General features: G+C 29.4%; 3 protein-coding genes across 3 annotated transcripts; 1 reads left to right on the forward strand and 2 right to left on the reverse strand.

Annotated features, from left to right (window-relative positions):
• The first annotated feature begins 137,333 nt into the window (after positions 1–137,333).
• LOC129975964 (glycerophosphocholine cholinephosphodiesterase ENPP6-like) lies at positions 137,334–445,458 on the forward strand. Its single transcript, XM_056089272.1, has 8 exons — positions 137,334–137,697; positions 330,950–331,137; positions 354,931–355,102; positions 378,176–378,285; positions 389,137–389,298; positions 432,951–433,088; positions 440,443–440,557; positions 444,871–445,458. The coding sequence occupies exons 1-8, from the start codon at positions 137,397–137,399 to the stop codon at positions 445,107–445,109; spliced, it is 1,425 nt and encodes a 474-aa protein (XP_055945247.1). The 5' UTR covers positions 137,334–137,396; the 3' UTR covers positions 445,110–445,458.
• Positions 445,459–504,260: 58,802 nt separating this feature from the next.
• On the reverse strand, positions 504,261–506,045 carry LOC129975462 (uncharacterized). Its single transcript, XM_056088524.1, has one exon. It carries the CDS (start codon positions 506,043–506,045, stop codon positions 504,261–504,263), a length of 1,785 nt encoding a protein of 594 aa, XP_055944499.1.
• Positions 506,046–566,824: 60,779 nt separating this feature from the next.
• LOC129975463 (kelch-like protein 3) lies at positions 566,825–568,597 on the reverse strand. The gene has a single exon (XM_056088525.1). The coding sequence runs from the start codon at positions 568,595–568,597 to the stop codon at positions 566,825–566,827; it is 1,773 nt and encodes a 590-aa protein (XP_055944500.1).
• Between the last annotated feature and the right edge of the window lie 8,119 nt (positions 568,598–576,716).

The following is a 576,716-nucleotide window of genomic DNA, read 5'->3' on the forward strand; positions in this document are numbered from 1 at the left end:
TTATGACACACCAAACATGTTTCAATCAGGATCTAGCAGCACAGGATATCATCTGTAAGGCAGAAAGAAAAGAAGGATTTATTAGCGTTATTAGCCACAAAGTATCTTACAAGAAGTAACATTTTGGTTAGTTTTTCTCCTATCTTTTCCTAAATAGCAGCCATTTGTTTAAAGATGTCTTTTGATTCTCTTAATATTAACTTCCGAGGTTTATATCTGTAATCATTTATATAAGTAAACTGCTTTTTAAAGAAAGGTCTTTCGTATCCGCCTAAATTGTACATTAAATAAATCTTGGCCAATAAAAATATAACACTTATAATTTTCCATCCTCCTGTATAATTTATATAAAAAGGAAGTAGTAGAATCATCAAAAAGATATCAAAAGATATCGAAATATCGAAAAAACATCAACTTGCATTTCATTTATAGAAATCAAAACAATTGCTTTTAAAGAAATTAATATAATATTAAAATTGCTTTGAATTTCATCAGTTTATATTTTTTTTCTTACTCGTAAACACATTATACAAAGAGAAGGAACTGTCGAAAATTTCCAACTCGACCATTTAAGGAATCTTCATGCTTCTGATTTTCATGAGATAAAAACTAAATTAATTTTTCATATGATATTTTTTGTCTATGAACAAGATGACTCCTACATAAAAGAAAATCAACTCGTTGATTTGCTTGATGCCCAAATAGAAGTTGGTATTTGTGCATCGGATTATGGTTCAAATAAAATTATTAATAGGTTTTTAATTTCTGTCTGGGCTACGGATGATGATGGGCAATTATATAAATAGATACAAGACAGTATTATCTGATATAACTCAACTGTTCTCAACAATATGACATGAAGGAGTACTGGCATAGGGGTAGCGCGTCTTCCCCGTGATCTGGGGCGATCCCTGGTTCGGGATGGTTGTTCTATCTATGAGGTATTTTAAAAAGTCTCCCTGTAAAAAGAGGTTTTAAAATCGAGTGTGTGGCTTGGTTTGGTCATATTAACGTCCCATTTTAAGCATCACTATTGCTATTTTGGGACTGACCTCGTAATTTTGAACCGCGGTCAGATGACGAGGACAACAAGTGAGCTGGCACCCCCCTCTCCACACCACACCACACCATACCATACCAGCGGGAGGACGTTTGGTCATGACGGGTTTAACGTGCAACAGACCGCCTTACACGACGGTTCTTCGGTGGAATCGGGTCACGAACCTGAAACCCTCCGGTTCCGAAGTTGAGACCTTACTACCAGGCCACCGTGGCTCATGGAGTGTGTGAGTGTTATCTTCATATGAGCTAGAAGTCTGACTTAAACTCTTGGGTGTTCAGGGTCCTTTAACCTCAGAAACTATTGCACAAATTCGGCTTAAATCGCTGATTTCGTTAGAGGGCTTCTCTATGATAAGTGCCATAAGTAACAATAACACAATATGACATAGATATTGAAATTGGTTATAGGTTACCCACGCTGCATTTTGTGTAAGAGAAGAATTCTCTCTAAGCACTTCCAATTTTGTTCAATAGGTTTCAATTGTGACAAAGGTTTTCATGAATTTGTGATAATAATTAATTAAATAATTAATAATTCATTGCTTAAAAAATAAGGAAATAATTTTATCCGAAGCAACACACGATATATTAGGGTTTGTACTTTTATCTGGACTTTTTTTTTGTATGCATACTCTGCCACTAAAAATTGTCTCCTGATTTTAGATTCATTCTGTATTTATATTTTAACTTGCACTGGGGATAGTTTTATATTTCAAAGACAAAAAAGTTTTAATATTCAAAAAAAGTTTGTTTCGTGATTCTAAAATCACCCTGCATCTATACAATAACTCACTGGTGCGTAAATTTATTTTTAGGTACAATTTTGTAAATCTATGAAAATGAATTAAGAAACCTAAGAATAATTTTAAAAAAATTACTTTGAACAGTTTTTTAAATTTTATTATAACCAAATAAAACCCTTTAATTTTTTCTATACAAATTGACATATAAGTATAAATACAAAATCAGCTATATCTGTTGGTATTTCATTTACTTCAAATAATTAAATCCCTCATGAGGTTTTGAAGTTTGTAATACTAATTTAGTCATTATTCCCTTATTAAACCAGAATTATATATTAAGTTTAGAATGCTTTGTTAATTTATTAAATAAGATATTTCAAATTTCTGTCTGAAACGCTAAACTTGTCTTTAAAATTACTCATCAATGTTCCAACTTGCATTTAATATAATAAATATGGTGCATGAATGGGGGTGATATGCTCAATAAGTTTGATAGCTTGAGTGATGAATCGCAGACTATTTATCGGAGGGTACGAAATTCAATACACACGATAAAGTTTAGAGCAATGGCTTTAAATAAGTACTTCCATGTGCATTCATACAGTATTAGTGAAACCACTTAGCCAAGATAAGTCCATGCATACATATATATTTTACATACTGTTTTCTGGAATTGGGACTAATTAATCTAATTGTAAATTTCCGAGTTAATGATTCCACCGAAGAACCGTCGTGTAAGAGGGTCTGTTGCACGTTAAATCAGTCCTGATCAAACGTCCTCCCGCTGGTGTAGTGTGGTGTGGAGAGGGGGGTGCCATCTCAGGTGTCATCCTCGTCATCTGACCGCGGTTCCAAATGACGAGGTCCGTCCCAAAATAGCCCTAGTGTTGCTTCAAACGGGACGTTAATATAACCAAACCAAACCAGAGTATTCCTGCAGAATGCCTTCGATCGGAGTAGACTGACTCAGTGAAGTGTTTATAGAGGCCTGTTTTGTATGTAAAGATCAAGCTTCTAACAAAGAACGGAACTATTAACCAAGAACAGTACATACATTATTCTATTTTGAAAGAATCCTTCGTTAAAGCGTTTCCTTCGGTATGTTTTCATCTGGACATCTACTTCTTTATACAAGCGATTATCGAAAAGGTCGAGTTCAATAGAAATCATGACATGCTTCAAGAATTATTCAAGTCAGGATATAAAGAACTTTACAGATAAGGATTTAAATCATCAACACTGATGAAAGTTAAAATGGAGTTTTCTTATTCGTAAGTAAAACTCTTCAGTTTATAGTGATTAAAAACAATCAATTATTTTATCACTTTATTTAAAATGTTAATTTTATTCTTTAACCTAAAACTGGGGATTTTTTTTAGCTTGGAAAATTTACTATGTTGAACTTTCTATTTCAGGTTTTAGGTTTCTTCAAGAATACTTAAACTGCTGAGGAGTCATTATCAAGGCCGAAATGAAGGTACCCAGAGTCTTTGCAAAGCTTTATTTTTATTACAAATCCAGTTTATGAATGCTATGACCAGAGAACAGTAATTATATATTTGAACTTCTAAAATTATACAACTAAACATTCGTCTCAAACATATTATAAATGCAGATGCTCTACTTACGTTAATGTTATATGTATAAACTTTTACTATTTCGCAACAAAGTTGCGGAAATTGCTTGAAGAATTTCTGACTGAAACAACGAAAATATGGAATGCAGGGCAAATTATTTAATGTTTGTGCATTTTTGTTGTTTATTATGAATGCTCCATTGAAGATTTAAGTAATTTGAACTGTAAAACTGCTCCACAAAGACTCGAGTTTTTATTAGTAAATTGAAACTAAAACCAGTTCTGTATCTTTATAGACTTGTGTGACATTGAAACATACTGTAAGACCTATAAATTTCTTCTTTTATGTTAATTTTTATAATTTTTGCAATTACTATATCGCAAAATTTCAGGAAAGATGAATTTTCATGCATTTGAATTTTTACATTTATGTAAAGGGCAATTTGCAATCTATATACTTAACCTCTTTAATTAAAATGAAAGAGTAGTCCATTGTATTAAAAAATTAAAGTTTTAAGCTTGTATTTAAGATAAAGTAATTTAAAATACAAAATTCAGGGATAAGGATCGGAACTTTTCTCATGTCAAAGGAAATGCCTAAAATGAGGCATTTGTTCAAGAATTTAAATTCACAATTTAGAGTACCACGTAAATGACAAATATTTGTTTTAAACTTTTGAAGAATAAGAATAATTTCATTCGGGAAATTTTAAATTTTTATAAAAAATTTAAATTAACTTTAAATTTTGAGATTTCTTTTTGCTTATAAAGGATTTATAAAGTCCGTTAACTATATTAATTGCATAAATCAAGGTTACAGGCTTACTCATAATCCTCTTGCTCAGATCATAAGCTTTTGCTATTTAGATGAAAATAGAACTTCGAATCTTTCCCTAATTTCTCTAATACTTGTCATTTTCTCTTCTGTCCTTCATTCAAATATTAATTATTGCATCCATTTATAAATTTTATTACTATATAATTTTTTGTTAAATTAAAAAAATCATGCATGTTTTTACATTAAATTTAAAGTAGTTGATGTGTCGATGAATCTCTGCACATCTCTGAGAAAATAAATCAGTTTTATTTGTTCAGCCTTTTTTATTCTAATGTAACGGAAAAGGCTTTCTGATTGGCTCGGCCGGCCAGCTCATCAGAAAGCATTCAATTTTCAGAAAACACTTTGATCACCATGCCTGATCACCATAGTGATCAATATGTTTTCAAAAGGAATGCCATCGTATATTAAACAGAAAATCATGAATAAATTTCCCTTCTAATAACATGCGTTATTTTAAAATTTATGAAATATTTTAAGTCCTCAAATGTTAAATTGATGCAATAAAGCTCAGTATATTCTTACTAATTATATAAAAATTTCTCTTTAAAAGTATTTTTAATAATATAAAGTTTAATAAGTTATTCGTTTAATATATTTAAACGGGCTTTCAATTTTTTAATTAATGTATTTGAAGCATAAACTGTTATAAAAATTCCGAACAACTAACCTGATTTTTTAAAGTTCAAATTTTAATAAATATTTGTATATCATGTATAGAATTCCAGCCATATTGTATCTTGGCAATATTTTGCTTTCTTAAGTTCATGTTACAATTTGATATTTTGTCGTGCATTTAATCGTTTTGGTTTCGCTAATGCTGGCATGTTTTTGTAAATCTTTTATTTTCTATCTACCCATTTTGCAATCAAATGTTTATCATTAAATTCACCATGGCAGCCAATGTTTCATGCAGTAGCGGGATGTATTTGCAAATTGAATAACTTCCGCCAAAAGTTTGCTAATCGTTGAAAGAAAATGCAGTCTTATTTTATGTTAAGTGCAAAAGTGTTAAGCTAGCGATTTGTTGATTCAAAAGTAGAAATACATAAGTACATAGTGAAGATGAAAACTTAATTCTCATTTTCTGTTTAATATTTTACTCTTATTTATTTTATCCCCTAAGTTAAAGGATTATCGAACACACAAAGCATAAACATGATTATAATACTTAAAAAACGTTGCTCTTTTACATAAGAGAATATAATTATTGAGTTCCTAATGTTACAGCCAAAACATATCCAATGCTAACAATCACTAATGAAATTTTGTAGAATTTGCTTTAGACTCCCCCCACCCGAATTTCAGTCTCTAAAGTATAAAATAGCTTGCGATTTGTCAAATTTTTACTAAATAAATCTATACCTCAAGATGAGCTAAAAGACTTTTTATCTATCGTTTAAATTTCCATTTTTAACAATCAAATGCTTCATTCTACAACAGTAAAAGTTACAACAATGTTTAAAATAGAATATTTCGCTTTGATTTCTGGTATTGTATAACAATAAAAATAATTTCACATTATTTACTTAACTCAACAGAAACAATGTAATTTTAAACAGTGAGAATCTTTTAAGCAGTATCTGTGTTAAATTAGTCATTTTTATGCTTGAAACTGCTCGAGGTGTTGAGTTTGATTTTGAGCTCTTGTAAGAACGTATTTTTATTGGAGAATAACATTTTTCCCGTAGTTAGAAATGGGTGTGCTAGAATATGCTTCTGTGGGCACATTCATGTGGATTTATTATCGAGTTTTTTTCATGAATGACTGGATTTCCTGCGTTTTCTTCGCTCCGTATATTCTGATATTGAAACATTTTCTGATGGATGAATTGAACAAAGGACATACTGCTTGTCAAACGGCAATGGATCACGAGCCAGTGAATGCCAAAATTGATACTGCGTCCTCTGTGGATGAAACTATCCTGCAACCTGATGATTTGATTCCTATTCCAACATAGACGAAGCAGCAACCCTTCATCCACCAGAATCAACTGCCATTAAAATCCACATAAATCCATTCACTTATCCATTTTTCGATTTTATGACTTTTGATAACCCTCTGGCACAACTTGATACGACTGAGCAAGATGAAATGACCATCTGTGCCGAGTGGATTCTGAAGCACCAAGCATATTTCAACAAATAAATGCAGCTACAAGGACTTCAGCGATCTATCTACAATAGCAATCTTTGAAATATATATACCGCTTCAAGAACCTCTCTCCATCCAAAGACAAAAGATAGCCTCAACCTCAACCTTAACTAAACACAACAAGAAAATATCTTGGAACTTTCTAAAGTTGTGAACAATCCAAAGCTACTAAACGTCATAAAAATCTCGTGCTTATTCAAAACAACTTTTTGCATTTAACCTTCCGAGCTTGCTGATTGAAAAAGGGGAAAAATAGTCCCTAAAAAGAGAAAAGAAATCCAGTCACGGAAATATTATTTGTACATAGTGTATATATTTAGTGTATATTTATTTGTATATATTTAGTGTATATTTATTTGTATGTATTTAGTGTATATTTATTTGTATATATTTTTTGTTATTTGTATATATTTATATTCACTCTGCGGACCTTTATTTCTTTACAAATATTTGTGCTTATTGTTCCTGATGATGGATATTCTTGTACCTGGATTTGACTTTATGACCGCAAGCGGTTACCCTACTAGTGGCATTATGCTTTTCTGTAGTGATTCAATGTCATCGAACATTGAAGGGACTTTGACAAGGACTGAGATTGCTGGCCTGCTACCGTAAGATCAAATATATTGAACCAAATATCGTTGCTTGAAGACACGCCATTTTGGACTCTTATCAATAGGCGCATTCAATAGCATTTAATTTTAATCTTCTTTCAAACCATCAACCCTCAAAATAAAATAGACTCAACACCAAATTGTCTCTCTTATTTTGTTTATTTTCTTTCATATTTATAGTTAAGTAAGTTATGAATTGAATGCAGATTATTATATTCTAGATGTTTTATTTATAAAAGAAATAAACGTTATTTACTTTGACCTTCACTCACATCTCTATAGAGAAACCTGTACTCAGGAATAAATACACGCATAGTAAAGATATAAAAGTGTCGTATTTACTCTCCCAAACAAAATAAATATTACACAAATACAAATACAAAAAAAATTACAAAATGCAGTTACAGTTTTACAAAATAAATACTTTCAAATTAGTTTTTTGATGAAGGTTACATAATAAAATCAAAAAATATATAAAAAAAAAAATGTTCAGGAAAATACTTGTTTTCATGTATTTTTCTGAATATATGTATCAGATCTGTTATATATTCACACAACCAGCTATTAATTTGAACTTAGTTATTTTCGACATATTCATCGACATAAAACTTTTCTTTTTTTTATTATGTGAAAAAGAAGACGAGACCGTATCACCAGGGCACCGCTGCCCTTTTGATTAGTGGCGAACTTCCAATTAATCCATGACTTTAAAAAGCATTCGTTCTAAAAAGAAAGTGTATTCTGTGGTATTATCGTACAGTCTCTCCGAGTTAAGAAATGGCGAAAAAAATGTAATCTTTAATCACTGAAAAAAAAATTTAAAAAAAAAATTTAATATACTCAAGAGGATAGGAATAGCTAAGACTACCAATCTTTCAAACATGCTATATTGAAGCCCCACTAAAATTACATAATGACTTATCCACCGAAGAAGAGTATAACTAACCCTTAACTGGGAAGTGAAAATTTAGAACTTAATTGGGGAGGTTCGGCCTACGAGACTGCATTTTTTTACACTCAAATTAAATTTTCTAATGAAAGTATTATCATGAAAATCAGCCAATATATTCTTAAGATATTTTTTTCGGAATATAAATATGTTTTAGAAATTTTTTAATTTCTATTATCATTGAAAAAAGTAATTTATTTTGAACGTACATTTTCTTCTCAAATTACATGTCACAACAAATTTTATTCTTTGAGGAAAAACATATTACTTTTTAAATCATATTTATTTTTTCAGTATACAAAGGTATATAGAAAACAATATAATGGAAAATTCAGCAATTATATAAAAAAATAAAAATATTGGCATGGTAAAATTGACCCTTTTTTTTAATCGGCATCATGTATACGCAAAAACTTGTGAACATCCACAGCACGTTTTACGAGGGCATTTTAATCATACAGTTTAAATACTAACATTAAAATCAGCCTGTAATTTCTGTAGATATTGCTGTTTGTGTATTAATATATTTTATAAATGTTTCAAAATACATAAACACTAAAAAATTTTATTATATCTGAACATACATATCAGAATTAATCGAATGCGAATTTTCATCGAAAAAATCTTCTGTACAATTATCATCATCACTAAAATCCCTTTTTACTTCTTTTAAAAGTCTCTGAGGCTCTGATTTATAACGAGGATCAGTAGGTTGAATGTATTTCGAGGACTAAGCTTTTGAACCGTTTGCTAAGCCTTGTATAATACTGGAATTCTAAAAGGGAGGTACGGTCTCACAGACATCGAGTGAAAAAAAGAAAAAGAAAATACTTTAAAAGGCATGTGATGAAACCAGCTGAAATGTGCTCGCGTAGTGAAGGTCACGAAACAAGAACTACAGGATCAGTCAATTCGAGTCAGCTGAAAATGAAATAGGGTGACCGAAATTCCATCTTTAGCTGTCTGAGATACTGCACCTCCCCAATTAAGGGTTAAAAAAAGCTAAAAAGAAATTTGAGGAGTCATGTCTAATAGCGGATATACCTAATCACTCATTGAGTTCTCCTCCCATTTTAAAGTTAAACAGATAAATCGAAATGATCGGACCCTGGCGACAACATTGGAGGGAATGAATGCGATCTCACAAACCTCACGCAGAGAAATAGCTCAAAAAAATTAAGTGAGTCATAAAAGTCAACGCGGTACAACCTTTCCCTGGGGAATATGTAGCACCATCGGTAGGGGATAGTCGACCCCACACCATTTCCGTAATTACCCGGGTGGCAAGAACCAACCACAGTATTGGAAACTTCTCATTCTCTTATCTGAGTTGTCCTCCGGTGAGATAAATTAAATTGAAGCAGATTAAAACTATATACTTTAGAAAAAAATAGTGTATTAATTAGTATCTTAATTTTTACTATAGGCAGTTTGTTATTATAAGTTTTTATTGTAACAAATTTAATAAAATGTTTGCAATTTTTTTTAAAGTAGAAGTGTTGTTAAGAATTAAAGTAAACCATTGAATCCATTTATTTCACTGAAAAGATGCCTGTCAAAAGTAGTATGCCCGAAAGGGGCATGAACTACCACTACCATCTATGTTACTTATTGCGCTTTTGAATTACTTTTTTCACATATACGTGATTAGGTTGGATGAAAGTTGGTTGATCGTCTTCGTTTAAAATTAGATAATTTTGTATGATTCTGATGAAAATATCACATGCTTAAATTATTCAGTTTCTTCAATATTTGAGTTAACCCTTTCATATAGACACAAATTGAATCAATAGGCAAAGAGACTTTTGACAGATTTATTCTATAATTATATATCTATTTTCAAATTTGGTGTTAAAAACGTTTTCCAAATTTCATTTTGTAACTTCGTTGTTTATTATTTATTTAAAATTATTAATTTAACAGAATACTGGCAGTCAGACAGACTGCCCAAAGAAAAAAATTTCCATATTTGGAAGAATCTGCAATTTAAAAATGTTATGCCTAATTCCATCCGTTTCTTAGTTTCTTTTGTTTTTGCATTACCATGTTCAAACGAGAAAAAACCGTACTTCTTTTTTTTTTTTTTTTTTTTTTTTTTTTTGTCAGAGTAAAGAAATTACAATCATGACAATTCACGAAAAATTCAAGGACTAGAATTTTTTAAAAAAAATTTTCCTTTGATATTTCTTTTAGAAAAATATCCTCCCGGTTGTGTGGTGCAGAAGGTTGGGAAGAGAATGATAGCTCAGGTGTCATCCTCGTCATCTGACCGTGGTTCAAAATTACGAGGTTCGTTCGAAAATAGCCCAAGTATTGCTTTAAAACGCGACATTAATTAAACTAATTTTATCTTCTGAAATAATACGAACTGACCTCTAATTTAAATACAAAAATTTAAATTCACTATGAGTTTTAGTTTAGAGTTAATAATGTAAAAAACTCGAAAGATATTGATAATTTTTATGAAATTCTATTAAAATACCTTTCTAACGTTATTATAATAATTTACCATTTCTTTTCTATAGAAAAATTGTTACAGCCCATGGATATTTCATTTGATCTTGTCCCTGCAACTGAGAAAATATACAGACTGGAATTATTGACTGCTGCATCTAACAACATATTAGCCGATGTTGCAATTTCGTCGACAAATGTTATGCTATTAATAATAGTACTCCCAGTCACGAAATCAGACAATTAGCGCACGTCTGGGGAATATGTTTTCTATACATTTTCTTTGAATAATGTTTATGACACACCAAACATGTTTCAATCAGGATCTAGCAGCACAGGATATCATCTGTAAGGCAGAAAGAAAAGAAGGATTTATTAGCGTTATTAGCCACAAAGTATCTTACAAGAAGTAACATTTTGGTTAGTTTTTCTCCTATCTTTTCCTAAATAGCAGCCATTTGTTTAAAGATGTCTTTTGATTCTCTTAATATTAACTTCCGAGGTTTATATCTGTAATCATTTATATAAGTAAACTGCTTTTTAAAGAAAGGTCTTTCGTATCCGCCTAAATTGTAAATTAAATAAATCTTGGCCAATAAAAATATAACACTTATAATTTTCCATCCTCCTGTATAATTTATATAAAAAGGAAGTAGTAGAATCATCAAAAAGATATCAAAAGATATCGAAATATCGAAAAAACATCAACTTGCATTTCATTTATAGAAATCAAAACAATTACTTTTAAAGAAATTAATATAATATTAAAATTGCTTTGAATTTCATCAGTTTATATTTTTTTTCTTACTCGTAAACACATTATACAAAGAGAAGGAACTGTCGAAAATTTCCAACTCGACCATTTAAGGAATCTTCATGCTTCTGATTTTCATGAGATAAAAACTAAATTAATTTTTCATATGATATTTTTTGTCTATGAACAAGATGACTCCTACATAAAAGAAAATCAACTCGTTGATTTGCTTGATGCCCAAATAGAAGTTGGTATTTGTGCATCGGATTATGGTTCAAATAAAATTATTAATAGGTTTTTAATTTCTGTCTGGGCTACGGATGATGATGGGCAATTATATAAATAGATACAAGACAGTATTATCTGATATAACTCAACTGTTCTCAACAATATGACATGAAGGAGTACTGGCATAGGGGTAGCGCGTCTTCCCCGTGATCTGGGGCGATCCCTGGTTCGGGATGGTTGTTCTATCTATGAGGTATTTTAAAAAGTCTCCCTGTAAAAAGAGGTTTTAAAATCGAGTGTGTGGCTTGGTTTGGTCATATTAACGTCCCATTTTAAGCATCACTATTGCTATTTTGGGACTGACCTCGTAATTTTGAACCGCGGTCAGATGACGAGGACAACAAGTGAGCTGGCACCCCCCTCTCCACACCACACCACACCATACCATACCAGCGGGAGGACGTTTGGTCATGACGGGTTTAACGTGCAACAGACCGCCTTACACGACGGTTCTTCGGTGGAATCGGGTCACGAACCTGAAACCCTCCGGTTCCGAAGTTGAGACCTTACTACCAGGCCACCGTGGCTCATTTAGTGTGTGAGTGTTATCTTCATATGAGCTAGAAGTCTGACTTAAACTCTTGGGTGTTCAGGGTCCTTTAACCTCAGAAACTATTGCACAAATTCGGCTTAAATCGCTGATTTCGTTAGAGGGCTTCTCTATGATAAGTGCCATAAGTAACAATAACACAATATGACATAGATATTGAAATTGGTTATAGGTTACCCACGCTGCATTTTGTGTAAGAGAAGAATTCTCTCTAAGCACTTCCAATTTTGTTCAATAGGTTTCAATTGTGACAAAGGTTTTCATGAATTTGTGATAATAATTAATTAAATAATTAATAATTCATTGCTTAAAAAATAAGGAAATAATTTTATCCGAAGCAACACACGATATATTAGGGTTTGTACTTTTATCTGGACTTTTTTTTTGTATGCATACTCTGCCACTAAAAATTGTCTCCTGATTTTAGATTCATTCTGTATTTATATTTTAACTTGCACTGGGGATAGTTTTATATTTCAAAGACAAAAAAGTTTTAATATTCAAAAAAAGTTTGTTTCGTGATTCTAAAATCACCCTGCATCTATACAATAACTCACTGGTGCGTAAATTTATTTTTAGGTACAATTTTGTAAATCTATGAAAATGAATTAAGAAACCTAAGAATAATTTAAAAAAAATTACTTTGAACAGTTTTTTAAATTTTATTATAACCAAATAAAACCCTTTAATTTTTTCTATACAAATTGACATATAAGTATAAAATACAAAATCAGCTATATCTGTTGGTATTTCATTTACTTCAAATAATTAAATCTCTCATGAGGTTTTGAAGTTTGTAATACTAATTTAGTCATTATTCCCTTATTAAACCAGAATTATATATTAAGTTTAGAATGCTTTGTTAATTTATTAAATAAGATATTTCAAATTTCTGTCTGAAACGCTAAACTCGTCTTTAAAATTAATCATCAATGTTCCAAATTGCATTTAATATAATAAATATGGTGCATGAATGGGGGTGATATGCTCAATAAGTTTGATAGCTTGAATGATTAATCGCAGACTATTTATCGGAGGGTACGAAATTCAATACACACGATAAAGTTTAGAGCAATGGCTTTAAATAAGTACTTCCATGTGCATTCATACAGCATTAGTGAAACCACATAGCCAAGATAAGTCCATGAATACATATATAATTTACATACTGTTTTCTGGAATATGGACTACTTTAGCTAATTGTAAATTCCCGAGTTAATGATTCCACCGAAGAACCGTCGTGTAAGAGGGTCTGTTGCACGTTAAATCAGTCCTGATCAAACGTCCTCCCGCTGGTGTAGTGTGGTGTGGAGAGGGGGGTGCCATCTCAGGTGTCGTCCTCGTCATCTGACCGCGGTTCAAAATGACGAGGCCCGTCCCAAAATAGCCCTAGTGTTGCTCCAAACGGGACGTTAATATAATTAAACTAAACTAAACCCGAGTTAATTATTTGATTTCAAAGAAAAAGTATGCATTAGTTCTTGATAATTGCTGCGCCTAGCTATGTTATATGAAGGTTATCTTACTCCATTAGTTTTATATTTAAGTGAGCGGAACTTGTTATTTATTATTATTTCCTACAATATATAATTATATACAAAAAATGTAAATACATAAGAATGTATCATTACTAAAATACATTCGCAGCAATAATAAGCAAATCAGTGGAAGGATTCCCGCCTCTTCCCTCTCTCGTATACTAATGAAATACTGCATGTTTTGTGCTACACTATAACGTGTAGAAAATTGAGAATGGATTTGGAATGTCGGAAATTTAGCGAAAATTAAAAAGAAAACTACTGTTCCTGACGATTAACCGTTTTGGTCCGAAATAACTAGTGAAGAAAATGAACTATAGACTCGTGTATGTTGTAAGGTATGAAATAGATGAAAGATGCGTCCTAGGAGAATTATGTAATGTCATATGCATAGGCTCCTTCTCATTTAATTCTTCAGATTAAGCTTTAAAATATGAGGAACAAGCAAACTGGACAGCATTTGCTTTCAAACTTGTTATCATTATTACTCGTCCAGGCACAATTATTTGGCAAAACACACATCAGTCACCAGTTTTTGGAAAATTCTGGTAAAAGGCACAGACAAGGGATTGGATTTACAAGTTTCTTTCTGTAATTAAAATTTCTCTTTACAAAACAAAAATGAGTTTGCATGTATATGTTGGCGCTCTATAGACAAGTCTGTTTAATCTACAGTGAAATCTATATATCACATATATATTTTGAAGAACAAAAAATCACTAAAAGCGATTTTTTTTAAAGTTTTATGTTATTAAAAATTAAGTGAAATGTGGACATTTTTCCTCGAAAATTTGAAAAAAAATATTAAAGCACGAAATTATTTTTTTATATCATTTTAATATATATATATATATATATATATATATATATATATATATATATATATATATATATATATACTCAATTTTATCCATTATTTTGCTGAATTGTTTTAATTTCCTTTTATAAATTATTTTTTAAAAATATACAGGGTGGCCATAATTAAATTGACAGTGCTCACAGTGTTCTGTAGCGCGATCTATTTGCGAGAATGACGCCACATTTTGTAGGAAGATTAAACAAGACGGGGGACGAAGGATTCGCGAAAAAAAAATTAGTTCCAAAAGTCACCGCTAGGGGAATATGTGGCGCTGTGTAATAGAAAATAGAGTGTTAACAAATGCAAATCAATACGGAAATAAAATTACCTTTTATTTTGCACATTAAAATCATGTTCAATGTGGCTGCCGTGTTTGTGGACCACATATTGCATTCTGTGCACAGTCTTCACAACAGCAGAAAGTAACATGTCTGCAGGAATCTCCCGTACAGTCCGTGATATGTTATCCTTCAACTTAGCCAGGTGCTGGAAAACTCCTTGATAGACCTTGGCCATATCCCCATAGCCATTGAATAAAGAAATTCTTCTTCTGCTCAGCGTTCTCTGTTACCCAGTGAGTGAAATTGCAGATAAAGAGACTTTATCGGTGCTTATGTAAATTTTTCGCTTTTTTAAAAGTGTTGCCATATTGCACTTGAACTAAATCAGCAAATGTGCAAAATAAAAGGTAATTTTATTTCCGTATTGATTTGCATTTGCTAACATTCTATTTTCTATTACACAGCGCCACATATTCCCCTAGCGGTGACTTTTGAAACTAATTTTTTTTTCACGTAATCCTTCGTCCCCCGTCTTGTTTAATCTTCCTACAAAATGTGGCGTCATTCTCGCAAATAGATCGCGCTACAGAACACTGTGAGCACTGTCAGTTTAATTATGGCCACCCTGTATTTTGAGCATATTTTTCTTTACTATATTCTAATGTTTAAAATAATCTCCAGCCTTTTTTCTCTAATACTGCAAATGTTTCACTCTGACAATTTTCTCCTCTTTGTCTATGATATAAAATAAGAAGAATAGGCCTTTTTCCACCGTGTTTCAGTAAAAGCAAAAGTTTAATATTTTTTAAAAAAATTTTGATGTATTTATACAATTAAGGTTTAATTTTAGAATCTAGAATGATTATCATAATATTTTTAGTTGCTTTCACTTTTAAATGCTGCTGTTATTTCCGATGATATAATTTATATATTAAGACATATAAATGGAATTGCGTAGCACTATGAGCAGACTTCTAATATATTGTATGTTTATCAAATTTGAAGTTGAAATGTCCTTTGCAGAGATGGCGATGAAGGTCACGCTGCACAAATATTTGTTAGAAAGGTTTTTACCACCAGTACTTCGGGCAAACTAACTGATCACCAGAAATTGTTTAGCAATTAAATATAAATAAAAATAATAAGAAACAAAAGTAAATAATTATATTCAAAACTTATATGCAAGTATTGCATGTTATATTAATATTAAGGTACGTGCTATTTTTGAATGAATTAACTGGATTTTTTTTTCATTAAGTTCAATAGTACAATTCCATGATAGATTTCTTTTTTTTTATTTGGTTTGGCTTATTTCATTCAGAATGCATGATGAATTTAATGAATAAAATTATTTCAATTTTATTTTAATTCAGCGAAGTTATCTTTAAAATCATTAATCTATCTGCCGAAGTCGTGTTTATTTCTATATAAAGTATGTATCAATTTTAGACTATATATATTTCTATTCATTTAGTCACAATGCGTGAATTACCTGATCTACAAGAGTGGGTGTAAAATTCTACCTAGGTGAAAACATTTAATTTAATTTTGTCTAATAATATCGCGTTAATTTAATGACACGAGAGAAATTGTAGAGTCAAATGAGATGAAAATGATGGCGGAAGCAGTGTTACAATAAATTGAAACATGAATTGTAAATGTATCTTAGGAAAGTGAAGTGTGAAATCTACTGAAATCTTATTTTCCTGGAAGTTTTACAACATTTCATAAAATTTCAGTAATAAGGTTACAATATAAATTGATGTATTGATTAGATTTAAGATTTCTGTGAAAGAAAATTTAAAAAATAACGTTCAATAAGAGGCTAGAAATGAATTTTCTAAAAATAGTGGATTCTGAGTTATAGGTTATAAGAATAAAATGAACAAACTGAGCTATGTATTGAGTGTGAAAAAATTTTGTTATTGGGCATTGCTATAATCAATAACAAAAATCAAACTACCAAATCAATAAAGAAAAGATACGTAGATGAGGAAAAGGCTCAAGATTATTTATGAAAGGGGGGCACACTTTAAAATTATCCATTTTAATGATAGAAAAATCATGTTTGTCAATGGCTAAAGATTTCAGTCCTGTCAATTTTGAAACCTTCCTTAAAACTTCGAATTAGCATAATAAAGATTAGTTAAACACACACACACACACACACACACACACACACACACACACACACACACACACACACACACACACACACACACACACACACACACACACACACACACACACACACATACACACACACACACACACACACACACACACACACACATGCATGCATGTTGTGTTTTTCCAAATAGGTACATTTTTGTAAATATTTAAAATATCGGACTTTATTACTGCTGATGGAGTCTTTTTAATATTAAAGAATAAATTCCTCTAAAAATCGTATTATATCTTTGTTGATTTCTTAATAATCATTTCAGTGAAAGAAAACGCTCGTCAATTTCTTTTAATAATTTAATAACACTCAAAAGTAAACATACAACATAGGAAGAGTATGGAACAGAGGCGAAATTTTTTTCTTATAAAGTTTAAAGTCTAATGCTTCGATAATTCATGCTTAAATAAACACTTACTATATGGCGCCAACAGTTACCCCGCCTTCATTATATTCACAAAATTAATGAGCATCAACAGAACAATTAATTTCATCATTGAGAACCAGATAATGTTACCTGCTCTAAGGGAATTAGTCGTTTATCTAGACTTAAATATGGTATGATTTACCTTACATGTCACAAAATGATAATCGGTCTCAATTGTTTTGCAATTTCTAGGCAATCTATGTGGTGCGTTGAAATTCGAAATGAAAACCTGAGAAATGACATAATAAATTGGTTAGTTAAAATAAATAATAAAAAATTTTACATTGTGCTTTCAATTCGCAAATATTTTTAATTATTTTATTTATCTAATTAATAATATTTATATTCTTTAATTTCAAATTTACTAAGGATTTATTATTTATTTTTAGCATACATTGATCATTATTTTATTTCAGTTGTAAATAATTCTTCATTCACACTATGTTTTAAAGATACATATATAGAAACAAACTGTAAGGATATGTTAATGATCTTATGTAGTAAAGCAGTTTTTACTCTATCAACAGCTTAATCTTGAAATTCTTACAGAGACACAATGCAAGAAAGCAATGTTTATAACACGTATAAATTTATAATATGAAAATATGAATATCAAAGCGGTAGATCTATATTTAATATTTGATTAAATTCATCAAATGATTGCAAGGTTTTTTTTATAAGTGAGCGCTATAACTGGAAAGCACAGCTAACAAGATAAATAAAATTTGGCATTTGCTTTAAAATCAAAATTTCGTAAGTATGACCGGCTTTGGATTCTTGTTGATTAATGCAAAAATATCCAAAACGAATATTATATTCTCTTTACTACACTTCAAATCTGAAAACAATATATGTGTTATTATGAAAGTATGCAGAAAAATTATCAGAACAATAACTCCGCTTGTTGATTAAACAGTTATTGGTTAGATAATATAGTTAATTTTCAAAAATAAATAAAAAAATGTAAAATTAAACTTTAATATTTTTATTTCCCACAATGGCAACTTTTTAATGAAAAAGTAGCTGTTATAATGAAATATTTTCTTTTATTATTAATGGTAATTTTTCTTCTCATAAAAAATAAATGTTAGTAATAAATGTTTCTAATCTTAATAAAGCAATAATATTACTTCTACTATCTAACTAAGCAATAATATTACTCTTCCTTCATTAAAAAAAAAAACATTCAACATTGTATCAACCACAAAATATAATTCCATTTGCTGTAAAGTTAAAAGACCCCAATGATTTATTTTCTAAGCAATAACAGAGTAAAGCAACTCATCCTGATGAAACTGTTACATCATAATAGAAATCAACTGCATTTTTCTTCTACGGTCAGACGAAAACTCTCTTTCCTCTTTTCACTGAAGAAAATAAATAATTTTTGTCCCATACTTAGGGAGCATATATCTTAAATGACTTCGTTTTCCCTCACTTACTTTTCTTCTTACAAAAAGATATAAATTCCATCAGAAGAGAATTTAGATTGAATGATGACATGGTGATGTCATGACTTAATGGCACAAGGACTTTATGAAAATAGATGGACAAAAATATGTTATGCAGAGTATATTACAGATCGATCCGCCTTAAAATGTTCCATTGCTGAATTCCGAATAAACAATGAATAATTAGAGATAAAGATGCCTAGCAGTTTAAACAATCCTTCAATTATCTTTTTTGAAAATAAAAGAGAATGTATGTGTTTGTATGAAAGCCATTTTGACTGGCGATATACAAGGAAAACTATTGGACTTTGAGTCAAGAACGTAATATCGAGGGAAGGAACATGTACTTTGGAGAAATTTTAGACATTTCAATTAATTAATTTCTCAATTAAAGAACACCAAGCAAAATTCTGGAGTTTTTTTCTTGGTAAATTCTGAAAGTAGTATAGTTCAAAAATAATTTGTACACTCCCTTAAAACTTAAATATGTACTTTCTAAGATACAATTCTGTTCCTATAAATAGTTTTCTCAAATTTTAATAAATATTGAAAAATATTTTTAAGTCTATATTGCCATAATTCCATAAAACTCAAATCATTTTAATTGCTACAGAAATTATATTATTCTATGATTTTTTTATCATTATTATCAATCACATTTGAGTATTGTGGATTTTTAATATTGAAGGGTTTTTGAAAATTTTGAACTTTTCTAAAATGTGTGCTAATTTCTAATAAGTTCAGCTTTAAATGTAAGCAATTATGAAAATTTAAAAATAGTTTGATTGAATCATCATTAATACTCAGTGATGCATATAATATTTTATTGAAACTTTTATCAATCTATAAATTCATCAAACGCGTTGGTAATCAAAGTCGGTTTGGTTTGCATTAAATAATGGTAGAAATCTTTTAATCTTGTTGAAAAAGTTAGTTGATGCTAAATATAGAAAAATACCTTTTTGATATACATGAAGCATTGAAGAAAATAAATTAATTCTTCTAGACAAAATATCTTTCAATCATTTAGTGTTATTTGAAAATTTTAATTCCTCTTTAATAAGAAAAATTTAGAGAAATTATGAATACCTTTTTACACCAAAAACATTCATTTACAATGAAAATTTCAAATAATATTTTAAAAGGTGATAATATGACAAATTCCAATAAAATTAAAATTCAATAAATAAAATATTCAGAGAAAAAATAAATCCATTCTTTGAATCTGAGTTGGAGTGTATATTGCATTTATATTGTCAACGATATAATTAAAAGTTTCGATTATCTTCGTAAGAAATATTTAGAGAAACAAGAATTTTAATTTAAATTAAGTAACGCTAGTTGACATCGAAGACCATATATAATCATTCAAAAAATTAATTACTAATTTCAGCATAGTTAAAAGCGAGAGAGAAAATAAGCAAAAAAATAAATTCGCACTCTCTGTCTTAAATAGACTGTCTATTATCATTGAAAAAATTTACTATTTTTCTGAATACTAATAAGAATTATTAAAAAAAAACCGAAATTTTCATTTTACTGAATATTTTTCAAAACCATTCTAAAGATTATACATTACAAGTTTCAGCATAGTTAAAACAATTGAGAAAGACAATTTTTAAGAAAAATAAATTCATACTCCTTGTCAGAAACGGTGTGTGCATTACCATAGAAATAATTCAATATTAAATCTATTAAATAATAAGTTACCATGAATAATTTATTCATAAAAAGTATGAATAAGATAAACAAAAAAAATATGAAAAATTTATAAAAGGGACTTGTATAAAAAGATGTATAAAAGGGATTTCCAACGCAATTGAATAAAATTGAATAAATTTAATTAAAATATAGAAGACTCAATTTTTTTCATATTTCGAACTTTTATAAAGACATTTGTTCCATTGAATTAGAATTTAATGTAGTAAGAGAAATAATTTGATTCAAATTCTTAATAGTTTCAACTTAAGAAAAAAATTTAAAAAAAAAACTTTTAATATGAAATTTTTAAGGATTATTACAACAAATAAATGTTTTCTTATGAAATGAAGGTTGAAAATAAACATAAAAAAACTTTGAAGAATTTTTTTTATTTTAAAGTTGCTTATGGAGAAAAGGTATAAAATTTAAACATTGTAAATTTTCTTTAGTTTGAAATTTATTTCATGTAAAAGCAATATTTAAAATTGTATTTCTTTTTCATAATTTATTTCATTTTTCTAACACTAAGTGAAAAAATAATGCCGGCTCTTGGATGAAATTTGTATTTTTAATTTATATTTACATTTTATATATTGCAACATATTTTTAGATTCACTATTCTTGTCAGTGATTAATGATTAAAATTTCATCTTTTCTGAAATTATTTTTACTGATTTTTGCAAATTATAAATGATAGACAAAATTTGAAATTTCTAATACTTCTTTAGGAGAACAAAAAAAATATTTGTTTATAATATTATTATGAGATTAATATTTCTTTTAATATTTTATTATATTATCAGAATTGAATATTGAATTTTTGTCACAATGAATATTAAAAAAAATAGCAATAATGATAATCTGAATTAATATTAAATATACCGAAGAGTAAAAGGACCCCATATTTTTAGCACTTTCTATAAAGCAGTCGGGATTTTTTTAAGTATATGAGTCCTGAATTTTCAGAACTTCAAAATTAAATAAATATAATTCTAAAATTCTTAAAATTGAAAATTGATGATTTCAATAAATTTATTTTCTTGTTTATTTACCTATCCCGTGATTCTTATTCCTTTATTCATGAAATTATATTTTCTGCTGTTTATATATTTATTATTGTATTAGGAAAAATACTTTTTTTTCTAATAATGGCATTTCATGACGTACGTCCTTCTAATTCATAGTATAATTCAGATTTTGTAAAGAAACCATTAAGCAATTTCTAGTGTTGCCAAAACCTGTTTACTGATCTATTTGTCTAATTATATATATATGTATATAGTCACCTATGATCATCTGCTAGTTACCTGATAGTATTTGATTTCGAAAAAATACTTGAGATATGACTTCACTTTCATGATTTTGTCAAGTTTTCTGACACTGAAGCCGTGGTTTTTAATCGTCTTACATATATTCTGTTTATTATGCATATGAATCTTTATAATGGAGGCTTGTTTAATGGCATCACAGCACTATTAAAAATGCAGTTGTCAGTTCATCTAAATTTCGCGACATTTTATCTTCATATTTTATTCGTCTATTAAATCATGCAGATATTAAACGGAGATCTTCTTCTTTCGCTCTCAACAGCGTAAGAGATACATGATGTTAAATATTTGATGAAATAATAAAAACAGTTCGAATTTCAAGGCAATGATGTAAAATATTGTTAGAAATTAGCAAAAGATGTTTTTCAAAATATTGACGTAATTTTGGAAAATAGTGTACACCTATTAAAGTAGTATCATAAATTTAAAAAAAAAAATGCATTTTGAATGGGAATTTGAATGGAATTTTGCACTTAAAAATTTAATTTTGTGCTATATTTTAGGAGATTAACGAAAAAAAAGGCTAAATTAAGCTTTTTTTATAATTAATAAAATTTTGAAAACTCGTTCTGATGTGCACGTTTCTACCACCCAAGATATATAACGTCAAATTCAGTAGTTGTAGTTCTTGCTTGTGTATATATATATATATATATATATATATATATATATATATATATATATATATATATATATATATATATATATATATATATATATATATATATATACAAAAGTATTAGAATCAAGTTAATAGGAAAAACAAAATCAAATAAAAATTAAACCAAAAAAATTATTAAATATTAAAAAAGAATCCGGCCTGAAGACTTTTTCAAGGGTCACCCTCAGGCAGGGATTCAAATAAAGGGATTTTTTCTGTGAGGACATACAGACATTAAGTCTAATAATGATTCCTCGTGACCCGAAAATCCCCCGAAATTATGCTCAAGAGATATACCATTTTAACAGAAAGGAAATACAAAATAACAAATTAGAAAAAAACCACAAAGTAAAAATACAATGAAAACAATAACAATAAAAACAAAAACAGCATTAAAATTAAAATTAAAAACGAAAAGGCCAGAACATACCTTCCAACAGTGAATGAAACTTTAAACAATCGATTGTAATTTCCTGTTTTTGAAAGTTAACGGTAAATTATGTAAACAGAGGTAGGCACCCAGCGCCATCTATTGAGTGATCCAATATGCAAGTAAATTTCTATTTTTATTTAAGCCAAAAGATTAATCCCAAACCATACCTTGTTTAATTAAAAAATTGACATTACAGTAATTTCTAGGAAAATCATTTTTAATTAAATTTTTAAGGAGGATATTTGATGCTTCAATATAAGAATTTTTATTATTGCAAACCCTTTTTATCCTGTTAACTTGTGAGAAAATTAGATTTTTGAAAATTTTAGAGTTTAGATTGGAATGGTAGTTACATAGTTTTGTTATATATATATATATATATATATATATATATATATATATATATATATATATATATATATATATATATATATATATATATATATATATATATATATATATATATATATATATATATATATATATATATATAAACTTATTAGAGTCAAGTTAATAGGAAAAACAAAAAATCAAATAAAAATTAAACCAAAAAAATTATAAAAAATATTAAAAAAAAAGAATCCGGCCTGAAGACTTTTTCATAATAAAACTAGGGTCACCCTCAGGCAGGGATTCAAAGAAAGGGATTTTTTCTGTGAGGAAATACAGACATTGTCTAATAATGATTCCTCGTGACCCGATATATATTATATATATATATATATATATATATATATATATATATATATATGTGTGTGTGTGTGTGTGTCCATATAATTTTATTATGTTAGGATTTTTTATATATATAATTTTTCCTTTCCACTATAATTTTCTATATAAAAAATCAAGAAATGAAAACTTAGAGCAGAAGGTTTTATGATGAATTTCTGATGATGATATGGCATGGCCACTTCCCTTCCACTTTTCAAACTTTCTTCATTCAAGCATAATTCTTCTATTTTTTTTTTTTTTTTTTCTGCAGACGTTCTGTTACGATTTTCTTTCAAACTATTATTCTAGCCATATTTGTAAAATTGGAATTCTGTAATCGACATATAACTAACTAACTTTCCTAACATGATATGCTTTTCAAATTTGGTTTGCTACTTCATTAAGTTCTTGCCTAAATAATCTACAGAAGTTAATTTTTTTTATTATTATTAATGTACATAGTAAATATAATAGATTTCATATAAATTAGTGTTTCTTATTATTGAAAAATAATCTGTAAATTAAAAAAAAATATTATTAATAGAACTGATACAGTTTGATTAAGCCACTAAAAAGTAAAAAAAAATAATCCTTTTTTAGTCAAAATAATCTAAATGTTTTGAAATTTTTATAATACTTTAAATATGTAAATAATACTTTAACTGCAATGAATACTTTTCATTGTTGTATTAAATTTACAGCTTAGTTCCCCGCGCATTTATTTTTGCCATTTTCTGTAGTTTTGATTTTTGTTTTTGATTTCTAAGCTTTAAATGAAAATATTTCGACATTTTTTCAGTGCATTACCACACTTATTATAAAATCTTGGGATTGTATTTTTTTTTCAAATTTTCCAATTACATGTCACATATTAGGAGTGAAAAGTTAATTAGTATAAATAGATTAATAAATCAATAAAATATTAAAAATCTCTTTGTGATGAATTCTTAAAAAAAACGTACACATGTAAAAAATTCTAGAATTCTAGCACATGTGGGAGAAAAATTTATCACAAAATTCCTATTTAAAAAAATGAAAAAAGTTAAATAGAAGCTGCTTATAAAAATAGTGTTTAAATATCTATATATAGTGAATATATGATACAGTATGAGATAGTCTAACAGATAATATTTACTGAGATTATAAAAAAAAAATAGATGGAAATGCAGAATTTGATCTTTTTTATTAAAAGATTTTTTTTTATTACTGTCAGTTTCTCCAACTGATGAAAGGATAAATGAATCTCTAAAGAATCCATCATTGTAATTACTTTCTCCTAAAAGAAAATATTGGAAACTTGCTAAAATATAACCAGCTGTTTGCTGGTTATATTGTTGACGTGAATTTAAGAAAATTTCTTTCACTAGAATAGAAGACACGATTTTCCTAACAGAAACCAGTATTCAATTCATTAAGTTAAAGTGATTGAGAAACCACATACGAATTATAATAGAACTGATTTTTTTCATTAATTTATTATTTACCTAGCTATTTTTCAGATAAAATATTGTATGTAATGTGAAAAAAATGATTTTTTTCCCAATGTAATGATGAAAAGGAAAAAGGAAGGCAATCTATTTGCGATTCTGTATGATTTAACTTGGAGAAACTATTATTTAAGTAGAAACTCGCTTGTTCAGAATTTACAAAAAAGTGGAATAAATTAATAAATATTTATTTCCTTAAATATTGTATTTAGACGTACATTTCCAATAACTGTTTTATAAAAAATACTTAGAAAAAGTATGCAAATACGTTAATTTCTGTAGAAATTGTTCATAAAAAAATCTAAATTTTTATACAGCCCCCATAATGAAAAAACGTCAGTAGTAAAATGTTTTGTTTACATTCAACTATAAGCACGTGAAGTCTGATTCTTCTGGCAGCAAAATTTACTGACATATTTAAAAGCAAATTTATCGTTTTAGACAATATCTGTGGTTGTTAAACTCAACAATTTAATTATGCATTTCGGGAATAATACTCATATTCCAATATATCATTAAGAGGGTGGACTCAGAATATAATAAAGCATTTATTATTATTTTTTAATTTAAAAATGATAAATTGATGAATTAATCGAAATATCTAAAACAAAATATCACCTTTGAAAATGGAACTTAACAAAGTTTCATTTTCTTCTAACAATATTTCAGTGCATGATCTATTTTATCACTTTTGATATCAGGGCACGTTTTCTTAAATTCAGTTATAAAGATCTATTGCGAAAAACAACTATGTATATTATGCACAGATGAAATTAACCGATTTAATTAATTGAAATCAATACAAAATAACTAATCATCATTTCAAACGTCTATAGTAAAATTTAGAAATGTGAATGTTCCCATTCTTCAGATACTTAAAATGTTTCAAATCACTGAGCGATGTACATCGAGGGGAATTAAAATGTACGCTGAATAGGGATTCTAGGAAGAAATAGAAGCTTCTTGACAGGGTTAATAATAATAAGAAGAATTTCCTGTGTTCAATTGTTTTCTTATTGTTCTGATGTTGTCTATATTTATTATTTACATTATGGAAATACACTTTACGTTTTACATAACATAAATAAAATGCATTAATTTCAGAAACACGAATAAGATTTGTTAGAGAGGTATAATTTTATCTCTTAATGTGATTAAGAAATTCCAGATATATTTTCTTCCGAATTAATTCTTGTGTCATCCTTTACATTCAGATTGTCATTACAAAGAGAATCATGTATTTTTCGCTGAACACTAATATCAAATAAGAAATTAAATAATAACGCAATTAATTTCGGAACTCTTCGGAATTATCAAAACATTTTTTTATGAAACTTGTAAAGGCAGACAAGATATTTTCTTTATTTATTATTTAAATTTGCTATTTTCTCAGTAAAATAAAAATCGTCCATTTTCGAGCTTCATCAAATGCAACTTCACTCAATGGATTCAAGGAAGAATGATGTAATGTTCATTAAGCAATATGTAAAACTCTTTCCAACACAGTATTTTTCCAAACAATTACTGCATTACTGGAATAGGAAACCAGATAACGATAGGGCATTCGTTGCTTTAACTAATTTATTTTATCATACAACTTATTAATAAGGCAATTTAAGTAGAAATCTGACATTTGGAAGTTCGCCAGGAACTCGGTGAGTTTATAAAGTAATTAATAATGTAGAGAGTTCTTTTTTTTCTTCTTCTTTTATTTCACTCTAAAAATTCGCTAAATAACAAAAGATGTTCATAAGTAGTCCTTTTCCCTTGATATATATGTATTTTTCAATTTTCTAAAAGTTTTCAAATTTAGCTACGATTAACATATGGATTAAATATGTGGAAAAATTAAGATTTCGTAGAATATTTCAATGTTTTAGCCATATGCATGTTAGTAGTCTTATTACTCTACTCTCCGAGAATTGATTCAAGCTCAATCTTTAATCATTAAAATAAATTTTTAATACAATTATTACAAGTATATTTTCTGGAGGATATATACAATACTTTTATCTTTATCAATATGCAATGTATCGGTTCTTACCTTGCCCTAACACCAATATTTAGAAATAATCGAATAGTTCAAGTTGGAAAAATACTCTAAATGGTGGGAAGAATTAAATTTTATGTTGCAAAATCAGTAAATATAGTTCTGAAAAATTTACGAATTCTAACTTTTTATACGGTCTGCCAGTTTCACCAGTTATATTTAATAAAAAACTGACGGCATTCTGAAACATACCATAAAAAAGTTTTCATAATAATAATAATAATTTAATAACTAAAATTGACCGAATTATAATTGTTTAACGTAAATAGGACAAAAATGTTCTTCAATATGAGTATACAAATTTATATTAAAGAACGATTTCAAAAAAGTAACGCAAATGTGCATAATTTAAGTTTGTAAATGATCTCTTAAAATCTCTCGAGAGAATGAGAATTTCATTCAAAAATTAATTACCATTAATTTACCATTACAATTAAGTTATCATTTCAAAAATATGTTATTAAATAGGACTGATAGAAGATAGAGACCATATAAAAATTAGATTTCAATACTTTTTAAAAGTGTTTTACTCACTCAAACAACATATATTTCAATTTGAACTTTATATATATATATATATATATATATATATATATATATATATATATATATATATATATCCTCAACAGTTTAGAATCAGCTGTTGGTTCACAAGAAGGGTGGTTATTATGACTATCAAATAAATAAGAAAGCCACAAAAATCAAATAATCCCTCTACCCCAAACACTAGTCGGATTTTGCTTGCTTTCAATTCATATGAAACTCATGAATATGTCATGCCATAAATGATTCCCCAGTTCTCCAATTTCAAGAAATATCGTAAAATATAACTTTTGGAAATTGACTTGCTTCAATAACTAAACTGATTTTGTTAATTTTGTAGTATTTAATTCAGGGCTTTTGATAGTATTTAATTCGTTTTTCAGAATATAAGTGAAAACAAAACAAAAAGATTTAGAAAGAAAAAAAAAATGTCTATAAAGTTGTAACCCTTATAATATAGGTATGTATCAAATTTAGAAAAAAAAATCCGTGGAAGGCTATCTATTTGTCAATCTGTGATTTCTTAAGCATGCAAATGTTATAACTCAAGAGAGCAACGAATTAAACTATTGAAATTTAGTATTAAATCTCGTAACTAACTACATCTGTAATTATATATAAAATTTTGGTTTCAATATAATGGAAAAAAAGACTCCCAAAATGTACACTAAATTTTCTGGTATTTAGGCATTAGCATGTGAGCGATTATTAATCATCAAATATCGTATATAAATTCACTAAAAACGCTAAATCCCCTTCAAAAATCGATTTGAATACTATTGCGCACCTAGGCATTTTCTAATGTACCGGTTTTCTTTACTGTACAACTAAGAATACAGATAAAACAAAAATCTGAGAGCGCATGCTGTCTTATCTTATTCAAGATCTACAATTTTATATTAAGGTACAGAAATTACATCTTTATTAGAAAGTAAGCTATGATATTTCTGGGAAATATCATAGCTTCATGCTGCTTTATTTTTCTACTATAAACCAAAGAAATATTTTTTCTATTATTATCTGAATATTTTTATTCAATTTTGCTGCTTTTCAGAAAATTCTTTAAAGCAAAACCTATTTGTGAAATTTCTGTACCGTACATCCACCTTGTTCCGTATATTTATAATGCTATTACCAATTGCAATGCCGAACATTTACCATAATGGATTCAGCTTTCAAGTTAATTCACTGTAACTCGTTTCAGTGAACTGGGACTTGTTTTCGATGTAATTATCGAGACTAAATGAGAGTAACTGTTCTATCAAAGAGATTTATTAGGTCAACACATCCATACTGAAGGTAATAGATATTCCCTCAATGACTATATGGTGACAGAAACTGTCTTTCCAATTTATCATATAAAATGATGACATATAGTTAAGGATAAATCTTTATTCTAGATTTCATCTTTTATTTCATTATTATTAGTTGTGTATTTCTTTATAAACAATCCACATTACGATCCAGAGGTAAAAATATGAAACTAGATTCTTAATTCAATGGGTTATCTTTCAATCCTTGTGATTAATCTTTGATTTCATTAAAGGATCTTCTTTGGCGAATAAGATGCTGTCTTTCGTATGATACTAGACGGAGAAAAAATATTATAATGCATATTCTTAAATATGCCATTCTGAACTTAAAATAATGCTTATCATTAGCCTATTACTCACTTTTCTAATCAGATCCTTATCCAACTTCTATTATTGCCATCCTTTTCTAACGACATTTTAGCATTTATGTGCAGTTGTTTAGAAATTAAGTTCTTTAATACATATGTATAAAGTGTATAAGTCTCGCGAAATAATATTTTTTGTATCAAATAATTAGAATCTGAAATTCATTTTTTTTTAAATATTTACTTAAACTGAATGAAAGTAAAAGTAATGGATTTAATCATACAGTTAAATAAAAGCAACAAATTAAAGAGTATACACAAATAAAAAGAAAATAAATGAATCAATGTTTGCATAAAAAATATTCAGTTCATCGCTATTTAGTAATGAATTGAAATGTCACAAATCTTAAATTATTTAAAATTCTGATTCTTTGCCAATTGCGCCATCTAGTGGGGAATTTGAGAAAAATCAATTTCATAATATTACGATGGATTAATCAATAATATTCGTGATCCATTCACTAACTAACAGGTAAAAATACTAAATTTCTGGCAAAATACAAAATAAAAACAAATTTTTAATATTTATTATGCCATTACTTTGTCGTTGTTGAATCCTTAAAAAGTTATTTTAATTATAAAAATATGATTCAATTCATTTGCAATATATCCACTTGAAAGGCATAAGACATAACAATTGAAAAATATTGAATTATTTACCGATGTTATGAATGAATAATAGAATTAGTAATGAATTATTAATTATTACCATTTCTCTTTTCACAGAGTCTAGGGCATTTAAAATACATTCTTGTGGTATTTATTATATGTTATTATACACTATTAAAAATAATTACACGTCTATACAGAAAATAAAGTATTAATATTTTTAATATGAAATAAGCCTTAAGGGTAAGTTTATTCAAGAATACGGAGCTTAGGCCGTGATAGCCTGGTTATCAGAGGGTTGGATTCGCTTCCCACTAAATTGGCCGGTGGGGAACTCGAACCCCACCGGCCGAAGACTCCCCGCGTGTGTGGTGGCTGGCTCGAGTATAAATCTGTCGTGGTCACAAAGTCCTCCATGTCGAGGATAATACCACTGGGAGTAATGGATCAGGGGTGTATAAATCTGTCGTGGTCACAAAGTCCTCCATGTCGAGAATAATACCACTGGGAGCAATGGATCAGGGGTGATCGCTCTCTGCTTCAGGTCTAAATTACGATCTGCGGATGGGTGAATGCAATGAATGAATGAAGTTCGCCCCGTAAAAAGGGTTGTACTATGTGTGTAGCTAAGTCTTACTCTTGGCCCTAGATGGCGCCTCTGAAAAACAAGAGACTTAGCTTAAAGTCCCTGACTTCTGAAGTTAGTGGGCTTGTCTGTGACAAGTGCCATTAGAAACAACAACAGAAAATATAAAAATTTTGTGATTTCAATCTCTGATATTAACTCTCAAGCCATTAAAATTTGTTTTCTTATTTTGAAACATTTTGACTAGTTTTGTTCTCTTCTCTTAGGTTTTCTTTTCCATTTTTAAAAAAAAATTGTATCTGCTACAAATTTTCAGATTCGTAGTAAAGAACTTTCTGAATTGCTCTTGAATGTGAAATTTTCAGTGTCTTTTATATTAAGCTCACTAAAACATTGAAAGGTTTTATTTATTCTTCCAGAAAGAGAGTTTTCATTTTAGCACAAACATTTTCAGCAAAGGAATTTTATACTCGATTGTAAAACCCGAGTCGTCGAACAATTTTATATTTAAGAGTTTGGTACCCAAAGTTTTTTTCCTTCTTTTATTGATACGCAAAAACATCTAAATTCAATCTCGAGGGAAAATTCCAAATCATGAAAAACTTTAGCAATATGGCGTTTGCTCCTCTTTGGTATTCCGAAGAGGAATGATTCTCTTTGCCAGTGTTTTTTGCTGAGCATCGCATGTTTCTGGCACTATAAGATTCCTATATTACTTCCATCCCCATATGATGGCGTAGTGCTATTGTGACGTAATTAGCGATTGAGGTGACGTCATCACGACTGAAACGATATGCGCAGAGTTTATTTGTTGTATGAAAAGAGATTAGAGATTAAATGGTTTCGCTTGCAATATTCCAAGACATTCTTTGAGAATGCAGTTTGGTGAATTGGAATATCTGAATTTCTATGTATTAGATTGCATAAGTTTGGATGAAGTTACGTATCGAATTCGAATGATATATGATGACAATGATTTATCAGCTTTTGTAGATTCAACCACAAAAGTTAATTAGACAAGAAAGTTTCTTTTTGAAAGAAGTAATATGACACGTAACTTTTTATCGGCCACATTTACTTTGGTGAGGTATGTCTTGATAGAGGGGCATTATCCTGTTATGATGCATGCATGCTATCGTGAAATTTTGGTATCTATTTTGCATTTGGGAAAAAGTACAAACATATCGTCAAAACAAAGCCACAATCGCAATCGGCTATATTTCAGATGAAACGAATAATTATGTTTATAATATAAATGTCAATTATTGTAATAAGAGTTTTGTAATTATAAATGTTAATAATTTTTGTTATAAATTGTATTATAAATGGTGATCCTGATAATTCCATTGAAGATAACTTCTTAATTTCTTCTCCCTCAAATTATTTACATGCTTTTTAAAACTGTTATTTGATTTCATTTGTTTCATACTTGTAGAAAGAGAATATCATAATCGATATTTTTTCCTTACTTAAATAGGAAATTAAAATTTCTTAAATTTTTATCTGGATGACAACAACTCAGTTTAATAATTATAGGACATAACTATCAGTTAATCATCTGCTAAATATAATTTCATTTCTGTGCTTAAGGTACCATCTAATGCTTACTTCACAAACTAATAAATCTAAAAATTAAAACTGAGAAAATAATTAAGGTAGAAAAAAATGATCCTTAGTATTCTAATAAAAGAAAATTTCAATTTTTTTTATTTATTATTTTTTGTCAAATAGTCTTGAAAAACAAGAATGGCAGAAATAAGTTTTTGTCGGTACAAAACAAACATAAATACTAGTTATCATTCCTTTTGCTATATTTTTTTCGTTTCAGTTCTTAGCATTCATCACCTTATTTTTAAGGACGATTGCGCTTCAACACATGGTAAATCGAATGCAGCTATTTTTTCTTTTTTTTTGCTTAAAAAGTAAATAGGTTTACCCAATACTCTTAAGTTAATTTCAGTCTTCATATAACCTCCCTCCCCCACCACCATTAATCAAATTTTGAAATCTAAATGTCATCATTTTGAAAGTTCTCTAAAAAAATCTTTTTTTTTTTATTTGGATTTATTTTCACTACAAAGGAAAACATTCAGGAGTAATTTGTGTTTTTGAATATTTTACCATAATCATTTTAATATTTATGTACGTAAAATGTTTAACATTATTTTTATATTTCAAACTCGATTTCAAAAACTTATTGAAATCTGTTTGAATTAATCAAATGCATTAGCTTAACGACATAAGCAGATTAAGCTTATTGCCATAATTATTCCAAACTAAAAAATCAAGTATAATGAGTTAGATTAGAAACTCTATTTACCTTTGTTGGAGCAAGAGAGGATAGATAAGATATAAAGACCAAAGAATAAAGATATCTGAAAGATAAAGGTGTCTGCAAGGTTTAGGATGACGTCAAAACTAAACTGAAGACTTACTAACAAGCCAAAAACTATTATTTTTTTAATGGAGTTGAGTTTCCATGATGAGTTATGAGGTATTTATGATGTATATGATCAATAAGGAGATAAACATTATAGGGAGATTTTATGTTTGATTTTGGAGATATTAACAGCATAACTCAAAAAAATTGATTAAATAAATGAATAAATTAAGCGCATAGGAGGCTAGTTTGTTTTGTACCTAATACCTCCAATTATTTGAAAGATGAATCATAATCACTATGTATTTCTGAAAAAATACCACTTCCGTAAATAAAATATTCGAGAAACGTTTTATAATCTGAACATTTCAAGTTCCTATAAAAGTTATTACAACTTTGTCCAATAGAATATGTTCATTATGTACGCGTTAATCATATTATGTTTATTTTTTTTGTTAATATCTTCCTATTATTTGCATTTATCTCTTGTCAATGTAGCTTGTAGAGCGTCATCACGCAGATACATACATGACATCTTCTTTTATTATATGTAGAGACAAAGATAATAATGTTTAATAAAATGTCCGAGAATATTATAAAAAATGAAATGGATTAATTTTTTTAGGTGTTTTAAATCAGCGGTTGTGAACTGCAGATCTGCTTTTACTTATACATAGATTGTCTTGTGTTAACTTTGTTCTATATTTAAAAGAATAGAGTATGCAGTTTAGATTTACATTCATTAGCTGATTGCGTCCAAATAGAAATTTCTATTCCGGATGTTGATTGATTGCATTCAAATCAGAAAGTCTATGACCATTGACTGATTTGCAGCAAAGAAAAACTTTAAATTTTAATTGTAAACGCAGGTATAAAATTTAATTGAAGTTGCGTATATCGTTCTAATACATTAATTCGCCTTTTTTTTGAGTAATTATGTTCACATTCATAATCTACTATTGGAAAAATGTTTTCAAAATTTTAATATTTCCCTATTTCTCTCTAAAATTTCCTCTATGATTCTGAATATTTCTCCCCATTTTCCCCAGCATTTTTCCTATATTTCCCTAAAATTTTCACAATTTTTTCATATTTTAGAGTAAAATTTTCCCTATTTCTCTCCAAAATTCCCTCTATGTTTCTGAACATTTCTCCCTATTTTTCCCAGCTTTTCTCTTATTTTCTCCTATTATACAGATTCAATTTGTGATGGAAATTTATCCATGAAATAAAATCTTGAATTGTTTTATGAATTTAAATTCTAAATCTTCAATTCAATGAAATAATATCTTCAAATTCTAAGTCTAAATCCTTTGATTACTATATCACAAAATCCAAGTGCCTTTACAGATAAAGATTTTAATGCATTTTTCATGAAAACGCATGTCTTCTCCTCCTACATTTTAACATTTCTATGAATAGAACAAGTAAATATCTTTGAAAACAAGGGACATACCCTAGCGTAGAGAAAACAAGGGATGGAACCGATTTTTGAAAAATAGAATAGGGATCATGTAGTGATTTGGTGTATATGATAGTTCGTGCCACTTTTATAACCTTTATACAATCAATATTGGATACACTCCAACAATTATACAGTCTACAATTTTGGAAAAATGTTTTCTACTGAAGAGAGGAAGCTGTTTATCTTTGGCATTAAGGGGGTTGGTTGGTGTGGAGGACAGAGAGTAAATCTAGAAAGATCATAGGAAAGCAAAATTAAGCTCATACAATTAAGCAAGTGATGTAATGATTTAATTGCATATAATAGCCAGAAATGTTCTTTTAACTTTTAAACACTCGCCATTGCATGTAGGTCATCCATTATGCACTCCAAAATTTGGGAAAAATGTTCTTTTCAATGAAGGGAGAAAAATGTGTATTTCGGGTGTACTCTTGTACAAGTGGGGTATACTATGCAAAGTAAGTATTATGTATCAAAGTAAGTATGTGACCATGCATTTATGAAATTTGGTATGGGATTTTGTGATTACAAGTGCAGTTTTGAATCAAATTATGGTTTCAGTCATTTAAGATAAACATGTCTAAGGCACAAATTCGTCTTTAACAGAAGCAACGGGTTATAGCCAAATAATTCCCCAAGGATGACACAGTAGATTAAAGGAACTGCTCAATTACCGCCAAATGTAATATTCAGTAACTAAAAATATTTAATACCCCAATGCCATGCAAGGCGTCGTCTGGCATGACAAGTGCTTTAAAGAGTATGTGAGAAAGATTTAGGAGGACCCGCAGGTTAACCTATATACAATCAATCTTGGGCGCACTCCAACATTTCTACACTTCATAATTCTGAGCAAATACTATTTTTGAAGGAAAAAAGCTTTTTTTTCTTGTATATGAATGATACAATAATAAAGTTATATTTTGAACTCAGCAGTTTGACGAATATGCATGATTCAAACCACCCTGAGGGTAGTATATGGTCTCTAATCTAAATTGTAGAACTTAGATAAATTTTGAGTGAAATTCACTCCAAAGAAGGTCTGACTGTTTAAATATAAGTTAAGAAAATAATAATAAAATGGAGGAAGCTAAATTCATAAAAATGGCACAGATAGAGCATCTGAAGACCAGGTGTGTATCAAATTTGAAATTAATTACCGAATGTGGTTGATGTCCCTCAGTATAAACTTTCACATTTATGAAATAATTCAAAACACAATAAATTAAATACCCTCAGAAGCTACTGAACCCTCCTTTCCACTGTTACACGGACACGAAATCATCATTATCAATAAATTAAATACATGAAATTAAGTATGAAATTTTGAAAATAAATTTAAAGCAATCTGTCCAATTTTGATTGCATTCCATCGAAAATAAAGACATTAAAAACAAACATTCCATTTTCTAGTACGTTTGTATTAATATTATGATGGCAATTCAGTGCCTAAGATAGGTTTCTAATGGATTCTTCCGTAACTATTGTCCGCCTGTTGTATGCAGTCGACAATACACATTAGAGAGTATAAGAGAAAGTTTAGGGGTTAACGCTTTTGCTGGTTTCTATTTGTTTTGTGAAATTCCCAATGAAAAGTTGACATTTTATTTCTGTAATTAGATTAATTTTGAAATAATATTAAATCACCATCAATTTCAATTACAGTCATAAAAAATGTATATCTCCTATGATTTGAAGCCACTCTATACAGAATATTTGCACCGTTATAAATGATCTTTTATTATTTACTTAAACAGGAATGAATTGGGATTTCTAACAAGATAACGCCATTCGTTTACCGTAATAAAACTTATTTTAATTTTTACTTATCAAAGACACCATAGAAACTGGAAGATGAATGAATGCATATCTTAATTTCCGAAAATTAAATAAGCTTACTTAAAGAAAATGAGTTTTCATTTAACGTAAAAGATGACTGTCAGATTCAACTTTTTTATAAATATTTTCTTTATTTTACAGTTCATTTAGAGAATAAAATCTAGTAAGTATTGAGTAAAATTTAAATTTGAATTTGATTTAGACTATACATTTTATGTACAGATCACAGGACGAACTTTCTTTAGTAAAATTATCGAGTTTAGGAGTCATTTTTAAGTTTGACTGATTCAAAATTGCAAATATATACCGTAGCGAAGATGAAAAAATACTTTAAATTCTTTGCTGTATTTTATTTTTTTCTCTAAGTAATAGGATTATCGAAGTTCCAAACATAAGTCTAGGTAAAATACTTAAAAATAGTTGCTATTTTATATTTAGAAGCTTTTATTGTGTTCCAAATAGTATATCCGAAAGCATCTGATGCTAACAAACACCAATGATATTTTGCGGAATTTGCTTTAGCCTCCCCCCACTTTCCAACTTTAGTTCTAAATCATAAAATAGCCTGAAATCTCTTAAATTTTTACTGAATAAATCTATTCCTCAAGATTAACTAAGAGGCCATTTATCTGCAGTTTAAACTTCAATATTCAACAATGAACCAATGCTTTATTCTACAACAGTGTTTAAAATAGAGTATTTCGCTTTGTTTTGTAGCATTGTATAACAATGAAAACAATATCACATTGTTTATTTAACTTTACAGTAACAATGTAATTTTAAACAGTGAGAGTCTTTAAAGCAGTATCTTTGTTAAATGGGTCATTTTTATACTCGAAACTGCTCGAGGTGTTGAGTCTGATTTTGAGCTCTTTTAAGGACGTATTTTTATTGGAGAAAAACATTTTACCGTTGCTAGAAATGGGTGTGCTGGAATATGCTTCTGTGGGCACATTCATGTGGATTTATTATCGAGTTTTTTTCATGAATGACTGGATTTCTTGCGTTTTCTTCGTTCCGTATATTCTGATATTGAAAAATTTTCTGATGGATCAATTGAACAAAAGACATACTGCTTGTCAAACGGCAATGGATCAGGAGCCAGTTAATGCCAAGATTGATACTGTGACCTCTGTGGATGAAACTATCTTGCAACCTGACGAGGAAGCATTTGATTCCTATTCCAATATAGACGAGGCCGCAACCCTTCATCCACCAGAATCAACTGCCTTTAAAATCAACATAAATCCTTTCACTAACCCTTTTTTCGATTTTATGACTTTTGATAACACTCTGGCACATCTTGATGCTACTGAACAAGATGAAATGACCATCTGTGCCGAGTGGATTCTGAAACATCAAGCATATTTCAATAAATAAATGCAGTTCTAAGGACTTCAGCGATCTATCTACAATAGAAATCTTTGAAATATATTTGATCACCACTTCAAGACCTCACTCCATCCAAAGACAAAATATATCCTTCAAACTTCACTAAATATAACAATAAAATACCATGGAACTTCGTAAGTTATGAACAATCAAAAGCTCTTCGTCATCGTAAGAAATCGTTTGCTTTTTCAAAACAACTTTTTGTAACAACAACCTTCCAAGATTGCTGATTGAAAAATGGAGCAACAGTTCCTCAAAGACTAAAAGAAATCCAGTCATGAACTCATTTGTACATATTGTATATAGTTGTTTTGTATATATTTTTTGTTATTTGTATATTTTTATATTTACACTGCGGACCATTTTTATTATTTTGTAAACACTTGTGCTTATTATTCCTGACGATGGACTTACTTATTACCGAACTTGACTTTATGACCGCAAGCGGTTACCCTACTAGTGACTTTGTGCTTTTCTATAATGAAGGAAATTCAGCGAATTTCGAAGAGACTGTGCCGAAGATTGAGATCGCTGGAGTGCTGCCATACCATCAAACATCTTTATCTGAACACTGTTGCTTGAAGACATGTCATTTTGGACTTTTTCAATAGGCGCATCAATAGCATTTAATTTTATTCTTGTTTTAACCCATCAACCCTCAAATAAAATAGGCTCAACACAAAATTGTCTCACTTATTTTTTTTATTTTTTTTCATATTTTATAGTTAAGGAAATCATGATTTGACAATAGAATTAATATTATTATTCAAATTATATTTCAGATGTACTGTTTGTAATTAAAATAAGTATTATTTAATTTTAACTTTAATGGCATCTCTATGGTGAAATTTGTGTTTAATATCAATTATGCGCATAGTAGAGGAGTAAATGTTTCATATTTGCTCTCTAAGAATAATATTTTATGAATTAAATATTTTAAAATTACTTTTTTGATTGAAGTTACGTAATGAGATAAACAAATAAAAAAATTTGCAGAAAAACTATTGTTTTCAAAATAGTGTATTTAACAGATTTTTCACAGCCAACCATTAACACTTCCTCGTTTTATTTTTTTAGAGATTTCGAGAAAATTTTGAATCGCATTTTTTTATCTGAAGTAATATCTATATAAAACAATGTGATCTTAATTCGCAAAAATTCGGTGAAAACCTTTTATGAACATGTACGTTCACTATATGTATTAATAATATTAAGCAAAATATTTTCTTATTGACGGATGTTTTTGTCAGCTAAAATAACTGTTAGATTTCTGAACCAAAACGGTTGGACTGATTTTGAAAATTATTTTTGTCGATTGTTTTCTCGACTTAGCAAGAATGGTTAAACAATCATCTCTAAAAGCATAGAATAATAAATTTTGACTCTTGGTCGGTTTGATTTGCATAATCTTATTATAGCAAAAGTTTAATACATGTGTTATTACAATAAAATAAATAAAATTAAACAAATTTGGCTTTTTAAATTATACTTGCATAGTAATTGTAGGGAATACTAATTGCTTAGCTGTATTTCGAAGTGGCGGAAACATCAAATTGGCGAAGAAAATTTGAGAAAATGGTCTAGTTCTTGAGGCTTCGGGTTCCGCCAAATATCTATTTTGTAAAATCTTCTAAAATAGAGAGAAAGTGAATAGATGAAACAGATGACGTGCTTAGGGATTGAAAAATGTTGAAATCAGTTCTGTGATTGGGATTGCGGAACTGTGTAGCTGATTCCCACCATAGAGAATTCACAGTGAAGTCTTTTCTTTTCAGGTAACTGTGCCATTGAAGTAATAAAATATATTCACAAATTTTTCTAAAAAATATTTAAAGGAAAAATGTAATCTTGTTTAAATTTAAAAAAAATCATTGATATTGAGAATATTTACAACCATTCGAAATATTATATATTTAAAAATAGTTGATAATTCAGAAAAAAAGCAAATAAGAAGAAGCAATTAAAAAGAATAATTATTACAATTATTCCAAAGTACAAGTTCTTCTATAGGTTATTTCGAAAAAATAAATTGACTCTTATTAACTAAAATAATGCTCCATTATCATCAAAATATTTCAATATTAAATTAAATAAAAATGATATCACTAATATTTAATTGAAAAAATATCCTTAGTTCCGAAGTAATTGTGTAAAATATTAAATATCAATGCAACATAGAAAATTGATAGTTTCATTTTAAAATAGAGAGTCTGAATAAAGGCAGTTTTATTAAATGAGAATTTCTTCAAGTAAGTGAAGAAATTTTATACGTGGTTTTAATGTGTTTTCAATTTCTTGAAAGAGCAAAAGAATCGTTTAATATAATTCCATGAAGGATTATTCCAAAGAAAAATACTTTTATGAAAAAATGAAATAAAAATAATAAAAACTTTGTAAAGTTACTTTCTATAATAAAATTTGTAATTGAAATGATATACGACCAAAAGATGTGAATGCCTTTAATTTTGAGATTTAACTCATAAGAAAGCAATTTTAATAAATTTATTTTTTGTTAATTTATTTCATATATTTAAACTAAAAGAAAAAAAAATAGCTTTCATGACTTAGATCTGAATTTTTGTATTTGTATTTTCTTATTTATATTTTATACATTGCAATATTTTCCTATATTCTGAGCCGTTTTTGTGATTGATTATAACTAATAACTATGTTCCATTAGATAAAAAAAGGCAATTGTGTAAAAATACTTAAATTTCTGTTGAAAATGATTGCAAAAGCATTTAAATATTTAAACAGAATAATATTTAAAAGTAATTCCCCCCCCGTCTCCCGCTGGTGTGTGGAGTGGTGTGGAAAGAGGGGTGCCAGCTCATGTGTCGTCCTCGTCATCTGACCGCTGTTGAAAATTACTAGGTCCGTCCCAAAATTGCCTTATTGTTGCTTTACAACTGGACGTTAATATAACTAAACTATCCCACCCCCTATTTATAAAAGGTTTCAAATTACTGAAAGAGATGCATAGAAAAGAAAAAGAAATAGGATGCATGCTGAACAGCACAGTGGGGGAGATTTTTGCAAGGGTTAATAATAATTAAAGTAATTTTGACTCTCTGGCTCTGCTCGTTTCTCTTTCATTGTCTACATTTGTTATTTATATCATGATAAATTTAAACATATTTTAGATAAGTAAAAAATGTATTCATTTGAAAAACATAATTTTATCTCTCATTTCACTTTAAGAAAATTCGAGAATTTCACTTCGAATTAATATTTAAATCGTCCATTATATTCAGATAGAAATTACAAAGTTATTATAAGTATTATTCCCTAAACGCAAAGGATAATTAAGATTAATTATTGATAATGAAGAACGCAAAATGTTCACAATGCTTGGTTTAGAATTTTCTGATAATGAAACAAAAAATGTCTTGTTTACAGAGTTTAACCTATTTGAAATATTTTTTATAACACTTTTTAAAAGCGAATAATATATTTTCATTTTTATGTAGCGCTTGAAATTTTATTTTCTTTATTAAAAAATTAACCATTTTTTGGTTTTATAAGAAATAACTTCTATGTCTAATAAGAAAAAAAACTATGTAATGCTTATTAAGGAATTTGTTACATTTTTTCGTATTCAATATTGTTCCAAATAATTACTACATAAATGGAAAGAAAACAAGATAATGTTTGGCATTCATTGCTTTAACTTATTGATTTTATTAAACTACATGTTAATAAGGGTATTTAAGTAGAAGCCTAACATATGAATGTTTGCCAAAATCTCGAAGAATTTAAATAAAGTAATTAATCATGTGGTCAGTTTTTTTCACCTCCTTTTCCTTTTTCGCACCTAAAATTCGCAAAATTGCTCACAAATAGCTTTTTACTCCTAAGGTTTATATATCTTTAAATATTTCAATTTTTTAAAAAAATTAGCGGTGATTAACATATTGAATTGATTTATTAAGTGGATTATTTACGATTTCCTTGTACATTTTCCTTCAAAATAAATAAGCTGTACACATGTTATTAACCTTATTGCTTTGATCTCCAGGAATGTATTTAAACTAATTATTTAATCATTGTAATAAATTTATAATCCATATATTTCAAATATATTTAATGACTTGGTGTATGTAATTTATTCCGTTATCAATATATTCAAAATTATTAGGAAAGTAGATACTGAGCCTCAGCAACTAGATGGATTTTATTCAGTTTTATTTCATAATAACCACTTTTGACGACCTGCTGGTTCTCCGAGATGACTGCTCGTTCAAATTTTCAATTAAATATTTTATGTAAATTGATTTCTTAATAGTTTCTTCAGCAAAATAATTTTAAGCAAACAATTTTGATATTCATATAACTCATACTATTGTAGAAGTCTCAAACTTTTTTATTCATTTTATTATGTATCTTTCTTTACTTTTCTGTCATCTCCTGCAAAATCTAAACTTTGTAGAGGGACGATACTCTATGTCTAGACTCTATGCGATTTATTTTAGCGACATATTTTAGTGCCTTAAGAAATGGCAAAATGAGTTTCCAACAATTTGAAGCAACGTGATTATTGAATATTTTGAATGAATGACTATCTTCTAGAAATATATTAAAAAGCTTATCGATAACATATAAAATCTTATTGTAGTACATGAATATTTTTTCACATGATTGTCATGCAATATATGGATCATCCGAAATATTTTATTATCCATGAGCTTCTAGTGGGCTCGAAACCATATAATGTAATTTATTTATAATGAAATGTATATTATATGTATGTATATGTATGTTTATTATAATGTATATATATATATATATATATATATATATATTATAATATATAATGTATATATATGTATGTTTATTATAATGTAATTCATTTTCAGGCCTGCGTCCTGGCATAGGGGTAGCACGTCTTCCCCGTGATCTGTGGGCATGGTTGTTCTTCTACTTCTGTGTTCTATCTGCGAGGTGTGTGAATGTGTCCTCCTGTAAAAAGGGGTTGTGCAAGCGAATGAATGATGCGTGAGTAGTCAAGTCGTACTCTTGGCTCTAGTTGGCTCTACGATAAAAACAAGAAATGCTCCCCCTATGGCTTAAATCGGCTGTCTTCGAACAGCGGGCTTGTCCGTGGCAAGTGCCATAAGAAACAACAACATTTATTTTCAGTCTTCATGAAATATGTAAATGCAATCGCATGGATTCATGGTCTAGAACATCAAATCTATTAGGTAACTGTATTAATTATTCTGTATTGATTTCATCAAACAAATCTATAATGAAACAAATTTTAATTTTCATTTATTTAACCGAAATTACATAGAATAAAGAATTAGAATGAATTAATCATTTGCATACGATATTTAATCAGAACCTATTTGAGTTGCAGGTTCTTAAAACCCGAACATCAAACATTAAATGTCATTTTACGTGTAATGAACAAAATTCAGGCATTATGGGGAACAGTTTTGATGTTTTCTGGTAATTGTGAACCATAAATTATACCCAGGTGAGAAATTCAACACAACTGATAATGTTTAAAGTAACGGAAATGAATAAATATTTCGATGCGTTTTCAAATTGCACTACCGAAACAGCAGAGAAGAGATAAGAAGAAATGAATATTTCAAACAAATGGGATCATAAATACTAAATGGCATTGATTAAATCCATTATCTAAGCAAATGGGTAGCTTATTAGCTACCATTATCCATTAGCTAAGCTTATGGGTAGCCAATTTATTACATTTTCATTCTTAAAGTAAGAATAATGATGTTTAAATATTTGCCTTTAAAATAAAGATATTTTTTTCCATGAACCATTTCCCAGTTTATATTGATTTAGAGAAATATTTCTTTGTTCGTATTTTCATTTGTTGTTTAAAAGTTTTTTTTAAAACACTTAATGAATATTATATGAGTAAAGATGAATATTATTGATTTTACATTCGTTTTCTTATACGATAGAGTAGTGAAAATTTGAACAATTGTCTTTCTTGATGTTTCAGGCAACATATTATTTTATTTTTCACAAAGTTTAATTAAATATTACTAAAATATCATTTTATCTCGGTTACAATATTTTTGATAGAGTTGTGGAATTCATAGATCACAAAATTTAAAAGTTGGTATCAATTAATACGTTTTTTTAGTGCAAATGTGCTTTAAAAAATATATTTAATGATGTTTATTTAAGATTCATTTAAGGGATTTAGAATCTTAATTCTTTTCTCTTCTTTCAGGGAAATTTTTATTTTTTTAGATTTGCCTGCTTTGTTGACAAGCTGATATGGTGAGTATATTGCTTTTATTTAATTTTATTTAAATCTCTTAGTTCTCAACTGATGACCATTACTCTATGAACAAAGGACCTTTAAGCATTAAATTCAGGCAAATTAAATCCTTGTTTTTTACACATTTTAATCTTTTTTGCTTATTGTATAGGACCCTTTCTAATAGTTGAGTTTCTTGACATTTTAATATCATAATTTATCAATACTGAAAGGCCCTAAACGGCCGTTCCACGAAACTACAGTTGGCGCCTGTAATGCCTGGATATACTGTGAAATAGTTTCTCTTTTTTTTTAAATGCGATTGATTAAATATACTTTGAATGTTCTTTATTCGTTAGAGACTCTCGTCCAGACAGATTTGGGGAGCAGTTTGTAAATTCTCAAAGAATGAACGAATGTATGCTTGCGTAGTAGCATCAGTTAAGCAGAGTTCTCTTTTATACTTCAATCACTCCCCCCCCCCAAAAAAAAACAGAGTGTTACTGCGATTTTTGTGACTCTAGGGAATATTGAAAAGAGAAATTTGAGCGTCTTAGTATTTTGAAGTACATAACCTTGAATGATTTTAGGGACGAGTTAATTCCATAACGGTTTAGGTTTTTTTTTACAATCTAATTAAATGTTATTCGCCATTTCGAGAATGCTGTTTTATTGATTCAGTTACTAGTCCACAGAATACGTGAGGTACTAATAGGTTATGTTTAAATTTGGTATCCAATTATAGCGTCGTTGAGTAATCTAATGTCAGCTTATATAAAACTGCATCCGTTTGAAATTTTTTTAAACAAAAAAATTAAGAAAACAGACAAAATTTTTTATGATGAGTTTAAATCGTGCCATATCAATTTTAAAACGAAATCGTCGAACAAGAGAAAACAGATCGAATGAAAATGCCCAAAAATCGCTCATAAGAAGATCCAGTCGTAATAAACGAGATAGGGTTAAACGTTTATGCGTACGGAGCGAAGTTTCCGAACTACAGGAGCATAGTTGTGGGACTATGTCAGGACTCTGTTCTTTTTGCCAGGCACATTACTGGGAAAAAGAAGCAAATTCAAGTGTCCAATACTAATATAATGGCAAATATATTCAATAATGATGTCATTATAAAAAAAAATGTTTAGGAACGTCTGTTGATTCCACCGGAGACTTGCTGATCAGTGATTATTAAAAGACTTATTGATCTTAGACTTATTATTAAGACTTATTGATTAAAGACTTATTATTATAACTTTTGATTAAAGTTGATTGAAATTTTGATTTGATTTTGCTGATCAGTGATTGAATCGAAGGAAGAAACTATTGGCAGTATATAAGATAATATAATTCTGCTTTAGCTTTTGCTTCCATGGGAACTCAAATGAAACCTCCTCCTGGAACATTATGTGTACTTTTTGCTTTATATTTTTTTTATTTCTTTCATTATTTTATCATATTTTGGAATAAATTGAATCTGAATATATCTGTTGCTAGACGAAGCGAGCTTGGATCTCGAGGCGATCCAAGAGGAACTGGCTTAGTAGTTCTTGAGGGTTGACTATCATAAGCGAGCAGGGGGCGGAGTCCTCCAGTTAGTAATAACTTCTTATTTAGAAATGAAATACATTAGACAACGAATTAGATAAAACATTGAAAAAGTTATAAATCTGACTGCAGAAATTGAATTAATTTTTGAAAATTATACAAAAAATGTATTTAAAAAATTTCAGATTTTGGGAAGAACTTGCGCGGCAATTTATTATAAATGATTTTATCATTTTTCTAAATTTTTAAAATGATGCAAATATATGTTTCACATAAATTGTGTAGTAGCATTTTGCGTATATTTTATGTAGTAAAATTTTAGTAAGTTATCGCGGATAAATGATGAAAGCTCTCTTAATTTTTAATTATGGTTGCTGAGTATTTGTCCTGTGCACATTTCCTCTCTAAAATATACAAATGTGGTAACTATGTATCTGTTTTACAGAGCGCAAACGCTGGCATATACATTCTCCTTTATTATTAGTAAAGATTAATTATAATGGGAATATTCTTTCCTCGAATAAATAAGAAATTAATTAAGTAAGCTTTTACCATAAAATTTGAATTACAAATGTGATTACTTTTAAAATATAAAATTTAATATATACATAACAACATTTTTAAAAGATGAACATATTACTTATTCTTATGAAAATTTAAAATGTTTTTGTGCAATAGGCGAAATTATCATATATATAAAAGTTTAAAAGCAAATATATTCTTCCTGATAATATATTTGCTTTTAAACTTTTAACATTTCTCTGATTATATCAAATTTTTGAATTGAATGACACAATGGATGTTTCCTGACAATATAATGGAAACAAGTAATATATAAAAAAAACATTAAGTCAATTTCTACTTAGGTTAACAAAAAAAATTATTTTAGTTATTTCTTATTAAATAATTACAATTTATATAAATATGTATAAACATACGGCAGAATTACAATATTAAGTGGTAAAATAGAGATTGGTGGCCATTTGGCGACATGGCGACGGATGTGGCTACTTTGGCGACCAAATAGAAATTATCGGACAAATTTAATTAATTAATTAATATTTGAAAAAATTTTTAACATCAAGTGTCATCCACTACAAATTCAAAAAAAATGTATTTGAACTTGAGTGGATGAATAAAAAGTATTTTATTAACGATTGAAAATTTGAACAAGATATATATAGAGAGAGTGTGAGCTAAAAGTAGGAATTGAAAAAGGAGAATAACTTTGAAGTTGAAATTAAATAATTGGGAAATTTAAATTAATTTGAAGATACAGAGTGGAAGTGTAGTCTTCCAAAATGGGGATATAAGCTAAATTTGTTAATCTTCATTTTGTTTCTACTGGGCAAATGAAGAACAAAATGTAGAGAATACTTGTTGGAAAGTTATATAAATCTGTTTTTATATATTGGCTAGGGTATTCTTGTGAAAAATTTTGATTTCGACACTGTAAGTATCCAGACTGGTAATAAGATTCTTCAATCAATTTACTCTGTATGTAAGTCTTGGGCAACGAATGTTTAGAAAATGTTGATCAAATCTTTCGGGTATCAGTTAAAATGTTTCACTCGGTATCTCACTATGGTTCAAAATGAAAAGATCCAATTCTTATCTATTCGTTTTTTTTTCAAACAGAAATTAGTGCGATTGAATGAATTGCTTTTTCCTTGCGATATGGTTTATCTTAGTTTATGTATAGTTTTAATTCCTAGTATATAGTTTTTAGAAAATATTCAAAGTATCAAAATGTGCAGAAAAGTCTTTTGCTTATATTGAAGTCAATAAAATAAAATTTGATTTCTAAAAATCGGTTTTCATGTAATACATGAGTTATGTTCGGAAATAAGGCCACACTTTTTAATCTAGATCAGGAGGATTCCTGAAAGGATATACCACATGTCATATTCTGTGAAGAAGCTTAAGCATAAGATAATGAATTTAATGTACCCAAAGCCCAATGTCATGTTTTTTGTGTATTCAAGTCTTTGTTTCAGCTCAGAATCTAAATTAAGAATTTCCAACTACATAACTTCAAATAAACATTTAAAAACACCATAAACAGTAATGTATTATTATCATTGGTGTTGCCACATTTTTCAATTTCTATTTGCAAGGTAAATGAAGCCTTGCATTTTAGTCAAGTTTATTTTCAGCATATTCGTTAATACAATATTCATATTCGTTAATACAATATTTCATTAATTGTATCGTTAACACGATTTTAATATAACTGCGCAAATAAATTTAAATACATTGAATTCAAATTTAGAAGCAGTGATTGCTAATTCTTTAGTCACACATTATTTTATTCCTTTAGCTTCATTAGTTTATTATCTTATTATATCGTTATTCATTATTATATTATCTTCATTCATTATTTTATTATCTTTAGCTTATCCATTCATAGTTTATATTAATCTAATTCGTACCTATTTATGTAAAATTTTAATATACATGTATAATTTAACGAGCGTGTTTCTCTGGAGAGCTTAATGTAGGAATCTTGCATTTTCAACTTATTCGAAGCTAGACAGATGAGAAAAAAGTATTATTATATACCCTTTATTATTTCAATTACATTCAAGATTAAGTTAACACATCAAGAAACACAACATCGGTAGCGAACTTCTTGAAAGCTGAAGTCATTTCATTGCTAATTAGCGCTCTTTTAGTCTAGCGCTTCGCTAATTCATACTTCAAATGTGCCCGCTAGATGGCGCCCACCACCTCAACTCATTGTTCTAATTATATCCGCAGAATTAATTGAGCGACAACAGAACCATTCATTTCATCATTGAGGTTCAAATAATGGAAGTTACTTCGCGGGCATCAGTCGATTATCTGGGATGAAAAGCGGTGTGATTTACGCTATTGTGGCAGAGCGATAATTGATCTCAATTACTTTGGAAACATTATTATATGAGATGTAGGAAATAATTTGTGGAAAACTAAGAGAGGGTTTGATATGTAAAATAAAATAATTTTGATTTGTATTGTGCTTTGAATCTGTATAAATTTTTATTTCTCAAAATATTTATTATTTTTATGCTTTCTAATAATATTTATTTTTTATATACTTTCTAATAATATTTATTTATATGATTTATTGATTGCCTTAACAATTGCATTATAATGTATTTATGTTATGAAAATTTCTTAATATATATTTTTTAACAGCATGATTAGATATAACAGTGAATAATGGACATTTGGGAGACATGACGTAATAAAGGTTTGACAACAATGAGCAGTTGAATATATTTTTACCTTTATCGTTTTGAAATGATTTTATCTGTTATTTGATATTTATAATTGGATTTCATTTAACATTAATCATTTGATTTCAATACTTTTTATGGGGGGGGGAAATAATGGAGTTCTTAATTTTATTTATTTCATTGAAATTGAGAAATGGAAATTAGGAACTTAGGAAATATATATATATATATATATATATATATATATATATATATATACGGTTTGGTATATGATTGTATGACTGCAATTATATTTATTTCTCAATTTTTCGTTTTAATCGGTAGAAAAAATGATAATTGTATCAGCATATGTATTGGTACACTGTATTAACATATGTATTGGTACATTTGTATTAACAAATCTATTGGTACATTTGTATTAACAAATCTATTGGTACATTTGTATTAACAGCATAACAGAAATTAATTGCCTCAAAAAAGAACCAAAGATCGCTCGATAATGTTTGTTCTGCATGTATCATTCGGCCAAGGGATGCGGTTAAAGCACAAGCAACGTTTTTTTTTATTACATTACGATGCAAAAATCGCTCGTGTGAGAGATTCCGGAATTTAAACTGAACATAGTGGCGTCCTAAACTTTAACCGAATACCAAAATGTGTAGGAAACATGCGAGAAAAATCCGAGGAATCCGTTTCCCCTGATTTAAAGATCGTAAAAAAAAAAAAAAAAAAAAAAAAAAAACTTTTTATTTTGCTAATACTAAACATGAAATAATAAAAATGAAAGAATCTTTTTGATAAATATCAAATAAACAAATAAATGCTAAATAGAAATGTTGAATTTACTCAGTATAAATCCCTTCGTGCTTTCTACAACTAATCTTATTGCTTTATCATAGCTTCATAATTTTTAAAAATATGTGTGACATTATTCATACGCTTTATATTACAGATATTTCAGTTCTGTGATCCAGTAAAATATGTATGAAATCTGGAATATGCACGGGGCAAGTAAAAGTTATTTTATACTCTTTAATTTGTTTTATAAACGTGATACATTATTTTTTTATTTAAATAATTATTTCATGCTTTTTAATGTGCTGGGGAGATTTTGGTATCGATTTTAAATTTTAATTAAATAAAAGGAAATAAGTCAATAACGTTTTTATATTTTCATCTGTTATCATAATATTAATGAATAGAATATTTTAGTAATATGAAGATATATATACACAAAATGATAAACAAGCAAAAGAAAATTATTAAAAAAATAAAAATGAAACAGCATAAATATCAAATTAATGGAAAACGGAAGTAACCGGTGTAAAGAAGAAATAGTGCTTAAAATTAATGAAAAAAGAAAGAACACGTGCGAGGCGAATGCATAAAAGGCTGCATTGCAAGAACGCTGTGGGAAAAAACGCTGCATTGTTTTACAAATTCCATATTCTGTTTCCTCTTTTTAATACTGATTTACTATTTATATAAATATCTATACTTATAATAAAGCTCAATGTGTGTGTGTGTGTGTTGGCGCTCTACAGGCCAGACCGTTCGACCAACAGCTACGAAATTTGGCACATGTATACCTTGGAGGCCGAGACTGTGCACCTGGGGGTTATTTTTTCGAATTTTTAATTAAAATTTTATTTATTTAAAAAATAAGCGAAATTTTAGCGTGCTTCTGCTATAACTTCCGAAAATATTACCGCACAAAAAAGATTTTTACATCAAGTTAAAGATCAAAAATTTATCTTTTAAATGATACCAATGTTTTAACCTTAAAAATAAATTTCTATTTTTAATGAATTTTTAAATAAATAATTTAACTATATTTTTCAACAATTTTTTTCGTACAAAATAAAAATAAAATTTAAGCTGCACGAGCACGTTTCGCATTCATGGGGAAAAAATTAGCTTTTTTCAAAGTGTTTCCCATCACATCGATTAAAGCTCCATTTAAGAATAAATTAAATCTTTTTGGAAATGAAATCTTCAAAAATATGATTTTCGTCACGTGTCTGTAGGAAATAAAACAAATATGAAATATTATTTTTTTTTAAAAAAAATAAATTCAAGAAAAATTATTTTATGATCTTTTACACTATCTATATTATTAATCCAATAAATCAGTTTTATTTTAAGGCAAGTTTTGTTTCATATGAACAGGATATCCATTCAAATCAGGGCCACACTGCTAATTTGTAAACCTTTAGTAATAGACACAGATCTGCTAAAATGGTCTAAATGGAAAATGATTATATTTTATGTAACTTGATCCAATAAATACTCTAATATATAACGAATTTTTGATTTTACATAAAGCTTCTGCAGTGGAAATCACGTTTAACAAAATGTTCTTGAAACACTAATATTTTAAATAAAGAATTAATTTCCAATCAACAAAATCAATCACTTAAACTGACTGATTTATAAAAATTTAAATATCACTATTCAAAAAAAAAAAAAAAAAAAAAAAAAAGGATAATTTTAGATTTTCCATCGATCGTTTTAAAGAAAATACGCCAATCAGCTCGCAAGTTTCTCAAGATTAATTGGCCTAAGATTATGAAAATGTTGAGTTTTTCTAAATTTTTAACATTCAAAACTTCATAAATCAGTCTTAGTTAATCGTGGAAAATAGAAACATTCATTCATTTATTTAAAATTTGGTGTGTCCAGAATATTTCTCAGAATATGATACCTTACTGCATAAAATTTATACTTCATAATTTTTTAAATATATTTATAGGCCGGAACAAAACATTATTATTGATTTCATTTCAATCCTTTTGAAAGCAAAACTAAAAACTGAATTTTATGCTGAATCTGAGAAATTTTTGTTGAATTATTCTTTGAGATATTACGCAAATTATGAAAAATATTTTGTAGTTCACATAAGACTTAAATACCGAACGATTCTGTTTTCAGTACTCATATTCAATAATAATAATAATAAATAAATAACAACAAAAATGATAAGTAAAATAAAACGCTTGGGTTCATTAAAAAATATATTTACATTAATTGCAATTTCAGCATTTCCACTTTAAATAAAAGTTGAACTTTTACCGGAAATGACAACAAATTAGCAAAATATATATAGTAAATTGAACGAAACGATCTAAACAACAGTATAAGTTTGGTATGACTATCAAAATTTGAAGATTAAAAATGTTTTGTTTGAGAAGCTATTAAGAGACAAGTTACTTAAAATATTTAATTGAAAATTGTAGCGAGCGGTAATACTGGTGAAACGGCTGGTCACCAAAGGCGGCTAGTAATATAATAAATTTATACTAATGACAAATTAGCAGATAATGAATATTTAGAACCAAAATGAGATTTTATGAAAATTTATAGGACTCAATTTTTATATATATATATATATATATATATATATATATATATATATATATATATATATATATATATATATATATAAAATAGTTAACTAAAAGTTTTACCTGTTATTTTATCTTACATGTTAATAACCTAAAATTTAGAGTGAATTTTTATGCAAAATACACAGCGTCCTTGCTAAAAAACATTGAATCCTTTTCATCTATGCCAGGATATACGAGAAACCGAATATGATTTATATGGAGCAAAATACATGGATTAACTTAATTTATAATTTATCCTAATTTATGTTTTATAAGAAAACGCAGCTCTAAATTTAAAGAACATTTTTCGCTTAATACACCTTTATACATATTTCAATTTAATTTTTGTTGCCAGAAATTTTGTAAAGTATTTTCTAAGAAAAAGTAATGACAGATCTGCACCCTAAGGTCGACTTTTTCCCAAATGCGCAACCCTTGCTCGGTTAGAAACGGTGGAATCCCTCTACCATACTGTTTTCTTTAACCTAATAGTCTATGTGTATTTGCAAAATGTGTAGTGTTGCTGTGTTTATGTAGATTAAAATAATATATTTAAAACCGTGCAGTTCATTAGAAAATCACAACACACCCACTATATTTTTCATTAAATTCAAAGCTTGCGTTCTATCGTATAATGTCCCATTTTTACTAACCCTAAACAAACAGCTGTCATATGGGTTATTTAAAAGAGTTGCCAACACTTTACTACGCGAATGGCGGCAAATTCAAGTCTTGCGTTAATTTTGAAACATCCTTTATAATGGTAAAGTCAGTCCCTTTTCTAATTGCTCATTACATTTCATGGTACCCTAAATTCATTTCATTGTTCCTTGTGTATGTTGCACATATAATAGACAGAATATTTCTTCCTTGACATTCAACAACAGAAGAAAATCATGTGTTTAAACATTTAAGAAAGAAAGAAAAAGGAGGAATGGAATTTCATTGGAGCAATGAAACTTAGTTTTGAAAATTATTCAAATCAATATTTTAAAAAAGTTATCAAAGTTCTTTAAACAATTGTTTGGCAATATAATTATGTACATTGCGATGTGTTATTTAGTATAAAGATAAATACAGTATTTAATAAGAAGACGAATGTTTTATAAAATAGCACGTGCTAGTTCATGAAATCCACCAGTTTTCATTAAAATTATTATTTGAAGACATATTGCACTGTTGATTAGTCTAATTGTTATCATTAAAAAAACTCGCAAATACTGCCATTTAAATTGACACTCGGTGACATTCGGATACTTGTCAGCACTCTTGAGAATTCCCAAGTAATTAATCATGCTGTCAGTGTTTCCTTGCAGAAAAAATGTGTTTGTTGCATAACAAGAGTGTACCAAAATAGTCCGTTTCCTTCATGTTAGGCATCTTTAAAAATACGTTGTTATATTTTTAAAGCTTTCAAACTTAATGACAGCTTATTCTTTGTGATTATTACTTAGTTCATGATTTCGGCAAATATTTTCACTTAAATAAATAATCTAATCCCACTTTTTATGTCTAATTGGTAGAGTGTATAGGTAGACTGTCTATTGCAGTGGTTCACATGACAAGACTTCGGGAAAATTTCTGCAATTCTTCAGCAGTCATGGTTCCTAGAACCCCAAACCATCCTTTGTTAAAAAGTTTATAAATGATGTTTCTTAACACTAGACCGTTCGGAATTTCGATTGCACTTAAACGTCTGTCGGTGCCGTTTCAACACTGCGATATAAAATATATAAAATAATTGTAATAACTAAATAATACTCTTTAGTATGGTTTAGTTTTGAGAATTTTTAATATTATTTCATGTAATTATCATATATTATGACACTTTATATCATAAAAAAACTGTAAGGAAACACATTATTTAATCTTGTAAAATGAAATAAAACAATAATATTCATACTCCTTTTTATTAGTTTTTGAATTGTTTTATGTTATTATTTAGTTTTTTTCTTCATTTCATAGTAATATTATAAAAAGGTCCCTAGTTTTCACAGCATTATAATACACCAGAGTTGCATTCGAAAGTATCCAATGCTAAGAAACAGCAATGAAATTCTGAAGAACTTGCTTTATTCGCATTCCTTTATTAAAGTTTTAAATTACAAATGTGCATGCAATCTTTTAAATTCGAAATAAATAAATCTATATATCACGTTTAATATAAAAAGCTATTTCTCTGTCATTTAAGTTTTCATTTTTAATCATAGAATCTTTTACTATACCACAACACAATAAGTTACAATAATGCTGAAATTAGAGTACTTCGCTTTGTTTTCTAGTATTCTTTAACAATAAAAATTATATTACATTGTTTACTCTACTTTATAGAAACAATGCATTTTTAAATAATGAGAGTCTGTTTTCGAGATCATTCGTAATGAGATCATTTTCAAACTTGAACCAGTTCGAGTTGTTGAGTGTGATTTTGAGCGCTTTTGGAAGAATTCTTACTAGAGAATAACATTTTTAAAAATCAAAAAATAGTTGTGCTAGAATTTGCGTCTGTGTGCACATTCATGTGGATTTATTTTCGTGTTTTTATAATGAATGATTGGATTTATTGTGTTTATTTTTTTCCCTTTTATTTTGATAGTGAAAAACTTTCTGATGAATGAATTAAACATAAGACACACTGGTTGTCAAGCTTCAATGGACTATGATCAAGGCAATTCAAACGTTAACGCAACTACATCAGTTGATGAAACTTTGCTGCAGCTTTACGAGGAGGCTTCTGATTCATATTCTGCCATTGACGAAGCAGCAACCCTTCCTCAACCAGAATCAACTGCCACAAAAATCTCCATAAACCCATTCACTAATCCCTTTTTCGAGTATTTGTCTTTTGATGACCCTCTGGCACATCTGGAAATGACTGTACAAGGTGAATTTTCAATCTGTGCAGATTGGATTTTGAAAGACCGAGAATTTTTCAACTTCAACTAAATTCAGTTATAAATACATCAGCGAACCATCTACAATAGCAACCACTGAAAATTATTTGCTCAACATTTGAAGTCCTCGAAATATCCTGATTCAAAAGTAATAGCTATTCTTCAACCTTGACAAATTGCAACTAGAAAAATTTAATCGAACAATCTATGGTAATGAACTGTGAAAAATACCTAATTATTATAAGAAATCTTCTGCTTGTTCAAAACAAAACTTTTGTATTCAAGCTTTCAACCTTCCAGTTTTAAAACATAGGCAAACGATTTTCAAACTTCAAAGCAGTCTTTTGTACCAATACTCCAAGCTTGCTGATAGAAAAAGGGAGAACAAGTTCCTCAAAAAAGAAAAGAAATCCAGTTATGGACATTTGTACATAGTGTATATAGTTTGTTTTTGTATATATTTTTTGTTATTTGTGTACTTTTATATTTACACTGCGGACCGTTTTTATTGTTTTGCAAACATTTCTGCTTATATTTCCTGATGATGGACTTTATTGTACCCGGATTTGACCTCAAGCGGTTACCTTACTTGTGACTTCATGTCTTTCTAGAATGAAAGATATCCATCGAATTTTGAAGAGATTTTTCTGAAAATTGAGATTGCTGGCCTGCTAACATCGCATCAAACATCTTTATCCGAACGTCGTTGCATTTCATTTTGGACTCTTATCAATAGGCGCATTCAGTAGCATTTAATTTTAATTTTGTGTCAAACTATCAACCCTCAAAATAAAATAGGCTCAACACCAAAATTGTCTCTCTTATCGTGTTTCTTTTCTTTCATATTTTATGGTTAAGTAAATTATGATTTCGTCTCAGAATTGATATCATTCTCCATATTACATTTATACTTTGAATAAATATCATATATTTTCCTATAATTACATTTACACACAGAAAGCTGTATTTAAGTATAACTACGCTCAAAGTTGAAGTGTAAATGATTTATATTTACTTTTCCGAAACAATTTTTTGCAAAATGTAAGTAAATTGCAGGAAAATGCATAAGAGTGAATTTAAATGAGTTTACGCAACCACGCATTAATTCACGCTTAACTAATATTTTAAGAGATTTAAAGAATATGTTATCTGAAATATTATATCAATTTATTTAAAATAATTTTATTTAAAAATTATTTGAAATTAATTAAATTATTTATCATATTAAATTTATATTAGATTACATTCACATCAATGCACTTAGTAGGAAACATACATATTAATTTTTTCTATTATTTAATCCTGATATCTGTTGATTTTAAAATTCACTATTTCAATTAGTGAGTGGCTAACTGATAACCATTTAAAAAAAACAATGTCCAATCAGTACATTCTCATTGAAATTACACTAGCAGAAAAAATTTCTATATTCTAGCGTACAAAAAATTTGAAAAAAAAAAAAAAGAACAACCAAATTTTCCTCTGTGGATCCCTGAAAGTTATGAAACTTATTTTTATTCATTAATTTTGCAGTAAATCCGTTGAAAATCCCTTTTATAAACTGAACTCCTCAGAGATGATATTGTTAAACACACAGGGAATATTTCGTTACTTTGTTTAGTAATCGTATATCATTTAATAAAAATGTTGAATATTAAATATTCAACACTTTGTAACTATTTTCAACGTAAGAATGTCCGTTTGCATTTATTGTTTCACATTTAGGACAATTTTTCTTAATCTTCCCATCAATATACGCTTTAGACGAAAAAGGTTACCTAATTTTATATTTGTATTTAAATATTATGAGCAAAACTAAATTTATTAACCACCGACAACAACCAAGTATTCTCTTTCGAACTATGTATTTAAAATATTTGGTGAAACCGAAATACTTTGTAACCTATTTTATTAATTTTTATTTAAGCTGAAAGCTAATGATAAATAGATACGTTTTATGTTGTCCCCTTCTCTAGACCACTTTCTATTTACGAGAGAAATCTTAAAAACATTGTTTGACTGTTAAATCCCCAACTTAATCAAATTTAAAAACAATTTTAAAAACAGATTGGCCAAGGGACATTTGCAAGCATATGTAGAGGATTTCATATTTGTCATCAGTGGAAGAAATCGGCAGAATTGAAAAATATACTAACTTAGCACCCAGAACTTTTAAAATATGTACCGATAAAAATCAATTCGAAATATCAATAGAAAAATCACAATATTTATTTATAAGAAATTTTTCCAGGGGACCAACTGGTCGATGGAACACTGAGCTTCTAAAAAGAACACCATCTCTCAAATATCTGGGAGTAACATTCGATGAAAAGTTAAACTAGATTACTCACATACAAGAACAAGGCTCTAAGGATATCAGCCAATATCTACAACTTTGCCGCAGAGCAGGTCCTCGCGGGAGACTACAACAAAAATTCCGTAGGACCCTATATCAAACAGTCATCGAGAGGATGCTCCTTCGTGGTGTAAGTGCATCGCCACTCTCATCCTCTGCTAGGGTGGAAAGAAAACTAGCGTCTATGAAGAGGATCTACCTCCTATATATCACTGGATCATATCGTACAGCACCAACAACAGGCATCATGCCAATACACTTGAAAGTCTCAACAAGATGTCCTCTACATCAATATCACAAGCTTAAAGAAAGAAATAGAATTTGAAAGTGTAACATATTATCCAAGAGAATTTGAAGAAAAAGTCAAGCATATTAATATTCACCCTTCATTGTTTGCGACAGAAAAAACAAATCTCAACAATAGAGCCCTTTGAAGAGGAGAACAGTCTGACATTCTACACAAATATATATAAAACCGAGCTGGGAAAAGGTTGTTCATATTGTGCATTCAAAAATGGCATGATAATCCTTGAATGGAAAGGAAAACTAGAGGAATTCCATACTGTGTTTCAAGCCGAAATGCTTGGATAGAAGGATCAAAAAGGGCTATTATGCAAGCTAGTGGAAAAAAACGAGGCGATCAAAATCTGGACAGACAGTCTTTAAAGTTTGCTAGCAATACAAGATCTCCATTCTCCTCGTCAACTTGTTCGAGACATCCAGTCCCTACTTCTTTAAAAATAAATTGTTCCTTATTAAAGATTCCTTAAAAAGATTACTTATTTAAAGTCAAGTTTCAGGCTTAAAGAATATTTTCATGGAGCATATAAATGTTAATTTTGCTAATCGGACAACTAGATTTAAAGAACGTAGATTTAGGTTTCTTATTTGTTATATCCCAAAGTGGAATCAAAGTTTGATTATTTTTTTAACACAGATTATTTGAAGTCAGAGAATGATAGACTACCAAAAAGGGTCTAAAATGACCATTCGCCCTTTTTTGTACAAATGGGAAATACATTTATTATTGATTTATATCTCTTATTTAGAAAATCTGAGATTTTGTATTTGACTAGCGAATAAACAGCTGAATATCAGTACATAAAGGCTATATTTAACTGCTATTAAATTTTTTGAATTTATCGTATTAATTATTTGCGTGAATTAAAGAATTACTTAATTATTATTGTGGAGCATTAAAAGATAATTTATTCAACATCATTTTTATTAATTGAATGGAAAAAATGATGATTTTTTCCAATTTTTTGAACAATTTTTTTTGATGTCAGAAGAACTTATTCAGATTATATGTAACCTCTATGGCTTAGAGGTGGCATTTTATTATTTGAAAGGATAATGGCGATTTTCAAATCTGATTCCATTTAAAATCGGCGTATAATTGACTTTAATATTGTTGAAATAATCTATATTTGATATCTGATTATCTAACATATATTTTATGGGCTTCTCATGGGTAATCAGTATCATTGACGAGGGTTCGAAATTAAGAATTCAGTTCTGAAGATTCTCGTTTAACTTCAAAGGGAGAATTTAAAATCAATCAATCAATCAGATCATGTACAGAAAATTCTAGCTCTAATCAGAGTTGAAAACGAATCTCAGTCGCTTACTAGTGCTGATCTCTTCGTTGCCTTCTGCACTTTTAAATAAGTTTCTGACTTTCAAATACGGCACATATACATAATATTTAAAGATAATAAGTGCTATGGTCCTTTTTTGTTTAACCTCAAAGTAAAGAATTGGATGTGTATTGAGACTTGAGTGATAAGGAAGAAGTAAGTTATTTCGCTTGTTACTTAACTATTGAATTTGCTATTCGCGATATTTCTAGACCAGAGGGAAATGACGTATGTCGTCTGTTATTAATTGTAACAACATATTTTTCTTAGAATCGTTCTTAAATGTTAGGTGCTCGGGAACTGAATTACGATTTTATTCCTGTGATATTTAGTAAGTTGTTTACTTGTGCAATTGAGAATGTATCATCTTGAAATGTTGTATATAACATTTTTAACAATATTATTAAAATGACCCGAAAGGTGTAAATATGACAACGTAAAATTGAATATAATAATATAGTTCCTCAAATCAGTATGTTGGGTAAAATCAGTTCCTGTGGGTTTGTATGTGTTAACGACTAAAGTGCAAGCTTTTATTCTTGTTGATATTCTTGCGAAGTTGATAGGTATTTTAAAATAAAACTTATCAGTGAAATAAATTCATTAATTGTAAGTAACTTTTAGCACATCTGAAATTTTAAAGAAAGAGAATTTCAGAACATAATGATATTTTGAATTAAGAAGTCAGTTCTTGGATTAAATGATATGATCAACCAAGATTAATCAAAATCACTTTACGAACTAAGCCAATAAGAAAACGGCTTTTTTGTGTGGGAATATCATCGAAATTAAAACTGCTAAATACTAAAAGTGGCTTTTCAGTAAAAATTACTTATTAAATAAAGATAATCTGTGTTAGAACCTGGTAATATGTACAAATAAGATTAAATTTGCAGCAATAAGAGAAATTTGAAATTTTGAAATTTAAGTTTCGAATTATTTGTTTTTAAATTATTTCTTATTTGTTTAGTTTCTGCGCCAGTGCAGATAATTGGAGATCATAAAAATATTTTTGTTGTTATGAATGGAATTGTTAAAAAAGGACAAATGGCTTGAAAGAATCGAAGCTATGGAACAAATGGAAAGCATCTGACAATTTTATCTCATAACATTTCATTTTCCAACGCTTTTCCCTCGACTCTTTTGCTTTTATTTCACTAATAGGTGATATCGCCTGTTGAGGGAATATACTGTTTTACTGATTCTTCAATGAATTTATAAACTTTTTGTGTTGTTAGTGGATCATGTATATTTTATATCAAATTATAGCATCTCAGAATTTATCTCGGTGGTTGATTTACCAGGGTAACATTTTACCAGGATCTCGGTGGTTTAATCAATGGCTGAAACAAACAAAAAAAACATTGAAAATTATAAATAAAACTCAATAGCCATCACTATCTAACATCATATTGTTTTTATGAACAATATTCATTGAAAGTACTTTCTACTAAATTATTGCCTCAGTGTATAAAATGTTTATTTTAAATTTATTTTTTCAGTGGCTGTGACCATGTATCCTGGAATATGAAACAGAAACAAATGCCTGTCTTCTGTACAGCCTTCTAGCCTTGATTGTGCCATCAAACATTCTCAGACTGTCTCCAAGAAACAAAGTGCGAAGAAGTTATTTTTGAAGAGTCTAGGATTTTGTGACGCACATACACATTCCTTGTTGAACATGCTTCTTAGTTGTTCCTTGCCCACTTTTGATATCGCCAAGTAAGACTATATAATTTTGAAATTTTGCTGGTGGAAATGGTTCTATGGTCTATTCGGTGATGATTTGCCCAGTCAGATAAGTATAGCCAATTCTATTCCAAGAATATTCAAGCTGCTAAAACATTCTGATTGAACAAATGAGTAGTTTTGTAGAATTTAGTGCTTTGTTTCAGTTGGAAGTATAGATATTATCTTTAGTGTAATAGAAACTTTTTGGTGGAATCTTTCAAAATAAGCTTTAAATTTTCAACTTCAATAAATAAGGTTTTCATCTCCAGTTAAATTTAAAAAGCATATTCTTAAAATTAATATCGTGGGTAATATCCAATATTAGCCAAAGTTAATTGGTTAGTAAGAAGAAAAGTAATTGCTAATATAATGAAGTAGATAAATGAAAGCTACAAAAATTTAACTTGTTTTAGCTGAGATTTCTAAAAGATATTTGCTGCGCTAAATTGAAAGAGAAAGAATTTGATATTAATACAATCTCAATATATTTAGATTTCTTTTCGTGTGAGTGTTTGGATATTTTGGTTTGCTCGAAATTTATATAATTAAAATAGCCGTAAACAATGAATAATATTTATTATGTGTACAATAAGCACGAATAAATTAGATAAAAAAATTTTATTGTTCAGATTCCCAGAACAGCTTGGAGTTAACAGGAAATTCCAGCAATGATTATTATAGAGCTTATCACTTATCCGATAAAAACCGAGGTTTTTTCGTCCAAGGATTTTTAGGTTTAATATTTTTAGAATCTGTGTTTTTAATAAAGAACATCTTTGATTTCTCTTGAGTCTTTTCAAATAGAAATAAAATTCTGAGTTAATATATGACGAGTCGTATCATGAGTCAAGTATAATCCAGTTTAAACATATTTCTTCCTCTTGATTCAATTACTATTTATGACAATGAATTTAGGTTTAAATCTGAAATTGCGAAATGCTAATGTGAAAGAAATTACAGGAATGGAATTGAAAGAGCTTGTTACCCATTTTTTTTAAAAAAAAAGCACGTTTCATTGCCCGGAAACAAATGATTCGTGTTTAGATATTTACCGTGTGTACCTACTCTTGCATGAAAGGGTGCGTATGGATGATTGCGTAAATAAGACCAATGAAAGAATATTTTGCCCCTTTTTAGTAAGCGAGAAGTACTGAGGATTATTAATGTAAAATCTGAATATCTAAGAATAAATCTTTAAAAAACAGTTAATATATATTTCATAATGAAATCGCATCATTTCTTAAAGGAAGCTGAAATAATTTCTAGCATGGTTGAGTTTCTAGCGGTATAAGAAAACTTAATGACTGGGTCTGTTGCAAATTTTATATTTTTGGACTTTGCAGCAATGATGGCAGATGGGAAGGATATATTTTTGTCAAATAACACAATAGTTCTTAATATTTTATTTATTTTTTGTAAGAGTACATATTTTTTTGAGCTGACAGGTCTTTGTCAAACTTTCCTGCAAAAATAGGCATCTTGATTTTTCTCAATTACTAAAAATAAGGACCGTAACCACATTGTTTTGACTGCAGACTTTGCAAATACATCCTGAATATCGCTATTTTATTATAATTATATCAATGTTACCCACCTTGTTAAATATCTGCCTATCTGAAATCAGTGTTTCTGTTATAAACTCGTATTTGATCTATTATAAACTTTTTTTCACATTTCTTCCCATCAGCATGGGACCCGGATTCGAGCGAATAATTTATATTGTTTTATATTTTTGATTATTTCTAAATTTTATAAGAAGTGGAAATTTTGTGATCTGATTCGGATTCCGTTTCGTTTTGTTTTTTCCCCAAATAATAAGGTTAATGCTTCCAGTTCTTGTTCAAGTAATGGGTATAAGTGAGCAGAATTTCGAATCGGTTCTAGAAAGTAACTATGAGAAATAGAAAATCAAACTAGTTAGGTTTTAATGTTTTATTATAAATATTTGAGTTCGGCATATGAAGCAAATCGTCAGCAATAAATTTCCATTAATTAGTTCATAGCGAAAGCGATGTTTCTATGAAGTTAAATGAAGTCGTTTAATCCAAGAGATTTAGGTAAATATTTTTACATATTTTTGCCACAATCACTGTTGAAATAACTAATATTCTGTAGAAACGCGTATGTGAAATGGTGATATATCTGAATCCATTTCAAATATTCGAGAAATATTCTGAAATTTCGATTGATTATGTATTTGATGCGAGGAAAAGAGATGATCCGAAAAAAAACCGCAGTATTTTTCTCTTAAAAAATTTCTGCAAATATCGAACTCGTAAAAAGTTTCGAAAGTGATTTATTTAAATTCCGGGCTGGGTATCATGTTTGTAATTTGAGAACTCATTAACACTTTAAAAATCATTACTAAAAGAAAAAAATTATTAGAAATTAATTTCGTAAATGAAATTCATTTCGTTTAACTGTATAGACTATTCAAGGAATTTTCATAAGTCGCATTTACAGTTTCGTTTTATTGAAGCATTTCTTGGAAAACTGCTCCACATGTCTCTTCAAAAGGAAATGCCGGCGTATTATTTCAGAGAAATCTATTGGGAATTTAATTACTAAGGCTCACTGTGCTATCAAGGTATTTAATATTTCTATGGATTCTGAAGTTGAATTAGCAGCTCTAATTAGATGTGGTGGATAAATTTTCTATGGAATATTAAATATTTAACTGCATATCTCCCCACCTGAAAATGGGGCCACGGTGGCCTGGTGGTAAGGATTCGGCTTCGGAACCGGTGGGTTCCAGGTTCGTGGCTCGATTCCACCGAAGAATCGTCGTGTAAGGGGGTCTGTTGCACGTTAAATCCGTTATGACCAAACGTCCTCCCGCTGGAGTGGTGTGGTGTGGAGAGGGGGGTGCCAGCTCAGGTGTCGTCCTCGTCATCTGACCGGGGTTCCAAATTACGAGGTCCATCCCAAAATAGCCCTGGTGTTGCTTCAAACGGGACGTTAATATAACCAAACCCCACCTGAAAATATTTAAATAGGTATGCGATAAATGTAAATGTTCTCAGAAGTGATAAAAGAACATCCCCTATTACGCAATTAGGCATTTTGAATGAAAATATTGGTTTATTATTAAACGAGGGTGGTTGATGGAACTTGTTCCCAGTAAGTAGAGCTGAGGCGTGTTAAGCTGTTCAATAAATATGGGCGTTTTTTAAAGAAGTGTAGCGAGTGGTACTCGTGGGTGAGAAATGAATCTTGGAAAGATGAATAGTGACGAATGGGACTTGATAGAATACGAGTCATTGCGAAGTGCGAGTGGTGGTGACTTCTATGAAGGTTTAGAGAAAATTGAGGATCGTTATGGATTCATTAGGAGGGGTGCTAGTGTGTCATCGTTGTGGATTGATAATGTGGGGTGGTTGTGATTGAAGAGTATGTAGCGGTAGAGGTGAGCGTTTGTTGTGGATTGAAGTGTGTGTGTGGCGGCGGTAATGAGCAATTGTTGTGGATTGAAGTGTGTGTGTGGCGGCGGTAATGAGCAATTGTTGTGGATTGAAGTGTGTGTGTGGCGGCGGTAATGAGCAATTGTTGTGGATTGAAGTGTGTGTGTGTGTGTGGCGGCGGTAATGAGCAATTGTTGTGGATTGAAGTGTGTGGGTGTGGCGGCGGTAATGAGCAATTGTTGTGGATTGAAGTGTGTGGGTGTGGCGGCGGTAATGAGCAATTGTTGTGGATTGAAGTGTGTGGGTGTGGCGGCGGTAATGAGCAATTGTTGTGGATTGAAGTGTGTGGGTGTGGCGGCGGTAATGAGCAATTGTTGTGGATTGAAGTGTGTGGGTGTGGCGGCGGTAATGAGCAATTGTTGTGGATTGAAGTGTGTGGGTGTGGCGGCGGTAATGAGCAATTGTTGTGGATTGAAGTGTGTGGGTGTGGCGGTGGTAATGAGCAATTGTTGTGGATTGAAGTGTGTGGGTGTGGCGGCGGTAATGAGCAATTGTTGTGGATTGAAGTGTGTGGGTGTGGCGGCGGTAATGAGCAATTGTTGTGGATTGAAGTGTGTGGGTGTGGCGGCGGTAATGAGCAATTGTTGTGGATTGAAGTGTGTGTGTGTGGCGGCGGTAATGAGCAATTGTTGTGGATTGAAGTGTGTGCGTGTGGCGGCGGTAATGAGCAATTGTTGTGGATTGAAGTGTGTGTGTGGCGGCGGTAATGAGCAATTGTTGTGGATTGAAGTGTGTGTGTGTGGCGGCGGTAATGAGCAGTTGTTGTGGATTGAAGTGTGTGGGTGTGGCGGCGGTAATGAGCAGTTGTTGTATAATGGCACATGATGGATCATACTTCTTAATTTGTGTAGTGAAAGGTTTTTGGTGATGGTCAGTAACAGAGTAGAATTGTTGATTCCATTAGAATGTAGATCGTGATAAAATATTTACTGAATGAGTGGGAATTGAAAATTGATTCATAATTTTGTTATAATTAGGTATTTGAATTATGACGTGGTAAATATATTTAAAAATAGTATTTGTAATTGGTGGGATGTGGGCAATGTCTGTGCAGTGGCAGCTTCGTCTGGATGGATTGGGCAATGTCTGTGCAGTGGCAGCTTCGTCTGGATGGATTGGGCAATGTCTGTGCAGTGGCAGCTTCGTCTGGATGGATTGGGCAATGTCTGTGCAGTGGCAGCTTCGTCTGGATGGATTGGGCAATGTCTGTGCAGTGGCAGCTTCGTCTGGGTGGATTGGGCAATGTCTGTGCAGTCACCATTGCAATAATATGTAATTGCAAATTGTTTTATTTTCATTGGAGGAAAGTTTGATGTTTGTTATGTGAAAGATTTGCAACGCTTTTCTGCTGTGTATACGAAAGTTTATTTTTATCCAAATCTATGAAGGAAAGTACCAGTATATTGCTCGTAATTAATTACAAAATGCTTAACATTAACAACCACTAATTATTCATACTAACATGGTAACGTGATTAATTTAAAACCACTCAATAACTTTCTTAACTGGAATAAATCTGTAGTTTTCTGCTCTTCCTCTGGCACTGTATTTCGGAAATTCTCAGTATTTCATTAATTTGTTTTAAAATAAAATCTTTACAAATGATTACTCTTTTTATTAAGAGCATGACAGCTTATAATGGGAATTATGCATTTAGATCGTAAACCGTAACTGCACGATTTTTTCCCTATGAAAATGGAGTTTGGTCTGAGTTGGGCTAAAATTGATTAAGCATTTTTTTTTTCTTAAGATTGATGAAACGTTCTGAGTATATCAAGTTTCTTTTGAACGCCATTTTTTTCTAGTTATTATGTTGAAACCTGAAGTAGTATTGAAATGTTTAAAATTATTATTTGAAGGAAGAAATTAGAATAAAATGGGCGTAAGTGTTGAATTTGGATAAAAATGTTGCGAAAACCAGTAATTTTTGATATTTCACAATTTTGAATTACAAAAGCTCAGTATTTAAAAATTTGGCCAGTTAAGTGCGTAACTCCCCCGTAAAGAAACTAAAGCATTAGATAAAGTTTGTTGAATGTCAGATTATACTTTCTAGAATCTTCTATGTATTCGATTAACACATCTCTTCTTGAATAGATGTCGGATAATTTCCGTGAAACTGATAGTTATTTTTCAACCACGAAAATGAAATAAAAATAAAACTTCATTTAAAACGAATTTTTGAAGGAAATGTGTCGGATAGTTAAATTTAGTGCAAATAAATATATATATATATATATATAGATGTAATATTTTAATAGTAATTAAGCAACAAACCATCGAAACAATTGCAATATAATATCAGTATCAAGAGATCATTCAATAAAATAACGTTAGTAAAATATTTTCATACATAATTTTTTGGAGATATGTGTATAGATTTAATACCGTCTTGCGAAGTAATTACTTTAATGGGAAAATGCAGATTGATCTAAGAATAATTTTGGCATCTTATACTCCATCTTAAACCCTAGGTACAAAAGCAACTCTTCTATGAAATTCATCTTCCCCGTTTAAGAACGATGATAATTATGGAAGAATTTAAGTATTTATTGTGGCAGAAATCACTTTATTTTTTCTACGATCCCTAAATATTCAATTCTAGTCTTGAAAATAACCTCGCTTTCAGTGTTCTGTAAACTCTACAAATTCTCTATTAAACCGAGTTTTCTTTGGGAAATATTATTGGGATAAACCAAAAATGCTGATCCTCTCGATTTTCGGTACTTATCTCCTACTGACCAATAGACAAAATTCTATAGTTGATCCGATTTCTGAAATAGTCTATTTTCTTCTAAATTCAAGTACCAGACACCACTTTTCAGCTGTAAGAAATGTGGTATTTACATAAATATTCAACCACAAAATTATTTATTTTTTAAGAATAAAACATGTTTTATTAAAAAAAAAATTAGGTTTTTTTCTCTCTACTTTGCATACATCATGATTTTAGAATTTTGATGTTCTCTTTAAAATAGCGTTTAAACGTTCCATGTTTTAAATTTTAATAAATCTATAGTAAATGAAACACAATAAATATAATACGCAATAAATTCATTACAGATTGTCAAGAAATTGACCGAAAATAGGGGAAAAAGAATCTGAAACACATTTGGTTTGTTTAGGAATCGAGAAGCGTCTATTTTCATCATCGGAAAATTTATTGCGAGTATAGGAACTTCCTTCTGAGAACAGTACATTTTCTGTTCCCTGAAATATAAATTATCATTAATAATCAGTTTGATTCTTTTCTACAATTTGGCGAGATTAGAGGTATTATATTTGCATAAATTTAAATATATTTTTAATGTAAATTATTTTACATTATTACTGATTTCAAATATCGTTTTAATTTTATAACTTAAGAATTCCAATGAATTTAAGATAAATTTCAAAATTTGCTCATAGTAATTAGTGAAGATTATTTAAAGACTCAAGATTTGTAAATATTTCCAAAATTATGAACTTTATTTATCTTATACTAATTCAAATATAAAAATGAATGCAAATCTTATTTTTGATCTATCTACCTAAGAATATCTGTTCCCTATGAATTGAGAATCATTTACATTTTAATCTAAATCATGAATCCTATTTGGAATTCTTTGTCGAAAAGAACATGGAAATCGATTAGATGACATCTTTGTCTATTTTAATTTTTAAATATTATCGAACGTTAAATTATACAGTTAAATTACTTTAGACAAGATCGTGAACTAATATAATTTCATTTTGAAAATTCCGCCAACGCGGCAAGATCTTGTATTCTATGAAGATCTTTATTCTCAACTTCTGAAATGTTAGTTTACAGAGACGATTTCATTCCTGAAACCTTCTTATACTTTTTTTAAACATTAAAATTTCTCAAGATCTTTTTAGGATGGATTTCATTCTGCCAGTTTCTGAATGAGTGATTTCTGAAGTGCCTTGGCTATCCATATCCATATCTGACTTAAAGAAACAAGAAATAACATTCGAGAGAAACTTAGAGTATTCCTGCAGAATGATCTCCTACAGAGAAGGCAGTGACAATGTGAAATGAGTATAGAATTGAAATAAAATTTTAATCCACAGGATTTTTTTTTTTTTTTTGAATTTCAATAATCACTATATAATAGTTTTATTCTATTTGATAAATCTTAAAATTGTAAAATTAATTTTGCAATAATTATTTGATAATTCGATACGAATATCCGCATTCTTTAATGAGCAACAGCAACTATTCTCTAGTTCCAGCATTTGTGAATTGTGTGAGAAAAAGACAATTCTATATTTACAAATATATATTTTTGCGATCTTTCACTCGGTTCCTGATATTCAACTATTTTGCAATTTTTTGTATTTATCTTCTCAATGACACTATTTCTAAAAATATTAAAATACTCTAATCAGATAATCTTTCATTAACGTTTTTACCAAAAGTGTCGAATGACATTTTTAGTATGCAATTTAATGAAGACATCAACATTTTTCGGATTTAGGGGCCTCGTACTAAGTTAATTTTGAAGTAATTTTAGCCCCTCTGAAATATTAATGCTTAGGGCAATTATCACAACCCTTTTTGACTATTACGCGTTGTTCATTAATCCGTTAATAAACTACATAAATTTTCGATATTTAATTTATGAATTTACTTTTCCATTGTTTCTGCATAAATTTATTGCTCAACTAGGTTTTAAATGCATAATTGTGATAAAAATTATTAGTTCAAGGGGAACTGGAATTTAAAAGAATTTTTTTTGTGCATATTATTGATTTAACTATGAATTTTTATGCTCGTTTAATAAATTTTTATATCAATTAAAAAATTCTTTTATAAATTAATATCAATTAAAATCAAAACATATTTATTTTAATATTTCATGCGAAGTTTTTAATTTCTTCCTCATAATAAAATATATTTGGAACAAAATTGGTTAATATTGTTTCTGTTGAGTCATATTTGCAAAATTCTATATCTTCCATCGTTAGTTTCATTTGCCTTCTTTACAGCTTCTAAGACTGCAACTAATTATAAAAATCAGACAATGTTAAAAATGTTTATTTTTTACAGTTTAGCTAGGTAAAATGATATGAAATTGCAATTGAATGCGTAATAAAAACCACGAATAACAAAAGGAAAAAAAATTATTAAATATTTATTTGTATAAAGTACGAATTCATTCTTTGTTAAAGCAAACTTTTGGCAATTTGCATCCAAATAAAATTATCCAATTTACGACAGAGGCTATTTTTCAAATGCAATCTTTGTTAGAAAATATTTTTTAGATAATATATAACGATTATATGAAAATATTTATTAAAAACGCAGACATCCAGAAGGGCTTATTTGGAAAATGCGAAGAAAAATTGTGCTTGAAACAAACGGTGAGTAGATTTGATTTATAAGAATTAGTGAATTTGAAACATCTTATATGATGAACATACCCAATATCAGAGCTAGTATAAGCAACAGTAGAATGTTTAATTGCCGGGACGCCCACAAACAGCCTCATCTGGTTTTCTCACTAGGTAACTTCGTACTGCTCTTATTACTAATATTCATAGAGAAGTATTTTCTATTAAATTATTGCCACAGTGTATAAAAATAAGTCAACAGTTGTTTATTTTAAATTTATCAATTTTTTTCAGTTGCTGTGACTATCTGCATATATCCTAGGATATAAAATAGAAGTGAATGCCTGTCCTCTGTGCAGCCTTCTAGCTTTGATTATGCCATCAAGTTTTTTCAAACTGCCTCCAAGAATCACAGTGCTAAGAATCAAATAATATTTGAAGAGTCAGGGATTTTATGATGCAATACTTCACCCATTTTTTGTTGAACTTACTTCGCAATTGTTCCTTGCTAACTTTTGATATCACCAAGTAAGAGACCACGCAAATTTGATATTTTGCTGATGTAAGTGGCTCTGTGGCGTATTCAGTGATTATTTGCTCAGTCAGATAAGTATAGAAATTCTATTAATTCTAGGAATTTTCAATCTGATTGAAAAACGAGTAATTTTGTAGAATTGCTTTTTTGCAGTTGGGAGTATAGATATTGTTAAAATCTGGTGTGTAATTGAAAGATTTCGCCAAAAAATTTCAAACTTAAAAGAATTTGAATAATTATTAAATCTGATATATCGTGTTTTTAAAACTGATATCATAAGCAATATCTAATATGACAAGATTAATTAAGGAATAGAAAGATGGAAATTAATTGCTAATACAAGGAAGTAAATATAGACCAGCTGCATAAATTTAATTTTTTAGCTGAAATTTCTAAAATATTTGCTGAGCTTAATTGAAAGACAAAGAATTTCAAATGAAAACTATTTCAATATATTTAATCTTTTCATATGAGTGTTTGGAAATTATTTTGATTTGCTCGAAATTCATATAGTTAAGTCTTAAACAGCGAATATTAACTACATGTACAGAAAAAAAAAGTCGAATAAATTAGATAATTTTTTTTCATTGTTTAGATTCCCATAACAGCTTGGAACTTAACAGGAAATTCGAGCAATGATTATTATATAGCTCATCATTCATCCGGTTCTTTCTGCCCAAGGCCTTTTAACATTAGTTTCAATTTTTAGAGATTTCAATTAAAAACATTTTTCTCTTCAGTTTTTTCAAATAGAAATAAATCTCGCAAGTCTGTCTTTTTCGTTCTAATTTCGCTCATTTAAGCAGATGAATAGATTATTATCCAACTTAAATGTATTTCTTCCTTTTTTAACATAATTGCTATATATAATGAATTGAGGTTTAAACCTCAAATGGCAAAATGTGTTACTGTGAAGGGCATCACGGGCGTGAAATTGAAACAGTTTGCTACACAATTTTTAAAAAATAAAGCGAGTTTCATTGCCCAGAAACAAATGATTCATGGTTGGATATTTACCATGTGTGTACCTCGCCTTGCATGGGAAGGATGAGAGTTCGTAATTGTGTAAATAGGACCCATTAATATTTTGTCTCTTTCAGTAAGCGAGAAGTACTCAGGATTATTAAAAACAGTATAAGATCCGAATTTCTAAGAATAAATCTTAAAAAAATATATGTAGTTAATATGCATTTCAGAATAAAATCGTAACATTTGCAACCGGAATAAGGGAACAAAGCAACCGTATAAGAAATCTTCAGGAATAGGTCTTTTGCATATTTCCCCCTCTTGGTCTTTGCAGCAATACTTTCAGGTGGGAAGGATACATTTTTGTCAAATGGCACAATAGTTATCAAGATTTTAATCATTTTTGTAAGAGTACATAATCTTTTGAACTGACACGTTTTTGTCAGACTTTCTTGCAAAAATAATCTCGATTATTCTCGGTTATTAAAAGAAAGTACAGTAATTATTTTTCTGATATAATGCATAATCATACTACATAATATAGAATATATTTCCTGAATATCCTTATGTAATATAATTAAATCAGAATGTTATCCACCTTGTTAAATATTTACCTGTCAAATATGATTTAACTCCCATTTTTTATTATAAACTCATATTTGATCAGTCCTTTCAAATTATTTCTTTCCATCGGCTTGTAATTCAAATCTGAACGAATAATTTTAAATTGTTTTATATTTTTGATTATTTGGAAATTTTATAAGATTTGGAAATTTTGTGATTTGATTCAGTTTCATTTAGATTTTACCCCTTTAAAAGATCTAAAATTTCTATTTCTTGAGTTAAATAATGGGTATAAATGAGTACAATTTCGCATCGATTCTAGAAGATAACTATGGAAAATTAAGCTAGAGTAAAGTTTCAACTTTTTATTATAAATTTAGCAAGATGGTCAGCTATAATATTTTTCCAGCGATTAGTTCATAGCTAAAACGATGTTTCTATGAAGTTAACTAAAATCATTTACGTAAACCTAGCGTTTTGTGTAAATATTTCTATATATTTTAGTCACAACGAGTGTTGAAATTCCTAATTGTAGAGAAAATACGTAGATGAGTGGGTGATATATCGGAATTCATTTCAATGACAAGAAAATTCGAGAGATTATGTATTTAATGTGGTCAAAAAAGGATGCATTAGTAAAAACGTAGTATTTTTTTCTTAAAAATTTCTACAACTATCTAGCTTATAAAAAGGGTCGAAAGCAATTTTTTAATTTCAGACGGGGTGTCGTGGCTGGAATTGGAGAAGCGCTTTATCCATTAAATTTCCTTTTAGTAATAACTTAAAAAATATTAGGATTAATTTCAGAAATTAAATTCATATAGTTTAATTCAATAGGCAATTCTTGAAATTTTCATAAGTCTCATTTAGAGTTTCGCTTTATTGAAGCATTTCTTGAGAAACTACGCCATATGTCTCTTCAGAATTAAATGCTGGTTTATTATCTTGGAAAAATCTATTGAGAATTTAATTACTAAGGCTCATTGTGCTGTCAAGGTGTTTAAAAGTTTTGATTTCTGAAGTTGAATTAGCATCTCTAATTAGATGTGGTAGATAAATATTTTTGTGGAATATTAAAAATTCAATTACACAAATATCTTCCCTTCCCTAGAAAATGGAAAGTGTGAATTGTGCATTTAAATAGGTATGCGAGAAATGTAAATTGATGCCCTCAGAAGTGATAAAAGAAAGTGACGAGTGGGGCTTGGTAAGATGTAAGTAGTTGTGAAGTGTGATTTGTAAGGGAGTATGTTAGAGAGAATTGTGGAATAATATGGATTGATATGTGGTGGTGGAGATCAATCGTTCTGGGTTGAGGTGTGTGTGTCCGTGTCCGTCCGTCCGTCCAATCGTTGTGGAATGAAGCATTATGAATCTTCTGAATTTGTACAGTGAAATAATAGTGTGTGTGTGTGTGTGTGTGTGTGTGTGTGTGTGTGTGTGTGTGTGTGTGTGTGCAGTGGAACTGGTTTTGGAAAGGTGTGGATTGTGTGTGTGTGTGTGTGCAGTGGAACTGGTTTTGGAAAGGTGTGGATTATGTGTGTGTGCAGTGGAACTGGTTTTGGAAAGGTGTGGATTATGTGTGTGTGCAGTGGAACTGGTTTTTGGAAAGGTGTGGATTATGTGTGTGTGCAGTGGAACTGGTTTTTGGAAAGGTGTGGATTATGTGTGTGTGCAGTGGAACTGGTTTTTGGAAAGGTGTGGATTATGTGTGTGTGCAGTGGAACTGATTTTTGGAAAGGTGTGGATTATGTGTGTGTGCAGTGGAACTGGTTTTGGAAAGGTGTGGATTATGTGTGTGTGCAGTGGAACTGGTTTTGGAAAGGTGTGGATTATGTGTGTGTGCAGTGGAACTGGTTTTTGGAAAGGTGTGGATTATGTGTGTGTGCAGTGGAACTGGTTTTGGAAAGGTGTCGGTTATGTGTGTGTGCAGTGGAACTGGTTTTGGAAAGGTGTCGGTTATGTGTGTGTGTGCAGTGGAACTGGTTTTGGAAAGGTGTCGGTTATGTGTGTGTGCAGTGGAACTGGTTTTGGAAAGGTGTCGGTTATGTGTGTGTGCAGTGGAACTGGTTTTGGAAAGGTGTCGGTTATGTGTGTGTGCAGTGGAACTGGTTTTGGAAAGGTGTCGGTTATGTGTGTGTGCAGTGGAACTGGTTTTGGAAAGGTGTCGGTTATACGTGTGCAGTGGAACTGGTTTTGGAAAGGCGTGGGTTATGTGTGTGTGTGCTGTGGCAACTGGGTTTGGAAAGGTGTGGGCAATGAGGTGTGATAGCGATTGAAAACTGTGGATAACCATTGCAATAATAGGCTAAATGTGGAATTATGATATTCCAATTTCAAAATTATTGGAAATTTATTGTGGTATTTTAGGTGGAGAAATCTTCTTTTTTTTTGGTGAAAGATTAGCAATGTATTTCATCTGTGTACAAGAAAGAAGTTTTATATTTTTGCCCAAATATAGGCAGGAATAATGTCAGTGTATTGCGCGTAAATAAGTATAAAATGCGTAACATTAAAATCTTTAACAATTTTTTACTAACATCCTCAAATTATAACAATTTATACCTCTTGAAAACTTTCTTAACTGGGAATGGACTCGGAATTTTTTTGTGCGTGCTCTGGTACTGTATTTCGGAAATTCACCTATTTAATTTATTAATATTTAAGTAACATCTTTACAAATTATTTAGCTTTTCATTAAGAATATGACAGCTTATTATGTGAATTGTGTTTTAAGATCGAAAACTGTAACTGCACGATACTTTACCATGATAACGAAGTTTATATATGGGTTGGGCTCACATTCCTTAATCATTTTTTAAAATTGATCAAACGATCTGAATGTTTGAAGTTTCTTTTGAACGCTTATTTTTCTAGTCATTAGGAATATGTTGACACCTGATTTAGTATTGCAATTTGGTATCTTAAAACCTATTATCTGAGGAGGGGGCACAACAAAATCGGGTAACTACTCTGACATGCTGAATTGGGTAAAAATGCAGCGAAAACTAATAATTTTTGATATTTTAGAATTTTGTATCAGAATGCAAAAGCGCAATATTTTAAAATTTTGACAGTTAAATACCTAACTGCTCGGTAAAGAAACTAAAGCAATAGATAATTTTTGAATGTCAGATTATGCCTTCTACGTATTCAACAAACACATCATCACTTATTGAACAAATATATGATAATTTCCGCGCAGGTGATATTTATTTTTCAATAACGAAAATCAAATTAAATCAAATCTACTTCAGTTAAAACGAATTTTTGAAGGAAATGTTGTAGATAATTAAATGTATTTCAAGTAAAACCAAAAACAATGGCTGTAATAATTGAATGGAAATCAAGCACCTAAATATCAAAGCAATGCTCTTTGGTATATAATATCTTTATCAAAAGAACATAAAAAAATATTTACTTAAATAATTTTTCGGGATTTGTAAATAATTTTTATACCTTGTGGAATAATTCCTTTTTTTTCCTGTGGGAAAATTCTGATTAATCTAAAAATTTTAGCATCTCATAACAGGTCTTAAACCCTAAGAATAAAAGGAACTCTTGTGAAATTAATTTTCCCTATTTAAGAACGATAATTATGGAAGAAATCAACTTTAATTTTTTTTTCACAATCCCTCAATATTCAAATCTGAAATCTGGAATATAACCTTGCTATGTTCTGTAAACGCTGCTATTTCACTATGAATCTGAGTCTTATTTAAAAAATATTGAGATAAATTAAAATGTTGTCAGTCTTGATTATCTCCGATATTGCTCTCCTACTGAAAAATAGACAAAATTTTATAGTTGATCCTATTTTTACAGTTGTTTGTTATTTTCTAAATTCACTCGAAAAATAGTTTCAGCACCTCTACAAAGTGTGGCATTTACGTGACAAATGTTCATCCATGAAATCATTTGTTTCTTTGGTATGAAACAGATTTTATTTTTAAAAAATTGTTATTCTTTCAATTGTAGGCATATCGCGATTTTAGAAAAAAATTAATGCTTTGTTGAACTTGGGTTTGAATGTTCAGTGTCTAACACATAAATAGTAACTCGAGAATAAATGAAACGCATTAAAAAAGAATTTTCTTCACAGCGTCTCAAGATGCTGAACGAATGGGAGGGGGAGACGTGGATTGTATTTTAGTAGACTAGGAATCGAGAGGCATAGATTTTTTAAAATCGAAAATGCATTTAAAGAATTTGAACTTCTTTCGGAAAAAAATACTATTTTTATTTTCTGGAAGATAAGTTCATTAATAATCAGTTTTTGGTTCTTCTCTTCCATTTGGCCAGTTCAGTAGTATGTTTCTGAAACTATTAAAAATATTTTTCAATGTAACTTATTCTGCTTTATTTATGTAGACATTGTTACTAATTTCAAATATTTTAATTTTATAAATTTTAATAGATTTAAAATTTTAAATAATTAATCTAAGAATGAAACTTTTTATTAGTTAATACAATTTATAATTTTGGAAATAATTCACAAATCTTCTAAATTCGTGCTTTACTTATCTTATACTAGGAAAGATAAATATAATAATTTGAATATTTGATACATCTAAGAATGTATGTACCCTATGAAAAGTTGATGCATTGAAATTTTAAATTAACTTATAAATCCGACTTGGAATTCATTGTAAAAAAACATGGAAATAGAATAAATGGCATCTTTATTGTCTGGATTAATTTTTAAATGATATAATTTGAAATTATATAGTTAAATTATTTTAGATGAGATTGTAAACTTGTATAATTTCATTTTGAAGATTCGGCCATAGCTATTAGATATTGTACGCTATGAAGATCCTTTATTTCCTGTCAATTGCTAAAAGTGTTAGTGTTAGTTCACAGAAAATATTTCATTACTTTCTTTCGCCACAGAATATCCCCGAACTTGGAATCTCTAGGATTCCCTGTCGGTTGAAAGGATATACGTGGGAGTATTTATTAAGATAAAAGAAATACACATAAAAAGACAAAAAAATCAATATACACAAAAAGACATAAAATATCAATACACACATAAAGACATAAAATATCATCAATACACATAAAAAGTAACTATATACAATATTATAATGATGAGGGAGGTGTTCGGTGGTGAGTATGAGTAGATGAAATCTATTGAAGGTAATATATTCTGGAGAAGAGCTTGGTTGAGAAATGAAACGAAAATTTATACTGGGCTTGGGTCTGGAGAAATCAATTCCTCGTTCTCCTGTAGGAACCGCACAAGATTTCTAATTTTAACCTTGGACATCTTGTTTCTCATAACGTTGGTCCACCAGATATTTTCTAGGTCGTGGATGGGTTTTTTGAGATGAAAAGATGTGGTGAGAGGGCAACTAGTGGCATAATGAAGGGGATCGCCTACTTCGCCGCAGCCACATTGATCAGATCCTTTAATATGGAATCTCTTGAAATATGAAGGGAAAGGTCCATGGCCAGTTTCAAAGATAATATCAAGCCTATTCCAAGATGATGGGTTAAAGGACACTTTCGAGATGATTTGATGGATGTTTCTGCCAGTTGAGCCATTATCCCATTCTTCTTGCCATCGCTGTAGGCTCAATTCATTTACAATACTTTTCAGATGGCTTCTAGGAGCTGGGTATTGAACGGGCGTACCTACAGAAATGGCCTGTTTGGCTAGGGAATCTGCAACCTCGTTTCCGTTGTGGCCTACATGTGCTTTAACCCATCCTAACAATATTCCATTACTGAAAACTTTCCACATTTTTAAACATCAATTTCTCAAGATTTTTTTAGAATGGATATAATTTAGCCAACTTCTGAATGAATGATTCCTAAAGAGCCGGCACTATCCATATTCATGTTTGGCTTAGAGAAACAAGAACTAACATTCGAGAGAAACTTTGAATATTCCTGCAGAATTCTTCCGATCTTAAAAACCAGTGACAGTATGAAATGATTAACGTCGCATGTTTAGTATGTAAATATCAAGCCTTATAATAAAAAATGAAAGTGTTCATTATCTGTTTTGTAGGAATCCTACGACATAGCGCTTCCTTTTGTATGCCTTCGTCTGAGCTTCTACCACTTCTTTATGCAAGTAATTATAGAAAAGGTGGAGTTTAATGGAAATCATGATATATTAAAAGAATTATTTCAGTCTAGATTTAAAGATCATCGATAATACTTCCAGTTAGAGAAGTTGTGGGAATTCTTGTTAGTAAGTAAGATTCTATTTAGTTTTTAATGATTCGCAAAAGGAATTAAAGAATTATTTTAAAGTGTTCATTTATCTCACTAAAAAGTAATGTTTCCTTTTTTTAGCTTAGAAAATAAACTAATTTCGATTTTTTTTCTTTTATAATTTGGCCGAATTTCAAGGATATTTAAACTGCTGAGTATCAGTTTAACAAGTTCGAAAGCTGCCTAGAACATCCGCGAAGCTTTTTTTCATTGCAATTCCTGTTTACAAATGCTAAGAGGAGAGAAAAGTAACTATGCATATACAAGAACAACTTTTAAAATTATACAATTAAGTATTCATCTCAAAAACTTTGTACTAACTATAATTGCATATGCCCTACTTTCATAATTATTGTATTATAAATTTTCATTGTTTGTTTCAGATAAAAAAAAATTACATTATTTAAGAACCTATCTGCTCGAAGAGTTTGACTGGAACGGCCAAATGAAAATTGGGTACTTACCTAGTTGTGAGAAACGGCATATGCTTTTTCTAATATTTTATGTATTTTTGTCAATTATGAATAATGGTTCATTGAATGATTGTTGAAATAATTTTTATTGTGAAATTTTTATGTAGCTATTCAAAATTTGTATTTTGTCAATATATTGAATATGAGCCACTTTTTTGTATATTTAGACACTACTGAAGTTACGGTAAAGTTCAATTTCGAAATCTCGTCTTTTTTGTTAATGTTTAATATTGTTAAAATTACTATGGTGTGTGCAGTTTAAGAGAAAAGGAACTTTGATGATCTCGAATTTTTACATTTTTTTGATTTAAAGTTGGTCATGTATGTTTGTATGTATTTAACCACCTGAACTAAAATGACTCATACATTGTATTAGAAAATTTAACATTTAAACTTGTTTTAAAGAAATTTAAAATTCAAAAGTAGCATTGATAAGCTAAAGTACTTTGGTTGTTCATTTTATTTTCATATAAAAGGGAGAAATAAATGTGAAAAAGGTCCCATCTTTTTAGAAATTTATATTCACTGTTCAAAGAGTTAGAGTATATAGTATCATAGAATAGTATTATAGTATAGTTAGTGTATAGTGTATGGACACAACTTAAATTTTGAAGCATTGAAAAATATTTCTTTCTAAATGTTTGAAAGCTTTTTTAAAAATTTAAATAATTTTAAATTTAGACATTTCTTTTTGTCGACTTTCTAGCTCTTATCTATATAAATTGCACAAACAAAGATTATATGCTTACCGATAATTCTTTCTCGCGTTATAAGCTTTTGTCATTTAGATGAATAAATATTAAAAAAAACTATTTCTATAATTTCTATTTTTCTTTCTCTTCTGGAGCCCCCTACAAATATTTATTGCATCCATTTATAAATTTTATATTAATTTAATTTTGTCAAGTTTAAAATTTTTTTAACAGGTTATCATAAATTATTGTTGTCGTTGAATTGATACACATTTTTGGAAACATTAATCAATTTTATTCGCTCAATCTTTTTTTTTTATTCTGTTACGAAAAAGACTTTCTGATTGGCTCGGCCGGCCAGCTCATCAGAAAGCATTGGATTTTCAGAAAACATTTTGATCATCATGTCTGATCACCATAGTGATCATTTTGTTTTCAGAATATTAAATTTTAATTAATTTAATTTTAATTTAATCTGAATATTAAATTTTAATTTAATCAGAATATTGAATTTAATAAATAAATAATATATTTGTATATTAAATTCTTCGCTCATGTATTCTGTTTATCTTTTCTGATCGCATGAACATTATTATAAAATTTAATTACCTATTTTGAAACCCCAAGTGTAAAATGTATGCAATAAAATCTTTCCTAATTCTGTAAAAATTTCTCATTCATCATTAATTATTGAGGATAATTTTAATAAATTTCTAGTTTAATATTTTAAATTAAAAATTAAAAGATGTTATATGTATTTTAAGCATAAACAGTTATAAAAATTCCTGAAAAATCAATCTGATTTTTTGAAGCTCAAATTTTAATTTTTATGCCATATATAGAATTCCAGCCCTATTGTATTTTAGTATTTTGCTTTCTTAAATTCGTATATTACAAGTTAATATTTTGTCATCTGTTTAAGATAACTTTTTTATATATTTGTTTACATTCGCCGATTTTGTCATTTTTGTAAATCATTCATTTTTTGTATACTAAGTTTATAATGAAATGTTTGTCATTCTTTCAATGCGGAAGTCAATGTTTTAAGCAGCAACGAAATGTACTCTCCTGTTAAATAACGTTAGTTAAAAATTTACGGAAATTACAAGCATAAGCTAAGTACTCTTTATTAAAATTGAAAAATTTCAGCTGATGCGATACAATACAAAATACATTTGCTCTTTCAGCTAAAATTTTTGTTATTAGAAATAAGAATTTATATTAAATAATAAATTTTTTAATTCTTAAAACCCCAAGTGTTTTTAAAAAAATATAAGTTGATAAAAAGCTTAATTAAAATTTGGAATTTCATAAAATAAAAATTTTTAATTTCTGTATATATATATATAATATATATTGAATGTAATTTTGATTTCAATTTAGAATGAATTCTTATTCAAGAATTATTTTAAATTTTTGTAAAAAGCCATAGGAATTTTTTGAAACATCTACAACCATTAAAATTTTCTGTAATTTTGTCGTAGATTATAATTTTAACTAATTCGTATATTGTTACAACGTTATATTACAATGTTTTCCTTAATTCATATATTACAATTTGAGATTCTGCCATCTGTTAAAGTATGAATTTCATGTATGTTTACAATACCTAATATTGCCATGATCTTGTAAGCTGTTTTATACTCTGTATTGCAAATTTGTAATAAAATGTTTAGTTGTTATTAACTTTGTTTTGTCTTTGCTATTAGTTTTTAAGCTGTCAATTTGTAAACATTGCCTGCCAATTATTCTAGCTGAATCATTATTTTAAATTTGTATTAAAATATTTGCATTAAAAATTTAATTTATAATATATTGGAATATTTTATAAATGTTGTATCTCTTATAAATATGCTGAGAAGATTTTGAAGTTCAAAATATTGAAAAAAAAATGTAAAATACGAGATACAGCATGGAAATAAATAGATGCCATTATTAATGAAAGTAAAGAATAGTATTTGTAAATTATATATTCGAACATTTGCAAAATAAAAAAAAACAAAGATCTTAATTTATTTTTCGGACTGAAATTTTTAATTAAATTAGTAAATTCGGAGTATAATCACTGATTTTTAGATTAACATCGCCAGTTGAAAAATTTTAAAAGATTATTAAGAGATTAGAACAAAATTTTAAACTCAAGAATTTATTTGATATTCGAGAGATACAGATTTAAACTGTAAATGTAATTTTAAAATTGAATCTCAATGCGATTACTTAAAACTGATAGATCAGAAACATTTATATCCAATTATATATTCTCGTGACATAAATATAATTTGGTCATAGAATATTAATTTACAGAAAGTTTGTTAGTGGTTTGAAAATTACCTAAAAGATTGTGAATAATGAAATGAGTTTTATTTTAATTCAAACAATGTTCAATTTTTTCTTTGCAAAAATTATTTCGTATGCGTGCAGATTTGTAACCATTATTTACTATTTAATTTAAAATTATTATTGTTGTGCTATGTATGAAATATGCAATTCATTTGAAGTTTCTTTAAAATGCCACAAATATTTATTTTGAGAGGATTTAAATGTTTTGGAGTGGAAAGAGCTAGATAATGAGAGCAATTAAAATCTTATCTTTAGTTTCCTTCTTTCTTTTTTGGAAACTGAATTAAAATATATCATCGATAGCTCAAATTTCAATTCAGTCATTACCATTGTAACAGATCCTTTCGTTAGCTTAGCAAAATCCTAATCTACCGGATACGAAATGAAATCTACATGCTTTTTAATTCTACAGTTCCTGCATGGCCAATTTGATTATGATAGTTTTATGCTACTTACAAAATTTTGTAATTTTAAGAATTATCAATAATTATTGAATAATTCGTAACAAATATCAAGATTCATGAACGAACAATAGCAAGTTCTTTCAAGATACAATATTTGTGCATTGTGTGTGAAAAATGAGACTACAAATTCAGCAATTTCATATTTGTAAAGATGTATTTTTGCAATCTTTCACTCGGTTCCTGATATTGTACAATTTTGTAATTTCCTGTATTTTTCTTCTCAATGGCAATACAGTATTTTGGTAGTTTTTGAAATCGTTTGTATTCTGCATTTTTAACGAAGGTGCCTAATGACATTTTTAGTATGTAATTACATGATTTCAAATGTTTCTACCTTTCGGGCTTTCGTATTAAATGAACTTAGACGTATATTTTTAGCCCCTCTCGAATCTACAAATGCTTATGAATATTGTCACGTTATTGATGATCGTGAGTTGCACATTAGTCCAGAAATAAGTTGCACAACTCTTGATATTTGATTTTAAAATTTAATTTTCTTATGTTCTATGGACATTTATTAATTAGGTAAATGAAAGATTACGGTAAAAATAATAATTTAAGGGAATATTGACTTTATAAGACATTTTTGTAAATTAATGATTTAATTATGACATTTTTGCGCTTGTGTACTAAGGCAAAAGAATGTGTTAATGTCGACTCACATGTCGAAAAATATTAAAACTAAACGTATTTTTTATATTAAAATTGTTTTAAATGTTAAAAGCAATGTAATATTTGTATTTTTTCCTTATTATAAATATACATTTGGATCAAAATTGGTTAATATTTTATTCCTTTTAAAAGTTAATTTTTGAGAACTATTTCTACGTGTATCTGGACTTTTCTTAAATTGTTTCTCTAAACACAAAAATTGAATTAAATAAACTCGGAGCATAAAATGCTTACGCATTTTTATTAATTTTTAACGAATTTTTATAATAAATTTTAGGCAACTTTCTTTCTTAAATAATAAGATGTTGGGAATGGTTCAGACATTTGAATATGAAAGGAGCATCGTTTCGAGAGACTTATTAACGATACTCTTGTAAACTTATTAAAAATTCATTTTATTTAGTAATACATATCAAAATAACACTTAAATCGCATACAAGTATATATTTTGAAAATAGAAGTATAAAAACAATTTTGGAAACATTTTTTTTTTTTTGAAAATATTACTGTTTTTAATATCAATTCAATGTAAATGGTGATAAAAAGAATCGAAAAAAATTCTTTAAACTATCACTGTTTATTTTAAAATTAAAGTCCTTAAATAACTAATTGATGAAGTGAAATCATTTTTACGTTCTCTTATTCTTATTTTTTTTCTTGAAATATAATTTTTATGGCTATACATTTTCTTTAACATCCAGAATTATAACAGTTATTGGAATTCCTTTTATTTTCAATCTTCATGAAATATGTAATTGGAATTCCTTTTATTTTCAATCTTCATGAAATATGTAAATGGAATCGCATTGATTCATGTCCCCTGAATATCAAATAAATTTTCTAGGTTTCAACATTAGGTAACCATATTAGTTTTCTCCATTTATTTCAATAAATAAACATAATGAAATGCATTTTAATATCAATTTATTTAAACCAAATTGCATAGAATAAAGAATTAGAATGAATTATTAATTTAGATTCGATATGTAATCAGAACCTATTTGCGTTGCAGGTTCTTTAAACACGAACATCAAACATTCAATGTCATTTTATGTGTATATTCCCTATTCAGGTAATTGTGAATCTTAAATTATGTCCAGGTGAGAAATTCAACACAACTGATAATGTTTAATGTAACGGCGATGAATAAATTTTTCAATGCATTTTCAAATAGCACAACCGAAACAGCAGAGAAGAGATAAGAAGAAATAAATTTTTCAAATAAATTGGATCATAAATACTAAATGGTAATGATTAAATCCATTACCTAGTTACAAATAGTTACAATTATCAAATAGTTACTTATTATCAGTGCCAATTTATTGCATTTTCATTCTTAAAGTAAGAATAATGATGTTGAAATATTTGCCTTTAAAATAGAAATATTTTTCTATGAACAATTTCCCAGCTTTTAAGCTTTAGGGAAATATTTATTCGCTCGTATTTTGATTTGTTTATAAAAAGCTATTTTATAACTTAATGAAAATTATATCAGTAAAAATGAGTTTAATTGATTTTAAATTTGTTTTTTTTGTTATCTAGAATTGTAAAAAATTGAACAATTGTCTTTCTTGATGTTTCAGGCAACATCATTTTATTGTTCTTAAAATTTAATTAAAAGTATTAACCCTTACTTAAACTACATTTTATTTCACTTGCAATGAAATTATTAGTAGAGTTAAGGAATTAATAGATAACAAAATTCAAAAGTTGGAATCATTTAACAAAATTAGTTTTTTTAATTATGAATGAGCTTTTAAAAATTATATTTAATGATGTTTATATCAATTCATTTAAGGTTTTTAAAGTTATTTAGCATCTTGATTCTTATTTTCTCCCCTTTCAAGGAAAGTTTATATTTTGGACTAACCACACTTCTCGATCAGCTCATATGTGGAGTATATCGCTTCTATTTTATTTTACTTAAATCTCTTGGGTATCAATTGTTGATAATTATTCTAGGAAGTACTTATAAGCATCAAATGGAGGCATATTAAATCCATGTTTTTCAAAAACATTATTTTTTTTATTGTGTATGTGACCCTTTATAACACTGAGTTTCTTAACATTATAATGTTATAATCTATCAATACTGAAAGGCCACAAATGGCCGTTCCATGAAGCTACAGTTGGCTCCTGGGATGTCTGGATATACAATGAGTTTTGTCCCCTTTTATTAAGTGTAATTGGTTAAATATTCGTTGAGTGTTGTTTATCCATTAGAGACGCTCGCCCAGACAGATTTTGGGAACAATCTGTAAATTCTCAAAGGATGAACCAATATATAATTGTTTAGTAGTATCAGCTAACGAGGTTCAATTCTATACCTCGATCACAGAAAAACACAGGCTGTTTCTGCGATTTTTCTGTTGATAGGGAATATTGAAAATAGAAACTTGTGCGTTTTAGTATTTTGAAGTACATAGCCTCGAATGATTTTAGGAAAAAAGAGTTAATTCCATAATTGTTTTGCTTTTTTTGTAATCTAGTTAAATCACATTCGCTATTTCGAGAATCTTTCACTGATTCAGTTATTAGTACACAGCATATATGAGGTGCTTATAGGTTATGCTTAAATTTTACATCCAGTTATAACGTCAATGAGTGATATGATGTCAGCTTTAATAAATTTGAGAAAAAAAATTTAATGTTTTGTAAATTATGCAAATAATTAACATAATACTTCTTACTTAGAAATGAAATACACCAGATAAAGGATTAGATAAAACATTGAAAACGTTATAAATTTAATAGTAGCAATTTATTAAATTTTTGAAAATTATACTGTGCATAAATTGTCATCTTCGTTATATATCTAAAATTTTATAATGTGTATTTTTGAAATAATTCATTGTTTCACAAACACGATTTTAATGTATTTAAGCAAATAAATTTAAACTCATTTAGTTCATATTTAGAACCAATGATTGCTAATTCATTAGTGAGTCATTTTTTTATTTCACAAGTTTTAACTTTATCTTATCTTTCATAGTTTATATTAATACAATTTGAATATCCATGCATAATTTAACGAGCATTTTCTCTGGAGAGCTTACAAGTAATCTACAGATATCTTAAGGTTTCATTTTATTCGAAGATAGAGAGATGAGACAAAAATTACTATTATATACCCTTTATTATTTCCATGATACTCAGAAATGAGCAAACACAACATCAAAACTAAAATTGAAAACAGAAGTCATTTCACTTCTAATTAGCGCTTATGAACTAGAGCCTTCAATAATTCATAGTTAAAAGATGCCCACTAGATGGCGCCGTCACCTCAACTCATTGTTCTAATTATATCCGCAGAATTAATCGAGCGATAACAGAACCATTCATTTCATCATTGAAGTCCAAATAATGGAAGTTACTTCGCGAGCATCAGCCGATTATCTGGGATGAAAAGCGGTGTGATTTACGCTATGTGGCAGAGCGATAATTGATATCAATTACTTTGGTAACATTATTTTATGAAATGTGGGGAATATTTTGTGGAAAGCAAGGAGAGAATCTGATTTATGTAAAATAAAGTAATTTTCATTTGTATTGTGTATTAAATCCGTACATCTATTTGATTTTCTAAAAATATTTATAAAAATAGAAGTAATCAAAGTAAAGAAGACATATTGCTTAAATATATGAAAAAATAAAGAACACATGCTAGGCGAATGCTCAAACTGCTGCAATGCAAGGAACACTGTAGAAATAAATGCTCTATTGTTTTACAAATTAATATAATATAATAAATTTTTGCTAATCACAATCAATCATCTGATGAATATTTAAAAGCAAAGTGAGATTTTATGAAAATTTATAGGACTCTATTTTTCTTGGTATAGAAAGTATATTTTTTAAAATTTCAATTATTCTTGCAATGATGATCGATTAATCGTTAATGAATCCATTATTGTAATAAGCTTCCTATATATATATATATATATATATATATATATATATATATATATATATAAGAATAAAATTTTTTCTCTTATTTTGTCTTGCATGTTAATAACAAAATATAACTTGAATTTTGTACAAAATATGTAGTTTTAGTACTATGAAACATTGAATCATTTTCATCTATGTCAGAATATATGCGAAACCGATTATGATTTATATGAAGCAAAATAATGCATTAATTTAGTTTATCATTGATCTAAATTTATGTTTTAAGAGAAAACACGGCGCTAAAATTAAAGAACGTGTCTCATTTAATAGATATATTTATATATTTGTTTAATTTTTGTTCCCTGATAATTTTTGTAAATAATTTTCTGACATATTTACTAAGGAAAAAAATTAATAGTGCTTTGGATAAAATAATAATTATAAAAAAAAACAGTATTTGTCTTGAAAATGATGTCTTAGAAACTAAGTTTTAAAAACTAGGTTAATGCTGATAATGCTTAATTTCTATTCAACCATTTATGCGTTGTTTGTTTTCGATTCTCTGAATAAGTAGTTTGAAGATCACATTATGATATATCCAAAGTCGTATTATTTAGTAGCCGTATATCTATTTAGTAGCCGTATATATATATTATATATATATATATATAAACCTCTCTAAAGGATTCAAGCCCCATGAAATCATGATATCATAAAAGTGTAACTGTACGAGTAATCGATTTTAAAATAGAACACTGTATTTCGCAGTACTCTAAATTCTCTTTATAATTCCTTGTGGACACGGCACAAGTAATAGACAGAATATTTCTTCCTTAACTTTCAACAATAGAAGAAAATCATATGTTAAAACATTTAAGAAACAAAGTGAAAACGGGTGAGTAATTTTCATTACAACAATGAAACTTACTTTTGGAAATTATTCGAATCGATATTTTAAAAAAGGTGTCGAAATTCATTAAAACATTGTTTGGCAACATAATTATGTTCATTGTCGTATATTATTTAGAATAAAGATAAATACAGTGTTTAATAAAAAGACGAATGTTTTAAAAAATAGCGCGTGCTAATTCATGAATTCTACTGGTTTTCATTAAAATTGTTATTGAAATGCAAAGACATAAATAATTGCACTGCTGATTGGTCTAATTGTTATCATTAAAAATCTCACCAATACTGCCATTTGAGTTGACATTTTGTGACATTTGGATACTTGCCAGCACTCTTGAGAATTCCCAAGTAATTAATCATGCTGTCAGTGCTTTCTTGCAGAAAAAAATTTGTTTTTTACATAACAAGTGTTTATCAAAATAGACCGTTTCCTTAAAGTTTATGTATCTTTAAAAATACATTGTTAAATTTTTAAGGTTTTTTTTTAAAACTTATTCTTTGTGAGTATTATTTAGTTCATGATTTCGGCAAATATTTTTGCTTAATTTAATAATCTAATCCAACATTTTTGTCTAATTGGTAGATTGTTAAGGTAGACTGTCTATTGCAGTGGTTCACATGACAAGACTTCGGGAAAATTTCAGCAATTCTTGAGTAGTCATGGTTTTAAGAACCTCATACCATCCTTCGTTCAAAAGTTTATACATGATATCTCTTTATCTAATTTAAGTCTTACATAATTTACAAATATTTATCTTACTTTAGCCCTATTAACTTCCTTATAATCTTATCTCTTATTTCCTTTTTAATTTCTTAAAAAAGTGCTATAATATGAACAAAAAACCCCTCAAATTATTTAAATTATTTTTTGTTGTAGTTTATGTGTTAGAGATAATCACACACAGATTAAATATTTCATTAGGTTTTCCTACTCTTAAAATAATTTCATTGGTGTAAATTGTGTATTATGCTGTATAATCAGTTTTACTAAAACACTCTTTTATAACTATTTTTTTTTTCAAATTTTCATATTAAAAGTATGTCAATAGTTGAAATTTTCTGAAAATAGGAAATTAAACAAAAGAATCTAATGTCATCCCCTTTATAATATAATTTGATACAAAACTGAGAACTTAATGTTTTAGTAAAAAAACTCTAAAATAGCTATATTTTTGAATTTTTACATAAAAAACATTGAAATACATCTATGAAACCAAATTATACCAGATAAGTGATAAAAAGGTTTTAAAAAAATTGTAAAAAAAATTTTTTTTGGCTAAAAATAAGTATTAAGGCAAAATTCTTCTAGTTTAGAGGCTTATCAAATGATTTATTTAAATTTTGCTGTTGCCAAATTTTTTAAAGAAATATGTCTAGTCCCTGAAGAAATGAGCTGCACTTCCAATCGTTCTTTAAATAATGGAATTCAAATGATCTCGATTTTTTTTTTAATTTTTTCACATTGTAAAGAATTTAAACAACTATAAAATATTCCTGAATAAATAGATTAAATATTCTTTAATACGGAAAATAGTGAAGTATACTGGGAAATTATTATACCAAATTTGAACAAAAATATGCATTAAATTTTAAATTATGTAGTTGTTTTTTTTTTCGTAAGAAAATTCTACCAAAGATAAGCATCAGAGAAAATAAAATTAGAAGATGTAAAATAGAATTAATACCTATGTAAAAGTGAGCATAAAAATCAAAGTAACTTTTCAAAAAATAGACTTAGAAGCAAAATTAAAACCGTTTTTTGAAAGCAACCAGTTCAATGCTAACAATATTAAATAAAACATTTTCAACATTTCACCAAAAATCCGCTTTTTAACTTAGACACCTCCCTTAAAATAAGAATCTATCAAAGCTTAAAAATTGAAGATGGTTTGCATTATATGGGGGATTGATTCGTTCACGGTGTTTATACACTTTACTTGAAAATATTTGCCGTATTCATAACTGCTATCTCCTATCTTGCTTCAAATTTGCAATTTAAAACTGTTTGATGACTCTTTTTGATCGAAATATATTCAAAACTAACACAGACTTTTAAATGTGGATATGTTAAATATTTTTTAGCTTTGCTCTTAAAGAAGTATTTAAGATCCTTAAAAATATTTAAGCCAAATTTATTTTAGAATATTGGAATGATTTTTCTAATAAATTTATGCTTAGATTAGATTTCTTTCAATTGGCGTTTTCGTTTTGTTATGGTAATTTTGTATTTTAAAATATTTAGATTTGTATTAATATGCTAAATAACTTGTCATGAATTATCTTATACATATTTTCGGATAAAATATTTTATGAGAAGCTGTATTAATTAACTTTGATTGGTTATATTTTATTTTAATATATTCCATTGGTCTTTCAAGTTAATTGATTGAAAAAGCATTAAAGCCTAAAGAACACAATTTGAACACAATTTTAATTCACACAATTCATTTAACAAATTGGAAATATATGCAATTTCCAGTAAATCCGAAGTATTATATTTATTGTCCGTTTAGAATGAATTGGGCTTTGGTATATGTATGGTATTGTTATAAAGATTTTCGACATCTGTCCATGTTAATACATTACAAGATCAAGTTCAAGAAAATTTTTCATGTTGCTTAATTGCTGTACAGTTTTGGAAAATAATATGAGATGCACTAATGCAACGCTAAGTTTATTTATATAATGCATCCAAAACTAAATTTGTAAAAAAATGGTAATAAAAATTTTAATGCTCATAAAGTTATTATTTTATTGCTAATAAATTTTTAAAACATTATTTTACTTATAAAATATGTTGATAAATTTAAACAATTCCATAAGAAAATTATCCATTCAGAAGAAATGAAACATAATAATAGAAAAATGCCGAGTTATCTAATGTTTTATCTATTCTCAGAGTTTAGGGTATTTATGACAGCATTCTTGAATTCCGATTCTATAAACAATTGCAAGTCTATAAATAAACAAATAAAATCATAATTTTATTAAAATGAAGTAACTATTAAGAGTTAATTTTCTCAATGAAATAAGATCATTTTATAATTTTTATGACAGATTTTAACTTTCAAGACAATAAAATATGTTTCTTGAATGTTAACGTTTTTGCCTACTTAACGTTCTATTTAGGGATTGCAATACCGGACCAAAATTTCAATACCGGTATTCGGTATTTTTTAAATCTTAATACCGGGATACCGGTTTTAATACCGGTATTAGAAATTTTAGAAAAAGAAAGAAAACACAAGTGTTTCCTTTTTTTATTTGCCTGTTTTGTTAGAGAGTGTAAATATCACAAAAATAATTTGTAACTTTTAAATTATAACAGTATATAATCACAAAAAAGTAAAGAAACATCTTATTTATTGAAATCATAAAAAAAGTGTAAATATCACTATTCAGTCTGTGGTACTATTACAAATTTTTGAAATATGATCTTAAAAAACATAATGCATCAATTGTACTGTCATTAAGCCTGAAAAGTAATTTTGTGTAAAAATTACCAGCTGTCGAAAACGCTCTTTCGGCATCTACGCTAGTTGGTGGTACTGTTAGCAATGCGCGATATACTTTTTCCAAGTATTTACCTCTAAATCTCTCATCTTCAAATAAATCGATTTCCCGCGGATGGTTTTGGATATAACTGATTTCTGTATTGTATTTTTGAATCGTTGAAATTTTATTTATCGTTAATTCTAATTTTTGTTCAAGAGACAATTCCTTTTCACTATCGACAGTAGTGACATCATAATCTTCGATAATTGAACCGAATTCTTCCGAATGTGGATAGGTTTGTGGGTAAAAAATTTTAAGAAAATTTACTCTAAACTTAATCAGATTTGAATTGGTTATTTTCTTTTCTTCTTTTTCATTTTCATTTTTAAAATCATTATAATTATGTAAATACCATAAGACATTTTCTATTTCGGTATGCCTTTCTTCTGTGAAATTTTTCAATGTAGTATATAGGGTGTTCATTAATTATTGTCGGGGTTTCCGTACCTCATAACTTTCGAATAAAAAATATTACGCAAAAACCGATTACATATTCTTAAATTACAACTCAAAGAATTTTATTAATGATATTAAAATGTAAAGCTTGCACAATTTGCACTTTGTAGGCATTCAGTTGAAGGCGGTTATGGAGAACGTTCCATATCGGCGTATGTGCTCGGTCTTCCCGCTCCCTTTCGGTGTAGAACGCTACCAGTTTCCTGAAATTGTGTTAACCAGCGTCTGATAGAATTATCCGAAGGAGGATCTTTCTTGTACGTGGTCCTGAAGCGACGTTGAGTAGTTATGACTGATTTAGTTTCGAAAAACCACAATACACGGTCCAATACCTATTGCACGGTCACCATTTTTATTTATGACGTCATAATTACCCAGACTGCAAATGCACTAAGATCGCATTGTTGCCACGTAAAATTCTTTGAGTTGTAATTTACGAATACGTAATCGGTTTTTGTGTAATATTTTTTATTTGAAAGTTATGAGGTACGGAAACCATGACAATAAATAATGAACACCCTATATAATTCTTCTGATAGTGATGTGTGCTGTTCTTTCAGTGACTGCAACATGAAATTTATTGTTGCATTAACTGTTAATAAATTAAAATCTCTCCGACATAATGCCTCATTAGTCTGTTTTATTGGAAGTAGAGCTGATATAGTTCTGGATATTCAGCCGAATTAACTATCTGAAAAATTAATTTACAGGTTTAAGTCAATTATTGCTTTTTTGATTGGATTTCCCAGTTTCAAAAATCGTTCCATCATTAGGAGTAAACTGTTCCAACGTGTTTTAGAATTTAATATTAACATATATTCTGTTTTATTTTCAGTTAGTATATATTTTAGTAATATATCCTTTTTATAGGGGAACGTTTAAATATCTTAACAATTTTTCGAACTTTATAAATTATAGGAAGCAATTCTTCATAGGTTAATATTTCCTCCTCGTAAGCAATATCTTCTTCAACAATTACATTGTCATTATCTTCATTGTCAATATCACTCTCACTCTTACTCTTTTCAAAGTTGGAATCCGAAATTTCTATATCCAAAGTATTTGGATTCTTCTATTCTTTATTTTTTCGGTATAACACATCTATTACTCCTAATTGAATTCCATGTGCATAACACAACTGCTGATTTGCACCAATCAACTTTCCAACTTTTTTCATAATTGTTGCTCCATCAGTCGTTATGGATACAATATTTTCTGTCAGGGATAATCCATGTTTCGCTAATTTAGATTTAAGCAATTAATTAAGCCATTAATTAGCTAATTAATTTCGCCTGTTATGGAGACATAAAAACAAAAACGTATACTATTTTGCTATGTTCGCGATACCTGAACATATAGTGGAGACAATTTTAAAAATTTCTAGTAAATACCGAAAAACCGGTATTTAAACTTGAGAATACCGGTATTACGAAATTGTACAAATGGCTCAAAATACCGGTATTGCAATCCCCATTTCTACTGTATTATGCGTTCTTTTTCTAAATGTTTTTAAAAGCAATTGTACCTTATCTTGATATTCAGTTTCGTACTGAACAACATTCAAAATAGGTCTCGAATTTAAAATATGCAAAGAGTTTGATATTAAGCTTACTAAGAAGAGTAATTTGTTTATTTAAATTTTTAGAAAGAAAGTTTTCATTTTCGAACTAAAGTTACATTTCTACCAAAGGATTTTTATCAACATTCTCCGATATTATTATTATATTTAAGTGGTTAGTATCCAAACTTTTACTTTATTGAGACTTTATAAAGTCGAAATACAACCTCCTCTTTTCCTTAGTAAATTTATATTTTGCATTAATAAATGCATTTTGGAGAATTAATTAAGATATTTTGGAAATTCTAAGTGGTTGCTTGAACAAATAAATGCAAGCACGAAAATATGCCCTAATATATGAGAAATATTTTAACGAGGATATATAAATTTCAGTTTTTTTCTACTTCTTTTCAGGTTCATTTACTGAATTTAAAATTCCTACAATTCTTTCAATTAAAGTTTCTCTTTTGTTATCAGTATTTAAATTTCTAAATATTACTATTTAAAATAACGTGCTAAATGACTTGTCATGAATTATCTTAGGAATAATATCTGATAAAGTATCTTATGAGAAGCAGTTTCTTATAAATTTTGACTGCTTACGTTTTATATTAATATATTTCATTGTTCTTTCAACTGAATACATTGAAAAAGTATAAAAGCCTAAACAAACGCAATTTTAGTTTAACGAAATTTTAATTAACACAGTTAATTTAATGAATTGAAATACGTGTAATTTCCAATAAGTTAATAGTATTGTGTCTATTGTCATTTTTAGAATGAATCGTGCTTTGGCATATGTATGCTTTTGTTTTAAAGATATTAGACTTCAGCCATGTTAACATTTACAGGATCGTTTTCAAGAGAATTCTTCATAGTTTTTAATTGCTTCAAATGTTTTTAAATAATATAAGCTGTGCTAATTTACGCTAAACTGATTTATGTAATGCATCAAAAACTGAATTTCTAAAAAAAGGCAAATAAACTTTTTACTATTCATAAAGTTATTATTTTAGTGTTGAATTATTAAAACATTATTTTGCATTTAACATATATTGGTAAATTTAAACAATTCCTTAAGAATATCATTTTATAAGTCATAAAACATAATTATAGAATTTTTTTTAATTATTTAATGTTTTATCTACGTTCAGATATTAGATTATTTGTTATTTTCTTCAAACCTGACCATTTAAAAACTGATTTAAAAATTTCATTTCAAGATCTTTTACCGTTTTACATCTCAGTTGTTCGTTGAAAAAAATATTTGTGGATCAAACCATTTTAAGTTCGATAATTTTAAAGTACACTCATGTTGCCCTTTTTTTGTCCTTACTGCACACCGGAAATACACAAAATAATCGTTGCTTCCCTTATGCATATTATATGCTTTTACAATAGCAGATTGTTTCAGTTATTTTGACCATCTTATATATACATGTGGACATACATGTCTATACATATGTACCTATACATGTGGATAATAAAGTCACGGATTTATTATCTTTCTACTTCACAAGTCACATTTTGCTATCGTCTGTGACTAGGGATTGCAATACCGAATCAAAATTTCAATACCGGTATTCGGTATTTTTTAGATCTTAATACCGGGATACCGATTTTAACACCGGTATTAGAAATTTTAGAAAAAGAAAGAAAACACAGGTGTTCTTTGTTTTATTTGCCAGTTTTATTAGAGAGCCTAAATACCACAAAAAATAATTTGTAACCTATAAATTATAACAGTATGCAAAAAATCACAAAAGAATAAAGGAATATTTTATTTATTTAAATCACGAAAAAGCGTAAATATCACTATTCAGTCTGGGGTACTATTACAGATTTTTGAAAAGTGATTTAAAAAAATAATGCACCAATTGTACTGTCAATGAGCCTGAAAAGTAATTTTGTGCAAAAATTACCAGCTGTCCAAAATGCTCTTTCGGCATCTACGCTAGTTGATGGTACTGTTAGCAATACGCGATATACTTTTTCCAAGTATTTACCTCTAAATCCCTCATCTTCAAATAAATCGATTTCCCGTCGGATGATGTTGGATATAGCTGATTTCTGTATTGTATTTTGGTTCGTTGAAATTTTTTTATTTATCGGTAATTCTAATTTTTGTTCAAGAAACAGTTCCTTTTCACTATCGAAATTAGTATCATCATAATCTTCGTTAACTGAACCGAATTCTTCTGAATGTGGATAGGTTTGTGGGTAAAAAAAGTTTAAGAAAATTGACTATAAATTTGATCAGATTTGAATTGGTTATTTTCTTTTCTTCTTTTTCATTTTAAAAATCATTATAATTATGTAATTACCATAAGACATTTTCTATTTCGGTATGCTTTTTTTCTCTGCGATTTTTCAGTGTAATATATAGTTCTTCAGATAGTGATGTTTGCTATTCTTTCAATGACTGCAACATGAAATTTGTTGTTGCATTAGCTGTTAATAAATTAGAATCTCTCTGACATAATGCCTCAATAGTCAGTTTTACTGGAAGTAGAGCTGATACAGTTCTGGATATTAAGTCGAATTCACTATCTGAAAAATTAATTTACAGGTTCAAGTGGATTATTGCTTTTTTGATTAGATTTATCAGTTTCAAAAATCGTTCCATCATTAGGAGTAAACTGTTCCAACGGGTTTTGGAATCTAATATGAACATATATTCTGTTTTATTTTCAGTAAGTATAAATTTTCGTAATATGTCATTTTTTACAGGAAAAAATTTAAATATCTTAAAATTTTTTCGAACTTTATAAATTGCAGGAAGCAATTTTTGATGGGTTAATATTTCATTCTCATTAGCAATATATTCGTCAACAACTACGATGTCATTATCTTCATTGTCAATATCACTCACACTCTTATTCTCTTCAAAGTTGGAATCCGAAGTTTCTATATCCACAGTATTTGGATTCTTCTTTATTTATTTTTTTGGTATAATACATCTTTTACGCCTAATTGAATTCCATGAGTATAGCACAATTGCTGATTTGCACCAATCAAGTTTCCAACTGTTTTCGTAACTATTACTCCATTAGTCGTTATGGATACAATATCTCTTTCAGGGATAATCCATATTTCGCTATTTTAGATTTAAGCCATTAATCAGCTAATTAAGACATAAATACAAAAAAGTATGCGATTTTGCTAGGTTGGCGATCCCTGAATATATAGTGGAGACAATTTTAAAAATTTCTGGTAAATACCGAAAAACCGGTATTTAAAATTGTGAATACCGGTATTACAAAATTGTACAAATGGCTCAAAATAGCGGTATTCGATATCCCAGTATGCCGGTATTGCAATCCCTATCTGTGACCAATTCATCCCATTCTCCTCTTTTAATGCATTTGTCAGGTTTCATCATTTTCGATACAGGGGAAATTTTATTGCTCTCCTTAAAACCGCTTTGTCCTGAAAGTTTAATAATCACCTCTGGAGTTAAAGCCACTTGAAGTGAAAAAATTATTAATACTAATAAAATTCTGTATATTCTATACATTATGTCAGATTGAAATATCAATTACTGACTACAAGGCAGCTATAAAATTAATTTTCTTACAAAAGTTAAAAAATAGATATTTTGAAATTTCTATCTTATTACAATACAGAACATAAGAATTATTTATTATAAGAAAAAGATATACAATATATTTAAGGACAAGGAGTGACAATTTAAAAATAAGCGCTCAAAAGATAAACATCACAATGGATCGCAAGCAGTCAGGAAATGGGCACGAAAACATCTGAGTTAAATTTATATTTTCACAGTTTCTATAATAGATAAGAATATATACTTTGGTAATGGCTTTAACCAGGCACTAAGTATTTTATAAAAGATGTACAAGAATTTATTTTATTAATAAATGTTAAAAATTGTACTTATATTTGCTGCGTTTCCTGTCCAACGCCATTTTCTTAAATCTCTAATTCATAACTATGTATGTGGAAAAAATTGCTAACTGAAGTGATATTTATTGATGAAAACTGCAAGCTAAATTCATAAATATTGAGGTTCATGAACTTTTTCGTTAAAATTTTACTTTAGCGGTTTGGAAAAAATGAAAAAAATTGCAGGTAGACTTATGAGTATCTCACGACTGAAAAGGTTATATATGATTGAAAGTCTCTTTTGTAAATAATGATAAATAAATAAATGAAACATCATTTTATTAAAATAAACTAACTATAAAGAGTTAATTTACTCAGTGAAATAAAACTATTTTATAATTTTTATGACTTAAATTGATTTTCAAGGCATTAACATTTGTATCCTGAATTTTAAATGCATTGACTACTTTCTTTCTGTTCTATTATGTTTTCTTTTCTAAATGTTTTTTAAAAACAATTGTACCTGGTATAAATCTTCAGTTTCGTACTGAACAAGACACTAAATAGGTGTAGAGTCCAAAATTTGTACGATTTTTTTAAATATACTTATTAGGAAGTTGAGTAGTTTTATTTATTCTTTTATAATGTAAGTTTTCATTTTCGAACACAATTTGCATTTCTACCAAAGGACTTTTACCGCCATTCTTCGAATTATCTTATGTTTAAGACTTCAGTATCGAAATTTTTCTTTTATTGATGAAAATTCAACGTCGGAAAAAAAATTCCAAATTGCGAAAAACTTTGGCAGTATGGCGTTTGATGCAGATTGGTATTCAGAAGAGGAATTATTCGCTTTGCTAGTATTTTTGCTGCGTCACAAGTTTCTGGCACCATAAAGTTTCCTGATTACTTCCATCCACATAGGATGGTGTTGCGTTATTGTGACGTAATTAACGATTGACGTGACGCCATCAAGACTGAAGCAATATACGCAGAGTTGTTTGATGTAGGGAAGAGGATTAAATGGTTTCGCTTATAAGATTCAGAGATATTCTCGCAGAAGGTGATGTAGTGAATGAAAAAAAAAAACTGAATTTATATATATTAGATTGCATAAGATTCGGTGGAATTACGTATCGAGTTTGAGAGATAAGCTATGACAACAATTTCACAGCTTTTATTGGATCGACTTTGAGGATTGATTAAATAAGAAAGTTACTTTTCAAAGAAGTAACATCATGCTTAATTTGCTATAGGTCACGTTTATCTCGGCCAACTATTTCTTTTTGGAGGAACATTATGCTGTTGTAATTCATATAAATGCTCAGTTTTGGTATTCATTCTGCATTTGGGAAAAAGAACGGACGTATCATCATAATGAAGCCTAGGATCTCAATTAGATAGAATTAAGATGAAATGACCAATTATGTCTGCAATATAAATGCTAATTATTGTGGAAGTATTTCAAATGGTAAATGTTAATAATTTGTATTTAAATATAAATGTTAGTCCTTAAAAAATCTTTGAAAATATCTTCCCAAATTATTTTCACGCTTTTTAAAAACGATAAAGAATTAAAACTTCTTAAAACCTGTGTCGTTATGGCAAATTTTTTTATGCTTATATTACTTAATTATCATTTAATAATTAGTTATTTTAAATTTCGCTTCTGAACTCAAGTTGCTATATAATAGTGCCAGGAAAATCACTAATATCACATAAAGATTGAATTTTTACTGACTGAATTGCCCGGGACGAATGAATTCTAATGTTCTTATCTTTAGTTTTAAACTGCATCTTTTTCAAAACAATGATGAGATATACATCATTTTATATTATTTGAAATTTAGAAATTAAACGTTATTATATACATGTATAATATACAAAATAAAATTTGAAAAAATAGATTTTGTGTACCGATGATTAATTTTATTCTTATTAATTTTACGGAAATCGAACGATTTTTATTTATCGATAAAATTTCCTCTTCCTCATGGCGAGAGCAATGCACTGAAGTGAAAACAAAGAAATTAGGAAAGAGATAGAAAGAAAGATACAAAGAAATCAGAAAGGCACAGAGATAGTGTACTAAGATAGTGTTTGTTGCTATTTTCATGTTTTATAAAAACATCTTATCATTTAGCGAGAAAGCCTTTAAATTATACCCATGCTTTACTATTCAAAATCTGCAGATCCTTCATCGCTTATCTGGAAATACGTATTTAGAGGCTATTACTAAACATTTTTCTTTATATTTATATTTATAACGGAAGTTCTTTTCGAATACAATCTTGGTATCAAAATGACATTCTATTTTTCATCAATATCAAAAATAGTTTACTATTCCTCATTTCATATTTAGATCATCTTCTTCTGTTTACGGACTTGTACACTGTTCATTGTACAGCGACTAATTTCCTATATACATGGATGGCTCCAAAACTCAGTCTCATGATGGCTGTGCATATGCTTGTGACAATATTGATATCAGTACAACTAATTTACTTCTCTTTTTACCTTAGATATCACATATTTATATCGTTCTATACAGTATATTGTGAGTAATAGGTTTAAAAAGGCGATGATTTATTCCGATCCTTGGAGATCCCTTCCAATCCCCATTCGAAAGACATGAGATTTTGCCTAAATTTCTGATGCTAGGGATTTGCTTAAGGATCTATTTAGAAATGTTTTTGAAATTCTTCTCCTTTGGATTCTTTCTCACTTTTGTATTCAAGGATATAAAACAGCGGACAATGAGAAAAATCAGTGAACGCATTATACAAAGATATTGAGGTGAATTGCATATAAGCCAGTAACAGCGCTTCTACCCGAACTGCTGTTTTGGTAAAATCGGTTAGTTACTGGACTGCTAACCAAAAGGTCCCAGGTTCTATCCTCCCGCGTCTCATACCTCTAAAATATCATTCTTCATGATGTTGGGTAGCCTTGTATTCATAAGTGGTTTTTCCAGAACTGCTTGGGTCATTGGAACTTTGAGACTGAAAAAAAAAACTGTACACTTTCCAACTTTTTATAGAATCTTGGTTTTCCTCCCTAAATTGCCGATGAGATGCTATTTTAACATTATTATGTATTGGGTATTATCGAATATCTCATAAACAACTACTCTTTGAGCAACCACCACCAACTTGCAAACTATGTAGTGATGGTTTAATTCGCTGATTTTTTTAATTGAATGTATCTTACTGGACTCATTGGGTCTTAAACATTTTGATTCAGTTATTTGTTGTCTTTTGCTTTTAAATGGACACACTCTTCATTTTAAAATTTTCCTTTATTTAAATGAGGCTGGTTTTATCAAGGAAATTTGATTTCTTGTTATCGATGTTCTTAATTTAGGATCCCTTTCCTTAAATTAGGATCATATCCTTTTTAATATATGATCATAAAGTTATTTTATATTTGCATAGTTTTAAACCGTATCTTTTAAAGTTTGCATCTGGTATCGGAGCAAAATATCCAGAGAAGCGATATTACCCTAGGATGATACTCACTGACTTAATTATTCCCTCGTAAAAGACGTTATCAAAGATTCCATATTTAAACCTCATTATAATTCGTAACGATTTTTTTTTTTTGATTTTGCATGTAGGAATACAGTTAATAAATCAAAAATTTATATAAAAAATATGCAATGGTGGAAAATGGAAAGGAGATATTGCAGAATTCACTTCATCTCCCCCCCCTCTGCCACACTGGAATTTTGAATCACAAAAGTTCATGCTATCGGTTAAATCTCTAAATTATTTGTATATAAATATATACAAAATAAATATTTAAACAAATAATTATATATACAAATATATATAATTTGTTAACTTTAAAATTTGCAATATATATTATTTTTAAAACTAAAGGACTATTTCTGCAATATTTAAATCTTCACTTTTAACAATTAACAACTGCTTTATTCTACAACAGTACAAGTTATAACAACACTTAAAACAGAGTATTAAGTTTTGTTTTCTGGAATTGTTTAACATTAAAAACAATATCGCAGTGTTTGCTAAATTTTACAGAAACAATGTAATTTTAAACAGTAAGAATCTTTTAAGCAGTATCTTTGTTAAATTAGTCATTTTTATGCTTTAAACTGCCCGAAGTGTTGAGTTTGATTTTGAGCTCTTGTAAGAACGTATTTTTGTTGAAGAATAACATTTTTCCGTTCATAGAAATGGGTGTGCTAGAATATGCTTCTGTGGGCACATTCATGTGGATTTATTATCGAGTTTTTGTCATGAATGACTGGATTTCCTGCGTTTTCTTTGTTCCGTATATTTTGATGGTGAAAAATTTTCTGATGAATGAATTTAAAAAACGGGATAATGATTGTCAAACATCAATGGATCACGATAAAATTAATGCCAAAATGGATGCTGGGACCTCTGTGGATGAAACACTTCTGCCACTTAACGAGGAAGAATCTGTCTCGAATTTTAGCATAGACGAAGCTTTAACCCTTCCTCATCCAGAACCAGCTAACACCAAAATCAACCTAAACTCATTCCTCAATCCGTTTGTCGAGTATATAACTTTCGATGACCCTCTGGCACATTTGGAAATAACTGAACAAGAGGAACTTAATGCCTGTGAAGAGTGGATTATGAAACACCAAGCCTTTTTTTAAACTTGAAATGAATGGATACATAAATACTTCAGCGAACAATCTACAATAGAAATCTTTGAAAATATTTTGATCATCATTTATGGACCTCTTACTATCCCGATTCAAAAGTAATAGCTGTTCTTCAACCTTCAGAAAATGTAACTAGAAAAAAAAATTAGTCCTACTGTCTACGGTTATGAATTGTGAAAAGTGCCTGATTATTATAAGAAATCTCATCCTCATTCAGAACAGCGTTTAGTGTCTAATCCTCTAAGCTTCCGGATTCAAAAATAAAGGAAAAGTTTCTCAAGCTCCAAAAGAAATCCAGTCAACGACATGTAATTTGTATATATTGTATATAGTTTTTTGTACATATTTTTTTGTTATTTGTATATATATATATATTTACACTGCGGACCATTTTTTTGCTTGGCCAATATTTGTGATACTGTTTCCTGATGATGGACTTTTATTATACTCGGATTTGACTTTAAGACCGCTTGCGGTTACCGTACCCTACATGTGAATTTATATCTTTCTATAATGAAAGAAATTCATCGAATTTTGAAGAGACTTTGCTGAAAACTGACATCGCATCAAACGTCTTTATCCGATCATCGTTGCTTGAAGACAATTCATTTTGGACTCTTATCAATAGGCGCATTCAATAGCATTTAATTTTAATATTTTTTCAAACCATCAACCCTCAAAATAAAATAGGCTCAATACCAAAATTGTCTCACTTATTGTGTTTATTTTCTTTTCATATTTTATAGTTAAATAAATTATGATTTGACTGCTGAATTAATATTACTCTATAAATTATATTTCTGATGCTACATTCATAATGTGAATAAATATTATTTATTTTTATCTTGAAAGATATTTTCGGGGGAAAAGCCGCGCTTATGAATACTTATGCGCTAAATTAAGATTTAAAATATTTGTATTTTCTCTTTCAAAAAAATGTTTTAGAAAGTAATTATTTTTAAATTACGTTTTTGACGATAGTTACGTAATGGAATAAAATAAACGCAGAAATATACTTGCATAAGTGCGGATTTAAGTGATTTTATTGCGTAACACAAAGGGAGTTTCTTTTTTTACTATGTATAGCAAACGTACATCATTTAATAAAATTAGTGAATATTAAATATAACTTTTTGCAAAAATTTTCAACTTAAAAATGGTCGTTTGCTCTTACTGTTTTTATAAGTAAGACAATTTATCTTCATTCAAATTTTTACTGTGTTCTCCGAGCTTTCAATTAAAATAGGCCTTAGATGAAAAATTACATCAAATTTTCTTCTTGTATTTAAATAGTATGAACATATCTAAATTAATAGCCGCCTAAAATGACCAAATATTCTCCCTCCATCTTGTATTTAAAATATTTAGCGAAACTGTAGAACTATTATTTATTGATTTCCTCAAATATTATTTCGTCTGAAAGTTGATAATTCATATCTAAGTGCTCTGTAATCCCATTCTCTCAACTATTTTATATTTAAATGATAAATCTCAAAAAACTTTATTTAACTTTCCCATGGGGAATCAACTTGACAGATCTTCTCACTTGCAAGAACTAAAAAATTTTTTGAACAAACTGATTTTTCCAACTTTTTATCAAATTTAAAACTAAAGAACTTAAATGCATCATCAGTTTTGAGCCATTTACACACCTTCAATTTCCAACTGATTTTTAAAATTTTCATTGTGAATTGATTTTTCTGTTTTGCATATATGGCTAACTAATTGCCGACGAATAGTATAGAAATCATAAGAAAAATTGCTCCTGTCAGTCACCTTTTATGAGCTACCACTTATAACAACAAAAGTACAATCAAATTAAACTTCATTGATATAAGTAAAAGTAAACAAACGTTTTATTTAAAATGATATTACTTAGTAATGTTAGAGCACAACAATTTATAAGGCATTCTTCAACGTGGCAAAAACGTGGTAACGAACATTTCAAAAATTTTTCCGTGTTTTGAGAATGAGGGTTCTATCAAATTTTTATTTTGCAATATTTCTGTAAGCGGAGAGGAAGGGAATAAGTGAACGTTTATGACGTGTTTAGGATTCGGGAGCATTCACAATACAGAAACATTTTTGAAGTCGGTTCTGTGATCATAGCTGAAGAGCTTTTTCTTTATACAATGTATAATGAAGTATTTTTGATTGCTATCAGAAATGTATGGTAAGTATGGTAAGATATACTCGACCGTAGATGACATATTTAGATATCAGTATTTTTCATGTTGTACAATAATTAGTGAAATCATGATTAGACATTGAGGCTTTTCGATTAGATCGATTTTTCGACTTGGCATTTCGTTCATTGGTTTTGCTCGCTATTATATAGATAATGTACATGTCATGAAACATTTTTGAAGTCGGTTCCGTGATTATAGCTGAAGAGCTTTTTCTTGATACAATGTATAATGAAGTATTTTCGATTGCTATCAGAAATGTATGGTAAGTATGGTAAGATATACTCGACAGTAGATGACATATTTAGATATCAGTATTTTTCATGTTGCACAATAATTAGTGAAATCATGATTAGACATTGAGGCTTTTCGATTAGATCGATTTTTCGACTTGGCATTTAGTTCATTGGTTTTGCTCGCTATTGTATAGATAATGTACATGTCATGAAACATTTTTGAAGTCGGTTCCGTGATTATAGCTGAAGAGCTTTTTCTTGATACAATATATAATGAAGTATTTTCGATTTCTATCAGAAATGAAATATGTTAGGATATACTCGACCGTAGATGACATATCTAGATATCAGTATTTTTCATGTTGTACAATAATTAGTGAAATCATGATTAGACATTGAGGCTTTTCGATTAGATCGATTTTTCGACTTGGCATTTAGTTCATTGGTTTTGCTCGCTATTGTATAGATAATGTACATGTCATGGAATTTTCTCAAATTCACTGTTAATTTATTTTCTAGTTATGGATTATACAGTCATGATTTAATAAGACTAACCATTTAAAATATAATTATGAAAATATGAATTTTTTCCTCAAATTCCTTACCAATTGGCACCAGTTATAGCGAATCAAAAATATTGCTAAATTAATATCCTAAATTATAATTAATTTATGATAATATCGCAATAGCCTGTTGTTTTCAAGAATATAATGGAAGAAAAGTGTGGATAAAATGTTTATCAATGAGAGGAAAATGAGTGTTTTCTGATCACAAGATCCACCTGTTCCTCTAGAACAGTAGAGTTACTCTCAACTATTTTAAATGGTTCTCACATATATTTTTTGTAAGATAAAATGGCATATACTTTCGCGTTCAAATAAATGCTGAATAGAAATGTTGGATGCACTCAGTTTAATTCCTTTCATGCTTTCTACTGCAAACGTTATTGCCAGAGGCTTCAGAGAGGCCTTGTCAACTCAGACCCGTAGATGCTACAAAAAATTTATTTCCATTATGAAATTTCAATTCAGAATTCATATGAAATACTTTCAAAGCGGTACCCCTTAGATTTATAAAGAATCCTTTATTAGTATAGTACCGTACCGAATATGGCATGTAATACAACTTGGATTCGCTTAGGAATCAATTTATACAAATGTTGAAAAGGATTTAGAGGAATATTGCACCATTATTCCTGGAGATATTGTGAAAGTTCTGGGAGAGATGCCGGTGGAGGATTTCGATTCCGTTTTAAACGCTCTAATAACGGTTCAATTATATTGAGGTCGGTTGACTGTGCGGGCCAGGGCAGATGTTTAACATCATCCTCATCAAACGATGACTGGACAAGTCTCGCTGTATGGATAGGCCTATTATCATCCTGAAAAATTCCATCTCTTGTAGGATACAAAGTTTGCATCATAGGTTGGACCTGGCGAGCTAAAATTTCTCTATACTTCTCCCCATTGATCCTTCCTTTCAAGGCTACGATTGGTACAGCAGAAACCCACAAAATGGCTGCCCATATCATGGCAGATCCACCTCCATACTTGATAGCTGAAAGAAGAAAATCACGATCATACGCTTGCACAGCTGTTCTCCAAAGGTGCACCCGTCGTGTTGTAGAGAAAAGTGTGCAACACCATTCTTGTTATGGCTTTAGACACCGTATCTCTAGAAATGCCAAAAAGTTGTAATGTTTCTGTCACACTTTCTTCAACTAGACGGGCTTCTACAGTTTGGACTCTGAAAATGTGAGAATGTTTTAAGCTTTTGAAAAAAATCCAAGAATTATAGCACTTTGATAAAGTACTAACTACTAACAGAATATATACATTACTATTTATAAAAAAGTTGGGGACAATTATTATATTTTAAGGCTTAAAAAGCGTATTCAAAAATGTCATATCCATATATATATCAAAGGTTTAGATAACCATCTATATATATATATATATATATATATATATATATATATATATATATATATATATATATATATATATATATATATATATATATATATATATATATATATATATATATATATATATATATATATATATACAATAATTCTAAATTCAAAAGATATGCAAAATATATTAATTAAAAATTTCAAAATAAAATATATATTGGTATTTTTTAACTATATAATCCGATAATACTATTTTCCAAAAATGTTAATTTCAATAAATTATATTTTAATTAATTTTATTTACATTTCATTTTTTGCCTAATTTTATTATTTTTAAATATTTTATTTCATATACTATTACGATAATGTTTCTTATTATAATGAAATTGAGTCGTTTATTTCGTTCAATGAAACCATTCAATCACCTTTTTACCAAACGTTAAAAGTAAAATAAAAAAAATGTTTTTTAAGACATGTATTCCGAAGCAGCACATTCCATTCCTCTTCAATTCAATTGCATGGAAAATTTTTGATTAGCGCATGCGTAATTAAAATTGCAAGTCGTTGAAGTCCTAAAATTTATATTTCTTATTCTTATGTTAGAAAAATATTGCGAGTTATTAAAAAAATGCAGTATTAAAGGCGAAATATTATAATTATTATTATTCAGCCTCAAAACCCTATTATCAAAAGAGGCTTCTACAAATGTATAATTCCGTATTCCAATGTTCTGTCGAATCCATTTTGTTTAAAAAAAGAGAATTTCGGACAGTTTTCGGCAATATAATATATATAATGCTGTGCTATAAGATCCGTTATGCCCATTCAGTTCATTGTGCAATGTTAATGCGCTAATGCAAGTTTCAAAGCTGAGTATTTGCCATGATCGATTCAACACTGGAGTTAATTCGTTAATGAAAGGATTGAGCGAACTGAATCCGGAAGCGGCAGGTATATATTATAGAGCTTGACTAGGAGCAAATATAATCAACTTAAATAAAAAGAACTAATTTAAAAGATGCTTCATATCTTAATTGAAGTCATTTAACAATATGTTTAAACACCATATTGAAAAAGAAAGTGTCCAACCAGTTTCGAATATTGTTTAAAAAAGTAAAGGTATCATATGAATGATCAGGAATATGTTACAGTATTTTGTTAAAAAGCAAAAAAAATCATGTAAAATACAGATGTCATGTAAAAAACAGATACAGATAAATTTATCTTGTAAAATACATAATTGTAAAAGTAACGAATAAAAGAAAATAGTAGTTCTTAAAAATGGCTGTTTATCAGAAATAAGACCATCTGAGGTTTATTCTAGCGGAGTTGTCACGATTCTTTTATTAGTATTCTATTTCGAGAACTATTACAGAATTTATGTGTATTAATGTTCTTTTTGATGGCTAGTTAAATTTCAATAATCTACATTGTGAGAGCAAAAATAAAACATTCAGTGGGATTGAAATCTCTATTCCGAGAATTCTATCATAGTAATAATTTTAATTTCATTCGTTTTCTTTTATATTGTTTCTAATAATTAGTGTTTAATTACAACTGTAATGCTAACTTAAAAAAGGGCACTTGTTTAATTTTACTATATTGTCCTAGAATTTATATGAAAAATATCAGAATATGCGAAACTCATCGTGCTCCATTATACTCAGGATCCTGAGATTTCGCCAAGATAGTTATGTTTTAGTGTTTATTTAGTGATTTTCAAATTACATCAGGTTCGCCATTGTTGGGCGACAATATGCATTTTTTGTCAATTTATTGGCCTAAAATTAAACAGGTACCAAAAATTGTTTTGGTTTTTAAGCTATAAACAAAATAAGTAAGAGTATTATTGTAAAATGTACTTAAGTTTTGCATGATAGATTAAAAAATGCATGGAAATAAATTGATATCAGTGAAAAACATATTTTTTAAACATTAAAATGATGCAAAAATAAATTTTTCCACAAACAATATGTTTAAGAAAAGTAAAAAAAAAAAAAAAACTTTCACTTATTAAGTAATTTAAATTTTAATTTCACTTCAAAAAAACTTTGTTAGTGAGCATCTACTATTCAAGGACAAATTGATTACCATATTTGTTGTAGTAGATAAAACACTGTACCCCATTGAATGGTTGAATTATTTTTGCATCATTCTTGTTTCAAACATAAGAAATGGGACAATCTACAGATAATATTCTACCTAAAAGCCTTTTCATATCAAAATAATGTAAAACTTCTCAGATAAGTTATTAGTTTATTAAATAACGTAGTTTTGGAAAATTATGTAATTGCTATACAAACTACGTTAGAAATTCTTTTAAGCTTAAAAATATTATTTTAGTGAGTATCTATTATTGAAGGATTAAGTTTTTACCATATTCTAGAACCTCTTTGAAGAGTACAGTGTTGGACCTGAAACTTAAACTGTTCAAAACCTTAAATACTATATACTTCATAAAATTATACACTAGATAATTTGAGTTTAGTAATTACAGAATATATTCAAATTTTAATTATATGTAGTAATTGGCAAACAAAAATATAGAAATAAAATCTTAAAATGTATTTTACATAGCTGCAATAAATGGATGCCCTACAACACTGACAAAAATATATATTTAAAAAAAAAGAGTTTAACTTAATTTACAGTTTTATATTTTAAATTATCTTTTAAAAAATATAATTTGTAATGCTTTTAGATTTCATACGAATTCTTGTACAAAGCACAACACATGATCCGTTATAAATAATTTTCAATTGTAAAACTCAAAAAATATGATCTAAATTATATCTTTCAAAACTACTTTTCATTTTTTTTTTTTTTGAAACTGCTACTCTACAAATAAAATACGAAAAAAATTTAAATTAAATTCTTTTTTCCTGTTGTTTCTATATTAAAGATCATACACACAAATTCAATATTTCATAAAGTTTTACAACACAAAATAATTTAATTAACGTAAATTGAGTATTCCGCTGAATAATTAGTTTTAGTAAAGCATTTTCCATAATTATTTTTAAAAATTCTTTCATTTTCAATGTATAAAAATAGTTGGATCTTTCAGGAAAAATAAAATTAAGCAAAAGCATCTAATGTCATGGCATTTATAATATGATATTAAACTGAGAACATGGGATGAAGTTTTTGAAAAACACTCTAAAATGGTTAGACTTTTGAATTTTTATATGAACAAAAGATTTTAAAACATCTATGAAACCAAATTATACCAATTAAGTAACAAAAATATTTTTTTAAATTGTAAAAAAAAGTTGTTTTTTTTTGTTTAAAAAAAGGTACCAAGCAAAATTTATCTAGTTTAGAAGCTTATTAAATTATTTGCTTAAATGTTGTAAATAGCTTATGAGATCCATTATCTAGTTCCTGAATTAAAACATAAACTGCACTTCTAGCTATTCTTTAAATAATGAGGAACAAATGATCAAAACATTACATTTTCAATTTTTTAACATCGTGAAGCCTATATTAAATATATGTTATTCCTAAATAAATAGATTACTTATTCTTTATTTCAGGAAAGTGAAGAACATGCTGATTTTTCATATGAAAGTTCTAACAAAGATTAGAATTTGAGAAAGCAGCATGCAAATATGTAAAATAGTTATATATATATATATATATATATATAAATCAATATAATTTCTTAAAAATTAGACTTAGAAGCAAAATTCAAACAGTTTTTTTAAAGAACCATTTTCAAATACTAATAATAGGAAATAAAAAAAAAATTCCAATTTCACAAAAAATCCGGTTTTTAACGTAGACACTTGTCTTAAAATAAGAATCTATCAAAGGCCAAAAATTCTAAATAGTTTTCTATATATGGGTATGGAATTATTTGCGTTTATTCACTTTACTTAAAACTATTTGTCGTATTCCATTAATTGCTGTCCCCTACCTTACTTTATATTAGGATATTAAACATTTTAATAACCTATATTTGTAGAAATATATTCAAAACTAAAACAGATTTTTAAACTTACGTACATTAAAGGTTGAATTAGGTTGTGCTCTTGAAGAATTATATAAGATTCTAAAAATATTTAAGCCAATTTATTTTAGAATATTCCAATGTTTTTTTTTTTTTTTTTTTTTTTAAAGTTCATGCTTTACATTGACGTAAGCACAAAAAATGAGCTGTGCATCATTGAGAATTATTTTATCGATTGCCTATAAATTTCAACTCTCTTATATTTCTTTCCAGTTTTGACTTACTGAATTAATATTGCTCCAATTTTTTGATATCAACATTTCAGTTTTCTTAGAGGAATTTTGTATTTCTAAATATATAGAGTTTAATAACTTGTTAAATAATAATAATGCCATGAATTATCTTATGAATAATTTCTGACTGAATTATCTTATGAGAAGCAGTTTTTTTTTCTTGTTAGTTTTCATTGTTTACATTTCATTTTAGTACATTCCATTGGTCTATCAAGTAAATAAAATGAACAACCGTAAAAGCTTGAAAACATTTTTAATTTAACGAAATATTTACTTATATTCGAAATTTGTAAAATTTCAAGTATGTTAATAGTTCTCTACTTATCGTTGATTAAGAATGAGTAATGTTTTGGTATATGTATGATTTTGTTGTAAAGATATTCGACATCTGTAAATATTAATATATTATACGATCAGTTTCAAAGAAATCTTTCATATTGCTGAATTGATTTACATTTAAAAAAATAATGTGAACTGTACTAACCTAACGTAAAAATTATTTATATTACACAATTAAAACTAGCTTTCTAAAAAATGCAATTTAAAATAAAATTTTTAAGGTACGTAGCGTTATTATTATGTTATTGAAAAATGCTTAAGCCATTTATCTTTTCGAAATAAATATAGTAACAAAAAAAATATTGATTATTTAATGTTTTATCTACCCTCATTTCTAGAGTTTTTAGGATATATTATTAAACTTCTCTTTTATAAATAATTATAAGGCTATAATATTGAATAAAACATAATTTTCATCAAATGAAGTAATCATTAAGAATTAATTCACTTAATAAAATAAAAACATTTAAAAAATTTTATGGGTCATATTAATCTTCAAAATATAAAAATTTATTTCCTGATTTTCAAATATTTTGACTACTTTCTCATTGTGCTGTTATGCTTTTTTTTACTACCTATTTTTTAAAAAAAAACAATTGTACCTGATTTAAATGATTACTTTCGTACTGAAATACATTCTGAATAGTTAACGAGTGCAAAATGTGCACAAACGTTTATATTAAGCTTCCACAAACAGTGAACGGTTTTATTTATTCTTGCAGACCTAGAATTTTCATTTTCGAACAAACATTTCTACGAAAGACATTTCATTGCATATCATTGAATACTTTTATATTTAAGAGTTCAATATTCAAACTTTTCTCTTCTTTTATTGACGCACTATAACATCGAGATTCAACCTGGAAAAAAGAATTCCGAAATGCGAAAAACTTTAGCAATATGGCGTTTGCTGAAGATTAGTATTCAGAAAGGGAATGATTCTCTTTGCTAATATTTTTTGCTGAGCATCACAAGTTTCTGGTATCATAAAGTTTCCTGATTACTTCTATCCACATGTAATGGCATTGTGTTATTGTGACGTAATTAACGATTGACGTGACGTCATCACGACTGAAGCTATTTACGCGGTTTTTTTGTCGTGAGGAAAGAGTTAAATGGTTTCGCTTACGATATTCTTATACATTCTCGACGAATGTAATCGAGTGACTGGAAATAATTGAATTTCTATACATTAGATTACATAAGATCGGATTTAGTTATGTGTCGAATTTCAGTAAAATGAAAAGAGAATCATTTGTCAGATTTTGTTGGACTCACCATAAGAGTTTATTAGAGAAGAAAGTTTCTTTTTAAAGAACTAACATCATGCTTAATTTGTTGTGGACAAAATTTAATTTTGAGAATATTTCCTGATGGAGGGGCATTACGCTGCTACGATGCTCAATTTTGATATTCATTCTGCATTTGGGAAGAACAGATGTATCATTCTAAAAGAAGCCTCCGATCTCAATTAGGCAGAGTTCAGATGAAATGACCAATTATATCCGAAATGTAAATGCTAATTATTTTTGTAAGTATTTGTAATTATAAGTGTTAATAATTTGTGCTGTAATATAAATGTATGATATACAAAATAAAATTTCAAGAAACAGACATTAAGTACTGATTATCACTTTTATTCATAATTTTCAGAAAATCGGTCGATTTTTATGTATTAGTAAAATTTCTTCTTCCTCATGGCGATAGTAATGCACGGGAGTGAAAAAAAGAAAGCAGGAAAAAGAGAAGTAGCGAGATAGTGTATTAAAGATATACAGCTTTTGAAAACAATTTACATGTACAACATTTTGGTTGTGTGAGGAAATTAGTAATCAGTGCAATACAGAAGATAAAGTTACAATTAAGAAGGAGTTCAAGAGGTAATTATCTTTAAAACTTGGATTAATTAGAAATTATTACACGCACATATTATCACTTACCTTCGTCATCTTTTAGACGGAGCAAATTCTCTGTTGCTTTTTCCGTGTTTTATAAAATCATCTCATCCTTTAAGAAGAAAGTCCTGCTTCACTATTCAAAGTCCGCAGATCCTTCAGCCCTCATCTGGGAATATATATTTTGAGACTATTACTAGAAACTTTCCTTGGCGAAAGTTATCTTCGTATACAATCTTGGTATCAAAATGACATTTTTTTTTTTTTTTACTTCATCCATTTCAAAAATAGTGAAGTATTCCTTATTTCATATTTATGGCATCTTTTTCTGCTCACAGACATATGTATAACAACTGCATTCCTATATACATGGATGGTTCCAATACAGTCTCATGATGGTTGTGCATTTGTTTGTTACAGCATTGTTATTAGTTAGAAACTACACAGATTTACTTCAGTTTTACTTCAGATGTCACGTCTGTCAGAAGCATTAAAACACAATTTGTTCCAATTCTAGGATCACCCTTCCAGTCATTATTGGAATGTCAAGACATCATGCCTACATTTCCGATAAAAGGAATATACTTAAGGATCTATTTCAAGAAGGTTTTGAAATTCTCATCAGTTGTATCCTTTCTCATGGGAAATTCAAGGAAATAAAACAGCAAATATTGCTAAAAATAAGTGAACGAGTTATTCAAACATGACATTCTTTATGATGATGGTTAGTCTTGTATTCGTAAGTGGTTTTTCCTGAATTGTTTGGGTCACTGGAACCTTCAGACCAAAAAAAAACAACAACTGCGCACTTCCCAAGTTTTTATAAACATTTGGTTTTCCTCTCTAAATTGTATATGCTATTTTAACATCCTTATGTATTGGGAATTAATGAATATCTTATAAAGAACTAATTTTTCAGCAGCCACCACCAATTTGCAGCCTATGTTGTGATGGTTCTGATTATCTGATTTTTCTGATTTTTAATTAAATGTATATTACTGGACTTATTGGACATTAAACATTTTGATTCAATTATTTGTTGTCTCTAGCTTTTAAATGGACATAAACTTCATTTTAATATTTTCCTTTATTTAAAGGAGGCTTTGATTTCTTTTTATCGATGTTCTTAATTTAGGATCCCTTTCCTTAAATTAGGATCATATCCTTTGTCATATTTGATCATAAAGTTATTTTATATTTGCATAGTTTTAACCCGTAGCTTTAACGTTTTTATCTGGTATCGCAAAAAATATCAAGAGAAAGGAACTTTCAATAGGATAATGCACACTCATTTAATTATTTACCAGAAATAGAAGTTATCAAAAATTCCATGTTTAAACATATTTATAATGCATAACGATTTTTTCTTTTGATTTTGCATTAAGGAATACAATTAATGAATCACAAATTTATATTAAAAAGTCTATATAAGTAAGTTGACAAATTGAAAGGACATATTGCAGAATTCAATTTACCCCCACCCCCTCTGCCCATACTGGAAATTTGAATCACAAAAGTGCATGCTATTTGTTAAATCTCTAAATTATTTGTATATAAATATATATAAAAAATAAATATTTGAACAAATAATTATAATTATATTACAAATATATATAGTTTGTTTTTTTGTTAAATTTGTAATGTGTTTGATTTTTTAAACTAAAGGGCTATTTCTGATATATTTAAATCTCTACTTTTAACAATAAATCACTGCTTTAGTCTATAACAGTAAAAGTTACAACAATATTTAAAATAGAATATTTCGCTTTGTTTTCTGCTATTGTGTAATAGTAAAAATAAATTCCCATTGTTTACTCAACTTTACAGAAACAATGTAATTTTAAACAGTGAGAACCTTTTAAGCATTATCTTTGTTAAATTAGTCATTTTTATGCTTGAAACTGCTTGGAGTGTTGAGTTTGATTTTGAGCTCTTGTAAGAACGTATTTTTGTTCGAGAATAACATTTTTCCGTTCATAGAAATGGGTGTGCTAGAATATGCTTCTGTGGGCACATTCATGGGGATTTATTATCGAGTTTTTGTAATGAATGACTGGATTTCCTGCGTTTTCTTTGTTCCGTATACTTTGATGCTGAAAAATTTTCTGATGAATGAATTTAAAAAACGAGATAATGATTGTCAAACATCAATGGATCACAAGACAATTAGTGCCAAAATGGATGCTGGGACCTCCGTTGATGAAACTCTTCTGCCACTTAACGAGGAAGAATCTGACTCTAATTCTAACATAGATGAAGCATTAAACTTTCCTCAACCAGAACAAGCTACCACTAAAATCAACCTAAACCCATTCCTCAATCCGTTTGTCGAGTATATAACTTTCGATGACCCTCTGGCACATTTGGAAATGACTGAACAAAACGAACTTACTGATTGTGCAGAGTGGATTATGCAACACCAAGCATTTTTTTAACTTGAAATGAATGGATATATAAATACTTCAGCGAACAAGCTACAACAGCAATCTTTGAAAATTATTTGATCATCATTTATGAACCTCTTATTATCCCGATTCAATAGTAATTGCTGTTCTTCAACCTTCAGAAAATACAACTAGAAAAATAATTATCAAACTATCTGCGGTTTTGAACTGTGAAAAATGCCTGACAATTATAATAAAACTCCTCCTGATTCAGAACAGCCATTTGTACCTAATCCTCTAACCTTCCAGATTCAAAAATAAAACAAAAGTTTTGCAAGCTCCAAAAGAAATCCAGTCATGGACATGTCATTTGTATATATTGTATATAGTTTTTTGTACATATTTTTTTTGTTATTTGATATATATATATTTACCCTGCGGACCATTTTTATTGTTTTACAAATATTTGTAATACTGTTTCCTGATGATGGACTTTCCTGTACTCGGACTTGACTTTAAGACCGCATGCGGTTACCCTACTTGTGACTTAATGTCTTTCTATAATGAAAGATATTCATTGAATTTTGAAGAGACTTTGCTGAAAACTAAGATCGCTGGCCTCCTGACATTGCATCGTTCGTCTTTATCCGATCATCGTTGCATGAAGACAATTCATTTTGGACTCTTATCAATAGGCGCATTCAATAGCATTTAATTCCTTCTTTCAAACCATCAACCCTCAAAATAAAATAGACTCAACACCAAAATTGTCTTTATTATTGTGTTTATTATCTTTTCATATTTTATAGTTAAGTAAATTATGATTTGACTGCTGAATTAATATTACTCTGTAAATTATATTTCTGATGTTACATTCATAATGTGAATAAATAGTATTATTTAGTTTTATTTTTAATTGCTTCTTTGTGGAAAAAGAAATGCTTCTGAGTACTTATGTGCATAGTTAAGATTTAAAATATTAGCATTTACTTATTCAAAATAATATTTTACAAAGCAATTATTTCCAAATTTCTTTTTTGATCATAGTTACGTAATAGAATTAAATAAACCCAGAAAAATGCTTGCATAAGCGTGCATTTAACTGACTTTGCACAACCCTGCTTGCAACTACTTTTTTTAAAAGAGTTTTTGGGAATATTTTAAATAATGCTTTCTTTCTGAAATGGCGTCATCATAGAACGTTACGCATTTAATTGTGAGAAAACATAATATAATAAATGTTTCAGTTGTCTCCCTGAAGTCATGAAATCAAGGACATATTTTAGTTCCAGGTTGATGCTATTGTAATGTAAAATACGATATTATCTCAATTTATTTAAAAATAATAATTTCATTAAAATTATTTTAAAACAAATTTAATTATATTTATTAAATTCAATTAATATTGAAGTATCAAATTTTTAAATATTTCAGAACGCATTCTTATCAGCACACTAAGTCGAAAATATATATTTAAATTATTTTCTACTTTTTAATCTTGATGTGTTTTGTTTTTAAAATACACTATTAGATGGCACCACTGGTTAGAAACCAAATTTTAAATTAGCAAATGATTTACTGATAACTGTATTTAGGAAAAGTTCCTTCTCATTGAAAATACATTAATGTATAAAATTCCAATATTCTGGTGTACAGGGAAAATGACTAAAAATTTATTTTATAATTAAATTATTATTATTATATAATATATTTAAATTATTTTCTACTTTTTTAATCTTGATGTGTTTTGTTTTTAAAATACACTATTAGATGGCACCACTGGTTAGAAGCCACATTTTACATTAGCAAATGATTTACTGATAGCTATATTTAGGAAAAGTACTTTTTCATTGAAAATACATTAATGTATAAAATTCCAATATTCTGGTGCACAGGGAAAATGACTGAAAAATCAATTACGAGATTTCACATTGATATACAAGATATGAATCAAGTTCAGTGAAAGTTGTGAAACTTATTTTCATTTTTTTTTTAATTTTTCAGAAAATGAGTTTAAAATTCTTTACATTGCACATCACACGGGGAATTTCTTCCATTATTTTGTTTACAGAAATTCTGTATCATTGAATAAAAGTATTGAATACTAAATATTACTTATTGCAGCAATTTTTAACTTAAAAATTATCGTTTGCTCTTGATGTTTTCATATTTAACACTGCTTTTTTTCATTCATATTTCTACTTTGCTCTCTGAGTTTCCAATTAAAATAGGCTATAAACGAAAAATCGCTCCAAATTTTCGATTTGTGTTTATGAGCAAAACTATATTAATTAGCCGCCTAAAGTGAACAAATATTCTCCTTCTTGTTATATATTAAAAATATTTTCCAAAACCTAAGAACCATTATATGTTGAATTCACCAAATTTTATTTCGTTTGAAAGTTAATGATACCAAAATTCATCGTCTGTAATCCCATTCTTAAAACCATTTACTATTTACGTAAGAAATCTCAAAAACCTTATTTCACTGTGCATTCATTATGAAGAAACAATATGTTAGAGTTCCAATGTCCCAACTGCTAAATAAATTATTTAATGTACTGGTTTCTTCAATTTTTGTTTTATGTAAAGGCTAATGGCTCTTGATGTAATATCACTCATGAGTCATTTACCCGCCTTTAACTCCAACCTCAACAATTGGACTGATTTTGGAAATTTTCTTTGTCAATTAATTGACCTGTTAGCAAGTAAAACTTACCAATCGTAGGCGATGGGGATAGAAATAATAATATTAAATTGATCATGTCAGTCAACTTTTATAAGCCACCTCCTATCAGAACAAAAGTACAATCTAAATATAACTATAATAATATAAGCAAAAGTAAACAAAGATTTATTTTAAATTATTATGGCATAGTAATCATGGTGTTAGCAACTGGTTAGCTATTCTTCAAAGCGGAAAATGTGTGAGGTGCGGAAATTTCAGATGCGTTAACTGGATACGGAAATTTCAGATATTTGTCCCTGTATTGAGACTGGGGTCTTTTTCAAATTATTATATTTTAATATATCTCTAAGAAGCAAGGAAGGAAATATATAACCATCGATGACATATCTAGGATTCATGAGAATTCACATGATAGAAAAAGTTTTGAAGTCAAGCCCATGATCATAGCTGAGGAGCTCTGTCGTGGAGTTTTTCCTTAGAGAATGTATAAGGAATTTTTTTTGACTTCTATCAAAAATGGAGCGTAGTAGAATATACTCGTCTCTTTATTACATATCTAAATGTGAGTATTTTTCATGTTCAACAATAATTGAAAAAATCAGGTTTAGACTCAGGTTAGAAAATCAGGTTAGATAAGTTCATTCGTTTTCCTTGCAATCATAAATGTATAATTAATGTGTATTCCGTGGATCTTTTATCAAATTTATTGTTGGTTTATATCCTAGTATAGAATCATAATTTAATTAGACTTGTCATTTCACAGATAATTATGAAAATATGGAATTTTTTCCCACAAGTGGATATTAGTTGTAAGGAATCAAAATTTAGCTAAATTAATCAAATAAATTATAATTAATTTATGACAACATAGCAATAGCTTATTGCCATCAAAAATAACGGAAGAAAAATCAGGATAAAATGTGCATCAACAAGGAAGAAACGCGTGTCTTCTGGTCACATAATCCACCTGTTCCTATATAATAGTATAATTACCCTCAATTCGTGTAAATTGGGCTCAGAGATATTTTCTTTAAGATAATCTATAATACATTCTCGCCTTTGACAAATTACAATATACAACGTCCCTGTTGTATGTTGGAATTTCAATATTTCATAAAATAAACGGGCTGAAGATGATTCGTAATAAAGGCATTGATTTCATTTTATCAGATCTCTTTTCTCGATAAGTAGTTTATTTTCTATACCTTACCTACAGTGTCTCACAAAAGTGATGGGACACTTATGCTTTACAAAAGGAAACTGTAATAAAATAAATTAAAAAGCATGTACAAATATTTTGTGGGTGTGTTTCATACTTAAATTTAGTAACAATTATTTCATAACATACATTTTGTCAAAATATTAAAATATTAATTTAATAAAAATACAATTGCTTATAACGGAGCAAAAAATAGCTCACATAAGTGATGGAACACCATTAGATATGCAACAAAAATCGTCTGAAATAAGCAATAAAAATATTTTTGGTAGTTTTATTTTTACTTTAAAGCAATTGGCAATAATTTATAAAATCGTCTGCAGTATTTCTGTCCAGTTTGTTATGGAATTTGTGTTTTTTAGCTCTGTGCAGCCATGAATGCTAAACGAAAAGAAACTTCGCCTGAAATTCAAAAATTAGTTATTAATTTGCATATTGAACGTGGAAAATTATTAGAAAACCTGCTGAAACAGTTAACTTTAGTCAGTCAACAGTTTTCAATATCATTAAACTATATAAAAAGAATCATATTATTCAGGATAAAAGACCTCAAAGCTATCCAATGGAATAAAGCGAATTATCGTTCGAAATATTGAAAAAAAATCCAAGAAAGAGTGCTCCTAAAGTTGCTACTGATTTACAAGCATTATATGGAATAATTGTTAATCCTGAGACTATTAGAAGGGTAATTCGATCTGCTGGATATCACGGTAGAGTAGCCAAGAAAAAATTCTTCGTAAGTGAAAAGAATAGAAAACTCAGACTAGCTTTCGCAAAATTCCAACATAAATAAGAATTCTGATTACTGGAATAAAGTTATATTTGCTGATGAGAGTAAATTTAATATATTTGGTTCTGACGTTAGAATCTTGGTGTGGTGAAAACCCAGGGAAGAATTTCGCAAACAGAACTTGGTGCCAACAGTAAAACATGGTGGAGGAGGAGTTATGGTATGGGGGTGTATGTCGTCCGCTGGAGTTGGTAATCTTGTTTTTATTGACAGTATAATGGATCAGTACAAGTATATTCACATTTTAAAGCAAAATTTGAAATCTTCAGCCCGAAAATTGAACCTTCATAACGATTTTAAATTCTACCAGGACAATGACACCAAGCACACTGCTTTGAACGTTAGACTCTGGATGCTGTATAACTGTCCTGAAATAATAAAAACACCACCACAATCTCCAGACTTAAATCCCATAGAGAATATTTGGCAAGAATTGGAATCAAGAATTCGCAAACACACCATTTCTTCAAAACAACAATTAAAATCGGTGCTTCAAGAAAAATGGGGTAAAATCACTCCAGAAATCACAAAAATATTAGTCGAATCCATCCCAAGAAGATTAAATCATGTTTTAAAAGTAAATGGAAATCCAACAAAATATTAAAACCCTTTAAAAAGTAAAATTTCTGGATAAATATTTGATGGAAAAGTAAGTGTCCCATCACTTATGTGGGCCATTTTTTGCTCCGTTCTAAATAATTGTATTTTTTATTAAATTAATATTTTAATATTTTGACAAAATGTATGTTATTTAATAATTGTTACTAAATTTAAATATGAAACACACCCACAAAAAATTTGTACATGTTTTTTTTTTTTAATTTATTTTATTACAGTTTCCTTTTGTAAAGCACAAGTGTCCCATCACTTTTGTGAGACACTGTATTTTGATCAATATATTCATGAAAAATCGAAGTCTTTCTCGCCAAACTCCCAAAGTTGAGAAACGAACTAAATGAGCTATGTATATGATAATGAGCAGCTTTTTTTTTGTTACTAAAGTAATTCAATTTTTGTTTCCGAATTACTATTATGACGACTCTTCATATCTTTGAAAGTCAGAGCATGGGTTGAAAAAATTGCGTTGGGTATGAAGTTTAGTATGACAATTCCATACTCTCTGGATGTACATTCAACAAATTATTAATATCGAAGTAATTTCGAGAAAATAACACTCTAAGTTTCAGCATAGATTATGTATTAATAATTTGTCGCCATTTTTGAGCGTTCGGAAAGCCTACTTGATAAACGATGGCTTTGCATTTGCGAGGCCAAAGTATGAACCAATTAATCTTTATTTTTTGGAAATTTTTCAAATTAAGTTATCTATTCATAAAGAGGTTAAATTAATACGCTATTAAGTTTTGTACAAAAATAAATGTTCATTCTCTCAAGTAATGTATAATGGTTTCCACATATAAAAATAGTTATAACTTTAACGAGAATAAATAATATAAACAACTGCTATCATCTTAATATCATAAAAGTTAAAAAAAATGTGGGTTTTTGTTGTGAGATATTATTTTATGAACTCTATAAAACTGTTTACCTCGGAAAATAAAGAGAACAGATGATAAAGTTTTAAATAAAGCAAACGATAAAAAAAGGAGCTAAATTATTGAATGAGTTGGCAGATGGTCCAACATTTTAATAACTCAAAATAGCGACAGTAATAAAAATAAAGAAGAGTTGGGTAAACCCGTGAAGTTGGGAATTCCACGAACAGCTGCTTCCCATACTAAAAAGCGCGGGAATAATTTTTTGGAGAATCACCTGCCTACACGGTGAAAGAGACATATGTTAGAGAAAGTCTTCTAAGCTTATAATTTTTCGTTTTTATACGAGAAGTTTTGGATATTGAAAGTAATAGATATTTTTCTTATAATTTTTAAGACTCCGTTTGTAACGATTAAAACAAATTCTTACTGAGAGGATTTGAAACCCAGTGTTGTTTAATATAATAGACCATTTTTGCAGGCAATTTAACGAATTCAATTTAAGTAATGCAAGTTAAATGAACAAATTCTGTGTGGGGAAAATTCTGTACAGAATTCAAAAAGAAGAGCGGCAGTATCCCATTCAAAAGTTACTTTACCTAATGGATGTCTTGTAAAATTCGTAGATGTCACAAAAGTTTACAAATTAAACTAATAAAATTAAATTTTCTATAAAAGATACATAGCATTAAAAGTGTCCAAACTGACAAGCATAACACATGCCACTGATATAAAAAACAATAAAGTTAAAAACTGCATTAAATATTTGCAAGAAATTTTTAAAATACCCCAATTAATTCAAAAATGAATTTACAATTTAGGAGAAATAACAACAATGCGAAAGTAAGATGGCAAAAGGGAAGAAGTATTTCTAACGCCTTAAAATCCTGAGGAACTGTAAATAACGTCACAGAGTTTGTGTTTCCGAAAGACTTAACTTTGAAAATTAAGAAGATGATAATGAGTTTTGTTGGTATGCTCTTTCAATATGTCAACTGCTTGCCAGTAAGAAATATATGTAATTTTTGCAGAATGAATCACCTTTCTTCCAAAGCAGCATTCAAAATAATCTTTTTTTTTTTTTTTTTAGTAATTTCGTCATTTTTTGGTGTAAAATATTGACAAATACCTTAGACATAAAAGTTATCTAACTAATTACTAAAATTTGATTGCTATAGTGATTCATTCGTATAATTTATTTTCCTCTGTAATTAAAATTTTTATGGTACCTAGTTATGATATTTTAAAATTTCATTAATTTAAAAACCAAAATATTTTATATTTCTGATATTATTTTTAAAATCTAATGATTGTATGTGAAATATAAGCAAATGAAATTAAAACATTATATTTTTATTTCAATTACCGAGTATCCATCCTGTAGTTCATTTTAAGCATATTTCTTTTGGCATATATGACTTCCAACATGATATCATCTTTTTTTTTAATGCAGGTATGAATGTTGAAAGAAAAAATTTAGTAAAACTTGCATTTTCTTTTTTTGGCCTTTACACAGGATAGTGATATAAAATTCTAAAGCTTTAACAAAATTTCATAGGATATAATTTGTTTGTTTAAAGTTATTTCCACGAATTTAAAAAAAAAAAGATTTATAATACCAAAACCTAAGAATAAACCTCAATACAAATAGTAAAGGTTTATCAAGAAATATAGACTTTTCTGATTCATTTTCACAAAAACTAAAGCTTTAATAACTACCACTGAGTTCCTCAACAAAGCAGATAATGAATTAACATTTTATGTATTCAATAAACAAATGAATAAATCTGCAAAATGATTAAATATTTTGTCACATTGTATTAAAAGGAAGGAAAAGGGTGTCTGTCTGTGAGTCATTCCCTAATTAGAATAATGTTTAGATAATAATAGAAATGCTATTTCTAGTAATTTATTAAAAACAAGAAATATTAAATCAGAAGTTTGGCTTTTAGCAACTATCCGAAATCGATACGGATAATTAATCATATCACGTAAATGAGTTAAAATGAAAGCTCCTTGGGTGTTAACATTGTATTTAATGCTATAAATATCTTTTAGTTTGAAAAAGAAATGATTATAATGAACTAATTGTTATTACATGTCATGAAATAAAAAGCAACTAATGGCACTTTATATGATTGTTTTGATTGAGACTTTTTCATGTCTTAAGGTGTGAAGTTTATTAAAATACAGAATTAAATCCTGGGGAGTAGTTTCCTCGAAATTTTCTAGTATATTCTTTGATAAAATTGTAATCCTTCTTCCAATATAAAATTATGAGCAACATTGTGAACACCACAAGTACTCAGATGTTTATTTTCAGAATCTCTTAAATGAACGTTTTGTGCTTCGCAACATAGTAAAAGAAACAAACAATATATGATTGAAATCAAGTTTTGATGCAGAACTGCAATTTAACCCTCCAAGCGGCAACCCCGGAAAAAGACGGAATCTTTTCTCCCTTCAAAACGGCGGACCCGTCTATAGACGGAAACAAAAACTCCCTTAAAACTGTCACTGCCCGTATTTTTACGGGTTCCAGTTTTTCCCTACCCCCAATCTCAAGCTGTGAGATAATGAGAAGGAAATGTGAGATAAGGAAAAGTGAATCGTTATCAGTGGACGATATGATTGATGTCTTCTTGCTCGCGCCCTTTTAACCATTTTAAAATCTCGCTTACGTTCTGAGGCGTTACTTTTGAAATTTTGATAATAATTACGTATCCAAAATGAAATTTAAATAACGAGAATAAAATTGAACGTATGAAAATATATACCTCTAATGAATACATACATAAACGTATTATTATTAATAATTTAAAACATAAGGTTTTAAAGCTTTCTAGCATAAGAAAATAGTTAATGTAAAAAATAAATAAAAAATATAATATTAAAATTTGACAAGTTTCTTTTTTATAGCGTGCTTTCATTTAAGGATTTTAGAATTGACATTGCTTATGCAATTTATTTTTGAAAATAAGACACTAAACTTATTTACAGAATTTACTTAACGAACGAAACTTTTTAACTTTTAATGAATTATTTTTTTTTAGTATTCATTAATAAGTATATTTCAAAACGGGGAGATATATAGAACCAATATATTAAAGTGTGATTTTTCGGAAAGATTAGTATTCGTTACATTAAATCCTTATTTTTATAACGTAATAAACTATGTATGAAAATTAAATATTTGTTTCATTCTTTAAACCTTATAGAATTTCACACTCTTTGACGAATTCGAACAAAAATGTAAGCATTGTAGAGATAAGTTTCATTGTTTTTATATTTTTCCTCTCGTTTTTAATAATATTTTCAAAGTTAATATAAGCGCAGTTTTTAAAGGTTCTATTTTTTGTATCGAAATATTAATCTTATTTCACTGTACAATCTTATATATACATCGCACGATTCTGTTTATATGAAACTGGTTTATATTGACATTTTTACTCTTAATGCTGAGTAATTTAATCCACGAATTTTAATCCACTTGAAAGTGAGTGAATGTGTGAGTTAAATGTGAGAATTAATAATTTTAAAATAGTTGCCATTATTTTAACTCCTTGATCTAATTTTATCTCATATGTTAGCATTTAAAATTTTTTTAATGCGTGCAACTGGCATTTAGACTATTTTCTTCTCCTGTTTGGTCAGTTCGAGTTCACTGGATGTGATTTTTAACAAACAAGACGGGATATGATCTTTGTTTTATTTTATTTTTGATCACGAGAGTAAAAAAAATTCGGAAACACCCACTTCCATGTAATTTGAAATTCTTTATTCTTAATAACCTTTAGCCTCACATTTTCATTTTTTTAAAACAGAACTAGTTTGAACAAGGGTGTCAGACGTGAAGGTCACTTGCGAATATTTCTATTAAAGTAGCGAATATCTCTAATTATAATGAATATGAATGTTCGTATTGGCGATCTCCAGATCAAACTATTTGACTTAGAGCGAACACACTTCGCCATTAAATAATTAGAAAACTGTTAATGTTCACCTCGAGAGGAAATTTTCAAAATTTTAATTAAAACTTCTGTTAATTAAAAATTATTTAAAATTTTACCATTTATCAGCGATAAAATACGAAATTATTCTAATATAATTTATACAATGTGTCATTTATACATTTGAATGTATCACCAAGAAAATTCATTCTTTGAGGTAAAATTAAGATCTTGAACTTTTAGTGTCTTATTTATTGAGATGCTAATTATGGAGCATTCTCTTCAGCCACATGGTTTATTTGTATTTCAGTAAAGAAATTTTTACCCCTTTGCTTTAACTTAGATCTTTTTAACCTTTTAACTAAATCATCATCAATGGGTAAAAAGCCGGAATGAAATATAAGGATAACAATGAAAACGTTTAGTTTCAATTAAAAATAAAATATATTTTTAAAATATGCTAAAATATTTTTAATTTAATTAAAAGTGGGAAAAAAATTTGAATTCACAATTAATGTACAAATTATTTTTCTACTGTGATATTTTCGAATGAACTTTAAAATTTTAATAATTTTTATTAACCCTTTAAAGGGCCTTTTTTTCCTAGTCATGTTGGAGTAAAATGTTTTTAAAATTAAGATTGGACTAGGAAAAGTAATTAATTCAACTTATTAGATCAATTTAATCTGATTTATTAATTAATTTTTCCAATTAATAACTAAGAAATAAATCAAGGCATTTCATTTTATTTGAGATAAACAATTGAAACCTCTAACCTACAATTGAAACCTTATTGAAAAATTCGTAAGAATTTATGCCAACTTACATAACTTTATTCAAAAATTGTTGAATTTGGTGATGATCATACTTCCCTTGTCTCTTGAAAGGGTTAATTAAAATTTTAAAGAAATGATTCCCACTGTCCAAAGTATGTAGGTGCAGATTTTGGTAATTCTATTTCAAACTGTCTGGTCTGAAAAGTACCAATACAACCAGACAAATAATGACACATACACTTGTCCATCTTTATTATTAACTTAGACGAATGTTTGTGCTTGGCGTCTATTAGAGCTTCCATATATATCTTAATGGAATGTGTATCTTAGAAAATAAAAATGTGTAAAATGTTTTTTTTTTCTGAAAATTTTTAAAAATTATGAATTAAAAATAAAATGAGATTTTGAAGTGTATTCCATCATAACTTTCAAAATTATTACAGAATAAGAAGGAATTTTTGGAAATTTTTATTGAATAAGAGATATGAGAAATCATCTGAGTCATTTCAAAAATTAAAAAGAAATATTCAGTATATACATAAAACTGTATTGCTGAATGATTCTATTCCCTGTATTTAGAAATTTAATAAGCCTGATTGGTTTCAACAAAACAGGTTTTGCATTAATTGAAGTTTATTCACTCCCGTTTTAAATTAAGGAATTACTGTCAAGGAGCTGACAGAAAATTCAAAAAATCTGCAATACAGAATGGTACAATGAGTCTGCAATAGTATGAATTATGACTATCAAAATTTGAAATTTCAAGATGTTTTGCTGAAGAAAACATTTAATTAAAAATTTTATATTGGCTAGTAACCTCGACGTAACACATGTGCTGATCACCGAAAGCAATAAATAATGTAAAAGTAATAAGTAAAAAAGATCAATGCAATTGTATTTGCAAAGCTTTTAAATTCAGATTTTTCTTTTTAATGATTCGTTTACCCCACGGTTTGTCGTTATCTGATTGCAAAATAGTAAGAGCTTTGATTCTAACCCGAAAAACTTAAAACTGAGATTTTTCAAAAATTGTAATTTATTTTAAAACAGTACTTAATATTCTGTAGGAACTTGATTTGAAAGTATTCAAAAAATTCCAGTTGCAAATGGTTAATTATGAGTCTAAATAATCTGTATTATTTGAGTCATTTTTCCAGGCCAAATTTGTATCATGAATATTACAAAGAAATATTTTGACAATTATTTTTATTTGTTACAGTCATAAGGCGCATCGACCAGTTATTTCAGCATTACTGAATAACTGGCCAATTAGCTTTGCCAATTAAATATTGTAAAGTATATTTAATTATAATATTTTAATCATTCAGATAAATACTGAAAATCGATATATTTGAAAGTGAAACATTGCATGAAATTCCCTAATTACACAATTATTTTTTTTGAATACTGAAGAAACAAAGTTATAACGTATTGTTACGTATCGCAATTAATGTTTTAAACAAGCATTTTAAAATATTAAAATAAATTGGCAATGCGCTGAAAGGGTTTTTTTTAAAAAATTAAATCACTCGCAGGTAATGTCGAGAAATAATTTCACAGTACTACGGAAATCTCTTCCTAAGCACTGAAAGAAAAATGCTCTTAGAAATCGAAAGACTACCATAAGAAACACCTGCTACTCACAGCATGAAATTTGCTAATCACTTCCCACCTGCAGCGCTGAACTGACCGCAAAAGGGGAAAGCAATCCTTTTGACCAAACCGCGACATTTTTAAGGTTGAACCTGTTATTCCGGCGTGCCGCTTTCGGTAAGGATAGCAATCTGAAAGCCGCCGCCAGGAGGGTTAATATCAAGAAAACATGTTAAATATTTTTTTAATCAATAGTTTTGTTATAGCATTTTCATACTTGCTAAATTACAGACTCATAAGCGGTTAACTCTTTAATATATTTAATTAGAACCCGAAAGGATATATGTTTTAGATATTCGTACTAGGTACGAAATTTCACTTATAGTAATGGTTGCGTTTTCGAACAATTGCGTTTACATGCTTAAAAAAGTATCCAGACGCTCAAATCTCTTCATATAAATTGCACAATCTGAATTTTAAATAGTAAATTCATCACTAAATTTTATTTATTTTCATTGGTGCATTTATGAGTTACTGCGTTTAGAGACTGGTGAAAGTATTGGCCAGTAAATGGATTTGATTTAAAATTTAACCCGGATTTATACTATGAATACCAAAACTTTTCACCAAATTTTACAATCTAGCACTGCATGTTTTGCAGCCAATCTGTTCATTAGTATTTGGAAAGCCAGGCAATTAGGTGGACATATATGAAATAGATTTTATTCGAAATTTGATAAAAAATTTCGAATTTGGCGTATAAATTCGTATTTGGCGTATAAATTTCGAATTTGGCGAATTTGGCGTATTCGAATAAAAATTTGGCGTAGAAACTACGAACTAAATTTTTTTCGTCTAGCTAAAAGATGTTGAATCATCATATTCACAAAGAGGCACAACACCGGAAATGTGTTTTTCTGGCTCATAGAGTATTCAAACACGTAGTTTTGTGCAAATTTCGATGTTGAACTAGCGCCTATTATAATACTTTCTTTTTTGTGTAACCTCTGTGTGTTTAAAAGTTAAAAAAAATAGTAATTTGCTTCTAAGAGTGACAGAGATTCGTTTTATGATAAAACAATTGAACTGCGTCTGTAGAAACATAATTACATACTACGTTTCATTCATTTAAGTAGTTGCATTTTAAAGTTATCTTATTTATATATACGCTAAAATACACACCAAAAGACTGACCACTTCTTTGACGGTATTGATTCGATATTTGCTACAAATCTACAACTTAAATGCTTAATAGGTATATTAAATTCTATTCATCAGTTTAGGTATCTCTACTATTTTGCTATTAAATACTATTCATTATTCGCTTACTCTGAGAGAGATTGACATTATCCATATTAATGACAGTTTATTTTCCTCCCGGCAAAAAAATATAAATAGATAAATAAATAAATAAAAAGTTAAAAGAATGAATCTAATTTATTATCACGAGTTATTCATCAAATTTTTTCGCTTTTTAATTTAAAATTCTGAAAAAATGCCAAGATTTCGATTAATTACTCTTTCGCTAGATAGTATAAAGAAAGTATAGAAATCAACAAAAATCTCGAATACACGATTTTGACGAATTCCCACTATTCAAACCTCTTTCAGTTCAAAAAACACATTTTTAGAAAATATCCGTCAATCTGAGACAAAGATAATTCTAAAAAGCTTTGAGCTTGACGAATTAGATTTGGTATACAATATTTATACTAAAAATGTAGATTATGAGTAAAAACCGTTCAGATGATATCTGTCTGTCAGGCTGTTCGATTATAAGTTTCACCAAAACTACAAAACGAAGAAAGCTATATGGATAAAATTCGTACGAAAAATTTATGTAATATATTCACCTATCAAATTTTGAGCTAAATCCATCGAGAGAGTGATTGTCTGTTGGTCTGTACTTTTAGAAACCAGTAAACGTGATCACACAAAAATGGAATTCTTTAAATATATCAAATTTGGTATGAGATTTCGTGACTAAAAGCATAGATTTGGGTCAAATTTTTGTTTAAATCTATAGGCAAAAACACTTCTAAAACACAAATTCGATTTTTGGATATTAATTGCCAAATAATAATTGTCAACGATTAATTGCCAAATAATTCGCAAAGAATACCACAAAAAATTCAGTAAAATAGTTAAATTCACATCAAAGCTTAATATTTCTAACTAATGAACGACAATGCTATGATTGTCGGACCTTTGTCTGGGATAATACCTTTATTGCGAGAAAGTTTTAGGAAGTTTAATATATATATATATATATATATATATATATATATATATATATATACCGGATAAGAGAGTTGAAAGTCAAATGCACTGTCCTACAGTTTGCCAAAACACACACTCAAATACCAAAAAAAAAGGCACACACGAATTCACGTTTATTATTAGTAACGTTATATTCATTTGTTGTTCATTTGTTAATTCATTTGTTGTTCATTTGTTAATTCATTTGTTCATTTGTTATATTTATTTGCTGTTCATTATAACGTTATATTCATATTTTATATATTCACACAAAATATCTTCCGTCTATTTTAGTTTAGTATATCCTATACGTTCATTAAGTAATTTTAGTATCTAATTTTTATGTATCAGATGCATTCAACCTTCCTTGATTTTGATAAATCATTTGATTCTTTATTTTTAATGCAAACTTTTCAATTATTCTGGCAGGTTATAAATCTACTAGATAATTCAAGTTGTAGTTTTAGTGAGAAACAAATGTAAAACAACTTCTGAAAAAGAACAATCTTCTATTTCCAAGCTGTATCTAATATCAAAATTTTTTCTAACACATACACACACACACAAAAAAAAACAACAACCCTCAAGCATAAAAAGAATGCCGAACTGTAAACACAAGAATGTTAATGAGTTAATGCACACCAGCGATTGTAAGCGAAAAAAAAAAAGGAACCTCATTACGCTGACGTAATTTAGAGAACACGTTTAATAGCTTCTCTTTGCTACACGGCTGTTTCTTTGGCTATTAATTAATTAGTCTCTATTACGCGTAGGATGATTAATAAAAAGCTTCTGTACATAGTTAGGCAGCAAGAAGCGTAACGGTTGTCATAACTTTTAGCATTAAATATCGCCCAATCTAATTAGCTTAAAGGGTCACAACCCAGACCGTTACAGACAGAAAAAGTTGAACATCTAGTTGGATTGCTAACTGACAGTTATGTTATTTTACTGCAGAAGTTTCGGCGTCATATTACATTGTAAGATTCTTTAGGAAATTGGAATTCGTTTATGCATAAAATAATGTTATCCTTTTGTATTATTGGAAATTATTATTAATAATAATGTAATTAAATTAATATTGTAGTTTTTATTTTAATATTACCATGCATTTGTAAAGTCAGGATAGGGATACTTTTTTGGTTATTAGTTTAAAGGATCGCAACTTAGATTGTTACAGACAGAAAAAGCTGAACATCTAGTTGGCATTGCTAACTGACAGTTATGTTATTTTACTGCAGAAGTTTCGGTGTCATATTACATTGTAAGATTCCTTAGAAAATTGGAATTCGTTGATGCATAAAATAATTTTATCCGTTTGCATTATTGGAAATTATTATTAATAATAATGTAATTAAATTAATATTGTAGTTTTTATTTTAATATTACCCGTACTATGCATGTGTAAAGTCATGGAAGGGATATCTTTTTGGTTATTAGTTTAAAGTATCGCAACTTAGACTGTTACAGACAAAAAAAGTTGAACATCTAGTTAGCATTGCTAACTGATAGTTATGTTATTTTACTGCAGAAGTTTCGGCGTCATATTACATTGTAAGATTCTTTAGGAAATTGAGATTCGTTTATGCATAAAATAATATTATCCTTTTGTATTATTGGGAATTATTATTAATAATAATGTAATTAAATTAATATTGCAGTTTTAATTTAATACTAGCCGTCTTTGGCGACCAGCCGGTTCACCAGTATTACCGCTCGCTACAATTTTCAATTAAATATTTTAAGTAACTTGTCTCTTAATAGCTTCTCAAACAAAACATTTTTAATCTTCAAATTTTGATAGTCATACCAAACTTATACTGTTGTTTAGATCGTTTCGTTCAATTTACTATATATATTTTGCTAATTTGTTGTCATTTCCGGTAAAACTTCAACTTTAATTTAAAGTGGAAATGCGGAAATTGCAATTAATGTAAATATATATTTTTAATGAAACCAAGCGTTTTATTTTATTTATCAATTTTGTTGTTATTTATTTATTATTATTATTATTGAATACGAGTACTGTAAACAGAATCGTTAGGTATTTAAGTCTTATGTGAACTACAAAATATTTTTCATAATTTGCGTAATAATTCAACAAAAATTTCTCAGATTCAGCATAAAATTCAGTTTTTAGTTTTGCTTTCAAAAGGATTGAAATGAAATCAATAATAATATTTTGTTCCGGCCTATAAATATATTTCAAAAATTATGAAGTCTAAATTTCATGCAGTAAGATATCATATTCTGAAAAATATTCTGGACACGTCAAATTCTAAATAAATGAATGAATGTTTCTATTTTCCACGATTAACTAAGACTGATTTATGAAGTTTTGAATGTTAAAAATTTAGAAAAACTCAACATTTTCATAATCTTAGGCCAATTAATCTTGAGAAACCTGCGAGCTGATTGGCGTATTTTCTTTAAAACGATCGATGGAATATCTAAAATTATCCTTTTTTTTTTTTTTGAATAGTGATATTCAAATTTTTATAAATCAGTCAGTTTAAGTGATTGATTTTGTTGATTGGAAATTAATTCTTTATTTAAAATATTAGTGTTTCAAGAACATTTTGTTAAACGTGATTTCTACAGCAGAAGCTTTATGTAAAATCAAAAATTCGTTATATATTAGAGTATTTATTGGATCAAGTTACATAAAATATAATCATTTTCCATTTAGACCATTTTAGCAGATCTGTGTCTATTACTAAAGATTTACAAATTAGCAGTGTGGCCCTGATTTGAATAGATATCCTGTTCATATTAAACAAAACTTGCCTTAAAATAAAACTGATTTATTGGATTAATAATACAGAGAGTGTAAAAGATCATAAAATAATTTTTCTTGAATTTATTTTTTAGAAAAAAATAATGTTTCATATTTGTTTCATTTCCTACAGACACGTGACGAAAATCATATTTTTGCAGATTTCATTTCCAAAAAGATTTAATTTATTTTTAAATGGAGCTTTAATCGATGTGATGGCAACACTTTGAAAAAAGCTAATTTATTCCCCATGAATGCAAAACGTTCTCGTGCAGCTTAAATTTTATTTTTATTTTGTACGAAAAAAATTGTTGAAAAATATAGTTAAAATATTTATTTAAAAATTCATTAAAAATAGAAATTCAATTTTAAGGTTAAAACATTGGTATCATTCAAAAGATAAATTTTTGATCTTTAACTTCATGTAAAAATCTTTTTTGTGCGGTAATATTTTCGGAAGTTATAGGAGAAACACGCCAAAATTTCGCTTAATTTTTAAGTAAATAAAATTCTAATTAAAAATTCGAAAAAATAACCCCCAGGTGCACATTCCCGGCCTCCAAGTTATACACGTGCCAAATTTCGTAGCTGTTGGGAGAACGGTCTGGCCTGTAGAGCGCAAACACACACACACACATTGAGCTTTATTATAAGTATAGATTACCCGTAATATGCATTTGTAAAGTCATGGTAGGAATACTTTTTTAGTTATGAGTTTAAAGGATCGCAACTTAGACTGTTACAGACAAAAAAAAGTTGATCATCTAGTTAGCATTGTTAACTGAGAGTTATGATATTTTACTGCAGAAGTTTCGGTACCATATTACATTTTGGGATTTTTTTGGAAGTCGGTGCACTTCATGCTTAAAATAATCTTTTCCTTTTACTTTATTGGAAATAAATATTAATAATTATATAATTAAACTTATATTGAAGGTTTTATTTTTATATTACAATGTACTTGTAAAGTCATGGCAGGGTTTATGTTTCGGTTATATGAAATTTAAAAACCAAAAATTTTTTAATAATATATATTTATCAAAGATTCATAAGTCTAAACAATTTGAAAAAAAAACTTAAGCATATTAAGAAAAAAAGAAAACGTAAAACCATCTTTATATAGAGAAAATAAATTAATTTAAATAGTAATGTATGATTATCACAATAAGTTCAAATAATTATTTCTTCGCAAGTGAATAATTAGTGCCTATCAAGAAGTGAGTGAGAAATCAGCAATAAAACTCTATCTCTGCACTGATGAAACGAGATAACATAAATAAAAAGTATTATTATCTTTATAAAGTCAAATAATTAGTAGATAATTAATGCCTAATTCATGAATAACCTGCATGTATATAGAATCAATTTAATAGAATAACTTTATTCAGGATCAATTTAAATAACAGCGTTTATATCTCAGTATGTTCAAATAATTAGTACTCAAATTGTAAATAATAATTATTTTCCAAAAAATGAGTTTAATCCAATGGGAACCCAGTGAACGCCTTGCATGGCATCGACGTACAATACTTACGAAATATTAACTTTTGGTAGGAAGTTAGCATTTTTTTGGCGAGTTATTTGGCGATTAATCCTTGGCATGCAGTTAATAATATCTAAAAATAGAATTTGTTCTTTAGACGCTTTTTTCCATCCGATTGAAACCAAAATGTGAAACATAATTACACTTGAAGTCACAAAATTCCATTCCAGATTTAATATATTTAAGTCATTGTGTCTTTGAGTGATCATGTTTACATGTTTCTGAAAGTATAGATTGGCAGAAGGCCAATCACTTGTTGGATTTGGTTGACAATTTAAAAGTGTCTAGACTATAGATTGTAGAGGGTTTGCGGTGCGCGAGGATAGAACCTGGGACCTTGTGGTTGACCACAATACAAGAGCAATTGCTCGGGTAGCGTAGCTGTTAACTGGCTTATAAGCTATTTACCACAGACTCTCCCTCCAGTGAGTCGGAGGTGAGAGAAATGATATGGCTGTTGAGTGGTGATGTATTAGCGGTTGATTCTAATGCGCCTGTACCCATTTTGAGTAGCGCCAAGCATTATGGCGAGAGTGTGTGGGTGAGTGGTTCATCGTCCGAGGTCACCAATGCAGCGAATTGAGATGAGCGAGGATGGTACGTGAGACCTTGTGGTTACCCACAATACAAGAGCAATTGCTCGGGTAGCGTAGCTGTTAACTGGCTTATAAGCTTTTCACTACAAGATGTTAATTCTATGTATCGAATTTTATCTATTCAGTGTTTGTAGTTAGCATGTTAAATTATATTCGAACAGCCGAACAGACAGACTTCCACTGAGTGAATTTTCTCAAAATTTGATAGAAATCTACAAAATTGGTATTAAAATCGTATACCAAATTTCATCCGTCCATATCAAAGCCTTTTTTGAGTTATTGATGTCACAGATAAATGGGCATTTTCTAAGAATCTATTTTTCGAATTCAAGGGGGTCTAAAACGTTGAAATTCTTCAAAATGTCGCCTCTTTTGAGGGTTACGATACTTTTTCTATACAAAAAAATCATCTAAGGAATTCCATCTGTATATACATGAAACAATAATATTGTTTCATGTATATACAGATTGAATACAGATTGTATATACAGATTGAATGCAGATTGAAATAAAAATATAATTAATTTCTTAATAAATAATTAGTAGATAATTAGTGCTTAAGTAATGGATAACAAGTGCTTAAATAGTGGACAGCTGAAAAAAATCAACTACGAAATTTCATCTTTGCATTGAAGAAGCAAGTAAATTTAAATGGTGAAAGAAGGGACGGGATAGCCTGATTATGTGGGCGTTGGATTCGAGTCCCCTGCGTTGCGAGTTCGAACACCGCCGGCCAAAGACTCTCTCTGTGTGTGGTGGCTGACGCACGTACAAACCTGTCGTGGTCACGACGTCCTCCATGTCGAGGGTAATGCCACTGGGGATCCTGGATCAGGGATGATCACTCTCTGATTCAGGTCTAAATTACGATCTGTGGATGAGTGAATGAAATGCATGAAAGAAGTCTGCCCGGTAAAAACGGTTGTGACGTGTGTATAGTTACGCCGTACTCTTGGCCCTAGATGGCGCTACTGAAAGAAACAAGAGACTCATTCTTGGCTTAAAATCACTGACTTCTAATGTCAGTGGGCTTGTCTATGACAAGTGCCATTAGAAACAAATGCTGAAAAAAAGTGTGGCATGAGTTATTGTAAACTTCTCAATATTGTCCACATGTTTGCAGGAGCTAACAATGAATCATTATAATAGTGTTAATTTAAATTTTCACCTATTATTTTCTATTTGGTATTAATAAGATTGTTTTTTTTTTCCTTTCAATGCTCTGTAATATTTATTTATGAACAATCTTATTAAGAGATCTTGAACACTTTTATATTTTTCTACATAAATATTAAATAGCCATTAATATATGTAGATTGCCAATTCAGTTTCATTTATTTTAGACCATCTATTCCAATAACTAAATATAATAATAATAATAATAAAACGTCACAGAAAATTCACTATTATTAGTAAGCTAAAAAGTAGAAAAAAATGCGCGTATTTTTTACAAAAGTTTGGAACTCAAAAAATTTATCACATCTATAATTCTTTTGAAATTTCAATGAACGTTTCATTATTTTTATGGAGTTTGTTGTGATTTAATTATTGATAGAACCATTCCTAGAGCTTGCCATTATTACTATTTTGCCAAATCTTCTAGATTTTTAAAGAGAAAATTATTTTTCATTTTACTTTGCACTGTTGATCCAATATGTTTTTTTTTAAATTTATATTTGAAATGTTTGATCTTTAATATATTTTATTAATTATTACAATAAATACAAAAATGTCATTAATATTTTTTTCCAGATAAAAAATATTACAAACCAATCATTGAATTTAATACTTTAATGTTTCTGCTATGGTGTATTTATGTTCTTAATTTTTATTTAGATAAACAGATAGCAAAACTTATGCAGAAATACTGATTTACATTCGAATGTTATCAAAATAGTATCAACGAAGGAAAAGGTTCAATATGTTCTTTAATTCGAAGAATTCCAATCAGTTATTATCGTTCAAATTTAGAGTTACGTAAAGGACAGAGTGTTTTGAAAGCACAATTAAAAAATATGGATGCAGTTAAAATTGCGATTAGAAATGTTATGTCCGGTATGTCAGTTGAAATGTTGGGCAACATTTGATGGGGATCGGAATATAGTCTTGGCATTCTTCGATTTACCAACAGTGCTCACTTTGAATGTTACTGTCGGAATTTTTTTTATTAAAAACTTTATAAACTTATTTTTAAAAAGTTAAAACAACCATATGACAAATTATAAAAAAATTATAGCAATATTTTTTGCAATTAGGGTTAAGATTCTGTGACCATCATGCATTATGGAATCTTGTCATAATTCTTTCTGTGATTGAGTATGATATATGTTTTTATTTTTTAATTAAAATTAATCAATTTATAAAGCAGAAGATTTTTAAATATTCTAAAATAATCAGAAACACACAACTGTTAAACTTTTTAAAACTCGAGTATATCATCTTCGATTTACTCGCAGTTGTTCTATAAGAAGAAGGATTATGAAATAAATGTAATAAAAATAGTTTTTAAATATTTTCATTTGTTAATTAGTTAAGAAGAAGAATTTTTAAAATCATTTCCTACTTTTTAATCTTTAATCCCTAATTCAATATTATAAATATTATGTTATATAAATTATATAAATATTTTTAACTATATATATTTTTTATTTGATACAAAAGTGCGCCAATTTGTGTAAACGATTTTTTTTAAGAAATCAATAGATTAATTAATAATTAAGTTATAAAATATTTGAAAAGCAGTTCTCTGAAGAATATATTAACGCACAAAACTTTAAAACTACAATAATAGAATAATTTATTTCAAAATTTCTTTTCTAATCGCGTGATACAAATTTATAAAAAAAATGCCAACATTTTGTTTGCTGATATTTAAATTATAAAATAGTTATATCAATTTAAAAAAGAATATAAAATGCACTGCGATCTTATATATCCGTTTGTAAAACATTATCCACTTTATAGCAATTAAAGCAATAAAATCCTAAATAAACCCTAGCAATTAGAAAGCAGTTTCCATTACATCGCATTTGAACTCTTTCGACCTCAAAACAATCCACTCAACTCAAAATAAACCACGTGATGACTTTTCTTATATCAACTCCATCAATTTGTACCCTTTTCCCTACATGGAGCAACCGTAACGAGATGATTCGTATATCCTCCCCTACACCCGCACCTTCATTCTCCCTTCATTGCGGCTGACGTAAGGACAAGCACCAGTCGACGCTCTGGCGGACAGGCCAACGGACATATACTCTATCCTTTCCTGACTCCCGGAGAACAACCGAGCGACTATCCGGCAATGATGACTCCCGTGCGGTATGGCATTGCAACTTTATATCTAGAATGTGTTGGCCTGCTACTATATTTTGTGGGACGGTCGTCCGGTTTCGGGTATTACAGTCACAGTGAAAGTAACCATGGAGACGGGACTAACAAACTTCTTTTGATTTTGGTGGATGGTTGTCGATGGGATTATCCGGATCAGGACAGTGCCGGACTTCCGGGATTTAGGAAGTTAGCCGAAAAGGGTGTCAGAGCACCTTATGTCACGCCAATCTTTCCAGCCAATTCTTATCCAAACTGGTATACTATCATGACAGGTGAGTACTGTATTTAAATGTAAACTTTTTAAAGTTGAGAAAAGTTTTGGAAACAATTTGTAGAATGAATAAAGTTTTCATTTTTAGAAATAACTAATAATATGAATTGTTTATAGAGGAGTCAAAATTGTTTCAAAAATGTGAACACACGTTTTTTTTTTACTTTAAAAATTTTTTGAATTATGTATTTCTTTATTTTCATTTAAACAGAAAATTATGTTTTTTTTAATAATTGTAATTTGAAATAATTTTTCAAATTACATTCATTTATATTATTTATGTTTTCAAACGACTTTTGACTTCAATCAATTTTAATTATTGTTTTTATATATGCAAATCAATATTTTTTTAGTTGCCATTACGTACTGTCGCATTTAAAGTTCAAATTTAAGGAAAAAAAGTGTTTTTCAAAAGATCTAGATGGTTAATTGTTAATCAGTTGGATAATTAGTGTGTGATTATGAAAAATTAATTTTGTATTTAGCATAAAACTTATGGAGCATGGGGCATATTTTTGGATACTAATAAAGTAGAATGAATAGAATAGAAGTTTTTTTTTAAAAAAATCTAATAGCAGAATGAATAAAAAAATCTATTATTTAATTAAAATCGCAAAGAATAACATAAAAACAGTTAGTTGAAATTTTTCTCTATTTAAAATTTTAGAACTACTCATTCCTTTATTTTCATGAAATAGAATATCAATTATTTTAATAATCGTAATAAAAGATGAGCTTTATTTTCAAATTTTCCATACTTATATTGTTTCTATATTCCATTTTATCTTGGAATAAATGTAATGAATGTGATCAATCGAATTTCTTGATTTTTGAGGCAATATTTCCTAATAGACCAACAAATCTTATCGCATTTAAAGCAAAGATCTACGAGAAAAAATACAAGCCTGTACCACGTTTTAAACTCCATTTATACATATACAGTCATTGATGAGAAATACTATATCATATGACTTTAACAAAACCTAATATTAAGCTTGGAGTTAAGCTAAACTTAAGATTTTGACTAGCTATATTTTATACTATTCCACAGTTAAGCTTGGATTACTTCTGTTAGCTATTAATTTCTTAACTAATTGGTGTACAATTATAATATGTAAATGGTTTATCTAGTTAAAATGTTGTAAAACTAGAGAGTATACAAACAGATAGTAAAATGAATCGATAATGGTAAGCTATAGTTGAATCAAGATTTTAAACATGAAATACGAAAAAAGTTTTCGAAAGTTTTTCATACTTTAAAACTTTAGAACTACTCATTACTTCAAGTTCATGAAATGAAATATTAAATTATCTGTAATTTAAATAATCATAACAGGGTGTAATATAGAACCGATAGGGGAATGTGGCGCTTTTGATCTAAATTTTAACTGCACGATAAAATTTTTAAAAAACCATGATAAACAGATAAATAAATAACAAAAATTAATTTTCCACAAATGTGCTTTATTAGAAAAAATAACTTCTGTAAATAGTCACTGCGTTAATTGATAGAGGTTCTTTACGTAAATTGTTTCGACTTCTAAATTCGCGAAGAGCGGCCGCTGCATTGGGTTGATTAAAATAAAAGAGCTTCACAAGTAACGCACGCTGTAGTAAAGTGTGACGCATTTTACAAATCAACTGGTACTTGAAATGATTTTCAATGCCCCGCTTCTTTTTTATAACTCAAAATACTGGCGCTGGTATCAACTACACCATTTGCATTTTGCATTTTGCAATTTTTCCCCCGTGTTTTATGCAAAATTTTAGCTGTCTTAAAGCGTAAAGCGCCACATTTCCCCTATCGGCAACTTTTGGAATAATTTTTTTTCGTGGATTCCTTATTCCCATGTCGTCAATAGTCCCAGTACAAATTTTGGTGGCTTTGCGACAGATAGTTGAAACTTCAGAGGTGTCTGAGTACCGTTAGTGAAAAAAAACAAACAAAAAACGCCCTGTATTATGGGATGTAGTTTCAAATCATAAACATTTATATTATTTCTATTTCAAATGTATATTGAGATAAAATTGGACGTAATTTATTTCAATGGGGTTTTTAATTTTTTACCCGATAATAGATCCCGTCACATATAAATCGACTTTAGAATTGCAATATATTGCGTATGCGTAGGGTTTGTGTTATATCCCCCCCCCGATAGATGATTAATTTTTCTTTTTGATATTTTTTTGTATTTTGATCTTTGCTCGGAAATTATTTTCTGTTTAAATATTTCATTGTTTGTATGGAATTATATTGTTGACAATTAACATGACAACACAACCACATAATAAAATAACTGTTCAAGACATACTTAACATCTAGATAATAACTGTCTTTTCTTCTGTTGTGACTTGAAGTAATTTCTGAAAATAAATTGATTCCATTGATCTCCAAAATTCGTCTTTAGTTTTTAGTTACCATCAAGACCTGTCAAAAATAACTTGCAATGAAATATTAATATATTCTTCAGTTTGATTTGATTAACAATGTCATCATTTTGATATAAAAATGTTGTTATCCAAACCTAAACTTCAAAACTAGTTAGAATTTTTCAATAAATAATATCTTTATTTTATACTAGCCGCCTTTGGTGACCAACAGGTCTACCTAAATTAATGCTTACTTTAATTTTGAATTAAATTTTTTCTGTAACTTGGTCTCTTAATAGCTATATCAGCAAAATATTTTAAAGTATTAAATTCTTTAGTCATATAACTCATTCAAATTATTATAAAGGTCTTAGACCGCTCTGTTCATTGTAATATGTATCTATCTCTCTAATTTTTGTCAGCTATAGCTAAATTTCAATTTCAAATTAGAACGAAAGTAATTAAAATTTAATAAATACGAAATCAATTTTTGTTGAAGCAAAGCATTTTTTTTAAAAAAAAAATATGAATACAGATGAGTCGTTTGGCATTGAAATTTTAGGTGCAATACAGAATAATTTTCATAATTTATACAATATCTCAAAAAATTATTCAATAAAAATTTCTCTGGTTCATCATCAAATGCAGCTTTTAGCTTTGCTTTCAAAAATTTTTAAAGAAGAAAATAATAATAATAATTTATCTTGTTTCAGTCTCTAATTATACTTAAAAAAAATATGAAAATTAAATTACATGGAGTCTTTTGGTCCGGAATTTTATTTAGCGTAATATTCTTGACGTATCAAAATTTAATTTTCTTTTAAGTTTCTATCTTTTGCAATCAAATCTGTCCGAATAATGAATATTACAATTTTCAACTACCAACTTTCTCATAATCTTAGACCAATCAGCTTGGGCGCGAGCACATTGTCTGGATCTTCTTTGAGAGGGTCGATGAAGTGATCTAAAACCATGTTTTTTATAAGGTAATAATATTCAATAGTCGCAATTTCAATCGCAATAGAATGGATTTCCCTTTTTATTTAAAAATATACGCTTTGGTCACCAGCTGGTTCGTTAAAAATATTGATTATATTCAAATTTCTTTAAATCGTGTAGACATAAGCTCATCTCCATGATTTCACATATTATCATGCATTAAAGCTGCGTTATTTGAACAGTCTCTTATATATGCTCCGTTTACTATATATATATAAATCTCTTTAATAGATATCTGTCTTATACCTTCATAGCGCTGTTGAAAGTATAATCCGTCTTATTCGTCTTCTAAATTTCGCTATATCGTGACTTCATTTTTATACGTCTCGTAAACTACATAGATATTAAAAAGAATCCTTATTTTCCTTAACCTTAAACAATGGAATAAAAGCGCAATCAGATTTGATGAAACAATATAAAGAGTTTGAACTATCAGGGAAAAATCATAATTTATAGCTGAAATCTAGAAAAAATATTCTGAAGAAAATTGCCAAAACTTAGCAAAAATTTGCATGACTATCAAATTTGCAGCATTAAAATAATATATATTTTTTTAAATTTTGAAATGGTATAAAATTTATTTTTTTTGCGATACTATTTTCAGAACTTATCGCAAAGAATGCCGAAATTTCATTTAATTTTAATATTTTCTAAATAATTCTAATAAAATCTAATTTATTTAGAATTAGTTACATTTTTTATTAATTCTAATTAATTCCTAAAATATCCCTCCAAGGTACACATTTCCGAATCCAATGTGCCAAATTTGGTATTTGTAGATCAAACGTTCTGACCTTCACAGCACCAACCTACACTCACATTCATCTTTATTATTATAAGAGACTTTTATGCTAGTTTTTAGAGCGGCACCTTAAAAATTTGCTACGAACTAGTAAATTAAGCTTCTAAAACCTGAATGGATATAAAATGATTTTTCTTATAAAGATTTAAACTGAAAATAAATTATCTACCTTCACGATTATAACATTGTCATTGGCTCAAACAAAAGAGTTAATATAATTTAAATATTTATATTATTTATATATTTAAAACAATCTTCATTATTAAGAATCATTATTGACCCGAGCTCTGGTCTGATTTCGCCAATTTTCGTTTTATATGAAAGATCATGAATTGTAAATATGTTTATGGTGAAAGCTTATAAGCCAGTTAACAGCTACGCTGCACGGGCAGTTGCTTTTGTATTGCGGTCCTGTTACTCGGCTGCGAACCGCAAGGTCTCAGGTTCTATCCTCGCTCAATTCATTTCGCCACATTGGTGACCTCGGGAAATGAACCTTCAACCTTCATACAGCTGTTGTGGCGCCATCTACCAACAGCAAACCAAAGTCGTCAGATTCATTTGACGCAGCAACCCAAAGTCGTCAGACTCACTTGGCGAAACAGCAACCACTCAGCCACATACGTTCGCCATAACGTTTTTCGCTACTCAAATAGGTACTGGCACATTAGTCTCAAAGCTAATACATCACCACTCAACACCTATATCGTTCGACTCACTGGAGGGAGAGTCTGTGATGAAAGCTTATAAGCCAGTTAACAGTTAGGCTACAAGAACAGCTGCTTTTGTATTGTGGTCATGTTACTCGGCTGCGAACCCCAAGGTCCCAGGTTCTATCCTCGCTCAATTCAATCCACTACATGTTATTAATGATCGCTTGGTTCCCATCATCCTCTAAATCCGCTGAAATCTCAATAACAATCCGTCATTGTACAATAACTCTCCTTGGCGACTAGCTGGTTCGATAATAATATTGAATAAATTAAATTAATTATCCGTTAAATTGTGCGATATAATTTTATACCCATGATTCTGCCAAATTATCAGATATTAAAGCAGTTTTATTTTAACTGCCTTACTTATGTTCTGTTTATTTTTTACATGAACTTTTATTCTGAATACATTTTCTAAATATCAGACTGTTATTGTATCTTAAATCTCTGCCTTTTTTATCTTCTTAATTTCATGGTATTATAATTTCATTTCTTTTCTCGGCTTTGTAATCATATAAATATTAAATGCAACTCTTTCTTAGCTAACAACAATGGAAGAAAATAAAATGATAAATTATTTTGTAAAACAAAAACAAAAAAAAAAAGTTTGCATTTGAGTGCAGCAATATAATCTGTTCTTTACAATTAAGTGAAAAAATATTGCCGCATTGAAAAGAGGCAGTCGACTCTCCATGGCCGAATGGTCATAGCACTGATCTCATAATCAAGAGATTGTGAGTTCGAATCCCGCTAGAGACGATGCGATTAACAGTTTGTGTAAATATTTAATTACTTGATTTTTATGCTTCTCTTTATTTCATGTTCCAGAAGATTCTGGACATTTCTTTACTTTACCAGGCAAGTGTTCTGGACTTTTCTTACTGTCTGCAGAAAAGTATTCTAGAACTTTCCCTACTAGTATAAAAGCAGAAGATTTGTCAGTCACTGTGTTCTGAGTTCAGAGTTGAGTTAACAAATTAGTTTAGCTTTACTTCTTGCGTGGGTCATTGAGTTCCACACTAGAGTACCTACGTGACAATATATATTAAACAATTACCAGTTTGAGGAAAAATTTTCACGACTATTAAATCCGTATCATTAAAAGAACAACATTTTACATTTTGAAACGTTCTATATTTTTTTTTTTTAAATTCAAGAATAGTTTTCATATTTTCACCGAAAATGAAAAAATTCAGTTTAATTTTCAGTTATGTAAATTTGCAATAAAAATTGTAAAAAATTTAATCCAAATTCACATTTTTGACCTCCAAGATATATATGCGATAAATTTGGTACAGTAAAACAAATAATGTCTGCCTCTGCAAAGCACAGCACACACGCACGCATGCATCCTTATTATTAGAAGCTATACTCTATGAAAGAAACCTCGGGAGAGATCTCCAGCCATAACCATTCTACCATTTTTCAAAAAATATTTAAAATAATGGCTCATGATCCGAAGATGCATCATCAATGGCCGGCCACATCCTATCACTATCCCAAAGCTCACAGAGACATAGCAAAATAAATTGATTTAATATAGCTCCCAACTTTAAAACTGGACATATTTCGGCAATTTTCAGGTATTTCTAATCAATCTGAATGTCGTATATGTATTATTCTTATTTCTTTTAAAATAAAATTTTTTAGTGACAAATTCGGCAAAGTTGGTTCAAACGACTAGATTATTATTAATGTGGCTCTCGAATAGCTTGTCTCTGAATGAGTATCAAAATTTAAGATAAATATATGTTTGTATTTCGAATAATTCTAGACATATTGTTTTACTTCATGGTCAAGATTATAGAGTCTTTCATCCAAAAGTAATACAAGTTTAATAATCCAAAAGTAAAATTTTTGCAATTTGTTCAAAAGAATTACAGTTTTATTCAATATCTCAAGAATGAACTTTTATTTTATCTGAAGTATAAAAGAACTATTTTAACTTAACATTCAATTTTTTTTTCTCAAACTTTAGAGGAAAAATTTTTTTTAAAAGTAAATTCCCTTGGTATCTCATTTAAACTCTAATCAAATATGCTACGTCTCTTTCCAAAATAAACCTTTGAGCTATACTTCTCCTATTCTGGATTTTGTATTACTAGTATCGTTATATTACTTGTGCCTTTTTCTGGTAAAAACATACTAGTTCTTTTTTTTTAGATACAACAAATTATTAATCTACTTTCTTCCCTTTGTAAAAAATCAGTTAAGCCTGTCTCCTGGAATTTCGGAGCTATAAATTCTCATAAGGGATGAGAAAACAATGCTATTAAAAAAAAAGAAAGGCTTAAGTATTAACCTTTTTATTCTCGACTTTAATATCCGCTTACTGAGAGATTAATTTTTTTAAACTCCTTCACTTATTCTCAATAAAGTTTTAAATCAGTGGTTTTTGCTTTATAAGCCTAAATTTCGGATATTCCTTAGTTAAGAATTGGATGGTTTGACCACCAAGTGTACATATTCATGTAGTAATAAACAATGTATTTAATAAAAGCTTTTCATTAAAAAAATTCTGAATATTATAAAAATACAATTTCTAGTTAATTTTTTAAAGAATTTTCTTATTTAATTCATTTTAAACGAGAGGAATTCCAAATAACTTTTTCAAAATCACTTCTAGATGTCGCCACTTGTTTGAATTGATAATTTAATTAATTTATTTATTTAATTTTTCAAAATAACTTCTAGATGGCGCCACTTGTTTGAATTGATAATTTAATTTATTTATTTATGATTGAAGTTCTAAAATATTAAATATCAAATTGTCATCTAAAACATTTCGGAAGTCTTATATGTAAGAAACTGAATGAAAAAAATAATATTAATTCCTTCTTCACAAAACGAATTGTTGCAAGTTGAATTAAAATAAATACAGATATTTTCTAGATGAATTTCTGGTATACTAACACAATATGACGCGTTATGCTCCAAAGTACAATGAAATGAGCTAAGTATGGAATTTGGGTTCAAAGGTTAATTCATCCATCATTGGATCCGAAAAGTGATATAGGCCTATAACGTTGGTAATAAGAGCATGTGTAAGACAGACTTCATTTGTGTCAGTCAATGTATTTCCATGCTATCACATTCATATGGTCATAAATATATAGACCGACACACAATACATCACAAATATATTTCGAAACACATATGAAATTTTAATAATAAATCTATATGTTTAGTTTAACCCATATAGTTAATCTAGTTCTTGAGTTATAGAGCAGTCAGTTGCAAAATATTGAGAAATGTTATATTATTCACTATTAAACAATGAAATGCAAATATTGTTTAATATCGTACAATATTGTTCAATATGTGTTCATTACTGTTATCATAGACAAACTTCTCATAAATGCATTTCATAAGAAATATGCAAATTCATCGAGAAGATCACAACAAATTTCTTATGTGTAGTTCATTTCGTTTAAGAATAACCATTCTCCTTGACAGATTGACAGATATAATTTCAAAAATTTGAAATTAAGAAATCCATCAAAATGTCTAGGTCAATTTTTAACGATTGCTATACTTTTTCATTGCACATCCTGTAAAAGAAGATGAAAAACTGAAGTCAATATAAGTTAAGAGCACTCAGGGAAAATAATGATGACAAAAAGACTTACGTCAAAAATAAACAATCTTAAAAGATATTATAATACATATATTCGTAAGTAAAAATGATTAAATGACAATGTTTTGAAATCGTGTTGAGCATTAATTAAAGATTGTAAATTATAATGATTATAAATGATAGGTCATTTATTTCCAGCATCTATAGATAGAACCAGTAAAACACAAATGAATAGAAGGCTGTGAAAAATGAAACAATGAAAATATTATGTTTTTTTTCAATAGAAATAAGCAACTTCTGGAGTATAAAAGCAGCATATTCGATAACAACGCCTAAAATTTAACTTTTGTGACTTCTCCCATGCGCATAATAATGATGTATTTCGTTATATTGAATCTCGTGGATATCTCAAAGAGTGCTGTGTTTCAGTATACAACCCCTAAACATCTCGGAGGTGCAGGTCAGGTGAACAAACTTCATGAATATGATTATATATGACGCATCCAATAACGTTCTAAAAAAATAAAGCCGTTATGATTGGGATGATAAGAAATGTTTCATTTATTTTCTGTGCATTGCAGTTACAGTCATGTTAAGGAGTAACGATATTACTTACTGCTTTCCTGTGGCATTCTGTTTTAAAAGAACAAATTTTTAATCTCTCTTTTTACAATAAATTAAAATCAATCAGAAAGCCAAATCAAGTAGCTATTTTTATAAAAGAGGATATTTTCTTCCACAAGTTTTACAATAATATAGGGTGAATCCTGAAGCACACAGAGAAGAATCATTTGCCTCACCATTTTTTGTCATATCTCATATCCACTTGCTATTCATCAATAAAAAAAAGCTAAATAGAAGTAAGATAAAGAATAAGAATAAAGAGTACTGTGTGTCAGGATACATCCACTAAATATCTTGAAGGTACAGATCAGATGAACGAATTTCATGAATATGAGAATATATGACTCATCAAATGATTTTCTAAAATAAATAAATAAAGCCGTTATGATTGGGATGATAAGAAATGTTTCATTTATTTTCTATGCATTACAGTTACAGTCATGTTAAGGAGTAACGATATTACTTACTGCTTTCCTGTGGCATTCTGTTTTAAAAGAACAAATTTTTAATCTCTCTTTTTACAATAAATTAAAATCAATCAGAAAGCCAAATCAAGTAGCTATTTTTGTAAAAGAGGATATTTTCTTCCACAAGTTTTACAATAATATAGGGTGAATCCTGAAGCACACAGAGAAGAATCATTTGTCTCACCATTTTTTGTCATATCTCATATCCACTTGCTATTCATCCATAAAAAAAAGCTAAATAGAAGTAAGGTAAAGAATAAGAATAAAGAATACTGTGTGTCAGGATACATCCACTAAATATCTTGAAGGTACAGATCAGATGAACGAATTTCATGAATATGAGAATATATGACTCATCAAATGATTTTCTAAAATAAATAAATAAAGCCGTTATGATTGGGATGATAAGAAATGTTTCATTTATTTTCTATGCATTACAGTTACAGTCATGTTAAGGAGTAACGATATTACTTACTGCTTTCCTGTGGCATTCTGTTTTAAAAGAACAAATTTTTAATCTCTCTTTTTACAATAAATTAAAATCAATCAGAAAGCCAAATCAAGTAGCTATTTTTGTAAAAGAGGATATTTTCTTCCACAATGTTTTACAATAATATAGGTTGAATCCTGAAGCACACAGAGAAGAATCATTTGTCTCACCATTTTTTGTCATATCTCATATCCACTTGCTATTCATCCATAAAAAAAAGCTAAATAGAAGTAAGGTAAAGAATAAGAATAAAGAATACTGTGTGTCAGGATACATCCACTAAATATCTTGAAGGTACAGATCAGATGAACGAATTTCATGAATATGAGAATATATGACTCATCAAATGATTTTCTAAAATAAATAAATAAAGCCGTTATGATTGGGATGATTAGAACGATATATGTAGACTTTTGAGAGAAGGCATATCGTAATTCAATTCTAAAGATTTGCGTCATGCAAAACTGTGTTAAATGATTTAACATCCTTTTTTAATTCTTTATTAAAGCAAGAAAGAATAAAGTTCACAATCATCTCATCGCATGCAAATTAAATAACTACGATTAATTCTGGATACTAAATAAATAAATATATGTTCACGGGATATATTTGTTGAAATAGTAATGTTACATATCCAATAATATCTAAATGAAATATTAGCGTACGGGATGACAACTGTTGATTCCTCATTTCTAATATCATCATTCATTCTAGAATAATGGATAAGGTCACTAAATGTAAACTATTGAATATCTTTGACTTTACAGAACGCAGCCCCTATTTGAAATCTGTTTGCGACTCGCGAATTTCTCTTAATACAAGGATTTTCGTCGATATATATATATTGTCTGTTTGTTACCCTTCCATACATAATATGTAGCCTGAATGGCAATGCTTACATTAATGTCATTGAACATGGTAGAGGCAAGATAGATGATATATTATTAACAATTAGAGATCCATACCTGAATAATTTGATCAGTTCATTCAACAGGTGACCATTTATGAGGCAGTCGCGAGATTCTATTTGCCATAAGCAATAGATTAAATAATTTTCTAGTTGAGATGGTTTACTTAAACTTCTCCAGGTTAAATTATTATTTGTTAATTAAAAATATATTAATAATTTATTTAATATTTAATAGTTGTTATATAAAATTTATTAATTAATATTTGCTCATAATGATATATTTAATGCATCAATCATTAATATTCAAACCATGTTGCCATCTAGGAATGTGCAAGTATAATACGAATACAAATGGCAACATTTTGCCATATTGATTAATAAAAGAACATGAATCTGGCGATACCATTTGATACCAATTTTACTGGGCAGAAAAGTGTGAAATTAATTAGAATTTCTTTATTTCAACCAAAAATTTTTTAGATTTATTACGCTCTAGATTATTTATTTCTTATCATTAATTAATTAAAATGTGTGCCATATTTTTGCATCATTTATATGTGTTCGGATTAAGTTGCCATTTAGTAATATGTAAGTGCTACAGGAATTCAAGTGGTTATATCTGTTGGTCAATAAAAAAAAATTATACCTTTTGGTTTTACTGGCCCAGAGATGGGTTAAATTAACTAGATTTTTTATTATTTCAACAAGAAGGCTCCAAATTCCTTTTTATACATTATTTATTCATTTCCATCCTCATTTCTTCACTAAAAAAAGGGTATAAGAGTTTCAAAATAATGAGCATACAATTTCGACTACTAAAGAAAAGAATATATAAAACAATATTTATTTGGAACTAATTAGGACTAAATGAAACCTATCATTCACTCATTATTTGCTTCGCAGTAACTTAAATAACTTATAAAACAGAATAGTATTTAGCATAAAACCCTCATAAAATCATGAAACATGTTCTTTATGCTGAAATTCTGCGCAAAGACATTTTTTTTTTTTTTTTTTTTTTTTTTTGTCGATAGACCTTCTTTTCTTTGTTAGATGCATCATTCACATGTCTTTCTTTTTGGTCAGACCCACATTGCACTTTTTATTTTCTTGTACACAAAGTATACAGAAAATTTTATTATCATGAAAAATTAAAAAAAATAAAAAGCGAACTTGACATTTTGACAATTTTTCACATGTGCGATATTTTAATCATTATGTGTGTCCGTCTGTCTATTGATAACTCAAGGATTAAGAAAAGAGGAACTCAAAAACACTTTGAACCATATGGATGAAATTGGTATATGATCTTCCGATTAAATATGTAGATTTTTACCAATTGTTAAACGAAATTCAATCTGAGGAAATCATCTGTCTGGTCATCCGAGCACAAATGAGAACGATAGCTACAAAGCATTACGAATTAAATAAATTAAACACGATGGAAAGTTTCCGCACCTAAAATACAGATTCTTATGAAATTTTGAGCTATATCTGCCGGCGTCCTGGCATAGGGGTAGCGCGTCTTCCCCGTGATCTGTGCGTCCCGGGTTCGAGTTCCAGTTTGGGCATGGTTGTTCTTCTGTTGTTCTATCTGTGAGATGTGTGAATGTGCCCTCCTGTAAAAAGGGGTTATGCAAGCGAATGAGTGATGCGTGAGTGGCAAAGTCGTACTCTTGGCCCTAGTTGGCGCTGCTATAAAAAATAAGAGACGTTCCCCCTCAGGCTTAAATCGCTGTCTTCGTAACAGTGGACGTGTCAGTGGCAAGTGCCATAAGAAACAAACAAACAAACTATATCTATCAAAAGATGACCGTTTGACTGTCTGTACTTAAGCAATCACGTCAATCAATTCATATTGCTTTGAAATAAATCCAAGAACGTATCCGTATGTCATTGTGACTAAAACTGTTGTTCCCAATCAAATTTTTATTTCAATGGTTTCAATTAGTAAAACTGTTATATCCACGTCAAAAATCTAAATCTCTCAGCTTTTGTACCCCAGTGGTTTGCACGGTATTCGCAGTCTCAATGCCCTCAGTTTTATGCGAGGGAAAGGGGCATAAAATCAACACTGGAGAAAATACGAAAATGCTTTGAGAAGACCATTTTTGCTGATTTTCTTTTCCTGTGAATCATTCACATAGCACATTTTTTTTTTTAAAATTTCCGTTTTGAAGGGCATCATTCACATGGCGTTTGTTCTGGATAATAGAAACCAGAACTAATGATGTTAGCAATAATTGCCAATTCCGAGAGATTTTTATTCCGCGGCTCGTATAACAGCAGAGCATGCTGCGCGATGTTTGGCAGTATGTTTTAAAATTATATATTAACCGCTTTGGTTATCAGTTGTTTCACCAGTAACAGTGATTGACTTTACTTATTTTTATTATTAAATTATTTTATTTTTTTTTTGTCGCGTGACTATTTTAAGCCAAATTTCTGCACAGTAGCTTTTGAGGGTAAAGACCCCTGAGCACCCGAGGGGAGAAGCTCAAGCGAAGAGAGCACACACACACTCGCTTGCACAACCCCTTTTTACAGAGGGGCTCATTCACGCACCTCACAGAGAGAACACAAGGAAGAGAACAACCATGATCGAACCAGGACTCGAACCCAGAACGCCTAGATCACGAGGAAGACGTGCTATCCCTAGACCAGGACGCCGGCCATCTAATTTTTATAAGGTACTTTAGAAGTTCATGATAGAAAAAAAAAACTGGTGAGATTTAAGTTTCGGTTTTTGAGAATTTTCTTATTAACATCATTCTCTGAAATGCTTTTTTAAATAAACCAGTCATGAGTTAAGCTAACAGAAAATGAATGTTCTTTGAAACATTGATTGTTTCTTCAAAGATGAATCATAATCGTTATAAATTCTTGAACTATTTGACTTTTCCAGTTCTCCTGGATTATAGGTAGCTTTACCTTCAATGATGATGATGTCTTGTCCGCGTTTCCACAGAAAGGGGGGGTGCAGTAGCTTCTGAGGGGAAAGACCCCTGAGCATCCGAGGGCAGAAGTCTACCTTCTAGCTCATATGAAGATGAAACCCACACATTCGCTTGGGCAACCCCTTTTTACAGGGTGGTACATTCACACACCTCACAGATAGAACACAGATGAAGAACAACCATGCCCGAACCGGGATTCGAGCCCGGGACTCCCAGATCACGGGGAAGATGCGCTACCCCTATGCAAGGACGCCGGTTTCACTTCAATTATATATCGTATATATAATGTATTAAACATTTATGATCACTTCAAGAAAATATTTTTGAGCATCAAATTGTCTTATTGTGACATCGAAATCGTATTATTTAAACAGATTTTGATCTATTTTGTTAATGGCATATATGAACTTTATAACAGAGTCAAAATTTATGATATTACAATACATTATAAGATTAAATATCTGGAATTGCATATTGTCAATTGCGGTAATATATTATTATATTTGTTTTGTCATTCGAAATATGATAATCTTCATTCATTTCAACAATAAAAGAAAATCTTGCAATTAACAGTGTGATGAAGCAATAAAAATATTTTTAATTTCATTGAAAGAATGGAAATATTTTTTTTAAAAAACAATAAAAAATTTTAGAAAATATTGCTTGAAAATTTTTATTAATAACATTATAAAGGCATTTTTTTTTATTTTGAAATGGTATACACATCAATATTGCAAGGTGAAATTTTCTGGTGATCACAGGAAAATACTAAAATGTCGTTTAATTTCTAATTAACCAAAATTCTAACTAAAATTTCAAAATATTGTTCCATATCCACCTCCAAAAGTATAATTGTATGAAACTTGGTATCTCTAAATTAAATGACTTATCACGTAGAAGGTCGTATCATTGTATATATTATATAGCTTAATATTGTACAATATAATTCACCGGGATTCTTCAGAGAAATATTAATTATAAAATATTTTACATAATCTACATATTGGAATTATATAGTGTATTTCATTAATAAAATATTCCACTTACATTTTGAAAATATTAATTTTATTAAGCTAAACTATTACAATATTCTTAATGTTAATTATATAAGACTTACATAACATATTCTTTGAAAGAATTAGTTTGCAGAATAAGTGAAATCCCAGTAGTTTAATTAATCATTCCGAAAGTTACGAATGCCAAATATACTAAAAGTTCTCGCTATTTCCTCAGGCTATTGACAAAATCCTCACCGGCGTATTGCTTGCTTACTTAATGACAAGTCTGAGACAGGCAGACAGCATGATACCGAAGGCCAGACAGAAGTTAATAAATTGGCTTACAGATTGGTTCAATACCGCAGTGCTATTAAGGTCATCTGAGGCGCACGGAATGAAAAATTGGGATACCTCCACAATTCCCTGTTGAAGGCGTGAAAAGAAGGCATTACTTCGGTAGCTTTGTAGATTAAAAGATTGATGAAGGCGTCTGCTGGATTTGTCTGTCAGACGGAGATGCATATTCTAAACATTCTGAATTGATGGCAAACGTAACGAAATAAGATGCAATGAGAGTTGTCATAAACAATCTATCAATTTCAAGAAAACGTTATTTGTCTTGAGCGAAGAATATTTGAGGTTAGAATGAGTTAAATAATATGTTTGTCTCAAATGATTAATGAATATGGCAGAAAATTTTGATTCCTTTAGAATTCAGAGAGTTGAAATTAATTTACCTGTTACTATTCCATACTTAATTTATTATTACATTAGTTTTCTTGAGTTAATGTTTTTCTTGAATTTATATGAATTATTATATAAGGAAATTTAATTTTGTAGCCTAATGTAGTAATCATATAACGTAATAAACTTTCATAAGATTATATGTTGGAAAAAAATACGAGTAACCTTCCCAACATTTTCAATTAATGCAATTTCAATGCAATTAATAAAAGATTTATCCATCTATAGCATAAATTTGTGAATCATGAACTAGGCCACGGTTGCTATAAGTACTCAGATTTTTATTTTTATAACCCCGGACATACATTTTCTTCACACATCTTTAATTTTCGTTACTACACATGCTTATGTTGTAGTAAAGAAAATTAAAGATGGGTTCTGCACTCTTTTTTTGGATTGATTGTTTCCCAAAACGGTTGTTTTTTCTTATGGCACTTGTCATAGACAAGTCCGCTGACAAAATCAGTGATTTTAATTCGAGACTTTTTTTTTGGCGTCTCTTGTTTCAGTAGCGTCACCTAGGACCAAGAGAGCGACTTAGCTACTCATAAGTCACAACCCTTTTTACAGGGTGAACTTCATTCATACATTTCATTCACAGATCATAATTTAGACCTGAATCAGAGAACGATCATCTCTGAACCATTACCCCTTTGGTATTATCTCGAGAACTTTCTGACCACGACAGATTTATAAGTGCACCAACCACTTTATACATGGAGAGTCTTCGGCCGGCGATGTTCGAACTCACTACACAATGGACGCAAGTCCAACGCCCTGCCAACCAGGCTATCACGGCCTGCCGAATGTAATACAGAAATATGATTTAAAAACCAAACTACTTACTAAATTTAATTTATTATTTTTGGGTTATTCCGTCTACATGCCAACAAAAGTACATGCAAACAAATGATCAATCTTCAGCAGAATTTGATAAGAAATTATAATTTGTATATTAAAATTATACACCGAATTTCAGTTATTTATTTCGTTATATTTTAGAGTTATTGCCTTTACTAGCAAAGACAGACGGGCAACCCTTTAACGAATAAGGGCTCAATATTTGATACGATCTAAACTTTCGATGATGAATATTTATATTAAATTTTTTGCTTACCTAGCTGCTCTTTACTTTTTCATTTATCGGGTTGATATGCACTTTAAAAGCTAGATATACATACTCCATGCAAGTGGATTTCATTCAGAAATGTATAGAAATCAACAAATTTGGTGTAAGACTAATTACCAAATTTCATCCGTCGAATAATTCCAAGAGTTTTTTTAACTGTCATATTAACTGGCAGACAAACATGATGCCAAAAATGTTTTTTTTTTTTTTTCAAATCAAGGAAATCTAAAATGTTCAGATTTGTCAAAATCACAAATTCAGATTTTTTTTTTTTTGATGATGATTACAATTTTTTTTTTTTTTTTTGCATATTTTGCATATGAGAAGTAACCAGAAATATCAAACAATTTTATCATCAAGTCTAAAGCACAAGATGAGGAAAAAATTCATTCATAAGAAGTCTCTCTGTACAAATAAGGTGCACAGGTTAATTACAAAATTTAAAAGGCTAGATGGATAAAATTTGGAATGCAAATTGTACTTAAAGTGAAGATATGTATCAAATTTTGAAGAACATTTTACAAGGTTCTGTACTTTCGTTTTTCTATACTTTCATTTGTATAAAAAAAGTGATAACTTAAAACCCAATGACATAGAAATTGACATTGATAAAACCCACTGAAACTTAGTACACTGTTTTAGAATTTTAAGAATAGATTATTGTTATATTTTGAATTAAATCCACCAAAGCGTTGACCATCTGTCGGTCAATGAATGTTCAAGACTGCAAAAGTGATAATTCAGAAACGCATACGACTTACGTTTAGAAAATTGATGCATTTTTTATTACAAAAATTGCAGCCCTTTGTCAATGTTTCATTTCTTTCGGTCGATAAAAAGACATTTAAAATGTAGCATTAGTTTTCTTCTTTATAATACGAAACACAAAACACCCATATACCGACTCTGAATACATTAGAGTCATATAATTTTAATAACATTACACTTGATCAATGACAACATAGTCCTATTAAATATATAGCTTTCGATTCTTATATCCTAATATCCATGGCACTTTAAATTCACTTTCATATTCTTCATGTATTTGATGAAATAATAAAAACGTTTTCAGTTTAATTGTAACATGCTGTAGAAAATCATTCAAAAAATAATTTTTAAAAATTGCCGAAATTTATAAACTCGTATAAACGTTGAACTTATATTTACTTTTTACTAAAGGTTATTTAAGTTAAACGTACGTAGTTGCATTATACAAAAATTTGTTAGTAATAAAATTAATGAAAAATGATGTCACGAAATTACAAATCTTCATAATATATTTTTATTTATCTACTTAATATTAGAATGTTGTTGTTACTAACGACACTTTACTAGCCCACTGACAGTTATTTGTCAGAGATTTAAGCCGAGGGAGCGTCTCTTGTTTTTTCAGTAGCGCCAATTAGGGTCAAGAGTGCGACTTAGCTACTTCATGCGCCCCATTTGCTGGCACAACCCGTTTTTTTACATAGCGGCACACTCACATACACAACACAGAAGAAGAGCAACCATGCCCAAACCGGGACTCGAACCCGGTACGCATCACGGGGAAGACGCGCTCCCCCATACCAGTACGTCGGCTATATGTTCGTACTACTGATATTACGAATTTCTGTATCATCTGGTCTTGTGACTGAGTTGTGCTAAAATTTTGTTACACAAGCAAACAAAATCTAGCTATATGATTGTTATCTGGAGGTGCATTTCGTATTCTGAATCAGGCTTTTTCTAGAAATCAGCGTTTCTCATAATGAATTGATTCTGTTTTTACTCCACTCTTGGCACCCGTAAGAGCTTATGGAGGATCACTGTGTTAGGGATCATTGCTTTTGCTTAAATGGGCTGTCATACAAAACACCAGTACACTCATAAACATAATGATCCATAAAAACGCATTATCCTTTATTAATAGCAGAAATAGAGATAGAGATTAAACTAATTATTAATTTATAGTAATTGGTAATTTGACTTATTGTAATTGAATTAAGGGATTTATTAATTAAACGAGATAAATTAAATATATTATTACCATTGAATTATTGTGTGGTTAAAATAATACTCGGTTTGTAGGTGTACGTGGAATAAGTCCAGGATGCTCAAAAAGAGGTAGCAACGTTTTATTATGCAAGAAAATTCGAATATACTATATCAAAACATTGCCAAAATAAACTGGAGAACATGGCTATACACAATCATTATGTAGCTTTTAAATAACCGCAGCAGCTCAAAGCATTCAGAGAGAAATAGACAGAGTTCAACATCCCAAAAAGGGAATTCGCCCTATTACCCGCTTTTCCCGATTCGAATGGCTACAATATTACTCCATTTCTCTTTTTATAGCTTCCGTGACCTGGTTACGAATGCTCTAGAGCAAACACGAGAACTCAAGATCTAATGAATCTTTCGCCAAGATTCTCGATTATTCTAGAACCTTCATTTTGTCACCGACGTTGCCAAATTCATCGCCAAATGATTTTCAATTCCTGGAATCATCGATTCCTCACCAGAATAAAGTGCAGGCAGAAATGTATCAGATTGGTAACAATATGTGATCTTGAAAACGCATAAATATATGCATTGAGTCATTCGTCGTACATTCTGCGTAATCTCCATACTTAGTGTCATTTGAATTCATCATTTTATTGAATTTATCAATTCTTGTTTGGCTGTTTTCAAAAACTGTTCTTTTATTGATAAATAATTTCATTACATGTGGAACAAGAAATGTTTACAGTTTTGAAGATTATGTAGTCTTCCAATATAGACTATTTTCTATTTATAATTATTTAAACTTCTACAAACTACTTTTTAAATAATTCTACTCAATAATGATAACAAAATCTGATTCAACATATTATTTGCGATTTTGAAGAGGGAAAAAAAGTAACATTTCAACCTATAACATCAATCAATATGGATGGATTGAAATAATTTGTGGATTAATCAAATCGATTTAAAAGTACTATTTTTTATAGCAAATATTTTCTTCATGTTAACTGGAAGAAATAGAGTATTATAATGAGACTACATAGATAATATAATATTGTTATATGAACATGAATGATGTTTACTAATAAATTTTCATAAGCATTTGATATAGTGCTTATTATTCATCGATCTAAATATTCTAAAGAAAGAGATGCAAAATAATATTTCGTATATGTTGAGAATAAAATTGAAATATTCTTAAAATGAAGAGTTTACTGGCATTGAATCGATTTGTATTGAATAATATGCTTTATAATTTAGAAAATATGAATTATTCAAAATCATCTATTCTAGTACTGAAAACGAATGTGCGCGTGTTGCTCTGGCGCTTTATTGATAAGACAGTTTAATCTACAACCACTATATTTAGCACTTATATGCCATCTTGGGGCGGCGTTTTTGAAATTTTAATTAATTAAAATTAAGTCGAATTCCATTCGTTTAGGGAATAATTTTCTAAAAATTATTGCACAAAAATTAGTTTTACACCGTTTTAATTTTTTTTAAAAAAATTTTTCCCTTTTCTGATGCTAATTTAACAACAATGTACAGATTTTTCTGAATTATCATATATTTTGAAAAAAAGTTTATACATTGCATTGAAATTCAAACTGTTTTAAATGTAACATGTAATCAAATGTGTTATTTCACAATTTCCTTTCATTGCTGAAATCTAAGGTAGAAAAAAAATCTGTTGAGTATCTTTGCAGCTTATAAAAAGAAATAAAAATTAAATTAAAACACACCGGAATTAAGAAGAGAGTTGCATTTTTAATGATTTTATGATATTATGAAATTGGATTCCATTGGAAAGTTCGTGTACACAATACGTATAGCACCTGTAAGATAATTAAAATAACACTTTTTTTAATTTCTAATAACTTTTTTAATTTCTAATAATATAATCCTAACGATTTCTCTGAAATCAAATATAATTAATATCCCTGGTGAATCGGCTAGTCTCCAAAGACAACTAAAATAATATAATGTAAAAAAAATATTTATTGTCTTTCAAGAAGCTGAAGTAAAATAGCATATAAATGAAAAGACGCATAATCGAATTTTTAATAAACATTTATTGTAACAAATGGAATATTAATAACAAAATTTCTTTCAGTGATAAATTATTTTTAATTCTTAAAATTTTGTAATGAAATATCGGGATATAAAAATTTAATGTAAAAATAAATAATATTTACATTTTTATCATAACGGGAAAAAAATCCATTGTTGTATATACTGAATATCAAGTATATATTTCTTATTTTATACTAGCCGCCTTTGGCGAACAGCCGGTTCGCCAATATTAATGCTCGTTAAAATTTTAATAATTAACTATTTTATGTAATTCCTACTTTAATAGCTTCTTCATTAAAATATTTTAAAACTTCGAATTTCAATTAACTCAGAATATTATAAAGGCCTTCAGTCATAACGTAATCTGTATCTCTCCAATTTTCTGTTAGCTCCCGTAGAATTTATGCTTTAAATTAAAGTGGAAATGATTAATTTGCAATTAATATAATAATATTTTTTACTGAAACGAAGCATTTTTTTTAAAAAAAATATGAGTACTGAAAACAGAGTCGCTGAGTATTTAAACCTTATGGGCACTAAAGAATATCTTTCTTAATTTATGTAATATCTCAAGAATTTGTCAGCAAAATTTTTTCAGATTTTGTGTGCATGTAGGAGTTATAAATGCATTTTGTTATAAATTTAATCGTTAATTAATTTAATTGATGTTTGACGTGTTGATTATTTGTGAGTATTAAGCATGGTATAAGGAGTTGAATTAAGTTCTTTAATGGGTTTTTTCCCCATTAGTTTTTGTGAAATAAAAGTTCACAGAAGAATGTGGAAAAATGTTTTCACATTTTCCTATACTATCTTTTAAATTATCACCAGATAATTTATCAACTCTTAATGCATCAATTGTGAATAATTCCGTAGTCAAGATATCATTATCCCATTTCAAATGTCCTTAGAAATTGATATCTGCTTTCAAGAAATTTCAGTCTTCTTGAAACCCGAAAAGACCATATAACCGAAAATTGAAGTCATAAAACGAAGTACTTCATCATTATAATGGTTACTATTAAATCAGGAGACGATGTATAAATGCGAAATGTAAAGGATACTGATTATATATAATGCAAACTGATACTATGTTTCAAATTGAATAGTGCTTTCGGAATGATGGTGTTCGATATCGGTGGAATACTTGCTAAATACTGTAATGTCTAGCTCAGGCAGGCGCTATAAAGTAAGTCAAAATTTGACTGATCTAAAGCTTGGATCAAATATATACTTATATAAAGCTCAGTGTGTGTGTGTGTGTGTGTGTGTGTGTTGGCACTCTACAGGCCAGACCGTTCGACCTACAGCTACCAAATTTGGCACATGTATATTTTAGAAGTCGAGAATGTGCACCTGGGGTCCCTTTTTTGAATTTTTAATTAGAATTTTAATTATTAATTAAAAACTAACTTTCCCGCCAAAAAAAATCTTTTCATTTCCCCACCGTCAAATGAGTAAGGCTTCAGTTTTTCTTTTTTTTCCACGCTAAAGAGGAGAGGCTTAAGAAATTTTCGGCAGATTATTTCAAAGGATTCTGTTTATTTTCTTAATGTTTGATGCATTTAAAATTAAACATTGTTAATGAATCGATCTTTCAGATTCATTCTGAAGTACTTTTGAATTAAAATAAAACAGAATAAAGGAAATTAAAAATTTCTAATCCTCATAGCATTACCCCAACTGAAGTAGAAAATTCACACATTTGCATTACCATAATTGGCGTTGAAAATTCACGCATGTGCATTGTGTTCGGATTGTTGACAAATATTTTCAACGGATACGGACTTGGTTTTGAAGGTTTAATATGTTTTCGACAGATTATTTCAAACGATTCTGTTTATTTTTTTAGTGTTTGGTGCATTTAAAACTGAACATTGTTAATGAATCGATCTGTTCGTGATGAATCTGAGAAAATTTTGTTGGAAACTTCTTGAGATATTATATAAATTAAGAAAAATATTCTTTAGTGCCCATAAGGTTTAAATACTCAGCGACTCTGTTTTCAGTACTCATATTTTTTTAAAAAATGCTTCGTTTCAGTAAAAAAATAGTATTATATTTATTGCAGTTTAATCATTTCCACTTTAATTTAAAGCATAAATTCTACGGGAGCTAACAGAAAATGAGAGAGATACATATTACGTTATGGCTGAAGGCCTTTATAATATTAGGAGTGAATTATATGACTATTAAAATTTGAAGTTTCAAAATATTTTGATGAAGAAGTTATTAAAATAGGAATAACATAAAATATTTAATTATTAAAATTTTAGCGAACATTAAGATTGGCGAACCGGTTGGTTGCCAAAGGCGGCTAGTACTTAATAATAGAGAAGATCAAAGCAAATTTGACATATAAGAAAGAAGAATTACTATTTCATAATGTGGTGAAGATCAACGAAATTATACTTGAAAGTTTGAGTGAGTCTGTTGTAGAAGACGTTTATAATTGTTGCTGTAACAGTACTTGTGTTGTGCTATTAGTTTCAATTTGTTAATTTAAAACGATAATACTTTTTAAAGTTGATTATCTGTGTAATTTATTGCGAAAAAGTGACTGGCTGATCTTTCAAAGCGAATGCTCATCGTCTGTCCTTAAAAGCCCGTAGGTTGAAACCTCGCTAAATAGCGGTACACACTATTTAGTATCAAATGTAAGAAATTTTTCGTAGCATTGTTTAAAGTTGACTTTATACAGCTAAGATCATGGATCAAGTATTCATGGTTAAAAGGGAAGTGTAGCATATTACGTTTGTCAAATCTCGTTTTTGCACCTCGGTGTCATATGAGTTTGAGGCCTGACGTAGCTTCTATTTATGGTGATAGATTCTCTTCCTGCCATTTCATGAATCAAGTGACCATGGTTAAGATGAAATGTTCATCTTCTGTTTGACAAATCCTCCTTCAAGCCCTTGTATGGTATCTGAGGTTTTATATCGTATTTGTGTGACTTAGTTTTCACGAGGGGGGGTAGGGAATTGCTTTCCTACAACTTTTTCAGACGAAACTGGAGCACATAATGGTTTGCATAAGTCAACCATCTAACTCTCCGACCCGCCACGAAGGCACATGGATTTAAACCATAAAAACTGATTGACCAGACCGCTGCAACAGCAACATTGGCGGGAACTGTGGTTGAGTCCTAAGGGCCATCACCGGCCACGGTACAACCCTCCCCGAAGGAAGTACGTCCCGTCATCGATGGGAGGAGTCAGATCCCCCACCTATTAGTGTACCTTCCAGGGTGGCGTGATCCAACCACCATGCCGGAAGCATCTCATCCTCATTTCGAGGTGCCCCCCCCGGGGTCTTAATGGTTTGCATAAAGAAAACATACAACTACATCAATCGAGGGAAAAAAATTCATTGAGGCTTAATAAGGTAATTATTGAACTGTATCTTTCTTTCCCCAGTCCCATTCCAATTCATGTTCTTTAGTCATGTCAATACATGCCATGTCTTAACCCACTAAGTCACTGATTTGTATCAATTATAAGATTTGGCCATTTGCTTCAATTATAATATTTGGCCATTTGCTTCGATTATAAGAGTCTGAAGCATAATGTATGCTTTCAAATATAGTTACGGAAACAAATTTAAAAAAAAAAAAACTTGTCCTCCAACTTTTAAAAATACCTCTACAATCTTTTTATTTTATGTGAAAGTTCATAACACCGTAATAAGCCATGAGGAGTCACCACTTCCTTATCAACCCCTATTTTCGAAAGAAATCTCAATAACTATTTCACTATGCGTACTCTACGAGAAAAATATCATGACACAGTTACACCAGTCCCAATCATTATACCGATTTCAATAATTTTTATTTCAATAGAAAGTTTATAACATTTACATACGTCATCAAAAGTTATTTGCTCTCCACCTTCTTCCGTTTTTGATAGAATTCTATAAAATGCAACATTCTTTATAGAGGAATGATGCGACAGAGTTCTCCAAGTCTACCTATTTGTTAGAAAATGCCAAATTTTTCTTTTTATGAAATCTTGTAACCTCTAGGCATGTCGTCATCGTTCTTCTGCTCTTTATCACCATCTACTTTCTTAAACTCTACTTTACTGTATATTTTCTACGGAGATAAATATTCACAAAGTTCCCCAGCTACATTAACAATACCGATGTTTCTAATTTTTATTTCATATGAAATCTTTTGATAATCTACATGTGTCATCAATGGTCATTTCTCTTTCACCAGTCTAACGCTTCGAAAAATGTTGGAAAATAAAACTTTGCCAAAACACCCAAATTTAGCAACTGGGCCGATTTCGCCAATTAGCAAAAACTCAACCAGCCAGTCTGAATAAGATTTATTGTCCAAGTTTATTTTTAAATAGTTCTTACATTCATGTGAATCGATATAATTTATCAAAGTTAATACATTTTGATTAATATTGTTAATATGGTTCGGTAAACAGCTTCGAATAACATTAAGCAGCTAGAAGATAAATTAAAAAATACATTAAAAAATAAGTATTTTTAATATGATTAAATTTGTAAAAAAACTGTTAACCCAAAACAGAAATTCCAAATTTATTATTAAATGTTGAGAAATGGATACAGATATACTTGACTTCTTTTTCCATTTTTTTAAATCAGGAAAACGATTTTATATTTCCACTCCTTTACAAAGTGTAATAGGTTGCCTTCCTAAAATATCGATTTATGTTTTCGTTTGTATGATCGAAGTTTTTTCACGCGCTTTTTTGTGTTAAGTCGATGGCAAAAACTGCTTACTTTTTTACTGTTGTTTCTGAGAGCGCAAAACTACTGTCGATTATTTTTTGGCTGGCATCCAAAAAAAAATGATAAAAAAGGATAGAAAAGGAAAATAATCTTTAGCTTCAGTCAGTTTAAAGCTTTAACAAGTGTAAGAGAAAGAGATACATGTGAAAATTGTTTAGATCTTTTAAGCATTTTGGAGCTATTAGATTCTTCAGGATGTTCAAGCGGATATATAGTAACTTTCATTTCATTCGTTTAAATCCCATATGGCGAGTGAAGGAATAGAAAAATTTTCCTTTTTTTACTCGTGTTATAGTTACTTTGATTTTACAACCACAGAACAAAAATAACTTTATGTTCAAATAACTTTAACATTAACTTTAATAGAAATAACTTTAAAACATTATTTATTATTATATATGTCCTGTATCGGTACGGAGTCATATGCTTACATTTTTAAATGCCGATCTAGATCAGAGGTTCTAAAATTTTTAGCTTTGCAGACCACTTTTTATTTAAAAAATATAACTAAATAAATAAGTGAAACCACTAACTAAAATCAAGACATATTAACAAAATATATAAGTAAAGATACAAACACATATCTTTACTAATAATACAATTGGGAGTGTGTAAGTGTTGATGCTCTATAGACCAAGCCATCTGCCCTATAGTTATCAAATTTGATGCATATATATCTTGGAGAATAAGAATGGGCACACCGGAGTAATTTAAAAAATAATTAATTAAAATTTAAGTTGCTTTTTGAAGTTTTTCGTTGAAAACTTCGGAAACTATTATTGCACAAAAATACATTTTGCACCATTTCAAAATTTTAAAAATTGTCATTTTAATGAAACAAATCTAATAATGATGCAAATTGAAAATAAATCAAATAATGATGATTTTCTGTATTTTTTAAGAAAATTTTAAAAAATAAATTTGACATTGTGGCTCTGAATTCAAAATCATTTTTATAGTTTCATAGAATATTCACTCACTTAATTTCATTCATTGTTGATAGATAGAGAAGAAAGATTCTCTTTAATATCAATGCAAGTTATTAGACAAATGAAAAAAGGTAAATACATTATGGTGAAATTCAGGAAATAGGTTAATAGATATTTAAGTTTTAAATATACCTCCGATGTCATGGGACTGCAGAAAGATTCGTGTATACATTAAATAGAACTAAATTAAGATAATTAAAGTCTTGCCTGGTTCACCAAATACGCACAGTTCGCCAACACATATTTAAACAAAATTCAAAAATACATGATGGATATTTAAAATAAAATCCTAGGAGGAAATTTTGTCATTTCTTGTTTCTCATGAGAGCCTTAATACCTCCATTAAAACTTGACATTTTTTAAATGAGAGATATTGAAGTAACTTTGTATATTTTCTGTATGAGTACACTAATTTTTAAAGAAAATTATTAAACAGATAAATTCACATTGATAAATGGCTAAGAAATTCCATCAAATGTTTCATGGCATGTTTAGCAACTTATGGATGTTTTTGCCGAATATTTGTCAAAGGAAAATAATGATGTTGCTTGTAAAACCATTTTAATGTCTGACAGCATTTTAATTCAATTAACAGGTCTTTTTTAATGGTATTTCACTTTCCAAATGTAGTCTCCTTCAAAAGGATTTTTGATCCATTTACTTTTGTCTTCATCTTTGAAAAGCTACAATTCAAACAAATATAATAAAAAAAGTCAGTCCGCAACCTATAAGTTGGGAATTGCTGATCTAGATAAAACAAATTAGTATAACCGGAAACAAAGCTTAACAATAAAATAGGATTCAAGGATGGGAAATTCTCACTTCTAAGTTTCCGGTATGCCTCTTAGCTATGTGCAGAGATCGATTTTCGATGTTTACCAGTGCTATTTATTCTGAAACAGCTCCACCCTGGGTTTCATTTATTTGTTTATCTTTCAGTCTTTCCTCTCCTTTGATCATCTAACTCTCGATGCTGGAAAGATATTAAAATCTGAAATGCATGTTTTTAAAATATTTGCAGATAATGTTGTATTCAAATATATCATAAAACTTCTACGTAATCAAACTGGAAATCTTCTAGAATAATGATTGTTAAACAGTATAATAGATCGATTTTTGAATTAATTTCTATTTATTATTGCAATTTTATAAAAATAATTAATGAGATATTCAGTTAAAGATTAATCAGAGTCACTGACAGCAATTTATAAAGAGATTAAAGCTTAATTAAATACTAAGATGTTAAATTAAAAAATATTAATTATAAAAAAATTTTAAATTATAAAAAATTATTAATGAGATATTCAGTTAGAGATTAATCAGAGTCACTGACAGCAATTTATAAAGAGATTAAAGCTTAATTAAATACTAAGATGTTAAATTAAAAAATGTTAATTTATAAAAAATGTTAATTATAAAAAATGTTAAATTATAAAAAAATTAATGAGATATTCAGGTAGAGATTAATCAGAGTCACTGGCAGCAATTTATAAAGAGATTAAAACTTAATTAAATACTAAGATGTTAAATTAAAAATGTTAATTTATAAAAAATGTTAAATTATAAAAGAAATTAATGAGATATTCAGTTAGAGATTAATCAGAGTCACTGGCAGCAATTTATAAAGAGATTAAAGCTTAATTAAATACTAAGATGTTAAATTAAAAAATGTTAATTTATAAAAAAATGTTAAATTATAAAAAAAATTAATGAGATATTCAGTTAGAGATTAATCAGAGTCACTGACAGCAATTTATAAAGAGATTAAAGCTTAATTAAATACTAAGATGTTAAATTAAAAAAAATATTAATTATAAAAAAAATTTTAAATTATAAAAAATTATTAATGAGATATTCAGTTAGAGATTAATCAGAGTCACTGACAGCAATTTATAAAGAGATTAAAGCTAAATGAAATACTAAGATGTTAAATTCAACATGCAAAATTAAATGTGAGGTTAGATTTTTATCGGAATATTTATTCGTTGAATGCATAAAGAAAAAGAAGTAAGTTTCAATTTTTCTCATCATTGATAATTATTTATATTCGCCAAATCAAAATTTGATTTTTGTAGAGAAATAATAAAAAATGTAATTAATGACTATACTTTTGAAAAAGAATAACTTCACTCCCTCATTACTAGCGAAACATTAAGGTGCATATGCTATCACAATTTGATACAAACTAAACATTTCATCATGAAATAAAACGCATTTGAATCTCCAGTCGCTCTTATATCCACGTATATTAGAACTATCTGCTTAAACAATGATAAGAATATTATATTTCTACTATGATTTAATTTAATCTTTCTTTAAATTAATGAAAATATGTTTTCTTGCGAATATTTTCATCATTTCAGAATAAACGAATGTTAGAAATCCCTCTTACAAATATTAATGATTTAAATCAAACTTAATTATTTAGCTGTTAAGAATGGAGTTTCATCGTGTAGTCTTAACTGTGTCAATAGTGAAAGGCCCCAAACTCCCACTCAATGAAACTGCGGCAGGTGCTCGAAACTCCTGAATATCATTGTAAAATTTCATTCCCCTCTTTCATTGAGATTTATTCAATACCCGTGATGCATGCTTTGTTCGTTAAAGACACTCTTCTAGATGGGTTTTATTATACAGGCAGAATTTTTGAGGCACTTGGATATTGTCCAATCGCATATTTGTTTAATAGCCATCAGATACTAGGAGGCCTCTCTTGTATATTAAGCCATTAAGGACAAGGCTTATTTTATAGATTTTGAGTTGCAAGAAATATTTTATCTTTGAAACGAAAACGCAGACATTTCTGTATTTGGGGATGAATTTAAATGATTTTAGAAATGAAAGAGCTTAAAAATTAGGTGATTTGCATCATACATTCAAAAACTAATAAATATTATCCATAAAAAGAAATGCAGCTATTGCTTTGTTGAATGGCTTTATGGGAAAAATAGTACATCTTTGTCAATTAATCATCCAAAAATGAATGGTTAAAACCATCATAGTTTGTAAGAAGCAGAAAGATTGAAATTTTATTCTTAAATATAGACCGTAAAAATTCTAATAAATTCTGTTGATAATATATTCGATAAATGGTACATCTATACTTATATAAAGCTCAATGTGTGTGTGTGTGTGGGCGCGCGCGAGTGTGTGTGTTCCGTTCGACCTGCAGCTACCAAATTTGGCACATGCATACCCTGGAGGTCGGGCATGTGCACCTGCGGTCCCTTTTTTGAATTTTTAATTATAATATATATATATATATATATATATATATATATATATATATATATATATATATATATATATATATATATATATATATATATATATATATATATATATATATATATTGTTACAAATCTGTGATGCTGCTTCCCAGCATAGTTGGTTCCATAGGAGGTCCCGGAGCTTGGCGACAAATGTGGCAACCATTTGGCGACAAATTTGGTGACATTGGCGCCAAAATAGATTATACTCGAAACATCGAGGATTTTCCCGATCTGTCCAGTAGGAACCGAGATACGCCTCGAACGTTCCTGATTGGTTGAGAGGCTTCTAGCCCCGCCCCCTTAGACCTATAAAAGGAGGCGGCCGCAGCTGCGAGGGTCGTCGAAGAGTAGTCGGAAGCGACGGTGAAGAACTGGTCTTCCAGGGATAAGCGTCGCAGCGACGGAGTCAAGCTAGTGCTGAACTAAGCTGTGCGCTACTGTCTGCAATAGAGAGTCTTGTTGTATGCTGCTGTGTATGATGTTGTTGTATGCTGCACGTCTCGGCTGAAGAGAATCGTCTTTTGTGCTGTATATGGTTGTCGTCTTTGTGCTGTCCTGTGTGTCTTCGTGTAAATAAACGTCGTTGTTTTATTTTCTACTGCCGCCTGCTCCACACCATATAACTCCCAATATCCAAACGAACCCCGAAAATTTCGTAACAATATTTATTTCAGTTTAATCATTTCCACTTTAATTTAAAGCATAAATTCTACGGGAGCTAACAGAAAATGAGAGAGATACATATTAAGTTATGGCTGAAGGCCTTTATAATATTATGAGTGAATTATATGACTATTAAAATTTGAAGTTTTAAAATATTTTGATCAAGAAGCTATTAAAAAAGAAATTACATAAAATATTTAATTATTAAAATTTTAACGAACATTAAGATTGGCGAACCGGCTGGTCACCAAAGATGTCTAGTAATTAATAAACGGTTTATAAGAAATCAGTAATTAAAATTACTGTGATTGATAAACAGCAATTAAGTTTAAATTTCAGCTCATGCTGAATAAAAAATTTAAATCATTACAGTGATCAGATTGAATGTTATATTTTTATACTGAATTTACTGGAAATTTTTAAACAAAAAAATTACTCATACACAATGGAAAAATTCTGTATATAAAGCACATCAAATATATAAAGCTCATTAAACTTTTCAGACAGATTTTCAATGATTAAAGCCTTCATAATGAACAGCTTCATAGAGCTAAAATTCTATATTTACCATAGATTCTACTCGAGGATATACCATAGATCCCATCCGTTTATCTATTACAGTAAATATTATTTGTACGCTTTCACATTTTAACTATGTTTAATATATAACTATTACGGTCGTATTAATTATCTTCTGAACTGAAATGCTTTGCTCTAATGATCGATGTATAGCGAGTTAATTTCATGGAAGCGAAACCAACTAGTATATATTATGGAAATTTTAACATCCTCTAGTTGTAAATTGTCAAAGACTTGTTTAATCAGTGAAGGATTGTGAATGTCTCTGATTATGTCCTTTTGTGGTTATGAATTAGTAATTAAGATGGAAATGCATTACGCAATAATATATCTAACTTAGATGAGATGATATTAAAATATCGTTCATTTCAATTGATGGCATTTAGCTCAATTCTGTATTAATAATTTAGTATAAAGCATGAGAAGAAAATATGTGGTGTTTCTGAAAAACAAATAAAAGTATAACTTTTATATTACTTAGAAGAAAGTACATTCAACTTTTCTGTATAATTTTCATCATCACGAATGCATTTGTCTTAAATATGATAACTAGCTTTTACTCTACTTCTTATTTAAATTTCAACCATGTGTGTATGGTCAACTTCTTTTGCAAAAAATTAAGTATATTGGTACCAAATGTAAATTTTAAGGAATAAATAAATAAACGTGTTAAGAACAAAAAGCGGAAATTCTGAAAAATCTATAAAAAAATAAAAAAGACTGACTACACTAGAATATTCTAATATATACTGATATACTGACTATACTAATATTCATAGAGCTACTTTTTCGCAAGCACGTTTCAACTATTTAGAGCGCTACTTATCGTCTTTTACGTTACTATATTATAGTGCGTTGTTTAATTGGCATTTGTACGTTATAAAGCAGTTTTTGAATTTTTTTTCGCTCTTAATGATTTTAATAATTTTTTTCGTCAATAATTTGAAGCTTTCAGAGCGATATGAAACTTTTACATAATTCTGAAAACTTATCTGAAGTTTATGAATTGAGTTAAATGAAAACTCAGTAGTTAGGTTACTTATTAACATGATTTTATAAATTTAAACTCGAAAAATAATACTGCTGAAAAAATAAAAATATTTGGGAGTTTACAATGGAATCACATGACTACATCTTCGATTTTGCTATGTAGTCACCTTTCTATTGAATGCGTCAAACTTATATAAACCAGAAAATATGATAAAATCTAGCATGACGCATTTTTATTGGCCACTGTTTCAACGGTCAAACATGTCTCAAAATAAGGGAAATAAATAATCATATTAAAATTAAATGTGTTTTTACTTTCTAGTATACGAAATATCTGAAGAAAAGGAATGATAAGAAAAAATTTAACTATATATATATATATATATTTTTAATATACCTAAATCTTCCTGGCAAATAATCAGATCTATGGTTTATTTGAAAATGTGTTATAAATTCTACATAAATATAAAATATGTTTTAGAGATTGTAGTGGTGTCTTTAATAAAGTATTCACATTGTTGATGTTACATATTGGTATTCACAATGTGATGTTATCATCAATTGACAATCAATTGATCATCATGCTCAATAATACTGGATGCTGATCACAAGCTACTGTTGTAGCTATTAGTAACTTTAAAACAATATTTTTAAAAGCATTCATTAACTGGGTAAAATCTATTAATTTCTTTTTAATGGATGTTTTTATTTGCATTACGATTTCTACAAGAGCCGCTTTATTTAATTCAATTCGTCAATTTCATTTAAGCTATATTTTAATTCTGTTATTGTTTCTAATGGCACTTGTCCTAAACAAGCCCACTGACTTTAAGAAGTCACTTGTGGATGAAGCCAAAGGTACATCTCTTGTTTTGTTTTCAGTAGATCGTAACAACCACAGATCGTAATTCGGATCTGAATCTGAGAACGATCACCCCTGATCCAGTACCCCGAGTAGTATTACTCTCGACATGGAGGACTTTGTGCCCACGACAGATTTATGCACGCGTCAGCCACCACATACGCGGGGAGCCTTCGGCCGGTGGGGTTCGAACTTGCAACCCAAGGGACGCGAACCCAACGCCCTACCAACCATTCTATCCCGGCCTATTTCAAATATAAAATATAGAAGAAAGCATGACAAAGAAATAAAATAAAATTTTAAACATTGGTCACTAATTGTTTGAAAAATATTAGCTATTTACTTATTGTTTTCGAATGTTAGATGTTTGCATTAATCTCGTTTGCAATGATTCTCAAATTTTTTATAATAAGTATTCAAATAAATTATTTTATGGAACAATATACAATAGAAATATATTTTCTGTTTTAAATTCAAATGCAATAAAAGGTTTTAGTAAATTAATTAAGCAGAATTTTTGGATTTATAAGAGTTTTGAAACAATTTTTTACTTCAATGGTTCGACAAATATTTCATTTTTGTTAGTTATAGCTATAACAATACGCATTTCAATATTTCATACTTAAAACGTTTACAAAATATTTTGCTTGAGATTCTTTATGCAGAAGAGTTCTTTTGAAATTAATTTGATTGTATATTGCATATTTCTAATCTATTTTTCTAAATTCGATCTCCGAAATTTCTAATTTATTCAAATAGCCTGAAGAAAATGGTAATTTTTCCCCTATCGGAATCCGAAAAACTTTATTTTTATTTTACTTTTCCTTCAAATGTTATTTATCATATTCCGTACTTCTTGTGTTTGAATTCCATGCTTTTAGTTAAAAAAATTAAATGAGAATCTATGCTTTCTGCATCCCAAGCTAATTGCTTCCAAAACATTAGTTTTGGAGTGTTTCTATGAAATGAATCTCGTACTTACTATCGAACAGTGTTTAATGAGGGCTTTAGGGTTCTTCACTGCTTAAGGTTGCTTCATTTCGTCTTTATATACTCCAACATAGCTGACTTGATATGCCATATTTGAAGAAACATTGCACAATATTTGAAGCTGTATTTTAAAAGATAATTTATTATATTTCGTTACAGATTTTTGGCCGACTTGACATTTAAGTCTCGTTTTCCCCTCTTTCGCGCACGATTGAGTATCCCATCTGGAAGGAAAGCCAGGCTTACATCGGGGTAGCCATCCGACGTGGGGACAGTGCAGGACTTGATCCAGATCACGTGACTATTTAATCCACCAATAAACGAGTGACTAGAATACTTTATAGATGGTATAGGTATCATGGTAGAGCACTTTTGAAGGGGTTCTGGGAACGGAAAATAGCCATTGCGTCAGGATCTTATCATAGTTAAGCCCGCCAACAAATGTGACAATCAATAGATTACGACATACTATCGGTAAGGTTGCATGGTGGTTCGTGAGCTCTAAATCTAGAATTATAGTTCCACAATTTGAAACTTTTTCGGAAGTTTAAAATTACATTTGTAGAATTATCGGTCTATTTCCCAAATTAAAAAAAAAAAAAAAAGACTGGATGAATCTTTTTATGCTCATGTATCAACTATCTTCAATTCAAAGTCTTCAATTCAAAGCTAGCGGTTCATTCATCATTCATGTATATATATATATATATATATATATATATATATATATATATATATATATATATATATATATATATATATATATATATGTATGTATGTATGTATGTATGTATGTGTGTGTGTGTGTGAGGGCAGTTCCGAAGACACTGAAGAAATTTCGATTTTTTAACTTCGTTTTATTCGAGTCTCGAGAGACATGATTTTTTGAACAAGCAGAATCGAGAGCACAAAACAGAACGACACAACCCGAAATGAGGAACAGCTGATGAAAATTTAATCCCTGGGAATATATACTGTGAGATTTTAACACGGATTTCCATCACGTGTCAATCACAAGTAAAGGAATCATAGGGATCTTTTAGAAGAATGTACTTAACTGGACAGTATTTTATTCCTTCACTCGGAGTGAAGGAAACGTTGACTAAAGAAATTTTCACAGAGCTTTTGTAACAATAATTAAATAAAAAAGTGGAATGGGATCAGGAAATAAAACAATATTTTAGAATGAAGTTAATATGAGCTAATTTAACACAAAACTTTGGAAATTAATTAAGTTTAAATTAATTTTAAAATATCTTTATATATATATATATATGTGTGTGTGTGTGTGTGTGTGTGTGTGTTTATTGGCGATCTATTCCATATCGTTTGACCTTGAACTAATAAATTTAGCACAGGAAATTTGCAAGAAGAAGCAATTTTTTAATAAAAACTAGTTAAAATAATAGTTTATTGTTTATTACACTCTAAGCGAAAGTTTAACATTTCCACTTAACTTCGAAAATATTATAATACAAAAATGAATTTTCATATCATGTATGAATTTTTTAAAAATTATCTTTTCAATAAGGCAAATTTATTTGATGTGTAATTACTTTCCTCCTTTTATCAATTTTTAAAAATATTTTAAGTGTACTTGACAAGTATATATTTTATTGCTGAAGTGAATCTCAGCCGTTCATCAAATTCCTTCATCATTCATGTAAGCGCTTGATTTTCTTTAATTGTTCAAAGTTAAGGATTCTGTTTAACATATGTTTAGATCCCACGGGGGAGGGGTACCTCATAATTGAGGTTGAGAAGCTTCCGGCATGGTGGTTGGTTCTCGCCACGCCTGTGGTATAGAATAAGGTGGGGGTCTGATTCCTCTCGTCGATGACTGGATGCATTTCCTTAGGAAAGGATTGTACCGTGATCGGTGATGGTCCTTAGGACTCAACAACAGTTCCAGCTAGTAATACTATAATGGCGGTCCTGTCATTCAAAGTTTTCCATGTACCTTGGGGCGGGTGGGAGTAATCAATCAATGACTTAATATCCATTTAGTATACAAGAACAAAAAAAGTGAAATAATAATTCTGAATGTATAGAAGGAAAAACATAAGTTAAGAGAGCTAAACTAGCGCGGCCAAACGATTTAACTGAAATAAATATAATAATAAATTAGTTTATATAATTAAATATATTTATATGAACCAATATTCTTGACGAATCAGCTAGTCTCAAAAGCAACTCGCTTAATATATTGTAAAACGAGGTTTATGTCTTTGGAGAGACTGACGAAAAACACCATATAAATAAAAATGCATGCAACGGAAATTATAATTAACATTAAGTTGCTAAAATTGAATAATAATAACGAGTTTTCAAATGATAATTTTTAAGTTTTTAAATTTGAAATATCCCTGTATAAAAATTTAATTTAAAATAAAATAATAATTGCATTTTTACTCTAGCGAAAATAAATATAATTATGTTGCATGTTCTGAACATCAAGTATATATTTTATACTTAATATAAATTATGTGCTTATAAATAGATGGTCTTATATTTAATAGTTAATTAAAATAATTTTATTTGGCAGTGTTGCTATTAACATTGAAGCCTGGTTGTTTCCATTGTTAATAATCGAGATGCTTTTTCACCATATTTATTTGGATTTTGAAAACAATATGATTTTAATAAAATTTCTGAATTTTCATAGCATTTGCAATTAAAATTTTACTTTCAGAATCACTTCACCAAATCTATGCTTTAAATGAAACTCTACCTCATATCTACAGCTTCAGAACCAACCTATTTAGAATGACTTTTAAACTGCTCTCATTTTTTTAAACACTACTGCTCTTTTCTGAAATATAATTGGATGCATAAAGTTAGAGAGAGAGAAAGTTAAAAAAATACACTGTGGGTATAATGGCTGAAGGCTTCTAAAAAGATATAAGTTTTATGTTTAACAAAATTTGAGATCTGAAAATATTTTTCTGAAAAAGACATCAAGAATAGTTATTTTTATAAAGTTATTTTATAAATACAAAATATTTAACTGAAATGCTTAGCAACAATTAAACAAGACTAACCAACTGTTCATCCAGGTACAAGAAATTCACTTTGGCACTACCAGATAAATATCAACAATAACAAGTAAGAATTAAAAAAAAAAAATCTAAAGCATAAAAAAATGTGGAAAAAGACAGTCTTCTAGCTTTAATCATTATTCTGATTTCAAATAATCTCCTTTTAATTTGAAAACTTACAACTTCAAATAATATCTTTAATAGTCGTCTGATCATTACTATCGCCGATTTTCAAAGAAACCTATAAAAAGGAAAACCCCTTATACATTATCAAAGTAAAGCAATTTTGAGAAACCGCCAATCACAGCATTTTACCGATTTTGTCGTTTTTTTTTAAATGGAACTATAACGCTTCCTTAATACGCCTGTCACCTGATCTTTTTTTTTAAAGATAAATTTCCAAACGCTACTTCAATATGAATTTTCTGTAGGTATAAAACTATGGCAGATTCTCCCAGTCCGAAGCACTGAACCAGATTTCTCAATTTTTACTTCATTTGGAAACACCTGACTTTTAGCTACGCCATCAAAGATGTCTTATCATCATCCGCTCTTAATTTTCGAAATATATTGATATACATACTTGGCACAGACTTCAGTCTCAAAAACGGGATCGATTTTGCTAATTTTAGACGTCAATTAAATTCGTTTCTTTGCAATTTCCGCTAACTAATAGCTACCAATATTGCAATTTAAAGCAATGCTAGTATTTATTGTGATTAAATGTACTTAATTAAAGTTGTTTGATGTTATCAGATTAATGCAATTATTATAGTACGCCAATAGCTTGTCGTCGGAGCTGGCAAGCATGTATTAAAAGCTAAACATATCTTTTATTTCGCACGATTAAATTTTATGCTGTACTTTCAAAGAGCCAATCTGTTACGTAAATTGAGTCTAGGATATTTAGTAATATTTGTCTTAATACATCCGAGAACTTTTCTTACTTGTATAAGGCGAAAATTACTCAATTTGCGTGCGAGGTAAAAATTACCCCCCCCCCATTATTTTGTAACAGACGCTTTCCCGGCGAATAAAAGAATTCAAAGGAAAATATTCTCCAATTTCTGAGCTTAAGCTCAAAACAAACCCATTTTCTCTTTAAGAATCATCCAATTATCCAACTATTTAATTATTTCGTCAACAGTGTGTCGTGGATGCAATGTTTATTCAAGCGTAGTGTGTTTAAAAGTTTAATAGAGCTAGAGCTCTGTCTTAGATGTTCTTTATACTTTACTTCATCTCATTTTCGTATAAAGTAGTAATTAAATGTTCTGGATGAGTTAATCTTAGAAATGAAGGGCATGATTTGTTTATAGTTTCCGGTTCTTTTATTTGGAAGGCTGTTGTTTCTGTAATTTTTATCTTTTCAGTAACGTCTCAATATTAAAATGGATTTGATTTTTTTAAAAGAAAAATATAACGTTTGTAATCTATATATATATGTAATGATATTTTAAAATACAAATTAAACTCTAATTAATTTCCAAAGCTTTATCTTAATTCAGCACATATTAATTCCATTCTAAAATATTCTCTTATTTCCTGATCTCATTCCTCTTTTTTCATTTAATTAATTCAACCAAAGCTTTGTAAAAATGCTTAAGTCAGCGGTTACCACACTCCGTGTGAAGGGATAAAAATTTGTCGATCTAAAACATTCTTTTGAAAGATCCCTATAATAAATACCCTTACCTAAATCGACACGTGTAAAGAAATCCATATAAAAATCTGGCAGAATATAATCATGGGAATAAATATTTCATGAGCCTTCCCCTCTTTCCGTTTTTGTGTCGTTCTGTGTTGATGTACCTCGTCGCTGCTGCTTATACATAAATTATGCCTCCCGGGATGGAATAAAAACGAAGTTTAAAATTCGGAAGTGTCCTTTCTCTCATTGGCCACGGAACTGCTCAAAAAACAATATATATATATATATATATATATATATAAAGTACTATTTTAACCAAGGTGTTTCAAAGTTCATGTTATTACTATGCAAGAGATCTACTGTAACCATAAGTCAATAGCTAATTTCTAAAACTGTTAGGAATTTCTTTGCACGATGCTGTGAATTATATTTTATTTTGGCAAAATCAATTAATGTACTGCTAAAAGCGTATTAAGTCTATACTTTAATTCCATTCCCTGGTCCGATTAGTAATATTCATGTTTCTTGTTTATTTTTAAGACCTCCGAATTTATTTGGCGGTTTTCAGATTACGCCAGGAATGCCAAGTCCATTATACATAAGATCCCAACATGGTTGGCGCCTTCAATCAGGAACGGTTTGCAATTTTCATCGACTTCATATAAGAGCCGTAGAAATAAACAAATACTACATTTACGTAATATATTTGGTATTCTAAATAATTAGATATAAAAAAGTCCAAACTTCTGTAATTAAGGCTGCTTTAATTAGGAAGAGCTGAATATCATTATTTTGTTAACATATTTCATCATTTAAATGGTACCTAGATTGAGATACACAATTCAAGTAATGATTCATCTCCGAGGCAGCAAAAATAAGGAAATTATAAATTTCAAAATTTGGTTAGTTTTGACATCAAAATAGCGGAATGTTTTTTTATTGATAAAGTGTAAATGTGTTAAGAATATTTTACTAAAGATTGCTAATAGAACTGAGAGATTATAAAGACAGATTTTTTTTGCATTGCATTTATTGATTTAAGCATCGTTAAAGATACTTATTTATTTCAAGCATTTTTACAAGTAGAAGTATATATATTTATCCCTCATAGTTAAGAAATTGACTTTGTAGCCACAATTAGAATAGTAAGTGTTTCTCACAGAATGATCACAAATAAAAGTATAAATATTATTTCACAAATTCAAAGCAATCCAATCATTAGAGCTAACATCCTGCATAAAAAATTGAATCTTGAAAGTTTTTATCGATTTCTTTACTTTTTAGATAGGTAAATACTGAAGAAATTAAGAGAACAATCAATTCCCTATATCTATACTAGTAAAAGTTTGAGTGTGTGTGTTGGTGCTCTAACGGCCAGATGGCTACCAAAAGGCTACAAAATTTGGCGCATATATACTTTGGAGGAAAAAATTTACATATCGCAGCTATTTTTTTAAACTTTATTTCGAATTTTAATTAATTAAAAATTAAGCTGAAAGTTGACTTTTTTTCGTGGTAATTTTCAAAGATATTATTTCACAAAAATAAATTTTACACCCTGCCTAGTAAACTTTAAAAAATTATCTTTTTAACGATATTAATTTAATAGTCGCACAAAATATTCAGAATTTTTGAAATTATTTAAAAATATTTTTTATTAATTTTTCATTAATTCATCAAATACTAAAACGCATGATTTTCTTCCGATGTTGAAAGCTAAAGAAGAAGTATTTTCTTTGATATCGGGTAGTTTATAAGACAAATAAAAAAGTGCATTTACAATATCGTGAAATTCAAAAGATAGGTGAACTGGCTATTTACATTTTTAACCGATCTATTTATGTTATAGGACTGCCTCCATTAAAAAGGTTCAAGTACACGAGAAACAAAATTTGACTAAGACAAATAAAAAAGATTTAAACTATAAAGTTAAAAGCAAAAACTTTTGATGAAACTTAACTCATTAATAAAATAATTTCTCAGTCAAAAACTTTAAGAACAAAATACATTGTATTTAGAGAGCGCCAATACTGCTACATCTAAAATACAAATGAAATTAATTTTTCAAAACAATGTTTAAAAATAAACACATAGTTAATAGCTTTTTCTTTGATAAAAATACAAATGATTTATTTAGCTAAATAAAAATAAGTGCAAAAAAAAATCGTCTGGAACGGTAAACTTTTTTTAATACCTCCGAAATTTCAGGCGATCCAGTATGTTTCAAAAAATAACCAACGTTGAGTTGATTTAGCCTTGTTGGTATTTCTTGTATCACCTTTTGTTAAGAGATAAAAGGTATTGCACGAAAAAAAGAGGAAAGCTCTGAAAAAAATACTAAATCACCAAAAGAAAAAGGATAAAACTGTCTGATCTAGTTTAGATCCAAAAGCAATAAGGCAAGCGATCTTAATTTTTTTTATTGCTCTTCCGCTTAAGCTCATCGTTTCTGTCTCTGTTTTCTTTTATTTTAAAATTTGTTTGTTTGTTTTCTACTTTCGTTTCAGTTACTTGACTGTCGAAAGTAACGAAAAACTTTTTCTTCATTAAATCCTAAAATACCAGTGTCTCCAGGGAAATAAATAATGGCAAGAAGTTGTAAATGAAAAGAAAATGATACATTCAAATTTAGAGAGATGAATCATTGCTATTTTTAGGGAATAAATTATATCATAGGATTTTTTTTCATAGTATAAATACTGTTCTGTCTGTGTAAGCGATAACAATGGTCTGTTCCAGAATTGATTTGTTTAAAAAATGTAAAAATGTTGGAAATGTTTCATAACATTGCTTGTAAAAAGTAAATTAAACGCAGAATTTTGCAATGAGATTATATAATTTCATTTTTTATTAATCTTTATTTGTTTAATATTAGTAAAGATGGACTTATGAGACATTTTATCACTTCCTGGTATGCCAGAATTTTGGAATTTTGATCTTTTATATACTGTCGTTGACAATATTTTACTTTAATATTTTGTAAGCTTATTCATCAGTTAATATTTTACTTTAATTAAATTTTAATTCGTTACTCATTGCGCCACAAATGAATTTTAAAAAGCCTTATTAACTTTCCCCAATACTTAATATTAGAATGAATTAAGTATTAAATGCCAAAACTAGGGAAATAAAAACTAAATATAACCTGCTTTTTAATGCACTATTGATGATGATGATGATGATGTCGTATCCGCGTTGCCACGGAAAGGGGGTGCAGTAGCTTTTGAGGGTAAAGACACCTGAGCACCCGAGGGCAGAAGTCTGACTTTTAGTTCATATGAAGTTGAAACTCACACACATTCGCTTGCACAACCCCTTTTTACAGGGGAGAACATTCACACACCTCGCAGATAGAACACAGACGAAGAACAACCATGTCCAAACCGGGATTCGAAGTCGGGACGCCCAGATCACTTGGAAGATGCTAATGCACTAATAAAAGAGTTTTTGTAAAGTTTTTTTTTTATTAAACTATTCGATTATATTAAAAATCACAGAATTTAATTTTTTATCACTTATTTCAGGTAAAGTTATTCCAATATAATTTATAAAACAATTCTTCATTTACAAAATAAAAAAAATGCATAAATTAAAAAAAAATTGTGTTATAGAATTTATAAATTTTAAATGTTTTATTATTTTAAAAAGGAGTGTATGGTTTTTTTATACAAGTGGAAATGAAATACACAATTATTATAAGTATGAATAAGAAATTATAATGCCAAAAAGAGATGACTTGCAAGATGCTCTTCTGTATTATTTTATTGAAAAAAGCCAAAGGGTTTATCATTAATTTGAATTTAATTTTTGATATTTATATGAAATGTTTCTAAATTAAAATACGCTATCTTTCATTTCTGAAGTAACACATTTAGAAATGTTTAACTGGGCTTGATATTTGACCACGTTAATTTTTGCCAAATGATTTATCATTGACTCTTTTTTATTTTCACAGGTAGAAGTATAGAGTTAGTGTTATAATCGTCAAAAATAAATAAATAAATACCCCTCCCCCCCCAAAAAAAAAACGATCTCGATGTTTTGACGTATTTCCATGTTTTATCCCTTCCTGAGTTTGAAAAACAAATTTTTGTCATTATATCCGTCTCTTTATGAAATTATAACTCAGAATCGCTTTAAGCTAGATGGCTGAATTTTGGTATATATTAAAACCATATTTGTAAATTTCTATCAAATTTTAATAACACTTTTTCTAAATAAAGTCTATATTCTTGATTATTCGACTACAGTTGAACTCGATAGCCACAAAATGTGAAGAGTCCCATATATTAAATATGATACAGAGTTTTAAAATATAAAATACGGATAATCAAATTTTGAAACAAATTTGTGAAACGGTGACTGTTTGTTGTTCTGTACTTTCACATGACATAAACGCACACAATTTTACGGCGGGGGATGAACATAATTATATGCGAAAAAGTTTCGTTGAGACCACTTCCGATGGGTAAATGTAGAATATATTTTGACATAATGTATCTAAACCAATATTCTTTTCGTTTATATCGATTATTTTGTAATTCGTTTGTAAATCATTCAAAATTACTTAACTACTCTGATTAATATTACACTGCACTGCCATGCAAAATGAATAATTAATGAATTTTAGATCTTCATAAAAATGGGAAAATTCTTGCATTGTAATAAATGATACATTCAATTCGAACTGAAGTGCACTTTATAAATATAATTTTTAATTTAACAAAGACATTCATTTATTTCGAAAGTATAAATTTACATAGTTGTTTTCTATCTAATCCTTATAATATCTTTAACAATATTTTTCTCATTAATTTTGTTCATTTATTTGTATTAGAATATGCTACTGAAGAAATTAAAAAAAAAATAAGAAATGTTAACCTTAATTTTAACATATTTGCAGTGCTGACTGCTAAATGTAGAAAAAAGATATAATTGACCTTTATACGAGCACTTATTAATGTATATGTATGTCATATCTTGACCTAAAAAATCTTAAATTCCTACACGGACAAAATATCTATTTAAATGAAGCATTAATTAAATAATTATTTCAAATAAAAGATAAGGAGTACATGAAATCTACTGCATTTTGATGATAATAAAATCAGGATTATAAGATGATCATCTGATTATGTAATAACATAGAAATATAAAACATTTGTGGTAGGCCAGTAATTAAATAAAATAAATTAAGGATTACTTGCATATAAAATCAAAGACTGATCGATTTATGGAGCATATTTTTATATATACCTATTGTTACAAATCTGTAATTTTGCTACCCTTCACGAATAGTGTCATCATGAGAAAGACCGTTGTACGATCTGTCCTGTGCATGCTGAGCGTGTGCCGTTTCAATGACCTCAGAGCTTGGCGACAAACTTGGCGAGCATTTGGCGACTCGGCGATGAATTTGGCGACTTTGGCGACAAAATGGATCATACTGGAAAGTTCTAGAAGTTTCACGATCCATCCAGTAGGAACCAAGATACACTCAGATACGCCCTGATTGGTCTGGAAGATTCTAGCCCCTCCTCCCGGAACTATAAAAGACAGGCACTCTGAAGCTGCAGTGAAGTCGTGTGTAACGGCAGAGTACCCCCCCACCCCCACCCTAATATCAGACAATCACAATGAGTCCTGACACTCGTCATCTCCAAATTTCGTCGAAGACGGCCACGGCAAAGTATAGACAGCAAAGCACTGTGAAGTCTTTCCTTACCGGGGATAAGCCCCTGCAGGGGCTAGGCGCCCCGTCAACCCAACCATCAAGCTGCAGTGAAGTCGTGTGTGAGAGTAGTCGGAGTCGCAGACAAGTAACAGAATTAGGGGATTAGACAGCAAGCAAGCTACTGAACTAGCGATTAAATGTGCTGCGTTATTACGATTGATTGACGATATTTGTAGAAAAATTTTGTAACACTATATAAAATTTATACATATTTAGAATATTTATTTGAAACAATCATTAATAAAATTATTATTTCAAATAAAAGAATACGAATGTGTCAATTACACTACATTTTGTAACTGTAAATTTTACAATAAATAAAAATAACACATAAATATGTATGAAAAGACAATTATGTGATTAAATTTATTAAAGTTTGAATGTGTTTATACAGTAAACATTTATATACACTTATATATTTTCTCATTTTGTAAATCTTACATTTATGTACATATAGAATATTTGTTTGTATGTTTTATACTATGGATACTATCTTTTAAAAAAGAACAGTATATTACGTTATTATTATCTGTATTCATTATTAAGTATGTGCAGTGTGTGACTTTATTCAACTGTCTTCAGTCTGCATAAACCAGTTATTAAATAAAATAAATTAAGGGAATAAATGGCGGTAATTTATTAAATGGTCCATAAAGAGAAGGAATAAATGTTACTATCAGTTTCAAAATACTTATCCTTGAGTTTTATTCTTAAGAAACTTTAAAAGTGCCATTTCGTCATTCATTATCGGTTTGTTTACTCCAAACGGAATTTCTTTACGTTTGAAAATTTCTTTTTTTTTCCAGTATCTACTCATTAAACGTTTCCACTGGTTTAATGGCTTGTTTAAAAGAGTTTGATGATTATCGTTTTAAGAAATTAGGAAACTTAAAAGTTTCTTTGGGTCATTTACCATTTTTTAGTAATCAAAAAAAAAAAAAATCAGCTATGATTATTTCTTAGACTAACTTCCTAATCTATGATTATTTCTTCGACTAAATGTAAAGAAAAATTTTCGAACAAGATTAAATGTGGCTTCTAGAATTTTAATCTGGTATTGAATTAGTACGGAAAGTTTTCTGTTATTGTAAATGAAGAAACAATTTGTTATGTTAAGAATGCTTTAAATATAATATTTTTATTCTGAGCGGGCTTGGTTATAAAGGATTTTATTGCCTTTTTATTCATAAATTTAAGGCATTTTTTTTATCAAGTTTCATATACTGTCAGCATACCTGAATATTTTTCTAATGCAACTAATTGCTATACATGTTCTAGACTATGCTGTTATTTATGCTGTATTGTTATCTATGCTATTTGTCTATATAAAGTTTGTGGCTATTTTTCATCGCCTTTTACTTACAATATTTGCTTTATGAAAAAAAAATTCTACACGCCAAGTTGCTATCAATATGTTAAGCAAATGAAGCTATAAAGAGAACGGTTCTTCTCGAGAACGAAGATGGGAAGGTGATTGATTTGATAAGAAAAATTCTCGCTTCTCCCGCCGCATGATGATATAAGTAGTACATTGTTTCCTCACCGAACTCTATCTCCTGTTCATAGTTGTACTTAATCAATTATAATTTGAGAACTTAGCTATATTTTGAAATTATAGATCAACATTACTATGCCTTGGCTTATCCGATATTTTTTATCATTATTCCATTATAGGAACATTTGAGAAATTGTAAGCGAATGGTAAAAATTTAAATTTAGTGCTATGCAAAAAATGGTATTAATTATCAGTTTGAAAATGAAATCTTAAATAATTTCAGTTGATAACTGTTGTATTCAAAAAATGATATAAACAAAATGTAATTAGATCTTACGAATATTTTATCATATGACTTTCAAAATATTGTTACTTTCTTTTTTTAGCTTATGGCGTGAAATTTTAACAGTTTATCCGTTAAGTTATTAAATGAAATTTTCGACTGTCATTAACAATAATAATATTATTAATTCAGTATAATATATATACAATAATTGTATTAAAATAATGAATGAATGTAGAGATAATGTAAAAAAAAATGGCGCCAATCAAGCTTTTTGTTTAAAGGTCTTCCCAAACTTTCACACATATTTTATAATGCACTTATTGTCCATTGGCGTACAATAGTCACGAAATATTATATTTTGGCATGAATTTAGTATTTTTACCGAATCTACCGTATCATCCTTGGCGAGTTATTTGGCGATTAATTCCTGGCATGCGTTAATAGAATCTGTAAATCAAATTTGTGTTTTACAAACGTTTTTCTCAATCGATTGAAACGAAAGTTTTGAGACAAAACTACAATTGTAGTCACAAAATCCCATAACAGATTTTATATATTTAAGTCATTGCGTTTTTGAATTAAGACGTTTATTGTAGCCTGATTTAATTAAGGCTCGATAGCCATTGTTGGATTTGGCTAAAAATTTGAAAAGTCTTTACACAATAGATGTTTAAATTGTGTGCCGAATTTTATTTATCTTGTTTTGTTCATTTTATAATCATCGTGTTAACTTACATTCAAACAATGAAAAAAGAAAAAAAAAGAAGGAAAGGTAGCAGGAAAGATTTTCAAAAATCACATGTGTAAAGAAAACGCAAAACGCGTCAATTCAAGAATATCACGGGGTAAAAAATCGTCAGTCAATCTATACTTATAATAAAGCTCAATGTGTGTGTGTGTGTGTGTGTGTTGGCGCTCTACAGGCCAGGTCATTTGACATACAGCTATCAAATTTGGTACATGTATACCTTAGAGGTCGGGAATGTGCACCTGGGGTCCCTTTCTTTGAAATTTTAATTATTAATTAAAAACTAACTTTCCCGCCAAAAAAATATTCCATTTTCCCCACCGCCAAATGAGTAAGGCTTCAGTTTTGTTTTTCTCCCAACAGTAATGAGGCTAGGGTTAACATTTTTCGGCGGATTATTTCAAACGATTCTGTTTATTTTCTTAATGTTTTATGCATTAATTAATGTTTTATGCATTATGAATTAATACATGTTTCAGATTCATTCTGAAGTACTTTTGAATTAAAATAACACAGAATAAAGGAAATTAAAACTGTCTAATCTGCATAGCGTAACCCCAACTGGCGTAGGAAAATTCACGCATTTGCGTTACCGTAAGTGGCGAAAAAAATTCACGCATGCGTATTATTTTCTGATTGTTGCTATGACAACCATTATCAACGGATGATTTAAATTATTTTTAGGTTAGTTGGATGCTTTTGTAAGTAAATTGTATTTATGTTAGTTGTATATTTTTTGTATATGCTTATAGTTTTAAGTACATCGTTTTTTAAGTAGTTTTTTTTAACCTGTTTTCAATGATTCAAATTATTTTTAGGTTTGTTGCATGCTTTTGTAATTAAATTGTATTTATGTTAGTTATATATTTTTTTGTTATAGTTTATATGTTTATAGTTTTAAGTACATCGTTTTTTAAGTAGTTTTTTTAAACCTGTTTTCGACCGATTATTTTAAACGATTCATTTTATTTCCTTAGTGTTTGATGCATTTAAAATTAAACATTGTTAATTAATCCAAGTTTCAGATTCATTCTGATATACTTTTGAATTAAAATAACACAGAATAAAGGAAATTAAAAATGTATAAACTGCATAGCGTTACCCCAGCTGGCGTAGAAAAATTCACGCATTTGCGTTACCTAACTGGCGAAGAAAATTCACGCATGCGCATTGTTCTGACTGTTGTCATGACAACCACTATCAACGGATGATTTAAATTATTTTTAGGTTAGTTGCATGCTTTTGTAATTAAATTGTATTTATGTTAGTTATATATTTTTTTGTATACGCTTATAGTTTTAAGTACATCGTTTTTTAAGTAGTTTTTTTTAACCTGTTTTCAATGATTCAAATTATTTTTAGGTTTGTTGCATGCTTTTGTAATTAAATTGTATTTATGTTAGTTATATATTTTTTTGTTATAGTTTATATGTTTATAGTTTTAAGTACATCGTTTTTTAAGTAGTTTTTTTAAACATGTTTTCGACCGATTATTTTAAACGATTCATTTTATTTCCTTAGTGTTTGATGCATTTAAAATTAAACATTGTTAATTAATAGATCTGTTCATGATGAATCTGAGAAAATTTTGTTGACAAATTCTTGAGATATTACATAAATTAAGAAAGACATTCTTTAGTGCCCATAAAGTTTAAACGCTCAGTGACTCTATTATCAGTAATCATATTATTAAAAAACATGCTTTGTTTCAGTAAAAAATATTATTATATTAATTGCATATTAATCATTTACATTTTAATTTAAAGCATAAATTCTACGAAGGTTAACAGAAAATTAGAGAGATACATATCACGTTATGACTGAAGGCCTTTATAATATTATGAGTGAATTATATGACTATCAAAATTTGAAGTTTTAAAATATTTTGCTGAAGAATCTATTAAAGTTGGAAATGCGTAAAATATTTAATGGTACGACCGGAGTTTAACCCCATGCTTGGCGAAATTTTTAAAAATCGCCAACAATGGCCTTGCGAAATGTTCAAAAGCAAAGTAGCAGATGTTGAATTATAATGCATAATAAAGATTGCCAGCTTTGACGCGTTATCGCAACTTGGCAAAGAAGGGGGTTAAACTCCGGTTCAAGCTATTTAATTATTAAAATTTAAACAAACATTAAGATTGGCGAACCGGCTTGTCGCCAAAGGCGGCTAGTATTAAATAAGAAATAAAATGTATAACAGAGTAAGGAAAGGGAGATCGACGCATTAATCGCTCATCAGGTAATGAACTTTGGCCTTCTGAGACTTTTTAACTCCCAGAATTTCTTTATATATTATATACTCAGTTAAAATTTGTATATAAGTTTATATATCATAATTATTTATTATATATAATATTAATTAATTAGACATATAATTATATGTGATACTCAATATTAAAATTATATTCAGAGCATGTTTTACTTTTAAAATGCCAAAAGTTAAAAAGCTGAAGAATATTATAATTTAGCACTTAAAGTAAGTGCATAAAAATTTATTTTGCAATTAATTGAATATGATATAAAAGAAAATGCTAAATTAAGAAATATTAATATTTTTAATACATATCGAAATTCAAAAACAAATTTCACTTATTTTATTTAGTTTTTCAAGCAATATTGTAACTGATCGTTAAATGAAAATGTATTTATCAGTAATATTTTAGGAGAAAAAAATATATATATAAATTGTTTGAAATAAAAACAGCGATAATTTATTATGAAAAAGTTCGATAATTTATATGCTATTTTATTTTTGACTCCACTAAAATATTTCTTTTTCAACATTTGTAAGATTTGGAAAGAAAATAACTAGAAAAAATATCTTGTCATTAATTGTATCATCATTAATTTATCGGAAACACTTCTTCAGTTAATTCGTCGCTGCTTTACCTGCCTAACTTTTGCATGCATTTTTAATCGTCCGTTTCCATTAAATATTTAAATGAGCAGATTTTAGTCTTTTTTTGTTTTTCGTGTATTTTACTGTTTTTTCAAATGTTCTGTTAAAAGTATCAGTAATAGTTACATAGTGCGAAAATAATTAAAATGCAGAAGTGTACCTTAGGACAGTATTTATTTTTATTTTATGCATTTCAGTTACATAAGGAGATGAATTTTTGTTGTTCTTTTTTTCTCTCTGGCTTAAAGCAAAATTTACTTTCTTATTTTAAGGCTTTGATGATATTTTAACAGTTAGAGCATAACTCTGAAGAAATATTTGTTTATTTAAGTTTTCACTGTGATGTCTGTATTTAAATGGCCCCTTTTTTCTCTTTTTCACGAAGTTAGTTAGGTAAACATAAATATAAAAAAATAATATTTGACTCAGAAATTTTGTTTACTCTCTCTACATTTTAAACTTCTCAGAATATTAGAAAAAAAATTTTGAACAAAGTTAAAAATATGAACATGAAATATTGGTCTTCGTAAACAAGAAAAAAAAAAATATGAGCTAAATGGGTGCAATTTGATGTGGGTAGGGTATTTAAACTGAAAATTATATAACTTTGCAAAATTCTCTCTGAATTTTGTAAACATAAAGTCTGTTTGTCTGTCTTAAATATAGACTTTCAAGCATATAAACAGATAAATAGACAGACAACAAATATATTCGTTTTATTAGTGGTATAAATTCAATTATGATATTATTAGTAGATGAAATATGATACAAATTTACAAATAAATAACATGTTTTTTATAGAAGGAGGCAAAATATTTAGTCGACAGTACCTGTTATCTATAATTAGCGATGTCAAACTCAGTTTTATCACGAATATCTAAAAAAATACAGCAGCCTATTTCATCTAGCATCCGATTATTTCGTATCTTACATTCCTGCTATAGTATTTTTATTTTTTTCCTTCCTCGGATTTGGGACCAAAATAGACTGATAAAAGGCTTTTACGTTTACTTTATAAGAATCAAAATGATTAGTCCCGCTTTTTCATGAATGGAATCCGTTTTTTTCAATATAATTCTCTTACTTTATAAATATTTTAAATGCAGGTTAACTCGAAACAATTGAATCAATTTCAAACGTTGGTAATTTTATTGTAAACAAGCATACACAAAAACCAGTGAGATGGGATATTTTACATGATCTTTAATAAAGGAGTTATCCCCCTCCCCCCACTCGCATACAACTGAGGACATTTTTCAAGGTGTGAAAAATGTCCTCAGTCCACGAATGCACAGATATTTATATTCAGAGTCCTGTACACTAAAGTAGCGAGCTTAATAGTACTGTAATCAGAGTTTGTGTATTACTAACTGCATAACATTGAGGTACACCACAACATAGAAAACTATTAACGTGAGATCTTTGATGAATTTTTTTTGGCGATTAATCGCTTGGATGCGATTGATACACAAGTACCAGAAAACTGATGAAACATTTTAGATCTTATTTCCAATCGATTGGAAACAAGATTTGATACAGAATTACAAATTTAGTCACATGATTACATGCCAAATTTATTCACGTTTTTAAATTATTGTGTTTGCGTGCATAAGAAAATACCGATATACAGGGTGCCAACTGTTTTACAAATATGGTTCAAAATCTGGCATATTTCTACATTTTAAAGGCCATATACATATACTAAATTTTATCTACTAAAGTTGAATTGTACACGGACATTTGTACAAACAGAATTATTCTGAATACATTTCGTTCAAAATTTGATCAAAATCTACAAATGTTGTGCAAAGACCATATGTCAAACATCATCTGCGTGGTTTTAAACGTTTTTGAATTATCGTGTATACAGACAGACGGAAAGTTACAGAGACAGAATTTAAAAAAAAAAAAATGTTTTTCGAACACAGTTGCTGTTTGAAAAGTGGAAATCCATCATAACCTCGAATTCTAAGTTTTTGATGATTATGTTATTTTCTTTTTGTCTTTTCCGTATGCAAGAAAGTGAAAATAAAACACAATTCAAACACAATCTTTATGTTATGTTTATTTATGTAATAATTATCCTATGCGACTTACCTAAATAATATCAATGCATCAGTTCACTTCATTACTTCGTGAAGCATTTCTTGATTCCATTCACAGTCGAATGCAAAGAATGCATTTAGAAATTATATATTAATTATAAATTATATATTGAATGAAGATCCAATACACGATTTTAGAAGTTTTAGATGGCCAAATGCTGTTATTGAAAGGTGTATCAAGGGTGGATAGTCACTAGTATGTAAAGCATTCTTCAAACATGCCCTGATTTCGTTCACTGTTACATACAAAAGAGATGTTTAGAATAATTCTTCAACTGATACTTCAACTATACAGTTTCAAGAGGTAATATTTAGTATATTTATATGGGCACTAGTGTTCAGTTTAATTTTATTAGGAACATCCAGTTTGGTAGTAAAACTAGGCCTGTTTTGGAATGAACCTCGTAGTTTTGAATCGCGGTCAGATGATGAGAGCGACATCTGAATCGGCACCCCTATCCAAAACTCCGCCTCACACCAAAGGAAGGTCGTTTAGGCAGGGACCTCAAATTTAACATTCGCCAAACCCAGCAAACATGACGGATCATTAGTGGAATTGAAATTCGAGGTCAAGACTTTACCATTAGTCCATCACGCTGCTCGAGAATAAAATCATTTCATGTAAAGTATGTTTATTATAAAACTAAATTTGTATAAAATATTATAATATACAAAACTCTTTTCAGTTTATATGCATTGAAATTAAAAAATAATTTGTAAAAAATGTAGTATAAGATTTCGAATTTATTACGGTGTCGAGCAAGAGAATGCATATAAAGGTCCTTATTTCAAAATCACATGCGTTGTATTTCCTTAAGAATTAATACTAATTGAAAAAACTTCACAAAATTGAAATTGGTATCATTGAAACGATATATTTCTTTTTAAATTTTTAAATGGCCTCTTAGGAGAATAGCCAAAATATTCGTTATTTTCTCGGAGCCTGATGTCGCTGTTGTTGTCGAACATCTGCTTCGTTTACTCACAAAAGCTTCACTTTTTTGCCTCCGGTTTGATCGATTGACTTAAAGCTGCTTTTAGGGTTCATTATATCACTACCTTGAAATAAATGGAAACATATTAAAAAGATATGTATTAAAATAGTTAAGAAATTTCAAAAAATATAATAGTAGTAGAGTAATTCAAAGTAAATGTTAATATTAAAATGAAACACTTTTTTTTAAGAAGTCTTACATTTAAATTTAAAAACATTAATGCGGTTGACAAAAATGGTATGTAAAAATGAAAATAGTATGATTGAAATATGAATTTTTCAGATGGATGGTTTTATAATATTTTTTCCGAAATATTTTCCTCTAAAATTACTCTGAAAAAAAAAAGGTAAAATGTTGGTGAATTTCTCACTAATTAAATATTAAATTAATTTTTGAGCTTTGAAAAGTTGAAAGTATTCTTTTTCTTCTTAAATAATTAATGTACAAAATTTAGTTGAATTTAATCCATTTATTTAAAAGAAGGTGTTTTGTTTTTCGTTTTAAAGGCTTAATTTCGTACATATACATCTTCAATTACTTTTATTTGTATTAAAATTCATGGAATACCTACTATTATCAAATTAGTACAAATAACTGGAACTATGTAAAAAATTCTTTGTCCACTGAGTTCATCAACTGTTACACGAAAATGAGACTTTAAGAACTGATTACACAGTATATCCCAATTAAACGAAATTTGATGAAGTAATTTTAGAATATTTTGATGGTCTCTTACAGCTCATTGAAGCCAGTGGCTGCTTTACGATATCTGACGGTGATAAAGCGAATTTACAAAGGGCAATTATCACAAATCAAATAAAATTTCCAATTTCTTTCTTTATTATGTTCATTTTTTTTTCTTTTTGATGCTTTTTACAAGAACATTATAACTATTTGTATTTGGTGAAAGTATTTCCAATAGCCTTTTATGTTTGTTGTATGTAAATTGATATAATATAGTTTCAAGTATATATATTTTTATTGAATGAAAGTATTTCTAATATCCGGTTTATGTATGCTGTAAGTAAATTTATATATTTACATACAATACATATACACAAAGTATGGAGTATACAATACAGTGGAGCATGAGTAAAAAATATGGAATAAATTGCCAAAACGCGAAAATATGGTACATTTCTATAAACTTTTCAGTTAATTCGTTGAAAAAAAAAGAATAAAGAAACTGTGAAATAGAAAGAATCTTCTATTTCGTGAAGATTATGTTTCTCGTTCTCAAAGAAAAGAAGGGCCCGTCAAGTTGACGGGGACTTCTTTCCTGTAATGATGCCTCTTTCCTCTCCATGTCTAACACCCTATTTCCCGGAAAGAAAGATTTGCCATAGTAAATACTCTGACAATTCGAACAAATAAATCTCCCGAAATATTCAACCTATTTCCCTTATAGGAATTTTTTCAGTTCTGAATGAAAAACTACGCATTCAACATTGCAATGGAAATGTTTCAAAATGTCAAACAAATGTCCCCCATATATCATATTTTATGAGTGCTGTATAGTTACTGCCATAAATATATCTCATTTAGCTTCAAAATGACCGCTGTTGCCATACATATGGAAAAGATTTGTGTGTCTGTAAATATCGTTCTCACTTACAGTCTAAGCTTTAAAAGGATCACAGAATATTATTTTTATCATTCTTAACTATAACAAAATTAATAATAATAAGGAAAGCATGTTTTAACAAAATAAATTCATGAAAGATAAAAATAGATACATCTCTCTCTCTCTCTCTCTTTTATATTTATGTGTGTGCGTTTATATATCTTTTATATGAGTTTAAGTTTTTGATCCGCTCTTGATGAAATCTGACGCAAATATTCTTCAAATAAAGATCAAATCCATATGAAAAATAAAATATAATTAAAAATTAAGCCTTTGATCTTTTTATCTGCATCATCTGAATTATTAACTGAGAATAATTTTTATACTATCTTAAAACTTAATTAATTTCAGCCCCCCCCCCCCCCTGGCCTTGAGATATCGCATCTTCCCCGTGATCAGGGCGTTCCGGGTTTGAGTCCTGGTTCGGGAATGGTTGTTCTTTAACCTGTGTTCTAAGACCGCCGGGCGGGTACCTCGAAATGAGGATGAGATGCTTCCGGCATGGTGGTGGGATCTCGCCACCCTGGAGGGTACACAAATAGGTGGGGGATCTGACTCCTCCCATCGATGACGGGACGTACTTCCTTCGGGGAGGATTGCACAGTGGCCGGTGATGGCCCTTAGGACTCAACCACAGTTCCCGCCAATGTTGCTGTTGCTGCGGTCCGGTCATTCAGCCTTATGGTTTAAATCCGTGTGCCTTCATGGCGGGTCGGAGAGTCAGTTGGTTGACTTTCCATGTGTTCTATCTGTGAAGTGTGTGAAAGATTCCCCCTGTAAAAAGGGGTTGTGCAAGCGCGTGTGTGAGTGTCATCTTCATATGAGCTAGAAATTAGACTTCTGCCCTCGGGTACTCAGGGGCCTTTACCCTCAGAAGTACTGCATAAACTCGGCTTAAATCGCTAACTTCGTCAGAGGACTTGTAAAATGCCATAAATAACACCAGCAACAACTCAATTAATTTCCAATAATATAAGTTTCAATAACATCTGTTTATTTCTCTGATTTTAATAATTAAAAAATATTATGATGCAGATTGTAACAAATTTTAGAATTGTGGAGAAATTCTAATTACTTTATTCGCCACCTAATTTTTCTTGTACGGAAATATAATATTTAATTACTAAAAATATTTATTGACAAAAGCTATTTCAGAATTTTCTTCTGTTACAATGTATTTGTAAGAAAACTTGGAGGGAAATCTATACTGCAGTTTGATTTTGAAACAGTAAATATTTTAATGAATTTTTATTTACATATGCATATATAATTGTATAATTTATTTATTGCAGTGCTTTCATTTTTTCTGCTTCTATTCCGAAAAGGAGTTTTTAATATCTAGCTGGCAATGTTTCAATTCCCGATTCAGCTTATTAAAAAAATCGTTTGGAACTTTTTATTATTCGTTAAAAATGTTCTCTCTTTAGTTTTCATATGCTTTCATATTTTGTCTACAAATGAATTGCAATTATTATTCTTAAATTAATATATTTTCATGCCTCCCGAAGATTTATTTATTCCATAGATAATTCCTGAATTTAATACCAAATGTTCAAGATCGAAGTTCCAAAACTTAATTTACGCTAATCATATCTGAAAATCATTAATCACCATGGCATTCTGATACAAAGCTTCGGTTTCGAGGTTTCAACTGAATGGATATTCTTGTCAGAAGGAGCAAGTCCTGTGTTTAGATATCACATTCTCTACTCAGCTAATCGAAATGTAGGACGTTTAAATAAATGTTGGCAAGTGTAAGCCTATCGAACTGAACATGGAACTGTTGTGGACAGGATAGTAAACGGATGTTGCGTCATCAGTTGTCGATTTCAAATGAATGTGACAAGAACTGGATTAAAGACCAGTTGCGAATAAGATTATTAGAGGGTGAAAGATTACGCCGGAGTTGTAATAAGTTTATAAATGCGTGTAGGATCTCTATCTTATGTTTTCAGTATGCAAAGTTTATTTATTTCAATATATTTTTATACTTTGAAGTTTATTAAACAAATTGAATTTTAGAAGCTTCACTTCTCTGATTTTTTTTAAAAATTTAAACACTTAATATAAAATATCCCTTACAGTTACGGTCTAAATAATTTTTAGGGCCTTTTGTAATCGGTAGATTGATTTCTCTCTTTTTAGTTTCTCGTATACACAGTGTAGAAAAAGTATAGTAACCATTAAAAAAATTCGAAGTAAAGATTTTGTCGAATGTCCACATATTAGACCTCCGTGAATTCGAAAAATGAATTTTTGGAAATACCCCTCTATTTGTCTGTAAAATTGAAAACTGAAATACGCTTTAAACACTTAAACGTTGAAATTTGTTGTATGGTCTTTAACCCAAATGTGAAGATTTCTATTACATTTTGAGTAAAATCTGATCAGAGTAAATCTATCGAATTTTAGTGAGCTCAGTAATTAAGAAATGAAGAAAGCTAGATAAATAAAATTTGGTATACATATTTCACATCTATAATGTAGACATTTGTCAAATTTTAAGCGAAACACAACTACGTGTTAATTGTTTGATGGTTTTTACTTTCAAAAACATGTAGACGCGGTAATTCAAAAATACAATGACATAAATATATCAAACTATGCATGTTATTTTGTGATTAAAAGTCCAGTTTTATGTCAGACTTTTGTTTCAATCGGTTTGGAGAAACATGCCACAAACTCGATTTTTGATACTATTAATGCTACCCAGAGATTAATTGGCAAATAACTCGACAAGAATAATAGATTCAGACAGACACAATAGATTCAGTAAAAATGTCAAATTCAAGCCAAAAAATATTTCATAACTTTTGTACGTCAATACCATGTAAGGCGTTTTGCTCCGTGACAAGTTTATAAGATAAGTATGCGAGAAAATTTTGGTAAGACCATTCAAGCTGGTTTTGAAATGCATATTAACAGTTTTAAAACACAGATTTCAAATTATGTTATTTTTTTCTCATTAGCTTTGATATTTTCTTTTCACATCTTCATTCTCAAATCACCGTTTTACTACTTCAAAGTAACCATGTTCGCAGATATTTTTATGCATTTATGTCAATATTAACTTAAATATGTATTATCTAAATAACTAAACAATACGTCATTAATGAAATTAAAATAGATACTAACCCTTATTGATATCCTTCTGCTAACCCATCATCTACATATTTATAAGCATTTGAAAAATTAAAGAACCAGTTACCTAGAAACAATCACTGAAATCGATTTTGTCGATCAGTATTTTTTTATGAAAGATATTAACACCTAGATATGAAATCAATGACCTCCTGCTCTCAAGTACCCCTCCCCCCCATCTGTGCACCATTTATTCACTGTATATTCTATAACAAAACAGCATCTCAACTACGCTTGCCAAAAGAAATTGCTTGGAGGATTCTACTGTCATAATAAAGTCGAACAATAAGCATTCGCAGACTGCTGCTGTGATATGTTTCTCATATAAAATGATTGATGGAATGAGACTGGGAAACTTATACTAGGGATATATATATATACATTATAAAATATGGAAATAATCTTAAAAAATGAGCGAAATAATCGAGCAAGAAATAAAAAAGATTAAAACTTAAGAAAAATACATTCAAATCTTCATTGTAGGAAGTTATAATTGATCCAGAAGAAAAATAAAGAATTTATTTTAAAGATTCCATCTATCTTTTATAACGTGTAAACCGGAAATAATCTTTAAATATAAGTTATCAAAGTTGTAAGACTGTTCAAGATTCATTCTTTATTTTTCTTCTGAATCAATCATCATTCCCTGCCTCGAAGAATTCTAATTCTGAATCAATGCATTGTCAATCATAAATTAAATTCAATGAAATTTATTGCCATATTCATATTTCAAAATTTATTGAAATAACTGTATTTGTACTTTTACTATGAATAGTAGATCAGCTTACCATTGAAAGAGGCTAAGGAATAATATTTGATCCCCTTCCATTTATGCTTCTTCTGAATCAAATATAATTTCCTACAAAGAAGCATTCAAAATCTGGACCAATCCTATACCAATCACGAGTCTAACCTTAATACAAAGGGATTCAGAACCAATAAAATATAGAACAGCGTTTCCACTACACGAACCAGAAGAAAAAGGTCGACAGATTCCACTGTCATAACCAGACAAAACAATAAATGTCCGTAGATAGCTGCTGTGATCGGATTGCCAAATTAAATGAGTGATGAAATAACATTAGGAAAGTGCTGTAAAAGATGGAAAAGATGCCTATGAAAGACATAAAATTATCAAGAATGTAAATAAGAAATAAAAAGGGTTAAATTCAGGAAATATACGTAGAATAAGATAGAAGGAATCTTAAAGAAAGACACAAAAGGCCAGGAACGTAAACAAAAGAATGAAAGGGTAAAATATGATACGCTATTCTTCCATTTATATTGCTCGCGGGGATCATGTTTCTTGACTGAATTCACGAATCATAAATCAAAAGGATTTGCAAAATTGTTTAAACGCAACATTTTATGGGAAGCAGATTTTTTATGACTTGAAGTGACTTAGTATGAAATGTGTTTAAAGGAATATAAATTGCCAGACGGAATCTCTTTTCGTAGGAAGGGAATCATTGAGTGAGATATATTTCAAATACAAAAGTGGCTCAGTAGTTTCTGACATGCAGGTTTTCTGTGAAATAAATGTAAGTATTCATTATGAGTTTTAACAATATTTTATATGATTGTACTGCTTTAATAGTTGTACACATGGAATTGTATAATCGAATTTTTTTCTTTGCACTTTTCTTGAAGAGCTGCCTTTTTTTTTCATTTCTTCAATATCATTTATTAATTTCAATTAAACATAATTTGGATTCCATATACGTGGCGCCATCTAGTAGTAATTCTAAAAATACCTTAAATCGTTCAAAATTCAATTATAACACGTGGCGCCATCTAGTAGCAATTCTAAAAAATGCCTTAATGTGTTCGAAATTCAATTATAACATGTGGCGCCATCTAGTAGCAATTCTAAAAAATACCTTAATGCGTTCAAAATTAATTTATAACTAATCCATTTATTTCAATTAAATTTTGCGCAGCAATGTTCAGATAATGAATTCCAGAAAAAATTATCCCACGATTCCATACTATTATTTCGTATTTGTAATGTTAGCAACATGGCCGAAAAGAGATATTTGCAGTGATTCTCAATGGGTATTAAATGGTTTCTGAGTCAGTGACCCATGAACTAGGGGTCCGAATTGATGACGATATGACGACAAATAGGAAGATTATCGAAATGTAAAAATTTTTAACTTTTTATATTAGAAGCTGAAATCTGAGGTTCTTGTTAGAAAATTCCTTCTATTTTAGGAGATTCTAAAAGACGAAGAACTCACAAAAGACGCAATTCCCTCTCTATAATTTTATCACAGTGAAAGCAGATACACTGAGCATCATGATATTGTTGATTTTGTTTATTTAATCATTTGTGCATAGTTTATTTCTATAAGTGTTGTCTTTGCATACGAGTTAGCTCTATTTTTCTACTTATGTTTCGTCTTTTCTTATGTAATAAAAAGTTGTTGTCCATTATCGATCTTTCTTATATCGTAAACCCACCAGAGAGACTTCCGTAACTATTTTTATGCTAATGAAATATATCAAAAGTATATACTAAAAAAAGAGATAACCGTTAAACATCAAAATAAGATTTTACACATTCTTTTATATTGTTATATTAAAGTAACAAAACTGTAACTGTATTTTGTTTTCAAAAATATTGAAAATCAAAACATTTTAATTAATATGTTTATATCACATTTAATTAAAAATTATTTATGATGCCATGGCAAAATATTTGAAGTCAGCATTTTACTTATATATTATATATTTTCTTCGAATACTTCGGACTTACATATTTTCTTCGGATATAGAGGAAGAAGTCTCATACTAAAACAGACATGATATAACACTTCATGCCCCTATGACTTTAGCCTTTATGGTTATTTGAAACGTTCAGTATATAAATTACATAAGACACTAAAAAACTCCAAATGTCTTTCCATTTGATTTGCCAGCATAGGTAAGAGAATAAGGGAGAGGTTTGGCATCGAATTTTTAGAAACAATATCAAACAGATTGGACCATTCAAAAATTTAACATGATACTAATCTGAGGTATTGGAGTTAAAATATTCTAAGGAGTAAAAATGGTAGAAAAATGTTGAAATTGCCATGATATCTCTTCATTTTAATGCATTATTTTTTCGCAAAATGGAAAACAAAGTTGTTTAATTAACCTTAAAGGTTAAATTACTTTTTTTAAAGAAGACAAATTTTATCTCCCCAAATGGATCATCTGTATTGTTCATTCAGTTAAGTTTTATCGTTTTTAAACAAGGAAACGGAAAGGAACGCTTCCATTAAATATTTAAAACAGTTCATAAACATGGCGCCTCTAGATTTAAAACTCTTTGGGGAATTTTGGTTTTCATATGAACTTCGTGTGGATGTCATAAGAGGTTTCTAGTTCTGTGGCTCATTAAGCTAGCCTAAGCAAGAATTCACATACCCGTTTCATCTCTCCACATTTGACGGTCGGAGCTATTTTGCGAGAAATGTCCTCTCGTCCAGCCTAACGGCCCACTTAATAGAGGTAGTCCTAATTTAGCGGACTTCGAAATGGTGCATCGTATTCTTCCTTCCGTCCGCGAATGACTGTTGTTCGTGCAACTCTCAGTCTTGGAAATGAAACTGTTAGCATTTGCTGCACTTGACCTCGGTGGTTACTTTATCTTTGATCTTTATTTACTTCTTTATCTATTAGTTTTTTTTTTTTTTTTGGTTAAACAAATTAGGATTTACGCTTAGCTTTTCTATGATTTTTTTTAAAAAAATATCTCAGCACTTTGGAATGATTTTCCTTTAATTTAAAAGCACGTCCTTTAAAATGTTAATTTTTTTATTTTTGAATTTTCTCCGATATTAAATTTTAACACTTATTTTCCGCTATATATATATATATATATATAAATATATATATATATATATATATATATATATATATATATATATATATATATATATATATATATATATACGAATTTTAGTAAAGAAATTATATTTTTTATTAGCTAAATTTCTGAATTACTTTCTTACTTTCCGTAATTATAATTAAGAATTTTTATTGTTATTTATATTTTTTCCCATGTTTTGTTTAATTATTTTACACCCTTTAAGCTCTTTGCCCTGCATCGGTCATGTGTGTTTCATATTATTACAAGACATTGTACGAAATTTCCATGGTGATATTCGATATCATCATAGTATTCTTATACGGTTCAAGAGGTACCAATAAAGTTCGGTAACGATGCATCATTCCTCAAAGAAACACAAAACACAGATAGAAAAAATACAATCTAAGAGAGCATTTACAGAAATCAAAAATATACATGCAAACAATAAACCATCAATTATACAACAACAACATCAAGTTACCATTCGATGACTAGCTCATAAAGTGATTACATACCAAAGACAGAATTTATCCTTTTGCGAGTTCTACACATTATTACATATTACAGCATTGCAATTGGAATTTTCTAGAAAGATCTTCAAATCTCAGTTCCTAGTAAAACTATCGCAAAAATACTTTTATCTTTCAAATTAATTTTTTTGTGACCAAAATTGCTATACGGTCGCTTAAGTAAAGTTAATTGATCTATCATCTATTCAGTAACAATTAAGTACATTTTGCTGTATGTATCTGTATATACAGTACATATATATGTACATTTTTCTTTTCCGCGATGCAGATTATCCCTTTAAAATTGCTTTCCATTTATAGATACTGATTTTCATACAATATCAGTATTGCTATAATATATTATAACAAAATTGTTGGTTATTTTATTCTAATAGAATTTTCCATAATTTGCTTTCTGAAAAACGAATTCCGAATCGTTCCATTTATGGTATGGCCTAATTGTTTCTGTTTCTGTTTAAGCTATGTTTAACTAATCTCCTTTTCATTTGTCTTAAAACTTGAGAAATTGTTGCTTTAAAAAACATTAAACCTTTTGATTTTCTTTAAACCATTAGTCTTATACTATATTTGAAATTTTTGCATTTTATTTTTACTACAACTTGTTTAAATTAAAATATATTACCTTTTATAACACTGAAATAGTTCTTTTACTTTTGATTTGAACATGTTTTCTCTTGAAATATTTCATCTTTCATCCTTCAATCAACCCTTTTGTTTGACGTAGCATATTCTGCTTTAAATATTGTGACAAATATCGCCTTCATGCTATTATTATCATCCTTTAAGCGAGAAAGTAATTTTTTTTTTTTAAATCACCTCTTTTATTCTTTTTTTAGCACGCTTATTTGTTGCATGAGTTGCCTCAGATTCATACTTGCTCTGTACTTATTTTACATCTATTTTCATATGCAATGTCCCTTCTCTACTAAAGTTAATAAATATAAAAAAAAGTGATCATTGAATTGGATAAATGATCTGAATCATAAGCCTAAATCATAACAACAAACATATTTGATAATCATCTAAACTATTCATTTTTTTACTATCATTAAACTATATAAACTAATACCATACGTATTATAAATAATTTTAAATACTGTAGACAATGGTATTTAGAGTTAAATTAGTGAGAGAAATGTGTTATTCATTTCAATAACACATTATTGTAAACACTATAGAAAATGGCATTTAGATTTAAATTAATGGGAAAAATGTATTATTCATTTCAATAAAACACAAATAGGATTGTCATTATTAGAGATAACATGTTTTATGGGTAGGTTTATAAATTTTCTCGAAGTATTTACAAATGCTAATACTTAAAAACATATCCATAACATTTTGATTATTTGAACTATATAATTTTTTATAAAAATTTATAATTTTGGAACAAATCTTGAGGATAGTTCATGTCTTTAATCGGTAACTCTATAAAAGATAGCGAACTATTGTGGTCTGGATTTTTTTTTTATTGAAAAGATATTATCAGAAGTTAAATTTCTATCTTGAAACTTCCAGGCGCGTGTAATAAATACGATGTATTCTTGTTCCCTGAGTTCTATATTTAATATGAAAAAAAAAACTAATAATCTTTGGCATCATACATTTAATCAACATGCCAAGACGTCAAATGCATTTGGCGACCGAATAGTTCATTCTATTTTTCATTATTCTCTGTTTTAACATCTTGAGCGAAACCTATTGGCGTTCATTCTTATACTCGGTGAGTCCTTGATTTCTTCACTCGTTTTCCGTGGCATTAAGATCCAAATTAGGAGCAGGTCAGTCCATGGTTTAAGAATCACCCTGGAAATCCATATCGTTCCTCTGATATACAGTGGTGGCCAAAAGTGTGGACATTTTTTGAAAGTTTCATGTTTTTCAACTTTGCGTGCTTGTAGAATATATTAATTTTCTTTTACATACAAATGTGTATATATCAAATTGAAGGTAATTTAATGTAGAATTTAATAACAAAAATGGTATTACAAAAACAGTTACGCTCATTTTAGTAGAACAAACAAACACAAATCGTTTTGAATAATGACGTGTTTTGTAATAAAAGCGTACTAGCCGATCACAAACACTATTCTGAGGACCAATCAAATGTATGTAACTATAATTTAGATTATTTGGATGGTAAAAGAGTTATTGTTGTGGGAATATTTTGCGGAATGATGCATACTAGTACAATTAAATAGACAAGTTGGTGGTTCAGTGACTTGTTCTGGTGTACGAAAGTTCTGTTAACGTTATGAAAAGGGAAATCAATGGAAAATAAGGCCAAATCAGGCCGAAAAAAATGAACAAGTGCTACTGCCGATAGAAAAATTAAACAGCTATGCCTTCAAGATAGAAAAATTTCATCAGTTGCAATTAGATGTTAAATGAATGCAGCGGGTATTGCAGTAAGTTCAAGAACAATAAGGAGAAGGTTATCAGGATTTGGATTACAAGCTAGAATTCCAAGAGAAAAACCATATTTAAATCAAAAGCAACGCGAAAAACGTGTTAAGTGGGCAAAAGAACACATTAAATGATCAGAAAATCAATGGAAGTAAGTAATCTGGAGCGATGAGACTAAAATATCACTCTTTGGTAGTGATGGTAGGAAATACGTGAGACGTAGAGTAGGTGAAGCGCTTCATACTGATTGCATTGAAGCAACTATAAAAACAACAACAAATGCCATGATTTGGTCATGTATGTCTGCAGATGGTGTGGGCCGAATTCAAGTGATTGATGGCATCCTGAATGCCAAAAAATACATCGAAACTGTCCTGGAACCAAAACTGTTACCTTCCATCAGGAATTTCTTCCCCAACAAAGCACCATTTATTTTTCAGCAGAATTCAGCTCCATGCCACACAGCAAAAGTATGCAAAGCATGGTTTCAAAATAAAGGCATAGATGTATTACCATGGCCAGGAAACATCCCTGATCTCAATCCAATGGAAAATTTGTGGCGACGTTTGAAAATTCTTGTATGAAAAAAAACGTCCATCCAATAAAAGATAACTTATTGAATCTATAATTGATTCTGGGCACCATGTGATTACGAAAGATGAACTCCAAACACTCGTTCACTCGATGAAAAGACGCTGTGAAGCTGTCTTAAAAAATAAGGGTTATCTTACAAAGTATTGATTGTGTAAGTATCACTTTAAAAAATGCAAATCTAAGACAGATCTTACTAAAATGAGCATAACTTTTTTTTAAATACAGATATTGTAATACTGTTTTTGTTATTAAATTCTACATTAAATTACCTTCAATTTGATATATAAACATTTGTATTTAAGTATTTGTATTAAAATTAACATATTCTACAAGCACGCAAAGTTGAAAAACATGAAACTTTCAAAAAATGTCCACACTTTTGGCCACCACTGTATATATGAATCAATGGGATTATTTTTGTGTTATAGGTATTAATATTGCCGCATTGAAGAAAGACTGTCGAATATCAATGGCCGAATGGTCATGGCACTGGTCTCATAATCAAGAGACCTTGAGTTCGAACCCGCCAGAGATGATGGGATTCATAGTATGTGTAAATATTTAATTACGTGATTTTATATTTTCCTTTATTTCATGTTCCAGCAGATTCTGGACATTTCTTTCGTTTACCAGACAAGTGTTCTGGACTTTTCTTACTGTTTCCAGAAAAATATTCTGGAAATTTCCCTGTTAGTATAAAAGAAAAAGATCTGTCAGTCACTGTGTTCTCAGTTTAGAGTTGAGTTAATAAATTGGTTTGGCTCTACTTCTTGTGTGTGTCACTGAGTTCCACACTAAAGAACCTACGTGACAATATATGTTCGTTCTTGTTGAAAACTACAATCAGGTCCTCTGTCTAATCTAGAAGTGAGTTGAGGGTTTAATATTTGATGATAATTCTTATAGCTTAATCTTATGCTATGAAATTTCAAATCTGATCAAACGAATCATATCATTGACCATAAAATTTAGAACTACCTGGAGTCATTAGTGATCTTCCACTTTTTAATTGCCTTAAAATATATTTTTTTTCATCCTTAAATATATCAGCCCCCCCCCAAAAAAAAACTTTGTTTAAATGCCATTTTCATTTCTTGATAAATGTGGTTGCAAGACTTATCACCATAGTTCATTACTTTCTGTAGCCAGTTAGTCTTGCTATTAGGCAATGCTTTTAAATATGATTACGTCAATATTTCCTTGAAAACTATTCATTTACAATTCCTACTTTTTGTAAGAATTTTTGTTTTTGAATTTTAAACCTTTAGATGCAGAACTTTTCTAAGACATATTTTAATGTATTTCATAATTTATATCATTCTGTCGTAACACAGACAAGTCATATTTTAATCATTCTCTTATTTGGTCCTTTAAAATCTTGCAATAAATTTCATAAATATTCATCAAAGACAGCCTTTGAAGTCTAAGAAATGTCTTTCTGGTATTTCTGCTTAATATCAAATATAATATTTTGATAAATTCTTCTTTAAAAATATCTTTAGCTCCAGGCATTTTAGTAATAAAAAACTTCAAAAAGTATTCTGGAACAATCTGAACAATTATACCGAAACTATCAAAGGAGAAAAAAATCACACAATACTTAATTATAAGAATTGTTAATAATAATGAGCTTTGAAAAATAAAAATTATTTTAAAGATGATACAATGGTTAAAAAGGATTTTTTAAAATTTAAAACCAGACTATGTCTAGACTGTTATAGGATTGCATAGTCTTTAGTTTTCTAAACTTTTATACCGTTTTTAGTTATTGCTTCATATTCTTTTATTGTCCTTCGATTCCAGCAATATAATAATATATACTGAAACATTTTTGAAATAAATAGAACGATTCCAGCAATATAATAATATATACTGAAACATTTTTGAAATAAATAGATACCGAATGGAAATTAGAATGTCATTTTCAATCCATGTCTATAATTTAGGAAGTGTGTATATTTTAAAGTACTATGAATTTGACAAGTTAAGATTGTGTGAAAAGCAACAAGTGTCTCAAAAATTATTATATGACAAACCCTGCTATTCTCTACAAAATTATTATAAGCCAAATTTTATAATCTCTTTCATAATTTGTAATGATTTCCAAAAATATAAACATTTTTAAGTAAAGAATTGATCTGATAATTTATCACTTTAATACCAACTTAGTGTTGTAAAAAAAAAAGTCCATTCGATTGGTTAATAGGAAATAGTCCGATAGGCTCAGTAAAGGGTGTAAGCGGTTTATTAAACAAAAAACACGAAACAGAAGTAACAAAACATTGATGAAGAATACAGGAAGCAGCACATGCAGAAATCAACAACGCACTAGCAGCAAATCACTATTAAGCAGCCGCAACAGTATAAAGCGCTTAGAAAGATCTCGCTGTTTCAACTGCTCGCTTCTCACTCAACTACTTGCTTGAATTTAATTTAACTACTCCACTATTGACTCTGCCTCTCGGTATATTTTAGCGTCCATGACAGAGCATCGAATGTTCTAAACTAAGCACTGGAACTCTACACCTAGTGGAACTATCGCCAAAATTCCTTTTGTTTTCGAACATTTGCCAAATGGTCACCAAATTTGCATCCAAAACTGGGTGTCATTGGTTCGACATCCATTCTAAGTCATTAGTATATACGTAATGACTCATTCTTGTCAAGGGATTTACTATTCAGAAAGCAATCTTGAAAATTCTCATCAATATTATTAATTTTAGTTACAACTCATATATTAGAAATTATGCTATAATCTTTATGAGAATTGTGCATGAAATTTCAAATATATTACAACTCGAATTTTCAAGTTTATTTTCTATACTCGCTTAGTTTATTGAAGGAATTTTGTACGGATGAGATTTGTAATGCTTATTTTTCTTTTCTCTTTAAAGGATAATTACTAATTTCCTTTGGCTACCCGCTTTCTAGCCATGAAATTAATAAAATTAATTTAAATTTTCCAAACAACTGTGATTAACTAAATCTTACCACAACAAAAGAAAATTTTATTTAAAATTATACTTGGACAATAAATGTAGAGCATTTTGATTCATTATATTTCAAAGAGACACAATTAATTTGATAATAAAGTTATAGAAATTACTTCAGCTGCTAAAAAAATTAGAATATCTTTACTGTCTTTTCTTCGTCTTTTTATTTAGAATACAGCGTCACATTCCATTATTCAACGCATTATTTTTTTTTTACTGTACATCCACTGGACGATTTCTGTAATATTGCATTATTCCTTTAAATATGGTAGAAAATTCTTACAACCATGCAAGTGAAAACTGTAATTAATAACCAAATATTTCTTTTTCTTCGTGCTGACAGTTGATTTTTGTATGAAAAAAAAATGATAATTTTATTTGTCAAATTAATTTTTAGCAATTACTAGACCATTTAAATGTCAATAAAAGTAAATTAACGCACTTTTTTCTTTTAATGTTATTAATATAGTATTTCATTAAAGTTATTTTTGAAAAACATTTTTTTGAATTTTTCTCTAAAATTGATAGAAAAATTCTGCAACTTTTAGTGCAATTAAAAATACAACTGTATCTAACATTTTCTTTTTAAGGATAATTAAAGTTTCTTGAAGTTATCTAAATAAAATCCACAATTTGTAAGTAATATTTGTTAACGTATTTTTTATTTCATTTTCTATTAAGTTGAAACTGCATTATTTCTCATTAAATTGTTTTTGAAAAACATACTTCTAATTTTTTTTTTATCAAACGGGTGGTTTTTCTGAGCAAACATTTTACCATCTACTTTTGAATAAATAATTTACAGAGCAATAAGGAGGTCATTTTATAATAAATAGAAGGAGTATTTTTTTTTTTTTTGAGTAATAATGATATCGTTTTCTTCTGAAAAAGGAAAAATCATTTTTTTCTAAGTTATGATTCTACTATTTTCTATTCATTAGGAAAAATTACTTTTCGAGAAATAATTAGACTATTCTTCATTAAATGAGAAATTTCTTTTCATAAATAATTCATATCTATTAAATAGAAGGAATTATTTTTAGCAATAATTTAAATATTTCAAATTAAATGAATGAAATTTTAGGAAATGATTCTACTAGTTTCTTTCAAATATAACAAAATTTCAAGTCTGTATTACACACTAATAGCTTAATGCTTTAGATATATTTTTGTTAGTTTCTCCAAAACACTAATTCAGATAAGGAAATTGTACCTAGCAACGCCATTTTCTCTAAGCTACCACACTGATAGCTATGAATATCCCGAGAGGTAACCTAAAAATTACAGCCCCTGCTTTACGATCACTGAATTAGATGGGTAATTTACGACAACTGTCAGCAGAGCACGAAGAAATGTGCTCTGAACCATTTACGCAATCAAGGATATGTGGTTATTGCTGATTGCTTAAAGCAAGTAAATGATTCGTCTTCTTCTAAATCTTCCGCCAAGAAACGGTTGCTTTCAGCAGAATTGGGAAAGCTATTCTAGAAAAGCTGAAGGAATTAAAGTAGGGAGCTTAATTTCCCCCTGTTTTTACTTTCTCAGATAGGCAGTACAGAAAAAGAAAATATTGTAATCGCCAATAATTTCAATGTACAGATTTCGATGAATCTATGTAATATTTTAAACTCTTAATTTAACCAAAATTAATTTCCAAGATTTTATCTTAATTTAGCCCATTGTAACTTCATTCTAAAATATTCTCTTATTTCGTGATCCAATTCCACTTTCGGTTTAATTAATTCCTCTGTAAAAATAATGCGCCATCAGTACTACGTATCAAAAGAAAGTGATATCTTCGGTTGTCCTTGAAAAGGTGTCAAAGGTCATCATGTTTATTGAATTGGCGCTTGGCCAGAAATCCTATGTTATATAAGACTAGTGATCATTTGTTCGTCCCTTTTTGCCTTCTGCTTTTGTGCCGCACTGCGCCTTCATGTAATTAATCATGTTTGTCTCCCGAGAGAGAATAAAACAGAATTAAAAATACAACGTCTCATCTATGTCTTCAACCTGCACTCTGCTTCAACCAGAAACATCAATATGTTAAAAGTCTTCCTGAATTCAAAAAGAACCAGTTTTGGAATTATCTGTTTCTGCCTGTTGTTGCAATAAGCAGTTATTTGCTAACTTAGGATTAGTAAAAAGCGCATACATGATATTTAGGGCATGATTTTATTCCTGGAATTGTATTTCTGTATTAAATTTTATACTAAATTTTAAAGTGGATGATTTTGTGACTATTAATGCTCAGAAATTTAAAATCGCATGTTCCATATTTGATATCAAGTTTTACGTCTTAGTACTATTTCTGTATATTTATAACCAATTTAAAATCCAATTGAAATTGTTATCCATTTGGAACATTATAACTCAAAAGCATGTCAACATGACTGAGAAAATTTAATATGTTATCTGAATATCAATATTTTATATATCTGTCTAAATTTTAAAAAATCCGCCTACTCAACATATGTTTGCATCTTGTATGGATAAATACACAATATCTCAAAAATGCAACTCATTAGATGATCGAAATCTAGCATAGCACTTTATGTGTAATAGTCCAACTAATTGCACATGTCTCAAAATGATGATAAAATCTATAATTTCTTCCTGTATGTTATGTATATTCTCATGTGTATGAATAAAATATTTAAAAACCTCATTCTGCTCATTTTAATATGCACTATCCTCCACGAAATTGATGATTAGATATGAATTTCTTTAAACCAAAATGCATAGATACTAAGCTTTAAGCTCTATTGAATTAAAATTAAAACATGATAATATATTGTTGTCAAAAGTATTTAAAATGACATTTGAAAATTCAAATTAACAGATCATCTTTTGATATTTTAATCAGATTTCACAATTTAATAAATTAATAAGTCAGTACATTTTTTTATATTTAACTTTTGTTCTTTTTTAAACACAAAAAGAGAAATAAACGGTAAATTTCAAAATGGCTACCATTTTCATTTCTTTTGTATTTGACCTCTTATGCAATAAACTGATTCTTTGGTTCTATTGTCCAAAGTACTGATAACCTAATTATTTAAAAAAAGCTTTTATAAAATAAAAAAAGCATTGAAAAGAAAAATTAAATACTTTTTTTTGTCGTGTGACTATTTTAAGCCAAATTTTTGCGTAGTAGCTTCTCAGGGTAAAGACCTCTGAGCACCCGAGAGCAGAAGTCTGACTGCTAGCTCAAATAAAGATTTCATGCACACACCCTCTTGCACAACCCCTTTTTACAGAAGGGCTCCTTCACGCACCTCACAAGGAATAGAACAACCATGCCCGAACCAGGACTCGAACCCTGAGCGCCTAGATCACAGAGAAGACGCGATACCCCTTGGCCAGGACGCCGGCAATTACGTACTTTTTAAGCGTATTAAGACAGAGATTTCACAAACTGAAAAAATAGTAGAAATCTGGATAATTTTTAAAAGAAAGCCAGCAGATCATTTCGCTACTATTCGTTTTTATAAAGTGTACAATCTAATATCAACAAACATATATTGATTTGAAATGTTGCATTTTATTAACTGATAATATATTAACTTATATCGTTGCTGACACTCTGTTAAGATCTGAAAACAGACTATGGTGACAGCTAAAATAAACACAGTAAAAAATCATTAATCTTGCATCAATTTTACCAATACAACGCAATATAATCAAGATAGATTTTCAAGAAAAAATTAAAATTCATTGATTTCTGGTTAATTATAATTAACCAGAAATCCAATTAGTATTATTCCAATTACAGTAGACTAATATTTATCGAACAATACTACTTAGTTATAATTAAATTAGGCAGAAATCTTATTTAACAGTATCGTCTAAATAAAGATCAATAGTGACTACATTTCCCACTCAAAATTATGTCTCGACGCTAAGTTAATTGGGAGCTGAGTGATTTCCGAACAAATTGTTGTTCAAGTTCTGTGAAGTAAATTAAATATAAATTTTATTTAATAGAATGATTTAAAAAAATATAAAATAGCACTGCAAATATCTTGCAAAAAATAATATCGAAAATAGTCCGCGAGATGTCCTCTAATAAATTACAAATTGTAGATTATATTTTTATACATTAAAAAAATCTGTATTAAATTACATTTTAATAGTTTTTTTAATTAACAATTCTCCTATGTAGTTCTGTTTTCGTAAAATACACCAATAATTTCTATCAACTAATTTTAGAGAAAGAAACAACTTATTTCCTTTGAATGTTTGCGGCAACGACGTTTCGAAATCGCAGTTTAAATGGGTAAAAAAGTTGAAAGTTGAATTTTGAATAAGTTTTCATTTTCAGTATAAGACTTTAAAATTTTGAGTGTTGTGAATGATTAAAAGATTTTAGAAATATTTATACTTTCACAATTCAGTTATATATCTTTATACACTTTCTGAGTCTCAATATTTTGAGCTGATATAAAATACACATTCAAAGAAGCAAATTGTTTAAAAATAATCTCCAGTACATTTTAAGGAAAAAGCAAAAGGAAAAAGCAAAAGTTAATACTGAGGATAGAGTGTTTCAAAAAGTTACCCAAGAGATAATTAAGTCAGAAAATAAGGAATACATTAACGATTGAATTGCTGACACTGTTAAGATCTGAAATAAGACTGTGGTAATAGTTCCCTATTTGTGAAGCACAAGTTTAAAAAGTCTGATTGGTAATCTAATAGTACAAGTGGTTCTGTTCTTATGCTGAGCAAACCAGGCCAAAAGTCAATGATATTGCTTATCTAAATATCATCTCTTCGAAACAGACCATTCCGTATCTCACAAGCGTATATTTCATTCTGAGAATAAGCTATTAAGCCTAGCCTCGCATTGTAAATGTTGCCATTTCCTTAAGCTTCTAACTACGCTTTATGGCAACTATTAAGTAGTTAGGACACAAGACGTTGAACCAAATTAGTGCTAAGCACGTGTTTATTTCAATAATTAATGTTGAGTTTCATTTAATAGATTCAATAATTAGTTTGATATTAATAATTAATATAAATAAATAACGAAATTTTTTGCTTACGCGCATTTACGCATTTTGAATTTGCTTTTAATATAAATTTAAAATACTCTTTTTTTTTCCTTTTTTAGAAAAAAAATATGTTTCTTTGTACGGTTTCAAATTTTCTTCTTCTTTTTTTTCTACATATGCAACAATGAGTCACTTCCTGCAGATACAAAAACTCTGTCTTTTTTATCAAGACTAATTTTTATCCAAAACATAAAACAACAATATCATTATTACTTTTCTTAAAACTAATTTTTCAGGGTCTTTGTTATATTTAAAGATTTTGCTAACATTAGAGCTAATAATTCTAGCAATAGACAAATATAAATATTTGAAAGGATAAGATTAAATAAACTACAGGCATATAAATTTTTGATTAAGGTGTATGTACACACTTGAAACTTCGAAAATCGTTCAAAATATCGAATATCTTTTATTGCTTAATAATGTTCGCTGATCTTTTAGCTTTCAAACGATACCAAGATGCTGTCAATATTCGAAATATTTCTCGAGTTATAATTATTTTTCTTGAGGTGCTTTCATTAAAAACTCTAGCTACGGTGTTTTTAAAACTCATTTTATGAAGAATGATATTTTTCCACTATGTCGCTTCATTCAAACAATCATAACTCAACAAGAAATGAACCAAATACAATTATTTATATATCAAAATAATCTGTATGAAATAGCGGATGTTTTGTGCCTTAATCAAATTTATATTTATGAAAATATAAATTTTTATAGCTGTTTAAAATTTAAAATTACAGGAAAAAGTCTCGTTTTTTCTATTCATCGTTGATGAAAAAATTGTTTAAAAAAAACTATACATTTTTATAACTTGATTGAGGCAGACAACATGAAGACTAATGTTAGGCATCATTTCCAACTAGAAATGTGTGTCTGTACAAATTAGAATTTAAGATATCATGTTTCAAAAAATAGGCTAATTAGCTCATTAAATATTATTTAATTAATTAATAATTAGTGTAATATGGTTTTTTCTCATTGAAATGAGTTTAAACATATATTAATGACTACTGTGAAAAAACTGGATTTTTAAAGTTAAAATTCAAAAAAAAAAAAAATCTTCAAGTGTGTACGTACACCTTAAATATCGAGTTTTTAATTGAATACTTTGTAAAACACAACGAGTAAAAAATTAAATTATTTAATGATTTACTAATGAATTATTTATTTATTATTATTTAATTATAAATGAATATTAAAGCGGTAATTATTTTCTTCATACTTTTTCTAATACTCATTTATTAAGTATTAGAAATAAAATTGACTAATCAATTTGCTTTTGAACTTGTATGCAATAATTAACAGGTGCGGTTAATAATCTGACCGATAATTCGAAAAATAAATTTTATGTGGTTGTATGAAGCATTAAAATGTAATAACTTTCATTAAATAAAAAATTTTCCTCACTAATTTGAAAATAATAACTTTAAAAGAGGAATAAAACAAAACAGTGACAAGAAATCCCCCCAAGAAATATTACGCATTGAAAGTAATATAATACTTATAATATATAGTAATATTATACATTTATACGTAATATAATACTTATAAATAATTAAAATTAAATTTATTAATGGTAATCGTTTTAAATGAGTACTTTATCCGATTATTGCCAATTCTAATTTTCCTTTATCTGCAAATAATATTTTTTAAATTTATTTTTTATCAACAACTAGGCGTAATTAATCTTCTTATAATAACTTCGATAAAGATTTAAAAAAATGCCATATAAGAGAAAATGTGTTAGTTATACAAATAAAAAAAAGAATTAGTGTAAAATATAATTGATTGTTATGAGTTCCAGAATTTAAAAAAAATGCTATTACATAATTTTTTTAAATGGCAAAAATATCTTGCTTGAAATATGACATTACTATACATTTTTCTTCATTACCAGTAATAACAACGTTAATGTGTGCGTTCTGATAAGAAATTATCATCCTTTAAATTATCTTCACCATTATCTCACTTTCAAGTTTGTATTTTTTTAATTAAATGTGTATCCAGGCTTAATTTTTAAGTACGTACATTTCTTGTATTCTTTTGCTGCAGTATGATGTAAATTCTACTTTATTTAAATCCAAAATCATAGTACCTCCTCTTTTTAAAAAAATATAAATTTAAATATGTTTTACAGTTCCGAGGTGTAATGCTTAGTTTAAAACAGAGGTGACACGCTATTCCATTAAAAAATTCTGCTGTCAAATCTTGGACGATAAAAGATATTTTAAAGTTTTTTTTATTATAATATTTTATTTATTTATTGTTTTTTATAGTTTTTTTAATACATTCACTTTTAAATAAGAAAGTCCCATTTTTGAATCACATTTAAATGACATGAAACTTGGCATATTGTGATATATGAGATCTTCACTCAATTTTGGAACCATAATTTTTATCTAATTTGCACATCTGATCTTAAATACTTTGTTACATATAAAGAAAAACTGAAAACATTTATAGAAACCTTGCAAATTATTTAAACAACTACAATATCTGGAAAAAAATAGCAAATTTCACTTTGTCAATTCTCCGACTCGAAAAGAATGCAATTAATAAATCGGAAATTAATACCAATATTTTTTTAATATATGATTGAAATTAATAATTAATAGATTATTTAGTGATAAAAAAACTGAGAGAGAAAATATATGTACATTAATTTAATCTATATAAATCGGAATTCTAATTTTATCGATAACTTCTAGAACATAGAAACTACGACTAGGCTTAGGAATATTGAAACAATGGGGAAAAGACCACTTTCTCCACAAACAGACAGAGCCAGTATTGTTGGACAGATGCCAAACAGCAGTCATCCGAACACATGTGATTGTTTAATTTTGTGCCTTTGGTGAGATGAATGACTTTTCGTCTAGGACCTTTGCTTGATTTTTTTTAAAATGCACTGTTTCATGACATATGAAATATGATTTTGAAGATTCAACTATATTTTGCAATAGATAAATTGCAAATATTTATATATGCATATTCTTAAGGTGGGTTTACCCTCAACCAGTTATAAAACGGCCAATAGGCACCGCATGCGTAGAAAGGGACTGATTTATGTTTGCCACAATTTTATAAGATAGATTCAGGCATTCCATGTTTGGCTATAAATTGCATTTTGGCGTCCCCGCATTTTTTTTTTCAGTGCGCATCGTATTAAAATGTTGGATATTTACACAAAGAAACATGGTAAAATAAAATTAAGGTTAGCATACCTAAATTTGGAAAACTATAGAAAATAAATGGCAAATGAAATTTTTAAAAATACAACCTCGCATCAGAAAGAACAAAGAGCAAAAAATGTCGGAATTAGTCTATAATAAGTGATAATATTTTTCACGCCAAAAAATCGCCAAATTCTACAAATGCATGCAGGAAAAAAATACAATACAGCGGCATGTTGTTGTTCCATCGGAACAATTACTTGCCATCGACCGAATAGCATTTTTCAACCTTTCTACGCATGCGCTGCCTACGGGCAGTGTTATAATTGGCCGAGTGAAAACCCGGCATTAAGATATGAACATATAATTTTCATTCACATCTTAAAGCATTTTGATAAAAGACAAAAGCAGTTTTCAGAATTATTTGAAGAATCATATCACATATCAGTTTTAAGATCGATATGTGACAAGATAATATAAATACAATTAAACTATGAAATTGCAATGAAGTTAAAATTATCATCGAGCAGAAAGGTTTTAATTGCAATATAATCAAAAAGGAAAGAATAAAACTTACTTTTTACTTACGAACTTGCTATGATAATATCAATTAAAACTATTAAATCATTGATAAATTAGCGTCTTAAGGAAAAGTCTAAATAGGTGTTAATATTTTTTATTCGTTACTGATTCGATGAAAAAGGAAATTTAATAAATCATTTAATCTATAAACAAGGAAAGGGAAAGATGCTGAAGTAAGAGATATTTAATTAAAAAACAAATATTTCTAAAATTAATTTTACAAAATCATATTTTTTAAACATATCAGAACATTCGAATTTTATTTTATAACCATAGAAAATAACGAGGCTTCGCCCTGTAAAGCCTAGATATTTTGATAGGCTCTTGTGATTAAACTGGATTAAATGCAAGGCTTTCCAATTTAAAGTTACGTTTATTTTCTTTCCAATGGTTACATTCATCATCTTTCTAAAAATACTATGTCTTTGTCCTTCTTTGTTGTTTTTCATTAACGCTGGTGGTTTATTTACAAATTTATTAAATTAAACGGCTAATACGGCTAATAGAAGTCAGTTAATTAACTTATGAGGGATAATATTAATTATCAGATTAAGTTAACCATTTAGTGTGCATTAATGTAATATAAATCTCCGAGGATTTCAACATTTGTTATAGAAGCCAGACCCTTTTACGATAATTGAAGGTTTGATTTGTATCTATTTTTTTTATTATAGAATATAAATAGTAATTTTTATATCAATAATAAAATCCCATAAAAAAATAGTGACAAAGGATATGTGCCTTTAGATAGAAAAATCTTTGTTTTTAAAAAAGTTTAATATACTAAATAGGTTGCTATATTTAACCGTTCTTCTTTGAATATAAAAACATTTGAAGATACTATACAGTTTCTGACATTGGTTTTGTATATAAAAACATTTGAAGATACTATACAGTTTCTGACATTGGTTTTGTATATAAAAACATTTGAAGATACTATACAGTTTCTGACATTGGTTTTGTATATAAAAACATTTGAAGATACTATACAGTTTCTGACATTGGTTTTGTATATAAAAACATTTGAAGATACTATACAGTTTCTGACATTGGTTTTGTATATAAAAACATTTGAAGATACTATACAGTTTCTGACATTGGTTTTGTATATAAAAACATTTGAAGATACTATACAGTTTCTGACATTGGTCACTACCCAGTTCAGCCAGAATATGAATTGCCCTGGCTCCTCGCCCATTATTTTTTAATATATATGTCTAAAATTTTCCGTTGTTATTTGATGAATTTGAAAAATATGAATTGAATTGAACCTTTCAGGTAAAAAGTACCCTGAGCGCAAATTAAACAGAATGAATTAAAAGTGAAAATGAAAATCCTACTTGTAGTTAATATCCGAATAAAGCAATTTTTCCTCTTAATTTAAGCTTTGGCAAAAGCAGGTAATCTATGGAGCAATGAAAAAGTTAAATTACATGTCAATCATACTGATAAAAACTACTTTAAAACTTGTTTATGAAATGATTTTTTTTAATTTAGCAAATTTAAAGAAAAATTGCATAAAAATAAAACTGATGCAAGAAGGAAACATTTTTTTTTTTTTTCAATTTTAAGATTGAGTAAACCTCAGTTTTAAAAAATAACATTTTTGGAGGATATGGCTGAAATTCATTTAAAACATGTTTCATTTTTAATTAACTTTGTAAAAAGCTATAGAGACTTTAAAAACTTGTATATCATATTTTGAAGCAACGTTATGTTTTCATTGCATATTGCGTAATTTATAATTATTTTTGACAGAGCAATCGCTCTTTTTCTAATAGTCCATTAATATAACTGGAAACTAGCTAATATGATTTTGAGTTGATAAAGCTGCTTTTTTTCTGGGATTAGAACTAATCGACGGAATATATATATATATTTCCTTCTATCAGAAATATTTCTTTATTTACAAATCGTTGGTATTTTATGTGTTTCAGTCCACCACAATCAAGATATGTAATCCAAATGTAGTTACAGACATAATCAGCACTAAGTACCTAGAGTTTACAGTTCTTATTACTTTTATTTCAATTTGCAGGGTGTATATAAAAAGACTCCAAGGTTTGGATGCAAATTGTTTTAATTCAATCGTAAAGTTATGTTAATTTTATGTATATGTACATTAAGGTTGACTTATCAAGATTATCATTATTTGATAGATTTCAATATGTGCCCATTTTTGGCGCGACACACATCCAAATTATATTCAACCATTTTCCTTGTCCTGGCCAGCATGTTAAGAGCGATTGTCCTTTGTCTACGATTATTTACATTCTGAATTTACTCAGCGTAAACAAGATTCTCGACATGTACCTAGAAAGAAAATCTAATGAAGTCAAAGGCCGAGGAAAAGGCCCTGGACTTCCAATGAACTTGTTGCCGAATTGAGTATCCAATATTTCCCGTACCCTCAAATTGAAGTGAGGTGATCTTCCGTCTTGCTGAAAGCAGACAGGGCCCTTCTTTGCCTGGGTATCAATGAACCAAGGGATAACAGACTCCTATAACATTTAAGCAGTTTTGGAATTTTCTACAAAAATGAAGGGACCTATAATTTGGTTATGCATAAGACCGCAGCAAACATTCACTTTCGGTGAGTCACGTTTATGTTCCACGAACTCATAAGGCAGCTATGTACCCCAAATTCTACATTTTTGTTGGTTTACACTACCGCTTACATAAAGTATCGCTTACATCTGCTACATTATTTCAAGGTCAATGACGCGCAACGTTACCTAGTGTTGAAAAAACTGAACTGAAATTGGTGTGAATAAAATTTGATGAGTTACTGATTTCTTCAAAATTAACTGATCGGACCAAACTCATGCTGTTAATTCGATATAATTTTTTAAAACCCCGGAGTTCTTTTATGGTTACCCTATATTTTCTCTGATAAAATAATGTCTCAAATTTTTATTATTGAAATTAGAACATTGCAGATAACGCATCATTATATTTGAAACACTAATATTTCCCTTTCGATTTTTATATTTCCATTGAATTAACTGACATCCAAGAAAATCAATTACATTTTCATAAAATTGCACGAAAAAGTTAAAATAAATATATTGGAAACTCTTTAAAAATTCATGATGAAGCAATTTCAAATATTGCGATCGTTCCGTGTTTTGACATTTCTAGTCTGATTAAATAAGGGAGACTCTAAGCTTCACAAGAATACAGAAATAATACAAATACTGTTTCACAGTAGCCATCTTTATGTGACACGGGAAAAACTTCATGCTCAGAATTAATCACGTTGCCACAAACGGGGTTTGGAAGAAACTTGATAATGTCCCATCAATTCAGTTTTACCTGTTTTCCGCAAATAAATCTACTTGTTTTTCTACTTAGTTGCTTTGTTTATTGGCCGAAATGAATCCAGTCTGATTGTTTACCAATCGTAGAAATACTGTTACTTCCTTATGAAAGTTGTCAGTTCTTCAACTATTTACAATCGGATTAATTCCCCATGGTATTTTATACATTGAGTTCAATCAACAGTTAGAGAGCCACAAAAAAGATTAACATTCATTGCAAATTTACGATTGGCACCTGCTGTTTGCAACAATAAGATTTAGCTGAATTGATTGATTTAGCAAAATGATTGATTGAAGTGTTGATATAATTTCCTTTTATCATCGTAACTTAAAAATTGCCAAGAAACGACATTGTAAATCTAAATCGAAATGTTAAAAAGTCAAAAAATAACAAAAAGTATATCTAAATCACCTTTTCGTATGACACCTTAATAAAGCAAATGGGGTCGATCTTTTCGAAACTTTCTCGCATGTACTCTAATAAATATATTTGCGTATCATTAATTGTGTGATATTCGCGAATAGTAGGCACAAAAAGGCCTATTAATTTGCGATCTTTTTGGACTTTGTTTTTCGATTAATCGCCGAGGTGCATTTAAATTATAAATTACAGAAAACTGAATGTCTACTTTAAGTGCCATTTTTCTTACCCATTAAAACCAAAATACAGAACTACAATTGCAATCACAAAATTAAATACCAAATTTTATATAATAATGCCATTGTGTTTTTGAATTATTACATTCACAGGCTTATGGAAGTGCAGAACAAGAGATGGTCGACTACAAGACGGTTTGATTCCAAATTTTGAGCATAACTGTACATTTGATATTGTAATTCTCTTCAAATAATACTCATTTCTTTCTGGTGAACACCATTTTATTTTCGGACACATTTTTTGTGCCACTTCATGTAGACTGTTACAGATTAGGACACCTCTCACAGTTGGATGCCACGTCTAGGTCACAGAATCGTTCTTACACACTCTACGTTCTGATACAAAAAAGAATTAATAGAAACTTTGTACTCGACAGATACGCCATCTATCGGCGTGAAGCTGTAACAGATATTAAATCTGTGAACCAAATTTTAATATACAGATATCTTTGTTTTATGATTATTGTGTTGTATCGGATAACTGGACAGACATAACACCTTTTCTGCAACCGTAACCTATTATTTAAATTGTGCAATAGGTATAAAGTGGGAGAGACATCGAAGGACGCTCTCGAACTATCTATCACTATGATTATCGCACAACTGGACAGACAAATTTCTGAATGGATTTCTTTCAAAATTTGATACAAATTTACAGATTTGTTTCTCAGGGCACTTGCTATGGACAAGTCCGCTGTTACGAAGACGGCGATTTAAGCCGGTGGGGGAGTGTCTCTTGTTTGTTTAGTAGCGCCAACTAGCGCCAAGAGTACGTCTTTGCTACTCACGCATCACTCATTCGCTTGCACAACCCCTTTGCACAGGAGGGCATATTCACACATCTCACAGATAGAACAACGGAAGACCAACCATGCCCAAACCGGGACTCGAACCCAGGACGCCCAGATTACGGGCAAGACGCGCTAAGCCTATGCCAGGACGCCGGCAATTTTTAGATTTAGTGTATAGATCATATCTCAAATTTCATTTATAAAGCTCAAAGCAATTTTAAGTTATCATTTTCACATATAGACAGATAAACATAATTCTAAAAATATATTTTTCGAAATTTGGTGATCTGCAATTTGGAGTTGCGTCAAAATCTCGATTTATATTTTTGACGATTACAATACTTTCTTTTGCATATTTTGTAAACGAGAAAGTAAAAGGGTTTGAGTAATTAGGCATTATTATTTAAAAATTAAACTAACGTCTAATCACTGAAGTGATAAGTACTTTTTTTTAGAATAATTAGATTGTTTAATTCTGGAAGATATCTGCAAAACATGTTTTACAATCCTACAAGAAATGAATTTAAACCTCTTTCAAAGTCAAATTATTTCCATTATTTTATGAAAAGAGGGCAAAAAAACCCATTTACGTCCAAATATTTATTTTGAATCAATAATTAAATATAATTATTGGCGTACATTCGACGATTTATCAAATTATTTTTTGGTCTTAATTAGGTTATAATACGTCTAATGGGAAGTAAAACAGTACAGTCTAAATGGCAAGAAAAACATTAATATAATTTTTATAGTAACTGATACCAATTAGGAGAGAATTTTTACTTATCGAAAGTCTCGATTTGAAACTGAAACAAGGTATTATTTCAAGTATTTAAATGCTGTAATTTAGAGAGGAATATCAATATATCTGATATATGAAGAAACAAAAAAGAAGAAATTACTTAAATATCATTGTTTAAAATATTATTTTTTCTAAGAAATATCACGTTTAATCTAAGAGTTATTAAAGAGGAAGATAAAAGTCACCTCAGAAACTTTATTTTACCTCCTTTTTTCGGTAGATTATACCACACCATGGAAGCCTTAACAAATAAAAAAAAAGGATTTATAGCAATAAGAAAAGAAAAGACTTCCTCTTCAAGAAATAAGACAAAAAATGATAAAAATTGTCGGTCTAAATTCTTTTCTCTTTTTTTATTCCTCTAAAAAAAGTAGTTTGGTCGAGGAAGTGAGCTTTTCGGAGTATTTTCTAGAAAAACATATAAAAATAGGATTAAAGTATATAGAATGTAACACCTTGAAAATGTTCAAATTCGATGTGCCAAATCGTTGTTTTGGTTGTAGTTGGATGGGTTAAATGTTGTTCTTTTCTCTTGGGGACTATTGTCTAGGGATTGAAAAGTTCAGCAACTGGAGAAAAAATGTGTTTAAACGCTTAGAAAGAACTTTCAGGGTGATTTATCACTAAAATTGTGTTTTTCTTTGTTTCTATTCTCCTCTGAGTTAGTGATATAAAGTCGCCCACAGAAGTATACAGATACCACTTGAAAGTTTTTGTCACTTTACGATGTTTTCCTTAGAACCAATTATACGAATAGCAGTTTTTTTTTTAAATATAATGCAGTAGTGTATGTATTTGTTTAAATCTGTGTTCTTTAAGGAATGAATTCCAATAAAAAGTACCTCTAAATTGATCGTGTTAAAAAGTTTCACAAATTGATTTTAGGCAGGTACTAATTTTGAAAAATGGGGTAGAAATTATTCTTTTCAAAATATAGCTAATATATCAAAATAAATTCAATTTATTTATATTCAAATAAATTTATTATAGCTTTTAACGAAATAATTTAGCAAATTAAAATTTACACTTTTATTAAATGATCTAAAGTTTTTTAAACACTATCGAAATTCATTCAGAATTAAAATGTGAATAAGAAGTTTGCTTTTATGATTCCTTTCGGACTGAATTTATCGAAACACTTTCTAAAATAGTTAAATGTTTGAATTTTTGCATTAAAAGTTGGGAACAAAATAGCCAGTAACAACAAAAAATATGCCAGTCAAGTGACAAATGGTGTTTTAAAAGTTGGAAAAAAGGGCTAAAATGAATTATAAGACAAACATCTTCTAATTTAGAGTTTCTCAAACGATTTTGCTTAAAATTTTGTAGATCATTTAAGGAGTATATTATCTTTTTCTGAACTAAAACGTTAAGTTGTATTTCTATCCATTCTTTAAATATCGGGGTTCAACTGATAAATAACATGATATTTTCAATTTTTTCTCATTGTGAAGCATTAAAACAAGTAACTATAAAAAATTTCTAAATCGGTAGATTACTTTTTTTTTCTAATTTAGAAATTACAGAACATATTGAGAAATCGTTGTACCAAATTTAAACAAGAATTTCAATTTATGAGGGTTTTCGAAAGAAAATTCCACAAAGATTAGAATTGGAGAAAATGACATCTAAAAATATAAAATAGCATTAAAGTATGTAAATGCATTTATAAAAAAAGAAGAAAAAAAAAACAGTGGAACTTCCCCAAAAAATTGACCCAGGAACAAAATTCAAGCGGTTTTATTAAGACATATGTTTAAACATCAAGAGTATTAAATAAATTCGCAATTTCGCAAACAAAAAATCAATTTATCAACATAGTCACCTGCCTTTAAAGAATCTTCAAGTTAAATCTTTAAGGAAAAGAAGATGTTGACAAGCCCATTGTAATGATTCAACTTCTTCCCTGCTTGACCATGGTGACGTCTCTTTTTTCCCCCCGCTCCATAATTAGCATCCAAACAGCAGTATCAGCAATGGCGACGCCCTACCGCAGTGTAAGTGCTTCCAGAAGTACCAGGTGGTCAACCCCTTTAAAGTAAGGACATCTGGCAATTAGTGTGAGTCCAGATAAGAGACCACACCTGAAGAAAACGGGTATTTGAAACAGATGTAAACCTGCATTCCTTACATTGTAGAGGGTGGCTCTTCAACGGATTCCCACGGTCGACGGTAGACCAGTGAAGTTGTCGCTGAACGATTATTGGATAACCAGGAAAATGGTCCGATGTGAATGAGGGTGAGGACAGAATAAAAGTGCGAGGAGGTTGGAAGAGAAGAGAGAATCGTAGTGAAGGAGGAAGATAGCTGTGAGAGCGGAGTGTCCGACTAAAATTCCACCCGAGAAGATTCGGTGGATCCCTGGAGTTACGCCTGTGTTTACTAGAACGCTAAGAGTCGGTTAGCTGTTTTCTTGTGAGGTTTCTCCGAAAGTATTCGAGGAACTATCCTTGTTGTGTCGAATAGAATACGAATAACTCATTTAACCTAGAACCTAGATGATGAACTGTAATTTTGTGTAAATAAAGCTGTAAATAAAGAATTTGATTATAACGTTACCCTTTTGGATATTTTATTGGATCGAGACTTTACACCATATATATTTTCAAATAAAACCTGAAAATTTTGAAAATTTCTATTTGTTGAACATTGGAAGGAAGAATTTTTTGAACAACAGAAATGCAGCTAGAAAGCATTTTAAAATATTCTCCACAATCAGAAAATAGCATTAAATTCAATATGGTAATAGTAAATCAGAAAGTAGCACTGAAAAGAGGACAATAAAGTTTTTAATTTATTGAAAGACATGAGTTTTTGTTCATTTCAAATTTTCTTACTTATTTGATCAATGGCATACTATATGTCCCGTCAGAATATGGTGTGACTTAGGAACTAGATTGGGAGAACAAAATTTATGGATTTTTGCTTCCGAACTGTACTGTAAACTAGCATTATTTAAAAGTAGAGAGACCGATTTCAGTTAGCAGCAATTTCTTATTATAATTAGCACATAATTATAAATGCAGGATATTTTACAGGATTTACTTTAAATGGGTCACAAATGTATACTAGATACCAGAAAATTATTTTAAATGGTAGTCTACCCTCTTATATGAATGCCTAAAAAAGATGTAAATGGTTTTACACAGTTTTATATATTGATGCAATTCTCATATTTTAGGAATTCTTGCTTAACGATGTTTGTATGTTTGTGTTTTATTGCAGTAAAAATCTTTTATTGCAGTAAAAATCTTTTATTGCAGTAAAAATCAGAAAATCTAAAACGGCAAAACGTCTGATTTCTAATTGGCAGGTCCATGGTTCGAATTTCAGACCTGATGTTTTATCCAAAAACAGAAATTCTTTTATTTAAAATGTTACTTATTGTTTATCTAAGATCTGGAAGGCTCTAGATCTTTCTTAAATATTCGAACTTCATTTTACATGAACCAAAAATTTTATTTTAATAATTTAGCTTATTTCTTTATCTGGATTTTTTTGTACATGTTTTAAAAAAAAATTATTGTTTTTCTCAAACAGTTCCTTTTAAAACAATCTTCAGTTATAACAAGTAAAATCCTTAAATCCCAAGATGTTTGCTTTTCTTTTTCTCTAAATTAAATTGTTCCACGTGTCAGGAAAATAACAAATAATTTAATTTAAAATTTCTTTATAATAAAAAAATGTTTTTCAAATATTACTTCTTTTATAATATTTATATTTTTCCCAGATCACTAAATTTCATTAAAAATAATTTATTTAAGTTTGTTTAAGCATGAACAATAATATGTGCAGATTTTCAGCGAAGAGTAAGCTAAGTCACCCATTTCTTGTTTTAAAATATTCAAAGATTTGAATTTGAATCACTTTATATGTTTGTCCAATAATTCAATTAAAAAAGTTATATTTTTATAACTTCGTTCGATATGGCTTCATAATATAATACAAGAAAAAATGCACGACAAAATTTAGGCACAAGAATTTCTTACAACTCTTGACTTAGACCATTTTAAAAATTATTTATACATGAATTCTTTAAACATACTGTTATCTTTTGATGTGTTGTTTTTTGGAATTCAAGAAATATTAAAATCGTTTAAATATGTATGTTTTAAAAAACCTTTTTATGATTTTTTAAGTTGTTTATAAACTCCACGAATTCTTCTGATCTTCATGTTTTGGAAAAGAAGATGTGTTTTTTTCAGTATGAATAGAACTATTTGCGGAAAGAACTTTTTATTTACATATTTGATTAAGCTTCTATTAAAAATGAAAAGTAAATATAAAATATTTTAAATAAATATTATCTATGCCTGAGATTTAGTGCATAAGTAATAAAAATAGTTCCATGAATTGATGTTATTTTTTGAAATTGATTTTCATTCCCAGAGAGGCTATAAAGGGAAAATAAAATTTTAAAACATAAAAAAAAGATTCTTTATTTTTTTTTAGTTAAAAGTTTAAAGAACAATATTATTTCTAGAGCTTTAAACAGTTCTAATCCTATCTTGTTATTTTAGATAAGACGTTTACATTTAATTTCAGGTTATTTTTTGTCATCTTAAGATTTTCAAAGATTTTAAATATAAAAACAAAAACTTTATAAGAACATGTTTAAAATAACTTTTTGTTTAGTACCAGTTATGTTGCGTCTGCAATTCCTATCCCTAATTTTTAATTTAAGTTATATTATTTGTTTATTTGCATTTCGAATTGTTATTTAAGCAATTCATATGCTTTGAAAGGAATAATTTAAATTCGAACTTTGTTTTCATTTTTAAATTACTACAAATAACTGTAAAAGTATTTGTAGAATTTAATATATTACTTCAGACTCCCAATTTGGAATATAATATATATATATATATATATATATATATATATATATATATATATATATATATATATATATACAAAAGTATTAGAATCAAGTTAATAGGAAAAACAAAAATCAAATAAAAATTAAACCAAAAAATTATTAAAAAAATATTAAAAAAGAATCCGGCCTGAAGACTTTTTCAAGGGTCACCCTCAGGCAGGGATTCAAATAAAGGGATTTTTTCTGTGAGGACATACAGACATAAGTCTAATAATGATTCCTCGTGACCCGAAAATCCCCTGAAATTATGCTCAAGAGATATACCATTTTAACAGAAAGGAAATACAAAACAACAAATTGGAAGAAATTAACCGCAACAAAGTAAAAATACAATAACAAAAATAACAATAAAAACAAAAAATAGCACTAAAATTAAAAACGAAAAGGCCAGTACATACCATCAACAGTCAAGGAAACTTTAAACTATCGATTGTGATTCCCTGTTTATTTAAAAAACTAACGGTAAATTATGTAAACAGATGTAGGCTCCCAGCGCCATCTATTGAGTGATCCAATATTCAAGGAAAGTTCTATTTTTATTTAAGCCAAAGGATTAATCCCAAACCATACCTTGTTTAATTAAAAAATTGACATTACAGTAATTTCTAGGAAATTCATTTTTAATTAAATTTTTAAGGAGGTTGTTTGATGCTTCAATATAAGAATTTTAAAGGAAATTAAAATAAAATTGAGTACTGATTTTGACAGATCTAAAGAACGTGGGATTTATTTTAGTAAAACATTAAAAAATGAAATAAAAAATTTAAAAGAAAAATTTGTTATTACAGTAATAGATAAATCAGCAAATAATTTCTGTTTAATTTGTAAATATTATTATAAAGAACTTTTAATTAATGAATATAACTCTAATGCAACTTATATGTTAAAGAACACCGGGAAAAAGGAATTAGATAAAAGAATGCTAGCTTTCGCAAAAAAAACCAAAACTAAGACTTGCTCTCTTAACTATCCTTATTTATTCCCAACAGTTAAATTTCATAAAAATCCATTAAAATTCTGATTCGTAACCTGTAGCACTGGTAGTTACAATTACTATACGGGTAAACATTTCTTTAAATACTTAAAAATTATCCTGGACAAAATAAAAAATGAAGACAACTTTATTATTTCTAGTAACAAAGAAGTATTGGATTTTCTTAAAGATAACAACATTAATAAACTTAATACTTTTGATTTCGAAAATTTATACACTAATCTACCTCATGAAAAATTAATAAAGGTCTGCACTTTTATATATGACGAATATTTAAATGAAAATATCATTCCTAAAAATAACTGGCTTGAGTTATGTAATTTTAATATTACTGAAAATTACGTGTTTAATGGTATTAATTTTTATAAACAAGTCAAGGGCATTCCAATGGGGACAGCTTTCTCAAGTGCTTTAGCTAATATTTTCCTGCATTACTATGAGAAAAAAATAATTAAATATAATTTAATAAACGGGTGGAGATATATTGATGACCTACTTTTGATTAACTTCGACAATACTAATATTATTACTAATTGCTATCCAAAAGATTTAATTCTAAAAGATACAAATATAAATCAACTTGAGGCTACCTTTCTGGATTTAAAAATCGAAATTGCTAATGATAAAACAATAGTTGGTATATACGATAAAAGGGATGATTTCAACTTTAAAATAACAAAACTATGTAACTACCATTCCAATCTAAACTCTAAAATTTTCAAAAATCTAATTTTCTCACAAGTTAACAGGATCAAAAGGGTTTGCAATAATAAAAATTCTTATATTGAAGCATCAAACAACCTCCTTAAAAATTTAATTAAAAATGAATTTCCTAGAAATTACTGTAATGTCAATTTTTTAATTAAACAAGGTATGGTTTGGGATTAATCCTTTGGCTTAAATAAAAATAGAACTTTCCTTGAATATTGGATCACTCAATAGATGGCGCTGGGAGCCTACATCTGTTTACATAATTTACCGTTAGTTTTTTAAATAAACAGGGAATCACAATCGATAGTTTAAAGTTTCCTTGACTGTTGATGGTATGTACTGGCCTTTTCGTTTTTAATTTTAGTGCTATTTTTTGTTTTTATTGTTATTTTTGTTATTGTATTTTTACTTTGTTGCGGTTAATTTCTTCCAATTTGTTGTTTTGTATTTCCTTTCTGTTAAAATGGTATATCTCTTGAGCATAATTTCAGGGGATTTTCGGGTCACGAGGAATCATTATTAGACTTATGTCTGTATGTCCTCACAGAAAAAATCCCTTTATTTGAATCCTTGCCTGAGGGTGACCCTTGAAAAAGTCTTCAGGCCGGATTCTTTTTTAATATTTTTTTAATAATTTTTTGGTTTAATTTTTATTTGATTTTTGTTTTTCCTATTAACTTGATTCTAATACTTTTGTATCAATTCATCTGTGTTTTAGAAGTAGCTGCAATTGCGCTCTCTAAATACTATGAAGTTCCTTTTTGGTTTTAGTTTAAATAGGTAATAAATTTTAGTTGCGATTTCGAAACTGTTTTGTTTCGTTTTCATTTTAGTTTCGTTTTCAAACTTTTTCTTACTTTAGATTGGTTATATATATATATATATATATATATATATATATATATATATATATATATATATATATATATATATATATATATATATATATATATATATATATATAATATATATATATATATATATATATATATATATATATATATATATATATATATATATATATATATATATATATATATATATATAGAGAGAGAGAGAGAGAGAGAGAGAGAGAGAGAGGGAGGGAAGGAGAGAGCTGTTTAGCTGAATGCCTCAAATTTTCCCAAATTTTGACAGAGGTAAATATTTATTATGTTAATGTATATAAAGCTGCAGATGTACATTATTTTGTGACCTTTACTTAAACAAAATCAATCGTGTGTTTTGTCCCGATTCATTTAGCGTGCCCTGGACCCATACACAACGTTCATCGGTGGTATCGGGTCTCGAAATCTCAAACACCGAAGTTAAGATTTTATTATCTTATCAGGACCTGTAGAGGACTGAAGATGATTTTTTCATCATGCATGTCACACCAGTCAAAACATTAACACATTTTACAAATAATTTGTCAGCCCATAAACATAACCATATTGAAAGATGTTTTTCTCACTCAGAATGGTTTGAAACATTAGATTTCTTATAATCAAGAGATGTAATTATATTATCATTTATTTTTACATGCTTCATATATAATAAAATAAAAATTAGCAACACATAATCAAGTTGAGATGATTAATTAAATTATTGTTTTCTGTTTTTACAGAGTTCTAATCAGTTCTTTTTTCGATAGAAACAACTCAGTTTACCGTACATGATTTTTCCTGAAAGAGTTACATTCATTGAAAAGATTAAAGTTGTTTACATTTACTAGTCTTTTTTTTTTCCTTTAGCTGTCTTTTTACATGTGTTAATTAATCTCGCTTCAACAGTTTTCAGCAATTTCCTATGAAAGAAGGGGGAAAAAAACTAGATACAAAATAAATAGTCTCTTGATATTTAGCTCTTTTAACTTGATTACTTTTTAATGTTACCATGCATTAATTTAGCGAGAATTATTTTTTTGCAGAGGTACGCCTTCTTTTTTCTCCCGATGTTCTGAAACATTGCTGTAGAAAATTCTTAAAACCTGGAATAAATTAAAACCTGGAAGAGCGCTGTTAAAATATTTACCGTTATTATATTTACCGCAAAAAATTGCTTGTGGTAATTTTTTTAAGGTTTTATATGCTTAATATTAAATAAAACTCAGTATTTGGAAGAACAAAGAAAGGCATTTGAAACCAGAAAGAAAGAAAAAACATCTTGTTTGCTTCGATTCGTCTTTAAAATCTCAAGTTTTAATAAATATTTTAATCATGATAATATTTTCATGCAAACATGTTTTTTTTTTTTTTTGTAAATTATATGTTAAAAAATCTTTTAAAATATTCTATATAACAGAACATTGGAAGTATTAAAATTAAATTTGGCGGATTATTATTTCTTAAGAAATAGCTAATCACTGGATTCTATTAATCATAGAATTTTAATAATTTTAAACTTAACCGAACTGTTAAAGCTTTTCTTTAATACCTTCGAATCCTATTATTGCACAATTTTGTCTTACCATTTTCATATTAAAAACAATTAATTTCTTAAAAGTGTCTATACAATATTTTCATTGATTTAAATTATATTTTAATTCATTCAAGACTAAATTTTTTATTGTGGAGACTAAATTCAATCCAATTTTGTTATTACATCATATCGCATATTTTCCCCAATGTTAACGTTAGCTGAAAAATAGCGGCAGTGTCTCTTGAAATCTCACGAACTATCTAATAAACGTTTTATCTCATTTATTATTTTCGCATAAAATTGTAAACTTAGAACCTTGGAGGTTATAATTACTCATATATTTATTTTCAGAATCCCGTACATGAGAGCATCATGTTTCATTGTATAATAAAGAGTACCGTTACCTAAGTACACCATAATTGTTTAGCATCATAGCATTCACGAACAAAAGTCGCGAACCAGCCTATTTGGCGATTAATCGTTAAAACACAATTAACATAGAAATAATAGAAAATCGAGTATGCAGTTTGAGTGTTTCCTTTTTTGCACTGATTGAAATAAAAATTTGACACCGAATTAAAATTGTAATCACAAAATTTCTTTATTTACTCTGTTTGGTTTTTAAACTTTCCGCTTTATATATATTCAAGATAACAGTCCAATGTATGGTCGCCCAATTGACGAATTTGGTTCCAAATTAGATATAGGTTTATATTTCCAATGTGTTGTTGTTGTTTCTTATGGAACTTGCCATGGACAAGCCCGCTCTAACGAAGACAGCGATTTAAGCCGGTGGGGGAGCGTCTCTTGTTTTTATAGTAGCGCCAACTAGGGCCAAGAGGGTAACTTAGCTACTTACGCATCACTCATTCGCTTGCACAACCCCTTTTTACAGGACGGCATATTCACACATCTCACAGATAGAACAGCAGAAGAACAATCATGCCCAAACAACCGGGACTCGAAGCCAGGACGCCCAGATCACGGTGAAGACGCGCTACCCCTATGCCAGGACGCCGGCCCGTTTCCAATGTTGAATCTCCGAATTAAATTCTATCCTTCTATTTCCTTTCATCTTGTAGTTAGTATTTTAACTTGTATTCAGGCAGCTAATAGACAGATTTCATCTGAATGATTTTTGCTATATATTTAATTTAAAAAAATCTACAAATTTGGTGTTAAGACCATATACCAAATTCCATCCGTTCAACTCAAAGTGAATCTTAGGGTCTCAGACAGACAAACTTATTTCCAAAAATATGTTTTTATGACCCAAGATGGTCTGAAACGTAGAAGTATGGTGTTTGAATTTTTTTGACGATTATAATACTTTGCCCATTTTGTATACGTGTATGGCGGATTGATATGAGCGAGGATAGAACCTTGGACCTTGTGTTTCGCAGCCCAGTAACATGACCACAATTCAAAAGCAATTGTTCGTGTAGCGTAGCTGTTAACTGGCTTATAAGCTTTCACCACACGTGAAAGTAAAACATTGCATTCATGGGAACAGTAACTTCAAATAAAAACTTTCATTTTCGCTTTTACAAACACTTACGCTTTAATTCAATTTTTAGGCAAATATTATTTCGTTAAATTACATGATGCTTTGTATTTAGAATGCAGCGACTAGCATGAGCAGAGCAGAGAAAAACAAGGACACATCGAGGTTAAAATAATATCATGTTGAGCTGTATGCATTAAAATTTCAGATTTTTTTACTTTTTCGTTATGACCTATAAATAAGATATTATAAAAAATCAAATTCCAGATTTTTGACCTCCCTGATTTCGAAAAACAAACTTTTTGGAATTATGTCTGTTCGTTTGACTGCCTAAAGAATGCTTTAGTTTTGCATTTCGATTTATTTTGTTTTGTAAAAATTTAAATTAAATATTAAAAACTACGTCTCTCATGAGTCTATCTATTATATGAAATCATTTATATAAGAATTGCGTTTTATTCGCTTTGCAAATGATAGATAGTGAATCCGTGACATCTAAGAATTGTTTTGCCAGTTTTGTTTGAAATATTTAATAAAATGTTTTATTACATTGTGGTAACTTTTGTAGTGTACTTGATGATGAAATGGTGCCACAAAATGAAAAGTAAAGCTTCAATTAACACCAAAGTAAAAACAAGTCAGTTTAAAATAATATTATTTATTCATTCTACTTTTAGACGAATCGTTTGTGACAACATTCTTGAATAACTTGCTGGTTTGTTTATCTTTCCCGAATTACAAAAATCATTCGCCTCTCGATTAGCAATCTTCTGAAAGCCTAAGCAATAGATGTGTTAACCGTGCATTGTTTTTTTACGTAATGGAGAATACAATGATATAAGATGAAAAATATAAAGACAGACTTATCGGATTTAGGAAAAATTTTATTTAATTTGCTTACAATTTTTTTTTTCATGTTTTAATTTTTCATTCTTTCCAAAGAAGTTAAAATTATGATGAGATTTTTGTTTTTGAATTTTAACTAATGCTAAAATGCTACTTTTTTTTTAATTTCGAATTCAGCTTTCTTTTCATGACGTTTTTAAATCAATTTGTTTCCACTTGCTTTTGTTGTGTGGAAGGAGAGAATCAATCCCTCAGGAAACCCCACTAAACTATGAACAAGCATGATTCAAGGACAATATCAAAATTGGTGAGCGAAAGAGAGATTTATAGATAAAAATTTAATATTTACCCTTAAAAACACAATTATCACACATTTCTTTGAATTTTTATAGAGGGAAGTATTGTTTAACTTTGGTTTTTCGTAGTATCTGATACATATACATGATGATATCGTATAATTTTCTGCCAAATAAGATAATCTGCTACATTTCATTTGTAACCTTATGAAACTGAAACTGAATTTCCTTCGTGTTTTTCAGACAACAGAAACAAAAGTGGAGCATTTTAACATTCGTCGAACGTTTTACTAGCTTAACAATTAGAACACACCGAAATTTAATTAATAATTTTATCTGACTAAGGATTAATCGTAAAATTTAAAACTTGAAGATATTTATTGTATATCAAAATTTCGAAATGCTTCTCAATGAAGTAAAGAAAATATTGCTCTTTCATATCAATTTTAGCATAACTATAACAATTTTATCATAAAAATAAACATAAAGGACTGAAACTGAAAGCATATTTCATAAGGAATTGAACATAAGAGAAAGAATACGAATGCATATAAAATAATAAGCGTTTCAAGATATTCATCAAACTGCAGTGAGTTATTGGGAACTTAAGAAGAAACCATTTAATATTTTAAAATATTTTTCGTGTTAAATGTGTATTTAAATACGCTATTAAAAATGAACGCACTTCATGATTTCATGGTATAACTTTCATTGGATTACATATCGGAAAAAAACTTTGAAAACCATCATAACTATCACTAAGATAAAAAAAAAAATTGGATCAGAAAGGCGATTATAAACCCTTCTTTTGATATCAAATAATAAAGAAATATGAGTTTTTAAAGATATTATTGTTAATGGTAAAAATAGTTTTTTCTTCTATAGTTCAATCTATAAAGATTTTAGACAATTTATATAAGATTTTCTGCTGAAAAGCTTTGGAAAATCTTATTATATTCCCTTTAATATAAAAATATTTTACATTTTGAATTTTAAAAAACTATAAAAGTATAACTGGGTGAGCTGCTTGCAAGAAAATACCTTACATTATTCTTTTTTAAACAATTGGATTGTCTTCCTCACCTATAAATGATAAGCGTATAATCACCCGAATTGTCGTTATAAGATTAAATAAAAAAATAGAACAATGTAAGATGTATTGTATGCTGTAGCTTTATTTTAAATAAAAGATATTTTAATAATGATTTTTTAATTGAATACATCTAATAATTAAAAATTAGAATTAATTTTAAAGTGGTTTCTTATACAACTTCTTTTAAATAAATATTAAATTTCTCATTTTTACAATTTGAACTGTTTATTCCTTTATTTTCGTATTTCGTCCTTTTGATATTTCGTACAAATCTAAATAAGAAATAAAATAAGCAAATTTATATTAGAAAGTAACTTTTGAATGGCTTTTACTCAGTTCAGGTATGGTTTTATTTCTTGCATTTCTTATAAAGAAGTTTTTTTCTTTTAAATTAAGTACATACACAGTTTACAGTATCATATCATTTAATTATCTCGAAATATTGTTTACGCCCTTGTGTTTGGTCTACGAAAATAAATTTTAATATGAAAGCTTAACTGCTTATTCCAAGTTTTTAGTAATTTTTTAAACTTATCAATGATATCAGTTAGCATGTCAGTTTCAGATATTAATGCAACAAATAATATATTTCATAAAGTGTATTTACGTATCCACTGCTTTATCTGAACTGTAAAAAAAACTATTTCTTTATATTATACTTAATGGGATGAAAAGAATGTGTTTCCTTTTCGAAAAATGACCATATTATTTTATATGTTTGATATTGCTTAAAAAATCGAGTTCCTTTGTAATGAAAAAGTGTACTTTTTTTATCATAAGTAACAAACAGCTTTTTTTCTTAAAACATTTCTAAGCGTCTAATTTATATATTTATATCATAGATTTCAATAGTCAGTTGATGAAATCACAAATCGATATTAAATAATTTCACTCTGAATTTACTGATGTATATTTTTATTCATTTATTTATTTTATTTCTTAATTTTATTAAACTTTTACTTCTCGTGTTTTTATGTTTGAAAGAATGAAATATTGTAATTGAATTTTACAATGCTTCATTCTTACGAATGTGAGAGTATTAGTGCTCATACATTAGAATTCGGCGATTCTGTTCAGAAAATTCATTTTTCCTATGATAATAGAATATTTTAATAGCATTAGAGATTTTAACTTATTGATTGTTCTATTAATTTAACTAATCAATATTTTCATAGAGGTGATGACAAGTAGAATTAACATTTAAAAAATGTGTTTGTATTTATTCCATTATAATTAAAATAAAAAAAAATTGTCAAATGTATTAAAGGATAAAAAGTAATATATATGTATAACAAAACATATATTTATTAGAGTAATAAAAAGCACGAAGTATTTTTTTAATAAAAATTCTGACAGTATATTTTTTTAAAAAAAATCAAGATTTAATATATATTAGGAGTAAATTCTGGGCATCTATTAAGAATTAATTAGAATTGCGATTTGTCTAACATCCTGAATTAGAGCATTTCTGTTAGCATCTCAAGATTTTGTAGTTTGAAAATACATATTTTTGAAGAAAAAAAATAATTTAAGTTGTGAAATTGGAAATATTATTAAAAGATAAGAATTAATATATTGACTCTTAGTATAAAAAAGAACGGCGGCGCCCTGGCATAGCCGTAGCGCGTCTTCTCCGTGATCTCAGCGCACTGTGTTCGAGTCACGGTTCGGGCATGGCTGTTCTTCATCTGTTCTATCTGTGCGAATGTGCCCCCCCCCACTGTAAAAAAGTGGCTGTGCAAGCGAATGTGATGCGTGAGTGCTCTTGGCCCTTTTGGCGCTACTAAAAAACGAGAGACGTACCCTCGGCTTAGAATCACCGACTTCGTCAGCGAGCTTGTCCATGGCAAGTGCCATTAGAAAAAACAACAACTTAAATAGAACACTTATGCGATATAAGAAAATTACTGATACGATGCTCTACTTGAATGCTTGATGTTGTATTTGAATATTACAAATGTGATTATTTCTTCTAAGAAATATCTAATATTAGCAAAAGGTAATTTGTTTTACTATTAAATTTTATTTTACTCTTTAAAAGGGAAATATTAACTTATATAAAGTCAGTTAATTTGATATAGTATGGGATTTCAGCTTACACTTAGCCACTTTTGTTTCCGGGAAAGGTTCAGACGCTTAATATCTTTTTTTAAAACCACAAATATTAAAAGAATAATTTATTATGAAAAAACAGGAGAAGAAAATACTAAAAAAAAAAAGGGTTTTCATGAAAGATAAACAGTAAAAAAGTAAATATTAAAAAAAATAGTTTATCAGTATATTAAGAATGAAAAATAAAATTTTTATTAATATTCTGGAAACTAACAAAAATCATAAAATCATGAGTTTTAAAATGCACTTCCAAGAGAATACAATAATTATTATAAAAAAAATCCCGATTCTTATTAATTAAAAATAAAAATATTACAAAAATGTGCTCATGATTTCAGTTTACTCAAATTCTTACTATCTCTACCTTATGCTATTGTTCATTTTGATTTTTTTTTTTTAAAAAAAACTTTCTTTTCTTTTTAATACACTAATAATAAAATTCCTTAAAATGTATTTATTATTTTACTTCGCTTCCTTCATATTTGCTAAGAGGGTAATTTTTTAATTTGTCTTTCTCTCACTTCCTAATGTGCTAGAATTTTCAAATTTTGATCATTTACTTGTCTCATAAATCATTTTTATTAATAATTTTATAACAAATACAATTCATAATTTTATACAATGTAAACAATAAATAAATAAGAAATTTCGATTAATGTTGAAGCCTATACAAAATAAAATTCTATTCTATTCATTTACTTTTCTCAGTGCATTTCATAATTTTATGAAAACATTAAAAGATTTTAATAATAAACAAAGCTTAGTATCAAATTATTTATATTCATGTTCCTTATATTCGCAATAAACCAAATTTTCAAAACTTACACATTACTAGAAGTTATTAATTCTAGTTCCAAAAAAGTTTTAAGTTCCAAAAAAAGAAGCTACAGAATTATAGAAATTTCCTTATTTTTTTTAAATAGTATAAAGTATGCATTATTTAATTTTAAATTTTTTCGATAAAACTATTTAAAATATTTTTAGTATCACAAAATTATTTACATATGTTAAGAAGTATGTTAAAGAATACGTTATGTAGTAAATATTCATTCCTAAAAATTGTTAGATATCTTAGAAAGTATTATAAGTTATCAGATGAAATTTTATTTTTGTGCATAAACGAAATTTATTGATTTATTTATAATAAATATAACTAATACTTATGAATCCATAACACATATCATCTAAAAATTCAGTGCATGTTGCCTTAAACTGTGTTGTCATCTCACGCCATTTTTCTACTAGATGCCCAACGGACCTCCAGTTCAATTTACGCCGCGCTCATGAATCAAATCATGTGAATATGAGTTCGCTTCATTTCATGATATTTATGATTCTTTTTTATTTATCTGATGACACAAAAAGAATTCTTGAAATATTGAAAATATTTTGTAAAATTTCTTTATTTTTGAATAATTGGTAGTGGAATTCTTATAACACTTTAAATACAATTCAATACAAATGAATGGATTAATTTCTTAATTGGCTTAACGTGTGTTCCTTTAGATTTGCAAAAAATGCTTGGTTCTGAAACACTATCATCATAAAATATTAACTGAAAAATAAGTATACAAATTGTCTTAACTGAAGTTTTACAAACTTCTAAGAGATATAAGGTTATAGAATGCCGGCTTCCTGGCATAGGGATAGCGCGTCTTTCCCGTGATCTGGGCGTCCTGGATTCGAGTTCCGGTTTGGGCATGGTTGTTCTTCCGTTGTTCAATCTGTGAGATGTGTGAATATGCCCTCCTGTAAAAAGGCGTCGTGCAAGCGTATGAGTGATGCTTGAGTAGCAAAGTCGTACTCTTGGCCCTAGTTGGCGCTATTAAAAAAAACACGAGACGCTCCTCCACCGGCTTAAATCGCTGTCTTCGTAACAGCGGGCTTGTCCATGGCAAGTGCCATAAGAAACAACAACAGGTATAGAATACGAAATCACATAGCAATACCAGTCGGAAACTCCTTTCTGACGTGGTAAATAAAATTCTAGATGGCGCAGTTGTTTCGGAATTATTGATACAGAAGCTTTTTTGTACACATGGTTGAAGTGGTAGTGGTATGGCAATTGTTAGGCTGCGATGGTAAAGGGAACGAAAAGGGACGATTGGCGGTTTTTTCGTGCTTTAGGTAGTTTTATTTTAGATTTATCAAATATTTTATCTGCTAGCCTTCTTTTGACAGTAACGAAACTTTATTGCGTACATTGTAATCGAATACGATGGAGTCCGAGGCAAGAGCAGAATCTCAGAGAAAGATGAAATTTCCAAGCCCTGAAGATGCAAAGCTTGCATGATAGCCAGGTGTAGTCAATTCAAGTACCGCTTTCGAAGCTAAGTTCGCCTTTGTACTTACTTTGATTTTTATATGTTTATATGTATGCACAGTGTCTTAAATACTTTCTTTCCTATTTTGTGAACTTTGCATTCTTTTGTTTTACATCTGCTACTTCAAGAACATGTTTCTAACCCAGCAAATGCATGTGATTTAGAGTTGCTTTGCTTTATCCTCTTTCTGTTTCAAGTTTTTAAACTGTAAACTGAATATCCTGTACATGTTAAGAGTTTTATGTAGATCTAATAACGAAGATCAACAAGAGCATATTAAATTATAAAAATTTGATAATATATCAGGTGTTCATAGATATTTTTATCGGTATTTCATATCTGAGAAGATGTTTTGAAAAAATAATGTGATATTAAAAAGAACGATTCAAAATTCTTTGTGATGATACTGTGGTCACAGCACCCCAGCAATTTTAGGCAATGTGAAATAAAAACTAAAATTAATAAATGCAAAATACAAAGCAATGTGAGTATTGATTATCCACCACGAAACAAGATTCGATACCTCTTTATAATTTCATTTTAGATATTTAATCAAAGATAATTCTGATGATTTCATTCAAATGCCCTTAAAGTAATTTCTAGAAACTGAACTACGCCTTATACCAAACAAGAATAGGAAAGCGGAATTTATTACTATCAGATATTGATCGTGGTTAAGAACTGCTTACTAGAACTTATTACGTGGACATCCTTGAAAATCAATTATTTAAAAGCCTGATTTACCTCGTTTAGATGTCTGCAAAAAGTAACACTTAAATATTATTTTCTTGAAATTTTATTTTACCAAGACCTTGAGCAATTAGTGTAATTTGCATACGTCACCATTCTTTTTGTGTGTGAATTGCAAAACCAGTGAATCAAATTTAGTTTAATTAGAGAATTACAATTCTCCTTCTGGTGTGTTACTTTTCTTGTTTCCCCTTGAAGCTACTGATTAACAACTAAGATCCTGCAAATGACCGCAGTTTTTCATTTTGCTGTTTTCTCATTATTTTGAAGGCGCCAAAAATAATTCTTACAGACAGACTGATTATATATTTGCAATAAAATAGTTCTGGTAATAATAAAATAATTCTTGGTTATAATAACCTTGTTTCTTGATTATTAAGAGTAACATATCTGCAATATGTGTTTAGTTTCGAGACGTGTTCAATTTTATTTTAAAAGGAATTGGAATTTAGATTTTCATGGCACAAGAGCCCAGATTGACCATCCTGCACTAAGACTAGTGGCATTTGTATATTCCCATAAAATCTATAATTAAAGAAAACAGTATTTCTTCAAAGGTAAAATGCAGAAAATGTTTTATGCTTGAAACACAAAATAAAGCAAGTTTAAAACAGGACAAAGATCTTATGACTTCATTTATGGAAATAAATTTTCAAGAAAATTAAAAAGAACATTAGCATTTAATTAAATAATAAAATTTATAGCCCTTAAAAATTTAAAGATATTCCTGTGAGGGTGTTCTCCTGTCAATTCATGTATATATAATGTTATTTAATTAAAAAAACTGTAGACGATGAGAATGAAATTTAGAACATTGAATCAAAATGCACAAAAATTGTAAGATTAACATTGCAGTCAGAATACATTGGTGGTCATTCTCCTAGCAAAAGATGTTTATGGGTAAGGAGAGCATATTTTAAATATTTTAAACCCTGACATCAACTAATAGTTATGCATCATATTTTGAATTCATTCATATCAAAATTTCCTAATCGGTTTCTTCAAAATAATACAAAGATAAACATTAACCATCCTTCTCTACTTTAGAACAATTCTCACTTAATAATTATTTTTAAATATAGATATCATAAAAATAGTTATTGAATCTTTCGAATTTATATTTTCCTATTACAGAGTAAACTTTATACATACTTGTAAATAAAATTTTAATTGATTTGGTTTTACTTACATTCCTACACTTTTAACTAACTTTTAAACTTTTCACTAATAGCAGCAAATTAAATGCATTTTTTTTAATAAACAAAGTTGTTTTGTTATCATAATAAATAAGGCGCAATTGTTGCTTAAATATTCATTCTTTTTTCGAAATTGCAAACAGTTTCACAAAACTCTCTTATTTGCTTTATAAGTTGAGCTCTTATGGGTAATCAATTTTGCAATATAAGAGTTGTAGTTATTTAAAAAAGCGTGACAAACCAGAGCAAACGATTTCCATTTTCGAAAAAAAAAATATTTTTAGAGAGTTAGTAAAGGTAATGACATCACAAGTAACAGAAAATAAAAACTCTTCTACAGAATTCATCAGTACCTATCTCCCCTTTTCATGGTTGCAATTCACGTTTATATTCGACAGAAAGACAAAATAAATTGTTTTCTGTGCTCTTTGGAGACTACTAGGGTAGAATATAGATTCTTTTTTCGTAGGTAAGGATTTTTTTATACCATTAATCATAAAAAAAATAGTTTTTTTCCCTGATCTACAACCGAGAGAGAGATGGCAGAATTACCGGAAAGAAAACATTTGTTAAATATGTTTTTTCTGTGTGTGTCTGTGGAAAATGTAGAAACGAAATTCGCTTATGAAACAAAAGTTTTTATTCCATTTTAAAGCAATTTGCACTTGGATTTAAATGTTACTTTTCTGATTGTTTTTTTTTAAAGTGAAAGTTTTGACTTTCTTTCTGACGTGAAGTTTAGATCAATGTTAGAGGGGAAAAATGAAAGAAAAACAGTGAAATAAAACAGTTTTGTTTTATTTTGATTGATTAAAAAAAGAAAAAAAAATAAGAAGGTAAAAATTACTTGTTTTTTTTAAAAGAACATTTTATTTATGATATTCTCATTATGGATTTTAGGTGATAATTTAGTTTACACCAGACAATGTTTTCACTTTAATATATTTATAACTTTTCTAAATATAGAATGAAATATATTTAAATTGTATCAAGATTTACTAAATATTTTTAAAAAATTTGACAGTACATTTTTTAAGTAGATTGTAAATAAGTATTTTATTTTTGTAAACTTTTCATTTCTGTTATAATTACTATTTTTAAATTTCATTTCTTTGATCTGTTTAATCTATATGTGAATACAGTAAATTAAAATTCGAGATCTTGTACAGTTATAAATTATGAGTTATTCATTGAAATTGAAATTTCAAATTATTGGTCTTATCATGGTAAATTTCCTGTTCAGATTAAATGTAAGTGCTTTATTGCTCTTTTTTTAAAAAAAAAAAATGTTAAATAATAATCTTTCAAACTGAATTCCATTTAGATAAAAAAAAAAGACTTAAAGATTGTATTTTTGAAATAGATAAAATTTATGATTTTGAATTTTCGTGTCATATCTCCTAACATAAAATAAAAATAAATGTACTGAATAATTTTAAGAAAGTATCTACCAAAGGATTCCTTTAACTCTTGCCTCTTTTGAATTATGCCAAATTTTTTCAGACACCATTAATTTTATTTCTGTAAGTTCATTGATCACCATTTCGAGTTATTTTTCTTCTCATAAAAAATAAATGTTCATTCTTAATTTAATAAATTCTTCACCAAAACAAATTATATAAATGATAAAGTATATTTACATTTTAAAATGGAAACTTGTATCTGTAATCAATTCATCAGTTTCAGCCAGCGCCAAACGATTATTTAATACTTCCATTAAAAAAATGTTTTAAATATTCGGGGGAAAGTAAATCATTGACATTTCAAACTTGTCCTCAAAACATATTTTAAGCAGAAATCATCAAAAACATTGCCTTTTTTATGGTTTCTTTTCACATTTTATATTTGACATCATGAAAAAAATAAATTGTTTTTTATATTCGTTGAAGATTAGTTGTTGAAAGTTATAAGTGGGCTTTTTTAATAGAATTTTTTAATATAATCAATCATAAAGGCACTTTTGTTGGAATATTACCTAACTAAAAGGGTTAAGGATGTTAAGAAAAAAGGATTTGATAAAAACAAATGTTTCTGCTTTTGAAAAGAAGAAATATAAACAAAAAACTGCTTGTGAATCAAAGTCATTTTTTATTGGAAAGCAATTTACTTTTAATTGATATGTCATTTTGAGGTTTTAAAAATAAACTTCGAAAAAAATTCTTCATTGTGTTGTATTTCTGTTTTTTTATAACAAAATGTAGGTAATATAGGAATTAATAAGGAAAGTTTTATTTCATTAGACTAGAAGAGAGAGAATAGAATATTTTACTCTCCTCTAATTTATTCTTTTCAATAATTTCTGTGAAAAGAATTGAAATTCTCTATTCCAATCTCGATGTTAATTTAAAATTACTTAAGTAAATTAACAAATATCCATAGAGGGTTATTGTTAATATGTTTTTAAATATTTTAAAACAATATCTCATATCTTCATGATGATAAAACAAGCATTTCATTTGCCACCCACTGCTTCATCGATGAATCCTTCATCTGATGAATCTAGTGCGAATAGTAAATTTCAAGAAAGATTTAGGGTCCTCATGGTCCAAAGTAACACAAATATTGTAAAATATTCTTTGTTATCAAATAATATTCGGAATAATATATAACAATGTTGAATACTGAATAAAATATTAAAGCACAATGAATTGTATAACTTTCTCGCTATCTGGGGTGTGGACGTCTTCCCATGTGATACACAATATTGTATAATATTGTAAAACTTTTGAAAACAATATTGTACAAATAAACAGTGTAAAATGTAAGACTTTTGTTATACTGACCAATATTGAGTTCCGATATTGTGTGATATGTTTTCCAGTGTTCACCCGCAGGCATCCTGGCATAGGGGTAGCGCGTCTTACAGGTAACCTGGGCGTCTTGGGTTCGAGTCCTGGTTCGGGCATGGATGTTCTTCATCTGTTCTGTGTGAATGTGCAAGCGAATGTAATGCGTGAGTGGGTAAGGCGTACTCATGTACTCTTGGCCCTAGTTGGCTCTACTAAAACAAGAGACGCTCCCTTGGCTTAAAATCGCTGACTTAGTCAGCAAGTTTGTCCATGGCAAGTGCCATTATAAACAACAATCCAGTATTCGCCAAAATTATTTCCATATCAATAAATATTACTCAAAATATATTCGACTAAGATTTTTTTTTTTTTTAGTGTATCTTAATTTTTTTTTTTTTTTTTTTTTTTACTTAAATTTGCTATGTTTCTGTGTTTCACATATTTTCAGATTTAAAATCTGGGACAATTTCTTTTGCAACCAGCATCTTATTCTCCGGAAAATCGCAAATTAAATGAATTAATGATAGTAACTAATATTTGTGCATTAGAATTTTGCTGTATTAATGCTTTTAAAAATTTAAATATTTCACGTATTTATAATATTGTTTATACTGTATTCGTTATTCACGATATTAATCAATATTTCTCATGCAATATCGTGGTGCTGTTGAAGTTATTCTACCTCGGCATAGAATTTTGAGAGCCACTCCAAATTAACGCTTGCTTTTTTCAAATAAGGAAAGTAACCTAACTAAACTAAATTGGTGTATAAAATAATACTGACATAATGATACTGTTCCGAATCTGTAATGCTGCTTCCCAGCATAGTTGGTTTCATCATCAGAAAGACCGTTTTACAGTCATCTGAATTGGACGGAGTCCGGGTGTTGCGTCGGAGGTCCCAGAGCTTGACGACCATTTGGCGACTTTGGTGCCAAAATAGATTATACCCAAAACATCCAGAATTTTCCCGATTCGTCCATTAGGAACCGAGATAAGCCTCGAACATTCCTGATTGGTTGAGAGGCTTCTATCCCCGCCTCCTGAGAATTATAAAAGGAGGCAGTCTGCAGCTGCCGGAGTAGTAAGAGTAGTCGGAACCGACGGTTAAGAACGAGTCTGCCAGAGATTAGCAGAGCAGCGACGGAGTCGAGCTAGTGCTGATCTAAGCTGTGCGCTACTGTCTGCAGTAGTGTCTTGTTGTGTGCCGCTGTGTGCACGTCTCGCGGCTGAAGATAATTGTCTTTTCTATGCAGTATATAGTTGTCGTCTTTGTGCTGTCCTGTGTGTCTTCGTGTAAATAAACGTCGTTGTTTTATTTTCTACTGTCGCCTGCTGATTGAGCGTTCCATATAACTTCCACCATCCAAACGAACCCCGAAATTTCGTAACAATACAATGATAAAAATACAAAGAAACTGAAATATTTCTAGATATTTTTCATGTTACCTTATAAACCAAAATGTGTAATGTGAATGATGTATTTATCGAGGACTGGATAAAATATCCTATAATTGTGTATCTTTTTATTTATTGGTTCACTTTCTATCGCTTATTTCGCTTTGAAGTCAATTTCATTAGCTTTCAATTCTACAAAAATAATCGAAATAATTGAATTAAAATTTCATTCGCGAGCATTTAAATTTAATTTTTGAATAATTATAATTATTATTATAATCATAATAAAGAATTTTTTTGTAATTGTAGTTTGATTACCTTTTTAATGAAATTTTACGAATGCAGTATTCCATATTGATTATAATATTAATCATGGTAGTGAAGCGAGACATTGTTCATTTGAATTATTGGACAAAAGTCGCTGTCAGATTATATATGTAATCAAAATTCTAATTAAATGACGTTCTAATTCAAATTCTAATTAACTTGCATACGTATTTGCATTAAGGGTAGTAATTTTACACGGTATAATATTAACTTATGTGAAAATAGCTAGAATATATATAATTCCATCTGCAACTATTCAACAGGTATTTTAGAAACTTTCGTATTTAAAGATATTGATTGTACAATAGTTTAGAAACGAGCAATGCTGCAAATAATATTGCTCCACGGAATACAAATATAACTAGCACGAGGGTTCTCACTGAAACTTTCTCATAGATTATTTAATAAATGTCTTATCACCTTACCTTCGCATAAAATTGTTGACCTTGGGCGATAGCTTGATACATTTGCATGGCATTGACGAGCAGTAGTTACAAAATACAGAACTCTGGCTTAAAAATGACATTTTTACAAAATCATTCGCGAACATATGTATTTTGGACGCTTTTGTGTTGGCCAATTAACACCAAACTTTTGCACAACATTACAGATGTAACCATAAGGATCCAAATGAATTTCATTGATTTAATTCAATGCTTTTATGAAGCATGTGAAAGTATGGACCGAAGGGATGGTTAAAAAGTTGATGGATTTGTATTTAAATTTGACACGTATCTATATCTTGATGCAAAACTTGTGTACCAAATTTTATTTACCTAGCTCTTTGCCTTTTGTAGTTATTGAGTTCACTTTTAGTCGAATGGTTAGATAAATTCAATGAAAAATACACATTCGCTCTGCAAGCTTTATGCTTTTATATATCGAACTATAAGAAGAAAAAGGAAGTTAGCAAAGAGTACGACTTTAAAATATTAATGGTTTCTTTTTTTACATTTTATTCCTCTCTGAGTCTGGAAATCCAATCTTTTTGGAATTGTATGTTTTCATTGTTGAGCCAAATGGCTCTTGAGCCCTGTTTAATAAAATTTTTATAAAATTTCTACTCCAAAATTATAAAGCGGAGTATAAAGAAAATTTATCTTATCATCATGACATCAAAATTGTAGATCAGTATCAAATATTGAATATCACTGATCTTCATAAAAAACTAAATATAATAAAGCAAAAGCAGCTATATAAAGCAACATTCGCCTTGAAGATATAACAAAGAAATTGCAGATCAGTAAAATCAAATTTTGGATGTAATACGCCCAATCAAATCTCACTTCATATGAAGAAAACGATAAATATAAAACGCAGGAAGTTTGCCGTGAAGAGTTTATAACAAGCTTATAGATTAATATCATTTTTTGCATATAATTCATCCACACAAGACTGTGGGAGGGCCGGGATAACCTGGTTGGTAGGGCGTTGGATTCGCGTCTCTTGGGTTGCAAGTTCGAACCTCGCCATCCGAGGACTCTCCGTGTGTGTGGAGGTTGGCTCACGCATAAATCTGTCGTGGTTGTAATGTTTTCCATGTAGAGAGTAATGCCACTGAAGGTACTTTATCAGAGGTGATCGTTCTGTGGTTCAGGTCTAAATTACGATCTGTAGATGAATGAATTAAATGCATGAATGAAGTTCACCCTGTAAAAAAGGGTTGTGTAGAGTGTGTAGCTATGTCGTACTATTGGCCCTAGATGGCGCTACAGAAAAAACAAGAGACGTACATTTGGCTTTAAATCACTAACTTCTGAAATTTTGTGGCCTTGTCTATGACAAGTGCCATTAGAAACAACAATAGCACAAGACTGTGCCTGTGACGGAAAATGATAACAATAGAAAAAGAAGAAATTTTGCTATGAAGGTTTCAAAACAAAATTGTAGATTATTCTCCTATTTCAGATATATTTTTTTATAATTTAATACAAACTGCATGTACAAGAAAACCATGATTATGAGATGTGCCAAGATATTGAAGAAAATTTGCCATGAAGCCCTTAGAAAAAAAATGGAAATTTAGTAAAAAACCACTACCATTTTCTGGTAAAAAGAAAATGAGTTTCCTTGTCATAAAAAAATAAGCGTCCGATTTTGTTAATGTATTTTTGTTGAAAAAAGTAATAAGATACTTCATAAAATATTTACAATATGAAGTCGCGACTCGTATCTACAATCAATTTAACAATTTCGGCATTCTTTTTGTATGATGTTTTAGAACATTCCAATCGATTTTTTTTATGGTCTACCAGTTTTCAACATCCTGTCTTTGATAATTTAGTAACGATAATAACATCGCAAGTAACATAAAATAAAAACTATTAAATGAAATCAAAAGTTTTATCTCTTTTTTTTCATAGTTACTTTTTATGTTTATATTCGACATTAAGACAAAATAAGTTGTTTTCGCTGCTCGTTTGAGATTATGGGTGTAAAATATTGATTTCATTTGGCAGGGAATTTTTTTATAATATCATACACCATGAAAATCAATATTAAGGAGATGTTATTGTATAACTAAAGAAAGAACTAAAACACTTAAAAATAATTTTGCTTTTTTAAATAAAAACAAACAACACAAGATTCGCTTTCAAAACAGAGTAGTTATTTCATTTTAAATTAAACATTAATAAAAAAAATGTTTGAATTTTGATAATTTTTATAATTGTTTCAGTATATAAATCTCAGATGTTGATTTTTACTATCAAATTTATTTATTTTTGTAAACAAAATTCTGATAATCGTTCAAATGCAAAAAGCGTCAAAACAAATCTTTTTTTTAGAAAGCCCAAGAAAGCGATTGCTGAAAAAAGGAGTTATTTAATTAATAATGTTAAATAACATGCAACTTACACTGAAATTACAACAACTGTCTGAAAATGCATTGCAAAATTTGAATTGTGATTTTTATATTTATATTTGAATGAGATGTTTAATAAAAAAAATCCATGTAAAATAATGTTGCTGCCTTTTTAAAATTTAAAGGACAAATATTTTTGAAATATTTACTAAATGTTTTCCTCTCTAGGATATAAACATTCCTTCTACTTGTTTTCGATTTCTCATTGATTTTCTTCATATCATTATCATGTTAATAAAAGTAATTACATCAAAAGAAATAGAAATATGTTCTTGTTATGTAAATTGTCATCTATGCAACAGAAAACAATCGCAATATCCATTGTCCATGTATTGCTATGCATAATTTTTACGTTGTACAGATGATATTTTAAGTAATAATAATTCATTCACTTCGTGTTTCCCTTTTATTTTTTATGGCTTTATATACATGAAAAGTGCGTATGGGATTCAGAAATTAAGAAAGATATTTAGTGGATTCAAATATTGTATTCATCATATGGCCACTATTGAAAACGTGGAAGGTCGTTCGAAAATAGTACTATTAAAAGTTCAAAATTAGATTTCAATCTTTGTGGCTCTAATCCCATTCGGTCCTGTACATCTCATCAGGTTCGTCAGACAAAAGAGGCAATATGGGTTCAAGGGTTCTTAATCATGAAGCTAATTCCAAAATACTTACATTTTTATAAATAGTTCATTTTCTATCATTCTAATTCAATTTGTTTTAATATAATTTAATCATTTGTAAGTCAAAAAGTGGTAATATAGAAGAGGTATTATTATATCTATAGTCAACAGACTCTAAAGAATGCCTGAAATAGAATATTCTAATATATGGCAATACTTTGTCATTCCGGAGAAATTTTCCAAATGCAAATGACTTACATTTTATTCCGCTTAGAGAAAAACTAAGGAACTTAGCTGCTCTGAATATAACAAACAATTTGTTATTGAACCTTGCATTAATCTATCTTTAGTATACCATATAGTAATACTTAAATAAAAATACAACCTGAGAATAGAAGCCATACAATTTAATTATTAATTTTATGTTATTAAATTAAGTTATATTTTTACGTTATTATTTTAATTATAGCAGAATACTGAGACCGTGTTCAATTGATTATAGCTAGACTTCATGAAAGACTATAGTTTGATCTCAAATAATATACCATGTAATCCAAATACTAATTAACTGGGCTGTATACATGTTTATATAAATGACAGCTAATTCTAACCGAAGCATATTAGCTTAAATTTACACTCTACAATGTATAGTATCTAGTTGTCTATAAATATTGTGGAAAATTTCACACATAATTATTTAATTTTCTCGTACATAATTATTTAATTTTCTAAACGGGTAAATGCATCCCTAGAGCAAAATTGTTATCAACACAATCTGTTTATGGTAATTTGATTCAAATAATTTAATTTATAGCATTTTTATATTAGATGCCATATTTAAGTTTGGAATTGAATACTCCATTATTTTAAATGTATTTATATGATAGAAAGAGGTTGAGAAAGGGATAAGCATTACTAAATCCTGTATATTAATCATTTTTACTTAAAATTAACATTTAATTTCTGAATTTAAAATCGAGTTTAACTTTACTGAATATTTCTGACAGAATACAGGAAGGAAAATTAAATGTAGGTGATAAATCTTTAACCAAATGCAATTAACTTATGCACGATTTGATAGCCATTTTTTTCCTTACATTTTGCTTATATATAAGATTTTGCCTGAGAAACTTTCAAATCGTAATAAATTTTAAATCTTTAAGCTTTGCTTCCTTTGCAAAAACTTATTGTAAAAAAGCTAACAAAGACATACACATGATCTTTCATACAATAATAAAAAAAAAATGATATTTTACAAATAATTTTCAATTACCTTTTTCTCTACCGAATGTCATCGAGTCATTAATATTGTTATTCTCATTTCAATATTATTTAATCGTAGAAAATGGCTCAAGTTTGACCGAATTTGAATAGGTAATGCAGATGCGTCAGATATTTTATACTACGAAAAATCAGACTCTTTGATAATTTATGAAAGGAATAATACATTTACGCTGACAGATAATATTTTAAAAATCCCGAATTTCGGTTAATTTTACAGAATTTTCCATTCCAAATAATCTTGGGAATGTAGAAATGCTTTATTAGTGATAGAAATAAAGTTTGTCTAATTGCGAGAGAAGTCCTTTTATATTTTCTTTATTGTATCCGAAAATTACTAAATATATTGTTACGAATCTGTAATGCTGCTTCCGAGCATAGTTGGTTCCACCATCGGAAAGAATGTTTTACAGTCATCTGTATTGGACGGAGTCCAGTGTCGCGTCGGAGGTTCCAGAGCTTGGCGACAAAATAGATTATACCCGAAACATAGAGAATTTTCGAGATCCGTCCAGTAGGAGCCGAGATACGCCTCGAACGTTCCTGATTGGTTGAGAGGCTTCTAGTCCCGCTTCATGAGACCTATAAAAGGAGGCGGCCGCTTCACCGTTGATTCCGACTACTCCTCTAGGGCAAAGTAATCGGAATCGACGGTGAAGAACTGGTCTTCCAGGGATTAGCGGAGCAGCGACGGAGTCAAGTTAGTGCTGAACTAAGCTGTGCGCTACTGTCTGCAGTAGAGTTTTGTTGTAAGTTGCTGTTGTATGCTGCACGTCTCGGCTGAAGATAATCGTTTTCTGTGTTGTATATAGTTGTTGTCTTTGTGCTGTCATGTGTGTCTTCGTATAAATAAACGTCGTTGTTTTTTTTTCTACTGCCGCCTGCTGATTGAGCGTTCTCCACACCATATCACTCCCACTATCCAAACGAACCCCGGAAATTTCGTAACAATATCATTTGTTTTCCTTTTATTTCATTTGTTTATAAAGTATAAAGATGTAGTATTGAAGTTTAGGTTTGATGTCTCTTCAAGAACCCAATTTTCTGTTGAATTTAGGATATATTCATCTTCCAAAGGATTCTTTCAAAAATCTACAATTGAGGAATGCATTGAACATTTTCTCTAAAACAAACAAACAAAAAAATAAAGATAGCTCATTCCTACCAACATTTCTATAAGAACGACGGCTGCTTTAACCTCCACATTTTTCACTCCTTCGGCATTCTTGCGGATGCACGATGATGCATAAGCAAAAAATCCCTAATACACTCACTAGATAAAGGTGTTCATTGGCCATTTGCACGCCGGCACTGCTTAAGCTTGGAACGAGCCTGGCAACTTGAAGTATCTGTAATAACTTGGAAATTAATTTCATTTTGCAAAAACACCTGCTTAAAATGTACCTTAAAATGTGTAGTAATGGTGATTCCATTTCCCCTTTTTATTTGAGATTCCATTATAAGAACAGAAGAAAACTTTTTTCTCCCAGTTTTGTTCATTGTAAATCTTAAGCCAGCTGAGTATTGAATTGTCAAATCTTATGAATCATACTGACGCCATGTGCGAATAAAATAATTGCATTCTTGTTAAAGAATTTTTCCAAATCAGATAAAAATTACTTCAAGGACAGTAAAATCTCTTTCCCTTTACATGCTAGCTTTTAGCCAGCTAATGATGTAACACCAACTTTATAGGTGCACTTCCTTCAGTTAAAAGGTAAGGGTTTGAGACAGCAACAAGAATGAAAGAATAAGCAAAATTGCTTGTTAATGAATTCTCTTAAAGAATTTATAAATCAGTCATAGTCCACAGTCAATTTCCCCAGTCTTTTAGATGTTGAATAATGGACTCTATTTGCCATCTTCTAAATAATTGGTCAAAATACTTGTAGTGAATAGCTTATACGCCAGTTAACAACTGAGCTACCCGAGCAATTGCTTTTGTATCATCGTCATGTTATTGGGCTGCAAACCACAAGGTACCAGGTTCTATCCTCGCGCATCGCAATCCGCCACATGGGTGACCTCGGACGATGAACCTTCACCTTTTCTACAGCTGTTGTGGCGCCATCTACCCACAGCAAACCAAAGTCGCCAGATTCACTTGACGCAGCAACACGAAGTCACAGACTCACTTGATGCAGCAACACAAAGCCGTAAGACTCACTTAACGCAGCAACAGCATCAGCAACCACTCACCCACACAAGCTCGCCATAACTCTTGGTGCTTCTCAAATGTGTACAGGCGCAATAGAATCAACAGCTAAAACATCACCACTCAACAGCCATATCGTTCGCCTCCGACTCACTGGAGGGAGAGTCTGTAGTAAATAGCTTATAAGCCAGTTAACAACTACGCTACCCGAGCAATTGCTTTTGTGTCATGGTCACGTTACTGGGCTGCAAACCACAAGGTCCCAGGTTCTATCCTTGCTCATACCAATCCGCCACATACTCATATGTATTTATAAATTTACCATGGATCACCTTATATCATTTCCTCTATCTTCACAACTTCCGTTTCTTATCGAAATCAATCAAAATCATCAACTTCAAATTCTCCTATAACATCCTTTTTTTCCCTTCTAGGCGTCAATTTTCTTGTTTTCTTTCATATTTGAGTGAACAACATTACATAAATATTAAGAAACAACTTTCATCCTGAAATATGTAGATCACATAGCAGATTTTCTTAAAACTGTCAGATGTTGATTTACTAAAAAAATGGGAATTATTATTGGGATAATCTGTTGCCTCTTTCCTTCCTCGATTTCATTTTGCTTCCTACCATATAATAAATAATTCAAAATGAAGGAAAGTATAGATTAAAATCCTTTTCCTAACTACTTTACAATGCCAATTGAGAGGAATAATGAGAACGCTGTCTGCCATCGTCCTGGCACAGGGGTAGCGCGTCTTCCCCGTGATCTGGGCGTCCTGGGTTCGAGTCCCGATTTGGGCAAGGTTGTTGTTCTATCTGTGAGATGTGCCCTCCTGTAAAAAGGGGTTGTGAAAGCGAATGAGTGATGAGTGATGCGTGAGTAGCAAAGTCATACTCTTGACCCTAATTGGAGCTACTAGAAAAACAAGAGACACTTCCCCCACCGGCTTAAAATTGCTGTCTTCGAACAGCGGGCCTGTTCATGACAAGTGCCATAAGAAACACCAACATAACACTTTCTTATTTCTCAGAAGAATGTTCAAAAAAGGATAGAATCTTATATCCTACGGATTCAACAAATATATAATTAGGATTATGACTTGCATATATCCATAACTGATGAAAGGATTGAAGAATGAAGCAGATAAATTGTTGTTTCAATTTTTTTAAATACAGCTCTAATTTAAGTAAGAACATTTTAAAAAAGCTTAAAAATGTTTTTTGTCTTTCTCCTGAGTGCTATAAAGAAGGCACATATTCCCTACCTCATTAAGGCTTAATTAGTTCTTACTGTACTCACTGTTCCCAATCACACCTTATTTCCAATTACTTTTCCTGACCCTCCATCAAAATATTAAAAATTGATAGAATATTAAAAATATTACATATACCAAATATTTTCACAAAATTCAAGATACATCCTTCATAGATAATATTAATTAAGAAAAAAAAAACATACTTTGGAATATTGATAGAAAAATCCATTTTCAATTTTATGCAACTAACTATTATTTTAAAAAGACGTATCAAAATATTATTGCAAATGAATACCTTATTGATTTCATGCCATGAATATTAAAAATAATTCTATAAAGAAAGTTTTTAATTTTAGATATTATTCTTAAAAATTATATTCTGGACATTTGCAGGCACTTAATACTTTAAATTGGATTTAATAGAATTTTGAATAAAATGTGACATTTAAAAAATAAAAAAAAGACATGGCTTTTGAAGAATATTGTTCTTTTTTTTTTGTTTTATTTTTCTGTAATTTATGCTCCGTCTAAATTAATAATTCGTCAAAAAAACCTTTCCGTCTTTATCGCTGAAAAACACGTCGTTAAGTAAAAGGGATTTGTTGGGAAACTGCTCGGGAATAATCTTCTTATTTTTAATCCTACAAAGAATTCAGCGAATAATTGTTTTACCACTAACGTTTTCTACATTTCCTTATTTTGATGTTTTGGGGTCTTTCTTACATACCATTATGACAGAAACATATTTGGAATACTTTTTGAGAATCTGTTATTTAATTAATGAATTGAGAAATCTTCTCAGGATTACTTTTTGGCTGAGAAGTAATTGTTAGAGTTATGCGGTGGGCAAATTCGAGATCTATGATAAGATTAAATGACCCGTTTTACATTATATTTGAACATTTTATGCATTGTGCAAATTGCTCCTAAATGGAAAATGTTTTTTTTTTTTTTACCAATAGCGTTCATTTGTTTATTAATTGCTTTATATTTTTAAAATTAAACAGGGTATTAGAAGTTGAAGTAGATTTTCGGGTTTTATTTTAACTTCCCACGGTTCAATTTTTACTTCTTCGTATACAAAGTATTGAGAAAGTATTGTAAACAATTCAAATTCAAGATTTTGATAAAGTCCCACATTTCAAATTTCTATGATCACGAAAAGCATATTGTTTGCATTAAGTTTGCCTGTCTATATCTGAACATTATAACAGAAAAAAGATTTGAAATATGGTAAAAAGCTAGGTATATTGATTGACGGCGAAATTTCTAGATTTCAATCAAAATTTTACGAAATCCATTCACAGGAAGTCTGTCTGGCTGACTATTAAAATGTTATTAACTATTAAATTAATGTAATTATTATTATTAAATTAGTTATTAACTATTAAAATTTAAAGAGGTATATGGATGATGATGGCGTGTCCGCGTTACCCCGGAAAGGGTGTGCAGTAGCTTTTGAGGGTAAAGACCCCTGAGCACCCGAGGGCAGAAGTCTGACTTCTGGCTCATATGAAGATAAAAATCACACATTCGCTTGAACAACCCCTTTTTACAGGGGGGCACATTCATACACCTCACAGATAGAACACAGGTGAAGAACAACCATGCCCGAACCGGGATTCGAACCCGGGACGCCCAGATCACGGGGAAGAAGCGCTACCCCTATGCCAGGACACCGGGAGGTATATAAATAAAATTTGATATACGTTTAGCATCTTAAGTATAGGTGCTTATCAAATTTTGAACCAAATCTCTCTAAACGCCAACCGCTTTTCTGTCCGTACTTTCGCATTCCTGTAAATACAATGATTCGTATATACAGTGACTGAAATAAAGGAAATTTGACATATTATTGTGTGAAAATAACTTCAGTTCAAAGTTTCGACGGCAGAAAGTTATCCAAACTTCACATTTTCTTGATAGATTCAGTAAAAATGCTAGATTCACGTCTACTTTTCTTAATTAATTATTCACCAATCCCATGCAAAGTATTCGTGATCTTACCAAAGGTCAAAATTTTTATGCGGGGGGAGAGGAAAATTAAAAATCCATTAAGAGAATCCTATATAGTTTCGGGGAGACTACGTTTTGATTTCTGTTTACCTACGAATTATGAGAATTAATAAAATATTAAATTACTAGCCCAGAATATTCGACAGATTGTGTTTATTTTGGAGATAGTTAATAAGTGTTGGTTGATATTATTAGACTTCAGCCAAAGATAAATTTTTTAATGAAGCAAAAGACCAAAAGAATACTTAGAAAACTATTTTTGTGTGGCAATTGTCTTTCTCTTCCATTACACAATGGTCAAAATACTAAAATATTTTGAGTATTTTGGACGCAACTCTAGCTACTATGGTCCTCTCATGGCCACAACTCCGAAGGGTCAAATTTTTTGATAAGGAAATAGATGTTACCTTATTATTATTATTACGGGATTGCAATTCGTAGCAATTTTGTTTCTCCTAAAAGCATACGATCTGGAGTAAGTGTTTTTTTTCTCACTGCTTTCAAGCACTAAGCGTTTTATGCATGAGCAATGTTCAGCAGTAACCAACAGCTGTTAGAAAATTCAACAGACGAAGTATTTCTTAGAATTACCATTTCACTTCTCTCAAAATATCAAAAATCCATTATGCATGAAACTGTGTGAAGAAAAGTTGCTAAAGAATCCCTAACATAAAATGATGCAATGTGATAAGTATTTAGACATATTAGCTTCCCGTTTTAATGGAAACTGTGGTTAGATGGCAAGGACGACACCAGAGCTGGCAACAAAATTTATAAACTGTTGCAATACATCAGAAGAAGGGTGGTTCTGCAACAATGGTTTGGGCGTATAAAAAGTTGACTACATGTAGCTCTACAGTGGAATGTTGAGCGAATTAGAAACTACCTGGGCATGATAACGAGACCTTACCACCAGACACCCGCAGCACACAAGGTGTCGCTGAAAGCTTTAATGGTTTCGCTCTGAACTATAATACAAAGTTTCGTAGAGTTTTTTATTTACTTATTTAAATTTAATGAAGATGGCATTTGAATATTGAATATTCGAAATAAATTATTGAAAATATTGGCAATTATGTACCAGATGGTATAATGCTTTTAAATTATGAATATATTTGCTGCTCCAAAACACATGCCCTATCGCACACAAAAGTTCACAGAATAAAAATATATGCTTATTAAAAAAAAAAAAACTCTACATAGAAAACGGAAGTTTAAATAATAAGTGGAAAGAAAATTATAACTATTTTCTAAGCAGGAAAAACTGTTTTAAGGAAACTACAAACTTTAAACTCCTTTTTCTCAAAATCATATTTTCGAAGAGTGTTTTCAACCATAAATTTAATACCTGCAATGCTAATTAATACTATTAGTAAAAATTTCAGAGAATATTTTGCATGCTATTTTTATAAATTGAACTAACATCTTGATGTACATACTTTTGATTTAAATGCATGTTTTATTTTCAACATTAGAAAATAATTAGAAAATTTGTAATAACGTCTATATTGTAACATAAAACCCTTCATAATATTTTTTGCATTTTATTGAATTACTTAGATTTTATTTCATTTAAAGAAAAATATGTTATGTACCTAATGTGTAAGGGAAATTATGATTATCCCATTTAAAGTAGAGTGCAATCAATTTTAATTAAATTGTATTAAAATTTACTTCAAATCTGTCAATCAAAAACTGAGACATATGCAGAAATTTCTGTTTTAGATTTTAAATACTTTTATGTGCCATTTAATTTAAACGCTCCAAACAAAACTTTAAAAAAAAGTAGAATTTTTCAATAAAGAATGGCCTTGAACATAGGCAGTCGCCTTAAGTACTCTTTCCATATTTTGATGCATGAATAAAAATCGACAAACATCATCCTTACCACCACCACCCCTCATAAATGCTTTGAAAATCGGTATCCTACCCTCTGAATTTTGATAAGCGGTTTATCGTCTGAGATCATGCATGCATCCACACTGGCAACAGCTGCTTAAAGCATTGATTTGGAATATGGCTTTAATCTTAAAAGGGATATTTACACTTTTGATGCCCTAAAAAATGCACGGGAAAAGCCTTTTAATGGTGATTTGGTAGAAGATCGCCTCTTGTACCAGAAGCATCTACTTAACATCGAAAGACATTTTTTCATGTTGCTAAAAAAAAATTTAAAATGCATTTTCAACCGCGGTTTTCCTTTTTTTCATCATATACATGCATTAAAGAGAAATCTCAGTTCTAAACTGTAATAATAATAAAAATTAAGTGCGTGTGTTTGTGTATGTGTGTGTGTGTTGACACTCCATTGCCTAAACCATATGATCTAGACTAGACAGATTTAGTATATATATATTTTGGAGGATAATAACGTGCACCTCAGAGTTATGTCTTTTTTTTTTAAATTTTGAGTAAATAAAAACTTCGTGTAACGGAACACATACTGAATTTCATCCGTCAAAGTCTAAATATATTCGTGCTATCTTGCTTATAAATACAGATTACATAGTACCACTTCTTTTTCTAGATTCAAGGAGATTTAAAAGATGACGAATGAAACTCGCCATTTTGATGAATCTCGAATTGGAATTTTTCAGAGACTTCAAAGCTTACTCTGAAATATATTCTATACGTGAAAAAAAAAAGAAAATCCTGATAAAATAATTAATGTTTAAATAAATAATGTTTCCTTGCCATCACCTGATGATCATCATATCCTCGGTTTATTTTGATGATGATGATGTCGTGTCCGCGTTACCACGGAAAGGGGTTGCATTAGCTTCTGAGGGTAAAGACCTCTGAGCACGAGAGGGCAGAAGTCTGACTTCTATCTTATGAAACTCACACACATTCACTTGCACAACCCCTTTTTACAGGGGGGAACATTCACACATCTCACAGATAGACCACAAATGAAGAAAAGCCATGCCCGAACCGGGATTCGAACCCGGGACGCCCAGATCACTTGGAAGACATCTACCCCTATGCCAGACGCCGACTCTCAGTTTATTTTAATTTTGCATTATGGAATTCATGCTGTAGGGGTGTATGTTTTGGCATTTAAAGACACCTTATAATTATAGCGCAAGCTTAAGCTTTGTTGTTTTGCAACATTATCAAAATTGATTTTTTCGTTCGAAAAAACCTAACAATCACAATACATACATACATCGTGGGCAGTGCCATTAGTTGGTTATATCTACCAATAATAAAGGAAAAGTGTGCATGTACGTGTACGTGCGTGTAAATAAGAATGACATAAACCTGTATTATTATTGATATTATTTATTTTAAATATGGGGATTAAAAGCATGAACATCTTTTAATCACCATATTGCTTCTGATGGCACTTATCATAGACAAGCCAGCTGTCAAAGTTAGCGAATTTAAGTCGAAATTTTTGCGTCTCTTGTTTTTTAGGGGCACCATCTAGGGCCAAGAGTACGACTTAGCTACTCACACGTCACAACCCTTTTTACGGGGCGTACTTCATTCATCCATTTCATTCATTCAACCACAGATCGTAATTTAGATTTGAACCAGAGAACGATCACCTCTGATCCAGTACCCCCAGTGGTATTACTCTCAACATGGAGGACTTTGTGATCAAGCCAGATTTAAGCGTGTGCCAGTCACCACCATACACGGAGAGTCTTTGGATGGCGACTTCGAACTCACAACCGAAGGGATGCTAATCCAACCCCTACCAACCAGGCTATCCCGGCCTTTTTATTAAATTCTAAATCTGCCCATCATAAAGATGTTTATTTGTTTCTTTGCTTGTGTGTGTGTGTATGTGTTCGTGCGTATTGGAACTCGTCTACACTTCCTGAATTAGAAAAATCAGATTTTGCTGAAACATTTTATGCAAAGATCGACTCCGATTAAGAGTAATTGTGTGACTTAGAGTGATAAAAACTTGTAGATCATTAAAAAGAATCTAATTTTTATTATTGCAACATGTTCTCTTTCTATTCAAAAAATCCATCTATATTAATTGATAGATAGATAGAAAGCTCGTTAGATATCGATAACAGTTTATATTCAAACTGAAATGTATCACATCATTCGAAACAAAAAGAAAATGATGGAATTTGATAATTGTTTAAAATGTGGGAATCCTACAGAATAATGAACAGCAATTCGAAAGAAATGATAAATAGTATGCACAAAAATATTGGCATATAAATACCATTAAATCCTTCTTTTTTGGAATTTCGCATGACAAAGCATCTTCTTAATGGAAGCCATAACATTATTTCCATAGGATATCCAAGATCCCAAAATAATTCTTTTCATATATAAGTACAGAATTCAACATCAAAAAATAAATACGTTATTTCAAATATTGGATTGCATTTATTGAATTACGCTGTCGAACAAAAGATTTCTTTGATAAAAGGATTAGCATATCCTTATTTGTATATAAAAGAACTATTAGAAAACTGCACGCATTTTTGTTTTCCTGATAAAAAAAAAGCATGACGAATCAGAATATTTTTTTCCTTTCAACAAGATTATTTGAAGAACAAAACGTACTCACACAGAAAAATCTATGGGAGTGTGATTCTCATGTAAATGCGGAGACTCCATAAAATTCACAATGGGTAAAAATTCAGGATACCTTGTAAATTCCTTCCATAAATGTTAGAAGATAAATGAGATCAACTTCAATACCCTGTTGGATGCGGCAGAAAATAATTTACATAAAGACACGGAAGAAGTCAAGTTTTCTTTTGAAAATGGAGTGGATAAGTTGATTTGATAGGGAATGAAAAGCAAAATTATGCAAACTAGGTTATTTCAGATGTGACAACATTTTATAAGATAAAGAATTTCTTTCTAGTTTCAGCTTTCAAATTCGACTTGAATATTTCTGAGCATTTATCACTGCACCCATTTTAATATTTGAAATACTTAATATACTTCTCATACTTTTGCTTATTAATATAAGAGAGATAAGGGCTAATAGAAATGGTAAAAGATAGACATTTTAAATTAATTAAATTTTTGAAGTAAATTTTTTCCTTACATATATATATACAGTTTGTCTCAAAAATCATTTATTTCGATAGACTTTACAGCTAGGTGCATTCTTCCAAGTATAAGTATTTACCAATAAGGGAGTGTATAAAAAGTTTATTTTTTCATCTTTCGACTATCAGCTTGTACAAAGACCAAAAAGTTTTTGCAACTTCCCATCTTATACAGTAAACTTTGTTCTTAGATATATATATAATGATATTTTAAACTCTTAATTTAATCCAAATTAATTTCCAAAACTTTATCTTAATTTATAGGCTATCTTAACTTCATTCTAAAATATTCTCTTATTTCTTGATCCAATTCCACTCTCGGTCTAATTAATCCCTTTGTAAAACGAATGCGCCATCAGTACTACGTATCAAATGAAAGTGATATCTTCTGTACCCTTCAAAATGTGTCAAAGGTCACACGTGTATTGAATTGGCACCTGGCCAGAAATTCTATGTTATATAAGACTAGTGATCATTTGTTCGTCCCTTTTTGCCTTCTGTTTTTGTGCTGCGCTGTGCCTTTTTGTAAATAATAATGTTTGCCTCCCGAAAAAGAATAAAACAGAATTAAAAATACCAAGTCTCTTCACTGCTTCGAACCTGCATTCTACTGAAACCAAAAATATGTTACTTATACAGATGTATGCATGGTTTCAATTACAAAGTTTGTCCCTAATGCATCAATTGAATATGCGGTTATTTCAATTTTGAGGATACTGTCTGTATGAAAATGGTCTTGTATTTTATTATATATAGTTGGATAAATTTAAATTTAATTGAAGAATTTATTTAATTAAGGATTAATTTAATTTTAATATAAGTATTTATTTATTTCAGGACTAATTTTAATTTCAATTTAAGGATAATTTTTAATTTTAATTCAAGGATTTAATTAATTAAAGATAAATTTTAATTCAAGGATTTAATTAATTAAAGATAAATTTTAATTCAAGGATTTAATTAATTAAAGATAAATTTTAATTCAAGGATTTAATTAATTGAAGATAAATTTTAATTCAAGGATTTAATGATTTAAAGATAAATTTTAATTCAAGGATTTAATTAATTAAAGATAAATTTTAATTCAAGGATTTAAGGATTAAATTTTTATTATTAACTTGTAGAAAATCCAGAGAGTATCGTAAGGTTTCCCATCAAATGTAATGAAAACCAGTAATTTGATGTATATATGCATATGCATGTTTCCATTTGCAGAAATAGACGATTGTATCAATTTTTGGGATAGCATATTTATACACTATTAGATGACCTTGTAACACTTCGCTATTTTGAATAAATAATGAATCATGCTGCAGTATTAGATCAAGATGACATCTGGGGCATTTGACAAGAGACAAGATTACAACCCAGATGGATGCATTTTTACTTTCTCGTATAGAAAAAAACAGAACAATGGTCAAAAATCCGAACTCGAAATTTTGAAGAATTTCTACAATTTAGATCTAAATCAGCTCGGAAAAACATAAATGTCCGTTTAGCTGCCTGTGACAAAGATAACACAAAAAGCCTTGATTTTTGGAATCGGAAAAAATAGACGGTTGAAATTCAGTCAACAGTTTTTACACCAATTATGCAGATTTATATAAAACTTTGTGTAAACTTTACTCTTAGGAAGTCCGTCTGTTCGAATATAAATTAATAAATTATCTTAGAAACGAAGGAAGCTAGGTAGATAAAAGTCTGTACACAGATTAAACATCTATAACTTAGATACATATTAAACTTTTAACCAAAACTAACAAAGGTTTGACCATCCGACGGCCTTCACTTTCGGAAATAACTCATAATAAAAGCATGATAACTTAAAAACGCAATGACAAGAATATATCAAATTTGGTATGGGATTTTGTGACTTCAAGTGCAGTTCTGTATCAAAGTTTTGTTCAAACGTTTGAGAAAAAAAGTTTCTAAAACAAAAATTCGATTTTTTGATTCTATTAATGCATGCAGGGATTAATAACCAAATGACTAGCCAAGGATGACCCAATAGATTAAATAAAATTCCTAACCTCATTAATATTAATTAAATTTAATAAATATAATTAAATTTCTTTTAAAATAATTTTAAAGAAATTATTATTTTTAAATAAATTGAGATAGTATTTTATATGACAATAGCATCAGCCTGGAACTGAAATATGTCCTTGATATCGCGACTTCAAGGAGTCAACTGAAACATTTATTATATTATGTTTTCATCCAATTAATTGCGTAACGTTTTATGATGATGCTATTTAAGAAAGAAAGCGTTATTCAAAATATTCTTAAAAACTCTTTTAAAAAAGCAGTTAAGAGTGCATTGTTGTGAAATGCACACTTACGCAAGCAATTTTCTGCATTTCTTTAATTCTATTACGTAACTATGATCAAAAAAGTAATTTGAAAATAATTACTTTGTAAAACATTATTTTGAAAGAGAAAATAGAAATAATTTAAATCTTATCTATGCGCATAAGTATTCATAAGCGCAGCTTATTCCACGAAGATGACTTTAAAGATAAAAGTAAATATTATTTGTACAAATTATGAAGGTAGCGTCAGAACTATAATTTATAAAGTAGTATTAATTTAGCAGTCAAATCATAATTTACTTAACTATAAAAAATGAAAAGAAAATAAACACAATAAGTGAGACAATTTTGGTGTTGAGCCTATTTTATTTTGATGGTTGATGGTTTGAAAAAAGATTAAAATTTAATTCTATTGAATGCGCCTATTGATAAGAGTCCAAAATGAATTGTCTTCAAGCAACGATGTTCGGATAAAGACGTTTGTTGCGATGCCAGGAGGCCAGCGATCTCAGTTTTCAACAAAGTCTCTTCAAAATTCGATGAATTTCTTTCATTATAGAAAGACATAAAGTCACAAATAGGGTTACCGCATACGGTCTTAAAGTCAAGTCCGAGTACAATAAAGTCCATCATCAGGAAAAAGTATCACAAATATTTGCAAGGCAATCAAAATGGTCCGCAGTGTAAATATATATATATATACAAACAACAAAAAATATGTACAAAAAACTATATACAATATATACAAATGTCCATTACTGGATTGTCTTTTAGAGATTCAGAAACTTTTACTTCATTTTTAAATCCGGAAGATTAGAGGATTAAGTACAAAAGGCTGTTCTGAATGAGGAGAAGATTTCTTATAATAGTCAAGCAATTTTCATATTTCATAACCATAGATGGTTCCACTATTTTTTTTTCTTGTTGCATTTTCTGAAGGTTGAAGAACAGCTATTACTTTTGAATCGGGATAGTAAGAGGTCCATAAATGATGATCAAATAATTTTCAAAGATTGCTATTGTAGGTTGTTCGCAGAAGTATTTATATATGCATTCATTTCAAGTTAAAAAAATGCTTGGTGTTTCATAATCCACTCTGCGCAGGCAGTACGTTCGTCTTGTTGAGTCATTTCCAAATGTGCCAGAGGGTCATCGAAAGTTATATACTCGACAAACGGATTGAGGAATGGGTTTAGGTTGATTTTGGTGTTAGCTGGTTCTGGATGAGGAAGGGTTAAAGCTTCGTCTATGCTAAAATTCGAGACAGATTCTTCCTCGTTAAGTGGCAGAAGTGTTTCATCCACAGAGGTCCCAGCATCCATTTTGGCATTAATTGGATCGTGTCCATTGATGTTTGACAATCATTATCTCGTTTTTTAAATTCATTCATCAGAAAAATTTTCAATATCAAAATATACGGAACAAAGAAAACGCAAGAAATCCAGTCATTCATTACAAAAACTCGATAATAAATCCACATGAATGTGCCCACAGAAGCATATTCTAGTACACCCATTTCTATCTACGGGGAAAATGTGTTTCACCAATAAAAATACGTTCTTACAAGAGCTCAAAATCAAACTCAACACTTTGAGCCGTTTCAAGCATAAAAATGACGTATTTAACATAAATACTGCTAAAAGACTCTCGCTGTTTAAAATTGCATTGTTTCTGTAAAATTAAGTAAACACTGTGATATTATTTTTATTGTTACACAATACCAGAAAAAAAAGCGTAATATTCTATTTTAACCGCTATTGTAACTTATTCTGTTGTAGAATAAAGTAGTTGTTTATTGTTAAAAGTGGATATTTAATTATTGCAGAAATAGCCCTTTAATTTAAAAAATCAAATATATTACAAATTTAATTATAATTATTTGTTTAAATATTTATTTATATATATTTTTATATACAAATAATTTAGCGATTGAACAGATGGCATGTACTTTTGTGATTCAAAATTCCAGTGAGGGCAGATGGAGAAGGGGATAAAGTGAATTATGCTATATTTCCTTCTCATTTGTGAACATTGCATACTTTTTAGTATAAATTTGTGACTCATAATCTGTAAACTGTAATCTCATAGTCTGTAAATTTGTGACTCATAATCTGTAATTTGTAATCTCATAATCTGTAAATTTGTGACCCATAATCTGTAATCTCATAATTTGTAAATTTGTGACTCATAATCAGTCTGTAAATTTGTGGCTCATAATCTGACTTTAGTATAAATTTGTGACTCATAATCTGTAAATTTGTGACTCATAAACTGTACTTCTAAATGCAAAATCAAAAATAAATAAATAAACATTGTTAGTAATTATAATGAGGTTTAAATATGGAATCTTTGATAACCTCTATTACGAGTGAATAATTAAGTGATTGAGTATTATCCTAGGGCGAGATCCCTCCTCTGGATATTTTCCGCCAATCTAGATGAAAACCCTAAAGCTACGATTTAAAACTATGCAAATGTAAAACTGTTAGTTTTTTATGAGATATTCGATAATACCCAATGCAAAATAATGCTAAAATAACATTAAAACAACATTTAGGGAAGAAAACGAAGTTTCTATAAAAAGTCGGAAGATTTGTAGTTTTTTTTTTCTTTCTCAAGGTTCCAATGACCCAAGAAACAGACTGGTTCTGGAATATCAATTTAAGAATACGAGACCACCCAACATCATAAAGAAGGACATATTTGTATAATTCGTTCTCTGATTTTTAGCATCGAGCGCTGCTTTATTTCTTTAAATACCCACTTGAAAAGGAATCCAAAAGAGAAGCATTCCAAAAACATTTTTAAATAGATCCTTAAACAAATTCCTACTATCCGAAATGTAGGCAGCATCTCATGACTTTCAAATGATGACTGGAAGATATCTTCAAAGATCGAAATAATTCTTCGCCTTTTTAACCATATTACTCGCAATATACTGTATAGAACGATATACACAGGGTGTTGCCGAATTCGACCGACAAATTCAGAGGCATCTAGAGGATGAAGAATCAGCATATAACATGGGGACCCAAACGACGTTTAGTAGGTTAAAATCGCATAAATATAGAAGTCGGAAAACTTTTGAAAACAATAAAAAATTAATAATAAAAATAACAAATGCTGTTTCAATTATGAATTTTTTTTTTAAGTGAAAGTACATTCTTAAAAGGTTCTTTTCATGCTGGTAAGACATGGATTTGATGATTTAGGGGGTTTAAAATTACTGAAACCAAAAAAGTACTTTAGAACCCATATTTGCAAAAATATTAAAACTTGAAGAAAAATAAAAGCTAGAAAATGTAAGGAATTTTATATTCTAAAATTCAATATAAGCGTGTAGTGTGAGAAGAGGGGAGTTTTAAAGATATTCAAGAAAAACTAAAATGAGAACCAAAAAACATCTATGCAATATCAGTACCGATGTTGCCATAGAGCGTTGCCAAATTCGAAAGACAAATTCAGAGCAAGGATAGTAGTCTTTAAGTAGATGAAAAATTACCAGAAAACATAGATTCGCAGCTAACGCTTTTGAATGAAAATTGCAATTTGGGTGGAGTTTGCACTCAATTTGCGATGGTGGATGCTTGATGCCACGCAAGAAGATGCGCACTTTTTTGCTAGAGTTTTATTCTCAGATGAAGTCTGCTTTGCGAGAGAAGGTGTCTTCAACACGCACAATTCGAATATTTGGTGATTCGAAAATCCCCACATCACTATCCCATTGAATGTGCAGCACAAGTTTGATATTAACATCAGGGCAGTCACCTATTTGGACCGTATATTCTACACGGACACCTCCCAAGCACAAAGTACCTGTTTTTATCCCAGCACGTTCTTACGGATTTACTGCAGGGAGCACAGACAATTGTACCCCAAACATTTTTTTAAGGCATGATGCTACACCAGCACATTTTAGTTGCATTCGTGAAATCTGACTTGTTGTTTGCGAATGAAGTTTAAAGACCATCAATTCTGAAAATGCTCGTTAATGAATACTTGCTCGCTGCTTTTATTTTTTTTCGAAAGCATGGAATATCTACATACGAGAAGGCTTCTTCTCGACTACTTTGTTCCTAATCCTCGCATTCATAGGGCCATTCACTTCACCAGACTCATTGTCTTTTCGACGTCTGTTTTTGTGATTTTCACTGAATAAACGTTACCTGCGATCCTATGTTTTCTAGTAATTTTTCATCTACTTAACACCTATTATCCTTGCTCTAAATTTGTCTTTCGAATTTGACACATCGAATTAACATCGGTTTTGATGTTGTGGCGATGTTTTCTGGTTCCCATTTTAGTTTTTCTTGAATATCTTTAAGACTACTCTGTTCTCATACTACAAGCTTATATAAAATTATAGTATATAAAATTTCTTACATTTTCTAGCTTTTATTTTTCAAGTATTAATGTTTTTGCAAATATGGGTTCTAAAGTACTTTTTCGGTTTCAGTAATTTGTGACCCCCTAAATCATCAAATCCGGATCTTACCGGCATGAAAAGAAACTTTTTAGAATATGCTTTCACTAAAAAAATGCATAGTTAAAACAGAATTTGTTATTTTTTTATTAATTTTTTTACAGTTTCCAACCTTTGTCCGATTCTATATAACTTTGCTATTTTTACCAATTAAATGTCGTTGTGGACCCCATGTTGTATGGTGATTCTTTATCTTCCAGATGCCTTCTATCACCCCTTTGAATTTGTCGGTCGAATTTGGCAACACCCTGTATATATTTATTTACATATCTTGTTCAAATGTTCAATCTTTCATAAAATAATTTTAATTCATCCACTCAAGTTCAAATACATTTTTTTAAACTTGTAGTGGATGACACTTGATGTTAATAAAGTTTTTTCATATATTAATTCCTTAATTAAATTTAATTAATTTTTAATACTTTTAATAGAGTTTGTAATGAACATTGAAATCAACAGGAAGTGGCTCAATCGGCAAAATTCAAGGATTTCAGTATTTTTCACGTGAAGGTGAAGAATCGAGTTTGATTCTTGCAAAAAACAATAATTTTTTGATAAGAACTTTTTTGATAATTATTTAATAAAATGTAACTAAAATAAAAATTTTCTTTGCTGACCTAAATAGGAATTGAATTTAAAAAAATTATATTACTTGTTTATAATATTTTTATTTTCCTGGAGAATCTTCAAATAACGGTACCGAATGGCAATTGTTTCCAAACTTTTGTGTTTTCCCAAACTTTCATTTTAGTTTTAATTTAAATTCATCACAAAGTATTTAGTGGTCAGTCGCCAAGATTAAGCGCCATTGAATTATCCATTTCTTATCAATTAAGAATATTTGTACATTTTTCTTCATTATAATAAAACTAACATTACAGTTCCGATTAGGGATTGCAATACCGGACCAAAATTTCAATAACGGTATTCGGTATTTTTTAAATCTTAATACCGGGATACCGGTTTTAATATCGGTATTAGAAATTTTAGAAAAAGAAATAAAAAACACATGTGTTTCTTTGTTTTATTTGAGAGTTTTGTTAAAGAGTGTAAATATCACAAAAAATAATTTGAAACTTATAAATTATAACGGTATATAATCACAAAAAAGTAAAGAAACATCTTATTTAAATCACAAAAAAAGTGTAAATATCACTATTCAGTCTGTGGTACTATTACAAATTTTTGAAATGTGATCTTAAAAAAAACATAATGCATCAATTGTACTGCCATTAAGCCTGGAACGTAATTTTGTGCAAAAATTATCCAGCTGTCGAAAACGCTCTTTCGGCATCTACGCTAGTTGGTGCAATGCGCGATATACTTTTTCCAAGTATTTACCTCTAAATCCCTCATCTTCAAATAAATCGATTTCTCGTCGGATGGTTTTGTATATAGCTGATTTCTGTATTGTATTTTGGTTCGTTGAATTTTTTTTTTTTTATTTATCGCTAATTCTAATTTTTTTTCAAGAGACAATTCCTTTTCACTATCGACAGTAGTGACATTATAATCTTCGATAATTGAACCGAATTGTTCTGAATGTGGATAGGTTTGTGGGTAAAAAATATTAAGAAAATTTACTCTAAACTTAATCAGATTTGAATTGGTTATTTTCCTTTCTTTTTCATTTTCATTTGTAAAATCATTATAATTATGTTAATACTGTAAGACATTTTCTATTTCGGTATGCCTTTCTTCTGTGCGATTTTTCAATGTAATATATAATTCTTCATATAGTGATGTGAGCTGTTCCTTCAGTGACTGCAACATGAAATTTATTGTTGCATTAGATGTTAATGAATTAGAATCTCTCCGACATAATGCCTCAATATTCAGTTTTATTGGAAGTAGAGCTGATATAGTTCTGGATATTAAGTCGAATTCACTATCTGAAAAATTAATTTACAGGTTTAAGTCGATTATTGTTTGTTGATTGGATTTTTCAGTTTCAAAAATCGTTCCATCATTCAGAGTATGTTCCAACGTGTTTTAGAATCTAATATTAACATATATTTTGTTTTATTTTCAGTTAGAATATATTTTAGTAATATGTCATTTTTTATAGGGAAACGTTTAAATATCTTAACAATTTTTCGAACTTTATAGATTATAGGAAGCGATTCTTGATGGGTTAATATTTCATACTCATTAGCAATATCTTCTTCAACAATTGTCATTATCTTCATTGTCAATATCACTCTCACTCTTACTCTTTTCAAAGTTGGAATCCGAAGTTTCTATATGCGCAGTATTTGGATTCCTCTGTTCTTTATTTTTTTGGTACAATGCATCTATTACTCCTAATTGAATTCCATGAGCATAGCACAACTGGTGATTTGCACCAATAATTGTTGCTCCATCAGTCGTTATGGATACCATATTTTCTTTCAGGAATAATCTATGTTTCGCTCATTTAGATTTAAGCAATTAATTCAGCCATTAATTAGATAATGAATTTCGCCCGTTAGGGAGATATAAAAACAAAAACGTATACTATTTTGCTATATTTGCGGTACCTGAACATATATTAAAAATTTCTAGTAAATACCGAAAAACAAGTATTTAAAGTTGTGAATATCGGTATTACAAAATTGTACAAATGGCTCAAAATATCGGTATTCGGTATCCCGGTGTACCGGTATTGCAATCCCTAGTTCTGATAGAATATTTACATTATTTAATATTGTAATTTTTATAATATTTTTATTCTCCTGAAGAATCTCCAGATAATGGTGCCAAATAGAAATAGTGTCAGAACTTTTGTATGTTTCGAAACTTTCATTTTTGTTTTATTTGAAATTCATCACAAAGTCGTTTAATGGTCAGTTTACAAGATTAAGCATCCATTCCTCACCATTTAAGAATATCTGTACATTTCTTTTCATTATAAGACTAACAATACAGGGAAACGGTGTTACAGAATCAACACAATATAATGCATCTACTGTTCGCTTCAATATCTAGAGATGACCACTTTTCGACTATTCTATTTTAATAAGGGGTGAGACGCGGAGCATTCCCAGAATTAACTTTATTGTTAAATACAGCATCTCTTCCTTTCTTCATTTCTCCCACCCCCTATTTTGTCGAATTAAACCCATCTTACGCATGCGCAAGAGCACAGAAGGTTTCAGAATCCGTTGGCAAATAATAACAACATATACATAGAATGCAAGAATTATATATTTAGAACAAGACGTTCTTAAATCTTTTAATGTAGATTTTGAATATCTACATTAATCATTGTGAAAATATTTCAGACTGGTTTTATTAATTCGAACCTTCATAGCCGAAAATCACAGGAATTATATTAAAGAAAATTTAAAAAAATCCATAAGAAATCGAAAAATCTGTCGTTCAAAATAGTATTTTTTTCAAAGAAAAGTAAGGAACACAAATCGTTTGGGTAGAAAACCTACTTACCGTTCGATTTCATGTCATCGGAAACCATTTTCTACGTCTTGAGAAATGCATTAAATATTTTCGTGATGTACCGATCTGCAGCTGGTATTGTCAAAAGCGTTTTCAAAGCACAATGAATTGGAACGTACAGAAGAAGGGTCTTTTACCATCCAGCAGAAAATGGTAGAAATTCCGAAACGTATTTTGGATTTTTACATGCTTGAGGAATGATTGGTTACTCTTTCTACGGGAAATGATCCCATGATTGCACTGCTAGATGCAAATGCAATTTTTTGGAAATTTTTGTGGGTATTTTAGCATACTTAAACCAACAACGGAAATAAAAGAAATAAAGATATACTTTTCATCAAAATAGATTCTATCTTTATTCTGGTAATATTTTGTGAATCAATTTACTCAGCTGTATTAGTAAATTTTCATCTTACTGGATCAAAAATTGTATAAAATTACAAAAATATGCGCTTAAAAATTGCCATTCTTCAAATTTCTATTTTTTTAAAAATTATTTATTTTATTTAATTTTTATTATTTAAATTTCTTTTTTCAAATTTGACAATTTTGAGTATAAGGCCAGAAATTCGTTGAAAAAAATTTGGACTAATAAATACAGGAATATTTATAATATTCTGTTTTTCAATTAAATTTAAATTTAATTTTTAGAATCAAACCAGTAAATTATTGCATATAATAGTTAATAGATATTAAAAAAATAGCTGTATTATTTCCATACAGATTAGTTTAGTTATATTAGCGTCCTGTTGTAAAGCAACACTTGGACTATTTTGGGAAGGACCTCGTAAGTTTGAACCACGGGCAGATGACGAGGAGGACACCTGAACTGGCACCCTCCTCTCCCCACCACACCACACAAGTGAAAGGACGTTTGGCATGACGGATTTAACATGCAACAGACCCCCTTACACGACGTTTCGTCGGTGGAATAGGGCCTCGAACCTAAAACCCTACGCCTCGTAAGCCGAGACCTTACCACCAGGCCACCGCGGCTCTTATTCACATACAGCGTGAAAGTATATAAAATAACTATTTCTAAATTCTCATTTGTTTTTTTATTTTTTCGTATACATACTATATTCGTAAGTATAGAGACAGTGTTGTAATCGCCAAAAAATTCGAATTCAAGATTTTGACAAATCTTCACGTTTTATACCTCCGTGAGTTAGAAAAACACCTTTTTGTAAAATGTTCGTCTGTCAATCTCAGTGTAACAAAGATAAATCAAATATGCTTTCAGCTAGACGGATGAAATTCGATAGACGTTTTTACAACCCATTTGCGCCGGCGTACCGGCATAGGGTTAGCGCGTCTTCCCCGTGATCAGGGCTTGTTCTGGGTTCGAATCCCGTTTCGGGCATGGTTGTTCTCCATCTGCTCTATCTTGAGATGTGTGAATGCGCCTCCCTGTAAAAAGGGGTTGTGCATGCGAACGTGATGCGTGAGTAGCTAAGACGTACTCTTGGCCCCAGGTGGTGCTACTAAAACAAGAGACGCTCTCTTGACTTAAAATCGTGAACTTCATCAGCGAGCTTGTCCATGGCAAGTGCCATTATAAACAACGCTAACAAATTTGCAGGTTTCTGTGAAATTTAGAGCAAAGTCAGAGGAAGGCTGTCTGTCCGCCTATGTGAATATACCTAATCACTATAACAGCAAAATGAAGAGAACTGGACGAATAAATTTTGGTGCACAAATTTGACATCTTTAGTGTTGACAATGGTCAAAGTTTTAGTCAAATCCAACAAAAGCTGTTTCATTTGTTAATTTGTACATTCAAAAACATGTAAATGGCATAATCAATAACGCAATGATTTAAATATATAAAATTTAGTATGGGATTTTGTGACTAGAAATGTAATTTTGTATCAACATTTTATTTCAATCAATTGTGAAAAACGCATTAGAAGATAGATTAGATAGTATTAACCGCATGCCAGGGATTACTCACCCAAAATATTTTTCCAAGACTCACACTATAGATTTTTTAAAAATAATGTTGAATTTACTCCAAAGATTAATATTTCGTAACCATTGTGCGTCATTCCCATGCAAGGGGGTCTCTGGGATAATGCTTTCATTAGAGGATATGCGAAAAAGTTTGGGGAACCAATCCCGCTAGTTATCCCGCATATACGTTTGTCTTACAAATATTTTGAGTAATAAAAAGCGCCTTATTTCGTATTATTAAATTAATAACATAGAACACAATATTTCTTCATTAATTTGAAAAAAATATCATAGAAAAAATATTTATAGAAAAATTTGTGCTTTTATCATCCTGTTTATTTCATGATTAATTATTATTAATATTGTTACGGAATTTCTGGGTTCGTTTGGATAGTGGGAGTTATATGGTGTGGAGAACGCTCAATCAGCAGGCGGCAGTAGAAAATAAAACAACGACGTTTATTTACACGAAGACACACAGGACAGCACAAAGACGACAACCATATACAGCACAAAAGACGATTATCTTCAGCCGAGACGTACAGCATACAACAAGTCTCTACTGTAGACAGTAGCGCACAGCTTAGTTCAGCACTAACTTGACTCCGTCGCTGCTCCGCTTATCTCTGGAAGGCCAGTCCTTTACTGTCGATCCCGACTACGACGACTACTCTCTGGTTCATGACTACTCCCCGGCAGCTGCAGCTCCTTTTATAGGTCTCAGGAGGCGGGGCTAGAAGCCTCTCAACCAATCAGGAACGTTCGAGGTATAACTCGGTTCCTACTGGACGGCTCGAAGAAAATTCTCGGTGTTTCAGGTATAATCTATTTTGTCGCCAAATTCGTCGCCAAGTCGCCAAGCTCTGGGACCTCCTATGGAACCAACTATGCTGGGAAGCCGCATTACAGATTCGTAACAATATCTATAATAAACCGAAGGAAATCACGAATAGAATGAATTTTGGCAGAGCTTGAAAATTGAGAAACTTGGAAACATATAAAATTGAGAAACATATAAAATTAAATTAATCCACATAAAATTAAATGTTTATAAAATATTTATTTTCAAATTCTCATTTGTTTTTGTCTCAATAATATACTTGTCTTCAAAATACAAAGAATAATAAAAAGCAAATTATTGCTTATTATTAAATAACCAACATAGAAGACAATATTTATTCATTAGTTTGAAAAAAGTATCCTAGAAAAACTGTTTTTAGAAAAAAGTATGCTTTATACCATCGTCTTTATTTCCATGATGAATTATTATTGAAATCTGTAATAAACCGAATGAAATCACGAATAGAATGAATTTTGGCACAACTTGAAAATTGAGAAACTTGGTTAAACATTAAGGCAACAAGATTCTTTTTCCGATGTAAAAAGAAAAATTTCAATCAATATTTTTTCTATTGCGATACGTATATTAAATAGAAACTTCAAACGAAAAACTTTTACCGAAAATTTCTTTCATGATATAATCAAAGAAGAAATGAGCTTCTTACAAATACATGCAGCGCATGGAAGAAAGATTCTGTGGTTTGGCACAAAATAAATTACTTTTAGTCGAGCCAAAATATGGTTCGATTTAGAATAACAAACTTTATTTGAAAGTCAAATTTTTTTTACCCAAAAAGACAGAATCATTTTATTTGTCCTTTTCCCGTTGACGTTTGTTCGGATTATAGTGGTAGAAGCAAAAAGTATGCTTGCCTTCAACGAGGAAAACATAAAATCGATGAGAATCGCTGTCAAAGCCCGCAATATGTAAAAAAAAATTCGATTTATCGTTGAAAGAAAAGGATTGAATATGTTTACAAGAGAAAATCGGTGATTGTTAAATTTTTTATCATCATTTTAAATATATTTCATATTTTAGTAACAGTTACTGAGAATATTAAACATTAGAATAACGATCTTTTATTTTTATCTGGCAACGTCTGGATATTAAAAATAAACTAAATTCTTACGAACGAATGGAGATGTAAACAGCAGGAGTTTGATAATCGTTTTTTAACTTATATGGAGGCAATTTTCATTTCGATTTCCATTACAAACTTCCATTCGGATTGAAAATTCAATTCGATAATACATTCCAAGTTTCACGCATTTGAAAAGGTTATTTATTTACTAAGAAGTATTAAAGAAAGAAAAATATAGATTTATTTTCGAGGAAAGATTTAAAAGTAAATAAATTTCATGTAAATTTATGCACTTATACATGTACCATTAGGGCTAAATCCTAGGGACGGGTACCGTCAAATTTGTCGCCAAACTTTAAAGATAAATTCGCCAGTGTATCTTGAAAATCGTCGTAATATTGAGATATAAAATTCTGAAGATTACAACGTCCACGAGGCTTGGCTAGAAAAATTTGGTGGAAAATCGCCAAATGGTACCCGTCTCTAGAACTGTACCGTAATTAGAAAGTATAGGTAAGTAAAGTATTAATTAAAAGTATTTTTATATCATATATACATGTGCATACATAACAGAACGCCGTCTCATACCCCCGTATCCGTGACCATTCTGGTCACTGAACGGTTTGGTGGGCATGTTGCGGGAATTTTATTTAATTAACAAAATATTTACAGTAGGAAAGCGAAACAAAAATAGCTATTTACAGAATTTACAATTATATAAGAAATTATATTGAGATGAGACCGTTTTCATAATTTTTCAACTTAGAAATATAATTTGTACTAATAAATTTAGAAATATAATGCTGAAAGATAAAATGTGTAAAAATATACATATAATCTGTGTTCACTTATTTTTTATGATATAGTAGATCATAATGCAGTTAAAAAAATCAGATGGAAAATAATTTGAGAAATGGAAACGAAGAGAATCTCTGTTTGATTTAAATGTGTGACAGGAGACTGATGTGCTTGTTTTTTCCCTTAGTCTTTTTTTGGTGTGATACTTGATGTTGGGAGCTATGGAGGCAAGAATAGGTCTCTATTTTCACTTATAAATTTGATTATACTGTGGATGTTTTGCCTGGAAAGGAAGTTGTTGGCGACTTTTTTCAGTCATTCCTGTTCATGGTTTGGTGATACATGGTGTAAAAATAAAATTTGTATGGGATAATATGTAATAAACATTAAAGTTAAGATAAATATCCTATTTTTAAATGTTTCATTTCTATCTATTGTCACAGAAAATTCGTTCGGTGAATGTACGATACAGCATCGGAGTGCATATAGGTATCACAAGGTGACTACTCCCACCCACCTGAAGCATCCGGTCATATAGTACCTGAAAGTCCGGCCCATCACGATAGCAAATGCAGAACTTAGGTTGAATACTAAGGATCTTAAATGAAAATGATATAACCCTTCTCTTGGAAGGTACATCCCGTCATCGGTAGGCAGTACCCGACCCCACACTATATCTTATATATCTACCCGGGTAGGGAAAACTAACCATGGAAAAGGAAGCTTCTCATTGTCAAATCCGAAATGCCCCCCCCCTTCGTTAAATGTATAACACATTGACTATTCCGACCCGCCTTGAGGCACATTAATAATTCTAAACGATCGGATCACCGCGACAATATTGGCGGGAACTGTGGTTGGGTCTTAAGGACCATCACCGGCTATGGTACAACCCTTCACATGGCATCAGGTCCTATCATCGGTAGAGGGTATTCGAACCCACATCATTTCTCTGCCCACCCGGATGGGCAAAAATAACCACCGTACCGAAACCTTCTTGTCCTCATACCTAAGGGACAGTCGTTGGAAGCCCCTCTCGAAGTATATCTAACAAGCTCAGTCAATTAAAACGAGGCTAAATTGTACAAGAAAACATGAAACACAAGTAGAAAAACTGTATAAAAAGACAAGACTTGCAGAAATAATAACACACAAACAAATAATAAATCGTTATTAAACAGCAGCAACAACACAGTAGCATGTAGAGTGCAGCTAGAAAGTTCGCTCCACGGTCTAAGAGCATACTGACTTCCCATGTGTGTGCCGCAATTTGTATAGTCTCATCGGGAAGATATTGCAGTATTAGAAGAATCTTTGGATCTCTGCTTCCAATAAGAATAGAGCCATAATTCTAGTATTTTATTTCGATACAATTGTCGCCAAATGGTTAATTATCACCAAATACAACTATTGCCAAATGGTTACAATTGTCGCAAAATGGTTATAACTGTCGCCAAATGGAAGTTAGGATATAGAATCCATTCAGAAAATAATAATACCTACAAATCTCTTTTTTTTTCCAACATTAAAATTTTGTTTTCGGGACAACAATATTACATATGCGTAGCAATCTTATAAATAAATGATTTAAGTGTTATTTAAAGGATTAAAAATTTAATAAACTAGTAACAATGAGCGATTAAAATCTTTCAAATTTTTGAAATAGTGCTGTTTTTTTTTTTTTTTTTTTTTTTTTTTTGTGTGTGTGTGTGTGTGGTTAAGTTCAAAATAAAAGTCGTTCATGTAATTGGAGCAAAATATTTCACATCACATTTAAAAACAAGTTATACATTAAATTAAATTATAAATTGGTGAATTAATACTCTTAATCTATACTTCATTTCGATATTCAATCAGCTTAATATTTACCATCTAAACTGTTTACTTGCTAATATTCCCTATTTATTATTTTAATAGCTGAAAGAAAAAAAAATTAAATATTGTAAGCGCATCTAATTCTTTAAGCTTAACTCTACTACAGTAATATTTTTTAAACATAAAAAATATACTCTTCGCTATTGGCCCAGAACAACATGCCAAATGCAGTAAATAAAGCAGTAAGTTTTAAAATTTGTAATTTTATTTAGATTTTTTCTTTACTACATGCTTAAAATATCTTTTTTAATAAAATATCTTTATCTCAGTTGAACATCAAATGTTATGAAATCTCAGAATATAACTTTTGAAATTCCGAACGCAACCAGTCATTTGGGTTGCATGCTTTTGAATAACCAGTGGCATGTTAGACCTTCTTATCTAAATCGAATCTAAAATAGTAGAGTTCCTTCTATAATTTAGGATGTATTTCAAAAAATAAATTTTGCGGTACCATTCTTATTTGCAATTTTTGATCTTTCCTTCTGTGCCTGATTAATTTTTTATTATTTGGGCTCAGATGTAACTAAAAGCATCTGAGCATCTCTAACTTTTATAAACAACCATTCATATTATTTTGCACGTTTTTTAATATCCACTGGGAAAGTATTTTTGTATTTAAATTGTATAAAATATAATAGAATTCCAGATACATTTATGCCTTATTTAGAAAAATACATCTGAAAGACAATTATTTATTTTCTCTTCGCAATATTAGATTTTTCCCTCGTTATCCCTTCCCCCTGACAATGTCAACAATTTGAATTTAATCATATGAGAAAGTTAGAAAACGATTATCACTTTTGAAATTTCAAAAGCAATGAATCATATTATATGGCATGCCTTCGAAAGAAACCAGCGAGAATTTTTTTTTTAATTTTCTTGTTTAATTAATTATTATAATGTGCTTTTGTTAGTACAGTAAAAGAAATGAAAGTATTGTGAATTCCAAAAATTTCGAGATTTCAATTACCCTCCCCCCTCCATTTCAGATCCCCATCTCCGTTTGGACGAATCTCCAATTTTCAGTCCTCCCCTAAGTCTGAGAAACATATTTTTGGCATTATGTTTTCTATTTGTGAATATCATAACTCAGAAACGAGTTATTGAGCTGTACGGATGAAATTTGGTTCATGGATTTTACTTCAAATTTATATATTTCTAATAAATTTGAAACAATTGCATTCGAAGGAAGTCTGTCTGCCCGGTTTTTCTGGTACAAGTGAACTCGATAAATATATGGATAGATAAAGTTTGTACAGTGATTTAGAGCTCCAAATGTTGATGGTTTAACATTTCAAATGTTGACTTTTGTATAATATTTGAAGCAAATATATAAAGAGGTTAACAGTCCGTCGGTCTGTATTTTCTTATGCGCGTAAAAGCTGTAACTCAAAAAAGCTTTGAATTAAATAAATTAAATTTGGTATGCTATCTTCTAACTATAACTTTAATTCTATATTAAATTTTGATTTCAATCGGCAAAATACGTTTAAAATATATATTCGATTTTCGGTTATTTGAGCATTAAAAGTGGGCCAATGATTAATTGGCATAAAAGTGCCAAAAAAACGTGATAAATTCAGTAAAGTTTCTAGATTCACGCCAAACATCTATATTTTGTAGCTATTGTTCGCCAAAGTTTAACAATGCATTCTCACCACTCTCAAAGCTCACAATTGTGTGTGCAGAGAGGAGAAATAAAATATTTGTTGACTATAAAGCCTTCTGGGTTGACCAAAAGGCTTTATAGTCAACTTTTACTGGTAAAACTGTACATTTGATGTACCTACAGCTTTAGTTCTTTTTTTTTTTATTTCAATCAGTTGGTTAAAATACGTATTCGATTCTCGAGTGCGTGCACATTCATTAATTGCTAGGGAGTAATCACCATTAAAAGTAGCTAAAAATTGCGCTATGAATCCTACAAAAATTCTAGAATCGCATCAAATATCTATATTTCGTATATTTTACCGCCAAATCTAAAAAAGGCATTATTACCTAAATTGCACAATTTTATGGACGTAAAGAAGGATAAAACTTTTAATCTAATGTATGCGAATATATTTTGAGGAACTACACCCGCTATTGTAATTTTTGCTATTAAAACTCCTTTTACTGGTAAAATAACTTTTACAATTAATGATGTATTAAAATTATCCTCTATATGCTAGAATTCACCAATATATATGACTTCAACTTGCTTTAAGGGAATGAACAGCTGGAGTGGTCTGCCTAATTTTTTTTTTTTTTTTTTTGCATACTCTCTAATAAACTTATCATGTTAAAGAATCCCTTGCATGATATTGGCGTACAATACTTATAGAATATAAATTTTTTCTGAGACATTTAGCCTTTTTACTAAATTGAGTGTATCGTTCTTGGCCAGTTATTTGGCGATAATCCATGGCATACATTAATAGTGTGGCGAATTGGTATGCGCGAGGATAGAACCTGGGAACTTGTGGTTCGCAGTCAAGTAAAATAACCATGATACAAAAGCAATTGCTCATGCATCGTAGTTGTTAACTGGCTTATAAGCTTTCACTACAGACTCTCCCTCCAGTGAGTCAGAGGTGAGACGAACGATATGACTGTTGATGTAATAGCTGTTACTCCAATGTGCCTGTACCCATTTGAGTAGCGCCAAACGTTATGGCGAGCGTGTGTGGTTGCTGTTGCTACGTCAAGTGAGTCTGACAACTTTGGTTGCAGGTAGATGGCGCCACAACAGCTGTACGAAGGTTGAAGATTCATCATCCGAGGTCACCAATGTAGCAAATTGGTATGAACGAGGATAGAACCTGGGACCTTGTGGTTCGCAGTCCAGTAACATGACCATGATACAAAAGAAATTGCTCGTGCAGCGTAATTGTTAACTGGCTTATAAACTCACTAAAATTGCATCCAAAAATCAAATGGGTGTTTTTGACATATTTTTCTCAACCGATTGATATAAACAAAACTGCACTTGTAGTCACAAAATCCCATACCAAATTGGATATATTTAAGTCATTACTTTTACGTGTTTCTGAAAGTACAGATGGACAGACAGTCAACCCATAGTTGATTTAGCTCAAAATTTGACAGGTGTCTACACTATAGATGTTAAATATGTATACCGAATTTAATTTATCTAGCTCTCTTCATTTTGTAATTATCGTGTTAAATTATGTTCGAACAGACAGACTTCCTTTAACAGATTTTACACAAAATTTAATAAAAATCTGTAAATTTGGTGTAAAGACCGTATACCAATTCACAACCATGTAGGTCAAAGCGGTTTTGCGGTATCTTTATCTCAGACAGACGGACATTTCAAAAACTCCGAACTCAGCTTTCCGAACTCAGGGAGATCTAAAACGTAAAGATTCGTCGAGTTCGAATTTTTTCAAGATTTTTGTACATTCTCTATGCTACATATACGACAAAGTAAAAAGAAATTTTCGAAGTAATATCGCCTTATATTGTGCAAATTCAGTAGCAATTTTCTGCAAGAGATTTTTCATCTTGTCTCTGCATCTAATTTCAACTGTAGGAGTGACTTTGAATTCACTGGAGTTACTTAGTTTTCACCAATATAAAGAGGCACCTTTAACGTTGAACAAAGTTCATCGATTAATAAGGCAAGCGCCAAAATACAGTTTAAGCGATCCTAGAATGACAATCTAAGGACAGTCTTTCCTCGTGATTATTTTACTTTCCCACTCATTTAAAGCTTACGCTTTGCGATTCTTGTCAAACAAAAAAAATGAAGTTTTAACTAACATGTCATTCATAGAACTTAAACTGCGTGAGTTATTCGCTAGCCTTATTTTAATATGTACACATTGTAACGCGATATGAGAATTAGTCCATTCAGTTTATTTACTGGATGTATGCTCTGAAGAAATTTTTTAATAAATCTTTTGATGGGCATTGTGACACAAAGGCTTAAATGGATCGTAATTTATTCATGGTTTTAAATACGGCTTATTGGCAGAACTGAGAGAAGACAATCCTTCAACTATTTTATTTATGCGACATTATTGAGTTCAATTAGCGTATGTCTCATTTACTCTCACGTGTTGTTCCTTCAAAATAAATTACTTTTCTTCTCACAACTAAAATGCCAGAAGAAATGAAATAAAGATTGTTATTCAAATGTTTCAAACATAGGCTTGTTTTAAAGAAAGAGAAATGAGAATGATATATGTAAATACGGAACAATGGGTAGTTGAATTGCATGAATTTGTATGAAACAATCTGTAAAATCGAAGCATGTTATTAAAGAAATTTTGGCTAGTTGCAGTTTAACTAGGAGGTTTTAAATGCTTAATTAACGTGTACGTATCTTGCGTGCGCAACAGAAAGCAACAGAAAAAAGGATAACAGTATGGGTTTTAATATTTTCTTGTAATATATAGTTTGGACATGATTTATTATAATAAGTATACAATATTTTCTTGGTTAAAGGCATGCCGTTTCTTTAAAATTAACAGGCATCCTTGACAAGTAGCTTAAAATTGTTTGGATCTAGGTTTTGGTGCAATTAGTTAGATTAAATTTCTTTACTTGGTGTTTATAATTTCTTCAATAAAGTATTTTTTAGCATCAAATTATGACACGCATTAAAACCTTGTTATTTTAACAACATGGCACTGCTCTGTTTAAGTACACTCTTTCTGTGCATGAAATTTCCGAACAGAGTCGAGTCCAACATCATCATAGTGACATTAAAAAATCAAGAGTCAAGGTAATTAAAATTATTAATTTCAAATTGCATGTTATTTTTTGAGGTAACGTAACTTCACATTCTGATTCCTTCAATAAATTGCGCAGAAAATAAGACACTATTTTTTTCTTTCCTAGCTTTTCACAACGGAAAAGAACACGGTTAAATATTTATTGAATAAAGAAAACGGGCTGAATTTAATTGAATTTATTGTTGAAAACTTTTTAAAAGAAATATTTTTAAATATTTCTGAGATTTAAGAAAAATTTGAAGACCAAAAGATTACAACAAACCCAATTCTTACCATTAAAACTGAGAATTTTTATATTTTAAATAGTGTTAAAATCAGTTTTCTGTAGTAATTTTTCAAAGAATTATACGGCTAAAACTTTAGAAATTAGGGTTAATTTTTAATTTATTAAAATTAAAATTCAAAATGTTAAATTATTTTTTTAAGGTGCAAATTTCTAGCTTTTAAAGTACATATGCACCAAATTTCGAAATTATGGATCCATCAGCCTATTCAGTACAGCGCCAACCATAACACTAATTTTCCTTTAGAATCAATCCATAGAGGTTAATTAAAATGTTTGCAATTACTCCTTTTTCTCATAGGATTTTCATATTTCAATTTCGATAGCTTTCTAATCCAAAAACATAAAGTTAATGCCACTATTAAACAAGTAAGCCCTATTATCTAAATTCCATCAAACATCTTAATTTTTTCGTCCAATTATCCACTTAATTGTTTCCGTACCATCGGAACCGAGAAGCAAAAAATTCATTCTTTACTTTATGGTACATATATAAATATATATTTATATTTTATTTATATATTTATTTATTTGCATATATATTTTTATAAATAACGTACATAAGAAAAATATAAAATATTTTAAATACTGAAGTTTAATTAGCTCGGCTAAGAGAGATAAATAAATAAGAGCTAGATAAATAAAATTTGGTTCATACATTTAACATTTATAATGTAGACATTTATCAAATTTTGAGCCAAATCCCAAGAAAGGTTAATCGTATGTTGATGAACTCGAAAATTCGTCAAACAATCGAAGGTGGATTTTTAAACCGTTATAATGTTTTCTTTTTATATTATTCGTATATGCGATGGAGACCGCGGTGGCCTGGTGGTAAGGTCTCGGCTTGTGAGACGTAGGTTTTCAGGTTCGAGACCCGATTCCACCGAAGAACCGTCGTGTAAGAGGGTCTGTCGCACGTTAAATCAGTCATGCCAAACGTCTTCCCTCTGGTGTGGCGTGGAGAGGGGGGTGCCAGCTCAGGTGTCGTCCTCGTCATCTGACCGCGGTTCTAAATTACGAGGTCCGTCCCAAAGTAGCCCTAGTGTTGCTTTACAACGGGACGTTAATGTAACTAAGCTAAACTAAATCGTATATGCGACAGCTAAAATATTGTAAAAGATTATTCTTGAGAGTACAATGCTTGTGAAGTAACTCTCTGTATAAGTTCTACTTCCCTCTATCGCAAGAAAATTAGATATTATGACTAAAATATTTAATCTCCTTATTTACATATTCCATTCTCGGTCTGAGCCACAGAAAGCCCGTCACAGATATCAATATCTAATTACCAATTACTCTCCATGGTATTTGCAAACCTTCCAGTAATCTCTGTTTCTGTCAGATTAATTTTGACAGATTGTGCATTAAAAGTAGAGCTATGAGGTGCTGTCCGAAGTAAATTAAAAGCGCGACAGGCTTAAAATCAATCATAGGTTAACACTAACGTTTAATATTGGCTTTCAAATATTGATATTCGTTTCGTAACATATTTGTGAACTTGACTAAGGTATTTCATCGTCAGCTTTCGACAGTTCTGGGATAAAATTATTGGCTTTTGAAGTTAAAACCCGTTTCTATTGACAGCGTCTTGTTTGTAACTAGTAATAACTGTAAATGATCTAAAGAAAGTTTACAAAGATTCCAGGAAATTAAAATTTGTTCCTTGATTTTTTTAAAAAAGAGAGTATTTATTAAAAATTCTGAATTAAAAAATTTAATAAAATTTATGGATTTGCTTTATAAATGGAAAATTACATATATTTTTGAATAACTATTTATAAGCTATTTTTTTAGCTTAAAGGTTAATATATTTGCATTGCTTTTGAAAATTCCTAAATATTTGTGTTTTCAAATTAGACAAAGGCTGGAAAACGGTTTTTGCCATAAAATTTCATAGCGAATCACTAATAAATACATTTCTTACTAAAAAAATAATATTTTCTCTAAAAATGTTTTTTTTTTTAATTTTTCGATTAAATAAATTTTTACTTTTTTTATTAACAAGATACCTTCATTATATCTCTTTAAAATAAATTATTAAAGAAAAAGTATTAACGGGATACAAAAATTTGATGTAAAATAGCATATTACAATTATTTAGCTAGCTATTATTTAATTGTTTTAAAAAGGAATCATCAAGGCTCTTTAAAAAGGTAATTATATTTTCCAATAAAGTAAAAATTCAATTTAAAGTAGATACAAATTACTGCAAATAAATCAGAACTGGGTATAAATATCTATTCATTTGCAAAAAGGAAGCTGCAGCTAAATTTAGTCATTTCTACTCGAAAATTAATTGTCCTATAACTAGGGAAAACTAGCAATAATTTATTTCGTATAAAAATTCATTTGATGTTATTTTTATGCATTTTTCATAATAATGATCAGAGGATTTTACTTTAATAACTATCAAGTTTGCATTTTAATAATACTCAACAGAAAACTTAATAGAAATAATATCGGTTTCTGTTTTCATTATAAACATTATATGAAACCTGCCTTTATGAAAATACTGTTCTTACATATACGAATACCTTTTTGCTGATGAATAATTGTTTATTTTTAGCTTCAAATTCGGATGATTCATATATAATAAATTTTATTAAGAATCGTTTTGAGTAATTCGCATATAATAAATTTAATTAAGAATTGTTTTTATTAATTCTTCAACTGTCTAATTTATTTCGTATCATTTTCTTTTTACATCAATATCGTTTGCATTCTTTTACATTATTAAACTATATATAATTCCATTCTTCAGAATTTATAAAATATTTAATTAATTTTAATTGAATATTTATTAAATAAATTATTTCTTTAATTAATTTTAATTGAATATTTATTAAATAAATTATTTCTTTAATTAATTTTAATTGAATATTTATTAAATTAATTATTATTTCTCTCATTTTAATGAATTGATATCGATACTTGTAAATCGATTAACATTATTAACATTTTGCCTATAACAGCATTTTCTTATGAAGTGAAACATTTTATTCTAACTTTTACATTCCGCGCTTGTATTAACGCAAAATTATGAATATGAAAGTATAATTTAAATTACGATATTTGTAAATAAATAGTTTAGAGGGTACTGAGATATTTTTTTAATGTTTAATTAAAATTTCTTTAGTTAAATGTTTGATTTTACACATAAAAAATATATTATTTAAAAAAATTATATTAATCAGTTATACAAATATAAGAGATATTATCAATTATAAAACCACTCCAAGTATTTAATCAATTATTAATTAGCAACTATACACGTTTTATTAATAAGAAAATCAACGCAGTTATTAAGTATGAAATTAACCACAGCTGTGTTATCAGTTACAAAAACATTCCAAGTGAAATGCAAATGAAGTTCAGATGTTATTTCCATTTATTTTCGGTGAAATCTTATAAATGTTTCTGATTCTAAATGGAAACATTATATCCGATATGAAATAAAATTTAGAATATATTGTATTCAAAATATTTCCTTTATAAGCCGAATAAAGACCATTTTCTTTTGTTGTCGGAACAGTTGAATGAAAATTTATAATCTGCAAAACTTTCGTATACAAAAGAGTTCATGATTTCAGATTTTTTATTATTTTTATTACCATCATTGTAAGAAAAGAATAATATCTAATGCAAAAATGTAAGTTATTATATTATATTTCTTCTAACTTTCCTATAAGCAACAGTTGTTTAATAAAATAGCTCAATGTATTATTTAAAAAGGTACATCAAAAACATATCAGATTTTCTCTATAACTAACACTCTGTCTAGAAAGTTTGAAAAATTCTATATTTTTCAAAATGTGCTTATTTTTGTTTACAAATGTTCTGTAGAAAATCGTTGATGCATCGAATCAGAAGCATGAGTAAATATTTGAATCTGCATATTAATATTAGTTCTGGAAATCCTTTTAATGGTTTCCATGTAGGAAAACATGTTAGAAGTATATTTTATAAACGTTATGATTTCTACACAAATTCTATTTAAAAGTTTTTTTTTTCTATTTACTAAAATATTTCCTACGAAATTTATTCCATGAATGATATAGCTTTAGAGACATAAAGTGGCGTATTTTTGTGATTATTTTTTCTACTTCGTTGTAAAAATTGTGCACATTTTAAGAAAAATTTTCTAAGAGAGTTGAAAGGTATATAAAAAAATTTCATATCCAGAATTCCTTCATTTAAACAACGATTCGTAAAATTTAATCGAAATTATAATTAAAGGTTGCAATTTATCTTTAATAGAAGTTTAATTTACGATCATGTAATAAAAGAAAAAGGATTTATGATTAAATTCAGATTTTATTTTGCATCATGAAATTGATGTATACCGTAGTGTGAACATTTTTTTTCTGAATGATGCAATTGCTTGTTTTTTTTTATTTCATATTATCTTCTTATTTCAATTCTAAATATCATTTTGGAGTGTCAGTTTAAGTTTTTTTTTTTTAATAATTTCTCTGTTTTTAACAAAAAAATTCTCCACTTATCTCGGTATTATTTTCATTGTTTTGTTATATTATATTATATTAATTATTTTAATTCTTTAAAGATTAAATTATTTAGTTAAAAAACATTTTTCTATACTCAATCAATAATTTATCCAATTTTTATTTCATTTTGAAGAGCATAATCTCTAAATACATCATCAAGAGTCTCTAGACTTCCACAAACTATTTTCGAGAAAAATCTAAAAAATGCAATTTTGCTATACCGTCTCTCTTGGCGGAAAAAAACTTTTTCTTCCCAATCTCAATCATTGAAAAGATACCATAACTTTTGTTTTATATGAAAGCTTATGATTCTTAAAGATATCACCATTGGGTTCGTCCTTTCCGCATAGCATTATATTTTTATTATATTTATTTCATTAATAAACTGTTTAAATAAAACTTTCAGTACCATTTTTATCAACTGGGCCATTTTACTAATTTATTTCATCGCTTTGCAAGAGGAACAATTAAGAAAATGTTACGTATGCAGTATTTTATTGAAACTTTTCTCATACAGTAATTCTGATGAGCAAGTTAGTTGTTAAAGACAACTAAATATTAGTGTAATTTATTTATATTATTTATCAAATTCTCATTTGTTGATTAGCAAGCCGATAGAGATAACGAGCATTTTTTTAACAGAATGACATTTGCTCACTGTACAAAAAACTTATATCAATTTTTAAAGATAGAAACTACTAAATATTGAGTACCACAAGTTTTTATAATACAGCAACGCAGAAAACATCCATTTATTAAAGAAATCTACGCATGTGTAATACAAATATACGAAAAAGAAATAAATTATTTAACAGTAAAAGAGAAAGAAAGAGCGCTGTTATCAATATTTGCAACGATCTTATGATTTTTTTACACGTTCACTGGAAATTATTTCTTCAATGTTCTAGCTAAAATTATTAGAATTAAGCCAAAATTAATAGTCTTATTTTGCCTTTCGAAATTATCTTCTAATTTCACAGTCCAACCTTTTAATAACCCATGAATATGAAATAGAATTTTGAAAGCATTTTCATTCAAAGCGAGTTTTTCCTATTTTGGTTTACAACTATCTCAATTAATTAATACGTGAATATTTTATAATCTTTTATTTCAAAAGCGTATATTTCACATGTTATTTCAGCTAAAAATTGGTCAGTTAAAATTATTGAAATAAGATTCTTAGGGCGATGGAAATCCAAAATGAAACTTCCATCATGTAATCAGTTCAACACCTAAATAGAATTTAAAATTGAATTTAAATTCGAACGATTAGAAACTACTTAATTTTGAGAAAATGAGAAAAGAAAAGAAATTATTAATTTTTAATTCATGAATTGATTTTATTGCATGTGTAAAGAAATTAAAATATTTGTTTCAAAAAATTTTCAGAAATATCTTAAATGTAATAAAAATTGGGTTATTTGCCCAGATAATATTTTTAAAGCTATCATGTAATGAATGAAAAAAAAGAAGATTTCCTTTTTATACAAGTAATTCTAATTTATGGCATATTTTCTTACCACAGCTTATTTTATTCTAATTTCAAGAGGAAATTAGATACTTATGAATATTTTTATAATCCATAGAAATAATTCAAAACTGCATATTCGATTCCATAGTAATAACGCAATACTAAAAAAAGAAATTTTATTATCAAATGCACGCAATATGTAGTTTTGAAGAGGTAATAATTTCTCCAACAAGACGGCTAGAAACACTGACACGACATCAAAATTTCGTATGTTTTACTGTTTGTAGTTTTTGTTCTAAACCATTTTGATACAACATATAAAATATTTTACTGAAATTGCTTTTCTTTTCAAACTGTCTATTGCCATATGCAACAGAGTAATGTTTTATAGCGTACAGTTTCTTTGTTTAATTTATTTCCATAATTTTCAATGTTTGTTTGGCATCATTAACGAACTTTTCCTTTGAAAAAAACTTATTTGAGAAACGATACAAAATCAAACACAGAGACTTGACAAATTATTTCCAATCAAGGAACATGGGGTTTGAGTACCCCATGTTTCGTACGTACCCCATGTTTCGTACATTGAAACCAGTATTGACAAATACCTAAACTAAGCTTACAAAATTTGATTTCGCCATTTTCTTAATCACTATCTCGTGACCATTTTCACTATTTTTTTACTTTATTAATCAATATTTCACAATTTAATTTATAGATTGATTAAATTACTTTACGATCTATTCCAATAGCGCCACCTGGTTATGAATGTGAGAAAAACTAAATATTAGGCTATATTCATGGTATTAAGTTTTAAAGCTAACAAAATTCTGTACAATTTATTATAATAAATTATTAATCAAAGACTTTCAGGTCGAAAATAGTTAAACAAAAAAATTCTGCTCTTTAATATAATAAAAAATATACTTTTAAGAAACATGTTTTTCGGGTATTAGCATTATAAATAAAGTATTTGGAAAAGTAGATTTCTTACTTATTTTTGAATTACCATTAATGTTAAAACTGAAAAATTATTTATACCATTTATAATATCAAATTGGAGGAAAAAAGCGTTATGGTTCGATAACTCGTAATTGCTTAGCTACAAAAAAGTAAGCTAAAGGGAAAAGATTAAAATCTAAATAAAATCGTTCCAAGTTTACAGAAATATGAATGAACACTTAATTGTCAATATTAACTTATTTAGTTGCATTTAAATGCATAAAGATGCATTTTTTTTTTACTTTTTAAAATCCCTCTGGATTTTTCTTCTATAGTATTACTTCAAATTCAGATGCATTTTATTTAATGCCATTGTGCTAAACTCTTAACTAGTCCTTTGATACATATTTTCCCTTTTTTTATTCTTGGCAGGAAGAATTTTCCTTTTTCAATGCAGCACAAGTATATATTCTTGGTGTAATGCATACGTGTTTGAAATACTCAGCACTGCAGTAGACACCAATATTAAAGTATAATATAACATCCAAGATTCATAATACTGATTTATTTATCCCAAAATATTATTTTTCGAGCTGTTTTTCCTATACTCAATTATAAAATCATTCATTACGGCTTTGAATTTGATACTCAAACATGTGTAATATATAAACATGGCCATACATCATTATTAAATAGTTTTTAGGTCCTAAATGTGATCATGAATATGCAAATATATATATATATATATATAATGAGTGTATATTTTTATAATTCTCTTACACTATTGTATTGCTAATTCCCGGATTTGAAACTCTCTGCGGTTTTGCGCATGCGTCAAAAATATTCATTTCGACAAAAAAAGGCGTGAGAGGAAATGTGAGATGAAAGTATGTTTATATTTAGCAATAAGTCTGAAGCATAGATTATTCTATGGATTAAGAGGAGTAAGTCATATCACCGACTCTCCGACCCGTCAGAAGGCACACGGATAAAGAAAACTGAATGACCGGACCGCCGCAACAGCGACACTGGCGGGAACTGTGGTTGAGTCCTAAGGGCCATCACCGGTCACGGTACACCCCTCCCCGAAGGAAATGCGTCCCGTCATCCATGGGTGGAACCAGATCACCCACCTTTTTGCGTACCCTTGAGGGTGGCGAGATCCAACCACCATACCGGAAGCATCTTATCTTCTTTTCAAGGTGTCCCCTCTGGGGGTTGGATTAAGAGAAGTAGTAACCGCTTATCTTCCTGCATACCACCCCTTAGCGAAATACAATCGTTGAAAGGTGATAACCTCTGGATCCTGAAATGTATAGAACCATATGTATGCATTTACCTTATGATTGGCGCTGCATAATCAGAAATGGTTTTAGCGCCAGTAAACTGCATCAAACTCAAACTCAAACCCTGAAATGTATAGTGCAAACATTTAATGTTCTGAGATTGAGCATGAATGTATGAAAGTGTATAAACATTCCCAAACATCATTATATATATTTGTGATCATATAACGATGCATTTACCAAAATATACAAATATATAAAAAATAAAATTTTTTAGACTATTTTTTTAAATGGCGCGCATTTTTAAAACGCTTAGTTGATTATGTTTAAAACACTTGAGATATTACAAAACGTAGATCATATTATATAATTATGGAATAGCCATAAAAAGGTCTCTATTTTATAAGGAGGCAAATGAAAAATTTTTATTTATGAAAACTTTTGAGGCAATTAAATACTTTTAACAAAATACGTTAACAAAATTTATTACAGGTATATTTGCTGGTTTTAAATATCTAGATAATAATTATTTCGTAATTTTAATTACTATGTGTACGTTAGTAAAAAAAATCGAAAATCATGTTTAGGAAAAATAAATTAAAATTAGAAAGCAAGAAAATGAATATTAAGAAAGTAACAGATATTAAATGCAGATGTTAATAACAGCTACGTTGCTATTCTATGCTATCCTGAAGTTGTTGCATAACCTAGTAGTTCCAGGAAACATTGTATTCACAAGGATTTATGCAGAAATATAGCAAACTTGCAGAGGTTTGTTTTCTCATTCACAGATAGGAAAAGAAAAATAAAAGTAACAGAATCAAAGCATGCAAGAAAGAGGACAACAAAACCAATAGATTCCAGGATAGTAGAACGACAAAATATTTTCAGTCAAAGAATCGAGCGTTAGACTGATTCTCTCGGGAGTCATTCTCTACGGATAAGGAATTTTCTTTTTTTACCTTTTCTTTCTTTTTGTTCTCCTTGAAGAAACAATCGGGAGAAAAAACCCAAGGATGTGGACTTTCACGTTTGATTAACTCTTTGGAATATGTGTACAAGTCCAGTAAAAACAGATAAAGAAATAAATTGACTAAAAGTATGGCAGCAAAGTTGAGATTCAATGTGCGACTTTCTACCATTAATTCTTTAATTAGTAACTTTTCCCAGGTGAATTTATAAATGTAGTAGTCATGCTTATGGTGATTGCAGTGTATCATTCTGCTTGCTGATTGTAGTCACGTAAAATTTGAAAGGAATTATTTCTTTGCGGTGTAATCAGCAATTTTTAAGTCAATGCACGACAACTGCTGGAAATAATTTATCATCTTTGAGGTTCAGTTTTTCTACTAAATATAAACAGTGAATTATTTCGGTAAATGTAATTGTTAAATGGTTTAATTTTGCATCTAGGTGTTTTTTTTTCGGAAATTGTATCTTACTGAAGGATTTTGTTAGCTGTAATAAATCACCACTTTCTGTAAGTGTATCACCTATTTAAAGAATGTCATAAAATATTTTAAAGAAGATTAATAGATAAGAAATCTAGAAAATTTCCCTTGTTTTGCGTTAAAAAAATGATCTTGATTCATTCTTCCTTCACATATATGATCCAATAAAAATATTATTACATTACAGTTTAAAAAATGCTCATTAAACGTTATTTAATCACATAAGCACATTTTTTTTTTCAGAATTTAAACATACTTCCTTGTCAAATTCTCCTTGCTTTGCCACTTTTACTTCTAGATAAGAAAATTTAAAATTAAGTGAAGTGTTTTCCTAGTCCTTAACTAGGGAGAAGAAAATTCAGGTCTTTACTGGGAAGGTGCAGTCTTCGAGACCACCTTTTCTTTGCACTCAAATTAAATTTTCTGTTGAAAGTATTAGTATGAAAATCAGCCAATATATTCTTCAGATATTTTTCTTGATAAGGGGCCGCGATGGCCCGGTTGTAAGGTCTTGGCTTCGGAACCGGAGGGTTTCAGGTTCCTGACCCGATTCCACCGAAGAATCGTCGTGTAAGGGGGTCTGTTGCACGTTAAATCCGTCATGCCAAATGTCCTCCCGTTGGTGTGGGGAGGGGGGTGCCAGCTCAGGTATCGTCCTCGTCACCTGACCGTGGTTCAAAATTACGAGGTCCGTCCCAAAATAGCCCTAGTGTTGCTTCAAACGGGACGTTAATATAACCAAACCAAAACAAATCTTGATATATAAATATGTTTTAGAAATTTTTCAAAGTATATTGTCATTGAAAAAAGTTATTGCGTTTGAAATATATTTGCTTTTCAAATTAAATGTTACACAAAGACACATGTAATACACATTTTTTATACATTACATATTACAACAAATAATATTCTTGAAAAAGAATATTACTTATTACATATTACTTTTTACCTTTTAAGTCATATTTATTTTTCCAATTTCCAATATATAGAAAACAATATAATTCAAAATTCACCAATTATATGAAAAATAAAAAATAAAATTGACAATTTGTAAAATTGGGCCATTTTTAATCGGCATCATTTCTACGCAGAAACTTGTGAACATTCGTAGCACGGCTTTCGAGGTCCTATTAAACATAGAGGTTAAGTACTTGTGTAAAAATCAGCCTGTAAATTCTGTAGATATTTCTCCTTGTATATTAATGTATTTTAGAAATTTTTCACAATATATTATCACTAAAAAAATCATATTCGAACATACGTATTATAATCAGTCGAATGCGAATTTCCATCGAAAAAATCTTCTGTACAATTATCCTCGTCACTAAAATCACTTTCTACTTTACTTGAAAGTCTCTAGATCTCTGCTTCATAAGAGGATTAGTAGTCTGGATTATATTTTCAAGATCAACTTTTCGTGCCATCTGCAAAGCATTGAATAATACTGGAGCACTAAAAGGGAGGTGCGGTCTCACAGACTTCGCTCAAAGAAATAGCTGAAATATTTTAATCATCCGCTAAAACTGGTTTAAAAAGGGCACGGGTATGTAAGGTCACGAAACAAGAACCTACAGGGTTAATCTATTCGATTGAGCTGAAAACAGAATAAGGGAGACCGAAAGTCCATCCTCAGCGGTCTGAGATACCGCACTCTCCAATTAAGGGTTAAATAAATTCCTCATATGAATTAACTTTAAACATGTTTATATGAGTTATGTCCAAGATATATCATCCATTATGAGGTAGTTCTGTGTGCAACTTAGTCACCAGGAATTTTGAAATTGTTTCGTTCGCAAGAGATTCCGACTACTACTGTTCGAACTCAACTGGATAAACATATATACCTAAATACTCGAGTCGACAACAATTGATAAAAAGAGAGTATATTATCTTCCATATATAAAATATCTAGCCATATATAAAAACTAAAACAGCACTAGAGGAGTCTGTTTTAGTTTTTATATATGGCTGTAGATTAATGCAAGGAAACGTTGACCTTCCGATATTCTTTTATTTGCAGAAAAATATTTGGCATCCTAACCAATGCGGTTGTAATTTCACTCGGATGAGTAAAGTTAGTCAAACTTATGAATGAAGGACTCAGGAATAAAAATTGCTTTGAAAAAACTCTGAGTAAAATACTCATAAATGGAAAAGGTACGATTTTTTTCTTGATTACAGAGGCATTGGAGCTTCTCGATAGTACTTGAAAATGTTTGGATTAGCTCAAAAATATGAGATATTTTGCCTCTCTGAAGGAATTCCGATATTGTTCAGCTTGCAGAAAACTATAGTTATAGCTATTCAGACCACTGTGATTCTAATCCCACTTGGACTAGAATAGTTAGCCAAATTTTCGTTACAAAAAATAGTTAAAATTCTCGAAGTTTCCAGCACTATCTATTTTGTAGCCAAAGTCGTCAAATTCCCCGCCAAGTCACCAAATGGTCGCCAAGTTTGTCGCTAAGCTCTATGATTACTGGCTCGGCACCAGAGCAGCGTCCAATACAGATGATTATAAATCGGTCTTTCCGGTGCTAGAACTAACCGTGCTGGGAAGCAGCATTACAGGTTTGTAATAATGCTTTGCATAAATGTGTAATCAGAATCCTAAATATTAAAAAGCATATATCCAATTAGCGTGAAATTAATTATATTCCTCAATTAAGTTTAAGTTGCTTTTCTTCCTTCGTTTGATTAAATTTGCATACATTCATGTCAATCATTCTGCCGTAAATTTATCTTTTTAAAATTTTGTGGCAAAAGTGAAATTTTTATTTGTTAATTCCAAGGAATTTACAATTAAGCATTAATTATGCTATAATAATTTATTAGAGATGAGTAGTAGTAGTGTATTACCACCACGAGAAAAAAGGATTTGTAATATTTCATTGATTTTAATTTAAGAAAAATACAACTGTAGCACCTCTTTTTCCCCTTGAGCGGAGAGCGCCCCCTTGTGGCGTATTACAGAAGCCGCTTGTGACGTTTACAGACAAGCAGTTGAACGGGAGACCTGCATCCTGAGGTCGGTTTTTTTTCCTATGCTCAACCCTTGCGCTAACGCCGAATGCTTTCGGTTGGAAAGGGTGGAATCCCTCCACCATACTGTTTACTTTAACTTACTTGTCTTTGTGTTTTTTGTAAATTTTGTAGTGTAGCTGTGTTTGTGTAGATTAAAAAGATTATATTTAAAACAGGGCAGTTCAGTAGAAAATCGCAACACACTCACTATACAACTTTATTTTAGATATTGCATTAAAAAATCGCCAGTCATCATTTAAGTTAATAGATTTAAAAAATCGTAATCATTGTTCTCATATCTTTACGCGATTCACGTTTCCAAACAACTTTCTGAGGTAATAATTTTTGAAATAAAAATTTAGTCAAATAGAAATACATCTCAGACTTTCAGAACTTTTAAAATATCAAAATTTAAGATCAAAATAATTACCTTTGGACTATTATAGAAATTTTGCTGAACCTTATTCTTTGAAATAAAATATTTCCCTGAATTGTTTTCCTCAATGTTCAAAGATCTCTTCAAGAGTTTTCCAGAATTTTGCATTTTTGTGATAGTACACTTAGAAGATTAATAAAAGTAGAAGATTACAAGTTTATAAAATATGATGTTAATGTTTGGAATAAATAAAATAGGATTTCTTATACTAAAATATTTTGAGATAGTTATTTATATTTTCATACCAATGCGACCTACCTATATATTGTAAGGCCCTGAAGAAAAAGAGGAAAGGGATAGAACGTTTTTTGGGATATAATGTTTTAAGATAAATACAAATAAATTAACAATACTTCTAAGTCAATGCTTAGTGCAATATTTCCAGACTCAAGGATTTCATCTAGATAAGAGTTTTGAAATAAAAGCTCTAGATAAATACAGTATACTCTATATAAATACAATACCATTATCAAAAGCTGATTTGCTTAACGTACAATCTTTTCTCACTTTAAGATCTTCATTATTATTTAATAAATCTATGTTTTCCAACATTTTAAATATTGCGATAATAAATGTAGATTGTACACTTTAACAAGCTTCTGAGATAAAGATAGAATACGCTATTAGTATTTAAAGATAAATACAAATGTTATATATATATATTAAGAATTTGAGGTAGTACGTTTTCAAGATAAATACAAATAATTTCTTGATTTTGTATGATAAGCTTTAACCAATATTTATTTTTAAATCTTTACCAATGCTCTAAATTTTCTCCTGGAATAATGTTCCGAAACATTTTAAATGAATTATTTAATCTAAACATTTATCCTAAGAGATCTCATCAGGATTAGAACTATTCACAGATAAAGAATGAAAATTTTACATAGGTTACCACTTGAAAAGTGTGAAAGCCCTTTTCATCTCAACAAGTAATACAAAAGGTTGCTTTGTTTGGCACTTTTACTGAAAATGCAATATCGCAACCTCTCGCGATCACGCAATCGTCTTAAACAAATGGACAAATCTCTGTTTCTCGAATATTAATCTGCCATCAAGTATAACGTTAGCGGATTAAGGCGATACTGTATTCAGCCGGAAAACCCTGCTAAACGAATTCGCAATTTCGAATTAATAATCAGCCCGGAAAATGACTCGGTAGCGAGAGATTAAACTTCTCACCTCACTTGCTGAAACAGTTCAACCGAAGTATTAAGACTGTCAGTACTCAGCGAATCCATTTCAACAGATCAATTTGAAACTAAATAGAATTATTAGTTTAAAGTGTGAAAACCTGGAACCGTGATTCCGTGAATTAAATACTGTTGCATTGTGGAAGCACACTGAACCTGAAATTGTTCGTTCTGTAACAATAAAGCACTTCAAGAACTCTTACTCTTCTTAATTACGATGCGGAATGGAATTTGCTGTAATCGCGGTGCGACACGGAATAACCATTTCTGCGTTCTTTAACAATTAGTACAATCAACTCGGCAACTTTAAACATTTGTGCATTTGAGAAATAAGCGAATGAAAGGCATTGTTAGTTGAATTTTAGCTCCTTAAGGATAAAGATTTTTATTAATATTATTTTGATTATAATAGTGATTACGAATACCATGAAGAATATCTTTTGTTCCAGAGTATGAGTGTGTGTGTGTATTAACTTATTGTAAAGAAGATATGAAGAAAAGGTATTTAAGGTACTTTATATGTGTTTCCGAAATTCGAACAATCATACTTTTAAGAGAAAGATTGTGTAGTTCAAAACAATCTTTTAATTGATTAAAAATTTCAATTATCTAATCTAACAGAAATTATATCCTTTTTTCCGACTTGCAATAATACGGATTCAATAGCCACATTTCTATTGATTTTTTTTCAGACGTTAGCATTTTTAAATAAGTTTTTCATATGATAATTCTATTGATACAATGATATTCAACTAAATATTCCATGTTTTATTGATTTATTTTATTATTTTTCATTATTTTTTCATTATTAAAGCTATTAGCTATTGAACCATTAAAGCTAATGGTTTTAACCATTTAGCTACTTGATGTTATTAACTTAATTAAAGGGAATTTCAACCTCGGAATTTATTTTGGGAGGGATTTTTTTTTCAAAACAATAAATTATTGTTGCATATAACATGCATTATTATGTATATATTTTGCTAAATTACAGAACTATTGATTTTTGTACTGTAAAATTTGGCAGTGCGTGGATATTCAAAAAATAAAATACTCTTTCTCTAAATTCATGGTTAGAAAAACACGTAAATACCTTTTTTAAATTAAAACTTTAATGAAATTGATAATTTTTAATTATAATGTTATGTAGATCCGTAAAAAGTGTGTCTGGTGAAAGAAATTCTGCAATCTCTATAACGGGTTGCTATACTTTAGTCCACAACAAAAAACGAGGTGCAGGTAACAAAGACACTCAATTCTATACTATTCAGCAGTTGAACAGCAAACAATACATAGGCAAACATCAAATTATTATTAAATACTTGAAAAGATTAATAATGACCCAGATATAGCAAGAAAACTTGTTCAGCGAGCAAAATTTTAAAGAAAGTATTCATTCCTCTTGTGGCCTCTTCATTTTTTTTTTTAATTTCCCAACTTGATAAAGAATTTTCCAGAAGTTTTGGACTTCAACTCTATAGAGATTTCACCACGTTTCTTATATTTTCCAGAACCTGCATTCCTATAGTCAAAGTCACAAAGTCACCAATGGGTACTAAAGACAAGGGTCATTGACTCGATATCCATTCGCCATCCATTAAAATAATGTAAATTTATCTTCATTACTATTATTAATTTGTAAATTTATCTTCATTATTATGAAACATTTGTATAAATATTAAGAAATAAACCAGAAATAATAAATGGGTATCCATTCCATATTAACAGTTTAACAGGAAGAAACAATTTTTAAGACTAACAAGCTGGTAGCCGAAGGTGGCAAGAAAGGAAAAATAAGCAAATAAATCACATATAACAAGAACACTACATTCATTTGAAATAGTTTGATAAGCATCATACAAAAATGCGCATAATGCAAAAGATGATTTTAAAAAAAATAAAATTAATAATCCTATTAGTTCACATTAGTTTTATTAAATAAAATTAATTGTTTTATATCTTTATACAATGGAAATATATCTTCTTTTAATGAAGTACTATGCTTTTTCAGTGGAAACATGAAGTGTGTTGTTTTTGTCATGGGTGTTGAATTAATTTAAGATTTCCTTTTCATTAATTGCTTATGATGAAAATAATTCTATGATGAATATTTTCAATTAAAAAATTATTTTTATTTCAAATATTAACATACACTGAATCCTCTAAATGTCTGACTCTGCGTAGAAATTAAAATCGATATTAAACTAATTAATAAATTGTGGAAACTGTTTCGAAAATTAAAGTTAATGTTCCCTTAGCAATGTTTTTTTCATAACAAAAGATTAAAGATATATAAAAGAATAAGTAATCTATACTTATATATAAAGCTCAATGTCTCTGTGTGTGTGTGCGTGCGTGTGTGTGTGTGTGAGTGTGTGTGTGTGTGTGTGTGTGTTGGCGTTCTACAGAAAAGACCATTTGACCTACAGCTACCACATTTGGTACATGTATACCTTGGAGGTCGGGAATGTGCACCTGTGCACCTTTTTTTGAATTTTTAATTAGAATTTTAATTATTAATTAACAACTAACTTCCCCGCCAAAAAAATCTTCATTTTCCCCACCACCAAATGAAAACGTTAAATGTTCAGTGACTGTTTTCAGTAATTATATTACAAAAAAATACTTTGTTTCAGTAAAAAAATATTATTATATTAATTGCAGATTAATCCTTTCCAATTTAATTTAAAGTATAAATTCTACGGGAGCTAACAGAAAATTAGAGAGATACATATTACGTTATGACTGAAGGCGTTTATAATATTACGAATGAATTATGAAGCTATTAATGTAGGAATTGCATAAAATATTGAATTATTAAAATTTTAACGAACATTAAGATTGGTGAACCGGCTGGTCGCGCCAAAGGCGGCTAGTATATAATAAACAAAAATCCCCCCCGAAATATAATCAGAAAACTATTGTATGAAAATAAACAAAGCTCTTTATACTATAAAAAGATTAAAAATAAAGACTGATTGAAATAAAATTCTAAGGTAGAAAGAGGAAAGCAATTTCCTTATGAAAAAAAACAAACACTAATTGAATGATTGATTTGATTTGTGGATTTTATTGGCACAAGAGCCATGATGTTGGCTATGCTGCGCCAAACTGTATTTTTCAGGATTAAATTAACACTAATTGAAAGTGCATCCTGACAAATTTATTACTTCGATAATTGATAAATATAAATAATTTAATTAATTGTAATGATATTTTCGTTAAAGCTTTGCTTATCTTTCATAGTATTTGCGCTCAAAATTAAAAAAAAAAAAAATCCTTCGAGTTTTTGGATTTAAATGTGTCGACTAAAAGAGAAACATCGAATATGTTTCTTTCTTATCTTTCCTTCCTTTTTTCCTTCTTTTTAATATTAAAAGAGAATAGAACTTCTATTCTGAAATAGGATAATTGTTTAAAGTTGATTCGCTTATCTGTATATTATTTGCGGCTTCCTGGCATAGGGGTAGCGCGTCTTCCCCGTGATCTGGGCGTCCCGGGTTCGAGTCCTGGTTCGGGCATGGTTGTTCTTCATATGTTCCATCTGTGAGATGTGAGAATGTGCCCCCATATAAAAAGGGTCTCTGCAAGCGAATGTGATGCGTGAATAGTAAAATCGTACTCTTGGTTCTAGTTGGCGCTACTAAAAAAACAAGAGACGCTCTCTTTCGGCTTAAAATCACTGACTTCGATTAGGGTTTGTCCGTAGAGCCACCTGAAGCAATAATGCATTATTTTTAAATTCACTCGAAAATTTATTGTAACAATAACTTACACAGGAAATACGCATATAGATGTGAAAGTTTAGTTTAGTTATATTAACGTCCCGTTTGAAGCAAAACTAGGGCTATTTTGGGACGGACCTCGTCATTTTGAACCGCGGTCAGATGACGAGGACGACACCTGAGCTGGCACCCCCCTCTCCACACCGCACCACACCAGCGGGAGGACGTTTGGTCATGACGGATTTAACGTGCAACAGAACCGCTTACACGACGGTTCTTCGGTGGAATCGGGCCTCGAACCTGAAAACACTCCGGTTCCGAAGCCGAGACCTTACCACCAAGCCACCGCGGCCTATAGATGTGAAAAGGCTGGGTATAAGATGTACACTTATATAAATAAACTTTCAAATAAATATTTTTTTATAAATTGTTTAGCCTTCTTATTCATCAGCAGAAGTGTATGAACAGTTGTGCATAATGGAAAGATAGTTTATTCATTACTTAATTATTTACAATATGATTAGTTGCCATGAAATTGTCACTACTCTTTTTTCTTCTATGCACTATAGTATTTGTGAACAAAATTTGTAGAAAATTTATTCACTTACGTGTACACGTATTACAGACAGAACCAACGGGAATGTCGCCCCAAAACTTTCTCGCACTATTTCTAATAAAAGGGTTAAAAGTTTCCCCTCCTACAACCTTTAAAATTCTGGACATTGAGTATGACTGTGATATCTACGAGGGCATGAATTTTTTTTTCACACATCAGAGATAAGAACTTTGTAGAACAATAAAGATTAACTGCATGTCACTGGCGAACAACAGTTATGAAAAATTGATATTTGGCGTGAATCTGGCATTTTTACTTAATCTGCTCTATGATCTATAATGATTTGTTTTAGGTAATTAGTCACTGACATTTAAATGATACGCAAGCATTAAAAAATAGATTATGTAGTTTCTACGTCATTTTTTAAAATATAAAACAGAACTACAACTGTAGTCGTAAGACTACACACCACATTTTATTTATCTAAGCCATTGTATTTTTGAGTTATAAATTTACATAATATGAAAGTATAGAGCAGCAGATGATTAATCCGTTATTGGATATGATTCCAGATTTGATAAGTTTGTTTTGGTTATATTAAAGTCCCGTTTGAAGCAGCACTAGGGCTATTTGGGGAAGGACTCATAATTTTGAACCGCTGTCAGATGACAAGAACGACACCTGAGCTGGCATCCCCCTCTCCAGAGCACACCACACCAGCGGGAGGACGTTTGGTCATGACGGATTTAACGTGCAACAGACCCCTTTACACGACGGTTCTTCGGTGGAATCGGGTCACGAACCGGAAAGCCTCCGGTTCCGAAGCCGAAACCTTACCACCAGGCCCCCCCGGCCCCCCCGGCCCCCCAGATTTGATAAGAATCTACATTTTAGACATTAAACTTGTGTACCAAATTCCATTTTCATAGATTCCTTAAGTTTTATTTTTTAGTCAAAGTGTTCATTTGTATATAGACAGCTGGACATTCTTTGATTGCATTACTCTCAAAATTTAAAAATTTTTAATTTGTCTAGCTAAAAGGGTTTTTAAATTATTGCATACACAGATACACAGACATAATTCCAGCATGAAATGTGGAGGTTTGTCAAAATATCGAGTTGAAATTTGTTGACGATTACAGTACTTTATATACTTCGTATGCAAAAATAATAATAATAAAAGTAGAACTTCAATTATATTTTCATATGTTAAGATGTTGAAGTTTAACATTGACAATTTTTATTAATTCAATACCGTTTCTTGCATATATTTGATATGAATTTTCATTTATTTTATAAATTATATCGATAGATATATTAATATTTGCATTCTACAACATTATGTTAAATCATTCAAAAGTGCTCAGTTTCAATTTCTTATATAATTTTGGATTTTCTTTTGGTAGATAAATACACTGGTGGACAAAATTAAGAGATGGAAGACATTTTCCCAAATATCTCAAAAAATACTGAATATAAATAAATGAAATTTGGTATGGATATAGCTTATACCATGATAATAAAGTATGCAAAACAAAAATGAAAGTGCCATTCACTGGAAAGACCTATTGTTAATAAATCCAATGTAGTCTGAACTTAAGGATAAAATTATGACAATAAAAGTGAGGCTTGTACAGTGTGTGTTGCCTCTAGTATGGTGTATGGTCACCCCTGACAGACAGACAGCATGCACAACGAGTATGCATGCTGTTAATATGGGAGTTAAGGAGGGGTTGTGGAAGACCCTCCCATTCTTCCACCAGAGCAATTTTTAACTCTAGAATGGTTCTGGGGGAAGGTTGGCGCATCGCAATAGCTCTCCCAAGAGCATCCCAAGCATGTTCAATAGGATTCAGGTCAGGGGATTTGGCTGGCCAATCCATTCGTTGAATGTCCCCGTTTTCCAGATACTCATCAACCATGAGAGCCCTATGTGGTCGCGCATTGTCGTCCATGAAAATGAACTCAGGGCCAACAGCGCCCCTGAAAAGACGCACATAGGGCTCTAGATCCTCCTGCCTGTACCTCTGGGCATTCACGGAACCATTGTCAAACACATGGAGCGGTGTGCAGGTATCTTGAATGATCCCTGCCCAAACCATGAGTCCTCCACCAGCATAATGGTCCCTTACGATAGTGTTGTTGGGATGGTATCGGGTTCCAGGTTCCCTCCATATCAATAACTGTCCAGAATCAGGTTGTAGACTGAATCTGGACTCATCGGTGAAGAGAACATTAGCCCATTGAAGCTGTGTCCAATTCTGATGTTGTCTGCACCATTCTGCACGCGCTCTTTCGTGGGAATGAGTGAGTGGGATGCAAATAGCGGGCTTCCTGGCATACAGCCCTCTTTCGTGGAGTCTTCTGGAAACTGTTTTACTCGAAATTGATGTTCCTGTAGCAGCCGCGAGGTCCCTAGACAATTGAGTGGCTCTAGCGTCCTCTGGCGCTTAGCTGAAACGAACAAATACCGGTCTTCATTGGCCGTTGTAGCCCTCGGGCGACCTTGTCCTGGTCGTCTGCATACTGTCCCACTAATTTTAAACTGATTCCACAAAGTGGAAATGACGTTTGGTGTTATATCCAATTCCCTAGCAACCTGAGCTTGGGACTGGCCTGCCTCAAGTATACCCACAATTCTCCACCTCATACCGTCGTCTAAACGATGATGTTCACCCATTTCACCTAAAAACCAGCAAGAAACAACACGATTATTCAAAAAATAAACTAAAATCTGCAACTGTGTTGAAGAGTGGAATGAGATGAACAGCTCGATGCGGACTTTTATACCTCCTGCTGGCTTAGCAACGCCCACAAGAATACGTAAACTTATCTCAGGGCCAATAGCGCTACAGTGACCATATATGGCAATCAACTGTCCAGGTTTTGTGCGGTATTTTTAGAGAAATGTGCGAAAATGCTTTCCATCTCTTAATTTTGTCCACCAGTGTAATTACTCTTTCTATTATAAATGACCAACTATTAACAGTTTCAACTACTACAACTGATATAAAAAGTTAACATTCCTCTGAATTTTAATAACAAATCTTATTTCAATATGATTTTGCTGTATCAATAATTTATAAATTCGCACAAAATTCCTACGGGAATATGCATTCAAATAAATACTGACTTACTTCTTTTTTTACTTGACTTTAAAAAACGAAATGTGACTTCCAATATAAGAAGACGCTAAGCCTTATTTTAAATATTATATCGAAAAACATTAAGAATCTCTATATATTGGGATCATTAAAAAGTTTTGAGAACTTGGGGAAAGAAGGAACGGAAAATTATCTTCTTTCATACCATTAAGCGGCAGATATTTTTAGATATAAGACGAAAAATATCTTGCTTCAAGTGAATTTTATTTTTTATATGAAAGTTTTCGAACTTTTCAAGTTTTTTTTTCGTAGAAAAGAGCGCAGTTATGCAGATTTCGTTAATAGAATCCTGATCTCTTTCGTTTCTAAATGAGAATTACTGTAATAAAACTCCAAAATGGTTCTAAAGAATGTTTCAAAAACTAGAGGCATAGATATAACTTGGTTTTTTCGCTTTTTAAATTCTATAATATATAGGAGCTATGGCGCATATGTTTATATTGCCGCTTATGGATATCTATCATTTTCGCAGGCCTGATGCACTCTTTCTCTTTAGACTTCGTCTTTATGTGACAAAGGTTCCTCATGAATTTACAAAAATGAGGCAATTCTAAAAAAATGAAACAAAAAAAATCTTTACATTTATGTAATGATTATAATTTTCCATTGTCATGTTGGCGGAATAAGGATTGGGAAAATTTGTAGATACGATACCAATTCCATCAGAAAATCATTGCTTGAATCGAAGTTTTCAGAAATAAATTTAGCAATCAGTATTTCAACATTATTTAGAGCTTCGAATTTATAATAGCTTTCACTGGTCGTGTTGGCAGGATGAGTATCGGAGAAAAATATAGATTCGATACCAATTCCATCAGAAAATCATTGCTTGAACCGAAGTATTCCGAAATAAATTTGATCGTCTTTTTGTGACAAAGGTTCTTCATGAATTAATAAGAATGAGGCAATTATTAAAAATGAAACAAAAAAATCATGACATTTCGGTACTAATTATAGTTTTCCATTGTCATGTTGGCGGGGTAAGAATTGGTGAAATTTATAGATACGATATCAATTCCATCAGAAAATCATTGCTTGAACCGAAGTATTCAGAAATAGACTTAGCAATCAATATCTCAACATTATTTAGAGCTTCGAGATTATAACAGCTTTCACTTGTCATGTTGGCATGATGAGGATCGGAGAAAAATAGACTATATTTTATATAAAAATAAACTATATATATATCAATTCCACCAGAAAATCATTGCTTGAACCGAAGTATTCAGAAATAAATTTAGTAATCAATATCTCAACATTATTTAGTACTTAGAGATTATTATAGCTTTCATTTGTCATGTTGATAGAATGTGGATCTGAGAAAATTGTAGATCTGATACCAATTCCATCAGAAAATCATTGCTTGAACTGAAGTATTCAGAAATAAATTTAACAATCAATATCTCAACATTATTTAGAGTTTCGGGATTATAATAGCTTTCGCTTGTCATGTTGGCAGGATGAGGTTCGGAGAAACGTATAGATTCGACATCAATTCCATCAGAAAATCATGCTTGAACCGAAGTATTCAGAAATAAATTTAGTAATCAATATCTCAACATTATTTAGTACTTAGAGATTATTATAGCTTTCATTTGTCACGTTGACAGGATGTGGATATGAGAAAATTGTAGATCTGATACCAATTCCATCAGAAAATCATTGCTTGAACCTACGTATTCACAAATAAACATATCAGTCAATATCTCAACATTATTTAAAGCTTTTGCAATGTCCTTTTGGGGACATTCCGTCATTGGAAGAATCCGTCATTGGAATTCCGTGGAGAAGATTGTAAATCCGATGCCAATTTCATCAGAGACTTTCCCCATATAAATGAACGTGATTATTCCAAAACAAAATCTGTAATCTACTTCTAAGCATTATTCAGAGCTTCTGCATACTGTAATGTCTAATTGGAGAACGTTGTGAAGAACAGATAGGATTGTAGATCCAATCTCGATTCCATCTGAAAATTCCCTCATAAGAGTTCCAGAATATTCACAGATAATGAATATTATTTGTAACTTAATCTGAGTCTTGTTGCCAGGCTGTCATGAACGTGGAAGGAATTAAAGATTCGATACCGATTCCATCAAATCCCACACAAATGACTGAGTACACACTGGTAAAATCAGAAATCGGTATCTAAGTACTATACAGAACTTCATAAGTGTCCTTTTGTCAGGCTTCTATCATGGAAATCGAGCTGTGTTGTAGATTTAATACCAGCCGCATCGGAAAATCAGCATATAAATAAGCTTGAACATTAATTTGAATAATATAAATAAAATTAATATTAAATCACATAATATAAATTAAAATTGAAGCTAATAAGAATTTATATTAGTAAAATAAATATAAATAATAATTAATAATTTCAAAAATAAAAACATTAGTAAAATTAATATTAAAGCCTTGAATAATAAAAGTAAAATTAAAATTAATATTAATTTGAATAATATAAATAAAATACTTATAAGTGTGTACTAATATTAAATATAACTTTATATTTAATATTAATAAATAAAATTTAAAGAAACAACGTTTTAACATTACTTGAACTCCATAGGGTCCTTTTAGCAAGATTTCGTTATGAAGATTGCAAGGGATTGTACGTCCGATACGAATTACTTCAGAGGACTCTTCCACATGAAAATCAACCTGATTTCATTTATCTTGTTGTAGCCAAATTTTCAAAATGCAAAACAATATTGCGCAAAAATAAAATTATCAGTCAACAACAATTTTAAAAAATAAATAAATAAAACGCAGTTTATAACTCGAAATTTCACTCGCGCGAAATTTCAAAATATTAATTTTTAGAAAAACATTTACGAATATGAAGTAAATAGTAAACAAGCAAACAAGATTGGAATTGACTGATACGGTTTAGAGTCAGAATCGTCAGAAATCCATTGCATCACTTGTCCATTACGCTTCAAATTCCGAGAGCCGTAGTCTGATATATAAAAGGGCAATTCCAATCCTAGATAAAGTGGAAATAACTCTTGTTTTATTCTAAGAAATCTAAAAGGCAATAAAAAGCATTACTTGAACATTAGATTTCAGCTATCGACGACAAAGGACGAATGCTTCAGTTGATGCACTGTGATGAATTTTAACTTAGATAAAGTAGAAATGTTTGTGTTCTATGCTTGATCCCATTGTGCAGGAAATGTCTTCTTCATGATATGTCATTGAATATTATCATCATTTTCCGATTATTTGAAAAAAAAGTTTAGTTTTCTCTTTAAACTAGATTATAAAAGGAGGTTTTAAAAACAAATTTTTGCTTTCTCTTCTACGGAGTCCCTCGGGGGGGAGGGGCACCTCAAAATGAGGATGAGATGCTTCTGGCATGGTGGTTGGATCTCGCCACCCTGGAGGGTACACTAATAAGTGGGGATCTGGCTTCTCCCATCGATGACGGGACGTACTTCCTTCGGGGAGGGTTGTACCGTGACCAGTGAAGGTCCTTAGGACTCAACCACAGTTCCCGCCAATGTTGATGTTGCGGCGGTCCGGTCATTCAGTTTTTTGGTTTAAATCCGTGTGCCTTCGGGCGGGTCGGAGAGTTAGATGGTTGACTTTCTCTTCTACGGAGCATGCAAAGAGACAGTATTGTAATTATCAAAAATTACAAACTCAAACTTTTGACGAATTCCTATAGTTCAGACCTTTCTCTTCCTTCCTTTGAAATAGATGATAAAATTTTATATATAGATTTAACATTATATCCGTAAATGTGTATCAAATTTTAATTAAAATCCATTTAGAGCAAAAATCCATTCAGATTGTTCTAGTGCAAATAAACTCGATAACTACAAAAGGTAAAAATCTAGACATATAAAATTTGATTCAAGTGTTCAAACAGGAGTTATTTCCACTTTATCTAGGATTGGAATTGCCATTTTATATATCAGACTACGGCTCTCGGAATTTGAAGCGTAATCGACTAGTGATGCAATGGATTCTTGACGATTATGACTCTAAACCGAAGCAGTCAATTTCAATCTCGTTTTCTTGTTTACTATTTACTTGATATTCGTAAATGTTTTTCTAAATAAAACTGTTTTGAAATTTCGCGCGAGTAAAATTTCGAGTTACAAAATGTGTTTTATTTATTTACTAGCCGCCTTTGGCAACCAGCCGGTTCACCATTATTATAGCTCGCTACAATTTTCAATTAAATAGTATAGTAACTTGTCTCTTAATAGCTTCTCAAACAAAACATTTTTAATCTTCAAATTTGATATCCATACCAAACTTATACTGTTGTTTAGATCGTCTCGTTCAATTTACTATATATATTTTCCTAATTTGTTGTCATTTCCGGTAAAACTTCAACTTAAATTTAAAGTGGAAATGCTGAGATTGCAATTAATATAAAGATATTTTTTTAATGAAACCAAGCGTTTTATTTTATTTATCACTTTTATTGTTTTTTATTTATTATTATTGTTGAATATGAGTACTGCAAACAGAATCGATCGGCATTTAAGTCTTGTGTGAACTACAGAATATTTTTCATAATTTATGTAATATCTCACAGAATTTCAACAAAAATTTCTCAGATTCAGCATAAAATTCAGTTTTTAGTTTTGCTTTCAAAAGGATTGAAAGGAAAAGGATTGCTTTCAAAAGGAAATCAAAAATAATATTTCATTCCGGCCTATAAATACATTTCAAAAATTATGAAGTCTAAATTTACTGCAGTAAGGTATTATATTCTGAGAAATATTCTGGACAAACCAAATTTTAGTTAATGAATGAATGTTTCTATTTTCCACGATCAACTAAGACCGATTTATGAAGTTTTGAATGTTAAAAATTTAGAAAAACTCAACATTTTCATAATCTTAGGCCAATTAATCTTGAGAAACCTGCGCGCTGATTGGGGTATTTTCTTTGAAACGATCGATGGAAAATCTAAAATTATCCTTTTTTATTGAATAGTGATATTCAAATTTTCATAAATCAGTCAGTTTAAGTGATTGATTTAGTTGATTGGAAATTAACTCTTTTTATTTAAAATATTAGTGTTTCAAGAACATTTTGTTAAACGTGATTTCCACAGCAGAAGCTTTATGTAAAATCAAAAATCCGTTATTTATTAGAGCATTTATTGGATCAAGTTACATAAAATATAATCATTTTCCATTTAGACCATTTTAGAAGATCTGTGTCTATTACTAAAGGTTTACAAATTAGCTACGTGGCCCTGATTTGAATGGATATCCTGTTCATATTAAACAAAACTTGTCTTAAAATAAAACTGATTTATTGGATTAATAATATAGATAGTGTAAAAGAACATAAAATAATTTTTCTTGAATTTATTTTTTAGAAAAAAATAATATTTCATATTTGTTTTATTTCCTACAGACACGTGACGAAAATTATATTTTTGCAGATTTCATTTCCAAAAAGATTTAATTTATTTTTAATTGGAGCTTTAATCAATGTGATGGCAACACTTTGAAAAAAGCTAATTTTTCCTCACGAATGCGAAACGTGCTCGTGCAGCTAAAATTTTATTTTTATTTTGTACGAAAAAAAAATGTTGGAAAAATATCGTTAGAATATTTATTTAAAAATTAATTAAAAATAGAAATTTAATTTTAAGGTTTAAACAGTGGTATCATTTCAAAGATAAATTTTTGATCTTTAACTTGATGTAAAAATCTTTTTTTGTGCGGTAATATTTTCCGAAGTTATAGCAGAAACACGCCAAAATTTCGCTTATTTTTTAAATAAATAAAAATCTGATTAAAAATTCGAAAAAATAACCCCGAGGTGCACATTCCCGGCCTCCAAGGTATACACGTGCCAAATTTCGTAGCTGTTGGGCGAACGGTCTGGCCTGTAGAGCGCCAACACACACACACACACAGACACACACACACACACACACACACACACACACATTGAGCTTTATTATAAGTATAGATTTATAATTTTTTTTTGAAATTGTTGTCATCTAAAATGTAGATTATTATAAAAAAAATTTAACCAAATTCTTCAATACATTGATTGTGTATCGGTCTGTATTTTCACAAGCTTGTGACAACTTGAAACTTAAGAATTTAAATATATGGAATTTGATACGTCATTTTGTGATTACAACTGCAGTCCTCAGGATAATTTTGATTTTAATAAGAGCAAAGAAGAGGCTCAAAATATACATTTAGTTTTCCAATACTTGTGTATTAATCATATTGCCAACAGTCGTAAACTAATAGGCTCGTTCGTATCATTTTTGCCTATTGGCATGCTATTAATAACGCACAAATATATTGATTGAAGCGTATGCGAGAAAGGTTCAGGAAAACATCTAATGCTATATATTAGTTTATTAAAATTAGAAATTTTTTTTCATTTTTATTATTTTTTATATGTGTTTACTTTCTAATTCTTTAATACAAAAATTACGAAATTTCGAAATCATTTTTTTTTCTAAATTTATTTATTAGATGGCGCAACTCTTGTAGAATCAAAATTCAGTTAAATTAATCAACTAATTGGTCATTAAATCAAAATATTAAAAAAATGTGAATTATCATTTAAAGCATATACGCATACAAAATTACAAAACTACAGCATGTTAAAATATAAATGAAAAATTGATCACAAAATTTAACAAGAAGCAAGTTAATTTAATAGAGAATGCATAAACATCAGTAATTTCTTACCATGAATTTTTTGCATACTTTTGAAATGAGACTGTAATGATAAACATGCCTTGAAAAATAATTAAATTTGCATGCTTTGAAGTAAAATGTTTATAATTTTCATCAATAAAAAATACTGTTAGAAAGAAATTGTCAGCTGAGGGAAAATCAGTGTTATCGTATTTAAAATAACAGAATTATTTTTTTTACTCTGTCATATTTTTTAAAATTATTCTGGTCTTTTCTTTATTTGTTTGGGTACCTCAAGAAATTCCTTATAGGAATACCACTTATTTCGGTGCGATGTGTTGGTAAAATTTATGCCGATTTAGAACAACCATATTCCCTCAGAAGAAACACATATGCAGATATGTGAAACAATTTCGAATTAATATACGTTTTAAAAATAAATTCCTAAGTTTTCGGATTCCTGCTTTATTATAACTTTAAGTTCTAAGATGTGTGGGCTATTATTGCCCCACGGAATTAACTATATGCCGATAAATTATTTTCGAAAACAATATAAAATCAAAATATTTTTTCAATGCTATCTTTCAATTCTTTCTGAATTCCCAGTACAGTCCGTGCACTGTAAACATGCCAACAAACAAATCCTGGCTAAAAATACTTCCTTAATATCATGGAGATAAAAAATTATGAAAAAACTCAAATAATGTTTTATAAAGTTTTTTTTTCAAATAATGTTATATATATATATATATATATATATATATATATATATATATATATATACACAAAAGTATTAGAATCAAGTTAATAGGAAAAACAAAAATCAAATAAAAATTAAACCAAAAAAATTATTAAAAAAATATTAAAAAAAGGAATCCGGCCTGAAGACTTTTTCAAGGGTCACCCTCAGGCAGGGATTCAAATAAAGGGATTTTTTCTGTGAGGACATACAGACTTTGTCTAATAATGATTCCTCGTGACCCGAAAATTATGCTCAAGAGATATACCATTTTAACAGAAAGGAAATACAAAATAACAAATTAGAAAAAAAGAACCACAACAAAGTAAAAATACAATAAAAACAATAACAATAAAAACAAAAACAGCATTAAAATTAAAATTAAAATTAAAAACGAAAAAGCCAGCACATACCATCCAACAGTCAAGGAAACTTTAAACAATCGATTGTGATTTCCTGTTTTTAAAAAAGTTAACGGTAAATTATGTAAACAGAGGTAGGCACCCAGCGCCATCTATTGAGTGATCCAATATGCAAGTAAAGTTCTATTTTAAAAAAATTCTATATTAAAAAAAAAAAATAGAACTTTACTTGCATATTGGATCACTCAATAGATGGCGCTGGGTGCCTACCTCTGTTTACATAATTTACCGTTAACTTTTTTAAAAACAGGAAATCACAATCGATTGTTTAAAGTTTCCTTGACTGTTGGATGGTATGTTCTGGCTTTTTCGTTTTTAATTTTAATTTTAATTTTAATGCTGTTTTTGTTTTTATTGTTATTGTTTTTATTGTATTTTTACTTTGTTGTGGTTCTTTTTTTCTATTTTGTTATTTTGTATTTCCTTTCTGTTAAAATGGTATATCTCTTGAGCATAATTTTCTGGTCACGAGGAATCATTATTAGACAAAGTCTGTATGTCCTCACAGAAAAAATCCCTTTATTTGAATCCCTGCCTGATGGTGACCCTTGAAAAAGTCTTCAGGCCGGATTCCTTTTTTTAATATTTTTTTAATAATTTTTTTGGTTTAATTTTTATTTGATTTTTGTTTTTCCTATTAACGTGATTCTAATACTTTTGTATCAATTCATCTGTGTTTTAGAAGTAGCTGCAATTGCGCTCTCTAAATACTATGAAGTTCCTTTTTGGTTTTAGTTTAAATAGGTAATAAATTTTAGTTGCGATTGCGAAACTGTTTTGTTTCGTTTTCATTTTAGTTTCGTTTTCAAACTTTTTCTTACTTTAGATTGGTTACTTATATATATATATATATATATATATATATGATATATATTGTGTGCATGCGCGCGCGTGTGTGTGTGTGTGCTCGGCTGTAATGCAAATACGTACGCTCTTCGCTTCAGAACGCAAAAGCAATGTGACAGAAATTTTTCCAATCAGTGATTTTATTACGAGATTCTGTTGGCGATTTTTTTAACACGTGTCGTCTCAGACAAGGAAATTTTTGGTATCTTTGAAAGAAACACATGGTGTTATGGTTTTTTATACCTCCGCTTGTGGTCTCAGAATAAAAGATACGGCAATATTTTTAGAGCACTTGTTAGAAATAATTAAATAAAAAAGTGGGTTTTCGATCAAGAGATAAGAGGACATTTTAAAATGAAGTTAAAATTGGACAATTTAAGAGAAAAATTATAAAATTAATTAAGATTTAAATTAAATTAGGATATGTCGTTACATACACACGTATGAATGGGTATATTTAGAGTCTAGTGTTTTTTTTAATATTAAGTTAATAAATTTCCCGCATTCGAATTTTAAATTATTACAAAGCTTTTCTTTGTTTTCTTCGTGTTCCAGAAAGGAAAAATGGACTAAATCTGACTAGTCATTGAAAGTTTGGGATTGCTTCTTTAGTTTTTGATTATTTTAAATATTTAGATAATAAATATGATTATAAATCTAAATAACATGCTGTATATCCTTCAGAATCTCATATTTTTGTATTTTTGCTTTTGTTTCCAAAGTTTCTCTAATAATTTTTTCTTTATTTCCAAAAAATTATCGATAAAATATTATTAAAACTTGATCTTTAGTATCTTTAAATAAGTTATTCCATGTTTTCTTAACCATTTTAACAAAAACTTAACACAAAAAATTCCAATATCAAGTTTAGCATCCATTTGTTGCAAACCTTCAAAAATGCCGAATAGTTTTCTGGAAATTCGTAATCCCGTTTCTTCCTCTCTGGATTGATTTCCGATTGCCGAGCAGCGGTGTGAATTTCTACTCAGAGAGTTTCCCTTCTTTTGTGCAGTTTGCCTTTTCACTTTTGAGTAATTGAACCTCCCCTCTGATTGATTCTGCAATCGGAGGAGTTTGATTTAAGAATTTACTTTCCTCTCAAGTGATAATGGTTTGCTGTAAGAAATCGATTGAATTCAAGTCTTGCATATTCATTAAAAAAAATGAAAGGAGCTGCTTTCATGCATATTAACATGATTTTGTTTAAAGCTGACATATTATTTAAAATGCCAGATACAGGATGTAAAAACCGTCGATATAAAAAAGGAAAGTAAAGTGTACTGTAAGAACTTATAAAAGAATTGCAGACAGACAGTCGGATGTACAGACAGATGGACATAATATAGCAGCTTTCAGTACTCCTGTGAATTTATGTTTATAAGCAGTGCAGCGGGCATGAAGTCTAACAGTCACCGGAAGGCACTCTCTGTTGGTCTGTCTCTCTGTTTTACTGAAAGGTGTACAAATGGGCAATGGTAATATAACAGCATTGAAGTCTGTTATTTAAGCAGCGTTCTGGCATGAAGTGAAAATAAAACCCTGTCTGCCTGTCTCTCTTTTTGGACTTTCTTTATCGACATTGGTTTGTTTAAATCTGTATCCTTCTGGCTGGTTTGTTCTAACAGCAGGAGATAAATTTAAAAAAAAACCCTAAACAAAAGTTTTAAAAAATGCTATTTCAAAACGAGACAATAGAGTCAAGCTAAAACAATATCATGTTGTGATGTTTCGGACTTGAGGTTCCATTTTTTTTCTCGGGGGTCTCATGGGTTAGCTCTGACTAATATTGAACGTGGATCTGAAGTTAATTTATTCGGATTAGAAAAGAAATAAGTAAGGAATCCAACAAAATGATATTTAAACTTCAAAACTAAAAACTTTTAACTGAAAGGGACTTATCATTTGCAAACAGAACAGTCGAATAAGTTGAGAAAGAGAAAATTTCTTCTAACCAGGATGTGCTGGAGGCTATAAAAAATTTTTATATTGCAAAACAAAAACAATAAATTCATGACTCATTTTTTTTTCTTCTTTGCCGGAGGATCACCCGATAAATAATAGTCTTTTTGACCTCAGAAAGGTTAAAAACAGATAAAATGAGACTCTACGAATAAAAGAGAATATTGCAATCATTAGAAAATATAAAAAATTCTCAGATTTTGAAATTAGAAAATTTATCAGAGTTTCTAAAATAATTACACTTTTATGATCAAGGTGAATAACAAATTTATAGAATTTTCGCTTCAGACAAAAACATGGACGATGGAAATGAAGTCCTTACGAAAGATAGATAGCTTATTTTCAATATCGATCGAACTATTCTTACTAAAAAGGCCGTTTATAAACATATGTATATGCATCTTGAATAATGTAAAAAAGTAAATAGATCATTTCTTCAATTAAGAAACAGACATATTTCATTAGTCATCATTATATCTTGAAAAATATCATATCAAGTGGAGCATTATCCTTTCCATATAAGTCGGTGATTTCACTAATCTTTCTGCTTCCTTTGTTAAATTTCTTCATTAAGAAAGGTTTAACTGATCTTTAACTAAACAAAACGTTAGTCTTATTCTTATTCTCTCGTATACAAAGAATACAAACGGAACGTATTGGAACAGTAAAAAGAATTGAATTTAAGCTACTGATGAATCACCAAGTTCCAGACCTCCTCAAGTCAGAAAAACTTATTTTTGGAATTATGTCTGTCTGTGAACACGTTAAATCAAAAAGCCTTTGGTGAGTCTGATGAAATTTCTTATACAATTTTACAGCAATATTTGTAGTCTTTTGTCAAATTTTAAACTAAATCCATTAAGAGGAAATCTTTTTGATGAACTGTCCAAATACAAATGAATACAAAGAGCAAAAAGCTATAAAATTTGGTGCACAAGTTTTTCATCTATAATGTAGATCAATATAAAATTTTAAATCATATCTATCGAATGGTTGATTGTTTGTCGGCTTTTATTTTCCTAATGTAAGCCCAATATATTAAAAACTGAATGGTTTAACAATAATATTTGGCATCAAATCATATGACTGTAATTGTGGCTTTGTGCTTGATTTTAGTTTTAATCAAAAATGCATCCAAAATACATATACTGTTTTCTTGTACTTGCTTACTAACCGAATTTTATCTTTTTATCAATAAAAAAAATCTCCAAACATAAGTAATCTAGATTCTGTTAAAACATTAGATTCTCAATGGTTTCACAATATTGCCGCATTGAAATGAAGCAGACCATTTTCCATGGCCGAATGGTCATAACACTGATCTCATAATCAAGAGATCTTAAGTTCGAATCCCGCTAGAGACAATGCGAGGCAATTTGTGTAAATTTTTCATTACTTGATTTTATGTTTTCCTTTATTTCATGTTCCAGAAGATTCTGGACCTTTCTTTAGTTTAATAGATAAGTGTTCTGGAATTTTCTTAATGTCTCCAGAAAAGTATTCTGAAACTTTCCCTGCTAGTATAAAAGCAGAAGATCTGTCAGTCACTGTGTTCTGAGTTCAGAGTTGAGTTAATAAAATGGTTTAGCTCTACTTCTTGTGTGTTTCATTGAGTTCAACACTAGAGTGCCTACGTGACAATATGACTAAATTGTTTATAATATAATATTGGGACTACAATTGTATTTCTGTACCTAATTACGGTTTTAATTCGTTGGAAAAATTGCATCCGAAATACATAATTTTTTTTCTTATTCTTACTTTTTAATCGAACTTTAGTTTTTTTATTGTCAAAAAAAAAATCTCCAAACATTAAAATATAAATTCGGCTAAAATACTAGATTCAAGCCAAAAATCAATCTTTCATAACTATTGCTGGGCAAATACTTGGAATATAAATACTTGTTTTCTAACATGTATTATGAAACAACACAACTCTCATATGTTTATGATAATAAAGCTCTAAACTCTTGTGATGTTCACTACTTTGCTGAATGTTTACAGTTTATGTTAGAATGTTACAATGTTTACAGGCGGATAAACATTTATTAAAGAATGTACGAGAAAGTTCCAGGAATAATATACCCTCTCTTTTTTTAAAAATATGTATTGTATACTTTATTCGTATTCTTTATTTTAGCTTTCCTATTTTGATATGAAAATCTTCATACATTAGTCATCAAAAATTGACGGCTTTTTCTTTGTTGTAGTCTTTTAATGAGAGTTTCGTTTTGCAATGAAATCATTGCAATTTTCTTACCATATTAGCTTATATGTATAGTGGCAATCTGGTAAAGGGAACAGAATTTTACAAAACATTTATCTAATTTGATTGATAGCATGTTTTCATCAGCAGAATCCACGTATGTTTGTGTCGAAGCGATACACATCTTTAAAAAAATTCTGAAAATTTCATCTTTGATGAAAAAGAACTCATTCGAAATATTGTAGTATTGCATAGCAAGGCTTATAAGCTCAATCAATTTCTTTTGTCTTTCATTAAAATATCCCTTGCGTTTTGGTTTTTAAGCATATTTTTTCTTCAAAAATCTTTAAAATTAGTTTTGCATACATTTCTGCAGGAATTTTATATCCTTTGTATAACCATGTTAAAAATATAGCATGTCTTTGAATAATCATGGTGTAATTTTGTGTGAAATAGGCTTAAGATATTTTTAAAATTAATTCGGGATAAAAAGATAAACACTAAAAAATGGCATCATTGAAAATACATTGTTCTGAATTTTAAGATAAATTAAAAATCATTCTTTAGCAACAATAAATTATGTGGAAAAAATAGAAAAATTTTGCTTACTTTTTATTTAATCGTAATTTGAATTTAAAGTTTTAAGAAAATGTTCCAAGGATCCCATTTCCATTCTTACAAATTTATATATATATCTGTACCACATCTGTTAGCTCAAAGTCTAAAGGTCGGATCTGAAGACAGCCAACTCAAACTAATCCATCTTTGGTATTATTAGAAAGAAAAAAAAAAGATCTGTGAGCAGCTTCATTATTTGAAAAAAAGCGACAAATCAGTGCAAGAATAACAACACTCTTGCACCGCAAATAAATGTAACATTACGCTTTTAAAGTTATGCTTTCAGTTTATATATTTATCAGAAAATTTAGAAGAAATTGGTTATAGGTCATTTAATTATAAATACTTTAGAGATATTCGAAACAATTCCATGTATTCATTTCAAAATATTGCGTCAATTGCAGAACAAATGTTTTATCATTTTTAATTAATTTTTATCAATATCTTTTTAAAATAAACTTGTTTAATAGAGTCATAAAATTTATCGAGTGAAAAAATGCACACAAGGAAAAAAAAATATGAATTTGCCAGAATTGAAAAATTTATTAATATTATTATTAAGAATATTTCACCGAATTCGTCATGAATTACTTCCTTACTAAATATTAATTTGTATTTATTATTCATTGACCTCACTTTATTTAAATAAATATTATTAGAATAAAAAAAACACTAAATATTTAAAAAAAATGAATTCAAAATGTTATAGAATAGTTCAGAATATATTACTCATCCATATTTAAGAATATAATATTTTATATAGAATATAATATATATATCGATATAAATCGATTCTACCAAGCATTAAAGCCGCTTTTTCTAATGAAGTCATGTTTAGAATGTATATGAACCTTTCTGGTGGATACAACTCATCATATGAAAGCGCTATTAAAAATGCAAATGTCTGGTTCATCTGTCTTCTAATCTTTTCTATATAGTAACTTCACTGTTTTATTGTCTTGCAAAATACACAGTTATTAACCAGAATTCCTCTTCTTTAGCTTACAGCAATCGAAGAAAAACAAGCGATTAAATATATCATGAAACATCGAAAACAGTTTGAATTTCGAGATAATGTAATCTATTGTTGGAAATTGAGCAAAAAATATTTTTTTAAAAATTGCCGAAATTCAGGGAAGCTTTTCATGATTAAACATATTGGTATCAATAAATATGCATTTTTTAAAAATATTTTGAAACATTATGAAATTCAATTTTATGCAATTGATGTAATTTTTACTTATACTCTTATTAAATCAACACACAAGCACATTCATCTTTATTATTAACAGAAATATATGATTATATCACAAAATTTTAAATAAATCAATCAATAATTATTTAATAGCAAAAACGTTGGAAAATCAAAAAATGCATCGACAATCTTATTCATTACGTAATCAATCAAATCCCGAGATAAGCTTGTTTTTTCATTTCTGCAGAAAGCGAATTCCATAAGCAATGCAAATGTTTCTTGTTTCTGTGCAATGGAAAAAGATTTTTTACACAAACAATTCCTAATTTATTTGCTTAGAGATAAGATTTCATGTTCTAAGCAATTAGTGCTCTTTCCCGATAAGAACACAACATTCGCTTCTACTAATTGCACTTTTATATTTAAAACATTATTTTAATTTAGCAAAAGCTCAGTTCCTTTCTTTCAATGCAGAAAGATAAACCGTAACATCTTTAATTGCTTCGCAAATAAAAAAAAATATTGCTTAAAATATTAAGCGGTATAATTTGTTAGAGATAAAGGTTGTTTTTTATTCTAATAATAAGATAAGCGTGTTTATTTTATTACTAACCATTTAAAGTAAAATAAATATTTGTTCTTTGTTATCAGTGTACAGTTTAAAACAATTAATTATATTTGTATTTAATAATTAAATTTAGGGTAAAAAGATTCAGATTGAATATTTCTTATACATGGAGAAATTATAGCAATTGTTTTAAGAAATTCGACCACGAGATTTTGATAAATTAGATATTTTAGATTTTCTTTGGCATAAAAATTCAAATGTTTCGAAATTACATTTATTTAATTAAAGGAAATATGATTTAATAAATCTATTAAAATCACTTTCTAAATATGCAATTGAATTAGTATACTAAAAATTGAGCATTTTATTGTTTTCGACTATTTATTCTTAATTGATTCAAAATATGAAATCTGAAAATTAGCTTGTTTTCAAATTCATCACTAGGTGGCACCACTTTCAAGGAGACAAAATTAAATTAAAGGAATTCACGAATTCATAATGAAGTTCAGAAAATATTCAAATAAAGCAATGTGATCGGGACAAATTGTACAAATTTTAAAATCTTTAGTGCAGTAAGACATATATAAAAGATCAATTATAATATTCCTTCTTTATAAATATGAAGCAATTTAAGTTGCATGCATAAACGATGCATAAAAGATGAATGCATAAATGATGCTTAAAAAGCATAAAAGATGAATTAATTAGATATTATAATACAGTATTACATTATACGGTTTATTACTATAAAATTTCTTATACGGTTATTTACATTAAATTTATAAATTTCTTAAATATAAATTAGTAAAACTAACTATAAAATGTTATGATATGAACATTTAACTAATGAAACTAATGTATAAAATGTTAATGAAACTAATTATAAAATGTTGAACGATATCTATTTATACGAAGTACTTGTTTTTTAATACACAATTGAATATAATCATTCAAAAGCACAATAGGCAAGATAAATTAAATAATTTTGATAATCTTGACACCAAAACTGAATTTTGGGGTTTCAAATTTTGAAGCTAATAAATGAATGGACAGAGTATAAAAATTCAAAAATTCTCAAATGTTCGTCATTTTTCAATTTTGTAGAAAAATTCGCCAAATTCATCGTTAAGAAGACAAATGGCAGTGGAGTTTGCTATCAATTTCGAAAATTATTGACTCCATATCCATCCAATAGTATTGTTTTATCTATAAAACTGCCTTGTTTACAAGGAGATGTACGGTGTACAGAAGCAATTTTACAAATTATTAATAATATAAAGTAATATTAATCGTGATATCATTATTTGTCATGTATTTGCAATTATTCGCTCAGCATTTTTTTTTTTTTTTTTTTTTTTTTGTAAAATCTTGTTTAATATTTAGATACGAATCCCATACTGATAACAAATGAATATTTTTTCCAATTTTATCTGTATATGAAATAAAAACTGAAATAAAAAAATCATGAATGCTCTTAATTTAACATGTTATTTGAAACAATCTGCTGTATTAGAATATTCATTTTATTAATTATCTATTATTACTTATGATTTTGAACTTACACTCAATTTTAACGTGGTGAAATCGGGTCCTAGATGGCACTATATGATATTATCAGCCTGAGAACAGACAGAAAAAGGATCTAGTAAAGAGGTAGCACAGCCTGTTACACAATATTGTGTGATGTTATGTGATAGTAATCAATATTATACAATGTTACGAATATTGATCAATGTCTAACAATACTGTGCAGTATTTGTTATGCTACTAGGGTAGTTAGTTACAAAAAATGTTTGTGTATGTGTATGTAAAATCACATTTTTTTTGGAGAGACGCTTATATGGATAAATTTAAAAAAGCAAAAATATTAAATATGAATACATAAATAAAAAATAAATAATGCAAGAAACTCGAGGCGAACCGAGAAGTTCCTACACATACGTCATTCAGTTTTGTTCTGGTTAGGATACTGACTTTCCACTCTTTGAGACGGAAGTTGAATATTCTTATTCTAATAATTAATTATAAACATATTTTTTTTGTGTGTAAAATAGCATTTTTCAGTAAAGACACTTATGTAGATAAATTAAAAAGCAACACCTTATCCAAATATAATATGTTATTGATATAATCTTATCAAATTATTCGAGCTATTTTTGAGATACACGATAGGTGTGTGTGTGTGTGTGTGTGTGTGTGTGTGTGTGTGTGTGTGTGTGTGTGTGTGTGTGTGTGTGTGTGTGTGTGTGTGTGTGTGTGTGTGTGTGTGTGTGTGTGTGTGGTACAAGAATTGCTCGTTTAAAGTTATAATAAACGAAGATGGAAAATTTCAACAGTATGCTAATTAAATTATTCAAACTCGACATATGATCTTGTCTTAGATTTTTAGATATCATTCAAATCTTGAAACAAAGTTCTCTAGAGAAATGTATCGCCATTTATTCTGATCACAAGACCATAAAGCTTTTGAGATGTCCATGCTGGGACTGATTAAGTCTATAATATTCATGAGATGCCCGTGGATTCTGCTTTAAGATTATATTGTTTGTAACACACATAAACATATATAGTTTATAGGTTTATTTAAACCTATAAACTATATTTGTAACACACATATAGTTTATAGATTTGTAAAAATGTAATTTAGCGCCTGTAATGACAATGGGCTAATGTACTATAGATTATTTGTTGATAGAATAGCCATGCCTGATTAAATTACAATGCTTGTTGTATTATGTGTTGCATGCATAATGTAAAAATCGTTGAAAACTCTCTATGAAGAAATAGAAAAAAAATTATTTTATTTTGCACCAATTTTTGTCATTATTGTAATAATCACGATATTCAATACATTTCTATGCATGTATTATCAATACTATATAAATGAAGAAAAAAAATTAAGTAATCTCAAATGTTAATCAATCTTTTTAAAATCTAAGTAGTAATTTTATCTTAAGTTTAATGTAACTTAATATATAGTATGCGCATAAATGAATATCCCGAATTTGAATGCTGTTAAAAGAAAGCAAACCTTGTTATTTATCAGAAATGATAACTGAAATTTTAAAATACAAATAATCATAAGTATTCAAACTGAGGCCCTTTAGATATAAAAGCTATATCGAAACATTATCATCATCCCACTAATTCTTCAATATTATTTAATGTGACGCTTTGAAAGTCAATAGATATGTATTTTTTAAGTTTTTCAACGCCAGTTGATGATGGTGGTGTTTGATATAGCCCGAAAAAAAATATATCGACTATCTCCATACATATCAGCTTTCTTTTAACACTTCCTATCAGGCATGTAGGAAAAAGTATGGGATAAAATATCCTATAGTCTCAATATCGTTCGTATTTCTGAAGATGTGAACATTGAACACTTAAAACATGTAATTCGAACTTTCAAATGATATTTTTGATTTCCGATGAACCACAGTATAGTTTTATTTTTTCTTTTCTTTTGTTAACCCCGCAACTTTGAGATATTCCCTTATTAATACTTTATACAATTATTGATCTTCACCTACATTTCCCTTATTCATAATAAATGGCAATACTAAACATTGCCTTACTTCCTTATTAATACCATAAGAAATGGATTGAAATAAAGGTAATGATAAAACTTCTGGAAAACTTTTTCAAAGCTGAAAGCTGAATTTGTTATTCTGTGATCATTAAAAATGTAATAGAAGCTCCTGTGATTCCCCTTATTTCAAAACTTTTCCTATTAATCTGTTTTATAGCATATTCACTAAGAGATTCTCCTAATAATTGATGCATTCTTCATAAATAATATCTTCGTATTACTTTGATAATTGCATCGATTATTATTAAGTTTATTCTATTTTTGTATTTTACTTTTAAAACTCACTTAATTTTGTCCATTAATGTCTCATAGACTTCATATGTGAAACAGGATATTTGGTGTAGAAGTGTTTCGGGAATTTCTCTTCTTTTCATGTTAATTGAATTATTTGTTTACAAAATGTAAACACCCATCTTGAGATAACCTCGACATATTATCTACGATAACTCTACAGTGGAATAATCTTCAGAGCTTTCGTGACAAAAGGACACAAACTTGGCAACCTTAGCGATGAATTTGAAGACTTTGGTGGCTAAATGAAAATTTTGGGGATACATAGATTAGAAGCGAAAATAGTATAATTACCAAGAATATTTGATGCCCTATCAAGGATATAGTAAAAAGTGGAACATATAGATGAAAGGAAGTAAATCAGTTGAATTGAGCTCCACTGAGTAGTTAAGCGAAGTCTTCCCTTGGGGTGCTGACAACCTTCAATTATCAGAGCACTTTGGGTTATTTAATAGTTGTATACTACTGTTTACTACAACTGTTGTTTCTGTGTATACTTCGGTTTTGTTTTGATATTGTGTATTCGGCTTTCGTATAGAATAAATAGACATTCTTCTTTACTTAGGTTGTTGGACTTTTTCTCTATAAAATTCATTGAGGATTTTTCTGTAACAATATATTTAAAGTTCCATATCATTTGTGCATCGCTTCTCTCTGAATTATTTTCTATGAAAATTATTCAAGTAAAATTAATTGTTCGAGTAAAATTATTAGAAATAAAATTTTTAAACGGTTTTTCTTTAATGATAAACTATTAAAATTAATTCCAAAAAGAATTACGTAAAAGAATTTCATCACGTGTATTTTCCATTTATGTTTATGGTTAAAGTAATTAAAATGAATTGGTTTTCACGCATGCACTTCTAAGGTGTGTCAAAAAGAAGTAATATTTTAATTGAGCTAGTTACACATTTTCAAACTTCAGTTGGCTCTTGTTTATTATAATCATTAAAGAATTACAACATTATTCTTTTTCTAAATTTATAGAGCAATCATTCAGTTGTGCAACTTTAAGGAAACCAAAATTTAATTATATTAATTAATGAACCAATAATTATTTTCTGAAAATTTTGAAAGAACTTATTAACGTAGAGAATACTTAAATATGTACAATTTCTAAATTCTGGAACAGGAAGATTGGGAAAAATCAATGCATATATGTGCGTATGAGTAGGGGTGGGTGGGGTGTAAACGTATTTTAGTAGATAGTAGCAGAAAAGAAAAAAACTTTTGAAATTTTAACTAATTTTAACTTTTGAAATTTTAACTTTTAATTTATTTCACCACGGAAGTCATAACTTATACAAAAAAGCGACAATAAACTGATGTCTGTTTGCATCGTAATATAATAGTGAAGTGCCAGAAATTTTCCTCTTCAGTGAATTTACTATGTGATTTTGATAGGGTTTCTTTGAAACATGTTACTTAGGAAAGGGAATCTAGGAATCCTTAAAAGAATGTTATAAACATTAAGGATTTTTATCCTTAAGGATTAGGTATTTTAGGATTATCATATCTTATTAGGGATTAGGATTTATCCTTTAGGATTAGGGATTTTTATCCTTTGATTTGGAGTGTGAGAAAATCTTAAAATCATCAGTTTTCTAAAGCGTGTGTTAAAACAAATTAAATGGAAAATGGAAATTGAATCAGAAAATATGAGAACATTTTAGAATAAAATTAACATAAACTAAATTAAGAACTTAATTAATATTTTCTCTGCCTCTCTCTCTCTCTCTGTATATATATATATATATATATATATATATATATGTGTGTGTGTGTGTGTATATATATATATATACTAATTTAGTAAAATGTTCTCAGAATTTTTTAATGTTTTTCAATATTATTTGAATGATTTTTAATAGATTTCTTTGTTGCATAGAAATTCAAACCATTTTCATTGTTATCAAATATTTAATAACTTGTCCTCCAATTGTTAAAAGCTAAAAAAGAAAAAGAGGAATTGTTTGTAAAGTAAATTGAAGCAGATGTCTTAAATTTTAAATATTTAAAAAGTATGATTCCATGGAACTAGACACTCTTAGAAAGGTTTATGTTCACATTAAACAAAATAATCGTGAAATATTAAACTAAAATAATTATTCCGATTTAATGCTAAAATTTTTTTGTTGAAGGAATAACGAAATTTAAGATATGCATAATAAATTTATTGAAATTAAAAAATCAGTATTTTTTTAATCAGTTAGTTAAAAAAAGAGTCATGATTTGAGATAAAAAAACAAATAATAACTTCTTATTTTTATTTTATTTTATTTTATTAATTCAACCGTGAAATTTCTTTGAAACTTTATGTATCTTATTCAAAATATTAATATGTAACTCCGATGGCTTTACCATAATCTCTACATTTTTTTAATTTATATATTTGGTAACTTAATACATGTTTTTTAAAAATAATCATAGAATAAACATCCCACGCATGGGATCGCTGAAATGCGAATCGAAGAGAGTAGTATAGCTCTATAAGTACACCTCCAATTCCAAAAGCCCCAGAGTCGATATAAAATGATTTATACATGAGCAGTAAAAACGCTCTCTATTCTGCAATTTTATGACTGAAATATCCTATCTGATATCCCATCCGAGCCTTCTGACTATGCACTTTAAACTATCGCATTCAAAACAGAGCAGAACATAACCGATGTTTTTAAAAATGCAAGAATGTGGCAAGGCCACCAATTTTAAGAGTTTAAAAGTTTTTGGTTTTTTTCAAAGAACATTTCGTTGGGATTCCTTGAATAGAAGAAAAAGTCAAAAATGTCAAAATGGAGATGAGGGGTATAAAAGGGGGGGGGGGAGGAATTTTCCCCTCTCTGTTTGATTTCGATGCAGAGTAGAAGTAGTGAGAAGTCAGAATGCGCCTGCACTTTGGTGTATGCATAATGCATATGTACTCTAACGAATTTTTTATTTCTGCATGATTTTCTTTTTCGTCACTGTCTTTTTTCGTTTGCTTAAGTTAGTTTTGAAAGTACCTCGAACTGTGACATCGAAAAGAGAAATTCTACTATATTTCTCTACTTTTAAGAAGAGTATCCATTAAATCCGTGCACAATTTCAAAACCTGTAACCTGTAACTTTGTAAGTATATGGGATAGGAATAGTCTGTAAAATGGAATAGAAAGCATGATGTATCTAGATATTTTTATCTTAACATATTTAGAAATTTAACACATATGCAATCTATTTTTTACAAAATTGATATTCGATTTATAGCTTCAATAAAAGAAAATACATAAATTTCATCTTTATGGAAACAAAATTTTTGCTTTGTATTTTTATGTTAAAGTAATTGTAATGTTAAGCTTATCCATAATAGGAAGAATTTTCTGAAAACCTAAGCTTAGCATTAGAAAAAATGAATTAATTGAGTATGTATTTTTTTTAAATCTTAAATCAAGATTTATTGTATGTGTCTCTAAAAATAATTATTTGAGAATCTAATTTAAATTTTAAAGAAAGAAACATTTTTTTTTCTCAAAATTGCTGTCTATTTGTGTTGTGTCTTCGATGGGCAAAAGTACGCTATGAAAATCTCCCCCCACTGAATATATTTGGATATAATGTTCTTGATTTTTGTATTTATGTTAAAAACTACTTTTAACATCGAGAGTGTATAAGATAGGAAGAATTTACAAGTGGAATCATTTTATGATTAGAATCATATTTTTTTAGCAATTAAAAGACTAGATGTATTGTGTGTATCATTAGAAATAATATTTTAGGTGATTTGAATCAAAAACAACTTATTTTTCAAATTTGTGATTAATTAATAACTTTAATAGAAAACAAAGTCATTTTCCTTTCTTGGATATAAAATTTTTGCGTTATACAATGTGTTTTTTTTTTAACTGACGGTACTCAGAGACCCCTGTAGCTTGAACTATCAGTCAAAAATCCACCATATTTTTTAAGGGGACTATTGACGACATGGAAAAAAGGAATCCGTGACAAAATATTTAGTCCCAAAAGTTGCCGATAAGGGAAAATGTGGCGTTTTTGATCTAAATTTTAAGTTTAACTGCACGATAAAATTTTAAAAAGCTACAGAAAACAGAAACAAATGCACAAAACAAATAAACAGAATTTTTTTCGCAAATGTGCTTTATTCGAAAAAAAAAAAAAAAAAAAAAAAAAAACTTCTGTAAATGGTTACAAATTAAAAAAAGAAAAAAAAACAGGATATTCTATTCAATTTCTTTTTTATTCTTTGTTCTTTGGTTTTTATTCAGTAGAATAGCTTTCCCGAGGAAGACTTCGGCTATTTTCAATATGACCTCCCTTTTCTTGGACTAAGCATTGCATTCTGTACACCGTATTCTCTACAGCTGAATGCAACATTTCAGGAGGTATGTCCATAACAATCCGTGTTATGATTTCCTTTAAAACTGATAAGTTCGAGACTCAACTAAAATAAACCTTCGATTTTAAATAACCCCACAGAAAAAGTCACGTGGGATTAGATTCGGGGAGCGAGGTGACCATGCAACACGAAAACAGCGGCTAAGGACTCTTTCTTCTGTAAAGTGATAGCGCAACAGTTGCTGCATGGATGTACCAATATGTGGTGGTGCTCCATCCTGCATAAGGACAATTTTATCCAAGCATTGTCTTTGCTGAAGTTGTGGGATAACAAAACTACTCAGCACATCATAATATCTTTGAGTGTTTACGGAAGAGGTCTGCGGTCCTTCTTGGGTAATAGTCTCAAAAAAGTATGGTCCGAAGATAAAATCTACTGTAAAACCACTCGAAACAGTTACTTCTTGAGAATGGATTTATATTTCTTGAAATGCATGGGTTTGTTCAGATGCCCAAATTCTAGAATTCTGAGCCTTAACAGTCCCATTTAAATAAAAATGGGCCTCATCACTCCAAAGAATTGTGCAAAGTCAAGCCTCGTCGACCTCCATCCTGGCAAGAAATGCCAAAGCAAAGGTTATTCGAAGATCATAATTTGCATGTTTTAATTCGTGCAAAAGGCTAATTTTATATGGATAAAATTGAAGAATTTTTCTTAAAACTTTCCATACTGTTGAAGCACGAACATCCAGTTGTCGGGCAACTCCTACCAGCAGTGCTCGTCTGATTTCTTTCAACGATTGCAGTCGCAACATCTGGGATTGTATCCTCCGATACCGGTTACCAGGCCGAGTTGCGAGAGAATCTGTTTTTTCAAATTTTTTAATTCTTGCTTTCACTGCATTAATTGAAAGAGGTCCTTTACCTAAATTGTTTCGACTTCTAAATTCGCGAAGAGCGGCCGCTGCTTTGAATTGATTAAAATGAAAGAGCTTCAGAAGTAATGCACGCTGTGCTAAAGTGAGACGCATTTTATAAATCAACTGGTACTTGAAATGATTTTCAATGCCTTGCTTCTTTTTTATAACTCAAAATACTGGCGCTGGTGTCGACTATGTAACTATTTTGCATTTTGCAATTTTACCCGGTGTTTTATGCAAACTTTTAGCTGTCTTAAAGTGTAAAGTACCACATTTCCCCCTATCGGCAACTTAGGGAGCTAAATATTTTTTGCGGATTCCTTTTTCCCATGTCGTCAATAGTCCCCGTACTAAATTTGATGGCTTTGAGGTTGATAGTTCAAGCTACAGAGGTCTCTAAGTACCGTCAGTTAAAAAAAAACATCTATATTTGGACGTTAAAAGCAACTGCACTTTTGAAAGATAATGTGCTAGGAAGAATTAGATACGTGCTTAGATGAAAGAAGTAGATTATGATTAGAATATTCATATTATCTACTTTTTAAAGCGCATAATTTCAATAACATGTAATAAAATTGACGCACCTTGTGAAGATAGAAAAAAATTTGAAAATTTATCATTGGATGGAATTGCATCAGCATCCAAGAAGATTTAAGCTGAACACTCATGAAGCACAGTACAAAAAAATAAAAAGTTCTGTAAAAGTAATGTGATATTAAAATATTTCTTTTTTTTTTTATTCCAAATTTGCGAAACTCCTTTCAAAATGCAGTTTTTATGCAAAATTTTTACATCACTTCACAATTCTCATATATAGCTCATACATTTTATAAATACCATTTCATGGAAGAATGTGTAATAAGCTGTCATTTTCAAACAATATGGCTACTAAGGTTGTCTGAATTTACACCATGCGATTTTTGTTTGTAAGATTTTTTGAAAGGCTGTTGTTTAAAAGACAAATGTCAGACGTAAGATGACCTGAAGGACACTTCATATTCGCTCAATTACGAAGAACAATTAAAGGTGTAGATTAGAAACACAGTTTTGAAAATGAAATGTTTCATTGAAAATAATGGGTAACGTTACATTTTGCATGCGTAATACTGTTTTCGATTATTTGTTATTGCAGAGATACATGTCTTCTGTATGTTTATTAATGCAAATTGTATTACATGACAGTCTCCTTTTTTCTGTATTGTATGAAGATATAGTTCAAGCTTTCGATTTTTCTGAATTAACCAAATTTAAACCTTCCAATAAGGAAAAACATTTTCTTTGATTTACTTAATTATGAATCAGGAAATATCATTTTAAATATTAGAGCAGCGCCATCTATTGATGAACTTTTTAACTATTTTTCCGATTTTTACAGAGCACATCATTAGTATTACATATTAGAAAAATCATGTTTGTTTATGAGTCATAGAATCAAAAGCTTTCAGAACTGAAGTTAATTAATTCAATAATACATAATAAAACTGATGTTTCCAACTCGGTCTACACATTTTGATGAATACCAATAATAATGATAATAGTACGTATATTTCCAGAAACAAACCTAATAAAGTACGCCTGCCATTAAGTGACTTAAGTGTTTATTTTGATTTACTTAACATCGAAACTAGAAACATAACATTAAATATTTATACAGCGCCATCTGTTAATAAGAACTGTAAATACTTTTTTATAGCGCATCATTCATATTGCATCTTAGTGAAATCATATTTCGTTATGAGGCATAAACTAAAGCCTTCTGAACAGACTTGAATTATGTCAACCTTGTTTAACAAATCTGATATTTCCAGATGAATCTAGGCATTCTATAGAACATCATTAATAATGATAATAATTCTTATATTTCTAACAGCAAGCATAATAAAGCACACCTCCAATTCAATTTAAGTCACTAAACCTTTTTCTTGATTTACTTAACATCCAATCTGGAAACATTGTTTTTAAATATTCGTGCAGCGCCACTAGTTGATGAAAATTGTAATTATTTTTTTTTCGGTTTTTACAGTGAATCATTCGGGTTAATGAAATCATGTTCATTCTGAGTCATACAACCTAGAGCCTTCTGAACAGATTTTAATTATGTAAAACTTGTTTAATAAAAAAAGTGGGTTATTAATGTTAATATTTCCGACTCGGTGTACGCATTCTGCAGAACATCATTAATAATTATATAAATACTTATATTTTCAGCAACAAGTATAATAAAGTACACTTCTAATCCTAAACTCAATTTAAGTTATTTAAGTGTTTTCCTTGATTTACTTAACATCGAATTTGGAAACATGATCTTAAATATTGTCACAATACCACCTGTTTATGAAAACTTTAATTACTTTTTTTTCCCCGATTTTTACATTACATCATTCGTATTACAAGTTAGTGGAATCGTGATTCATTAGAGGCCGTGGTGGCCTGATGGTAAGGTCTCGGCTTGTGAGCCGTAGGGTTTCAGGTTCGGGACCCGGTTCCACCGAAGAACCGTCGTCTAAGGGGGTCTGTTTCACTTTAAATCCGTCATGCCAAGCGTCCTCCCCCTGGTGTGGCGTTTAGATGGGGGTGCCAGCTCAGAGGTCGTCCTCGTCATCTGACCGCGGTTCAAAATTACGAGGCCTGTTCCAAAATAGCCCCGGTGCTGCTTTACAGCGGGACGTTAATATAACTAAACTAAACTAAACGAGTTTCGTTATGAGGCGTAGAACCTAAAGCCTCTTGAATAGATTTTAATTATGTCAACCTTGTATAATAAAACTGATATTTCCAACTCGGCCCAAGCAAAACATCATTAATAATTATGAAAATGCGTATATTTTCAGCAGCAAGCATAATAAAGTACACCTTCAATCCTAAACTCAATTTAAGTTACTTAAGTGCTTTCTTTGATTTATTTAACATCAAATCTGGAAACATGATCTTAAATATTGGCACAGTGCAACCCGATGACGAAAACTGTAATTATTATATTTTTAGATTTTTACAGCGCAGCATTCGTATTGCATGCTTTATGAGCCGTAGAACCTAGAGCCTTCTGAAAAGACTTTAATTGTCTCAACCTTATATAATACAACTCATATTTCAAAATTAGTCTACGTATTCTGTAGAATATCATTAATAATGATAATAATACGTATATTTCCAGCAACAAACATAATAAAATAGATCTCTCATACAATTTATGTTACATAAAGATTTTCCTAGATTAACTTAATAACGAATCAAGAAACTTGATTTTTAAATATTGGTGCAGCGCTACTTGTTGATTGAAATTCTAACTAATTTTTCCTGTATTTTAGAATAATTTTTCTCGATTCTAGAAAAATTCTAACTAATTTTTCCCGACATCATTCGTATTACATGTTATTAAAATTATGTTTCTTTGTGAGCCATAGAACCTAAAGCTTCCTAAACATATTTTAATTGTGTCAACCATGTATAATAAAACTGACATTTCCAACTCTGCAGAGCATCATTAATAATCATAATTATAAGTATATTCCCAACAACAAGCATTATAAACTAAACTTCCCATACAATTTAAGTTACTTAAGTGTTTACCTTGACTTACTTAACATCAAATCTTAAAACATGATCTTAAATATTGGCTCAGTGCAACCTGTTGATGAATACTGTAATTATTTTTTTCGATTTTTACAGCGCATTATTCATATTAAATATTAATGAAATCATGTTTTGTCATGAGCCATAGAACCTACAACTTTCTGCATCGACGAATTCTAATTATGTCAACTTTGTTTAATGAACCTCATATTTCCAACTCGGTCTATGCATTCTGTAGAACATCATTAATCTTTACCTATTACATCATCATTCATGATGTAATAAGTATATTTCCAGAAACAAGCATAATAAAGTACATCTCCCATACAATTTAAGTTACTTAAGTGTTTCAATTTAAAAGTCTTGCAACTAGATTACCATCTCAGTATCCCAAGTAACTATTTTAAAAGGGTAATAAAATCTTCCTCAAGTGTACTTTCTCGTTATGGTCCTCCATTTCACAATAACTTTTCTTCCTCCTCTTCCAGGACTGTACGCAGAGAGCCATGGCTTTGTACAGAACATGATGTACGATTCTCATTTCGGCGACTTCTTCCTAATGGGCCCTAATGATACAGCTTCTGTCCCGCATTGGTGGGACAGTGCAGAGCCCTTGTGGATTACTGCGGAGAAGAAGGGGCTTCGCTCAGCGCTCTACTGGTGGGATGGATGTCAGGTAATAAGTTCTGTAAATTGCTCAATTTCTGACAAATGGCTTTTCTCGAAAGTTACTTAGAACGGCAGCTCTGTTGGTAATCAGTATAAATTTGATTTATCAAATCTGTTAAAAGAATAATAGTTGTTACTTGTTAGATAAAATTTAAGTTGGATGAATTAAATTAATTTGATTTGCGAGGTACATTAAATTACCGTTTTGGTAAATAAAACTAAATTTAATGCAAATTTATTTATTAATATTATTTAATTATTTATTAATAATAATTATTTATTAATATTTATTAATATTATTAATATTAATAAATTATTATCATCAAATGTGTGATAATTTAGTATCAATATTATTTTTTAAATAAAATCGTTATTTAATTTTATTAACCGAAATACTCAATTTAAAAATAAAAATAGGTGCCTGTAAAGCATTTAGTTTTAAGAGGGGAAAAGATGAAGCGAAATTAGAATTCTAAATGTTTATTTTAACAATCTAAATTATTTTTTATTTTAATCATATTTTTATTTATAATTGATATCCATTCGGTTCCATACGCACCACCAGGTGGAAAACCACTGATAAGAAAAGAAAATGTATTTTAATGAATGATTAAATGATAAGGAAACTGAAAATAATAAAATGTTAAATTCTTATCAATAATACACAAAAGAACAAATTTCATTTTCTGGTATATTGGGAAGTTAGTGAAACGTCAATTGCAAAACTCTGTCGTTACAATCGTGAAAGAAATCAAGTTAAATAAAATCTCATAAAAAGAGTGACAGTAAAGAATTTAGTTGTTTGAAAAAAATATGCAAATGCATAAAAAACGGATAAATATATATTTATGTTGTAATATACAATAAGCTTTCGTTTAACTCACCGTTATAAGGTAATGAAAAGACCATATAAGGTAATTAAGACCATTCTTCTTGCAGCGTGATAAATAATTTTCAGTCAATTGTAAAATAAGTTTAACATTATTATTTTTGGTTAAATAAAAAGAAAAAATGTCGATACTTACTGAATGTCTATTTTATAAGAATAATGCAACCGACAGTATAAGAGATTTAACAAATTTCTTGAAGAATATGAAATAATCTATTATAAAAGTAAAAAATAAATTATTTTCATATTGCAGTTCAATTGTAGTTGAATAAATTTGCTAAATATAATACATGCCCTCTATAATGCCATGTTCTGTTACACAGAATTCATTTTTTGAGCTCTTAGAGAAGCTAAGTTATTCGTGTTTAACAATGTTTGTGATGTCATATTTGTCCTTCAGATTATGTCATGTGTTTATTTATTATATTCTAATCATTAGCATAGATTCTATATAGCTTAATTATATTTATTTTAATTTTCTTGTCTATTATATATGTGTGCTCTTATAAAAGGAATTTTAAAGATTCTAAGCATGTACAAAATTATTTTTTTTAAAAATTGGAATAACAAATTTGAAATAAAATTATTGTGTCGCAAATATTTCTTGCGAAATTACTCCTTTACAGTACAATCATAACCGAAACTGTCCACGACACTTTTTTTCCCTTTCGCTAATTGCAGGGGTAAATTATAAAGCAAACTATTATTATATTAACGTAATACTATATAAAATATATTTTTTAAAAATTAAAGCACATTCCAGCTAAATAAATGCTGCTTTAAACAATATAAATCTACATTATTCTTCAATATTATAAAAATAAATAATGCTTAAAACAGAATAATTTGAATTGTTTTGTGATAAAATTTAACAATGACAGCTTCACTTAAATGCTAATTATTGTTCACAATAACCATCTACTTTTAAAGAGTGAAATCGATATAATCATATCACTGTTATCTTGTGCATTTCTACGCATGAACTTCAGCTGCTATGTGTTATTTTGAGCGTTACTGAAAACTTATTTATATTGAAAAAAATTCAAATGGGTGCACTGGAATATGTTACAATATTTACATTCCTTTGGTGCTATTACAGAGTCTTTTGGTTGTATGATTGGTTTGCATGTATATATATTTTTCCCATTTATCATAATTTTAAAAAAAATTCTGTTGAAAGAACTAAATAAAACTCATAGTGGATGTCAAACAGCAACAAGTTACGAAATTGATGCATCTACTTCGATGGATGACACTATGCAACAATTTAATGAGAACGATATTGATTCGGATTCAACCATAGATGAAGCGGCAAATATGCCAAAAACCCCTGTCACTGCATTTACCCTGAATCCCTTCATAAACCCGTTCTATGAGCATCTAACATATGAGGATCCTCTTGTCGATATTGAAGACGTTGAACCAGATTGGAAATCCGCTTGTGCAGTGTGGGTTTTCAAACACCAGGCATTTTTCAACTTAAACTAATTACAGCCGTGAAAATGCCAGTGATACTTCTGCAATAGCGACCAAGCAAAAGGAATAATTTCAAATCTCAAGCCTATTCTGGTTCAGATTCAAAACACATTTTTCACCATTTACTAATGCTATCGATAAGAAGATCATTCAAACTTTCTAAAAGAACTGCCAAATGAATATAATCATCATTTGAAATTCTCTTCGGCAAAATTCACCAATATTTCCTGAAGCTATAAAAGCTGTAACAACTATAGAAAACATCTTTGAATTTAACTGCAATAGCAACCTGCCTATCTTATCATTAGAAATCCCCAGCTTGTTCAAGCCACCAATTTTGCTGCCCAAACCAATCCTCCAAATACTGAGCAGGAGAAAGAATTGCTCAAACGCCAAAAGAAATGAAGTTGTGTACTTCCAACTTGTATACAGTGTACATAGTTTTTTGTATATATTTTGTATTTTTTTTTTATTTATATATATTCACACTGCGGAACTTTTTTATTGCTTTGTATATACCTGTGCTTATTTTCCTGATGATGGACTTTTTTGTACCCGAATTTGACTTTTTGACCGCATGCGGTTATCCGAATTGTGACTTTACAATATTTCTTGAAGGAATTACATTCATGGACTTAAGAAGAGACGTTGTTTGAAGACCTAGACAGCTGAAATGCGACAACTGCATCGAACATCTTGATCAGAACATTTTTACTGCTTTACATCAGAACAGTTTGCTGTACTTCTGTGACAAATGGAATTCTCTAAAATGTTACAATTATATCAGTCATCTTGATCCGGACTTCGTTGCTTAGTAACATCTGACTTTGGTCACTTTCAATAGGCGCATTCAATAGTATCTAATTAATTGTAATCTCGTTTTAAATCCATCAACCCTCAAAATAAAATAGTCTCAACCCAAAATAGTGTCTTATTTTGTATTAATTTTCTTCTGTTGTTTTATAAGTAAGCAAATCACTATTTCATTGTAGTATTAGTGCCATTCTTAAAAAGATATAGATTATAATGAACTTATTAAATGTTTTTAGAATTACAATAAGCAATATTCATATTTAACATTTAATTCCAAGTTCTTATTTAAAACAGTGTTCAAGAAGCGGCTTACTTTGCGTTTAATAAAAGCTTAAGCAATTCGTAATTCACGTTCAAAATCATAACATACAATGCAAATGTTTTCAAAAAGTTGTAATGTAATTTCTCAAATTAAAATAAATAAATATTATAAATTCCAGGAAATGTTTTTTTTTTAAATTTTTTTAGGCACATATTTAATCGTATATAATTAATTCTAATATTTTATTCAGATATTTCGAAAAAAAATTTGACAAAATTTCTCTTTGAAACAAAGTTTATATAAATTGCCATACTAAGCAGAGAAAAATGCATTTTTGACTTATTAGTTGATTACATGAAGTCATTGTATCTAGAAAAATATCTCAGTTTATTCTGATACTGTAAATTTTTTCAATGTTTTCCACTTTATTTTGATTAATTAAATTTAAAACATTAATTTAAGCAAAAGTGAATTGACTCTAATTTGTAAAAATTTTTAAGCAAATCCATTTAATAAATTTTTTTTAAAAAAATTCATTCAAAAACTTCTTTTAGAAACTCATTCTGTCCTATTTTCCCATTTTTTTATTAAATAGCAGCATTTTTTTTCTTTAATTTCATCTATTTTTTTAACATTATATCTATTCCTTATAAAACTCAGTATCAGTTGTAGACGATGGTAAGTATCAAAATTTGCTAATAAAGATTAATTTATTATTAAGTTCTGAAAATTTCAACAAACTATATAAAATTTAATTTTCTGACATATAGAAAGATGAAAAGAAATTGAATCACAAAATTATCTGCGAAAAATTATGAAATGATTTAAGTCGAAAGAAAATTGATAAATAAAATATATATACACTTTCTGGAAAGCATTTATGAATTTGTAAAAAATGCAAATATATTAATTAGAGAAATTTTTATTTCTTTTATTTTGCGTCGAGTGCTTTTGTATAACATGTCTTCATGTAAGGTGCAACTGCATGGCAGAACGAAAAAAGTCAGGGCCAGTTTTGATATTGTCACGCAGGTTCTTTAGTGTGGAACTCAAGGATACACACACAAGAAGTAGAGCTGAACCAATTTATTTATTGAACTCTGAACTGAGAACACAGTGACTGACAAATCTTCTGCTTTTATACAAGCAGGGAAAGTTGCAGAATACTTTTCTGGAGACAGTAAGACAAGTCCAGAACACTTGTCTGGTAAACTAAAGAAATGCCCAGAATCTTCTGAAACATAAATTAAGGGAAAGATAAAATCAAGAAAGTAATTATTTACACAAATCGCATTGTCGCTAGCGGGATTAGAACTTACGATCTTTTGCTTATGAGATCAGCGCTATGACCATGTGGTGGTAACATTATAAGCCAGATAACAACTTCCGGAGAAGAGAGTACTCTTTTGTCTAGTGGTTATGTTACTCGGCTATGAACCCTAACGTTGCGAGTTCGTACCGCAACCCGCACATTGGTGACCCTGGTTCTGAACAACCTCATCCTTCATTCTGCTGTCGTGGCTCCATCTACCGGCAGCAACCACTCACACACACTCGTCGTCGCCCGCCATAACACTTGGCGCGATAACAACTTTCGTCGCTCGCCATAACGCTTGGCGCGATAATCACGTTCGTCGCTCGCCATAACTGGCGCTATAAACTCTACCGACTCACTGGTGGGGGACTATTGTGGTGGTAACATTATAAGCCAGATAACAACTTCCGGAGAAGAGAGTACTCTTTTGTCTAGTGGTTATGTTACTCGGCTATGAACCCTAACGTTGCGAGTTCGTACCGCAACCCGCACAACCATTCTGCCATGAAGAGACCACTATCTCTTTTCAATGCGGTAATATAACCTTATTCAAAAATCTCTACACCCAATAGGATGAATTTAGCATTATATTTTTTTAAAAAAATGAAAATCTCTACTCTTCTACACTAACTATTATCTATATCTATACTAGCAATCTCAAACAATGGTTCGCAGACCAACTAGGCAAGAGCAGTTCAGGTTTTAACATTTGTTTTAGATTCTATTTTTTTAATAACATACAGGAATCAAAGGATGGCAAATCTTCTTCAAGAAGGCTAGAAAGAGATAATGGCAGGAATAGCAGATGAAAATATCTCATTCAACTATTATGGTACCAAATTCCAAAATCGTCATTTAAGACAACATCATTTATAGTTTACAGAAGAATATTGTCAACATTATCCAACAACTATCAAATTTACTCTCAATCATTTCATGAGATTCCTAAACATGATTTGTTCCTATGTAATTTTTGAATTTGAGGTTATTCGTTTTGGAAAATGAGCTTAAAGATTAGCTGAATTTTAGAATGCTACTAGAAAAAGAAATTGTAAATATTTATTCTCTTGAGAGTGTGCGGATTGGAATGCGCGAGGTTAGAACCTGCGATCTTGTGGTTCGCAGCCCAGTCACATGACCACAAAACAAAAGCAATTGCTCGGGTAGAGTAGCTGTTAACTAGCTTATAAGCTTTCACCACAGACTCTCCCTCCAGTGAGTCGGAGGTGAGACGAACGATATGGCTGTTGAGTGGTGATGTATTATTTATTAGCTGTTGAGAAGAAAGCCTAAGAAACCGTTTTCAGTCGCAAGTAATAATAGTGATAATCATATTTTAATTTATCTAGCTCATTATAATCTTATCTGGATCCTGTGTCATTAAAACCAATAAGCCAAATCATCAAGTTTTTTTTTTCCTAACCAAAATGGATATTATGTTTATGGCAAAAGTAAATAACTGCTGTTTTTCATTTATTTTAAATAGAATCTTCAATGTTAAACTGCTTTTGTAGGTCATGAACTGCATTTTAAAGTTGTCGTTCAATAAAATTCATTCTGATTTCTGAATCAGAAATATACAAATTATCAACTTAAGTGTGCGTTTTCCAGAATTATGGCATCTGGTTTACACGCTGTTTATTATTAAATTAAAAATTGTTGCATATAATACACTCTTCTTCTCTGGAAAATAAATTTCCAACGATTACAAACTCATTTTAAATTGAAATTTCCGAAATATTAAAAAGTTCTGTGAAGTCCTGGAATGCTGCAAGATTCACTCTAAAATTAAAATCATAAAAATTCTCAAGAATGTATGATTAATGTATTGGATTTCATGTATCTACTTGATTGTAACACAACTTTAGACGGTAAATTGGAATCTTGAATGCAAAACAATTTTTGAAAACATTAGAAATTTGAACTATGATTGTAGTTTTGATCACAACACAATTTTCGGCTGTAATTCTGAAATTGACTTCAGTTAGATTAAACAGGTTATTAACATCGATCAGCGCACGTTACAGGCCGTGGTAGCCTGGTAGCAAGGTCTAGGCTGAGAAGCCGGAGGGTTTCAGGCTCGAGACCCGATGCCACCGAACCGTCGTGTAAGCTGGTCTGGTGTCTACTAAATCTGTTGAGAAGAAACGTCCTCTCGCAGGTGTGAGGTGGAAGTTTGGAGTGGATATACCAGCTGAAGTTCCATCCTCGTCATCTGACCATAGTTCGAGATTACAATGTCCATCTCAAAGTATCCCTAGTGTTGCTTCAAAACGGGACTTTAATATAAATAAATTATTCTAAACTAAGCACACGTTACATTGAATATCATTAATGTGTGCAACTGCTAATTAATATGAATTTAATACCCTTTCCAGTTGAAATTTGGAAAAGAAAGTTTTCTTTTTTTAACAATAGGAATGAAAAATCGTTCTTGTCGTTGGAAAATACTATGAACAATTTAACTGGGTATTTGAAACAAACATGCCATCAAGGTTTTGGGTTTATTATGATGCCTCTTAGCGGCTGCAATATTTTAAAAGACTGTAAAATTGATTATAAATTGAAAATTCTCGAACATTAACTATGATAAAACTTAATAGTTTCTTGCATGCTCTTCCCATTTAAATATTAATTTACTACTACTATTATTATATGTCAGGAAAATAAATAATACATTCTGTAATTCTGTAATACATTTTAAGAACATTCTTTGTAAAAGTAAAGAACTATAGAAGGATTTTTCTTTTGAATCTCATATTTTGGTGTAGCTCCATATCTAACAAAAGCAAGGAAAAGGGCAGTGACAAAAAAAAAAAAAAAAAAAAAAAAAAAATTACACAAAAATATGAAAAAAGTCGTTTAAGTGCATTTGCATTATGCCTAGTCCAAAGTCCAAATACATTCCGACTTTTCAGTACTTCTACTCAGCATTGAAATCAAACAGAGAGGAAAAATTCCTCCTCCCCTTTTATATCCCTCATCTCCATTTTGATACTTTTCGCTTTTTTCCTGTTTTAGAAGTTCTTACAAAATATCGAAAAACCCAAATCTTTTCGACTCTTTTTTTCCCTCTTAAAATTGTGGGCATTGCCACAATATTATATTCGTTAAAACAATAATTGTATCTTGCTGTGTTTTCTATGCAATTACTTTAAGTGCGAAGTCAGAAAGCTCGGAGGTTATATCAAATTTAAAATTACGGTTAAAAAACAACAGATTAGATGGCGTTTTTATTTCTCGTGTAAAAACCATTTTATATTCTCTGGTGCTGTTGAAAAAGGAATTGAAATCAGTTATATTTATTAAATTGTATATATTCCATTTCGCGTTCCATCGATTTTATTTTTTTTGGTTTGCTGTTTTATGGCACAAGAACCAATATGAAGGTTATACTGCGCCAAACAAGTTTATTTCTAATTAAAAGTTAAATAAAATCAGTTTCTATAAAAGTGATTTAAAAAAAAATAAACATTGGTAAAACGATGATAAATTACAAAAAGTCAAAACGAAGCCAAGATGGTAAGTTCAAATTAAGGAATAAAAACCTATAGATTTTAAAAAGACAAAAAGGTTCTCATGTGGATCTCTACCAAGCAACAAGGGCAAAGTCACCGCTGTTGTTTTGAAGTAAAATAAGCGCTGCGCATTAAAATAAGAGCATTCAACAAGGATATGATAAACTGTTATTTCACAGTCACAATGTGGGCATGTTGGCAATTGTTCATTTAATAACAGATGTCTATGTGTAAATCTAGTGTGACCGATTCTCAGACGAGTTAAAACTGTGTCATGTTTTCGATAATTCAAAGAAGGCCAGTTTTCTATGATAGGCTTGCAAGTATGAAGTTTGTTTAGAGTTTCTGAATCCCACTGAGTTTACCAGTTTTTGTAAAGACATATTTTTGCCTGTTTCTTCAAATCGCATGCAGGTATGGGTGTTTCCAAAAAACGAGTTGCGGATTTGGCATTCTTATCAGCCTGCTCATTCCCACATATTCCCACATGGGATGGTATCCAACAGAATAAGACTGTAAAGCCACGAGAGATAATTTTATAAAATAGGTCTAAAATCTTTAAAATATTTGGATGAGCATGATTTTCGAGCGATTTTAAAGACTGTAAAACACTTAAAGAATCAATGTAAATAATATAGCTTCCACTAGGTCTATTTAAAATTTCTAATAAAGCATGCAAAACTGCAGTAGTCTCAGCAGTATAAATGGAGCAACATGAAGGAAGTTGAAAACATAACATTTTATCTGGAAAAACCACAGCAAAGGAGGCATGGGTAGATGTCTTAGATCCGTCAGTGTAAACAGGAATGAAAGACTGATAATGAGACCTGTGTTCGAGGAATAATTTTTGATAAACAATATCTGCTGTGTCCGATTTGTTATAGCTTTCAAAAGGATTAAGAAAATAAAAGGTATGGGTTTTCCATGGGGGGATACTGTTAAATGGGTGTTTGGATAATTCTAGATGGTTCATATTAAGTTCTGATAAAATAGTGTGCACCCTGGTTAAAAATATAGGTTCAAAGTTCTTTCTAGCTTCTTGTAAGCGAAAGAGAAAAGGTCGAAGTTTAAAATCGTAATATGGATGGCAAGGATGAGACTGAATTCTAAAATAATAATGTAAAGAAAGCATTTGTCTTCTAAGTTGTAAATCTGGTTCGTAACACTCAACATATAAACTTTTAACAGGAGAAGTGCGGAAAGCTCCAGAACATATTCTAAGAGCTGCATGGTGAACAGGGTCAATTTTTTTCAGTATGCTTTTTCTAGCTGAGCCATAGATTGCGCACCCATAATCTATTTTTGAAAGGATGGTAGCTCTATAAATTCTCAGCAATGAAGTTCTGTCAGCTCCCCAAGATGTATTAGAAAGAACTTTCAAGATATTTAATGCCCTCTCACATTTTTTTCGTAAAAAATTTAGGTGGGATTGAAACGTCAGCTTTTTGTCGAAAGTGATTCCTAAGAAACGAATTTCATTTAGAAAAGGAATTTTTTGACCATATAGAATAATTTCAGGGTCTGGATGAAGATTTCTCTTCCGACAAAAATGTACTCCCGATGTTTTTGCCGTTGAGAAACTGAAACCATTAAAATCTGAACATTGTTTAATTTTGTTCACAGCTGTTTGCAGTTGTCTCTCTATAAAACACATATGATTTCCCATGCAAGAAATGTATAGATCGTCTACATAAAGGTATCCTTTGACATATGGTGGAAGCTGGTTTAAAATGCTATTGATTTTTATAATGAAAAGTGTGACACTTAAAACACTCCCTTGTGGGACACCTTCTTCTTGGGTAAAAATATCAGAAAATTCATGTCCTATTTTAACTTTAAATTGTCTCAATCGTAAAAAATTTTGAATAAAAATTGGTAAGTTTCCTCGTAAATTAAAATCGTAGAGATCTTTCAGGATGCCATATCTCCATGTGCGATCGTAGGCTTTTTCGATATCGAAAAAGATGGCGGCCAAGTGTTTCCTCTGTAAAAAAGCAGAACGAATATCGTTTTCTAAACTTAAAATATTGTCTAAAGTTGATCTTCCTTTTCTAAAGCCACTTTGGAATTGACTAAGAATTTTGTTTGTTTCCAAAAAGTATATAAGTCGTCGGTTAATCATTTTTTCTAAGAGTTTGCACAGACAGTTTGTTAAAGCTATTGGGCGATAGTTCAAAGGATTCGTGGGATCTTTATTGGGCTTTAAGATAGGAATAATTATTGCCTGTTGCCAAGAAGACGGAAAATATTGTTCCTTCCAAATTCGATTAAAGAGATACAACAAGTTTTTCTGCGATTCGTAAGTTAGATGCTGGATCATTGCATAGCTGATGTTATCTGGGCCAGGAGAAGATTTATGAACATTTGATAAAGCAGACTGAAGTTCACGAAATGTAAAATTACTATTGTAAGGTAAATCAGATTGGGACTCAAAATTCAAATTTTTGTTCTCAGAAAGTTTTTTGAAATTTAAAAAATGTGAATTATAATTTTCACTGGAGGATGTACTTGCTAAAGTAGAAGCTATTGTATTTGCTATATCTTTTAAATTTGATATAATCTGATTATTAACATTTAATATTGACACAGTATTAGAAAAAGGAGTGCCTGTAGCTTTTTTAACTTTTTGCCAAAGTTCTCGGCTTGAAATAGGAACTTTTAAGGCTGAAACAAATTTTTGCCACGACATTCTACGACTATATCGTTGAATACGTCGAGACTCTGCTTTGGCTCTTTTGTATGCAATTAAATTTTCGGTTGTGGGATATCTTCGAAAGTTGTTCCATGCTTTCCTCTGTTTCTTACGGGCTTGTTGACAGTCACTATTCCACCATGGTTTACTTTGCTTCTTCCGAGTGCATTTAGTCTGCGGGATGGATGCATTTGCAGCATGGATTATAGTTTGGGTAATTAAGTCTAATGCTTGATCAATAGGATAATTTTTTACCATAATTTTACTTATTTTTGAAAGAACAGAGAATGTATTCCAGTCAGCTGCTGTGAATATATATCTAGATGGTTGATAATAATTATGATGGTTATGTCTATTGTCAGTTATAATCAGAGGAAAATGGTCACTGTTGTGGAGATACTTGTCTATAGTCAGATTAAGAAACGGTAAGATTTATGGAGAACAAATGGCAAGGTCGATTGCATGGAAGGATTTTGTAGGCTGGTGGAAATAGGTGAGTTCATCTGTATTTAGAAGGCATAGATTGTGATCCTGTAAAAGCTTTTCAATCTGTAAACCTCTTGCATTGGTGTCAGAATTTCCCCAAATGAGGCTATGGCCATTAAAATCTCCGATGATAAGAAACGGAGAAGGAAGTTGTTGAATTAAAGAATTTAAATCGGTTTGATGGATGTATTCATTAGGAGGTAAATATAAATTACATATGGTTATCAGGGATTTTATATGTATTCGAACAGCAATAGCCTGTAAATTTGTGTTTAAATTCAACGGAGTGGAAGAGTGGCCGCTTGCAACAAGTAGTGCAACTCCACCTGTAGCTCTATCATTTATATGATTTTTGAAAGATGCAGTGTAGTTTGAAACATGGATATTATCACCCGGTTTCAGATGGGTCTCCTGTAAAGCGACACAAACTGGTGCATAGGTATTGATGAGATCTTTTAGGTCTGAAATTTTATTTTTTAGTCCACGACAATTCCAGGAAAGAAAGTCTGCCATTAAATGGGGGAAAAGGGAGAAAAAAACTGCATTATAATTTCTTAGAGGAAACCGATTCGTTCGAGTCACTAAAGGACATTTCTTCGTCAGACAAGTGAACACTGAAGAGAGGATCACTGTCCGAGTCTTTGTCTTTAATTTTTTTCTGTTCTTTTAAGAAGTCTTCCTGTGTTAAGGAATGTTTTGTTGAAGACTTCGTTTGGGCTCTAGGCTCTGTTAAAATTCTAGTACGTTTATCGGCTTTTGTTTCTTTAGCTTGTTTAATTTGGTCAGATTTTTTGTTTGCTTTCTTAGTCTCAACTTTCTGCTTGGTGTTTGGTTTAGATTTCCCAGTTTCAATGGATGCAGAAGTATTTTTGAGTGGGGAATTCTTAACTATCGGTTTTAATTTAGATAATGGGGGGCAAATTATTTTTGTAATGCTTTCGTCAGTCAGTGTACTTGAGGAAGTTACAGATTTCACTGCATTGCTATAAGAAAGTGGTCTTTGTTCAGGTGTTAACAGCTTTTTAGCTTCAAAGTATGGTATGTTTTTCTTTATTTTCAGTTCTTGGATTTTCTTTTCTAATTTCCATTGTGGACAATCTCGGGAGTCAGATTGATGTGGTTGTTTACAATTTACACATTGCGGGTCTGCAGTGCAATCATTAGCGTGATGGCCAGCAGTTGCACATCTAGAACAGGTCTGTGTCCCTCTACAAGCCGTCTTGGAATGACCGAAACGTTGGCAGTTATAGCACCTGATAGGATTAGGTATATAGGGGCGTACTTTGCAGTTTAAGTAGCCTGCTTTAATGCTGGATGGTAATTTTGTTGTATTAAAAGTTAAGATAATACTATTAGTGGCAACTAGAGCATTTCCTTTTTTCATAAAAATGCGTTTCACTGCAATTACACCTTGGCTGGCAAGGCCATCAAGAATTTCACTTTCAGGAGAATTCAAGAGTTCCTTTTCAGATATAACACCACGGCAGGAATTAAGTGTCCGGTGAAGTGTTACAGAAACGGAATGATTTAAAAATGATTTGGCTTGCAAAAAGGATTTGGTTTGAAGAGCAGAAGTTGTTTCAATCAATAAGTCGCCTGACCGAAGTTTCTTGACTGATTTTGGACTACCGCCAATACCTTTCAAAGCTTTTTCAACGGCAAAAGGAGATAATTCAGAAAGTTTTCCATCAGAAATGGAGAGAATAATAAAACGAGCAGTTTCAGATAACGGTTCAGTGTCAGAAGTAAAAAAACCCATAAGAGTCAGATAAAAGTTCGGGTCTCGACGGCACCGCCCACCACGGAGCCCAACCAGGTGAAGGCAGCCACCGGCTCCAGACATTCCCAGCCTCGGCGCTTACCATGGTGCTAGCTATACGCTGAGAGTCACCCCCGGGGACAGTGACCACCCTTAACGCCAAGCCCAAGAAGTGACCCCTTCGCTTAATCCCCTTGAGCAGACCAGTCAAATGTCTGGGATACCAGCCGATTGATACATCAGGGACCGAAATGTACCACCCGTCTAAAGGGTCGCCACGCACGGCAAACACGTGGGGTTTTTGGCTGTCCATGAGAAGCAAGAAGCAAACAGAGCGGCGACAGCTTCTCATGGAGAGCTCCCTCGCTTACCGTCGAGGGATGGAAAAATGAAGAAACAGAAGGGGAAGTGGGGAAAGAAGAGAAAAGGGACAGGGGAGAGTTGGAAGAAAGAGTAAAAGATCCCTGGGTACCTCGGGATTGGGACACCCGTACCCACCTAAAGAAGGTGGGCCCCTGAGGGGCCATCGATTTTATTAAAGGATTTATATTCGTTTCTTTAAAAAAATTAGAAGACTCGCATGAATTTCAGAAACATGTGACTTAAAATATATGCTTTCCAGTATAGCATCTGATAGTCTTTTGGAACTGTATATTTATCAGGAAAAAATATCCAATAAATGTTTTTTTTCCCTTTTTAATCGCCTTTGGAGACCAACTGGGCCGCGGTAGCCTGGTGGTGAGATCTCGGCTTCGTTTGGGTTTCAGGCTCGAAATCCAATTTCAAGAAAGAACTGCATGTACAAGGGTCTGGTGCACGTTAAATCCGTCAGTGTCAAACGTCTCACCATCGGTATGGTGTGGAATTTTGGAGAGGGGAGAGGGTCAAACTTAGGTTTTGTTCTCTTAATCCGACCACAGTTCAAAATTACGCTGTGCGTCTCAAAATGGCTTTAGTGTTGCTTTAAAAGGGGACGTAAATACAACTAAACTAAGCTAAACATAGAGACCAGCTGATCCGTTGGGGATACTCGGTATAGATAGTTTCAGTTAAGTCAGATAGATTAAGCACCATATCCATAATTCTGCCATATTATAAAACATTAAAACAATTTTATTTTATCTGTCTTACATATGCTCTATTTATTATATATATATACCTTTCAAATGGAAATCAATCGTATAAAATAATATAAATATTAAGAAACGGAAATACGCTGCTCATCTGTCTTCTAAATATCGCTTTATTGTAAATTTAATTCTTTGTCTAATTAATAATAATATATTTTTATCTAATTTGTGAATAAAATTATGGAACTGCAAAAATTGCACACAAGCATATTCCTTTCTAACGCAATTAAAAACCAAATTTTGTATAATTCGGGTTTTTTTTTTCTATTTGCAGGAATTATGAAACTGCAAAAATTGCATATAAGTACAATCCTTTCTAACGTAATCACAAAACCAAACTTTGTATGTCTCGGTTTTTTTTATCTTTAATTGCAGGTGTAAGTTATAAAGGGAATTTTTTTTTATGTAAAACTACGTAAAATGTATTTCAGTTAAAATTAAAGAGCATTGCGGCTTAATTACTGTTTTAAAAAATATAAATCTGCATTATTGTTCAACATTAAAAACAAAAAAAAATGCTGAAAACAGAATAATTTGAATTACTTTCTGATACATTTTTACAATGAAAGCACCAACATATTGTGTACAATAATTCACAGAAATAATGAATTTTCAAACAGTGAACTCAATATAATCACATCACTGTTAACTTGGTTATTTCTACGCTTGCACTTGAAGTGTTGTGTGTTATTTTGAGCGCTACTAAAACCAGTTTTATATCGGAAAAAGGTTCAAAATGGGTGTTTTGGAATTTGCAACAATATGCACCTTTCTTTGGTACTACTACAGAGTCTTTTGGTTGTATGATTGGTTTGCATGTATATATTTTTCCCCATTTATCATGATTTTAAAAACCTTTCTGATGAAAGAACTAAATAAAACTCATAGTGAATGTCAAATAGCAACAAGTTACCAAATTGATGCATCTACTTCGATGGATGAGGCCACGCAACAATTTAATGTGAAAGATATTGATTCGGATTCAACCATATATGAATATGCCAAAACCGCCTGTCACTGCATTCACCCTGAAACCCTTCATAAACACGTTCTATGAACATCTAACATATGAAGATCCTCTTGCTGATATTGAAGTCGTTGAACCAGATTGGAATTCCGCTTGTGCAGTGTGGGTTCTCAAACACCAGGCATTTTTCAACTTAAGCTAATTACAGCCGTGAAAATGCCAGTGAAACTTCTACAACAGCGACCTACAAAAGGAATAATTTCAAATCTCAAGCCTATTCTGGTTCAAAGTCAACAGACATTTTTTAACATTTACTAATGCTAGCTATAAGAAGATCATCAAACATTCTAAAAAAACTGACAAATGAATATGGTCATTATTTGAAATTCTCTTCACCAATATTTCCTGAAGCTATAATAGCTGTAAAAACTATAGAAAACATCTTCGAATTTATCTGCAATAGCAACCTGTCTATCGTATCATCAGTAGAAATTCCCAGCTTGTTCAGCCACCAGTTTTGCTGTCCCAAGCAATCCTCCACATACTGAGCAGGAGAAAGACTTGTTCAAACGCCAAAAGAAATGAAGTGTACTTCCAACTTGTATATAGTGTACATAGTTTTTTTGTATATATTGTGTGTTGTTTTTATTTATATATTGTTACAAATCTGTAATTTTGCTACCCGGCAAGAATAGTATCTCCGTAAGATAGACCGTTGTACGATCAGTCCTGTGCATGTTGAGTGGGTGCCGCGTCAATAACCTCGGAGCTTGGCGACAAATTTGGTGAGCATTTGGCGGCTTGGAGATGAATTTGGCGACTTTGGAGATAAAATGGATTATACTGGAAAGTTCGAGAAGTTTTACGATCCATCCAGTATTAACCAAGATACACTCAGATACGCCCTGATTGGGTTGGAAGATTCTAGCCCCGCCTCCCGGAAGTATAAATGACAGGCACTCTGAAGTTGCAGGGAAGTCGTATGTATCGTCAAAAGTCGTGTGTGAGAGCAGTCGGAGTCGCCGACAAAATAAGAAATTGGAAAGTATTAGGTAGCAAGCAAGCAAGCTGCTGAACTAGCGATTAAATGTGTTCCGATTGATTAGCGGTATTTGTAGAAGAAAAATTTCGTTACAATATATTCACACTGCTGAACTTTTTTATTGTTTTGTATGTACTTGTCCCTATTTTCCTGATGATGGACTTTTTTGTACCCAATTTGACTTTTTGACGGCATGCGGTTACTCGAATTGTGACTTTATAATATTCCTTTAAGGAATTACTTTCATGGACTTAAGAAGAGACGTTGTTTGAAGACATAGACAGCTGAAATGCGACAACTGCATCGAACATCTTGATCAGAACATTTTTACTGCATTGCATCAGAACAGTTGGTTGTATTTCTGTGAAGACTGAATTTCATCGAATTCTGCTGAATACTCTAAAATGTTACAATTATATCAGTCATCTTGATCCGGACTTCGTTGCTTAGTAACATCTGACTTTGGACACTTTCAATAGGCGCATTCAATAGTATTTAATTAATTCTAATCTCGCTTTAAATCCATCAACCCTCAAAATAAAATAGGCTCAACTCAAATTTGTGTCTTATTTTTGTGTTTATTTTCTTATTTTATTTTATACTAGAAAAACTGTAGATATTATGTAGACTCAATAAACGTCTTATCTACAAACACTGCTTCTATAAATTCGCCAACTTTGTCGTTACATAATGCCAAAATCATCTATTTCATAATGCATTGAACGGTTAATTAGTATGAAGCAGACTTTGATAGGAGTTAATCTTGAGAATCTTGAAGTCTAGTCTTGCAAAAATTATTATAGAAATTCTGAGAGTCCATTGATTGAAAATATTCCAATTCTTTTTATTACGTTACTTTATTCTGATGATTAAAACAATTGATTTCTAATGTTTGTGCTTTAACATATTTAGAATCGTCCATTTTGAAAAATCATTTGAAAATGGCGTCTTGGAATACTCCGTAATACTGTGCAGAAGAAAAATATATCCAAATCATCTTCCGGATATATATTACCGATAAAAGCATAATTAACTGCAAAATGAGGGATATTCCTTCCTCTCCTAAATTGCAAATATTTTAAAGATATAATCAGATATTTATCATACAATAAATTTTAACTTTATGAGAAAACGTCTCGATCGTCAAACGCTCAGCCAAATTTTAATTAAAATGCACGGACGGATAATGGAATTTTGCATCGTCAAATGCGTTGCCAAATTCCATTTGTTATTAAAATTTCAAAATTAAATATTAAATTATTTGAACCTAAAATAATTTTATACACATTTTTAATTGCACCATTTATTTAATCGTGAAGTGAGAATCTTACTAACTAAAATATTAAATTGTGTGTACGCTATTTTAACTATGATTTCAAATGAATCTAATCATTGAATAGATAATATTATAAATTTTAAAATGGTTTACAATGATTCATTTAATAGATTCTGAAGTTATTACCAGAAAATATCAAAATTATAAAAAGAATCCAGTGGGTGTGGTCTCCACTAAACTTTCTGGCATACAACCAAATAGAAATGCCTTCCTATCTTCAGTAAAACAAAATGATAGATCTTGAGATAATCTGTGAACGCTCACGAGAGATCAGAATTTATTTCAAAGACGCACACTTCAGCTTTTTATAATTTGCAATATAGCGAAGAAAACGGATTATGCATTTCGAACGCCTCTTTTCTATGATGGAGTGGCTGATATACCCGGCTTTACCTGGGCTAAATACTGTTGAACGAGTAAGTGTTTTAATATACATAATCTTTGGATTATTTATTAGATTGAGATCATCGATTTTAAATTGAAAGCCATTCAAGCATAATTATTTGCTCTTATTTATTACTAGCCGCCTCTGGCGACCAGCCGGTTCGCCAATTTTCATGCACGTTAAAATTTTAATAATTAAATATTTTATGGAACTCCCATTTTAATTGCTTCTTCATTAAAATATTTTTAAAACTTCAAATTTTAATAGTCCTATAATTCACTCATAATATTATAAAGGCCTTCAGCCATGACGTAATATGTATCTCTCTATTTTTCTGTTAGCTCCCATAGAATTTATGCTTTATAATAATAATAATATAATAAAGTGGAAATGATTAATCTGCAATTAATATAATAATATTTTTTTTTTATTGAAACGAAGCATTTTTTTTAAATATGAGTACTGAAAACAGAGTCACTGAGTATTTAAACCTTATGGACACTAAAGAATATTTTTCAAAATTTATATAATATCTCAAGAAGTTTTCAACAAAATTTTCTCAGATTCCTCATGAACAGATCTATTAATTAACAATGTTTGGTTTTAAATGCATCAAACATTAAAAAAATAAACAGAATCCATTGAAATAATCTGCCGAACTTTTCTTAAGCCTATCCTCTTTATTGTGGAAAAAAAAACTAAAGCCTTACTCATTTGGTGGTGGCGAAATGAAAAGATTTTTTTGGCGGAAAAGTTAGTTTTTAATTAATAATTAAAATTCTAATTAAAAATTCAAAACAGGGATCCCAGGTGCACATTCCCCACCTCCAAGGCATTCATGTGCCAAATTTGGTAGCTGTAGGTCGAACGGTCTGGCCTGTAGAAAGCCAACACACACACATTGAGCTTTATCTAAGTATAGATAGTTTAAGCAAATCAATCACTATTTCACTGTAGGATTAGTGCCATCCTTAAAATTATATAGAATACTAATTTTTTTTAAATATCACAATTATAATTCAAATAAATAGTATTTAATTTTGGTACTTTTCCGTTTCTGAGAGCCGTAAAATATCGCCAAAGTGTTGGCGATTTTGTTACAATTTTTTTTTACTTTGTCGATTTGGCGAAAATAATTTAACTATCACCAACAGCCCTCGGAAAGGGAAAAGTATGTAAATCTTTTATTTAATTTCAGCTTCTTGGAAAAAGAAATGTTCTACAAAACGAAGTTACTTTGCATTTAATAAAAGAATTAAATGATCCATAAGTCACTTTCAAAATGTTATTAGACAATTTAAATGTTTTCAAAAAAATTTAATGAAATTTTTCATTGTAAATGTTTTATTGTAAATTCCAAGAAATATTTTAATCTTTATTAAGAACACGTTTAATTGTATTTTATTAACTCTATTGTTTTCTTCAGAAATTTTTGACTAAAATTTTCTCTTTGAAAAGGCGTTTACATTAATCCTTGATCTCTTCATAAGAAAAAGAAATATGATGCTCATTTTAGTTCCTTACTTGAAATAAATATATCTAGAAAAATCTTTGAATTTATTTTAATGCAGTAATTATTTTGAGTACTTTTCCATTTTAACTTATTTAATTTTAAAACATTGATTTGAGCAATAGAGAATTGTCCTTATTTTTCTAAATGTTTAAACAAATGAATGTAATAAATTTCATTAAAAAATTTTTTAAACAAAAATTTATTCTGTTCTATTTTTATATTCTTTAATTAAACAGCCACATTTTTTTATATTTAATTTCATTTACTATTTAGAGATGATATCTCTTTCTTCTAAAGATCAATATCAATTGATGGCAATGGAATGAATCAAAATTTAAATTAATCCCATTTAATCGATCATTAAATTTGCAAAAATTCAAAAAGATTGTAAAATTTAATCTGCCGTTATATAGGAAAATAAATGGAACTATAATTACAAAATTTTCTGTAAACTATCATGAAATAATTCAAGATAGTTTACAGAATTATTTCATTAAAATAAGTCTTTTAATGAATTTAATTGATTAAAATTCATTAAAAAATCTATATTTCATGTAAACCATTTATTTAAACTTTTAATATTTGCATTAGATGCTATTTTTCTAATAACTAACACAAGATCCAGAAGGTCCGAATTCTTCTTGAAGAAGGCCACTTATAGAAAGTGATAGGACTATAAAAAGAACATGATTCGTTAAGTGAACTGTCATGTGCTCAAGTTCCAAAATAATCATTAAGAACAACATCATTTATATTTAATAGAAGAATGTTAGAAACAGTATTGATCAATTATCAAATTTGCACTCAATTATTTGACACGGCTAATTTGTCTTGTTTCTATTTAACTTTTGAATGTCAGGTTTTTATTTTAAAAATAAGTATAAAAACTAACTGAATTTAGAAAGTTGAAAATAAAACTGTAAAGAACGGCTGTCTTGTGGGAGACAAATAGTATCAAAAAGCTTACGTTTACCGGTCACAAAACAGTATGAGATGAATAATCTTTGTTGTTGTTGTTTCTTATTGCACTTACCACAGGCAAGCCCGCTGTTCGAAGACAGCCGATTTAAGCCTGAGGGGGAGCGCCTCTTGTTTCTATAGTAGCGCCATCTAGGGCCAAAAGAACGACATAGCTACACACACGTCACAGCCCTTTTTACGGAGCGGACTTCATTCATTCAACCACAGATCGTAATTTAGACCTGAATCAGAGAACGATCAACCCTGATCCAGTACCCCCAGTGGTATTACTCTCGACATGGAGGACTTTGTGACCACGACAGATTTAACGCGCGTCAGCCACCAAGCACGCAGGGAATCTTCGGCCGGCTCTTAACCTAAGGAACACGAATCCGACGCTCTACCAACCAGGCTATCCCGGCCTTCGAACAATCTTTAATACTTATAGGTGGTCTAGAACATTTCTTAGAATCGATCATGAATTCAAAATGAATCTTTCTTCTCTGATGAATCCTGTATATATGTCTTAATGATCCGCAGAATTCTATGCACGGTTTTATAATCATTTGTCGGGGTAAAATGAAAATATCTTCTAGACAGAATAGCTTATTTTACATTATTGTACAATATTTTGTATTATTACATCTTATTATTCAATATTCAAAAACATTAAAAAGTATTGAAAATAGTGATTAATTACACAATATTGTACAATATATTTGCTATTCGGGTTGAGTACCCCTTAAGAAGCATTTTATATGTCTTAGTTGCCAACGTTATAGCATGGCCAGCTTCTGAATAATGCAGGCATATCAATAACTATCTCTATCACTGCTACACGAAGTTGTGAGAGTTAAGCGAATTCGAGACATTTATATATTAGTGAGTTAAAAATGATTTCAGACAAATACTTCTTGTCTTAAATGTTTATTTTTTTATTATTATTTTAGTGAATATTTCGTACTATCAAATTATTACCAATTATTTTGTGTATATTTTGTATTACCAAATACGAATAATAATAATATTTTATATTGTAATTATTCATATTACCGTGACAAAAACTTCTATTACAACATAATAACTTGAAATTTGCTGCTATGGTTTTCATATTTGTCATCATGTTGTTTGATTGCTATTCGCCTTTGGAAATCAATTGATTTTCCCGAGATTTATAAATACTAAAACTTAAAATTTTTTAGTTTAAATTTAAATTTAAATTAATTAAATTACAAAAATAATTATTAAAATTAATTATTAATAAATTTAATTTTTTATTTTCAATTTGCACAGAAATATATGTTTAAACTTCAAATTTTGATAGACATATAAATTATATAATTTCAAATGCCTTACAGGTTTCTACTCATTGTGCTTTGTATTACCTTAATTTTCTGTCTATTACATACTAAATTATATCGCAGGAGAAAGCAGAAGTGTTTTAAACTGCATGCAATTTGAGATTTCTCCACCATTGGCGTAATTATTCTGATCTTAAACCTTAATTTTAAATAGAATAAAATATCAAAAAAAATTATTATAGCATGCCAACTCAACATGGAAAAAATAAGCAACATCACCATACCTTAATCACGACAATTGAAAAGAACTAGGATGAATATTAATAGCAACAACATGAATGGTTTAAGTTTCACTTATTCTATACTATTACCTGAAAAATATTATTGTAAAATACGATTAAAATATTTTTAAAAATATTTAAAACAGAAAGAAAAACTCTATGGCAAAAATTCTGATATCATTAAAAAAATAATTTTTCAAGATGGTCCAAAACTAATTTTTCTTTTATAATATTTTTGGAAGTTATTATGAAAAAGATATAATATTTTGCTTAATTTTTAATTAAATGAATTTCTAATTAAAGTTTTAAAAAATCACTTCAATGTGCACATTCTAATATATATACATATATATATATATATATATATATATATATATATATATATATATATATATATATATATATATATATATATATATATATATATATATATATATATATATATATATACAGGGTGTTTATAAAGTCCCGGACCCATTTTGATGTTTAATAACTCATAAAATAATAAAGATATAAACAAACTTATGGCATTTATTGATGGAATAACTCATATATTTTCCTTTTCAGGTTAGAATATTTTTACTTTTGTAAATATCGTCTGCGCGTGTGGTTACTTTCAGATAATTTCATTTTCCAGTCTAAATATCTGTACTTTTCTAAATATTGTCTGCTTATTAATTGCATTTTTCTCTCTTTTGTTTTTGGCAACTATTGCAATGTTATGTTTACTTTTGATGTGTTTGTTCTATGTAGTACTTTTGTATGTGATGTTTTATTCGAGCGGATATTAAGGAGAATGCATACACCACAAGAGAAAGCACAGATTTTATGGTGGTTCATAGAAATGAAATCGATAGTGCAAGCACAGAGAAATTTCAGAAGAATTTACCAAAAAGAACCTCCATCCAAAAACAGCATCTTGCGGTGGAAAAAGAATTTTCTAGAAATTGGAAGTATCGCAGATAAGAAACGTTCCAGACGTCCTTGCACAAGTGATTTTGATGTTGAGCGTGTCAGAGAGACATTTTTACACAATCCTAGAATATCTGTGAGATCAGCGGCAACAGAATTGGATATGCCAATTTCGACGGTGTACAAGGTTATTAAGAAAAAATTAAGACTGCATGCATACAAAGTTCAAATTGTTCAAGTTTTGGAACCGAACGATAGGCCTAGGAGGATGGCCTTTGCAACAGATATGCTAAGAAGGATAGAAGATGCTGCTGATTTTCTGAAGAGTATAATGTTCTCCGATGAAGCATCCTTTCATGTTTCTGGCATTGTTAATCGCCATAATGTGCGCAAGTGGCTCTGTGGATGCCGACATGCTTGTCGTTACCTGGCGTGAAATTGACTATCGACTTGATATTCTCCGTGCGACGAAGGGGGCACACGTGGAAGTTCATTGACAAGGGTCATGAAACTTTTTGAGTCTATTTAACCATTTATGTTATTAATTTAAATCTATCTTTATTATTTTATGAGTTATTAAACATCAAAATGGGTCCAGGACTTTATAAACACCCTGTATATATATATATACACAAACTTTGGTAAGTCAAGCATCTGGCCTGTTGAGCACCAAAACACACACACACACACACATCTATCTTTCTTATTAGTAGACACCTTTTTTTCATTTTAAAGGAGTTTAACTTATATTTTCCATTCGCAGGTTGAAATACGTGGCATGAGGCCTACTTTTTGCCGGAAGTACAAATACGTCGGAAATGCATGGCCCACCGTCAATGAGGATACACAAGAAGCTTTATTAACCGCTCTACAACTGCTAGAGAATAATGAAATACAGTTGGTGCAGATATATTACGAACCTGTTGATTTCTATGGTAAGAGTAACAGTTGATTTCCTGAAAATGTTTCCCTTTTTTTGTGCATGTTGGAATTCGAATTTGCATTGTTATATACATTTGAGAACGATATTTCTTCGATGTTATTCAATATTCTGAATATCGCAATAATATTGTTGGACATTTTGTGTTTATAAGAATTCTTAATATGCCCACATAATTATTACGCTCATTTTGGTAGGTTATGTGTAAGTGTTACAGTTATTACAATGAGTTTAAATATGTCAGTACCAATGATGATGACTTAATAGATCTGGAAGTAAATTTTTTATGTGTACAAAAAAGAAATATCAAGTAATGTGAATGTTACTTTTATATTTATTTAGATACTTTTCCGTTAGCCGGGCACAAATGTCGCCAATTGTGAACCAAACGCGAATTTGGCGTAAGAAATTTGGCGGAATTCTACATTATTTGGCGATTTTTCGCTTGCACCCGGCTAACGGATTGTGAACAAAACTGGAATTTGGTGGAATTCTACATTATTTGGCGATTTTTCGCTTGCACCCGGCTAACGGATTGTGAACAAAACTGGAATTTGGTGGAATTCTACATTATTTGGCGATTTTAGAGTAAGAAATTTGGCGCCCGGCTAACGGAAAACTACCTTTATTTATAACACTTATCAAAAAATTCTATCTAAAACGAATTCTTATATGCGATTAAAATTTCTTTTAGTTTGGTTGCCATGACTACTCTAATAAACTACGTCAATGGCATTGACATTATAGTCTTCTGATTAAAAAAGTTTTGTTGAAATATTTATCCTTTTTTACGAATTTACTGTCTATAATCAAATTATTTTATAGCATTTTTTTTTTTCATTTTTTTACTTTTTTTGTACGATATGATTGAATGTTCTTGTTTAAAAAATGATCGATTTAATTTGTCAAATTTCAAGAAAAGAATAATAATGTTGAACTAATTGCAATATATTCAAACAAATAATTCCACGAAGAGGATTAGATTTCTGTAAATAAAAATGCATATTTACAGAAAAATATTTTTCCTGTCTACATTTGCAATTATTAACGCTAAATAAATTAATTTCTGGGCAGGTTTTAACATTTCTTAGAATTTCTTATAATGCTTCCATTAATATATCGGGCTCAATTATTTAATAATTTTTTAGTATAATTTGATATAGATTATGATAACTTCATATCAGAATGAGATAAATCTTTATATGTGCAAAGGCACAAGGGCCATACCATACGAGATAAAAAAAATTATGATAATTTATTTTATTAATAATTTTTTTGTAAGTAACAATGAAAAAAACATGACGATTCGATAAAAGGTTCTTCAAAGAATTCGTTTATTTTTACTTAATAAAACTTCCCTCCTGCTTCTAAAGATGCAGTTTTATTAGTTTGAAAATAACTTAAAAAGAGAATTATATTCTACATTCATCTCTGAAAAATATTGTAGAAGTAAAGCAATTAACTTTTTAAAAATAAATTGCTTAAACCATAGAACTGTCTCACAACAAGAGAGTTGATATCATAAAGAGATTTAATTACGAAAGAATGAGCCTATTGCGTACTTCCAGATTTTAAAAATATCATCTTATTTTTAATTCCATTCTTTATTTATTTAATATCTAATTAAAATATCGTAATTAGACTCTGTACAAATAAATCAATTACTGAAATGCTTACTATTTTTCTCAGCTCTCATTTTATGTAATTTCTTATATATATAAGGAAATTGATTAAATCCGTTTGCAAGAAATTCAGACTATAACAGTGTTATTTACTTTCTCGTTTTCGAAGTCATATAAAGAGAAAGAACTGTATTCGGCATATAATTCAAACTCTAGATTTTGGGAAATCTCAGTGTTTCAGACAAATTTCAATCCATAAAACACAGTTTTAGAGCTATGTCTGAATGTCTAAGAACACGATAATTCAAATTTATTTATATTAATGTCCCATTTTAAAGCAACACTAAGTCTATTTTGGGATGAACCTAGCAATTTTGATTCGCGGTCAGATGACGAGGACGACATCTGAACAAGCACCCTTCCCTTCCAAACTTCCACACCACAATAACGGGAAGACGTTTGAGTAACCGCTTACGCAACGGTTCTTCAGTGTAATTGGATCCTTAAACTAATATTCTCCGGTTTCGTAGTCGAAACCTGGCCAACAGACCACCGCGGCCTCACAATAACTCAAATTGAATTTAATATCAACAGATGAAATTTATATTATCTTTCCAACACATTTCTAGATACCTATAAAATTTTCAACACAATTCATTCCGAAAGAAAAATTGTTATATAATTTAATACGATAACTGCAAAAAGGAGAGAACTAGATAAATGAAATTTGATTTACAAACCGAAAATTGAAACCGAACTCACATTTGAACCCGAATCTATCCAATTCTTGATTGTCTGTAGATTTGTTCTTAAATAGGCATATTGTAATGTCCTGATCTAGACTGATCAAATAACGAAGCAGAATTTCCAGACAATTCTTTATTTTACAGCCCTATATATACAAAGAATAACTTGTTCTAATCTTGGTTAAACAAATAGTTATTTACACCTGTAGTAGGAGATACAACAGTCAAAATCGAAGGTTTTCTTGAAACTAAGTTATTTATCTCGTCAACACGACTATTCCAGGGATAGTTTCTCAGACTCCGAACTCGTGGGCGTGGTCCAACAGTTCCTGCAATTCGTTTCTTCTCTCCTCTCTAAAAAAAATCTCCGCGCTTTATTTAGGCAATAATCTTTGCCTCTTAATTTAAATTGGTCATTTGAGCTCTCGTTCGGCCAATCGGGGTTCAGCCATATTCTCTCTCAGCGGCGCCAGTAGGTCGTGGGAAGGTCCTTTCACAAAGAGAAACATCTAGCATCCAAATGTTTGGATACCGAAAGTACTATCAATATCTCTGGGACGAGGAATTCCACATGTAGTCTTTCATTGTAGTCGCTAATGAACAGATGCGAGACCACCCAGGAGAAAAGATCCACCATCTGGCTATCTCGAGGAGTTTAGTAAGTAACAGCGACGACACAATGAATCAGTACAACAGAATGTCTTATCAGCACTGGGAAACGGGGATATATATATATATATATATATATATATATATATATATATATATATATATATATATATATATATATATATATATATATATATATATATATATATATATATATATATATGAATGTTCAGATCATCCCGAGAAAATTTAGGAGAGACCACTCTCATTGATTTTTTTAATCTTATTAAAATATTTTCATATGAAACAATATTATAAAGCTTCTTGCCAAGAAATTCTTGAAAAGAGTTTTTAAGAGTTTTTTAATGGTTGTCATGTACCTCAAAATGTCTTCTTTCTGTTCTTTGATCTCTTCTACTTCATGTTTGCACAGAAAAAAACTCGTATATCCTCTCTTCTTTTTTTTTTTTTTTTTTTTTTTGGCTAAGTTAGAAATGAAACAATTGCTAGCATCCTTATCCCTTTAGTCGAAAAAATAAAATGCTACACCTTCTTCTACACCATCAAGAAAAGATGCATTCTTAATTATTATGAATGATGAATTATATATCTTTAATACACACAGGGAATAATATCACAACAAAAATAAAATGTACATTTACTTGATGATCATAAAAATAAAAACTTTTCTTATGATGATAAAGGATAATGTTTGTATATGTATCTGTGTTGGGGTTAGTTTAGACCTTAGAACAAACAAATTAGCCATAAGTAAGTTTCAAGGATATCAATGGAAAATTTCATGCGTTTTTTAAAAATTTCAATTAAAATTTATTTTTTAAATTAAATGTAGATTATGCACAATGTGGCTACTCTTCTTGATAATTTCAGAAAATAATGATACAAAAAAACTAAATTTGGCAGCTTTTTAAAATTCAATAAATTAAATTTTTCAATGAAAGCAATTAAGTTGCCTTGCTATTTATTCTAAATTTTGACAATTTTTTTCAAAAATTGTCAAAAATTTCGAATAACTTTGAACCCTATTTTTCATTGTTATAGCTAAATTCGAACGTTCTTAATTTTTTCTCAAATAAGTTGTTGCATGATATTTCTTCATTGTTGATAAAGCTATTGAAAAAAATTCGGTTTATTAACTCTTCACTTCACATGAAGAATAAGAAATTGGAGTTATTGTTACGTTAAAGCCAGCATGCAATTAAATGAGGAATTATCTGAATAATAACGTTTACCATAGAACTTTGATATTACTAGATTTAACTTTATGAGGAATATTCATGTACACAAGAAATGAAACAGGTGTAAGGCTATCAAAATAACACATCTTTAATTTCATCACAATTAGATGTATAAAAGTACTGTATTCAAGCAATCTCAATTATCAAATTATTTTAAGCGATTTATCTAAAATTAAACGTAATCAATATTTCCAGTAGATCAAATATTCGCTAAAGGATGCTATTCATTAATAAATAAACCAGACAGACATGCTGGCGTCCTGGCATAGGGGTAGCGCGTCTTCCCCCGGGATCAGGGCGTCTCGGGTTCGAGTCCTAATTCAGGCATGGTTGTTCTTCCGTGTTCTATCTATGAGGTGTAGGAATGTCGCCCCTCGGTAAAAAGGGGTTGCGCAAGCGAATGTGACGTAACTAAGTCGCACTCTTGGCCGACTTGGCGCTACTGAAAAAACAAGAGTCGTTCACTCAGCTTAAATCGCTGACAGATAACTGCCAGCGGGCTTGTGAAGTGCCATAAGTCACAAAAACCAGATAGAGATTCTTTTTATTGTTTTGTTATTTTACCTTGCAGAAAGTTTGAAAAAGTTAAAGCTCAACGAGCTCTCGTATAACGAATAAAACGTGATTTGATAGAATGCAACGAGAAATGGATGCAACACGATAAACAAAATCCCATATTATGTATTAAAGAAATTTAACATTTTTACATAATATTTTTATTGTCTATTTAAATGCCACAGACGCACTGAATATTATTACAAATTCGTAACATTACTTTGGTACGCAAAAAATCTCAAATCACTCGCCTTTGGCGATGAATTTAGTGATGAATTCCGTCCTTTTTGCGACATTAATAAGAAGTTATACAAAATATTTAATTGAAATTTTAGGAACCATTAATCCCGAGGATCAAATAGTAACTAAAAAAGCTAGTATTAACTGAAACTAATACTAGATAAAGTACTGATTTCGTTTTATTTTAGTTGAAGCCTATAATATCATGTATAATATTCATGATTCTGTTGATAAAATAGTTTTAATTATAGAGATATAAAATATTCTGTATCCTTGAAAATGCCCTTTTCAGTGATTACATAGACGAACCTAATAAAGACTAAATATCATTAAAATAACACTAATAAAATCCCATCACTAACACTAGTACCATCTACGTCCAGCATCATATAAGCTAAATTAAAAAATATATATCAGTAAAATAAATTAGATTTAATATGAATGAATTAATAATGTATTAAACTTAATAATAACATTAAAAATAATCTTTGAGCTCACTAGATATTTTAAGTATTTCGCAGAAAAATTGATGAAATAAAATTAAACCCATTAAAAAAAATTTATTGTTATTTGACAACAAAAGAGTTCCACACAATTAAATATTTTCATTAATATTAAAAAATATTTCATACTTTATTGCGAAAATAAAATGTTTTGTTATAAATCACGAATAAAAGTATTTTTAATCTACTGTAATCAAGTAAATCTACTACAATTAGAAAATTTTTGTACGGAACTAAATTGGTATCATTAAGTTTCAACTTAAAATGAGGAAAGATAATTTTATTTTATGTATGATAATATGTCCGGAAGTTCTCCATCACCCCGCCAAAAAAAAAAAACCTAACATTTTTTTTTTTTTTTGAATTTTTAATTAAAATTCTATTTTTGGAAAATATTGAAGTAAATCACACGTAGAGGTGCAAACTAGATTCCCAAAGTATTTGTTTGCCAGATCTGATCATTATAGATCTGGTGTTCTAAAGCGCCATATATCCAAAAAATAATTGCGCATTTGCTTTCATTATTAGCCCAGAAAACACAAGGAATATATTTAACAATAAACATTCAAATCTATTTTAATTACAGAGAAAAATAGCAAAACAATGGCATATTATAAAAAGAAACTCATTACACTTAAGATAAGGGAAATTTTTTAAATTGTGTCTGTGAAAATATTCCGCAGACGCCTAATTATCTCTCGGATAATTAAGTTGTTACTTTTGTTTATTATTAAGCAAGAGTTTATCTTAGATTATTCTTATTATTTAATTAAGTTTTGCAAACATAATTTCCTTCTTATATGCAACAGGTTAACGAATTAATTCCCTTTAGAATTATATTTAGCTTATACAATAATACCATTTCTAATGAGGGAGTTATTTTGGGGGGGGGATTTATGTAAAAATTAGATTCGTATTCTAAAGGATTTCAGAATTATTCTGTAATTCTAGTTATTCTAGCTATACCTTCTTGTGTGACAGTCTTGTAATAATATTCAGTTGCAATAATTCCTAAATAGTCAGTGAATCACGGGACAATTTTTTATAGATTGTAATAAATTGTTAATGTTTAATCCTCTTTAGCCAATATTAAAAATTTTATGCGTTTTTACAATGTTCATGAAGCCCCATGTTAACGACAGTACAGAAAAAAAAAGCATATAACGCAAACAAATGACTCGTGTCAGCTAGGACACTCCTTAACTAATCAGAAATTCCTTTTAGTTATGAAAGTTGAATTCAGTTCACTGATGCCGCAGTTTCGATTCGGTTCACTGTTATTTGTTTGCCTGCGTTATGGCACAGGAGTAGCGCATCTTCCCCGTGATTTGGGAGTCCCGGGTTCGAGTCCCGATTTGGGCATGGTTTTTCTTCCTGTTCAATCTGTGAGATGTGTGAATGCGCCCTACTGTAAAAAGGGGTTGTGCAAGCGAATAAGTGATGCGTGAGTAGTCAAGTAGTACTCTTGGCCCATGATGGCTCTACGATAAAAACAAGAGGCGCTCCCCCTTAGGCTTAAATCGGCTGTCTGAGAACAGCGGACTTGTCCGTGGCAAGTGCCATAAGAAACGACAACATCATTTGTTTGAAAATTGATTGTATTTAATGATCGTTTCTTTTTTAATAATAACTCCTTTTGGGCCCACAAAATGTCTTTGGCAGACAATGTGTTCAACATTCCTTGAAAACTTTGACTATACTTAAAATGAAGTGAATCACGATAGATTCGGCTTCTGAAAGTTGGAACACTATGTTTCAAAATTGAGAGTATACAAAAACAAACTGTGTGTTTCATTAACATTGATGTAGAAATCCTATTTTAGATTGCACATGTTCTTAATTAGTATTTTTTCAAGTTGATAGTCTAATGTGCAATTTAGCTAAAAATTGCTTGCTGTAATACAGTTGTAGCTAAAGGGAAAATCATAAGTGAGTGCCACAAGAAGGCAACCTATGCAATACTATTTTTTTGCTCATGTACCATGTATCATGCTTCTTTTTGTTTGGACCTCAAACATACTTTTTGTCAAAGGAATGGGCTATATATTTCAATATTAGCTTCTGACTCGTGAACTCAGTTGGATATGAGAGAAAAAGGAGAATTAAAACCACCATCAATAAGAACCATAGACTCTAAATAAAAATATTTCAATAGAACCATAAACTCTAAAATAAAAGTGGAATTAAAACTGTCACCAATCTGCTCTTGCCGAATGGCCCTTCCAAATTCGTACTCGAGGTAGATTCTAATCAGAGAACTGGTTGTTGAAAAACACAAGAAGACAGATTTTATTACATACCAACTATAACAGCTTTAGCCGATATACCTTTTACACCCTGACTTTATATTTGTTGTGGATGGTAACCAATTGGTTTCCCAGGAAAATTGGTTTTGTTTGCTTTCAATTAAATCTCTTAATCATTTAATGTCCATGATTAAACGCTCGACTTAAAAAAATATTTAACTTTATGACATTAATGATATTATCATTTTCTTTTGATGTAAATTGCAAATATATTAAAAAAATTTTTTTCTTCTTTGGGTTTCATCATGGATAGAAAATCAAGCGATATATATTTCATGGGACAATTAAAACTATTTGAATTTCAGTTTAATAATGATACGTATTATTGAAAATAATGCGAAAAAATATGTTAAATCACTGCCAACTTTTAAGAAACTTTGCAAAACAATGACAATTAGTAGCACTAAAACAAACGATAATTTTTTGAATTTTAAGTGGATGTAAAAATTTATTTTGTGCTGTTATACTTCCGGAATTTGTGGGGAAAAAACATTTACATTTTGCTTAATTTTCAGTGAATGAAATTTTTAATTAAGATTCACCACGAGAACACTTTTTCCTTCTAAAGTCTATAGGATCTAAATTGAGTAGTCCAAAGTTAAGCAATCTAGTCTGTATACTGCCAACATACAAGCACATTTTTTTTTTGTTATATGTAGAGATAGCGATAAATTCAAGCCAAAAAAAGTTAAAGCTGTAACACTATCATAATAGCATGTAAATTCAATAAATGTACCACGAACTAGGATCAGAAAAAACACATCCCAGCATTATGCTAGAATTATTTTACTAGGAAGAATGAAATGAATAAATTTCCAGAATTAAAAAAAAACACCTGAGGCTATTCTTCCTTTTCTTATTAATTTCAACCTCTAATAAAAAAATTCAACCACATTAAAGAGTTTTTATAAATTCCTTCAGATAAATACATGTTATTTTGTATTAAATTATTCTCATAGAACAAATATATTATTCGATTTCACAAATATAACAAATAATTAGTTGTATAGTTACGTTGAAAAATCTTAGAGTAAATCCAATACCTTCAGTCGCTATCGTAATACATTTTCGTTTCCATTCTTCCCAGGAATAATGAAAACAAAACTCCGCCCTCATAAATTGCTGAGGAGAGCTACTTTTCTTTCCGGAAACTCTTTTTAGTCATCGGTAGGTCTCTTGGCCGTCGTCCATCTCCACGCTCTTTCTTCCGTTCGCTGAGCTGCTCTGCCATTTCATGTTTACCGAGGAAAACACTAATTCTCTTTCCTTGATTTACTTTGGGCAATGCCTCTTCTTGTTTGAGGTAGAAACGAAGGAATTGTTTACATCTAAAGTTTGTTTATAATTTACTTTCAGAAGAATCTTTTATCTATTCTTTCATTAGCCTTACTTTAATGCTAAAAGTTTCAAGATAATAGTATTTTATAAATGTTTTAGAAATAATTTCTCGTATATGAAAATATAGAGAAGATGTATTATAATCTATACTTATATATAAAGCTCAATGTGTGTGTGTGTGTGTTGGCGCTCTACAAAAGACTATTTGACCTACAGCTACCAAATTTGTTACATGTATACCTTAGAGGTCGGAAATGTGCACCTGGGGTCCCTTTTTTGACTTTTTAATTAGAATTTTAATTATTAATTAAAAACTAACTTTCACGCCAAAAAATCTTTTCATTTTCCCCAACGCCAAATGAGTAAGGCTTCAGTTTTTTTTTCCCAACAGTAATGAAGCTAGGGTTAACATTTTTCGGCCGATTATTTCAAACGATTCTGTTTATTCTTTTTTAATGTTTTATGCATTTAAAATCAAACATTGTTAATGAATCGATCTTTCACATTCCTTTTGAAGTACTTTTGAAATAAAATAACACCGAATAAGGAAATTAAAAATTTTTAATCCGCATAGCGTTACCCCATCTGGCGTAGAAAAATTCATGCATTTGCGTTACTGTAACTGGCGTTGAAAATTCACGCATGCGCATTGTGTTCAGATTGTTGACAATTTTATCAACGGATGATTCTTGATTTAAATTATTTTTAGGTTAGTTACATGCTTTTTTTTAATTAAATTGTATTTATGTTAGTTATATATATTTTTTGTATATGCTTATAGTTTTAATTACATCGTTTTTTAAGTAGTTTTTTTAAACCTGTTTTAGACCGATTATTTTAAACGATTCGTTTTATTTTCTTAGTGTTTGATGCATTTAAAATTAAACATTGTTCATTAATCGATCTGTTCATGATGAATCTGAGAAAATTTTGTTGACAAATTCTTGAGATATTACATAAATTAAGAAAGGTATTCTTCAGTGCCCATAAAGTTTAAACGCTTAGTGACTCTGTTATCAGTAATCATATTATTAAAAAAAATGCTTTGTTTCAGTAAAAAATATTATTATATTAATTGCAGATTAATTCTTTCCACTTTAATTTAAAGTATAAATTCTACGGGAGCTAACACAAAATTTGAAAGATGCATATTACGTTGCAGATCTGCCTGAGTTTGAAAAACATAATTTTGGAATAATATATGTCTGTCTGTAAATACGATCTTAAAAACAGATTGAGATACAGCAATGAAATTTGGCATGTAGATTTAACACCGAATTTGGATGAAATCCGCCTCATAGGTGTTTTTCTGTCTATATACGTGTGAATAAAGTAATTCTAAAATAGAAGGTTATATGGAACAAAATTTCATATATAGATTTTCCATGAAAATGGCAGATGCGTATTAACATTTTGAACCAAATTTTTCAATGCACTAACCACTTATTGTTCAATTATTTGCTGCAATTCGTTTAGTATATAAAATGTTCCAAGAATATTTTTGATTTTTTAAATAATTAGTCTTTTAAAAACTAAAATAAAATGAAGTAATTATTTATCAAAAAATATTTCACCATACATTATTTCAGTGCAAAAAAAAACCAATGTAGTATATATATATATAATTAGTTAACGTAAAAGTTATAATGGAAAGATTTGCAATTAATAAAGAAGAAAAATTCCAGATAGTTTAAAAGAATTTCCGAATGATATTTGCTCAATAAATGTCACAGAAATTTGATACATTTTTGCAGATAATATAATGAGAAAAGAAAAGTAGTGTTAAAATTTTCCCATTATGTAACACATATTTTCATTTAATATTAATTAGCACTTTTAAATTTAGTTGAATTTCTGTACCCTTATCAAGCATTTAGCACAAGTTCGCTAATTTTGTCGCTAATTTTGTGGAAATTATTTCAATTATTTTAATTGAAACGAGTCAGAATGACTTATAAAAAATAAGTTTTTGTGAAAAAAAATTGATCTAATTTAAATTAATCGCTTATTTTAAAAAAACTATTTTGCATGCAAACTATTTAAAAAACATTTATTTCATTTAAACCACGACACTCATAACAAAAGCATTTTTGTAGACTTCATTATATCTTTCAAATCATAAATTTTATGGTCCATTATTTAGATAAATTGAAAAAATTGATCGTGAAGACATCAATTATTTTTAGGAATTTTATAAGAAAATTTCTATACTTAAAACACAAATTTCATATTATTAAAGAGCGAATCATAAAATAATTTCATGAGTTAACTAATAAAAATAAATTATTTATTTATTAATAATTAATTATTACTAAATCTTACCACGTTAGAAAATTTGACATTAAAGAATGGGAGAAAGATTAACGTATAATTGTATTTATTTCTTTTAGTAAATAAAACAAAATATAATATTAAAAAAATATTAAATTTTATATTTTCTAATAATGAGGTCTCTCGTTTTCTTTGTCTGTTTGTTAAAACTCTAAAGGTTGCCATCTGATTTAAAGATAGAACAAATAATCTTTAGAAAGCGGAGCATTTAGCAAACTCATTTAATCAATTCCAACTTTCAAATAAATTTATGTTTGAGAAGAAAAACATAGAAAAAGTTTGTTGCTTTCAGAAAAACAAAAATAAGATTTTTCTACTGGGTTAACAAGTCAGGTTTTCACCGAGAATACTCTCTTTCTTTAAATTTATTTGAGCTACGAAAATGCAATTTTTTCCGGCACAGCAGGAAATTGTACGATATATCTTCGGTAAGCTCTCCTTAAGGAAATTTCCCATCTGGATTCGGTGTGGAAAAGCAGCTTGGGTTATCTTTCATCTTAAGCCCATACCTGAAAGTAAGACGATAGGCTTAGAACTTAAGTTTAAAGTTAAGAACGAACACCAATATTCTTTTGAAAGAGCTCTTGTTTAACATCTATTATGCATACTTCGATTTTGGTACTAGGATTTTAAGAAGGGATAAATGACATTGTAAAGAAATGAGAAGTGCTATCTTAATAATAAATTCAATAAAAACAGTTATTTAGCCGTTTTCTTTTATTTTAATACTTTATTAAAAAGTTATTGCTTTTATGTCATTTTTATTTATTACTAGCCGCCTTTGGCGACCAGCCGGTTCGCCAATCTTAATGCTCGTTAAAATTTTAATAATTAAATATTTTATGTAATTCCTACTTTAATAGCTTCTTCATCAAATATTTTAAAGCTTCAAATGATAGTCATGTAATTCACTCATAATAATATAAAGTCCTTCAGCCATAACATAATATGTATCTCTCTCATTTTCTGTTAGTTCCGGTAGAATTTATGCTTAAAATTAAAATGGAAATGACTAAACTGCAATTAATATAATAATATTTTTTACTGAAACAAAGCATTTTTTTAATAATATGATTACTGATAATAGAGTCACTGAGTGTTTAAACTTTATGGGCACTAAAGAATATCTTTCTTAAGTTATGTAATATCTCAAGAATTTGTCAACAAAATTTTCTCAGATTTATCATGGACAGATCGATTCATTAACAATGTTTTATTTTAAATGCATCAAACTTTAAGAAAATGAATCGTTTAAAATAATCGGTCGAAAACATGTTTAAAAAAACTACTTAAAAAACGATGTACTTAAAACTATAAGCATATACAAAAAAATATATAACTAACATAAATACAATTTAATTACAAAAGCATGCAACTAACCTAAAAATAATTTGAATCATTGAAAACAGGTTAAAAAAAAACTACTTAAAAAACGATGTACTTAAAACTATAAGCATATACAAAAAATAATAACTAACATAAATACAATTTACTTACAAAAACATGCAACTAACCTAAAAATAATTTAAATCATCCGTTGATAACGGTTGTCATGGCAACAATCAGAATGCGCATCCGTGAATTTTCTTCGCCAGCTCCGGCAACGCAAATGCGTGAATTTTTCTACGCCAGTTGGGGTAACGCTATGCAGATTATACATTTTTAATTTCCTTTATTCTGTGTTATTTTAATTCAAAAGTACTTCAGAATGAATCTGAAACATGGATTAATTAACAAGGTTTAATTTTAAAGGCATAAAACGTAAAGAAAATAAACAGAATCGTTTGAAATAATCCGCCGAAAAATGTTAACCCTAGCCTCATTACTGTTGGGAGAAAAATAACTGAAGCCTTACTCATTTGGCGATGGGGAAAATGGAAGATTTTTTTGGCGGAAAAGTTGGCGGTGGGGAAAATGGAAGATTTTTTTGGCGGGAAAGTTAGTTTTTAATTAATAATTAAAATTTCAAAAAAAGGGACCCCAGGTGCACATTCCCGACCTCTAAGGTATACATGTACCAAATTTGATAGCTGTATGTCAAATGACCTGGCCTGTAGAGCGCCAACACACACACACACACATTGAGCTTTATTATAAGTATATAGATTATTATTTTTTTTGTATTTTTTTAGTTTTTAAATTATATTTTAGCATCTCTGCAAATCATAAAGGAGAATTAATATGTGTTAGCGATATTCAAGATAAACTTTTTGATTCAGAGTTTCTAAATTTAGTACAGACTTTTTTCAGAATATTGTAACGTATTCCTTCTAAATTTCAATAATAGTTTTAATTAATTTAAAATTTAATGAGATTTTAGAATTTTTCCGTTATAGTTTATCGAAGATATTATTTCACATAAATGATTCATGCCCAATTTAAAAATACAAAAATTCTCATTTTTATATTAGTAATGGCAGCAGTTGCATTACTCTATCTCCTCTTTTGGATAATAGATGGCAATACCTGATTGGGTATGCATCCCATAGTGCACTAGGATTGTTATTAAAAAGGAGATGCGATGCTGTTCAGTGAGGTGTGCGCGCGTTAATGTCTTGTCTTCCGTTTTTGTGTTTGTTTTGTGTGAAATGTGATCAGTAAAGAAATGTTCCAGAAAGCATACGTCCTCTTTCTTCCACTAACGGATCATAATGATCTTCATTCCACCTCATAATAAAATTATGGTGTAACTTTTCCCTAGATTCTCGCAATTTTTAAAAATATTTTCTGGCATAAGTTTTGACAGAATTTTAATGATGGCATAAAATTTAAATCATTTTCTTTTTTTTTTTTTTCTTTTTTTTTTCTTTTTTTCTTTTCATCTGATATATACAGGGTGGTCCAAAAAAAAGTTCCCCTATATATGAAACCCTAGCGGCCTATCCGCTCAACCAATCGAACCAAAATTTCAGACATGGTTGTTTGAAGGTATGCGCTGGAGATTGTGATGATTCTAAACAACACTGGGTTCACGGTTACGGTTACAGTGACAGAATTTTTAAATTTTCGAATGGCAACTCCCACTTTTTCCTTGCGCAAATTGATCAGCGTATTGAAAAACCACAAATGGCGTTGGAACGATTGGCGTGTGACGAAAATTGCCGCCTTAAAGCATATGCAAAGAAGAGCATTATAAACGACTAATGACAACACACAGAGGAAAGAGAAAAAAAGTTTTTATTGGAATGGAAAGTTATAATTACAGGTTTTCAACGTGTTCATCTTCGCAGGTGACAACGCATTGCATTGTCACTTGCTGTTGGAGATTGTGGACAACAATACCGAACGTAACATGAAAGGAGGAATCTGCATAACTTCACGTGTTATCGCATCTTGCAATTCTTACACAGTTGCAGAATTCCGTTATTCCTGAATTGCAGCAACGAAATGTCATTAGGGACATTGTATGGATGCAAGATGGGGCTCCTCCACACGTCGCCCAATGTGTTCGACCAGTGCTGCAACAACACTTTGCTGATAGTCATCTCTAGTAACTTTGCAGTTTCGTGGCCACCGCGATCCCCCGACTCATTCCTATGGATTTCTGGTTCTGGGGTTATCTGAAATCTAAGGTGTACACGTCTGGTCCACGAGATGTGTCAGAATTGCAAGATGTGTTGATCTCTGCGTTGTCATTAGTCCTTTATAGTGCTCTTTTTTGCAAATGCTTTACGGCGGCAATTTTCGTCACACGCTAATCGTTCCAACGCCATTTGTGGTTTTTCAATACGCTGATCAATTTGCGCAAGGAAAAAGTGGGTGTTGCCATTCGAAAATTTCAAAATTCTCTCACTGTAACCGTAACCGTGAACCCAGTGTTGTTTAGAATCATCACAATCTCCAGCGCATACCTTCAAACAACCATGTCTGAAATTTTGGTTCGATTGGTTGAGCGGATAGGCCGCTAGGGTTTCATATATAGGGGAAGTTTTTTTTGGACCACCCTGTATATACTCATGATTTTTTTCCGTTGTTGGTGTTTATGGAATAAAGTTTCTCTTCGTTATCGAATTGGTTTGACATACAATCAAGCCTAGTTATCCCAAATGGTTGCCGTTTTACTATAATTCAATTATGAATTCAGTATTAGAAACCGAAATTTTCAGCTCCTTCTTGTAGCTTCCATGGACTGCAAGGAAGTGATTAAAATCAGATATATATATATATATATATATATAAATCAATGAGTAGGGTAAATTCTTGCTTTGGAATGTGTTCGCAAAGAAAGTTCTCTACCGATTTTCTGAATGATAGTGTGGCATTCTATAATTCAATTAACAATTTGTCATTTAAAATGTTGATTTTTGCAAGTACTGTCTGTTGATATTTTGTTTGTTTTTCTATTTGTATTTCAAGCTTTACTGTAACATAAAGAGTCATTATTCGTCATCGAGTTTACAGAACTTTTCACCTGATATTGACCAGAGAGATATTCCTATCAGGTCCATAATCTTATTGATTTCTGGTAAAATATCTTAACACTACGAAACACTTGCTTTTTTAGTGCTCATGTGGCCTCTTCCGGTTGCATTAAGATGCTGATGGGCTTTATTAAAAAAATTATATTTCAAACAAGTGCAAAGAGACATACAAATGACCTCCTGCAAAATAGGAATTTGAATCTAAAATCCTCAAGTCTTGAAATAATAATTTTCTTTTTGAGCACTTATTTGTACCATCCTTCGCCAAGTTATGTTGTCACCAAGTACTACATTGTCACCAAGTATTACATTATCGCCAAGTTATGTTGCCTCAAGTACTACATTGTCGTCAAGGTATATTATCACCAAATATTACACTGTCACCAAGTTACGTTGTTTCCAAGTACTACATTGTCGCCAAGTTATATTGTCCTAAAGTACTACATTGTCGCCAAGTCCTGTTGTACCCAAGTACCACATTGTCGCCAAGTTATGTAGTGTCCAAGTGCTAAATTGTCGCCAAGTTATATTATCACCAAGTATTACACTCGCATCAAGTAATGCCAACAACAAAGTTTAAATAGTACCCAAATGTTGCATTAACGCTGGTATCTTTCCCAATAGCGCTACCTTAATTATTGTCAAATGTAGGCGATGGTATAACAATAAAATACAAATAGTAGCCAAATATTGGTATCAGATCTTTTGGCCTTAGTGCTTTTCTAATAATAAAACTTCCATCAGAACATTACTTTCAAGCCATTCTTGCTTCCTTAATTCAAATGAAGTATTTCGAAAAAGAAACGACTAAAAATATGAAATTTGATTAATATTCCGTTTTTTGAAAACTTCTTTTGTTTTCTAACAAAAAAACAGAACTATTAAACAAAATCAGGCCTATAGTTGTAATATTTTTATTTTTATTTGTAGTTTCTTTTCTTTGATGACTAAAAAGAAACTCCATCGAAAAAGGTAAATATTTTTTTTTTTTTTAAGAAAACTCATTCGTTGAAAATCTTTTTTGCTGTGTCTTGCATCTTATACTTGAATAAAGATCAGAATTGATGGATTTTCATTGTTGGAATGTTCTTGAAAACGTAGGAAGCAGTTTGAATCAGCAAGTTTAACAAAGAAAAACCGGCCCTAATTCATCACTTGCTGCGGTTGAACGATTAGCAGTAATAAATGAATTTTTATATGAAAGAAGATGCAAAGTTTTCATATTCTTTGAAGCAATCGATATTCTTGAGAGGTATGATCATTCAGAATTTTTTTTTTTGGGGGGGGGGAGGGAGGGAGCTATTTTATACTTTATCGCAGGGTTAGTTATTTTTCTATCAATAGGAGTAAAAATAATATTATTTATTTATTTACTCCTTTTCTACAAACTAATGACGGACATTTTTGCTTTTTGGAAGAAACAGAAACTAAAACAAACATCCCGTTATAGAAAAAGAGATTAAAAATATCCAGACGGTGAGTAGTACTATTTTTATATTCTTGTATATGAAGAGAAATAATTGAAATTGTCGAACTCGAGAACTTTGAAGAATCTCCATGTTTAAAAACTCTCCAAATCCATTTTCGAAATTATGTCTGCATGTGAAATCATTAATCAAAAACTGATATTCTCGTTGAACTAGATAGATAAAATTTGGTATGTGGTCTTTATACCAAAGTTATGGATTTCTGTCGAATTTTGAATGAAATCTGTACCCAGGAATTTTTCCTGTCCTTTCTCTCTAAAAATATGTAAATATAACTAAAAATCATAAAAATCTATATACTTAAAATTTAGTACACATATATTAGCATTGTGGTGTAATTCCATATCAAATTTTGAACGAAACATGTCAAGGGATTGACCGTCTGTCTGTCCTTATTTTCAAATGCAAGTAAATGCAATAGCTCAAAATAATTTAGATGAATTGAAATTAGTTCTTACTTTTAATATATGAAGCTTAGATTTTTTATCAGATTTTCAATCAAATACGTCAAAGAGTTGACCGTGTGTTAGTATGTACTTTCGCATGCAAGTAAACAGAATAATTTAAATATTCAAAGATCTAGATGAATGAAATTTGGTATATGATCTTGTGACAGTAATTTTGTATCAAATTTTGGTTCCCTTCAGTCGAAAACAAGATACTGGAAATAAATATTCGGATTTCTGTGTTGTACTACAAGCACATATGTCTCATGTATAGAACTCGGATAATAAACATCCGGATACTCGTAACATTCAAGGCTTTGACCAATATTTTTTTAAGTGGGATAGAAGGGATAAAACACATATTATCTAAAAAAAAGAAAGAAAAGAAAAGATAGACCACTCCTACTGTTTTCCGTTTGATCTTATTCGCAATTACGTTGTTATTTATTAATACAGATTCCCTGTGAATGTTTAATTATTTTCAAGCGACTCCTCTAGATTGACAGATATTTGATCGAGTGCCAGTGCATCATTGTCCGAAATGATTTAATGAATGTTCATATTTTACGTTAACTTGAGTTAAAAGCATATTTTCATAATTACATTTGCCAGCCAGTCATTAGTAGAGTTATTTAACTCAAAAGCAATAGATGTTAGACGAATAAAATTTATTAAGTGATCTTTTCATCAAATTTTAATTCTAATCAAATTCTCGACAAAATCATCAACAGGAAATCAGACATAGGGTAATCTGCGTGCATATGAAGATAAAAAAACTCAAAAATTTACATATTTCACAATATTTTTTTAATCCGGAAACCGCATTTTTAAAGGTATCTTCCTGCGCACACAGAAACATGATAGCTTCACAATATATTTAATAAGTTTTTAACCCAAAATTGCATATATACATATGGTTTTTGTCTGATTGAATCTAAAGGAAATGTCACCACCTGTTCCCTATCACATGAATGCAATGAATAAAATCGGCAATGACCCAGGTGGATGAAATTTGGTATATGGTCGTATCACTCCTGCTGAGAGGAGGGCACCTCAGATTTCAGGATGAAAAGCTCCCGCCGTGGTGGTTGGTTCTCGCCACCCTAGTGGTTACAAAAATGGTGTGGGGTAGATTGCCTTCTACCAATGATAGGATGTTCTTCCCATTGGAAGGGTTGTGCCCTGGCCGATAATGGCCCTTAGAACTCAGTCTTGGTTCCTGTCAATTTAGTCACTCAGGACCGTCATTCAGATTTTTCCGTGTGCCGTGTCAGAGTACTCACTATGTGGCATGGTTTTATCAACAGAGTTGTCGATATTTGTGAGATTCTGAGCACTTGCGTGTCAGGACACTTTTTCTTAAAATGCCGCGGTCCTGGAAAATCGGGAAATAATAACTTGTAAAAAACCTCGAAAGTTTAGCTAAAGAATGGCTATATGATCCATTTAAATAGGTTTAGAAATGAATCTGAAAAGATCTGACAAATGTTGAAGTTAAGTAAGAGATTTTAAACCCGAGATTTTAGACCAGGCTGTCTCAAATGAAGGTGGCTAGAGGAGAATGACGATTTGATAGTAAGGTATTATGGGTATGCACGTTTTTCATGCAATTGTGGTTAAAGAATTTGGATACTTTATGATTGCGATAGATAGACATTTTTTTGGGTTGAAAAAGTTCCTAGAAATCAAGTTCATGTAATCTTCAATTTTTTTAATTTTTAGTTCTTTATATATGGTATTATTTTTCATATGCCGTGACGCATTTATTATAATGGAAGGATAATAATAATGTAATATTCGCTGCACTTTTTTGGAACATGAAAATAGTTATTCCTTTTTAAAAAAAATCATTCTGATAAGACGATTAACGTTGTTGTAGATTTAAGTTGGTAGCAACGTAATGTGATATATGATGCTAAAACGGACCTGAAAACTCGGACCTTATCGTGATGGAGAAACCAAAAATTGATATTTTCCTGGTGGTGGGAAGTTCTGAATACTAGTAAAAGAATAGCTAGAGGAAGAGTGTTCTGGATATCTAAATAACACAATATTCTTGGATTGTTCTCAAGGAGACTTAATAATATGTTTTTGAAGTTCCAGAACCGCTTTTTATCATAATAGTATGTCTGTAGTTGTAACTGCATATTCAAAATTCAAAATATTTTTCAGTCTATCAGATAATTTACCGGACTTTTTTTTTCTTTCTGTATCTTTCATTATTAAATAGCCACTTGTACTATCGTAGCCTTACCGAATGACGAGACAGCAGAAAATAGTTCAAATATCCAGAACATCTTGGGCATAGTTAAATTCTATAAAACGCATTAAAAAGGAATTAAATATAAAGACATCAAAAACTTCATAACAAATTACTTGATAGTTAAAATCACGGCATAAATACCAAGACACATAAAAAAATACCAAAGAACATTAAAAACACACAAGCATCACAAAAGGCAATACCACTTTTAGAAAAGAAAATAAGATAAATTCAATTATTAGATAATAAAAGAAAATTGTATGGCAGTACCTCTAAGACAAAAAAAAAAAATTAGTACTATTTTCATCAGAATTAAGTTACTTTTGCCTCAACTTCCAAATGTTAAGATTAATACTGACCATAAATAACAAAATTTATATCATGTAGCAAATTTATTTAATCTAGAAAACCAGTATAAATTATATAAAACATATTGAGAAATAAATCCTCAGCATGTCATCAACACCCTATTGAAAAAAAAAAATTTTTTTTTCCTCTAATGCAAAAGCTATTATTAAATGTTTTCAACTTCCGGCCAATTAAAGAAAAAACATTTCATTCATTCTTTTTTTTTTTTTTGCTTAATATATACTATGTCATTAAAACTTTTTTTAAAACCATGCTTTTAAATTCTTAGTCAAAGCATAGTACAAGCATTTCGCCTGCTTTAATTGTTTAGAAAAATTTTGTTTTTAGACATAAAAACTATTAAAATTCCCACACAGTTTGATACTTTTCGAAACATGTGAAAATAAATTTACAGAAAAATATTCATTACTCAAACTAATGAGTTGCCATTTCCACAAATTACTTTGTCAAACAGTTTGGAAAATAATTGTCGAAAAGAAGTTTAACTCGCATAAAAGTCTTCCCCAAGGTCTCATGGTGTTATGAAATATGAAGATGTTGAGACCTTACGATTCTTTTGTCAATTTAAAATGTTAGTTCCATTTTTGCAACAATATCTAATTATAAAAGATAAAAGCAGTATATATTGTTTACTCTTTCTTATGGTAAAAAGTATCTCCTAATTAAACAGTGTCTTCTCGAGATAAACATTCTGTGCTTATTGCTAGTAAAAATATATTCAACGAACTCATGAATACAATAAGACAGTTGTTGGCATAAATAGATTAACAGTTTCTAGTATCACAATGACAATTGTCCTCCATAATGAAATTATTCTCTTGCTGATTCTAGTAATTTCAAGAAGGTTGAAATTGTCATTTCAAATGCAAATATTCCACATTTTTTTTCTTCGCAGTTGAAGTAAAATTATTGTTATTTTGTCCGATTCTTCTAACTTCATGAAGTATAAAAGGAATTCAAATAAATCGCTTAGTAAATAAATACTTTAATTAAATATTTTCTGTTGTCTTTTTCGATGAGGAACAAAACTTTATTAAATTAAATTAATGAAATAAAGTTATGTTGTCTCCTTTTTTGAGGAAGTAATTTTCAATTAAATTAATTTCGTAGCAGCATAAGTTTTGGACAATTACCGCAAATATCACTCAAAATTAATTATTTTATCGCATTTGCATAATGATTGTGAATAAGTCCCCGTGCTTATGTATGCATTTTCTGAATGCTTTTGTTGGGAAAGAAGTGCAATTACACAGTTTGCATCTATTATCTATAAGACGTTTATACAAATCTACTGTTTTTGTCCAATCTGGATGAAATTAGCCGCACTGCTTTGCAAAATAAAGAAGAAATACACCGTCAACTTTCCAAAGATTTAATATTATTAAAATATGTTAATTTAAAATTAAGCAAGTGCTTGAAGTTTTCAAATATATTTTCCGACAAGATTATTTCATAAAAGAAAAAAAAATTATATTTTTTTAACTCAAAAAAATTATTTTTCTAATAATGCCAATTTTATTTCGGTGCATTTTTTTTAATTCTATTTTCGAAAACATTTTTTATTTTAATTTGACGCGTAGTCTGAAAAAGCGTTTTTCTTGTTATGATAGAATTTAAAACATTTATTATTACATCTAACTTTAAGTACAGGCTGGCACCCTGGCCTAGGGGTAGCGCATTTTCCCCGTGATCTAGGCGTTCTGGGTTCGAGTCCTGGTTCGGGCATGGTTGTTCTCTTCCTTGTTGTTTCTCTGTGAGGGGCCTGAATGAGTCCACCTGTAAAAAGGGGCTGTGCAAACGAGTGCCTGTGTGCTATCTTCATTTAAGCAAGAAGTCAGACCTCTGCCCTCGGTTGCTTAGTGTCTTTACCCTCAGAATCTACTGCGCAAACATTTGGCCTAAAATAGTTACACGACAAAAAAAAACTTTAATTACATGTTTTTGATAATATTAAAATTAATATAGGAAAAAAAGCTTTCTAGATATTAAGTACAATTTTCAAATCCACTTTTAATCACTTATATAAAATTTCACTCCCACTATTATATTGCATTAAAATAATTTTTTTCACTTTATAATTTGCAAAAATTGCATTTAATTTTAATTTATAGGAAAATGATTTCAATAAATGTATATTTCCTCAGCTGTCAAATAAAAAGGTAGAATTTTAATTAAATATATCCCATATTAATAATTAAATAGTAAGATACCAATATTCTGAACAAACAAGCCGACTATCAAAAGTTGTTAATGTATAGTTAATTTTTATCATTGATAACTAGAATATTTATTTAAAAAAAATAAATCTTCATAATATCCATAATTAACTAAGCAAATATCTTTTAGGTTATGCAAGCTAAACGTCCTATCGGTCAGATGTCCAACAGTTCACATTTCTGAGTGTCTGTAAAAATATATCTGAATGTTGAATGATATTTTAAAAAATATAGAAAGTTCTTTATTTCTTTATGATTAGTTTTAGTATAAATATTGCTTATTTAGTGCATATACCCTTATAATAATTAAATAAACGTCATTCATTTTTTATTCATTTCAAACTTCCTACCTTTCAGGTCACAAATACGGACCTAATTCGGAAGAGAGAAAAAAAGCAGTTAAAGATATCGACATCCTTTTAGATTTAGCACAAACGGAAATGGCTAATCGTGGACTCTTGAATAAGGTAACTGAAAACTTTTTATACCCATGGAACTCAAATTAAGTACTTTTTTTGCAGGAAAACACATAACGGACCTGATCTTCAAGAACATGCTTATTCAAATATTTCCACTGAGTTGAATAAATCTAATAATAATGATTCAATTACATTTCGAAATGAATCAGTATCTTTGTAGATTTTTTTAAAGATTTCTTAGCACTAATTATTTATATATCATTTCTTATTTAAAATATAATATTTAGTGTAGAATGTATAATATTTATAGAATTCTACTTCTTATAGGCTATTTTTAATCAATTCATTTTTATTGCCGCCTAATCCGATTTAACTTAAAGTAATTAATCTAATCCATGAGCCAAAAATTCATGATAATGATGAATTAACACAGATTCTATAGATTAAATATATCCTGAAATAAATTGCATTCTAAACATTAATTATAATTTGTGTTTTCTTAACCTACAGCTTTGGAAAATATTTTGTTGGAATTTTTTTCTATTTAAATTATTAGGCTTAAAAAAACTTAGCTGTATGTTTAAGCGGAAAAATCCTCACAAGATGACTTCCAGTTATTACCAGCCAATAATTATTTCAGACCTTGTCATAACTGACATGATGACTGCCGACTGTCATCAGTCCAGGAATGTTTTTATGGCTGATGGTAATTCCCATGCTGATCACCATTTATCAGAAGCCATAGACCAACATGCTTAAGGCAATGCATACTTATCATAAGCCCAGGAATATTTTCCTGTTAAGGATAATACACGATGACTGTCAATTACCTCCAGCCAAGAATTATTAAGCTTGCGACAATATTCACGTGCCATCAACCCAGGGAAAATTCCTGGATTGGTGATAACTAGTGATTGTCCGGTGCATACCCATTCTCTTGCATTGTTGAATAGATAAAGTATTATGAATTATTAAACACGAATTAATTAATATTATTAGCATTATTAATTAGAATTATTAGTTTAGTTTAGTTATATTAACGTCCCGTTTAAAGCAACACCAGGGCTATTTTGTGAAGGACCTCGAAATTTTGAACCGTGGTCAAATGCCGAGGACGACACCTGATCTGGCGCCCCCCTCTCCATACCACACCACACCACACCAACGGGAGAACGCTTGGCCCTGACGGATTTATCATGCAACAGACCCCCTTACACGGCGGTTCTTCGATGGAATGGGGTCTCGAACCTGAAACCCTACGGCTTACAAGCCGAAACCTTACCACTAGGCCACCACGGTCCCAAGATTTATTAAGTCTGAATTATTAAATTACTATCATTTAGATTGAATGCAAATATTTTGATGACAACAAAGTCAATTATTGCTTATAATTAAGGCTGAAATATCGTTACTTGCGAAATTCAGGTGTGATTTTCATAAAGGTTGAAACAAAGTATTAACAAAATCAGGTAACTTCGATTTTAGTCTGGTGCATTTTAGTAAAAGATCAATAAGTCTACATTTGAACGCATAAATAAAACAATGTTTTATTTCTATATTAATGCTGTAAATATGTGAGAATATAAGATTAAAAAGAAATTTCTTTAGAAATCATTATTTTATAAACAAATTTCGTGGGTTTATATTTCCACAGATATAGTCACTCACTCTAGCAGGAACAGATTAAAAAGAAAAATTATACATTTTATATGTAATAAAAGACAAAATAGAAGATGTGTAATGAACAGTATTTATTTTTTAAAAAGCATATGTAGTCATGAAGTAAATTAAAATTTCTTGTATGAAAAATTTAATACTATTTCACTTTCCTCTTAAATGTGATCTTAACAGAATGCGACTGCAAAAAAAAAGTGAATAATTGTCTGGGAAGAACTGAAGAATAGTGAATAAGTGTCTGCTTAATTGTTTTGATCTAGGGGTCCGCATGAGACACGAATGCTTCACTCACAAAAGCATTATTTTTTTATTTGTTTTTATTGCATGTTAATAAGTCGATTTTGATGATTAACGTGTTAAAGTAAAAAAACATATAGAATTCTAAAAACAAATTTTAAGTATCCCTGCATTTTTTTTTTTTTTTTTGAAAAAAAAAAGTTAACTTCAAAAGCTTTTTTTTTTCTGGTCCCTTGTTAAGTCGAGACAATGATCCGGAATTCTATAACCTCATTGCTGAATTCGAGGAGTTCCCTTTCAATCAATAAGCTCTTTTTACGCCAGTTCGCTTTCCACACAATGACGATAAGAATTTTCGGATCGATAACCAGTGAATGTCCCGGGGCAGAACATCTTCCATTTCAACATTCCCATTCATTACCATGCCTAAGAGAACATTTGAAAGGAAAGGGGGATAATGTTAGCAAACCACTAATTACTGTTTTAATGAGTAGTTCAAATGCAATACTGCTACGCTAATTGATTTAGAAATAGAATATAAAACTGGTTCGAAACTTTTTTTTTTTCATTTTTGTTAAATTATAGAAACTTTCAAATATGTTTCGATATTTTAGAAATTAAGATTTAAATTTATTCAAAGAAAATTTCCTTATTTAAAATCAAGAGTTCTGAATTAGAAATTGTAATGTTCTCTGTTATTTCCACAATGAAAATTGTATGCTTTTATAAACTAAATTTATATCGAATAATATGAACATTACAATCTATCTAGATGAATTCAATTATTTTCTGCTATTTTGGAAATCGAAAAAAGATAATTAAAAGATGAGCCATTCATGATTTAAAAGCACATTGCGAAAACTTTCTTTATATAGATTCAAAATATCACTTAAAATTGTTACCTTAATTCAAACTAAATGTTAATTTGAGTATGGCAGTGTTTCAGAAAAATAATCTTATTTCATACTTTTTGTTGAAAAAAAATTGGAATTATATTTGAAACTTAAAATAAAAATAATAAACATATGTAATTACATTACATTTTACAGACGTTTAAACACATCGTTTGCTGTATGAAGCGTATAAAGGAAAAGTACTGTAATCGGGGAAAAAAAAAAAAAAACGAACGAGAGATTTTGATGGATTTCCACAAGTCAGATCTCTCCGAGTCCGAAAAAGACATTTTGGAATTACACTTGTGAATATGATAATTCAAAATCGCTTTGAGATAGGCGGATGAAATTTGGTATAAAAACTTAGCATCGATTTCTGTAATATTTTCAATGAAATCCATTCAGAGAAATTTTAACTATCTAGCTGTCCGAATTCAAGTGAACATGACAATTACAAAACACAAAGTATTAGATAAATAAAATTCATAAAATGGTTTAATTTCTGAAATGTAGACTTTTATCAAAATTGGAATTAAATTTGTTAAAGGATGGGAAAACTGTCAATTTGTAATTTAATATTCATGTAAACGCTATTATTTAAAAACGCAATATTTTAAATAAATGACATATGAATTTGTAAATAGCGTATATTAAAAAACATAAATAATAGCATTATAAAGTAAATATATGTCTGTATGTAATTTACAGCTGTTGTTCTGTATAACATTTTAGCTATAATCGACAGGAAAAATCAAAACCGTCCAAAACATAAATTCGATTTTTAGTTTTATTAACGTCCTGTTTTAAAGCAACACTAGGGCTATTTTGGACCGGACCTCGCAATTTGAACCGCGGCCAGTTAACGAGGATGACACCTGGGCTGACATCTCTCCCCAAAATTCCACATCACACCAGTGGGAGGGCGCTTGCCCCCGACGGATCTAACGTCCGTGGACCAGACCCGCTTAAACGACGGTTCTCCTGAGAAAGCGGGTCCCAAATCTAAAATTATCTGGCTTCATCGAGACTTTACCACTAGACAATTTCGATTTTCTTACATTTTTGTACTAATAGAATGCCAGGTACCAATCGCAAACAATAGTTTTGGTTTAGAATTTACAAGTTCTTAACAAAATTCCCTCAAATTTAATTTACATGTGATATTAGTGTAAATGAAATTCATTAGAATCAAACTTTCTTTCTTCTACCTACGGTTTATACAAAAGCCGACTTTTTGAAAAACCGGTTTTCGAATTCGATATTTCCAAAAAAACCGGTTTTAACCAGTTTTCGAATTTTTGTCAAAAAAAAAAAATTGAATAGGGAAAAACAAAATATTTTTCCCTATTCTATTTTTTCCATTTTATTTTAATTTATATAAATTAACAAAAAACGAAATCAATATCAAAGTCAAAATATAAAAAACAAAATTAAAGATTACATATACATAATACTTACACAAAATAACGAAAACTCAAACAAAAATTTTAAATAATATTTATATTATTTTCACTAATTTTAATTTCTCCTAAGAAAATAGGGTTTTAAAAACATAAAATATCCACTGAACGGTGGCTAAATCTCGTTCTTATTTTGGACACAATATTGCCTGAAATTGGAAATACTCGTTCACTAATTACTGAGTTTGGCATCAAATTACAAATCTAAGTTTTTTGTGCTTTTATTCGTTTGTTCAAATAATGAAAATTCAGCTTTCAGTATCTTTGGATTTGTAAGTTTTTCTTCAGGGTCTTCAAGAAACTAAACAATTATATTATTTCCGACAATTTTTTTATGAACTGCTTTCAAATGATTATGTAGATTGCTCGTAGATGATCCTTTGCAGCTTAACATTTTATTACAATGATTTCAGATTGGCTTGTCTATCCCGAACTTTTTGAAAACTATCCCACATTTCCGACTTACTCATTTTTATCTAAAAATGAAATTAAAGTTATTGAATTAATATTTTTGACGTTTATTTTACAATTTTATTATTTTAACTATTGATATTAATGCAATTTAAAATCATCTAATCTACACATTTTCTAGGAATTTTTTTAAAAAATAAAAACATTTCTTAATCTAATTCCGATGCTTGCTAAAGACATAATTTATGTTAAAACGTTGCGAAAGAAAATATGGAATATTTTAACACCCTGTGTTTTATTTAAAATTCCATTAAACAGAAGCCAAAACTTCTTATTTTACACTAATTTTTGATAGAAGAAATTTCTATAATAAAATTTAAATTTTGAAATGTAAAATAGAAAATATAAACATAAAAATTAAACATACTTAATACTTACGTTACTTTTACCGAATATAACAACTTTATATTTTTGTTTCCATTTTTGACCTTCACAATATTAAGCAAACCTGTCGTGACTCGAGACGGATCAGATTCTGTGACCCCCATTTCGACAATTCCATTTCATTAAGGGGTGAGACGCGGAACGATAAGCACACTTGACCTTGAATTTCTCGGATTAGATATTTTTTTTTAGTTCAATTTTTTTTTCCACGTGTCTGTGAGTGTTATGTCATTTCTGAGAGCATTTTATTTTAACTGAATATTTCGTATTGATATGGCTAGTTTAATTGATGTAAAAAAGCTTCAGGAGTGGTACGAAAAAAATTTCATATGATATCATTAAATACTGTGATCAAGAAGCAGAAAACGGGGAATTATTTATTCCTTTCACACGTTCTTCGAAACGAGCCACTCAAATTGCTGACGTTTCTATTAGCACCGACTTCATATCGATAGACAAAACATCCGACGAGAAGCAAGAGATGAACTTTATCAAACTTTTGTTTCACTAGAAAAAAAAAAGTGAAAAGGGATGTTCATGAAAAACATTAATTGACGAATTGGAGGAGCAACTGTGCAGTGCACAAGCACTGGCCAACGCAATTTGCAACGTTGAAAAAATGTGTTTGCTGCCAGTTGCATAGAATGAATAGCAAATCAAATAAGTTCAAAATTAATTTTTAACTAATAATATGAATTCTTAAAACCGGTTTTCGAATGTGACAAATTTACATTAAAAAACCGGGTTTGAAAACAGTCAAACCCTACTTCTACCCTAATTTGGTAATTTGGAGTACTAAAGTACTAGGCAACTATGACAACGTGTCATCCTTGTCATTTAACAATGTCTCTAAAAAACGAAGCTAGTCCCAAAATAATTTTTAATTTAGTTTCTGAAAAGGATGAGAACTTAAGAAAAACTAAAGCTATAATCTTCCAGCCGAATTCAAGGAAGGTTTTCTTTCAATCAATAAACCCTTTTTAAGACATTTTAAACAATGAGATGAGAATTTTTCGATCGATTGACTTTCGACAGATCAAGACGTTTTCGATTTCAATTATCTCATGCAATTTTGAACCTAACAGAAAATTTCTAAGAAATATTCGATGATGTTAATTATTGATTTAGTGAATAAGCAAACACAATAGTTTTTAGCAAATTAATAAAAGAATAGAATTTAGATTTTGATAATTAATTGAAACTCGAAGTTTAAAAGTACTGTCAAAAATTTTTATGAATGGTTTCTCCATTTTTCGACATTAATTTTCACTTAAATGCACATAAAAGTTATACCTCTTTATAAAACCTTTTACAACCAACCTCCTTATTCAACCTTTTAGCTTTCAATATAAAAACAAAACGTATCTAGAAATTTAAAATCCCTTTATAGACCATTTTATAACTAAATGGTCTGTAAGGAAATATCTAATACCTATCAACTGTGAAGAGTTAACAACATAAGTGTGAAGAGTTTAGATGTTCTGTATTATAATAAATATTATCTTTGTGCAGAACATTCTTTCTAAAATCAAATTCTTACAATTATCTTTGTCATTAGGAAAAATATAACGAAAATAATTATTTATACGTTGAATATATCCCCACTGTATACTCAAAAATAAAAATAAAAATATTAGCTAATTAATCAAAGGACCAAGGATAAGAATTAGATTTCGATAATTATTTCAAACCCAAAGTTAGAAAGTGTTGCTCAAAATTTATTTGTATTTTGACCCATTTTTCAACACGAATTTTTATACAAGAGCACCGAAGATTTTAACCTCTTATTGAAGCACTCAGCCTCTTGGCCATAAAAAAAATGGATTTAGGAATTCAAGATTTCCTCTATCAACCGTTTATACTTTTTGTTTGTAATAAATGAACATTCTCTTAGTATAGAAGAGTTATTGAAAGAAATTAAAAGGAAATCATCATTTATAGATCCCACACTCTTCTCATTAATTCAAGACTAAATAGGACTATTCATTAATATTAATATTATCATTACCGTTATTATTATTATCTTTATTATTATTATTATTATTATTATTCTCTTTTCCATGGCATATACTGATTGTTTTGAGTTGTTTCTTGGAATCCTTAAATTCCACTGATGTTCTTTTTTTCTTTTTAACTTTTACTAGATTTTACGTATTGTAACATTTCTGAGTCTGAATAATTATATACCACATATTGATATTTGGATATTTAACATGTACTTATTTATAATGAAAGAGCAATTAAAATTATGAAACCAGCAGTAGAAATCTCTTGATTGGCTGAATGGAATTTTGTGCAGCAGCGTACACTTCTTCGCCATACTGCACAGTTCACTTTCTCAAACGAAATCTCTGTCATGTACTAGTGGTTGCATTCACTTTTGTACAAAATTTCACTTCGGAAATTAATGAGGGGGGAGGGTCCAAAGCCGATTCATCCTTAATTAACGTAACCATAACTATCTTTCAAAATTTACAAGTGGGAAAAGGGACAGAATTTTCGCAAATGATAAATTAAATTTTGACTTAATCTGGTGTAAACATACAATCTCATATTCAAATGAGATGAGAAAAAAAATATTCTTTTGGATTGTAAAAAATTCCCCCACCCCTTACTCTTTCAAAATTTAGAAAATTGGCAAATGATTTTTAAATGATGATATCTAACAAGGTATTCACGAAATTATGCCATTAGAACTCAATTTTTCTTACACTGGAATGATAGCTTCAGCCATGGTGGTTGGTTCTCGCTCCCCTGGTGAAAACAGAAAAAGGTGGGGGTCTGGCCCTTCCCATCAATGACTGGAAATATTTTCTTAGGGAAAGGTTGTACCGTGGCCGGTGATGGCCCTTAGGATTAAACAACAGTTCCCGTTAGTGTTGGTCCAACATTCAAGTGTTCCCGTGTGCCTTCCAGCAGGTCGTAGTGGCCAGTTTAAGGTTACATTGTTATGGTGTGAAAACTATAAGAGATGGATTCTAGCCCATATGTATTTCTCATCAACATACCTCGTTTTAAAGAAACACGGTACCTTCATAACATTTTTTTTTCAATTTTAAGCATTTTACAAAAAAGTTTCTTAGTAATGTATGTTAACGCTGAAATAAAAACACCTTGAAAAAGAAAAAGACAATTTTAATCTGCCTAATTAAATAAAATTTCAATTTTTATAAAAAATCAATTTCTTAAATTTGCTACTATTCAAATATGAGTATTCTTTCTTCAAACTTTTTTTATAGATTCTCTTAAATATATTACACAAATTGTGCATGGATTACAAGATATATTTAGTACTTATTTTAATATAAAATTTTATGTGGTGAAAAACGAAAAAATTTAGCAGCACCTCATTTTAACTCTAGCATCTAAAAATATCAAAACAAGTGAATGCTTATTGTATGCACAGTTTTATTAAATATATAATGATGAACTTGTACGGAAAATTTGAAAGCTCTATTTTATTTAAGAAGTAATCCTTATCATTTTAAAAACATGAAGATGAAGAAAAACAGAACACGAAAACAGAAAAAGACATTTAAAGTTTCGATTTCTGAATAAAAATCTGTTTACTTTTTTCTCAAGAAAATATTTGCATAGTCATAAAAACTGTATAATTTAATATATATATATATATATATACATGCAAAATTTAAAAACCTATCCTAAATACAAAATATTTTATACAAATTTAAATACACATTATTGCAATAAAACGAAACCTGATCGAGAAAAACATTTGCATGAAACAAAATATCTAGATTTTTTTTAATAAATTAACGTACCTGGTAATTAAAATTAATTAAACAAATGATTCTAAAGCATTCAGGTTCATACGGGTATATAAGTCCTTCCGTTTTTAAATTATAGTATTCTCTGCATTTACGAGAAAGTTTAATTTTTTCTTAACTAATTCGTACACAGTAGATTTCTTACGTCTTCTCAGATACACACACCAATAATCCCTCCACATGGCTAAATGCCTAGAATGTTTGTTCAGAAGAACGTTATTTTCAGCTTGAACATTTTCTAATGATTTAAATGTCCTTACATTGAACTCGAAATTTGGACTTGACACAGTGACGCAGAAAATTTGTTTTCAGCACTTTCTCCATATTATACTATAAAAACTTTCGCTTGAATTCTGTATCAAACATCATGTGCAAGGTTGAAGAAGCTCATCTCATGCAAGTCGTTCATAAATTAGCATAATTTTGGGGACAAATTTCTTATTTATTGGTGTTCTTTTATGCGTTTTATGTGAACTTGGTGTTTTACCATTGGCAAAAGCTTCCTGTTAAAAGTACCAATAATCTTTTCCAAAAGGACACAGTTTTATGCTAAAAAGAGTAAAATTATTCAATATTTCTTTGGGCTGTGGCAATAGTTCGGAAACTCTGAGTCTTTAAAAGTCGTCCATTTTTAAAAGTTCCAGCTCTTTTAAATCCTTGTCATTGCTAATGAAAACCTGAATAACTTACGAAATAATACAGATGCAGCTTTAATATTTTAGAGTGATGCGAAGTAGGGTAAAAACAAACAAATGAACCAATAAAAAAATACTTCGATATTTTGATCATCTTAGGTACCATAAACTAACATAAATCCCCTTAAAATAACAAATATCGTTCTGTTGTTGTTTTTTCTTATGGCACTTGCCATGGACAAGCCCGCTGTTACGAAGACAGCTATTTAAGCCGGTGGGGGTGCGTCTCTTATTTTTATAGTAGCGCCAACTGGGGCCAAGAGTACGACTTTGCTACTCACGCATCACTCATTCGCTTGCACAACCCCATTTTACAGGAGGGCACATTCACACATCTCACAGATAGAACAACGGAAGAACAACCATGCCCAAACCGGGACTCGAACCCAGGAAGCCCAGATGACGGCAAAGACGAGCAACTCCTATGCCAGTACGCCGGCAATATCGCTCTAAAATAACTCCTCTGCGTTATTTCAAAATGGGAAGATAATTGATTTAATTTAAATTAATTGGAAAATCATTTCCATGTTGCTTTTATTGATTTGTATTGGTTTATTGGTACATGGAACATTCTTTGTACTGTGAAAGACTATATATGATATTTTTGTCTATCTGAAGCATGTTATCTTTCTTACATGGGATGATACCTTTTTCGAAATACATGAAAATTTATCTAAATGATAAATTTTTCATAGTCTTTAAGATAATCCAGGAATTTGATCCAAAATTTATCATTTACAATTATTTGCTTCAAAATGATAATTCATAATAGGTAGATTTTAAAAAGCACTTTTTGGGGGACTGTAAGATATGTCATTAATTTGGAAGTTGATTAAAGACAGAAAGTTATTTAAAAAATTTCTGTCAAAATTCTAGATGTTTCTTACGGTACTAAAAAGTTAAGTAAAGAAAGCTAATAATGATTGCAAAAATATATTATTGTAAAAATAATACGAGGAAATATCCTAGGAACACAGTTTTATGAATTTGGATAATTGATTTTCCACTACTGAAAAATGCAAGAAATCTTTTGATATATTCGTATTCATTCCTTTATTTAACAACAAGTTAAGGTTTGTAATATTACGAGAACATAAAAAACTTAAAAATATGTTCTATTATTCATTTTTCTCAAAAAGAATGAAATATTTTCTTTAAAAAATAAATTTTTAAGGAATCTTTAATGCAACAATTATTTCTCCCACAGCTGCGATTTAAATTCAGATAAGTGTATCCCTTATTATGATTTTTGACGATGTTTCATTTAACTATTAAAACATTATTATATTAACAGGTCAATATTGTTGTTTTATCTGATCATGGAATGACATCAACAGATTCTCGAGGGCTGAGCGTCATCAATTTAAATCAACTCATTGATATGGCTGACATTCGATACATGGTCTACTATGGCGCCACAAGTATGCTTCTGCCATATGAAGGGAAATTAGAAAAGGTAAGAGTACATGAGTACCTTTATTAGTGAGTACATTTCCATTAAAATTGTCCCATATAAATTTGGCTAAGTCCTGGCAACCGATTTCAATAAATAATAATTACTTTATCTTAGAAACGTCTTTGAATAACAAATATTTATATTTTTATATATAATTTATTTTAATATTCTTTTACTGGAACGCTTTGTCTTATTTTACATGGATTCCTAGGAAAGATGCCTTTTCGTTTAACGATTGTTTCGCCCTACGAGGGAGATTCTGGAACATATTCTGCTTATTAAGCTCGATTCTACTGTACTATGAAAAACATTTACAGAATCGAATGTTTTTCAGCTCTTTTTATGTTGAAAACGGGTTATTCTTTTCATATGTACTGAAATTTATCTTGTATATATCACGTATAAAATTCATTTCCAAAAAATGTATCCCTTTGTTTAAAATAGAAATTTCGACGACTTTCGTCCCAGATCCTTTAAATAAAAATGTTTACGAAGTATTTTATTTTCAAATGTAAAGTGTATAAGTAAATATCACTGATCAAAATTTAAATTATTTAAAATTCACTGAAAAAAGTTAAACATCAAGATGTTCTAATAAATGCAATTTTGCCTTATAACTAATCTGAAGCAATATAATTTTTAATGGATTTCATTAGTTCTGCACCATTTTCGGATTGTACTTCTTATTTAAGATGCAAAAACAGACACCACGAAAATATTTTGTTCTTCTGTTGCATCTCGGAATTCAATTTCGAAAAAAATGGAATCATTAACCGGAAAAAGGATTCCTTAGAACATTAACAGTTATTTTTATTTTTAAATTAATTGTCAGAAAAAGAATTCAATAGGTTTAACAAGAATCATTGGTTTTGTGATTTAAGTATTTAGTATAAAGTGCAAAAAATAATAAAAATGTCGTTTTCAAATTAAAAATGAAATAAATAAATTTATCTATATTTAAAAAATTATTTATTTAAAATAATTTGAAGAAAGAGTTTTTAAGTGTTCAAATTAATGTTTTGTAGGTGTAATTAATTCAAAAACAATAATTGTTTTTTAATTAATTTGATTTATCAATTTTTGTTTATCAGAAATGTACTTTATTTTAGGATTTTTCTTCCTATTCAAAGAAATATGCAAAAAGAGGATCTGAAAAAAAAATATTTTTCTATGGAGTCTCGAAATATCTTTTAAACTAAATGAGGATATTAATGAGAAAATAATATAAATCGCTTCATTATATTGTATATTAGGGCGCTTAAGCGACCAGTTGACACGGATTAATCGCTATTAAAAATTTCAATTCAATATTGTGTGTTATTTGCTCTTAATATTTCCTTTGCTAAAATATTTTTAAACATAAAATTTTGATAACATTTAATTCGTACTATTTTAGAAGCCTTATACTATTCTGCCCATCGTGTTATGCATTTTCCTAATTTTTTTAATCTTTATCTTTATTTTTCCAATTATATCGCAGGAAAAAGCAACAGTTCTAAAAATGAGTGCATTTCAAAAAATGTCACCATTGATTAGTTTTGATTTAAAACTTCAATTTCAACGAAATTTCAAACATTTTATTAAAAGCATGTCTTATATTGGAACTTATTTAACATGGAAATATATACCGAATCTTCCTACTTTGTTTATCAACAATGGAAGAAAAAGACAGAATGAAATGATAATAGAAATATTATGGTAATATTGTTTTGCTTCAATATTTATATATATTTTTGTAAAAAAAAAAAGTTTAAAATTTTTAATGAATTATAATATATAAAATTATACCAAAAACATATTCTTTAATGATGCATGTTTTTTTTAAGAAAATTTTGATGTAGAAGACGCCAACATTTTGCACAGTTTTTATTTAATTAAAATTCTAAAATTTATTAAAATTCTTATCCAAATTTCAAACAAATCAGTCTCTTATATTCCCACTCATCAAAATGCATATGAGCAGAATTTGATAGCGCTAGGTCAAATTATCTGACCTTTCGTGTGTCAAAATACATACATTCTTCTTTGTTCTAGTAGAGAAATGGATATACTTTCCTTATATTGAATGAACCAAGTTGTGCTGACTAATTTCTTCTGCTTGAGCAGGTCATTGTTGCTGAATATTACCTGAAATACCATTTATTTCTAGAAACGCCATTAACGTCAGAGATCTCAAGACTCTCATTAAGCACGTTGTTGATGTGGTTTTGTATCCCGAATGACTGCAATTTCTTAGAATTACATTGACATTCCCATCTGCAGCTAAATTAATTTAAAATTCACGAGGCGTTTAAAAGATATTTCCCTTTAAAAATGATATATAATTTAAGCACAAATTAAATTTAGAGTGTGATATCCGAAACAAAGACTTTGGCGATATGCTTAGAATTATTTATATTTGATTTTGGTTCTATGTAAATATTACCATAAAGTTAATCCAAAACGTAATTGAAATAATGGAGAAAATTCTTCAAAATTGTCCCAAACAATTGTTTTAATACAACGAAGTTTAGCGAAGACTCTAGCAATATTCTGAAATGCCTAATAAATCTTAAAATTTGTTTCTGCACATATATATATATATATATATATATATATATATATATATATATATATATATATATATATATATATATTGCTAGGATTGTCATAAGAATAGAGAATCAATTAAAATACTGCATGAATTTCCCCCAGATGGATCGAAAGAATAGTTTTAATATACCATTCTTACCATAGCCCATAATTATTTTTTTCAACTATTAGAGATAGAAAAATACTCCTTGTGGAAAATATTATATCATTGAAGGAAAATGTATCTGATTTTTTTTTGTATTTGAAGAATTTATATTGTTTTAGTCCTTAAGCATACTGCTGAAAAAATTACGAAATCAAAATTTTTAACCAATTCCTCAGTCTTCTTAGTTATATCTATTAAAATCATTTAATACATTAAAAAAGGCTCAATTCTTCAGTTTCTATAACTGAACATGTTAGAAAGCTTTGCATTTCAATATTTTACGCCAATCCACGGAAGCATCGGCGACATTCCTAAAGCTTTGAAAGCACACATCAAAAATTATAACTGCCAATTTGATTTTCAGAATTAATTTTTCATTGAAAAAGCAAATTTCAAATCAATTCATGCTCTTAAATGATGTGAACTTAAAATTATTAAAATTGCCCATAAAATCCAGAAAACTTTTTCCAAGTCCCATAAATCGATGCATGCGCATTTTCCTTGATATCGTTTCTTTTTTTTTTTTCTTTTTTTTATATTAGTCATCATAATTGATTTAAATTAAAGAGGAAGTTTCTTTGAGACAGTTTCATGATTTTTTATAAGAAATCAATTGCCTTCTAATCTCTAAATATTTCATTTTTAAATTTGAAATAATTAACTAAAAAAACATTTCCCCCGCTCTGAGTACTTGTTCGTTTTCGCATATTTCTAATTTACATAAAAGATTATGATTTCTATATACGTCATACTGAGCGCTATCATCCACCATTTACGAGATCTATCTTAAAAACCCTATTTTATTGTGCATTCTCTATGGGGAAAAATTGGGACTTATGCAGAAATATAGATTTCAGATGTTCATTACTTTCATCCATTATTTAATTTAAAAATTCGAAACAAAACTTTAAAATAAATATATTTGGAAAAGAATGGCCTCGAACGTAGGCATCCAACATAAGTACTCTGTCCATATTTTGATACATGAATATAAATCGACGAACATTATCCCTATGTCCCCCTTCCCCTCTTAAATGTTTTGAAAGTATTCCTGATCGGTGTATGCATCCTCTGAATTTTGATAATGGTTTATCATCTAGGATGCTTTTATATCATGTATCCGTCCTCACTGGCAACAGCTGCTAAAAGCATTGATTTGGAATGCATCTTTTACATTAAAAGACATATTTACACTTTTGATGCCCCAAAAAAAGCTCTTTTATGGTGATTTGGTGGAAGATCATCTCATACCAGAAGCATCTGTTTAACATCGAAAGGCGTTTTTTCTTTTAATGTTGTTAAAAAAATTTAAATTGCATTTTTAACCACTGCTCTTCTTTTTTTTTTCCCCATCATATACATACGTTAAATATATGCTAAATTTCAATCTCTAATAATAATAAAAATGAGTGAGTGTGCGTGTGAGTTTGTGTGGCCCCTTAAAGTAACCAAATTTGACCTTGATATACTTTAACCCTTTAAAGGGCCATTTTTTTCTAGTCATATTATGTTAAAATATTTTTAGGCTTGAAATTAGAATAAGAAAAGGGATTCATTTAGCTTATTAGATAAATTTAATTTGATTAATTAATTAATTTGGTTAATTAATAATTAAATAACAAATCAAGACACCTTCATTTTGTGTAAAATAAAGAACTGAAGCAACTAAGTTTCTGTCTTTCTAAAAAAATTGTTAGAACTTATGCCAACCTACATAATTTCATACAAAGATTGATAAATTGCATTGGGAAGCATACTTCCCACGGACCTAGAAAGGGTTAAAAGGTAGAAATGTGTATCTGAGAATGATTTTTTTTATTTTTAAATAATTAAAAATTAGACAAAATTCCAGCTTTTTCTTTGATGATTTCCGAAAATATTAGAACAAAAAAAATAGCTTTATACAATCTTAAAACTCAAAATTTATATTTTTAATAATATCATTTTAATGAAGTGTAATTTTTTTCAGAATTTTGCTAATTTTTTTAAATATATTATTTAATTTAATTTTCAACAATAAACTATATATTTGATATGAAATACAAAAAGTTTTTATTATTTCATCATTTACTTATTCGCATGATTTTATCTTCTATTTTTAGAAGCTGGAGAAATATCTTTTTATAATCTGCGAAGTTTATATGAATAATAAGAAAATTATGCTACAATATCGACATGTAATTTGAAGATACATGAACCGGGTAATTACATTTGAAGCGTGTTAGGACGTCACAGGACTTGATTCTATTAGGAAGGTTCATATGTACAATGAACAGAACAGTAATGCATGCGACTTTAATTTCTTTAACAATATGATTTTAAAAATATTTTCGTTACGGAATTATGAATATTAAAATATGCAGAAGAGATTTCATTGAAAGTAAGCACAATTATTACTCCCAGAGAATGAGCAGGTCAACAAAGGAGACTGGTAGAAAAGATTTCACAAGGACAATAGAATTTTAATATTGATTAATTAATAATTATTTTCAGTGTTTCATTCTATGTGTTATTCATTTTATTATTTATTGTTTCTGCCACATGAGCATTAATGAAATGTAGCGGAATTCATTTTCTGTGAAATCATTATATTCGTTTTTTTCTATGAAATCATTATATTCGTTTTTTTTCTATGAAATCATTATATTCGTTTTTTTTCTATGAAATCATTGTATCTATTAATTCATTTTAAGTTCCGACTGTGTCATGGAGTTTCCTATCGGCGATTTTAATTATTTAAATTTTTGCGAAATGCACTCACCTTTGTATTTCACGATGAATGTATGATATTTAGTTCAATTTTGCTCTTTAGTGCTGTAAAGCATTTAAAGTTATTTTATGGTTACCATGAGCTTCGTAAATCTGAAATGTCTCTCAAAATAAACCAATTGATGAAAAGAATTATGTTTTATTTTTCATAAATTTTCAAATTGTTTCCTATTCATTTTTAGAAATTGAAGAAATTTATTTCTATTATCTACACAGTTTATAATGACGATATTATATTATAATCCTCATGTAATTTGAAGGTACATGAATGGAATAAATACATTTTAAGCTATATGACGCCATAGGACTTGATAATATTAGGAAGGTTGATATACATAATGAACAGAAAGTCGTACGGTTTTGAGAAGCCCTTAGACTTTAATTTTTGTTCAAAGTAAAGATCTTCAGTTCAAAATCTTTTAATCTGATCAAAATAAAATTAATTTAGACATTAATTTCTGCCAAAATATGATATGTAAAATATTTTTGCTAGCGAATCAGGAATATTAAAATATGCATAAAAGATTTAATTGGAAATAAGCACAATTATTACTCCTAGTAAACCAGAAGGTCATCAAAGGTGACTGGTAGAAAACGCTGAACGAGGACCATAGGATTTTAATACTGATAAATTAATAATTATTCTTTGTGTTTGATACTATTTGTTATTCATTTGATCAAGTACTGTTTCTGTCATTTGAGCATTAATGGACTTTTATATAATCCATTTTATGTGAAATCATTATATCCGCTTTTTTCTGTGAAATCATTATATCATTAATCCATTCACTGTCTTCTGACTGTGTCAAGAAGTTTCCTATTTTAATTATTAAAGTTTTTGCGGAATTCACATACTTTTGTATTCCACAATGAATAATGCATGATATTTGATTTCACTTTGTGTTTGATACTATTTGTTATTCATTTGATCAAGTACTGTTTCTGTCATTTGAGCATTAATGGACTTTTACATAATCCATATTATGTGAAATCATTATATCCGCTTTTTTCTGTGAAATCATTATATCATTAATCCATTCACTGTCTTCTGACTGTGTCAAGAAGTTTCCTATTTTAATTATTAAAGTTTTTGCGGAATTCACATACGTTTGTATTCCACAATGAATAATGCATGATATTTGATTTCACTTTGTGCTTTAGAGCTGTAATTCAGTGAAAGTTATTTTATGGTTACCATGGGTTTCATAAGTCTGAAATGTCTCCCAAAATAAACCATTTGATAAAAAGAATTTCAGAAATTTTCAAATTATTACCTGTGATAGAGATCGAATAACAAATTCCATCTTACTTCTCTTACATATGTTCTTGAAGTTTTCAAAGTAGCATCTCCATTCGATTACATAAGCTTGTAACGAAAGAATATTTTTACTGAATGCTACGTTCTCATCAATATTCTAGAGGAAGGTAAACTGTGAATTCGATGGGGAATTGTGGAGCTGGAATATTTGCTCAGACTTTCGCACTACGTGTTCGAATGTTAGCAAGTCTCCAACGTACTTTTCATTCCACAACATCAAAGTGAAAACTCAAAAATCGATTTTGTTGTAGGTGACGTTTTCATTTATATACGAGGTAGAAGAAAATTGAGATATGGAGAAATTGCAATGAAGCGTATCAAACACTTTCAGAAGAGTCACTTCGACATTTCTCGGATACTTATTTCATTGATAAATGGAAAATTTAAAAAATAAAAAAAATGAAGATATTTATTACATAAGTTTATTACTACAGAAACTTATTTCAAATCTATATCTTTACAAATAAGAAGGAGGTATTTATTACCTATCTATAAACAAGACAGTCTGAATTAGAGCTGCCAAATTAATAACAAATATATTCTAGATGTATTTCTTTTCTTTTGAAAGTTTGATTAGAATTTCAAATAATTAAAAATAGATGTGATTTTGACGTATTTCATGATAATTCTAGAAATATAAACTGAATTTTACACGATTTCAAAATTTAAAATACATTATTTTAATGATATTAATTAACTTGTCTTTCTGATTTTAGCATCTCCCTGAATTTTACTAATTGTTTAAAAATATTTTTTTTTTTGTATAATTTTCCACAATGCATTTCATTGTTATGATAAGATTCAAACCGTTTTCAATGTTACATTAAATATTTAATAAAATGATATTCTTCTGCGATTAGAAGTTAAAGAAGGATTCTGTAAATATATCTGCACAATTTACAGGAAGTATCATAAAAGAAAACTACAACTCAAACAGCAAACATAATGAACTGGTGACTATGTATAATTAAAGGTGATTATGTATAATTAACAGTGAGTATGTATAATTAACGGTGATTATGTATAATTAACAGTGATTATGTATAATTAACGGTGATCGTGTATAATTAACAGTGATTATGTATAATTAACGCTGATTATTTATAATCAATAATAAATTCAGTGATGATTTTGAATAATCACCAGTACATAATCACTGGATTAATCCCATTTACCGTAATATATTACTAGCATGGATAATTCTTCGTCGAATAATACTAGTAAAATTCATGTTGGAATCAAGTGCTAACCGCCTTCAGCAACCTGATTGTGTCCAGGAATATTGACATTGCTTAACTTTGTTGACTTGATATTCATGGCTCTTTTAACAAAGTGTTTTTAAGTCGAAAATTGTGACAGACATTATAGTAGCCTGTTTTGTTCCATGCTTCCAATTTTTAACCTATTTTTACTTGAATGGTAGTGTAACTTCTCTTTCTTATGCCATTTGTAAAGTACTCAATCAAACAAAATTATCGTTCATTATTTTCCATTAAAATCTTTAATAACGTAGACAGTAGGTACATCGAACATTTATGAAAGGGATGAATTTTGTGTGCTTTGGTATATTCTTATTAAGTGTACTCAAATGCCTGACCGTGTAACTATAAAAATTAAAAATCCATTCTTTTTGAGCAATCCATTATATCATCAAATTATTTTAATTTAAGCTGTGATTATTAATCCATAAATTCAGCTACAAAACGTCCCCAAAGAGTTTCCATTGTAATACATTCTAGCGGTTGTTATCTTAAGGTCGTAACTCAAGCGGTAGTTTATCGAACAGGAACCAACAAAACATTGATCGCTATTGTGCTTCCTAATTCTCTTTGAATTCGGCAACTTCACATTAAACATTGAGCACTGACCCACAAACGTGTGAGCTGAATGCAAGAGAGGAGCATCGATTAAACGGTGACGAAAATCCTTGAAGCGTAAACTAAAGGTTGAATTAGAAGATTTGTAGCTGTAAAAAAAAATGTATGAATCCGGATCATTTTAAAATTGAATTGTTTGATTTTAACAACATCGTATGCAATGTACGACTAATTTAGGCAATAATCAGTATAAGAATATGTAAAATAAATGTATGACAGTTCAAAAATTCTTTAGGAGGATTTTATATTTTATAAACTTTTTTAAAAGTAGTTTTTGATAAAAATATAAGTACGGTAGTATAGATTTTGATAAAGCATGCTTAAAGCTGAGATGTTGGTAAAGTTGAGAATACTTTGATAGGCGAAAATGAAAAAAAATTCGGAAGCTATGAAATACTAATGAAAAAAAGAATTTTATTTCAGAAGTTAATAAATATCAGAAAAAGAAACTTATAGGTCAGTTTAAAGATTTTTTTAATGCACGGTAAGTGAAAAAAATGTCTTGATGAAAAATGTAGGATTAAAAAAGAATGTAAAAAGGAAACGATTATTCTTCAACCACAAGTTGGAAAACAAATACAAAATTCAGTAATATTTTACAGAAGAATGTGAAAAAATAAGTAGATTCTTAGTTTGTTAATTGTAAAGAATGAAAGAGAAAACCATAATAAAATATTTGCATTAACTTCTAAAATGGATTGAGTTTCTTTATGGCAATAAAATTATTGTTAATAATTTAGCAAAAAAAATTGTTCAAATTAATAAAAATAAACGAATAGCAATTTAATTAGTATAATTGAAATTCTATTTTTTTCAATTAAAATGAAATACATATGCGCTGAAATATTTTCAAAAACTCTCCCCAAAAAATATGAATTAATTTATAATTAATTCAAATTTATAAAACAATTATCCCGATATATATATTCCTTTCAAATTTTTTTTTTCAAATTTTGGAACTCAAACTTAAATGGTCTTGTCCGTGGAATGTCAGCAGATACAAATACAAGCATACATTAATTTTTAATATTAGGAGATGTACCACAAACATTATAAAAAGAAGTCTGCTTGCCAGAATGTCATACCTCATGACAGTTTCAGGAAAAAGGAGAAAAAACTATTGTTCTCTCTATTCTATAAATTGCTTCGACCTATTTTTTTTTTCTGGAAAGAATTTAAAAAGAAATAATACTTCTCGCATTCCTTCTGAGTTAATTGCTTTGAAAGTGAGCAAAATATTTTTCTCATTCCAATTTTTTTTTTCTGAAACTGCTGAAAAAAGAATGTGAAGTAGTCAGTCAATCAATTTAAATCAAATAGGAACAACGATCTCCAGAGAGCAGATGAAAAATAATTCTTGTAAGCTTTCTTATGAAGAAAAAAATAAATATTAGTTTTGTCAACCAACAAATAAACACGTCCATTTTCTCTTCTAGTCAAGACGTGGACCAACAGTGAATCTATAATAAAAGAACGTTTTTTTAACAATTCACATTTTCCATACTTGTAAAGATGGAAGTTGATTATCAATTTTTTGTCACTTTCTGATGTAAAGAATTCTGAAATTTTGAGTAGTTGTAGTTTCTTAATCGTAATGCAATATTTAATGGTTTTTAGATTTCTTAATTACTAATTAATATATTGATTTATGTAAATATTCATATCTTAAAGGTGACTACATCTGTAAGTTAATCTGTGAAATATTAATTTTTATATTCCTTAATATATTAATTTTTATATTCCTTAGAGTGAAATATTTTGAAGACAATAAAAAAGGTAAACATAAAAAATTTTGTATAAAGTCTATATTTCGTTTTTATTAATGTAGTAAAAAAATAGGAAAGAAAAGGAAAGTTAAAAATATATAAGTAAATACGATTAAAATACCAATTTTCTTAAAATATTTTAATTGTAATCTCACGTCTTCTCGTTTTTAATTTGATATCTTTTTTTATTAAAAAAATTATCAAAGTAAAAAGTCAAGAATAATTTTAAAATATGAAGATTAAAACATTCAAAAGGAAAAAGATTTATGCTAATATTAACAAGAATATTTCATAATTTAACTGATATTAAATCTATAGATTATATTTAAATTAAACTATTTATTTTTAGATTTTCCATTCTTTATTTATTTTGTGAGGATTGTTAATAGGTTGTATTTTTCTCCAAAATGAAACATAATGAATATGTATGTAAATTTCACGAAAATATATCGATTCATATGGCTAATTGCGCAAAACAATAAATTTCTATGATGAGTGTATTCTCTGTGGCAACTACGAAGAAGTAAAATTCTCAGAACAGAAAGAAAGACCCTTTCGTAAATGATTATCAATTAGTGAATTTATTAAATACTAAAATTTAGAAAATAATATATATATATATAAAGCTTTTATTAGCGCATTAAAAAATAATATCTTTATCAAAAATTGGAATTCAAGCAAAAATCATAAAACCTGGAAGAGTAGAAAATAGTATGACAACAATATAAACAGCAATAAATATCATAAAAATACAGCAAAATTCTTTAGTACACATTGCATCAAAATTAATTCATTATTCCCAAATTATCGTTTGGCATCATAAGATCATTACAAATTTAAATATTTTGTCATAAATAATCTATTTTGAATTGCACGTTTTATTTTGTGGTAACGTAATTTCACTTTCTGATTACGCATGTAAAATGCAATAATAACAATCAGGATTTTTTCGTTTGGCTTGCAAAAATGGAAGAAAGTTAGGCAAAAAAATATTTGATGAAAGAAAGAACATTTTTGAATTTTATTGCAATAATAAAGTTCATAGTTTAAAATAATAATAAAAATCAAACTTGCAAAAAGCCAGATATAATTGACACAATTGAATGGGTATCGTAAAAAAGACAATTTCCTAAATTTTAAAATGACGCCTGAATAAAAGTCAATTTTGAGCGATAATATTTTATAGAACTTCCGATGAAAGGAAATACGGTTTTTTTAATTTTGTTGTTTAAAAGGCATGTGAATACGCTTGGGTGAATTTCTTGAAAAGCGTCCGAAAATAGGTATATTTATCAATATTTGTATTAAAAAATTAAAAAATATCAATGAAACCAAAATGTACCACTTGAGAGTCAAACTTTCTACAAAAAATGAAAAAAGGCATTTGTAAGCTGAAGAAAAGTATAGAGCAAAAATCATCTAATTTAGAGCTTTATCAAATGATTTGCTTAAAATTTTGCAGATAGCTTAACAAATATATTATCAGATTCCTGAACTTAAAAATAAGCTGTATTTCTATTCATTCTTTAAAAATTGCGGTGGGCCGGAATAGCCTGGTTGGTAGAGCGTTAGATTCTCGTCCCTTAGGCTGCGAGTTCAAACTCCGTCGGCCGAAGATCCCCGCGTGCTTGGTGGCTGACGCGCGTATAAAGCTGTCGTGATCACAAAGTCCTCCATGTCGAGAGTAATACCACTGGGGGTACTGGATCAGGGGTGATCTTTCTCTGATTCAGATCTAAATTGCGATCTGTAGATGAGTGAATGTAATGCGTGAATGAAGTACGTCGATGAAAAGAGTTGTGATGTGTATGTAGCTAAGTCGTTCTCTTATCCCTAGATGGCGCTCCTATACAAACAAGGGACTCGCCACCACCGGCTTAAAATCGATGTCTTCGTAACAGAGGGCTTGTCCATAGCAAGTTCCATAAGAAACAACAATAAATATTGCGGTAAAACTGATAAATAACAATAAATTTTCAATTTTTTTTCTCATTGTGAAGCATTAAAATAACTATAAAATATTTTTAAATGAATAAATTACTTATTCTCTTGTTCAGTAATTGCAGAACGTATTGAGAAATTATTATACCAATTTTGATTTAAAAAAAGCATGCATTAGATGAGGTTTATGAGATTTTTCGTTACAAAATTTTATTAAAGATTAGAATTTGAGAAAATAGTATTAAAAGATAAAAAACAGCATTAAAAGTACGTAAATGCAAATATAAAATTTATTGTAATTTCCCAAATAACAAACTCAGAAACAAAATTATAGCGGTTTTATAAAATAAAAACTGTTCAAACAATAAGAATATTAAACTTAAAAAATAATACTAATTTCTCAAAATATATTTTTAACGTTGTCACCCACCATAAAATTTCAATAAAAATTCTTCTATGGTGCAAATTTTCAACTATCAAAGTATGAGTTCTCTCAGTCAAACGGTCTCTGTGTTGTGCAGTTCCAACACACAGCAAGAGCCACACCTTCTCTTTTGTTATTAGAGGAGATAAAGTACTTAGCATGAATCTGGCGGAGTATTTGAAACAGGAGTCGCTTTATTTGTTCCTCAAACATTCATTACAGAAAAATTCTGTTTTCTAGAATCATTAATCAAAGTTAATTGATACGCGAGTGTCTTAATTTGTATTGAGCACATCAAAGTTTCGAAGTTTTCTTAAACTTAAATTATCTTTTCCTTTTTGTTCATTCTAAAGAGTTAGTTAGAGCGAAATTGTATTTAACGTCTCAAATACTTCGCCATTTTTAAAGAACCAAGAAATGTATCGTGCGTGTGTGAAAATAATCAGCCAGAGGCACTTTGCTATAAATGTCCTTAAAAGAATTGGCTTCTTCTAGATAGCTATGGTTGATACTTTCCCAGCATTTTAAAAATGTGCAGGAAATTAATTCTCTTAAAACAATCAACTATAGATGGTTTTGTGGTAGAAATAATTAAAAATATTTGACCTGTTTCAATAAAAACAATTTTCAGTCATTTCATTTAACACTTGTTTAGTCAATAGATTTGCATTATTCTTTTTTTATATCAACTTACAAAAACTTACAAATCTTATATCAACTTACAAAAACTTACAAATCTTATATCAACTTACAAAAACTTACAAAACTTATATCGACTTACAAAAACTTACAAATCTTATATCAACTTACAAAAACTTATCTTTCAATCCAAATACAAAAACTTACAAATCTTCAAGAAACACGCAATAAAAAATTATATAAGCATGAGGCTAGTTATAGAACAGAATACGCGATTTATAATTAATAATAAGAGCAAAAATAAGTTTATATCTAAGGAATATTTTTAATATAATTAAATTGACTGATTTCTAAACGTCCAACTTTGTCACGCCAATTTTTCGTTTGCTTTCAGTATAAATTAACAAATGTTTTATTTGTTTGTTTGTTGCGTTGCAAAAGTGTTTGAGATTCTAAAATTGTATTTGTCACGGTATAGCACTTCCCCCCTTCTTCCACAATTATGTTGAAACATTTTGTACACGTTTCAAAGCACTTGACAAATCTATAAAATATATTCATAGTTAGCATTAGATAGAAAAAATATCGAACTTAACATTTAATGGTTGATGATTATAGTACTTTTCAGATCAAATTAAAACGTTTTTTGAAACTTAATATAATTTTTCATGAAAAAAAAATCATATTAATTAGATTTCCTTAATTTTATATATTATTGTTATAAATTTTATATTCAAATGTAACCTTATTTAATAAGCATTAGTGAAACACATTATGGTTAAAATTAAATTCATTGCTAATTTTGTAAAACAATAATCATTGCAGGCTGTCCGGAAAAAAATGATCTCGCTTTTAATTCATGGAATGTTATTTCTAGTTGTAAATAGCATTTAATAATTTCGCTCTCCGTAAAGATATACATATATCAACCACTACTAAATAAAAAATAATTACGGCTAAATTGAAGTTTAAAAATACAGCTATAATTTAAATATATATATATATATATATATATATATATATATATATATATATATATATATATATATATATATATATATATATATATATATATATATATATATATATATATATATATATATATATATATATATATATATATATATATATATATATATATATATATATATATATATATATATATATATATATATATATATATATATATATATATATAATAAACGAACGGAGGACGTTAATGTAAAATCACAGCTTGCTCTTCCTTCGTGAACTAGGAAAAGATTTATTTTTTAGCAGTTTTTAAAGGTTTTTTTTTTTTTTTTATTCAAGATCAGGAAGCGATAAACTCATTAAAGCAATGCAGAAAGCATAAAAATAGAATATGGAAATGCATTCTAAGCATATATAGTTTCAACAAATAATTTTTTTTTCTGAAATTAGATGAGCAAACTGTGTGATGCTCACGTGATTGGGCATCTTGGTATTGGACAGATAAAATAAAATAAACTAAACTCTGAAAAGCATGTTATAAAAGCCTGTTCAAATCAATAGTTTAAGTGAAATTTCATTTCATGTGATTAGAAAATAATTAATTTTAAAAGAAAAATAAATTTAATTTGTTATATAGCTATAGGTCTGGCTATAGGCTATCTAGCTATAGGTCGTTTTGGCTATAGGTCTGGTGAGGAACCGAATATAGACCATATACTAAATCCATTATTTCTATATATAACCACTGATATATATGTATCTTAGATATACATATTAAATTAAAATATTACGTTAAAGAGAAATACTGAATTCAATAAATTTGAAAACATATTTCTTCATGAGTTTACAACTGAGAAATGACAAAAAGAACATCAATAATTTTTATTTTTTAATCAACTTAAAAGGGTTTTAGATCATCGCCTTCGTGACATTCTGTTATTTATATTTTAAATTATAGAACAAAAAATATAATATACAAAAATAGTGTTGTTAGGATTTTATGAAAACAATAAAACACTCCAAAGGATTAATATTTTAATAAAGATAGAATTCAGTTTTATATATTCCCCATAAACAAAGTCGTCCTACACGCTAATAAAATAATGCATAATGCACTCCATTTTAAGAATCAAGCATTTATCCTCTGGATATTTTTCAATGTCATCGAATACTACACCACTTCATTTTCCGAATTCGTTAATTTGTATGTTAAATTACAGAGTTGCGTGAAATAAGAATGTAAATTTTATTAAAAAAAATTAAAAATAAATGATTAATGTTTATAAAATAAAATTGGATTTTTCACATTTCTTAAAAACAAATCGTCCTGTGATTAGAATTTCCTCTTGCAAAAATAAAATGATATACAACATTATAAAAGTTTATCCTCTGCAATTTGCAGTCAATTTTTCTTAAATATTTCAACTTTTTGTAACCGAATTTTACTTTAAGTATATATATTAAAGAACAATATCGAACAATCTCTAGGCACTTCTAAGTTTGAACTTTAAAAGAAAAAAAGATTATGTCATTTTTAATGAGGTTACATAAGACTAGTCGTAACTCCAGTCCAACTGCCTTTCTCTGTGAATGGCCATTTCTTCCTTTTCTCTTTTTATCGCCTTATCGTATTTCATAACAGCCTCATAAACCTCTTCTACTTCTCTGAAACTTCTTCGTTGTAATAAGAGAAACCTTATTTGCCCGAAAACGATCATTAATTTGGATTTCTATCATGTTCGCTTGATAGTAAAAGAATGGCTTTCTGTGTTTATTTTTCTTACCATTCATTAGTTCCTATCATTCCATATTACGTTGCTCAATTTGGGTTTTCCTTTCTCATGAACTGGGATTGTTTTTATGCTTGAAAACTAACTGTTGCTTAGTGTATTTGGAAATTAAAACTATCTTTATTCAACCGCTAGTTTTTATTTCTAATTCAAAACACTTCCGCATTCAGAGTTCCAAGAATGCGTTGTAATAGATACACGAATTTGCATTTGCATATGGAGTTTCATTAAATATATTAAAATGTTCTAACAAAATTTAAACGATTTTTCTTTATTAAAGCTAAAATTCTTTTAAAGGAGTATGTCTTGTCTTTTTTTTTAATTTACACTCGGAATATAACAATATCTTTATAGTTTTCTTTATGGAAATATTTGGAGAAAAACAAATATTTTAATAAAAAAGGAATCGAATATTTTACACAAACTCTTTTTAAATAAATATTCCAATTTAATCTTCATGGTAATTCTTTTAAATTCTCTTCATAATTCTTTTCATTAATTTAATTCATTTCATTCATTTTACTATTCCTTACTTCATTTATTTATTAGTTTTTTTTTTTTTTTCATAATCTAAATCAAAGATGTTTCAAATTGTGCTATTCTAAACAGAACCAACTGTAACTTCCACGGGACAATTTATTTTCATTTCTTTTTCAACTTTTATGTCAATAACTGTTAAAAAATAAATGGAAATAGTTTTTAAGAATGCGTTTTTCGCATGGCACTAACAAGCAGATTTTCATTTAAATTAGATCTTTGGCGAAAAACTGTGTCAGGATTTTTCATCATCATAAAGAATATACAGGGATTTAGTTTTTGTGATTTCTGTCGAAAATGGCGTATGATGGAAGGAATAGATTCTTGATGGTTAATTAATAGAAATAATTAATTTTCATATGAATTAATTTTTATATGATTCATCGGGTTTTTTTTTATTATTTTAATTTGTATTTTGTCATCCTTATGTAATAAGCAAGCCTCTTAAGGGGACAATGGACTTTGAAATACGCAAAAATCGTCAGAAACATGAAATTTTATTTTTATCGTTCCCTCACAAAACTCATCTTTATATTCACCTAAAACAGTGTTATAAGATATATTGTTCATTAAAATGAATATTTCAAAGGTCATAATTATAAAAGCACATTTTGATTACTTTAATCAAAATGATATTGTAATTAGATTTAAATATCTTTGAAACGTTCCAGTTGTCTTAATTTTTGAAGAAATTAAAATTGATATCAAACGATTTCTATTAAACATTAAAAGAAAGTAAGGTATGCATTTTATATTTCGAGATTTTTTTAGATAGTTAAAAGTCAATTTCAGTTCGAAAAACATAAAGTTCTTATGAAAATTTAGTAAAAATATTTCTAAAAAATTAGCATTTAACTGGAATTACAAAATCATGCCCAGTTTTATTCTAAATACATTTATATTGGTTAATATGGAAAAAATATTAGAAAGAAATTATATTTTGAAATTTAATAAAATTATGCATATTTTAATTCTTTAAAAATGATATTTCGATTTTAAATTTAGAAAAAAAGAAATTTGACGTATTTATATTTTAATACATACACTTAAATAATTTCATAACTCTTAGTGAAAAATTCTCAAAAATGCTTAAGAGGGTCCATTGTTAATGTCTAATTGTTATGTCCCCTTAAGCATGATTTATCACTGAATGCGAAAGCTAGATTAAAGCAAATAAATAATATTTATTAAAAAAGACAATATTTCAGATGATTTAAATAAACAATGGTTTAAGGAATCTCGATTCAATATTTCATTCATAAAGGCTAATTTTAACAATGAAAAGCGCCAAACCACCAGGCTTGAGGGTATCAGAAAGTAAAAATATGAACAAATAAATTTCTGCAATTCTTTTAAAAGCGTTTAACGAAATTTTAAGCTTGTATACACGGTTGATAGCTAAAAACACTTATATTTCAATAAATTCTTGATAAAAAATTGAATTAATTATTTGAATTTAGTATTTGGTGAATTAATAATTATTTTTTATTCTGTAAAACCTTAACTATTGTATAGTATTCAATTAAATGATGCCCTTAATTAGTTTAAATCACCAAAGTGTTCATCGGAAGCAATCATAAAAGGAATCTATTATTATCTATAATTAGATTCCGACAAAATATGTATGGTACTAAAACTAACCAAGATATATTAGTTTTCAGTGTTTTAGTTCTTTCACAATACATCAGAGATAATGAACTAGGTATTGTTTAAATGCCCCCCCCCATCACCAAGACTGATATTACAATGTATGTAATTATTTTTTTAAAAAAATTAATTTTAATAATTCAGTTTTAAACTTTTTTTTTCTCAAGTAAATATGCTATATTTCTCTCGATATTTTACAAATTACCTAGTAAAAGATTTATCTTTTATTTATTATTTATATTTATAAAAAATATAACTTAAATCTTATTTCGTTAAATAATTTAGCAATATTTCCGATATATAAACGTTATGTATAAAAATCATTGACTTAATTATCTAGATTTATCATATATTATTCTTTTTTGTGACATTTTTATCATTAGATAATTCAATTAATTATTTCCATTCAAAATAATTAATTTACAGTAAACTTACGTCATTAAAATAACTTGCTATCAATTCTTATTGGGAATTGGAGATTTTAAAAATTCCTAATTAATTTTCTCCTTTATTAAGTGTTTTGAGATGAAATCAAATATAATGAGTAGAGTTCCTCATTTAAGTCAAATTATATATAAATTAAAGAAAGGATTTTAAAAGTTCCATGCATTTTTATACACATTCGGTCATTAGTAATTTGAATATTTTTTTTAACTCCTACATGTTTTTAAGATAATGTTAATCGTCTATATTTGAAATTGAATTCCATTAATTCAAAACAAAATATTCTGAGAAATTATTTCGTTAATTATAAATGTCAGCCCTTTTAGATTTGAGTCATCAAAACTAAATAATATTTTAAAGTTCAGTAGCCACTTGAGGGTTTGAAGATCCATATAAAGGATCAAATTATTCAGCGAAGAAAAAACAGAATTATTCTGCTCTGAACTTTAGCATATTCTCAAACAATCAAGTACTTTATTTTCAGGTGTTTTTTTATGCTCCTCCTCATCCTTTGAACATATGACGAAATGAGATACAGTAGAAAAGAGGATGACAAACCCTCGAATGTTTCGGCATTCAGCAAAAAGTTCCTTCCTACTTTCGCAAGTAGTGACACATTATGTGTTTCGTAATATAATGAAGAAAACTTTCTAAACATTTTGGATGTCCTCCCTCTCATCAATATTATCCAAAATTTGGCACAGATATATAATTTTGGCTAAACAGAAGTAAACCAAATTTTATGTTAGTCGTTACATTTTCCATTATTGCGTTGACATGCAGGAAAATGTAACGATCAATAAATGGTCCGTCTGCCTTGTTTGATTTTGTTAAAAAATTTATATACGTTTACAATTCATATGGTAATTCAGAATACCAGTTTTCATATATATAGCTCCCTGATTTTTTTAACTATCGTATTTTTATATTTAAGACAAACAGTCTTCACTTCTACGGATCTCATACAAATTTTCACAGAAATCTAACAATTTGGGTCAAGTTTAACCTCTTTCCTGCGACGGGCGTATATATACGTCTCCCTAAGTCAATGTGTAACTGCCCCTGGCGTATATATACGTCTCCCTAAGTCAATGTGTAACTGCCCCTGGCGTATATATACGTCTCCCTAAGTCAATGTGTAACTGCCCCTGGCGTATATATACGTCTCGCAACTATATACGTATATATACGTGGCAGTGGGGACCGAATCTCGCAAGTTACCCTCAGCAGGTAAGGGGTTAATATATTTCTAAGCTATCGTGTTCACAAACAGAGAGACATAATACAAAAAAAGGTGTTTTTCGGTGTCAAGGATGTCTGTAATGTTGGGATCTGTAAATATCAAAAGGTAGAACGATTACAATTTTTCTCTATTAGCAATATAAGTAAGAAGGAACCAAAAATTTTTCCTTTTATTAAAAAAAAATGTTGCATATGAATATTTTAATTTTTATAAACAGATTGTTTTATATAATTGTTACGTCCAAATGTATATAATGTTTGTTTTTAATCTAGTTTTTTATAGAAGTTATTTTTATTTGTATTGTATTTTAATCTATAATTATTATCAACTGATATTTAAAATCATTTGATTGCTGAGATATGATATCTATTATCCCCTCCTTCGATATAATTACGAAAATTTGAATTCAGTAGATATAAATTCCTAAATCATGAACCTGCGAAGAACATCGAGATCTAAAAAACAATTATTACTATAATTCTGACAGTTCTTTCCGAATTTTCTTACTTATCAATTTTTGACAGCAATAATGTGCAAGTATTATTTTGACTGAAAGAAAAAAAAATATTAATGGATTGATTTTAATTAATTTCATCCTCTTTCAGAAATGAATGGCATGATATCTTTTTTTTTTAAATTCTCATCAAAGATGCAAAAGTAAGAAGTTTCTAAATTAATTGCTAATGAAGTCATTAAGATATGCAATTATCTGTTATTCCATCAGAATTATTGAAATATTTAATCAAAGAGAAACTCATTTAATCTAAAATCACGCTTTCATCTTGATACAAAAGTGACATAATTATTTCAAAGATTCATAAATCATTCTTTATTCGAAGTCCGCATTCATTTTGAAAATATTTTATTTGGCTGAAAAGGCATTCTTTAAAAATTTTGAAAAGTAATCTTGAATTCCAATTTAACTTAAATAAAGGGTTTATAATCGAGAAGTAAAGCATAAATTCTTTGAAAAGAAATTTTTGAAACACCCTTCATTAAAGTACTGATGTAACAAACCCCCTAATAAAAAATTTATAGCAGTTAAAATATGTGGAATTTTATATGCAAAAGGAAGCCTTAATGATAAATATTTATTCACAGGAATTTATAAAATATATCCTGTAAATGCTACAGATTTTAATTCTAATTTATTGAACTAGAAAAGTGCTTAGGAAAAATACATTTATGAATTCGGCTTTATATAAAAATAAAGCAACCTTACTGAAAATAAAACGCAAATATCATCATCATCATCATATTTGACTAGATAGCCCAGGGTGGGCCAGTGTCTTCCTTTGAATTCTGTTCCACCGCATTCTATTTTTGATCCAGTTTCTTTCCTGGATAGCCAGGAAGTCTGTCTCCACTGACTTTATCTATCTCATTTTGGTCTACCTTTTTTCCTACTTGTTAGAGTTTTATGTAAAAGAATTTTTTTTAATATGGAGTCATCATCCATTCTAAATATATGAGCCGTCCAGTTCATCCGATTTATTTTTATGAATTTTATAATATCTGGCTCTCTAATTTTATATAGCTCAAAGTTATATCTTCTTCTCCAAACATTGTTGATTTCTATCCCACCATGAATGGCTTGCAGAATTTTTCTTTCGAAAATGGCTATTTTATTTTCTTCAGCTTTGATCAGGGTTCATGTCTCTGAGCCATAGGTAAGTATTGGTTCTAATTAAGGTTTCATATAGTAAATATTTTGTATTTCTTGATATTAGTGAGGATTTAAAAATCTTTTTAGTCCTTAAAAGGCTTTATTTGTATTCATTAGACGACCTTGAATCTCCTTGATTATGCTATTGTCATCCGTAACTATAGAAACAAGATAAGTAAAACTTTGGACAACCTGAAATTTGTGAGAACTGCTTTATTTTCGTGTCTGATTAGAATTAATTAATTAGAATTTCATCATTAATAATCTTTCATCTTTAATGATATTGAAAGAGAATTAGTATGTGCATGGATGCGTTTGTTTACGTGTGCGTATTATTTCGTCTATCTGCAGGCTGTTCGACCTAGAGCAATAAAACTTAGCACAGATTTAATATAAATGTTGAAAATGAACACTCCGGAGAGATTTTATTAAATTTTTAATTGGAATATATTTAACTAATGCAAATTTACTAATTCTAATGCAAACTCCTACTGAAAGTTGGTAATTTTTTAAACATATTTTTTTTTTGTATTTTTAAAGAATATTTTTATAAAGTTTTCTATAATATATTTCATTTTTGGAATGATTAAAATGTTATTCATTTTTATGAAATATTTAATTGTGTGATTTTCTGCTGTTTTTGAAAGTGAATAATAAAGTATTATATTTTATATACGTTCAATAAGAAGATGAGATGCTAGATGAACGAAATAGTTATATTTTCAAAAGCACTATGATCATGGGAATGATATCAGTATGATGGTTCATATAAACAATGACAATGACGTTATTAAAATAACACGATTTTATTGCATTAAAAATATTTTATTAGCGAAATTCTGCATCAAAATTGTTTTCACAAATTTGATGCAATATAATATAAACTGATATTTAAAAATATTTTCTTGGGCAAATCTTGATATAACCAATATTCCTGGCAAACCAACTTGCCGCCAAAGACTGCAAACCTTAAATAATTTGCATTTGAATTATTTAATGAAATAAGAAATCAGATAAAAGTGTTTAATTTAAATATGCGTCAAAATTTTGTCTGATTGTTTGCCAAGTGAATTGTCAGTAGAGCGTTTTTTAGAGACGTTCGCTCCACTCCAATATCTCCGCGTAAGACAATCAAGCATTGTTAAACGTCATGTATATCAAGTTGGTATTAATAACTACTATGTAGAACCCGCTCCCCACCTTAAAGTATGGGATCCTCTTAAAAACCGAGTCTTCACGAATTTAAAATCGAGCACGTTGATGAACTTATTAAGCTTCCAATACAATGATTTCTGTTCCACACCCTTCAGGCGAGAGGACGACAAATTAACAACAAATTAGAGTAATTGGATTCCACTCCATTATTGTATCCACTTAAGAAGCGACCCCCGAAACCCTGATAATTGTTCAGTCTTTAGATCCGAGATCATAGCAATTGGAACTGCCCTTAATTATGCCCAGACAACAGATAATAATTGCATTTGGATATTGACCGATAGTAGGAGTGCTATACAGTATTTCAAGAGCTGGTCAGAAATATTTGATATTCCAGACCAGGATATTATGAAGCTTCTGTGCACAATTGGCCTTAAGACACCTCTAAACCTCCAATGGATCCCATCGCATGTCGGGATGCATGGCAGTGAGATAGCTGATGTGCTTGCCAAGAATGGCTGTGATCTTCCAATGGACTGTTTGAACCGTCTTACTCCCACTGCGATCCATTCCCTGGGGAAACATCGTTTGCTTTCAGCGTGGCGCCGTACTTCATCTCATCAGTGGTATGCTAGCAACCGTCCTGGCCTATCAATAACATGCTATGGCCCTCGGCCCTTCCAATCGGCATGGCCAGATTTCGTAGTGGCCATAGCCGATTGGAAGGGCCGAGGGCCATAGCATGTTATTGATAGGCCAGGACGGTTACCAGCATACAGATTTCGTAGTGGTCATCTTAAGTGTTTAAGGTTTCAGAATGGGGAGAAGACTTTCCAACCTTGTTCCTGCTCCCATCCTGCAGGTCCTGTTTACCTTCTTTTCTGTCTTGGCGCTTCTTATAAGCGGCTGCTGGTTGAACGGGACTTTCTGTAGATTTATGAGGAACTCACGCGACGGGGCCTCGTCTAGGCTTTCCTTTTACAGGGGAATGTGTAATGTGCGGGTTGAGGTTCGAACTCGCAACGTTAGGGTTCATAGCCGAGTAACATAACCACTAGACAAAAGAGTACTCTCTTCTCCGGAAGTTGTTATCTGGCTTATAATATTACCACCACAGTAACAACAACAACAACTTAAGAATCGAGAACGAACCATCATACTGGAAGCTTCTCAACCTCCTATTCGAGATGGCCCTGGTGGAAAAATCAATTCTTATTAATTCATTAAGGAATTGGTATTGGTAATAATTGGCATTAGTATACTGAAAATAATTTAAATTGATTGAAAATTCGGATTAGAAATATTTATTAGTTTAACTGATGTTATGCTTCCAGAACACTAAAAGTTATGCCATGTATTATAAACAGCAGATATCGAAAGTTAATACATGTCTCCAAGTAGTCACATCGAACCATATTGAATTCCAAATTTGAATCTTTATACATTTGCTAACATCTCTTTAATGTTAATTAATGCCGCTCATAGCATTGCAGTTGCAAGCTAAATGAGAAAAAAAAATCATATTGAAAACATTCCCATTCTATCTTTGATTTTATCCTCTTGATTGATTAACTTTGTTTAGTAACTAAATAAATGGCACGTTCCTTTGTGGAAACATTCTGTCTAACTCATTGAATTAAAATTCCTTAGAAGAATTCAGATGTCTGTGGAATATGTGCGCTTATTTGCATGTAATTATGAGATTTTATAATGATTTCATATCACAGAAAATCGATATTTTGATACTGTTTGTTCCAGTATTCTGAGACGACCACTTTTCAATGATTCTATCTCACTAAGTGGTGTGCGCGGAAGAATATGAGCATTTTCCGGAATTAGCATTATTGCTAAATGTAAACATCTCCTCATTTCATCTTTCCTCTCACTCCCATTTTGCAGAATTAAAACCTTCCTTACGCATGTGCAGAAGAGCGGAGGGTTTCAGAATCCGTTCACAAACAATACTCATATGAGACACAGGCACAACGGTTAAGGAGTTAAAACCTTATCAGCATTGATTTCCTAGAACTATAAACACATCCGTCATCTAAACAGAAGCAAGATTTAGTCATTAATTATACTTGCACCATTTCGATTCAGGTTCAGTGAGTTTTAGTACTCAGTGACAAGTTTACAGTCATAGATCATATCAATCTTATCCTAGTACAAAACACTGTTTTTCCCAAATTAGACCCTGCACTTTGAAAAGGATAAGAATTAAAGGATAACTACCAGCCAATGGAAAGTATTTCTTTTACGTTCTTTCAGATGCAACTGAATAATTTCGATTAGCTTTTTCAATTACTATCAGTGGCTTTCAGAGAAAAATTTTCATTTGGAATTTACTTTTTATGTTGAAAAGGACACGAATTAAAGGATATTGCTACCAATCAATGAAAATTACTTTAGGATCTTTTGGATGCTACTTAATAATTTCCCTATTTCGATTTGCCTTCACAATTACTATAGGCAACTCCCAAAGAAAAAAATTCATTTATATCGGAATTTACTTTTTATATTGAAAAGGACACGAATTAAAGGATATTGTTTCCAGCCAATGGAAATTTCTTTTAGGTTCTTTTGGATGTAACTTAATAATTTTTAATTATATCGGAATTTTCTTTTTATGTAGCATTTCTAAAAATCACCAAACGAAAAAAAACTTCAAATTCGAAATATATCACCAATTATTTCAAACAGAGCATATAGATTTTTAAATTATTAGACTGAAAATAAAGATTTTTTTTAAACTGAAGTATTTTGGAGCCATTTTTTTTAAATTTTATGTTAGCATATCTAACATGAAAAATCTAGTCGATTCATAATATTTGTAGTTAAGAGTAATTTCTGTTATTTATCTTATTTTACCTATTTTCTTGAAAATTCAAATAAAAACACATATTCCTGTAAAATTTTAATATTATAAGCTGTAATTTCTATTAATTCTATTAGTCATTTAAACCAAGTTTGAAAGAAAAGAAAAAGTAAAGAACAAAAAAAGTCCTACATTTGAAACCATTTTTTTTTGTTTGTTTCATTTATAAATTACCTTACAAAAATTGAAAAAAAAAAGCTTCCAAAGTTTGTTTCCGCTCTATTAAATAACTGCTGATAAAAGAACTGAAATGATAAAAGTATTTCAGTGTTACTCTCCACTCATGGGATTGTTATTTCGGCCTGACTTAATTTGACTTTTACTCCCGGTTTCAAATTTCACGTTAGAAATTGATAAACGAGTGGAATAGTAAAAAAAAATATTTCACTATTTTTCATTACGATTAAATCAGAAGCAATGCATGAAAATATTATTTATTTTTATGTCACAATAAAAAGAAGACAAATAGTAACAATTTATTCAGAAAAATATTTCAACTTTTTCCTTCAAACGAACTAGTGAATTATTCTTAGAGCTCAAGCTAGATTTGTTACTTTTATTAGATGATCGAGTAGTGACAGCATGACACTGTTTGGGAATGCAGTTCATTTTAACCTCTTAGACAGTATTTTTTTAAAGAGCTCTGCCTTTAAAAATATAATGCTTCTGATTTCAAAAGAAAATATGACAACACAGGATTTTTTTTATTTAATGCTGTTTTCTCCCTTTACTTTAACTATGCAAATGTTTTTATGAAGGAGAAAAAAATTTTATACTTTTGAAATTCCTATTGAAAAATGAAAACATACATCCCAACTTCTCCTTTCTTTTAAAAATTATTTTGCTTTCTTTAGGATTAAACTTTATTTTACTCCTTAAATCTAATTTTATTTTTTTAATTTATTGATACAAAAATAAAATTTATTGAATAATGATCAATGAAATATATCAAATATGGTTTAAAGAATTGGTTATCTTTAAATTCGATTTTATTTTTAGATCTTATTGAGATAAAAATGAGAATTATTTGTTTACTAGCCACCTTTGGCCACCAGCCGGTTCGCCAATCTTAATGTTCGTTAAAATTTTAATAATTAAATATTTTATGCAATTTCTACTTTAATAGCTTCTTCATCAAAATATTTTAAAACTTCAAATTTTGATTGTCAATTAATTCATTCATAATATTATAAAGGCCTTCAGTCATAACGTAATATGTATCTCTCTCATTTTCTGTTAGCACCCGTAGAATTTATGCTTTAAATTAAAGTGGAAAGAATTAATCTTCAATTAATATAATAATATTTTTTACTGAAACAAAGCATTTTTTTATAATCTGATTACTGAAAATAGAGTCCCTCAGCGTTTAAACTTTATGGGCACTAAAGAATATCTTTTTTAATTTATGAAATATCTCAAGAGTTTGTCAACAAAATTTTCTTAGATTCATTATGAGCAGATCGATTCATTAACAATGTTTAAATTTAAATGCACCAAACACTAAGAAAATAAAACGAATCGTTTAAAATAAACGGTTGAAAACAGGTTTTAAAAAAACTACTTAAAAAACGATGTACTTAAACTATAAGCATATACAAAAAATATATAACTAACATAAATACAATTTATTTACAAAAGCATGCAACTAACCCAAAAATAATTTAAATCATCCATTGATAACGGTTGTCATGGCAACAATCAGAACAGAATGCGCATGCGTGAATTTTCTTCGCCAGTTACGTAACGCAAATACGTGATTTTTTCTACGCCAGTTGGGGTAACGCTATGAGGATTAGAAATTTTTAATTTCCTTTATTCTGTTTTATTTTAATTCAAAAGTACTTCAGAATGAATCTGAAAGATCGATTCATTAACAATGTTTAATTTTAAATGCATCAAACATTAAGAAAATAAACAGAATCGATTGAAATAATCCGCCTAAAAATTTTAACGCTAGCCTCATTACTGTTGGGAGAAAAAAAAACCGAAGCCTTTCTCCTTTGGCGGTGGGGAAAATGGAATATTTTTTTGGCGGAAAAGTAGCGGTGGGGAAAATGGAAGATTTTTTTGGCGGGAAAGTTAGTTTTTAATTAATAATTAAAATTCTAATTAAAATTTCCAAAAAAGGGACCCCAGGTGCACATTCCCGACCTCTAAGGTATACATGTACCAAATTTGACAGCTGTATGTCAAATGACCTTGCCTGTAGAGCGCCAACACACACACACACACACACACACATTGAGCTTTATTATAAGTATAGATATAGATATAGATAAGAATGAAGAATATCGTACTTAATTTAAAAATTTTAATCTTTGGTTATCTTTTTTTTTTTTTCGGAAGATTATTCTCTCTTTTTTTTTTCTTTTTTTTTTTTTAATTTTTGCTTATGATTAATGAAAGATTTCAAATAGGTTTTAAAATATTAATTATTTATTAAAAAATTTAAAAATATTTAAATTACATACTTGTAGAATGGTAATGAAAATGTGATTATTTACTATTACTGCAGTTAGACTATGATGCATGCAAGCATTTTTCATAAAATGAAAAAGAATTCTTTCATAATTATTTAACCACGCTAAATTTATTTTTTTTACTACTGCGTATTGTATATAATGTAGGATTACAGAGGATTTTATCAAAGATATTAAAAAACATTCATGTAATCAAATTTAACAAAAAAAAAAACGCAATTGAAATTTAAAAAATTGCCAAACTATAAAAAAAACAACTTAAAAGTTTTAAAAAATCATTTCTTTAAAATATTATATTGATTTAAATATTTTAAACTTCTTCTTATTTAAAAGAATTTTCTAATAAATTATAACGTAAAAAAAGTTTAAAAGAAAATAAATTTTTAAAAGACAAAACATTTTTATTAAAACATCAAAGCAGTGAATTCCTTTATAAATTATTTTTTTAATAATTAATATTAAAATAAATGCTATAATTTTGAAAAGGAATGCTTTTGTGAACTGATACTTTTATTTTGGTAATGGATAAAAGTATTTGCTTCTTATAAGTTAAAAAGTTTTAATTAAAATGGTTTAAGTTTTCTAGCTTCTTTATTATTTTTCGTTATGAATATTTAGAAGATGATTTTATTTTTAAATCACCATTTAAATATATTCGAATGTTTAAACTAAACTTATTAAAGCCATATAATAAATACAAAAAATATATTGATGTTTAATCTTTTGAGGATATTTATTTAACTATTATGGAAGTTTAAAATAAATTCTGGTAAAAACATTCTTGAGATGGATTTAAATCAAATTTATTTTTTTAAACATAAAGTAAGAAAATAAGGATTGTGTTAAGTAATTGAAATTGATTTCTTTTCTTTTTTGCTGATATACTATATAACTTAAATCATAAATTATAACTTAAGACATTCGCATTTACTGGGATAAATAAATATGAATAAAAGAATTTATTTCATGAAAAAATGAATGACACGCTTGGATGTTTCTTTTTTTCTGATGTTATATCAAAGAAGAGATTCAAATTCTTCTTTAAGAATGAAATAGATGATATATTTTATAATTCTTTACTCAATTAATTTGGGGAAAAACTCGTGAAAATATTATTTCTTTTTACATTCTCTACAAAACGAAACAATTTATTCAGAAAAATATTTCAGTTTTGCAGTCTACTAAAGATGTCAGTTCTATAGAGAATTATTACAATTTAACATTTGAATAGAATGAAGCATAAACATCTGACAAAGAGATTCCTTTCAACATTTTATTTCATATCATTTGAAAATGGCTATCTTTCAAACTGAACTTTTAGTTCTAATGTATGTGTGCATACAAACGTATGTATGTATGTTTTTGTGTATATTTATAAAAGGAATTTTATCTATATTTATAAAAGGAAATGTTTATCTGTTTGATATCCAGGCGAGTCTATCATTTCTACATTTTATATTTGAAATTTATTTAGTGGTTTGTAAGAACTTTTTACAATTAATTTTTATCATTATTATTATTATTATTTGCAAATTAATAATCTTTTATTGTATCTTCCAATTCTTCTTGATAAATTTTTTTCTAAGTGAAAATAATAATTCATTCTCTTATCACGAATTATAATGCAACAGAAAAGAAAAAAAAATCACAAAAAGTATTGTGGCTTGCATTTGTTCCCTTTCTGCAGCAATTATAGGATTAAATAAATTAAGAAATCTCCCAATGGATTTACAAGTGAAAACTTTATTTTACAATGAAAGAATTGTAAAAGTATGAAGTAAAATTAAGCAAACAATAAGGCAGTAAATGTTTCAGCATTACAAAAACAGGCAAGACGAATTTCTCTGAGTATTTATTATCGGTGACGAAAGTTATTGCTGTGCTTTTGAGCCCCAATTCGTTCTTAGAAGAAACACACAGATTTTCCTTCATAAGAAAAAACTTCAAGACCTCCATACTAAAGGCAGAAAAGTAATACTTTCATTCTTGTTTCTCGTTCACCACCAATTTGTAATCGTTGTGGTGATAGTTTAACTATCAGACATATATTGATCGAATGTCAGTCACTGGACTCATTGCGTCTTAAATATTTTAATACAGTTGTTCCTTGTCTTCCGCTTTTAATAGGACATAAACCGCATTTTAATATTTTTATGTATTTAAAAGAGGCGGGTTTTATCAAAGAAATTTGAAATGTTGTTTTTTTTCCTTGTCGTTGTTCTTAATTTGTAGTTGTATTTTTTTTAAAAAAAACAGATTATAAACATTTTAAACAAAGTTTTAAGACGCAGCACCAAAATTTTCATCTAGTTGCGGCGCAGTTTATCCAGAGAATGGATCTTGCGCTAGTATAATATTCACTCACTATTTCACGCACTTGTTTCTCGTCAAATTCCTGAAAAATTTAGCTACAACTGATGTTCAACGACATTGTACGTAGCACATTAATGAATATCGAAATAGCAACCATTCGAAATGCTCCTGTGAAATTTCTTTTACCATCATCTTCTTATACTATAAAACTCACACAAACAATGCAATAAAAAAAATATCTGCTTTAGTTCAGAAAGTAGTCTCCTGTTAACCATCTTTATAGTCTAGACCTGATTTGTAAATCTTTAGTGCACCCAAATAATCTTTATGGGTATAATGGTATCAAGTGGATGATGATTTCAAGGAGTGATTTATACTGTCAAAGATTCAAGGAATGATTGATGATTTCAAGTAATGATAAAATGATTAGAAGCCAAAAGATATGTGCGATTTTTATCACAAAGGATAGTCAAAATATAGTAGCAAAAGACATTTATGAAAGCCCCATTCTATAGCGCCATTATAATAAATATGTAAGAATTTTAGACAATACTTTTGAATTTCATTGAATGACTAATGTGAAACAGAGGATACTTATTATTTTATTAATGCTTTTTTTATTAACTATACCTAATATATTAAAAAATTCTTCAATTATTAAAATGAGGGGGAGACTATACATTGCTGCATGGGTGTATCACATATTAGAAAATAACGTTGCTCCAAAATTTCTTAACATCTTCTGGACAGGAAATCAAAAAATTTCTGAAATTCATTCATTTTGAATGAATTTATAAGAATTTTAAAATGGAATTAGTTGTAGGAAATTTTTGTTTGATAAAGTAATTATCGCCTTTAATATAGGGGCAATATTTTACTTCAAAGTGAATCTTTAACGCTAAAATCAAGTCACAATATTGGGAAAGAGCAGAGGTATCTTTTTTTTTTTTTTTGGTTCTTAGGGTAATATTCTCCTAAGGAGTATTACTTAGGCATTTTTATAATTTATAGGTTTTATAATTTATCGTTTCTATTTAGCATTTTACAAAAAAAATCTGAAAAACAAAATCCTCTCTTAAAGATTTACTAAAAATCTTTTTTCCCTCTATAAATGAATTTTGAAGATCATCAACTTCGCCAAGAGAATAGCAAATTTCATTTTTTGGATATCTTCTTCCTATGTATCATTCATTTCATCAAACTGACTAAAATACAAATGAAGAATACTCCAAAAATTATGACTTCAGTAACCTGGAAATATTTTCTAGGCTTCTCTTGTCTTTGCAAAACCCCGCGTGTATAAAACTCAGTTATCAAATATTAGCAATCAATATAAGAGTTCACAGCACTTCCTGCAACAGGAAACGAATCAATGAATAGCTTCCATTTTATAATATTAAATTTTAATCACATCAAAACATTTCGACGAATACTTGTTTTCTTTTCTTTCAACAAAAGATGAATCTATCAAACTTTGCATATTTTATGCTGAATTAATTTTTAAATAAATCATGAAAAGGAGCGGGAAACAAAGTGAATTTTATTACTAATGGTACTGAACCATGTTAAGACAAAATTAGAATTTTATTACCACATGGCATAGAACAATAAAAAAACAGCGAACAAAATGAATATTATCACTAAATGGCATTGAACCATAAAAGAAGTTGCGAACAAATTACCAAATTAGAATTTTATTACCACATGGCATAGAACAATAAAAAAACAGCGAACAAAATGAATATTATCACTAAATGGATTGCATTGAACCATAAAAGAAGTTGCGAACAAATTACCAAATTAGAATTTTATTACCACATGGCATAGAACAATAAAAAAACAGCGAACAAAATGAATATTATCACTAAATGGCATTGAACCATAAAAGAAGTCGCGAACAAATTACCAAATTAGAATTTTATTACCACATGGCATAGAACAATAAAAAAACAGCGAACAAAATGAATATTATCACTAAATGGCATTGAACCATAAAAGAAGTTGCGAACAAATTACCAAATTAGAATTTTATTACCACATGGCATAGAAGAATAAAAAAACAGCGAACAAAATGAATATTATCACTAAATGGCATTGAACCATAAAAGAAGTTGCGAACAAATTACCAAATTAGAATTTTATTACCACATGGCATAGAACAATAAAAAAACAGCGAACAAAATGAATATTATCACTAAATGGCATTGAACCATAAAAGAAGTTGCGAACAAATTACCAAATTAGAATTTTATTACCACATGGCATAGAACAATAAAAAAACAGCGAACAAAATGAATATTATCACTAAATGGCATTGAACCATAAAAGAAGTTGCGAACAAATTACCAAATTAGAATTTTATTACCACATGGCATAGAACAATAAAAAAACAGCGAACAAAATGAATATTATCACTAAATGGATTGCATTGAACCATAAAAGAAGTTGTGAACAAATTACCAAATTAGAATGTTATTACCAAGCGGTACTAAATCATGAAAAAAGTTTCGAATAAATCACCAAATTAAAATTGTATTACCAAATGGAGCTAAACCATGAAAAAAGTAGAAACAAAATGAATTTTACTGCCAAATGGTACTGAACCATAAAAAAAGTTGCGAATAAAGTACCAAATTAGAATTTTATTATCAAATAGTACTAAACCATGAAAAAAGAAAAGAACAAAGTTAATTTTATTACCAAATGGTATATGCAAATCTAGTTACTTTATGGCATATTTACCACAGATATTCAGTCAGTTGTCAAATCTGTGGACCAATTTTTCGATCTCTTCCTCAAGGAATAATACCTCTAAAATTACCAAATTGGCTTTAACGTTTTTTTTTTTTCGTTAATTTGGATGTTTTTTTAAAATTTTCTATTAAAGAAAGAATGTGAAACAAGAATGTGTGAATATAAATTCTCCAGTGTCAGAGTTGTGATATACTAATTAGCCCATTCTATGAGATTCTAACATCTTCAATTTCTTTCGAACCACTTGATGGAGAACACAACTTAGAAACGAATTATTTTCCTCTCTTCACTGAGTTGAAGAACTGGTGTAGGGCTTAAAGCTTACAATCTAATAAAAAGCTTCAAAGGAACGTTAAAACCCATCTCACAACACTGGTGGCAATATTCTTCGAACAGGAGATCGAAACCTTTTCCATAGATACGACAAATATCTGGATCTTTTCCAGTGATTATGTTGAAAAGCAATCATATTTGAATATAACTTTCAGCTGTAAATTCACTTTGTTCTCTGGTCTTTTTTTTTCATTTATGGTTTATCGAAGATTGAAAATAAAATGGTCCTCATAAGGAAAAAGATTTTTAAAAAATTTATAGTTTCTTTTTAGCATTTTACAATTCAAATATCAAATAAATATTTCAGTTACAAGATAAGTTAAATTTTTACTATAAACTAAATTATCTCAATTTCAAGAAATTTCTTTAAAATTCATTTTTTTGAATAGTTTGGTTCATTTAAGTTTTTCTCATTTCACATCTTTGAATAAAACAAAGTGCCAGATCATAATTATCCTTTTAGATTTTATTTCTTATTATATCTGAAACATGGTGTTTCTAAATTAACTAACTATGAGACAATTAAAATATGTTTTAATATTCTATTTGAATTATAAAATTATTTAATTAAAAGAAATTTCTTCAATTTCGGGTTATATTTTCTTTCAAACTTCACTACTATTTATTTATTTAAATTATTTTTAATTGAAATATGTAAAGTTAAAATGCATTCAATTGTACACTTTATTTTCATAAATATTCTGATTGAAAAAATATTTTTTTTTTCATTTAAAATATCTTCTATTACTTCTGGCTTTTTAAGAAAATTTTTAACATTAAAATAGTCTTTGTTGAAAAAGCAATTTTCAAATCATTCTTTAAAATATTGATGTAACTGCTTAAAAACAAAAGACATTATTTTTTAAATTGAATATGCAAAATTTCATAATTCAAAGAAATTATTAGGAAACATAATCTGCATATAAAACTAAGAATAGTGTCGAAATTATTGAAAACTTTTATATTAAATCATCATAACATAAGAGTCCCTTCAAAAATTCTTTATAAAAGTCCATTTTCACAATTCATTCATATGAGAGTTCCTTTTAAACAAAAGAATAAAAGATGGGATCTTTCTAACTTTTCTTAAGATAAATTTTAATTTCAAAGAATGCTTTATTGAAATATATGATACCTATTATTTCTATAATTAATACACCAAATCATTATTTAAAACACAAAAGGCATTTTTACATTATTGCTGTGGATATTTTTACAATCAACCGAAGAGACGAAATTTTTAATATTCAAACTTTGAATAACATTTTATTTAACAATGAGGGATTGAATTTTAAGACTTTCTCAAATCATATTTCATGACTATTTGAAAAAGTAAATCATTCGGAAAAAGAAATGTTTTTCTTTGAAAATAAGATATCTTCTTTTGTTTCTTAGTAAAATTCTTTATAAAAAAATCGCATAGTGTTTCTGTCCACTAATTTAAATAACCGTGAGTTAGAATCTTTAAATGATAAAAGAATTTCTGTGTTCATTCTCTCTCTTGAGATTGTTGTTTCCATCTGATTTTATTTTAAATCCGACTTTCTTCTTCATTTTCTTCTTAAGTAGTTAGAAAAATTTGAAAGAGAAAAACTGTTTTACTCGTTTTCAATACGTTTAGTTCAGAAGTACCGAATAAAAGTATTAGTTCTTGTAAAGTTAACTTTAGAAAAAAATATCAAAGTGATTTATTGAGAAAAATATTAAAGCAGTGAAATGGTAAATTGGTCGTATTCATTGAATTTATTTATCGTTATTAATATTCTTAAAGTATAACTTAATAACTTGAAGATTATTTTAACTTTTAAAAGAAGTTTCCTTTCAAACATATAGTGTTTTTTTTTATTAATGAAGTTATCATCCTTGTTAAGCTTTTTGTAAATAAAATGGTTTTTATTTATATTTTTTACTATGAGAAACGATATTTTCTTCTGGAAATTCTGATGAAAGAAAATATTTTCTTAAGTTGTTAGATTTTTTTGCCTTTTATCTAAAAAATATTCTTCCTTTACTTAACCGAAATATTTCTCTTATGCAACTTCTAACATCAAAAAAATAATAATTTTCATCGATATCTGAATTTCACGATTTAATAGAGAAAGATTAATGCGTATCTTTTAAAATTAATATCAATATTTAGCTTATCAATAAATTTATCTTAAAGCTCTGTTAAATTACATTGTAAAATTATTTAATGTCTTGAATATAAACTCCATTGAAATACTCCTGAGTGTTCTTAAAGTATGCAACTGATATCTTACAATGGATCGGGGTTGAAATTAAACTTTATTTGGATTCTATACACATTTAAATCTGGCGCAAACATGAAAAAACTGAAAAAGAAATTAGTAGAGAGAACTCTTACACTTTACATCAAAATAAATCATTAAGTGCGCTCGAAAAATCTTCGAATTTTTTGCGTTTTCTCAATCTACGTGACAAAGCTATGATAGCAGTGTAAGTGTGACGTTAGTAGATATACCTAATTAGAGTTGGAGGAAAAACCCACATGCGTGCTGTCATCTATAGTCTATATAACAAACTTCAAAAAAGTCCTTTGAAATTAAACTTTATTTAGATTCTATACTCATTTAAATCTGGCGCAAACATGAAAAAACTGAAAAAGAAATTAGTAGAGAGAATTCTTACACTTTACATCAAAATAAATCATTAAGTGCGCGCGAAAAATCTTCGAATTTTTTGCGTTTTCTCAATCTACGTGACAAAGCTATGATAGCAGTGTAAGTGTGACGTTAGTAGAAATACCTAATTAGAGTTGGAGGAAAAACCAACATGCGTGCTGCCATCTATAGTCTATAAAACAAACTTTAAAAAAGTCCTTTGAAGGTTTGTTAAATTTGGAGAAATTAATCAACCAAAATTTTTCTCCATTTACGTCTTTTGATGACAATAATGTAAACGACATTTTAGAATTAAAAAAAATAAATTGCAATGGAATAACTTTAATAATATTTATGTGTTTTTTTTTAAATTATAGGACATAGTTAAATTTAAATATCAGAAATACATATTTATCTTCTTTTAAATTAATCATATTTAAATTTAGAAGAAAATGTAATATTTTTTAGTTCCACAAGTTTGTTAAATATAGAATAAAAAATAAAATCTGTTTTGCTCAACTGCAAAATTCAAACAGGTTTTAAAGCTGGTTATTCTTGTATTTCATAGGTTTCGTATCAGAATTTTTAATTAAATTCCCTTTCACATGATATTTTCATACCCATGTTATTAAATTGAAAATAAAAAAGTATCATAATCCTAAAATATCCGTCCTATCTTTTTAAACATTTAAAAATTGTAAAGTTGAAGCATCTGCTACTGCAATAAGTTTTTCATAACCCTTATGGCAATCCCGGGTTTCCCGCCTTGCATATGAACATTCGCAATGAATAAAAAGAAGGTATCAAGACTTGTTATGAAAGAGCAATCGTCGATTGTTCCTGTAGGAGGTTCATCGGGAAGTAGTAATGCTAACTGGAACTAATATTGTTGCTTCTTCAGTTAACGGAGAACTCGCTTGCTTATTCGATTACTTCTAATCTCCATTTTTAAATCGCTCTCCGTGAAGAAAGAGTACCTCCTAATAATATGCGATAATGCCTATAAATAATATATTTTTAAGATGTATACTTTAATAATTCGAATTTAAAAAACCTTGTTACAGCCTCTTCTGTACTGATGATAAAGAAGTGTCTAATCTGTACTAATAATAAAGTCTATCGAACCTAATAAAAGCACGTGTGTGGGCTTTGGAGTTCGACACTATCTTTGCGCACGTGCGTCGTTTGTTTGCGTGTGTGTGTGTGTGCATGCGTACGTTGCATGTACCATTTGATGACATTGAACTAGCAAATTTCTCATAGATGTTATTGGATAATGGGAAGGTACAGCTTAAATCGACTTTTTTTTCTAATTTTTATTTAAATTTTGATTTGTTAAAATAAACCGAGATTTTCTCCTTTTACCCTAATATTTCCCACAAATATTGCCGCACATAATTATTTTTGAACAACTTTTAAAATTTTTAAAAAAAAACTATTTAAGTAATAATATCGATTTCAAGAAGTTACTCCATCGAAATTTTTCCCTGAATTTTGATAAAAATTTCAGATATTTTTTAAGTAGTTTTAAATAATAGATTTCTTTCTTGTAATGAAATTCAAACCGCTTCCAATGTTTCAGACAATGTTTAATAGCATGGTTCTCTTCTATTGATAAAAGTTAAGGTTTAAAAATTCTACTAATTATCTAAGATATCCTGCATTTTAACATCCTGCTTGTCTAAAATAAATTACCGTAAGAAAGACATCCTGCAATTTCAAAAAAAATTAGCAGAGTAATTAAGTCTTTCAGCGAGGCTCAGTTGTCGCATTAATCTTCACCAATATAAAATTTTAATATTTACTGTTATGTATTACTTCTCAGTATTTAACATAAAATATCTAGTACTGGGTGTTTCAAAAATGACCGGTATATTTCAAAAGTCAATAAAAACCAAATGGGCAGCGATAGAAATATACCGTTTGTTGCAATATTCTTGGGACAACAGTAAATTTTAATGCAGACAAACTTAGTTACAATTTTCAACAACAGATGGCGCTGCAAGCGATTTGAACGATATAGAAGAAAACGCAGTCTGAGTTCACCATTCTGTAAATCGTCTTTCTGCTTTAAGCCTGTGCTGTTCATAAATTGCAAGTTTGTTGTGAAAAAATGGTTTATTCCTTAGAACAAAGGATTTTTCTGGTGTTGGAATTCCACCGCGTAGAACACAGTATTTTTGTAACAAGACGACGTTTTCAACGAAAGTTTAATGTAACCAAAGAGCCGAAAAGCGATACAATAAAGGATATGTTTGAAAAATCTTGAAATCGCTAGACATGAACCCCTACGACTTCTTTCTGTGGGGACACTTGAGAGATCAGGTGAACCGCCACAATCCAGAAACAATTGAACAACTGAAGCAATACGTCTGTTTTGCATGTGAAGCCATCCCGCCTGAGACGTTTACACGGGTTTCTGCTTATTTCTTTCTGAAACATGTTATTGCTGTGCATTGTGGATATTTGGAAAATATCGTAGTTTAGATTTTTTCCAGACTGCAGCGCTATCTGTTGTTGAAAGTTGTAACTAATTTCGCAAATCTGTCTGCCTGAAAATTTACTGTTCTCCCAAGCATATTGCAACAAACGGTGTATTTTTATCGCTGCCCTTTTAGTTTTTATTGATTTTTGAAATATACCAGTCATTTTTGAAACACCCGGTACATTCATATTTTATTATGGTATAAAAACTTCTTTTATGAATGTATTTAAATAAGTTTAAAATATTTCCTTTTTGATTATTACTAATGCATTTAGATTGAATTATATTTTTAGGCGGAATTCGTTGTATAAATGTTTATTTATTTTTATCTGTGCTTTACAAAATTTAAGAAATCGAAAATTTCTGCATTATAATGAGTAAATGTTCGGAATTAATTGGTACAATAGTAACTTTCTTTAAAGAACTACGCCTGCTTGCAGCCAATCACGAATGATTTGACATATCGTATCAATGAAATTTTATAGATACAAAACATATACCACGTATGTCGAAAGTACCATATTAAGATAATTAAAAGAAAAAAAAATTGCTCTCCCTGACTCAGGTGATTGATTTTTATTTTTATTTCGAAAAGCTGAAAACATTTCAAAGACAGAAAAAAATCCATCCAGAAATGTAAATCTAGTATACATGGTGATTCAAAACTTACCAACAAATTTTATGTGGAGGTAGAGAATACGTCAGGAAACCGATTTCACATAGGAAAATATGTCCGCAAACGTCATCTGCATGGACAAAATAGACAAGTGAAGTGAACACAACGAAACAGTACATATAATTGGTAACGGATGTGACTCCACGTATGTATTTCAACAAGTAAAAGTACAAAGTAGTTCAATAAGTACAAAGAAGGTGCTCAAAATTGCGACCATTTACACAAACACAGGATTCACAGCGCCGCTACATTAACCATCGAAAATTTTCAAAAACACCTGGCATATCACGGACAATGGCTGTGGCGGCCACTATTCGTGCAACAAAGCCCCTTTCATTGTCAACGGCGGGCAGTCTCGTACGCATGTTCTTTTAAAGCCCAGCACAAAAAGTAATCCATGGATGATAAATCAGGTGACCTGGGTGTCCAGGCGATCGGTCCACCTCTGTCGATCAAATTGAGATCCGAATGTTCAGTTTAGGTAATCACCCGCGACAGTTGTGCTATGGTCTGGAGCTCCGTCATATTAATACCATATACCTCGGCGAATATACTGCAGATATTGTCCGTGATATGATAGGCGTTTTTGAAAATGTACGGTAGTTGATGTAACGGCGTTGTTAATCCCGCGTTCGTGTAAATGGTCGCAATTTTCAGCACTTTCTGGTAACGAATGTACTTTACCTTGTTGAAATGAAGATCATATTCGTTACCAATGAACTCTTCTGCTTCCTTGTGTTCACTTCACTTGTACATTTTGTTCATGCAGAAGAAGACTGCGGACGTATTGTGACGTATTGTCCTCCGTGAAATCGATTTTCTAAGATATTCCCTACCTTCTCACGAAATTTGAACGATAAATTTTTAATCACCATGTAGAAGTTACACATCCGTTCTTATCTTGGCCCAAAACCTAATTTCTAAATAGCTAGAAATAAACATATATTTCCATTCCATTTAGAAAAATGCTTTCATTGATGAAAAAAATTTTATTTTATATTATTTTCGCTACTAAATGTATTTCTGAAAAAGTTACGAATATTTGCTTTTTTTTTATATTTCTTTCTTGCTTCCGTCTTTATACATAGTTCTGTCAGTTCTATTAGAAAAAAAAATTCACATACTGAAATATATGATATAAAGAATTCTATGATTTTATAATTAATTATGATTATTTAACCTAAATCAGATCGCATAAAAATTACGTTAAAGGACAGTTGGAAAAAATAACATTTTTTTTAATAGTTTTAATTTGTAAACGATCCCTTGAATTTTCTCTCCAGGTCAAGAATGTTTCTCTAAAATTCTTTTAAAATAGAGATTTTCAAAATTTCATAATCAGTTGATCAGTTTTTTTATCGCAGAAAAATAGACTATTTTTGTTTAAAATTTTGCAGTATTCAAAATATTTAACTAAATTTGATTAATAATATAGAGGAACTGCATAAAATGTCATGTTTTGTAACTTTCTGAGATATATATTTATTGATTGAAGCAACATAAAATATAATTATTTCCATTATTTAAAGCCTTTTCCTGACTGGAACTGTATGCAAACCTCTAATGTGTTAGAAATTAACTGTTGCTCCAAGTTAACCACTAAACCCTCATATATTGAAAGAAAATAGCTTTAAAAAGAACGCAAACTGAATTTCTGAAACAGGGAAATAAAGAGTACAGAATATTTGTATTCTACATTTCATTTAAATAATCTTTCTCTTTTAATTTAAAAATTACTTTACAAAAACGACGAAAAAAATCGTAAAAAAATTTAATCCCATTGATTAAATATCTCTAAGGAAACAAACTAAAATGGAAAAAAAAATTCAAGCTTTTCAGAAAAATGTTTTTCTCTCTGATTTAAATTCATTTCAAGTATCTGTTTCAAATTCTGCTTGAAATTTCAGTGATAAAAAGTATTTTAATCTTTTTTCATTGCAATAACTTCCGAAAGAATGTATTAAAATATTATTTCAAATTAATTTCCCTTTAAAAAAACTAAATCAAAAATATTTTAACTTTTTCATCCAGAAACGAGGAATTGTTCATCGTTGGATGAATTTAACAGCTATTTTTATTAACTAAAGAAAAGCAGTGACAACGTGAAAATGTTAAGCATTGCAGATTTCGTTTAATCTTTTAGATGATATTATTTGAAAGAAATTTCATTGAAACGGATATGATACTCGTGATTTTTTTTTTTTTTTTTTGAATGGAGATATTATCAAAGTTGCAGATCTTATGCTGAATTATTTTTAAGGATTAGATTTTTATTCCATATCATAGAGAGATTCTTTTTATCTGGAAACTACGTTGATGGTTTGATGAAATAGAAAATTTTGCCGTTAAGCATTTTTTAACAGTTTTAAAATCATTCATCTGGAACATTTATTATTTCAAGGAAATTTTTCTTCTAACGTATATTAGATCTTTCAAATTAAAAAAAAAATTAAATCTATGTTATGTTTCTTATAAAACAGTATTTTTCAGGACTACAGTTTTTACCTGTCTCACGGAGGTAGTTTTATCCGGATTGCATTGGATATTGAGAATTAATAACATAGGAGCCAGGTTCGGGTTTCTCGCACCAAATATTTGGTTCTCTCACATTTAATTTGTATTTTGAGTGCTTCGCATTTTTTTCGATATTTTAATTCCCTTAAACTTATAATTTGAAAACAACCTCGTGATTTTATGGAAAACGTGATGAGTTGGAATTACAGCAGGAAATTACAGAAAAGTTTCTAAATACGGAGATTTAAGATTTTCGGGTTTTTAACCAAAAGATCACTAGATTGAAAAATGGTGTTACACTCGATTTATGTCTGAAACATTGCGTAAAATGTATTCTTGCAAAACATTTCCAGGAGACATACATGAATTTAAGCCTACTTTAGCTTTTCAATTTACATTTTTTGATAAGTTTTTATAAAAAGCAGCATCTATCATTATTCATATATTTATCTCTACCAATAATAAGGATTTGTGTGTGTGTGGGCACTGCACAGGACAGACCATTTCATTTACAGCTACCGAATTTGTGGTGCCTAAAGATATCTGAATGCTGAAGTTTAGACTCTCTTAGACTCATTTATCGGTTAAAATAATTTTACATTTAAAATAAGTTTAGAAAAATACAGAATGAAAATTTTATTAATAGAAAACCTTCAGCTTTGTCTCTCAAAAATATTTTTACTGTTTTAAATAATGTAATTTAATACTATTAGGAAAAATTAATATTTTAAATATGAAATCATTGTTTTTCATTTTGTTACAAACTTGTAATTTGCTTCCCATCACGGCTAGTATCACCGTAAGAAAGACCCTTTGTAAGATCTGTCCTGTGCGTCAATGACCTGTGAGCTTGGCGACCATTTGGCGACTTGGCGACGAATTTGGCGAGTTTGACGACTAGATGGATACTACTGGAAAGTTCGAGAACTTTCACGATCCATCCACTAAGACCCGAGTTACAGCCAGGTACGCCCTGATTGGTCTGAAGACTCTAGCCCCACCTCCCGGAACTATAAAAGACGGGCACTCAGAAGCTACGAGGAAGTCGTGTCGTGTGTATCGGAAGGAGTGTGTGTATCGGCGAAAATTGTGTGTGTGAGAGTGGTCGTAGTCGCCGACGAGTAAAAAGACTAGAGGATAAGCAAGCAAGCAAGTTGCTGAACTATTAGAGGTTAAATGTGCTGCGTCATTACGATTTACTGGCGGTATTTGCAGTAGAAAAATAATTTTGTAACAATATGTTTCTATATCAGTAATTTTCAGATTCATAAATCAATAGGTATTTATTGTATACTTATCTAATCGCAAATATCCTTTCTTCATTCAGCACGTTAGAAATTCACGCTGAATGAATATTCACCTTTAATATTCCTTATTATTCTTTTATGATACAGGTCTTTTTCTGTTTACTTATAGAGATTTGAACATTTTATTGATAATTTTAAAACTTTTTAAATATATCTTAAATATAATTTGCAATGACGAAACTTTTTTTAAGAGGGAAGATAAATTCAGTAGTCTCGCGGGCTGCCAAAGGGTGCTAAAAAAATTTCCCCAATGGTTCGAAAACAGAGATCAGCATCTTCTTACTCCCTCCAATAGAATTTCAAATTTACTTCTAAATTGTGTTTGTAAGTTTCATTTCATAAATTTTAACTTTTTTTTTCTTTCTTCAGGTGTATGATGCTCTTAAAGGTATTCCAGGACTGCAAGTATATTTAAAAGAAGAAATACCAGAACATTATCATGTAAAGCACAGTAGATTAACGTTACCTATTCTTCTGGTGGCTTCCAAAAACTATTATATTCGCGGAGTAAGTAAGCTTTTACTAAATTTTATATTCAATGCCACCTGAAAATTATTGCCATTAAGAAGATAATTATTTCTTTTGAACGGTCAAAATTTAAAAATTAATAATGGGTGAAGCAATTAACAAAAGATTTCACGCGCTTTTCAGGGTACTGAAAGTTTGTAGCTTATGCACCTAGTTAATTTTAAGGTCCTTTATTAAAATATATCCCAGGCACTGAAGAACGACAAAAAATAAGAGCAATATACTTATACCACAACAACCTACAATATTAAAAAATAAGGCAGTGTACTATGAGGAATCATTGTATTAACATGTATAGTAGACATATTGACCGCGTTCTGGCAGAGGGGTACCGTGTCTTCCCTGTGATCTGGGCGTCCCGGGTTCGAATCCCGGTTCGGGCATGGTTGTTCTTCATCTGTGTTCTATCTGTGAGGTGTGTGAATGTACCCCCCCCCCTGTAAAAAAGGGGTTGTGCAAGCGAATGTGTGTGAGTTTCATGAGCTAGAAGTCAGACTTCTGCCCTCGGGTGCTCAGGGGTCTTTACCCTCAGAAGCTACTGCAACCCCTTTACAGGGTAACGCGGACACGACATCATCATCAGTAGATATATTGGAGGCTTTTGCTTTTACCGGGATCGGCAAACACACACACACACACACACATATATATATATATATATATAAAGTAAAACACCTTATTACATCAGAAATAATATTGGAATACGATTTACTGGCATCCTATAATATATTTATTAAGGACTGAGAAAAGTGACATGCTCCTTTAACATCGGAAGTTGTTATTATAAGTGTCAAATTTTATGATCATGAATGTATGATAATCTGCAATTCCTCAAGTTTTTGATGAGGTTTCTGGAATATACTTAATTGAGCAGCAACGTCCGATAACACATGGTTGCTCTTGTCTTGCAGCTTTGATAAAACAACAATCTGTGTAGTTTCACTGTGCCAATTTCAGGATTTGTTCCATTCAGTTCAGTTCATTAGGCGAATAAAATTTTTGAGTTGTCTCACGCATGTGATAAAAAGTGATTCAAAGCAAAAACTTTTGATGTTAATGTGGTGAATAGCTTATAAGCCAGTTAGCAGCTACGCTACCGAGCAATGGCTTTTGTATCGTGGTCATGTCACTGAACTGTGAAGCATAAGGAACCAGGTTCTATCCTCGCTCACTTCCAATCCGCTACAATGGTGACCTCGGACGATGAACTTTCAACCTTCGTATAGCTGTTGTGGCGCCATCTACGCGCAACCAAAGTCGTCAGATTCACTTGACGCAGCAAACCAAAGTCGTCAGACTCACTTGACGCAACAACCACTCACCCACACACGCTCGCCATAACGCTGGTCGCTATTCAAATTGGTATAAGCACATTAGACTCAACAGCTAATAAATAATACATCACCACTCAACAGCCATATCGTTCAACTCACCTCCGACTCACTGGAGGGAGAGTCTGGGGTGAAAGCTTATAAGCCAGTTAACAGCTACGCTACCCGAGCAATTGCTTTTGTATTGTGGTCATGTTACTGGGCAGCGAACCACAAGGTCCCAGGTTATATCCTCATTTATCCCAAAGCCGCCACATTAACATAGTGATGTAACTTGGTACAGTGTCTAATCATTATCGTTGATCACTGTCCCTAATTATACAAAACTTCGACTATAGAAACTTTCGATGTTAACATAGTGATGTCATATGGTACATTATCTAAACATTATCGTATAACATTAGCGCTAAATACATAAAATCTCCATTATAGAAGAAACTTTGGGTGCTAATATAGTAGTCTAATTTATTATACTATTTTATCTATATCACAAATCATTATCACTGCAGATATGAACCATTCGTTAATATTGGCATTCTTCAGAGATAGTCTTGAAACAGTTTAGTCAGTTCTGTTAGCTTCCTAAAATCTAATTTCTGAATTTCTTCATGTACATCAAAAGTGCCACAAGCCCATTAAGTGCCAAAAATATAAGCTAATATTAATTTTTTTCTATAAAAATTATATCGATAGAATTATAATAAAATTAGATAGTTCGAATTGGATAATAACCTTTTTAACAAACATATTCAATAAATAAGAAAGTTAATGGTCATGGTATTATTTTCTTAATCTTAATACTTTTGTTAATAAAAATTTACCGCCAAGACAATTAACCGCTCTTAACAAATCTGGAGACAGCGGAAAAGCAACAAAAAAAGGAAATCCTTTTAAATGCTTTAAAAAAAACTAAGAAAAGGAAACATCCGATAAAATTATCATGATGCATAGAAAAATAAATTCTATATTTCTAAAAAATTTCCAAGTTTTTATTATTCGAATTTTAAAAAAAACATTATTTAATTAATTAAATAATAAATATTTTGTCTAATTAATTGCGTTTTAAATAGTGCTAAATCTAACCATAGTCGTGTGCTCGATTTTTTCCCCTTCAAATTAAGAAAAAAGAAAAACAAAGTTGAATTAGGTAAAGCAAGTTATATATTTGAGAATGTTGTTATTTTTTTTTGTTTATTCATTTACGTATGAAACGTATGTTTTACGTATACATGGAAAATTAGGTCATGGAAATTCGTTTGCATATAAAAATGAAATTACGTCATCATATTCAATTTACTTATTTTTCTCATAGGAATTTATTTTCAGATACAAAAAGTTCTGTACTATTACTTGATAAAAAAAAAGGAAAATTATAGAAAGAAATGAATCAATGAAAATTAATAAAAATAATCATTACATTTCTTTGTAAATTCAACATGGGAAAAGAAACGGTCAATTAGATTCAACAACATTTTGTAATTTGAACATTGTATCAAAAGCATAATGTTACAAACCTGTAATTTTGCTTCCCAGTACGACTAGTGTCATCGTAAGAAAGACTGTTGTATGATCTGTCCTGTGCGTGCTGAGTGGGTGCCGCGTCAATAAACTCAGAGCTTGGCGACTAACTTGGCGAGCATTTGGCGGTTTGGCGATGCATTTGGCGACAAAATGGATCATACTGGAAAGTTCGAGAAGTTTCACGATCCATCCAGTAGGAACCAAGATACGCTCAGATACGCCCTGATTGGTCTGGAAGATTCTAGCCCCGCCACCCGGAACTATAAAAGACAGGCACTCTGAAGCTGCTGGGAAGTGGTGTGTGAGAGAAGTCGGAGTCGCCAACAAGTAACAGAAATTAAAGGATTAGACAGCAAGCAAACTACTGAACTAGCGATTAAATGCGATTAATTGACGGTATTTGTAGAAAAATTTTGTAACAATAATATACATACGGCATATTTCATTATTTGGCTTAATAAGCTGTATAATAGTAGAGAGTTTAGTTTTGCATGTTTCTACGCATAAATACCGAGTAAATCATAAATACTAACTTTTTCACTTTTTCATACACAAAATTTAGAGAAAATATTGCAATAGTGAAAAAAATTTTAACTCCAAATTTTGATGAATCTCCATTTTTCAGACCTCCCTGAGTTCGAAAAATATATGTCTGTCTGTCTGTGAAGAAAAAAACGCTTTGAGCTAGATGGCTGAAATTTGGTATATAGACGTACGACCATATTTATAGATCTCTATCAAAATTTGAACGAAGTTCATTCACAGAAAATCTATCTGTATGCCTGGCTGTCCGAATACAAGTTAATTCGTTAATAATAAAATGCAAAGATCTAGTAGATGGCATTTAATGCAAGCTAAACATCTAAATATAAATAACAAATTTTGAACTAAATCTCTCAAACGGTTGAACGTCCATCAGCCTATACTTTCGCATTCATGTAGGCGCAATTACTCATGACTGCACTGACTTAAATCACTTAAAATTCGGTGCATTATCTTGTGATTGCAACTGTTATTTCGTGTCAAAAATTGGTGTTAATTGGCCTGCAAAAAGAAATCCAAAATGAACGTTCTTGTTAGAAATTTCAGTAAAAATATTAGATTAACACCAAAATTCTATATTTCTCAAAACTCTTTCATCCTGGTATGCAAAATATTCACGGACTTATCCAAGTTGCAGAGTTTTATGTGGAGGAAGGAAGCATTGATGTCTTGTTGTTGTTTCTTATGGCACTTGCCATTGACAAGCCCGAATAGCGATAGTGACGAAGACAGCGATTTAAGGAGCGTCTCTTGTTTTTTTAGTAGCACCAACTAGGGGCAAGAGTATGACTTTACTACTCACGCATCACTCATTCGCTTGCATAACCCCTTTTTACAAGAGGGCACGTTTACACATGTCATAGATAGAACAACGGAAGAACAACCATGTCCAAACCGGGACTCGAACCCAGGAAGCCGAGATGACGGCAAAGACGAGCAACTCCTATGCCAGTACGGTGGCGATATCGTTCTAAAATAACTCCTCTGCGTTATTTCAAAATGGGAAGATAATTGATTTAATTTAAATTAATTGGAAAATCATTTCCATGTTGCTTTTATTGATTTATATTGGTTTATTGGTACATGGAACGTTCTTTGTACTGTGAAAGACTATATATGATGAAGACGCGCTACCCCTATGCCAGGACGCCGGCATTGATGTCCTTTAGTATACTTGTATTGATAAGTATGTGATTAAGTTTCGGGGAAACCACTGCCCTGGGTGTTTTAAAGAAATTAATATCTGACAAATAAATTGCAAAATCGAATTACTAAAGCCGAACAGCAAGATTAAATAAAATCCCACGAGAAGGGAAATTTAATTCCGAATGAGATTTGGTATGTTGGGAGTATAATACAGAATTATTCTAAACGAAGGAGCAGATATAAAATATGTATTGCTAATGTATGACAATAGATAGAAACAAATATGATACATAATTGAAGATAGGAATGTTCAAAATTTTATTTTTTTGCCATCGGCATGAGTTCCATTTATTAAGAGACGAATGTGGAATTAGAAGTGTATTTCTTGCCAAATGTGAAATAACTGGTTCCTGGTTTTTGAATTCATTGCTGTAATATTTTCGATCTTACAGATCTTGAATACATGTATGTAATGATATTTTAAAGTCTTAATTTAATCCAAATTAATTTCCAAAACTTTATTTTAATTTAGCCCATTGTAACTTCATTCTAACATATTCTCTTTATTTCGTGATCCAATTCCACTTTCGGTTTAATTAATTCCTTTGTAAAAATAATGCGCCATCAGTACTACGCATCGAATGAAAGTGATACTTTCGGTGCCCTTGAAAGGGTGTCAAAGGTCACCACGTGTATTGAATTGGCGCGTGGCCGGCAATCCCATGTTATATAAGACTAGTGAACATTTGTTTCGCGCTTCTTTCTTACTTCTGCTTTTGTGCCGTGCTGCGTCTGCTTGTAAATAAATTGCTTTCCCGATATGGATGTTAAAGAGAGAATAAAACGAAATTAAAAGTACAACGTCTAATCTATGTCTTCAAACCTGCACTCTGCTTCAAACAAAATAATGTTACATGTATAAGTTCTGAGATCTCTGCTTGTGAATTTCCTATATTGAGTTCGAAAATAATAAGGACCACTCAACATTTTCATTTAACGTGCGAGGACAAGTAGTATTTATTGCGTTGCATATGCAATTATCTTTGAATAATTAACTATACCAATTGTAAATCTGTTTATAAAATGCGACTCTTTGTTGAATTTATAACGAAATATAAGCTGTAATAGAACAATGGAACCTCTTCTTTGCATAATGTAGTACATAGAATGGCTTTTTCTGAGGTATCACTTTTTTTCACATAATCAAATATCAGCGTCGTTTTTACCATGGTTATTTGAATTTTAAAAATAGAATGAACTTTCTTCCATTTAATGATGTATCTTATGTGTTTCTCTATTACCATTCATTAGAACTTAATATTTTCAACTTACTTCTTCTTTTTTCCATAATCCTACACATTTAGGTAGTATTCATTCATTCAAATATATAAAATGCAAGCAGCTAGTCCAAACCGGTTAAAAACATTTAAAATTATGGCTCAGCTTATATACTAGTAAATTATCACTTTTCTCAGCGACGAAGCAGCATGATGTTAGAGTGTTCTGCTACTGACTAAGATCAGAATTTGACCTGAGATGTATTTTATTATTATTATTATGTTATCACAATTATTTCAAAATAAGCAAACAATTCACAAATTCTATTCATTAAAACATTAAAAATTTTAGCCTGTGAATACGTTTATTTACATAATATTTTAATCAGAGTTAAAATTTAATTTTTACTAAAACTTCTAGTTACTAATATTAAACACATTTTTTAAAAGTAATAAATAATAAGCTAAATTACTATTGTCAGATATTAAAGCCATTAAAAATTTTAAATTATGTTTTAATAGTTACAGTATCTTTTTTTCTAACCATACAAAACCTCTTTTATTTCTGAAATTATAAGAGAGTTGATGATAATTTGTTAAATAAGTAAGCAGATGTACACAGTCTTAATGATGATGTCGTGTCCGCGTTACCAAGGAAATGGGGTGCAGTAGCTTCTGAGGGTAAAGACCCCTGAGCACCCGAGGGCAGAAGTCTGACGTCCAGCTCATATGAAGACGAAACTCACACTTTCGCTTGCTCAACCCCTTTTAACAGGGGGACACATGTACACACCTCACAGATAGAACACAGATGAAGAACAACCATACCCTAACCGGGATTCAAACCCGGGACGCCCAGATCACGGAGAAGATGCACTACCCATATGCAAGAACGCCGGCACACAGTTTTAATGATCGGTGAGAAATAACCGAGAAAAAGCATTAAGTTATTAAATGTTTCAACCTTGTAATGTTTATGTCTATAAACAAGTACCCACACTGGCTGCTCCACTCTGCTAAATAAGGCTTTTAGATTAAATCTGATTGACTGGACCGCTGCGACAGCAACTTTGGAGGGAACTAAGTTTGAATCATAAGGGCCAGGATGTATGGAATTATGCTTATGTATGACAATGATTAAGAAATAAAGTAATGCCTGTATTAAAATATAATCAATAATTCATCATAAAAAAAATCAAATAGTTCATTCCAAACTGAATTTCTCAACACTTTCCTTCATTTCGTCAAATATAAAATATGATTCACATTTATTTTTTTATGTCACAGACAAATAAATATTGTTTAGTTTCTCTCTTTGTAGTGTGAAATTAAACAATTTATCACAAAAATGCAATTTTAGTGAAAACTCTGTAAAATTAAAAAAAAGAAAGAAAGAAATCTTTAATACTGATTTATCCTTTTCTTCCGTTCAAATAAATTTTATAATGTTTTTCTAGTCCATTCGGTGAATACTGTTTATTGTGATCAGCTGTAATCTATTCTTCCTATTCCCAGCTGGACATTCCCGGAAAAAGCATTCCAACAGGGTCATCCATATCAATGGGCTCTCATGGGTACGATCCATATGAAGTGCCGGACATGAGAGGAATATTTTTCGCCAGAGGACCGGGTATGTTTATCTGTTTATTTACTTGATTACGTATGCCCATTGTTTATAGAGTAAATAACGCAAGGCCATTTTCTGTTTTAAGGAGTAAAAACTAGATAACCGCTGAAGATTGCAATGCAACTTTTTTTACATTGACTATTTTTAACTTACTGTTCTATTTTTAAGGGTTTTCTTTTATTTTTTGAATAAAGGGAACGAGGAAGAATAACAGAAAAATTATTTTTATTTTAATTCTTAACTGGATAGTGAAAATTTAGGATTTAAATGTGAGATGCGGTCTACAAGACCACATTTTCTTTACCCTGGAATTAAATTTTCTAATGAAAGTATTAATATGAAAATCACTTCATATATTCTGCAGATATGTTTCTTGATATATAAATTGGTTTTAGAAATTTTTGAAATTATATTATCATTAAAATGCAATTGTGTTTGAACATACATTTTTCTTCTCAAATTACATGCTACAAAAAATAGTATTCTAGAAAAACCACTATTTTTTACTTTCTAAATCATATTTATTTTTACAGTATACGAAGACATAACGAAAATAATATAGGGAAAAATTCAACAATTATATGAAAAAAAAAATTGGCAATGAGTAAAATTGACGCTATTTTTTTTATCGAAATCGATCGCTTTTTTTTATCGACACATTTTTTTATCGTGTGAATATTGATAGCATGGTTTTCGAAGGCATTCTAAACATACAGGTTAAGTACTAATAAAAAAATCAGCCTGTAAATTCTGTAAATATTTTTCTTGTTACATTAATATATTTTAGAAATTTTTCAAAATATATTATCACTAGAAAAAATAATTATATTTTCAACATACATATCAGAATCAGTCGAATGCGAATTTTCATCGAAAAAAATCTTCTGTGCAATTATCCTCATCAATGAAATCCCTTTCTACTTCATTTAAAAGTCTCAGGAACTCTGCTTCATAAGATAATCAGTAGATTAAATGATACTTCGAGGACTAAGTTTTAGAGCCATCTGCTAAGCCTTGGATAATATTGGAACACTAACAAGGAGAGGCGGTCTCACAAACGTCACGCAAAGAAATGCATGAAATCGGCCCCCGTTTCGAGAGCCCCCTTGAGAGCGAGAGGTGGGTCAGCTAAGTAGCAGCATCATTTTTACGTTATAACACGAAGTTGTAAACTCATGTTATGGCAGTTACAGAAGCTGTTTTGTTAACAAAGTGCAATGTAATTATTTTAAAAAAAAATCGAAAATTGGCGAAACTTGAATTCATACATGATGGCATTTCAAATAGGCATGCTAATTTTGATCATACTACTGTATGATCATACATAAACGTTTGACTTCTCTCTTATTTCTTTGTTTTTATTGGTTATTTTCATCCTTTTCTTAGTCTCTTCGTAGTCCCAACGATTTTTATGCTGTGTTGCGATTCCAATGCTTTATATTGCAGTGCAGATATTTTTAATATAATATTATATGATATCTAATTATAATATAAACTTTATATTTATTTAAAAAAAAGGGCTTTTACCATTTGAAATTTTGTCACTACAGCCATAAATATGAGACTATGGTTCTGTTTCTCACATCATTCTTGAAAGCATACCTTAAAATATCTGTATCTAAAATGCCGTTCCTTTTTTCTGAATGTTATCTTTACAGAAATAGTCTTGTGGATATAAAACGTTATATAATGGGAGAAAGACGTTTTATTCTACAAGGAGACAGGGAGCACATGTTGTGAAACAAAGGGCTTAGTTTACCCAAAGAATAGCACTTGCATAAACACATAACACGAACAAACAACAAAATAGCAATTCGAAAACAATTCTAGATCTCACATCTCTACACATGAACAAATCTCTATAGAGACATTTTTTTTTTCGTATAATAGCTTTGCCTTTTATAATCTCCCATAAAAGTATGGAATTTCTAGAAGTTTCTTAAGGTCTTGTATCCTTAGAGATATCGCCTTAATTCTTGTATTTTCTGAAACCATTTTTTTTTTTTTTGTCAAATAGCTGCGAGGCCGGAGTTATTGACTTGGCATCCATTCAGCCATCATGAAGAATTCTTTTAAATCTCTATTTTCAACAATGGTACACGGAAAAAAACAATATTACAGATTAGTAACATTATGGGCTCTAAAACATATATTTGCAAAGTGTTTTCATAATCAATCAATGATTCACTTACAAACGATTTTCTGACGTCCACCATTTAATTTTGCAACGCAATGTTCTTTGTAAATATGGCTTATCTCTGTATGTCTGATCATCCTTTACAGTCTGTTACTTAATTTTATATACACATTGTATAATATATAAAAATAATAAACATTTTTGTAAAGTTAAATAAAGGTTTGCTAGAAGAAAAAGCACACATTTTGAAACTGCGTGCTTGAATTAAAGATTGAAATAAATAAAAGGCATATTTTGTTAGTTTTATATTATTTTGATAAATATAAATTCAAGAAACTTCATTAATTTATATCATCTTTCATTATATTGATTAAAATGCGTTCCGCTTTAATTAATCTGATTTTTACAACAGCAATTTTAAAAAAAAGTTAAATCTTTAGATTTAATCCATTGATAAAGTTCGACCTTTGTTCAGAAAAGAATAGATTAATAATTTCAATTTATTTTCATCTTAATGAGATACTTTAATTATCAGCGTGTCTCCGGATTAATTCCATTGAATATCTTATTACGGCATTATTTATTCTAAGAAAGGAGTAGCTTCTCCTTTAAGCTATAATTTAATCTTCTTTGTGCTTAGTCTTTATGAATGTAATTAAAATCTTTAACTTATTTGGAGTATTTGTAACAGAGCTTTGCACATTTGCTTTCATTTTTCTGTCAGCAGAGTTTTTAAAAAATATATTTTATATTTTTTTAAAGAAACATTTTATGAGCGCTTGTAATGTATTTTGAAAAATGATTTTTTCTTTTTGTTATTTATTAAGTGGTATAGCCAAGGTGGTTAATTTATTTTAATGTTTAATATTTCTAAATTTAAAAGCTACTTTTGTTTCAAGTATTATAAAACACAGAATCCTTTTCATAGATTCTTAAAAAAAGATTTTTAAGAATCTATGAAAGCAAATTTTCTTTCCATAAATTAGAAATAATTGTTATATAAATATTTCAAATTTTGTTCTAAAATATTGATGTATAAAAGTTTTAATTAATATTTTTGTGGCAGTTAATTATACAATTAAATAATTAAAAACTTCCTTTTCAATCACTCGTTTCTTCATAGCCTGAAGCTGCTAATTTCGTCGAACTTTTGCTTTATTTCCTCACAAAAGTTTTATTTTCCTTGCTTTCGTTTGAATGTAATTTTTGACCGGTTTGAATTAATTTAATTTCAATTAATTGACTTTTGTTTTCTTTTAGACATTAAAAATATCTTTACTCAAAAATCTCTCTATACAAAGTTTTATACGCTTCTTAATTATAATATTACGCATTTATGATTTCATTTAAGACATAGGTAAAGATGGTAAGACATTTTAATGGTAGTATTTTTAACCTAATTGAATAAACTTTTGAAATTTTAATGGCAGTGTTTTTAACCTAATTGAATAAACTTTAGAAATTTTTAATACCAATAATAATATTTAGCAAATAAAACTAAAATAGAAAAAAATGTGGAATTGTTCATCGTTTCACCATGACCTAACATGTTTTCATTTCAAAATCGTCTGCATCTATTCAATTATTTATTAAATTTTGAAAAATTAATAAAAATTATTAATTTTTTATTAATATTAATTAAAGGAATATTACACAAAAAAGAAACTAGTTTGAAAAAAAAACTTTAATATTTTGCATTATATAAAAAATTTCTTTTATTATAATATACTTTTAAGTTATTTAATAAATTTAAAAGTTGCGATTAATTTCTATTTAAATAAATATTTAATTAATTTCTGCTCTTCTACAAGCTTACAGTTATTCTTTCTCTTAATTTAAATAATAAACGTGTTTAGTCTGGTTAAATTCAGATCTGTCGTTTAAATGAGATATGGAATGTGCATTCATTGTCATAATGACTTTTTTTAATTAAGTTTTGCATAATAGATTTTTAATAATTAATTATGGAATTTAACAAAATAAAAATACAAATATACAGATAACAAATAAATAAATGTATAAATAATAAATACATATATAAGTAAATTACAAAATAGCAAATATATAAATTGAATTAATATTAATAAAATCCTTTTTAATGACTTTGCAAAATGCATGATAAATTATGGTGCGTATTTGTTCTAAATAATGCATTATATGTGTTGTTTGTTTCTTTCAGGCGTGAAAAAGAATTATATTTCCCCTCCTCTTCAAATGGTAGACATTTATGGAATTTTATGTGAACTTCTAGGCCTCCAACCGTTGCCAAACAACGGCACGAAAAGTATAACGAAAGGAATCGTTGCTCTTCCATACTCTAGTGCTAATGAACTTGCACAATCCAGTATACGAGTTATAACTAGTATTTGTGTGATTTTATATGTATTTTTACACAAATATCTGGGAGGCATGGCGTGACAGATCATAAACTATCGTTTTTTATTATGTTTTTATTGAATGCTCGTATGAGACATTATCAAGTGTACATATATAGCATATATGAGTATACTGTGAAAATTTGTTAAACTCTGTTGAGCAATGCGTTTGTTGTGCAATACGTAAGTTCTATGTTTCTTTTCTTTTAATTCAAACCAAGCAGATATTAAAAACAGAATTTTCTTTAAAGAATAATAATGCAGAAACAAAAATAATAAATTATTAAAAATAAATTATAAAATTATAAAAAATAAACCAAAATAATAATATATAAATATAAAGAAAAAAGAATATAAAAAACAAATATAATGAAATTAGTTAAGTATATAAAGCGATAATAATTAATTACAGTTGAAATTTATTATTACTACTAAAAATATTTACTAATAATATTTTTACCATCAAATAATTATTAAAAGTAATAATATCTTTATTTAGAAACAAGCATTTTTTGCAGTTTGCTGTATAAAAAATTTTAAACTTCTCGAGTTTCAATATAAATACAGTATATGTTTAAATGCTTGCGGATTTATTTTAAAATATCCTTCAATATATTTAGTTAAAAAAGTTTTTTTATTATAAATTCATGAATAGGCTAAGCAAAAGAATTTTTTTATTTGAATTGATTCCTGCTTTTTGAGATCAATTAATTCTTAAATTTATTTCCGGGTGCCAACACTGATAGGATATCAAAATTTCATTTAACTGACAATTAAGATGTCAAAATATTAAATTAATATTTTATCGGATTTAATTTTAAAAATATGTACAAAATTATGCATTCATTAAATTGTTAAAATATAGCATTATTTTATTTTAATTATTTCTTAGGATCAATTGTCTCTTGAACTCACTACCTAGTGGATTTAAAAAGGTGGAAAGGTATAATTTTATTTAAATTAATATTAATCAACAAATTCTCAAAATATTAAATTATTAAATTGTCATCATGACTACATAAGTATGCAAAATTTTTCTAGCCCATCAAGAACTAACATTAATAACCCATAGAAATTATTCTCAGAATATGATAGAAAATAATGAAGGACAAAATAAAAACTTAAAAGTTTACAGAAAAACGATTATCTTGAACAGTAATTATCAGTACCTGACAAAAGATTCAAATCACAAAATCAGCCTTCACTTAACTGTAATTGAATACCCTTTTTATAATAACTTAAGTAAATCAAACTGAATAGAGTTCTATTAATAAGGGAACTCAACATGACAGCAACGGTATTTTACAGAAAATATTTCTAATTATATAAAACGAGTAGTATTAATTTCAACAATATCTCGTTATGGAAAATTCTACTGGAAAATTTAATTATTCCAATGATGAAGAAATGATATAAGATATAAATTTATATTTGAAGTGACTATGGTTATTAGGAAATAAAGATCAGTTAGCCGTGAAAATATCCAGTCAGTTGAGTAACGGATGTCGCCGCTTTATTCTGTGCGAAAATATAAATATACGAAGCCGATAGAGATTTCATTGGAGATTAAATTGCAAGAAAGACTTCGCTCAACTACTCTTTTTACCTCAATTCAATAGACACTCTCTCTTCTCGGTGCTTTCCAAGTTCATAATTCAAATGACCGAGCATTGAATGTTTCAGAAGCTATCTATATCCTTGTTCTTGGTATATAGCTATAATAACGGTAGTTAAAAAAAACGTTTTCTCCAAATTCCTTGCCGTGTTGCCAAGTTTGTCTCCAAAATGCTCAATAACCAATCATCCATTCAGCACCCGTCAAAGCTATCTGAAAATCTCTCCACCTTACCATGAAACTAATTGCGCATAATTCATTTATTATCATTTTTGTTTAAATTTAACCATGCATTTTATTTTAACCTGTTAGAACAATTCTGTATATAGAAATTTTACTGTGCAAAATGGAAATCGAATATGCTGTTACTTATGGCACTTATCATAGACAAGCCCACTGACAAAGTCAGCAATTTTAAACCGAGTTTGTGCAGTAGCTACTGAGGGTAAAGGCCTCTGAGCATCCGAAGGCAGAAGTCTGACTTCTAACTCATATGAAGATGACACTCAGACACTTGCTTGTACAACCCCTTTTTACAGGGGTATTCGTTCACACACCTCGCAGATAAAACACAGGACAACAAACAACCATGCCCGAACCAGGGCTCAACCTAGGACGCCCAGATCACGGGAAAGATGAGCTACCCGAAGGCCAGGACGCCGGTGAATCGAACATTGTAGCACCAAATCATATCCATGAAGAAAACTGCTTGAATCTTCTTCAATCACACAACGAATTATTCAAAAAATAAAATCTCGAGTCTTCGAAATTCCGATTCTGTAAGCGAGGATAAAAAAAAGTATTTAAACTTATAATTAATTATTTTTCTTAGTATATAGCTATTATTAAAAAAAAAGTAAGATTTCTGAACCATGCATTCAAATAAATGATTTCATTTATTTCGAAGAATTTTTTTACTTTGATAAATTTTTGAACAATAGTGCATATTTTTTACGATTAAAAATTATTTTAATCCAAAGTAAAACTTTTATTGGATGCAATTAAATAAATTTGGTTATAAAGCTTTTTAAGAAAGTTAATTCTTCTTAATCAAATGAAATAAAATAAAATAAAATATAAAATTGCATAGCCTATTGATGAATACTTCATTATTACTTTGAACTAATAAAAGTACTGCACATCTAAAATATTTGAAAGTATGTCCAGAAAATATCTATCATTATTTAAAATAAGACTTTACTCTGGAATTAAAAATTATCTAATTATTTTCTATTTCAATTTAAAAACTCGCGATATTTTTTATATATTTTTTTTTACTTCATAAGTAATTAAATTGCTTCCACGTCTTAAAAAATATCGTGTCTTTCTTTTCAAATCGAAATGAAATGCTTAATTTAATAAATTTTTGCGAAATGTTTATATTTATTCTTATTGTGCGTTTAAGATTTAAAGAAAGTTATTAACTTTTTTCAACTTGGGACTAATTTATTTTGAAATAAATCATTTTTTTCCCTGCTTTCCTCTCTTTCTATAAAACTAATGAATGCCTGAAAGGTGAGATTTAATTCCTATTTTGAAAATAAATTTGAAATTACCTTCAGTCTTATAATTCAATTATTCATTAAAGCTTATTTGAAAGGAATTTTAGTAGGTTAATCAAATTGCTCATTCAATTTTACAGTTAAATGGTATGAAAAGATTTCGAAACTTTGTTCGCTCAACTGCTAAAAGGAGACTTCAGGCTATTTATTTGATTCGCTAATTAATTTTATTCACTCCTTAATTAATTTTTTATCGTCACAGCAAATTACATCCGAATACTTTTTCCGGTTCATACTGTAAGCATACATTATTTCTTTGTTATGATTTAATTTTATAATTTGTAGTTTTACATATTACTGTTTGTAGCATAACTTGTGTTAATAAGGTGGAACGTAGGTTTTTTAGTACAGTATGATTATATATGTAATTATGATCTGGTTTTATATTATATTTTAAACAATTATGCTACATTTTTCTACTGTATATTTTTGCTTGTTGCTTATATAAGTAAACAAAGAGAAATTATTTTAGCCAACAAAAAATAACGGGATTTTGATAAATCTCACGTGTCCCCCTGAGTTAGAAAAAATATTTATGGAATTATGGCTGTCTGTCTGTTGATCTATCTTTCTATAAAAAAAACTCTTCAAACCAGTAGGTAGAGATGCATAATCCACGATTTTTTGAATAACAAATAATATTGCTATTGTTATTTTTAAATATGCGTTCCAAATATCTGTTATTTCAATCATATTATTAATTAAAAATTATTACTTAATATTAAATATAAAATTTATTCATTGTAATTAATACTTAATTTACTAATTTAAGTAACGTGTGATTGAATTAATTTATCTGTTTCAGCTTACTTCTTAAATTTAATTTTTTTTTCTCAAAACTATTTATTTAATTTATTTATTAGAGTGAACCATTTTCTGGAAAAGGTGGGTTAAAAATATATGTCATTTCTTTAAAATGTTTACTTTAGTCCTATATTCTACCAGTAGATGGCGCCAGCAGTAAACAGAGTACATGTAATCAAAGTCAATCACGTCACGAGCAATAAAAAATGATCTGTAGGGAATAGTGCATCATCAAATACGAATATCGGTGACTTCGCACTTTCCAGTGAAGCTTCGCACTTCCCGGTGAAATCACCGCTGCGATAAATTTCAGTGATATGCAATTCAATGATACTATACGATAATTCCAATAACCGATCCGTTCACTTTTCAATCCAATCACAGATTTCTTTCGAGAGCTTCCATTGGACAGATCGTATCGATTGTTACTTTCTATCGTGATCCAAAACCTGTAATCGAAATATCAGCAGTAAGATCGTATCAAGGATTTGAATCACACCCCTCTTTGAAAAATATTGATCACTTGTATTTGTGACTTTTTGATATTGGTTAAGTAATAACCGCCCTTAAAATATTCGTCATCCCTACCAGTAGGAGCTAGACGGATGAACTTATTAGCTGTCTTAACACTAAATATGTAGATTTCTATCAAAATAAATTCATTCATAAGGACCTAATTCGTTGCATTAATGTATCATCATGTATCATTAATGTATCATTAATGTGTCATCATGTGCACATACATAAGGACAGAGGGACTTATATACATTCGTCTCATTCGCTCTCTATCGAAAATTTGAGATACATCTGCAATTTTACTGAAAAGGAAAATTGCCAAATATCATTTTCTCTCGTTATTACTCATTTCGCCTAGAAAGAAGCAGGCCGGGATAGCCTGGTTGGTAGATCTTTGGATTCGCGTCCCTTTGGTTGCGAGTTCGAACCCCGCCGGCAGAAGATTCCCCGCGTGACTTGGTGTCTGAAGCGCATATAAATCTGTCGGGGTTACAAAGTCCTCCATTCAAGAGTAATACCACTGGGGGTACTGGATCAGGGGTGATCGTTCTCTGATTCAGGTCTAAATAGCGATTTGTGGATGCGTGAATGAAATGTAAGAATGAAGTCCGTCACGTAAAAAGGATTGTAACTTGTGCGTAGTTAAATCGTACGGCCCTAGTTGGCTCTATGATTAAAACAAGAAGCGCTCCCCCTTAGGCTTAAATCGGCTGTCTTCGAACAGCGGTCTTGTCCGTGGCAAGTGCCATAAGTAATAACAACAACAGAAAGAAGTAATTCTAAAAATATACATTTCATATAGGTCTAAATCCTATAGATTTATTCAAGTCTTTAGTTTGATTTTTTTTAATAATTTAAGTATTTTTCTGAATAGTATTATCCCTATAAAAAAGAAGGTAAAAAAAACCAATAAATAAATTAAAACATTTTTAATGTTTCCTGACACAACTACTGCATATACGCTTTTAGGCAATTGAAAAAGAAGTCAATCCTTCAATCTTATTGTCAATATTTTCAGACATTATTTTAAAATTCAAACAGTATATTTTTTCATTCTCTTAAAATGATTAGTTAATAGTCCGCACAATAATAATAAATCCATCTATCTATTAAAAACTCTCATGTTTTTATTTGAAAAAAATTGTGTAAATTTCGATAAATTTGAAACAGGTTGCTCAACAGAGTTCTTCAATAATATTGGGTAAAGCGACATTTATTTACTTTAATATCGAAATGAAAACAAAGAAATGTGAGTTTTCTTTGAAAATTGTAAAATATTTGTTATAAATATTTCGTATATCTCTATGGTTATTTTGTACAAGAATTACTTTTTATTGTATACTGTAAAAGAAAGGAATTCGTATCAGTAATATGACATTTTGCAAAAATAAAATTGTCTATATTTTCATGAATAAAATATTTATCTAAAAAGTTGCTGAATTTTACTTATTAATAAGCAGCTCTAAGAATCTTATTTACAATTATATGCCAAGATTTTATCTCTTCGTACACGATTGGGTTGTTTGTGAGGGGGATGGGGTTTTTTTAGCATACTATTTTTTGCACCAACATACTGCTTTACTGCATACTGCATATGGTGATATAGAAATCTTTCAATGACAGAGTAAAGAAAACTTGTGCGATTAGAAAGTTACAGTAAAAAAAACAGACAGATGAAGAACATTGAGACGAACGAAGAGAAAAGGCACATTACGCAACTTTTCCTTGCCTAACTTCTTTGTCAGTTTTTCATTAAATCGGAAGTACTGACAGATAGTCTTTTTCAAATCACATGATGTAAAATTCATTACTCCCAGAATGCAACAGATGATGCAAAGAAGCTAGAAAAATGTAAGTTAAGCAAAGTAAGCTTCAAATATTCCCTATGATGCTTCGGGTGAAAGGTTCGAATTTTATCTGTTTTTTTTTTTGTTTTTTTTGTCTTTTTTTCCAAAAAAATAGCAAAGTTGGGAAACAAGCACAATTTTTTCTTCTTTACGAAATGCAGTTCGTAAAGAAGAAAAAAGATTAATGTTAAATGGCGGATTAGTCAATGCAGGAAATCTTACTTTTGAATATTTGGTAAACAAAGCAAGAAGTTTAATAAAAAAAAGAAAGAGTTTTCTGAACATATCACAACTTTTTCGATGGATTTAATTCAGCTGTCCACTAATTTGTATTAGGAGTACGTTTGTGGTTCAATGCTAATCGCTGACATGTTTCATGACCTGTTCCGTAGAAAAGGGACGTCTACATAATTCATTTATGAGAGGATATCTCTCATTGGTAAAGTACTATCTCGTAATGTGAAGAGAAACTTCAAATTAAGATGAATTCTTTAAGCATTTTCAACCAGAGTAAACGGAATGATTATGTCTTATGAGGATTGCTCACTTTTCCTTCTTGTTTTCACGACAGGCTATATTTGTTTTATTCTACAAGAAAATGAGAAAAAAATGGAAATTTTTTAGTAAAAATGTTTTTTTGTAATCACAATATCACAAATTCTATGTATTTGCTCTCAACATTCAATTTCTTTTTTTAAAGTTATTTTCTTAGCAATTGGAATTAAAGTTCTTACAGTTTTTAATTACTTGCTCATAAGTAAAGTAACGAACAGAACATCCATTATTTACTGTAAATTAATGATAAAAGTAATATAATATTCAATTCGGCATTCCATTCTTAGTCTGTATAGAAAGGCAATAAAATAGATTAATGTTAAATCTTTCTCAGGATAAATACTGCTGGACTTTTCATACTTCATATTTTAGATTTTTACTTACTTTCTTACTTATCTATATTCAATAGTTTTGTTTAAAAAGTAATAAATCTAAGTAAAATGGCTTAACATAAGCCTTTTTAATTCTATATTTTAATTTTGAACAGCTAATTAATCAAAATACAGTTTTCATTTTGCCAAACCGATGTCAGATTATTCAAATAATTTTTCATATAAAATTGGCGAATTTTAGGAATTCAGTATAATTTTCGTCTCGGTTTTCGTTGTTTATAAGTAATTTAATTTTTGTATAAAGTTTAAATATTCCATACATACTTTGTTGAGTACGTTAAATATCCCGTAAATTACGAGGACTATCAGTTAATTTCATTTTTGTTGTATCCTGGAATTTCCGCGAGATTACTATAACATATTTGTGTAATATATGTTAAAGCGTTAATAAATTACTATTCGACTCATTTTTTTAAAAAAAATAAACATTTTTTTCAAAATTTGCCTATGTATAAACAATTAAAATATTCTACTGTTAAACGGTTAATCATTAATTATGTGTAAAAAAAGTACAAATTTAGAAAAATGAAACAAAAAAGTAAAAAAAAAAAAAAAATGTAACAATTTGCCAACGGAGTTATTAACAAACGAATTATTGGTTTATCGAATTTCATCTCGGTAACTTCCATTTCTTAATGCGAGTAATGAATTTAAGAAATTCGATCGCATTATTTAGGATATTATTTAAGGAAAAGCTATTTTCAAGATCGGTAAATCTTAACATAGTTCAGCGATAATTGATTCTACAGTGATATCAAAATGTACGAAGAAGAATCGATAAGGGGCTTATTTTTTAAAAAGAATATTATCTAAAATTTGTTGCCTGCAATTATGATACGTATTAATACTGAAAGAGGAAACTAGCTAATAGGTTAAATAACGAATCAACACTTTTCAGAAATAAGTAACTGTTTTGAAAATGACTTATCTTTTATCTTTTTTTAAATGTTTACTTGGAGTCATTCAGTATGAGTGACTATATCTGACATTTTTTCAAATATGCAAAATATGGTGCAATGCGCGCAACGATTCACTACATATTGAAGAAAGTAAATAATAAATATATTAGTTTACATCCAATTTACCAAAACGAGATACAAATTTCATAAATATCGTAAATTTTGTCATGATTTGTTCCAAAGTTTCCTTGGCAAGCTTGTTATTTTATATACACATGGAACGCTCCAATTCATCGCCAAAGTTGCACGAATTTGGCGATCATTGGTTACGTGGATGTTGCCGTCAAATTTGAATAATACATAAATTTGAGATTCCCTACGATTGAAATATCGTCAACGGAAAAATATTAAAGTTCAAAAAGAATCTTAAAATACGACGATATGTGGTTATATGCCAAACTGCGCCATCATTTCAGTTTCAGTTAAATTTCGATTATTGTTCTGTTAATAGTAAACTTATTAATATTGCCACGTAGATGAAGTGAATGTAGCAAGTCCAATAGAAATAAACACACTCAAGATCAACTGAAGAGTTTAATACCAATCGGACGGATTGGGAAACTACTTATATACAGTTGAAAAACCTTCTAGAATTTGAAGGTCCGCACAAAATTAGGAATTTACATAAATAACATATTGGAATAATTAACATAAATTTGCATAACGTTGCATAATTAACATAAGTTTGACATAAAGCAAATTGAAATTAAAAATCAATTTTTGACAGTTCGTCTCGCTTGCATTCGAACCCGCAACCTTCCGCTCCGCTATGAGATGCGTCGTTCAGCCGACTGAGCCATCGGCGCTTGGTCGGAAGGAGCAATTTTTGCTACATTATTGCTAGGTTTGGCGATCAATTCATATAAAAATGCTGGTGTAAATATGATTGATACCAACATTTTAGCATGATATTACTATGTCATTAGTGGGAAAATACCAATTTTTTTAATGTCGCCAAAATTGGTGATTTGAAATTTTATGAATGCTGGTACAAAATTAAGAATGGCACCAACATTCAGTTTATTAAAATTAAAAAGAAAGACGTTTCATTAACGAAAAAATTCCAAGGTTTTTTTTTTTTTTTTTTTTTTTTTTTTTTTACAGTGGTATTACATCACATCCTTTAAAGAACATAATTGATAATTAATTTGAATAATAAGAAAAGCTGATTAATTCGCATATAAAATAAAATGCTGTAGCAATAAATTGTAAATCAGTGTTGTTGAATTACAAAGGTTTTGTAATCAACAAGCGACTTTAAATTGATTTGATTTTATTTTTTCAAGGGAGTATTTTATATTTATGTACGTAAAAAAAATCCTCATTTATTATAAAAAAGCATTAATATGATTAAAATTTCATTTTACTACTCAGCTCTTCGCATTTTTGCAATTTTCTTTTGTTGTTAGAAAAAATTATTAAACAGGTTTGTTAAATAACATTGACTCTAAATCGCTCAGAAGATACATTTTTTAGGTGAAATACGGAAGAAAAAATTTATTCTTTCATAAATAATGTATTTCTCTATTTTATTTGATTATATTTTTCTAATTTCTAATTATTAAAATTTTTTTAGAATTTGTTCTTTTTTTTATAAAATTTCTTTTAAAATAAAGTAAGTAAATTGATGAAAGAAATGAGGTTTCAAATAATTTTACAGACCTACACATTTATGTAAAATGAATAAAAATGTTGCTCTTATTGGATAATAATTCATGGGAAACAATACATAAATTTAAAAATTAATTCTGAACCTAACTGTTAACATTTTTTATGAATATTCAAAGAACTTTTCTCTTTTTCAGCTTGAAAAAAATGCGCATAATCAGAATAAGCAATTTTTCAAACGTAATTTATTTTTCTAATTTCAAAAAATACATGCAAAAAAAGTTCCATCAATTAATTCAAAGCAAACAAAGCATTAAATGTAAGCAGATTCTCATTATCGTCTTCACAGCATGAATATCGCTTCTAATTTTAGAAACATTTTTTTTTTCATAATAAGGCGGAAAAAAATTCGTTAAATATTATTTTCTATCAAATCTTTCAATTCATGTTATCATTTTTAAAACATGGTTCAACTTAGAAATGACGGTAAAACTGTTTGCACTTAAAAATATTAAAATAAAATTCTTCTTTTCATAAGAATTTTTATCAAGTAGACGTCAATTTATATAACAAATCTTTTATAAAATAGACTTCAGCTATTTATTGGACAAAACCTTCTGTTTTATTTTCTTTCTTGTAATGTTAGTCAGTTTTAGTCTGTAAATTATTAAATATTTTTAAATAGATAAGAAATTTATTAAAACTATTCCAGTGCATTTATAAATTTTACAACATTTATTCCATATAATTTTCCTCATACTAAAATTCTGAAAATAATAATGTACTGGTTTGATTCTGTAATTTTTTCCATGCGATGTCAGTCTAAAAGAAAGGTAGAGAGTTAAAAAAAATATTCCATTGGAATTTTAGTGTATATAATGTTAAAAACCCCGTCTAGGGACTAGATGATAAACAAAGGTTCTAGAAAATTCAGGAATTATGGCGATCTCTCTATTAGGTCTCGAGATCAGAAGATACTTCTGGAAAAATCGATTTGTACTGGAGAATATTAAATAAAATACTCCAAGTTTGACAGTCACTCCACTTTGAAAAGTAGTAACAGAGCCATGGTACAAATTATATCACTTTAAAGTGTTAATTATGGTAATGTCATTCACAGAGACCACTGCTTACAAAATAACAAAAACAATTAGTACAATTTCATCCCCAAAGCATAAAGCTTGTGATTATTTTTTTTTCTTATTTAATATTCTAGTTTATATTTAAGAATATCATTATACCAGTTACTCCATTTTTAGCATTTTTTTTTTTTTTGCCTTATAAGGGAAGAGTCGTATTTAGTTACAAAATTGGCTGCTCCAAAATATTTCTTTATCAATACTTAAAATGTCCCTATCAAAAAAATTTAGAAAACTGCAAAGCTACACGGTAGATTGATATTGATAGAAATAAAAAATTATAACTGTCAATACACATGATACAGAAAATTGTGCGTTTCTGTGTTTTATTAAAATATTTCTTCTTCCGTCAAATGCGTATGTGCCCTAAGAAAAACCAATTGTTGTTGGGAAGGTGCAAACTGTAGACACTTTAATCAACCCTATGCTAGTTAGAGGAGAATAATATCTATGCTAGAAACTCTCCTCCCTCAAAAAAAATTCTTAATAAGTAAAAATGGGACTTAATATTTATCGCTTACATGTTTCTCTTTCAATTTTATGAATGCAGAATGACTTTAAAAGACTTAGCTGATTTTACATTTTTAGATTGCATTTAACTTCTAATAGCTTATCTTAGTGATATCTGATTCACCTTCGATATAATAGAAAATTAAGACAGTATGAATCAGGATAATTTTTAAACCGCAAAGATTTTGTAACAAATTTACGAATTATTGATTCTTTTAACTTATCCTGACTGCAGAATCACTCCGTTGTATATCAAATTATTTTAATACTTTATCAATTAATTCATTAATATCAGTAAATTTTGATTTCTAATTAATGCTAAAAACTACAAAATATTTAAAACTATTAAAAAAATATTTTTAGCAGATTATCAAAATAGTAAAAACTGCTGAAAAAGTTACTGAAAATTCTTTCTTATCAAAATATTTTTTTGTTACGTCTGTCTATTTCATTCTATAAAATATCTTTTGTTATTTCCTACACAACAAAAAGAAAGCCTCCTACCTACATAACATAGAGAACGTACCATTAAACTACATAACCATTACTACCTATATAACATAGAGAAAACCTCCTACCTACATAACATAGAGAACATACCATTAACCTACATAACCATTACTACCTATATAACATAAAGAAAACCTCCTACCTACATAACATAGAGAACATACCATTAACCTACATAACCATTACTACCTATATAACATAGAGAAAACCTCCTACCTACATAACATAGAGAACATACCATTAACCTACATAACCATTACTACCTATATAACATAGAGAAAACCTCCTACCTGCATAACATAGAGAACATACCATTAACCTACATAACCATTACTACCTATATAACATAGAGAAAACCTCCTACCTACATAACATAGAGAACATACCATTAACCTACATAACCATTACTACCTATATAACATAGAGAAAACCTCAAAGTATGTGTAATGGAACTTCTTCCATAATATCGGACTTCACTTTTAGCGTTGAGCTTCAATTCTAAGTCTATAGTCTTTCTTTCAGAAATGAGTTTAGGTAAAAGAAGCTTTTCTTCTTTCAATCCAGAGGAGAAATTTCTCTAAACAGAGCTTAGCGAAAAAGATGCATATTGCAATTTCCTGCTGCTGGGAAAGAGAGGTTTTTCTACAAAAACTCTATATATTATCCAAAGGGGAACTTTAGTTTCCATAAATGCAACAAACATTTTTTAAACATTGGTCCCTCAAATATCAATGTATTTTTTTTAAAAAACGGAATATAAACTTGTAATTTGTATTTAATTTTATACTAATAAATCGAATGGACGAAAAAGATAATTCGAATCTTTGTAAATCTAAAATTTGACTTTTGCCTCTTCTGTTATTTAACCCTTTTAAAGGACCATTTTTTTCTAGTCATATTATGTTAAAATATTTTTAGGCTTGAAATTAGAATATGAAAAGGGATTCATTTAGCTTATTAGATAAATTTAATTTGATTCATTAATTAATTTGGTTAATTAATAATGAAGTAACAAATCAAGACACATCATTTTGTGTAAGATAAAGAACTGAAGCATCTAAATTTCTGCCTTTCTAAAAAAATGTGTCAGAACTTATGCCAACCTACATAATTTCATACCAAGACTGATAAATTTGGTGGGAAGCATACTTCCCACGGCCCTAGAAAGGGTTAAAAGAGCAAGAGATAATTTTAATTTCGCTAATTCTGGCGTATATATCGAAGTCGAAAAGGGGAAGGCCTGGATTGGAAAATGTTCAGGGTGAAATTGGCTATATTGTAGTGCACTTTTAGGAAATTTATGCAATAAAATATTAAAGTGCAGTAACCAGATAAATGAAAAAATGACCGTCAAATTTTGAGCATAATGTCATAGTGTCGTCAGTCAGTGCAGTCGTTTTTTAGAAGTAACACATACTATGTAAAATGAAAGCATGCAAAATAAAAACCAAGTTAAACGAGAAATAATTACTAAAAACATACGGTACGGTTTTAATTTTAAACTTAAGTCTATGTCTATGATTTTTCCTTTCAGAAATAACTTTAGGATAAAGGTTAACTTGACTGATTTTCCTCTTCCAATTCAGATGGGAATTTTTTTTTAAAGCTAAAAGAAGATATATTTTAGGATTTCCTCTACAAGGAAGAATTACATTTTTATTTTCATATAAATACGAAAAAAAAATTCTTGGTAATATGGATTTGGTATGGAATATGGAAAAAAAGCCCAACAATATGGATTTTTTTTTGTTTCCATTCTATTATGCCTTAGCTCAAGACGCGACTGGAAAGTTAGAACTAAGTAGCACTTTAATTAATTATATACAATTTTCTAATTTGAATATCATGTACAAAAAAAACTTCTGTAAAATATTTTTATGGGTATTCTTTTAATTCTATTTGCTTCCAGTCTCTCAATATTTCGTCTCATAATGACTTTTTTTTTATAGAAAAGATCCAGAGAATATAGATTTTTTTTAAAAACTCTTTCACAGAAAATTTGTTTATAATAACATTTTTTACCTGGCAAATATTAAGAATGGTACTCCAGGATATAAACCACTCTCATCCATTGAGAATATTAAATGATGATACTCTCCGTCGTCAATTGCTTTCAAACAGTTGTCAAAACAAGAGAGTTCTTATTAAAAGCCTTAAAGTAAACATTTATTCGTCGCAAAAACTTATGGGTGAAAAATTTGAACAAATTATATGAGGAGATGTCAGTATACTCAAATTTTCCAAAGACTCAGAATAAAGAGCGCTAAAGGTAATTATGAAGTTTATTTTAGAACGGACCACCATAAAAATGTTTCGCCCCCAGGTACAAAATGCTTTTCTGAGGTTAGAATACATATATATATATAGGCAACTAATATTTCGGGATTTTTGATAAAGACAATATTTCATAATTGTTGCAATAGTTTTCATTTCTCAAAGCGGTACATTAATTGGTCTAATTAAATCAGACTTTGTGTAGTAGCTGTAAAGATCACAGTAAATATATGAGGGAAAGTGAAATAAGACTGTATCAAATTTCTTTATACATTCAGGGCTTCATTTGAATGATAAAGAAATACTTTTCTAACAGAAACGTTTTGACTACAATTATCTTGTATTATTCCAATTTTTAATATCCTTATCCAGAATATTTTTTTAAAAAATTATATCCAAATTAATACGAAAATAATGATACAAAGTTAAAATTAATTTTTCTCAAATGTTAAGAATTCAAATTCCCATGCAATAAATCAGCGCTTTTTCAAAATTCTTTAATTTTTGTAAAACGTTTACTTTCAAATTCAACAAAAAGCATAATAATTTTTTATTGTATTATTTTGGATTTTCGAGTATTGATGATATTTCAAGACATTTTAAACTGACGAAGGAAAAAAAAAGTCCACTAATACTCATTACTCAATAGTCCGAATTTCATTTCTTCCTTTGACAAATGATATCCAATTTATAAATCAAAAATTGAAGAAATATTCACTTTTTCATATTTAGGAAATCTATTTCCTCCCATTGTTGCCTTTTCTTCTATTTGAGATGACTCAATGTTAATAACATGTTAAATGAAATAATGGATTGGGTGAAGAATGAAATGATTTGACAATTTTGTCTGAGTGTCTGGTTGAAAATTTATTTTCAGATTTCAGTTTCAATGGTTAGAAAATTCCTTGTTGTCTTCTTGATCAATGTTTAAAACAACAGGAAATGTGTCACTACCAATGTTATCCAATTGCATATCTTCTGGCAGAAAGATAGAAAAGTTTACAACAGCTATATAAAGTTGATTTAGATATGAAAGGTTGTAGGTGGATCGTTTAAACGTCTATTTTTAATAATCGTCAATATCCATAATTCGACACCACTATAACTTATAATTTATTTAATCATGCCAATCACATTACAAAATATAATAAATTTATAATTACAATAATATAAATAAAAGTAACCATTTACTACTATTTCAACTTTAAATATAACTTAATTATTATCATCAAGAAACTTAAACAAACAAACAAAATTAAATTATCAACAAAAATTAAACTTTATTAATACTATGGAACTCTGATCGATTAGATTTACTTTTATGTAGAGGAATTACAAAGTTAGCAATGGAAATTGGAGAAATCGATCCAGTTTTAGAAAGAATTTATGTAAGTTTTATCTTGTTAATTCTCGAAATAAAGAGAATGAAGGCAGGCAACCTTCACAACTCATGAAATATCATATGAAAATAAAATATTAGTTACAAGTCGAATATTTGTGATTCGCAAATTCTGTTGTGGGCTTTCCGATTAGAACAAGTACAAAGAAACAATGTTTGTTCCGAATTTTTCTCAATACTGGAAAGTAGATTTAGTTTAGTTTAGTTATATTAACGTCCCGTTTGAAGCAACTTTAGGGCTATTTTGGGACGGACCTCGTCATTTTGAACCGCAGTCAGATGACGAGGACGACACCTGAGCTGGCAACCCCCTTTCCACACCACACCACACTAGCGGGAGGACGTTTGGTCATGACGGATTTAACGTGCAACAGACCCCCTTACACGACAGTCCTTCAGTGGAATCGGGTCTGGAACCTGAAACCCTACGGCTCACAAGCCGAGACCTTACCACCAGGCCACCGCTGCCCACTGGAAAGTAGACAAAGGCTGGTGACCCTTCATTACTTACATAGAAGTTATTCACTTTCATATGAAACAAATATTCTCAAAATCGGTCCAGGGGTTGGCGATGAGCGACAGGATTGTTGGGTTTTTTCATTAATTTATATGCATCGGTATATTTGAAATAATAAATTAAATCAATGATCAAGACAATTAGCCCCAGCCACTGAGTCAGTTTTTGTTTCATATGAAAGCTGAAATATATGATTCATCAAGGGTTGTTGCCACTAGATATCTCTGTTTTTGGGAGAAAATGGAAAAGCGTTTATTCTCTGCACATTCACCATGGAGAAAAATCTCTGCCAAGTTTCCTAGCAATACCATTGAAACGAATTTTTTTTCAAAAAAAAATGTTTCAGGTGAATGCTTATAACCCCTAATTACCGATTGATCCCTTATCCCCTTCTTCTATATTTCGAAATGCATTGAAAGGTAAAATTTTGAAATTTATTTGAAGATAAAATTTTAAAAGGCAGAATTGGTCCAATTATTAATGTTGAAGCCCAATTAAGCTTTATTTAGCAATAACTTCGAAACTTGAGTTGGAGGGTGCAAGTGACATTTGATGATATATCAAGGGTTGTGAATTTTCATATGAAATATAATGTGGTAATATCGGTACATTAAATTTTTTTCCGAGCTCTGAAAGAATGATTCTTCACAAGGAATCAATGCTTTTGAAATGTTTCTCGGAAATATACGGTGGTTGAGAGCAGAGTATCATTGATTTGATATGAAATTCCTCTGACCATTGTCATAATCGTCATTTCATATATACGTGTGCGTGCGCTTGTCTTTAATTTACACTTTAATTTATATACTTAAAAATAGAAAAAAATCATTTTACCAAAAATCTGACGATTAATGCAAAATCATGAAAACATGAGGCGCTGGAGGCAATAGTATAAGGAAATCAAGCCAAAAATATTATGAAACTAAGAAATTTCCTCGGAATTCATTAAAAAAATTTAAAAATAGTATAGTTGTGATTAAAATTCTACTTTGATTAACCCTTTCTGTGGCCGTGGGAAGTATGTTTTCCACCAAATTTATCAATCTTTGTATGAAATTATGTAGGTTGGCATCAGTTCTGACAAACTTTTTTAGAAAGACAGAAACTTAGATGCTTCAGTTCTTTATCTCACACAAAATGATGTGTCTTGGTTTGTCACTTAATTATTAATGAACCAAATTAATTAATTAATCAAATTAAATGTATCTAATAAGCTAAATGAATCCCTTTTCTTATTCTAATTTCAAGCCTAAAAATATTTTGACATAATATGACTAGAAAAAAATGCCCCTTTAAAGGGTTAAAATATTTTTATTAACTATTCGCATTTTCACATTTTTTTTTTACTTTTATAAAAATGAATAAATAGTAATAATTATAGACCTTCTTGATAGTAAATTCAAAAATGTGCCATTACATTTTCAATAACATTCATTCTAAAATGCAGAGATGAGATATTCTGCAAGTTGAAATACAACAAAAAAATATTCTTTTTTAATGAATGTACTTCTCTTACTTTTATTAATTTATTTCTAATTATTCTCATTTTTTTTTAGAATTTCCCCCCCTTTTTTAAAAGTTGTTGAAAAAAAAATTAACAAATTGATGAAAGAAATGAAGTTTCATATAATTTCAAAAACCTATTCATTAAAATGAAAAAATAACAATGTTGCTTTTACACAATAATATTTCATGGTGAATAATTTACATGAACTTAAACCGCTGGACGCAGCTGTTAAAATTTTTTCATGAAAAGAATCTCCTAATTCGGCCAGAAAAAAATGTGTGCAATCAGAATCAGCATTTTTTTTCCGAGATAGCTCGTTTTTCTGATTTTAAAAATTGCAAATAAATGCAGTCTCGACAATTAATTACAAATAAAAAAAACCTAAGCAGATACTCAGTTATGTTAATAACTTCTCAGCTCCGTATCACTTCAATTATTTAAAACATTTTTTTTTTTCTCAGAAGGATGAAAAAAAACTCGTTAAATATTATTTTTTACCAAATTCTCAATTCATATTATCATATTTTCAAAATGACAACAAAAATAATGCAAAACTTAATATAATAAACTTATAATTCAAAAACTTAATACAATAAACTTATAATTCAAAACTTAATACAATAAATTTATAATTCAAAACTTAAAAATATTTTGTTTTAAAAACTATAAAAATAAAATTATTTTTCTTCTAACAATTTACATCGAATTGTCTGTAATTTATGTAATTATTCGTTGTGGTATAGATATTTTCAGTACATTCGCTTGAAAAACAGTCTGTTTCATATTTTTCCGCTTATAATATTCAGTATAGAAATTTATATACATTTAAAATTGTTCAAATAGTTTTAAAATGAATGAGAATTTTATTAAGACCGACTCTAATGTATTTATAATAAATAATACAGCCTTTTATTTAAAATTTTATTGAAAATTAAATTCTGAAAATATTAAAATATTGTATGAATTTGTTTTGTTAGTCTGAAAATAAGGGAGAGAGTTTTATATTGATATTTTATTCAATTCAGAATTGATGCTGGGTTAATGACCCACATCTTGGAGATTAATTTGACACTTGATGAAGAATTTAGCGAATATGATTACTAAATCGAATGTTCTAGAAAATAAAAGAATTATAGTGATATATTTATTAGGACTCTAGATCAGGAAGCTTTCTCACGGATTCTAGAACCTGTCTCGTAAACTATTATAGCAGATGGTCTATGTCAAGATAGTGATTTCTTTCTCCTGAGTGTTAATCACAGTACAGCATTGCTCTGTTGTTCTTAGCTCAGTATTTCTATTTAACAAACTGTATTGCGTGGTTGGTGTGTGGATTGGTGTGTATTGTTAATTACTGCAATAATGACTTTGCGTAACATTCCCAACTTAATTTCTAACCAGTGTTTTGAATTTTCTTTTGGTTTAAAGTATCTTTACTCTGTGTTGATAACCCCCATGAGGGGCACCTCGAAATGAGGATGTGATGCTTTCGATATGGTGGTTGGATCTCGCCACCCTGGAGGGTACAAAAAAAAGTGGGGTATCTGGCTACTCCCATCGATGACAGGACGTACTTCCTTCGGGAAGTGTTGTACCGTGGCCGGTGATGGAACATGGGACTCACCCACAGTTCCCGCCAGTGTTGCTGTTGCGGTGATCCGGTTATTCAGTTTTCGTTATCTGTGTGCCTTTGGGCACACAGTCGGAGTGATATGACTTACCCTGTGTTGATGTTGTTGGAACTTCTCTCCAAGTGCCCACCAGGGAGATTTCCAGAACAATACCACCTTTATAACCGGAACACGAACTCAATGAAATATAATAATCATAACAAAACGATCAAAAATCAAATCAATGAAATTTCAGAATTCTAATTTATTAATAAGGGAGATTAAAAAGTTTCAATATTTAGGTTGGAAAAAAGAAAATTATATACATAATATTCTGAAATTATAAAGATATTTATTCTTTCTGACATTTAATTTATTCTTTTATATATTATATATATAAAATATCAAAAAGTATTTAGATATAAATTATGAAAGGTTCAATAATTATTTCAGGTGGTGGTTAAAAATTATTACGAATTGTTGAATCCTAACAACTGGAAAAATGAAAAGATTCAACTAATTCAAGGCAAGAAAATTTGAAAAAAAAAATGCAAAAACATCATTATTTTTTATTATAATTAAAATTTAATTTCCTAGTTCCAGAAATGTTCTATACTTTTCTATCTTTTTTTCTAATACACTCCATTCCTTTATTCTAAAATCGTTTTATCTAGAATTCATGTCAGGAAGAGTGATCAGAAGTATTAAGATTTTTTTACACCTGTGAAAGGAAAGATTCATAACTCCTGTCTTGAACTTAATTATTTTAAATTCACATAATATGATGTCAAAATCATTGCTGAGTAAAATATTTCTCTCTTCTCTGCGATCCGTATTTTTTCAACTCTCTTTTTTTTTTGCAGAGACTTTCCCCAGAATTGATTCAAACCACAAAAAAACTTCAATTGAATGATTGTCAGGAAAAGTAATTTCTGTTATCCATTGCAATATGTTGAAAAAGAATTTTATTTCCTTCAGTCACGTGGCTTCTTGGTTCTTTTTTCTTTTTGGGGAATATTTCAGGAATCAAAGAAAAGAGACTTTTGGATATTAATTAAAATTTAAATTGAATCCCCACAGTTCGAATTAAATCTTTTTAAAATATTCCCCTTACTTCAAATTACTGTTACTTCAAAAAAGTTTTCTTGAATTTCGTAATTCCGTACCTTGCCATACTTCTACAGTCTTCAAGCAATAGAAGTGGAAGTGAAGAAAAAAACATTAATAGACATGCTGAACTTTAGGGAAAATACGCGTTTAGAATAATTTAAACTTTTATATTGTTCATTAAAAAAATTAAATACAGAATCTAATAAAACAAGATCAGTGGTTTTCGTTTTCTTTAATACTTTTCAGTAATATTTGATAAAATATATACATTGCACAAAACAAATCCTTTCCTAAAAATACACAGAATGATTTATATTAAATGTTATTTTATTTAAATTATAAAAAAAATTTTAAAGAAATCAATATTTTTTTTTTCCAAAATATAGTTTTTGTTTTTAAAAAACCCTGATAACAGCATTTCTTTTGTTAGTATCGGATATTAAAAGATATTGAAATTTCTAAAATTGAAAGCACGATTACAGAACTTGAGCTGAAATTTATTTTTAAAAAATAAAACTTAGTTGACAACATACATTGAAGACAGTTCATTATATTTTTAGAGCATAAATAAATTAAAGATTGGTTAGATTTGATTGATTGATTCCTGAGATTGATTATATTTTCTTGAAATAGAGAAAAAGAAAGTTATGAGTCTTGTCTTCTAACTATGCGCTTGATCAGCATCATTCAAAAACTGTTAAGCAGCAAGCGCATTAGCTATAAATTGTAAAATGTTGTTCTACTTATTCATTCAAATTATCCAGGATAAAAATATAAATCAACTGAATACTGAAAACAGAAAGCGCAAGAAATACCAATCTGCAGCTATCAAAGTAGAGCAAGAAATTATTTTTAGGGCAGTTTTGTTACTCATGCCTTATCCCGAGCCAGTAATATTTATTTCATTCCAGCGTGCCTTACATGATGGCATTTAGCAATTTAATGGTTTAATATTGAACAACCAATAATCTGCCTTACAGAATATTTTAAACGATTTTTGCATCATCCAATCAACAAAGAGTCTACCAAACTAAACCGTTATTACCCCCCTCCCAAAAAAAACTACCTTCCATTTGTTAGCGTTTTGTTGTTAAATGGTATATTTGTTATCTATTTTTCAAAGATACGACTTAATATCAAATATAGACGAAAGAACCCAGAAACGTCTTTTTTCAGGTCATGTTTTCAATTAAATAATGCCTTAACCTTCAATGTCAATGATGAACTAAGCCTAGTTTTATTTAAAATTAATTATTTTAAGTTTACTCATTAGGATAGTACATAAATGAAAGATTTGAAAAATATTTTTATGATTTTTTATTAGCATGTCTAGTTTTATACTAATTTTATTTAACATGATTTGATTTTGTAATATTTATATTCTTTCTTGAGAAGATCTTGTTTAAAGCATATAAAGTTAAAGCATCCAATCAACAAAGAGTCTACCAAACTACCAAAGAGTCTTGCAGCAACTATAATTTGTGACAAACATTCGTTGCCATGTAATAAAAAAAGGGAATATCGATATGCATAGCTGCTGATCATCTATAAGAATGCTAAAAATAAGAGAATTTGGTATTTGTTTATTCCTATGTTCAGAATGGCGGAATTTGGCGATTTTCAATTTACGCCAAATTGACTATTTCTATTCTACTTAAGTTGTCAAAGTTCAGCGAAGATTCATGGATTTACTTGTCGATTTTTCAGATTAAAATTCTAAGCTAGTTGAGGAGTTCAATTAACGATAATTTACATATTGTTTGGCAATTTATCACGGAGGCAGCAAAAATAAGCATGCTACCCGAATTCAAGTAATTACCAAATTGAAAAACGTTAATTTAACTAACCAAATCACAAGATAGACGTTTGCGAATCAAATGAAAAAAGACTCCAAAATAACACTAATTTTATGTAAACAATGAAAAAAATTATTAAAATACAAAAGGCACTTTTTTATTCGAAGTTTTAAAAAAAAAATCTTTCTCTGACATAAAGGTCTATGATAACAGTCATATAGTTTACTAAATTAATTTAAAAGTTAAATTAAATTAAACATTGGCGGACTAAAAAAAAGAACACGATATAAACGTGGGGGACTCTGAAAAAAAGACAATTCCAAAATTCTTTATAAGAAAACTACGTTTGAATAAAAATAATTCAGATAGAATAATAAACTTTTTACTGTAGAAATATTTTAGAATCTATAATTTCATATTGAGGTGCCTTTCTTCTTAGTTTTCTGGATTTCATATTTGAAAAATGATGATCGAAAATTAAAATTCAGTTCCTTTATACAGTAAGCAATCAAAGTACCCATCTAATAAATCATCGCTTTTTCAAAAATTCCTTATTCTTTAGTAAAATCTTCTGACGTCTCAATCATAAACTTAGTCCTCTTTTCTGACTAATCTGGATTTCCACACATTGACATTAAGCTAAGCGATGATATTTCAAGACCTCTTAAACTGTCGATGAAAAAGATGAGTCCACCAATACTCATTACTCAAGAGTCAGAATTTCATTTCTGCCTTTGACAAATGATATCCAATTTATAAAAAGCGAATGAAGGAGAGGTTGGTTTTTTTTTCCAAATCGAAACGTCTTTTTTCTGCCACTTTTGGAGTTTTTCAGTTTTGACAGAGAGAGGACTTTATGAGGCGTTTACTGAAGTAATGGTTTCGGTGAATGTAGAAATGATGTGAAAATTTTTGTCTGACTGATTGGTTGAGGATTTATTATCTCGATCATTTCTGCGAGGTAAAAAAGTGCTTGTGTCTTGAATTTATAGATATAAATACAATAAATATCAATATAATGTTACTAGTGTTTTACTATTTTCTGGTGAAAGGATAGAAAAAGTTTGCAAAGTTACAGCAGGTCGATTTAAAAAATATGAAAAACATTTTTTTTTATATATATCTTTGGGATTGCTTTTTCCGTTTTCCCCTTTTTTACGAAATACAAAAGTTTGAATATAACCATAAAATTCGATATTTTAATTCTGATTTCCAAATAGCAGTTTAGTTTTGTTTCCACTGAAAATGCAAAATATATCTAGATTCTCTGGAAATGTATTATACAAAATGTCGGAGAAATGTGGAACAATAATTTATTTTCCTAAATATTGTATCTAGAAGTTATAATTTGAGATAAAAAATTCCATTTAATAAGATGAAAATACTACTTTGACTCTGTGGTAATTCATAGTAAAAAGTTCTGAAATATTTTGTTTTTAAGTTCTTAATTGAAATACTTCTTACTGCCTTAGAGTAAAAGAATCAATAAGTAAAATGTTTCTCCTACATTCATCTATGCATACATAGATTTACAAGATTTTATATACGAAATTTTTAGAGATATATTTAATTCTAAAATTAAATCAGCTTGTCACAAATCTTTTACTGTAATCTTCTACTGAAAAAGATTAAAAGAGAATTAAAAGATTAAAAGTTGAGGTTGAGATTTACATTTTTATGGCACAAGAGCCAGAATTGGCTATGCTACGCCAAGACACATGGTATGAATATTTTACCATACAATTAAAAATTATGCTTCCTCCAGGCTAAAAATTGATTAAAACCTTTTGTTAAAAGCATTTATAAAAAGGTACGAAACTTTAAATAAGAAAAGTCTATAGCTAAAACCAACGTGTTTGTTTTAATAAACAATGGTATTTATATAAAATGAATAAAGTTAGTAGCTCTTAAAAAATCAAAAATATTAAGGTGAGGCTGTTCTCCAACCAGTTCACGCAAATCCAATGATGATGAATTAAAAAAATGCGTGCGATAAAAATTAAATTTGGGACATTCAAATAAAATATGTAAAGCTGTAAGATTAACTTTACAATCCGAACACATTAGTATCTTCTCGCCAAACAAAAGATGTTTGTGAGTTAGGATGGTGTGACCAATTCTTAGTCTAAAGATTAAAAGAAAAATATTAAAAGAGAATTGCCTTATAAAAAGTGTCAGGGGAAAATGCAGAATGGTAATTTATTTCCCTAAATATTGTACCTAAGAATATAATTTCATTTAATTAGATGGATGCTACTTTGAATTCTGTGGAAATTGATTGCAAAAGTTCTGAAAAAAATTTAATTTTTACACCACCCTCTTAGTAACTAAAACCTTAGCACTTAGAAACCTCCTACTCATTAAAAATATGAGTTAGTAAAATATTTCTTTTATATTCATCTATGCACGTACAAGTTTCACGATTCTATCTACAAAATTTATAGAAATACAAAATTAGTCAAAATTTTGAGTACAGTAGATAAGTTGCATAATTCTATTCAAAAGTCGTTTATTCTTTTAGAAAATTACAGTATTTAAACTTTTCATTAAAGTTATGATTATATTAACAAAAACAACACTGCAAAATGGTTTAATAAATTAATACTAAATTTTATTAAAAAATGTATTTTCCAATAAGCTTTTAAATTGCTATCAAAAAGGTCTCCATGCTCATAGAGAATTAATGCAAAAAATTTGCATATTGTCACTCCAATTTCCGTTTGAATAAGTCACAGCAGAGTTCAATGGGTAGACAGTTGCTTTCATTCGATATTTTAGTAAATATTAAGTTATTAAAGGTTAGTAACATCATATTTTATAAAAAGGAAAAGACATTTTTCTAGCTATAAGATGTTTGATAATAAAGTTAAGAAATGAAGAAAATCTCTACGTCAAATCGGTAAAGTAGTTGACATGTTTCATTCTTGTGTCCAATGTGTAATACAAAGCTGTTTGGATAATCTGCGCAGAAATGCCAAATTCCGTCTTTTTCCTTACATGTACAAAGAGTGACAACCAGTGGATGATATCTTTACGAATTTTTTGGACTTCTTCATGAATGATGCATTCTTTCTGTTGATGAGACTCGATAGATCATTTGATTGATAGTAGCATGTTCTCCAGTATCCTGCACTTAACATTCGTCCATGTGACTAAACATTTCTATAACATTTTTGCAGCACCAAAATATCCTATTAATTAACATTATTATAACAGATGAAGACATTAATATGTTTTTATTAATTCTCTTTCTAATTTCTTCGGTAGAAACTTTGTTTACCCGTAACTGGACACATGAATTTCCTCAAGCGGCCAGAGACATGGGGTCAAAAGGACACCATTGTTATTTTCCTTTTTTGTCTTTTGTAAACAGCATTCGACTTTATTTTGGAAACACAATACATTCTGGAAATCATATTGTTACAAAAAATATTAAAAAATATTCATATTAAAACTGTTAAACATTATAATATAAAATGCTGGAAAGATGTTATAAGAAAAACCTAAACAATCGTTTAATGATAACAATCCTTAGATATTACCGAATGACACTAATGTTAATAACTGTTAGAATTTAACAAACAAAAATAAATAATACAATATTTCAAAATATCATTTAAAAAATATTTATTTATTCTTTTTGCCTTATTTAAATTAAAAGTGGTTTCCGTCACATGGAGTCAATGACTCCATAAATATTAACAAAAATTTTGAAAAAGATTAATCGGTTATAAGCCCATTTTCATACTTAGACTTTTGCAAACATACTACTAAAAGAACAATTTGAAGGTACGAAGGAAATGATTGTATTCAAGGACTAAATATCACGTGATAATCAGAGCTAATGAATAACGGGAAGTCTTTTTGACTTCTCCAGTGACGGATTAATGTAAAGATTTAAAATCTATTGCAAAATTTCCCATACAGGCCTGATTAAAAAGCAGGAAATCATTATTTTAATAAAATAAATAATGTATCACGTTTTTAAAACGTAATAAAATATATAAAATAATTTCTGGTAGCTCCGTACAGTGCATGAATAACATCACATATTTTCCTAAATTATGAAGCTCCGAAACAGCAACAAGGTTTGATGTAGGAAACAAGAAAGGAATTAGACTGATTGAATGCAACATTTCTATTTAGCACTCATTTGTCCATTTTATATTTATCATCTTTTATTTAGCTTTCCAAATGCACAATTCATTCAGTGTTAACGAGCAAAACAATATTTTCTTAAATATATAGATCAAAATAGGGAAGGAACGGTAAATTTAATATACATCGAGAAAAAAAATTTTTTTGATGAAATGAAATTACTGACCTTTATTATGAAACATCAATTCCAACATATAACGTGGTGTTATATATTGGAATTTGAAAAGCGAGTGGGAACTATGTGTTATATCATAGAAGATATCTGTGAAAACAATTTAAGATTTTGAGCAACAGGTGGATTATGTGGCCAGAAGACACGCGTTTCTCCCTTGGAAATACATATTTTATCCAAATTTTCCTACCATTATATTATTGACTTAACACTTAACACCACACCACACCTCCTTTTCTAGAGCTCATATATCCCCTTTACGGTTTGGTATAGATGTAAGTGGACTATATTAAAAAAAATTATGCAGCAATCAATCAGAAAGATACAAACAAATGACAAAATACAACTACATATAACATAACAAGAAATGATAGAAACTAGTATGAAAAATATCTTGAGTACAATAAAACTGGATGAATGAACATTATGGTGTACAGTATGAGTGAAAATATAAAGGTGTTAAAAAATTAGTTACTTAAGGGGGTAAAAGAATAAATTATGAATAAAGTGCGAGGTGTATTATATTTTGCCTCAAAAAATTTGATAAGGTTAATGTAATTGGAACAATTCTCCATGATCAATTAGGAATCTAATCATGTTTATGATTCTTTTCTTTTTGGAAGATGAATTATTAAGGACTATTCTGCATCAAAGACTTTCTATCGAAGATGAGGGTTTTCGGAGGTTCATGAAAGAGTAAAAGGGCATGATGTCGCACAGTGGTTTGGATTGACAACTTCTCCACAAGAACAATAGTCATCTTTTGATAAATGGGAACGGTGAAGAAAAGAAGGGAATGATGTCCTCTTACAAACAGGATTTCTTCAGGAGTCCAGGAGAGTGGGTGCAATTTTACTGTTTTGATGACTTTATAAATATAACGACCAGTATTTCCATTGTCCCAAAGATTTTGCCATTTTCTTAGGAAGATTTTCTGAAGACGTTGTTTAAGATGGCACCGGGGTTTTGGAGTTTCCATTGAAACTCCTTCGATAGTGACTACTTTTGCTAGAATATGAGCTTCTTCATTACCCCGACAAACAGCATGGGCTTTACTCCATCTTAAGAGAATATTTGGGTTTTGGGGGAGTAAGGACTGGATGTCTCGAAAAAGTTGATGAGGAGAATAGGGATCTTGTACTTCTTCTTCTTGCGTACAGCCGACCACCACGCTACCACTGAACATAGCAGTATCGACAGGATTTTTTGTGGCCTACTGCTATATTTAGCATTGTCCATTCTTACATTGACCGATTTGTCAAACTGACATTCTCCTCGAGATAACTGGCCACAAAGTGGTCAATAGGGGGAATCTTTACTGCTGGCAAACTTGAAAGAATGTCTGTCTGTAATCATCTCGTTTTCTTCACTAGCTCGTATGATAGCCCTTTTCAGTCTAAGCAATTGAAGCTTGAAACACAGTGTGGAATTCCTCTAGTTTTCCTTTCCAATCAAGGATTTCCATGCCATTTTCGAATGCACAATATGAACAACCTGTTCCCAGCTATGATTTATAGCCATCTGTATAGAATGTCAGTTGACAAATCGTTCAAAGGGCTCTATTGTTGAGATTTGTTTTTCTATCACACACAATGAAGTTTGGTTAGTAATATTCCTGTGTTTTTCTTCAAATTCTCTAGGGTAATATGTTACACTTTCAAATTCTATTTCTTTCTTTAAGCATGTGATATTGATATAGAGGACTTCTTTTTGAAACTTTCAGGTGTATTGGCATGATGCCTGTAATGACTGGCAAAGCTGCTGTTGGTGTTGTACGATATGATCTAGTGATATATAGTAGGGAGATCCTCTGAATAGATGCTAGTTTTCTTTCCAACCTAGGAGAGGATGTGAGTGACCATGCACTTACACTATGAAGGAGCATCCTCTCGATGACAGTTTGATTTAAGGTCCTTCGAAATTTTTGTTGCAGTCCCCAGCAAGGACCTGCTATGCGGCAAAGTTTTTGATGTTCTTTTTAGAAGCTGGGTGTTCCATCGACCAGTTGGTACCCTGTAAATTTTTTCTGTCAGTAAAGATTGTTATTTTTCTATTAATATTTCGAATTGATTTTTATCGATACATATTTTAAAAGTTTTGAGTGCTAAGTTTTTATGTTTTTCAATTCTGACGAGTTCTTCCAATGATGACGAATATGAAGTCGTCTACATATGATTGCAAATGCCCCTTGGCCAATCTGTTTTTAAAATTGGTTTTAAATTTTCTTAAGTTGGGGATTTAACAGTTAATCAATGTTTTTAAGATTTGTCCCGTAAATAGAAAGTGATCTAGAGAAAAGGACTACAAAAAAACGTATCTATATATCATTAGCTTTCAGCTGAAATAAAAATTAACGAAATAGCTTAAAAGGTTCTTCGGTTTTACAAAATATTTAAAATACATAGCTCGAAAGAGAATACTTTGTTGTTGCGATTAATTAATTTAGTTTTGCTCATAATATTTAAATACAAATATGAAATTAGGTACCTTTTTTACGTCTAAAGCGTATATTGACGGAAAGATAAAGAAAAATTGTCTTAAATATGAAACAGTAAAAGTAAACGGCCATTTTTATGTTCAAAATAGTTGCAAAGTGTTGAATATTTAATATTCAACACTTTTATTAAATGATATACGATTACTAAACAAAGTAACGAAAAATTCCCTGTGTGTTTAACAATAACATCTCTCAGGAGTTCAGCTTACGAGAGGGATTTTCAATGGATTTATTGGAAAATTAATGAATAAAAATAAGTTTCACAAATTTCAGGGATCAATAGAGTGAAATTTGGTAGTTGATTTTTTATCAACTTTCCTGTGCGCCAGAATATAGAAATTTTTTCTACTAGTGTATTTTCAATGAGAAAGTACTGCTTGAACGTTTAAAAAAAACGGTTTTCAGTTAGCCACTCGCTAATTGAAATAGTGTATTTGAAAATCAACAGATATCAGGATTAAAAAAAATAGAAAAAAATTAATATATATGTTTTTTACTAAGTGCATTGATGAGAATGTAATCTAAAATGAATTTAATATGATAAATAATTTAATTAGTTTCAAATAATTTTAAATAAAGTTATTTTAAATAAATTGTGATAATATTTCAGAATACTTATTCTTGAAATCTCTTAAAATATTAGTTAAGTGTGAATTAATGCGTGGTTGCGTAAACTCATTTAAATTTAATCTTATGCATTTTCCTGCAATTTACTTACATTTTGCAAAACATTGTTTCCGAAAAGTAAATATAAATCATTTACATTTTAACTTTGAGCGTAGTTATACTTAAATACAGCTTTCTGATTGTAAAATGTAATTATAAGTAAAAATATATAATATTTATTCAAGCTATAAATGTAATATGGAGAATGATATTAATTCTGAAGTGAAATCATAATTTACTTAACCATAAAATATGAAAAGAAAAGAAACACAATAAGAGAGACAATTTTGGTGTTGAGCCTATTTTATTTTGAGGGTTGATGGTTTCACACAAGATTAAAATTAAGTGCTATTGAATGTGCCTATTGATAAGGGTCCAAAATGAGATGCAACGATGTTTGGATAAAGATGTTTGATGCGATGTTAGAAGGCCAGCGATCTCAGTTTTCAACAAAGTCTCTTCAAAATTCGATGAATATCGTTCATTCTAGAAAGACATGAAGTCACAAGTAAGGTAACCGCTTGCGGTCATAGAGTCAAGTCCGGGTAAAATAAAATCCATCGTCAGGAAAAATAAGCACAAATGTTTGAAAAACAATAAAAATAGTCCGCAGTGTAAACATAAAAATATACAAATAACAAAAAAATATATACAAAAAATAATTATATACACTATATACAAATGTCCATGACTGGATTTCCTTTCTCTTTTGAGGAACTGCTTCTTCCTTTTTTTCATCAGCAAGCTTGGAGTTTTAGGTACAAAACAATAGTTTTGAAGATTGAAAATCGTTTGCCGCTATTTTGAAATTGGAAGGTTATAAGGTTGAAAGTTTGAATACAAAAGTTTTCTTTAAACGAACAAAAGATTTCTTTAAGAAATTCGGTATTTTTCAAAGTTCATTACTATACAGAGTTTGTTTAAATTGTTCTTTTTGCAACTTGTCAAGGCAGAAGAATAGCTATTACTTTTGAATCAGGATATTTCGAGGACTTCAAATGATGAGCAAATAATTTTCAGTGATTGCTATTGTAGATGGTTCTCTGATGTATTTGTAACTGAATTTAGTTGAAGTTGAAAAATTCACGGTGTTTCAAAATCCAATCTGCACAAATAGAATATTCATCTTGTACAGTCATTTCCAGATGCGCCAGAGGGTCATCAAAAGACAAAAACTCATAAAATGGATTAGTGAATGGGTTTATGGAGATTTTTGTGGCAGTTGATTCTGGTTGAGGAAGGGTTGCTGCTTCGTCAATGGCAGAATATGAATCAGAAACTTCCTCGTAAAGCTGCATCAGAGTTTTATCAACTGATGTAGTTGCGTTAACTTTTGAATTACCTTGATCATAGTCCATTGAAGCTTGACAACCAGTGTGTCTTTTGTTTAATTCATTCATCAAAACGTTTTTCACTATCAAAATAAAAGGAAAAAAATAAACACAAGAAATCCAATCATTCATTATAAAAACTCGAAAATAAATCCACATAAATGTGCAAACAGACGCAAATTCTATCACAACCATTTTTAGTTTTTAAAAATGATATTCTCTAGTAAGAATTATTTCAAAAGCGCTCAAAATCACACTCAACAACTCGAATTGCTTAAAGTCTGAAAATGACTACTTTAACAATTATGTAGATAAACAGACTCTCATTATTTAAAAATACATTGTTTCTCTAAAATAGAGTAAACAATGTAATTAATTTTTATTCTTAAAGAATATACCAGAAAACAATCACTGTTCAATCAATTTAATCACTGTTGTAACTTGTTGTCTTCTATAATAGTACAGATATCTATTATTAAAAATGAGAACTTAAATGACAGAGAAATAGCTTTTTATATTAAATGCGAATCATAGATTTACTTATTTCGTATTTAAAAGATTGCATGCGTGTTTTAAAACTGGAATAACGCAGGGGAGATAAAGCAAGTTCTGCAAAGTTTCATAACTGTTTCTTTGCCTTGGATATTTTCGAATGCAACTCTGTATTACAATGTTTGAATGCAACTTTGTATTACAATGTATTATAATAATTTGGAAATTTGGTATCTATGATAATCGTACTATGAAAAAAAAAGAAAAAGAAACTGAATTAAAAAAAATAAAAAATAAATAAAAAAAGAGCTTTCATGACGACTAATGTTTATTTTTCCACTATTGAATTATTCTAAACTAGTGAAAAAATAAATCGCAGCATCATCGCGCGCGCACGTGCCTGTGTGTGTGTGAGTGAGTGTGTGTGTGGGGGGGGGGTGAGTGTGTGGGTGGGTGGGTGTGTGAAATAGTTTCTAAATAGCTTTCTATTTTTTTTCAATGATCAAAAATGATGTGTATTCAAATTTCTTTCAAAAACTATATAAGTTTAGTATACATTCTCTCTCTTTCCTACCTTCTGCTTTTTTAATTCCATGAAATACTCTCAACTGATGCTTTTCTTTTTGCTAAAATAATATGCATACAGCTTCACGTCCGACCTTAAAACTGGTCATGATTGAATTTAGCGTAATTTATTTTTTATAAAAAATGTTATATAAAAATCAGGACTAATAAAAACATTTGTACATTTTTCGTTAAAACATTTTCGTGTAAACATTTTGCTTTAAAACTCCTCATATTTCAATTTCGCACTTGAAAATGACTCATAAATTCAACATGATAGTTAAATGTAATTCCGCATGTGATTCTTACAATTAATTCATAATCTAAATCAAATTTTCTGTTCCAAATTTATCTTGATATATAAAGGATTAGTTTTCTAAATTAACATCCCCCCCCAAAAAAAATTACGTGTTTACCAAAACTTTTTAATATGTCTATCATCATTTACGCAGAATGAAAATTCTCTGAATGATATTATTTCTCACTTTTTTATTAATTTATGCATTCATTTATTTTCCGCTTACTATATTATCATTCGCAATTAAAAATTAAATTTCTTTAATTACCTCAAGATATACTGCTATCTTCTTAAAACGTTATTTTTATCTTCGTTCCAATTCATTAATATTTATTTTAATAACAATAAATAATCCTTTTTAAAATTCGCACACATCCGATATTGCACCCTTAAATCCGTAGGCGACGGAATGATGTAAATTATATTGGCACTGATTTAATAATAATTCAAAATCAACCGAAGTACGGAAATTATTACTTCATCTTGTCATTGCAAATTTCCATAAAGGAATATAAACTTGCAAGAACATTCATCCCAAATTTTCTCGTACGCATTGTAATAAGAGCAATTTTGTATTTCCCAGTTTTTGTAATAAAACAAAAAATGGGAAAGAATATGTGTGTGATCATTGGCGAAAAATCCTAGAGATGCTTGTTAATACAGAATTATCAGAAAAACGAATGTTTGCTTTGGACATCTTTTTTCCAAAGGATTGCATCTAAAATTAGACGCTGTGCTACAAATGCACTTGCAAAATTTCATACCGAATTCCGTATATGTAATTCACTGCGTTTTTCAGTTAGTGGGCTTATATACATCTGAAAGCACAGTCTGACAAAGGATCAACCACATAACAGATTTGGTTTAAATTTTGGGTACTTTTCCGTTAGCAGAGCGCAAGCGAAAAAACGCCAACTAATGTAGAATTCCGCCAAATTTCTTACTCCAAATTCGTGTCATGTTTCCAATCCGTTAGCCAGAAGCAAGCAAAAAATCGCCAAAAAATGTAAAATTCCACCAAATTTCTTACGCCAAATTTGCGTCTGGTTCGCAATTGGCGACATTTGTGCCCGGCTAACGGAAAAGTACCAAATTTTGATAAACTTTTGTTCTTCAAATGATATATCTGGGTGGTAACTTTTTTATATAGGTTTCTTCATATTGTAATCATCTTGTATTATAATCAATTTGTATTTGAAGAGATATGTGTTTTCTGAATTCATTTCGTTCAAGAATTGATAGAAATCTTCAAATTTGGAGATTGACCATTCATCATATTTCATTTGACTAGCTCAAAGAGTTTTTTTAGTTATTATGTTCACATACAGGCACACAGATAGAAAGTCATAATTTCTAAAATCCGTTTTTCAGATTCAGAGATATAAGAAATATGGGAATTAGTCAGAATCTCGATTTCGAAATCTCTGACTAATGCAATACTTTATCATCGTATACGAGAAATTTAAAAAGTTCTATATGTCAGAAAAAAACAGTTTGTCAACTTTTTGACATGTGTACATAAAGTAAGTTGTCCAATGTATCTCCTAAGTGTATTAAAGGTCAAAAGTCAGCTATTAGCTTCCATACATACAAATCATTACATTGCCTCCACTGTAACTAAGATTTTACATTTCTATGATCTGCTTGACTTTGTTTCTTTCCACATCATTTATACCGTTTGATATTAAAGATACACTATTGATCTCTGCAAAGAAAAGTACAAAAATTGTAAAGTGTATAAATGATGTTATGTATTTAGTTATGTATAGATAAAGGTTAAAAAGACAGTTGAGTATTGAGTTTCATACACACCTAATTATTACATCATCTTTATCATTTCTATCTATATATCAATACTACTTTCCCATAATCTGTTCCTTATTTTGTTTTTCCACACCAAATTTCGTCGTTGAATTACACAGATGCTTACTTTCTCACTTCAGATAGAAGATTTTTTTTTACACCAATGATGTGAAGTAAACACACATCTTCATGAAAAAACATTCAGATCTCTTGCAATTTGTGATGCAATAATCTTTGAATTTAGATGTAGGACGTGAAGATGTATTTCTTTTCACTTGTAGATTACATGGGAGTCCAAAGCTTGGCTTCGAAATTACAGATTTCGAAAAACTGTAATTATTGATCCCTCCTTGTATTGAGGAATGAGTTTAACATTTTTTTTTTTTCTTGAAGAGTTTTGCTTTTCAGTTTTAAGATTAAGGCCAATCTTCTTTTCTTCGAGAGTTATCATTTTGAAATGAATTTTACCTTAATTTTTCTTGAGATGGACCAGAAAATGCAATAACTTTCTTTATATTCTGGAAGGGCAATATTGTAAGTTTGCTTTTCGAAGCGAAATTTGATTTCAATTAAAACAAAATTACTTATTTAGTTCAGTAATCAAAGACTTATTTTTTCAGTAAAAAATAATTATTCCCTTATTATATTTACATGCAAACTTTTTATATTTGCATTTATGTTACCTATAACAAACTATTTGTTTAAAAAATATATATCACTTTTAATAAAAGATAATGAATTGTTTAAAAGCTATATTAAATCAATATTTGACTAATATCATAATTATAATAAGTTTTTTTTAAATATTTTTTATATTGTTTTCATGCAGCCGTTTTCTAATAAGAGAGTTTATGCGACTTATAGATGTTTCTTATTCAAAACTAACAAAGATTTCACGGATTTGTATGTAATAGGATACTTTCATGTATTTTTGAAATTTGAATACATATTTTGGACTTAGTGCCCAAATAATGTCATAAATCAGGTGCTTTTTTTAATTTCCAACTCCAAAATTTGAAAGGAATTTTATATAAAATACAAAATGAAATTTTTCTATACAAGTTTCAGTTATTTTGTTCATATACATATAGGACTCAAGCAGAAATGCATAATATCTAGTTACAGAATTAGTCGAATTTTAAATATGGATCTACACTTTTTAAGTCCATGTCTGCGTTACATGTATTATCTATATTAAATATCACACTTTAAAATTCATATGTAGGCCGTGTGCCGTTATATACATAATACATTGATACACTCGAAAGGAAAGAAATCCATCAATAGTCGAACCATTCCAGGATTTATTTTAAAACTTATATGTAAAATTCTGGTAATAAAATTATATCCAAAATATCCCTAACTTCTACCAGTTTGCAACAATTATGGCCACATACCACTAGTATAAGTACGAAAATTGTTTTTTTTTTAAATTTAATTTTGTGTTAAACGTAGAAATTTTTTTTTTGTCACATGAACAAATATTTCGCTGATTTAATTTACTTTCTCTTAGTGCACTTCTGGAAAACACAATGAAATCAATAAATGCTAAAAAATATTTTAAGTTTGTATAATGTATCGTAGACTGTAAAAATTCTCAGAAACTTAAGGAAACATTTAGCATTATTCGTTTTTAATTATCACAAAAAAGTAAAATAAAGGTAATTTCTTTCATAAAAGATTTCAGTTTCGCATCAATTTTTGATTTTTATAAGATGCGAGTGGTAATGTTATTCAACTTATTAATTGTGTCGGTTCTTTTTCCAAAAGCAAAATTAATAACACAACTAATCATTTTTATGCATCATAATTGTCGAATGTTTCTCCTTCAAGAATTATTCAATAAAAGTAAATGTTACATATAACAAATTAAATAAGATATCACTTGTCTGAAAACTAACTTTCTTGTCTAATCAAGTCTTGGGGTGGAACGAACAAAAGCTGTGAAATTGTTGTCATAGCATATGTTACAAATTCGATACGTAATTCCATCCAGTGTTATGCAATTTAATGTATAGCATTTCAGTTATTTCCATTCACCAGATTGCATTTGGCGAGAATGTCTCGGAATCTTGTAAGCGAAATCATTTAATCTCTTTCCTTACAACAAAAAAAAACTCTACACCTCTCGCTACAGTCATGATGACGTCACGTCAATCGGTAATTACATGGCTATAAACCACACAATCATAGGTGGATGGAAGTATTCAGGAAACTTTATGGTGCAAGAAACTTGTGATGCTCAACAAATATTCCTCTTCTGAATACCAATCTGCAGCAAACGCCATATTGCCAAAGTTTTCCGCAGTTTGGAATTTTTTTCCCCGAGGTAAAATTTCGATATTATCAATAAAGAAAAAGTTTGGATATTGACCTCTTAAATATAAGAGATTTCGAAGAATGACGATAAAAATCCTTGATTAGAAACATAAGTTTTGTTCGAAAATGAAAACTCTTTCTGGAAGAATAAATGAAACTACTCAACTTCTTTCTAGGCTTAGTTACAAAAAATTCGTTTAAACGTTGGACTCTCGATCTATTTAGAATGCTGTCCAGTACGAAACTAACTATTTAAATCAAGCACAACTGTTTTTAAAAACATTTATAAAAAAGTTTTCGAAAGTTTTCAATATATTTAAAATTTAGGATACAAAAGTTAATGCCTTGAAAGTTAATAATCAGTCATAAAAATAATAAAATGGTTTTATTTCATTGAGTAAATTAACTCTTAATGGTTAGTTCATTTGAAGAAAAATATGTTTTATTTACTTAAAGACTTGTAATTATATATTAAACCGAAATTCAAGAATGTTGTCACATATTCCCTAAGCTCCCAGCGTATAAAACATTAAATATCAATATTTTTCTATTATTATGTTTTATTCCTTTTGAAGAGATAAATTTCTTATGGAATCATTTCAATTTATCAACATATTTTATAAGTAAAATAATGTGCTAAGGATTCATTTATCTATAAAATAGTGACTTTATAAACATTAAAAATTTTATTTGCATTAATTTTTTTTTAGAAATTTAGTTTTTGATGCGTTATATAAATAAATTTAGCATTGAATTAGCACAGTTCACATTATTTTTTTTTAAATGTAGTGCAGTTAAGCAGTGTGAAAAATTTCTTTGAAATAGATCTTGTAATATGATAACAGGTGTTGGAAAATCTTTATTAGAAAAGATTGAATATACCAAAGCATCTAAAACATCTGTCTTTCTGCATGCAAAGCATCTGTCTTTCTAAAAATGGCAATAAATACAATACTATGAGCGTACTGGAAATTCCACATATTTCAATTTGTTAAATTAAATGTGTTAAAATTTTGATTTTAAGGCTTTTATGCTCTTTTAATCTATTCATTTGAAAGACCAACGGAATATATTAAATTAAAATGTAAACAATTAAAATTCATAAAAACTGCTTTTGACAAAATACTTTATTAGAAATTATGTATCAGATAATCCATTATGAGTTATTTAGCATGTCATTATAAATTTAAATATTTAGAAATACAAAATTATTTTAACAAAAAAAGTTAATTGAAAGAATTTAAGGAAATTTTAATTCAATAACTCGAAACTAAAGAGAAGTAAAAGAAATTTGAAATTTATATACATAATCGATAAAATATTTCTCAATTATGTATGGCATATTTTTGTATTTACTTTTGATCAAACTATTAAAACCAAGTAAGAATTTACAAAATCTTTTAATTAACTCTACAAAATACGTTTATAAATGCAAAACAACAATTTACTGGAGAAAACTTTCAAATATACTAAAATAAATTGGCTGAAATAATTTTAATAATTCTTAAACACATCATCAAGAACTTTTAACATAACTACGTTTAAAACTTTCTTTTCATTTTCTATATCTTTCTATCAAAAAGTTTTCAAATAGTAAATTTGAACAAATAAGAAACAGCAAATAAAGATATTCGGCAACTATTTTCATGTATTGTGAATGAAATCCGCAAACGATAATCCGTATTTACAGTTTATAGCCTTTGAAAGATTCTTAATTTACAATATGAGCCTATGTTGAAAAACGAATTTTTTTCCAAATTTTGAATTTTAAAAAAATTAATATTTTTAATATTTGGATAGTTTTTTAAAAAAGAAACCGCTTGAATTTTGTTTCTATGTCTATTTTTAAAGTTCAATACTATTTTCGTTTTAATACTGTTTTACATCTTTACATGCGAACTTCTCAGATTTTAATATTTGAATTTTCTTAGGAAAAACCTCATAAACTGAAATCTAACTCATATATTTTGCCCAAATACAATATAATAATTTCTCAGCATGTTCTGCAATTTCCTGAATAATAAGAATAAGTAATATATTTATTAAAAAATGTTTTATAGTTGCTTTAATGGTTTAAATAAGCAAATGTGAAAAAAATGAAAATATCATAGTATTTATTATTCAGTTGAATCCCATTATTAATGGGTGCTTATTTTTTAGTTATGAAACTAAATAATATATTTCTTAAACTATTTGAAAAATTTTAGCAAATTATTTTATAAATTTCTAAACATTAAAAAAATTGTTTTGTATCACTTTTTAGCAAAAAAAAAATCCTTTTTCTGGTTAAAAAAAAAAAAACTTTTGTCACTTTACTAGTATAATTCGGTTTCATATACATATATATTTCATTCGTTATTATGTAAAATTTAAAAAAAATAAAACAATTTTAGACAGTTTTTCGAAATATTCAACCCGAATATATTCACATAAGTTCTCAGTTTTATATCAAATTATATTATAAATGACATGTCTTTAGATGCTCTTGTTAATTTTTTTTTATTTCATGAAAGTTTCAACTGTTTTTGTACTTTTAAGATAAAAGATTCTTTTAAATAGTTATGGAAGAATATTTTACTAAAACTGATTATTCGGCGCAATACACAATTTACGCCAATGAAATATTGAGTCAGTGTATTATCAGCTCTAACACAGAAACAACAGTTTAAATGAAATTTAAATTTGTTTGTGTATTTGTTCATATTCTAGTAGATTTTTGAAGAAATGAAAAAGTAGCTTTAAAAGGTATAATTTCGACCATACTTTTTGAGGTTTACAATTGAAAAATATTCGTAATGAACCCTCTATTGTGATCTTTACAGAAATTCAACTAAAAGTATAAAAAATTATATTTTTCAAAAAAATTAAAAAGATAAAACCATGAATTTATTCAAAATCTTTATTTTTAAATGTATCTAGATGTCAGTGGTGTGGGTAATACATTTATTGCATCTATATAAGATATATTTCAAGGTTTTATTTCTAAATTTTTCTGTTTGACCTTTCCTAAAGATTATTAAAATTAGAATTTATTCTGTAATTAATAGAATCAAGATATCTAGTTATAATTATATGAAATTGTTAGCATTCAGAATCTTGAAAATTTTTAGTTTCAGGTCCAACAGCCTTCACTGTAGAAAGTTTTTAACAAAGTTGTATTGCGATTACGCAATTTACAGATACTATATCATTTAATAAATTTTAAGTGTTTTATATTATTTTAACATGATAATATATTTAGATAGGATGCTATCTGTAAATTTTCCCATTCGTTATGCTTGACTCTACAAGAATGTTGCAAAAATTATTCCAACATTTTAGAGGTTAAAATAGAAAAAAAAAAAACACTCTACCAAATATGGTAAAAAGTTAATTATTAAGTAGCAGATGTTTACTAAAAAGCTTTTTAAAGTTAAATTAAAATTTAATTAATCGAAAATTTGGTGGTTTCTATTAACATTTCTTAAGCGTATTGCTTACAGAAAAGCTATTTTTACAACATTTTTATGTTTAAAAGAACATGCTTTTCACTGATATGAATTTGTTACCAGGAATTTTTTATATATCTATCTTACAAATCTTCAATATAATTTACAATAACATTTTTAATTATTTTATTTATTATGTTTATACTAGAACAAGTTGCAACAATACATTTTTTGGTTACCTATTATATTTTACGCCAATAAAATGCCAAAAATTGCAAATCGTTGCCAAACAATGGTAAATTGAATATGCCGATCTTGACATAATTTCAAAATCAATAATTAAACATTGAAATATAACCATTTCTCAGTATAATGGAGCTCGGCGAGTTTGGCCTAATCTGATATTCGCCATGTATATCCTAGATCAGTATAATAAAAAGAAACAAGTGCTCTTTTTTTTAAACATTATGGTTGCTATAATCAAAAGTTAATTTTTAGAAAAAATATAAAAGAAAACTAATGTCGCCAAACTTATAACCATATTAGAATTATCAGAATAGAGGTTTCGATTCTCGTTTAATATTTTACTTTTGCCCTCAAAACGCAGATTATTGTAATTTATTGAATCATCTAAACAACATCAATACACATCAATTCCATAATAACTCGAAACAGAAAAGTAATAAAAAAATTGTAACATGCATTTTGTTTGAATAAAACTCAGTTAGTCTTCTTCCTTATAAACAGCTATTTTAACAAGAACTATTTTTTTATTCGTTACTATTACATATCTGCATTTTACATCGCTAATTTGTTTTTAATACGATACTATAACACATTAGATATGATTACCTTTTTAATAAAGCATTTGGAACTGGTTAGATATTTTCTTTTTTAATATAATGTTTGTCAGAATGTTAAAAGAATCCAACTAATATGTTTAGTTGGAGTTGATTCTTTTATTTTAAGTTGATTATAGTTTCTCCTGCCCAAGTTTTATAATACAATCCATGTCATGACTGCTTTCGCTCAATCCTGTTACACGTAATTACCTCTTTAATCGATCATGGCAAGTACTCAGCTTCGCGACTTGCACTAGCACGTTAATACTGCATAGTGAACTGAATGGATACAATTGGTCTTATGACATTGCATTATATATGTTATAAGTCGAGAATTCTCCGAAATTCTCTTTTTGCGCAAAAGAAATTCAAAATAGAAATTGAAAATACAGAATTATATATTTGTACAGGCCACTTCTGGCGACAAGTGTTTTCGTCTCTAATATTGGCTTATCTCCATTTTTTACATATTAGTAGGGAATACATTTAATTTGTATCTCACGTTTTCATATCATAAGCATCAGTGGTGACATCTGATAGTGTATTTTAAAAACCGCAGGCATCAAGATTAAAAAATATAAAACAATTAACATAAATTTTTTCTATTTAGCATTGGTAATAATGCATCTTAATATATTTTAAAATTAATATTTTAATAACTGATTAAATTTGAAATTATTAAATTTGTTTCACAAAGAATTTCTAAAAAATTAAATTATTTAAAATAAATTGTGATAATATTTCAGATTACAATAACGTCAACCTTTAACTGAAATAAATTCTTCATACCCTTAAATCAGGGAGTCAGTTAGAATAATTATTATATTATGTTTTAACCAATTAAATGCGTCATATTTTATTATCGATGGTATTTCAGAAAGAAAGTAGTCAATTCAAAATCCTCTCGAAATTTCTTTAAAAAATAATTAGGTGTAAATTAAGGAGTGGTTGTGTAAATTCAGTTAAATACAATATTATGCAAGTTTTTTCTTACAATTTACTTCCATTTATTTAATCTTAGTACGAAACTTTCATCAAAAACATAATTTGTAAAAATTTACTTTGTAAAATATTATTTTGAAAGACTAAAAATAAATCTTTTATATTTTAACTATATGCTTGGTGTATTTAAACTCGGCTTTCTACACGAAGATGTAATTAAAGACAAAAATAAATATTATTTCTTTAAATTAAAAATATATCACCTGAAATATAATTTTAAGAGTTACAGTAATTCTGCAGTCAAATCATAATTTTCTTAACTCTAAAATAACAGATAACAAACACAATAAACAAGAAAATTTTGGTGTTGAGCCTATTTTATTTTGAGGGTTGATGGTTTGACAAAAGATAAAAATTAAATGCTATTGAATGCGCCTATTGATAAGAGTCCAAAATGAATTGTCTTCAAGCAACGATGATCAGATAAAGACGTTTGATGAGATGTTTAGAGGCCAGCGATCTCAGTTTTCAGCAAAGTCCCTTCAAAATTCGATGAATTTCTTTCATTCTAGAAAGACATGAAGTCACAAGTAGGGTAACCGCTTGCGGTCATAGAGTCAAGTCCGAGTACAACAAAGTCCATCATCAGGAAACAGTATAACAAATATTTGCAAAGTAATAGAAATGGTCCGCAGTGTAAATATATATATATACAAACAACAAAAAATATGTACAAAAAACTATTTACACTATATACAAATGTCCACCACTGGATATCTTTTAGAGCTTGAGAAACGTTTGCTTTATTTTTGAATCAGGAAGGTTAGATAATTAGGTACAAAAGGCTGTTCTGAACGAGGAGGAGATTTCTTGTAATAATCAGGCACTTTTCACAGTTCATAACCGTAGATGGTTCCACTATTTTTTTTTCTTGTTGCATTTTCTGAAGGTTGAAGAACAGCTATTACTTTTGGATCGGGATAATCAGAGGTTCACAAATGATGATCAAATATTTTTCAAAGATTGCTGTTGTAGATTGTTCGCTGAAGTATTTATATATCCATTCATTTCAAGTTAAAAAAATGCTTGGTGTTTCATAATCCACTCTGCACAATCAGTAAGTTCGTCTTGTTCAGTCATTCCCAAATGTGCCAGAGGGTCATCAAAAGTTATATACTCGAAAAACGGATTGAGGAACGGGTTTAGGGTGATTTTGATGGTAGCCGGTTCTGGATGAGGAGAGGTTTAAAACTTCGTCTATGTTAGAATTCGAGTCAGATTCTTCCTCGTTAAGTACCAGAAGTGTTTCATCAATGGAAGTCCAAGCATCCATTTTGGCATTAATTGGCTCGTGATGCATTGATGTTTGACATTCATCATCTCGTTTCTTTAATTCATTCATCAGAACATTTTTCAACATTAGAATAAAAGGAACAAAGAAAACGCCAGAAATCCAGTCATTCATTACGAAAACTCGAAAATAAATCCACATGAATGTGCCCACAGAAGCATATTCTAGCACACCCATTTCTGACAACGGGAAAAATGTTATTCACCTATAAAAATACTTTCCTAAAAGAACTCAACACCTCAAGCAGTTTCAATTATAAAAATGATCAATTTAACAAAGATACTGCCTAAAAGACTCTCATTGTTTGAAATTACATTGTTTCTAAAATATTAAGTAAACACTGTGATATTATTTTTATTGTTACACAATACTAGAAAAAAAAGTGTAATATTCTCGTTTAAGCGCTGTTGTAACTTGTACTGTTGTAGAATACAGCAGTTCCTTATTGTTAAAAGTGGAGATTTAAATATTGCAGAAATAGCACTTAAATTTTAAAAATCACGTATATTACAAATTTAACAGATAACAAACTATATATATTTGTATATATAAATATATAATTATAATTAGTTGTTTATATATATATATATATATATACACAAATAATTTAGATATTTAATAGATGACATGCACTTTTGTCATTCAAAATTCCAGTGAGGGCAGATGGAGAGAATGATAAAGTGAATTCTTCAATATTTCCTTTCCATTTGTGGACACTGCATACTTTTTAATATAAATTTGTGACTCATTAATTGTATTTCTAAATTCAAAATAAAAAAAATCGTTACGAATTATAAGGAGGTTTAAATATGTAATCTTTGATTACCTATATTACGAGTGAATAATTAAGTGAGTGAGTATTATCCTAGGGCAAGATCTCTTCTCTGGATATTTTACGCGATAACCAGATGAAAATCTTAAAGCTACGGGTAAAAACTATGAAAATGTAAAATAACTTTATGATCACATATTAAAAAGGATATGATCCTAATTTAAGGGAAGGGATCCTAAATTAAGAGCACCGATAAGAAGGAATCAAATTTCTTTGATAAAACCAGTCTCCTTTAACTAAAGTAAAATATTAAAATGTAGTTTATATCCATTTAAAAGCAGGAGACAACAAATAACTGCATCAAAATACTTTAGACCCAATGAATCCAGTAATATACATTCAATTAAAAATATCAGATAATTAAACCATTACTACATAGGCTGCAAATTGGTGATGGTTGCTGAAAGATTAGTTTTTTTATGAGATATTCTCTAATATCCAATACATAATAAAGTTATAATAACATCTCATCGACAATTTAGGGAGGAAAACCAAGTTTCTATAAAACGTTGTAAAGTGTGCAGTTTTTTTTTCGGTCTCAAGGTTCCAATGACCCAAAAAGCAGACAAGTTCTGGAATAGCGACTTACAAATACAAGACCACCCAACATCGTAAAGAATGACATATTTGTAAAATTCGTTCTCAGATTTTTAGCATTGCCCGCTTTTTTATTTCCTTGAATACTCACTTTAGAAGGAATCCAAAAGAGAAGCATTCCAAAAACATTTTTAAATAGATCCTTAAGCAAATTTCTACTATCCGAAATATAGGCAGCATCTCATGACTTTCGAATGGGGACTGGAAAAAATCTCCAAGGATCGGAATAAATCATCGCCTTTTTAAAGATATTACTCGCAATATACTGTATAGAACGATATATACATATGTGTGTGATATTTAAGGTAAGAACTGAAGTAAATTCATTTGATTGATAAGAATACTGTCACAAGCATACGCACAGCCTTCATAAGACTCAGCTTTGGAATCATCCGTGTAAATAGAAAAGTAATCGCTACACAATGTATAGGGTACATGTCCGTGAGCAATAAAATGAGGTGCTCTAAATATGAAATGAGGAATAGTAATCTATTTTTGAAATGGATGAAGAAAAAAATGTCATTTTGATACCAAGATTGTGTTCGAAGAGAACTTTCGTCATAAATTTAAATATCAAGAAAAATTTTAATAATAGCCTCTAAATGTGTATTTCCAGGAATAATTTATAGCTATTTAAATTCTTCACAATGTGCAAAAATTGCAAGTTTTTCGAGATCATTCGTACCCCATTATTTAAAAAATGACTAGAAGTGCAGCTTATTTCTTAGTTCAGGGACTAGACAATATATTTCATGAAATATTTTAGTAACAGCAAAATTTAAATAAATCATTTGTAAGCCTCTAAACTAGAAGAATTTTGCTTAATACCTATTTTTATCCGAAAGAAAACTTTTTTACATTTTTTGAAAACACTTTTATCACTTAACTGGTATAATTTGGTTTCACAGATGTTTTTAAATCTTTCTTTATGTAAAAATTAAAAAATATATCCACATTAGAGGGGTTTTTTTCCAAAAATTCATCCTAAACATAAAGTTCTCAGTTTAGTATCAAATTATAGTATAAAGGGGATGACATTAGATTCTTTAGTTTAATTTCCTTTTTTCAAAAAATTTCAACTACTGACATACTTTTAATATAAAAGAATTTTAAAAAAATAGTTATGAAAGAATGTTTTAGTAAAACTGATTATACAGCATAATACACAATTTGCACCAATGAAATTATTTTAAGAGTAGGAAAACCAAATGAAATATTGAATCTGTGTGCGATTATCTCTAACACATAAACTACAAGAAAAAAGAATTTAAATAATTTTAGAGTTTTTTTTTTTTTTTGTTCATATTCTAGCAACTTTTTTAAGAAATTAAAAAGGAAATAAAAGATCATTTTATAATGAAGTTCATAAGGGCTAAATTAAGATAAAATTTTGGAAATTATGTAAGACTTAAATTAGATAAAGATATATCATGTATAAACTTTTGAACGAAGGGTGGTATGGGGCTCTTAGAACCATGACTGCTGAAGAATTGTAGAAATTTTCCCTAAGTCTTGTCATATTAATCACTGCAATAGACAGTCTACCTTAACAATCTACCAATTAGACAAAAAATGTTGGATTAAATTATTAAATTAAGCAAAAATATTTGCCGAAATATTAAACTAAATAATATTCACAAAGAATATGCTGGCAATAAGTAAAAAAATCCCTTAAAAATTTAACAATGTATTTTTAAAGATGCATAAACTTTAAGGAAACGGTCTATTTGGGTAAACACTTGTTATGTAACGAACACATTTTTTGTGCAAGAAAACGCTGACAGCATGATTAATTACTTGGGAATTCTCAAGAGTGCTGGCAAGTATCCAAATGTCACAAAGTGTCAACTCAAATGGCAGTATTGGTGAGTTTTTTTAATGATAACAATTAGACCAATCAACAGTGCCATTATTTATGTCTTTTCATTTCAATAACAATTTTAATGAAAACCAGTAGAATTCATGAATTGGAACGCGCTGTTTTTTAAAACATTCATCTTTTTATTAAACACTGTATTTATTTTTATTCTAAATAATATACGGCAATGCTCATAATTACATTTCTAAAAAGTTTTAATTAATTTCTACACCAATTTTAAAATATTGATTCGAATAATTTCTAAAAGTAAGTTTCATTGTTGTAATGAAAATTACTCACCCGTTTTTCTTTGTTCCTTAAATGTTTTAACATATGATTTTCTTCTATTGTTGAAAGTTATGGAAGAAATAATCTGTCTATTACTTGTGCAGTGTCCACAAGGAATTATAAAGTGAATTTAGTGTAGAGAATTTAGAATACAGTGATTGCTCGTACAGTTACACTTTTATGATATCATGATTTCATCGGACTTGAATCCTTTAGAGAGGTATGTATATATAATTATAAGAATAGATATACGGCTACTAAATAATACGACTTTGGATCTATCATAAAGTGATCTTCAAACTACTTATTCAGAGAATCAAAAACAAACAACACATAAATGGTTGAATAGAAATTAATGATTATCAGCATTATCCTTGTTTTTAAAACTTAGATTCTAAGACATAGTTTTCAAGACAAATACTGTTTTTTTTATTATTATTATTTTATCCAAAGAAATATTACTTTTTTTCCTTAGTAAATATGCTAGAAAATAATTTACAAAAATTATCTGGGAACAAAATTTAAACAAATATATATATATATATATATCCATTAAATGAAAAATGCTCTTTAATTTTAGCGCTGTGTTTTCTCTTAAAACATAAATTTAGAACAATGATAAACTAAATTAATGCATGTATTTTGCTTCATATAAATCATAATCGGTTTCGCATATATTCTGAGATAGATGAAAATGATTCAACGTTTTTATGCCAGGAAAGCAACATATTTTGTACAAAATTCAAGTTTTGTTTTGTTATTAACATGCAAGACAAAACAAAAGAAAAACTTTTACTCGCTTACTTACTATATATATATATATAGGAAGCTTATTACAATAATGGATTCATTAACGATTAATTGATCATCATTGCAAGCCTAACTAAAATTTTTTTTAAAAATACTTTCTATACCAAGAAAAATAGAGTCCTATACAGTTTCAAAATCTCACTTTGGTTCTAAATATTCTTCATCTGATCACTTGTAATTATTAGAAATTTATTATATTATATTATATTAATTTGTAAAACAATAGAGCGTTTATTTCCACAGCGTTCCTTGCATTGCAGCAGTTTGCGCATTTGCCTCGCATGTGCTCTTTCTTTCTTCATACGTTTTAAGCACTATCTCTTCTTTACTTTGGCTATTTCTCTTTTTATAAATATGTTTAGAAAATAAAAAATATGTACGGATTCAATACACAATACAAATCAAAATTATTTTATTTTACATTAATCAGATCCTTTCTGTGCTTTCCAGAAAATATTCCCTACATCTCATATAATAATGTTTCCAAAGTAATTGAGATCAATTACCGCTCTGCCACATAGCGTAAATCACACCGCTTTTCATCCCAGATAATCGACTGATGCCCAAAAAGTAACTTCCATTATTTGGACCTCTATGGAATTAATGGTTCTGTTGTAGCTCGATTAATTCTGCGGACATAATTAGAACAATGAGTTGTGGCGACGGCGCCATCTAGTGGGCACCTTTTAAGTATGAATTATAGAAGGCGCTAGATTATAAGGGCTAATTGGCAGTGAAATGACGTCCGTTTTCAAGTTCAGTTTTGATGTGTTTCATGATGTGTTTGTTTATTTCTGAGTATCAGGGAAATAATAAAGGGTATATAATAGTTATTTTTCTCTCATCTATCTTCGAATGAATTGAAACTTTAAGATTTCTGTAAATTATTTGATAGCTATCCAGAGAAATATGCTCTTTAAATTATGCATGAATATTAAAATTATATTAATATAAACTACGAAGGATTAACTAAAGTTAAAATTTGTGAAATAAAATAATGACTCTCTAATGAATTAGCAATCTTTGGTTTAAATATGAACTAAATGAGTTTAAATTTATTTGCTTAAATACATTCAAATCGTGGATGTGAAAAAATGAATTATTTAAAAAAAAACATGATTTTAAAATTTTAGATATATAACGAAGATGACACTTAATGCGCAGTATAATTTTTAGAAATTTAATAAATTGCTACAATCAAATTTATAACGTTTTCAGTGTTTTATCTAATCCTTTATCTGGTGTATTTCATTTCTAAGTAAGAAATATTATGCTAATTATCTGCATAATTTACAAACATTAAATTTATTTTGTTACTCAAATTTATTGCAGCTGGCATCATAGCACTCAATGACACTATAACTGGATGCAAAATTTACACATAACCTATAAGCGCCTCATATATTCTATGTACTAGTAACTGAATCAGTGAAACATATTCTCAAAATAGCGAATGTGATTTAAGTAGATTACAAAAAAAGCTGAAAGGTTATAGAATTAACTCGTATTTCCTAAAATCATTCGAGGCTATGTACTTCAGAAACTTGTGCGTTTTAGTATTTTAATATTCCCTATCAACACAGAAATCGCAGTAAGAGCCTGTGTTTTTCTGAGATAGAGGTACAGAATTGAACCCCATTAGCTGATGCTACTAAGAAAATATATATTGGTTCATCCTTTGAGAGTTCACAGATTGTTCCCCAAATCTGGCTGGGCGAGCGTCTCTAATGGAACACTCAATGAATATTTAATCAATTACATTTAATAAAGAGGGGAAAAATTCATTGTATATCCAGACATCTCAGGAGACAACTGTAGCTTTAAAGAACAACCATTTGTGGCCTTTCAGTATTGATAGATTATGAAATTATAATGTAAAGAAACTCACTGTTAGAAAGGATTACATATATAATAAACAAAAAGGATTAAAGTTTTTAAAAAACATGGATTTAATATACCTCAATTTGACGTTTATAGATACTTCACAGAATAATTATCAAAAATAGATACCTAAGCGATTTAAGTAAAATGAAATAGAAGCGATATACTCCACATATGAGCACATCGATAAGGGTGGTAAGTCTAAAAAATAAACTTTCTCTGAAAGGGGAGAAAACAAGATTGATGCGAAATAACTTTAAAAACCTTAAATGAGTCTGAAATAAACATCATTAATATAATTTTTAAAAGCTCATCCATAATTAAAAAAACTAATTTTGTTAATTGATTCCAACTTTTAAATTTTTTTATCTATTAATTCCTTTACCCTACCAATAATTTCAATTCAATGGAAATAAAATGTAGTTTAAGTAAGGGTTATTTTTTTTATTAAATTCTGAAAACAAAATAATGTTGCTTGAAACATCAAGAAAGACAATTGTTCCAATTTTTACAATGCTAGAAAATGAATTTAAAATGAACTATATTCATCTTTACTCATATAATATTCATTAAGTTTTTTAAAAAAAAAGCTTTTAAAGAACAAATGAAAATACGAGCGAAGAAATATTTCTCTAAATCAATATAAACTGGAAAATGGTTCATAGAAAAGAATATCTTTATTTTAAAGGCAAATATTTAAACATCATTATTCTTACTTTAAGAACGAAAATGTAATAAATTGGCACTGATAAGCTAACTATTTGTTTAGGTAATGGATTTAATCAATACTATTCAGTATTTATGATCCAATTTATTTGAAATATTCATTTCTTATTATCTCTTCTCTGCTGTTTCGTTAATGCTGTTTGAAAAAGCATCGAAACATTTATTCATCTCCGTAACATTAAACATTATCAGTTGTGGCGAATTTCTCACCTGGACATAATTTAGGATACGCAATTACCTAAACAGGGAATATACACTTAAAATGACATTTAATGTTTGATGTTCGTGCTTAAAGAACCTGCAACGCAAATAGGTTCTGATTAAATCTAAATTAATAATTCATTCTAATTCTTTATACTATGCAATTTTGTTTAAATAAATTGATATTAAAATGCATTTTATGTTTATTTATTGAACTCAATGGAGAAACTAACTAAGATGGTAATCTAATATAATTAATTACCTTAGCAAATATAATTACCAGGGCCATGAATCAATACGATGGCAGTTACATATTTCATGAAGATAGAAAATGAAAGGAATTAAAATAATAGTTATAATTCTGGATGTTAAAGAAAATGTATAACCATAACAATTATATTTCAAGAAAAAAAATAGACTAAAAGAATGTAAAAAAGATTTCACTTCATCAATTAGTTATTCAAGTACTTTAATTTTAAATTGAACAGTGATAGTTTAAAGAATTTTGTATTCGATTCTTTTTACTCCCATTTATATTGAATTGATACTTAAAAAAAGTAATATTTTCATAAAAATGTTTTCGAAATTGTTTTTATGCTTCCATCTCCAAAATATATACTTATATGCGATTTAAATGTTATTTTGATAGGTATTACAAAATAAAATGAATTTTAAATCCGTTTACAAGAGTACCGTTAATGAGTTTCTCGAAACGATGCTCCTTTCATATTCAAATGTCGGAAACATCCCCAACATCTTATTTAAGAAAGAAAGTTGCTTAAAATTTATTATAAGAATTCCAGTTAAAAATTAATAAAAATGGATAAGCATTTTATGTTTCGAGTTTATTTAATTCGATTTTTGCGTTTAGAGAAACAATTTAAAAAAGGTTATGCGTAGAAATATTTCTCAGAACTTTCCTACTAAAAGAAATAAAATATTAACCAGTTTTGTTCCAAATGTATATTTATAATAAGGAAAAAATACAAAAAGGATTACATTACTTGTAACATTTAAAATTATTTAATATAAAAAATAAGTTTAGTTTTAAACTTTTCAAAAGGATTGACATTAAGACACTCTTTTGCCTTTGTACACAAATCCAAAAATGTTATAATTAAATCATTAATTTATAAAAATGTTTTAAAGTCAAGATCCCCTTAAATTATTTTATCGTAATCTTGCATTTACCTAAAATCATCCAAAATAAAATGTACGTAGAGACATAAAATTAAATTTCTAAATCAAACATCAAAAGTTGGGCAACTTATTTATGGACTAATGTGCAATTCAAAGTCTATATTGTGATAATATTCATAAGCATTTTTAGACTCCAGAGGGGCTAAAAAATAGACTACTAAATTAATTTAATACGAAACCCCTAAATGTAGAAAAATTTGAAATCATTAAATTACATACTAAAAATTTCATTAAGCATCCTTTGGTAAAAATGCTAATGACAGAATATTAAATCATTTTTAAAAAATATCAAAATACTCCATTGCTATTGAGATCAAAAATACGAAAAATTACAAAATTGTACAATATACAGAACCGAGTAGAAGATTGCAAAAATACAACTTTATAAATATGGAATTGCAGAATTTTTAGTCTTATTTCTCATACACAATGCACAAATACTTCATCTTTTGAGAACTTGCCATTTGTTGCGAATTATTTAGTAATTATTGCGAAAATATGTAACTTTAGGAATTATCAAGTAGAATAAGACTATCGTAATTAAAATGGCCATACAGGAACTGTAGATTAAAAATACATCATGTAGATTACATTTCATATCCGGTAGATTAAAATTATCTTCCCAAGCTTACGAAAGGATCAGTTACAATGATAATGATCGAATTGAAATTTGAGCTATCGATATATTTTAATTCAGTTTCCGAGAAATTGAAACTAAAGATAAGATTTCAATTGTTATCTCATTATCTAGCTCCTTCCACTCCTTAAAGAAATTTCAAATAAATTGCATATTTCATACACAGAAAAACAATAATTTTAAATTAAATAGTAAATAATGGTTACAAATCTGCAAACATACGAAATAATTTTAGCAAAGAAATAATTGAACATTGGTTGAATTAAAATAAAACTCATTTCATTATTCACAATCTTTTAGGCAATTTTCAAACCACTAAGAAACCTTCTGCAAATTAATTATTCTATGACCAAATTATATTTATGTCACGAGAATATATAATGATATATAGAATAATACGTTTCTGATTTATCAGTTTTAAGTAATCGCACCGAGAAACAATTTTAAAATTGCATTTACGGTTTAAATCTGTATCTCACGCATATCAAATAAATTCTTAAATTCTATTAAGAGATTAGAACAAAATTTTAATCTTTGAAAATTTTTGAACGTTCAATGTCAATCTGAAAATCAGTGATTATACTCCGAATTTTCACATTAATAGATGGAAAAATTGACAAATTATTTAAAAATTTCAGTCCGAAAAAAAAAAACTTGTTTTGCAAATGTTCAAATACTTACTTTACAAATACTATTCTTTACTTTCTTTAAAAATGTCAACTATTCATTTCCATGCTGTATCTCGTATTTTATTAGATTTTTTTTTCAATATTCTGAACTTCAAAATCTTCTCGGCATATTTATTAAGAGGTATAACATTTATAAAATATTCTGATATACTATAAATTAAATTTTTGACAATACACAAATATTTTAATATAATAATTTTAAAATGATTCAGGTATAATTGCCATGCAATGTTTACAAATCTGACAGTTTACAAACTAATAGCAGAGACAACACAAAGTAACATCCAAACGTTTTATTACAAATTTGCAATACAGAATATAAAACAGCTTACAAGATCATGACAATATTAGGTAATGTAAACATGCATGAAATTCATACTTTAACAGATGGTAAAATCTCAAATTGTAATATTTGAATTAAGGAAAACATTGTAATAATATAACATTGTAACAATTTTAATAATATATAAATTAGTCAAAATTCTAATCTACAACAAAATTAGATATTTTTTTTATGGTTGTATACGCTTCAAAAAATTCCTATGACTTTTTTCTAAAATTTAAAATAATTCTTGAATAAGAATTCATTTTAAATTAAAATCAAAATTACATTAAATATTTAATTATATAGAATTTAAAAATTTTAATTTGATGAATTCTAAATTCAATTAAGCTTTTTATAAACTTAATTTTTAAAAAAGCACTTGGGGTTTTAAGAATTAAATAAAGTTATATTATTTAATGTAAATTATCTTATTTCTATGAACAAAAATTTTAGCTGAACCAGCAAATGTCTATTTTGTATTGTATCGCATCATCTGACATTTTTCAATTTTAACAAATAGTGCTTAGCTTATGCTTGTAATATCAGTAAATTTTTAGCCAAAGTTATCTAACAGGGGAGAACATTCCATTGCTGCTTGAAACATTGACTTCTGCAGTGAAATAATGACAAACATTTCATTGTATAGTATACAGAAAATGAATGATTTACAAAAATGACAAAATCGACGATTGTAAACAAATATATCAAAAAGATATCTTAAACAGATGACAAAATATCAACTTGTAATATACAAATTTAAGAAAGCAAAATAATACCAAAATACAACATGGCTAGAATTCTATATATGGCATAAAAATTAAAATTTGAGCTTCAAAAGATCAGATTGGTTACTGGGAAAATTTATAACAGTTTATGCTTAAATACATTAAAAATACATCTTAATTTTTAATTTAAAATATTAAATTAGAAATTTATTAAAATTATCCTCAATAATTAATGATGAATGGGAATTTTTTTTTTACAGAATTAGGAAAGATATTTTGTTTTATTGCATACATTTTACACTTGGGGTTTTAAAATACATAAATTTTAAAATAATTTTCTGGTCATCAGAAAAGAAACAGAAAACATGAGCAAAGAATTTAATATACAAGGATATTTTTTCTGAAAACAAAATGATCACTATGGTGATCAGGCATGGTGATCAAAATGTTTCCTGAAAATCCAAAGCTTTCTGATTAGCTTGCCGGCCGAGCCAATCAGAAAGCCTTTTCCGTAACAGAATAAAAAAAAATGATTGAACGAATAAAATTGATTAATGTTTCCAAAGATATGCATCAATTCAACGACAACAATAATTTATAATGAAACCCTATTTTAAAGAAATATTAACTTGAGAAAATTAAATTAATATAAAATTTATAAATGGATGCAATAAATATTTGTAGGGTATTCAGAAGAGAAAGAAAAATAGAAATTAGAGATAGTTTTAATATTTATTCATCTAAATGACAAAAGCTTATAATCTGAGAAAGAATTATCGGTAAGCATATAATCCTAGTTTGTACAATTTATATTGATAAGAGCTGGAAAGTCGGTAAAAAGAAATGTCTAAATTTAAAATTTATATTTTTAAAAAAGCTTTCAAACATTCAGGAAGAAATATTTTTCAGTGCTTCAAAATTTAAGTTGTGTCCATAATCTATACTCTTACTATACTGTAATACTACTCTAACTCTTTGAACAGTGAATATAAACTCGTAAACAGATGGGACCATTGACATTATTCCCTTTTATAGGAAATAAAATAGACAACCAAAGAACTTTAGTTTATCAATATGATTTTTGCATTTTAAATTATTTTAAAACAAGTTTAAATGTTAAATTTTCTAATACAATGTATAACTTATTTTAGTTCCAGAGGTTAAATACATACATGACCAACTAAATCAAACAAATGTAAAAATTCGAGATCATCAAAGTTCCTTTTCTCTTAAAGTACACACACCATAGTAATTTAAACAATATTAAACATTAACAAAAAAATTTGATTTTGAAATTGAACCTTACTGCAAACTTCAGAAGTGTCTAAATATACAAAAAAGTTACTAATATTCAATATATTGACAAAATACAAATTCCGAATAACTACATAAAAATTTTACAATTAAAATTATTTCAACAAACATTCAATGAACCATTATTCATAATCGATAAAAATCCCTAAAATATTAGAAGCAGCAAATGCCGTATCTCCCAACTAGGAAAGTGCCCAATCTTCATTTGGCTGTTTCAGTCTTCAAGCAATACCGCAGATAGGTCCTTTTTTTCTGAAAAAAACAGTCAATGAAAATTTAGAATACAATAATTATGAAAGTAGGGTATATGCAATTATAGTTTGTTAGTACAAAGTCTTTGAGATGAATAAATTGTATAATTTTAAAAGTTGTTCTTATATACATAATTACTTTTCTCTCCTCGTAACATTTGTAAACTGCAATTGCAATGAAACAAAAGCTTCGCAGACATTCTAGGTAGCTTTTTTTCGAACTTAATAAACCGATACTCAGCAGTTTGAATATCCTTGAAATTCGGCCAAATCCTAAAAGAAAAAAAAAATTGAAGTTATTTTTCTAAGCTATGAAAGGGAAAAGTTACTTTTTAGCGAAATGCATTAAGTGAACGCTTTAAAATTGTAAAATAATTCTTTAATTCTTTTGTGAATCATTAAAAACTAAAAGAGAATCTTACGAACGAGAATTCCTTCAACTTTATTAACTGGAAGTATTATCTATGTTCTTTTAGTATATCATGATTTCCATTGAACTCCACCATTTCGATAATTACTTGCATAAAGAAGTGATAGGAGCTCAGACGAAGACATACAAAAGGAAGCGCTATGTCGTAGGATACCTTCAAAACAGATAATCAACACGTTCATTCTTTCTTATAAGGCTTGATATTTACATACTAAACATGCGACTATAAAGATTTCACATTGACACTGTCTTCCAAGTTCGAAATAATTCAATATAAATACTCGGAGTTTCTCTCGAATGTTAGTTCTTGTTTCTTTAAGCCAAGCCTGGATATGGCTAGCCCCGGCTCTTTAGGAATAATTCCCTCAGAAGCTGGAAGAATTATATCCATTCTAAAAAAAACTTGAGAAATTGATATTGAAAAATGTGGAAAATTTTTCAGGAATGAAATATTTTCTATGAATTAACACAATAAAACTTTTAGCTATTGACAGGAAATAAAGGATCTTCAAAGCGTACATAATCGAATCGCTGTGACCGAATCTTCAAAATGAAACTATACAAGTTCACAATCTCATCTAAAATAATTTAATTATATAATTTCTAATTATATCATCTAAAAATGAATCCAGACAATAAAGATGCCATTTAATCTATTTCCATGTTTTATACAAAAAAATCCAAATAAGATTTATAAGTTAACTTAAAATTTTAATGCCTCTCAACTTTATATGGCGTACAGATATTCTTAGAAATATCAAATATTAACATTCATTACTATAATTATCCGTCTGAGTATAAGAAAAAAAAAGCACGGATTTTGAAGATTGGTGATATATTTCAAAAATTATAAATTATAATAACTAATAAAGAGTTATTCTTAGAATAATTATTTGAAATTTTAAATCTTAAAATTTATGCAATTATAAAATTAAAATATTTGAAATCGGTAACAATGTCAACATTAATAAAGCAGAATAAGTTACATTTAAAATATTTTCATTATTTGAGAAACATACTACAGAATTGGCAATATCGAAGAGAAAACTGAAGAACCAAAAACTGATTATTAATGAACTTATCTCCCAGAAAATAAAAATAGTATTTTTCTTCGAAGGAAAATCAAATTCTTTCAATGCGTTTTCGATTTAGAAAAATATATGCCTCTCGATTCCTAGCCTACTCAAGTGTATTCCACGTCCCCCCCCCCCTTTGTTCAGCATTTTGAGAAGCTGTGAAGAAAATTCTTTTTTAATGAGTTTCATCTATTCTTCAGTTAATGTTTATGTGGCACTCAATTATTAAGAGAAAATACAGTAATTATTCTTCTGATATATTACATAACCATACTGCATAATATAGGCTTTGTATAGATTTCCTGAATATCCATATATTATAATTATATCGGAATGTAATCCAACTTGTTACATATTTTCCTGTCAAATATGAAGCTCCCATTTTGTACTATACAATCGTATTTGATCATATACTTTCACATTATTCCTTTCCATCAGCATGGGATTCAGATTTGAGCGAATAATTTTAAATTGCTTTATATTTTTGACTATCTGAAAATTTTATAATATTTGAAAATTGTGATCTGATTCACATTCAGTTTCAAATTCAAGATGAACAAAAGATTATTTCTAAAATCGCGATACGCATAAAGTTGAAAGAATACAAATTTTTCAAAAACCAAAAAAAAAAAATGATTTTTATACCAAACAAATTTTTATACCAAAAAAACAAATGATTTCATGCATAAACATTTGTCACGTAAATACCACACTTCAAAACTGTCTTTGAAGTGAATTAGACTTGAGACAATTGTAAAAATAGGTTCAACTATAGAATTTTGCTTATTTTTCAGTGGGAGAGCAAAATCGAAGATCATCAAGACTGAAAGCATTTTAATTTATCCCAATATTTTCTAAAGAAGACTCAGTTTCATAGTGAAATAGCAGTGTTTACAGGAGACAGCAAGGTTATTTTCCAGAATTTAGATTTGAATATTGAGGGATTGTAAAAAAATTGAAGTTTGATTTCTTCCATAATTATTGTTCTTAAATAGGGAAAATTAATTTCACAAGAGTTCCCTTTATTCTTAGGGTTTAAGACGTGTTATAAAATGCTAAAATTATTTTTAGATTAATCAGAATTTTCCCCCAGAAAAAAAAGGAATTATTCCGCAAGACGGTATCAAAATTATACACAAATCCCGAAAAATTATTTAATATTTTTTTATGTTCTCTTGATATCGATATTATATACCAAAGAACATTATAATTGCTTTGATATTTAGGTGCTGGATTTCCATTCAATTATTGCAGCGATTATTTTTGGTTTTACTTGAAATACATTCACTTATCACATTTCCTTCAAAAATTCGTTTTTACTGAAGCAGATTCGATTTAATTTTATTTTCGTAATTGAAAAATAACTATCACCTGCACGGAAATCATATCTATTCAATAAGTGATGTTTTTGTTGAATACAGAGAAGATCCTAGAAGGCATAATCTGACATTCAACAAGTAATTATTGCTTTAGTTTCTTTACCGAGGAGTTAGATACTTAACTGGCAATTTTTTTTAAAATATTGAGCTTTTACATTCCGATACAAAGTTCTAAAATATAAAAAATATTAGTTTTCGCTGCAATTTTATCCGAATTCAGCATATCAGAGTAGTTACCCAATTTTGTTGTGGTCCCCCCCTTCAGATAATAGGTTTTAAAATACCAAATTTCAATACTAAATCGGGTGTCAACATATTCCTAATAACTAGACAAATAAGAGTTCAAAAGAAACTTGAAATATTCAGATCGTTTGATCAATCATAAAATGATTAATGGATTTGAGCCCAACCCATATACAAACTTCGTTGTTATGGTAAAGTATCGTGCAGTTACTGTTTGCGATCTTAAAACACAATTCACATAATAAGCTGACATATTCTTAATGAAAAGTTAAATAATTTGTAAAGATGCTACTTAAATATTAATAAATTAAATACCATGAATTTTCGAAATACTGCACCAAAGCACGCACAAAAAAATTGCAGGTCTATTTCCAGTTAAGAAAGTTATCGAGAGGTATAAATTGTTATAATTTGATGATGTTAGTATAAATTTTTACCGATTTTAATGTTCAGCATTTTATACTTAATTACGCGCAATGTACTGACATTTTTCCTGCATATAATTGGGTAAAAATATAAAACTTTGTGTACAAAGTTTAAATGCATTGCTAATCTTTCACATAAAAAAAAAATTATCCACTAAAAATACCACAATTAATTTCCAACCATTTTGAAATCGGAATATCATAATTCCACATTTCACCTGTTATTGCAATGGTGATCCACAGTTTTCAGAGCCCACACCTTTCGAAAGCCAGTTGCCACTGCACACACACGCATAACCCACACCTTTCCAAAACCAGTTGCCACTGCACACACACGCATAACCCACACCTTTCCAAAACCAGTTGCCACTGCACACACACGCATAACCCACACCTTTCCAAAACCAGTTGCCACTGCACACACACGCATAACCCACACCTTTCCAAAACCAGTTGCCACTGCACACACACGCATAACCCACACCTTCCCAAAACCAGTTGCCACTGCACACACACGCATAACCCACACCTTTCCAAAACCAGTTGCCACTGCACACACACGCATAACCCACACCTTTCCAAAACCAGTTGCCACTGCACACACACGCATAACCCACACCTTCCCAAAACCAGTTGCCACTGCACACACACGCATAACCCACACCTTTCCAAAACCAGTTGCCACTGCACACACACGCATAACCCACACCTTTCCAAAACCAGTTGCCACTGCACACACACGCATAACCCACACCTTTCCAAAACCAGTTGCCACTGCACACACACGCATAACCCACACCTTCCCAAAACCAGTTGCCACTGCACACACACGCATAACCCACACCTTTCCAAAACCAGTTGCCACTGCACACACACGCATAACCCACACCTTTCCAAAACCAGTTGCCACTGCACACACACGCATAACCCACACCTTTCCAAAACCAGTTGCCACTGCACACACACGCATAACCCACACCTTTCCAAAACCAGTTGCCACTGCACACACACGCATAACCCACACCTTCCCAAAACCAGTTGCCACTGCACACACACGCATAACCCACACCTTTCCAAAACCAGTTGCCACTGCACACACACGCATAACCCACACCTTTCCAAAACCAGTTGCCACTGCACACACACGCATAACCCACACCTTCCCAAAACCAGTTGCCACTGCACACACACGCATAACCCACACCTTCCCAAAACCAGTTGCCACTGCACACACACGCATAACCCACACCTTCCCAAAACCAGTTGCCACTGCACACACACGCATAACCCACACCTTTCCAAAACCAGTTGCCACTGCACACACACGCATAACCCACACCTTTCCAAAACCAGTTGCCACTGCACACACACGCATAACCCACACCTTTCCAAAACCAGTTGCCACTGCACACACACGCATAACCCACACCTTTCCAAAACCAGTTGCCACTGCACACACACGCATAACCCACACCTTCCCAAAACCAGTTGCCACTGCACACACACGCATAACCCACACCTTCCCAAAACCAGTTGCCACTGCACACACACGCATAACCCACACCTTTCCAAAACCAGTTGCCACTGCACACACACGCATAACCCACACCTTCCCAAAACCAGTTGCCACTGCACACACACGCATAACCCACACCTTTCCAAAACCAGTTGCCACTGCACACACACGCATAACCCACACCTTTCCAAAACCAGTTGCCACTGCACACACACGCATAACCCACACCTTCCCAAAACCAGTTGCCACTGCACACACACGCATAACCCACACCTTTCCAAAACCAGTTGCCACTGCACACACACGCATAACCCACACCTTTCCAAAACCAGTTGCCACTGCACACACACGCATAACCCACACCTTTCCAAAACCAGTTGCCACTGCACACACACGCATAACCCACACCTTCCACAGGCCGCTGCCACTGCACACACACACAACTCTCGCCTTCCACAGGCCGCTGTCACTGCACACACACATAACCCACACCTTCCACAGGCCGCTGCCACTGACAAAAGATAACCCACACCTTCCACGGGCCGCTGCCACTGAGCAAACATTGCTATTGTTCAAACATGACCCATATTCCACCAGCAAGAAATAATTTTTAGAAAATCTTCTTTGCCTTAATTGAAATCTCCAAATACAGAAACCATTATATATCCATTCTTAATTCTCACTCATACGGAACATATTTTATCAAGTTCTCCATTGTCACGGAATCAGCAAATCGACTCTGTTACTCACTATTATCATTTCACTTACAAACTCAGAGGCATGATTCATAATACTTCATTCCACAACGCCTAGCCACCACCCCCAGACACATTTCAATCCACATCGATCGCTCACCACCACATATGAATCCACATCAATCATCAATTCTCACAAGTCACCAGTACTCATACTTCGCAATGGCTTACATTTTATCAAGCCCCACTCGTCACTATTCATCAGACTAAGATTCATTTCTTATGCACGATTAGCTCTATCTCTCATAAAATGCACATATATTATTTAACCTTTACAGTGAGAAAACTGACCCATCTCAGCCCAACTTACAATAAACAATTTTCATCAACCATCCTCGTTTTACAATAAACCAATATTTTCATTCTCCATTCTCTCAATAACACACAGACACTTGAACCCACAACGATTGCTCACCACCACCAAATATGAATCCATATTGATCCACAATTCTCTAACATACTCCCTTACAAGGCACCACTCACACTACACAACTACTTACATCTTACCAAGCCCCACTCGTCACTTTCTTTTAGCACTTTCCGAGGACATCGATTTACATTTCTCGCATACCTACTTAAATACACAATTCACACTTTCCATTTTCTGGGGAGGGGGTGATATTTGTGCAATTACATTTCTTGTGGAATATTAAAAATTTATGTACCACATCTAATTAGAGATACTAATTCCACTTCAGACATCGAAACTTTTAAATACATTGACAGCACAGTGAGCCTTAGTAATTAAATTCTCAATAGATTTTTTCCAAGATAATAAACCAGCATTCAATTCTGAAGGGACATATGGCGTAGTTTCTCAAGAAATGCTTCAATAAAGCGAAACTCTAAATGAGACTTATGAAAATTCCTAGAATTTCCTATTGAATTAAACTATATGAATTTAATTTCTGAAACTATTCCTAATATTTTTTTTAAGTTATTACTAATAGGAAATTAATTTTAAATGTTTAAGGCGCTTCTCTAATTCCAACCACAACACCCAGTCAGAAATTGAAAAGTCACTTTCAACTTTTTATAAGCTCGATAGTTGTAGAAATTTTTAAGAAAAAAAAAATACTACGATTTTACCCATGCATCCTTTTTTGCCCCACATTCAATACATGATCTCTCGAATTTTCTTGTCATTGAAATGAATTCAGATATATCACCTTCTCATCTACGTATTTTCCCTACAATTAGGAATTTCAATACTCGTTGTGGTTAAAATATGTAGAAATATTTACCCAAAACGCTGGGATTACGTAAACGACTTTAGTTAACTTCATAGAAACATCGTTTTAGCTATGAATTAATAGATGGAAAAATATTATTGCAGAAGATTTGCTTCATGTGCCACCTTGCTAAATTTACAATAAAACGTTCCTCTAGCTTGATTTTCGATTTTCCAGTTATCTTCTAGAATCGATTCGAAAATAGTCGGTATAAGTGAGTATAATTAACTGAAGAACTGGAAATTTTATCCCCATTACCGTGGGAAAAGCTGAATGAAACAATCTGATTCAGATCACAAAACTTTCAAATATTATAAAATTTTCAAATTATCACAAATATAAAACATTAAAATTATTCACTCGAATCTGAATCCCATTCTGATATAAAGAAATAATGTGAAAGAAAGGCCTGATCAAATACGAGTATATAATACAAAATGGGAGCTTCATATTTGGCAGGAAAATATGTAACAAGTTGGATTCCATTCTGATATAATTATAATATAGGGATATTCAGGAAATCTATACAAAGCCCATATTATGCATTTTATAGGAGGAATAATTACGGTATTCTCTTAATTGAGAAGAATCAAGATCTATTTTTGCAAGAAAGTCTGAGAAAAACGATTAAAATCTTGATAACTATTGTGTCATTTGACAAAAATGTATCCTTCCCACCTGAAAGTATTGCTGCAAAGACCAAGAGGGTGGAATATGCAACAGACCTACCTCCTTAAGATTTCTTATACCTCCAAAAACACAACCAAGTATGCTATAAATTATTTCAGCTTCCTGTTGGAAATGCTGCGATTTCATTCTGAGATGCATATTAACCCGCGAGCACTCGCACCCATTTTCGAACACGAGAACTCGCGCCGGGTATCTCATACCCTAATTCATTTCTTCTATTTAAATATTAATTAATACTGTTTATAAGCAAACCTTAGGTAGTTAAATATTACAAAACAATGCATTTAAGAATTTAAGTGAATTTAATAATAATTACTTACATGTTTAGAGACAATTTTTACAAATTACATACTGATGCTCTACACAGAGACTCCTTTCACATTTTTGGCACATAAACCTAGATTTTCTGTCTTTATTACATGGACAAAATGCACATCGTTTATAGTTTCCTTTGAGGTTTTTTTCAGGCTGTACACTATCAGTAAATCCCAATTCCTTAGAAGTGCTTGGATTTGTTATTATTCCTTGAGGCTTACGGTTTCTGTGTTCTGAAAGAGCGAGTCCCAGTGTTTTCAGAAGCGACATTTCTTGAATAAGGTGTATTACCTAGAAGCTTGCTAATTATATTCCTTGAAGGCTTCCTAACATTTTGCCGATATTTTGTCTTTTCCCATTTTGTTACTTTATCTTTACCTATATAACAATCTGTTGTTGACAGTGAACATTCATCTTCTATTTCTGTCTCAATTTCAGTGGAAGAATCGTGATCGCTGCAGTATTTTTCATCCTCAGAGGCAACACTATCGTCAGATAACGGTTCATCGTCACTAGAAAGTTTCTATAAGATGTCGTAACTATTCACTTTCTTCCTCGTAATTCATATAGCGCGTCATACTGCACTAAACTAAGAGACAGAAATGGAAACGTTTGACGAACACGAGGACTCGCATGGGTATGACATGCCCCCAACCCCTCTTTCTCAAAATCTATTTTTAGAACAGAACTGGTTTTTCCCCTAATGAAAGAATGTGACCTTGGATGCAGCTACATGAAATTCTGGCCTAATCCGAAAAACAGGAAGTAACAAAAACGCTGAATGAAAATGGATCGGGCATGTCATACCCGGTGCGAGTGCTCGCGGGTTAACTGCCTTTTTTTTTTAAGATTTATTCTTAGAAATTCGGATTTTATACTGTTTTTAATAATGCTGAGTAATTCTCACTTACTGAAAGGGGTAAAATATTAATGGGTCCTATTTACACAATTACGAACTCGCATCCTTTCCATGCAAGGTGGGATACACGCATGGTAAATATCCAACCATGAATCTTTTGTTTCTGGGTAATGAAACGTGTTTTATTTTTAAAAAAATTGGTTAAGCTGTTTCACGCCCGTGATGTCCTTCACTATAATATATTTTACCATTTGAGGTTTAAACCTCAATGCATTATCATAAATAGCAATTATGTTACGAGAGGAAGAAATACATTTAAATTGCATTATATTCTATTCAACTACTTAAATGAGCAAAGGTAGAACGAGAAAGACAGATTTACAAGATTTCTATTTGAAAAAACTGAAGAGAAAAATGTTTTAAATTGAAAACTTTAAAAATTGAAACTAATTTTAAAAGGCCTTGGGCGGGAAGAACCTCAGTTTTTATCGGATGAGTGATGAGCTTTATAATCATTGCTGGAATTTCCTGTTAAGTTCCAAACTGTTATGGGAATCTAAACTATGAAAAAAAAAATTATCTAATATATTCGACTTTTTTTTCTGTACACGTAGTTAATATTCGCTGTTTAAGACTTAACTATGAATTTCGAGCAAATCAAAATAATTTCCAAACACTCATATGAAAAGATTAAATATATTGAAATTGTTTTAATTTGAAATTCGTTGTCTTTCAATTAAGCTCCGCCATTATCTTTTAGAAATCTCAGCTAAAAAATTAAATTTATGCAGCTAGTATATATTTACTTCCTTGTATTAGCAATTAATTTCCATCTTTCTATTCCTTAATTAATCTTGTCATATTAGATATTGCTTATGATATCAGTTTTAAAAACACGATATCATAAGCAGAATTTAATAATTATTCAAATTCTTTTAAGTTTGAAATTTTTTGGCGAAATCTTTCAATTACACACCAGATTTTAACAATATCTATACTCCCAACTGCAAAAAAGCAATTCTACAAAATTACTCGTTTTTCAATCAGATTGAAAATTCCTAGAATTAATAGAATTTCTATACTTATCTGACTGAGCAAATAATCGCTGAATACGCCACAGAGCCACTTACATCAGCAAAATATCAAATTTGCCTGGTCTCTTACTTGGTGATATCAAAAGTTAGCAAGGAACAATTGCGAAGTATGTTCAACAGGAAATGGGTGAAGTATTGCATCATAAAATCCTTGACTCTTCAAACATTATTTGCTTCTTATCACTGTAATTTTTGGAAGCAGTTTGAGAAAGCTTGATGGCATAATCAAGGCTAGATGGCTGTCCAGAAGACAGGCATTCTCTTCCATTTTATGTCCCAGGATACATGTTGATGGTCACAGCAACTGAAAAAAATTGATATATTTTAAGTAAACAACTATTGACTTCTTTTTATATACTGAGGCAATAATTTAATAGAAAATACTTTCCATGAATATTAGTAATAAGAGCAATATGAAGTTACCTAGTGAGAAAACCAGATGAGGCTATTTGTGGGCGCCCCGGCAATAATATATTCTACTGTTGCTTATACTAGCTCTGATATTAGGCATATTTCTTCATAATATAAGAGATGTTTCAAAGTCACTAATTCTTAGAATCAAACCTACTCATCGTTCGTTTCAAGTAAAAATTTTTTTCTTCGCATTTTCCAAATAAGTCCCTCTGCATGTCTGCGTTTTTTATAAATATTTTCATATAATCGTTATATATTATCTAAAAAATATTTTCTAACAAAGATTGCATCTGAAAAATAGCCTCTGTCGTACATTGGATATTTTTATTTGGATGTAAATTGCCAGAAGTTTGCTTTTACCAAGAATGAATTCGCACTTTATACAAATAAGTATATAATCGATTTGTTGTTCGTGATTTTTATTACACATTCAACTGCAATTTCATATCATTTTACCTAGTTAAAATGTTAAAAACATTTTTAACATTGTCTAATTTTTAAAATAAGTTGCAGTCTTAGAAGCTATATACAAGGCAAATGAAACTAACGATGGAAGATATAGAATTTTGCAAATACGACTTAACAAATAATATTAACCAATTTTGTTCCAAATATGTTTTATAATAAGGGAAAAATTAAAAACTTCGCATGAAATATTAAAATTTAAATGTGCTTTGATTTTAATTGATGTTAATTTATAGAAGAATTTTTTAATTGACATAAAATTCATTAAACAAGCATAAAAATTTCATAGTTAAATCAATAATATGCAAAAAAAATTCTTATAAATTCCAAATCCTCTTGAATATATATATATATATATATATATATATCGAGCAATAAATTTCCGTAGAAACAATGGAAAAATAAGTTTATAAATTAAATATCAAAATTTGCGCAGTTTTATTTATGGATAACTGAGCAACGCATAAAAGTGTCAATAATGATGTGATATCAATCTTAAGCTTTTTCAGATTGCAGAGGGGCTATAGTTGCATCAATTTAGTACGAGAGACCTAAATTCGGAAAAATTTGAAATTGCATATTAAACACGTCATTCGGCACTTTTGGTAAAACGTTAATGAAAGATTACCCGATTATAGTATTTTAATATTTTTAGAAGTAGTGTCACTGAGAGGATAAATACAAAAAAATTGCAAAACAATTGAAAATCAGCAACCGAGTGAAATATCGCACAAATATAAATTTGTAAATATAGAATTGTAGGATTGTCTTTTTCTCACACAATTCACCAATGCTGTATCTAGAGAAAAGTTTATGTTGCTCAATCCAGAATGCGGATATTCGTCTCGAATTCTCAAATAATTTTTGCAAAATTAATTTTACAATTTTAAAGAATTATCAAATAGAATAAAAGTAACAGATTGTGGTTATTCCAATGCCAAAAATAAAATACATAAAGATGTATATTTACGTTTCAGATCCTGTTGATAAGATTTTATTTCAATTCTATACACATTTCACAGTGCCGCTGCCTTCCAGTTTAGAGACCATTCTGCAGGAATGCTCGAAGTTTCTCTCGAATGTTACTTCTTGTTTCTTTAAGCCAAAGATGGATATGGATAGCTCTGGCTCTTTAGGAATCATTCACTCAGAAACTGGCAGAATGATATCCATCCTAAAAAGATCTTGAGAAATTTTAATGTTTATAAAAAGTGGAAGAAGGTTTCAGGAATGAAATCGTCTCTGTAAACTAACACTTCAGCAGTTGAGAGAAAAAAGATCTTCATAGAATACAAGATCGAGTCGCGTTGGCGGAATTTTCAAAATGAAATTATATTCGTTCACAATCTCGTCTAAAGTAATTTAACTATAGAATTTAAAGTTATATAATATTTAAAAATTAAAATAGACAAAGATGTCATCTAATCGATTTCCATATTCTTTTTGACAAAGAATTCCAAATAGGATTTATGATTTAAATTAAAATGTAAATGATTCAATTAATAGGTGACAGATATTCTTAGGTAAATAGATCAAAAATCAGATTTGCATTCATTTTTGTATTTGTCTTAGTATAAGATAAATAAAGTTCTTAATTTTGGAAATATTTACAAATCTTGTTGAGTCTTTAAATAATCTTCACTAATTACTATGAACAAATTTAGAAATTTCATAAATTCATTGGAATTCTTAATTTATAAAATTAAAGCGATATTTGAAATTAGTCATAATGTAGAATAATTTGCATTAAAAATATTTATAGTCTGTGCAAACATAATACCACTCATCTCGCCAAATTATAGAGAACTAAGCTGATTATTGATGAATTTATATTTCAGGGAACAAAAAATGTAATGTCCTTCGAAGGAAGTTCCAATACTCTCAATAAATTTCCGAGAAAAATGGATGCTTCTCGATTCCAAAACAAACCAAGTTTGCTTCATATCCTTTTTCCCCTATTTTCGGTTGATTTCTTGACAAGCTGTATTATATTTATTGTGTTTTATTCACTCTCGATTTATTAAAATTTAAAACATGGAACGTTTTAACCCAATTTTAAAAAGAACATCAAAATTTTAAAAATCACGATGTACACTAAGTAGAGAAAAAAAAAATTTTTAATAAAAACACGTTTTATTCTTAAGAAATAATTTTGCGATTGAATATTTATCATGTAAATACATTTCTTACAGATGAAAATTCATATCCAACATGTGAATTTAGAACAAAATAGACAGTTGCAAAAATCAGATTAACTATAGAATTTCGTCAATTTTTCAATAGCAGAGAATTATCGAAAATCATCCAGATTGTCAGCATTTCTGGTTTATCCCAGTATTTCCTAATTTCCTAAAGAAAACTCGGTTTCATGACGAATTTTCAGAGTTTACAGAACATTGAAGTATGGTTATTTTCAAGATTTTAGAGTTGAATATTTAGGAATCGTAAGAAAAATAAAGCTTGATGTCTTCTATAATGAATACTTAAATTCTTCCATAATTATCATCGCTCTTAAATGGGGAAAATGAATTTCATAGAATTACTTTTGTACCTAAGGTTTAAGATGGGATATAAGATGCTAAGATTCTTAGATCAATCGGCATTTTCCCATTAAAAAAGGAATTACTTCGCAAAACGCTATCAAAACTATACACATATCTCGAAAAATTATTAATGAAAATATTTTGTTAGCATTATTTTATTTAATATTCTCTTGATACCTATATTATATTGTAATTGTTTCTATGTTTAATTGCTAGATTACCATTCAAATATTACAGCCATTTTTTTTTATTTGAACTAAATTTAATTATCTGAAACATTTCCTTCAAAAATTCGTTTCAAATGAAGTAAAGATTTCATTTTATTTCATTTTTATGGCTGAAAAATAACTATCAGCTTCACGGAAATTATCCGATATCTATTCAATAAGAGATGTGTTTATCCAATACATAGAAGGCATAATCTGACATTCAACAAACATTATACAATGCTTTAGTTTCTTTACGGGGGAGTTAAGCACTTAACTGGATAAATTTTTAAATAATGAGCTTTTGTAATTCAAAATTGTGAAATATCAAAAATTACTTGTTTTCGCAACATCTTTATCCAAATTCAACACTTACGCCTATTTTATTCTGATTTCTTCCTTCAAATAATAAATTTTAAAATACCCATTTCAATACTACTTCAGGTTTCAACATAATAACTGGAAAAAAATAGCGTTCAAAAGAAACTTGAAATACTCAGAACGTTTCATCAGTCAAAAAAAAAAAAAAGGCTTAATGAATTTCAGCCCAACTCAGCCCAAACTCCATTTTTATAGGGAAAAAATTTTGCAGTTACGGTTTACGATCTACATGCATAATTCACATTATAAGCCGTCATGCTCATAATAAAAAGAGTAATCATTTGTAAAGATTTTATTTTAATACAAATGAATGGAATACTGAGAATTTCCAAAATACAGTGCCAGAGGAAGCACAGAAAACTACAGTTTACTTCCAGTTAAGAAAGTTATCGAGTGGTTTTAAATTAATCGTGTTACCATGTTAGGATGAATTGTTAATGTTAATCATTTTGTAATTAATTACGTGCAATATATTGGTACTTGCCTTCATAGATTTGGGTAAAAATAAACTTTCGTATACACAGCAGAAATGCGTTGCAAATCTTTCACATAACAAACATCAAACTTTCCTCCAACGAAAATATCACAATTTGCAATTACTTATTGCAATGGAGACCCTCATTTTTCAATCACCAGCACGCAGACATTACCCACTCCATCCAGACTGGGATGCCACTGCACAGACATTACCCACTCCATCCAGACTGGGATGCCACTGCAACAACAATTATACAACAATCGCTCACCAGCACCGCCATCACACTTCAATCCACAACAATCGCTCACCAGCGCCGCCACACAAACTTCAATCCACAACAATCGCTCACCAGCGCCGCCACACACACTTCAATCCACAACAATCGCTCACCAGCGCCGCCACACACACTTCAATCCACAACAATCGCTCACCAGCGCCGCCACACACACTTCAATCCACAACAATCGCTCACCAGCGCCGCCACACACACTTCAATCCACAACAATCGCTCACCAGCGCCGCCACACACACTTCAATCCACAACAATCGCTCACCAGCGCCGCCACACACACTTCAATCCACAACAATCGCTCACCAGCGCCGCCACACACACTTCAATCCACAACAATCGCTCACCACCGCCACCACATTATGAATCCACAACAATGGCACACCAGCACTCCACATAATCAATCCACAACGATCCTCAATTCTCTCTAACCTTCTTACAAGTCACCAACACTCGCAATTCGCAACGACTCGCATTCTATCAATTCCCACTCGTCACTATTCATGAGACCAAGAGTCCTTTCTCCCCTCCGATTACCACTCACTATGCCTCTTTAAAAACCGCCCATATTTATTCAACAGCTCTGCAGTGAACAGCCTAGCCCCCCCCCCTCAGCTCTATTTACAGTGAATAAGTTTCATCAACCACGCTGGTTTAATAAACCAATATTTTCATTCAAAATTTCAAATTGCGCAATATGGGATATTCTTTTATCACTCCTGAGAACATTACATTTTTCACATACCTATTTAAATACACAATTCACACTTTCTATATTTTGGTGAGATAGATGTACAGTTAAGTTTTTAACACTCAATAAAAAATTTATCTACCACATCTAATTAGAACTACTAATTCAACTTCAGAATCCACAGAAATATTAAAAACCTTGACAGTGCAGTGTCCTTAGTATTTAAATTCCCAATAGATTTCTCTGAAATAATACGCCGACATTTCCTTTTGAAGAGACATATGGAGCAGTTTTTCAAGAAATGCTTCAATAAAGCGAAACTGTAAATGCGATTTATAAAAATTCCTTGAATAGTCTATTTATAGAATTAAACTATAAATAGACTTCCATTTCTGAAATTAATCCCTAATAATTTAAGTTTTTCTTTTAGTAATATGATTTTTGAAGTGTTAATGAGCTTCTCAAATTCCAACCATGATACCCAGCCCGAAAATGAAAAATTACTTTCTAAACTTTTTACGAGTTCGATATTTGCAGAAATTTTTAAGAGAAAAATACTTCGGTTTTTTTCGGTTCATCTCTTTTTCCTCACATTAAACACATAATCACTCGAAATTTCAGAATATTTCTCGAATATTTTAAATGGGTTCAGATATATCGCCCTTTCATCTACATATTTTCTACCGAATTATTACTTATTTCAACGATGATTGTGGCGAAAATATGTAAAAATATTTACCTAAAACTCTTGGATTAATTAAACGACTTCAGATGACTTCATAGAAACATCGCTTTGACTATAAACTAATTGTTGGAAATTTATTGCTGACGATTTGCTTCATATATTTATAATGAAACATTGGAAACCTTATTCTAGTTTGATGTTTTTATTTTTCATAGTTACTTTCTAGAATCTATTCGAAATTCTACTCACTTATACCCATTACTTAACTCAAGAACTGAAACCTTTAACCTTATTATTTATGGAAAAACAAAATGAAATGGAATCCGAATCAGATCACAAGATTTCCAATTCTCATAAAATTTAGAAATAATCAAAAATATAAAACAATTTAAAATTATTCGCTCGAATCCGGGGCCCATGCTGATGGAAAGAAATGCGACAGAAACCTTAGATCAAACACGAGTTTATAATACGAACTGGATAACATTGATATTATAATAAAATAACGATATTCAGGAAATATGTGCAAAGTCTACAGTCAAAACAGTGCGATTAATGTCCTTTTAGTAATAAAGAAAAATCAAGATGCCTATTTTCGCAGGAAAGTCTGACAAAGACCTGTCAGCTCAAAAAAATATGTACTCTTACAAAATTAAAAACTATTGTGTCATTTGACAAAAATGTATCCTTCTCATCTGCCAGTATCACTGCAAAGACCAAAAAGATAAAATTTGTAACAAACCCAGTCATTAAGTTTTCTTATACCACTAGAAACTCAACTATGTTAGAAATTATTTCAGCTTTCTTTCAGAAATGTTGCGATTTCATTATGATATGCATATTAACTGTATTTTAAAGATTTATTCTTAGAAATTCAGATTTTACATTGTTTAATAATATTCGGTACTTTTCGCTTACTGAAAAAAGGCAAAATATTTTTTAACTGGTCTTATTAACACAATCTTCCCTACGCACCCTTTCATGCAAGAGTAGGTACACACGTAAATATCTAACCACGAATCATTTATTTCCGGGCAATGAAACGTGTTTTTAAAAAAAACTGGTTAACAAGCTTTCAATTCCATTCCCGTGATTTCTTTCCCATTACCATTTTGCCATTTCAGGTTTAAACCTAAATTCATAGTCATAAATAGTAATTAAATCAAGAGGAAGAATTATGCTTAAACTGGATTATACTTGACTCGTGATACGACTCATCATATATTAACTCAGAATTTTATTTCTATTTGAAAAGATTCAAGAAAAATCAAAGATGTTCTGTATTTAAAACACTGATTCTAAAAAAATCAGGCCTAAATATCCTTAGACGGAAAGAACCTCAATTTTTATTGAATGAGTGATAAGCTCTATAATAATCATTGCTGGAATTTTCTGTCAACTCCAAGCTGTTATGGAAATCTAAACAATAAAAATAATGTTTTATCTAGTTTATTCGGGCTTATTGTACCCGAATAATTCATTGTTTAAGGCTATTTTAACCATATAAATTTCGAGCAAACCAAAATAATATCCAAACACTCGCATGAAAAGAAATCTAAATATATTGAGATGTATCAATTTGAAATTCTTTCTTTCAATTAGGTGCAGCAAATATCTTTTAGAAATCTCAGCTAAAAGAAGTTGAATTAAATTTATGTAACTTCCATTTATTTACTTCATTAAAATAGCAATTACTTTTCTTCTTACTAACCAATTAACTTTGGATAATATCGGATATTACCCAGGATATGAATTTTAAGAATATGCTTTTTAAATTTAAATGGGGATGAAAACCTTATTTATTGAAGTTGAAAATTTAAAGTTTATTCTTAAAGATTCCGCCAAAAGTTTCTATTTCACTAAAGATAATATATATACTTCCAGCTGAAAAAAACACTTAATTCTACAAAACTATTCGTTTGTCATTCATAATTATGTTTTAGCAGCTTGAATATTCTTAGAAAGAATTTGCTATACTTATCTGACTAGGCAAATCATCACTGAATACACCATAGAATCTTTTCCACCAAAAAAATTTCAAAATTATATAGTTTCTTACTTGGCGATATCAAAAATTAGCAAGGAACAACCGAGAAGTATGTTCGAGAAATGGGTATGTGCATCACTATATCCTAGACTCTTCAAAAATAACTTCTTCGCACTGTGTTTCTCGGAGGCAGTCTGACAATATTTGATGGCACAATCAAGGCAAGAACGTTGTACAGAAGACACGCATTCATTTCTGTTTCATATTCCAGAATACATGTTAATGGTCCCAGCAACTGAAAAAAAATAAATTTAAAATAAACAGTTATAGAGTTATTTTTATACACTGAGGCAATAATTTAGTAGAAAGTACTTTCAATGAATATTGGCAATAAAAACAGTATGATGTTAGCTAGTGAGAATAGACTATTGACTTTCATTTACAATTTTGAATGTTTTTTGTTGTTTGTTTCAACCACTGATTAAATTCCCGAGATCCTGGTAATATGTAACTATGGTAAATCAACCACCGAGATTAAATAATTCTGAGATGCTATAATTTGATATAAAATACACATTATCCACTAACAACTCAAATAGTTTATATATTCATTGAAGAATCGGTAAAACAGTACATTCTTTCAGCGGAGATATCGCCAATTGGTGTAATAAATGCAAAAGAGTCATGGGAAAATTGTTGCAAAGTGAAAAGTTACGAGATAAAATTGTCAGATGCTTTCCATTTGTTCCATAGATTCGATTCTCACAAACTATTTGTCCTTTCTTTTCCGATTCCATTTATACCAACAAATGTTTTTATGATCTCCAATTTAATTATCTATATTGACGCAGAAACTAAACAGAAATAACAATTTAAAAAACAGAAATAATTCGAAACTATTAAATTTCAACATTTCAAATTTTCTTATTACCGCAAATTTAATCTAATTTATACATATCAGGCTCTAACACGAATTACCTTTATTTAATAAGTAATTTTTACTGAAAATACACTTATTATTAAGCATTCTTAATTTCAATAATATTTCCGCACAAAAACGCTGTCTTCTTATTGGCTTAATTCGTAAAGCGAATTTGCCTAATCTTGCTTGATCATATCAGTTAATCCAAGAACTGACTTCTTAAATCAAAATATCATTATGTTCTGAAATTTTCTATTTCTTTTAATTTCAGATGTGTTAAAAGTTACTTACAATTAATAAATTTATTTCACTGATAAATTTTTTTTTATAATATCTATCAACTTCATAAGAATATCAACAAGAATAAAAGCTTACACTTTAGTCCCTAACACTTACGAAACCTACAGGAACTGATTTTACCCAACATACCGGTTTGAGGAACTATATTATTATATTCAATTTAACGTTGTCATATTTATATTTTTTGGGACATTTAAATGAAATTGTTAAAATTGGTATATGTAACATTTCAAGATGATGCATTCTCAATCGCACAAGTAAACAATAACTTACTAAATACCACAGGAAAAAAAATTGTAATTCAGTACCCGAGCACCTAACATTTAAGAAGGATTCAAAGAAAAAAATATTGTTACAACTAATAACAGACGACATACGTCATTTCTCTCTGGTCTAGAAATATCGCGAACAGCAAATTCAATACTTAAATATCAAGCGAAATAACTTACTTCTTTCTTATCAGAAGTCTCAATAGATATCCAATTCTTTACCTTGAATTTGAACAGTAAAGGACTATAGCACTTATTATCTTTGAATATTATATATATGTGCCGTATTTGAAAGTCAGAAACTTATTTAAAAGTGCAGAAGGCAACGAAGAGATCAGCACTCGTAAGCGACTGAGATTCGTTTTCAACTCTAGTTAAAACTAGAATTTTCTGCACACGATCTGATTGATTGATTGATTTTAAATTCTCCCTTTAAAGATAAACGAGGATCTTCAGAACTGAATTCTTAATTTCGAACCCTCGTCAATGATACTGATTACCCATGAGAAGCGCATAAAATCTATGTTAGATAATCAGATATCAAATATAGATTATTTCAATAATATTAAAGCCAATTATACACCGATTTTAAATGGAATCATATTTGGAAATCGCAATTATCCTGTCAAAAAGATAAAATGCCACCTGGTTGCCATATAGGTTACATATATTCTGAATATGTTCTTGTACATCAAAAAATATTTTTAAGAAAATTCACGATTTCTTCCATTAAATTAAAACAATGATGTTTAGTTAAATTATCTTTTAATGCTCTACAATAAAAATTAAGGAAATCTTCAATTTATGTAAATAATTAAAACGATCAATACAAAAATATTTTAATAGTAGTTAAATATTGCTTCCATATGCGGATATTCAACTGTTTATTCAATAGACAGAATTAAAATCTCAGTGTTTCTAAACATGTGATCTAAATCAATAATAAATGGATGTCCTAGTTCTGCTTCAAAAAGAGGCGATAGAACATTTTAGACCCTTCTTGGTAATATGGAATTCTCTCACTTCAAGCAAGTTAAAAGGAGAATCAAAGTTTGATTCCACTTTAGTCTATAACAAATAAGAAACCTAAATCTACGTTCCTTGAATCTAGTTGTCCGATTAGCAAAATTAACGTTTATAAGCTCCTTGGAAATATTTTTTAAGCGTTAAACTTGACTTTAAATAAGTAATCTTTTGAATAAAGCCACTATGCAAGCATCCAAATAGAAGGGAATTGCTAAATGATTATATCAAACGGATTCGAATTCACAAGAAGCTTGTGGACACTCAATTTTCTTGTATAATCTATATTATTACGTAGGACAATCATGTGAAAAAGTATTCATTAATGTATATCAATAAGACTGATAGCGATCGGCTTTTAAATATATTACAGGAAGATAATCATTCATACAAGATATTTAATGTTTACGTTGTTTCAAATTGTTGGAAACTCATTTTGTCACTTCTTCTTAATACACTATGTTGCTTCAATACTAAGAAAAGGATGAAAAATTACAGAAAAAAGGTCAAAGATACAGATCATGATCATGTTATTGATGAACGACTGATTTTTAACAAGTCTATACGACATCCAATCCCTCCGATTTAATTCCGTGAAGTAATAACTCAGAAAAACTGCGTGTAAGAATAGGTTGTATCTGGGTCTTAGAAGCTATCTATCCCATTACGCTAATTAAAAAGTTTTGAAAGAGAATTTCCTGAATAGGATACCTCACGCGCAAAAATCAGATTACTACTATTAAAAAGTTACATAAATTATAGTAGCTCTAAAATATATTTTTGGTTGACTATTTGGATTAGCTTCCAATTTTGATTCCATTTATCTAGCATGGTCATTTCAAATTGTCCACAATTAATCACAATTAATCAAAAGAAATTTTATAGAATTAAGAGTTTAAATTAAAATTTATAGCTCTGAATTTTAATTCGGATGTGCTCACAAATGGAAATATTATTGACTATATTGAAATTATTTACAATAATAAATGCTTATCTTCATCTATTTACCAACATTTCACATGATAAAACTGGGAAGGGACTCTCACTGTGTAGTCACAGCTCTTACCACCACTTTGGACCTGTTAAGCCAATAAACCTCTTTGACAGAACAGTTACTCTCATTTAGCCTTGATAATTACATCTAGAACAAGTCCCAGTTCGCTGAAACGTGTTATACTGAATTAACTCGAAAGCTGAATCCATTATGGTAAACTATTAGCATTACAATTGATAATAGCACTCACTATAAATGTATACGGAACTAGTTGGATGCACGATCCAGAAATTTCTCATTTTGCTTTTTCAACGTATTTTTTTAAAACTCAGCAAAAATTATAAAGGACGCAATATTAAATAGTCATTCATTTCTATGCTTTATAGATCAAAAAAAGTTAAATTCCTGTAATTTACTCGCATTCTCTCCAATAAAGGTGTAATATTAAGCCCGCAAAAAATTGCGGACCTGGCCCAAGGCCAAGAACGTCATAAGCGCTCAGATTTTCTTTTTCGTACTTTAAAGTTGTGTATTTCGTAGCATATTAACTACATGTGCCTGTTCGAACAATAGTTACGAAAGATCTATCCTGGGCAGAATCTCTAGATTTTACTGAATCTAGCTTACGGTATTTGATGATTGATCCCAGACATGTCAACACATAAATAACAAAAAAAATCAAGTATGTATTTTTGATATCTTATTTCTAATAGATCAGAGTCAAATTTAGACACAGAATTGCAATTATAATTACAAGATCACATACTAATTTCTTTTTTTGCAGGTATCAAAGCACATGCGTGAGAAAATTCAGATGAAAAGAGGTATCAACACTTGGATAGATCTGGTTTAAAGTTGGATACGGGTGTACATTATAGTTATAGTCGTTATATATGTCATATTTTATCTGTCTAGCTCTAAACTTTTTGCAGCTATCATATATATTTGTAATCGGAGACCCGGACTAACAAACTATCTCTAAATGGATTTAGCTTAAAATATAAAAGAAATCTGCGTGCCAAATCTCATCTATCTAGGTTAAAACATTTTGAGTATGACTTTGAATGAATGAATATGAATTTCATATGATAAATAATTTAATTAGTTTCAAATAACTTTTAAATAAAATTATTTTAAATAAATTGAGAAAATAAATATAAATCATTACATTTTAACTCTGAGCGTAGTTATATTTAAATACAGCTTTCTGTATGTAAGATGTAATTATAGGTAAACAAATATATGCGATTTGTTCTAAGTATAAATGTAATATGAAGAATGATATTAATTCTGAGGTGAAATCATAATTTACTTAACCATAAAATATGAAAAGAAAAGAAACACAATAAGAGAGACAATTTTGGTGTTGAGTCTATTTTATTTTGAGGGTTGATAGGTTAAAACAAGAATAAAATTAAATGCTATTGAATGCGCCTATTGAAAAGAGTCCAAAATGACATGTCTTCAAGCAACGATGTTCAGGTAAAGATGTTTGATGCTATGGCAGCACTCCAGCGATCTCAATCTTCGGCACAGTCTCTTCGAAATTCGCTGAATTTCCTTCATTATAGAAAAGCATAAAGTCACTAGTAGGGTAACCGCTTGCGGTCATAAAGTCAAGTCCGGTAATAAGTAAGTCCATCATCAGGAATAATAAGCACAAGTGTTTACAAAATAATAAAAAAGGTCCGCAGTGTAAAGATTATATATACAAATAACAAAAAATACACACAAAAAAAACTATATACAATATGTACAAATGAGTTCATGACAGGATTTCTTTTAGCTTTTGAGGAACTGTTGCTCCCTTTTTCTATCAGCAATCTTGGAAGGTTAAGTACAAAAAGGTGTTTTCAATAAGCAAGAGATTTCTTACGATGACTGAGAACTTTTGATAGTTCATAACTTAAGAAATTCCATGATATTTTCTTGTTACATTTAGTGAAGGTTGAAGGATATCTTTTGTCTTTGGATGGAGAGAGATCTTGAAGTGGTTATCAAATCTATTTCAATGACTGCTATTGTAGATATTTCGCTGAAGTCTTTATAGCTGTATTTATTTTTCGAAAAATGCTTGGTGCTTCAGAATCCACTCGGCACAGATGGTCATTTCATCTTGTTCAGTCGCATCAAGATGTGCCAGAGGGTTATCAAAAATCACATAATCGAAAAAAGGGTTAGTGAATGGATTTATGTTGATTTTAATGGCAGTTGATTCTGGTGGATGAAGGGTTGCAGCCTCGTCTAAGTTGGAATAGGAATCAAATGCTTCCTCGTCAGGTTGCAGAATGGTTTCATCCATAGAGGTCGCAGTGTCCATTTTGCCAATAACAGGCACGTGATCCATTGCTGTTTGACAAGCAGTTTGTCTTTTGTTCAATTCATCCATCAGAAAATTTTTCAACATCAGAATATATGGAACGAAGAAAACGCAAGAAATCCAGTCATTCATGAAAAAAACTCGATAATAAATCCACATGAATGTGCCCACAGAAGCATATTCTAGCACACCCATTTCTATCTACGGGAAAATGTTATTCTCCGATAAAAATACGTTCTTACAAGAACTCAAAATCAAACTCAACACGTCGAGCAGTTTCAAGCATAAAAATGACCCATTTAACAAAGATACTGCTTAAAAGACGCTGACTGTTTAAAATTACATTGTTACTGTAAAGTTAAGTAAACAGTGTGATATTATTTTTATTGTTATACAATACCAGAAATCAAAGCGAAATACTCTATTTTAAACACTGTTGTAGAATAAAGCATTGGTTCATTGTTAAATATTGAAGTTTAAACTACAGATAAACGGCCTTTTAGTTAATCTTGAGGAATAGATTGATTTAGTAAAAATTTAAGAGATTTAAGGCTATTTTATGATTTAGAATTAAAATTCGGAAGTGGGGGTAGGCAAAACCAAATTCCGCAAAATATCATTGTTGTTTGTTAGCATCAGATGCATTCGTATATACCATTTGGAACACAATAAAAGCTTCCAATTATAAAATAGTAACTATTTTTAAGTATTATAACTAGATTTATGTTTTGAATCTTCGATAATTCTATTACTTAGCGGAAAAAATAAACAGAAAATTAAAAGTAAAAACAGAAAACTAAAAGTATTTTATCATCTTCCCTACGGTATATATATTAGCAATTTTGAATCAGTCAAACTTAAAAATTACTCCTAAACTCGATAATTTTACTAAACAAAGTTCGGCCTGTGATCTGTACATAAAATGTATAGTCTAAATCAAATTCAAATTTAAATTTTACTCAATATTTACTAGATTTTATTCTCTAAACGAACAGTAAAATAAAGAAAATATTTATAAAAAAGTTGAATACGACAGTCATCTTTTACGTTAAATGAAAACTCCTTTTCTTTAAGCAAACTTGTTTACTTTTCTGAAATTAAGATATTCATTCATTCATCTTCCAATTTCTATGATGTCTTTGATAAGTAAAAATTAAAATAAGTTTTATTACGGTAAAAGAATAGCGTTACCTTGTTAGAAATTCCAATTCATTCCTGTTTAAGTAAATATTAAAAATCATTTATAACGTTGCAAATATTCTGTATAGAGTGGCTTCAAATCATATTAGTCAGCGTTTTTTAAAACTGGAATTTAAATTGATGGGGATTTAATATTAATTCAAAATTAACCTCACTACAGAAATAAAATCTCAGCTTTTCGTTGGGAATTTCTGAAAACGAATAGAAACCAGCAGGAGCGTTAACCCCTAAACTTTCTCTTATACTCTCTGATGTGTATTGTCGACTGCATACAACAGGTGGACAATAGTTACGGAAGAATCAATTAGAAAGCGATCTTAGGCACTGAATCGCTATCAAAGTATTAATACACACGTACTAGAAAATCGAATGTTTGTTTTGAATGTTTTTATTTTCGATGGAATGCAATCAAAATTGGGCAAATTGCTATAAATTTAATCTCAAAATTTCATACCAAATTTCATATATTTAATTTATTGATAATGATGATGTCGCGTCCGCGTTACAGCGGAAAGGAGAGTGCAGTAGTTTCTGAGGATATTTAATTTATTGTGTTTTGAATTATTGCATAAATGTGAAAGTATATACTGAGGGACATCAACCCCATAAGGAAATTAATTTCAAATTTGATACACGCTTGCACTTTAGATGTTCGATCTGTGCCATTTTTAAGAATTTAGCTTCCTTCATTTTATTTTTATCTTGTTTACTTATATTTAAACAGTCAGACCTTCTTTGGAGTGAATTTCACTCAAAATTTGTCTAAGTTCTACAATTTAGATTAGAGACCATATACTACCCTCAGGGTGTTTGAACCATGCAGATTCGTCAAAATGCTGAATTCAAAATATTACTTTATTATTGTATGTTTCATATACAAGAAACCAAAAAGCTTTTTTCCCTTCAAAAATAGCATTTGCTCAGAATTATGAAGTGTAGAAATGTTGGAGTGTACCCAAGATTGATTGTGGATAGGTGAACCTGCGGGTCTTCCTAAATCTTTCTCACATACTCTTTAAAGCACTTGTCATGCCAGACGACGCCTTGCATGGCATTGGTGTATTAAATATTTTTGGTTACTGAATATTACATTTGGCGGTAATTGAGCAGCTTCTTTAATCTATCGTTCTATCTATGGGAATTATTTGACGATAACCCGTTGCTTGTGTTAATAGTATCAAAAAGACAAATTTCTGCCTTAGACAGGTTTATCTTAAACGACTGAAACCAAAATTTGACTCAAAACCACACTTGTAATCACAAAATCCCATACCAAATTTCATAAATGCATGATCACATACTTATTTTGAGACATAATTACTTACTTTGCGCAGTATACCCCACTTGAACAAGAGTACACCCAAAATACACAATTTCTTCCCTTTGTTGAAAAGAATATTTCTCCCAAATTGTGGAGTGCATAATGGATGAACTACATGCAATGACGAGTATTTAAAAGTTAAAAGAACACTTCTGGCTCTTACATACACTTAAATCATTACATCACTTTGACCGTGCTTAATTGTATGAGCTTGATTCGGCTTTCCTATGATCTTTCTAGACTTACTCTCTTTCCTCCACACCAACCAACTCCCTTGATGCCAAAGATACACAGCTTCCTCTCTTCAATGAAAAATAAACATTTTTCCCAAAATTATAAAGTATATATAACATTGTGTGTATCGGATGCTGAGTGCATGAAGATTAAAAAAGCGGTACTATCTGCCATAGACACCAAAATTATTAAATCTCTTCCACTTGTTAACTTTATCATCAGGATTCTACTTTTCTAAAATCTGCTCCTTACCTTATTTTCTCTACGTCAACTTATGTCTTTTGTTTTCAAAATTATTTAATTGTTATATTCAGAGAATGGAGCTTTTTTCCCCAATCCTGAGCAGAAAATATGTGTGTTCATGAAAATTGCATTCAAATTTCTTTCTTTTATGACATTTGGATTTTGAGGTGCAATCATCTTCGGATTAAGGTTTTAGATTTAAAAATGTAATTTCAATGCATTGAAGATTTAAAATTTGAACTAATTAATTTAAATGAATGAAATAATTCAAGATTTCATTTCAGTGATGAATTTCCTTCACAATATTGAATCTGCATACCTGTTTAATATTAATTTTGAACAAATTTGTCTAATGACAGATCGTGAATATGTATATCTTTCTTTCTGTGTGTGTATATATATATATATATATATATATATATATATATATATATACAGAGAGAAAGAGAGAGAGAGTGCATTTCAGAGAGAACAGAGAGATTTTTAAAATTTATAATTAGAATTTTTATTGATAAAAAATCATTCTAAAACCATTCTTGATTTTATTATTAATTCTTTTTAGTTTTAAATGTATAGTTCCAGAAAAATGACTTTGACATCATTTTAAAATTCAAAGAATTGTATTTTCATAACGCTAATTTAGTTAATCCCAGAATTTTTCCAGTTTCTAATTTTTCCGCCTTTTCTAATTTTTAACAATATATTTCGTAGTTGTACTAGAATTAAAGCTTTCCTTTTTTTGTATCTAATATTTAATCCCGTGATCTTTCTTCCATTGATGAAAGATAAACATTATGTCATTGACTATTGAATTTTCATCAGGAATAAGCCACTGATTTTATAGTATAAAAAAATACAGCAAGAAATGACAGTGTAAATGTTTCAAACAACTGCACTTTCGATGGCACTGAGATGCAATGGCATATTAGATGTATTCAATAAACATAACAGGAATATTATTTTAGAAATCATAAGGAAGTAATATCTATAAATATTTGATGCTTCATATTTCTTCATTAAGGGATTTATAAATGCAAAACTATAAGCAATATATTTAATTTAAAATAAACAATTCTAATATTCTTATTAAATTGGTTGATAACCAGAGATTGTTAGTTAAAATTTCATGAGATTTTCAAAAACTGTTAGATAACGTGGATTCATTTTCAACGCATTTTTTCAACAATACTACATTTTTAACATATAATGTCACAGAATATTTAACTTCTATAAGCATAAATACAAAGAACAGGAAGATAATAACATAAAAAAATGACATGATTAACACGTACACAAAATGAGCACATTCTATTAAATAAATTTTCAATGATTTTTATAAGACCTTGAAACGTTCAGATTATAAAAATCTTTTAGTGAAAATGGGGTTTCCGAAAGTCATGCTTTGCAAAAATATATAGCGATTCTGATTCATCTTTCAAATAATTGGTATTACATACAAAGTAAACTCGCTTCCAATGCTCTTAATTTATTCATTTAGTTTAATCAAATCTTTGGAGTAATGCTGTTAATATCTACGGAATCAAACATAAAATCTTCCTATAGAGTTTATCTCCTGCATGATCATTTAATATACATCATAACTCATTATAGAAACTAAACTCCACCCTTAAAAAATTAATAATTTTGCTTGATAGTAAGTTCTACGTAATCTTAAACTTTGCAGACACCTTTATCTTGCAAATAGCTTTATTCTTTGGTCTTTATATCTTATCTATCCTCCACCGCAACAACAAAGGTAAATAGACTTCTAATCTAATTCCTTATACTCGACTTTTTAGTTCGAAATAATTACAGCACTAATCTTAATCGGTTAATGTCGTTAAGCTTAAGCATTTAATTAATTTAAACAAATTTCAATAAGTTTTAGAGTTTGAGTTTGAAACATTAAAACTAATGTTCAGTTTTTTAAGTAAATATTAATTTTAAAAAACCTTTAAAATATGGTAAAATATTCAAAACTGCAAATTACTGTTGAATGTTTTCCATTGCAGTAAAAATAATTCAAAGCAAATAAAAATTGTAAAAAAACTTTCAAAATGATGATACTTAGATTTCAAAATTTGATTACTGGTTGTTGTGGGGCAGTTTATATGAAGACTGAAATTTTCTTCTTAAGAATAAACATGTTGACTTGTTAGGCAAAAAGAAAAAAAGGAATAATGGATTGCGTTCGATTTATCACGGAAGTGAAATATAACAGTATTTCACTTCCGCGCAGAATACTTTAGATTAAAGCGAAAAATTATAGCAAAAGTATAGATAATTAATATGTTCGTTCCGTACAGGCAAAAATTTAATTCTACAATTCTTGTTTTTGACGACCATTTGACAAAAAATAATTAAGAAAAATTTTGAAATTCTTTTTTATTAGAATATTAAATATCAAATTTTAATGTCTTGATTTCTTTTCCCGTTTTATTCTTTAGATTTATTAATTTGCAAAAGTAACCTTTGGAGGGTACCTCAAGTACAGAAACGAACTCATATTTAACAGATGATAAACGGATAATTAAGTCCTATAAATATTAAAATAAGATGTAATGCAGAAAATTTTAAGAAATTTCAATTCTCTATCGGAGTAAGCCAAACAGCGAACATGATATTCTCTTTCTACATGTCTGAAACAAGTAAACTCAAATACAAATACAAAAAGGATGCCAAGTTCGAGAATTTCATTCCATCACAACAACATAATGCCCCTCCATCAAAAAAAATTCAACCAAAGTGAATTCGCTCATAGCAAATTACGTGTCACATTACTTCTTTGAAAAGAAACTTTCTTGTCTAATCAACTTTTTTGGTTGAACCTAAAAAAGCTGATAAATTACTGTCATCGCATGTCACGTAAATCCGATACGTAACTCCATCCAAACTTATGTAATCTAATGCATAGAAATTCAGTTATTTCCATTCACTAGATTGCATTCAGCAAGAATGTCTTGCAATGTTGCAAGCAAAACCATTTAATCTCTTTCTTTACAATCAAAAAAACTCTGTACATCTCGCTGTACAGAGTTTCAATGTAATATATAATTCTTCAGATAGTGATGTGCGCTGTTCTTTCAGTGACTGCAGCATGAAATTTATTTTTGCATTAGCCGTTAATAAATTAAAATATCTTCGATATAATGCCTCAACAGCCAGTTTTATTGGAAGTAGAGTTGCTACAGTTCTGGATATTAAGTCTAATTCACTATTAGAAAAATTAATTTACAGGTTTAAGTCGATTATTGCTTTTTGGATTGGATTTCTCAGTTTCATAAATCGTTCCATCATTAGGAGCAAACTGTTCCAACGTGTTTTAGAATCTAATATTAACATATATTCTGTTTTATTTTCAGTTAGTATATATTTTAGTAATATGTCATTTTTTATAGGGAAACGTTTAAATATCTTAACAATTTTTCGAACTTTATAGATTATAGGAAGCGATTCTTGATGGGTTAATATTTCATACTCATTAGCAATATCTTCTTCAACAATTACTTCAACAATTGTCATTATCTTCATTGTCAATATCACTCACACTCTTACTCTCTTCAAAGTTGGAATCCGAAATTTCAATAGTTACAGTATTTGGATTCTTCTGTTCTTTATTTTTGTTGGGTATGATACATCCATTACTCCTAAATGAATCCCATGAGCATAGCATAATTGCTGATTTGCACCAATCAACTTTCCAACTTTTTTCATAACTGTTGCTCCATCAGTCATTATGTATACAATATCTTCTTTTAGGGATAATCCATATTTCGCTAATTTCGATTTAAGCAATTAATTAAGCCACTAATTAGCTAATTAATTTCTTCCGTTAGGGTGACATAAAAACAAAACCGTATACTACTTTGCTATGTTGCTGATTCCTCAACATATAGCGGAGACAATTTAAAAAATTTCTAGCAAATACCGAAAAACCGGTATTTAAACTTGTGAATACCGGTATTACAAAATTGTACAAATGGCTCAAAATACCAGTATTAGGTATCCCGGTATACCGGTATTGTAATCCCTAATTGCATGTAAAAAAAATCATTAAATGGAATTAGAACCACTAGATTAATTTCGTTCGACTAAATTCCAAATTCAAATTCTTTCTGATTCTCTATATCAAAATTAAATTTATTTTAAAAGCCTAATAGTTTTAAAGATCAACATATCACCGTTTCTTCCCCTTTCTTTTCTATCATCTGAAAATTGCAACATCTTGAAACAAGATAAAGAAGTACGACATTCATAGAGAGACTTCTTTAAAATAAGAATTCCGATGGACGGTGAATTTCGTTTTAAAATTCAATGCAAGGCGAAAATGTGGAGACTCGATTTAAATTTTATTTAATATTCAAAAGCCTCTTCCCATTGATCCTCGAAATATTCTCCAAAAAGAAAACAAATTAAATCAAGAAGCGACGTGACTAAAGAAAATAAAAGTCTTTTTCCACTGTGCTTCCTGTCCTTCAAAATGGATTATAGAAGTTGTCTTTCTTGACAGGCGTTCAGCTCTAGAGCTTTTGTGGTTTGTATTCTTTCCTTAAAAGTCTCTGCAAAGAAATTTATTGCGGGAAAACGAGAAATATTCCATTAAACAATCATTTTGACATTATATGATGTGATGATATTCAATAGAATTAGATAGGTAATAGAAATGAAGAGAAAAATCATGAATTCGTTCATAGGTGTAGAGTTAATTTCATATATCTAGTCATATTTAAGAGTCATATATTTCATATATCTATAGTCATATTTAAGAGTCATATATTTCATATATCGATAGTCATATTTTTTTATTTTTTCGTGGCCACTGGATAAAAATATTTTAGATTAATGAATCAACAAAATGCGATTGAAAACAGGAGTAAAATGAAGAGAAACAAGATATTAAATTTTTTTTATTCATATTGAAATAAAGTTTTAGCTTGCATTTTTTTCCCATAAATAAATTAACGAGTTCATAAAACAAACTTAGGATGAATTTGAATAAAATTTTGTAAAAGAGTAAAACTTTTTAATCTTTATTTTTACAAGCTCTTGGAAAAGTTTTGACTATTTCCTTTGCTTTCAATATATTTGAAATGAAAATAAATTTTTAAATATTGGTAATTGAAAAAATTTGATATTGATTGAATTGATAAATTACATTGTGAACATCTTTATGATATGCATAAGCATATAAACAAACATTGTATAGTCAGAAATCTGTAGCGTCCGTCTGGATCTTGTGTTATGATTTTCTTCGTAGAACTGTACAGAAACTTAAGTCGGAAATTCTTGGAAGACGATCGAAAGTCAATTTGACCAGTTTTAGGAAATAAATTTCTCTGTATTATTACTTGATTAACAGACTTCGGCAATATACAAAACCTTTTGGAATTAAAATAACTGCCTACTCTTTTAAGTAAAAGAAGGAGAAAATTTTAATATTTCATCTAAAAAAAGATTTGTATGAATTTCTTTTTATTATATTGATTTCTGAACAATGAGATACAAATTCATCTTGATTATTGATTTCTTTTATATACAAGGGTCAGTAAAAAGTTGGTTGAATTGCTTAAGGAAACAAAATAGGAGCAGAATTTTACGATGACTTTATTTGTATCTTAAAGTACCATGCGAAATCTAATTTTCGACATAATTGCCTCCATTATTTAAACATTTTGAATACAAAATATTTGTATTCAAAGAATAATTATAATATGCTAATGAATTATTATTACAAAAAAGTTTCAAATCTACATATCGAAAAAATTTTCCATCATTTAATTTTTAACTAATCCCATATTTCAATAAATTTTATTGAGTTTCGCTTCAAAATGTCGCAGCAATGATTTTCATACAAATATCACCTTTAAACGTTAAATGTACCGGGTGTCCCATAAATTTGTAAATACTTTAAAAATTCATAAAAATTGAAGGAATGAGTATATTTTAATGCGGTTTGCGAAACTGTTATTCTCATGAAGGGGGATTTTTTTTCATACAAAAAAAAAGAAACAGTTCAAAAATTTGTCAATAGAGGGCGCTAAACACAAGCAAAACATACAATTCTACGGGAAAAATACTTTTATTTGCATGCAAGCAATTGTGTACATGCGTATCACACCAGTACTACAGTATTTGTTCTATGTGTCCGCCATCACCACAAATAACAGTGTGGAAGCGGGAGACAACAGTGGTAACTGCATCATGCAGCATATCCGGATGAATGCATGAGATTTCGTGGCGAATGGCTTCCTTTAGCTGCACTAACGAAGTTGGCCTATGGCGGTACAGCCGAGACTTAAGGTAACCCCATAGCCAAAAATCAAGGCATGTTAAATCTGGTGAGCGTGGGGGCCATTCATGTGTAAAGTGACGGCTGATTATCCGCTCTTTAGTAAAAGTTCTTCTCAAAAATGCCTTCACTTCGGTGTCGATGTGAGGAGTGCCAGTGACATTCATGCCAATCTTGCATGAATGTCATTGTGTCAAGGATATTGTGTTCCAATAAGGACGGTACCACTTCCTTCTGTAACATTTCCAAGTAACTTATTCCATTAACTGAACGTGTCTTCCATCCTGCTTTTTTACAGGGCTTTTCAAAGAAAAAAGGGCCTACAATAATGGATGCAGTGAAACCACACCAAACAGTAACCCGTGGTGAATGCAGGGGCTTCTCAGTGTAAGCATGTGGATTCTCATGTGCCCATATTCTACAGTTATGGGTATTAACTGCTCCATGCAAAGCAAAATGAGCCTCATCTGTCCACAATATTTTCAGCAGCCATCGCGGATCATCTTCAATTTTCGTCAAAGCCCAATTTGTGAATTCCAATCTCTTAGCTGTATCATTTGGTAAGAGCTGATGTAGAGATTGCAATTTGTATGGGTACAATTGCAATACACCATGATGGATACGGTACACCGAAGTCTTTGGTATACCAGTTATTCGTGCCACTTCTCGTGCGCTACTGACTGCTCTTATAGACTGTTCCCTTAGCGTGTCCATTTGCGAAGAGACATCGGGGGTACGGACTCTTGTTAAACGAGGTGCACCACTGCGTGGCCGATGACACAAACTTCCACTTTCTTCGAAACGGCATACTAGGGAAACAAGTCCAGCAGGAGTGATCGGACCTGAACCTGTCTTCAATCTTTTCTGGATCCTAAACTTTCTTAAGGCTTCAGCCGCCGATTCGTTGCTGACATAAAACAACTTTACCAATAGTGCTTTATCCACCAGTGTCAACATCTTAATACAAACCTTATAAAAACCTTTAGAAATGATGTGTCAATCGCTCACTCTGCCTTTCATAAGACTTTAATTTGCATATTTCCACCGATTTGCTTGTGTGCAGCGCCCTCTATTGACAAATTTTTGAATTATTTTTTTTCTGTATGAAAAAAAATCTCCCTTCATGAGAATAATAGTTTCGCAAGCAGCATTCAAATATACCCAGTCCTTCAATTTTTATGAATTTTTAAAGTATTTACAAATTAATGGGAAACCCGGTATGTTCCCCTTTAAAATATTAAAAACAAATCCTTTCTTGGCAGTCCATCAAAGAGTTTTAAAGAAAGATTACTTTTCATCCTTTAATCAGCAATTTTCCATCATTAATAATAATAAGATAAACGTAAAAACCTTTACCAGTGTAAGAATTTTTTTTCTCTTAGGTAAACCTTTTACTAACACTTGATGAGATTAATGTCTTTATATTTCTCTTTTACTTCATATACTCCATTATTTCATATCTACACACAAGTTACTTTTTTAAGGATATTATTTGTTTGGTCATTACAGAAATACAACGAAGAAGATTCTTCCCTTTATAATGACGGGGAATTTTACTATCTGAACTAATAATAAATAACGCCGTGTGTATCTGTTTATTTCCAACTTCATTCTTGACTTAAATTAGGAATTCTCAACCTACTAGTCGGTGGAACCTAAAATCCATATTAATATATTGTAACATTCCCCGTTTCCCAGTACTGATAAGACGTTTACAGCCAGCTGTGTCGTCGCTGTTAATTACTAAACTCCTCGAGATTGCGAGATTGTGGATCTTTTCACCTGGGTGGTTTCGCATCTGTTCATTAGCGACTACAGTGAAAGACCACATGTGGGAATTCCTTGCCCAAGAGATATTGATAGTACCTTCAAAGAGAAAGGGGTGTCCAAACATCTGGATGCTAAATGTTTCTCATTGTGAAAGGACTATGATAACTCCATGTTCCAGAATAGTCAGTTATGAAAGGTGCTTCACTAAAAGGGCCTTCCCACGACCGACTGGCACCGCTGAGGGAGCATATTGTTGAACCCCGATTGGCCGAAAGAGAGCTCAAATGACCAATGTAAATTAAGAGGCGGAGATTGTCGCCGAAATAAAGTGTGGAGGTTTTTTAAGGGAATGGAGAAGAAACGAATTGGAGGCAGATTGTTGGACTACGCCCACGAGTTCGGAGTCCGAGAACTACCCCTGGAGTGGTCGTGTTGAGTAGCAACCTGTTAGTTCCCTGTGGTGTTGTTTCTCCGTATTGTTGGAGAACTGAGTTTCAAGATAAACCTTCGACTTCGACTGTTGTGCCTCCTACTACAGGTGTAAATAACTATTTATTTAACAAACATTAGAACAAGTTGTTCTTTTGTATATATAGGGCTGTAAGATAAAAATTTGTCTGGAAATTCTGCTTCGTTATTTGATCAGTCTAGATCATTACAATATAATCACTCTTCCAACAATTCTAAAATTTCGTATAGCTAATGTCACAATGTTTTTCGTGTAATATTTATATACAAAAAAATGAAAAGAATTGTGAAGCACAAATTTTATCATAGATTACTAATCTGTTATAATTGCAGATTTAATACTTCTAAAGATTAAATTTATTACTTGCTAGGTCTTTGTTTTAAAATTCTGAAATTAACTACAGTTGTAATTCTGATCACAGCATAATATTTTAATTTTTTAATTAGTATTATCTATGAATCTATTAATTTTTTATGCCTTGTGTCAATGAATTTTAGAAAAAATGGTTTCAAATAACCATAATATTTATAATACCAAATTATTACATATACGAAAGACTAAACCGTAGAAAATTAAAATTATAAAATAAATCGATATCAATATAGGCTTTTATGCAAAAAATATTTATAGGGAAGAAGAGAAAATTTTTATCAAAAATATGGAGGTTCGAACAAAATTGTAAATTTGTGAAAAGTTGAAAAAAGAACTAAAAAGAAATTCTATCATCATAAATACAGTAAAAAATGTAATACATAAATTTTCATTTAAAATTAAATATATTATCATAAACGGGATTAATTTTCAATTTAAATCATATCAATTTATGCCTCATGTTTTGAAGATTTTTCTTTAATTTCTATATACCGCGACTTCAAAAAAAAATTAATTTTCAATAAATTGATTAAAGCGTATCTTTAAAGCTTCTTTTCCCTTTTTTTAAAAATTTTTTTTTATATTTAAAAAAAAATAATTGTTAGTTTTTCCTTACTTTTTTAAGATTGAGAAAATGCCTCCCATCAGAAAATATTTAATTAAAAATTAATATTTTTCCTTTTGAACATGTTTGTGTTGCATAATTGTATTGGCATGAATTGTATTTGTTGTTGCATTTGAAAGAATTCAGAACTGCTGCCATATTTCTTATTTCTAACTAAAACAGTGTAATCCATCAAACAAAATTAAACCAAAATTAAACAGAAACATACGACTATAAAGGTTTAATTAAAAATAAATTCTAAAATGTTTTTAAGACCAAGAGAATGCGTCTTTGTTTTCACACTTTCGGCATTTTTCTATTTTATTTCATTTACAAATTCTTGATTTTGAAAGATTCGTTTAACTTTTATCCCATCCTCTACATCTATTTATAGATTTCATTATTAATCACTTTTATTTATCTTTACTTGTTTCGTGTTTCTAAAGACGGACTTTTGCGATCGAATTTTCTCTCACTTTCTTAAGGTATTGAAGTTATGAAATTGTCTTCCTTTGATGAAAGATATGCTATTTCATATTGTTACAAGTCTGTAATTTTGCTACCCGTCACGAATAGTGTCATCGTGGGAAAAACCATTGTAAGATCTGTCCTGTGCGTGCTGAGCGGATGCCGCATCAATGACCTCAGAGCTTGGCGACCATTTGGCGACTTGGTGACGAATTTGGCGAGTTTGGCGATTAAATGGATAATACTGGAAAGTTCGAGAACTTTCACGATCCATCTACTAAAACCCTAGATAAACCCAGGTTCGCCCTGATTGGACTGGAAGATTCTAGCCCAGCCTCTCGGAACTATAAAAGACAGGCACTCTGAAGCTGCAGGGAAGTCGTGTGTGAGAGTAGTCGGAGTCGCCGACAAGTATAAATTTGGAGAGGATTAGACAGCAAGCAAGCTTCTGAATTAGTGATTAAATGTGCTGCATTATTACGATTGATTGGCGGAATTTGTAGAAAAAATTTTTGTAATAATATATACTATTTCATTTCTCACATGTTAAATACTAATTAAGCGATAAATATAATTTATGATTTATATGCTTTTTTTTATAATAGTGGTACTACCAGATATAAAATCTTTAAATAATTGATTCAATAATTTGTTTAATTATTAAAAATTAAAAATAATCCAAATAAATAAAATTCTACTTTATACTTCAAAAATAAAATTTAAAAAGAACTATTGAAACACTATTTTTAAGTCTGTTTTTATCTAGTTCGTTTTTGAAAAAAAATTCTCAGATTCATTTCGTACAATGCCATCATTTTCCTATTGTTCCCTTAAAATTTTGCTTAAATTACATTTTCTTATTATAAAAATTTGTTATGCTGATATTTTCAGATGCCAATTATCAATAAACCGATTAATAAATTAACATTCTTATTTCATAATATCGACACCACTTAGTAGAAAATTAATTTTCGAATAAATATATTCCCTAATATTTATAAAATTGAATATTAAATTAAAATCTTAAAAATTAGAAAATGTTTATGACAAATAAAATTCCACTTTTCACAGCAAAAATAAAATTAAAAAAGAGCTACTAAATTTTTTTTTCCAAAAAAATGTGCTTTTCGAATTTAAAAAAAAATTTTAATATGTTTTGAAATTATTTTTTATCAAGTTTAATTTAAGATGGCATCTCTCTTCGTTCAATACAAAGTTATTTGTTCCTACTTAACACCACTTCTAGAAAAGAATGGAAAAAAATCGAAATATGAATAATAGAAAGTAAACAAGAACATCCTCAAACTATCGGTGTATATTTTTTTAACTTTGGATTTAAGTTCTAAGACTACAGTCTTCTTTCACGAACGAATATAAGATAAAGAATAACCCGTTTATTCCTCCAAGTTCAATCCAGAAGGAATATTTTTTTGAAAAGAGCTTACCGAAGAAGATTTATGTTGCAATTTTCTGCTGCTTGAAAAAATTGCATTTTCATCGCTGAAATAAATCTAGAGAAAAGGGATTTCACGGCGAAAACGCTAGTAAAAAACACATGAGAAAAAGATTCTCTTTGCTTTTGTATTCGTAAAAACAACAAACATTTCCTGATTTTTTTTTTTCCTTTAACGTAAATGTTTGTAAGTCAGTCAAAAAGTTAGTTGCAGTCCTTCGTAAACTTTTCTGAACTAAACTGAAAGTATTCTTTGATAAAACGTTGTGACAGCACTTTTAGGTATTTATGTGACACAACAATTTTCACGTAGAAATTTTAATTTGTCTAATAATCAAGGTGATTTTACATTCGGGCAGTTATAAGACGGCCAGTAGGCAGCGCATGCGTAGAAAGGCTAAGAAAATGCTGTTTGGTCCATGGCAAGAACTTGTTCTAATGGGACAAAAATATGCCGGTGTATTTTATTTTATTTTTTTCCCCCTCTCTGCACATGCGTTTGTAGAATTTGGCGGGTTATTGTTTTTCTTGTGGGGGAGGCGTGAAAAATTGATTACTTATCATAGATTAATTCCGACATTTTTGTTTCTTTCTTCTAATGCAAGGCTGTGTTTTTGTCTTTTTTTTTCATTTTGTTTGCCTCTTTTTTTTCTATAATTTTACAAATTTAGGTATGTTGACCTTTTTTTTTCCTATTTTACCATGTTTCTTTGAGTAATATCCGTCGTTTTAATGCAATACGAAGTAAAAAAGAAAAAAATAGGGACTCAAAAATGGCAATTTATAGCCAAGCATGGAATGCCTGAATCTATCATATAAAATTGTGGCAGACTTAAATCAGTCTCTTTCTGCGCATGCATTGTCTTACTGACTGTCTTATAACTGGCCGAGTGTAAACCTACCTTCAGTCTAGACCCATGCTGACGGACTCTTCGACCAGTTCTCAATTGCAGCTCGCCAGTGATGCTCAAAGTTCAGGGCATTCTATATCGCCAGGCTTCTTATTACCAGGATCTTCGAGATAGCCTTGCTACGCAAGGCGGGTGCTCCATAAAACTCCACCATTCTCCTACCTTCAATCTTAAACAAGTCCCGGCAGTTGAAAGTGGTGCACAAATTAGAAATGTTTTTACAAGCAATGAAGTATATCTGCAATGAAATTTATCAGCAATTGTATGAAGATTGTGATGAAAATGCAATGCCAAGTTATGACGAAGTGAAACAACATGTTCGTAAATGGACGTACAAATATTGAAGGCTCTGAATGCGTGGAAAAATCATTAACTGCGACAAATTCTGAAATCGCTGCTCACGTGAATGAGATTGAATGAAATTTCTTTTCAGAAATCATTCACAAATTTGTATCCAGTATCAAAAAAATGTTTAAATAATGGAAGCAATTATGTCGAAAATAAGATTTCGCGTGGAACTTTAAGATACAAATAAAGTCATCGTAAATTTCTGCTCCTATTTTGTTTCCTTAAGCAATTCAACCAATTTTTTGACTGACCCTTGTATATCAAAGAAATAAATAATCAATTTGGAAGAATTTGTATCTCATTTTTCAGAAATCAATCTAATAAAAAGGAATTCATACTAATATTTTTTAGATGAAAAATTAAAATTTTCTCCTTCTTTTACTTAAAAGAGTAGACAGTTCTTTGAATTCCAAAAGGTCTTGTATACTACCGAAGTCTGTTAGTCAAGTAATAATACAGAGAAATTTATTTCCTATAACTGGTCAAATTGACTTTCGACCGTCTTCCTAGAATTTCCGACTTAAGTTTATGTACAGCACTGCGAAGGAAATCAAAACACAGGACCCAGACGGACACTACAGATTTCTGACTCTACAATGTTTGCTTATATACTTATGCATGTCATACCGATGTTCACAATATAATTTATCAATTCAATCAATATCAAATTTATCAATTATCAATATTTCCTTTTCAGTTAGTAATCTCATTACCCTGCAAGTTTAACCCATTGTCGCCATTTGTTTAAGTATTCTTGTCACATTTGTTTAGTTATTACTTCACCAAAAATTGAATACAATCATGTAGGATTTGACACCGATGGGATTCTCTCTGGAGATACCTGGATGGTTTGTCGTTTCTTTCTTTCTTTTAACATTTTTTTCCTTCCCTCCATCTTGTGCTCATCCAACTGATTAGATAACTTAGTGTTATAGGCATCGGGGCACAGGATGGTGTTATATTATGTAGAGTACTACGAAAGATAGCGGTGTACAATTAAATAGTAATTATCCACACAATTACACTTTTAATGACAATACGATATCGTGAAATTCGACACCAATAGAATTTATGCACATAATAAGCAGAATAGGTATAAAACATATTAAACCGATTAAAATACCACGCCTTCAATGTCTTTAAAAATTTGATACTCAAACTACTTTGTTGATACAAACCTGAAAAGCGAGCTAAGCATAAGAATCTAAATTAGAACTTAAAGCAATCCTTATTCCTGATGAATCAATTTGTCAAAAGCTATTAGCAATACATAAATATTAAATCTTGGGCTAATCTTGTTAAAGGGAACACATATTTTTTTTAATAATCGCATTTAATTCTCTCCCTTGTACAATAAAAGATACAAATGTGTTTGTTTTTTTGTTGTTTTGTAAAATTATATTAATAAGTTAAGAGAAGAACATTTCCCTTGATTTGTTTTACAAAATAAATTATATTCATTTCATATCTTTTACACAAATGAATAATTTATTTATTGGGAAAAAGTAATAAAAGACTTAATACTTTTATAAATTTATGGCACTCGCGATAAATCACCAAAAAATGCAAATCATCGTCCACCCTATAATGGAGTTTGGTGATTTAGTGTTATCTAAAAATCGCCATTTAAACCCAGAAGACATAAATATATATAAATTCCAAAATTTTAAGTGGAATATTATTTGCTTATATTTTTATCCGTACATTCCAACAGCATGATGATCTCGATGGTGGTCATTGGTCATTGGTCGAATTTCGTCTGTGAGATGAAAAAGTCATATATTCAAAACCAATTCCACCAAAGAATCGTCGCGCTTGGTAGTCTTGTACACTTTTCAGGATGAAAATCCAAGTATTGTATTTGTACAGAAATTTAAAGAGTCGAGAGAGTATTCTCATCATTGTTCTCATGAGGTAACAATGATTTAAAATACGATGTATGTTCTAATGCAATTTCAAAATTCTTGAGACTGTCTAATTAACTAAACTAACCTTAAAATGTATTTAATATTATGTATATAAATTCTTGCTATAATACAGAGAAAAATCATCTGTTAGGCATTTAGATGCAAATAAAACTTTGTATTTGGTTTCAATAATGGAAAGAATATTTTAATTTAATTTAAGAGCATGGTCATTTCATATTGTCCACAATTAATGACAATAAAAAGAAATTCTAAAGAATAAAGAGTTTAAATTAACATTTATAGCTCTGAATTTTAATGCGGATTTGTTCACAAATGGAAATATTATTGGCTATATTGAAATTATTTACAATAATAAATGCTTATCATCATCTATTTGTCAACATTTCACATGATAAAACTGGGAAGGAGCTCTCTCTCAAAGTGCAGTCACAGCTCTTACCACCACTTTGGACGTGTTAAGCCAATACACCTCTTTGACAGAACAGTTACTCTCATTTAGCCTTGATAAATATTACATCCAGAACAAGTTCCAGTTCGCTGAAACGTGTTATACTGAATTAACTCGAAAGCTGAATCCATTATGGTAAACTATTAGCATTGAAATTGATAATAGCACTCACTATAAATGTATACGGAACTAGTTGGATGCACGATCCAGAAATTTCTGATTTTGCTTTTTCAACGTATTTTTTAAAACTCAGCAAAAATTATAAAGGACGCAATATTAAATAATCATTCATTTCTTTGCTTTATAGATAAAAAAAAGTTAAATTCCTGTAATTTACTCACATTCTCTCCAATAAAGGTGTAATATTAAGCCCGCAAAAAATTGCGGACCTGGCCCAAGGCCAAGAACGTCATAAGCGCTCAGATTTTCTTTTTCGTACTTTAAAGTTGTGTATTTCGTAGCATATTAACTACATGTGCCTGTTCGAACAATAGTTATGAAAGATCGATCCTGGGCAGAATCTCTAGATTTTACTGAATCTAGCTTACGGTATTTGATGATTGATCCCAGACATGTCAACACATAAATAACAAAAAAAAAATCAAGTATTTATTTTTGATATCTTATTTCTAGTAGATCAGAGTCAAATTTAGACACAGAATTACAATTATAATTACAAGATCACATACTAATTTCTTTTTTTGCAGGTATCTAAGCACATGCGTGAGAAAATTTAGATGAAAAGATGTATCAACACTTGGATAGATCTGGTTTAAAGTTAAATACGGGAGTACATTATCGTTGTTACACCTGTGTGCCATATTTTATCTGTCTAGCTCTATATTTTTAATAGTTATCATAGACATTTGAAATCGGAGACCCGGTTTACTAAACTATCTCTAAATGGATTTAGCTCAAAATGTAAAAGAAATCTGCGTTCCAAATTTCATCTATCTAGGTTAAAACATTTTGAGTATGACTTTGAATGAATGAATATGAATTTCATATGATAAATAATTTAATTAGTTTCAAATAATTTTTAAATAAAATTATTTTAAACAAATTGAGAAAATAAATATAAATCATTACATTTTAACTCTGAGCCTAGTTATACTTAAATACAGCTTTCTGTATGTAAGATGTAATTATAGGTAAAAAAATATAAGCGATTTGTTCAAAGTATAAATGTAATATGAAGAATGATATTATTTCTGATGTGAAATCATACTTTACTTAACTATAAAATATGAAAAGAATAGAAACACAATAAGAGAGACAATTTTGGTGTTGAGCCTATTTTATTTTGAGGGTTGATGGGTTAAAACAAGAATAAAATTAAATGCTATTGAATGTGCCTATTGAAAAGAGTCCAAAATGACATGTCTTCAAGCAACGATGTTCAGGTAAAGATGTTTGATGCTATGGCAGCACTCCAGCGATCTCAATCTTCGGCAAAGTCTCTTCGAAATTCGCTGAATTTCCTTCATTATAGAAAAGCATAAAGTCACTAGTAGGGTAACCGCTTGAGGTCATAAAGTCAAGTCCGGTAATAAGTAAGTCCATCGTCAGGAATAATACGCACAAGTGTTTACAAAATAATAAAAATGGTCCGCAGTGTAAAGATTATATAAACAAATAACAAAAAATACACACAAAAAACTATATACAATATGTACAAATGAGTTCATGACAGGATTTCTTTTAGCTTTTGAGGAACTGTTGCTCCCTTTTTCTATCAGCAATCTTGGAAGGTTAAGTACAAAAAGGTGTTTTCAATAAGCAAGAGATTTCTTACGATGACTGAGAGCTTTTGATAGTTCATAACTTAAGAAGTTCCATGATATTTTTTTGTTATATTTAGTTAAGGTTGAAAGATATCTTTCGTCTTTGGATGGAGAGAGATCTTGAAGTGGTGATCAAATCTATTTCAATGACTGCTATTGTAGATATTTCGCTGAAGTCATTATAGCTGTATTTATTTTTCGAAAAATGCTTGGTGCTTCCGAATCCACTCGGCACAGATGGTCATTTCATCTTGTTCAGTCGCATCAAGATGTGCCAGAGGGTTATCAAAAGTCATATATTCGAAAAAAGGATTAGTGAAAGGATTTATGTTGATTGTAAAGGCAGTTGATTCTGGTGGATGAAGGTTGCGGCCTCGTCTATGTTGGAATAGGAATTAAATGCTTCCTCGTCAGGTTGCAGGATAGTTTCATCCACAGAGGTCGCAGTGTCAATTTTGGCATTCACTGGCTCCTGATCCATTGCCGTTTGAAAAGCAGTATGTCTTTTGTTCAATCCATCCATCAGAAAAATTTTCAATATCAGAATATAAGGAACGAAGAAAACGCAAGAAATCCAGTCATTCATGAAAAAAACACGATAATAAATCCACATGAATGTGCCCACAGAAGCATATTCTAGCACACCCATTTCTAATCACGGAAAAATGTTATTCTCCAACAAAAATACGTTCTTACAAGAGCTCAAAATCAAACTCAACACTCCAAGCAGTTTCAAGCATAAAAATGACCCATTTAACAAAGTTACTGCTTAAAAGACGCTCACTGTTTAAAATTACATTGTTACTGTAAAGTTAAGTAAACAGTGTGATATTGTTTTCATTGTTATACAATACCAGAAATCAAAGCGAAATACTCTATTTTAAACACTGTTGTAGAATGAAGCATTGGTTCATTGTTAAATATTGAAGTTAAAACGACAGATAAACGGCCTTCTAGTTAATTTTGAGGAATAGATTGATTTAGTAAAAATTTAAGAGATTTAAGGCTATTTTATGATTTAGAATTAAAATTCGGAAGTGGGGGTAGGCAAAACCAAATTCCGCAAAATATCATTGTTGTTTGTTAGCATCAGATGCATTCGTATATACCATTTGGAACACAATAAAAGCTTCCAATTATAAAATAGTAACTATTTTTAAGTATTATAACTAGATTTATGTTTTGAATCTTCGATAATTCTATTACTTAGCGGAAAAAATAAACAGAAAATTAAAAGTAAAAACAGAAAATTAAAAGTAAAAACAGAAAATTAAAAGTATTTTATCATCTTCCCTATGGTATATATTAGCAATTTTGAATCAGTCAAACTTAAAAATTACTCCTAAACTCGATAATTTTACTAAACAAAATTCGGCCTGTGATCTGTACATAAAATGTATAGTCTAAATCAAATTCAAATTTAAATTTTACTCAATATTTACTAGATTTTATTCTCTAAACTAACAGTAAAATAAAGAAAATATTTATAAAAAAGTTGAACATGACAATCATCTTTTACGTTAAATGAAAACTCCTTTTCTTTAAGTAAACTTATTTACTTTTTCATTCATCTTCCAAGTTTTATGATGGCTTTGATCAGTAAAAATTAAAATAAGTACCGTAAAGGAATACCGTTACCTTGTTAGAAATTCCAATTCATTCCTGTTTAAGTAAATATTAAAAAATCCTTTATAACGTTGAAAATATTTTGTATAGAGTGGCTTCAAATCATAGGCGGCAGACATTTCTTAAGACTGTCATTTAATATTCATTCAAAATTAACCTAACTACAGAAATAAAATGTCAGCTTTTCCTTGGGAATTTCTCAAAACAAATAGAAAGCAGCAGGAGAGTTAACCCCTAAACTTTCTCTTATACTCTTGATAAGAAACTAACTCATTACACTCAAAATAACTAAAATTCCTTTAATAAAATACGACATTAAACATCAACATTAAACTAAACAACTTACACAAATTATGATAAAAACCAACGCATCAAACTCTACTCAAACAATCAAAATGACCATAGATGTGGAGGACCAGCTAAAAACAAGCCTCTCTCGCGGATAATGATATGTTTGACTGCATTTATATTTATATTTCTACGAACCGTAGCGCCCTCTACCGTGCAAAGTTGTGCGCTCTAGTGGCTCATTTCTCAACAACTCTCTAATGTGTATTGTCGACTGCATACAACAGGCGGACAATAGTTACGGAAGAAACCATTAGAAAGCGATCTTAGGCACTGAATCGCTATCATAATATTAATAACACGTACTAGAAAGTCGAATGTTTCTTTTGATTGCCTTTATTTTCGATGGAATGCAATCAAAATTGGACAGATTGCTATAAATTTAATCTCAAAATTTCATGCCAAAATTCATATATTTAATTTATTGATATTGCTGATTTCGTGTCCGCGTTACAGCGGAAAGGAGGGTGCAGTAGTTTCTGAGGGTATTTAATTTATTGTGTTTTGAATTATTGCATAAATGTGAAAGTACATACTGAGGGACATCAACCCCATAAGGAAATTAATTTCAAATTTGATACACGCTTGCACTTTAGATGTTCGATCTATGCCATTTTTATGAATTTAGCTTCCTCCATTTTATTATTATTTTGTTAACTTATACTTAAAAACTGTCAGACCTTCATTGGAGTGAATTTCACTCAAAATTTATCTAAGTTCTACAATTTAGATTAGAGACCATATACTACCCTCTGGGTGTTTGAACCATGCAGATTCGTCAAAATGCTGAGTTCAAAATATTACTTTATTATTGTGTGTTTCATATACAAGAAACCAAAAAGCTTTTTTAATTGAAAAATAGCATTTGCTCAGAATTATGAAGTGTAGAAATGTTGGAGTGCACCCAAGATTGATTGTATAGAGGTGAACCTGCGGGTCTTCCTAAATCTTTCTCACATACTCTTTAAAACACTTGTCATGCCACACGACGCCTTGCATGGCATTGGGGTATTAAATACTGAATATTACATTTGGCGGTAATTGAGCAGTTCTTTAATCTATCGTTCTATCTTTGGGAATTATTTGGCGATAACCCGTTGCTTGTGTTAATAGTATCAAAAAGACAAATTTTTGCAGTAGACATGTTTATCTTGAACGACTGAAACATAATTTGACTCAAAACCACACTTGTAATCACAAAATCCCATACCAAATTTCATAAATGCATGATCACATACTTATTTTGAGACATAATTACTTACTTTGCATAGTATACACCGTTTGTACAAGAGTGCATCCGAAATACACAATTTTCTCCCTTCATTGAAAAGAACATTTTTCCCAAATTGTGAAGTGCATAATGGATGAACTACATGCAATGGCGAGTATTTAAAAGTTTAAAAAACACTTCTGGCTATTACATACACTTAAATCATTACATCACTTTGACCGTGCTTAATCGTATGAGCTTGATTCGGCTTTCCTATGATCTTTCTAGACTTACTCTCTTTCCTCAACACCAACCAACTCCCTTGATGCCAAAGATACACAGCTTCCTCTCTTCAATGAAAAATAAACATTTTCCCCAAAATTATAAAGTATATATAACATTGTGTGTATCGGATGCTGAGTGCATGAAGATTAAAAAAAGCGGTACTATCTGCCATAGACACCAAAATTATTAAATCTCTTCCACCTGTTAAATCTATCATCAAGATTCTACTTTTCAAAAATCTTCTCCTTACCTTATTTTCTCTACGTCCTGATGTCTTTTGTTTTCAAAATTATTTAATTGCTCTATTCAGAGAATGGAGCTTTTTTCTCCAATCCTGTGGCGAAAATATGTGTGTTCATGAAAATTGCATTCAAATTTCTTTCTTTTATGACATTTGGATTTTGAGGTACAGTCATCTTCGGTTTAAGGTTTAAGATTTTAAACGTAATTTCATTGCATTGAAGATTTAAAATATGAACTAATTAATTTAAATTAATGAAATACTTCAAGATTTCATTTCAGTGATGAAGTTCCTTCACAATATTGAATCTGCATACCTGTTTAATATTACAATTTTGAACAAATTTGTCTAATGACAGATCGTGAATATGTATGTATATATATATATATATATATATATATATATATATATATAACCAATCTAAAGTAAGACAGTTCCGAACAAAAACAAAACAGTTCCGAAATCCCAACTAAAAATTATTACCTATTCCAACTAAAACCAAAAAAGAACTTCATAGTATTTAGAGAGCGCAACTGTAGCTACTTCTAAAACACAGATGAATTGATACAAAAGTATTAAAATCAAGTTAATAGGAAAATAAAAAAAAACAAATAAAAATTAAACAAATATATATATATATAAAAGAATCCAGCCTGAAGACTTTTTCAAGGGTCGCCCTCAGGCAAGGATTCAAAGGAAGGGATATTTTCTGTGAAGTAAATGCAGACATTAATCTAATAATGATTCCTCGTGACCCGAAAATCCCCTGAAATTAGGCCCAAGAGATATACCATTTTAACAGAAAGGAAAATGCAAAACAACAAATTAGAAGAAAATAACCACTACTAAGTAAAAATACAATAACAAAAATAACAATAAAAACAAAAAATACCATAAAATAGCACTAAAGGAAAAACGAAAAGGCAAGAACATACCATCAGCTCTCAAGGAAATTTTAAGCTATCGATTGTGATTCCCGCTTTTTAAAAACACTAACGGTAAATTAGGTAAAAAATTGAAGGCTCCTAGTGCCATCTATTGAGTGATCTAATATGCAAGGAAAGTTCTATTTTTATCTAAGCCAAAGGATTAATTCCAAACCATACCTTGTTTAATTAAAAAATTGACATTACAGTAATTTCCAGGAAATTCATTTTTAATTAAATTTTTAAAGAGGTTGTTTGATGCTTCATTATAGGAATTTTTATTATTGCAAACCCTTTTGATTCTGTTAACTTGTGAGAAAAGTAGATTTTTGAAAATTTTAGAGTTTAGATTGGAATGGTAGTTACATAGTTTTGTTATTTTAAAGTTGAATTCATCCCTTTTATCGTATATACCAACTATTGTTTATATACTATATACATATATATATATATATATATAGAGAGAGAGAGAGAGAGAGATTTTTAAAATTTATAATTTATAATTAACCTTTTTATTGATAAAAAAATCATTCTAAAATCAGTCATGATTTTATTATTAATTCTTTTTAATTTTGAATGTATAGTTGCAATAAAATGACTTTGACATTGTTTTAAAACTCAAAGAATTCTATTTTCATAACGCTAATTTAGTTCATCACTGAATTTTTCCTGTTTATAACGCCTTTTCTAATTTTTAACAATACATTTCGTAGTTGCTGTTTCGTAGTAGTACCAGAATTAAAGCTTTCCTTTTTTTTTGTATCTAATATTTAATCCCGTGATTTTTCTTCCATTGATGAAAGCTAAACATTATGTCATTGATTATTGAATTTATATCAGGATTAAGCCACTGATCTTATAGTATAAAAAAAAAGTACAGCAAGAATTTGAAGTGTAAATGTTTCATACAACTGCACTTTCAATGGCACTGAGAATATTAGATGTATTCAATTAACAAAACAGAACTATTATTTTGGAAATCATAAGGAATTAATATCTATAAATATTTGATGCTTCATATTTCTTCATTGAAAGATTTATAAATGCAAAACTATAAACAATATATTTAATTTAAAATAAACAATTCTAATATTCTTATTGAAATGGTTGATAACCAGAGATGGTGAGTTAAAATTTCATGAGATTTTCAAAAACTGTTAGATAACGTGGATTTATTTACAATGCATTTTTTCAACAATACTACATTTTTAACATATTATGTCACAGAATATTTAACTTTTATAAGCATAAATACAAAGAACAGGAAGATAATAATAAAAAATGACATGAGTAACACGTACACAAAATGAACTCATTCTTTAAATAAAGTTTCAATAACTTTTATAAGACCTTGAAACGTTTAGATTATAAAAAATCTTTTAGTGAAAATGATGTTTCCGAAATTCATGTTTTGCAAAAATATATAGCGATTATGATTCATCTTTCAAATAATTGGTATCACATACAAAGTAAACTCGCTTCCAATGCTCTTAATTTATTCATTTACTTTAATCAAATCTTTGGAGTAATGCTGTTAATATCTACGAAATCAAACATAAAATCTTCCTATAGAGTTTATCTCCTGCATGATCATATGATACACATCATAACTCATTATAGAAACCAAACTCCACCCTTCAAAAAATTAATAATTTGGCTTGATAGTAAGATTTACGTCATCTTAAACCTTGCAGACACCTTTATCTTGCAAACACCTTTATCTTGCAAACACCTTTATTTTTTGGTCTTTATATCTTATCTATCATCCACCGCAACAACAAAGGTAAATAGACTTCTAATCTAATTCCTTATACTCGACTTTTTAGTTCGAAATAATTACAGCACTAATCTTAATCGGTTAATGTCGTTAAGCTTAAGCATTTAATTAATTTAAACAAATTTCAATAAGTTTTAGAGTTTGAGTTTGAAACATTAAAACTAATGTTCAGTTTTTTAAGTAAATATTAATTTTAAAAAACCTTTAAAATATGGTAAAATATTCAAAACTACAAATTACTGTTAAATGTTTTCCATTGCAGTAAAAATAATTCAAAGCAAATAAAGATTGTAAAAAACTTTCAAAATGATGATACTTAGATTTCAAAATTTGATTACTGGTGATTGTGGGGGAGTTTATATGAAGACTGAAATTTTCTTCTTAAGAATCAACATGTTGACTTCTTATGCAAAAAGAAAAAAGGAATAATGAATTGCGTTCGATTTATCACGGAAGTGAAATATAACAATCTTCATAATCATGCACGGAATACCAAAGATTAAAGCGAAAAATTATAGCAAAAGGAAGGATATGTTCATTACCGACAAAAATTTAATTCTACAATTCTTGTTTTTCCAAGACCATTTGACAAAAAAAATAAGTAATAAAAATTTTGGAATTCTTTTTTATTAGAATATTAAAGATCAAATTTTAATGTCTTAAAAACTTTCTCCGTTTTAATCTTTAGATTTAATAATTTGCAAAAGTAACCTTTAGATGGTACCTTTAGTGCAGAAACGAAATTGTATTTAACAGATGATAAAAGATAATTTAGTCCTATAAGTATTAAAATAAGATGTCATGCAGAAAAAATTTAAGAAATTTTAATTCTGTATCGGAGTAAGCAAAAAATCAAATATGATATTCTCTTTCTATATATATATATATATATAAAACTAGTAAAATCAAATAAAAGTTTTTAAAAAACATGGAAATAATTTGAGGAATTAAAAAAAATTGAGAAGTTGTCCTTAATGGAATTTTAAGACTAACATTTATATTACAAATTATAACATAAATAATTCAGATTTATAATTACAAACACTCGTTATAATTAATTATATTACAAACATAATTGTTCATTTCATCTGACTCTATCTGCTCGATACCGTAAGCTTTGTTTTGATGATATGTATATTCTTTTTCCCCAAATACAAAAAGGATACCAAGTTCGCGAATCTGCATCTATCACAACAACATAATGCCCCTCCATCACAAAATATTCGACCAAAGTAAATTCGCTCATAGCAAATTACGTGTCATATTACTTCTTTCAAAAAGAAACTTTCTTGCCTAATTAACTTTTGTGGCTGAACCTAAAAAAGCTGATAAATTACTGTCATCGCATAGCAAGTAAATTCAATACGTAACTCCATCCAAAGTTATGTGATCTAATTCATAGACATTCAGTTATTTCCATTCACTAGATTGCATTCAGCAAGAATGTCTTGTCATGTTGCAAGCAAAACCATTTAATCTCTTTCCTTACAATAAAAAAACTCTGTACATCTCACTTCAGTCGTGATGACGTCACGTCAATCGTTAATTACGTCACAATAGCATCAAGCCTTCATATGTGGATGGAAGTAATCGAGGAAACTTATGGTGCCAGAAACCTACGACGCTCAGCAAATATACTGGCAAAGCGAATAATTCTTCGGAATATCAATCAGCAGGAAGCGCCATATTGCTAAAATTTTTCGCCATTCGGAATTTTCTTTCGAGGTTGAAATTAGATGTTTTAATGCATCAGTTAAAGTAGAGAAAGATTTGGGTGACGAACTCTTAAATATAAGAATGTTAGAAGATTGGAAATGAAACTAGAAGAAATGGTAGAAATGTTTGTGCGAAAATGAAAACTTTCATTCGGATGAATAAATAAAACAATTCGACTTTTTTGTAAGGTTGACATAGAAGTTCAAATCAGTTTTGTACGCGAGAAATATTCCGAATTTTGTCCAGTACGAAATTGAAGATTTAAATCGGGTACAATTAAAAAAACATTTGTAAAAGAATATATAATAGAACAAAACGAAAGTAGTCAGAATATTTGAAAATAAGGAAACAAATTTTAATGTCTTCAAGGATGATATCAATCATAAAACTCATCATTTGTTCATTGTTCATCATTGTTTCATTTCACTGAGTAATATAACTTTTAAGGATTATGTCATGTTCAGATAACGAAGTTTTATATTATTTTTGTAAAGACATGTAATTATTTACAAAAATGAATCATATATTAAGTAATGCCAGAGTATATTTTGATAGACCTAAAATCTAAAAATATATAAAACATTAGAAAATTCAATAATTTTCTATTATTAGGTTTTATTTTTTTAAAGTTATAAATTGCTAAGAATTTTTTTAATTGATCATTTTTCATAACTAAAATAATAATTTTAGGATTCATTAAATACAAAGTAATGACATAATCACCATTAAAAATTGATTATATCTTATTTTTTCTTAGAAATTTTTAATGCATTATATAAGTAATCTTACCAGTTAATTAATGCATTGATTACGAATATTATTGATTAATCATCACAAATATTATTAAATTGATTTCCATCTCTAGATGGCGCAATTGGTACAGGATCACAATTTTAATTAATAAACTGTAGAATTTTGAAAACGTTAAATAAGTGTATTTCATTGACAATCCAAGATTAAATTAAATATAAAAGCTCTAACGCATCAAAAATTAGATGAAAAATCAACTATAAAATTCTTGCTTTTTAAATTTCAAACAAAGATGATAGATAAACGTTCGTAATGAGCAAGGTCTTCTAAAAATATTCAAAGGAAATGTATTTATTTTAATAAATAATTTTAATTTACTGATACAACATATATAGACTAACTAGTCAAATAACTATCTAACAAATAGTGGTTGAATTTTGAAAGAAAAATTTATGCAGCTATTGACATAAATGATTACAATATCATTCGTTATTACAAATATTTTCAATATCACACCTTGATGAATGTATCTCCAAATTTTCAGTTGAATGAAAGATAAAAAAAGATACAAATAAAATATACAAAGTCATATATAATTTTCTCAAATTAATACGAATATAGAAATATTACACTATATGGCCGAATAAGAAAAAGAAAATTAAGATTAAATTCCTAAGATTTTAACTCTACATTTCGTTTTTACATCAAATTTCTGTTGCTTCTATCGATATTTCCATTCATTGATTTCAGGTCTTTTATTTATTCGAGGAGACAATTATGAGATGCAGTCAATGAATAACGAGACAGGGAATATTTCACAATTCCAAGGAGTTCAAAAGTATTGTCTTCAATTGTTTAGGCATTTATCTAATTCTGACATTAGATGCAGAACACCATGATCTAAAAAAATCGCTGAAAGTAAGCTGGAAGTCAAAGGCAGATTCCTTCCTACCTAAATTACTATTTCCAAATTTCTTTCAATTCGTAAACAAAGCCTCTTACGAATGATCTTCCCTAAACATTCTAGTATACCCTTCAATTGACCTTCCCTTTCCCGCATAAAATTATGGACCTTGGATAAGGTCACGAATACTTTGAATGGCGTTCAGTAAAGTCATACAAAGTAGTTACAAATTGTGAATCTGGTGATAGTCATAAAATACAGATCTTTGGCCTGTATCTACCATTTTCACTGATTATATTTTGAGAATACGTGTTTTTGGCGCCATTTTGCAGACAAATTCACATCAAAATTTGACACGAAACTACAATTGTAATAGCAAGACAATATAACGAATTTCCTTTATTTAAGTCCTTGCGCTTATAAAATATCGCATTTACATGCAAGAGAAAGCATGGACCGACAGGTGGTCAACATATTTGGTTCAAAATTTGATATGCATCTCTATTTAGGATGATAAGTCTGTGAGTCATGTTTTATTTTCATAGCTCTTCGCTTTTTGCAATTATTCAGTTCATTTGTACTCAAACAACCGGACAGACTGACTTCCTCTAAATAGATCTATCAGCCTGGTCTATCTTAATGTGATTTTTAGAAATTAGGCATAAAATATTTAACCGAAATTAAGCATTAAGTTTTCCCAGGCGAATTAGCTGATAAAAAGGGTGAACTCAGTAAAACCAGTAACTAGTTTGTGTGGCAATAATAGTATAACTCTTCTAGTTTGTGTGGCAATTACCGTTTTTCACATTTTCTCATCATTTTATCCAAAGCCTTATTAGTTTCCTTTTCTGATTTAAAAGCTCAGAAAATGATTTATAAAAGGTATGGGAGCAAAATTCATATGGAATTATGTATCATGCTCCAATAATTGAAAACTGATTTGTAATTTTAATGCTATGTTTTCTAATAAAAGTACAAATCAGGATATATAAAAAGACTTAATTAATGCATCTGCCTGCATATAAATCATATTCGTTTCCTCGCATATTCTGAAAGGGATAAAATATTATACTAATTTTTTTTCATCTAGAAAATGGTACTTTTTTTACAAAAATTAGCATTAATTTTTCATGTACTCAGTATGACATTCAAAACAAGAAAAAAAAAATGGTCAGTTAATTACTTTTATTTACTTTTTAGGAAGCTCATAACAATAATAAGATTGGCATTAAAATTAAATAAAAAATTAAAAGTGTACGTAAAAAAAAAATCGGTTCCGAGATTCGAACAGCAATGCGCTTACTGCACATGTACAAGATCTTGACATTTAAAAATTTGAAGAATTCTTTAGATATGTGGAGATAAATTTTTAAATTATGACGTACAACAACCAGAATAATTTGCAGTTACTTTCGAATTTGTCTGGAGAAAAATATTCAGAATAAGTAAAAAAAAAGAAGCAAAAAAATGAAAAAATTCATTGCTTTAAAAATTCGAAATGTAGACTTGTGAAAAACTTTGAAATGCTGTGCTGCAATACGCTTCAAATCCCTCATTCTTCTGCGTTTTGGAAATATAATCATATAAGAACTATTAAACATTCCTAGTTAAAAATACAATTGGCTTCTGATGAAAAAATGACCTTTTGATCTGACCTTTCGAATAGGAGCGATTTCTGCGCATGTGCAAGATCTTGACACATTGTTAAAAATTTGAAAAATTCTTTTGACTGAAATAAATTTTTAAATTATAACACACAACCAATGGAAAAGTTCATAGCAATTTTGGAATTATTCTGAAGGTTTAACATTCATAATAAATAAAATAAGAATAAATATAAACAAAAGAAAAACGCTTTGATTTCGAGTGTCTAACTGGAGACCTACCTACAAGAAGCTGCGAAGAGTTCTGCTGCTCTGTCCATGAGGCCACGCATCCTGCTGGCCGCAGAGCGATATGAAATTCTATGAACGGTTAACCTTTCCCATTTTAAAATGCGTTGGAATTCTGATCTAAAAGCACAATGTTTCGATTAGGAGTGATTTAAGTGAATGTGCATAATTTTGACATATAATAATTCGAAGAATTCCAGAGATATTTGGAGTTAATTTTTTTTAATTATAACATATACCCAGTGGAATTATTCTTAGTAACCGTGGAATTTGTTTGGGAAATAATAACCAGAATAAAGAAAATAAGAAATAAAATTCGAATCTATAAAAAAATTTGATTCTGAGATTTGATCTGGAAACTCAAAATAAGCCCTGTATATTTCTGCTTCTTTATCCATCAGACCACATATACATCTTCCTGCAAGGCGAAATCAAATTCTTTAAACGATTGATCATCTTTAGTTTTATCTTCTGATCTAAATTAAGTATTTCGAATAGGAAGGATTTCTGCGTATGTGGCAGATTTTGATATGTAAAAATTTGAAGAATTCTATAGACGTTTAGAGGTATTTTTTTTTTAGTTTATGACTCATAACAATTGAAATAATCAGTAATAACTTGGGTTTAATTTAGTTACTTTAACGTCCCATTTTAAAGCAACACTAGGGCTATTTTGGGACGGATCTCGTAATTTTGAACCGCGGTCAGATGACGAGGACGACACTTGAGCGGGCACTCCCCTCTCCACACCAGTGGGAGGACGTTTGGCCAACACATTTAGAGTGCACCAAACCCCCTTACACGACGGTTCTTCGGTGGAAACGGGTCTCGAACCTGAAATTCTACAGTTCCGAAGCCGAAACCTTACCATCAGGCCACCGCGGCCTACCAGTAACAACTTTGGACTTAATCTGGAGAATAATATTCAGAATAAATTAAAAAACGAAGGAGATATTTTTGAAACCATTCATTGTTTCCGAGATACGAACTGAAGTCCTGCATCATGTAGTAAATCACATTGCCTCTATGTCCATCTAATCACCGAAACTTCATTCGTCTGTCAAGTATAAGCCTCTAAGCATGGTGAACGTAGATTGAAAATGAAGAATCGGCTGTTTACTTCAAGCCTAATAATGTTAGCGTGCTTAATTATCGAACTAAAAAGAATATTTTTGCATCGTTTCAGTACTAGAGGGTTTTGAATATATAGAGTGAAGAATAACATTAACAGCTGTCACATTAAGTGACGTCCAACGTATTTTTGCTTACTGGTAAAACCGTAGAAAATCAGAACAATAAATGGCAATTCATTGCTAAAATGTTTTCGATCCAATTGATTTTCAATAATGCTAGTTTAGAATACAGTAAGAAAATAAATCCTTTATTTATTTATTTTTTTTTTCCTATTTAGGGAAAAAATTATATTAATTCAAGAATGCACATTCTAAGCTGGATTTTTGTTCTCAAAATGTGGTAATATTAGTAATAAGTTCATTTAAATACACGCAGTCAGTTTCAGTTTTATTTTTTGCTAGTCGCCTTAGGCGACCATCAGGTTAGCCGGAAGTATTGTTTTTATTTGGCTTCAGATAAATAATTTTTTATAACTGCATGTTCATAAATACGCTAAACCGTCTGACATTAAAACCATGTTACTTTAATTGTCTTAGTTAACATCGTGTGCGTGAATCTTTGTAATGAAGACAACCCTATAGCATCATAGTTCTATGAAAAACGTAAATAAAATTAAAGTGTTATGAAAAACATGAATATCCGGTTCATGCACTTTGTAAATTTTACATTGGTGCAATTTCAGTTTTTTTTCTTCTTTTTTATAGTTTTTTTGTAAACATTACAAATATTAAGCAGAATCCTCCTTCTTTAGTTTCCAACATTAGTTGAAAGTCATGCTTTTAAGCATTTGATGAATCAATGAGAGTTGTTTTACTTTTTGGGCAACATTATAAAATATGTTTTGAAATTAGGCAAAAAAAAATTAAAGAAATCGCTAAAATTTTGAAAATGAATTTAACGACTATTATTTTTTTCTTGAATTTTGAAACTGTGTAGATTTTATTTTTTTCCAAGTATATTCTCTGAAATTATCTCGAAAAAAATGTGAAAATTTGGTTAATTTTTATTAATTAAAATTTCAAAAAAAATCACTCTGAAATGCATATTCCTACCCATCAAGTATACATATGCCACATTTGGTTTCTGTAGGTCGAACAGTTTGGTCCATAGAGCGCCAACCAGACATATATATATACGCATATACACACATTTATCTTTATTATTTATACAGAAAATACTTTTGTATTCGCCTTTTTTAATTGTCTTTTTTTTCCACAAATATAATTCTTTCAATTATCTCAAGCATAATTAAATAGAAGCTGTGAGGCTTTTATTATTAAATTCTCATTTTGCGAAAATTTTCAGTTATTTATAAGTTAATTAAAATCTTACTTTACAATTTAAATCAAATAATATTATGAGTTTTTCGGAAATTCTATGGATCCCATTACATGTATTTTATCGCATTGCATGTAAAAAAATCATTAAATGGAATTAGAACCACTAAATTAATTTCGTTTGACTAAATTCCAAATTTAAATTCTTTCTAAATGTTCATATCAAAATTAAATTTGTTTTAAAAACCTAATAGTTTTAAAGATCAACGTATTACCGTTTCTTCCCCTTTCTTTTCTATCATCTGAAAATTGCAACATCTTCAAACAAGATAAAGAAGTACGACATTCATAGAGAGACTTCTTTAAAATAAGAATTCCGATGGACGGTGAATTTCGTTTTAAAATTCAGTGGAAGGCGAAAATGTGGAGACTCGATTTAAATTTTATTTAATATTCAAAAGCCTCTTCCCATTGATCCTCGAAATATTCTCTAAAAAGAAAACAAATTAAATTAAGAAGCAACGTGACTAAAGAAAATAAAAGTCTTTTTCCACTGTGCTTCCTGTCCTTCAAAATGGATTACAGAAGTTGTCTTTCTTGACAGGCGTTCAGCTCTAGAGCTTTTGTGGTTTGTATTCTTCTCCTTAAAAGTCTCTGCAAAGAAATTTATTGCGGGAAAACGGGAAATATTCCATTAAACAATCATTTTGACATTATATGATGTGATGATATTCAATAGAATTAGATAGGTAATAGAAATGAAGAGAAAAATCATGAATTCGTTCATAGGTGTGAGTTAATTTCATATATCTAGTCATATTTAAGAGTCATATATTTCATATATCTATAGTCATATTTAAGAGTCATATATTTCATATATCTATAGTCATATTTAAGAGTCATATATTTCATATATCTATAGTCATATTTGTCATATATTTCATATATCAATAGTCATATTTTTTTATTTTTTCGTGGTCACTGGATAAAAAGATTTTAGATGAATGAATCAATGGAATGCGATTAAAAAAAGGAGTGAAATGAAGAGAAACAAGATATTAAATTTTTTATTCATATTAAACTAAAGTTTTCCCTTGCATTTTTTTCTCATAAATAAATTAACGAATTCATATAATAAATTTATAGCGAATTTGAATAAAATTTTGTAAAAGAGTAAAACCTTTTAATCTTTATTTTCACAAGCTCTTGGGAAAGTTTTGACTATTTCCTTTGCTTTCAATATATTTGAAATGAAAATTAATTTTTATTACAAAATATTTGTATTCAAAGAATAATTATAATATGCCAATGAATTATTATTACAAAATAGTTTCAAATCTACACATCTAGAAATTCTTCATCATTTAATTATTAACTAATCCCATATTTCAATAAATTTTATTGAGTTTCGCTTCAAAATGTAGCAGCAATGATTTTCACACAAATGTCAACTTTAAACGTTAAATGTATGTTCCCCTTTAAAATATTAAAAACATAGCCTTTCTTGGCAGTCCATCAAACAAAGAGTTTTAAAGAAAGATTACTTTTCATCCTTTAATCAGCAATTTTCCATCACTAATAATAATAAAATAAAAGTAAAAACCTTTACCACTGTAAGAATTTTTTTCTCTCAGGTAAACCTTTTGCTAACACTTCGATGAGTTAAATGTCTTTCTTTTTCTCTTTTACTTCATATACTTCATTATTTCATATTTATACGCAAGTTACTTTTTTAAGGATATCTTTGGGCCTGGTCATTACAGAAATACAACAAAGAAGATTCTTCCCTTTATAATGATGGAGAATTTTATTATCTGAATTATCTGAACTAATAATAAATAACGCCGAGTGTATTTATTTCCAACTTCATTCTTGACTTAAATTAGGAATTCTCAACCTATTAGTCCGTGGAACCTAAAATCCATATTAATATATTGTAAGATTCCTCGTTACTGATAAGACATTTACAGCCAGCTGTGTCGTCGTTGTTAATTACTAAACTCTTCGAGTAGCGAGATGGTGGATCTTTTCACCTGGGTGGTTTCGCATCTGCTCATTAGCGACTACAGTGAAAGACCACATGTGGGAATTCCTCGTCCAAGAGATATTGAGAGTACCTTCAAAGAGAAAGGGGTGTCCAAACATCTGGATGCTAAATGTTTATCATTGTGAAAGGACTATGATAACTCCGTGTTCCAGAATAATCAGTTATGAAAGGTGCATCACTAAACGGACCTTCCCACGACCGACTGGCACCGCTGAGGGAGCATATTGTTGAACCCCGATTGGCCGAAAGAGAGCTCAAAGGACCAATGTAAATTAAGAGGCGGAGATTGTCGCCGAAATAAAGTGTGGAGATTTTTTAAGGGAGTGGAGAAGAAACGAATTGGAGGCAGACTGTTGGACAACGCCCACGAGTTCGGAGTCCGAGAACTACCCCTGGAGAGTGGTCGTGTTGACTAGCAACCTGTTAGTTCCCTGTGGTGTTGTTTCTCCGTATCGTTGGAGAACTGAATTTCAAGATAAACCTTCGACTTCGACTTCGACTGTTGTGTCTCCTACTACAGGTGTAAATAACTATTTATTTAACAAACATTAGAACAAGTTGTTCTTTTGTATATATAGGATTGTAAGATAAAGAATTGTCTGGAAATTCTGCTTCGTTATTTGATCAGTCTAGATCATTACAATATAATCACTCTTTCAACAATTCTAAAATTTTGTATAGCTAATATCACAATGTTTTTCGTGTAATATTTATATACAAAAAAAATGAAAAGAATTGTGAAGCACAAATTTTATCACAGTTTACTAATCTGTTTAACTTTTTTTAGACCATTCTGTTTAACTTGCTTGTTTATAATTGCAGATTTAATACTTCTAAAGATTGAATTTATTACTCACTTTCTTTGTTTTAAAATTCTGAAATTTTCTACAGTTGTAATTCTGATCACAGCATAATATTTTAATTTTTTTAATTAATATTATCAATAAATCTATTAATTTCTTATGAAGGAAAAGCCATGTGTCAATGAATTTTAGAAAAAATGATTTCAAATAATCATAATATTTATAATACCAAATTATTACATATAAGAAAGACTAAACCGTAGAAAATTATAAAATAAATCGATATCAATATAGGCTTTTATGCAAAAATATTTATAGGGAAGAAGAGAAAAATTTTTATGAAAAATATGGAGGTTCGAACAAAATCGAAAATTTGTGAACAGTTGAAAAAAGAACTAAAAAGAAATTCAATCATCACGAATACCATAAAAAATGTAATACTTAAATTTTCATTTAAAATTAAATATTTTATCATAAATGGTAATAATTTTCAATTTTTTTTAGATCATATTAATTTATGCATCATGTTTTGACGATTTTCCTTTAATTTCTATATACCCCACTTCAAAAAAAATTAATTTTTAATAAATTGATTAAAGCGTATCTTTAAAGCCCTTTTTCCCCCTTTTTAAAAAATTTTTTTTATAATTAAAAAAAAATATTTGTTAGTTGTTCCTTGCTTTTTTAAGATTGAAAAATACCTCCCATCAGAAAATATTTAATTAAAAATTAATATTTTTCCTTCTGAACATGTTTGTGTTGCATAATTGTATTGGCATGAATTGTATTTGTTGTTGCATTTGAAAGAATTCAGAACTGTTGCCATATTTCTTATTTCTAACTAAAAGAGTGTAGTGCATCAAACGAAATGAAACCAAAATGAAACAGAAACATATGACTATAAAGATTTCATTAAAAATAAATTCTAAAATGTTTTTAAGACCAAGAGAATGCGTCTTTGTTTTCACACTTTCGGCATTTTTCTATTTTATTTCATTTACAAATTCTTGATTTTGAAAGATTCGTTTAACTTTTATGAACTTTATGAAACTGTCTTCCTTTGATGAAAGATATGCTATTTCATATTGTTACAAGTCTGTAATTTTGCTACCCGTCACGAATAGTGTCATCGTGGGAAAAACCATTGTAAGATCTGTCCTGTGCGTGCTGAGCGGATGCCGCATCAATGACCTCAGAGCTTGGTGACCATTTGGCGACTTGGCGACGAATTTGGCGAGTTTGGCGATTAAATGGATAATACTGGAAAGTTCGAGAACTTTCACGATCCATCTACTAAAACGCGAGATAAACCCAGGTACGCCCTGATTGGACTGGAAGATTCTAGCCCAGCCTCTCGGAACTATAAAAGACAGGCACTCTGAAGCTTCAGGGAAGTCGTGTGTGAGAGTAGTTGGAGTCGCCGACAAGTATAAATTTGGAGAGGATTAGAAAGCAAGCAAGCTGCTGAATTAGCGATTAAATGTGCTGCATTATTACGATTGATTGGCGGAAATTGTAGAAAAATTTTTTGTAACAATATATACTATTTCATTTCTCACATGTTAAATATTAATTAAGCGATAAATATAATTTATGATTTATATGCTTTTTATTTTATAATAGTGATACTACCAGATATAAAATCTTTGAATAAATGATTAAATAATTTTTTTAATTATTAAAAATTAAAAATAATTCAAATAAATAAAATTCTACTTTATACTTCAAAAATAAAATTGGAAAAAAAACTGTTGAAACACTATTTTTAGGTCGATTTTTATCGAGTTCGTTTTTTTAAAAAAATTCTCAGATTCATTTCATACAATGCCATCATTTTCCTATTGCTCCCTTAAAATTTTGTTTAAATTACATTTTCTTATTATAAAAATTTGTTATGCTGATATTTTCAGATGTCAATTATCAATAAACCGATTAATAAATTAACATTCTTATTTCATAATAGCGACGCCACTTAGTAGAAAATTAATTTTCGAATAAATATATTCCCTAATATTTATAAAATTGAATATTAAATTAAAATCTTAAAAATTAGTGAATGTTTAAGACAAATAAAATTCCACTTTTCACAACAAAAATAAAATTAAAAAAGAGCTACTAAAATTTTTTTTTCAAAAAAATGTGCTTTTCGAATTTAAAAAAAAATTTAAATATGTTTTGAAATTGTTTTTTATCAAGTTTAATTTAAGATGGCATCTCTCTTCGTTCAATACAAAGTCATTTGTTCCTACTTAACACCACTTCTAGAAAAGAATGGGAAAAAAATCGAAATATGAATAATAGAAAGTAAACAAGAATATCCTCAAACTATCGGTGTATATTTTTTTAACTTTGGATTTAAGTTCTAAGACTACAGTCTTCTTTCACGAACGAATATAAGATAAAGAATAACCCGTTTATTCCTCCAAGTTCAATCCAGAAGGAATATTTTTTTGAAAAGAGCTTACCGAAGAAGATTTATGTTGCAATTTTCTGCTGCTTGAAAAAATTGCATTTTCATCGCTGAAATAAATCTAGAGAAAAGGGATTTCACGGCGAAAACGCTAGTAAAAAACACATGAGAAAAAGATTCTCTTTCCTTTTGTATTCGTAAAAACAACAAACATTTCCTGATTTTTTTCCCCTTTAACGTAAATGTTTGTAAGTCAGTCAAAAAGTTAGTTGCAGTCCTTCGTAAACTTTTCTGAACTAAACTGAAAGTATTCTTTGATAAAACGTTGTGGCAGCACTTTTAGGTATTTATGTGACACAACAATTTTCACGTAGAAATTTTAATTTGTCTAATAATCAAGGTGATTTTACATTCGGGCAGTTATAAGACGGCCAGTAGGCAGCGCATGCGTAGAAAGGCTAAAAAAATGCTGTTTGGTCCATGGCAAGAACTTGTTCTAATGGGACAACAATATGCCGCTGTATTTTATTTTATTTTTTCCCCCTCTCTGCACATGCGTTTGTAGAATTTGGCGGGTTGTTGTTTTTCTTGTGGGGGAGGCGTGAAAAATTGATTACTTATCATAGATGAATTCCGACATTTTTGTTTCTTTGTTCTAATGCGAGGCTGTGTTTTTGTCTTCTTTTTTTTTTCATTTTGTTTGCCTCTTTTTTTCCTATAATTTTACAAATTTAGGTATGTTGACCTTTTTTTTCCTATTTTACCATGTTTCTTTGAGTAATATCCGTCGTTTTAATGCAATACGAAGTAAAAAAGAAAAAATTAGGGACGCCAAAATGGCAATTTATAGCCAAGCATGGAATGCCTGAATCTATCTTATAAAATTGTGGCAAACTTAAATCAGTCTCTTTCTGCGCATGCGTTGTCTTACTGACTGTCTTGTAACTGGCCGAGTGTAAACCTACCTTCAGTCTAGACCCATGCTGACGGACTCTTCAACCAGTTCTGAATTGCAGCTCGCCAGTGATGCTCAAAGTTCAGGGCATTCTATATCGCCAGGCTTCTTATTACCAGGATCTTGGAGATATTACCGATGTCTGTTAGTCAAGTAATAATACAGAAAAAGTTATTTTCTAAAACTGTTCAAATTGACATTCGATGCCGGCGCCTGGCCTAGGGATAGCGCGTCTTCCCTGTGATCTAGGCGTTCCGGGCTCGAGTCCTGGCTCGGGCATGGTTGTTCTCTACCTTGTGTTCTCTCTGTAAGATACGTGAATGACTCCCCCCCCCTTGTAAAACGGTGTTGTGCAAGGGAGTGTGTGTGTGCTGTCTTCTTTTGAACTAGAAGTCAGACTTCGGCCCTCGGGTGCTCAGGGGTCTTTACCCTCAGAGGATACTGCGCGAAATTTTGGCTTAAAATAGTCACAAGACAAAAAAAAAATGACTTTCGGTCGTCCCCCTAGAATTTCCAACTTAAGTTTCTACACAGTACTGTGAAGGAAATCAAAACACGGGACTCTACAGATTTCTGACACTTCAATGTTTATTTATATACTTATGCATGTCATACCGATGTTCACAATATAATTTATCAATTCAATCAATATCAAATTTATCAATTATCAATATTTCCTTTTCAGTTAGTAATCTCATTACCCTGCAAGTTTAACCCATTGTCGCCATTTGTTTAAGTATTCTTGTCACATTTGTTTAGTTATTACTTCACCAAAAATTGAATACAATCATGTAGGATTTGACACCGATGGGATTCTCTCTGGAGATACCTGGATGGTTTGTCGTTTCTTTCTTTCTTTTAACATTTTTTTCCTTCCCTCCATCTTGTGCTCATCCAACTGATTAGATAACTTAGTGTTATAGGCATCGGGGCACAGGATGGTGTTATATTATGTAGAGTACTACGAAAGATAGCGGTGTACAATTAAATAGTAATTATCCACACAATTACACTTTTAATGACAATACGATATCGTGAAATTCGACACCAATAGAATTTATGCACATAATAAGCAGAATAGGTATAAAACATATTAAACCGATTAAAATACCACGCCTTCAATGTCTTTAAAAATTTGATACTCAAACTACTTTGTTGATACAAACCTGAAAAGCGAGCTAAGCATAAGAATCTAAATTAGAACTTAAAGCAATCCTTATTCCTGATGAATCAATTTGTCAAAAGCTATTAGCAATACATAAATATTAAATCTTGGGCTAATCTTGTTAAAGGGAACACATATTTTTTTTAATAATCGCATTTAATTCTCTCCCTTGTACAATAAAAGATACAAATGTGTTTGTTTTTTTGTTGTTTTGTAAAATTATATTAATAAGTTAAGAGAAGAACATTTCCCTTGATTTGTTTTACAAAATAAATTATATTCATTTCATATCTTTTACACAAATTAATAATTTATTTATTGGGAAAAAGTAATACAAGACTTATTACTTTTATAAATTTATGGCCCTCGCGATAAATCGCCAAAAATTGCAAATCGTCGCCAACCCTATAATGGAGTTTTGCGATTTAGTGTAATTTAAAAATCGCCATTTAAACCCAGAAGACATAAATATATATAAATTCCAAAAAATTTTAAGTGGAATATTATTCGCTTATATTTTTATCCTTACATTCCAACAGCATAATTATCTCGATCGGGGTTTTTGGTTGTAGGTCGAATTTCGTCTTTGAGATGAAAAGGTCATATATTCAAAACCAATTCCACCAAAGAATCGTCGTGCTTGGTAATCTTGTGTACTTTTCATGATGAGCATCCAAGTATTGTATTTGTACAGAAATTTAGAGAGGCGAGAGAGTTTTCTCATCATTGTCCTCAGTAGGTAACAATGATTTAAAATACGATGTATGTCCTAATGCAATTTCAAAATTCTGGAGACTGCCTAATTAACTAAACTAACCTTAAAATGTATTTAATATTATTTATATAAATTCTTGCTATAACACAGAGAAAAATCATCTGTTAGGCATTTAAATACAAATAAAACTTCGTATTTGGTCTCAATAATGGAAAGAATATTTTATTAACAATAGCTAGTACATATTAAAATGTGACTGCGTTTTCTTTTTCTTTTAATTTAAGTGAATTTATATGAAAAAACAGCATAAAAATAATGGATTCCAATTTAAAGTGGAAAGATGCGATCCCACTTAATGCCTGGGCGTCTGTTTTTAGCAGTTAGGTCCTTTACAAGTCGGCAATCATCCAAGACAAGGAATGTATAACGCTCAATGCAGAATAAAGGTGATGATTCAGTGATTATTATCCACAGCCGAGTGTTCTCATCCCAATAAACAGGAGGAGAAACTTTGTAGAATCGTGTGTCATCATTAATATTCTCGTAAACAATGATTTTGTCATCTACAGTGACTGCTTTGGGATAAAAATATGAAAAAGGTAGATCTGGAAGACACATCCAAGTATTCTGTAATGGATCATACACTTCTACGGTTTTTAGGTAATGTCCATCTTTTTCTCCAGCTATTAAGAATACCTGTTCATGAAAGACCACGGTAGAAAATTCTTGACGGCATATATTAGGTGGAGGGAACAAATTCCACTCATTTCTCTCAGGATCATACACTTGACACATCAAAATGGGTGTAGGTTCGAACTCACCCATTCCCACAATATAAATCTTGCCTTTTAACGGAACTGCTCCATATATAACAACGCGGTGAGGCATCGTTATGAGTCTCCATCGATTTTCCACAAAATCATATCTAAAAATAAATTTAGTCCAGCCATCACCAGATTTTGTGCCTCCAACAGAAAATAAATGCTCTCCTAAAGTAATTATATAGCTATCATGACGCGATCCACGTGAAATGCTTACTGGCAGCCATGCCTCCTCTGCAATGTCAAAAAGAAGATTTATTTTAGTCCATTCATTGAACATGTAGATGAACTGTCCAATTTGAACAATAGTATCGATAAAAAAATCTGTTTCGCCAATTTGTCGTCCAAAATCTAGCTCATTATCGTATGTTAGAAATAATTCACTGCCGCATTTTGTAGATGTTAACGTGTGTCTGGCTATAATATACAGACGTTTCGGCATGCGAGGAGCATATGAATTTGGCGAGTTCTGACAGCTTATTGGTTCAGATCTTGCATGTTCTGATAATAACTTACAACTCGATAGATAGTAATTGAATTGTTTACTCAACATTAAATCAAAGCAATGCGGATTGTTAGTAACTATAGCATGAGAAAGAATTTCAGCTGCCAATCCTTCGTCTACTTCTTCTTCCAATTTAAGGCATGATAAAAGTGCAGGTACATGAGGCAATCTTGAGAAACTGTTTGCTTCAATCCATGAAACAATAACTTTCCAGACAGATTTTTCAGAAATAGCATTCAAGTTGTTGCTTTTTAGCAATTTTTTCAGAATCTCAAAAGGAAGTGCTTCAAATCCACCATCTTCTGCTTTCAAAATATCTTCGAAGTGAACAAGGGCATACCTGTAGAAGTCCCCTGAAATACCCAATCTATCGTTATACCAAGCGATGGAAAGCGAGGACAAACAGTTCTTACTTGTCATGTTTTGAATGGCAAATGACTGACAATTTTTCAACAAGTCATCCAGTAGTAGATAATCGGAAGCAATCATCAAATCCCAGACATTCTTTTCATCCAAAGTTATGGCACTTGTGTATATATACAGCAGAATAGATTCGAGAGTTCTGCTGTCTATATTTGGTATGCTTATCGTTTCCTGGTTTAAGTTAAAGCTAAATAAAGCACGGAAAAATCCACTGCGAAGAGATAAAATTACCCTGTGTATTTTAAAAGTTGCACCGTCAAATGTTTGCAAGGTTCCATCGGCAAACTGTTGCTGGCCTTCCCAAATGCCACTATTAAAAATATCTTCAAATGACTTAGCGGATAAATTCATTTTTATGACATGTGCTGCCGATGAAAAAAACAAAGAAAAGAGAAAATCTTATTTAACAAATGCTAATGTTAAAATTGTTTCCATTATGAAGAAAACAGAACGTTTCAACAATCGTCGCAACAAATAAAAATGATATTGTGATAGCTCTAAAGACAGAATATCTTCAACCAGTTGCTTGGAATTGCATTGTTTAAAACAACACGATTCAAACGATCATTATAGTAAACTAGTGTAATGTTTATAATTTTACACTGCAGCAATAGATGGCGCCACATTACTCTCCCTTTACAAACTTGGAAACATTGTCAAAATACGAGGTGACAAGTTCTGTCCGGATTGTAACTCATAGAACTGAGAATTAATGTAAATAATTTTAGCTAAAATGTATTGCCCCGAATATATAAGGAATATTATTTACTTATAAAATAAATTTATTGATTCGTAGCAACTTGTAAACATAAGAGAACTAAATAAGAATTCTTATCATGAAATAGCTACTACCCCCAACTCGTGAAACGCAGCGCTTTTACATTTAAGAAATATATGACAATAATTATTTCGAATTTTAAAAAAAATCAATCAATCAAAAATCATAATTGTCAATAAAATAAATAAACAAAAAAAGCACTTTGAATTAATTCCTGAATTCTTTTATTAGATATTTTCCAGCACAAGATAAAAGTCTCCTTCTTGTGTACAATTGACCACCCCGCCACCAATAAACAAAGCAGTATCGACAGAATAGGATAAATACATGTAGGAAACTTAGATAATCCAAGTTACAAGACCCTTATTCTACTTCAAGAACTTTCAAAACATGATTTTACTGATTTAATTTAATTTGTATGTAAATAGTTTTCAAGGACATAATTCTACTTTAAACTAAAATAATAAAGCATGCAATAACAAGGCGGCTTTGGGAAAAATGGTTTAAATATCTCATGTATAAAAATTTAAATTTAGAAATATTTTCCACAAAATTGTAAGAAAAAAGAATTGATGTTTTTTTGTGGCATTATCTAAATACTATAATTCAAAGTTTTCCAATACTGTGGATCTGTGAGTCGATAAACATACCAAAAAATTTATCTCCCTGATTTGGATAAAAATTTAATTTATTTCCAAGGAATTCAGAACCTTTTTGAATCCGTTGTGTGTTTTACAGACTCGTATTCAAGCGCGTCATCTCCAATTGAATGATAAATCGCACCTACCATTCAGACATTTAAAAATTCACTTATAAAATTACAAAAATAAGTAAAGTACAATTAGTCTCTAATGATAGTAGTAAATTAATGGCTAAAACGAACTAATATATATATATATATATATATATATATATATATCAGATCCATCCATCCAGCTCATCAAATTCTAAATATCAAAATGTGTTCATTCCTAAGAATTTTCATGTGACATCTCAAGCTTCTAATAAACCTACACCTACCACCAACTCTGACACAGAATCTCAACACATGTTGAACCGACTTCTACTTATGAAATTAAAAATTGAATGTAAGTGGAATTCTGAAATTCCGCTGAAGGCATTCCTGTTGCCAACAACCTAAATGGAGAAATTCCTGCTGTTGATGTCCCAACCAGACGTTATCCAAAACAAAAAAGAAAGAAGCCAAATAGACGGGATTTTAAATAATCTTTCAATTTTTAATACTGACTTTAATTTCTTATAAACGGAAGGTGGTATTGTAATATCTATTATGTAATAATAATTTAACAATAATGGTTTTAACGTATTAAGAAAAAGATAGGACAATTCAACATAGAATAACTATTAATTTAATTTAAATACAATGTTTTAGTCAATATTATGCTTTACGAACAACGTCTTTATTCCTAACTTTTCTTTGTGAGTATTTTCTCAGTATGAATTTGGCAGCTTTGAAATATATTGAAAATAGTCACTTTCTAATAATATTAATTGTATCTGGAAATTTATATTTTAGAAAGGTTAGTGATATCTAACATAAAGAAGAATCTTTTTTTTAAACAGCGAGTAAGATAAAACTTACTGATTTCTTAAATGTAGACAATTGTGAATTTGTAATAGCCTATAATCCATTGTATTTCAGACAGAAGAAAGATGAAGAAAATATTCCGATTCATCGATACACTCATTTAAATAGTCCTAAATTTAATATATTTAAAAATCTTTTAGCTCAAAAATATAACATAAATTTAGAAGTAATTTTTCTCTGAATTTATTGCAATTATTTATAAGCAAATGGTGGCGCAGGTATATCTATACAGTATTATTTTAAATCTCTATTATTTTAAATGTAAGGATCATTCTTCTAAAAAATTCTGAAAAAAGTTTCAAAGAAAAATTGCTGTTTAATCATTTGTTTCAATAATAACTTGGCAAATGTAAAGCTGAAATCAGTGAGAATAACAATATCATAAAATGGAAAAATAACAACAATAAACCGTTAGAGGAAACAATAATTTTGAAGCCTTTAGGAGATTTTTATTGAAGCCAAATAAAAAATATTGTTTTCAAAACGATTGGGATTTTTTTTAATGTCCCAAATGGCATTTTTATTTGAAAAGATTTCAGACAATACTAGAGAAATTACTATCGATTTTTATATCATAGGTCTTGGCTAATATGAAAAATTTTATTTCAAATGAGTATTCTCCTTCAATTTCTCCTTAAAATACTATCAATGATTCAAATTTATTTTAATTAATTCAAAGTCAAAAATAAAAACTACTCAAAAAAAATTTAACTATTGAATAAAGAAAATAAAAATTTATTTTTAAACAAAATATTAAAAAGTTTGTATTTTTGTTTTAATATACATTTAACAAATGTAATGGCAGATGTTCCTCATTATGTTGGTCGGAGTAAGAATTCTTTTAAGTGTATATTTATCGGCGAGAGCAAAAAACTTTTAAATACTATTAAAAATTACATTTAACATAACCTTCAACTTTTTTCTTATCTAATAAAATTTGTTAATTGCTTTTTATAAGTTACAAGAAGGCTTATATTTGAAAATGTTATTAATGTATTTTCTGTTATCATGAATAAAATAATAGCTAGTGGTGCCATCTTTCGATATATTTTTACAAAACGAAAGATAAACTTTTCAACGTTTGCCAATAGATGGCAGCACATATTTATTCAAGCATATATTATGGATAATTTCAATTATTTAGAATAAAGGCAAATGTAAAATCTTTGATAACAAAAATTCTCTATAAACTATTATATATGCTAAATTGAGTATAACTAATATATACTAATAAAAGAGTATGCACAATATTTAAAAAGTTAATTGGTACCTAATTTAATACTACTTGAAATAAAAGAGTAACGTTTGGTTGATAGACTTTCTCTTAATTGTGCTGTGTAGAATTTTTAGGATAATTCATCCATAATATTACTGTCTTCTTGGTATTCTTAGTATTCTAGAAGAGTTATGATGTATGTCAAAGCAAAACTGTAAATTCCATACTGTTTCATTATAAAATTCTCTTTTTCTTTTCTGTAAAGAAGATGGGATTCATTCAAATCCAGATTAGCCATTATTTAATAATGAATTAACTTTACTCAAAATACCTAGTGCCGTTTGAATAAATCTTAAAGAGAGACGGATTGTTAAACAAGAAAAGAAGGAACCCTGAATTTTAGGGGGGAGGGGATCTGAAACCAAAGACCCTTTGCAGTATTTTCAAAATAATATAATTTTGCATTTCAATTGAATTTCCGATAGCCATGCACTCGAACTTACTCAAATGAAAATTAAATATAGTTTAAATTTTGGAGAATTACTTTTATAAATGGTTTTGTAAATGACACTAAACATTACTTTGTAATTCTAAAAGAAAATGTCACTTTATGCTTTTAAAAAATGTCTGATTCTATAATTAAATAGAATTTAAATTGTGTACAAAAACTTTGTAATTTTTTTTTCTTTACTCCATTGTATAACTCAAACTTACTTTCATATTCGATTTTTTTTTTTTTTTTTTTTTTTTTTTTTTTGCACACGATATGCTGAAACAAAACCTTTACTAGAAAATTTCTTATGCTTCATATTTTCCACACATTTTTGATAATTTAAAAAGAAATAATTCAAAATTAAACTGAGCACTGCAAACTTTATCTCTTATATCATGAGCACCGGTGAATCCATCAACGTCATGAAACACCTAGACGATTACCTGGACGACCTTGGAAAATGGTTAATAAGGTGGAAGGTTCAGGTGAACACGGACAAGTGCCAGGCTGTCTACTTTACGAGAAAGAGAAATACCCCTGACCCCCCAAAACTTTTCAGAAGGAGAATAAACTGGAGCAATAATACCAAATACCTAGGAGTAACTCTAGACAAAAGACTTAAATACAAAGACCACATAGACAATATAAGAAATAAAGTCAAAGCCTGCAGATCCAAATTTTACCCTATGATGGGTAAAGGGTCCAGACTCTCTCTGAAAAATAAATTACTGCTATACAAGACCATCATCAGGCCGCTAATGAGCTACGCCTCACCAGTTAGGGGGGCGGCAGCCAAATCACATATCAACAAACTAGAAACAACCCAAAACAAAATAGCCAGACAAATAGCCCAAGTACCATGGTACATCAGAAATAAGCAAATCCTCAAAGAACTCCATTTACAAACAATAGCCAATGACTTTAAAAAATTAGCCATAAATTTCTTCCATACAATAGATAATCATAATAACCCTGCAATAGCAAATATACCTACCTACAACCCAAGAAATCCTAAGAAGAAGAGAAGACCCAGAACACTCCTCCTGGAAGAGTAAAAATTAATGATCATCGACCGTACATGCCCTTATCAGGGCTATTAAGGAAAGTCGTGATCATTAACCCTTTGATAACCCTTTGACTACCTAACCGGACAGGACAGAATCGACGAAGGCGTGCCTACAGCAGGTAATGGATACCTAATTAAAATTAATCAGTTATATATCATAATTAGTAATATAAAATTTTTATGCATGTTATTCCTTTTTTTTTTCTTTTTTTTATCTTTCTTTATCTTAATAACCATATTCCCTTATAGAGTCCAATAGATACCCAGGCAATTAAATATTCATGTTTAAATCATAGATGCTAGTAAATTATTAAAATTATTATAAGGTTTCGGAGATTAAGGACCTACGAGTCCAGGTGCTCCGTTGAAATACCCATCACGTCGTCGTCGTCAAGCAAATAAATAAGGATTTAAAAATCTACAGTATTTTCATTTTTCTAGGAAAAAAAATCCTGTAAAATAAGTTAGTAAATTCCATTAATTGTTTTTAATTAATAAATAATGAACCATTTAATTAATGGTTCATTATTTATAGTTCATTATACGTTTAACAAAATCTTTACTAAAACCTTTCTTAAGCTTCATAACATTTACGATCAAAGTGTGTGAAAAATCGATGGATTTCTATAGCATACGAACTATTTCTGAATATCACTTTATATATATATTATTAGATTTTTAAAATAATGTATTATTAGAATAGAACATTTATATAATTAGATTTTTAATTTATATGAAATTGCAAATCTCATTTTTTTTTTTTTTTTTCGTTTCAATTCGCGCACCTTTTGAAAATTTTGTGTATAATAACCGAAGAGAGCAATGCGGAGAGGATGGAGCCGCCATTGCATCCTTAAACCAATATTTTTAGACTCAGGTCTGCCATTAAAATTAAGCCGGTCTTCTTTGACGTCATAAACACAAAAAATTTTAACAGAACGTGGGTGTTGGCCACGCCCTCGCATCCCAGAGAACCAATCACAGAATACATGTGTTTACGATTTTGGGTCGGTCATTCCTTCTCGGAAACGTTATATTTTTCTTTTTCTTTGTGTTAATCGAACCCCAGATTTTTATATAAGATGTTTATTCCGGGAAGAGAAACACGCGCGCATTTGATCTAAGCCCGGGGAAGATAGTTGCCATGACAACGAACCGAATTCCTTTCATACGGTAATGGTAAACAATATTTTCATCATCAAAATACTTTTAGAAATCAATCGATCGATTTTTGAGAACTGAAATCCTTGGTAGAAAATTGGTAGCTAAACAAACAATACTCGAGCTGTCACCTGTCAACATAAATTTTAACTTTAGAAAATGAATATTAAAGAATTTCTGTCTTTTATGTTTTTAAATGGGAAAATGTTTTACAAATCGATTATTATTCCCGGATTTCTTCACTTCAGATTACTACAATTTTCGTTAATTTCTGTTACGTTTTCTTAACGAATATTTTGTTTCGTATAAATAATTTCATTTCTGTTTGCTTTTTTTTTTTTTGCTGTTAGGGCTCTGCTGCTTATTTGTTCAAGGATTAATCGCCCTTGGCGACCAGCTAATTCGCCAGAAATATTTATTACATTTAATTTAACAAATTAAATCATTTATGTAACTTCCTACATACGATTCCATCAAATTGCCGAAAATTAAATCAATGATATTCTTTTAGATATTTTCTGGAACTCAAATGTTTCTAATGGAATACCAATCCCATGACATCATTACTTCGTTAAAAATGTAAATTCAAGATTCGTTTATCTTCTAACATTTGCGGTATTTGTTACTTCATCTGATTTTTGGAAATTATTTTTTTTTTTTAATTTCTTAATTTCTAACTACAGAATGTATTGTTACCTTGAAATGCAAACTGTTTTCATCGTTTCATCAAATATTTAATTAAGGGATTTTTCCTCCATTGCTGAAAACAATGGGAAAGGGATTACGTTTAATACGCGCTTGGAGTATAAAACGATTAAAAAAGTGAAGTAGTGCGAAGAAGAAAGATGGATGAAAAAGGATTAGAAGAGGGATGGATAGGAAAAATTAGTTTTTTTTTTTTTTAAATAGCGCTATGATGGCATAGAACTGGTCTCCATTATAAAAGTTAATGTGCACAATAAATAGAACATGTGTAAGACTATTAATGTCAGCAAGTATCTTTTAATGTCTAACAGTGTGGCGGAATCATAGATAAAAAACTACATTCAAATAATTTAATTGAAATTAAATATACTCTTTATTCCTGGTTAACCAGCTGATCGCCGAAAGCGGCTAATACTATAATATAATATACTGTCAGAGTCGCACGCTATGCAAAACCATTGTGTGTGTGTGTGTGTGTGTGTGTGTGTGTGTGTGTGTGTGTGTGTGTGTGTGTGTGTGTGTGTGTGTGTGTGTGTGTGTGTGTGTGTGTGTGTGTGTGTGTGTGTGTTCTTTTCTTTCAGAATCTGTATTGGGTTCAAACATTTCTTCTTCGCCTTTTTCTATTCTTTAAGGGGCGGGAGGTCTGTTTGGCCATTTTTTTTCAGGTGATATGTTTAGAGGGAAGTTTTTTTTTATTATTATTATTGAATCTTTGTTAGAGGCTGTGAGGGGAGTCCATAGGGATCGATCTTATCTTTGAAGTTGCCTACTAATATTTAAAGTAGAAAGTCGAACTACACGGATCAAATACAAAACAAGATAAGTTTCGCTGGTTGTAATGTATTACAACTTGTCCCCACCAGATATTTCTATTGATTTCTAAAAAATATATTGAAATTAATAAAAGAATTAAAGCGACTTTAAAATGTAATACATAAACAAAATAAATAAAAACATTTTTTAAAATATCATTTAATTAATTTTAAATCAAAATTTACGAAATATTTTTTTCTTCATTAACTGGCTAAAACGAAGTAAGACATGTATTCACAGTGTCTCACTTCCCGTTTAAGCTGGGCATTGACTTTGCTACTGTAACAGGGATCGTCATCAGAATTATACTTAGTGGAAATTCTGATGAAATTTTTTTAAAAATCCTTCTGTAACATGGATGTTACAAATAACCTCTCGCTCCTCTACTCTGTTTGCGTTGTTTCAAAAACGCAGTCTTCAAAAATCAAGATATTCTTTATCATTTTTTGATAATATTATCCCACTATGATTTTTATTATTTTTATTTTTTTGTATATAAAGTATACAAAGAGAAAATATTGTAATTGTGAAAAATCCAAACTCGAGATTTTGATCAATTTACAAAATTCAGAATTCCCCGAGTCTGAAAAAACAAAATTTTGGAATTATCTCTGTCTGTCCGGGTATTT

Source organism: Argiope bruennichi, chromosome 7 (assembly GCF_947563725.1).
Source record: "Argiope bruennichi chromosome 7, qqArgBrue1.1, whole genome shotgun sequence".
Taxonomy (NCBI): Eukaryota; Metazoa; Arthropoda; class Arachnida; order Araneae; family Araneidae; genus Argiope; species Argiope bruennichi.

Excerpts from the sequence above, each read along its gene's own strand:
- LOC129975964 (XM_056089272.1), top strand. The coding sequence starts at position 137,397 with ATGATGACTCCCGTGCGGTATGGCATTGCAACTTTATATCTAGAATGT. Across the intron at positions 378,286-389,136 it reads ATCGTGGACTCTTGAATAAG|GTCAATATTGTTGTTTTATC; the intron begins GTAACTGAAAAC and ends TTATATTAACAG. Across the intron at positions 440,558-444,870 it reads ATTTTTCGCCAGAGGACCGG|GCGTGAAAAAGAATTATATT; the intron begins GTATGTTTATCT and ends TGTTTCTTTCAG.
- LOC129975462 (XM_056088524.1), bottom strand. The coding sequence starts at position 506,045 with ATGTGTGTGTGCAGTGACAGCGGCCTGTGGAAGGCGAGAGTTGTGTGT.
- LOC129975463 (XM_056088525.1), bottom strand. The coding sequence starts at position 568,597 with ATGAATTTATCCGCTAAGTCATTTGAAGATATTTTTAATAGTGGCATT.